General features: G+C 42.3%; 5 protein-coding genes across 14 annotated transcripts in view; 2 read left to right on the top strand and 3 right to left on the bottom strand.

The window, feature by feature from the left end:
* The window catches only part of KLF2 (KLF transcription factor 2), a 5,237-nt gene extending 2,935 nt beyond the window's left edge, over positions 1–2,302 (top strand). Inside the window, exons 2-3 of the mRNA XM_089670792.1 lie at positions 1–849; positions 1,112–2,302. The exon at positions 1–849 is cut by the window's left edge and continues 46 nt beyond it. Coding sequence (XP_089526918.1) covers positions 1–849; positions 1,112–1,287 — 1,025 coding nt within the window. The 3' untranslated portion in view covers positions 1,288–2,302. The remainder of the gene's footprint in view (positions 850–1,111) is intronic.
* Positions 2,303–48,377: 46,075 nt separating this feature from the next.
* Positions 48,378–300,441, bottom strand: EPS15L1 (epidermal growth factor receptor pathway substrate 15 like 1). Of its 7 annotated transcripts, XM_089670784.1 has the most exons (25): positions 300,339–300,441; positions 254,876–254,917; positions 243,803–243,892; positions 243,220–243,267; positions 243,041–243,136; positions 235,160–235,222; positions 226,224–226,349; positions 222,540–222,599; positions 219,307–219,543; positions 219,048–219,205; positions 214,293–214,449; positions 197,006–197,068; positions 194,487–194,572; positions 186,201–186,273; positions 177,850–178,011; positions 175,382–175,579; positions 161,999–162,163; positions 154,039–154,168; positions 153,798–153,946; positions 153,661–153,684; positions 153,489–153,549; positions 148,781–148,863; positions 114,871–115,003; positions 68,189–68,394; positions 48,378–54,751 (listed from the first exon to the last, which is right to left on the bottom strand). In XM_089670784.1, exons 1-25 carry the CDS (start codon positions 300,363–300,365, stop codon positions 54,605–54,607), a joined length of 2,784 nt encoding a protein of 927 aa, XP_089526910.1. In that variant the 5' UTR covers positions 300,366–300,441; the 3' UTR covers positions 48,378–54,604. The 7 variants fall into 7 exon arrangements, with proteins under 7 accessions (XP_089526910.1, XP_089526911.1, XP_089526912.1 ...); XM_089670785.1 differs by lacking the exon at positions 153,661–153,684; XM_089670786.1 differs by lacking the exon at positions 197,006–197,068.
* Positions 300,442–321,499: 21,058 nt separating this feature from the next.
* CUNH19orf44 (chromosome unknown C19orf44 homolog) lies at positions 321,500–358,121 on the top strand. 2 transcript variants are annotated; one of them, XM_089670782.1, is made up of 10 exons: positions 321,501–321,642; positions 324,319–324,436; positions 328,411–328,715; positions 328,821–329,112; positions 332,430–332,775; positions 335,245–335,315; positions 336,690–337,191; positions 348,031–348,120; positions 350,548–350,714; positions 357,593–358,121. In XM_089670782.1, exons 2-10 carry the CDS (start codon positions 324,332–324,334, stop codon positions 357,668–357,670), a joined length of 1,956 nt encoding a protein of 651 aa, XP_089526908.1. In that variant the 5' UTR covers positions 321,501–321,642; positions 324,319–324,331; the 3' UTR covers positions 357,671–358,121. The 2 variants fall into 2 exon arrangements, with proteins under 2 accessions (XP_089526909.1, XP_089526908.1); XM_089670783.1 differs by lacking the exons at positions 348,031–348,120; positions 350,548–350,714; positions 357,593–358,121 and adding an exon at positions 341,870–342,071 and having other exon boundaries at positions 321,500–321,642.
* Positions 358,122–362,493: 4,372 nt separating this feature from the next.
* On the bottom strand, positions 362,494–435,752 carry CHERP (calcium homeostasis endoplasmic reticulum protein). Of its 3 annotated transcripts, none has more exons than XM_089670778.1 (19): positions 435,598–435,752; positions 425,485–425,658; positions 423,809–423,993; positions 423,557–423,694; positions 423,037–423,188; positions 412,627–412,738; positions 411,057–411,146; positions 404,511–404,856; positions 404,241–404,419; positions 403,622–404,057; positions 393,590–393,828; positions 392,490–392,623; positions 390,347–390,433; positions 376,736–376,885; positions 374,313–374,429; positions 370,680–370,774; positions 368,755–368,940; positions 365,268–365,322; positions 362,494–363,181 (listed from the first exon to the last, which is right to left on the bottom strand). In XM_089670778.1, the coding sequence occupies exons 1-19, from the start codon at positions 435,620–435,622 to the stop codon at positions 363,139–363,141; spliced, it is 2,943 nt and encodes a 980-aa protein (XP_089526904.1). In that variant the 5' UTR covers positions 435,623–435,752; the 3' UTR covers positions 362,494–363,138. The 3 variants fall into 3 exon arrangements, with proteins under 3 accessions (XP_089526904.1, XP_089526907.1, XP_089526906.1); XM_089670781.1 differs by having other exon boundaries at positions 365,272–365,322; XM_089670780.1 differs by having other exon boundaries at positions 403,622–404,054.
* A 19,928-nt stretch (positions 435,753–455,680) lies between these two features.
* SLC35E1 (solute carrier family 35 member E1) lies at positions 455,681–500,707 on the bottom strand. Its single transcript, XM_089670777.1, has 6 exons — positions 500,238–500,707; positions 475,178–475,248; positions 474,707–474,844; positions 472,146–472,271; positions 468,050–468,295; positions 455,681–467,775 (listed from the first exon to the last, which is right to left on the bottom strand). The coding sequence occupies exons 1-6, from the start codon at positions 500,590–500,592 to the stop codon at positions 467,548–467,550; spliced, it is 1,164 nt and encodes a 387-aa protein (XP_089526903.1). The 5' UTR covers positions 500,593–500,707; the 3' UTR covers positions 455,681–467,547.
* Between the last annotated feature and the right edge of the window lie 25,945 nt (positions 500,708–526,652).

Below are 526,652 nucleotides of genomic sequence, written 5' to 3'. Positions count from 1 at the left end.
ACATTTCTGATGTGATGCATGGCACAGACTCATTTTGTGCTAAGAAAGAAGATGAAGACTTAAACAGTGTCCTGGAATTTGTTCTGTCAATGGGAGCAGACAGAAACGTCCAAACATGTGAAGAGTATTCGCTGTCATCTCCTGAATCCTGCACTTACTACCAAACAACCCCTTCTCCAGGGGGCTACAGCACAGATCACAGTCCTCCACCTTACACTTCAACAAGTCTCATGACTGAGTTGATGAGATCTGACATGGACAGCTTCTGTCATCAAAACACTGTTCAGGGGAGGTTTTTTGTATCTTCAGCCTTTGACTTTGCGGACTCTATCAAAGCAGAGCCACCTATGGACTCTTATGGACCTGTGATGGGCTTGGTTCCCCAGTCATGTTCAAAAATTAAGCAGGAAGGTAGCACTGCTTGCATGATGGCATATGACCAACCAAGACTAGCGAATTCTCCACAAATGGGTGGCATTGACACTCCACCTATGAGCCCAGATGAACTAATGCTAAATGAGTGCCAGACTCAGCTTATGTGCCATCCAACCCTGCCATATTCACATGGATATCAGAATACAGCAACTTTCCATCATCCATCTTCAATCCAATATCAGAGTGCATCACAGTACAGTCTGTTTGAGGACAGTTTATCTATGCAGCCTCAAGCCAACCGGGGTGTCTTGACTCCTCCATGCTCTCCTCTAGAAATCCTAGATGCCAAACCAAAGCGAGGGCGCCGATCATGGCCCAGAAAGAGAACGGCGACACATACATGCTCATATGCTGGTTGTGGAAAGACTTATACCAAAAGCTCTCATCTCAAAGCACATCTACGAACACATACTGGTAAGTTCTCATTTTGCTTTGATGCTCATTCTGGATCATTTGATGACAGGAATGCATGCTTAACAAAATCCCTAGAAGCTGCCATGATTGAGGGGACAGTTTAGAAGTAGCTAGTAGGTTTTGATGTCTTAATTTGCTTCTTCCTTTTAACCTAAAACTTTAAAGAATGAAACAGTCAGGAAAGCAATTTATCGGTGGTTAGGTTCATATTTGATGATGTTCACTATAAGATCATTAACCTTTCTGTGTTCTCTTTCTCTAGGTGAGAAACCTTATCACTGCAATTGGGAAGGTTGTGGATGGAAATTTGCCAGGTCTGATGAACTGACACGCCACTTCCGCAAACACACTGGGCACCGACCCTTTCAGTGTCACCTGTGTGACCGTGCCTTCTCCCGGTCAGACCATTTGGCGCTGCACATGAAGAGGCACATGTAAAATCTTGGCAGCTGTGAAACAGCATGGGGTGACACAACCACATAAACTTTCCATTGTGAATCTGTCGGGGTCCCACTATAGCTGGTACTGCAGTATGGGGGCAACATGCCTTCTGTAACTCTAGTGGACCTTGCAAAGAATGACTTGATTCAGAGAAGAAAAACACAGGCTGGACCTAATAACTTGAACTTGTGCATAACTGGAATGCCTCTTGGATGGGGTTGCCTAAATATGTTGGTAGCTATATATCAGTCCTTAATGATTGTTAAACACTTTGCTTACTTAAAAGCAGCAAAAAGTATTTTAAAGGGCATTGAAAGTAAAACGTGGGATTAAAAACCCTAGCTATGTTTTTCATTTTGTGATACAAACTATCTCAGTGTTTTTTTTTTTTTTTTTTTCAGATTTTCTATAGTTAAGTGCCCTTCCCAGGCCTTATTACTCTTGTGTGCACCTCTATCACAGCAGACATCTAATGATTTGCTGGTGATGCTACTTAGTCACTGTAGTGTATAAGATCTGGGTACAGTCTTCCAGGAGAATTAAAACTATACTAAGATCTGTACTGTATAATGCAAAAGAACATGCCTTTTTGTTTTTGTACATTCCATTTTTCAGGATGTGGATTGTAACTGCCTAACATGAGACAATGTTTATAAGAAACTGCCATATTCTTTGAATTTCTCCTTTGACAGGATAAACATTTGAGTATCCAAAAACTTTGTTAAATATATAAACTGCATTAAGAACTTTTCTTTTCAGTTGGAATATATTTTTATATAAACAGTGTGTTTGGTCACATTACACTATAAAACTGCAGGGCTAGAGGTCTTGCTTAAATAACCTTTTTATATAATATATATTTATGTGTAATTATAAAGTTCTGTAAATAGGTTTGTACAGTGTAAATATATTGACAAATGGCATATTGCTGTGTTTTTGTTTTTTTTTTAAAGCAGGGAAAAGTCTTTAAATGAGCTGCATTTTTTTTTTAATAAAACAAATTTAATGGAAATCTGTGGCGTTTTTGCTTTTATTAATAAAGTTGCATTTGATTGATTTTTTTTTTTGTATGCACTTTTACATACCTGTTTGAGTTACAAAGCAAAAAACAATGTGCTGTAACCTATAGCAACCAATCAGTAAACCTTCTTTAGCAGTACATAATCAAGTCTGCTTGCTGTGGGTTACTGCATTGTGCTTTGCCCTATCTCAAAAGCCTGATACCAGTGAAAGTTTAAAGCTGATCTCAGAGTTTAACTTTTAAATAGTTCGTTTTGACCAGGCTTGTCCAAACAAACTGTTTTAGCCTGGGTTCACATATGTGTGGCTCCGTATATCGCATGTGATTCGCACAGGGACCGCACCGCATTCCTGTGCAAATTGCATGCGATTTGTGTGCGGTGTGATTGGAGCCATACATTTTGTATGGTTCTATTCGCACAGCACACGCGCCGGAAACGTACAGGACCCTATTTTTGGGTCTGCACTAGAATCGGATCGCATAGATATTCACACCTATGCGATCTGATTCTTCACATCGCACCACGTTTTGTGGACCGCTTTCAGGGTGTAGCATACACACCCACAGCGGTTCACGTGAACAGGGTGTGATCCTAATGCGGTGCGGAATTCGCACTGAAAATGCTAATTCTGCACCGTATCGGTGTGAGCCAGGTCTTTAAAGTTTTTAAATAAAACCTGGAGATCAGATTTAAATGGAATTTATCAGGCAAAACACCTGTATGATTAGGCTCTGATGGAAGCAGACACTTCTTTTGCAGCACACTAGTCCTAGGGTAGTGAAGCCCATCCTATTCAGAGCTTCTACCCTAGAACTTGTATCTAGCACCAATTGGAAGGGTTGCTTCCATGACAGCCTGACTACACAAGTGTTTTTCTTTCTGACAGATGCCTTCTAAACTACATATGATCCTAATGAACTGGTTAGGCTTATGATGAAACTTGGTTTGATGTATTTTGTTTTTTACTTTAACATGTGAGAGTCATATGGGCTCCTTTTGCACTGTGCAGCATTTTGCCAGTGGACCTTTAATGTGGTTTAATGATTCCGCCACACAGTATGGTGTAAAAATATGTGCTGCAGGATCACAGAGCATTGTACTTGATGCTTACTAGAAAGCTATACAAACCAGATAGCTTCTGCCATATTTAGAAATGTGCATCAACATGGGAGAGGGGGCTAGGAAAACCCTAACCTACATTTTGAATGTGATTTTGTTTCAATCGGGTTGATTTACTAAAACCAGAGTGCAAAATCTGGTGCAGCTGTGCATGGTAGCCAAACTGCTTCTAACTTCAGCTTGTTTAATAATGGTTTGAGGAAAAACCTGGAAGCTGATTGGTTTCTATGCAGGGCTGCACCAGATTTTGCACTCTCCAGTTTTAGTAAATCAACCACGAAGTGTCTGGTTTACATAATGGCAAATTGTCCTGCCATTTATGTTTCGCTCTGTTATGTGCAGTAATGATCCTGGCAAGCTTCTGAGGACACATCAAGACAGGCGCTTTCAGCGATGTCTGTCTTAATTAGAAAATGCATTGTAACAACTAGTACTGGCTTGCCGTTAGATGAGCCTGCCAGCAGACTACCTGTTGTAAAGGATGTCCCAAGTGAAGTGCTGTGCTCTGGTAAGCTCTGAGACACAAAAGGCAAAAGTGCCCTTTCATTTGATGTACCACAGCCAATAATCTTGGGGTAATATGCTTTTAAAAGCTATATACAGTATGCCTGAGCTCTCAGACACAGTGCTGATGTAACCCTTCAAGTGGAATTAAGCCCATCATGTTAACTGCTTCCCAAAACAGTGGTGATCATCAGTTGCTTGTGCTCTTAACCGGACTTTCAAGGTGTGAAATGCAGGGGTGTATTTACCACAAGGCATTTGCCTAGGGTGGCATTTTTCAGGGGGGCAGAAGGGACACATGCAGCACGGGGACCAGGTGGGATCTGAGAGAGGCTGTGGGCTGCTTGATGGTGTATGCAGACCCTTGTCCCTGGGGATGTCCAGAGCTGTGAAGATGAGTGTCTTATGTCTTGCTGGGGTGGGGGGGTTGCCAGTGGTAGTGGAAGGCTGTCTTGGGTGGGGGTGGGGGGCATGCTGTTGATCAATGTAAGGCTCTCTTTGTGGGGGAGGGGGGTGTTGTTCGGTGTCAGGGTCTCTCCGTGGGGACGGCAGCCAATTTTTGCATTGCCTAGGGCAGCACGAAACCTAAATACACCACTGGTGAAATGGCTGATATAATTGATGTCATGTGCAGCACCAATGCAATTGCAGAGCAGACTAAGATGGCAGCTCCCTTCGCTATATAGAGGACAAAGGGGGGTTTAGTTCTGCTTTGAGACAATAAGCATTTACTAATGTGTAGTGGAGATTGATGGGTATACACACCACACAAATTCCTACATTGCTTTATGCCATTTGTTGCCCAGCCATGATTCTTAGGGCTCGTTCACACTTGGCTGTTTGACCAACGCTTGCCAAACGCCCCTATAGCGTTTGGCAAGCGTTGGTCTGGCATTTGCGGAGCGTTTTTTCAAGCTCCGCAAACGCCACATGCGCAGTTTAGCGGTGGTTGCTAGGCGTTTGCTGAGCATTAAAAACACCCGACAAACGCCTATAATGAAGTTTGAATGGTGTTACTGCTCCGCAAACGCCGACCGGGCTTTTGCGGAGCAGCACCATAGACTAGAACAGGAGGCTTCAATGCCTCCTGACTCGACCAGAGGTGTCTGTTTTGCCGCGACGCAAACGCTCCTGTTGAACAGCGCCATGTGCTGCAATGTGCAGAATTGGCAGAGGCGTTTGGGAAGCGGTAAAAAAAGCCTTTCCAAACGCCTCTCTGCCGCCTACACACAACGCTAGTGTGAACGTAGCCTTAGAGTTACACCTGCTAAATTTCACAAGCTATAGATGCTATCCCAGCTAAATTTCACAATCCATAGATTCTACCCCTGCTTTCCACCCATCACATTCCCCAGGTCTGAACATGTTTTATTCAATGATTCATGCAATATTCCTGTTACGGAAGGATGAATCAATTGTTACACATGGTTTTCATTTTCAAATATCTGTTTATGCTTCTACTGAGCACTGTAGAAAAAAAAAATCCATCTTAGATTGATGACTTAAAAAAAAAAATTCTACATTTCTCTGTTCAGATTTGAGAAAATTGCCAAAAAAGGCACCAAAAGTCACTAATATGCCCAAGAACCATGCAGATGTTTGTTTTTTGTCCTTTGACATTTTAAGGCCAATAAATCTAAAGCACAAACTACTGCTTTTTACTATTAAAATGTAGCCTATTATAGGCCATGAGGGCCAATGATTGGATAGCACTGTGCGGAAGTATGAACCAGTGACCCTTCTATAGGTGTCTTCAGCAACATGTGTGTTTAAGAACTGGAACTGCATAATTTGACTGTTTGTAAAAATAGCTCCTTTCGAGAGATGCACCTGCTCACTGAAATGGAAGAAAGGACCTCTCATTTCACTTTTAGGGAGTCACACATGCTAAGCAGTGAAAAGAAAAAAAAGCATTGCTAGAGCGCCAATGTAGTTTAAAGAATTCTCAGTTTTGAATATTCTCAGCTACTGTATGCTTGCCGGGATATACTGTATACCCTACCACATTGGGACTTAGGGAGGTAATGCATAAAATGAGTGTGGTCTCCAAATTTTTCTTTCATCTAATAAGCATTATGTCCTGTTGCTTTATGATCTGCCTATACACTAGCTGACTGATTCAATCATCAGCAAAGGTAAAGTGTATAAAAATTAAAAAAACAAATAAGTAACATATGGGGGCGGACTGACAACTCATGGGGCCCCTGTGTCCTTGCCCAAACTCAAAAAAGCCTATGAAAAAGGTACAAGGGGCATCTCATGGGGCCCCCTACTGAGCTCAGGCCCTCGGGCAGTGCCTGAGTTTCCAAATGGTCAGTCCGCCCCTGGTAACATATTACATCTTAGAGGTGGCGGCTGTATTAGTTTTATTCTTTCTAGCTCTTGTACCCTTTGTCACCTGGTAATCCTGAGAATACACACTTAGGGCTTGTTCACACTTGACTCAAAATGCTAGCTCCTAACAAATGCACATATAGCGTTTATCGAGTGTTAACAATGCTCCCCCAAATGCCCTATCTGTGTTTTTGGTGCATTTGATGTGCGGTAAAGTCATGTTCAATGGAGCTGAAATAATTTAAAGTGGTTGTAAAGGCTCAAGGATTTGATCTATGCATGAAGATAAAAAAAAACCTTCTCTATGCAGCATCCCCCTTCAGCCCCTCCTAATACTCACCTAAGCCCCCTCTCTATCCAGCGATGTGCAATGGAGTCTCAGCTATCCTAGGACTCCCTCGTCTCATTGGCCATTGGCTCCCACTACTGCAATCACAGCCAGTGAGCCATTAAGAGAGAAAAAGGGTTGTGGCTGAGCCATGGCTCCATGTGTGAATGGACACATGGAGCAGCGGGTGCCCCCATAGCAAGTTGCTATGGGCACTTGACAGGACGGAGGGGCCAAGAGCACTGGCAGGGAACCTAAGAAGAGGAGGCCTGGCTGCTCTGTGCAAAAACCACTGCACACAGCAGATAACTATACCATGTTTGTTATTAAAAAAAAAAAAAAAAAAAAAAAAAAGCCTTTAGAAACACTTTAATGCAGGCCATAGATGGGTCGTTTATTGGCTGAATTTTCGTCTGCATGAAAAATCGGCCAATATTCACGCCGTTAATGGGGCCAGCCCGTCAGCTATCTTTCGTGGATCTTCTCATTTATTTTTATCAGTCATGCTGGAAAATCTACGAAAAACGGCAGTTTTTCGTGGACATTGGTGGCAGCATCGGCAATGGCACCGACCGATTTTTCGTTTATCAGCAGACAATTCGGCCGATAAACGGCCCGTCTATGGCCTGCATAACTCCTTCAGCCTGGGTTCACATATATGCGGTGTGGTATATCGCATGTGGTTCGCACAGGAACCGCACCGCAATCGTGTGCAAATCACATGTGATTTGTGTGCTGTGCGATTGGAGCCATACATTTTGTATGGCTCCAATTGCACTGCACCCCAAAAAGGTGCAGGACCCTTTTTTTGGTCCGCACTAGAATCAGATCGCATGGGTATTGACACCTATGCAATCTGATTCTGCACATCGCGGACCGATTTCGGAGTGTTGTTAACTTAAAATACACACCCACAGCGTTTCACATGAACGGGGTGCAATTCTGATGCGGTGCAAAATTCGCACAGAAAACACTGCAAATTCCGAACCGCATCAGTGTGAACCAGGGCTTAAACTCAACATGAAGCTTCAATTTTGAAGTGATGCGACACTAACGCTTCATGTTTTTATAATATGAACAGAATTGTGTGCTGTCCATATTATCAATGCATAGGAGTTTGCTTTCAATGCCAGTGTGAACAGGGTCTTACTGTTTGCGGGTGGCTACACTCACTTCTCCACTGCATCTACAGAGAGAGCCATGGCTGCCACACAGGCTGGACTTCAGACATGGCTGCCTCTGCTCATCTTGTTACATGAGGAGTGATGGGATTAGTAGTTTACACACAAGGATAACATTGTTGCTTTCTGTTCCTTTCACAGGAAGAGCAGTGCATTTCTGACAAGGGCAACTAGTATTTTCTGTACTTACTACAATTTTTTTTGGCCCGAAAAATGAAAACTAATGCAGCAACCACATCTAAGGACTGATAAGCTGCATCCATTTTTGTGTATGGGTTTAGATATCTTTTAAGCTAGTGTATGAGTAAATGACATGTCAATCAACAGTGGCCACTTACAAAAAGCAAAAGTCCCCTCTGTTGATCGAAGGTGTAGAAACATTTTTGTAAATGTCCCTTTGATCACTGTCTTTTCCACATAGGATGGCAATGAAAGCTGTATGACATTCAGCAGGTGGATTTCTCATTTATGGCTTCTATCTGCATCTCCACAATCATAGCGCCCTCTAGTGCTGTATTTGTAATGCTAACACTTTTAAAAATTGTCACTTATAGCAAAGTCAATAGTAAACAAATGTACTTTTTAATTGTAGCGCCTTCAGATGTTACCTGACAACCCCCTCTGACCATTCTGGGTGACAGTCGTCCAGGTTGATTCTCATTCTTCCTCTAAGATTGTTCTTCTCAGTGAGTATGCACATAATGGCCTTGAGAAAGATAGTTTTGCAGCCACATAATGCATGACCTCACTTTTGATGTCTATGGCCAGTTTAACCAAAAGAAAAAAAGGTACATTACATGAAAAATATCTTCTAGTACAAATATTCCCACTCCTGTAATAAAATGCTGCTGTTTAACACTTACAGTATGTTACTAACTGTTTTAAATATTCACCTTTTTAAAAAAAAAAATCCAACCATATCAGGGTAAACAGAGCTTTTGCTGGAATGCAAATTTAGCCTTTTTTTTTTTATAAATAGGTTCTTATCTCCATATCTAACCACTGATCCTAACTGCTCATGTATGCAGAGAATACAGCAACATGACTGTCACAAGAAGGGCAGGGGTGTCTTTAAAGTAACCTTTGTGATTGATAGGCTGGCTTCATCTTAGAATTACTAGCCGTATCTTCAAGTGCGCAAAAAATGGAACACACAACCTACCAGAAAGGTAATTCTAAGATGAAGCCAGCCTATCAATCACAAAGGTTACTTTAAAGACACCCCTGCCCTTCTTGTGACAGTCGTGTTGCTGTATTCAAACAATTCCAGGTGTGTAGGATAGCATGTCCCCATGCTTTGGTTCCTCCTACCGGCCGCTAAATTACTACTGTGTTCTTTAGCAATCTAGCAGCCATTGTGATGAGACACAATACTCAGCAGGTGATACGCTGTTTGACACACAAGTAGGTGACAGATAGCAGCAGCACCCGGAGCACATCAAGAGAGCAAAATGTAACACTGCATGCCTGGAAAGGTAAGTACACTGCTCCAAAAAAAATTAAAGGAACTCTTTTTTAATCAGAGTATAGCATCAAGTCAATTAAACTCCTGGGAGCTGGTCAGTTATGTAGCAGAGGGGGTTGTTAATCAGTTTCAGCTGCTTTGGTGTTAATAAACCTTAGATTGTACACCCCTTGGGGGGTTAGGGACCAATGTGAATGTACAATATACAGTATATGTAAAGTGCTGCATAAATTGATGGCACTATATAAGTACCTGAAATAAATAAATAAATTAACAACAGGTGCACTAGATTGGCAACAATGAGACGACTCCCAAAACAGGAATGGTTTTACAGGTGGTGGCCACTGACATTTTTTTCCTACTCATCTTTTCTGACTGGTTTTCACTAGTTTTGCATTTTTCTAGGGTCAGTGTCACTACTGGTAGCATAAGGCGATACCTGGACCCTACAGAGGTTGCACAGGCAGTCCAACTCCTCCAGGATGGCACATCAATACATGCCATTGCCAGAAGGTTTGCTGTGTCTCCCAGCACAGGCTCAAGAGCATGGAGGAGATTCCAGGAGACAGGCAGTTACTCTAGGAGAGCTGGACAGGGCCATAGAAGGTCCTTAACCCATCAGCAGGACCGGTATCTGCTCCTTTGTGCAGAAGGAACAGGATAAGCACTGCCAGAGCCCTACGAAATGACCTCCAGCAGGCTACTGGTGTGAATGTCTCTGACCAATCAGAAACAGACATCATGAGGGTGGCCTGAAGGCCACTAGTCCTTTAGTGGGCCCTGTGCTCACTGCTCGGCACCATAGAGCTTGATTGGCATTTGCCATTGAACACCATAATTGGCAGGTCTGCCACTGGCGCCCTGTGCTTTTCACAAATGAGAGCAGGTTCACCCTGAGCACATGTGACAGACGTGAAAGGGTCTGGAGAAATCCTTGGACCCACTGTCAGACCCTACGCTGGTGCAGTGGGTCCTGGGATCCTCCTGGTGCATGACAATGCCCGGCCTCATGTGGCGAGAGTATGCAGGCAGTTCCTGGAGGATGAAGGCATTGATACCATTGAATGGCTCCCACACTCGCCTGACCTAAATCCAATAGAACACCTCTGGGATATCATGTTTCGGGCCATCCAACCCCGCCAGCTTGCACCTCAGCCTCTCCAGGAGCTCAGTGATGCCCTAGTCCAGATCTGGGAGGAAATACCCCAGGACACCATCTGTCATCTCATTAGTAGCATGCCCCGACATTTTCAGGCATGCATACAAGCACGTGGGGGCCATGAAAACTACTGAGTACCATTTTGAGTTGCTGCAATGACATATCAGTAAAATAGACTAGCCTGCTGCATCATTTTTTCACTTTGATTTTCAGGGTGTCTTTGAATTCAGTCCTCTGTAGGCTGATAATTTTCATTTCCATCAAATGATGGGGCATCCTTACATTCCTAACACATTACTCAGTCAATATCAGTATAGATATCCAGCATGATATTTTTCTCCATTGAGATCTGATGTGTTTTCAAAGTGTTCCTTTAACTTTTTTGAGCAGTGTATATTACGTAATGACAGGGTCACATTAAAGTGTAACATAAAGCGTTTTTTAAAAATGTAGATTTTAGTTTTGGGATTAGAACACCTGTCAGGGTTCTATTTCTATCTCTCATCCCATTAGGAAGATTCGCCTTCTCTATTTAACCTATTTATCGTTATCACCAAAAATGAAAGAAGTGGAATTGAGGGGGAATCTACAAACTGGGACACTAGTTCTGGTGACCCTGGTGATAACTAGATATTTGCTCACTTTTCATGGATGGGACAGGAAATGAAGAGAAATTTTCCTGATGGGATACAGATAAAAAGACAATGGGGTTATTATAACCCTCTTTTGCTCGTATTGGAAAAAAATAAACAAGTTTTGCCTTTAAACCTGGGTGCCGTACATGCGTGTTCTTGTGTTTCTGCGAATAGCGTACTCCCAGCACATAGACTGGGCTCTCTGCAATGATCAGAACTCAGGACTCCCAGGTCCCAATCACCTGATGGCTGTGAAAGCCTCTGATTGGCTCACAGTGATCAATAACTGTACAGACCCCCATGTGTTTTCTACCTTTTCTGAATGGAGAGAAAGATACATTTTATCATCCAGGGGAGAAAGATGTACACAAAAATGAAAATTATTTTAAGAAATTGAATAGCTAGATCAAGGTTTGATCTAGGTCAGTGTCAGAGTTACTGTTAGGGTCAAAGGTCAAGCTCAGCATAGTTTAGGTATCATTTTTTTATTCTTTAATTAGAATCAGTATGTTTTAGGATAAAAAAAAAGCAAAATGTGCACTATTGTTTGTGGGCCCTACTACGGGTACATGCAGTAACTAACATACACATATGTGACATCACTGTGACAGGAGTGGAAGACTTTATTTTGGATTGTTCATTGGTGGCAAGTTATGGTAATAGCAAGAAATATACAGCTAAATAAAAAAATATTTTGAGTCATTTTCCTTTGATAATAAAAAAAATCAGGAGATATCGATTACCATTTACTACCAAAAATCCCAATTTGTCCTTAACCATTAGCCGTCCGGCCAATGGCCGTTTGGCGGCTTCAAAAGTGTTCCTGCATTCCGGGTGCACGCCATTTGGCGTGCTCCCGCACATGCGCAGTTTGCGCTAATGCAGAGCGGCGCAGCAGCGCGATCTGTCACCGGCCGTGCACCTCGGACACGGCCGATGACAGATCCGAGTACCGGCTCCCGTTGCTGTTACCATGTGACCTGCTGCGTCCAATCACAGCAGGTCACATGACAGTTGTATACAATGGATGGCTTCATTCATGCCATCCATTGTATACTAGTGCCTAGCTGTGAATGGTCACAGCTAATCACATGCACATGTCATGTGATTAGCTGTGACCAAATCACAGCTAAGCACAAAAAAAAAAAAAAAAAAGCTGAATGAATCGATGTCATTCAGGTAAATGCTTGCTTATAGCAAAGTAATTCTTTGCTATAAGCAAATTGTGTAAAAAAAAAAAAAAATACTGATCACTTCCCCAAAGTAGTACAATGTTACTATGGTAACATTGTACTACTTTGGTCATAGTAAAATATGAAAAAAAAATCTTAAAAAAAATATAAAAAAATGTAATAAAAAATTAAAAATAATAAAAAAATAAAAAGAAATTAAAAAAAAAATATATTTTTTTTTTTTCATACTGTCACCAGTCAGTGTCCCTGTTCACCGCCATGCCAGTTATATTATGACGCTGTACTGCACTGGTGACAGCATGTAAAAAAAAAAATAGTGAAAATATTTTTTTAAATTTTTTCATTTTCCGAAAAATTATGACAAAAAAATACAACTTCAAAAAACTCGCCATGCCACTTATGAAGTACGTCGGACTGTCTACTCTGCAAAAAGGGGTCATTTGGGGATATCTGTACTATTCTGACATTCTTGGACCTCAAGAAATTAGATTGTGAACTCTATAACTTTCCTACAAACTAAAAAATACATCCTAATTTGGGTTATTTTCACCAAAGACATGTAGCAGAATACATCTCGGCCTAAATTTATGAATAACAATTATTTATTTGTAAACTTTTATAACAGAAACAAAGAAAAATGTGTTTTTTTTTCAAAATTTTTGGTCTTTTTTTGTTAATTTAGCAAAAAATAAAAACCCCAGTGGTGATTAAATACCACCAAAAGAAAGCTCTAGTTGTGTGAAGAAAATGATAAAATTTTAGTTTGGGTACAGTGTTGTATGACCGCGCAATTGTCATTCAAAATGTGAGAGCGCTGAAACCTGAAAAATGGCCTGGGCAGGAAGGTGTAAAATTGCACGGTATTGAAACGGTTAAAAAAGGTATAATCCACCTGGATACACAAAGTAATTGCATTCATATGGACACATGTCAAAGTTGCAGAATGGTTTGTTTTACTCTCAGGCATGAAGGGGCTAAGCAGCGTTTTGTTCCCTGAATATGCGCCGGTAAGTTATTTATAAGCGAAGTAGTTCAAATTTGTTGAAGTTCTGTAAATATTGGCAATGAAAGGGGTTTTTGAGTTTTTCCTGAATGTGTAGGTAGGAGGAAATGTAATTATCCAGCTAAATCATTTAGCTGATGTCAAGATTGCGCCATACATGAGGATGATTCAGTACAGCGCATGCTGAGATTATGAAATATTTGGAGAATGAATGGGAGTCTGCTACACATGATAAGAACATTTTATTAGATGCATAAATGGAGATAATGAGCAAATAGTTACTGGATCCTCCTAAACATGCTTGGATTCATAATATACATTACTGTTTTTGTTCTGCTATAGTGTAGATAAGGAATACATTTCCAAGCAGTGAAGACTGCCATGTGATTCCACGTACAGTACATCACTGCTACACTATGTGGGCAGTCCAATTACAGTCTAAAATTTGACAGATTTATTTTTCCAGTATGCAAGAGGGTTTGGGGCTATATTTAGTGATTTCCATCCATGGAATATTGCAACGCAAGGATTGGTGTTCTATATTTTCCTGGGACATTGTTTATGCTTTTCCAACCTACAGACTAATGATGATTATGACTGGGCTGAGAATAGCATGAATTAGTTATAAAGATTATTATATATGTATTTGCAGTGTCTTACTTGTAGGCAGGTGCAGTCTCCTTTCTCCACTGTAGGTGGCACTCAACCACAGGTGGCATTGCAGGAGGAAAGGAAGTCAGGATGCACCTGTTCCTCTATGGTTTCCTGGATCAGTGGGGAAGCAATCTGGTTGGATGCTGCCATCCCATGTAACTCTGGTGGCCATCTTGGGTCTCTCAGAGTCTGATTTAAGATCCTGGCCCCCAGACTTGGTGCGCATTTTGCAAGTGGATAGGACAGGGACAGGTTACTCATCTGTCAGAGAAAATTAATAGTGGTAGGGAAAGTTTCCAGTTCAGTAGGAACAGGATAGGGACACCCTATCCTTTCCAGGAATCCTCCCTATTGGACACTAATTGCACTGAACTCGCTATTGACATCTTAGAGGAGGACGCCCACAGAGCGGTGATGGTGCTGCCGGAAGAGGAACAGGTCAAACTTGGACAGATTGTAGCACACTTGGAGGGCCTGTTTGGAGAGAATGCAATGGTCCCAGAGCTGAGGCAGAGATCTGTACATAGGCAGCAGGAATATGAAAGCCTTGTTCACTTTACAGCAGTGCTCCAGAATATATGGAGATGCCTGGTAAGAAGTGAGATGTGCGTGGCTGTGCTGATATCATGTCATCTACTGAGGAACCAGTTTGTAGTGGGAATAAAAGCTGGCCCAGTCAGGAGGGTCCCACAAGAGTGAATTAGAAAGCAACCTGCCATCTCTTTCCATGACATTGTGGTGGACGCGGTTGCACGAGAACATGAAGATGCAGAAGCAACTGTGGCAGTGACAAAGAAGTATGATCCAATGCACTTGAAAAGGATGCTCCAATAATTTACCTATCCTGGAGGAGGATATCACCTGGGTGGGGGTAGTGGTGACCCATGGCCATATCTGTTGTTCTGGGCATGAATGTACTGGCCCTACCCTGTTTGCAAGTTTGAACACTCCGACCAGTGTGCATAGGGCTTTGGCCTTCGGGTGGTGTGCCTCAACATGATTAGGGCCTATGAGGCTCAACAGAGGGCAGCTGGAAAACAACTCAAACAGGTGGGGGTTTTCTGCACTCCTCCTAAACAAAAGTTACTTCTGGAGCCTCCTCAGAAAGTAGTCTGGTCACTACCCGTCAGGGCCCATAAGAAACTTCTGTAAGGTGGCACCAGGGCAGTGGCTAGTTGCCCGAATCCTATCCAAGATCCACAAAGGAAACGTTCTGGTGCAGCTCATCAACCTGGTGCCAACCTCAATCTCACTCCCCAGCTGTGCCACCATAGCAGACCTCTACATGGTGCCTTGTCACTGTATTTTAGAGGCCCAACCAGGGGTAGAAGTAGTATGTTCCCCTCAACAGGCAGCAATGGCTTCATTAGATGAGTCCCAATACAAACTTTTGCTGGACTAGCTGGACATACCCTTCCAAGACATCCCTCTACTTTAACAGAGACTACTTCATCAATTACTGGAGAAACATCTGCTAGTATTTGCCACTAAACCAGAAGACTACAGGTTCACTAGAGGAGTGCTCCACCCATTCAGGAGCAGTACTGCCACATTCCCCCAGCCCTGTGCCAGGAGGTTAAGGATCTACTCCCCAATATGCTACAAAGCATGGTGATACAGAAGAGTACCTGGGCTGGCCCCATAGTGCTGGTGCTAAGAAACTATTGCAAGTTAAATGCCTGTACCCACCAAGATGCCTATCCATTGCCCCGGCAGAGGAGTTGCTTATGGCCCCAGGGCAAGTCAAGTTCTTCTCCACTCTCAATCTGCCTAGTGGATACTGGAAAGTCCCAGTAAGAGATCAATACCATGAAAAGACTGCCTTCATCATTCCTTTGGGACTATTCAAGTTCAACAGTATTCCCTTTGGGCTGAGTAATGCCCCCAGAACAGTCCATCGCCTAATGGAGAGATGCCTGAGAGATTTCAACTTTGAGACTGTGTTAATCTATCTGGATGATGTCATCATCTTCTCCAAGACTTTTGAGGACCATGTTAAGCATTTGGACTGGGTGAAAAATACAAAGGATGCCAGGGGCAGCAAGTTGGAGCCCAAGTGGGAGTGTACCCCTTATCGGGTAGAAAAACAACCCTTCCTACCATATCCAGTATACAACATAGTTTCAGAGGGTCCCAACCCCATGAAAGGGAGGCTGAACCTACTAAAGCCTTGTGTATTGAGTGGTGACTGTTCCACCAAACCAGCTGGCAACCAGGAGATGCTTGACCCTATAGATATCCCACTTATGCAGGAGACCTGCCTCCTCTCTTGCTCGAGCTCCCAGCCCTCACCAACTCAGAGACAGAGAACTCCGTTACAGTAACCATGGAAGAATCGACAACCCCTACAAGCTCAACAGACTGGTCTGACATATCTGGAGACACAGCCCTGAGCCCAGGTGAAGGAGGTATGAAGATCGCAAGTGACCTTCAACCACCTGCAGCCCTGGAGTCACAAATAGAAGATGAAACCTTGCAGCATGACTCCACTGAAGACAATGTAGTTTGCCTCCCCTAGTAGTCCCACCACAGGCAGCTCCCTGCAAAATACTCAATACTCTGGTTATGTTGTTTGATTTTTTTTTCCCCAGTTTTGCCTTAACCACATTTTTGCAGTTTTCATGTTGCTCCTTACTGTGTTGTGATGCCGAGCACATCATCTGTCAAATAAGGAGGGAGTTTAGGCAGGTGCAGTCTCCTTTCTCCATTGCAGGTGGCACTCAACCGCAGCAGTGTTTCAGGAGAAAAGGAAGTCAGGAGGAACCTGTTCCTCTATGGCTTCCTGGGTCACTCGGGAAGTGATCTGGTTGGATGCTGCCACCCCATGTGACTCTGGTGGCCATCTTGGGTCAGGCAGAGTCTATTTAAGACCCTGGCTCCTGGCCTTGGTGTGGACAGACAGTGACTGGTTACCCATCTATCAGGGAATAGTGGTAGGGAAAGGTTCTGGTTGAGAAGGAACAGAATAGGGACATGCTATGCTTTCCAGGAATCCTCCCTATTGGGCACAGATTGGCCAGGCCACATTCCATGCTCAGAGATAGATGCTTTCGGCAAATCAGGACCTGCACCGCTCTGCATCACAACTGTGTTCCCAGTCGGGTATTCTTCCACTGGGCTGTTTGTATCTTTGGGCCATGACTACAATACAAGCTCTGTTAGTTGCAACCGGACTGTGTATTTACTGCTGTCACACCACGTTGTACCCACCCACATGCTGTGTGTATAGTTTTAAACTAAACTTTTTAACTGTCTTGTGTATGGTTTTTTAAACTGAATCATAAGGAGAATATCTGATTGCCTCCTGGGGGATCAGGAAGGATTTTTTTCTCTACTAGGGAAAGTTGGATCATGCTTTATTTTTTTGGTTTTTTTTGCCTTCATCTGGATTAACTATGGGTATAGAATTGTGTACATAACATTATGACCACTGACAGGTTAGATGAATAACATTGATCTAGTTACAATGACATCTGAAAGTCAGTGGGATATATTAGGCAGCAAGTAAACATATTATTCCTGAAGTTGATGTGTTGAAAGCAGAAAAAATGAGCATGCCAGTTCATTGCGTATGGCACTGCACAGTCACAGAACAGTCTGTGTCCACAGCCAAAAGCGCCTACAATGGGCACGTTAGCATCAGAACTGGATAGTGGAGCAATGGAAGAAGGTGGCTTGGTCTGATTAATTACATTTTCTTTTACATCATGTGGATAACCAGGTGCGTGTGCATCACTTACCTGGGGAAGAAGTGGTGCCAAGATGCAGTATGGGAAGAAGGCAAGCCGGAGGCAGGGTGATGCTTTGACAATATTGCTGCTGACCAAGTACTCTCCTTCATGGAAACAGTAGTCCCTGATGGCATTGGCTTCTTTCAACAGGATAAAGCACCCTGCCACACTGCAAAAATGGATCAAGAATGTTTTGAGGAGCACAACAGGTTTAAGGTGTTGAATCGTCCTCCAAATTCTCCAGATCTCAATCCAATTGAGCATCTGTGGGATGTGCTAGAAAAGCAAGTTTGATCTATGAAGGCCCCATCTCAAAATTTATAGGACTTAAAGGATCTGTTACTGATGGTTTGGTGCCAGATACCAAAGCATCCCTCCAGAGGTCCAGTGGTGCCCATGCCTCAATAGGCCACACCTGTTTTGGGGGCAAAGGAGCTGTTTTGGCAGCAAAAGTTGGACCTACTCAATATTAGGTGGGTGGTCATAAAGTTATGGCTGATCGGTATGACTGGTAAACTACAATATATTACATTTTTGTTTTTGGGTTTAGTCACGCTTTAAACCCTTCCCTACTTTATCCAAATTCATTTAAAAATGTTGACTTTAGATAAGCTTTAAGTACTACACATCTCTAAACCATTTCAAACATGTACCTGGCGCTTGCATTTCTAACTCAAGCCAGTGATACAATTTAACCAAAGCTCTCCTTTATTTTTACCACAGCACATTATGCAGACTATATATTTTCTCTTTTTCTAGTGCCCAAAGGTGCTCCCCTTATTGAACTTAAGCAAAGCTGCTGGGTGAGAAGAAACTGAGTAGTACCCTTTTGAGTGTGGAAATCATGCCAAGTATTAGTTGTTTGGAGGGCTTCAACTTTTTTTCTAGATCAACAATCCAGGTAAAGCAGGGAAGAGTCTTTAGAGCTACTTCTTGGTTCAGAATCAGCTGTTCTTTGATAGTTGCCAGAAAGAGAAGATCACCCAGAAAATGATGGATTTCAATATCTAGTGTGCAGAAATATCAATCGGTGACAACAATGCCACCAAAAAAGTTCTGGTTGCTGTAGAGATGCCAAAGTGCAGAGAAGTAAAAGTGGAGATTTCTAATAAATAGCCCCAAACTCTTTTGATGCAAGACAAAACCCAGCATGTGGAGTCTGTCTCTTTGTGAGAAGTGATCTCAAAGCGAGTGTAAAATAGGACCTAGTTGATGGAGAGTGTGATGAGGCTGAAGCATTATGGGTGGAACTGCACGAGTGTGCATACTACAAAGGTAATCTTTGGAGTTTTTTTATAGGCCTCCCAGTGTTAATGAGGAGGTGGAGACTCAGCTCCTTGCACAGATTGACAGGCCTGCAGGGGCTGGGACAGTGATAATAATGGGGGATTTTAACTACCCAGAAATTTACTGGAGTAATGGCACTGGAGGAACAGCTAAATGGCAAAAATTCATAAACCTATTACAAGACAATTTTATGTACAGTTCATAGAGGCCCTGACTAGGAATGCTGCTCTGCTAGACCTGGTAATCTCAAACCATGCAGAGCTAATGTTCATATAAAAGAACATCTGGGTAATATGTAAAAAGGAATTCAAGGCTTCAAAAATTGAAAACGAATGACAGATTGCAAAGTATGGCAGGACAAACCCCCAAAAATTCTTCAAATATATTAACAGTAAAAAGGTCAGGTCTGAGCATGTAGGCCCTTTACAAAATAATCTGAAGTGAGGAACTGGGGACAAAGAGAAGGTTGATTTATTAAATACCTTCTTCAGCTCTGTGTATACAAAGGAGCATGGGGGAGCTCATGTCCATAATAGGGATGATATTGACACAGCTCCATATGCTCCACAATGGGTCAAAATTGATATGGTCCAGAAATATTTAGACAGAATAAAGGTGAATAAAGCACCTGGACCGGATGGCATACACCCACGAGTCCTAAAAGAATTGAGCTCTGTCATTTCAAAGCCATGGTTTTTATTATTTAGAGACTCTTTAATGACTGGCATAGTACCATTGGATTGGCATAAGGCCAATATGGTGCCTATAATTAAAAAGGGATCAAAGTCTTTACCAAGTAACTATAGACCTATTAGTTTCACTTCTATAGTTGGGAAGATACTGGAGAGTTTAATAAAAGACCAAATAGATGCATTCTTGCTGGAAAAAAATATTTTAAGCAACAGACAGCATGGATTCATGAAAGACAGAAGTTGTCAAACAAATCTGATTTCTGTTTACGAGGAGGTGAGCAAAAACTTGGACAGAGGGGTGGCGGTGGATATCGTATACGTGGGTTTTGAAAAAGCATTCAGCACAGTTCCCCACACAAAGCTAATGTGTAAGATAAAGTCTACATGCTTGGAAAAATGTGTTTGTACATGGATAGAAAACTGGCTAAAAGATTGTATTCAGAGAGTAGTGGTTAATGATTCATACTCTGAATGGTCTAGGTTTGTTAGTGGTGTACCCCAAGGTTCAGTGTTGGGACCCTTACTTTTTAATAAATTTTGTAAATTATATAGGGTGTGGGATTAAAAATACCATTTCAGTCTTTGCAGATGACACCAAGCTGTGCAGTGGAATAACGTCCTTACAGGATGTCTCAAATTTACAAGCTGACCTCAATCCTCTGTTTAATTGGTCAACTATATGGCAAATGAGGTTTAATGTTGATATATGTAAAGTTATGCACTTGGGGGCTAAGAATATGCATGCATCATACATACTGGGGGGGGGGGGTACAACTGGGGGAATCAATGGTGGAGAAGGATCTGGGAGTTCTGGTAGATCACAAGCTGAATAATGGCATGCAATGCCAAGTTGCGGTTTCTAAAGCGAGCAAAATCCTCTCTTGTATTAAAAGAGGTATAGACTCCAGAGAGAGAGATATCATATTACCCCTGTACAAATCATTAGTAAGACCTCATCTGGAATATGCAGTTCAGTTTTGGGCACCAATTCACAAAAAGAACATTGGGGAACTGGAGAAAGTACAGAGAAGGGCAACCAAACTGATAAGAGGCATGGAGGAGCTCAGCTATGAGGAAAGATTAGAGGAACTGAATTTATTCTCTCTTGAGAGGAGGAGATTAAGGGGGGATATAATCAACATAAATAAATACAACAGTGATTCATATAGTGAACTCGTTGTAGAGCTATTCTCCCTGAGGTCATCACAGAGGACAAGGGGGCACTCTTTACATCTGGAGGAAAAGAGATTTAATCTCCAAATACTGAAAGACATCGTTAGAGTAAGAGCTGTGAAAATGTGGAATAGACTTCCTCAAGAGTTGGTTCTGGCCAGCTCAGTGGATTGCTTTAAAAAAGGCCTGGATTCTTTCCTAGATACACAGAATATAATTGAATGCTAAAATGTATATGTAAAGTTGATCCAGGAAATATCCGATTGCCTCTCAGGGGATCAGGAAGGAATTTTTTCCCCTTCAGGAGCAAATTGGATCATGCTTTGCTGGGTTTTTTGCCTTCCTCTGGATCAACTGTGGGTATAGGATTATAATTGTTTTTTCTTCCCTTTTATGGTTGAACTGGATGGACTTGTGTCTTTTTTTAGCCAGACTAACTATGTAACTATAAAAATCAATGGATAGCGTCTAGTTTCCTTAAAGGATGAACTGGGCATTGACATCTTTGATGATTTCCATGTCAAAAAAAGGATGGGAGACTTTTTGTCTTGTATCTAGAGGAGGACCTGATGGTCCTTTTAGAAAAGTAGATTGTTGACATATTCCTAGAAACATTGGTGTTGATTTACTAAAGGCAAACAGGCTGTTCACTTTGCAAGATCATTTAACCCAGAGCTTAGTGAATGAGGTGAAGCTCTACAGCATTTAATTATCCAATCATGTGCAAGGTAAAATACTTTTTTTTATTTTATATTCCTTGCAAGTGATTGGGTATTGTTTGCAAACACCACATTCACTAAGCTCTGGGGCAAATTCCCTTGCAAAGTGCAAATTCTTTTGCAAAGTAAACAGCCTATTTGCCTTTAGTAAATAAACCCCACTGACTCTTCAGAAGATCTGAACATTCACTTGATGATCTTCAATTCTCAAGGTTTATCATTTTTATCTTCTATGGAATTTCTGGATAGGAGGTCAGCAGTGTTGGAAAATACTGCTACTATGGATGTTAATATTCCTTGTTCTGGTCACCTCCCAAAACATATCCCTATAATGACTTTGGTGATATAACCTATTTAATATTAGCCAGTTTATGAATATCATACAATTTGAATATTGTGGTCATTTAAGCAGATTAGCTATTGCTGTACTACAGCTGTTCCAATGATTGTGGAAAAATATTTGATAATTACATATGGGCAATGCTTATTATTTAGTATTATGCCTCTTTTTTATGTTACATAGCAACCCAAATGGTCTATAATAAGTGTTGGGGATGGGGATTTAGACTAATTATCTCTACACATGGTCAGTTGGCAAATCTTTCATTGAGATGGTTTAAACGTCCAAGTGGCGCTCTTCTATGTAATAATAGGAAAAGAGTCCTCTTTGTCTTCCTATATTAGACATCACTGCAACACACTTGTACTGGCCTGGGTTTAGAGAAAACTTCTATAGACTTTAGAAGTAAACAGGTATCTGGCAGCCTCGTGTCAATCCATGCCTATTAGTTCTGCAGAATGAAATGCCCTTTTGCGCTGCCTTCAGGCTTTATGCACACTAGCATTTTTTTTAAGCTATTATGAGCATTTGTTTCTGCTCTTAGAAGCTAATAGTGTTATCCTATGTGTCCATGTACACTATTTTATGCTAGAAGCACTTTTCAAGCGTCAGTGAAAAAAAAGTGTTTTTGTAGAGTTTTTGGGAGCATTTTCCTGGCAGAAAAAAAATTGCTGAATGTGCTTAATCGCTTCTAAACTCTACTAAAACGCTCCTAACAGCTTTTTTTTTCCCTTTGTGTCTGTAAAAGTGCTCTTAGAACACTAATGCACCTAAAAGCTCTGAAACGCTACACTGCTAAACCAGCACAAAAATGCTATAATCAGGGTTTTTTATCCAGCATTTTCTGAGCTTATTAAAAAAAAACGCTAGTGTGCATGGAGCCTCACACTTGCAGGCTCATCAGTGTCCTGTGTACTGAGGCTTTGTCCCACAGAGGCTCTAACCCTGTTACAGTGTGCCCACAGCTCAGCCATATGCAAATATCAACAGGATTTTTGCACTCTGTGTGATGTGCACTCCTGAGCCCTACACTCTGTGCACTATGCACTCCCAAACCTTGCACTCTGTGTGTTACGTACTCCTGAGCCCTGCACATGCCTGGCCCTTGCACTTTCTGTATTATGCATTATGCACTCCTTTGTTATGCACTTCTTACCTCTGCGTTACACACTTGGTCCCCTGCACTCTGTGCGATAAGCACTTTTGACCCCTGCACAATAAATACTATGTTGTACATTTTATACTCCTGGGCTTTATATCACATATTTCTAACCACTGTACTTTACATATATGTTGTACATTATACTCCAGCCCCCTGCACTGCATTCACTATGTTTTACCTTATAATCCTGAGCCTTGCACTGTATATACTATGTTGTATGCTATACTTCTAAACTCTGCATTGCATTTGCTATGTTGTACATTAAATTGGGTGACAGAGTATGAACTAGTTTATTTTACACAGGAATTTAAAACCTTAATCTGATCAGCAGCTAGCAGCTGGCATTCTGACACTGGGAAGAACTGACTTGGTGTCACTGACATCCCCAGTGACACCAATACAGTGATCAGTGCTAATAAAAAAGGACTGTCACAGTACTAATGGCACTGGGCAGGAAGGGGTTAACATGTGGGGCGATCAAAGGGTTAACTGTGTGCTGTTTTACAGTGTGCTGTGTGTGCGCGTTACACTGGAAGCACACTGCTATGCAGAGCCATACAAAGCAGAGTGCAGGAGTTGACAGGGGATAGATTTGTGTTGTATATACACAGGTCTCTCCCGTCGGTAATACTCGTAGATTGCCGGGTGCCAGCAGGGAATCACCAGCCGAGACCCAGTGATTGAAAGCCAAGGCCACGAATGGCTGTGCAGGTAGGGCACGCACGTGCCCCCCCTACTCGGAACTGCAAAATCACATATATATACGTGATTTTGCACACCCATGCCGCCCTGTAATAGTATTTCTATAGGGCAGCACAGAAGCAGTTAAATATACTCTATAGATATAGGCTGCATTTGCTGAGGCGTGAAGCCATGTTGTGAGTTTTAGGGCAAGAATCAACTGATTCCTATAGTAGGAATTGACAGCTATGTGCGAATAGTTACTGAGCCCATACAATGCAATGATAGGCAACTGCCATTATTTGCGACTGTTCACACAGCCAGCAATATCTGAGGCGGCACTTTGTGTGTCATTAGATTCCTGCCACTGTAGCTAGAAAAACAAACACAGTTGTGCTTAAACGTTTGCATACCCTTGAAGAATTGGTAATATATGTACCATTTTTAAAGAAAACATGAGTGAGCAGGCAAAACACATTTCTTTTATTACTTATGGGATTCATATTCAACTGTAGGTCATAACAGAAAGGAGCAATCATAAAACAAAACATTGCGCACGCTCAGGGGCATGTCCAAGATGGCGACCGGAGCGGCCGCATAATCCGGTGCTCCGGCGCCGACCTACAGAATCCACTGCCATCCGGGCAGCAGAGGACCACAGCGGGGCAGCGGAGGCTCCAGGGGGTATCTCCTGACCCTGGGAGAGGGGCTCCAAGTGATATTTCCGCCATCTGCAGCGGCGGACATCCGCGGCCTGGCACGGCCGCAAGATTCGGGGCTCCAGCATAGGCCTGTATAATCCGCTGCCATCCGGGCAGCTACGGGCCACAGCAGGGCAGCGGAGGCTCCTGGGGGCATCTCCTGACCCTGGGAGAGGGGCTCTGGGCGATATTTCCACCCTTTGTGACGGCGGACAGCCGAAGGCCTAGCGCGGCCGCATGATCCAGGGCTTCAGCGGCTAATGCCTACATCCACGGCCATCTGGGCAGCGGAGGATTGGTGAAAGCATTTTCTGCGCCCCCTGGGTCTGGGAGGGTGGCGCAGTTGAGTATTGCCACTCTCGTGGTACCAGACGTCTGTGGCCTGCTCCACCCGATACAGACCCCCTCTCATCCGGGTCACAGTGAGTACGGGGGGCAAGGGGGCTGGCAGCTTTTGGTTATCAGGTCCCCCTCCAGTGTTTCAGGGAATGGGGCTTCCATTTGCTGCCCTAGAACCTGCCTTCCTCTGTCGCCATGGCCCTTGTTGGGCCCAGAGGCCTACTGAGGCCTATATAGTGCTCCGGTGAAGGACCGGGGCTCCCTGGATCTGCCCTGGAGGGCCCAGAGCTCATCAATGGGGGACCTCTGTTCCACACGGGCCCCTCGGTGGGAGCTGAAGCCGTCATCTTGCTCTTACAAGTTATTAATGGTATACCACGGCCTATGCCTTCTCTATGCCCTCATGGTTCGCTAAATATTTTTACAATCTAAAGTTTCTGCGGATAAGCCTGTTAGCATCTATGTAACTACAATCCTAAACCTGTTCCGGGCATTATAGGTCCCCTGGGGTTATTATCTCTCTAGGATATCCAATTTCCAGTTAATCACCCCCAGGAGACTCTCTGTATGCCGTCCACCAAGAAAAGAAGGGGACATGCTCAAAAGTCCCTCGTAACATACATACTTAAGACACATGAGATTTGCAGCATGTCTCCAGATAATACAGAAGGAGCATCTCTGTCCGATCCCACGCAAGATACCACATCTCCTTCATTATCTCTGGTTAATGACGATACACAGCAACTCACAAAGGGGGACTTGGTTTTGTGCCGGTTTGTGGACGTCATGACCCCCATATTGGGGTCTGGATGTCCCCTATGCTGGTACTACTGCCTATAAATCTGTCTGATGTGAACTCACGGGTCCTTATGCCTAGCCAAATAATTCTGGGAGATGTCTTTTCAATGTGTATTTTTATGCTGATAGCTTTATCTTTTGTATACTATGGTAATTCAATGTATTTCACATAATGTCCAGGGTTTCAATTCACCAAATAAGCGCAAAACAGCCTTTCTTCAATATAAGCGATTAGGGGCTAAAATTATTTTATTACAGGAAACACATTTTTCAGCCGCAAAACACCCGACATATTTCCATAAATCCTATAGGCAGGGGTTTTATACTTTACATTCCTCCAAGAGTAGAGGAGTAGCTATCTTTCTACATAATTTATTCCCCTTTGAGGTCCAACATGCATATCGTGATTCGGACAGTAGGTTTATCATTCTTAAAGGCACCTTTTTAGGTCGAGAACTTACTATTGCAAATATCTATACACCGAATTCGGCACAAGCTTCCTTTTTTTCAAAATTTTTTGACGTTCTAGATAGGTTCTTGTCCCCCCATCTATTGGTGGGTGGGGATTTTAACCTGGTAGCAAACCCTCTTTCGGACCGAAGCTCCTCCTTGCAATCTTCCCAGGCTTTACCAAAATCCCTTACTAAGAAACTAGATGCCCTCCAATTAGTGGACGCCTGGAGAGCGCACAATGCGGGAGCCAGAGATTATTCATTTTATTCTCACCCACATGACTCTTATCCCAGATTAGACTATATCTATTGTACCCCTATTTTATTAGCGAATTCTAGGACAGCTTGCATTCACCTGAGCCCCTGGTCAGATCACGATATTATAGCTTTATCTATCACGTTTATAGGATTGGCACCTACCCCCTTCTCTTGGAGACTTAATGACTCTATGCTTACTGATATTGACTCTCGCCAAGAGGTGGTTATATCTATCCGGGAATATTTTCAGTCTAACTCCTGATATATCTTCAGCCACACTATGGGTAGCCCATAAGACGGTCCTACGTGGCCGCCTTATCTCCATGGCCTCATCCAGGAATAGAAAACGATGGCAACTACTTCTTACCCGAGAATTAGAAGCACATTATAGAAGTCATGTTGCTAATCCATCTCTTCTTAATAAACAGTTGTCCCAAAAGCGTTTAGAATTGAATACCCTACTTTCCCAAAAGACTGAAAAAGATCTCCGCTGGTCGAAGGCATTGTACTTGTTACATAGCAACTCAGTATCCACTATGTTTGCAAGGAAATTGAACCACTCTCTGCGCCCCCCACATGTCTATAAGTTGCGCACCACCTCTGGTGCTATTTCATCTCTACCCTCAGGAAGTTTTCAGTATTTTTGAAAACTTTTATCTGGTCTATTAGCTCCTCCCCAGTCAGATTCTGTTCCTTCATCTGACTCATGGCTGGACTCTACCCCTCCCTGCCCTTACACCTTCTCAGATTGCCTCTCTTAATGCCCCTTGTACTATAGAGGAAATAACTTGTGCGATTAGCGCGCTAAAAAGTTCTACTGCACCGGGCCCCGACGGATTCACCGCTAGTTATTATAAACATTTTGCCCCTTCGTTTGTCTCCCTATTTGATAACATTATTTAATGATGTTTTGCAGGGTGGTAAGTTCCCTGAGGAGATGCTGTTGGCTAATATGTCTTTAATACCCAAACCACAGAAAGACCACTGTTTACCACAAACCTAAAGACCAATCTCAGTAATGAATAACGATCTGAAAATATTTAGCCGCATTTTGGCGGACAGGTTGGCCCCTATTTTCTCCTCTTTGGTCTCTCCAGACCAATCGGGTTTTATTCCTGCCAGATTCACTACTGACAACATTCGCCTCACTCTAAATGTTATTCAAGATGCCAATTTACATTCTAAAGAGGTTCTGTTGATGAGTCTAGACATAACACAAGGCCTTTGATAGTGTGCTTTGGCCCTATTTATTATCCTTGCTACGGAAAATGGGCTTCAGTGATGGGTTTTTGGCCAGTATACACGCCCTATACGACTCTCCTAAAACGAGAATAAGGCTTCCTGGCTGTAATTCTGACTTTTTTACATTGGGTAGAGGCACCCGTCAGGGCTGTCCTCTTTCACCCCTCTTGTTTGCGCTGGTGTTGGAACCTTTGGCAGTGGCGATCAAATCACATCCGGATATTTCTGGCTATCCATTATCAATCTCACATTTCAAAATAAGCATGTATGCTGATGACGTTATGCTTTTTCTTATTAACCCGTTAATTTCATTGCCTAATATATGTGCCGAAGTGAACGATTTTGCTATAGCATCAGGTCTCACTGTTAATTTCACCAAATCGGTGATTATGCCTGTTAATGTTCCTAATTCCGTAAGTGCATCTCTCCGTAGTTCTTTTCCATTTCGTTGGGTCATGGATCGTATATCCTATTTGGGTGTTAATCTCACTCCCAGATACTCGGATATGTTTGCTGCTAATTATCCACCATGTGTATCACGTCTCTCTATTCTATTAAAAATTTGGCATGGTTACCATATTTCCTTTCTGGGTAGAGTCAGGGCGGTTAAAATGAATATCTTGCCTAAACTACTTTATCTTTTCAGAGCACGTCCAGTCCTGGTCTCGAAAACGTTTTTGGACCACTTTCAGCGGACTATTAACAATTTTATCTGGGGTAATAAGCGTCCACGTTTTGCTTCATCCATTTTGTACCGCTCACAACGGATGGGAGGTCTCGGTCTTTCCAATTTTTGGCTATATTACCTCTCGGCTCGTTTTGCGCAGCTATCACAATGGGCAACTATTAATTCTCAGACCCCATGGATCAAATTTGAATCTCAGTTTATACGCCCATTCTACTTAGTGGGTATTCTGTGGTCCAAAATGTCTCCCCCATCGCTTACTTTCTACAACTCCATAGTGACCCATTCACTGACGCTTTGGTCCAAATACAAACTTAAATTGAATCTAGTCTCTCTTATTCCCCCAGGTGTTTCATTTTTTGGTGATCATACTTTTGTCGCAGCTTTCTTCTCCCCTCAAACATTTCGTTGGTGGTACGATTGTTCCCTTATCAGATTATCTGATTTCCAAAGAGGAGGATCGTACATTACCTTTGATATGCTGCGCAAGTTTTTTGATATCCCTCTTCGTGAGTACCATCGTTACCGACAGATTAGACACTTTTTTAATTCACATTTTGGCCTTATACCATCCTCCCCGATTTCCTTTTTTGAACGTATCAGCCGTGACTCTCCCAGAGGTAGGGGTCTTATTTCTGATCTTTATCATCAATCTTTGACCTGTCTTTCTCATACACCCCCTTTATACAGACAAAAATGGGAGGAGGATAGTGGTATCACCTTTTCGGATGAGGATTAGGATTCCATGGTGGATAACATACGTAAGTGCTCTAGATCTCTTTCTGTTCGTGAGACGGGTCTTAAGGTTTTAACCAGATGGTATTACACCCCATCAAGACTACATGTACTGTTCCCACAAACGTCCCCCTTCTGTTTCCGGGGCTGTGGCCTTACAGGAACTTTGGTTCATATATTTTGGGATTGCCCGACCATATCTTTGATTTGGTGCAAGATATCTGAGGTGGCTACCTCACTGGCGGGTACCCAGATACGATTGTCTATGCAGACCTGTTTATTGGGGGCTCATATCCAGGGGGTCTCTGACGCCATTATGAGATTGATACATACTATATGTATTGCCACTTTATGGTCTATTGCCTTACATTGGAAGTCTAATACTGTACCCTTGACCTCTGTTTTACACAGAATTGATACTGTAATGCTCATGGAACGCATTCATTATACCCTACTGGATAAGATGCACTTATTTGATAAAAAATGGGAGTCATGGAGGGATTATAGACATTTATTGCATGATTAACTACATTCCCAGTGAAAGTTGAATGGCATATACTGTTGACAGATGTATCATTTAACCTACCTTATCATTTACACATTTCATGTGCTTGCTATTATATTTTTTTTTCTATTCCTTTTCTTTCTTACGTTAATATACTTTTCTGTAATGTACTATTCAAAAGTGCCTTGTTTTTGCTGAAAATTCTATTTGAAAATGTACTGTTGTTCTACAGTCTACTTTTACACAATAAAATCGTTTGTAAACAAAAAAACAAAACATTGCAACAAGCAAACAAATGAATACCTCAAAGAAGTCACGAGTTTTCGGTGACGTAACGCGTAGGTACGCTATACGCAGCGTCCGGTGCGCGGTGACGCACTTTTGGCGTCGGTTGCCATCTTGTTATACCCAGGAAGTCCCACGCACATGCAGTACACCCATACATCGGTGAGGAAGAGGGAACTACTTAAAATGTGAGTGGCATTTTTACTACTGTCAATAAAGGAGTTATTGGTACAAAGAAATACTGCACTATAGAGGATCTTTTTTTGGCTCACTGTGTTGGTGAGCTACTACCCTACAGAAAACTTCATATCTGGGGAAATGGGAGCCCTATAAGAGACCCACTACATGAGGATTCCTAAATAAAATCTTTAAAAATCATACAATGTGATTTCCTGAATTTTTTTTTTTATTCAGTCTCTCAGAGTTGGAATGCACCTACAATGTGAATTTCAGGCCCCGCCATTATTTCTAAGTGGGAGAACTTGCAAAATCGCAGGGTGTTCAAATACTTCTGTTCCTCACTGTAAGTAGCCAGCACAATATTGCAGGTTACAATACATAAACATAAATACAACAAAAAATACACAAACAGTGCATCGCTAAAACACACTCTAAAATATACATATATTTTTTTTTATATAGCAAAAAGTCCAATCCAAAGCTTTTTGTATGTAGAAAAACAACAAGTTCATCAGCCAAGACCCGACAGATATCGGATAGGTTCCCAGGAAACCACCAAGAGGAAAAATCCTTCACCAATCACACTGCCTCTCACTAGATGATATAGACCCCCAAAAGAAAGATCAATATGCTCTGTGTGCTTCCTGGAAGTGAACAATGGACTGTATATAATCCTTAAGGATCCTGGTCTTCAATACAAAGCTTATGGATAGCCCTAAGTATTGTCCTCATAGAGGATAATCCAAATTAAAAGGAAAGAGGAATCCTCATAGTGCAGTAATTATTAAATTTTTAATGCCTTAAATGTAGTATTAAATACACATAATATATTAAAACAGCATGTCACCATATCCACAAAACGACTTGTTTCCAACCATTACGATGGCAGCCACATTTTGGTGCGTGATGACGTCACACATTCTAGCTCCACACGCGTTTCATTGTCAGGGACGTAGATTGAACAGTACTGATTGGCATTTCAAGGCTTTGGATATCTTTTATATCCTATTTCATCTTTATGAAGTTATCTTACCTTGTTATGCAGGTCTTTTCACAGTTCTTTTCTGCTCTCCATGGCTCAGTATCTAGCCTGCTCAGTGCATCCACGTGAGAGTTAACAAACTCATTGACTATTTACACAGACACTAATTGCAATTTAAAATGCTAAAGAGTTGGGAAATTAACCTCTAATTGCTATTTTAACCCTTATGCGTCTGTACCAAGGCCAAACATTCCAGGGTATGTAAACTTTTGATCATGGCTATTTGGGTGATTTCTGTTATCATTATGATTTAAAAAGGAGCCAAACAACTATGCGATCTTAAATGGCTATCACTATCCTTAAATAAATAACTTTTTGGCATGAGCAGTCTTATTTTCCATATCAATGCCAAAATTTCATGATTTCTGCCAATTTTTCTAGCACAGCTGTACATCATTTTATTAATGAACAATACCTTCTTGGCTGTGTTTCTGTCCTTACTAGGCATACATCTTCCAGTTCCTGGTGGGATTCTCATTGAAGCTGCTGAAGATTTATTTTTAAACCACACCCATATGGTTACATCCACTTTTCACCATAGCTTGCTATGCACACCGTAATCCATCTCTTTAACAATTGAAAGGTGGTTAGCAAGAGTCATCACTTTGCAGGTAATAAGTCACATATAGCCTGTAAGGACTATTGCTAAACCCAAGAATGGACATACAGGTCTGCTATGATGCACCTTGTTTCATTGAGTTAGGAAGATTTCTACCCTTCCAGAGAAGGTATGAGAAGCATTATGTACAGGGATTAGTTTGGCTACGACAAATAAAAATAATTGCCTTTATTATCAAATATCAAAGAGATCAGATTTGTTTGCCATAGAATAGGAAAACAAGAAAAGTAAAAATATGCTTTGGTGAACAACCAATAAATAGATCAGTGTGGATCAATGGATCAGTGTGTCCTGTTTTATGTATAAAAGATTTTGGACAAACCTGAATGTACAAACCATTTTACAGGAATAACTCCAAGCAGACGTTTATTCAGATGATTCAATGTCTACGCTGTGTAAAGCAATATTTGTAAATTCGTTAGTCAGTGGTACACTGACCATGTGTAGCTGTGGAGGACACCACCCAATATCATGAGCACTTGAATGTCAGTTCATTAAATATTTTTACATTTAGCTCACATTTACGTCTCTTTTAGCTGAATGCTCAAAATGTTCAATAAGCCCAATAATAAAATGGGATTGAATTTCTAACTACAAGATAGCCTTTTAAATAGCATAATCCTTAACTGTATGCTGGAGAATCCCTGAGTCAACATGTTGCGGTAAATTGGCCGTTTCTTTTTGATTAGGCTTCCAAATCACCATAAACTGGCCTTTTTATGCGCCACACAAGGCACAGATGCTTCATATCAGTGTTCTGTTGGTCATTGTGCATTGTATATCTGTATGTAATTAGTCCCACCCCGATGTTCATCTGTTATGAACTGCACAAGTTTTAGATTAACCACTTGCCCTCCAGAGGACTGACCCCCCTTCCTGACCAGGCCATTTTTTGTGATACGGCGTTGCGTTATTTTAACTGACAATTGTGCGGTCATGCAATGCTGCACCCAAATGAAATTTATGTCCTTTTTTCCCCACAAAGGGATCTTTCTTTCAGTAGTATTTGACCACCTGCGCATTTTTTATTCTTTGCGGTATAAACAAAAGACCAACAATTTTGTGAAAAAAAAAATATGTTTTACTTTTTGCTATTAAACATGTCCATTAAAAAAATGTAAAAAATCAAATTTCATCTTCAATTTAGTCCAAAATGTATTCTGCTACGTCTTTGCTAACAAAAATCCCAATAGATGGAAATTAATTGGTTTATGTGAAAGTTATAGCGTCTACAAATGGCGGTATATATACTAGAATTTTTTTTTTTTATACTAGTAATAGTGGTGATCAGTGACTTATTACGGGACTGCAGCGGGCATTCTGACATGGGGGGGAGAGAAATGACTGTCACTGAGATCCCCAGTGACACTAATACAGTGATGAGTGCTAATAAAAAGCACTGACACTGTACTAATGGCACTGGGCAGGAAGGGGTTGACATGTGGGGCGATCAAAGGGTTAATTGTGTTTTACTGTTTGCTTCACTGTGTCAGCACATTGCTTTGTAATTGCAAAGCAATATGCAGGAGCCGACAGGGGAGAGGTATGTATTGTTTACATACAGGTTTCCTCACAATCAGTGATACTCGGCGATTGCCGGGTGCCGGCGGGGAATCTCTGGCTGAGACCCGGTGATTGACAGCTGAAGCCACCAATGGCGGCATGGGTATGGCGCGTGCGCCCCCTACCCGGAAATGTATGTATACATGATCTTGCGCAGTCCTGCAGCGGTATTTCTGCTATAGGGCGGCGGGAAAGCGGGTAAAGTGTTGATAAACCCAGGACCCTGCATTCACTATATCTGGTCTCCCACAGTACACACAAAATGGAAATATGGAAATATATTAGTAAATGCAAAATGCTAAATACCTTTACTCCGCAGCAGTTAGAACAGTCTTGTGACTTCTATCAGTGTTCAGTAGAGCACTGGTTAAAGTGTATAGGAGGAGTTTTCTCTAGGAGGATGCAGAACCCCTGACCTCTGTCTGGGCAGTGCTGATTGGCCCTGTGCTGATCACATGCACTCTCCCAAGAAGAAAAAAACCTCTCTAGCAACCCACACTAAACTGAGCATGTGAATGACTACGGGTTCAGTCTGTCTTACCAGGAGAACAAGAGGAGGAGCAGAGAAGAAAGGCTCCAATGGCCTTATTACACAATGCAGAGGTTCCACAGCGAGTATAACAAGCATGCTTTACTGCATATACAGACTGATTTTACTGTTGTGGGGTTAGTAACACTTTAAAGCTTTCTATGTTCTGCAAGATGTCATTTGGATTGAGCTGCTGTTTGCAAGCTACTGAAACTGTAAGGTAAGCTATTTCACCATAACTGGATCAGTTATAGAAATCACATTTTCAGTGCTTAGATTGTGAAAGCAGAACAGGTAGCATTCAAAATTACTGAACTGCAGTTCTTTCAATGTCCAAAGTTGCTGATCGATATTGGATAACAATAGTCTGCTCCGAGCACAACATAGCCCTGAATAAGCATTCCCAAAGAAGAAAATGGGGAAGTACAGAAACCCCTTTCCAATTGATACTGTTTCTCCACAAATCAATACTGTCTGAGCATGGGTCTCTCTCCCTCCTCTAAAACCCCCTTCATACTTTGTGTAGCTGGAACACACCTTCTTGCTCACTTGAAGGGGCTGCCCTATGTTTGACAAACATGCCAAAGAAGCTCCCACACCTTTTTGGGTGTGGAGCATCGCAGTTTTTCAGCATGTATTTTGGCATGCAGAGAAACACATGTCCCCTAATCACTTTTGGGGTGCCATTAAGAATGAATGGCACCCTAACAGCATTGTGTACTATGCGGTGAATTTAGTGTGATCCAGAATGACAGGCAGATTCCTGCAATTCTGCATCGCTCTGATGTGAACCGGGCCAAATTCCTAAATAGGACCTTCCAATTTTTTGGATTGCTCTGCTTTTATGAGAAAGTTGCCCAACAGGCACTATGAGATGAGCCAACTGTCTAGCCATTCACTTATCTTAAAGGCCAGATTGGCTACCCACTGATATTATACAGTGTTTGCCAGATTTGGTAAAAATCCATCTTACCTTTGCCAGTAACATCAGAAATCCTTCCTGATGAAAGGTGCTAATCCAAAAAATACACATATACAGAAATTTTTATCAAAACACATGGGAAACACAGCTTTGCCTTTGATGGAGTCGTAAACGCGTCAGAACAAGGGTGCATGGTGACTGAAAGTGATTTCAGACTCCAAACTGGAAGTGACACAATCAGGGAATCAGGTGAGACACGCTACATACCAACTCCACTTGCTCTGATGCCACATTTGCAGTATTGATGGGCTTATTTTTTTACTATACTTGTGAGTGTAATATTAACTGAGGACGGATTTTAATAAATTAATGATTGTAGTAATGCCTTATGGAAACCTCTCTTTTATCCTCTGAGTTCTAGTGATGCTAGGGTCGTTGGTTCGAATCCCAACCACGGCACCACCTGCCTGGAGTTTGCATGTTCTCCCTGTGCCTGCGTGGGTTTCCTCCAGGTACTCCGGTTTCCTGCCACACTCCAAAGACATGCTGGTAGGTGAATTGGATCCTGTCTAAATTGGCCCTAGTATGTGTATGTACGAATGTGAGTTAGGGACCTTAGATTGTACACCCCCTTGAGGGTTAGGGACTGATGTGAATGTACAATATATATGAAAAGTGCTGCGTAAATTGACGGCGCTATACAAGTACCTGAAATAAATAAATAATGCTGAGATGTACATCCATATATGACTACATGCTTTGAATTCACTTCTTGTGAGCGCAATGCTTTTATGACAAGTGGTTTAATGCTACACTTAGCTGGCGCTTGTCTCCTCCACCTTTTCTTTTAGAGTTGCTTCTTAATCTTGGGATTGAGCTGCTGCAGAAGTGAGCTTCCTTTCATATGGACTATATTGGACTTATACAAATGTTTATCAGTGGACTTTAAAACCCCATATTGTATTCCCTGGTTGTGCCAAATCATTTATTACTTTGCAATTAATCCTAATAGCAACTATTATAGCAGAAGTCTATTTAAAAAAATAAAGTTTGCTTCCTTACATCAGTCTCCAGGAAAGAGGACAGTGAGCAGTGCAGCAGTAAAATCACCAAATCTCACTTCAGTCTCGAGCTTGCTGTGAGAGGCAGCAGTGCCTTAGATCTCACACTACAGGATATACAGATATGAGGCTGTATGTATACAGTGGGGATCGAAAGTTTGGGCACCCCAGCTAAAAAGTTGTATTAATGTGCATAAAGAAGCCAAGGAAAGATGGAAAAATCTCCACAAGGCATCAAATTACAGATTAGACATTCTTATATGATGTCAACAAAAGTTAGATTTTATTTCCATCATTTACACTTTCAAAATAACAGAAAACAAAAAAATGGCGTCTGGAAAAGTTTGGGCACCCTGCAGAATTTATAGCATGCATTGCCCCCTTTGCAAAGCTGAGACCTGCCAGTGTCATGGATTGTTTTCAATCATCGTCTGGGAAGACCAGGTGATGTCAATCTCAAAGGTTTTAAATGCCCAGACTCATCTGACCTTGCCCCAACAATCAGCACCATGGGTTCTTTTAAGCAGTTGTCTAGAAAACTGAAACTGAAAATAGTTGACGCTCACAAAGCTGGAGAAGGCTATAAGAAGATAGCAAAGCGTTTTCAGATGTCAGTATCCTCTGTTCGGAATGTAATTAAGAAATGGCAGTCATCAGGAACAGTGGAAGTTAAAGCAACATCTGGAAGACCAAGAAAAATATCAGACAGAACAGCTCGCAGGATTGTGAGAAAAACAATTCAAAACCCACGTTTGACTGCACGATCCCTCCAGAAAGATCTGGCAGACACTGGAGTTGTGGTACACTATTCCACTATAAAGAGATACTTGTACAAATATGGTCTTCATGGAAGAGTCATCAGAAGAAAACCTCTTCTACGTCCTCACCACAAAAATCATCGTTTGAACTTTGCAAATGAACATTAAGACAAGCCTGATGCATTTTGGAAACAAGTTCTGTGGACCGATGAGGTTAAAATTGAACTTTTTGGCCGGAATGAGCAAAGGTACGTTTGGAGAAGAAGGGGCACAGAATTTAATGAAAAGAACCTCTGTACAACTGTTAAGCATGGGGTTGGATCAATCATGCTTTGGGGTTGTGTTGCAGCCAGTGGCACAGGGAACATCTCACGAGTAGAAGGAAAAATGGATTCAATAAAATTTCAGCAAATTTTGGATGGTAACTTGATGCCATCTGTGAAAAAGCTGAAGTTAAAGAGAGTATGGCTTCTACAAATGGATAATGATCCTAAACACACCTCGAAATCCACGGGGGATTACATCAAGAGGCGTAAACTGAAGGTTTTGCCATGGCCTTCACAATCTCCTGACCTCAACATAATTAAAAATCTATGGATAGACTGTCAAGGTCCTACCTTTTCCCTGAGGTTATGTTACTCCATGTGCTGGCGTCCATCTTGGATTCTGCTGTGCATGATGGGAATCCTTTTATGCCTTCAGGTTTCTGTGGTCCATCCCCCAGAGGGGTGTGGCTGATGACATATAAGCCTGTGGCCCGCACATGCTCTTTGCACTTGTGTCTTGTGTCTTTGTGTTGCTATTACTCTGTTCTGACTCTCGTGACTCTCCTGGTATCTGATTCGGCTTGTGACTTGACTATTCTTTGTATTCTCCTTTGATCTGACCCTCTGTTGCTGAACCCGGCTCGTGACCTGTGATTCTCGTCTGCTGTCCTGTACTGTTTTGTCCTGTTGTTGTTGACCCCGGCTTGTCTGACTACTCTTTTGTCTCTTCCACCAGCTACACGCCATTGGCGGCGGCCATTACCGCAGCTGAGGTGTCTCTGGGGCCGCGACCTGGTTCCTGGCTGCGTCAAGTCCATCCCCACCATCAGGGGCCCTGGTAAAGGGCAGCCTGGGACTTGGACTCCGCGCCCTGAGGGACTTCGGTCTGTGGGTGGTGGTTGTCGTCAGCCAGTGCGTTACATTGTTAGGCCTGCCTGTCCGTTCCTCAGCTCCTGCCCTGACATTACACAAGTGCCATGAACCCTGACGGTGCAGGCACGCCTTCGCTCCCAATGCTAGTCGCCAGACTCGATCAACAGGATCACCTGTTGGATCAGTTCGCTCAGGCGTTGCAAACTCTGCTTGCACGCACTGCACACCTTGCTCCTGGTGCTATTAGGCTGGTAGTCGCTCCGGTGGTCTCTCCCGCTGCTTCTCCGCCTATTGCGTCCACCACCTCGACGGCTGCATCAGCGGCGCCCAGAGGTATGACTGGTTCTGCCCCTCTTCCACAGCACTTTGGGGGTGAGCTGATTCAGTGTCGTGGGTTCCTCAACCAGGTGGGTATTTATTTTGAATTAATACCCCACGCTTTTCCGTCTGAGAGGTCAAAGGTGGGGTTCCTAATTTCACTACTCTCAGACAAGGTCTTGGCCTGGGCAAATCCCTTATGGGAGAGGAACGACCCGGTGATTCAAGATTTTTCCGGTTTTGTCGATGCCTTCCATAGGGTATTCGACGTACCGGCTCGTTCCGCCTTGGCGGCCAAGCTGCTCATGACCATGCATCAGGGTTCACGGACCGTGGCCGAGTACGCTATAGAGTTTCGTACCCTGGCGGCAGAGGTCGGTTGGAACAATGAGGCTCTGGTGGCTGCGTTTTCCCATGGTCTTTCTGACACATTGAAGGACGAGATTGCAGCTAAGGAACTGCCTGTGGTGTTGGAGGAGCTCATCTCTTTCCTGATCCTGATTGACACCAGGCTCAGGGAGAGGCCTTCACTCAAGGAACGCCTGTGGAGGCCTTCCAATCGACTGGCACCTGCGTTTTCTGTCCCACCCGTTCCTCCCTCTCCTCCCACGCCTCCTGGGGATAGCTTGTCTGGTGGGGAACCCATGAAGCTGGGGTTTGCTCGCCTTTCCGAGGGGGAGCGGGCCGCTCGGCGTTGGGAGGGTCGCTGCCTGTACTGTGGCCTCGGTGGGCACTTTCGGCAGTCTTGTCCGGTCCGTCCGGGAAACGCTCGCACCTGAGATCATGTCGGGGACAGATCTTGGGTGGAGTTTCCTCGTCCCCGGCGTTCCGCAAGGATAAGCCACTGATCACCGTGGTCCTTTCTTGGACGGGGGGCTCGGTGACGGCCCAGGCGTTGGTAGACTCTGGGGCCGGTGGGTTGTTCTTGGACAGCTCGTTTGCTGCACAGCACTCCATTCCCCTGCAGGCTCGTGCTGCCCCATTGGTTCTCGAAGCAATAGATGGCAGGCCCCTGCAACCGCCGCAGGTTACCCACGAGACTCTGCCAATAGAGGTAGCCATTGGGGCTGTTCACAGGGAGTTGGCCTGTTTTCAGGTGATTTCTTCCCCACACTATTCGGTGGTTTTGGGGTATCCCTGGCTCCAGAGGCACAATCCAACCTTCAATTGGCAAACAGCCGAGATTCTCTCATGGTCTCCACAGTGTGGGGCCGGGTGCATCTGGGGGCCGGTTAAGGTATTGTGTGCCTCCTCGGACTCTGCGTTGCCCACCGACTATGGGGAGTACCGGGACGTGTTTGATAAGGTACGCGCTGGTACCTTACCACCGCATCGTCCTTACGACTGCGCCATATCCTTGCAACCCGGGGCCACTCCTCCACGTGGCAGGGTGTACCCTCTCTCGGTTGCGGAGAATAAGGCCATGGAGGAGTACGTTGTGGATGCGCTTTCCCGGGGGCACATTCGTAAGTCTACTTCCCCAGCAGGAGCGGGTTTTTTTTTCGTAAAGAAGAAAGGTGGGGAATTGAGGCCCTGCATCGATTATAGGGGTCTCAATCGGATTACCATTAAAAATGCATATCCAATTCCTTTGATTTCTGAGTTGTTCGACCGCCTTAAGGGAGCAACAGTCTTTACCAAACTCGACCTTAGGGCGGCGTACAACCTCGTACGGATCAGACAGGGGGATGAGTGGAAGACCGCGTTTAACACCAGAACTGTGCACTACGAATACCTGGTGATGCCCTTCGGATTGTGTAACGCGCCCGCGGTTTTTCAGGAATTCATAAACGATGTCCTTCGTGATTTGTTGCAGCAGTGCGTAGTGGTTTACCTGGATGATATCTTGGTTTACTCTACCTCCATGGAGTCCCATGTCCAGGATGTCAAGCAGGTGCTGCAACGATTGCGTGAGAACGGACTCTTTTGTAAACTCGAGAAGTGCGAGTTCCATCGATCCCAGGTTGCCTTTTTGGGCTACATAATTTCTGCGGAGGGATTTTTCATGGACCCTCAGAAGGTTGCGGCGATTCTGCAGTGGCCTCGTCCCAATGGTCTTCGGCCCATTCAGCGCTTTCTGGGTTTTGCCAACTACTATCGGAAGTTCATCAGGAACTTCTCCTCATTGGCAAAGCCTCTCTCTGACCTAACCAAGAAGGGGAGTAACCCTCACGAGTGGCCATCCGAGGCCATCATAGCTTTCGAGGCTCTGAAAGCTGCCTTTGCTTCGGCTCCGATTCTTTCGCATCCCAATCCTGGGTTGCCCTTCGTCCTCGAAGTTGATGCTTCCGAGACGGGAGAAGGGGCTCTCCTGTCTCAGCGTCGGTCACCCGATGGACCCCTACTTCCCTGCGGGTTCTACTCCAGGAAGCTTTCCTCGGCTGAGTGCAACTACCAGATTGGAGATCGGGAGTTGTTGGTCATCATTGTGGCTCTCAAGGAATGGAGGCACCTGCTCGAGGGTTCCGCGGTTCCGGTCCTCATTCTTACCGATCACAAGAACCTGACTTATCTTTCAGAGGCCAAGAGATTGACACCCTGCCAGGCCAGATGGGCTCTGTTCTTGTCACGCTTCAACTATGTGGTTTCATATTTGCCTGGTTCCAAGAATGTCAGGGCTGATGCGTTGTCACTGCAATACTCTGAGTTGTCCAGGGAGGACTCTGAGCCAATCTCACTTATACCTCCAGATCAGGTCCTGACTGCCATTCGCACCAGTCTGACCTCTCCCCTTGGGGAGCAGATTTTGGCGGCTCAAACTGATGCTCCTCCCGGGAAGCCGGAGGGTAGATGTTTCGTACCCGAGGGATTGCGCACCCGCCTGCTGCGTACCTACCATAACGCCAAAACTGCCGGGCATCCGGGGAAGAACCAGCTGTGTTGGGTCGTCTCTCGCTTATTCTGGTGGCCAACCCTCCATGCCGACATTGCCTCTTATGTAGCGGCATGTTCGATCTGTGCCCAAAATAAGTCTCCACGGCATCTCCCTTTGGGTCTTCTGCAACCCATTCCCAATGGGGAGCGTCCTTGGTCACATCTAGGGATGGACTTTATTGTAGACCTCCCGGTGTCTCGGGGTCATACGGTCATCCTCATGATCGTCGATCGGTTTTCCAAGATGTGCCATTGCATTCCACTCAGGAAATTACCCACAGCGCAAGAACTGGCCACGGTCTTTTCCAGGGAGATTTTTCGCCTGCATGGGTTACCTAAGGTGATTGTCTCAGACCGCGGGAGTCAGTTCGTGTCCAGATTCTGGCGCGCCTTCTGCTCCCAGTTGGGTATTAGTCTCTCCTTTTCTTCAGCCTACCACCCGCAGTCCAAGGGGGCTGCGGAGCGTTCCAATCAGGCCTTAGAACAATTCCTTCGGTGTTATATTTCAGACCATCAGGACGATTGGGCCGATCTCCTGCCGTGGGCAGAGTTTGCCAGGAACTCGGCGGTCAACTCCTCCTCCGGGATGTCTCCCTTCATGGCCAACTATGGGTTCCAACCCGCGGTATTACCTGAGAGGTTCTCACCACAGGACATTCCGGCTGTGGAGAACCATCTTGCTGCCCTGCGTTCTTCATGGGGGCAGATCCAGAGGGCCTTGAGGGACTCAGCTCAGCGCCAGAAGTTCCAGGCTGATCGCAGACGGTTGCCCGCTCCTTCATACCAGGTCGGCGATCGGGTGTGGTTGTCTACTCGCAACCTCAATCTTCGGGTGCCCACACCCAAACTAGCTCCCCGTTTTGTCGGTCCTTTCCGCATTCTCCGCAAAGTGAATCCGGTGGCCTATGCCCTTGCCCTTCCGTCTGGGATGCGGATCTCCAATATCTTTCATGTTTCCCTGTTGAAACCTCTGATCTGCAATCGCTTCACTACCTCTCTTCCTCGGCCCCGTCCTGTCCGGGTTGACGGTCATGAGGAGTATGAGGTGAGCCGGATCCTGGACTCTCGATTGGTGCGCGGTCGATTACAGTTCCTGGTTCATTGGCGCGGTTATGGTCCCGAGGAGCGTTCCTGGGTTCCTTCCGCGGATGTCCATGCTCCTGCCCTCCTCCCCGCTTTTCATACCCGCTTTCCTCAGAAACCTTTTGTTGAGCCGCGGAGGGGGAGGGGCCCTTGAGGAGGAGGTACTGTCAAGGTCCTACCTTTTCCCTGAGGTTATGTTACTCCATGTGCTGGCGTCCATCTTGGATTCTGCTGTGCATGATGGGAATCCTTTTATGCCTTCAGGTTTCTGTGGTCCATCCCCCAGAGGGGTGTGGCTGATGACATATAAGCCTGTGGCCCGCACATGCTCTTTGCACTTGTGTCTTGTGTCTTTGTGTTGCTATTACTCTGTTCTGACTCTCGTGACTCTCCTGGTATCTGATTCGGCTTGTGACTTGACTATTCTTTGTATTCTCCTTTGATCTGACCCTCTGTTGCTGAACCCAGCTCGTGACCTGTGATTCTCGTCTGCTGTCCTGTACTTTTTTGTCCTGTTGTTGTTGACCCCGGCTTGTCTGACTACTCTTTTGTCTCTTCCACCAGCTACACGCCATTGGCGGCGGCCATTACCGCAGCTGAGGTGTCTCGGGGGCCGCGACCTGGTTCCTGGCTGCGTCAAGTCCATCCCCACCATCAGGGGCCCTGGTGAAGGACAGCCTGGGACTTAGACTCCGCGCCCTGAGGGACTTCGGTCTGTGGGTGGTGGTTGTCGTCAGCCAGTGCGTTACATTGTTAGGCCTGCCTGTCCGTTCCTCAGCTCCTGCCCTGACATAGACCTTAAAAGAGCAGTGCGTGACAGACAGCCCAGAAATCTCAAAGAACTGGAAGACTTTTGTAAGGAAGAATGGGCAAAGAAACCTCAAACAAGAATTGAAAGACTCTTGGCTGGCTACAAAAAGCGTTTACAAGCTGTGATACTTGCCAAAGGGGGCAGTACAAGATATTAACTCTGCAGGGTGCCCAAACTTTTGCAGACACCATTTTTTTGTTTTCTGTGATTTTGAAAGTGTAAATGATGGAAATAAAATCTAACTTTTGTTGACATATTATAAGAATGTCTAATCTGTAATTTTATGCCTTTTGGAGATTTTTCCATCTTTCCTTGGCTTCTTTATGCACATTAATACAAATTTTTAGCTGGGGTGCCCAAACTTTCGATCCCCACTGTAAGAGTGCCTGGGCACCTGCACATACCAGGAAGTGTCAGATTTCATTAAGCTTCACAGTTGTTAACAGGTGACAAATGCTAATGGAAATTAATGCCTAATTAGAGTCAGGGACCTTGCAAAAAAAAAAAAAAAGTTCATCACTGGACAAGTAGACAGCTGCCCAAATGTCTGCATGTTCCAAAATGACTATTTTCTTCTAACACTGCAAGTATGTTTTTTTTTAACACACTGGTCCCTGCAGTCGTTAATACTTTTTACTTACAAAATGACTTAATATGTAATTTAGCCCAAACTTTAGCATTCATTACCATTATCCAGTATTAGTATCAAAAATCATTTTTGGAGTCCAGTACAGCACACAATAGTTTGGTCTTAAAGTGTTACTAAACCCAGGACCCTGCATTCACTATATCTGGTCTTCCACAGTACATGGAAATGCAATTATTTTAGTAAATATAAACTGCTAAATACCTTTTCTCATCAGCAGTATATAGCAGTCTTGTGACTTCTATCAGTGTCCAGCAAAGTACTGGTTACAGCTTGTATTATTATTATTATTATACAGTATTTATAAAGCGCCAATAGTTCGCTCAGCGCTGTACATTACAAAGGGGGACAGAACAGGAGGAGGAGTTTTCATTCTCCGGTAGGAGGATGCAGGACCCCAGACCTCCTAGATTGTAAGCTCTATCGAGCAGGACCCTCTGTTTTCTCTTGTACCAAATTGGATTGTAACTGCAATGTCTACCTTCATTTTGTAAAGTGCTGCACAAACTGTTGACGCTATATAAATCCTGTATAATAATATAATAATAATGTGCAGCTGGCCCCCAAGCCTCTGTACTATCAGAAGATATTTAAGAGAAACTGGAAGGAGATCAGAAAAGACAGGATCAAACATCATTTTTACCCGATGCAAAGGATTAACCCCTTAGGTATCACAGTGAGTATAACAAGCATGCTTTACTGCATATACAGACTGATTTTACGGTTGTGGGTTTATTAACACTTTAAACCAAAAATTTGAACAGCAAATTGTCTGATTGCCTTCCTATAATACTATTGAATCACAGACCCAGAACAAGCATGCTCTAAATGAGAGTGAATTCCTTTTTCTGCATACTTTTTCCAGATCAGTGACTCAGAAAGCAATGAAGTTAGAGTCTCCTGACAACCAGTGAATTAATATTCTCAAAAGCAAAGTCTATAATAATTTGGTGTACATGACAGGTGTACTTTACCTTGAACTAAACCTCTTCTAGGCTGTAAAGTGACTTGTAAACCCTTTAGAAATTGGTTGCATTTATAAAAGGGATGACAATATTGAAGGGAAATAAAAACAACACAACAGTGACAGATTCCAAAAAAGTAACTTTTTCATTTATTATATTAAAACAATAACATTTCTCTTATATTAAACAATAGACACACAACGGATTAATATTTCATATATTATCCCTTCTGCTGTCCTAACAGCTATTATTTAGTATTCTGATATTGAAGGGTACCTGTGGTTGAGAGGGAGTATTTAACAAATTCTTGGCATAGAATGCTGAAAAACAGGGTCAAACTACGTGCAAAAACACCCCTAATCTTAGAGATGGAAGTGAAAGGGCACTAATGAGTTACAGACCTTTTTATACCAGCAGAGACAGTGACAACCTGCATTCCATTTTTTTCCTCTTTCTTGACACATGGCTGACAAGTGACAGATATGAAAACCTTTCTTTATTTATTTTTGGAAGAGCCCATCTGAAATATCTTTCAGAAATTGTTGGGCACTATGAACAAAGATATAGGCTTTAAAGTAAACCTGTAGGGTTACAAAAACATACAAGAATGAAGTGAGTAAAGATGGCAATTACCTTTTTACGATTCCTGAGCAGCCCACATTGCCGAGTAGCATGGCAGAACTTTGTCATTTTACACACTGAGTGCCCAGTGCTCAGAAGCTCCTGAGGAAGTCTGGAACAGTAACAAAGGTACACACAAGCACCTCTCAGTGCTTACTTTACACTACAGGTACACTTTGACTTGTTGACATTCCCATTACTATAGATACTGTAGATCTACTGTATGAGCATCAAAAAGGTACATAGCAAATCTCTTACTGTTCTCATTCTTCTAATTGCTCCTTAGAACCAGCCCAATATTCAAGGCAGAGGCAGCAGGCTAAAGATAAGGACCACTGCTCTCTGTGTGAAGTTCACACACTCCACTGATTTGAAAGCTCTACCTCTGACTCATCGTGGGAGATGTGGTGTTGGAGGTAGGGTGCGATGGCCCGCTGCAGTAGAAACCACTGCTTTCACACACATAGTAGTGTTCCTTCTGTGCAGTCTGTAACTGGATTTTGGGCTTAAGCAAAGGAGCAATTGGAAGCATGACCTTAGTAGGACATTTGACGTGTACATTTTTGCTGCACACTCAATACATTTAGCTAAAGTAACAGAGCTTTAAATGTGCAGGCTTTTGGGCTGTTACCCTGACCCTACTACCCTAGAGGGTTGTTCAAGGTAGTATAGACAGGATATCGTATGTACTCTCCAGCACCTCAGGAAATGCACAGCCAAAAGGCAAGCCAAGGGAACCAGGACAGTGACAACCAAAGGAAATGCTTCAGGGGTGCAGCCCTCCTCAGATGGGAAGATCAGCCACTAGATAGAGAATAAACAGGTGGCGCACACACCTAGTGCATTATCCAAGGTTTATTGAAAGGTATGAAAGGTAAAAACATACTCACAGACGAAGCATGTATCTAAAAAGTATTTGCATAATGACGATGGCCACAACGGCAAGCAAGGTGTTCCAACTGTCAGTGCGGTCAAATGGCTGACGTGTTTCGGGGACGAGTCCCTTTCCTCAGAGCTACTGACCAGTCCCTGGTGCAGATGTGTAGTGGATGGATGATGAGAGCCTTGCTGGTGATGCCTGGCACATACAGCATGACCAGCAAGGCTCCCATCATCCATCCCCTACACATCTGCATCAGAGGCTGGTCAGTAGCTCTGAGAAAAGGGACTCGTCCCCAAAACGCATCAGCCATTTGACCACCCTGACAGTTGGAACACCTTGCTTGGCGTTGTGGCCATCATCGTTATGCAAATGCTTTTTAGATACATGCTTCGTCTGTGAGTATGTTTTTACCTTTCATACTTTTCAATAAACCTTGGATAATGCACTAGGTGTGTGCGCCACCTGTTTATTCTCTATGTAGTATGGACAGGGTCTGAAGGACTGTAATTTGCTAGGTATCAAAGCCAGAATCAGAATGACAACCTTAAAGCTTGCACCCTAAACATATTAAATTGCCAGTATCACTGTGTTGTTGCACTTAGAGGTGCCTGAACCTAGTTTTGTGGTGTGTGAGGGGGTGAAGTCCAGCACAAACTCAGGAATTTGAGTTGATGAAGGGCTATCCAACAGATTTACTTTAACCCCATCACCACCTTTCTCAGCACTATATACTCCTCTTTCCTTTGCTCTCTTGTCACTTAAGCAGGCCATAAATGGATTGAAATTTGGCTGGTTCAGCAGGGACTGGACGAATTTCGATCAATTTATGGTCATTGCGGTTGTACAGAAGTCGGTCTAGCGATTGATTTCTAATGCCTTGTTGGATTTTAGTCACTGGATCAGTGCTGCAGGCTATAGACTGCAGCACTGATCAGTGTATTCTGACAGCAGGGAGGCCTCCCCACTGTCAGAATACAAAGACACAGTGGGGAGGATTCCCCCATCTACCTTGACTGAAAATCTGACTAATGCATGGGCAGCTTTAGTTTAGTTACCTGGGACCAGGGAATTCAGTGAAAGCTTCAAAATCACTCAAGTGGTAGTTTAAAAAAGGCAGTAGACTCCCCCCATGTCATAGTGTTGGTGCTGACACATGGAGTGACTATCATGCTCCTTCATTCCTGAACAGAGAAGTAGAGAACAGGAAAGGTAAGTGCTGCTGGCAAGCAGTGGGCAAAACACAGGATTGCTTTAAAGTATGTCTACATCTAGGAATACAAATGTAGCACATTGAAGCTTACCAGTCCTTTAGATGTGCTGGCTGCATTAGTTTTCGATTTTCACACTTTTTCCCTTTATTTACACCAGGTGCCAGTTAAACACTCCCTGTCCTAGGGTGACAATGCTCACTCTCCATAAAGTATCTATAAAGGTGCGGTGTTCTCACCCTAGGACAGAAAGTGTGTTAGCACTACAGAACAAATCCCCCCTCTATCCTAATCAACATACGATAGGGAAGAGTTCTTCTAAGGTTCACAGAGGTACATTGGAAACCACCACTGCTTGAGAAAAGACTTCAGAGTGCAAATTAGGAACATATTGGATTACTGGCAGGATTAGCAGGTATTTTTGTTTTGTGCTTATCAAACAGATGTATCAAAACGCTTTCAATTGCGTATTTAGAAAACAAATAGGGACCTATATTATAGATGGTGGTTGTTAGGGTTTCCACACACTTTAAGGCTCCATTCACTCACACTAGGGTTTTTCAAATTGTGGGCGGAATCGCCACGATTCTGGCCAAAATTTTAAAAAGGGGTATAAAAGTGTAAAAATGTGCAATTGCATGTTCAGGTGCCATTCAATGGCACCTGAAAATGCAGGAACCTTTTTTGGGTTTCGAGCATCCCATGATTTTGTTTGCGCAATTGCAGCAAAAAACACCCTGCGTTTTCAGGTGCCATTGAAATGAATGGCACCTGAACATGCGATTGCACATTTTCACACTTTTACAGTATGTTTTCAAATTACGGGCAGAATCACGGCGATTCCGCCTGCGATTTGAAAAACCCTAGTGTGAATGGAGCCTTTTTTTTAGTTTTAGATCCAACTGGGTAGATTTATATTCCCTAGTTAAATAGGTGACCATTGACAGAGACAGAAAGTGATGAGAAAGCCAAAATTGAAGTTTTCACCAGAACATGTGGTGAGGTTAAATCTTTCAATGGGAACATCTGTCTGGTGACATCTGCCTCAGAGCACCCTTAGATGCCTACTTCACAGTAATATTGATAGTTTAATTAGTTGCATTTCATTTTAAGGTTGAACACACACTTTTTAAGCGCATTTGTAGTGCTGTGTCCACACAATGACTGTATTTACAAATGTCCTGTCCCCACATGTACTACATAATTCTGATACATTCAGCCAGTCCACAATGCAGAGAGCACTAATAGAAGAAATCCTCATAGAAAACAAATTAGGACACGCCTGTATTTGTGGTCATGTTGTGGCTACTGCATAACAAATACTGCAGAGTAAGTGCACCACAGCAAAAATGAATATGTACCCTTAAGGTGAACTTCAACAATAAATTACAGGCAAAGGAACTGTCACCGGTATATTTTCAAACTTCACATATTTGCATCCTGGCAGCAAAGTGATTAAATAAAACATATAGGTTCAAAAAAACACTTTTTTCACATTTTTATTACAAAAAAAATGGCAAGCTGTTCAATAAACCTATAACAAGCTGTAACATTTTTATTGAATGCATCAATGAGTTTCGGATGTAAGGTAGCTGTGCACAGATACGGGGGTTGTTCAAATTTTCGTCTGTTTATCAGCATGGACTGTTTCCAGCAAGGCAATAGCCTCAAATGAACGATATGTTTCTGTATCTGCACGCAATAAAGTGCATTAGTCTCATCTTTTCACAAATGTTTAAAGATACAGGTAAATACAATGTGCACGTCACAATAGAATTGTGTGTTAAGAGGTCAGTCCACCTAAAACGGATATTTCGATTACACGTGAAGGCTGATGGGCTGAGTCTCTCCCTAGATTCTTTAGGGCAGATTCACATTATTGTGGTGCATCAATGGGCGTTTTGTTGTGCAATGGCTGTGTTAAGGCAGCCCATTCAATTTGATTGGGCCATCAAAGCACCTTGAAACACAAAAATAACTGAACTGCATTATTTTTCAGCAAGTATTCACATGTATGCTTAATGCTACGCTATAGCACAGGGGCATTTTACTCACTGTATATAGGTGGTGGGATGCCATTAAAAAAGAATGGCCCAGCAACACAATGCACAGTTACCCTTGTGTTAACACTTGTTTCTGCAACACATTTGTGTGAATAGGCTCTAGGGCTTGATTTTCCATGAGGGGGGGGCACAGCAGTGAGATTTTACTGCTATAGTCCCACCTCTGTTCCTTTCCACCCTAAAGTTTCAGCCCTACTACAAAGTGGACTCTCTCCCCCTGTTATATTCTCCATGATATAATTGGCACAGTACTCAAACAGGCCTGGGAACTCAACAACAAAGTCCAGAAGAGACGTGAGACGCCATTAGGTGGTTTAACAAGCAGTATCTACCAAAAACTAAAATATAACTTTAGGGTGGATTGACCCTTTCATGTTCTAACAGGAACAAGAAGAAAACCTCTATTAAAAATATATATGTTGTGTTCCAGCATTTGATTCAAATGCAAGTCAAGGTCATCTTTATGAGGGGTCTGCATATCATATTTGTATTAAGGCGGTTTTGCTATTCACCAAAAGATAAAGAAACAACAAAAATAAATCCCACAAAGAAAATAGTAATGTAAGTGTGAGGTTTGCATACTGTGTGACTTTTAAGTAACATCTCCTTACCACAGCATTAAAACCACAATGGTACTAGTTAACCCTTTGTCTCATGCTGTTAATTCTTCAAAATGTGCATTATTTTATAGCTTTACAACAGGTAGATTTACAAAGAATAGATGCCAAACAGACAGATTAGATTTTGGCTTGAGTGTTGTCTAAACCTTGCACCATTTGTTTTATAATCTGCTGAGGTTGGTTGCTATTGAACTATTAATGTGTATGGTGATTAGGCACAGTTTATACAATATCCCAGAGACCTGTGTATAAATAAAAGACATATAATATATGCAATTTAACTTACTGGCCTTCTTAATAAAAGCCTTCATTTTCACAAGGACAAGAACATTCATCTCTCTTACTAATCTTCAAGGGCTGCTAACAGTTTATGGTTTTCAGAGGAAATAATACATATCTTTAAGGCCTTTTCACACAGGCATACGTAAGAATGTACCCATGCAAAGGGCCAAGTTTGCCCGCCCCAGGATGTACAAGTTTTCCGTTGGACTGCTTGCACGCGGATGCGAAAACACCTGTGCACCCCATGTGGGAAAACATGGCCCTTCCGTGTACGTTTAAGTATGCCCATGTGAACAAGACCTAACAATGTTACTAATGCATCCACCTGAGCGTCTAAAAGCACAAGATCCTCCATGAAGTAGATTACATGCGTGATGAGCCTTTAGATGGAAGCTGTTGTTCTCCAGACTGCATAGCAGTTCTGAGACAGTAATGTAATTTTAATATATTTAGTTCCATAGTCCCACTAGTAAATGACCCAGGGATAAGAAAAAGGGGGTCACCCATATGAGGTTTATCACAGAAGGATTTGATTCCCCCTAGTTACTTTACTTATTACCTTGACATTTGCACCTAGCAGTGATAATTAAATTGTGAGGATTCATTTGAACTAGATATTTCAGTTTCCATTGCAGGCATGCCATTAGAACATGAAAGAAAATACCCTGTTTTCAGTAGGATTTGTACAAGCCAATGCTCCGCCTTTCAGCATGTTGGAAAAAAGTCCTGAAGCCTTTATTTTGCTAATCAAGTCAGAATTAAGTCTTTTAAAAAGGTACATTGTCCAAGGCGGATGTCAACACATGATTTGAGTGACCCACATTAAAACGAAGGGGGATCTGGAAACATCTATGATGTGCATGCAATGTCATTCTTGTATGGAAGGCTCTTTTCTCTTTATGGAACATAACTTGCATTTTCTACTCAAGATCTTTCTGCCAGCAAGATCTTATGTGTAACTGTCAGTAAATTATTAAGTTTGTGTGCAAGAAGCTTAAAGTGTTACTAAGCCCACAACAGTAAAATCAGTCTGTATATGCAGTAAAGTATGCTTGTCATATTCACTGTAGAACCTAAGGGGTTAATTCTCTGCACTGTATAAAAAGGCTGTTCGATCCTGTCTTCTCTGATCCTACCCTTCTGATACTGTCCCCAATCCATGTGCTGATAGTACAGAGCTCTAGGAGTCACTCTGCACATGCTCAGTTTAGTGTGCATGGCTAGAGAGCTTTTTCTTTTCTTTGAGAGGGTGCATGTGTTCAGTACAGGGCCAATCAGCACTGTCCAGACAGAGTGTCAGGGGTCATGCAACCTCATAGGACAGTCAGAGCAGAATGAAAACTCTTACAAGAATTAATCAGTGCTTAGCTGGACACTGCTAGAGATCACAAGATTGCTATATACTGCTGAAAAGGTATTTAGCGGTTTATATTTACTAAAATAATTGCATTTCCATGTTGTGTGTATTGTGGGAGACCAGATATAGTGAATACAGGGTCCTGGGTTTAATAACTCTTTAAGTAGTTTGTTTTTGTATTTCAAGTCCCCTGATTTGATTGTAATAAAACAATCTAGTATTTTCTGATATAACAAACAAAACGTCTGTACTACATGCCAGATAAAAACAAGACCAACAGCAGTGTGACAAAAAAAAAATGAGCAGATGATGTTTGATGAGTTTCTGAATAAAGTCCCAAGTCTTTGGTAAGAACTAAAGCAAAGTCTTCTGCAGCTATCCCTGATTATACCATGCACAAGAGAATGCCCTGGATCTGAGCAAAAGGCAAACAGGAGAAAAGCAGAGAAGTGCACACCTTGCACAGTTAAATCTTTAACGATCAATGCACTAAAATAAAAAATTATTATATTCACATATTTCATCAACTAAAAGCATCCCATTTTCTGAAGTTGTAGAACCGCTCATATCATGACCATTGATGTCCAGTGGTTACTCAGCATGAAGTTTGAATCTTTCCCCACAAGCAGACAGGCTGAAGGGAGGCACACAATTCAGCTTCAAACTGGGCTCACACAGGTCATGCCTACTGTTGGATGGACATAGCTACAGGAAAATGTGTGAGATTCAGACTTCATATGCTGGGTAACCACTGGACATCACCGGACATGATGTGAGCATTTCTACAACTACAGCAAAATGTGGGCTATATTCATGGCACTTTTCATTCATGACATACTGTATGTGAGTGCAACCATTGTTGATTTTAACACTTTGATCATTAAAGGTTTAACTGTGCAAGGTGTTTGCTTCCCTGTTTTTCGCATTTATTTTCTGGTATAACCTCCAGTGCCACCATCATTTCAGCTTCTAGTCTATTCTATCAAATGAAAGAGAACAACCATTTCATGCAAGGTAGGATAAGGGTCCATTCACACCTGCACATTTTACATTTTATTATTTTAACAATTATACTTCTATGTAATTTATTTTAATGAGACTCTGCACCTAAAGCCGGCTATAGATGGATTGAAATTTGGCCAGTTCAGCAGGGATCAGCCAAATTTTTGATCCATCTGTGGGCAGGCTGGTTGTACAAAAGCTGATCTCTCCATCGACTTCTGTACAACCAGCCTGTTGAGTAATGCTCGCTCAGGGCTGAAGAGTGTATTCTGACAGTGCGAATTCTCCCTCCTGTCAGAATACAATAGCTCCATGGGCAGGATTCCCCCATCTACTTTGAGCATGTGGATGAGGGAATCAATTCATTTTCTTTCAGTCAACCCGCTGGTTGATCAAAAGAAAATTAATCTTGTGTGGCCTGCCTAAGTTTTTTTGCTTACGTGTAAAATCCATCAAGAACTGCACCACAAGCTATAAAAATGCATATTTCGAAGTGCAGATGTGTGAATGGGCCCTACTTTATTCATTTTTTGGTTCCGTATAAAATAATCTATTATTCAATTTATATAATATTGGATACATACTTTTAAGGGAGGTATCACACAAATAGAATCTGTAAATATTTATAGGAAAAAACCAAATGGGCATATTGTCCATTTATTTTTAGAGGATATATGCTCATTTATTTACTACATTTTCATGCAAAGTGCACTAAAGGCCAACTTCACTCAAAATAAGTATTTCAGTTTTGGGTGAACAGAATCACCAATTACATTAGTATTGTACAGATAGCGAAATTTTCTTGCAGTATTTTGTGTCCTGGTTCCCTCCCACAAAAGGTGTCACACTATTAAACCTGGACTCACACATTACTGATCTTTTTTACATTATGGAACAGCTATGTGGAAGTGTATCACCATCATTTGCCACTGAGTGACATCAGCTCGGCAGAACTAGGGAGTCCGATGATGCAAGAAAACATGCACATTACTGAGGGCGTGTCAATGGCATCAGTCTGAGATCATTCATAATTTATTGACAGTTGCATGTGACCTGCTTCAAGTGGATCTTGTGTTTTTTGCAGATAAATTTGTGTAGTGGTGCAAAACAGATCTGATGCAAACAAACACCAATCGATATTGGCTAATAAAGTGTAACTGCACCTTTGGCACAGTTACGCTTACATTAGTAGCCAAAATTTCGTTTTTTTTTTCAATTTGATCTGAAATTCTGACCCTAAAAATGTGCTTAAGCCCATTGCGTCACATCACATAACGTGATGAGTTTCATCATTTTATTAAAAATATATCACTTCACATTAGACAAATCTTACATTTTTCAGAAGCCACCAATGTATTTAGTAGACCCTTACAACCTTCCCTTCTCATACGTATGCTCACCTGTCTCCAATCCAAAGATATATTGCTCACCAGATGGATCAGGGTTAAGTGAACATAAAACTAGGAGGTGGGAACTAAATGTGGGAAGGCATATCATATAAGTATAGTGCAATTACACTTTAACCAACCATGTAAAACTAAACTAGCAGGTACTGGTGGAGATGACCTTTAATGTGCAATGCATTGCTTTAAAATAATGCACAAATTGCATTTATTATGAGATCTATAACCTAGATCATCAGATGGTACTTATCTAGAATTTAAAAACAGAGACACACAAAATGTAAGCCATTCTCTTCCGTGTACAGAAACATTGCACACCACTCCTATGATCCAAACGGATGTCAATTTCCTAGAGTGTAACAATGTATTAACAATTCACTCCAGCAAAGAAGAATTATTATTTTAAACATTAGTTAATCTTTCATCAATTATATTTTCTGGTAGTGATATGTAACACTGGAAATGCTGCAGTTCTGTACTGCTGAGCTAGCTGCCTTTTCATAGTTAGAGATCAGTATCTGTAAAAGCAAATAAAAATACAGGAAACATGAGGAAGGGAAAAGATATATCAATTTCCCTTTCTTATTATATGTAGAGCTTTTATGTTCAACCTGTCATGGATAAAGATTTGAGAATGTGCAGAATTCAGTTCAAACTTTTTGTTTGTGGGTGCAAAATCTTAAAATAAAATTCTCCTAGATACCATTCAAGAGAAAACCAAATAATATGGTGGCTCCAACAGTGTCTCTGTATGAGATTATTTTCAGCTGAATACGAAGAAACCTTCCATTAAATGTCATAATTGGATGGCAGCCAGGTGAAAACAGCAATCTCCCATGATTGGCTAGTTGTTTAAAATAAAAGACATCAAAAGTGATGGCGTATTCAACTTTCATCTCCCTCTCTGTTTTTTTTTGTCATCATACAGTTGGCATATTGTCACATGGTCACAGGGTGTACGGGTACAGGAGATGATGCAGTTCTCAAGAGCTGGGCATTTCTGCTTTGCTGAGAGCAATAGCTAGCTCCAGATCTTCTTGTTCCTGTCGTTTTAAACGATCTAGTCTTTCTTTTTCTGCCCTCTGGCTCTCTCGTTTGGCCCATGCTAGCTGTTGTTCCTCGTTCCCAAACTGTGAGATATGAAAATAAATAGGTTGGTTACTCTGCAGTTCTGAGCTGAAGACCAATACATAAAAAAGACTTGTTTCGTTTTTGACAAGACGCCTGGCTAGAAAGAAAATCAACATAATTTATTTTTGCTAATTTAACACAAAACTGAGAAATTCTAGAAAAGACTGAACTACGGTTATTTATTGCAACCTTGTCCAAGCCCAACTCCAACCAGTTTTGGATAGGGCGAAGGAAGGATAGAACGTCTGTAAGTTTTTATTGCTGTCTGTGATCCAGCTGGGGAGATTTACCCTCACTAACTGTCCCTCAGACAAAAAATGAAAGAAGATGCATTGAGACAGAAATACGTAAACAGCAATAAAAGAAAACAACAAGCTGATACAGAATAAAAACGGTTTCCCAGTGTACTCTTCCCAAAAACATGGGCCTTTACTATCTATAAGACAATACGTTTGAAGCTACAAAAAACAAATCTTGTCAAATACATGCACATCGTAGGGCTGATTTGATAAGAAACAGTTTAGTCTACTACTATGTTTTCTTGAGTGTAGAAAGAAACCAAAACACCTAGAAGAAACCCAAATGAATACAGAAGAACAAACATACAGTCTGCTTGGCTGAAGCTGAACCTACAGTTGTGCTCAAAAGTTTGTATACCAGGGCAGAAATCATGACGTCTTGGAATTGACATTGAAAATATGACAGATTTTTCCAAAAAACCTGTCTTTTATTTAAGGATAGTGATCATATGAGGCCATTTACTGTCACATAGTTGTTTGGCTCCTTTTCAAATCATAATGGTAACAGAAATCACTCAAATGGGCCTGATCAAAGATTTACATACTCTGGAATGTTAGGCCTTGGTACAGACACACAAGGTGGCACACACAGGTTAAAATGGCTATTAAGGGTTCATTTCCCACATCTGTGGCTTTTTAAATTACAACTAGTGTCTGTCTATAACTAGTCAATGAGTTTGGTAGCTCTCACATGGATGCACTGAGCAGGCTAAATACTGAGCCACGGGGAACAGAAAAGAAACATCAAAAGACCTGCCTAACAAGGTATTAGAACTTTATAAAGATGGAAAAGGATATAAAAAGATATCCAAAGCCCTGAATATGCCAGTCAGTACTGTTCATTCACTGATTAAGATGTGGAAAATTTGGGGATCTCTTGATACCAAGCTAAGCTCAGATAGACCAAAAAAGATTGAAGACACAGCATCCAGAAACATTTTTTGGAATACAAAGTAAAACCCTCACATAACCTCAGGAGAAATACAGGCTGCTCTGGAAAAAAGGTGGTGTGGTTGTTTGAAGGAGCACAATACGACGATACTTGAACAAAAATGAGCTGCATGGTCAAGTTGCCAGAAAGAAGCCTTTACTGGGCTAATGCCACACAAAAAGCGGTCCGACAACACCTTGACATGCCTCGCAGCTTCTGGCATACTGCGATCTGGAGTGATGAGACCAAAATAAAGCTTTATATTCACAACCATATGTTTGTAGAGGGGTCAACAAGGTCTATAGCAACATACCATCCCCACTGTAAAGCATTATTGTGGCTCACTGATGTTTTGAGGTTGTGTGATCGCTGAAGGCATGGGAAATCTAGTGAAAATTGCTGACAAGATGAATACAGCATGTTATCAGAAAATACTGGCAGCCAATTTGCATTCTGCTGCACAAACGTTGCGCATGGTATGCTCTTGGACTTTCCAGGAGGACAATGACCCTAACCACAAGGCCAAATTGACCCTCCAGTGGTTACAGCAGAAAAAGGTGAAGGTTCTGGAGTAGCCTTCACAATCTCCTGATCTTAATATCATTGAGCCACTCTGGAGAGATCTCAAACGTGTAGTTCATGCAAGATGTCTTAAGACTCTCCATGACCTGGAGGCATTCCGAGAAGCCAAATGGGCAGCTATACCACCTGCAAGAATTCGGGGACTCAGACAATTATTACACAACATTGCACGCTGTCATTGATGCTAAAGGGGGCAATACACAGTAGTAGGGACTCAGGATATTCAGACTTTTGAACAGGGGTTATTTCATTTGTTTACTTGTTGCCATGTTTTGTTTTACTATTGTGCCATTCTGTTATAACCTACAGTTGAATATAAATCCCATAAAAAGCAAAAGAAATGTGTTTTGCTTGCTTACTCATGTTTTCTTTAAAAATTATACATAGTATTACCAATTCTATAAGTGTATACAAACTTTTGAGCAAAATTGTAGGTCTCCTGTGCTGCAAGAGTACTAGTACCATACTGATCATAATCAATCAGAATTTTCTCTAAAGACTATTGGAATCTGATTTTGGTTGTTATTGGCAACCCTTCCACTTTCTCTTGCTAGATCTACTTCATATGCCCGTTTCAGCCATTATTAAAATGTATCTATCATAAAATATTAATACATTAGGAGAACAAATAAAAAGATTTTTAAAGGTTCAGGCAGGCATGGAGTGTTCATCCAGAACCAGCCTTCACTCCTTAGAGTCACTAACTTGGAACAAACCTGGAGCCAATGGAGTCTAACCATATTCAGGGGTATTCAAAACAGCCCTAACAACACCTTTCTGATGGCAGTTCCATTAAAACGACCTGCTCCTAATCCCGTGTTGGTAACATTACAGACACCTGCGAAAAATTCAGGTTGTTCTTACTACCGTCACTTTAAGAAACTGTTGTTATGGCAGTAACAAATCCTTAAAGAATTACCACCAGCTCTCAGTTTAGGAAAGTAGTGATAGTTCACACCCACTCTGAGCTGATGTACAGAGGTACCCCACCTTCCTGTACAGAGATGTATTCCCTGCCTCATTTGGCTGTTGGCTGGGAGATTCCCCGGCCAAAGCGAAATAAAAACAAATGTTCCAAGGATACAGCTGATGTCATTACCAATACATGGGCAATGAGTTGTCAATGAATGAAATAGAGACTAGTTCCCCATCAGAAACGGTTACTTTTGACTGAAAGCGAACAGCAGTGGGAGGATTTGAAAGCTGATATTAGACCGAAAGTTGCTATGGATCCACTCCCTCTTGTTCCTGTCATTCAAAAGTGAAGTGGACCTGATGGAGAACTAGTCTTGCAGTTTCCTATCAAGCTCTGCCCATCCCTAGTATGAAATACCCCAGCCAGGCACCTGTCAGTGTGATGGGTACAGTGGCTGGGAAGGGAGGGCAGGAGTGAGTGCACTGAGGAAGGAAGGACTGTCCAGTTTGAGAGGTACATGAATTAAGCACTGATACTTGGTGCTGCACTCTGATGGAATTCTAAAGGGTGTCTATGACAACCTTTGTGAATACCCCTGATTAACTACTTTCATACTTGTCCTAGTTCAGTGATTTACTAGGTAATAACCCAGGATCAGGATAACATTGGAGTCTGCACTTTTAACAGCATTTCAGTGGTGTCAGCTCCCATATTTCTGTCCTTACAGGTCCTCTTCATATTGTAGATTAGGCCCACACCCTGGCCATTTTGGAAGGGTAGTGTAACAGTTAGTGGTGTAGTAGTGTATGCATCACAGCGAGATTGTAAAACTAAGGAAATGGGAGCACAGGCCATCAACAATAGCTAAGAAAACCATCACTTTTTAATTTGTATTCAAATGCACATATAGATGTTTCCATAAACAATATGCAACAGATTTGTGACTGAGAGAATGCCACATTTTGAGAAAGCTTTTAATTAGATTTTTGTTCCCTTCCTGTTGTGTATACAACAAACAAGTCAAGTGAAATCTCCCCAATGGGACACAAAAAAAAACATGACTGGTGTTTAAATTATTACCTATCCCACACAAAACTGAAAGAAAAAAAGTTTTGCCTTTATTTAAATGTTAAATGACCAGCACAGTCTTATGGATACCCTTATCTTATTGTATGATGGACACAGACTAATAGGCAGTATTAATAGGCCACTACTAAAACAGCTCACTCTTTCTCAATATCTGTAAAAAGGTTGTATATACATGGCCAATATATAAGATATTATAACAGATTCAAGCATCACCAGAGAAAGGTTAAAGTACCCCTTAACTGAATGACATTTAGTTTGTTCAAGTAATGAGTATGATAAACAATTGTGTTTTTTCACATATTTTTCATCCTTGTATCTCAGTGCTGTTGAACTAAAAGGCATTTATCAAGGCAGGTTTTCCGATGGTGAACATAGTTAAAGTGGAAGTTTAGTCAAAATCTAACCAAGACTAATCCTACTCCCAACCCCATTCTAAGCCTATTCTATCTAACCCTGTAAAGAAAAGATCTGTATACTTACCTATTCTGAAGCCGCTCCATTTCAGTCCCATGATTAGCTGTCAACAGTGGTTTCAAAGTAGAGCAGGAACAGCCGACAATGGATGCCTATGGGTGATGTCATCTCCCAGGCATTTGCAGCCATTGTCGGCAATCTCTCCTCTACACAGAAGCTGCTGGAGGAAAGATCATCTGATTGGCCAAGAGCACCTTCAGAATAGGTAAATATACTGAACTTTTTTTTTTTACAGGGTTTATAGAATAGGCTTAAGCTGGACATATATGGATCGAATCTCGGCTGGGTCAGCAGGGACCGGTCCACTTCAGTACAACCAGCCTGTTGGATTTTTTGCTATAGCTGCCAAAAGTGATCATTGTGTTCTGATGGCAGAATACAATACCACCGTGGGAGAGATTCCCCCATCTACACTGACTGTGTTGATGGGGAACTGAACGATTTTCTTTCCTGCAACCACACCATCTATGGCTTGCCCTACAATGGGGGTGGTAATAGGTTTAGCCTTAGTTAGATTTTGACTAAACTTCCACTTTAAACATTCCTGCACAATGCATGTTGGCATGGCTTGTAGTCTCCACTGGGAGATTGTGCGACAGGGTGACTATATAGGGAAACAATTGGGAGACAGGGACACTCCTAATCAACCAGGTATTTTAAAGAAAGCTGTGGATTTGAAAATAAAAAATAATTTAGCCCATTAAAGCTTATTGAGAATTTAATGACTGGGTTTACATATACATTACCAGAGGTGAGATAAATGCCACTAATCGCCATTTGCTTTGTGAACCAAAAAACTTTTTTTTTTTTTTTTTTTTTTTTTTAACATAAACATGCCTCATCTGGCTCCCAACTTGTTTGAAAACTGCACATTTCAAATAAAGGTGGTCAGACTTCTTGCTGGCCATCATTCTCAGTGAAAGATGTGTCCATTTGTGGACACATTGTATTTTGATGTATTCCTTAGAAAAAGTCCTATGTGATGAAACGTGATGGGAGGAGGGGCTTTGGTAAGCACTGGAGAAATTCCCTGATTGTGTGAATGTGCTGGATACCAGGACATAAGATCTAAACCAGGCGGGTGAGTGATGCTTGTGGCGGCACTAGATGTGACAGAGTAGCTATGAATCCCAATGCTTGAATGCTTAATAAAATCGGTGCAGTTGTTTGCACCAGATCTGAGGGCATTTGATAGTGTTTTTTGGTTTTATTGAATATGAAAAAACACTATGTGGGTCTTTATATTTTTTTTCATTAATCTGGGAGTTATGATATGGTCTGAAAGAGTGAAAGTGATAGAGGGAAGGATTGTTCCAAAAAGCGCATTTGACCTGAATTCGTAGTAAGTAATGTACACAGAGGTGGTGGAAGAAAAAATGAAACATTGAAGACACTTGGATACAATTGTTTATTACAGAGATTGTTTTCTTGTGATACAATGTATGTAATTGTGTAAGATGGCATATTAGACTTGTTTCACATGGGCTTCAGCTTGTATAAGAGCAGTGTGAACAGCAAGCTTTTACAAAGGATTTGCAGCACTTTCAGCAAGCTTTGTTGAAGCTTTATAAGTACCATTCAGCTCCAGTCTGTATATGCTGAACACAGATCCTGATGGGAGTGCTGATTTGTCACATTAAACAAGCTGCTAGTAGGCTTCAGCACTGCTCTCTTCTCTTCCTGGTTTCTCAGGCTTCTTTGAGAATGGTGGGAGCTATTGGTTCTTGCTGCTGTCAGTCAAATCCTGTGAGGACGGAGCAGGGGATGTGGTTAAGCCACACTGGGTGTGTCTCTGGACACACACTGCCCAGCTCGGAAGCACGCTCACACAGGTGCCCATACCATAGCACATGGCTTGCTATGGGGGCACTTGCAGGGAGAAGGGGGGGCAGGGACTGCCAAAAGGTAAAAGACCAGCTCTGTGCAATATTGTTTTAATTTAATAATAATTAAAAAAAAAACTTTTTAGAAACACTTTGACATTGCTAGACTAAACTGAAGCATGGCTAGTGTAGGAGGAGTTATATAGACCTTAGGGACTTGTCTTACATTAATTTGTCCAATCTACCTGAAGGTGCTGCTATATTCCCATGTTACTTTCCTGTGTCTCTCAATGGACAACAGAGTAAATTCAGTTGCTACACTATGACAAACTGGCCATTAAAGGCAAATATTTTATTGGTTCCTATTGTAGTTACAATCCCTTTCCATAGCAATATATAATACAATTTCTATGCCACCACGTTTTGTTCCATATCCTCTCTGTTATTCTGTTTGAAGCTGGAAATGGGAGTCATCATTCTTACCTCTTTTTTATCATTTCCAATGAAGGAAAATGAGCCTATGATTATTTTGTTTGATTGGATCTGTAAGTACATGCTGGTACAAGAATTAACTTGTACTACCCTTAGGCTAGTTTGCTAAGACTTGTAGTGCCGCTCTAAACAAGGGAAAATGTATACAGTTCCGCTGGCACTCAGGAATATGGTGCTGGCTGAAAATATTACCATCGAGTAGTGGTGTAACATACTTAGAAAAATCGCCACTCCACAAGCTACGCTCTCTCCACGGGGCTTTCATGTGTTTTGCACTAAGAAGAGGCTTCCGTCTAGCCACTCTGCCATAAAGCCCCAATCAGTGCAGGGCTGCAGTGATGGTTACCCTTCTGGAACTTTGTCCCATCTCCACACAGGATGTCTGGAGCTCAGTCAGAGTAATCATCTGGTTCTTGGTCACCTCTCTTACGAAGGCCCTTTTCCCCCCATTACTCAGTTTGGCCAGGTGACCAGCTCTTGGAAGAGTCCTGGTTGTGCCAAACTTCTTCCATTTGAAATTTATGGAGGCCACTGTGCTCTTGGGAATCTTCAGTGCAGCAGAAATTGTTTTGTAGCCTTCCCCATATCTGTGCCTTGCAATAATCCTCTCTGAGTTCTACAGGCAGTTCCTTTGACCTCATGGTTTCTGCTCTGATACAGTATCCATTGTCAGCTGTAAGGCCTTTTATAGAGAAGTGTCTGCCTTTCTAAAGCTGGCCATACATGGGTCGAATTCTAAAAGAATTTTCTTTTGATAATCTTTTCTAAGAATTTTTCACTATTAACCACTTCCAGTCCGGACACTTTACCCCGTTCCTGTCCAGGCCAATTTTCAGCTTTCAGCGCTATCACACTTTTAATGACAATTGAGCGGTCATGCAGCACTGTACCCATATGAATCTTTTAGCATTTTTTTGAAACAGATAAAGCTTTATTTTGGTGGTATTTATTCGATTTTTATTTTTTTTGCTATATAAATGAAAATATCCAAAAATTTTGAAAACAAAGTGTTTTTCTTATAAAATCTTGCAAATAAATATTTCATCATAAATCTTGGCCAAACTTTATTCAGTTATCTTTTTAGTAAAAAATAACCCAAATTAGTTTATAACCAAAAATTATAATTTTTTAAAAAATTTTTTAAATTTTTATTTTATTTTTTTATATATATATATTTTTTTTTTAACATTTTGCCTACTACTCTGCATGTGATCACTGATTGGCCAATCAGTGATTACATGATCGGGACCTCGCACAGAGGTCCCATCCAACGATTGGTATTCCACTGTGTCCGGAGGACACAACGGGCACTGGATTGTGGAGCGCGCACAATTCATAATGGCGGGTGCAGTTTATGAACGGAAACCCGCATATGGAGTGCCTTCAGCGGCCGGACAGCAAGTGGTTAAAGGGCCACAGCAACTGCCAATTTTTCGAGCAACAATCGAATTTGAGTGATCGGGCATGTTGGAAATTTTTTAAAAATAAACTAATTTCTAATCAATGATGGGAGAATCGTGCAAGAAATATAATTGAAAATTTTTAATTTAATTAGAAAAATTGCAATTTAGCACAGTGGCTAAATGGTTAGCACTTCCGCCTGGCAGTAGGTCGCTGGTTCGAATCCCAGCCACGGCACCACCTGCCTGGAGTTTGCATGTTCTCCCTGTGCCTGCGTGGGTTTCCTCTGGCTACTCCGGTATCCTCCCACACTCCAAAGACATGCTGGTAGGTGAATTGGATCCTGTCTAAATTGGCCCTAGTATGTGTATGTATGAATGTAAGTTAGGGACCTTAGATTGTACGCCCCCTTGAGGGTTAGGGAGTGATGTGAATGTACAATATATGTGTAAATTGATGGCGCTATATAAGTACCTGAAATAAATAATGAAATGCGCATGAGCTGTGACATGGATAGAAAACTCTTGGCCATGAAAATTCTTCTCTGTAGCAACATGAGGTGAAATAAAAGGCTTGGTTGGTCAAATTTTTAAATCAATGGTGGCACCATCGGATCACAGATTTTCTAAAGAACATTTGTTCGAAATTTGACCCATGTATGGCTTGCATAGATCGTGTCCAATCAATTAATTTAATTTACTACAGGTGGACTTCAATCAAGGTGTAGAAACATCTCAGCAAACATCAAGAGAAATGGGAGGCACCTGAGCTAAATTTCAAATGTTGTTTGAAATAGTTTTTTTGAAAAAAGGAAGTCATTTTAGATTTAGGTGTAATCCACAAGATCCACCAGAAATGAAACCCCTGTATACATAATCCAACCATTCTGCATCCTTTTGTCCAACATAACACTGCATGCATATAACTGCATGTGACAAGCATTAGCAATCAAAGGTTTGTCAAAAAAATAAATAAAAAAACAAACAACTTGGGTAAAGCAGTTTTGAGGTTTTTGTGGGTCGTGTATCTTGTCACCTGTCTGTCTTTCTCCTCTTCAGTTCTGAGGATCATAAGAAGAGGAAAGGAAGATTTTGCTTCAATTGTATTCTGAGCAGGAAAAGGAAACTGGGTTCAGGGTAGGAAATTACAGTCAAGAAGGAAGCAGCTGCAAGCACTAGAGAGATGGATAAGGAACACTTTGAGGTGCCTGAGATTTAGTGTTTAACCACTTCCCCCTTCACAAAGGGACTACATTACACTGCCATATTATTTTTCAACATTTTCCAGTTTATGACATATGGATTACTGTTACTCAGTTATAGTAATGTGAATTCTTACTTTCTTACGTAACAGTCAAACCTTTACTTAAAGCTACATATACTCCTTTCACAGCTTAAAACTTGCCCAGTAGTACAGTGCTGAGATTTATCAACAAATCAATGGAAATTCTAAGAAGCTGAAACAAACTGCTTACCTTCCTGAATTCTTAAGCGAACACTCCTTCTGACCTTTATGGTATCTGGGGCCATCTGTAGCTTTTTTCTCCCAACTGATAAACTTTTTTTAATGTAGGAAACACAATGTGGATTTTTAAGATTACCCAAAAAGATAATGTTAGTTTGTCTGAGAGTGGCAGAAGTACCTTGAAGTGACCTTTCCAGGACAAGAAGGAAATAACATAAGCTAGTGGTGTCACCTCTGGGGCAAGAATCCTGAACTTGCATGGAAGCTTTTTTGCTTTACAGCAAAGTGATGTGATACAGCACTGAAAACGTCAGACACTGTACATAACAACAGTGTCCAGGAACATTTAAATTAAACATGAACTCCAGAGAAACTATTTAAGAAAAAAGGTAAAAGCAAGGTAAAGCCAATATGACAACCGTATTAACCTAAGTGACTGTCAATGCTTCTGGTTCGTATGGCATCCGTTAACCATTGCGTGCCCTGAAAATACAGCATTTTGACACTGCTATGTTTCTTATTAAGGATGATGAACTTTAATCTGGAGTAATATAGCACATCATGGCTACTGCACATCCTGATGTTTCTATTAATGTCTGAAACTTAACTGATAAGAGTCAAGTTGCCCTTAATATGAACTTCTCTTCTTTCCGAAATGTAAAACTGCTGCCTATAGGCAGGAACCATAGGGCATCTGCTATTATCTCTTTTGAAAGGTCTTCTCTTTGCCCTTTCTGAAATTATTTTCACACTTGGGTAGGTTTCACATTGATTCGTTTTTTTCTTCCACTTGTGCGTTTAAAAAAATCAGAAGAAAAACATGTGACTATGTATTCCTATAGAACTCCATTGCAGGTCATTTAAAAATCCTGCTTGCTGTATTTTTGGTGCAGTAAAAAAATGCACCACCCCATTGAAAACCATGGTAAATGAGACAAAAATGCATCAAAAACACACCTATGGTGCATTTTTGGTGCGGTTTTTGAGTCACGTGTCCTTTAAAAAATGCACCGCAAACACGGTAAAAACGCATATGTGTTTTTGTCGTGGATCAGTGTGATATTAGTCTTATAAGTACCAAATTCTTTGGGCAGTATCATCAATTTTTCATTAAAAGTGCCCAATTATACATGCTCTCTCTTTCCAGCTCTGCCATTTTTGTTTAATTTATAGAAGCTGTAGTATGGCTTCTATGAATGGCAGAGCTGGGTGAAAAGGACAGGCATAGGCAATCTTGTTGAAAGCCTGGGACAGGCCTTTAATTGTATGACCCCTGCATCACAGGGAAACTACAGTGGCCGGAGTAGGGGAGCATGGTCAGAGGAGGATTTCTACTAACAGCAGAGAAATCAGCACAAAGGGCACATCCTAATGACTGTAAGTTATGTTCCTTGTGCTGACTTTTCTGTTTTTTATTTTAGCTACACATAGGCTTTAAGAAAAGGAAACAGGATTCTCTTTCCATTGTGATGTCCCTATAATATTTTGAATGGGATATTTCTTAAACCTGCAATTTACCAATTAATCTTAAACACATATGTACCCATGTCCTTCCCACTAAGCTCATTACCTTCTGCAAAGGTCACTGGGAAGGGCTGCAGTTGTTGAAGAGTTTGATTCACTATAGTGAGCTTATCTCAACTGTGCTGCCTTGGTAAATGGCAGAAAGGATGCAAGCACAGAACAGAGAAGTCTTTAAAGCTGGCTTTCAGCCAAAATCTTTTTATTCCTTAATTCTGTATGCAGTGGTGAAGTGTTAAGACCTTAGTAAAGTTTTCACTGCATTTTGTGATACTGATAGAAATGAATGTGAAATCTCCCTATTTAATGTGTGTCAAACAGAACCCGAATTGGGAGGAAAGTCTCCAAACTGTTATTTGATGGGTGTCTGACAAAACCCGAAACCGGGGGAAAGTCTCCCAATTGGGGAAACAGACAATATTGAAGTTTTTTCTCAGGGCATCATTGCTCTCTCTTTTCTCGGGAGGGGGGGTTTCCACCTATTTTCTAATTAAAACACAGATGACAGACACTAAAGGGAATTCTCCTCAATCAGGACACAGACAATAAAAACCTGAGAGAGGTTTTTAATTCTTCTCACTCTATTCATACACTTAAATCTTCATCAATTGAATAAACAAGTATTACTAAGTACGAGAGTGCTTTTATAATCCTCTTTTTGGGGTCCAATGTCAAATAATAGTGATCTACTAACTTCAAGAGTCACATTGATCAGCCAGAAGACTTTAAACTCTTTAGCATTGCAACTACAGTTTTGGAACCTTATTTAAATAAATATATTCAAAAGTTTGCCGCCATAACAGACTGAAGAATGCTCAGCAGGTTTAAGTCCTTGGACTTACAACTGCATTGAGAACAGGTGATTTGTTGGGGTCCAGAGTAACAACACTACAGCTAGGAAATATCCATTCCTTTAAAGAAACTCCATTGCTAAACAAAAAAAAAAAAAAAAATAAAGATAAATGGCTCCCTGCAAAGAAATGCCTTGCCTCCTGTGTGCCCAGTTCATACCACTGTGTTGCAGTAATGTTTGCTGAAAAAAGGTACTGCGTGCAGTACTTTTTTTCAGCGTAGGACCATCCACTGTTTCACACCGTGAATAGTGTGATGCGTCACGACCGTAGCATCAGCACTGCAGAGATCCCGTCGGACCACACTGCACACCAGCCACTGTATTGTAATGCAGCGGCTGATGTGAATTAGCGCTGAAACTTTGCTTTAAGTTTTGTATAATCTTAATAGAAGTAGAAGGACTAGTCAAAGAACTACTTTTCAGGGTCTTCAGCTTATGGAAACCTGTCTGCAAAATGTACAAGAGCAAATCTCCAAACCTACATATTTTGTACAACGGTTATGAGAGTTTGACGTAATCTATTGCACTTTCTAATTTTTCAGTAAAGTGGTACCTTATTGAATTATTATATTTGGTTTTAAATATCCTGCACTAGGAGTTCTAAGTTACGTTACAGAACCTTTTATATGACCGGTGTCATCATCATGCTCCATATTGGTTATGTTTTTAGTACCTTTTTTTTTTTTTTAGAAGCCAAAAGCTGCTTACATGTTTGGAGGGTTAGTTACTTGATGCATGAGTATTCTCACTGAAAAGTTTAAAATGTGACAGTAGAGACATAAAAGGAACTGACCCACAGAGGAATACACAGAGGGAGGGGAATGCTGAAGACTTATTTATTGAAAAACACACAAGTTCTTACTGTTTACATAAATATAGCAAAGCAGACATGCAAGAAACATTAAAAGTTGGAGCAGCAAAAGATGGACATTTCAAAACATTTGCTCAAAATTTGGAAACAAAGGGAGTAAAAACAAGCAGCAGTAAGTTGCGCTTCAAGAAAAAGGATAATATATATTCATATATATATATATCCTAAACATTAAAATGTGAAATGAAAGTTCAGTCCGAAGAAGACACTAATACAAAAGCTTCTACAATGGACACTGCTTTTAGAATAGTCCTTTTTAAGCAAAAGTTAAATGATTACATCTGTGCACAGAGAGTGAAACCTAAAATACAAGCATGTTCAGGTATCTTGCATTGAATCCCATCTTCCCTCTCTTTGGTAACTAGAACCCCATGACTACTAATGAAAATAATGGGACACACAAGAGAGAAGCTATGGGAAGCCAAAGAATGTCACATATGATACATTTTGTATCCATTGTTATGCTTTTCAAACATAACAGATTAAAAAACAATGTCCTGCTCAGTAGAAATAAAGTTTCGGTATCTGAAACAAGTTCATAGTGCACGTTTGGACATGGCAGAGTTGCACAAAACAAGCCAAGTAAGTTTCAGTACTTTACATTTTTACACTTACATCTTCCCCAGTGTAGAAGGGGGATCAGCAGCATTATATTGGGCTACAGATTAACTCAGTGGCAGCAGAGGCTTCTCTACATGAGGGAAGAGAAATTCAACTTACAGAGCCAAAGTTTGCAAACCCGGCGGATGTTCCCTTAGAGTGTTTTCCTGGCTGTGTAGTGGCAAATGGGTCTTTTCCACTGAAGGGGTCTGTGAATGCCTTCCGACTATGAAAAGGGTCTCCTGGTTCTGTCCCAAATGGCTGGAATGGGTCACTGGACTTCTGGAAATGTGTTGAACTCAGCTGACTCACCGGGGTGTTTTTACCTAAAAAAAGAAAAGCATTGGAATGTGATTCACGGTCTACATATAAAAAAGTATATAAATAAAAATGAAATTTTAACTTATATATTAATATTTGATTCACATTAATACATTTCTCACATGCTAAAAACTATTCAAATTTTTATTACTAAAAAATATATACACCAGGGCTAATGAATGTTATTTTGAGACAACAATTGACATTTTGCCATCTGGTTAGGGACCAATGATTCTCTCCAAAATATAGTAGAATGTTGGGATATTAGATAACCTAGAAACCATGGGAAGAACTCTTGCAACGTTAGGAATGTTTAGAACTCCTGTGCCATTATCTATACAAGATATCGTGTGGGGGAGGTGTCTTCACTAATTTCATTGTAGAGCTTGAGGTAGATCGCAAACAGAATAAACCACAAATGAAAAGCCCGGAAAAAAATAAGGTTTTGCCCTTGGGGAGATTTCCCAATAAAACCGGACAGATGTTATAATCCCCCTCCACTCTATCCAAAACTAAAACATCAACATTTTGTGAACTAATAACTTCCTTTACTCTCTGCCTATGCTAAGGTTTATCAATGAGTACTGTTCTCAGCTCTCTCTTTGGACTACAAAAGCCCTCCCTTCTACTTTATGGAAAAGAGGCGAGGGAGGTGTTCTATTTTTATGTCGTAGAGTGACAATGCTCCTCCTTATATACAGTATTACAGTGAGAAAGCATTATCATCCTACGACAGGAAGTGTGGTACTGGCAGGATCACTACGTGAAAAGAAGAAAAAAAGCTTAAACAGAAAGCAAATGTAGCCACCACATCTAATTACTGATAGGAAGCTTGCAATGCACAGCGTTGGATGCAGTGGTGTAAAGTACGCTGCCACTGGACTCTAGAGCAGTGGAGATGTGTTCTCTGGAGTGACGAATCACAATTCTCTATCTGGCAATCCAATGTCTGGGTTTGGAGGTTGCCCGGAGAACAGTACTTGCCTGACTGCATTGTGCCAAGTGTAAAGTTTGGTGGAGGGGGGATTATGGTGTGGGGTTGTTTTTTTAGGGGTTGGACTTGGCCCCTTAGTTCCAATGAAGGGAGCTCTTAAGGCGCCAGCATACCAAAACATTTTGGACAATTTCATGCTCCCAACTTTGTGGGAACAGTTTGGGGATGGCCCCTTCCTGTTCCAACATGACTGCGCACAAGTGCACAAAGCAAGATCCATAAAGACATGGATGAGCGAGTTTGGGGTGGAGGAACTTGACTGGCCTGCACAGAGTCCTGACCTTAACCCGATATAACACCTTGGGATGAATTAGAGCGGAGACTGCGAGCCAGGCCTTCTCGTCTGACCTCACAAATGAACTTCTGGAAGAATGATCAAACATTCCCATAGACACACTCCTAAACCTTGTAGACAGCCTTCCTATAAGAGTTGAAACTGATATAGCCGCAAAAGGTGGGCCAACTCAATATTGAACCATGCGGAATAAGACACTAGGATGCCATTAAAGTTCATTTGCATGTAAAGGCAGGGATACTAATACGTTTGGCAATATAGTGTATATTTCTATAAAGAATCCACAAGGATGGCAGTGAATGCTATTGAGAACTGTTTTACCTAGCCAAGATAACACAAAATACAGGGCAGCAAAAAAGGACAGCTACTGCTGATTACGCACAGTCTACTTACCATGTAGATACGTTTTTTTTTGGTGGTATGTAATTATGTGACCAGGAATCTCAGGTACTAACTTGCAGCTGATCAAGGTCTATCTAACAAATGTCAGTGAAAGTTAATTTGCTGCGCAGAAAAAGGAGCACTGATTGAGAACCTAAGTACGTAACACATCTTTGGATGTAGAATAGAACATTGTCTTTGAGATTGAGACAGCTGTTCAATTTTGCCAGTCTCTTGTTTTAGCCTACTATTTGAAGCCATGCAAGTGGCATATGGTACTTGGTTGAACGGTTTACTACCACTGCTTTTAGATATGAAAATCACACCTTCTGCAAAAACAGCATCTGAATTCCTGGCATTGCACAATGAACGAGATCAGTGAACTGCAAGCATCTGCAAAAAACCACAGGTAGAACTAGAATTCTGTTTTCTTTTATGAAGAGACATTAACTCTGTACTAAAAAGGCAAGAGGATGTTTTTCATGACAAGTCCCACGAGAAAACCCTAGAATCCCAAAACAAAATGTAATAATGCAGTAATTATTTGAAACAGGCATAAAGTAGAAATAAAGTAAGTATATGTTGCTACAGATGTTGACAATGGAGTTCACATTCCTCTACTCGGCAACAGGTTGTCGAAATACACAATAAAAGCAATCAAGTAGGCATAAATATGGGGCGAAATTTGTAAATGGGCAAATATTTGCAAATGTGGAAAATACCCAGCCTTTTGAATTAGACTATTAGTATACAGCAGTAATCAACATTAAGGAAACAGGGCCTGAGATATTCAGCCTAGAGAATAAAATAGAGGTAGTTCCAATTTTTTATGTCACATGATATTAGCATAATGGTTTAGGAAATGCAAACATTTCAGAAAAAATAAGTAAAAATTAATTTTAGGGCAACATTTTTTAGTAAAATATAAAAGATGAGGTTGTGCCGAGGTAATAGATACCAAACATATCAAACCTTAAAATTATGTGTGTCTGTGAAATGGCAATAAAAGACGCTTTTAAAGTCCCTATAGGTCCTTCATTTAGAGTTAGCCATAAATACCGGACCTAGAATTATTGATCTCACCCATTGCATGCATTTACATTTGTATGTTCCTGTATAAGGGAGGGACAGCATATCGTGCCAGACCTTCAGAGCTCCGTGCTGTAGCCGAGGACTCTCACACATACACAGAGAATGGCTGGAGCCCACGAACACGGAACACCAGGTGAAGATGGTAGCGCCGGGGAGCCATGGCAGCACTGCGCTGGAGGGCTCCGTGTAAAGGTAAGTCTGTCATAATGTACTAGTATGTGGTGCATTATGACCTAAACCTGCAGGGGCCTTTTTTTGTGGTTTACTACTGCTTTAAGTGCTTTTTTGTAACTCTAAAAGACCCATGATGTCTCACCTGCTTTTCATTGAATCTAATGGAGTACAGAATGCACACCATTAGATTCTTCTCCTGCCATAATGGCTGTTGAAAGTGGCAGCAGGACCCGGAAGTAACATTTTACATGGTGCAGTTGCTGGTGTGTGTGGAACTGATCCAGCAGCTTCACATCCATGCACATCCACAAGACTGCTTCCATCTGACAGCCGGTGTGTAAAACCCTCCAGTATGTGTAAAACCTCTCAAAGCCACTACCACAGTTTCTACAGCAGTGACAGTAAAATGACTAAAAAGTTTAATTTGATTGGTTTCTACTAGTTACAAGTCCAGTTCTTTGCACATTTTTCATTCTCATTTTTAATCTAATGTTACATCCCTGGAGTAGACATTTTTCCCCAGTGACCCATGACATATAAATGCACACACTGATCAGATTGGATACAAACTTGCAACAAACAATTTTCCTGCTAAGCTGCATCCCCCATCTGCCTTAACAGCTATAGTCTAGGAAGCCAGGGCCCAGCAGGTGGAAGTTCACGTGCCAGTGGTTGATAACTAGTGGTATACTGAATCCACCCGGATATAAAGAAACAAAGAATATGTACAGCTACATTAAGGAAGCACCCATAGTGAACACCAGGCGATCATATTCATCCGCCCTCCTGTCATCCTTGCAAGTCCCAAAAAGACAATCACAATAACTTAAAATGGTTGTAAAGGCAAAAGGTCTTTTATCTTCATGCAATTTATGCATGAAGGTAAAAAACCTTTTGCATGCAGCCTCCCCCCCCCCCTTATACTTACCTGAGCCTGATCTCAATCCAGCGATGTGCAAAGGCGAAAAGGTTCTCTCTGCTCTCTTCCTCCTCACTGGCTCAGACATAGCAGAGGGAGCCACTGGTCCCTGCTGCTGTCAATCACAGCCAGTGAGGAGGTAGCATAAAGAGAAATGGGTGCTAAAAGCCAAAGTAACAAATTATAATCTGTCTTAATTTTTTTTACAATAAAGAAATTAAATCTGAACATCTGAAGCATTTCACAGCTTTTGAATTATGTGATTGAGTAAGTCCTAATTTGCACATTCACTTCTGTTGTGGTATATGTTACTTTAGGGTTACACTCCATTTAAACACTTAGATGGCGCACTTTCTACCAACCCAAGTACTCATACTGGCATTACCTATATAGCAGGTCAATCTGATAACTCTGTATTCTTAGACTTCTTGTTACAGAATTGGTCAGGCTCAAACATAGCTTTCAGAGTTGCACTGAAAACTGTGGTGCAGCAAATATTTTAATATAACCTCTTGTTGCAATTATTACAACTACACACATAATTACAATCAACTATAAATATTGTATTGCTCAACCAATAGCTCTCTACTCAAGTCTTAGGAAGCACTAGGAAGTTTTGATTAAAGAAGATTGCACAGTTCCAAGGTTGCACACGTGTGAACAGGCATTCCTACCTTTTGTTAGCAGGAATGGAATTTCTACACCTGCCTAACATATATGTGAGAGGAGGACCTAGAGCAGGGGTGTCAAACTGGCATCCCTCCAGCTGTTGCAAAACTACAAGTCCCATCATCCTCTGCCTTTGGGAGTCATGCTTGTAACTGTCAATTTTACAATACCTCATGGGACTTGTAGTTTGACAACAGCTGGAGGGCCGCTAGTTTGACACCTGTGACCTAGAGCATCACCTTGCAACACACTGGATTAAATGTAGAGGAGCTCTAGGACCCAGTGAAAACAGAAGACTTATAAAATGTCAACTAAAACCTGGTATAATTCCAGCCTGCAGACTAATGTTAACTCCACCACGGTAGCCTCATCATATCTAGTGTATAAAAAGGACCAGTGAAAAGATACGGTACATTATTACTGCTGATATACAGACAAATGCAGGCATTACCATATAAATCAGCATTAAATGTTACCCACAAAACACACTCAGAATGCTCTTATTTATATCTGACTGGAAATGTATCTATTTTTTGGCCGGAGATAAACCGACCTCAGAGGGTGGGTGACTGTGGCACATCGATAACACACATCAGATATGCTTGAGTGAGAAGAAAAAAAAAAAGACTGAAAAAAACTGTGAGAACGGAACTTTAAGGCTTCATTTCAAAGGCGAGGTGTTAACCACTGAACCAGCATGATGGCACATTGTCACCATACTCTATCTAAAAAGGTCACTTACAGGATAATCAATTGTTCACACAAACAAAGCTCATTTGACAGCTGTTGAGATGCCACATTTTTACATGTAATATAGCTCTGAGGCTTTGCATACATGTTACCGAAGTTATGTTATTTTCTATGTCCGTTTATTGAACAGTTTAGTAAGCACATCAACACTTTAATAAATAATTGACTCCAATAGTACTAAAGGCCAATCGTTTATCCAGACCACACTGGAGGATAGACAGGATTTGTCCCACAGTACACAGCATGGGATGTTCCTCAACTTTCTTGTTTTGCATCTTTTTCTCAAAGAAATATGCCTTTCAGTTGCAATGGTAGAATTTGATTTCCTAGCTTTTAAAAGCAGAGATATAACTGAATCCTACAATCCTCTTTCCTTTAGGACCCGGGCTTCAACAGCCAGGCTACTAAAATCAGCGACTGAGGAGCAGGGTGCTAAACGTGCCCTTTCAACAGAAGATCTGAAAGATCTGGGAGAGTCCTCTGAGAGACTTCCAGGAGCCTAATGAGGTCTAAGTACCACATCCTCCTGGATTAGTTTGATGTGGTGAGAATCAGAGGTATATGCTTTCCATCTTGATCCTGTGGAGCAGTTGAGGAAGGAAATTCAGGGAAGGAAAGACACAGATCAGCCTAAACAAATCCCAATGAGTCAACAGAGCATCCACTGCAAAGTCCAGAGGATCCCTTAAGCTGGACTGTTGAACTTGACAGGGAATTCTAACAGGTTGCTGAAAGCCAACAGGTTCACATCTAGCACCCCCACCTGTGATGGAAGTCTTGAATCATCTCGGGGTGAACAGACCATTCCCTGGAAGTCCATCTGCTAATAAAGCCAACCTGGGATGTATATGGTGGACAGGGCTGAAATACAGCATTCTAAAGTATAAGATATGATTCTCTTTAAGCCAACATCTGGTTCCTCCTCGAGGGTTGATGTAAACCACTGCTAAGGCTTTCTCAGACTCAATTCTGGTTGGATGACCTTACTGAGAAGAGATCCAGCGTTTAAGCGAAAACCAAATTGCCGAGTTCCAGAATATTGATGAAATGACATGTTTCCTCCAACAACCAAGTCCTTTGCACCAAAACTGTATCTAGGATTTTACCCCATCCTGATAGTCTGGCATCTGTCTCTAAATCCTGGAGAATTAGGATTCACCCAAATCTCTGTAGGGTCAGCAGTCTTTCATTGCTCAGATATCTCACCATGGTTGTGCACTAAGAATGAAGTAGAGCAAGAACAAACAACAGCAGCTGCACCTTGGTGAAGACCTGAGGTGCAGTGGACAGGTTGTATGGAAAGGCAACAAATTGATAATGTTGCTTGCCCACAGCCAAATAAGTATTTGCCCCCCTGCTGATTTTGAATGTTTGCCCACTCACAAAGAAATGATCAGTCTAAAAATCAAATGGTAGGTGTGTTGTAACACTGAGACAGAATAGCAACAAAAAATTAAAAAGAAATGCATGTCTAACAAATGATGCACTGATTTGCATGTTCAGGAGGGAAATAAGTATTTGATCCCCTTCACAAAACATGACTTAGTACTTGGTGGCAAATCCCTTGTTGGCAATCACAGAGGTCAGACGTTTCCTGCAGTTGGGCACCAGGTTTGCACACATCTCAGGAGGGATTTTGGCCCACAAGTCATTAAGGTTTGGTGGCTGATATTTGGCAACCAGAACTTTCAGCTCCCTCCACAGATGTTCAATCGGATTAAGGTCTGGAGACTGGCTAGGCCACTCCATGACGTTAATGTGCTTCTTCTTGAGTTACTCCTTTGTTGCCTTGGCCATGTGTTTTGGGTCATTGTCATGCTGGAACATCCATCCACGACCCATTTTCAATGCCCTGGCTGAAGGAAGAAGGTTCTCACCCAAGATTTGATGGTACATTGCCCTGTCCATCGTTCCTTTGATGAGGTGCAGTTGTCCTGTCCCCTTAGCAGAAAAACACCCCCAAAGCAGAATGTTTCCACCACCATGTTTGACAGTTGGGATGGTGTTCTTGGGGACATATGCAGCATTCCTCCTCCTCCAAACACAGAGAGCTGAGTTGATGCCAAACAGCTCGATTTTGGTATCATCTGACCACAACAATTTCAACCAGTCGTCCTCTGTATCATTCAGACGTTCAGTGGCAAACTTCAGACGGGCCTGGACATGTGCTTTCTTGAGCAGAGGGACCTTGCGGGCACTGCAGGATTTCAATCCTTGTCGGCGTAGTGTGTTACCAATTGTTTTCTTGGTGACTGTGGTCCCAGCTGTCTGGAGATCATTGAAAAGATCCTCACGTGTAGTTCTGGGATGATTCCTCACTGTTCTCATGATCATTGACACTCCACGAGTTGAGATCTTGTATCGTGCTCCTGACCTAGGGAGACTGACGATTGTTTTGTGTTTCTTCCATTTGCGAACTATTGCACCAACTGTCACCTTCTCACCGAGCTGCTTGGCGATAGTTTGGTAGCCCAGTCCAGCCTTGTGTAAGTCTACAATCTTGTCTCTGACATCCTTGGACAGCTCTTTGGCCTTTGCCATGGTGGAGAGTTTGGAATCTGATTGTTTGATTGCTCCTGTGGACAGATGTCTTTTATACAGGTAACAAAAAAGAGACTGCTTCTAATCTCAGTTACCTGTATGAAAGACTCCTGGTAGCCAGAAAGCTTGCTGAATGATAGGGGATCAAATACTTATTTCCCTCATGAACATGCAAATCAGTGCATCGTTTGTTAGACATGCATTTCTTTTGAATTTGTTGTTGCTATTCTGTCTCTCAGTGTTACAATATACCTACTATTCGATTTTTAGACTGATCATTTCTTTGTGAGTGGGCAAACATTCAAAATCAGCAGGGGATCAAATACTTATTTCCTTCACTGTAGGTAGCATTGATGCAGTGGGAAGATGAGACATGCATGTAAGTAGGCATCCTTGATGTCCAGAGGCAAAAAGGTCTCCCAGATGGAGGGAAGCAATGACTAACCTGGCAGATTCCATGCAGAAATTTTGCACCTAGAGGAAGGTGTTGAAAACTTTTAAAAGCATTATGGGACGGAGGAATCTTTTTTAATTGGGAATGGTGAACAGGTTTGAATAAAAATCTTGGAACCTTTCAGTTTCTGGGGCAGTGTGTATGACTCCACAAAAGAGTGGAACTACACCAGAGGCCTGAGAATAACCCTCAGGAGTAGTGGATATCCCAGATGGAGATTTGGCCTTCTTTTCTGGGGCAAAAGGGTACTCTTCCCCTTGATATTCACCTCAATAAAGTTATTCAGGGATTTGTCAAAGAGGCATTCCCTGTCAATGGCATTAACAAAAGGCATTTCTTGCAATTATGCTCCACAGGCTAACATTTGAGCCAAAAGTCTTCTGCCTGTGTATAGGAAAGGATGCCCATCATGGATATTTGACATATCTCCAGGCCCATCTTAAAGTAGGGCTACAGGCATGAGCTTCAATTGCAGAAGGGCAGGAAGATTCATCAAGATACAAGATCCAGGATCCCTAGATATAACCTTGCACCAGATAGCTAGGGCCTAGTACATGGACATGGGTACAATGGTAGGTCACAGGGCATGATCTGCAAGGGGAAAGAAGGCCTTTAAAAATCCAGGAGACAAAAAGCTAGAAGAACTTTCAAACACAGGAATGTCCTCACCAGGACAGGAAATAGCCAGGTCACAATATGGATAATCCACTTTTTATGGAACTCCTCTATAGGGTAGTGCTGTGCAAAACATTTAGGAGGAGCAGTTACTTTATCTGGGTTAGGCCAATTGGAGTATAAGACCAGTTGCAAAAGAGAATGCGCTAAAAAATAGTCTTGACAAAGTCTGGCTATCCTAGGCAGTAACTGATGGCTCTGAACCCAGAAGTGCTATGAGGTAAACACTTCCAGGTTCATAATGCACAGGTGAGATGGAAGAACATATGTTCCTCTGTCTCTCCCCACTTGCCATTCTGAGGTGGGTTTTTTTTGGTGCCCAGCTCCCAGGAGACTATGTGAAAGCACTGAAGAAGTGATCGTGCAGCTGTAAGGCCACCTGATGGCTTCTACTCGCCAGTCCTGTCTTGAAAAATAAACTCACAGCTGTTATTGCAGCCATGAGTTTATTAATATGCTGCTACTGACACTACTGTAGTAGTTACAGCAATGGAAGGGAAAGGGTTAAATGGTACCTGCAGATTACAAAAAAGCAGAAAGACTTCTGCTCATCTTCACACGCTAAAAAGATTAATATGATCCAGCCAGAACATCATTAATCTAGCAGAGCATTTTAACTCACTATTTTGTTGGACTGTAATGGAAAGAACAACAGTGTTCTAATTATCAAGATATACCAAAAAACCTAATCAAAAAACCTAATATAGCATTTTGGTTGCAACAAAAAGTAATAGTGGTGGCTTACTTAGGTTCCTGATACACAGGTGTTCGCCACTTGTCTACACGTTACAAAACTGTTTAGTGCAAACTCCTGCTAGCTCAAACTAAACATGGGAACAGTTTTCAAAAACAAGGTTAAAAATGTACTAGTTCTGCAAGCAGAAAGCAGCTCTTAAAAAAAGTCATAAGCTTGCCATCAAAGCTACAGATCGTCAGTTAATAATGTAAGTGTATATGTTAAATACTATTACAGCAAGAAGAAAAAAACAAAAACCAAAACAAAATGGGAAGTGGTCACGGGTGTGTGCTGCAAACTTCATCTGCAACCAAAGTAGGGAGACCACGAGCAACTCACTAATCTCTGACACCCACATGCATGCTTCCGGATAGTACAAAAAAAATCTGTTCCTCTCTAATCAACAACTCTTACCTAGAAACGAGGTAGCAGATTAACTTGTAGTTTACTGTAATTAAGCAAGCATGACCTATGGGATGAAGGTCTGCAGTTTTTTGGACAGATGAGGCTACAGCTGACAAAAATATGAAATCTGGATATGGAGTTAGGAAAAGGATGCGGAACTTCTTGTCCAGTACAATCTCTAGCTATTACATGCCCCTTCAACAAATGGAATAGGCAAGATTTATTCAATGACGACTTCATGATTTAATGACTTTAATTGCTACTCAGGATCATACTGGTGGTTGTATACGTTTAAACAAAGCTTGAAACAAAGATCTATACTACACAATGTTTTATCATAAACACTTTTCAACATATGGTTTAGACAAAATGTATTTACAAAGCTATGGGATCTCTTCCTACTTTGACATAATAGCAGACATGAGCGCTATTTTTTTTTTTTTTGGTGTGTCTGCACGGACACAGCCACATTGTCAAAGTATGACAGGCATACAGGAGCAGGTGCATGGACTGGACAGCAGACAATGGGGTTGATTTACTAAAGCTGGAGAGTGCAAAATCTGCTGCAGCTGTGCATGGTAATCAATCAGCTTCTAACTTCAACTTCTTCAATTAAGCTTTGAGAAAAAAAAAACCTGGAAGCGGATTGGTTTCTATGCAGAGCTGCACCCGATTTTGCACTCTCCAGTTTTAGTAAATCAACCCAATGTGCATTTGGGTCTGTGGACCTGCTCCTGCATGGTTGCCCCTAGTGGATGCAGATGCAAAAAAAAAAAAAATATAAAAAAAAAAAAAAAATTGGAAACAAGAGAATCTTGGCTGAAAAGATTTATAAATAGACCCCTTAGTGTTCCAAATCACATATCAGATTATCCACATAATAGCAAGACACAGTTTATAATGACCTATTGGCAATATAAATGAATGTGTTGCCCATGATAGATGCCAGTTGTCAGGTTCAAGGCCTTGCACACAAGAGCACTTCACAAGGGAGTTCAACACACGTTCCTGACAAGTGCAGAACACTCTACAGCACGCTCTGGAAGTTGTGCATTAAGCCATTTGGCTCCAATGGGAGGTTCAGAAGTATTTTGCATGGTTTATACTGTGTCAAAATTAATGAAGGATGCAGTGTCAAGTCACGCTGATGTTGCCACTCTTGTTCCTATAAAGGGAGGTAAAGAGTACCAGACATAGCTACTGTGCAGTCTGCTGCTAGATGGGTGCTAGCGTGAGCCTGGTGGTCACGAGGGCTCCTACTAAATATGTTAGACAGAACAGAAAAAAAAAACTATCACAAATTATAAATCTTTGCATCTGTGAGTACCCTCACTAGAAAATGCTAACCGTGAGCAGCTGGCTTACAGTTTTAATATGCCAGCTAGCAAAGAGTTATATAATTTCTAATGAATTGTCACTTGCCATATTAAAAATGGTCAGATAATTAGCTTTAAGAGGACTGGACCTTAAAAGAAATGTTCAACCTTTGGGAACATGTTACATGTTCCATCCTTTTTTTGGTTGGAACATGTAGCATATTCCCGCTCCTGCAGCCTCCTCTTGATTCCCTTGAAAATGGTGACAGCATGCCAGGGATCTTCTCCCTGCACCCGCTGTCACAAAGGAACGCGGCCATGCAGGGCTCTGCCCACACGGCCTCATCATTTATTCAGAGTTGTGAATGAACGAACTACAAGTACTGACACCCTTTGCGGTTGGCAGCTTGTAGTTCTCATTGAACTACAAGGGTACTAGTGAGTCCTCCTGTCATTGTGTAACTGCCTGCCCTTACGAGTAATGAGCAGTTTACACAGTCTGCAGGAGCCTGAGATTGCACCCACAAATCTGCTAATCACAAGTACAATGCTTCACAAGCTCCTAAAATGGATAAATGCACATTTTTTTAGCCACTCCAAAAATATGTGCATTTATTATTTTTTTCCTAGAAAGGGAAACTTATTCTTTAAGGTGAACGTAACCTGAACTGAAAGGTAACAGTGCTAAATTTCAGACACCTTGGATTGCCTATGCTAGTCTTTACATTAATCCTTGTACTCACTCAGAGCCCTGTTGGATCCAAGGCCAAGGCTGTACATGGTACCTTCACTTTTTGCCTCAGTGATGATTAGGCCACACCGCCTTGATGCCAAGCCCCAGATTCACACATTTGACAACTGAATGACAGGTAGTGCTTAGTATTGGGATGGATGTTGTGAAATTTCAACTTGGGTAGAGACACATGACCAGTCAGGGCTTAAGGTACATGCAGGATGCTACAGGGAAACTTAAAAATGATAAAATATGCTAAAAAAAGGAACATTTATTGATCCATGTTTTTCTACTAGAGGAGAAAATTAAAGCTTATAGTGTACTTATAGTGTTATGAGCTGAATGCAATATATGAGCAAATACTTTGAACCATTTCCAAAGTGATGAGCTCTAACAGCACATGTCCGTTAACTGTTACAGTAAAAAGCTCACTCCTCAAACACTATTGTAAAAGGTGATTGCGCACCTGGAGGTTTTGTGATCATACTCTTAGCCGCAGAAAAACAAGAAATGTAATAGTAATTATTTTAACTGCTCTTACACGCCCATTCCACTTTGCAACTGAACTTTCAGTTCTACTCATCCCTCGGCTTTTTGAGGGAAACCACAGATTACCTTCAAGATTGTAAGTGTTTTTTTTCCTCTGCACCAACAAATACATAAAATATCTGTTACTTAAGTAAGCTACGAGAACCATTTAATTACTTTTTGCAGTTTACGTGGCCCTCCACCATATGAAAGAGGGCCACTTCAAGTTGTGTGTTCATAAAGAAATGCAAAAACATCACATTATCACTAATCTGAAAAAAGTTTTTTACAAATAAATTTTCAAAAATAAAATTCAGTGATTGCAGCATACCACTTGTCAAATTTTTGGCTAAAGCCTTTAAATATGTTTTATGGATGATCATGCCTGCCCATTGTAGACACTATCAGCTGTGGACATGGGTCAGCATTGGCACCCTGACCCATCTGTGGCTATGCAGGCCCATATGCAACAAACTGTTATTCCCATTTACTCTACTTTCAACAAATCAGCTTCAGGGACAACATGTTTACTTGCTGCCGAATATCTCACTGACTTTCAGATACCATTGTAACAAGGTTATTCACTTAACCTACCAGTGGTAATAAAGCTATGGCTGACTGATGTATCCTTTAAACAGTGTAAGACATATAATTTGTGAATGATAGTCATTTTACAGATGTTCTTTTGCCCAGGCCCATTGTTTCATCCACTGCATGTCTCCACAGTATGCCTTTTACTATTTCTAGACCCTGACCGCTGATGACGCCATTGATTGAATCCAATAATCTGAAGCAAGAGTAGGTAGGTATACTTAAATTAACTCCTGTGAGGCTGGAAGAACAGTGTGTACCTTGGCAATGTCACATGTGTAGAAAAGCTCTGCTGTTTCTAATCAGGAGTTACATATTTTATTGATTTGCTTTGCCACATTAAATTGTAGATAATGAAACCCTATAAAACAACTATTTTAACTCTATTGCCCCACCCCCATTTAAAAATGACAAGAATACTCACCTTCTTCATGCATCAGTGTCCTCCAATGCTGTCTGCCAGTCTTCTTTTGGGTTTAATTACACCAAACACTGAACCAACTTACTGCCAGTCCAGGACATCATGGAAATACCACCATAGGGTTTGTCATCACATGCCAATAATGAGCCATACACGACATGCTGGCGATAGAGAGAGGTCTGTCACAAACAAAGGGAAATCTGTAGAAGAAGGAAGTGATCTCCAAGAACTGTTAGTTTAACAAAAGACTGCTTTTAACCTCTTCCCTTAGAGTGTTCCACATATATGCAGCCTCATGAAATTGGGCCCTAACCCTGTACCAGTGTTTCTCTCTTCTCACCAAGGGTCTTGTATTAACAATTTGATTGGCTATAACAGTGATTAGTTACTTTTCAGTCTGCCCCTGTGTTTTTTTTCTCCTCCTAAATGGTGGAAAATATACACTATATTGCCAAAAGTATTGGGACCCCTGCCTTTACACATACATTAATTTTAATGACATCCCAGTACATAGGGATCAATACTGAGTTGACCCACCCTTTGCAGCTATAACAGGTTCAACTCTTTAGGAAAGGCTGTCCACAAGGTTTAGGAGTGTGCCTATGGGAATGCTTGACCAATCTTCCAGAAGTGCATTTGTGAGGTCAGACACTGATATTGGACATGAAGGCCTGGCTTGCAGTCTCCGCTCTAATTCACCCCAAAGGTGTTCTAAGGGGTAGAGGTCAGGACCCTGTGCAGGCCAGTCACGTCCCTCCACCCCAAACTCACTCATCCACGTCTTTATGGACCTTGCTTTGTGCACTTGTGCTCAGTCATATTGAAACAGGAAGGGGCCATCCCCAATCTATTCCCACAAAGTTGGGAGCATGAAATTATCCAAAATGTCTTGGTTGATGCCTTAAGACTTCCTTTCACTGGAACTAAGGGCCAAGCTCAACCCCTAAAAAACAACCCCATGCCATAATCCCCCCTCTAACAAACTTTACACTTGGCACAATGCAGACAGGCAAGTGCCGTTCTTCTGGCAACCTCTAAACCCAGACACATCCATCGGATTGCCAGACAGACAAGCATGATTCATCGCTCCAGAAAACATGTCTCCACTGATCTAGAGTCCAGTGGCAGTGTGCTTTACACCACTGCATCTGACGCTTTGCATTGCACTTGGTGATATAAGGCTTGGATGCAGGTGCTCAGCCATGGAAACCCATTCCATGAAGCTCTCCACGCACTGTTGCACTAATCTGAAGGACACACAAAGTTTGGAGGTCTTTAGTTATCAGGGTTTCATCTAGGTCAGGGTCAGAGGTCATGGCGTGTTTTACCATTCACCACCAAAATGAAAGCCCAATTTGTCTAGGTATAATTCACTTGGAGATACTAATTGCAATGATATGTGCAGTTTTACCAACACAGGTCAGAGTTGCAAAACTGTGTTCAGACATTAAGATTTGTTTTACCCTCCTTCAAGAAAGGGTTAAATAAAGTGTATTCTAGTAAACCAAATGCAATGTAAATCATGGGTAAATGCACTCCAATGAAAAAGTTTGCAGCTGATTGTTTGTGTCACTAACAGAATTGTGTGCTAAGCTGAGAAGTGAGGGATGCCAGAGGAAACTCCTCATAGTATTAAGCCCAAAACAAAAAAGGGGTTCTATTGCATCTTAACAATCCTTAGATGTAATGGCTGCATTTTTGTTTTTTTTTAGACATTTTTTTTCCTTTATTTTCACCTGGTGATTTGGCCAATAAAACTGGTCATAGATAGATTGAATTTCGTCGAATTCAAAAAGAACTGGCCAAGATATGATCCATCTAAAGGCAGGCTGGTTGTATTGAAGTCGATCCAGCAGTTAGGGTGCAGAAAAACCATTTTACACTGATAGGTAGAGAGTGTTTGCAATGGTCAGCTTTTATTCTCTCAAAAGGAAAAAAAAGCTTTTGGTGTAACTGCCTAAAAACTGTTACAGTTCAGCTATAATTTGTTAGTTAAGATTACCTAAATATGCAGTGCATCTAACACTAGCCCCATCTACAGACTGACAGTGCTGCTGTCCAAGGGTGGCTCCATTGCAGCTCCATCCAGAGTGGAAACACCTTAAAACAGGAAGTGTGTGACTTTGTGGATCTCCAGGTGAAAATAAATTAAAACAAGTCTACAACAAGAAAACAAATGCAGCCACCACATGTAAAAGTATATAGAAACCTTACCTTGTAAAACAACCCATTCAGTTTAAAATAGAAATGCAAGGCAACCAAGGATGGCAGAATCACCAGATATTTCAAACAAAGGACACTTTTTAATACAAACACATGGCAACACAGACAGATTAGAAATATTAAGCACTGTAATAATGTACAGGATTGGCAAACTGCAATACATTTTGTTTTTGGGTTTACCACAGCTTTAATGGAGCTTGAGGAAGACCTGAACTGTTAAAGCAGAACTACACTGCATATGAGCACCATAAACGCTATTTAATTCATTTTTAATATTTAAAGCAAACCCATCCATTCATGTCTCCATGCTTTATTTTGAAGAGAAATCACTTTCAAAAACAGCCTTTAGCATTTCCAGCCATGGCCATCTTGAGTAAGGGCAGATGATTTATCTAGCATTTATTCCCTGGAATCCATCTGCCCTTAGCTCATACATGCATGCTGGAGGGTATGCTTTGCTGAGAAAACCCCTCCTCCTCTCCTGAAGACTCCTGGGATGTATAACAACATTTGCCTTGGCCAGGAAACCAGAAAGTAATCAATTTATATGGAGAGAGAAATCATAGTATAAGAAAATCAAAATCAGAACACTGGATATAATTATAAACAGTATACTAAACCAATCTTTATGGCCTAAAGGGATTTGCATGTGTGGTGCCCTCAAAATAAAGATCTATTTATATGTGTATTATGCTCACAGCTTTGTAGTCTCAGTTCTGCTTTGCACTTTTATTTCTACGTTAGGCTTAGCATGTGAAGCAAGTGAAAACAGATTATGTGATGCATTTCAACATTAAAGTGTTACTAAACCCAGGACCCTACATTCACTATGTCTGATCTCCCACAGTACACAGAACATGGAAATACATTTATTTTAGTAAATATAAACTGCAAAATATCTTTTCTTATCGGTAGTTAGAGAAGTTTTGTGACTTCTATCAGTGTTCAGCCGAGTGCTGGTTAATGTTTTTAGGAGGAGTTTTCATTCTCCTCTCACTGCCCTATGAAATTGCATAACCCCTGACCCTCTGTCTGGACAGTACTGATTGGCCCTGTGCTGATCACATGCCCCCTCTCAAGAAAAATAAAAAAAAAACTCTCTAGCAGTAGACACCAAGCTGAGCATGTGCAGAGTGTCCTCGAGGCTGTATTCTATCAGGAGATGAAATGGAGAATGTGGAAGAAGGGGTGGATCAGAGAAGACAGGATCAAACATCTTTTTTACACAATGCAGAGGATTAGCCCCTTAAGTTCCCAAGTGAGTATAACCAGCAGGCTGTACTGCATACACAGACTGATTTTACTGTTGTGGGTTTAGTAACACTTTAAAGGTCAAGTTAAAATAATATTAAACCCAAAAGCCAACATTAATTACACTGCTCAAAAAATGAAAGGAACACTTTTTAGTCAGAGTATAGCATCAAGTCAATGAAACTCCTGGGATATTGATCCGGTCGGGGGGGGGGTTGTTAATCAGTTTCAGCTGCTTTAGTGTTAATGAAATTAACAACAGGTGCACTAGATCAGCAACAAAGAGATGACCCCCAAAATAGAAATGGTTTTACAAGTGGAGGCCACTGACATTTTTTTCCCTGCTCATCTTTTCTGACTGTTTCACTAGTTTTGCATTTGGCTAGGGTCAGTGTCACTACTTGTAGCATGAGGCGATACCTGGACCCTACAAAGGTTGCACAGGCAGTCCATCTCCTCCAGGATGGCATATCAATATGTGCCATTGTCAGAATGTTTGCTGTGTCACCCAGCACAGTCTCAAGAGCATGGAGGAGATTCCAGGAGACAGGCAGTTACTCTAGAAGAGCTGGACAGGGCCATAGAAGGTCCTTAACCCATCAGCAGGACTGGTATCTGCTCCTTTGTGCAAAGAGCAACAGGATGAGCACTGCCAGAGCCCTACAAAATTATCTCCAGAAGGCTACTGGTGTGAATGTCTCATACCAAACAATCAGAAACAGACTTCATGAGGGTGGCCTGACGTCCTCTAGTGAGCCCTGTGCTCACTACCCAGCACCATAGAGCTCGATTGGCATTTGCCATTGAACACCAGAATTGGCAGGTCCACCACTGGTGCCCTGTCCTTTTCACAGATGAGAACAGGTTCACCCTGAGCACATGTGACAGACGTGAAAGGGTCTGGAGGAGCCGTGGAAACTGTTATGTTGCCTGTAACATCATTCAGCATGACCGTTTTGGTGGTGGGTCAGTGATAGTCTGGGGAGGCATATCCATGGAGGGACACACAGACCTCTAACGGCTAGACAATGGCACCCTGACTGCCATTAGGTATCGGGATGAAATCCTTAGACCCACTGTCAGATCCTACGCTGGTGCAGTGGGTCCTGGGCTCCTCCTGGTGCATGACAATACCCCTAGCCTCTTGTGGCGAGAGTATGCAGGCAGTTCCTGGAGGACGAAGGACTTGATACCATTGAATGGCCCCCCACGCTTGCCTTACCTAAATCCAATAGAACGCCTCTGGGATATCATGTTTCAGTCCATCCGATGCCACCGGGTTGCACCTCAGACTGTCCAGGAGCTCAGTGATGCCCTGGTCCAGATCTGGGGGGAAATACCCCAGGACACCATCCGTCTTCTCATTAGGAGCATGTCCCAACGTTGGCAGGCATGCATACAAACATGAGGGGGCCATACAAACTGCTGAGTACCATTCTGAGTTGCTGCAATGAAATTTCAGCAAAATGGACTAGCCTGCTGCATAATTTTTTCACTTTGATTTTTAGGGTGTCTTTTAGTTAAGTCCTCTGTAGGTTGATAATGTTAATTTCCACCAAACAATGGGGGTATACTTACATTCCTAACACATTACCCAGTCCATATCAGTATAGAAATCCAGCATGATATTTTTCCCCATTGAGATCTGATGTGGTTTCAAAGTGTTCCTTTAATGTTTTTGAGCAGTGTAAATTGCATATTACTAATTCTTAGATGTGATGGCTTCATTCATGTACTTTTTTTTAGTCTGTCTTCTAGTTTCATCTGGTGATCCAGCCAGCAAGTCTGATGTTTTTCAAAAGCTCTCCAGCAGAATATATTCATTTACATGGAAGAGACAAACCACTTAACACTGGCAGGCGTGGTTAAATTGATCAGTTTTTATTTATATTTATGTAAACCTTTTATCCCAAAAGAAAAATTGTTTTTTGCTGTAACTGATAAGTGTTAGCTGAAGTTGGGCTTCAATTAGTGTATTTAAATCTGCTAATACATTTAACCCTCCCCCAACCCCAGACTGAGAAAGTTGCTGTCTGCAACATGATGGCTGATGCAGCCTCCACATTTAATGACTGGTAGGCTGCAAACACCAAACACATTAGCTATGTGTAATGGCATGTATCCCATCACCTGCAAGCAGCCCCTTCTGGTAAAAATTATTCTTGTAGGGTCTTCTTAGCCAGACAGAGTTAACAGCAGCTGGTCCGAATGAGAAAAGTTATGCTGTTCGCTCACCCCTTTCTGCCTCTTGGCCAATTATATTTCTCATATTACCACTCTCCTACAATGCATGGGGTTATGTGAATGGGCGCTGAGGCTCCTGTCATTAAACTGCACCTCCTCCATTCACAAAACGTGATGCATTATGGAAGAATTGTAATACAAGCAATATAAATAGTGGAAAGGGCAGAAGTGGGAGGGTGAGTGGCAATAATTTTTTTCTGTTGCAGTGGCTGCTGTTAATTCTCACAGCGCAGGAAGAGAGATGCTCAGGGCAGTATCCAGTGACTATGAAGGAGCCAGGGAGGATTTTATCCAAAAACACATATATATACAGTGCATTCATAAGGTATTCAGACCCCCTTCATTTTTTTCAATTTTGTTATGTTGCAACCCGATATAACAGTTGTTTAAATTCATTAATCTACACTCAGTACCGCATAATGACGAAGTGAAAACTGAATTTTAGAAAATGTCTGTGAATTTATTAAAAAGAAAAAACTGAAATATCACATGTATAGTGAAGGAAATAAGTATTTGATCCCCTGCTGATTTTGAATGTTTGCCCACTCACAAGGAAATGATCAGTCTAAAAATCGAATGGTAGGTGTATTGTAACACTGAGAGACAGAATAGCAACAAAAATTCAAAAGAAATGCATGTATAACAAATTATGCACTGATTTGCATGTTCATGAGGGAAATAAGTACTTGATCATTCAGCAGGATTTCTGGCTACCAGGTGTCTTTCATACAAGTAACAAGCTGAGATTAGAAGCAGTCTCTTAAAGGAAGTGCTGCGTATCTCATTGTTACCTGTATAAAAGACATCTGTCCACAGGAGCAATCAAACAATCAGATTCCAAACTCTCCACCATGGCAAAGACCAAAGAGCTGTCCAAGGATGTCAGGGACAAGATTGTAGACCTACACAAGGCTGGACTGGGCTACAAATCTATCGTCAAGCAGCTTGGGGAGAAGGCGACAACAGTTGATGCAATCATTCGCAATGGAAGAAACACAAAACAACTGACAGTCTCCCTAGGTCTGGTGCACAATGCAAGATCTCACCTCGTGGAGTGTCAATGATCATGAGAACAGTGAGGAATCATCCCAGAACTACACGTGAAGATCTCGTCAATGATCTCCAGGCAGCTGGGACCACAGTCACCAAGAAAACAATTGGTAACACACTACGCCGACAAGGATTGAAATCCTGCAGTGCCCGCAAGGTCCCTCTGCTCAAGAAAGCACATGTCCAGGTCTGTCTGAAGTTTGCCACTGAACATCTGAATGATGCACAGGATGACTGGTTGAAAGTGTTGGGGTCAGATGAGACTAAAATCGAGCTCTTTGGCATCAACTCAACTCGCCGTGTTGGGAGGAGGAGGAATGCTGCCTATGACCCCAAAAAACACCATCCCAACTGTCAAACATGGTGGTGGAAACATTCTGCTTTGGGGCTGTTTTTCTGTTAGGGGGACAGGACAACTGCAAAGCATCAAAGGGACGATAGATGGAGCAATATACCATCAAATCCAGGGCATTAAAAATGGGTCGTGGATGGGTGTTCCAGCATGACAATGACCCAAAACACACGGCCAAGGCAACAAAGGAGTGGCTCAAGAAGAAGCACATTAAGATCCTGGAGTGGCCTAGCCAGTCTCTAGACCTTAATCCGATTGAAAATCTGTGGAGGGAGCTGAAAGTTCAAGTTGCCAAACGTCAGCCACCAAACCTTAATGACTTGGAGAGGATCTGCCAAGAGGAGTGGGACAAAATCCCTCCTGAGATGTGTGCAAACCTGGTGGCCAACTACAGGAAACGTCTGACCTCTGTGATTGCCAACAAGGGATTTGCCACCAAGTACTAAGTCATGTTTTGTGAAGGGGATCAAATACTTACAGTTGCAAGAAAAAGTATGTGAATCCCTTGGGATTACATGGAGTTTTGCATGAACTGGGCATAAAATGTGCTCTGAACGTCATCTAAGTCACAACAATAGAAGAACACAGTCTGCTGAACATAATACTACACAAAAATTAGATGTTGCCATGGTTTAATTGCACATAACATGTAAACATTCACAGTGCAGGGAGGAAAAAGTATGTGAGGCCCTAGCTTAATGACTTCTCCCAGAGCAAATTGGAGCCAGGAGTGAGCCAACCTTGACTCCAATCAGTGTGATGATATTGGATGTGTTGCTGCCAGCTGTCCTGCCCTTAAAAAACAAACACCTGTTTTGGGTTTACTGGTTTCAAGAAGCACTGTCTGATGTGAACCATGCCTCGCAGAAAAGAGCTCTTAGAAGACCTACAATCAAGAATTGTTGACTTGCATGAAGCTGGAAAGGGTTACAAAAGTATCTCCAAAAGCCTTGATGTTCATGTGTCCACGGTACGACAGACTATCTACAAATGGAGAAAGTTTAGCACTGTTGCTACTCTCCCTAGGCGTGGTCGTCCTGTAAAAATGACTGCAAGAGCACAGCGCAGAATGCTGCATGAGGTAAAGAAGAATCCCAGAGTGTCAGCTAAAGACCTACAGAAATCTCTGGCACATGCTAACATTTTTGTTGACACATCTACAATAAGGAAAACATTAAACAAGAATGGAGTACATGGGAGGACACGGAGGAAGCCATTGCTGTCCAAAAAGAATATTGCAGCACGTTTGAAGTTTGCAAAAGAGCACCTGGATGTTCCACAGCACTACTGGCAAAACATACTGTGGACAGATGAAACCAAGATTGAGTTGTTTGGGAAGAACACACAACACTATGTGTGGAGAAAAAAAAGGCACAGCACACCAACATCAAAACCTCATCCCCACTGTAAAACATGGCGGAGGGAGCATCATGGTTTGGGGCTGCTTTGCTGCCTCAGGGACTGGACGGATTGTTTTCATTGATGGGAAAATGAATTCCAGAGTTTATCAAGACATTTTGCAGGAAAATGTACGACCATCTGTCCGCCAACTGAAGCTCCGCAGAGGATGGGTGATGCAACAGGACAATGACCCAAAGCATACAAGTAATTCAACAAAACAATGGCTGCAACAGCACAGAATACGCCTTCTGGAGTGGCCCAGTCAGAGTCCTGACCTCAACCCGATTGAAATGCTGTGGCATGACCTTAAGAGAGCGATTCACACCAGACATCCCAAGAATATTGCTACACTGAAACAGTTTTGTGAAGAGGAGTGGTCCAAAATTACTCCAGATCGTTGTGCAGGTCTGATCTGCACCTACAGGAAACGTTTGGTTGAGGTTATTGCGGCACCTGGTTTCCTCCAGACATAACATTTAGAATTGAAGCCAAACAGTTCATATTTGGTTTCATCAGACCAGAGAATCTTGTTCCTCACAGTTTGAGAGTCCTTCAGGTGCTTTTTTGCAAATTTCAAGTGGGCTTTTTGCACTCCATCTAGCCAGATAAAGCCCAGATCGGTGGAGGGTTGCGGTGATGGTTGTCCTTCTGGAACTTTGTGTCATCTCCACACAGGATCTCTGGAGTTCAGTCAGAGTGACCATCAGGTTCTTGGTCATGTCTCTTAATAAGGCCCTTCTCTCCCCTGATTGTTCAGTTTGTCAGGGTGACCAAAGTGAAGAGTCCAGGTTGTGCCAAACCTCTTCCATTTGAAAATCATGGAGGCCATTGTGCTCTTGGGAACCTTCAGCGCAATAGAAATTTTTTTGTAGTCTTCTCCCCCCCGATTTGTGTCTTGCAATAATAATGTCTCTGAGCTCTATATGCAGTTCCTTTGACCTCATGACTTTTGCTCTGATATAGCATTCATTGTCAGCTGTGAGGCCTTTTGTAAAGAGGTGTTTAACTTTCCTTTCCAAATCATGTCCAATCATTTAATTTAACATAGGTGGACTCCAAGCAAGGAGTAAAAACATCTCAGCAAGGATCACGAGAAATGGGAGGAACCTCAGCTAAATTTCAAGTGTTGCTGCGAAGAGTCTGAATACTTACTGTATGACAAAGTGATATTTCAGTATTTCCCTTGAAAAAAAACCCTGAAAAAAAAACCCACACCATAATACCCCCTCTACCAAAATTTACACTTGTACAATGCAGTTACGCAAGTACTGTTCTCCTGGCAACCACCAAACCCAGACACGTCCATCGGATTGCCAGACAGAAAAGCGTGATTCATCAGTCCAAAGAAAACTTCTACACTGCTTTAGAATCCAGTGGCGGCGTGCTTTACACCACTGCATCCAACGCTTTGCATTGCACTTGGTGATGTAAGGCTTGGATGCAGCTGTTCGGCCATGGAAACCCATTCCATGAGGCTCTCTACGCACTGTTGGGTTGCTAAACTGAAGGCCACATGAAGTTTGGAGGTCTTTAACTGTTGACTCTGCAGACAGTTGGCAACTTCTGCGCACTGTGCCCTTCAGCATGCGCTGATCCCGCTCTGTCATTTTACGTGGCCTACCACTTCGTGGCTGTGTTGCTGTTCTTCCCAGTTGCTTCCACTTTATTATAATACCACAAACAGCTGAGCTTAGAATATTTAGTAGCAAGGAAAGAAATTTCAGATGCACTTACTGCACAGGTGGCAACCTATCACGGTACCAAGCTTGAAATCACTGAGCTCCTGAGAGCAACCCATTCTTTCACAAATGTTTGTAGAAGCAGTCTGCATGCCTAGATGCTTGATTTTATATACCTGTGGGCATGGAGGTGATTGGAACACCTGAATCCAATGATTTGGAGGGGCATCCCAATAATTTTGGCAATATAGTGTATTTCTAAAGGTGCCAGTGACATGTCACCACATGTCCGTAACAACCCATGCAACACATACACACAAAGAAACCAAAACAAATAAGTTCAGAAAGTAAGTTATGTGTAATAAAATGGAATGATACAGGGAAAAGGTATTGAATACACTAACTGAAACTTATTTAATACATTGTACAAAATCCTTTGTTGGTAATGAAAGCTTTAAGCTTTAAGACTGGTTTCTCCTGCATGGAGAAACCAGTCGCCTGCATTGCTCAGGTGTGACTTTGGGCCATTCTTCCACACAGTCTTCAAATCCTGAAGAGTCCGTTGGCCTCTTCTACGAACTCTGATCTTTAGTTCTTTCCATAGTTTTTATGTTAGGTGACTGCCTGGGGCCATTCTAGCAGCTTTATTTTTTTTTCCTTTGAAACCAATTGAGAGTTTCCTTGGCTTTGTGTTTGGGATCATTGTCTTTCTGAAATGTCCACCCTCATTTCATCTTCATCATCCGGGTAGATAGCAGCAAATTTTTATCAAGAATGTCTTGGTACATTTTTCCATTCATTCTTCCTTCAAGATATGAAGATTGCCAGCACCGTATGCTGAAAAACAGTCCGACACCATGATGTTCCCACCTCCAAACTTCACTGTTGGAATGGTGTTTTTGGGTTAATTTGCAGTGCCACTTGACATCGTGTGTATTATGGCATCCAAAGAGTTCAATTTTGGTCTCATCTGACCAGACTATATTCTTCTAGTATTTCACAATCTTGTCTAAATGTTGTGCAGCAAACTTTAAACAAGCTTCAACATGCTTTTTCTTCAGCAATGGAGTTTTGCATGGTGAGCGTGCATACAGGCCAATAGCAACTTTAGAAATAATGGTGACATGTTTAATATTTATGTTACCCGCTGTATGTGTTTATACATGTATGTACAGTTAGGTCCATATATACCGTATTTTCTGGCGTATAAGACGACCCCCTAATTTTCCAGTTAAAACATAGGTTTTGGGCTATACTTGGCGTATAAGACTACCCCACTTCTGAGGCAACACCATTTAACCCCTAGCCTACAGGGCACTTATACCCACTTCCTCCCCAGGCCAATTTTCAGCTTTCAGCGCTGTCACACTTTGAATGATAATTGCGCGGTCATGCAACACTGTACCCATATGAAATAGGTGGCGCTGATGGGCACTGATGAGGAGGCACTGGTAGGTGGCACTGATGGGCATTGACAGGTATCACTGATGGGCACTGAAAGGCAGCACTGATACATGGCACTGATAGGCGGCACTGATGCGCACTGATAGACGGCACTGATGCGCACTGATAGACGGCACTGATTGGCAGCACTGATGGGCATTGACAGGCATCACTGATGGGCACTGAAAGGCAGCACTGATACATGGCACTGACTGGCACTAACTGGCACTGATGGGTGACACTGAAAGGCAGCTCAGATGGGCACTGATGTGGCACTGATGGACACTGACAGCTGGCACTGCTGGGGCTACACTGATCATCAGTGCCCTGATGATCAGTGTACATGTCCCCTCCGCGGAAAGCTGATTACCGGCTCTCCTCTCCTCTCGAGCTGTCAGCGTGACAGCTCGAGAGGAGAGAAATGCCGATAACCGGCATTTCCCTGTTTACATGTGATCAGCTGTGATTGGACACAGCTGATCACATGACCGAGCCAATATCTTCGGCTCTTTCCGTGATCGGTGATAGCTGTGTCCGAGGGACTAAGCGCATCGCCGTGCATGCGCGGAGAATAGGAGGACGTCATATGAGCCAATCACAGCAAGTGATGTATTCTATTAATGAATACAGAGCCTGCTCAGATTGGCTGTGTCAGAGAGGCGGGCTGATGATGTCACAACTTCAGCCAATTCAAGCAGGCTCTGTATTCATTAATAGAATACATCGCTCGCTGTGATTGGCTCAGCGCGGTACACTGTATGTAGCTGAAGCTACCATACAGTATTACCGCACATCCAGCGTTCTATACCCGGCGTATAAGACGACCCCCAATTATTGGGGTGTGTTTTTAAGTACAAAAAGTCGTCTTATACGCCGGAAAATACGGTATTTGGACACAGGCAAATTTTAGTTTTTTCAAGTATTTACATAAACACCTTCAAGCTATAATTATATAATGGCTATGGGCTGAAAGTGCACACTCTTAGGTTTAATTTGAGGGCATGTACATCCAAAGTGGAGGAAGGGTTTAGGAATTACAGCTCTTACAAGTAGCCATCCTCCCTTTTTCAAGAGACCAAAAGTGATTGGACAACTGAATCAAAAGCTGTTTCATGGCCAGGCGTGGGCTACTCCTTTGTTATTTCTTCATCAATTAAGCAGGTAAAAGGTCTGGAGTTGATTCTAAGTGTGGTATTCAACAGACTCTGGGTGGCTGCTAGCCCCTATCTATATTACCAAATAGTGATAACAAAAGTACAGGGAATAGTGCTGCACTATCCCAATAGTGAATTTAAATAAGTGAGATAAATAGAAAAAAATTTAATAAAGTATGCACAGATGAATAGAATAAAATTACCAGCAGGTGAACAAATGAAATAAATATGACTCAATCCCGTGGGTGAAGAAAAAAATATATATAAATACTGCGCTACCCCTGAGGAAGTCACGTGATTCGTGATGTAATGCATAGAACGGAAGCGTGGTGATGTCATTTCCGGCGTGGACTGCAGCCGCCATTTTGGTACACCTATCTCACTTATTTAAATTCACTATTGGGGTAGCGCAGCACCATCATAGAGATGGCAGCAACATTAGAAGTGGCAAAATCAACCGTTTGGTGCATTCTGAGAAAAGAAGAATGCACTGGTGAGCTCAGCAACATAAAAAGGTATGGGCGTCCACCGAAGACGACAGTGGTGGATGATCACAGGATCCTCTCTATGGTAAAGAAAAACCCATTCACAACATCCAGACAAGTAAAGGACACTCTCCAGGACGTTGGCGTATCACTGTCAAAGTGTACAATCAAGAGAAGACTTCACGAGAGCAAATACAGAGGGTTCACCACAAGGTGCAAACCATTCATAAGCCAGATTAGACTTTGCCAGATAACATCTAAAAAAAGCCAGACCAGTTCTAGAAAAGCATTCTTTGGACGGATGAAACGCAGATTAATCTGTACCAGAATGATGGGAAGAAATAAATGTGGAGAAGGCTTGGAACAGCTCATTATCCAAAGCATACATCATGGTGGAGGCAGTGTGATAGCATAGGCATGCATTTCACTTTCTGAAGGCAAAACTAAAGGCAGAAAGACCCTCAAACAACTAAAGGCAGCTGCAATTAGAGCCTGGCAAAGCATCAAAAAGGAGGAAACCCAGTCTTTGGTAGTGTCCATGGGTTCCAGACTTCAGGCAGTCATTGCCAGTAAAGGATTCTCAACAAAATATTAAAAATTAACATTTTTTATTTCTGAGTATATTCATTTGTCCCATTACATTTGAGCCCCTGAAAATGGAGGGACTGTGCATAAAAATGGTTGCAGTTCCTAAAATTTCTACTAGATATTTATGTTCAACCCCTTGAATTAAAGCTGAAATTCTGCAGTTCAAATTCATTTGGATTGCTTAGTTTTAATTTATTCTGGTGGCATACAGAGCCAAAAGTCTGAAAATTGTGTCTGTGCTCACATATATATGAACCTAACTGTATGTGAGTTTATGTATGTGTGTACAAGCATATATCTATATATATCTCTATCTATATATATATGTGAGTTTATGTATGTGTGTGTATGTACAAGCATATATATATATATATATATATGTGTGTGTGTGTGCGCGTGTGTGCACGTGAGATTTTGTATGAGTGTATGTACTGTATGTGTGTGTATGTATTTAGTTACGTACATACAGTTGTGCTCAAAAGGTTGCATACCCGGGCAGAAATTGTGAAATTTTGACATTGAAAATATGACTGATCATGCCAAAAAATGCTCTTTTATTGAAGGATGATCATCATATGAAGCCATTTATTATCAAATAGTTGTTTGGCTCCTTTTTAAATCATAACAGAAATCACCCAAATGGCCATGATCAAACGTCTACATACCCTGGAATGTTTGGCCTTGGTACACACAAGGGTTAAAATGCCAAATACAGGTTAATGTCCGACATCTGTGACTTTTTAACCGCTAGCCTACAGGGCACTTATACCCCCTTCCTGCCCAGGCCAATTTCCAGCTTTCAGCGCTGTCACACTTTGAATGACAATTGCGTGGTCAAACAAAACTGTACCCATATGAAATTTTTATACTTTTTTTGTGACAGATAGAGCTTTATTTTGGAGGTATTTAATCACCTCTGGGGTTTTTATTTTTTTCTTAAACAAACCAAAAACCACTGAAAATTTTGAAAAATGTTTTTTCTTAGTTTTTGTTATAAAATTTTGTAAATAAGTGATTTTTCTCCTTCACGGATGTGCGCTAATGAGGCTGCACTGATAGGCTGCACTGATGGGCATTGACAGGCATCATTGATGGGCACTGAAAGGCAGCACTGATACATGGCACTGATAGGCGGCACTGACAGGGGCACTGAAGACAGCACTGATAGGTGGCACTGATGGGTGACACTGAAAGGCAGCTCAGATGGGCACTGATATGTGGCATTGATGTGCACTGGTAGGCACTGATATGTCACTGATGGGCACGGGCACGAGGCACTGATGAGCACTGACATAAGGCACTGATGGACACTGACAGGTGGCACTGCTGGGGCTACACTGATCATCAGGGCACACTGATCATCAGTGCCCTGATGATCAGTGTACATGTCCCCTCCGCGGAAAGCCGATTACCGGCTCTCCTCTCGAGCTGTCAGCGTGACAGCTCGAGAGGAGAGAAATGCTGATAACCGGCATTTCCCTGTTTACATGTGATCAGCTGTGATTGGACACAGCTGATCACATGACCGAGCTGACATCTTCGGCTCTTTCTGTGATCGGTGATCCGCTGTGTCCGAAGGACACAGCGCACCGCTGATCGCCGCGCAAGCGCAGTGAGAATGGGAGGACGTCATATGACGTCCTCCCAAAACGAGAGAACCACCTTGCGCCCGTCATATTACTATATGGCGGGCGGTGGTTAAATTGCAAATATGTCACTGTATAAATAGTCAATGAGTTTGTTAGCTCTTACCTGGAAGCACTTACTAGGCTAGATACTGAGCCATGGGGATCAGCAAAGAACTGTCAAAAGTCTTGCGTAACAAATGGAACTTTATAAAGATGGAAAAGGACATGAAAAGATGTCCAAAGCCTTAAATATGCCAATCAGTACTGTTAAATCACCTATTAAGAAGTGGAAAGTTCGGGGATCTCTTGATACCAAGCCAAGGTCAGGTAGACCAAGAAAGATTACAGCCATAACAGACAGAATTGTACGGGATTCCAAGAAAAATCCACAGGCAACCTCAAAAGAAATACAGGCTGCTCTGGAAAAAGATGGTGTGGTTGTTTTTAAGGAGTACAATACGGTGATACTTGAACAAAAATGAGCTGTTTGGTTGAGGTGCCAGATAGAAGCTTTTACTGCACCAATGCCACAAAAAATCCCAGTTACAATATGCCTGACAACACCTTGACATGCCTAACCAGGCCTTTTGGTGTCATTGATGCAGTAAAGGCTTCTTTCTGGCACCTCGACCAAGCAACTCATTTTTGTTCAAGTGTCATCATATTGTGGTCCTTCAAAACAACCACACTGTCTTTTTCCAGAGCAGCCTGTATTTTTCTTGTGGTTACCTATGGGTTTCCCTTTGTATCCCGAACAATTATTCTGGCAGTTGTGGTTGCAATCTTTCTTGGTCTACCTGTACTTGGCTTGGTATCAAGAGGTCCCTGCATTTTCTACTTCTTAGGTGGAAGTGATGACTGGCATATTCAAGGCTTTGGACATCTTTTTATGTCCTTATCCATCTTTATAAAGTCCCATTACCTTGTTACGCAGGACTTTTGATAGTTCTTTTCTGATCCCCATGGCTCAGTATCTAGCCTAGTCAGTGCTTCCACGTAAGAGCTAACAAACTCATTGACTATTTATACACTGACACTAATTGCAATTTAAAAAGGCACAGATGTGGGACATTAACCTCTAATTGGCATTTTAACCCGTGTGTGTCACCTTGTGTGTCTGTACCAAGGCCAAACATTCCAGGGTATGTAAACTTCTGATCATGGCCATTTGGGTGATTTCTGTTATCATTATGATTTAAAAAGGAGTCAAAACAACTATTTGATAATAAATGGCTTCATATGGTCATCATCCTTCAATAAAAGAGAATTTGGCATGATCAGTCATATTTTAAATATCAATGCCAATATTTCACAATTTCTGCCAGGGAGTGCAAACTTTTGAGCACAAATGTATGTTTATATGCTTGTGTGTGTATGTATGTCTTCACGTTACTGGTAGGCCTCGTTCACACAGATGTACATAAGCATACACCCATGCAAGGTCCATGCTTGCCTGCATGGGGATGCACTGGTGTTCTGTGCATCCCTGTGCAGGCAGTTCTATTCATGTTAATAGGGATGCAGCAGTTGCACAGACAGAGCCGCTGACCCCAAATTTGATATCTGTGTGGGTGTAGGTCCCTGAAAGCAGACAGTGTGCTTTCGGATATCTGCACCTACATGGATATCAAATTGCGAACAGCAGTTGTGTCTGTGCATCTGCTACATCCCAATTAACATATTTGGGACGTTCTGAACGGGGATGCACAGAACACCTGTGCATCCTCCTGATGGCAAAAACACAACCCACACAGGGATGTACACTTAAATATGCGCATGCTAATAAGGCCTTATTCCCAACTCCTACACTCTGTACAAACAGGTCTGCTTTTCTAAGCTGGCGGGACTGCTTTTTCTACACTGGGGTGTTCCAAAACTGGAACAATTTTCAAAGGATGCCGTGACTGAAAAAAAGGCAAGAAACTTTGCTTTAAATGAATAAAAATGTGTATGTATTGCATTTTTTTTTTTAATTCTCTAACATACAAATAAGGCTGTCCATAATCAGTATATACCATAACCTTAGACTACAATTAAACCTACCAATTATACTGAGTGTGAGATAGAGAGTGGGAGTGAGTCTATCTGCTTATTAGATCATAGTTCTCAAATTTACATTTGGTAAATGTGTACATTATTATATAAATATTTAGAATAAAATTAATAGGATTACTTCACATGGATACCATCAGTCTATAAGTCTATCTCATTCTGTCTCACTGTGGAACTGGATATTTGTAAAAGGACATACTGTTAAGATCTTTTGAGATATCACAGACGTACAGTGGTTTTCCTCTGCAAGATTAATTTTTAGTTAGCAGAAATGCATAACCGTGAAAGCACTTGTGAAAAGAAGGTGGGGTAGTTTCACAGAACTACAGGTGAAAAGGAATGTGTGGGAAGCTAAAAACCGTTAAAATGTATGTTAAAGGTACCAATTAAAGAGTTTCTGCACAGTAAGAGACAAAGGAGTGAATATGCTGTGAAATTACTCAGGTCTCCTTGGCATCTATGTTATCTCACAAGAAAAAACAGCTACACAAAGTGGATACGTCAAGAGGGCACGAGCGTAAAAAACATTATATAATGAATACTGTTTGCAAGTATGGTTATTTTGTTTCTTCCTTAAAGCTGAACTCCATGCAAGCAACAAAATACACAGATGAAATGCATAGATGGAAGTGATTTTAAAAAACCAAATGATTTGACTTTTTGTCCATTCAGTCCTAAGATTTAAACAACTATGATACACAGCACTGCCACCCTGGCAAAGGAGGAGACCTGATCTTTCACTTTTCACTTTTACTTAACCACTTCCCGTCTGGCCGCTGTTTATAAACGGCAGGACGGGACACCTACAGGAGCGGGTTGCCGTCTCTAAACGGCACCTTCTATCTGAGGCTCGTGCGCGGCTCCTAGAGCGCGCACCCGCGAGCCCGATGATCGCCGAGTCCGACGGACACGGTGGATTACGTGACATGGTATGGGACCAATGAAATCGGTCCCATACCATGTGATCAGCTGTGTCCAATAAGGACACAGCTTAAGTGTAAACAAAAGCCGCATGGTGCGGCTTCCGCCTCCTTCTCCTCACACGGAGTTGTCTGTGAGAGGAGAAACATCGAAGAAGAGGTTGTAGCTAACTGCCCTCCACCTCAGTGACACCTGATCGCCCCTAAAGTGTCCCTGATCGCCCCTAAAGAGGCCCTGATCGCCCCAACAAGTGGCTTTGATTGCCCATAAGTGGCCCTGATCGCCCCCACAAGTGGCCCTGATCGCCCCCACAAGTGGCCCTGATCGCCCCCACAAGTGGCCCTGATCGCCCCCACAAGTGGCCCTGATCGCCCCCACAAGTGGCCCTGATCGCCCCCACAAGTGGCCCTGATCGCCCCCACAAGTGGCCCTGATCGCCCCAAGTGGCCCTGATCGCCCCAAGTGGCCCTGATCGCCCCAAGTGGCCCTGATCGCCCCAAGTGTCCCTGATCGCCCCAAGTGTCCCTGATCGCCCCAAGTGGCCCGGATCGCCCCAAGTGGCCCGGATCGCCCCACAAGTGGCCCTGATCGCCCACAAGTGGCCCTGATCGCCCACAAGTGGCCCTGATCGCCCACAAGTGGCCCTGATCGCCCACAAGTGGCCCTGATCGCCCAACAAGTGGCCCAGCAGTGTCCCTGATTGTCAGTGTCCCTGATCGCCACATAGTGGCCCAGCAGTGTTCCTGATCGCCAGTGTCCCTGATCGTCACAGTGTTCCTGATCGCCACACAAGTGGCCAAGCAGTGTCCCTGATCGCCGCAGTGGCCAAGCAGTGTCCCTGATCGTCACACAAGTGGCCCAGCAGTATCGCCGCAGTGGCCAAGCAGTGTCCCTGATTGCCACACAAGTGGCCCAGAAGTGTCCCTGATTGCCGCAGTGTCCCTGATTGCCGCACAAGTGGTCCAGCAGTGTTCCTGATCGCCACAGTGTCCCTGATTGCCGCAGTGGCCCAGCAGTGTCCCTGATCGCCACACAAGTGGCCCAGCAGTGTCCCTGATCGCCGCACAAGTAACCCAGCATTGTCCCTGATCGCCGCACAAGTGGTCCAGCAGTGTCCCTGATCACCGCAGTGGCCCAGCAGTGTCCCTGATCACCGCAGTGTCCCTGATTGCCGCACAAGTGGTCCAGCAGTGTCCCTGATCGCTGCAGTGGCCCTGATTGCCGCAGTGGCCCAGCAGTGTCCCTGACCACCACACAAGTGGCCCAGCAGTGTACCTGATCACCGCATTGGCCCAGCAGTGTTCCTGATCACCACACAAGTGGCCCAGCAGTGTCCCTGATCACCGCATTGGCCCAGCAGTGTTCCTGATCACCACACAATTGGCCCAGCAGTGTTCCTGATCACCGCAGTTGCCCAGCAGTGTTTCTGATCGCCACACAAGTGGCCCAACAGTGTCCTGATCATCGCAGTGGCCCAGCAGTGTCCATGGTTGCCGCACAAGTGGTCCAGCAGTGTCCCTGATCGCCACAGTGTCCCTGATCGCCACACAAGTGGCCCAGCAGTGTCCCTGATCACCGCAGTGGCCCAGCAGTGTCCCTGATCACCTTACAGTGTGCCTGTTCATAAAGTGTCCCTGATCTCTGCCACACCAGTGGATCCTGTTCACTGCCATCGTCTGTGAGGAGAGAGATCCAGTACAGCTAACTGTGAGTAATTTTCAGCCTTTGCACAGAGTTTACACACACTCACAAAACATTGCCAGCCACCTCACTGTATCTCTGATTTTTGCCCAACAGTGACTAGTGTGAACCAACTGCAGCCAGATATCTGTCCCTCACTGCAACACCATCCTGATCACTGCCATACCAGTGGGTCCTGATCAGTGTCAAAAATATGGCCAAAAGATCATATACAAGCGAGGAGGCATTTCAAATTCTGAGTATTACAGATGAGAGTGACGAAGAACTTAAAACATACCTTGGGGTGTTTGCTTTCCAAAATGGGGTCTTTTTGTGGATAATTCCATTGTCCTGATGCTCCAGGACCTCCAAAACAACAATAGGTAGTTAAGAAATTAGATGTGCGATCTTTGCCCTTAGAACGCTAACAGGTGCTTATTGGATGTGGAACCCCTCTATGTGGCCAGACTGTGAAAAAGTCTCACACATTTGGTATCACCATATTCAGGAAGAGTTAGAGAATGTGTTTTGGGGTGTAATTTTAAGTATGCCTATGCAGTGTATTAGAAATATCTCATAGATTGACAACTTTGTGTAGAAAAAAATACATTTTCATTTTCTTTTCGCATTTTCCAAAAACTTGTGGCAAAAAATGAAGTCTTCAGAAGACTCTGCATGCCTCTTAAAACATACCTTGGGGTGTTTGCTTTTCAAAATGGGGTCTTTTTGTGGATAATTCCATTGTCCTGATGCTCCAGGACCTCCAAAACGGCAATAGGTAGTCAAGAAATTAGATGTGTAATTTTTGCCCTTAGAACGCTAACAGGTGCTTATTGGATGTGGAACCCCTCTATGTGGCCAGACTGTGAAAAAGTCTCACACATTTGGTATCGCCATATTCAACAGGAGTTAAAGAATGCGTTTTGAGGTATCATTTTAAGTATGCCTATGCTGTGTAATAGAAATATCTCATAGATTGACAACTTTGCGTAAAAAAAAAATACATTTTCATTTTCTTTTCACATTTTCCAAAAACATGTGGCAAAAAATGAAGTCTTCAGAGGACTCCCCATGCCTCTTAAAACATACCTTGAGGTGTTTTCTTTCGAAAATGGGGTCATTTTGTGGGTAATTCAATTGTCCTGGTGCTCCAGGACCTCCAAAACTGTGATAGACAGTCAAGAAATTAGATGTGTAATTTTTGCCCCTAGAACGCCTAAGGGTGCTTATTGGATGTGGGGCCCTTCTATGTGGTTAGGCTGTGAAAAAGTTTTACACATGTGGTATCGCCATACTCAGGATAAGTAGCAGAATGTGTTTTGGGGTGTAATTGCAAGTATGCCTATGCCGTGTGAGAGAAAGAACTTGTTAAATGACAAGAATTTTTTTTACTTTCATCATTTCCTTAAAAAATTGGCAAAAAATGACAACTTCAAAAAACTCCCCATGCCTCTCATTAAATACCTCAGACTGTCTACTTTCCAAAAAGGGGTCGTTTGGGGGGTATTTGTACTGTCCTGGCATTTTAGGGCCCCAAGAAATTATATAGGTAGTCCGTGCATCAGGATTGATACATTTTCAAATATATCAAATATATATACCGTGGTCTGTGGACTCTTTAACTTTCACAAAGACTAAATAATACACACTGATTTGGGTTATGTCTACCAACAAAATGTAGCACAATGGATTTTGGCCTAAATTTATGAAGAAAGTATATTTATTTGTAAAATTTAGTATCAAATACTAAGAAAAACATGTTTTTTTTCAAAATTTTCAGTCTTTTTTCATTTTTCTAGCATAAAATAAAAACCCCAGTGATGACTAAATACCACCAAATTAAAGCTCTATTTGTTTGAAAAAAATGATAATAATTTCATTTAGATACAGTGTTGTATGCCTGAGTAATTGTCATTCACAATGTGAGAGCGCCGAAAGCTGAAAATTGGCCTGGACAGGAAGGGGGTAAAAGTGTCCGGACAGGAAGTGGTTAACATCCCCACACCCACTCTGTGACTGGACATTGGAAGGAAAAGCAGCCCACTGGTGAGCTCATCTATCACTCAGCTCTCTCTTCCTATTAGTATGCTCCTTGAATTGCAGCATAACTGGCTACTTGTGCTGCTTCCCTATCCCCCTCTCTGAACTCTGCTGTACAGCAGCCGGCAAGAGGTTGATACCAAGCCAAATTCAGGTACCTAAAAAACATTTAAAGGAGTTCTAGGATCATAGTACACCCTTTTATTTTAGCACATAAGCACTGTAATATCAATGCAAACAACAGTTATTTTTGACAATCCGATATACGGTAATCTTACTTGAAAAATCTCCTTTCATCAGTGCTGCCTGTCTGCTGGTAATCTCTTTTCACTTCCTGCATGCTTCGTCTCCCCTGTTTAATTTAAAATTCAAAGGACTACATATCCCATAATTCCTTGCTGCCAGCAAGCAGTGATTCCTGTACCGACTCCGCCTCCTGAAACCCCTCCTCTCAGCACCTCTGTTGTTCAGAAGGTAGGCTCTGTGAGATGTGTGACACAGCAGTGCCCATTCACAGGTCATAGTGAACGTGTGTCACAGATTTCAAGGAAGTAAATGTGTGGGATCTTCACCAAGTAAGTTTACAAACGCTGAGATCATTCAGACTAATAAGAGAAGGCTAGAAATAATTGAAATTGCACTATAATTTTAAATTCAGACCATAGATACCATTTAATGATGTATTCCCAAATACAAAGTTGCATTATGCAGCATCATTTATACCTGTCTGGAGTTCAGCAGTCACATTTCATAAATTTTAGGTTGCACTTAAAATTTAATTGATAGCTAAAACCAAGAACCAAAAAAATGCAACGTATTTCAGCTTACAGTTGTTAGATGTAGTGGCTGCATTAGTTTAGAATATCTCCCTCCCTAGCTGTCTTCTGTAATTGACCCCCCCCCCCCCATCCATGCAATGGACACAGAAACATGTTTAGAACCCATGTCAGGAGAGCACCCTAGGGAGACAACCAAGGCTCTCTCCCTCCATTGATACAGTGGACAAGTGATGTAGCCACCCAGGAACAGGATATATTTTATTATTATTATTATACAGTATTTATAAAGCGCCAATAGTTCGCTCAGCGCTGTACATTACAGAGGGGAACAGAACATGTGACAGAACAATACCAATACAATGCAAAACATGAGGGGATTGAGGGCCCTGCTCTTTCGAGCTAACAATCTAGGAGGGAGGGGATGGTGGCACAGGAGGAGATAGCTGTGGGGGATGGAGTGGTAGAAAGAGTGGAGGAGGTCAGCAAGTTAGCAGGGGGCGGGGTAGGCTTCCCTGAAGAGATGGGTTTTCAGGGTGCGCCTAAAGGAGAGGAGAGTAGGTGATAATCTGATGGGTTGGGGCAGGGAGTTCCAGAGGATGGGTGACACCCTGGAGAAGTCCTGGAGGCGGGCATGGGAGGAGGAGACCAGGGAACTAGAGAGAAAGAGGTCTTGTGAGGAGCCGAGTGTGCGTGCTGGGCGGTACTTAGATATTAGGTCAGTGATGTAGTTCGGGGCAGTATGGTGGACAGCTTTGTACGTCAGCGTTAGGATTCTGAATTTGATCCGTTGCGCAATCGGAAGACAGTGGAGGGATTGGCAGAGGGGGGTGGCGGAAACGGAGCGGTTGGAAAGGTGAATGAGTCTGGCAGCCGTATTCAGGATGGACTGAAGCGGGGATAGCCAGCGGCGAGGCAGGCCAGTGAGGAGGGAGTTGCAGTAGTCGAGTCGTGATATGATGAGGGAGTGGATGAGCTGTTTAGTGGTTTCTGGAGTTAGGAACGTGCGGATTTTGGAGATGTTGCGGAGGTGGAGTCTGCACGAGTTTGTTAAAGAGTGGACTTGGGGCTGGAAGGATAGGTTGGAGTCCAAAATGACACCAAGTACTCTGGCCTGCGGGGCGGGTTTGATGGTGGCGTTGTTGGACATGATGGAGAAGTCAATGGGGGGTGGTGTCCGGGCTGGAGGGAAGACAAGAAACTCGGTTTTGGAGAGGTTCAGTTTAAGGAAGTGGAGCGACATCCAGTCTGATATGTCGCTCAGTAGGTGTGTGATTCGGGCGGAGACCGAGGGGGTGAGGTGGGGGGTTGAGAGATAGATTTGTGTGTCGTTGGCATAGAGGTGGTAGTTGAAGCCGTGAGAGTGTATGAGTTGGCCAAGGGAGGAGGTGTAGATGGAGAAGAGAAGGGGCCCGAGGACAGAGCCTTGAGGGACCCCAACAGAGAGGGGGAGTGAGAGGGAGGTGGTGGCATTATAGGTAACGCTGAAAGAGCATTGTGACAGGTAGGATGAGAGCCAGGAGAGAGCAGATAAATAAATTTTATTTAAAAGTTTACCAGGAGAAAAGGAAAAGAGGCTTCAAAACATAAAAGCAAAACCACCAAGGATTAGTAAACTACAACAGATTACATATTTGGTTTGGGGTTTTGATACAGTACACTTAAACTAGCTGCTAGCTTGCTGTAACCACTTGTCTACCATGCTGCTTATAAATGTACCTTGGTAGACAAGTGATTAATTAATAACCTTAGCGAAAGCCACCATAGCTTTGAGACGCATACTGTAAACAAGGAGATCAGAATAGTATGCACTAAAAACACTTCATATAATCCTAGATATGTTGGAGATATAGACTTATTTCCTTTTCTTTCCAAGACTGTATCTTTTGAGACAACTGTGGTATCAGATGTGAAAGATTCCCAACCAAATATAAACACTCCTGCAGATGATTATTGTAGCAAAGAAAGCAAACAAATTAAATGTGCATTTAATGCACGATATTTACTTGTAAAAATCCTCCATTGTGTAGACATCCAAAAGGCTTTAGACCAAATGTGTCAAACACAAGGCCTGTGGGTAGAATCTGGCCCACCGGCCATTTCATTTGGCCCTTGCACCTCTCCTGCAGCTGCGGCACCACCCTTGTCTCTGACCCCAACTTGTCTCAGCAGTCGGCAGCAGAGACGATGACAGAACTCCTGCTCCAGATCCTGTGCAGCTGCAGAGAGGCTCACCTCTGCTTCCCCCTCCACCCCGTCGTCTCAGTAGTCAGAAGCAGAGAGGACAGAACTCCTGCTACAGATTCAGTCTCTCTTTGCAGCTGCAGCACCTCCTGCCCCAGTCTCAGCATTCAGCAGACTCCAGCCCTCCTCTGGTCCTCCTCCAGACCCTGCACGTTCTCCTTCCCAGCTCCGCCCTAGCTTTTTCAAGTCAGCTGCACAAGGTAATAGGGGTGCACCCTGATGTAAGGGAAGGTGGGGGACTCTTGACATCTTATGTAAGGGGCTGGGGTGCTCTGGATATCCAACCTTACAGATGCAACCAACACGTTTAGGGCAAACATAATGCTAATGTGGCCTGCAATGAAACAGAGTTTGACACCGCTGCCTTAGACTGTGCTAGGCACCACCATCTTGGATGTGATGACAGCAGCCATAGCAGATTCATATAGTAGTTCCACTTGTTTTTTCTCCCACAGCTACATAAAAAATGATGTAGCCAAGAGAAGAGAGGGGTGGAAAAACTGGGCCAGAACAGAGAGTAATTAGATATGCCCAGAGGAGGAGAGGCTACAACATGCAAGGACAGAAAAGGTTGTGCTAGGGAATTCCTGGAGTAGTCAAATTTTCTATCAAGTTCAAAGGTACACTGCAAGTAACAAAAAATGTAGGCCGGACAAGCATAACCCCGCCTACTCCCAGCATACCTCAGTTTTGTGGCAAAGCAGCACCAACAGCATGATCATGAACACAGAAGGATGGGACCTCAATGGACAAAAAAAAAAGGGATATTATGATGAGTACAAAAATCCTATATCCTCTCTCACCACATGAAGGACACAAAGTCTAATACTGTTAGGACACCCAAAAACATCCAAACTGAAGGGTGGGCAACAGCAAACAAAACACTAACAGGCCCACAAAAACTGATGAACTGGGGACTGCCTGTAGCTTGAGCTGCCTGGAGAACCTTACAAAGAAAGCTGGCAGACTTGCAAAGCCCAGAAACAACAGCCTAATTTTGAAGCCTCACTTTGGCTTTCTGGGTCTCCGCACCACCTTGTACATGTGCAAGACCAGAAAGGTTTCTTTACAAGACAAGGTTGACAGTTTAGAAACTTGCATAGGTTGATTGCAACAGGAAGCGCAACCTTGTCAGAGTGGGAAAGTTAAATGTTCAAAAGGTGGTTTCTTGAGTGCCAAGAAAACCAAAGTCAGATCCCAGGGAGTCACGGGAACGAACAAGGGAAACCGCATGGGAGACACCCAGCACAAATGTATTGATCAAAAAATGAAGAGCAAGCAGTTCCTGAAACAAGATCACAAGGGCTAACACCTGACACTTGATGGTCCTGAGGGCCAAATGCTTGTCCAGGCCTAACTGTAAAAAGGCAAGGGATTGTCCCATTGAGAATTTCCTGAGGTGAGAGCCCTTCTCCTTGCATCTTGCCTACCATATATGGTGGAAGATCTTGCGAAAAGCTGACTTCCAAGCTTCTAGAATGATGGAAATAACTGAATCAGAGGTGCCTCTGTCCCCCAAACCCTGGGCTTCAAGAGACATGCCTTTAAAGCCAAGAACGGAGAAGAAGGATAGCAAATCCTTGAGACAGAAGATCTGGTTGATTTGGAAGAGCCCAGGAGTGTCTGCCTTAGTCTTATCAGGTCAGCGTACCTCATCAGCCTGGCCCAATCTGGAGCTGTGAGGATCACTGGAATGCCCTCTGAGGTGACATTCTGGTGTATGGAAGTTGCCAGCTCAACCTTCAGGGTTCCTGCACCATCTCTACACTCTGTAGGGCAGATACATCAATGTGGTCACTCATTACAACCTTGACTGTACTCCCATTTCCCAATTATAATGTTGCCATACAGTCAATTACAGAAAGCCAAATTACATGCTCAAGTACTTATGCATATTTGCTAGATTTAAGAATACATTAATGATTGTAATGAACACACAGTTTGATTTGTTTTCTATATTTGTGTGAAGTCTAGTTTTAAGCACTGCTATTTTTTTCATGATATAGCAATGCAGTCGTTTGTGCTCTTAACAACTAATTGATATGTATTTGTTCTTGTAATGTTGGCTAACCTGCAAATTCCATATCTCAGAGTACAGGGCAGGACACAGGCAACTAAGGCTACATTCAAACCAGCGATATAGGGTGGTGTAAATTGCCGCGGCAGGAATCTTCTGCTGCTGCAAGCGGGTTTATGTGGCTATAATGGCAGCTGGCCGGAGGCCACATCTATTTGCAACTCTCACCAAAGCCACCGATTACCTGTGGTGATCTCTGCTGGATGTACATTGTGTGCATCCAGCAGCAATCACTGCAGGTAATCACTGGCTGTGCTGAAAGCCACGAATAGCTGCAGTCACCAGCGAACTTTCAAGACTTTTGCTTGAAATATATCTAGAATCGGACCCAGATACTTTAAGTGCATGGAAGGCTGGAGAACAGATTTTTTTTTTTTTTTTTTTTTAAGTTGATCACCCATCCAAAGGCCAGATGTAGTTGAATTGTATTTTGGACAGAGTTAAGAGGTGGCTGCATCCTACATATAGCCTGTCACCTGCATGCCCTGAGCTTGAGAAGGGTACTAAGATCTTTGTGAACACTATGGGAGCAGAGGACAGGCTGAAAGGCACCAAGAGAAACTGAAAATGGTTGCCTCCCACTGCAAAGCATAGAAATGATGATGTAGATGTGTGTTCTGGATGTCCATTACCATGTGTTCCCGTGGTGGTACTGGTGCAAGGACACCCTGGGACAAGGTGGTTCTTCGGGGCCTTTTGCAAGAGTTTTGAACTCTTGCAACCAGTGGAAAGCACCAACTGAACCCGGAGGTGTGGGGATGTCTGTGGGCCACAGGGATGCAATCTGCAACAAATCCCCCCCCCCCCCCCCCGCAATCTTAGGAATCATTACGAAGTGGGCCTTGGAGAGGGCTTGGTGGCCTTGAGGGCCAAGCCTTGCGCCGAAAGGAGTGCTGAACTTCGGCTTAGAACTTTGAAAGCCTGGGAAGAGCGTAGATGTGTTCTTTATTTAGAGGAGCTAGAAGCACCTGGAGAGGAGAGTTTTGTTACCTTTCTCTGAGGAAGCAAAACATTTACACCTGTGACTTGTTTAATGAATTGGTCAACTACCTCAAAAAAGAAGCATCTTCCTTGAAATGGCATACATGTGACACTTTTCTTACAGGCAGGTTCTGCTGTCCAAGCTTTTAGCTAGAGAAATCTGCATTTATGAACAAAGATTAGCGCCAATTTGAATATTTGTTTCATGACATATTCCAGGGCAGGACACAGAAAAGAGCAGAAGGAAGTTGTAATTGTTCTGCAACTGCCCGATCCTGAAAAACAGAGCCATTTTGGTTGTTCATTGTACTAGTCCAGGTTTGATATATATTAGATAACACTATGTAGTAATGGACCTCTTTGCACTCCCTCCTAAGCAACCAGGTTTCATGCCCTGCGAAATGCGTAGAGGGGCATTTTTGCTGTGACGAAGAACAACATATGCCAAGTGAAATTAATTTGCTTTTCAATATTATAAGAGATTACTGTATACATTTTAAACAGGAATGGTCTATGCAGCAAAACGCCCTTTTAGGGTTTACATTTTATCTGTGTATTTTTTTTATAGTTGTGCATGTTTTTGTAATTTTTGTATAAATGAGATTATATGAGGAATGCGTATTCAACCAAATTTTAACCCCAGAATTGGGGTTTACATTTTAATTAGGATTTACTGCCCCCACCTTGTGCCTACAGCTTCCCAGAGGTTCATGGTTTGGACTATATCAGAGTCCAACTCTGGTTGAGAAAAGGTAGCAGGAGACGAAAGGGGAAGTTTTTGAGCTTTGGACAAAAGTTAATTAAAGCCATAATTTGTCAGAGAAATTGTGACAGATGCAGAAAGTTCTATTTCTGTCAAATAGGCTGCTTGTTGTGTGCCTGAAAAACAGCTAGAATTAAATTCTGAAGCCATTGTTAAGTCAAGTCACTGGATGCATTGTCACTTTGAGCCTGAGTGTTGTTTGGGTATTTGGCAGAACAAATGTTTGCCTGCTGTTTATAGTTGCCTCCGTTTCGCTTGAGCAACGCCATAACTTAAAGTGAGGGCCTTCTCTGATGGGGTACTCACAGAGCAGATCGTTGGAGGGTAAGCATGTCCAGTAGGCATCTATCTTCCTTTTAAGGGCTCTAGGTGGAAGTGGCATTAAAGTGTGCAACCAGTGGTGTGGTGTAACACCTGGTCATCCACCTGAGACTGAGATCTGACTGGATGAGTTTTAGTGCCAAGTTTGAAAAGTTTACACTGTAAAGCGAATACATTCCAGTAAAGGTCAATTATAAATGCTGTTCCTGACGCTGCAATGTATAAAAGGTCAAGGCTTCGCCCATCACTGTGGGCATACCCTTGAGGGGTCTTCCTAGATTGAGTTCCATTGTGATGAGCCATGGCCCTGAAACTGTATAGCACACTGAGACTCATTCCACATAGAGCATCAAGTGCCAAGATGAGTACCCTAAGTAGGAATCCAGTACCTGAAGGGTCTGGGTATGGCTCACAAGGTTATACTGAGGTTGCACTGATCCAGGAATGGTGCTTCTGTAGACAATGAGGGTTAATTAAAGCATAACACCACTTTTGTTGAAAGAAAACATTCCCCTCTGGGTGATCTATGTACATTGTAAAGATTTTAGCAAACTTTGTTGCAGATTCCTACCTTTTGTTATTCTGAAGAAATAGCTGTTTGTCTGTGTTTATGTGTAGAGTGAATCTGTATGGGAGTCGTTTTATAATTTTCAGTCAGCTGCTGTACCCACAGAGCTCTAATGAGGAAACTGGCAATGTCTGCATCCCTTTAGACATGATTTCCTTTTGGGAGTCTCTCTCTCTGTTGGTACAGAAGATGCCAAAAATCTGACTTGTATCTTGATGCAGACTTCTGGGAAAATCAGTCAACCACTCAAGCAGGAAATGTAATTTTCAGGGGGGCTATATTGCATTTTACAGAAAATGACAGTACTGCAGATTGAAAAGGAAAGGTAAGTTTAAATAACAGTCAATTACAATATGACTTGAGTCAAAATTGTATACGCTATATTGTTTTGGTTTTTTTTCCACAAAACTGACGTTAACCTTTAAAGAACAATAAAGTAGTGAAGCTGTTTACTCCAGAAAGGAGAAGGGTTCCATCACCTACAGGTTCTACCGAAAAACTGAGGACTCATAGTGTGATGTAGGGTTTATATGGGAGGAGCTACAGGGATACATGTGTTCAAAAGCTTGCCAGTATTCAATCACCTGAAGGTATAAGTCTATAACCCAAGATGTATGAATGATGTCTGGTACACACTATGAGTTTTTTTCGTTTAGCCCAACTGAGGAGCTCGCAAGGAGGTCTCTCCTTATTCCCAGCACAGCACAACTGTGGAAGGTAGGGGCAGGCAAAGAAAACTCCCAGCTCCTTTCACATTAAAGCAGAATTGGCATGGTGTTTCTAAAGAATGAATCGGAGTTGTTATTGCGGATTTTTTTTTATCTTTTACAGTCATATGTGTATATTCTCATTTTTGCAATAAATGCAGAGGTTTGTAGATAAGCCATTACATTCATTATATATTCCGGTTTAACATCTAAAAATATATATGTTACATGTGGAGAGGTGAAGAGTTTTTTTTTAATTCAGTCCCACAAAAACATACAAAGACAAATTTTAAAAGCAGCTTTCATTCATAAATTAATGCTGAGCAGGAATAAACTGTCAGAATGATAACACTGTTCAACAGATAAAAAGTTTTGGGCATAAAATTAGCTAATCTTACATAATTTTGGGGTGCTGAAAACGAAAATGACCCTAAAAAATGTTGATTGGCTCTAGTTTCCATGATATATTCACCCATCTAATGACGTAAGCCATTCAAAATTATGATGCAACTTCAGCTGCATATTGCGCAATTGATACTGGTGACCAATAGAAAATTGCATGTATACTGAGATGATGCAATATTAGCCTTTAATTGCATCACTTCACTGCATAAAAGCTGCAGTATCTGTAGCAGATTGTAGTTCGACAGCGTCTTTACATTTCGTTTTATGCTTATATAGGCTACTCAGTAATGCCTCGAACTTGTGTGAATAAAGCAGATAATTTCTGCTATATCTGCGGTGAAATAACTTTTATCTCACAAAAAAGGAGGATAACAGGGATGATTAAGAAAGCCTACAACTTGTATTTTGGCTGCAAGATAGGAGACCAGGACAAGAGCTGGGCACCACATATATGCTGCAATTCTTGTGGGACGGGACTGGAGCAATGGTTGAATGGAAAAAAGGCATCTATGCCTTTCGCTGTGCCAATGATTTGGAGAGAGCCAACAGATCATGTTAGTAATTGTTACTTTTGTATGGTGTCTCCAATTGTAAAAGGGCTAAATAAGAAGAAAAAGTTATCTGTGCACTATCCAAATATTCCATCGGCAATACGTCCAGTTCCTCATGGAGAGGGGCTACCAATTCCTAAAGCACCAGAATCCTTCGTGGTTGAGTCAAGTGAGGAAGAACCTGAAGCGTGTAGTCACGTGCAGTTGTAAGAGATAGCCCTTTCCTCGAATACAAGAGAAAAGCCAAGAGAAGCAAAACCGACACAAACTGAAGACAAAACTAGTGAGAATCCTAAGTATTAAAATGATTCAACTTAGCTTATGGCTATAATTTTTCTTGGTAATCCTATGCAATATATTATGCCATTTAGGCTTTGTTATGTAGTCAATATCACTTGCTTTATATTTGTGGAAAGACATCTATCTATATAATTATTGTGCATTATGTAGTCATTACGCCTATAGTAGAAAACTTTCCGTTTACAGAAAAACTAGAGCCAATTGACAAATTTCATTGTTATATTTGAACTCAGAATGTGAAATTCATTAAGAAAGGGATCCTTTTGTTTCCAAAACTGGCAAAAAATAAAAATTTGTTGAACAGTGTAATCCAGAGCAGTGCTCTCCCTGTGTAATCTACACAACTGAGCTGTCACAGTGCACAGACACACCTTCTTGGCTCCCTGAAAGCTGACTGACTGTCAGGCAGCTTGGCCTTGTAGGCAATATACTATACTTATGATGGCCACACACATGAGCCAATTTTCATCCTTTTCAGATGTTCTGACTGTGAAATGATCATTAATTGCATGGGCAATGTGTGACATTTTAGGTACCCCTTGGTCAACTGACTGCAGAGAAAGAATTACTTTACTGGCCTGAATTTTCTAACCTGAAGGCCATTATCTTCCTATACAGAACAAATTACACTAAACATCTGTTCTACAATCTGTCCCCTCTCCTCTGGTATAGGCATGAATACATTATTGATCCATTACTGATCCATATATTGCTGATATATGTTTATGGAAAGAGGTTCGCAAGAAAGATCTGTCACCATCCTGTTGTTCAGGCATCTGAAGTTCACAGCTTAATTTACAGTTACTAATGTGCTTTCTCTTTGTTTTGTCTTTAACAAACAAACTTGACATTTAGCACTCACAATGATTCTTAGAACAAACGCTAGACCCAGCTATGACAAAGAAAAGTAAAGTGTATCTTACCACTTGGAGGCTTTGGCCGTGGCGGGACACTTCTCTTGGGGGGTAGTGCTGGCATGTCATGTTTGCTTTTAAAGGGGTCCTCTGAGAAACCAGAGCCTGGAAAAGTAGCTGCAAAGGGGTCGGGAGTTTGGTGCTGAAAGACAAAGAAAAGAAGAAACCAAATGGAATGACTGCTATTTCAACACAAAAACAGAGTTCTTTATTAAGTAATAACAAATATGCTTTTTATTGTAACACACATGTTCACGCCTTACCTACTGAAAAACCAGTGTCACAGCACTGACTCCCAGAGTGCTCCCTACCCATAAACCAATAGGAGGTTTCCAAAACGAGCTTTAAATTCAACCTAATCAATTTAAATCAGGGTGGACAAAGCAAATTATCCTGAGTTTGGTTTAGAAGATCATGTAAAAATGAAAATGTGTTTATATATTCAGGCTCGGCTCACACTAGCCCGACTCCAAAAGTCACGGGACTTTCAGTGCAACTTTGGAGTCCAACATTGATACGACTTTGGTTGGGTCTCACAAATCAGATCCTATGTTGCAGCAGTGTGAACCAAGCCTTACTGTTCTCAAGAAACTATACATCTGTAAACAACATACTGTTTTGAGGGCAGCAATGTAATATATAAAAAAATTTTATTAGCTCCACTGTTTTTCCTATAAACAAATTAAAAAAACAGCTTCTGTTTCTAATCAGTATCCAGCAGCCGTTAATATTTGTTCAAAGATCAAAGAGTGTTTTTGAAAGCAAAGTGGTTTCCTTTATTATGTTTTTAAATCACCTTAGTGTTGGAAAGCACAGAATTGAAGGTAGGAATGAGTGGGTGGCCATACAACTGTCTTCCTTCATCAATTGTACACTTTCAAGCTGTAATCCTGTAACTACATTATAGGCACTGGAAAACTCATTAGTACCAAATACAACGGCAAAGAGAGCATCTGCAGGACTTTTAATAACATGCATTGTTGCAATTATCAGGGTTTAAAACATATTTTTTTTTAACTTCTGACAAAAAATTTAATAGATATACAGTGTTTTTCAAAAAGAATGACCCAAATTTAAAACCTTATATCTGTGTAACCTGTATTAATTGAATGGCTGTGGCTAAGAATTTCAAATGACGGCTGCTAGAAAACCAATATTAGCACCAAAATAGATGCTAACCTCAGTCATTAACAAGATGGTGCCTATGCAACAGAAGGAGTTTTGTGTTCTGCACTTTAGCAAGACTGAGTGATAAAGGTGCAGCGTGTATTTCAATATAATTTCAGGATTGATCCACCAGTGGCAAAAAACAGTTGACTTTGGTATAAACAATTTAAAGAATCAGGGTGTTTATGTAAGAGGTAGAGTCCAGGGTGACCACGCACTTCAGAGGAAAATGTGCAACGGATTCAAAAGGCTTTTCAGGGAAACCCGCACAAGTCTGCTTGTCGAGAACTTGCGATCCCACTGTTTGGCATGTGTTAAGACGGTGTTTGCTTCTGAGGCTATACCAATTGCAACTGGTGCAAGACTCTTTGTGTTAGTGACAGAAGAAAATGCTTAGATTTCTGTCATATGCTCTTAGATGACACTGAGGACAACAAATTCTTACTGTGGTTGACTTTTAGTGATGAAGCAATGTTTCGTCTAAGCGGTAAAGTTTTGTGTCACAATATTTGCATATGGGGACTTGAGAAGAGACACGGACTTATACAGCATGAGCAAGATTCACCGAAAATCAATGTGCTTGTGGGGTTTCATTTACGAAGATTTATGGCCCTTTTTTGAATTAAACACTGAATATTTTATTTTTTAGCAAGACGGAGCACCACCACATTGGCACAACCAAGTTAGTTGGTTAAATGAAACACAGCCTCAACATAGGATAGGTCCGACGGGAACCCAAGACTTGGCATTACACTCTTGGCCCCCAAGATCTCCAAACATTACACACTGTGACATTTTCCTGTGGGGATATGTAAAACAACGTGTTTATGTTTCACCATTACCCACTGACTTGGATGAGTTCAAAAACAGAATCACGGCTGCAGTAATTTCTGTGGAAAAAAACACACTCAGACATGTGGGGGACAAATTCAGCCATCTTCTTGATATTATCAGTACAACAGGTAGAGGGTACATAGAGCATTTATACCATGGCGAGTGAAACTTGAGGATTTACTTAATAGTTTGTAATTTAAGTAACTGTAACACATTTTCATTATTAAATATAGCTAGTTGAAATTGGGTCATTCTTTTTTAAACACACTGTATTATCAGAGTTGGCTTTAGGAACTCCTAGATTGTGATCCAGATTTGCAGATAAAAATAACCAGTGGGCATCCATGCACACATTCGAGGCAGATGGGGGAATTCTCCCTGCTGTGTCATTGTATTCTGATAGTGGGGAGGCTTCCCCGCCATCAGAATACACTGATCAGTACTACAGCCCTGCAGTGCTGGTTAACAGGAAATGTTCCAGTAGGGAAATTGTACAAAATTCAATTGGTAGATGGACTTCTGTACAACCAGTGTCCATACACGGATCAAAATTCGATCAGTCCCTGTAGAAATGGCCAAATTACGATCCATCTATGGACACCTTTAGATTGATAACAGAATACAAGCCATCCAGAGAGGATGAGCCAAAAACACAAGCTAAGTCACAAGAGGGAAACACAACAACTAGAGACATAGGATCACAAGATCGCTGAAGCAAGAGCAAGGAATGACGCAGAATGTTATAGTAATCACCTGACCTTTAGGAGAGGTTAAAAAACAATAAAAGTTCAATTAATAAGGCTTTATCCTTAGGCCTACTAAAGAAAATAGGTACTAGTTTCATCAGAGCTTGGTGGTATCTGCTAAAGTTGTGGCACAAGTCAAAAGTCTAGTGTTTAGCACAACAAATGGTACTGAGACTGATTGCAAAGAGCATTGTGACAGAGCATCCCCTCTTCCAAAGAAGTTCTCAGACAATTATTTTTTGATATAATAGGCACAACGTCCAGAAATGTGATGGAGTATACAATTGTGTTCAAAATAATAACAGTACAACATCACTAACCAGATCAATCACCATTTTTGGTATAAAATTATATTTCTACATGGCAAATAATTTAGTAGTAGGTGTAATAGAGTAATAGCAAACCAACAGACCCAACAGTCATGACATGCATTCTGCTGATTCTGTGTACTTTAAACATTAACCGCTTCCCGATGCCCTATAGCAGATATACTCCGACGGGGAGGAGACCTGTTTGTGAACAAAACAGTTTTCCTCCCTGTCAGCTCGTGCACACTGCTTTGGATGGCAGCCATGCAAAGCAGTGTGCTTACAGTGAAGCACATGGACACAGCACTATGTAAAATTGCACACAGTTAACCCTTTGATTGCCCCTCATGTTAACCCCTTCATGCCCAGTGCCATTAGTAGTGTCAGTGCTTTTTTTGTTTCTTTCTTTTTAGCACTGATCACTGTATTGGCGTTACTGGGGATGTCATTGACACCAAGTCTGTTCCCCTACAGCAGTGGTTCTCAACCTTTCTAATGCCACGACCCCTTAATACAGTTCCTCATGTTGTGGTGACCCCCAACCATAAAATTATTTTCGTTGCTACTTCATAACTGTAATTTTGCAGTGGGAGGACTAGCGCCCCATCACTGATGTCCGTGGGATGAATAGTGTCCCATCGTTGGTATCAGTGGGAGGAATAGTGCCCCAACATTGGTGTCTGTGGGAGGAATAGTGCCCCATCACTGGTGTCAGTGGGAGGAATAGTGCCCCATCATTGGTGTCAGTGGGAGGAATAGTGCCCCATCATTGGTGTCAGTGGGAGGAATAGTGCCCCATCATTGGTGTCAGTGGGAGGAATAGTGTCCCATCATTGGTGTCAGTGGGAGGAATAGTGTCCCATCATTGGCATCAGTAAAAGGAATAGTGCCCCATCATTGGTGTAAGTGGGAGGAATAGTGTCCCATCATTGGTATCAGTAAAAGGAATAGTGCCCCATCATTGGTATCAGTGGGAGGAATAGTGCCCCATTATTGACATCAGTGGGAGGAATAGTGCCACATCATTGGCATTAGTGAGAGGAATAGTGTCCCATCATTGGTATCAGTGGGGGGAATAGTGTCCCATCATTGGTATCAGTGGGAGGAATAGTGTCCCATCATTGGTGTCAGTGGGAGGAATAGTGCCCCATCATTGGTGTCAGTGGGAGGAATAGTGCCCCATCATTGGTGTCAGTGGGGGGAATAGTGCCCCATCATTGGTGTCAGTGGGGGGAATAGTGCCCCATCATTGGTGTCAGTGGGGGGAATAGTGCCCCATCATTGGTGTCAGTGGGGGGAATAGTGCCCCATCATTGGTGTCAGTGGGGGGAATAGTGCCCCATCATTGGCGTCAGTGGGAGGAATAGTGTACAATCATTGGCATCAGTGGGAGGAATAGTGCCCAATCATTGGCGTCAGTGGGAGGAATAGTGCCCCATCATTGGCGTCAGTGGGAGGAATAGTGCCCCATCATTGGTGTTAGTGGGAGGAATAGTGTACAATCACTGGCATCAGTGGGAGGAATAGTGCCCAATCATTGGTGTCAGTGGGGGGAATAGTGCCCCATCATTGGTGTCAGTGGGGGGAATAGTGCTCCATCATTGGTGTCAGTGGGAGGAATAGTGCCCCATCGTGGGTGTCATTGGGAGGAATAGTGCCTCATCATTGGTGTCAGTGGGAGGAATAGTGCCTCATCATTGGTGTCAGTGGGAGGAATAGTGCCCCATCATTGGCGTCAGTGGGAGGAATAGTGTACAATCATTGGCATCAGTGGGAGGAATAGTGCCCAATCATTGGCGTCAGTGGGAGGAATAGTGCCCCATCATTGGCGTCAGTGGGAGGAATAGTGCCCCATCATTGGTGTTAGTGGGAGGAATAGTGTACAATCACTGGCATCAGTGGGAGGAATAGTGCCCAATCATTGGTGTCAGTGGGGGGAATAGTGCCCCATCGTGGGTGTCATTGGGAGGAATAGTGCCTCATCATTGGTGTCAGTGGGAGGAATAGTGCCCCATCATTGGTGTCAGTGGGGGGAATAGTGCCCCATCATTGGTGTCAGTGGGGGGAATAGTGCCCCATCATTGGTGTCAGTGGGGGGAATAGTGCCCCATCATTGGTGTCAGTGGGAGGAATAGTGCCCCATCATTGGTGTCTGTGGGAGGAATAGTGCCCCATCATTGGTGTCAGTGGGAGGAATAGTGCCCCATCATTGGTGTCAGTGGGAGGAATAGTGCCCCATCATTGGTGTCAGTGGGAGGAATAGTGCCCCATCATTGGTGTCAGTGGGAGGAATAGTGCCCCATCATTGGTGTCAGTGGGAGGAATAGTGCCCCATCATTGGTGTCAGTGGGAGGAATAGTGCCCCATCATTGGTGTCAGTGGGGGGAATAGTGCCCCATCATTGGTGTCAGTGGGGGGAATAGTGCCCCATCATTGGTGTCAGTGGGGGGAATAGTGCCCCATCATTGGTGTCAGTGGGGGGAATAGTGCCCCATCATTGGCGTCAGTGGGAGGAATAGTGTACAATCATTGGCATCAGTGGGAGGAATAGTGCCCAATCATTGGCGTCAGTGGGAGGAATAGTGCCCCATCATTGGCGTCAGTGGGAGGAATAGTGCCCCATCATTGGCGTCAGTGGGAGGAATAGTGCCCAATCATTGGCGTCAGTGGGAGGAATAGTGCCCCATCATTGGCGTCAGTGGGAGGAATAGTGCCCCATCATTGGTGTTAGTGGGAGGAATAGTGTACAATCACTGGCATCAGTGGGAGGAATAGTGTACAATCACTGGCATCAGTGGGAGGAATAGTGCCCAATCATTGGCGTCAGTGGGAGGAATAGTGCCCCATTGTGGGTGTCAGTGGGAGGAATAGTGCCCCATTGTGGGTGTCAGTGGGAGGAATAGTGCCCCATTGTGGGTGTCAGTGGGAGGAATAGTGCCCCATTGTGGGTGTCAGTGGGAGGAATAGTGCCCCATTGTGGGTGTCAGTGGGAGGAATAGTGCCCCATCATTGGTGTCAGTGGGAGGAATAGTGCCCCATCATTGGTGTCAGTGGGAGGAATAGTGCCCCATCATTGGTGTCAGTGGGGGGAATAGTGCCCCATCATTGGTGTCAGTGGGGGGAATAGTGCCCCATCATTGGCGTCAGTGGGAGGAATAGTGTACAATCATTGGCATCAGTGGGAGGAATAGTGCCCAATCATTGGTGTCAGTGGGAGGAATAGTGCCCCATCATTGGCGTCAGTGGGAGGAATAGTGTACAATCATTGGCATCAGTGGGAGGAATAGTGCCCAATCATTGGCGTCAGTGGGAGGAATAGTGCCCCATTGTGGGTGTCAGTGGGAGGAATAGTGCCCCATTGTGGGTGTCAGTGGGAGGAATAGTGCCCCATTGTGGGTGTCAGTGGGAGGAATAGTGCCCCATTGTGGGTGTCAGTGGGAGGAATAGTGCCCCATTGTGGGTGTCAGTGGGAGGAATAGTGCCCCATTGTGGGTGTCAGTGGGAGGAATAGTGCCCCATCGTGGGTGTCAGTGGGAGGAATAGTGCCCCATCGTGGGTGTCATTGGGAGGAATAGTGCCCCATCGTGGGTGTCATTGGGAGGAATAGTGCCCCATCGTGGGTGTCATTGGGAGGAATAGTGCCTCATCGTGGGTGTCATTGGGAGGAATAGTGCCTCATCATTGGTGTCAGTGGGAGGAATAGTGCCCCATCATTGGTGTCAGTGGGAGGAATAGTGCCCCATCATTGGTGTCAGTGGGAGGAATAGTGCCCCATCATTGGTGTCAGTGGGAGGAATAGTGCCCCATCATTGGTGTCAGTGGGAGGAATAGTGCCCCATCATTGGTGTCAGTGGGAGGAATAGTGCCCCATCATTGGTGTCAGTGGGAGGAATAGTGCCCCATCATTGGTGTCAGTGGGAGGAATAGTGCCCCATCATTGGTGTCAGTGGGAGGAATAGTGCCCCATCATTGGTATCAGTGGGAGGAATAGTGCCCCATCATTGGTATCAGTGGGAGGAATAGTGCCCCATCATTGGTGTCAGTGAGAGGAATAGTGCCCCATCATTGATGTCAGTGTGGTGGAGGGAGGAATAGTGCCCCATCATTGGTGTCAGTGAGAGGAATAGTGCCCCATCATTGATGTCAGTGTGGTGGAGGGGGGAATAATGCCCCATCATTGGGGTCAGGGGCGGGAATAGTGACCCATCATTGGTGTCAGTGTGGGGGGGGAAATAGTGTCCCATCGTTGGTGTCAGTGGGGGGAGGAATAGTGCCCCATCGTTGGTATCAGTGGGGGGAGGAATAGTGCCCCATCGTTGGTATTAGTGACACCAATGATGGGGCACTATCCCTCCCACTGACACCAATGATACTTACCTTGCTGACCCCTGCTCCAGCCTGGGCTCTCTCTCTCCCTCACCCATCTACAGCCTGCATACCTGGCTGCAGCAGCAAAATTTGCACTTACCTGTCAGCTGTCTTCCTTCTCTGGCCTCTCTCTTCACTCGCTCCTGCAGCTCCCTCGATCTTCTTTGATCTACGCGCGCTGCCGCTCGGCTCCTCTTCTCCAAGCTCCACATCCTCGCCGGTGATTGGCCGCCTGTGTGCCTCTCCTGAGCTACAGTGCCGGTGGCCAATCAGCGGCGAGGAGGCGGAGCTGTTGAGTGATCCCGGAGGTGTGGCCAGGTGACAGGGGCAGCATATCATCCCGCCCACACATCGCTTGAGACAGGAGCGGTGTCTCGGTTCCTAAGACCATCGGAAATATGTGTTTTCCGATGGTCTTAGGCGACCCCTGGGAAATGGTCGTTCGACCCCCAAAGGGGTCGCGACCCCCAGGTTGAGAACCGCTGCCCTACAGTGTCAGAAATCCCGCCGCAGTGCTGATCACTGCCATTACTACTAGAAATAATTAAAAAAAAAATCCCAGTATATATATCGCCATTTGTAAACACTATAACTTTCATGTAAACCAATTAATTTGCACGTATTTGGATTTTTTTTTTTTAGCAAAGACATTCAGCAGAATACAATTTGGCCTAAATTTATGACGGAATTTGTTTTTTTTATTTTTTTTTTACTGGACACGTTTAATAGCAAAAAGTAAATATTTTTTTTTTCTCTAAATTGATGGGTTTTTTTATAGCGCAAAAAATAATTTGTGGGAAAAAAAGGATGTAAATTTATTTGGGTGCCGGTTAAAGCGGAGTTCCACCCAAAAGGGGAAGTTCCGTTTTAAAGATATAAAGATTGGTCCTCTGCTCCCCATTAAGGATTGGCACCTTTGGGGAGCAGAGAAGGGTCTGTGATCGGACGTGGAAGTTGTCCTCCTACCCTCCCTCCCCATAGTCTTGTGGGACACGTGACAGTTCCTGGAAGACGACGGGGCCATTCAGGAAGCACAGTGCTACTCACACATGCGCAGTGGGCACCCAACCTGTCTGTGAAGCTGCAAGCTGTCACAGACAGGTGACCACACTGAAGATGCCGGCGCCTGGAATACAGGACGGCCGATGAAATGGGCTGCGGCGGGGGCACCGTGGGACAGGTGAGTGGCTGTTTTTTAAAAGTCAGCAGCTACCGTTTTTGTACCTGCTGACATTTATTTTTTTTTACAGAGTGAGTGGAACTCTGCTTTAAAGTAACGCAGTGCTGTAATGCAAAAAATGGCCTGGTCAAGAAGGGGGGGGGGGGTAAATCCTCAGGCAAGTGGTTAATTGAAAGGGGTGTGTTCAAAATAATAGCAGTGTCCTTATTTAAGGACGAAGGCTAAAATGTTGTATACATGCAGAGTACAGTATAGTGCATTTCTTTCTGGGATGACCCATTTTACTCAGATTTGCAGACATTCAGAAAAACAGCGTACTTTGATTAAAAAGTTGATTGGAGAAAGGAAAACATATAAAAAAGTGCAGAAACTGATAGGCTGCTCAGCTAAAATGATCTCAAATGCTTTAAAATGGCAACCAAAACCAAAAAGAGATGGAAGAAAACAGAAAACTATTCAAATGGAAAGAATAGCCAAAATGGCAAAGACTCAGCCAATGATCAGCTCCAGGGTGATCAAAGAAGGTCTAACGTGCCTATGTGAAGCCAAGCTACCGGCAAGAAGTCCCATTGTTGAAAAAACAACGTGTGCTGAAGAAGTTGCAATATTCCAAAGAGCACATTGACTGGCCTAAAGAGAAATGGCGCAACATTTTGTGGACTGATGAAAGCAAGATTGCTCTTTTAGGGTCTAGGGGCAGCAGACAACTTATCAGATGACCCCCAAACACTGAATTCAAGACACAGTACACTGTGAAGACAGTGAAGCATGCCATGATATGGGGAGGTTTCTCAAACTATGGTGCTGGGTCTATTTAACACCAGGGATCATGGATTAGTTTGAATACATCAGAATACTTGAAGAGGTCATGCTGCCTTATGCCGAAGAGGAAATTACTTTGAAATGGGTTTTCCAACAAGACAACGACCCCAAACACACCAGTAAACGTGCAACATCTTGGTTCCAGACCAACAAGATTGACGTTATAGAATAGCCAGCTCAATCCCTGGACTCCATACAACACAGATGTAAAGCAGTTCTCAGAAACATTGGTTATACAATTAAATATTAGTTTTGTGATTCACGGGAAAGCTAAATCATCGAGCATTTTTCAGTTTATACAGTAAATGTTTGAGTTTGTAAAGAAAAATGCAGACATTATTTTTTGAACAGCCTAATATTCCTTTTTCTTCACTTTCTGTAATGTAATGGCAAATTTGAAACATTTTTCTTCATGTTTTGATTTGGAATAGACTGCAGTGTTCCCAATATGCGTGTATAGAAATAAAAGCTATTATATGGATTTTGTGCTTTACTCACTTTTTTAAACACACTGCTATTATTTTGAACACAACTGTATGTTGGAAAGTCAGATGAACTGATGGATGGCACAGACAATACCATGCCTAAACCGGTAAATTGGCAACAAAACTAGACATGATCATCTGACACAGGCTGAATAGAGGTGGGGCACAGCTCAACTGGCACAAGTGTTAGTGAGCAAGTTAGCGGATCAATGCCAGTCTGCAGGTAGGCAAACTGGCAAGGGTGAAAGCAGCTCTTTATCTAGCTAGCATAGATAGGAGTAAAGCCGCTTACACACTGTAAATTTTTTTAAAACTGGCAGATTGCTGTACTAACACAAGCAGTGTTAGTACAGCAATCTCCCCGCTGTGCTATTGTGAACTGACAGTTGGACCCCTGCCCCAGAACACACAGGTCAGTGCTCTCAGCCATTGGCTGAGAGTGCTGATCGGCAGAACTTTTCAGTCATGCCCCTTTGGCAGAAGCTGAGCAAACATCTGGCTTCTGTAGGACTGGCTATACGTTGGTTACTGCTGAACCAGTCAATACCGCTCAATATTCGGCCCATGTGTATGGCACTTTACCCTGAAACAAAATAAGGCAGAATAAAATAGGCAGAGCTTTCTTTTGGATCGCATGATGCTTAACATTATGAACTGAATATTAAAGTAAAAGCGCTTCAGAAGCAGAACAAAGCTCATCAGAGTCCAGCTGAACAGCAAACAGGTACTTAACCACCTCCCGTCCGGCGGTTGTATATAAACGGCCGGACGGTGGCACTGCAGGGTCAGGTGGCTGTTTATAAACGGCCTCCCCGCACCCTGCTTGTGCGCGCTCCCTGGGAGCAGCACCGCGATCCGGTTTCCGCTGTGTCCTGCGGACACAGTGAAACACCGATCGCCGAACGGGACCTCTGTACGAGGTCCCGATCATGTGATTGGTGATTGGCCAATCAGTGATCACATGCAAAGTAGTAAGCAAGATGTCACTTGTGACATCATTGCTTACTACATGTGAAATCTGTGAATGATCACAGAGGTCACATGGTACAAGGCTATTCACAACAGCCTTGTACCATGTGACAAGCTGTGACCAATCACAGCTCACTCAGTAGTTCTCAATGGCTGCAAGAATGCAGACAGAGAGAAAGAGAAATGATTGCTTTTACATCCTATATGGGTGTAAAAGCAATCAGTGTAAAGAAAAAAAAAAATCTTCATCACCCCCCACAAGTAGTACAGTGTCACCATGGTGACACTGTACTGCTAGGGTGACAGTATGTTAAAAAAAATAAAATAAAAATGTAAAAAAAAAATGTTTAAAAATGATAATTTTTGGTTATAAACTAATTTGGCTTATTTTATTTTTTTACTAAAAAGATAACTAAATAATAATTTTGGCCAGGATTTATGACGAAATATTATTTATTTGCAAAGTTTTATAAGAAAAACACTTTTTTTCAAAATTTTTTGACTTTTTCATTTACATAGCAAAAAAAAATAAAAATCCCAGCAGTGAATAAATACCACCAAAATAAAGTTTTATCTGTCTCAAAAAAATGGTAAAAAATTCATATGGGTACAGTGTTGCATGACTGCGAAATTGTCATTCAAAGTGTGATAGCGCTGAAAGCTGAAAATTGCCCTGGACAGGAAGGGGGTAAAAGTGTCTGGACAGGAATGGTTAACAGAGGCTATCTGGGCAGCAGACAAGCGATCATGAGAAGCCAACAGGGCAGCAGAGAGGATTTTAGCAATGGCAAGCTAGACTGTGAACAGGGTCTCAAAAAAGCAATAGGTCTGGAAAACAGGTTTAGCTCAAGTAGCAGTGAAATTTCGGAAGCAGCAGAAGGGACAACTGGCATATTTTTTTATCTTGATAGTTGTAACCTGCATAGCAGATGTGGCAGTTGCAACATCAGTAGATTCAGTCAAAGAAAGGAAAATACCCAGTTGCAGCACACCAACAAGACCCAAGTGTAATGTAGATGAAAGCAGCCCAGCTCTGTCCAGTCCAGGCCATCCGATGCATTTCGCCCTGTCCCCGGGGCTTAGTCATGACCTCCATGACTTCAGGTTTGTTGGTGTAAGGCGATTGGGTCTTTTACTTTCTTTGATTATGTACATCGAGCCAGTCAGGTGTGCTGAAGTGTCATGCCAATATGAGGGAAGAGCAAAATAGAGAGATGAGCTTATCATACTGTTGCTTCTCCTTTCACTGTCCAATTACAGAGGGGAGGACCTGAAAGTGAAACAGGTCAAGTCTCCTCCCTGCTAGACAGGCCTGTACTGTGGGGGCAGAGGTGTGTAAACATCAGGATTGGGTGGACAGAAATACAAACCCTCTGGCAGTTAAAACAGGTCTCATGAAGGTGTTTATTATGTGTATTTAGCTGTTTGCCTAGCATTCAGCCTTACAATGTGATCTAGGATTGGAAGTAAAGTCAATAGTACCTAAACTGGGCAGACCATTTCTCTATGAACCCTTTCATGAAAGCTATAAATACTGTACACTCTATCTCATCCGGGCGGTAGAGGGGTCCAGTGCAGCTCTGCCCCTCTGGCGGAGTCCCGGCAACTCGCGGCATACCACGGCCCCTGAAGCCGTGGCCTTTCCTACCGGCCGAGGCGGACCGCGGAGGACCGCCCCCGGCCAGGACGCCCCGCTCCGGAGCATCCCCTGGAGGTCCTCCCTACACCCAGAAGGGATACTGTGTGCTCTCTCCCTCTAGCAGAGCCCCAGACTTGCAGCCTACCACGGCCCCTGAAGCCGTGGCTTTTCCTGCCGGCCGCGGAGGACCGCTGCCAACCGAGACGCCCCGCTCCAGAGGGGACGCAACCCCGCTCCAGAGGAGGTGCCACCACCACCCCCGCCCCCGTCGGTACCCTCACCAGCCGCTCCGGAGGTCCTGCCATCGCCCAGGAGGGGTACTGGATGCCCTGTCCCCTGCGGCCTACCGCTGCCTTCCAAGCCTCGCCACCCCCCAACGCCTGATCCAGGATGCCGCCGTCCGCACCAGCGAGAGGAGAGCTACCACCACCGCCTCCCCTACCTACAGCCGCTGCAGAGAGAAGGGAAGCAGCAACCACCTCCACCGGTGCCGAGAGGGTAAGCCACCACTACCACATCTGCTTCCCGGCTCCCCACCGTGTACCACACAGCCGTGCCCTGCCACCGCACAGCCCCGTCCAATCCGGCGGAGGTGAGCCTGCCACGTGGCCTTCAGCACCCCCTGACGCCGGGCCACACAACACCCATGATCGCCAGACCCTACCGCTCCCACAGACGCTGGCCCGCAGCATCCACACGCACTGGCCCGCAGCATCCACACGCACTGGCCCGCAACACCCACTGACGCCGGGCCCTACTGCGCCTACTGACGCCTAGCCCACAGCACCTCCCGAAGCCGGGCCCTCAGCACCTCCCGAAGCCGGGCCCTCAGCACCTCCCGAAGCCGGGCCCTCAGCACCTCCCGAAGCCGGGCCCTCAGCACCTCCCGAAGCCGGGCCCTCAGCACCTCCCGAAGCCGGGCCCTCAGCACCTCCCGAAGCCGGGCCCTCAGCACCTCCCGAAGCCGGGCCCTCAGCACCTCCCGAAGCCGGGCCCTCAGCACCTCCCGAAGCCGGGCCCTCAGCACCTCCCGAAGCCGGGCCCTCAGCACCTCCCGAAGCCGGGCCCTCAGCACCTCCCGAAGCCGGGCCCTCAGCACCTCCCGAAGCCGGGCCCTCAGCACCTCCCGAAGCCGGGCCCTCAGCACCTCCCGAAGCCGGGCCTTCAGCACCTCCCGAAGCCGGGCCTTCAGCACCTCCCGAAGCCGGGCCTTCAGCACCTCCCGAAGCCGGGCCTTCAGCACCTCCCGACGCCGCGCCCCACGGCTCATCCAGTCGCTGAGCCACTGTACCCACCGACGCCGTGCCACAGCACCCACGGACGCCGGCCTACAGCAACCACAGACTGCAACTTGCCAGCTGCTGACCCAGCTGCCCACCACTCTCCTCCTACAGATGGACACAGATGAACTCCGCCACAACGTGACAGACTCTCCGCATCATCACACCCTGATATGAAACCTCTCACCTCCCCGATCTGACCAGCACTCTGCTCATTCTAACATGCCTCCTGCACTCCTCCTCCTCGTATTCCTCTCCTCCATTCCCAAAATCGCCTCCCTCTACCCTCCTACTCCCCGAAAACAGCTCTACATTGCTCCTTCACTTCTTCCTTCTCCCCACTACGGCTCCCACCACCTCCTCCTGATACTCCACTCTCCCGCCGACCCACACGCCACTACTAACAGATCCACACGCTCCTGCACATCCCGTTCCCATGCCACCTTCCTCACCCTTCTTTTTCTCGTAACCGCCGGTGACATCTCCCCAAACCCTGGCCCCCCACCTCCCCACTCCCCCTCTAGGCACCCTCCTGCTCCCACCAGCCGCCGCAACCCCCTCAACCTCATACCCGTCCCCCTCCTCCCCCCCTCCTTCCTCAGTTGCACTCCTGAACGCCCGCTTGGCTTGCAACAAGCTCACCGCCATCCATGGCCTCTTTGTCTCCCAGTCCCTCAACCTCCTAGCGGTCACCGAAACCTGGATCCAAGCAACTGACGCCACCTCCCCTGCAGTACTCACCTATGGAGGCCTCGTCTGGACCCACTCACCCAGACCAAGTGGTCGCAGAGGCGGTGGGGTCGGCATGCTCCTGTCACCGCTGAGCACCTTCCAGGTCCTCCCTAACCCCCCCTCCCTATCCTTCTCCTCCTTCGAGGCCCACTGCCTCCGGCTCTTCTCTCCCACCCCCCTGAGGATTGCAGTAATCAATCGGCCTCCTGGATCCATATCCCTCATCCTGGATGACTTTGCCGCCTGGCTTCCCTTCTTCCTCTCCTCTGAGCTACCGACCATCATCCTCGGGGATTTCAACATCCCCATCAACGTCAACAACCCGGCTACTTCCCAACTCCTCCTCCTAACCTCCTCTTTCGCGCTCACACAGTGCACACAGTCCTCCACCCACTCTGACGGGAACACCCTGGACCTCGTTTTCTCCCACCTCTGCACCCTCCACAACTTCACTAACACCCCCTTCCCCCTCTCTGACCACCACCTCCTCACGTTTTCCATCTCCCCCTCCTCTAACCCCCCCCCCCCCCAAAGCGTCAAACCATCACCAGCCGTAACCTCCGCAACCTGAACCCGGCCCATCTCCACTCGGCAGCTGACCGTCTGTACGACAGTATCCTTCCACTGTCATGCCCTGACCTGGCCACTACTGCGTACAACGGCTCACTGTCAGCTACCCCAGACCCCAAACCGCTTTAACCCTGGCAGAATGACCATACAAAATGTCTCGAACAACGCAGTGACACGCTGGAGCGATTATGGCGCAAAACCAGATCCACTCGAGTGTTCTCCCTCTACAAATCCGCCTTCCTCACCTACACCACTTCCCTCCACGCCGCCAAACAAGCCTATTTCGTAACCCTTTCCACCTGTCCTCGCTGGCTCTTCTCCACTTTCAAATCCCTGCTCTCTCCCCCCCCCCCCCACCTCCACTCAGCACCTCACTCACCGCCCACGAGATTGCCAATCATTTCCAAAACAAGATTGACGCAATCCGTAAGGACATTGTCAATTCACAATCTACCTCTCCACCTAGCCTCCCTCCCTCCATCACCCCCTCTACTTTCCCCTCCTCTGACCTCGCAGCCGCACTGCCCCCCACCATACCTAACGCCCCACACACTACCACCTTCCCAACGCTCCGCTCCTTCAACCCTTCTACCACTGAGGAGGTCACTAAGGTCTTCACTGAAGCCCGCCTCATCACCTGCCCCCTGGACTCTATCCCCTCACAAATCCTCCAGTCACCCTCCTCCTCCATCATTCGCTCCCTCACCCACATCTTCAATTTCTCCCTCTCTACTGGTGCATTCCCCTCCCCCCTAAAGCACGCACACATCACCCCCATACTCAAAAAACCCTCCCTTGACCCCCACTGACCTAAACAACCTTAGACCCATCTCCCTGCTGCCATTCACTTCCAAGCTCCTTGAGCGCTTAGCCTACAATTGCCTAAGCGCACACCTCACTGACAACAACCTCCTTGATCCACTACAGTCGGGCTTCCGTCCCCTACACTCCACCGAAACCGCCCTACTTAAAATCACTAACGACCTGCTAACCGCCAAAGCTAATGGCCACTACTCAGTCCTCCTGCTCTTCGACCTCTCCGCGGCTTTCGACACAGTCGACCACCCCCTCCTCCTTACTAAACTGCACTCCTTTGGCATCAGGGACGCCGCTCTCTCCTGGTTATCCTCCTACCTATCCCAACGCTCCTTCAGCGTCACCTATAACGCTGCAACCTCCCCCTCTCTGTTGGAGTCCCCCAAGGCTCTGTCCTCGGACCCCTCCTTTTCTCCATCTACACCTCCTCCCTTGGCAAACTGATACACTCCCACGGCTTCAACTATCACCTCTATGCCGATGACACACAAATTTACCTCTCCACCCCTCACCTCACCCCCGCACTCTCCGCCCGCATCTCCCACCTCCTGAACGACATAGACTGGATGTCGCTCCATTTCCTCAAGTTAAACCTGTCCAAAACCGAGCTCCTAGTTTTCCCCCCAGCCCGCGCCCCCCCCCCCAATCCTCTTTATCACGACTAGTAACGCCACCATCAATCCCACCCCACACGCCAAAGTCCTGGGTGTCACCCTGGACTCAAACCTTTCCTTCCAACCTCATATCCAATCACTATCAAAGTCATGCAGGCTCCACCTCCGCAACATCTCCAAGATACGCACGTTCCTCACCCCAGACACTACTAAACTAATAAACTACTCATACACTCCTTTATTATCTCACGTCTGGACTACTGCAACTCCCTTCTCACTGGCCTACCCAAACAAATGCTATCCCAGTCTATCCTGAACTCAGCGGCTAGACTCATCCACCTCCACATCTGCCACCCCACTCTGCCAATCCCTTCACTGGCTCCCGATTGCCCAACGCATTAAATTCAAATTACTAACTCTGACATACAAAGCCATTCACAATGCTGCCCCAAACTACTAACTGACCTGATACCCAAATACCACCCTACCCGTAATTTTCGCTCCTCACAGGACCTCCTACTCTCCAGCTCCCTGGTCTCCTCCTCCCATGCCCGAATGCAGGACTTCTCCAGGACTTCCCCCATCCTCTGGAACTCCCTACCCCAATCAAGCAGCGTGTCACCTACCCTCCTCACCTTTAGGCGCACCCTGAAAACCCATCTCTTCAGGGAAGCCTACCCCGCCCTCACCTAAAAGCCGATCTCCTCCACTCCTCCTACCACTCCATCCCCCACAGCCACTTCCTCCTGTACCACTATCCCCTCCCTCCTAGATTATAAGCTCGAAAGAGCAGGGCCCTCTAACCCCTCGTGTATTGTATTGTACCATATTGTCTCATGTTCTGTCCCTCTCGCAAATGTACAGCGCTGAGCAAACCCTTTGGCGCTATATAAATACTGTATAATAATAATCTTTCACAAAATTAATCCATGAAAATACACAATTCATTGTAGTCAGATGACAACCCATGGCAAAAGTGTAACTTCAGGGGAGACAAAAGCTATCAGCTGAAAAATCAAAAACATATATGACCAATTGAATTTTCCTCCCTTATAAATCAGCTGTGCATATGAGATGAGTCCACAAACATCAGTTGTCATTCATATAAATTAGTTTCTAATGACACGAAAATCCAGCACTGTTTGATTTTGTACTGCTGAACACAATACCAAACTTCAATACTTCTTGGCCCCATAATCTCAAAATCTTCCTACAATGGCTAAACAAATAAGTTTTTGTCATATTCTAAAGATGGCACCCAAAATATAAAACCAGAATGCCATACCAATCAGATAGTTAACATCAAAGATATATGCAATCCCACTACTACTTTTAACCTTTCTGCAATAGTCAGATCTTGTGTAGCCTAAAGAGAAATTCTCATGCAAAACTATATAGTAATTAAAACAAAAACAAGCCTTGCTAAACTTATCTCTACAATCAGCAGAGCAGTTTATCTGTGGTTATATGCTGGCAATGATGAGAAAGTTTTCATAAAGCAGTCTTTGCAAGTGCATCTCTGTTCATCACACCAAAATAAAAGGAGCCACTAAAGTTTGCAGGCAAAAATTGCAACTAATAGTCTTGACAAAAACAGCAAGTGTATGAAAAACATTTCTGAGTCTAATGAAGAAACAAAAGCAGAAGACTCGGTAAGGTGTTAAATTCTCATGACGCTAGTTTCACTTCACAGTGCTATCGGAATTAGGCTGGGTTCACATCCCTCCGCTTCTACTTGCATACAATTTTCCTTGTGTTACACATTGTAAATGAGGCTGGCCATTTAAGATACAACATACTCTAGTGATGCAATTGATAGATTTCTTAGAAGATATAATACAGCTGTGATAAAAAATCTTTTTCTACAAACATATCTATGTGTGCAGCTTATGCAGTCACATAAAACGTCCAGTCCCTACACAAAACCCTTCATAAACAATACATTTGATGCTATGACTTTTTCAGTGAAATGTTTTTCAATTTAGTAGACAATGGAGAAAACATCACTATGCACTAGTCTGAAGAAAAAACAAAAAACTGTCTACACTGATCTTTTCTCCTCCTATATATCAATGCAGTAGAGTGGGCAAACATTTGTGTTGCCTTTTTTTGTGCATCCTATCTTCTGCGTTTGATTGGTCAGGCCAGTGTACAGTCATAGAAATACTTTTGGTTTACATTTGGTGGCATGCAAAGTTTAACTTAAGGCATATCTAAACCCAAAACCAAAAATTACTATATTGCAGCTTGCCAATTCTTAGATATGATGGCTGCATTAGATTTTTTTTCACCTGGTAATTTGGTCAGTAAGTCTTATTTTATTACTTCCTGTGCCAGACCAAGCTATCCCACAAAAGCATCAGTTAGATTGAGATAAACCATTTACCACTAACAGGTGTGCTTACAATGGACAGCTTTTATTTATTTATGGAAAACCTTTATCCCAAAAAGTTAAACACATACTGTTTCTTAGCTGCTTGTAAGTTGGAGTTCAGCTTTTGTTTCAGTCCATCTATCAGGGACCTCTCCAGATAATGCTGCTGGGGCCATCCCTTTTGCCCCTACATAGAATGAGGTCAGACACTAGGACACAAAGTGTGTTACTGGCCTGGTGAAACTAAAGGAATAAAGCCTAAAACAGAAAACTAAAGCAACCACTACGTCTAAGGATTGGTATAACTGATATTGGTACAGTATGTTAGTTTTTGGGTTTAGATATGCCCTAATGAACATATTCAACAGCCATTCGCTTTAAATTCACTGAAGCAAATATGCCAAATTCTTTGAGAGATCACATTTGGTGCTGTACATAGACAAATCTGTAGCTTGTATTTAGCTGCAAGTACTCCCTGCATAAAGTGAGGGATACATTCTTTAAAATAATTCTACTGTTCAATAAAAGTGAGGGAAATACTCATCACATGTTTAGCACAGGCGGATTTAACTCTGGGTTGCAAGCATTAAAGTTGTTCATATTGTGCAACAAAGGTAGTACAATTTCCACAAACAACCTTGTAGTTTAAGAGCTAGACCAGACACACCTTTGATGTGCATGAGATAGGTTTCCTTTGCACAGAATTGTCTACGTTCAGAATATTCACCTCAAAAAAAAATCAAAGATGTTTTGCACTCAGTGATACTTTTTTCACTTTCAAATAGTACTGTAACTAAATGTAAAACTCCACTTAACAGACTGAGGTAAACACCTGCAACTCTTACCAAACTAAAACTATAATCTGGCATAAAACAAGGTGTGAGTTAAAACACAATTCCATGGTCATCGAGTGTATACCCAAGCATTTAGAAGAGCCATTGTGCATCTTTAAATGACCATTTTGTCCATGAATGGCAAAGAATGAGACTCTCCTCCCCCTCCCTTACATGACTCAACTGTGGGCTTTGACCTAACACCCTCACAGCAGACTCAACTGTGGGCTTTGACCTAACACCCTCATAGCAGACTCAACTGTGGGCTTTGACCTAACACCCTCATAGCAGACTCAACTGTGGGCTTTGACCTAACACCCTCACATCAGGCCAGGAAGGGAGCTCTGGTAGGTCATTCCTCAATCTGAGCAGCTGCACAGAGTGGCATAGGAGTGATGAAAGGCAAGTATATGCTGATGGGAATGGGGTTAAGTGACCTCTTCTTTGACCTTTCTGGGCAAAGGAAAGGGTCACTTGTAAAATAAATAAGTTTCTAATTCTACATACTGAATAAACTAAACCCTGTTTCCTATACAAAAGACAGATAGGACAGCCCTCCCTTACACTCAATAACTCTTATTTACCAGTAAGAAGAAATAGAGCTAAGATAGAGAACTTTTTTTTTCAAACTGTTTTGTGTCCATTTACTAACATTTTTCTGCAAAGCTTCAGTTCAAAGGTCAGCTGTATTTTGACACCATTTACATCCCGTTGATCTCTAGTAGACTGTGTAATGGATCTGACAAGGTTAGATCACTAGCACTGACCATGAAACATTTAGGCTTCATGGACATGGTAGTGTGCGTTTGGGACATTACTTCTGTGTGGATATGCTCCTTTATGAAAAGCCTATTATACATACAACCGCCTTCACCCATTCATGTTTATAGGCAGCTGTATGCAACTTCAAGACACCCTGGGTTACATAAATACACAGCATCTTTACATTACATAGACAAATACATCCGTCTGCATGAAGCCTTAAACAAAGTGACCATGATAGTGGTTTGCCACCTCGCCTATACTTCAGTTGTTCCTGTGTTAACCCATCTATATTTCTATATTCGTCTCTTAGAAATTAACATTACACGCAACTCACACATTTAGACTGACTCTGCATTCAGGACCGCACATCTTAAATGAATTAGAGAGACTATTGATAACATGATGTCTAGCCACTGTTGATAATTATATATGAATTTTATCATTGTTTTATAATTAACCCTTGGCTATTCAAAGAAAGCTCCACTGTCCGCAAACATGCCAGACTGGATCACCCAAATGTGTATGCTTAAAAAGAAAGCCAAAGAGGTGTGCACCTAAACAGTGCCAGGTTATCTGGTAGGACACTACTGCAATATTCCAAATACGGTTGACAGAGCTGATCTGTTTATCCTGTAGATTAGCACACCTGCGTGTCTGGTGCAATATGCTTGCATCTACAGATATGAGGAGTGCCACACAATCTGGGTGAAATCCATTGGATTAGGCAACAATAATAAATAATGGGCATCTAAACAATAGATTAAAAAAAGTTTCTCAATTATTAACGTGTAAAGAAAAACCTATGTGAAGTTAAGAAAATGGCATTTTTGTATTTACTGCGGTGATTGTAGCCGTATTAGTGCACTTGCGACAGAAACAATTGAGTACTGACGTGATACTTTTTTAATTTGCACTAACAAACAATTTTGAGGACAAGCTTTCGTTGTATGTCCCCTTCTTCAAGGTCCAGGCAGTACTACTACAAAGTTTTAGCAGAATGTTAGAAGATATGTTGAAAGGGGGAGGAAAAAAACAAAACAAAAAAAAACAAAAAAACAGAAAGAAACACACACAAACAGATGTATTATTATTATACAGTATTTATATAGCGCCAAAAAGTTTGCTCAGCGCTGTACATTATAGTGGGGGACAGTACATGAGACAGTACAGTAACAATACAACACACGAGGGGTTCGAGGGTCCTGCTCCTTGGAGCTTACAATCTAGGAGGGAGGGGATAGTGGCACAGGAGGAAATGGCTGTGGGGGATGGAGTGGTAGGAGGAGTGTTAGGTGAGGGCGGGGTAGACTTCCCTGAAGAGATGGGTTTTCAGGGTGCGCCTAAAGGTGAGGAGGGTAGATGACAGTCTGTTGGATTGGGGTAGTGAGTTCCAGAGGATGGGGGAAGACCTGGAGACGTCCTGGAGTCAGGCATGGGAGGAGGATACCAGGAAACTGGAGAGTAGGAGGTCTTGTGAGGAGCGAAGAGAAAGTGTTGGGTGGTATTTGGATATCAGGACGGTGAGGTAGTTTGGGGCAGTATTATGAATAGCTTTGTACGTCAACGATAGTAGTTTGAATTTTTTGCTTTGTGCAATCGGAAGCCAGTGGAGGGAATGACAGAGGGGGGTGGCGAATACAGAGCAGTTGGTAAGGTGGATGAGTCTGGCCGCTGAGTTCAAGATAGACTGAATCAGGGAGAGTCTGTGATGAGGTAAGCCGGTGAGGAGGGAGTTGCAGTAGTCGAGTCGTGAGATAATAAGGGAGTGAATGAGTTGTTTAGTAGTGTCTGGGGTTAGGAACGAACGTATTTTGGAGATGTTGCGGAGGTGGAGCCTGCATGCATTTGCCAGCGATTGGAGATGGGGATGGAAGGATAGGTTGGAGTCTAGAGTGACACCTAGAACTTTGGCTTGTGGGGTGGGACTGATGGTGGCGTTATTGGTCGTGATGGAGAGGTTGGGGGGGGCACGGGCTGGGGGGAAAACTAGGAGCTCGGTTTTGGAAAGGTTTAATTTGAGGAAGTGGAGTGACATCCAGTCTGATGTGTCGTTCAGCAGGCAGGTAATTCGGGCGGACACTGAAGGGGTGAGGCGAGGGGTAGAGAGGTATATTTGCGTGTCATCGGCGTAGAGGTGGTAGTTGAAGCCGTGGGAGTGTATCAGTTGGCCAAGGGAGGAGGTGTAGATGGACACCCAGGACTTTGGCGTGTGGGGTGGGAGAGATGGTGGCATTGTTAGTAGTGATGGAGAGGATGGGGGGGGCACGGGGTGGGGGGAAGACCAGGAGCTCGATTTTGGATAGGTTAAGTTTGAGGAAATGGAGTGACATCCAGTCTGATATGTCGTTTAGGAGGTGGGCGATGCGGGCAGAGAGTGAGGGGGTGAGGTGGGGGGTGGAGAGGTAAATTTGAGTGTCGTCGGCATAGAGGTGGTAGTTGAAGCCGTGGGAGTGTATCAGTTGGCCAAGGGAGGAGGTGTAGATGGAGAAGAAAAGGGGCCTGAGGACAGAGCCTTGGGGGACCCCAACAGAGAGGGGGAGAGAGGGGGAGGTGGCAGCATTATAGGTAACACCGAAGGAGCGCTGGGATAGATAGGAGGAGAGCCAGGAGAGAGCGGAGTCTCTGATGCCAAGGGAGTATAGTTTTATAAGGAGGAGGGGGTGGTCAACTGTGTTGAAGGCAGCGGAGAAGTCAAGGAGTAAGAGGACTGAGTAGTGGCCATTAGCTTTGGCGGTTAGCAGGTCGTTGGTGAGTTTGAGTAGGGCGGTTTCGGTGGAGTGTAGGGGACGGAAGCCAGACTGTAGGGGATCGAGGAGGTTGTTGTCGTTGAGGTGGGAGCTTAGGCGATTATAGACTAAGCGCTCGAGGAGTTTGGATGTAAAATGGCAGCAGGGAGATGGGTCTAAAGTTGTTCAGGTCGGTGGGGTCCAGGCAGGGTTTTTTGAGTATGGGGGTGATGTGCGCGTGCTTTAGGGGGGAGGGGAATGCGCCAGTAGAGAGGGAGAGATTGAAGATGTGGGTGAGGGAGCGTAGGATGGAGGAGGATGACCGTAGGAGTTGTGTGGGGACAGGGTCAAGGGGGCAGGTGGTGAGGCGGGCTCCGGAGAAGACCTTAGTGACCTCTTCAGTGGTAACAAGGTCGAAGGAGTGAAGTGTTGGGGGGGTTTTAGTGTGCGGGATGTTAGGTGGGGTGGGGGTCTGGGCAGTTGCGAGGAGGGGAGTGTTGAGGGGGTTATCATGGGAGGGAGGCTAGGTGGAGTGGAAGTCTGAGCATTGGCGATGTCCCTACGGATTGCGTCGATCTTGTTTTGGAAGTGGTTAGCAATCTCATGGGCGGTGAGTGAGGTACTGGGTGGAGGTGGGGGGGGGAGAGTAGGGAGTTAAAAGTGGAGAAGTGCTGGTGAGGATTGGAGGAGAGGGTATTGATGAGGGTTACGAAGTAGGCTTGTTTGGCAGCGCTGAGGGAGGACGTGTAGGTGAGGAAGGCAGATTTGTATAGGGCGAGTGCTTGTTGGCATCTGGTTTTGCGCCATAATCGCTCCAGCGCACGACTGCGTCCTTTAAGATTCTTGGTGTGGTCATTCTGCCAGGGTTGAAGCGGTTGGGGTCTAATGCTACGTGTGGTTAGGGGTGCTAAGGAGTCTAGGGTGGCTGACAGCGAGTTGTTATAAGCAATAGTGGCCAGGTCAGGGCAGCACAGTGGAAGGATACTGTCGTAAAGTTGGTCAGCCGTAGAGTGGCAGGGTTCAGGTTGCGGAGGTTACGGATGGTGATGGTTTGACATTTGGGGGGAGAGGTGTTTGAGGACGGGGAGACAGAGAATGTAATGAGGTTGTGGTCAGAGAGTGGGAAAGGGGTGTTTGTGAGGTTGTGGGGGGTGCAGAGATGAGAGAAAACAAGGTCCAGGGTGTTCCCGTCGGAGTGGGTGGAGGACTGTGTACACTGTGTGAGTGCAAAAGAAGAGGTTAGGTGGAGGAGTTGGGATGTAGCTGGGTTATTGACGTTGATAGGGATATTGAAGTCTCCAAGGATGATTGTGGGTAGCTCTGAGGAGAGGAAGAAGGGTAACCAGGCGGAGAAATCGTCGAGGAAGCGGGATACGGGTCCAGGAGGCCGATAGATTACTGCAATCCTCGATGTACACAGCAATGGTTAAAAGACTAGGATTAGACTAGAGATAAGACACAGCAAAAGCAAAGACTGGGGGGGGAACAACACTCACAGAGGGGGTCATAAAACTGTTGGATAATGAGTGATCCAGGCAGACCCATCATAACAGGTATGAACACACTCACTGAAGACATCTCAGGCTTTGTAGAAAATGTTTTAAAACCGTTAGTCAAGAATACTGCAAGTTTCCTGCAAGACACAACTGACTTTCTGAACAAGATCAACAACATACAGCAATTACCATCTAATACACATCTAGTGACTATGGATGTAGTATCCCTGTATAGTAATATCCCTCACAAGGATGGATTAGCTGCATGTCACAGATCCTTATCATCCTCACCAAACCACAAATACACTGCTGAGGATGTTACACAGCTCATTGAATTCATACTTACACACAACTACTTTGCCTTCAATAAAGACATCTATCTTCAATGTAAGGATACTGTGATGGGAAGTAAAATGGCACTCCAATATGCCAATTTATTTATGGCTGACCTGGAAGAAAAATTCCTGAACAGCATGGAACAAAAACCATACAGATACTATCGCTATATTGATGATATTTTCATCATTTAGACAGAAGGTGAAGAAAACCTAAAACAATTTTACTCATTGATCAACACTTTTTATCCATCAATCAAACTAAAAATGGAATACTCAAACACACGTCAACTTCCTAGACACCACAGTATACATCAAGGATGATATGCTTCACACTTCAATATACAGGAAACCCACTGACAGATGCAACTACCTCCACAGTTCTAGCTTCCACCCCCAACACACGAAACGTGCCATCATACACAGTCAGGCCATTAGATACCACCGAATATGTTCTGACCCAAGAGACAGAGACAAACATCTTGGGACACTAGCAGACTCCTTCCATAAGAAAGGTTACAAGGACAAAACTATCAACACCAGCACAAACACAGCCTTGAGAACCCGAAGAGAAAATCTACTTCAGTACAAAGAGAAAAAAACAAACAACCGTGTACCTCTAGTAACCACATACAACCCAGCACTAGAAGGAATAAGAAATATAATCAAAGATTTACAACCCATCATAATAGAGGATGGAACTCTGAAAGAAATATTCCAGCAACCCCCAATACTGGCCTTCAGACAACCCCCCAACCTCAGAAATAAACTAATCAGTAGGAAACTTCCTTCTGATTATGATGTCACAAATAATGGAAGCAAACCCTGCAATAAAAAACACTGCAAACTGCAACCAAATCAATCCATCAAAAAGTGTCAGACACTCAAAAGGGATCTTCAATATCTCCGGATCATACAGCTTCACCTCTAGTAATGTTGTGTACCTTATCCAGTGCAGAAAATGTAGCAAAGGATCTTATGTTGGCGAAACAGGACAGAAGTTGCAAACAAAGATGAATTTGCACAGACACACCATCAAGAAACATAAAGAAGAGGACTTCTGCACACCTGTGGGACACCATTTCGCACAACCGGACCACAATATGGAAGACCTCCATATTTTAGTTCTTAAAGGAAATTTCAAATCTATTCAGGAAAGGAAAACTTTTGAACTAAGATTGATAATTCTATTTGACACAAGAGATAATGGCCTTAATTTGAACATGGGATTCCTCACTCATTATCCAACAGTTTAATGACCCCCTCTGTGAGTGTTGTTCCCCCCCAGTCTTTGCTTTTGCTGTGTCTTATCTCTAGTCTAATACTAGTCTTTTAACTATTGCTGTGTACATCTGTTTGTGTTTCTGTTTTTTTTTTTTTGTTTTTTCCTCCCCCTTTCAACATATCTTCTAACATTCTGCTAAAACTTTGTAGTAGTACTGCCTGGACCTTGAAGAAGGGGACATACCCCAAAAGCTTGTCCTCAAAATTGTATGTTAGTGCAAATAAAAAAAGAAGTATCACCTCAGTACTCAATTGTTTCTGTATTTACTGCAAAATCCATTTTTATGTTCATTAAGATTCAGTTAATCTGGAGAACTGGGTTATTTTGCTGCCTACAGGATGAATTGGACATAAGAAAAAAAAAAACAAAAGCATTGGCCAGCCAGATGTAACCCCTCACTCCCAGCATACTTCAGTTTTGTAGATAAGCAGTACTTAGGGGCAGATCACAACTGCAGAAGACTGAGACATGTGCCTTTATGGTTCCTTAAAGGACACAGCATCCAGTTAAGCTGAGACAACTGAGGTAGTCTAACGGAGCAGTGGGCAATGCAGCAAACAGACCTTTACAAGCCCAAGAAAACAAAAAAATGGGGACTTTCTGCAGCCCAAAGAGCCACCTGAAAGACCTTATGCTGTAAGCTGGCAACAGAGGAGGCCTTAACATCCACCCAATAAAACATGTAAAATGTGTGAACAGATGACCAGATGGCAACCTTGCAAATTTGGGAAACAGTTGTCTGATGCCTAAAAGCCCAAGAGGCACTCACCAATCTAGTAGAGTGCTCTCTGCAATAAGCACAGGGAACTTTGTCCTTAAAGTGTCACTAAAGGCAGTTTTTTTAGTTTTGGATAGAATGTAGGAGGATTAGAACCCCAGTCAGGTTTTATTGCCGTCTGTGCCCCCATTAGGGAGATTCACCCTCTTTATTGTCCTGTTTATGGTTATCAGTGAAAGTGAAAGAAAATTGCACATTTTTGGTAGACAAAAATGGAATACAGGGAAATCTTCCAATGGCGATGTCCCAGGATTCCCTTACTTTTGACAAAGGAACAGGAAGTGAAAGAAAATGAGACATAGGTGGCAAAAAAAAAAAAAACTGACAGCGGTTATAACACTCCCTTACTCTATCCAAAATGAACCACGGAGAAATGGTGGAAAAAGAAGCTGGTTTCCATATACAGGGACAATCAGAAATGACAAAATGAGTCACACAGAGAATCTGTACGAAAAATCGTGAATACATTGTTACCCCCAAACTGCTACTCAATAGAATCAGCATACATTATAAAACCTACCCAGCAGTAAGCTGGCAAAAATCAAATTGCAAAAACGATGAATAAACCATATCAACATGGCCAACCAAATATTGGACATATGAATAGAATCCATTTACGTTGTACCATAGAAGGCACAAAACAGAAGAAGTTTTCTGCAATGGATGTGAACTTTCTTTTTATGATGGCTAGATGAAAATTGTTGAGCACATGCGCTGAGGCATCTGCAATAAGTGGATAATTCTGAAAGGCATCCGAATAGTCACAAAGCTATTGGAAACAGCCTGCAGAGTTTGCCAGTCTTATGAAGACCAATACAAGAGTCTTATGAGGAATGCAGGGAGAAGAGGCTTGTCAGCTAAAATATTCCAGGCAAGTGGATAAGTGCTTGAAGATGGAGAAAAGTTCCGTTTGCAAAGCAAAGTAGAAATCTCCTTGCTAGCTGCCTTGTGGAAAGGCCATGGAGGGAAAAGGCTCGCCTTTTTAGACCGCACAGCTAACCTTTGATAGCACATAGGAAGATCTGAATGAGCAACGTGTGTGACTCCCTGAATACTGGTTTGGACAAGTGGCAGCAAATGACCGTGGACACTGGAAAACAACGAGCAATGACACCTGATCCTCAACTGCTCCACTATGCACTAGAGAAAGGCCAGGAGATGGGCAAATTACAAAGAATGAGGGCATACCCCTAGAGGTTCACAAGAGTTTTCCACATATGATTCACTACATCAAGCTACATACAATGGCAAACATTATGAGACTTCGCCTTGTGAGTCTTAAGTATGGTACAGATGATTGTATCTGACAACCTAGCCAAGACATTAATGCCAATGACCGGTAAACGGACCCTTGGGGAAAAAAAAAAAAAAAAAAGTCCTCTCACCATGGTAGATTCTAATGAGCATCCAAAACCAGCCAAACTAGATCCATGTACAATAACCTGCAGGGAAAATCTGGAGCAACTAGGATCACCAGAATCTCCTCGACTTCCATCCAGCACACGAATCATGGCAACAAATTTACTTTGTAAGTATAAACCAGAGTGTAATGACCCCAAGGAACTATCAATGAGTTTAGCACGTCTGTCCATGGGTCCTTTGCCCTTGGTACAAACCAATCCATCTTTGAACTGAAGTACAATGCCAAAAGATAGACATCTGACTTTTCTCCATCACTGGCAGATTTGCTGGAAGACCTCTGGAAAAGGGCCCATTCTCAATCATCCAGAGTTTTTCTGCTGAGATAGTCCACATGACAATTTTCTGCCTCTGGTAGGTATGGGAATCTGCGCAATTCAGGATGTGGGACATTTCCAGCACTGCCGCTGTGCTCCTTATAATTTACATATGACACACAGCCATGGTGTTTTCTTATTGCATCTGTATAGGTCATCTTTCCAGATGATGCATCTAGCAAAGGCTACCCTCACACACTGACTGTGTGTGCGGAGCTCTCAACTCAATGTACAGCTGTAGTTCCAAGCAGGAGCAAGTAGATAGAGAAGACTCCACAGGGCTCCATAGGTCCCAGCGGCACAAACAATGTGGCAGTCTGGCCAGGGGACAGCTTTTAAAAGGAAAATCAGGATGAAAAAGGACCCAAAAAAACAAAAAACACAAATACGTTATTAGTATCAGACTTATGAAAAAAAAATTCCTTTATGATCAATTTGAAAGTCTCCCGATGCCAGGAAGCCCCCATTGCACAGATCAACTCTACTTAGAAGTTTTGGATTTTGACAAATTCCACTCTTTTTGGGTGTCGTTAAGAGGTTTGAGTAAAACCCCTGAGCCTCTGTGATAGAAATTGGGACCACCATCCCTTCAGTCAGGAGTAACTCTGCTAACCTCTGAGGGGATTCGTGAAAAAACTTCTGCAAAGGGTGGGGATTTTGATGAAATTTGATTTGGTAACACAAGGCTACCAATTTGTGAACCTATCTTAGACATAACTAGCGATAAGCCTGTAAACACCAGATGTTGACCCCCCCACACCTTTGCTGAACAGGTGGGGGCAAAATTTCATGTAGAGGAGGGACCTGCTCTGCAGACTCTGGCTGCCAAGGACATGTAGTGGTGGATTGCAGCTCTCCTGCACCTCCAGTGAGAGTTTTCAGCCAACAACAGACAGGGCAGATTTCCCTAAAGTGAGCACACAACAATGGCACCTCTGGCTGCCACTTGGTCTCTTAAAGAAGTAGAGGTGGGGGATGCAAAGGAGCATTACTCACTGTATTTTTGTTATAAATATGCCAGGAGTCTTAGCCTTCCACCATCGTGAATTCAGACCACCACTGAACAGAGCTGAGGCCCAAAAGAGGGACAGTGGGACAGACAATCAGGTTATCTAGTCATACTTGTCCCACTATGGCAAAAAACCCCACAGGCTGCTTATAAGGAAACTGAGTGATCACAGTGAAACCTACACACAGCAAGGAACTGCATGCTCCTATTGGCTACAACTGGGGAACCAGTAGGATTCTATATTACGCAGCCTGTCACCCAGCTAGTAACCTAAATGAAGAAAAAAAACAAAAGGAACTAGGATTTCCAGGAGGAACATTCTAATGTTCTAACTCTAAGACATTAGGCTAATACCAGAGTTGTCCAAAGCTGCGGAAGGGATTTTGGCTACCTGCAGATACTACTGAAGGTGGCAATATACCTTGTCGGTGATTATTTAAGCAGACCTGTGTCCTACAATGAACAAAAGAGTAATACCTATTAAAGGATAAGTTCACCTTTAAAATAAAAAAAAAAAAAATTAAAAATGCACATTTTTTGCAGGTAAAAAAATGTGCATTTTATTATTATTTTTTTGTAGGAGCCTGGAAAGTATTGCACCCATAATCAGCAGATAGCAGGTGCAATGCAGAGGTTCTGCAGACTGTCAGTGTACGCCGTCTACCCATACCTCTTACATGCAGGCAGTCACAAAATGACAGGAGGAATCAGTGGACTACTAGAGCACTCAACAGGGGCCTGGTAGTTCATTGAAAACTACAAGCAATCAGTCATAAAGGCTGTTGGTACTTGTAGTTCATTCTATCACAGAATTCTGTGAATGAATGATGCAGCCATGTGGGTGGAGCCCTGCATGGCTGTGCTCTTTTTAAATAGTGACAGCGGGTGTGGGGAGGAAGGGGATCAGGGAGCTTCTGCAGGAGCAAGAACATGTTACGTTTCACCCTAAAAATGGGAACATGTAACATGTTCCCAAAGGTGAACTTATCCATTAGGCCCGTCAGAAACTCAGTGAGCTCCTAACATCCTGTAGTAAGCGGACAATATTGCCTTTACTGCACTGAAATCCCGAGCAGTGTTATCAGCCCTGTTGGGAATTGTCCCATGCTACTACAGAACATCTTCCCCTTATGTTATAGAGATGAGGTATGAGGTAATATGTAGCTGGAAGCTTACTGAATTTATGGCAGGATCAACTATCAAATCTCTTTACCTGCAACTTCTTAAATGAAAAAAAAAGCATGGAGAAGAGTGCATTTATTGCACAGATCTACTGAGCATGTTTTATTTTACCCAGACATACACTTTAAAACAATGCTCCACATCAAACATTCAAAGATTATATTAAAGCCACATAAAGAAATAAGGTATAGACCCCTTTACATATCTAAAGAACTGTGGGTTTGTACAAATGATGCTACTTAGAAGAATTTAGTGGGTCCTTATTTTTCAAAACCTAACTTAATTTCTTTAGAAATAAAATGTAGGTTAAAGACAACCTAAGAATGTAAATATTTCTGTGAAAACAAGCTAGAATTTCATAGATAAAACCACATTTGCCTTGTTTATTACACCTTACAACTGCAACTTTGAAGTGGTGAGTGAGATACTAGAGAGCTCAAGGTTTCAGTATGAGCATACTTTGGAAACTTAGTGTGGTAATGGTGACACCTAATGGTGAACAAAAGAGTCAAACAGGTCCTGCAAAGACAGACAGTACACTAATAATATATAATATAAATATTAAAGAGGAATTCTGGACAAACCGCTAAATATACAGTTCGGTCACATACACATTGACTGTTTTACCTGCTGGAGAATTCTGTAATTTTAGACAGGCATTCTTGCAATGCATGCACCTCTTACAGTAAGAATGGTATTTCATGTGTCAGCTGCATGCTCATTGGAGAGAGGTAAAGATGCAGATTCGTTGTTTAATTATAAGGCTGGGGGCCGATAGATGATATAAGATGTCAGAAAGCAAAACCAGAAAAAAAGTCACCTGTCTGGTTGTAAAGAGTGCATTGGGGTTCTGGTGCTGGCTAGAATTACAAATCCTTTGACAAGCAAACAAAAGAGAATGTGTATATCTGTATTACAGTTCAAGCTTGAAGACTTCTTGTTACCAAAATGTGAAATTAGTATATATGGCAATTACATTCAAGCGTTATACAGAGTTTGCTCATAGTATTTGCTGATGTGGTTGGTGAATAATTTAGAATGTAACATGACAGATATTTGTATTGAGTGATATGAACCTTAGGGAAGATCTAAAAATTATATATATTTACAGTGAGGAACAGACGTATTTGAACACCCTGCGATTTTGCAAGTTCTCCCACTTAGAAATCATAGAGGGGTCTGAAATTCACAGTGTATGTGCATTCCCACTCAGAGACAGAATTAAAAAAAAAAAATTCAGGAAATCACATTGTATGATTTTTAAAGAATTTATTTGTCTTGCACTGCTGAACATAAGAAACATTCTGGCTCTCAAAGACCTGTTACTGTGCCTTTAAAAAGTCTACCTCTACTCCACTCATTAATCTAACTTAGTAGCACCTGTCTGAGCTCTTTAAAGACACCTGTCCACCCCACAGTCAGTCAGACACCAACTACTACCATGGGCAAGACTAAAGAGTTGTCAAAAGACACCAGAGACAAAATTGTGGACCTCCACAAGGCTGGAAAGGGCTACGGGGCAATTGCCAAGCAGCTTGGTGAAAATAGATCAACTGTTGGAGCAATTGTTAGAAAATGGAAGAGGCTAAAGACGACTGTCAGTCTCCCTCAGACTGGGGCTCCATGCAAGATCTCAGCTCGTGGGGTATCACTGATGATAAGAAAGGTAAGGAATCAGCCCAGAACTACAAGGGAGGAGCTGGTCAATGACATGAAGAGAGCTGGGACCACAGTTTCAAAGGTCACTGTCGGTAGAACACTACGCCGTCATGGTTTCAAATCATGCATTGCACGGAAGGTTCCCCTGCTCAAGTCATCACATGTCCAGGCCCGTCTGAAGTTTGCCAATGACCATCTGGATGATCCAGAGGAGGCATGGGAGAAAGTCATGTGGTCAGATGAGATCAAAGTAGAACTTTTTGGTCTAAACTTCACTCGTCGTGTTTGGAGGAAAAAGAAGGATGAGTTGCATCCCAAGAACACCATCCCTACTGTGAAGCATGGGGGTGTTAACATCATGCTTTGGGGGTGCTTTTCTGCAAATGGGACAGGACGACTGTACTGTATTAAGGAGAGGACGAATGGGGCCATTTATTGTGAGATTTTGAGCAACAACCTCCTTCCCTCAGTCAGAGCATTGAAGATGGGTCGTGGCTGGGTCTTCCAACATGACAACGACCCAAAGCACACAGCCAGGATAACCAAGGAGTGGCTCCGTAAGAAGCATATCAAGGTTTTGGAGTGGCATGGCCAGTCTCCAGACCTAAATCCAATAGAACATCTTTGGAGGGAGCTGAAACTCTGTGTTGCTCAGCAACAGCCTCGAAACCTGACAGATCTAGAGATCTGTGTGGAGGAGTGGGCCAAAATCCCTGTTGCAGTGTGTGCAAACCTGGTCAAGAACTACAGGAAACGTCTGACCTCTGTAATTGCAAACAAAGGCTTCTGTACTAAATATTAACACTGATTTTCTTAGGTGTTCAAATACTTACGTTCAGCAGTGCAAGACAAATTCTTTAAAAATCATACAATGTGATTTCCTGAATTTTTTTTTTAAATTCTGTCTCTTAGAGTGGGAATGCACCTACAATGTGAATTTCAGACCCCTCCATGATTTCTAAGTGGGAGAACTTGCAAAATCGCAGGGTGTTCAAATACTTCTGTTCCTCACTGTACATGCAAGTATACTCTGCATTTGAGAAAGAACTGGCTGCAGCTCAAAATGTCATTATGCTTTATATGAGTTACTTTATTTGATGTGCTGCTATTTTTTCTAATATATGAGCTATTTTTTAACAGAGTAAAAATAATAATGTATATTTAGCTGTGTGCCCAGAATTCTTACTATAAATAAGAAAACCTCTACTTACCTTGGACATGTGGCTAAAGTCTGCAAAACTTTCATTGCTGTTGAATGCACTGCTTCCAAAGGGGTCCAGAGTTCCAAATGGGTCTACAATACAAGCAGTAAGTTTAAATCTTAAAATGTATAAAAGCTGTACACCCCTACTTTCCTCATTGCACTCATGTCTCTACCAGAGTGCTAAAGTGAGGCTATTACAATAATTGCACCTTAGTGCATACTTCAGTATAAATTAGGTAGTAATAAAGTTAGATTGGAAAGGATACAGATGACAGTGAGGTGAAGCAAATGCTCAACACGAAAGAGTACATTTCTAAAACATCAAACGAAACGTTAGCACATTTCTGAGCTTTACTTAACCACTTGCCCTCCCAGAGGATTTACCGCCCTTCCTGACCAGGCCATTTTTCGCGATACGGCGCTGTGTTAACTGACAATTGCGTTGTCATGCAACGCAGCACCCAAATTAAATTTATATCCTTTTTTGCCCCACAAATGGAGCTTTCTTTCAGTGGTATTTGATCGCCTGTGTGGTTTTAATTTTTTGTGCTATAAACAAAAAAAGACTGACAATTTTGGAAAAAGAACAATATTTTTGACTTTTTGCTATAAAACATATCCAGTAAAAAAAATTGTAAAAATCAAATTATGTCAAATTTAGGTCACAATATATTCTGCTACATGTCTTTTCTATAAAAAAAAATCCCAATATGTGTAAATTAATTGGTTTACATTATGTATGTCTTCCTGTTTGTATATTCTAAAGAAAACTAATAATAATAAAAATATATTCAACATTAAAAAAAATACATTCTGTATGTCTTCCTGTTTGTATATTCTAAAGAAAACTAATAATAATAAAAATATATTCAACATTAAATTAATTTGTTTATGTGAAAGTTATAGTATCTGCAAATGGTGGTATATATACTGGAATTTTATTTATACTAGTAATGGCGGTGATCAGCGTCTTATAGAGGGACTGCGTCAGCCATTCTGACACTGGGGGGGAATTAACTGTCATTGACATCCCCAGTGACACTAATACAGTAATCAGTGCTAATAAAAAAGCACTGACACTGTACTAATGACACTGGGCAGGAAGGGCAGCTTTTGCGCAGCTCTGCCGCCCTGTAGCAGTAGTTTTGCTATAGGGCGGTTGGGAAGCGGTTAGCATACATTTTGTATGGTTAAACAAATTATCCTATGACTGGGATCAAAGTTCAGGTTCAATAAAGGATCACTGTGGTATTTTTTAGTGTTACTAAACCCACAACAGTAAAATCAATCTGTATGTGTAGTAAAGCATGCTTGTCATATTCACTGTGAAACCTAAAGGGTTAATCCTGTGCATTGTGTAAAAAGGATGTTTGATCCTGACTTCTCTGCTCCTCCTCTTGTTTAAATGTCCACAACTTATTCTCTGATAAGAGAGACTGAACTAATTGGTTTGTTTGAAAGGTATAGTGTCTACAAACTATGGAATATATACACTGGAATTTACGCAGCAATAGATGATATACTAATTGACTGACTGATTTGATAGCATGCTCCTGAGTCCTGGTTGGAATAGCTCTGCTAGTTTCATACATGGATTGCACACAAAGAAAACTTCCAACAAGCTGAAATGGTCTGTAAATCAACATTATTAATTTTTATTGTTTTCATTTCACAGCAGGGCCGGGAAAAGGAGTGGGCAGGAAGGGCAGCTGACTTGGGCACAGCAAATCAAGCGGACAGAGAATGAACACAGGGCATTACACCCATTCTACAAAATGCATTAGCAGTAGGAAAGGGGGTGCAGTTACCCATCCTTGCCCTGGTCGCTGGATGAACATGTCCTGGTACTGGTTCAGTGACAATGTTTTGTGAGTTGTGTTGGAGATGTGGTTTGTATTAGATGAGGTAGACCAGCTTCCGTGGACCATTCCTGGCATGCGAACGTTATCCTGTTATAGTTTTTACACATATGAAGACTCACTAAAAGCAGTATGCTTGGTGTGATAAGACTGGTAAAGCAAGAAAGATTGGCTGGCAGGGTCAACAGGTATTTTTAAGCAAAAGAAGAAATAAAATTACAAAAGACAACAATAAAGAATCGGAAGATAAAATAATAAAGAAAAATAATAAACTAGTTAAGCTAAGGGTGATTTTCTCCATGAAGGAGAAAAAGGTCCACCATTATCAGACACTAACGAGGACTCACAGAATTGGGTAGGGTTATGAGGGAGGCACCCCGGTGTGTGTGTGTGTGTGGGGGTGCTCTAAAGCTTTGCCAGTTTCCAATCACCTAAAGGTACAAGCCTATAACCCTCATGGTGTATGAATATTCTGCCTGTGTGCTATACGGTATGATAAAGATATACAACAGGCAAGTTTAACAAACCATCATAGCATAAAAGACTTATATCTTCAATATTAAATTTAGAGATAACATACACTTTAAGTATGCAAAAAATAAATATTTGAAATATTGCTTCACCTATGCTTTCCCACTCACTTCATGTCATTTCAGCAGAATCTAAATAAATATTATTAGGGTATCAAACATTCAAAGGGAAAATGTGCTGACATAATCACGCATATCAGCTGACAGACCAGGAATTCCTTGGGGTTTTTTTTTTCCATTTGCTAGATTTTATAGAAAAACATTTTCAATTTTACAGGGAAAGACTTAGTGAAGGCATAACAGGTTATGACAAAGTATGAACACTAAAATGAATACAAGGTATAACAATTGAGCTATATAATCTCTCTTTACCAAAGCAAGTCATATGCCTAGGAGAAAAAAAACTTGAAGGGAAGACAAAAGCGAAAGGGAGAGAAAAAGGGTGAGATTTAAGGAGGGGAAAAGTGTGAACAAAAGGGGGGAGAGCAACAGGGTATTCTGTTTAAACACCACCATATTCCGCAATACAAGATAAAGAATACAACACCAGTGTAATTGGAGTTAGGAATTTAGCTAACCTTAATCCAAGATTCTACAGCAGAAGAGGGTGACAACCACTTCATGGCTATCGGTTTCCTGGCTATGCATCAATAACAAATGACTTATGACCACAGTCAGCAAGGGGTTCTACTCTGGAGGCTCCAGCCAACTCAAGACACAAGTAAGTGTAGCAAAGGTATATTTGGGAAATGAACAGCAGAACGACTATGTTCACTATCCAATATTTATACAGTCATTCAGGTGTTCGATATGAAGAATGTAAAGTTGATCTTTTGGAGTTTGATAAAGGGATAGTGGGAATTACTTGTAGAATAAATTCCCATTGCTCAGCTCAGCAGAGACCTCTCTCAGGAATTCCTTTTTTACAATGATGAATGGTACCAATTTCTTTTAAAATGTGACTGTTCAATTTTTAACTTCTAATAAGGCGGTTTTCCAGTACTTACTGCACTATGGAGGTCACTTCTCTTTGTATGTTCTCCTGTTACATATACTAGAGAGCAGAACCATCTATTGTTATCAGCTCTTATGACAACTCATATATTGGGGGTCATTGCGTTCTGGTAAGCAGTTTGCCTGGTTGTTCTAGGTCAGTGGTCTCCAAACTGTGGCCCGGGGGCCAGATACTGCCATTGCTGACCTTTATCTGGCCCATAAGGCACTATTCCTCCAACTGACATCACTGATGGGGCACCATTCCTCCCCACTGATACCAATGATGGGGCACTATTATTCCACTGACACCAATGATAGGCACTATTCCTCCCACTGACACCAATGATAGGCACTATTCCTCCCACTGACACCAAGAGTGGGGCATTATTCCTTCTACTGACACCAATTATAGGGCACTATTTTTTCCTCTGACACCAATGATGGGACACTAGTCCTCCCACTGATACCATCGACAGGGCACTATTCTTTCCACTGACACCAATGATAATGCACTATTTCTTCCACTGACACCAATGATAGGGAACTATTTCTTCCAAAGACACCAATGATAGGGAACTATTTCTTCCAATGACATCAGTGATGGGAAACTATTCCTTCCACTGATACCAATGATAGGGCACTGTTTCTTCCACTCACAACAATGATGGGGCACTATTTCTTCTAAGGACACCAATGATAGGGAACTATTTCTTCCACTGACACCAACAATGGGGCACTATTACTCCCACTGACACTATCAACAGGGCAGCATTCCTCCAACTGACACTATTACCAGGGCAGAATTCCTCCAACTGACAATAATGATGAGGCACCATACCTCCTACTGACACCATCAGTGGGGAACTATTGCTCCCACTGATACCAATGATGGGGAATTGTTTACTGCCACTTTTGCCAGGGCATTTTCTATTCCCACTGGCCACAGTCTGGCCCTCCTAAAGTCTGAAGGATAGTAAACTCTCACTTTGTTTAGAAAGTTGGGAGACCCCTGCTCTAGGGGATACATTTCTTACTGATAGTGTCACTTATTAGAGTCTCACTGTGTGTGCACAATTGTTCACGATTGGTTTTACACTTATGTTTACGTGCACTCTACCATTTTGTATTTGTGGACTGATTTCATATTTATGTTTTTGGATTGATTTTGCATAAATATTGCATAAACCTTGTTCCCCAGAACATTATACCTGGCATTTGACAAACTGACCTTTATTGCCTAAAGCCTTCTTCAACAACCTAGATAGCTTGAATACCATATAGTGAAACAATATCAGAACTGAAGTCTAAATCTAACTTCAAGCCTACTCACCTGATTCTTTCTTTGGCAGTGTTGAAGAGGAGAAAGGATCTCTACTCTCAAAGGGATCAGACTGTTGTGGAAGAAAAATATATAAATTAGTGACTGATTAAATTTCAATAATTTAACTCATGCTTAACTATTACAGGGGCCGGTATTTCATCAATGGAGACATTCTACTTACTAAAAGTGGGAATTGCCGTGAGACCTGTTGGTTACCATGGACAGAATTCGGGTTAACACAACAAATGCACTGTTTACACAAAATATAAAAATTATTTTTAAAAAGCTATTGAATTTATCTGGTTGGATTTGTCTAACCTTTAATGGCAGAGTCATGGAGTGGACACTATTCTTTGTGAAAGGATCAGCAGAAAAAGGGTCACTTTTGTTGGGTTTCTGGAAAGGGTCATCAGTAGAGTGAGCATGGAATGGATCAGTTTCTTTAAAAGGATCATCACCAAAGGGATCTGAAGAAGAAAGGGTTATTGTGTATTCAGCTCAAGATATTTTATTTAGAATCCAAAATGTGCGGCTCCTTAGAACACTGTGATGCACTTACTGCTCTTGAAAGGGTCCGCCCCTTTAAAAGGGTCTGAAGTAAAGGGATCTTCGGTTTGGAATGGGTCAGTGTAGAGGTCTTGGTTGTTGCTGCTGTTGAAAAGGTGGGATTTACTTTTAAATGGATCATCCTGTGAAGAAAGAAGAAAAAAAATTATGAATGAGTTATTTTAAAACCAACATGAGAAGTATTTGTACCCTTCCCGAGTCAAACACAGCAATGTAACCTTGTCATGTTTAAATCCCATGTAAAAGACAATTATTAGTTACACTGCTTGCAGCTCATTGCTAAACTAAAACACATTAAACTACAACTTTATGGTGACTGAAAAAAAAAAAAAAAACAATCTGGTTGGAAGTTTATTTTTTTACATAAAACAGACTGGACAATCCATTCTCAAAACAAACCAAATCTATGTTTGAATTTTTTAAAAAAGTAATTAGTCTATCAGATGCATTTCCAATTAATAGAACCTGCATAAATGAATTTGACTTGACATGCAAAATATGTATACATATACAGTGCATTCATAAAGTATTCAGACCCCATTCACTTTTTCAGTTTTGTTATGTTGCAGCCCAATACTACAGTTGTTTAATTTTTTTTTTTCCATTAATCTACATTCAGTACGCCATAATGACAATGTGAAAAAAGAATTTTAGAAATGTGTGCAAATATATGAAAAAGGAAAAACACATAAGTATTCAGACCCTTTGCAACAACACTTGAAATTTAGCTCAGGTGTCTCCCATTTCTCTTGATTGTTGCTGAGATATTTCTACACCTTGACTGGAGTCCACCTGTGGTAAATGAAATTGCCTGGACATGATTTGGAAAGGTACACACTTCTATAAAAGGCCTCTCAGCCCACTCAATGCATACTGTATCAGAGCAAAAGCCATGAGGTCAAAAGAACTGCCTACAGAGCTGAGAGACAGGACTATTGCAAGGCACAGATCTGAGGAAGGCTACAAAAACAAAATTCTGCTGCACTGAAGGCCCCCAAGAGCACAATGACCTCCATAATTCTCAAAAGGAAGAAGTTTGGCACAATCAGGACTCTTCCAAGAGCTGGTCGCCTGGCCAAACTGAGCAATCGGAGAGAAGGGCCTTAGTAAGAGAGGTGACCAAGATCCAGATGATCACTCTGACTGAGCTCCAGAGATCTTGTGAGGAGATGGGACGAAGTTCCAGGAGGACAACCATTATTGCAGCCCTCCACCAATATAGGCTTTATAGCAGAGTGGCTAGATAGAAGCTTTTTCCTCAGTGCAAAACACATGAAAGGCCACTTGAAATTTGCAAAAAAGCACCTGGTGGTCTCTCAGACTGTGAGGAACAAGATTCCCCGGTCTGATGAAACCAAGACCTCAGACTGGGCCAATGGTTCACCTTCCTAAGCACAGCCAAGACAACACAGGAGTGGCTTAGGGACAACTCTGTGAATGTCCTAGTGTGGCCCAGCCAGAACCCTAACTTGAACCCTATTGAACATCTCTGGAGAAATCTGACAATGGCTCCCCATCCAAATTGCCTTAGCTTGAGAGGATTTGCAAAAAACAGCAGAAAACCCCCCAATTGAGGTATGCAAAGCTTGTCGCATCATACCCAAAAAGACTTGAGGCTGTAATTGCTGCCAAATGTGCTTAGGAGTATGGAGTCTGAATACTTATACAGAGCTCCACCCAAAAGGGGAAGTTCCGCTTTAAAGATTGGTCCCCCTCTCCCTGTTAAGGATTGGCACCTTGAGGGAGTGGGTACCCAAAATCGACAGGTACCCACTCACAGTTCCGCTGCGATCACCTAGCTGTCACAGCCACGTGCCCACACTGAAGATGCTGGCACCAAGAACACCGTGGGATCAAGAGACAGGTAAGTGTCCATTTTTTAAAAGTCAGCAGCTACAGTTTTTGTAGCTGCTGACTTCTGTTTGCACTGGAACTCCGCTTTAAGCACATGTGATATTTCAGCTTTTTGCTTGTTTAATATTTTTATTGAGTAAAAAATTTACCAAACTTAACGTTGTTTGTCATTCAAGTGTTTGTGTTATGCAAAAGCATAGTAAATGATGGGTATCAATATCAAGTGCACAAACAAAAACAGCACCAAGGCTCCATGTACGCCAACGGTTTATTTATTTATTACAGGTACTTATATAGCACTGTGAATTTACGCAACACTTTTACATATATACACTGCATAACTGCCTAAGAGCTCCACAATAGTAAGCGTGCAAAACTTTCTATTTAACTCACACAATGGAAAGGAGTAGATAACAGGGTAATGAAACAGAGAGCAGAAAAGGGGAGAGAGGGAAGAAGCGCAGGGGGTCCAGTAGAAGTCACAGTGGGCGAGCTAGTGTCTAAAGAAGCCATTTGGTACAGGTGTGAGTATGAATAAGGTTTCCCGTAGGGACTGATCGAAGTCCTGTTGTAAATAATTATCGACCCATGGCTGCCAGATTTTTTGCATTATCCTGTGCTTCACCTCAAGGAGACAAATAGTTTAAACTGCGAGATAGTTACATCTGGAAGTCAAATATTAAGAAGTGCCACCATTGGGTCAGGCATTAATGTCGTACCACAAACCGTGGATATCATGCAAAATATCTCAGCCCAGAAATCCATCACGATAGGACAAGACTACCATACATGCAAATGGGTTCCAAAAACTGTGCAACCATGACCGCAATGGGAAGGATAAATATTTCAGTTTTATCTTTTTAATAAATTCACAGACATTTCTAAAATTCTGTTTTCACTTTGTCATTATGGGGTACCGAGTGTAGATTAATGAGGGAAAAAAATGAATTTAAACAACTGTAGTATCAGGCTGCAACATAACAAAATTGAAAAAAGTGGAAGGGAGTCTGAATACTTTATAAATGCACTGTAAATCCACATACACACTGAAGTACAGTTTCTTTCCAAGAGCTGTACTATTACTTCATCGCACACAAACTCCCAATAGTAATGTGTATTGATATTTTATCTTTTAAATGCAAATATTGCATTAGTATCCTTTTTTTCAGCAGTTTTACATTAGAGTTTAGCTGCGCTTCTCCACGTTTGCGGTTTTTAGCGTTTTTAACACACACAAGATAAAAAAAATTTTGCTAAAAAAAAATGCCCAAAAATGCCAGTTTGCTGCATTTTTACAGCTAAAAAACTCTAGAAACCCACTAGTTCTGGGGGGGGGGGGGGGGTTCTAGCCAAAAAACACTGATTAAAGCCTATGTGTGCATGGAGGGAAACAAAAAGAGGAAACAATGACAGAGGCACAAGATGCCTAAGTCAATCGAGTCCAAAAGAGGTCAAACTGCAGCTTGTAATAAGAAAAATGTATAAATCTTTAATTGCAGTAAGAACACGAATCAATACACATGGTAAAACAAAACAATGATGAAAGGAGAGAGCCTCACCACTTCCAAAGAGAAAAATAGAAGAGAATGCAATGGTTGTCCGGGGTGACGCCACACATGCTATAGTTCGTTCCAGCACCAAAAAAAGGTTATTGAAAACCCAGATAAAATGGGTGTAAGATGTGGGAATAGGAGGAATAGTGCCAGAGAAAACTATAGAATAGAAATAAAAAAAAAAAAAAAAAAACATTTTGTTTTTTTTATGTGGATTTCTGGAGTATTTTTTGAGCAATTTGTAAATTTGCAATTTTGTAAGTCTCTTTAGTACAATTATTCATATTGCTTTTCAAGTTTTTCATGGAATTTGTCACTATTACTGTGTGTGTCTTATCCTATACATCCCTACATATTACTTCTCTCTTTTTAACATATTGGAGATACATATCTTTCCAACTTTGATCATCTAATTTGTTGTGGATGTATGGGATTAAAATAGACGTTTTCTGTCCCCTGCTAAATTGTTTTATAATTCACCTTGGTGTAAAACACTCCCATCTGAATGTCATTGGTTGATTTTTATGCCAATCATTAGTAATTATCTGTTACGATTCTACTATTGGTTAGAATGAATCTATCTTCTGATATAAAAGACTCCGAAAATATGGCTGACGATCATCTGAAGAAGCCCAAGTGACTCGGTGGGCGAAAAGCTTAATGTCACTTCCAGGTGACGACAGCACAACAGGATCCTGATGAAGCTACGAGGGGCGTGGCGTACCGTGTAGATGTGACGTAGTGACGCACTTCCGGTTTGGCGCCATATTGCTACACCAGAGTGCCTCAGTACACCCATGTGAGGTGTCACAAGCCCTGTTTCTGCTTAAATGTGAGTTGTTACTTGGAGGTTTTATTCAGAATAAATGTTTTATACAGTTTTGCACTATGGAGGATCTTTGTGCTTTTTTTCCATGACTATCATCACCCCATGAGTTTTAAAGCATATATACAGCAGTACCTGTCCAGGGGGAACAGCAGATGGTGAAGGAGAGAGCATTGGAGAGTGTGGAGTACCTTTCACCCAGAGGAAGCGTGCAGGGTCCAGGTGTGACCCGTAAGGCTTTTTGGCCCCTGTGGGTCTCAGGGGGAAGGTGAGCGGGCATGCTAGCCACATAAGGATTGTCACCTACCACTTGCACTGGCACAGGAGCATGTGTTTTCATCTAATGTGTGTCTATATATCTACACTGAATACTGTGGACTATACTATTTATCCTGCTACTAGAACCACCGAGGAGTGTTGATCCATACTCCACAGAGGGAATCACTGTGTGCCACGATGGAGTAGGTTGTTTGACACAGAGTGCACTGTTTTTCACTATTGAAATCCACCTTACTGAATTGGGATGTATATTTGTGTTTAATAGATATCGATTGTGTATCATATGCAAAATATTATAGCGCTACATCAATATTTAATATTTAAACTGCAACTGTGCCTTCATTTTTAATATTTCAGAGACATACTATGCATCAAAATGTAGGCCTGGGTCTTGTAATTATCCCAATATAAAGCTCTTTGGTGTAGGATTTATAATTTTTAAACTACAACCGTTTGAAAATGGCAACCGCCAGTGAAGTGAGCAAGTTGGAGCAGTTTGTTTTTAACTGCTCTTCTCTGCCCTTGCTGTAGAGTGAGTTGCCATAGGAACCCAGGTGTGTGAGCAGGCAGCAGAGTGACAAAAGCTAGAGTGTGAGTTGTAGACTACTGGTGGAGGCAAGAAAACACATTTCCCCAGAAATTGTAGCTTTTCTAGTTATCATTATCATATTTACTATCCATCAACTTTTCATGTGATATCTAGATAACTGTTTAGAAAACTAGAAAAGCTACAATTTCTGGGGAAATGTGTTTTCTTGCCTCCACCAGTAGTCTACAACTCACACTCTAGCTTTTGTCACTCTGCTGCCTGCTCACACACCTGGGTTCCTATGGCAACACACTCTACAGCAAGGACAGAGAAGAGCGGTTAAAAACAAACTGCTCCAACTTGCTCACTTCACTGGCGGTTGCCATCTTCAAACGGTTGTAGTTTAAAAATTATAAATCCTACACAGAAGAGCTTTATATTGTGAGAATCACAAGACCCAGACCTACATTTTGATGCATAGTATGTCTCTGAAATATTAAAAATGAAGGCACAGTTGCAGTTTAGATATTGCCCTTCAAATTTGAGGTGGCTAGAGTGGAGTTTCAATGAATGTCAATGGGCGGGGTGAGTTGCAAACAAATGGTCATATTGTGAAAACTATCAGGACTATGGCTTAGCCGTGGACATTTGTAGTGGCAGCAGGGATAGCTGAACGTTTTCATATAAGATTTGTGTAGGTGAGCTTGAAAATGAGGGAGTGATGGCAGTTTAGAAATCATGTCCTGATTTTTCTGCTCCCACTCTAGTTTTGAACATTCCGCCATTCATTCCTATGGGACCAATTTCACCACAAAAACGCTGATATTTCGTGAACCATTCGGCGAACCGTTCCACAAAGTAATAGCACACCAATCGAGAACAATCCACACGTTTTGGTATATTACGGTATATGTAGTGTAAAAACTGTGGGAGGAGTTAGGGTGGTAAATTTGGCTATAGTAATTAGAATATATATGTGAGATGACAGTAAGTGGTCTTGCCATGCAAGAACACTTAATAAGTGGACTATGTTTTAAATTTACTTTATGACCTAGATTTCTATTCCATAGTTTTCTCTGGCACTATTCCTCCTATTCCCACATCTTACACCCATTTTATCTGGATTTTCAATAACCCTTTTTTGGTGCTGGGACTATAGCATGCCTGGCGTCACCCCGGACAACCATCGCATTCTCTTCTATTTTTCTCTTTGGTAGTGGTGAGGTTCTCTCCTTTCATCATTGTTTTTGTTTTACCATGTGTATTGATTCGTGTTCTTACTGCAATTAAAGATTTATACATTTTTCTTATTACAAGCCGCAGTTTGACCTCTTGTGGACCCGCTTGACTTAGGCATCTTGTGCCTCTGTCATTGTTTCCCCTTTTTGTTTCCCTCAGTTATGTTTGGGTCCTGAGGACACCACATGGCTATCTCCATGTGAGTCGGCATATTTTCTATTTATATTGAGGCCAGTATTTAGTTCATTACATAATTGTGACCCCCCTTTTTCCTAGGTATTCTCACTATAGTCCATAGCTGGCAGTGTCCCGGTTATCCCCCCCCCCCCCCTCTTTTTCTATATATGTGTGCATGGACAATAGGTTAACATGCTGGGTAGTTTACTGGCTGCAGAAAAAAACGCCAAAAAGCCAAAAACAGCAGCTGTAATAACGTCCAGTGTGCATGAGGACTTATAATGTTTGCAATACTTTGAATACATCTGTACTATTTAAAAAGGCTTTTGCTTACATTTAATTTGTATACATATATATGTTTACTGGTGCATATATATTTATGTGTGGATACCATATATGCTAAATTACTGCAGAAGTAATAAGCTTAAGGTTTCATTCACACTGGCACTGTCAAACCTGCTTTTAGGAGACATTTGGAAACACATAAAAATGCATGCAATAATATTTAAATGATGTCATTCACACTGGATGTTTACCTGTCTTTAGAGAAAATAGAATCCTGTGCATCCGATTAGACATACTAAATGCATAAAAATAGATGTAAAGATGGCTAACCATGCTTTAAAGCCAAACACAGGAGTGGCAGTGTGAATGAGGCCGAAGCCATTCAAACTAAAGCTTTGAGGCAATGTGGATAAGTTAGAAGTCTCTGTAACACAATATGCCAAATAACTGCATATACAATAGTTCCAAGTGACGCAAGTATATTAAAGTGTTACTAAACCCACAACAGTAGGTCTGTATATGCAGTAAAAGCATTGTTATACTCACTGTGCAACCTAAAGGGTTAATCATCTGCATTGTGTGAAAAGGCTGTTCTGTTTGATCCTGTCTTTTCTGATCCTCATCTTTTTTTTGCTGTCCCCAATCCATCTTTTATAGTTAGAGCAACAGTGGTAAGTTTGCACATGCTGTGTTTGGTGTGTATTGCTAGAGTGTTTTTTTTTTTCAATGGGAGGGTGCATGTGAGCAGCACAGGGTCAATCACCACTGTCCAGACAGAGGGTCTGGGGTTATGCAGCCTCACAGGACAGTCAGAGGAGAATGAAAACTCCTCCAACAAGAATAACCAGTGCGCGGCTGGACATTGATAGTAGTCACAAGACTGCTCTAACTGCTAATGAGAAAAGGAATTTAGCCGTTTATATTTACTAAAATAAGTGCACTTCCATGTTCTGTGTTTTGTGAAAGCCCGGATATAGTGAATGCAGGGTCATGGGGTAAGCAACATTTTAATCTTATATATAACCATTTTAAATGTAAATGATCATTTATTTTCTAAATCTAAAGAGGTGGAGAATTGGTAAGCACCAAAAAGTATCAATTACAACGCAAGAAAAATAAAACAAACTACTCAGCCAACGGGCAAACCATTACAAAATGTTTGTTACCAGGAACCACTTTCTTTAGGGCCTGAACCAGTTCTGTTTCTCACCGCTGATGTGGAAAGGTCCAGCCTCTCTCTTGAGGAAAATGTCTCGGCATCTGCAAGATTATTCAGACTGCCCCCATGATCTCCATTGAGAGCATTGTTATATTGCTCAATGCTTTTGTTCATTTCTTGTTGACTCTCCTGGAGCTGTGATAATTTACTTCGAGCCTGAATTAAAGAGAAGCAGTTTTACAGTTTAATTTGTTTACTAATACTTCTAAACAAGCAATGTGCAGTAAATGCTACTACATAAAACCACTCTGAGCAAAAGGTTAATTATAGGTTTTCTACTGTAAGTAGTAATCAACTTTCCCCACAACCCAAAATCCAAGGTACAGGTAGCAGTCCAACCACAATGCTGTATGAAAGCAATGGTCTCTGGAGTGGTCCAACAGATCTCCAACAGTCCCAACTAGAAATCTGCAAGGAGAATGAGCTTTGCTGATGGCAGAGCTCTGACTCTGAGGGGTGCATGTTGAACCACTGCAGAGAGACTACTGCTCTCACACTGAGCCTAGTGGTCAAACTCTGCAACCTGTTGCCTGTTTTTTGGAGTTTTTGGTTGGTTCTAGGGACCAATTTGACTGCACTATGAGTTTTATCTTAACTTTTTGCACACTTTGGAATGTATCTAACTTTATTTAGATGACATTTAGATTTTAATAAAAAAAGGATACTCTGACCTGCTGGACATCTCACACATCCTATATTCCATTAAACAAGAATACATGAACCACTATGCCAGGTTAGCATCAGCAGGGGAAAGGAGGGACTTTGCATGAGGCCCTTGGACACCCAAGATGAAGTTACAGACTAAATTTTAGAGCAGGTATCAAACTTTTGAAAAGCACAGGAAATATGAATGTGAAATACACAAAATATTAACATGGATAATCCTGATGGCTGTCCTTTTTAAACATCACATGTTCACTTCAACACTTTAAAGCCAAACTCTAGATATGATTTTTATTGCATACTTACAATGGTCCAGTTTGGGCCAATACAAGTATGCATATCTCATACCTGAGGTCCACTGGGAAAGCTGACAATCACTATAGACGTCGGTGCTACCACAGTGACAGCTGCAATCCACTTGGCCCTGTGCAGAACAGCTTACCCTATATGCACAATGACCACAGGGGGTCACTCATGCTGCCTGTGCCGCCTTCATGATCATGACATAACCTCCCCTTATTATTATTATTATTATTATACAGTATTTATAAAGCGCCAATAGTTCACTCAGCGCTGTACATTACAAAGGGGGACAGAACATGTGACAGAACAATACCAATACAATGCAAAACATGAGGGGATCGAGGGCCCTGCTCTTTCGAGCTTACAATCTAGAAACCACCTTGTCCAGTCAGACAACTACCTTGTTCTTATGCAAATAGCCATTTACTCATTGAAAAAAAGGCGTTCTGTGAATGGTGGCAGTACGGGCAATTCCATTGTGGAAAAAAAGTACTACGTTCATTACACATTTTTCAGTGCAGCGCTGTGCAAGGCAATACATTACCTCGCATCACAAGGTGGCCAACTGATGTTTATTAAACTGACTGTGAAATTTCATGGGAAAAAAAAAACAAAAGTGCGATGCACTGAGAATGGCGCATCAGCACTATGCTGATCTGGCTGGATCACACTGCACACCAACTGCTGCATTGTAACACAGTGGCTGATGTGAACATACTATTACATTGTGTCCAGCTGGACCAATATAACTATGCAATAAGGATTATACAGGGAGTTCAGCTTTATTGATGGCATTTACATTTTTGACAATTACAGAAAGAAAAGCAAAATGTAATAATGTGTTGCATCAAAAGGATAAGATGAGGAGGATGAAACCCAGACAAACCACATCCTTAAAGACACATAGTGACTTGAAAGGTTAAAAACAACAGATACTCTGAATTAAGACTCAAGTAAATATAAACGTGCAGGTGGCATTTGCGGCTGGGGAGACAGAAGTGTCTAAAGACGCTCCTGAACTTTTTACAAGATATATCTACATTATTTCAAACCTCTGCATGTGAAAGGAAACTTTTCATAAAATAAATAATCTACTGTTGCCAATCGCCTTCTGAAAATGCTAATTCCCTGGCTGTCGTGCTAATAACCTGAAAATCACTAAATAAACCTTTAAAGAAGCCTTTCTTAGCCCACTAGGATCTATTCTTTACATATAGCCCAGCTAATGGAAAAAAAAAATATCAGTTTAAGTTGAACATTCACAAAGTTTATGATGTGGACTGCATTATTTTCTAGGACTTAGTCTAGGTTCACACCTATGCAGGTTGCGTTTGATGCGTTTCTGCATCGTGTTTTGTGTTGCATTTTTACACTTGCGTTTTTTACGCGTTTTGCATTTTTTTTTTAAATATTTTTCTTGTTGCTAGGGAGATTTGAAATGCAAAACTCATAAAAATACAGCAAAAAAAGCAGCTTTTCTGCAACGTTCTCATTGAAATCTTTAGAACCAAAAATGCAATGTTTTGCGTTCAAAAAAGTCTCTAACCCTTTGCAAAACACACACCAGGTGAAAATGCAGAGATGTAAACCTAGGAAATCATGTTAAATGGACTGTACTGTGCTTCTGCAAAACGCTGCAGAAAACGCTCATGTGTGAACTTGGGGTAACATGCTGCACTGGCACATAGGTCTGAGATGGAGTAGAGATGGATTAGAACACCTGTCAAGTTTTATTGTTGTCTGTGTCCCCATTAGGAGATTTACCCTCTATTTGTCCTTTTCACCATTATCATTGAAAGTAAAAGAAAATCCCGAATTTTGGGCTGTCTCCAGAAAGTAATAAAAGGGGAAATCTTCCAATGGGGACACTAGTTCTGGTGACCTCGAGGTCCCCAAGGGATCCTTTTAATTTGCAAAGATTTCCTCTCACTTCCTGTTTTCGCTATAGGACAGGACATGAAGGTAAATCTCCTCAAAGGGACACAGATGGCAATAAAAAATATAGAAGTAACAGTGTGATGCACTAGGATCAGCCACTGACACTGTTCCTGCCAGCACACACTTGCAGCCATTTAATCAGCGCAACTGTCTGGTGAGAATGAACCCTACATTAAATATTATGCAATTTTACCTGGAAGAATCACAGAGAGAATACGTGTTATTTTCTGCTGTTGTTTTAAAGGCGGGAAAATCAGGAAGTTGCATATATTTTGTTAAAGCGGAGTTCCACCCAAAAGCGGAAGCTCTGCTTATCTGCCTCCTCCTCCCCTGCCACATTTGGCAGCTTTTGGGGGGAGCAGGTACCTGGTTTTGACAGGTACCCACTCCCACTTCCGCTCAGTTCGCTGAGCCGAACTGATGTGGAAGTTCGGCCCCCCCCCCCCCCCAAAGTCCTGATGAAGTCACGTGTACCCGTGACGCAACGCGTTGGCACGCCCTGACGACACTTCCGGTACGCGGTGATGTCACTTCCGACGTACGCGCCATATTGGGACTCCAGGTACACCCGCAGTACTAGGACAACATGAGGACTTGCTACATGTTTTAAAACCATTGCAGAAATGTGAGTGGGCATTTTTTGTATCTATATTTTACAATAAAATTACAGTATCACGCTATGGGAAGTTTTTTTTGTGTCTCTGAGCATCATCTGGTGGTATACTACCACCATTAACAGCGGCTGGAGGTGGTTTTGGAATACAGCATTTGAGGTGGAATCTACTGTGGACCTGAGACCGGTTGACATCTGAGGGTTATACCCTATATGTTACAAAGGCGTATTGGCCCTTGCGGTCAGTGCGGGGAGGTGAGGAGGCACTTAGACCATTATAGGATTGTGGCACCAGTGGCACTCTCACGTTTTATAAAGAATCACAGTTTTGTTTGAAGTGGACTGTATTTATTCACTTTATCACTTGCTGCAGTGTTTTATCCCTTTGCATGATTATATGTACAAACCATCATAGATATATGGTCACGTTTTTTCCCCATAGGGGACCGGCAGGGGGTTCATCCTTGCATGCATGTTTATTTGTGTTATATATATAATTTTATGTATCAGTTTAGGCTTATGTTCATTTATATAATGGCATCTGTTTAGCGCTGCACCATTTTTTAATTTTCACTTATACACTTTTTGGTTTAAAGAGGGTGCTGGCTGCTTAAGTTTTTTATTCATCTGAAGCGCAGGAGGTTTTAATTATATGTTTTCTTTCATGCTTTATTTTAGACCCAGTGACATCATTGCTGGGTCTCTGCTTCCTTATGCAGGCAGATCATTGCTGATGGAAGAGGCTGGCAGGGTGCTGTACACAGCTGCCTAAAATCAAGAGACCTCCATGCCTCAGTACTCTCCAGTTGGCTGGCTCTTGCAAGGAAGTTGTGCAAATATCAATAATGCATTGATAGGTGGGTGTTATTGGAGAGGAAACTTCTATGCACCACTTGCAGGCAGACTGCCCTAACTAATAACCACATGTGATGCTGAGCCTTCATGATTGAAAGAACTGAAATTCAATGAATGAAAGAGGCAGGCAGACTGGGGAGGAAACAGCTAGATGGGGCTGGACATCCTCCAGCCAGGCAATGAGGCGGGCTCTATAGGATTTGTTGCAAGTTTTAGGCTTCATTCACACCTAAGTGTAGCAGGAACATGCGCTCTTGCTTGTGTTTTTTTTTTTGCCGATTTTTCACACACATTGCACCTAGGGTTGCTCATTAACTTTCGATTGTGAAGCGCCAGGTGTTTATTCATTGGACATTTTGGAATGTTATAGCATGTTTTGTTGCGCATCAAAACGCATGTCTGCTACCCACACTTAGGGTGTTCTTAACAATTAATGACACCGCATGCGCAACCCGCAATTGCAGCACATTTGCAGAGCATTTCTGAAATGTGCGGCAAAATGCTAATTTTTGGGTGTTTTGTCGTGCATGTAGGAACCATGCCAGCGTGAAAGCAGCCTAAATGAAAAAAGCTCAAAGAGAAATCAGAGTCAGCAATTTCAGTACAGGAGAGGAGCCTGTACAGCTGTGTAAGAGTGAAGATGAGGCTAGAGTTAAGTTTCAAGACTTCCCAATTAATATCTATAAATACTTATACTCCATAGCTTCTTAAAGCGGTTGTAATCCCTTTTTTGTTCTCTTAAAAGTAACAAACATATTCCTTACCTGCTCTGTGCAATGGTTTTACACAAAGCGGCCCTGAACCTCCTTTTGTGGGAGCAGCTATTGAAAGGTTTTTTACCTTAATGTAGGAAATGCATTAAGGTAAAAACCTTTTGCCTTTATATTCACTTAAAAAACTGATCTCCACTTCTGCATCCAAATTGGAGCAACACCTACTTTAAGGCTCCATACACACTGGGCGTTTTAATAACACTGGTAGCGGTATTTTGCATTTGTGGTTTTTAGCTTTTTTAGGGTTAAAAAAAATGTCCAAAAATGCCAGTTTGCCGCGATTTACCATGTTTAGCCACGTTATTCAGCTAAAAAAACTCTTCTAGAAACCCACTAGTTCTGGGGGGTTTTTCCAGCCAAAAAATGCTGATTACAGTCTATGTGTGCATGAACACATAGGATAACATGCTGGGGGAGTTTATCGGCTGTAGAAAAAAATGTCAAAAGCCAAAAACAGCAGCTGTAAAAATGTCCAGTGTGCATGAGGACTAAAGGATAAGTTCAGTTTTGGGAACAGGTTACATGTTCCCAATGCCTGCAGCAGCCGCCTGCTGCCCCCCCCCCTTTCCTCGGACAGAAGTACGGGGAGCAGTTCCCCGTACTGTCAGATTTGACAATAGCGCGGCCATGTGGGGCTCCACCCACACTGCCATGTCATTCATTCACAGAATTCTGTGAATGAATGAACTGCAACTCCCGACAGCCTTAGCGGCTGTTGGCTTGGAGTTCTCAATGAGCGCTCTGGTAGTTCATTGAATCTTTCTGTCAGTATATCTGCTTGCCCATACATCCTGTACAGGCAAGCAGATATACTGACAGATCTGCTGATCGCTGGTGCAATACTTTACAGGCTACTGCAGATAAAAATAATAAATGCTAATTTTTTTCCACCTGCTCCCATTCGCACCACACAAAAAAATATTCAAAATTGCGGCTTACCTTTTTACATGCTGTAATCTGAAACTTTAAAATTTAAAAAATAATTGTACAGTTTATGAGGGGGCTGGGTAGGTGTGTTTTCCATAATTAACCCTGTGTGTATTTTGCTGGTTGATCGTCATTATCAGTTGTAAACTAATTATGGACACCACCTGTCCTACTAAAGAGTTAAAGATAGCAAGGCATGGGTTCTGTATATACAGTAATTTCTGGCGTAGAAGACTACTTTTTATACTTAAAAATATACCCCAAAAATTGGGGGTCGTCTTATACGCAGGGTATAAAATATGAACCTTGAGTTTGTTAGGGTCAAGCTGGCTGGATGTGTGGTAATACTGTACATACAGTATACCGTGCTGAGCCAAGCTGGCTCAAAACAAATGTCCCTGTGACAGATTAATCTGTCAGCCCGCTGGATGTGCTGTATATACAGTATACTGCGCTGAGCCAAGCGGTTTCAAAACATACCAGTACGTCCCTACTGTAATCAGCCTGCTGGGTACGTGTATGTACGGTAGCTGCGGCTACATACAGTATACACTGGGCCAATTACGGCGAGTGATGTATTCTACTAATGAATACAAAGCCTGCTCGGATTGGCTGAGTCAGAGAGGTGGGATGATGATGTCACAACCTCAGCCAATCCGAGTAGACTTTGTATTCATTAGTAGAATACATCGCTTGCCATAATTGGCCCAGCGTATACTGTATGTAGCCTCAGTTACTGTACATACACACATCCAGCGGTCTTATTACCGTAGGGACGTACCGGTACGTTTTGAAACAGCTTGGCTCAGTATACTGTATAAACCACACATCCAGCAGGCTGACAGATTCATCTGTCATAGGGACTTTTGTTTTGAGCCAGCTTGGCTCAGCACGGTATACTGTATGTATATTACTGCACATCCAGCGGGCTGTATATAGCCGAAGCTACCGTATTACCGCACATCCAGCGGTAACCATCTGATTTGGAATTTGATCCATATGATAACTGTCTTACAAATGTATCACAAGATGTCATTCATGAACTTATGATGTCAGAGGATGAACATGAGGATTTTGAAGGATTTTAAGTACCCGTAAGTCATAACCATTTCAATTAAAAAATCTGATTTTTTAAATGGTGTTGCCTCGGAAGGGGGGTAGTCTTATACGATGAGTATAGCCCAAAACCTATGTTTTAACTGGAAAATTAGGGGGTCGTCTTATACACCCAGTCGTCTTATACGCCGGAAAATACGGTATTTTAATTCTCTTTTAGTACAATATATCCCTGAAGTGTCTCTAAATAAGCACAATGCAAGTTATTCATAGGCTGCCTATAGAGTTCTGTGCATAGTCCTGCTCCAAAGAAACAACTGGATAGTTAGGCAATTCTTCAAAATTATTTTAAGGTGTGCTGTATTAACCACTTGCCTACCAGGCACTTATACCCCCTTATTTACCAGGCCAATTTTCAGCTTTCAGCGCTGCCGCACTTTGATTGACAATTGCGCGGTCATGCAACATTGTACCCATATGAAATTTTGATCATTTTTTTCTCACAAATAGAGCTTTCTTTTAGTGGTATTTAATCGCCACTGGGCGCTTTACTTTTTGCGCTATAAATAAAAAAAGTGCAAAAAATTTGAAAAAAAAAAAAAAAAGTTTCTTTGTTTCTATTATAAAATTTTTCAAACAGGTATTTTTTCTCCTTCACGGATGTGCGTTGATGAGGCAGCACTGATGGGCACTGATAGGCGGCACTGATGGGCACTGATAGGCAGCACTAAAGGGCACTGATAGGCAGTACTAATGAGGTGGCACGGATAGGCGGCACTGATAGACAGCACTAATGAGGTGTCACGGATAGGCGGCACTAATATGCAGCACTGATAGGCGGCACTGATAGGTGACACTGATGATGGGTACTGATAGACGGCACTGACTGGCATCACTGCTGGGCACTGACTGGCGGCACTGACTGGCACAACCCCTGGGCACTGACTGGTGGCACTGACTGGCAGCACTGCTGGGTGGCACTGGTGGGCGGGCACTGGTGGGCGGGCACTGGTGGGTGGCACTGCTGGGCACAGGTGTGTGACACTGCAGAGTGGCACAGGTGGGTGCACTGCTGGGCACAGGTGGGCGGAGCTAGTGGGCGCACTGCTGGGCACAGGTGGGCGGAACTTGCGGGTGGCACTGCTGGGCACCGATCATCAGGGCACTGATCATCAGTGCCCTGATGATCGGTGCCGATCCCCGCTCTGACAACTGCCGGTTCTCGGCAGTACTTTCCTCACGATCTGACAGCGTGAGGAAAGTGCAGCCGAGAACCGGCACTTGCATTTCCCTCTGATCAGCGTGTCATTGGACACCGCTGATCACGTGCTAAAAGGCCGCTGTGATTGGCCTTTTACCACATCACGTGATCAGCTGTGTCCGTAGGACACAGCGATCACGGAGATCGCCGGGGGCGCGCAGGAGAGCGCGTTCTGGGAGGACGTCATATGACGTCCACCCAGAACTGGCCGGCCGCAGTGCAGCCGTCATTCGGCTATCTGCGGTCGGCAGGTAGTTAATAGGAACACATAACACAAGTGTAGTTCCACATTTTGACTGCAAAAGGTGGAACTAAATTTTACACTGCCTGCCTTCCTCTGTGCTAGAATGTAGAAAGTCCATATTAATTTGTCCCCTTCATTAAATAAAATATGATGAGTTCCAATCCATTAACATATTTCATAGTACACACTGTAAATTTTCAACTGCATGAAGGCCTCATTGAATCTGATAATGTCCTCATTCATGCGGAACAGGAAAAGTGCGGAAAACAGCAATCACATTGAAAAAAATCTTAAGGGATAATATTTTTTGTCGCTTTTTCTGTGGAAGTTCCAAAAAGACCCATCCCAGTGATGTACATTTTCAACTGTAAGAGATCTGAGAAATCCATGAAAGGAAAACTAGTGTGGATAAAACTGAACAAGTTAAACATTCTGCCCACCCAAAACTGAGTTTTCATTTTTTTATTTTTACAGATGCTGGATAGAATAGATTTACAGTCCATGGATTCTACTAATGATATCTACCAGCATGTTTTTAGGTACACACACCTAGCTTGGTAATTGTAAAGGAAATGTGTAAATTCTGTATAAAATTGTATTTTATTTTTTATAATTTGCCTATGTATAGCACACTGCACTCATTGTGCACACAGCACTAATAATGTTTTGATTACGTTTGCATTCCTTCAAATCCTGATTAGAAATTAGTCTGCCTATGTAACGCCCCTTGTTACCATACAAGTACAATTGTAATATTATTGTGATACCTACATAGCCATGTATATAAAAATAACTTCAAATGTGCCAAATAAACAGGACAGTGATTTGGAAAGATGTTGAGTGTATCTTTTTGTGTCTGTTCCCTACTGCAGTAGTTATTAATTTGGAACCACTAATCAGTATGATAGGAGTTGATCTACAAAATTTTCATTATTAATGTCCAGAAAAGATCGCGAGCCAGCTAGAAGGGGATTTACAGATAACCCTGAAAATACAAAAAGAGGAGCCAAAAAGAAGGGGATGACCAGAGACTGCGGACACAGTACAGGGGATGACCAGAGACTGCGGACACAGTACAGGGGATGACCAGAGACTGCGGACACAGTACAGGGGATGACCAGAGACTGCGGACACAGTACAGGGGATGACCAGAGACTGCGGACACAGTACAGGGGATGACCAGAGACTGCGGACACAGTACAGGGGATGACCAGAGACTGCGGACACAGTACAGGGGATGACCAGAGACTGCGGACACAGTACAGGGGATGACCAGAGACTGCGGACACAGTACAGGGGATGACCAGAGACTGCGGACACAGTACAGGAGATGACCAGAGACTGCGGACACAGTACAGGAGATGACCAGAGACTGCGGACACAGTACAGGAGATGACCAGAGACTGCGGACACAGTACAGGAGATGACCAGAGACTGCGGACATAGTACAGGAGATGACCAGAGACTGCGGACATAGTACAGGAGATGACCAGAGACTGCGGACATAGTACAGGAGATGACCAGTGACTGCAGACAGTAGAGGGGATGACCAGAGACTGCGGACATAGTATAGGGGATGATCAGAGACTGCGGACAAAGTACAGATGACCAGAGATGAGGACATAGTACAGGAGATGACCAAGAGACTGCAGACAGTACAGGGGATGACCAAGAGACTGCAGACAGTACAGGGGATGACCAGAGACTGCAGACAGTACAGGGGATGACCAGAGACTGCAGACAGTACAGGGGATGACCAGAGACTGCAGACAGTACAGGGGATGACCAGAGACTGCAGACAGTACAGGGGATGACCAGAGACTGCAGACAGTACAGGGGATGACCAGAGACTGCAGACAGTAGAGGGGATGACCAGAGACTGCGGACATAGTATAGGGGATGATCAGAGACTGCGGACAAAGTACAGATGACCAGAGATGAGGACATAGTACAGGAGATGACCAGAGACTGCAGACAGTACAGGGGATGACCAAGAGACTGCAGACAGTACAGGGGATGACCAAGAGACTGCAGACAGTACAGGGGATGACCAAGAGACTGCAGACAGTACAGGGGATGACCAAGAGACTGCAGACAGTACAGGGGATGACCAAGAGACTGCAGACAGTACAGGGGATGACCAGAGACTGTGGACCTTTGGGGAGGGAGGGAGGGGGAGCAGGTACCCGCTCCCACTTCCGTGAAGTTGTCTTCCCTTTAGTGTGGGCACATGCAGGTCCCAGAAGACGCCAGGCCATTCACAAAGTGCAGTGCTTCTCGCACATGCGCAGTGGGCACCCAGCTGTCACAGCCGGGTGCCCACACTAAAGATGCCGGCGCGGGAAGACTGTACAGCGCTGGACAAAGGAACAGGTAAGGTCCTGCTGCAGAGAAGCGCTAAGCGGCCGGCCCGGTATTCTGACACGGTGTCGGTGGCCGCTCCATAAGATGCACTGACATTTTCCCCCCTTTTTTGGGGGGAAAAAAGTGCGTCTTATGGAGTGAAAAATACACTACTTCAGTCCCATAGGAAGTACCAGTACATTCTTGGGTTGAAGTGGCCAGTATGGTCAGTGGTCATAGTGGTACCAGGATCATGACTGCTCCCTGGCCATGATCCCAGTAGCAAAATTTTCAGCTGGCGAATGGACTTTCTTGTAGAAGTGATCAGAGCAGCTCCACAGCCGCTAGGTCACTTCTACAAGGTGCGAAAGGGGGCAGACACTGAAGAGCAGAAGCAGAGATGTCTTATCTGTTATACTATGCTAAGAAAAAATTTTGTGTAAACGGCTCCCCCACTACTGCTTTGTCCAACTGGGAGTCCATGATCAATGCTGCCTTGCCAATGTACAAGTTGACGTATCTTAATCGTGGTTGCCCTTGGAAGTATGACAAGGTCTGGTTTCCCTGGATGTCTCAGTAGGTGGTTTTCTTATATGTGATTGGGTTTCTTCCTTGGGCGGGTGTTACAGGGAGTCATACTCTTCTCCTTCCTCTTCCCACCCTTTCTGCCACTGATTTCTTCACCTTTCCTACTTCCCTCCCCTTATCCCCTGCCTCCACCTGGGTCCTACGATCTTTCTGGTACAGTGGTCTATTTTTCATCTGGGGAGTGTATAATTCCTGTAGAATTCATATTGTTTCATTTTATTTCCATCACTGCTGTGACTTGTGGAACCGTGTATTGTTTGTACTACTGATGCCTTTATACTTTGCCATGCCAAATCATAATTTTTTTTGGTAATTGTAATGTACTGCTGTTATACTTTTCTAATAAATGAATCCTGTCTGGGAGGAAAAACAAATAAAAAAAAATATCAGAAGACATTGTCAGTGGGGGAGCCCAGAAGAGGAGGTTCAGGGCTGCTCTACGCAATACCATTGCATAGAGCAGGTAACAGGTAAGTATAACGTTTGTTATAATAACAAAAACAAAAGCCTTTAGTTAAACTTTAAGAAGGGGAATGTTTATCCCCTTTGTGCTGACGTCACAAAAAAATATATGGCCTCACAGAACTGGGTTTTGTTCCGTAGGGCCGCTTATTTGCGTACCTGTCTTTGTGCTGGGAGCACATCCACTTTAACTCTATTTAACCATTTTGATTCTCCGACTCTACTACCAGGGCACATGTCAACGTTGCAAAATTGTGCTTAGGCTTTAAGATTTGTTTTACCCTTTGGCGTCTAGGGGTTAAATCTGTCATTTTTTTTTTCCAAATATCCTTTATTAAATTTTCATTTTAAAATACAATACAAAACAACCGTATATCTTTTGTCACATCATATACATCCACTTTAACACCATTCCACTCCCCCCCCCCCCCCCAAAAAAAACCCCTCCCCTCAAAATACAAAACCTCCTGTCCATTTCAATCTTACCATCGCTTTCCCCTCCTGTTAACCTATCCATATCTGTAAATCTATTTAACCATTTTGATTCTCGGACTCTACTACCAGGGCACCTCTCATTTTCAAATATTTTTCATGTTTTAAAATCATACCACCTACTTCACTCTTTTCTAAATTTTTACATTTTGTCTTCCTCCATATAACATAGATCCTCCATCCTATTAATATAATTAATTCTATCTATTCAGACCCTCACTGTTGGAGGGTCCTGGACCTGCCAAAATTTGGGGATTAAACTTTTTGCCGCACTAATCAGATGGTTTAGTATGCCATTTGTATATTGTTTTACTGACATCTCTGTTTTATAGAAAAGACACACCCACGGGTGCTTCTGAATAGATGTCCTTCAAATCTCCTGTATATATTGAATTATTTCTTGCCAAAATACCTGTATTTTTGGACAATCCCACCATATGTGAGCCATTGTCCCTACTGCCCCACATCCCCTCCAACATAATGGTGATATTTCTTCTTGCTGTTTGTGTGCCACACTCAGTGTACAATACCATCCAGACAAACATTTATAATTCATCTCAACTATATTCATGTTCATCACCCCGTGCATTAACTTAAACATTTTACTCTTCTGTTGATCATTTATTTTTGTACCCAATTCTCTTTCCCACTTCTCCAAGAAAGACAGGGGTCCAGCTCCCATCATTTCAGTTAAGATCTTATAAATCCTAGATATTATATGTTCACACACTATCTTGGAACTCAACAGAAACCTTTGTAATTTTTTAATGTTCTATGCATGTTTGCTGTGCCTGTCCTTTGATTTGCTGGCCAAGTCTGCTGAGATATGTAGCAAGCAGCTTAAAACAAATGGTACCTGGTTAATTTCCTCTTGTGTGGATTTTAATGACTTAATAATGGTCTCCAGTTGAACTTTGCCAGCCTGGATACTCTGCTCCAGTTGAGTTTCTTCCTGCTGTAATCTGTTAAGTTCCGATTTGGCTCTATTAAGCTCCTCCTCTTGTGCCTGCACATCCGACTCCTGGGACTGAATCTGTACTTTTAGAGAAGAAATCTACAAGACAGAAGCAGTAATTTGCAGCAATAAATTACAAATATACAAGAAAAATTTATAACATGATTATTTTGTCATAATTTCCCAATACATGAATGAAAGGTTACATATAAATAATGCTACCATTTGACCAGAAACTAAAGGTACATACATTTATGTGTGTCAATCTGGTTACCTTGGAGTTGCCTTCACTGATTTATGATGATGCAAAGCTGAGTAAATATCAGTACAAGATTTTACATACCTGTACTTTAGATTGCTGTGCTTCTCCATAACCTTTATCATGTCTGGTGCTTCCTATAATCCTTCTACTCATCTATACTGTTGTTAAATTTAGGATAACAAATTTGGGTTATGATTTAACAATCTTACTGTCCTTAGCTATATCTACCTATACAGTACCTCAAGAAACCATGTCTTTTAGCTCTATAGCTGCTACTGGCAACCAATTTCCTGCACAGCTTCTCATTTTGTCCTCCTTTAGCTCACATGAATAGATCATTCTTAATCATGCCCACTTGCCCTCAAACGATGAAAAAAAACAAAAACACTGCTTTATCAAAATTTGCCGCTAAAGCCCTGAGAAGTGGACAGTTGCAGCACATACTTCAAATTTGTATATGCTCCCTCTACCATATACTTGCTGTGCTGTCACTAGACAGCTTTCAGCCACTAAAAGGGTAGTAAAATCTGGTCAAACTAGAAAAAAAAGCACTCATTTTTTTACATCTTTTGTCTATAGACTGCATACACAAAATAAAAATACCCCCCCCCCCCAAAAAAGTACATATTAGTTATGTAACAACCCAAAATCTATTTTTCAATATCTTGGGCATTGTGACTAACAGTATTACTTTATTAAATCGATAATAGTAAAGTAATCTTCTAAACTGGTAAGCATCTACACATACCTTTAAATTTCTTTCCATGATGTTGGAATAATAAACAATGGTCAGAGGGGGCAACTTCAACTTCAGGAATTGGTTTTGGGGGTTAAAGGGATTACACCTCTAATGACCTACTTGACCTTTTAATGTCAGATGTACAGAAATAGGAATGATTTACTAAGTGGACTCACTCATGTCTGCACTGACCATTTCTGATATCTCTGATCACCCTAAATCTGCAGAACAACTGGATATTTAAGATATAACAAGGCCAGACATTACAATCTGAACTTTTGGTCTCGTTCACATCATACGTGCACAGGGGCGGACTGACAACTCATGGGGCCCCCGGGCAATAGGGGATCATGGGGCCCCTGTGTCCTTTCCCAAACTCAAAAAAGCCTATGAAAAAGGTACCAGGGGCATCTCATGGGGCCCCCTACTGACCCCAGGCCCTCGGGAAGTGCCCGAGTTTCCAAATGGTCAGTCCGCCCCTGTACGTGCAGAAAAACTGATGGAAACTGATGCAGAGATTTCTCTTGCAGAGACATCCGTTCACATCAGTTTTCATGCGCATTTCAATGAGTTTTATAGACATTGCAAATTGCTGAGCAGAAAAAATCTGCATGTGATACTAGTGTTGTGGTGTAAATAGGGCACATAGAGAACAATTGATTACTTGTGCCCTTGAAGAACCTGTACAGAAAAACTGATGTCTCTGTACCATGGTGTGAACAAGCCCTTAGTATAGAAAATTATTCTGACAAAGAAAAACAAACTGTTGCATGATTATAATATACTGTTGTCTCTGCATAACAAATTTCTTTCATGGCAGCTAAAGTCACATAATTATGTGCTTCTGAAAAATCCCCTGAACCAGGGAAGGTTTAATACAGGTGGTGGACTTCTGTTAGGCGTACGTTCCTCTCATATTTCTGAAGCTACTACTTGCCACTTCTATCTCTTTTTCAAAACATATATTGGTGAATAAACTAAAACTCGTAAATAAAAAAGGGGGAACTGGTAACACACTGTACATATCCAGAGCAGAAAAAGAGTATTTTCTCCCTATATTTAACACGGGAAATTAATAGCTGCTGTTCTGTTTGATTACTGCCTATGATAGCTATTTTATGGCAGTTAGAAAGAAAAATGACACTGTCACACTGCCCCAATGCATTCTCTATAACCAGAAATAAACTGTCCAGTTGTAAAGAAGGGCAGAGTTGTTGTGGCCTTGTACAAGGGGAAGGAAATACAAATTTACTGTAAGGGAATCTTGTCCATTGCAGTTCCAGAGAGACAAGATTCCAACATGTGATATAACAAACCCCAGCTGGACTTGAAGAAATGACAGAGAGCCTGTGAAAAGTACATCCTTACCATCTGCCCTTCCTCCTGGCACTTCTGCCTGACGTCACTCAGCATGTCTTTTAATTTAGCTTTCTGTTGGTCCATTTCATCTAGCCGATCTTGTGCATCTTGCTTTTGTGCTTCCAGTTCCTGTAATGTTGACGCTTCCCGGTCTAGATCATTCTGTAACTCCTAAAATGATACATATAAGTGCAGATTCTGTAATAATTCTGTACATTAATCAGTATTTCACACATTTACTAATTATTTCTTTACTTCAGTATAACAAACATGGAAAAACAAATAAACATGTAACGAAGAGTTTTCTTAGGCCAGCAACTCCAATCACCACACCTACCGCAGATGTACGCTTTTGGGAAACAACTAAATGTAGTGAGATAATTCAGGTCAACAAAGCATGGATTATTCTAAAGTTAATCACACAACTTATCTAGCAACAATACAAACCATGAATATCTGTATCTAAATATAACATTTATAAAATATACAAAAAGGGAATTACAACACAGTAAGCATAATTTATTGCTTCTTCAAAGAATAATCCAGCAATTTAAAGCAACCCAGTCTTTTTTAACCACTTACTGGGCTACTTCTGACATTTCTCACATACATGTAACAAATCAAAATTTTTTTGCTAGAAAATCATTTAGAGCCCCCAAATATTCTATTATTATTTCTTCAGCTGGTGATTGGCTAATTACTGCTGGATCGCATTTACAAGCAGTGGGAAAGCATAGAAGGTAGAGAATAGATCTAGAGTCTATTAGGCCCCAGATTTCTCAGAAAAGAGGACCTCTCACTGCCTATTGCTATCACAGGGGATATTTACATTCCCTGTGATAACAATAAAAGTGAAAAAAAAATCAAAAGGGACAGTGTAAAAATAAAAAAATAATAACAATAAAAAAAAATAGTCACAGCCCCCCCTTTCATGCTTGGCTGCAAAGGCAACCGCAAATATTGGTCCTGTGTCGGTATGTAAAAACAGAGATTGCAGCGTGCATGTGAGGTATCACCGCAAATGTCAGATCAAGGGCAGTAATTCTAACATTGGACCGCCTGTGTAAATCTAAATTAGTAACCTATAAAGGATTTTAAAGCGTTGCCTATGGTTATTAAAGATTTACGTAGATTGTGTGCGTGTGCAGTTTTAAAGCATGTCATGTTTTGTACCTACTTACTCAGTGTAACATCATCTTTTAAATGTTATCAAACAATTGGGCAATATATTGTGTTTTTGTGCAATAAATTAAAAAAAGTGTATTTTTTCCAAAATATTTGAGTTTGAAAAATTGCTGCGCAAATACTGTGTAACATAAAAAATTTCAGCACACACTGTTTTATTCTCTAGGGCCTCTGCTTTAAAAATATATAGAATGTTTGGGGGTTCAAAGTAATTTTCTACCAAAATAAAAACGGTTTCTCATATAAACAAAGTGTAAGAAAAGACTTGGGTCTTCATGTGGTTAGAAGAATGGGTGATGTGTGGACTAAGCTTCTAATGTTGGCCCTAAAATGCCAGGATAATAGAAGCACCCCCCCCAAATGACCCCTTTTTGGAAAGTAGAAACTCCAAATTATTTGATAAGGGGCATGCTGGGTATTTTGCAGATCTCATTTGTTGCCACAAGTTATTGGAAAATGAAGAAAGAAAATGTAAATGTTTCTTTGTCAAAACCCTGTGAAAAAAACGATATCGGCAAAATACTCACCATGTCTCTTATCAAACTCCTTGCGGTGTCTACCTTCCAAAAAGGGGTCATTTGGGAAGGTGTTTGTACTATGATGGTATTTCAGGGCCTCCAAAACTACAGTGATAATAGGTAGTGAGGAATTGACATAAGGAAATACAGTATTGCCCTTGGAAAGCCTAAAGGTGGTCACTGGATTTAGGGGGCCTGTATGAGGTTAAGCTGTCAAAAAGTCTCTCACATGTGGTATCCCCATACTCAGAGAAGTAACAATGCATTTGGGGTGTTATTCCACATATTCCCATGTCATGTGTGAGCAATATATAATTTAGGTGACAACTTTATGTAAAAAAAAAAAAAAGTATCATTTTCATAAAATTTGTGGCAAAAAAATTAAATCTTCCATGGACTCAACATGCCTCTCAACAAATTCCTTGGGGTGTCTAATTTTCAAAAAAGGCAAATGGAAGGGGGGTGTTTGTACTGTCTTGGCATTTTAGCACCTCAAGAAATGTGATATGCAGTCAGAAAGTAAAAGCTGTATAAATTCCAATATGTATATACCATAGTTTGTAGAGACTATACCTTTCACACAAACCTATTAATATACACGTATTGGGATTTTATTTTTACCAAAGAAATGTAAAAGAATACATTTTGGCCTAAATTTATGACTAAATTTGAGTTTATTTTCGGTCTTTTTATGTTTATACCACAAAAAATAAAAACCCAGTGGTGATCAAATAGCACCAAAAGAAAGCTCTAGTTGAAAAAACACCTAAATTTCATTTGGGTACAGTATTGCATGACCACGCAATTTCCTGCTGAAATAGCGCAGTGCCGAATAGTAAAAAAAAATGGCCCGGTCAGGAAGGGCTGAAAACCCTCTGGGGCTGAAGTGGTTAAATAAATTTTTTGCTTACTTTGTCTTTTTTAAATCAACTGTATTGATGACACGAGGGATGAACAACGTTCCATGTGATAGCTGTGCAGTGACCGGTACTCGTTACTGAATCTGTGGTCTAGATCCCGGATCTCTCCTCTGCCCACAAAAGCATCTGGTCAAACTGAGATCAGTTTGATGGGCACTGATCTGGTCCTGTGCACCCTGATTCCACTGGAGAACATGAGAATTGCGGCAGGGGGAGGTGCCACCTCGCTTGCCCTTTAAAAGTGATCGGGTGGCTTTAGAGGTGCAAATTTAGATACCAGGATTATGGTTGCGGCTGCGGCTATGATCGTGGTATAGGATGTCTGGGTATGTACTAAGGGTGGGAATTTTTTTATTTTTTTTATTGACCTGCACAATGCAGTAGAAATGCATGTTGAGATCCTAAGTTGTTTCATTTATACAACACTTAAGAAGAGTTACCACACATAACCCTTACATATTCACTGCAAACTTGTTTAAAAAAGGCAGTTGACCAGTTAACATGTACCGCAAAATATGCGAACTATGATCATCCCTTTTTTCCCCAAGCAAGACTTTGCAACAAATATGTAAAGGTTAACATGTGACTACACCTCTTTATCTCATGTGTTGTATATATATAGAAGCCATCTAGGACCTGAACACACATACAGTATCTCCATTTCCACTGCACAGTGTCATTAAAAAGAGCAGGGATGAAGTTGCTGGATTAATCTTCTTGAATCATGCTCACAGTACTGTAATTCATATACTGTACTCAGCAGAAATGAGTACACCCCTTTTGAAAAGTAAGATTTTAATCATTATCTCAATGAACACAAGAACAATTACCAAAATTTTGACAAAGCTGAGTTTTATAGAACATTTGTTTAGCTTGAAAGTATTTCTTCACATCTGCCTAAAACTTTTGCACAGTAAAATACAGGAGTTAGACAAAAGGACACAATCCATTTTGCAGGTGTGATGACATTTCGTGTTGAAAGTGGCAGTGATGCAACATTCTTTTGCTTGTGTGCTGTGTGATGAGACACCTAGTTAACAGGTGAGAAGACTCACTTTTGACATTCACTGCGAGTGCTGCTAGTAATACAGAGTCACGTCAGAGCTTACAGAGCTTCAAAGAGAGCAAATTGTTGGTGCCCAATTAGCTGGTGCCTCTGTCACCAAAATTCCCAATTTATTTCCCGTGACGCGAGGTACAGTATCAAAGGTTATGGCAACATATATAGTATCTGGGAAAGCATCGTCTGATAAGCATAAGAGCAGTTGACATGGTAAACTGACCAAAAGAGACAAAAAAGACATTGTGCAGGATTGTGACCCAGAATAAGAAAACAACTGCTGCAAAAGTGACTGTAGTGCTCAATATCTGTCCTAAGCCAATGAGAAGTGAGAGAGCAGAGAGCTTTGGCTCTCAAGTACATCACTGGATCGGGATCGAGCTTATGTGAGTAAAGTGGGGGGCAGGAGCTGCACTCAGAAGGTTTTTTTACCTTCATGCACACAAAGCATGAATGTAAAAGAACCTTCTGCCTTTACAACCACTTTAAATAAAACAGATGAGACTGTGTCAACGTTAGCCTTGAAATGGAACTAAATGTAGAAAACGAAAAACTGCAAACAGGCAGGCAATGTCCCTTCTGCAATAAAATACACTTAACCTGCCTATTAACAATTCTCTGAGGAATGTCCACAGAGCTGTATATGCGCAGCTCTATTTACAATTCTAGCACAGTGACCAGGGATGTTTAATTCCTATCGCCCAACGCCCAGGATATTCAGTTCCAGGTGCTGGGCAAGACATTTGTTCTACATTTAACCCTGCTGTGGGCTACTCCAGTACTGGCAGAAGCAGAAGACAGAGAAGCCTGGCTTCTAGTCCGACAGTATAAAACCCTAACTGCTCTGCACATAACAGCAGAGGAAAGGGCTCGGGGGGGCGGGGCGGAGTAGTAGTGTTTCCTTCAGTGCGGTTGCCTTTCTGGGGGAGTACACAGTACATGGACTCCTATTCTCCTATCAAACATCCCTTTTTATATCCCAATGCATCGTATTACAGCCTGTTCTAGCCCCGCACTGTACTGCAGCTAATAATCCTCTGCAATGCAAAGCCAGCACTGTGAGTTTTGCTTCTGTTTCCACAAGACGTGCATACATACTTTCCTGACTTCCTATTGGCTGTCAGTCCCAGAACATTCATCCACTAATCCCCAACGTCCCCCTCTCCTACACTTATCCCCAATGTCCCGCCTCTCCCTCCACTAATCCTCAATATCCCCCTGCTCCCACAACTTATCCTCAATGTCCCACCTCCAATCCCACTTATCCCCAATGTCCCACCTCCAATCCCACTTATCCCCATGTCCCGCCTCCTCTCCCACTTATCCCCATGTCCCGCCTCCTCTCCCACTTATCCCAAATGTCCCGTCTCCTCTCCCACTTATCCCAAATCTCCCCCTCTTCCCCATTTATTCCCAATGTTCCTCCTCTTCCTCCACTTATCCCTAATGTCCCCCCTCTTCTCCAACTTATCTCTAATGCCCCCCTCTCCTCCCACTTATCCCCATTGTCCCCCTCTTCCCCTACTTATCCTCCCTTTCCCCCACTTATCTCCAATGTCTTCCCTCTCCCCGCACTTATGCCCAATATCCTTCCTTAATCACAAAAACCCCCCTCTCCCAGCACTTATCCACAATGTCCCCCTCTTCCCCCACTTATCCCCAATGTTCCTCTTCTTCTCCCACTTACCCCCAATGTTCCTCTTCTTCTCCCACTTATTCCCAATGTTCCCCCTCTTCTCCCACTTATCCCTATTGTTCCTTCTCTCCCTCCACTAATCCCCAATATCCCCCCTCTCCTCCACATTAGAAATTAGCACATTGCCTGCCCCCCCATTTAGCACCAATGCCCCATTAACTTTGCACCAATGTCACACCCTATCTCCCTCTTAGCAAAAATGCCCCCTCCCCACTTAACACTGAACTCCTACTGTACATTGTATCTGCTGTTCTGCAGCAGCCCCTTTATTTTTAAAGTATTTTATAATGCTTTAAAAAATAATGAAATTGTTTTTATGCAACAGTTAACTACCTACAAAGTGCTTAAACAGACAAAAAAGCAAAATAAAACTAATATTCGCTGTATCCACCCTTTGCTTTCAAAATAGCATTAATTCTTCTAGGTAAACTTGCACAAAGTTTTTAAGGAGCTTAGCAGGTAGGTTGATACAGACATTGGATGGATTTAAGCTTCTCGTTAGCTTCTCTTTATGTAATCCAAGACAGATTTATAATTCTTGAGATCAGGGCTCTGTAGAGGCCATATCATCTCTTCTAAGGTTTGTTGTGCTTTTCACTGAAGAAAGTCTTCTATGGCTTTGGCTAAAGGTTTGGGGTCACAGAATGAATTTGGAACTGATCAGATGCCTCCCTAAAAGTAATCTAATAGTAAAAAAGATAAATACAGTGAAGGAAATATGTATTTGATCCCCTGCTGATTTTGAATGTTTGCCCACTCACAAAGAAATGATCAGTCTAAAAATTGAATGGTAGGTGTATTGTAACACTGAGAGACAGAATAGCAACAAAAAATTCAAAAGAAATGCATGTCTAACAAATTATGCACGGATTTGTATGTTCATGAGGGAAATAAGTATTTGATCCCCTATCATTTAGCAGGATTTCTGGCTACCAGGTGTCTTTCATACAGGTAACAAGCTGGGATTAGAAGCAGTCTCTTAAAGGGAGTGCTGCTAATCTCATGTTGTTACCTGTATAAAAGACACCTGTCTACAGGAGCAATCAAACAATCAGATTCCAAACTCTCCATCATAGCAAAGACCAAAGAGCTGTCCAAGGATGTCAGGAACAAGATTGTAGACCTACACAAGGCTGGATTGGGCTACCAAAGTATCGCCAAGCAGCTTGGTGAGAAGTGACAACAGTTGGTGCAACCATTGGCAAATGGAAGAAACACAAAACAACTGTCAGTCTCCCTAGATCTGGTGCACCATGCAAGATCTCACCTCGTGGAGTGTCAATGATCATGATAACAGTGAGGAATCATATCAGAACTACACGTGAGGATCTTGTCGATCTCCAGACAGCTGGGACCACAGTTACCAAGAAAACAATTGGTAACACTACGCCGCAAGGTCCCTCTGCTCAAGAAAGCACATGTCCAGGCTCATCTGAAGTTTGCCACTGAACATCTGAATGATGCAGAGGAGGACTGGTTGAAAGTGTTGTGGTCAGATGAGACCAAAATCAAGATCTTTGGCATTAACTCACCATGTTTGGAGGAGGAGGAATGCTGCCTATGAACCAAAGCTTCTGCTTTGGGGGTGTTTTTCTGCTAAGGGAACAGGACAACTGCACCGCATCAAAGGGACAATGGACGGGGCAATGTACCGTCAAATCTTGGGTGACAACCTTCTTCCCTCAGCCAGGGCATTGAAAATGGGTCGTGTCCAGCATGACAATGACCCAAAACAATGCCAAGACAACAAAGGAATGGCTCAAGAAGAAGCACATTAAGGTCCTGGAGTGGTCTAGCCAGTCTCCAGACCTTAATCCGATTAAAAATCTGTGGAGGGAGCTGAAAGTAGCCAAACATCAGCCACCAAACCTTAATGACTTGGAGAGGATCTGCCAAGAGGAGTGGGCCAAAATCCCTTCTGAGATGTGTGCAAACCTGGTGGCCAACTACAGGAAACATCTGACCTCTGTCATTGCCAACAAGGAATTTGCCACAAAGTACTAAGTCATGTTTTGTTAAGGGGATCAAATACTTATTTCCCTCATGAACATGCAAATCAGTACATAATTTGTTAGACATGCATTTCTTTTGAATTTGTTGTTGCTATTCTGTCTCAGTGTTACAATACACCTTCCATTCGATTTTTAGACTGATCATTTCTTTGTGAGTGGGCAAACATTCAAAATCAGCAGGGGATCAAACACTTCTTTCCTTCACTGTATCTGCCTGCACTTTTCAGACCATTAACAATGAGAAAATCCCCAACTCCATAAGTAAAAATGCAGCCCTGAAAACCTGCAAGGAACATCTACCATGCTTCACTGTTGCCTGCAGACACTCATCCTTGTACCGCTCTCCAGGCATTCAGCAAACAAAATACATTTGGTTATAGACTCATTAGTCTAGAGCACCTTTTGCCATTTTTCAGCACACCGGTACATGGGATTTTCTGCACAGGCAAGTTGCAGCCTTATTTAGAGGTATTAAATTTTTAACAGCAAGTCTTCAGTGAAGAGCACTTCCCACCAGACCTTTTCAGACTGTAGATGGGTGTATGGGGGTGCCAATGGTTTCTGTCAGGGATGAGTTGATGGTGTCACTTGACATCTTGATATTGCAAATGGAAGTCAGCATAATGATTTTCATCTGCTGCACTAATATTCCTTGGCTGACCACTGCATTTTTGGTCCTCTGCATTGCTTTTTTTTTTTTGTGCTTCTAAAGCAGGCTTTGGACAGCACATCTGAAAACACCTTTCTTGAATATTTGCCTGTGAAACACCTTGTTGATGCAATAAGTCTGCCTGCTGTACTTAGTCTTGCCACAGTATAAGGGTACAGCATGGCTTTTCTTTATGCATTTTCATTGTGTTCCCATTGCATTACTCTCCCAGGGACTGGGTGGGGTATGCTACATAAGCATAACAGGACACAATACCATTGTGGGAACACCAGGGAGGCTTCTGTCAAACTTTTACATACCTGTACCTCTGTGGTCTTGTGCCTTATGGCGTCTTCCTTCTCTCGAATGTCCTGCTCAAGAGCATATTTTTCTCTGTAAGACAAACAAATCAGAAAATCAGCTGTTTTCTGTTTATTTCTTGTTCAAATATTTTATTGTAAGGCAACAAGCCAGCATTACAGCATAACAACATTAGAGGTTACAGATTAATAGGTCAAAGTTTAGGGGTCAACAGGTAAACAGGTAAACCGTACAGTAGAAAAAATACATTGTACATCTAATATCTGGGAGGTACACAAGAATGGTGTGCAACCTTAATCAATGCGGTGACAAGCATTATCTTTACACAAGAGGATGTACCAATAAACGCAGTCTAAAAAATGGACACGGATTATTATGAAGTTGGCGCAAATATGAAATGTGGGTTTTTCACACAGTAAAGCAATTAAGGGGGTCGTAGTACGAGTGTGATTGTCCGCGTGACAGTGATAGGGATTAGGCGGTGAACACCTTGATTGACATGATCAAGGATGTGCCGTTAATGACCAGTCTAGAAATAAACGTGGTGTCTAAGGAAGGAGAAGATTATCGGGAGAGAGGAAAGAGGGTATAAGAAAGCTGGTGATGACGAGGGGTGTGAAGGGAGCAGAGGGAGTGGTTTGAGAGTATATATGAAAAGCATGAATGGGTGAGGAGTAACGGGGGGGGGAGATGGTATGAGTAGCCAATAGGAAGCCATAGAGAGCAGTAGAATAGCTCCAAGGGAAGGCGCGGCCTTACTGTTGTGTTTAAACTAGGACCGATGGAGATCCTAACATAGGAGGAGTCAGGTGGAAAGAAGTATGTGCTCACTTTGTCTTGAAGAACTGCTTTGACCTTAGCGTGAATCAGGTCCTTGTAATCCTGTGTTTGACTTCTAAGATGTGGAGGTGAGGTTTTTTCCATGCTTTAGCGATGGTTTGTTTTGCTGCAGTCGTGACCTGCAGAAAGACTTTGACGTGTAAGCGGGACATGTCCGACGGTTTTCTGTTGAGAAGGGCTGTGGCTGGGTCTGGGGGTAAGGAGTAGGGGAGCATGGAGGAGAGAATACAGAAAATCTCTGTCCAGAAGGTGGTGGCCAGAGGGCAGTCCCATTAGATATGATAATGAGTGCCAATGTCGGAGCAGCCTCTAAAACAGGTGGAAAGGTAGGTAGGGAGAAATTTAGCTATCCGAGCGGGAACCATATGCCAGCGCCTGAGAACTTTATAATTTGTTTCTAAGGCCACTATGTTTTGTGAAGCTGATTTAGTATTTAACCAAATATCTTCCCAGTCAGAGGGATCAAGAGCTAGACCGAGATCTTTCTCCCATTTGTTGACGTATTGTATAGATGAAGGCGACGGCGGGGCCAAAAGGTGAGATTAGAGTGTGGATATTAGGCCTCGTGCGTGTGGGCCATTCTTGCAAGTCTGTTTGGTCATAGCAGGTGAAGTGGGGTTATTCCGCAGGTTGGGAGTGAGAAAGTGTTTAATTTGTAGGTATCAGAATATTTCAGACCCTGGAAGGCCATATGTTTCACTAAAATAAGGGATGATCTTGAAAACATATGGGGTCGTCAATCTGTGTGCCCTAGTAAAGCCATTTCGGAGCCAGTTGTGGAACATGGAGGGGGATGTCCAGGCAGGTGGAGAAAGGACAAGCATAGGGTTGATATGCTTGGTGATTGGGTTTCGGATTGTGCGACGGTCTTGCAGGCGAAGCCACAATAAGTTTGCAACTGATAGTGGATCACAGTCTACGGCCTCTACAGCGACCCAGAGGGGGGTTTCGTGAACCGTGTGGTATTTAGGGATTTGAGCGAGGTGAGCTGCTCGATAGTATTTAGTGAAATTGGGAAGGCCTGGACCTCCTGATGTCTTAGAGGAGAAAAGAGATGTCTTAGAGATTCGTGGTCTAATTTTGCCCCATATATAGGACTGGGTTCGGTGTTGGAGAATCCTGAGGTAGTAGGATGGGACAGGTATAGGAAGGACTCGAAAAAGATAGAGTATCTTGGGCAGGATGGACATTTTAACAACAATGATATGCCCCATCCATGCTATGGGCAAAGGAGACCAGGAAGTCATGAGGTCGGTTAAATGTGTCAACATAGGCGGGTAATTAGTGGGAAAAAGCGTGGACGGGTCGGCGGTAAGCTTGATGCCTAAGAAGGGTATATGGTGTGGGGACCAAAAGAACGGAAGGGAGTCTTGGAGTTGTGTGAGGGTGGAGGGAGGTATGAAGATTTTAAGTGCCTTAGATTTTTAGAGGTTGATCTGCAAACCAGAGATAGCAGAAAACCGTTCACATGTGGACAAAGGATTGAGGGCAGAGGTAAGTGTAGTCGTCATAATCAGGAGAATATCATCTGCAAAAGGGTTAGTTTGTGGTGGTGGGCTCCCAGCTCTAGTCCCTGGATGTTAGGGTTATTGTGTATTGATTGTGTGGAAGGTTCGATGGCTAAGCCAAAGAGGAGAGGGGACAGGGGGCAGCCTTGGTGAGTCCCGCGTTGGATCAGAAATGGGTCAGACTTGTGTCCTGTGTACTTCAGATAAGCTTTTGGCGAGACGTAAAGCGAGGTAACTCAGGTAAGGAAGTGTGGTCTGAAGCCCCATTTACGTATGGTGAATTTCAGATATGGCCAGGAGACCGTGTCAAAGGCTTTTTTGATATCAAGTGACACATAACATGTGGGTATATATCAATTCCTGGCTGTATGAGCAAGTAGGACTGCTCGTCAAACCCTGTCGTCAGATTGTTTCAAGGGGATAAAGCCCACTTGATCCTTATGTATGAGAGAACCTATAATCCTATTCAGGTGCGTGGACAGTATTTTTGCTAGGATCTTGATATCTATATTAACGAGGGAGAAGGTTCTGTAGTTTGACCAGGAGGTATCGTCAGAGTTGGGCTTAGGTAGCATTGTGATAATGGCTGAGAGGGAGTCTGGTCCAATGTTGTGACCATTCAGTAGAGAAAGGCCTTGGCCAGAAGCGGAGCTAGTAATCCGGCAAAGTGTTTAAGGTAGGGGGCTGTAAAACCATCTGGTCCCGAATGTTTATTAGATTTAAGAGATTTAATTGTATGAATGATTTCTAGCTCTGAGATTGGTTGTTCTAGAGATGTGTGTTGTGACGACGATAGTGTGGGAAGGCGGAGGTTGGGAAAAAAAGGCCTCGGCTTTAGGTTCTACAAATGTGGTTTTTGCAGAGTAGAGGTGTGCAAGGTGTTTGTGGAATACTCGAAGGATCTTTATAGGTCTACTTGTGTATGAGTCCTTAGCAGTTTTCAAGCGTATAGGTTTGCGTGGACGATCTAGGTTGCAGAGCGACAGGGCTAAGAAGGGTATCATATTTATTTGCTTTCATATAGTATCTGTGTCTGGACCTACGGAGTACTTTTTCAGCGGATTCAGTTAGGAAAAGAGCAAGATCCAGGCGGGCCTTCTCTTATGTCTGTTTGTGTGTGGGAGAGGGATCTGTATGAAAAGCTATGTAAGAGTCATCGAATGTTGCATCTAAATGTTTATGGAGTAGCCGTTTTTCCTTTAAGTGAGATGCCTGGCTAATGAACATCCCTCGTAGTACCGGTTTAAAGGCCTCCCACAGTGTAACCAGTGAGATATCTGTGTATTATTATGAGTTAGGTATTCTTCAATCGCAACGTCTATCTGAACCCGGTGTTCTGGGTGAGCCAACAGGGTATCGTTGAGGCACCAGGTAGAATCTTAGACCTGGGGACTAAAGAGTCTAGTGTTGTAATGACAGCGTTATGGTCCATCCAGGTATAGGGTTTGATCACGGAGGACAGTATGGTGGGTGACGAGCCGATAGTTATAAATATGTGGTCGATACGTGAGAAGGTGTTGTGTGGATGAGAAAAATGTTTGTATTGCCTTCTAGCTGGGTTGACCTCACGCAAGGAGCCGAGGAGAGAGTGCTGTTGGAGAAGGGATTGGAAGCTGCGTTTAGTAGGACTGGATATATCGGGAGCGGGGGATTTATCCAAAAATGGGTATATCACTTGATTGGAATCGCCACAAACGAGCAGAGTGCCCCGCTTGTGAGATTCAAATATAGTCAAAAGATGGGAGAGAAAGAGGGTCGGGTTATGGTTTGGAGCCTAGTAAGATACTACGGTAACTTCCTTATCAAGAAGGTGGGTAGATATTATGTCCTTCAGTGTCTTTGATTTCCGCTCGGAGGGTAAATGGAGTAAAACGATGAAACGCTATTAGCACTCCTCTATGTTTTTTTATCTGCCGAGGCTGTATATACTTGTGGGCAAAAAGCACTGAAGTATTTCAGACAGCAAGATTTAGTGAAATGTGTCCCATGCAAGCAGACTACATGAGCTTTGGCAGAGGAAAAAGATTGAAAGCTTTGGTTGGTTTGTGTGGTGAATTTAGACCTTGGACATTAAGGGTAAAGATATTCAGTGGGGCCATACTGATGGGAGGGTCTATGTAATTGAGCTAGGATAGGTCAGGTGGCAACCAACCCTCGGGCTAGGAAGATAGATAGAAAGTAAAGGAGACAGGTGGGGAGAGGGAAGGAGGTCAAGACAGAAGATGGGGAAGGAGAAAAAAAAAAAAAAAAAAAAGAGTCTCGTGGTGTTCTTAACAAATGGGAGTTAAGAGAAAACAGTACAAATCCGGCTAACCAGAATGGGCTGGAAACCCCAAATTGGGAGGCTAAACTTTGTCCTGGGAGGATCCCGTCTAGGGCTACCCGAGGGCAAGGTTGGGGGCAACAGTGACGGCCACTCCATGTCACAACGGCTGTAAGGTGTCATGATAAGTTATCAGACAAGCAATAGTTACAGCTGGGGCTTAAAACGATCCCTGGGAACAGGGCTGTAGGTGTGTGGTAGGTGATATGATGTATCGAGGAGGTTCTCAATGGGTGTGCATTTTGAGATATAATTTTATGAGGGGAAGAGCACCCTAAGGGTGGGGAGCATGTAGAATATTGGTGGGCTTGGACGCTCTGTACTTTGGGGATGGGATTGGAGGAGGGATGTAGTAGGATCAAGCCTGGATTCGTAGGCTAACAAAAACCTGGTATGTGGTGGTTGTAACTTCCTTCAGGGAGTCGGAGTGTTAATCGCCTGTACAAGAAAAAGAGGGTAAAGAGTACATACAGGTAGGAACTAATGGTGATGGGTAAAGGGCAGCTGTGCAGGTGTGAGGGCCGTACCCAGCTACCCCTAAGCCGCGACTGAGTAAGTTGGTAGTAGCCATATATAAGCAAAGGATACAGCAAAAAAGCGGATGTAGCAGTGGATCTGCTAATATTCTTGTGTGTTCAGTAGTGCAGAGTCAATAACTGGAAACTCGTGCCCAACGTGGGCAAAATGGTAAACTACAAAAGATCCAGCAGTAAGTCATAGAAGAGGTAGGCCAAAAGTTCTTCCTAGCGTAGTCAGTCCATGGAGTCAAAGGGTTCGTGAGCTGGTGAGGCGAAACGACCTTGCTTGTTGGGGCCGCGTAGGTTAGACCTGCTGGCAGAGGGTTTTAGTGGAGAGCAAGAAGATGATCTGTGTCTGGGTCGATTCTCGATGAGTGGAGATGAGGGAGTCTCTAGATGGAGTTCTTGTAGGAAAGCCTGGAGTTCCCCTGAGGACTTGCAGGTATGCTTGGTTCCCTGAAATGCAAAGCGTAGACTAAAAGGGAAGCCCCAGGTATAGGCGATGCGGTGGCGTTGCAGGGTCAGTAATTGAAGTTTAAGGGCTTTATGCTTAGAGACAGTCAGTTGCGAGAGGCCTGTAAATAATTGGTAGCTGTGCCCTTGGAAGACAGATTCTCTCCGTCGTGCTGCTGATAAGAGTTGCTCTCTGGTGCAATAACAATGCAGCATAGTTATATCTCTTGGAGGGTCCTTTGGTTTGCACGGGGCCAAGGCCTGGTGAATCCGATCCATTTCAAGCCTCTCTACAGGAATAGAGGGAGCCAATTCCTGGAATAAGGCCGTGATTGTTGATTGGAGATCAATGATGGTTTCAGGGATGCCTCGTATCCTAATATTAGAGAGCCAGGCCCTGTTTTCGTGATCTTCTAGTTGAGATTGCAAACTATAATTTTCTTCTTTAAGGATCTCTAGTTCCTCCACATGGTTGTTCAGTGTGACTTCTAGGTCGTCGGTTTTTAGTTCTAGGTCTGAAGTAGGGTGGCCTAGTTCGCGGATCTCCCTAGAGAGGCGATCTGTGATTTGATCTGAAGTCTGTTGGAGTGCCTTATGCAGCATCTTCTCAAACTGTTTCAACAGGCCTGAATAGGGAGAAGCAGTTTGTGCTATAGGAGAGGAGGCTGTGGGATCTGTGTCCTAGTCAGGGTCAGCCCCTGCCCCACTGTTGTGGGAAGTCTGTTTGGGGGAGCGGGGTGAGCCCATGTGAGGAGATGGCAGCGCCGCCATTTTGGAGGAGGCCCACTCGAGCACCCCGCGGATGCTCTTTGACATCATTTTGGGCCCGGAACCCCCAGCGACCATCTTATGTGTTCCCGGGCGCTTACCAGGCATATGGGAGGATTGTGCCAACCCATCGTCAGTCCAGCTGCTGCTCTGATCGGCCATGCGAGCGGTGGTGGAGCGGAGCTCTAGACTGGCAAGTCCGGCTCAGGCGGCTCCGCACGTGCACCCCATTTTCAGTTTATTTCATGTGTAATTCAGCATATATACTGCAATCTACCAAAAACATTGAAATGTGTGTGTACACTTTTATATTATTGTATAAAGGAAAAAGGTAAGTTCTTTTTACTTTTTAAAAACTAGACAAATTTTTGTACTCCAGCAACAAGACAAAAAATGAATTAATCATGGACCACTGGCTTCACAATGTCTACCTCCTTGAGGAACCAAGCTATTACTGTGTGACCAGTGTTTGGAGGGTATAGCTCAATGGGGCACAGCATGGGCATATATCCCAGAGGTCCCCTGTTCTCCTTTAATATAAAAATACACAGTACATTTCATGACATTTAAATACAGCTGAAAGAATTATTCTACTAATTAAGAAAAACTAACAAAAGATATTTTCAGCAACAAACGCCGAAACTGATGCACTTTCCATTATAGAACTTCTACACCAGCAAATTAAAGAATGAAACCCTCCACCATGTAAAGAGGTATTAAACCCAAAAGCAAAAATGTATGGCATATATGGCAGCATACCAATCCATATACATGGTGGATGTGTTAGTTTTATTTTTGTTAGGCTTTATTTTCTTTTTATTTGCACTGGGCCAGTAAATCAGCTATTTTTTAAATTCCTTTAGTGCAGAACTAGACCCATCATTGAAAAAATTGTGAGCAAGCAGCACTTTATTGCAGAACAGATATGCTATGTGCATTCCTGGCCCACTTTGGCTGTGATGGAATGACTGACTTCTGTGTGGGATCAGGTCATGCCACGTCAGCCAATCAAGAGGTCATAAAATCTGACACCCGGGATGTAACCACTGCATCACTGGAAGGTCGAGGTATTTTGCAGAATCTAATTTTGCTTTAACAGACCAGGTTGTGTAGCAAAAGTGGCAGTTACAGGGTTGCGACAAACCATGTACCACTTACAGGGGTGCTAAAAATGGTCTGCTTTATGTACAACCTTTACCTCAAAAGGAGAAAAAAAACAGTTTGCTGTAACTGCTTAAAAAGTGTTAGCTGGAGTTCAATGCTCTGTCCAAAGATTGTGTTGTGGTGGTGTGTGTGTGTGTGTGTGTGTGGGGGGGGGGGGGGGGGGAGGGGTCGTGGGGGGCTGCCCTAACCACTTACCTGCCTCCTATCATGATCCAACGCTGTCCCAGCTGCAGCTCCGCTCTGCCCTCTTGCTGTTTTCACAAAAGGCACTGGCTGAGGTTGCTGTCAGTCAAACTGTGAGGAGGGAGTGTGGTCAGGGCTTACCGGGGCTGTGTGTGTTTTATGGATGCACACAGACCAAATTAGGGGTGCACCCAAATGGGTGCCCACTCAGCAGGGTGCTGAGGGGCACTTGGAGGAGAGGAGGGGACAGTAACAAAGTGGGACTCCAGAAAAGGAGGTAAGAAACAGCTCTGTTCAATACCACTGCACAAAGCAGTTAAGTATAACCACTTTTATTTTAAAGAAAAAAAGAGTAACCTTTAACCAATTTAAGACTTTAGTGTTCGCCTTCCATGGATACATTCTTTCATGAGCACCTATTTGGTGTGAAATATCACAGTACAAATTAGCAAACAATTAGGGAATAAAGTAAAAATATAGCAGTGGTGGTTTTATAGTAATCAGAACCTCTACAATATTACCACGTACCTCTGTAGCTGAGCAATCTCCTGACTGATTTCATCTAGCTCCTTTACCCCAGTAAATTCTCCAGATCCAACAGAGCTTGAGCTGTCCTAAGAAGAGAACACATCACTTTTCATTACCAAATTGTAATATTAACAAACACGGTATGTTCTACTGCTAAACGTGTACGTGTGTCGAGGGAAAGAGCAGAAAATATAGCATGTAAGCTATATTTGTAAGCTCATATCTTTGAAGGTCCTTGTAATACAATCAACATTGCCCTGCTAATGAAGTCAATTTAAAAAGCCTTATATGGCTAAAGCAAACATGAGCTTTAGCATAATGCAGCCTTTCTAGACAGAAGAAAAATGCCATGCAGGGTGATTTTTTTTTTTTTTTTTTTTAAATGAAACTATGGAACATATCTCATATCACTCACTCCCTTAGTGGTCTACATGCTTATTCAAACCATTCCAGTTTTTCTATGACCGCCCACCTGTCATTTCCTGGGAGTATTATAAGAAACAGAAAGGACATAAATGATATATATGAACTAAGATAAAACTTTAACACATAACATTGCTAAACTCATTCTGCAGAACATTAGTATGGTGGATGTTTTGACACATGGGGCAAAAGCAGATGGTGCTCAAATGAATTAAAACGGGCACTAAAACTGACATAAAAGAGGGGGATGCCACACACACATCAAAATTTGGCTGGTCCCTACTTATTAGGTCAAATTTCGATCAGTGTATGACCAGCTCTAGTTTTCTTGTAAGACAGTCTCCTTTCAAAGAAAAACTTTGTTTTTAAGTCAACTTTAGCATTAAAACCACTGTGTGTGTGTGTGTATATGTGTGTGTATATATATATATATATATATATATATATATATATATATACACATATACACTTTTTTTTTTTTTTTTTTTTTAACAATCTTGGTTTTACAAATTCCACTTTTAATACATGACAAAGGACACTACTTGCCTAAGATCTGTGGTTCGTCTGACTAAAACAGACAGAGATATCTGATGAGGGATGAATCACTGCTCCAATTTGGTGGCATGAGCTATTAAGTATTGTAATAAAATGCTTTATATCAAAGAAAGCAAGGAAAACTTACAAAAAAAATATACAGACTAATATATTCACCTGACTGAAAGTTTTTATTTTTTAAGTTTAGCCCTGCACAAAACCCCCAATATATAACTGACAATGGCTTTTTACAAGACTGTCCACCTAAATTAAAGGGAGGAATACTCCCCACATAACTCTCACTATACTCTCTAAAATAAGTTCCCCCCCCCCCCCTACAAAGTCTACATTCAGCTCTCTATTTTAACCTGTCAATTTTTACCTGGTCTGAAAAAAAAATTAGATCAACAAAGTCTATAGATTAATTTACTAAACTGTGGTTTAATACATGCAGCCAGGTAAACAAATTCTCAACAAGACTATAAGCACCTTTCATGTGGGATAATTGTAATTACTGCTCAGTTATACAATCAATCCTTTTAAAAACATGATTGTCAATAAAAAGGACTGGAAAGCTTATTTTGGAGCCGAAGAGAGAGGGGGGGTGTTCTGTAGTCCTTAACACACATCTTGCCTTTGGTTGTGAACACTGTACCTCCATAGATGCAATACAGTGAGCAACCAGTTTCACCCTAAGAAGATGTTTGTTACTTGCAAGATCCTCAGATGGAAATAAAGGGAAAAAAATGAATCCACCACATCTAAGAATTGGCAAGCTGCATGTTATAAAATTTGTGTTCTTAGGTTTAGATGCACTTTAAATACAGTGCCCACTTTCTGGATCTGGTGAAATATCCAGCTCACTCCCTGGTATTTCCACTTCTTCTGTTAAATGCCAAGCTTTGAGCACGGTCACTAACTGTATAATGATATTTGTCATAAATATCTTTAGTTTCATTTTGGTTTCATGACTATAACAAACTTAGAAGACTACTTACTACTTGTCTAGTGGTGTATGCATCATGTTCCATGCAATACATCACCATTTTTTTTTTTAGAAACTTCTTGGTAAACATTGCCAACTTTTTGGGGCTAGTGGCATATGTTACCTGCTCTCTGGTAGGCATAAGTTCACTATTTGGTTTCCAACTAGCTTAAAAGCGGCATAACAACTTTCATTGTTTTGTTACAAAAGTTCACCTGCAGGAAAAATTATTCTGCAATATTCACACAGAAAAATGAGTCACTCTATGTTGCTGTTTTCACTAAAGCAAAACTGTCATGCAATGAATTCACCAAAAGAACCGCATGCCATTACTTTAGTATAGGTGGAAACACACTGGAATAAAAACTTTTACAGGTCTTTCCTTACGGAGGAAATATATACATAATCACACAGTAGGACATTTATCCCTCAATAATCAAAATAGTTTAAAAAAATTTGCAAATTTAAAAGACTAAGTGAACACAGTGTAAAGTAGCCTATGGGTGACAGCACTGAAGTGTGCATGCAGATACATATGGCATGCCAGGGAGGGACTACTAAACAAGGGTGTACTCACACGCCGTATTTCTGGCAAGCTTGTCATGTCGTTTCCTACAGGGGTCATGTAACCAGACAGGGTCTGGAGGAAAAGGGCAAGGAAGAAGCCACAGATGGAACATACAGAGCACATAACATAACATATTGAATAAACATACCAAAAGATAAAACCATCTATTCAATTTATATCCACCAGAAAGTTCATATAGCTGTAACTACACATTATTTACACAGTATTTTTCACTGAATGGTCCAGCATCCCAAAGCAAGGGCCATTGCAACAGGATAACAAACTCCCAACTGCTTTTTAGGCATAGCTTCAGCTGTTTGAATGTCTAGCTCACTACTACAAAACAGATATCACCCAGAAAGCTAATGAACCACTTGCCAAAATCATCTGAGCTGGACACATGCACAGTACACACTCCATTCAATTTTATTGAGAGTTTGTACTCTGTGATATATGAGAGTAGAAATTCTCCACAGTATTGAATGCGCATGTGAGCCCAGCTCAAAAATTTTTGACAAAAGGCTTGGCAGTTTTCTGGTTGAGAATCCCCCTGGATCAGAGAAAACTAAAAACTGCAGGGTGGCTGGGAGTGGGGGATACTACAATATAGGTATAACTGCACCTACACTTTAGGTTTACATATCCACGTACACTTGCCATCAGAGTACAAATGCCTGGATTTAAGTAGTTTAATTGGGCTACATACCCTTCAATTCAAGGTCATCAATCAGAAAATCAATGTATATGTCTAAGTGTTAGCATTCAAACCTCTAAAATTTCTTCTATAGATGGATACAACTAAATTATGAAACCTTCCAGTTTTGAGAATGCTCAGAACTGCAAGGGTAGATGTTTGCCTAAGCAGGATTGAGTAGCAAATCAGAAAAGGCAAAACATGACTAGAAATATCACCAAAAAACCTCAAATATATAATTAAGATACTCTGAAGACAAAAGGCCCCCAAGAATGGAGAGCCCTCGGGAATAAGAGTCAAAATTCACATATACTGAGAAGAAAAGCTATATCTTGTCTCGAGCAAGGAGAGGTATGTAAGTAAATATTTTAAATTACATACAGCGAGTAAAATAAGTATTGAACACGTCACCGTTTTTCTCGATAAATATATTTCTAAAGGTGCTACTGACATGAAATTGTTAACACATGTCCATAACAACCCATGCAAAAATAAAAAATACATAGAAAACAAAACAAATACATTTAGAAATTAAATTATGTGTAATAAAATGGAATAACAGGGAAAAAAGTATTGAATTTGCTAACTGAAATTAATTTAATACTTCATACAAAATCCTTTGTTGGTAATGACAGCTTCAAGACACCTCCTATATGAAGAAACCAGTCGCCTGCATTGCTCAGGTGTGATTTTGGCCCATTCTTCCACACAGTCTTCACATCTTGAAGGTTTCATGGGCCTCTATGAACTTTGATCTTTAGTTCTTTCCATAGATTTTCTATTGGATTCAAGTCACGTGATTGGCTGGGCCATTCTAGTAGCTTTATTTTCTCTCTTTGAAACCAATTAAGAGTTTATATGGCTTTGTGTTTTGGGATCATTGTCTTGCTGAAAGTTCACCCTCATTTCATCTTCATCATCCTGGTAGATGACAGCAGATTTTAATCAAGTATGTCTTGGTACATTTTTCCATTCATTCTTCCTTCAATGACATGAAGTTTGCCAGCACCGTATGAAGAAAAATAGACCCACACCATGATGTTCCCACCTCCAAACTTAACTGTTGGTATGGTGTTTTTGGGGTGATGTGCAGTGCCATTTGACATCCAAACATGATTTGTGTTTTGGCATCCAAAGAGTTCAATTTTGGTCTCATCTGATTAGACTATAATTTTCTCAGTTTTTCAAAAGCTTGTCTAAATGTTGTGAAGCAAACTTTGAATGAGCTTCAGCATGCTTTTTCTTCAGCAATGGAGTCTTGCGTGGTGAGCATGCATACAGACCATGGTGTTTGAGTGCATTACTTACAGATTTCTTTGAAACAATTTTACGTGCTAATTCTAGGTCTTTCTGAAGCTCTCTACAAGTGGTCCTTGGCTCACGGACAACTCTTCTGATAATTCTTTTCACTCCTCTGTCAGAAATCTTGTGAGGAGTACCTGCTTGTGGCTGGTTTATGGTGAAATTATGTTCTTTCCACTTATTATGGATTATGGACTCAACAGTGCTCACTGGAACATTCAGAAGTTTAAAAATCTTCCTGTAACCAATGCCATCAGTATGTTTTTCAACAATAAGGTTGCAAAGTTCTTGAAAGAGCTCTTTGCTTTTACCCATCATGAGACACCTATTTATAGGCCATCAGTTGAGAAGGACCAGCTGCACTAATAAGGGGCAGGATTGCTTTCTAATTACTGATAGATTTCAGCTGGTGTCTTGGCTTTCCATGCCTTTTTGCACCTTCCTTCCTTTATGTGTTCAATACTTTTTCTCTGTATCATTCCATTTTATTACACATAACTTAATTTCTGAACTTATTTGTTTTGGTTTCTTCATATGTATGGGTTGCATGGGTAGTTACCGACATTTGGTAAAAATTTCCTGTCAATAGCACCTTTAGAAATATTTTTACTGAGAAAAATGGTGACGTGTTCAATACTTATTTTAGAGTGTGTGTATTGAAAATAATGCCTCGGTTTATGAATTTTTTTTCACAATACGAAGTATGTCAGTGCTGATTTTTAAATGCAATTTACAGCTTTTTTTTTTCTTCACTATAGCTCACAGAATTAGCAGTCACTTTCCCCAGAGTTAGCGAAAACTTTGTTTCTTTTAAGAAACTAAAAGAAAACTTTGTTTCTCTTAACTCAGGGAAATACACTAAAAGAAAACGGTCTTTTAGCTGGGGGGAAAGTGACAGGTGAATTTCTGAGCTATACAGGTGAAACTAAAAAAATTACAATATCATTTATTTCAGTAATGCAACTTAAAAGGTGAAACTAATATATGAGATAGACTCATTACATGCAAAGCGAGATAGTTCAAGCCATGATTTGTCATAAATGTGATGATTATGGCTTACAGCTAATGAAAACCCCAAATCCACAATCTCAGAAAATTAGAATATTACATGCAATCAATAAAACAAGGATTGTACATAGAACAATATCAGACCTCTGAAAAGTATAAGCATGCATATGTACTCAGTACTTGGCTTGGGCCCCTTTCGCAGCAATTACTGCCTCAATGCGGAGTGGCATGGAAACTATCAGCCTGTGGCACTGCTGAGGTGTTATGGAAGAACAGGATACTTCAATAGCACTAAAAAATTCTTCCTGCGCCAAGTTAAACACCCTACTACAGGATCTATCCTGCTGCTGTGCAATGTGGTGAACACAAAATGTGATAAATATAAATAAACAGCGCAAACATAGACCTTTAAATCAAATCAATATACAAAGTGCAAACATATATAAAAAATTATATTAATAGTGAAGTCCATCATGGTTAGTAGACAACAAAAGTTCAGAAATCTCCAAAAAATATTTTGTGCAAAAAAATTTTTCAAATTCTTCTTCTAATGTAAAGAAAAAAACTTCCACCTTCCACCCGTGCAAACCAACATCAAATGCACTCACCAGATTTAGGTGAATGAAACGCCTTTTAGGAACTTATATGGGATCCTAAACCCTCTTTCGTATCCACTCTATAGGAATCCTCACCTTCAGTGTAGGCTCCACCATACAACCGGGGAGAGTAAAATCTCAGATAGTGTAATATTGCAAAATACCATTTATGAATAAAATCAAGGATTAAGGCCATTCACATTTAAATCACTTTAAAAAGGCATATTTATTAGGACAAGCTTCTTCCAAATGGACAATGAATGTAAGACAACCTCCCATGGAATCTCACATCACAGCTCCAGGATACAGCAGAAGTTCCACAGAGACCAAACATACACAGATCCCAAAAGATGGCCGCTGGAACGCACCGCTCAGCGTGCGCTCCACTCACCGGAAGTGACGTCAGACGTACGGGGTAACAACCGGAAATGCGTCAACGCGTTTCGCCCCTCCCATCGGGCGTTCTCAAGACCTAAGATCTGGTGAGTGCATTTGATGTTGGTTTGCACGGGTGGAAGGTGGAAGTTTTTTTCTTTACATTAGAAGAAGAATTTGAAAAAATTTTTTGCACAAAATATTTTTTTGAGATTTCTGAATTTTTGTTGTCTACTAACCATGATGGACTTCACTATTAATATAATTTTTTATATATGTTTGCACTTTGTATATTGATTTGATTTAAAAGTCTATGTTTGCGCTGTTTATTTATATTTATCATACTTCAATAGCAGCCTTCAGCTCTTCTGCATTGTTCAGTCTCATCTTTCTCTTGGCAATGCCCCATAGATTCTCTATGGGGTTCAGGTCAGGCGAGTTTGCTGGCCAATCAAGCACAGTAATCCCACGGTCATTGAACCAGGTTTTGGTGCTTTTGGCAGTGTGGGCAGGTGCCAAGTCCTGCTGGAAAATGAAGTCAGCTTCCCCATAAAGCTCGTCTGCGGAAGAAAGCATGAAATGCTCCAAAATCTCCTGGTAGATGGCTGCGTTGACCCTGGACTTAATGAAGCACAGTGGACTAACACCAGCAAGATGACATGGCTCCCAAAATTAATACAGACTGTGGAAACTTCACACTGGACTTCAAGCATCTTGCAGTGTGTGCCTCTCCATTCTTCCTTCATACTCTGGGTCCTTGGTTTCCAAATGAGATGTAAAAGTTGCTCTCATCAGAAAAGAGGACTTTGGACCACTGAGCAACAGACCAGGTCTGTTTTTCTTTAGCCCAGGTAAGACGCTTCTGATGTTGTTTGTTGTTCAGGAGCAGCTTGACAAGAGGAATACGACATTTGAAGCCCATGTCCAGGATCCGTCTGTGTGTGGTGGCTCTTGATGCACTGACTCCAGCCTCAGTCCATTTCGTGTGAAAGTCCCCAACACATTTGAATGGCCTTTTCCTGACAATCCTCTCCAGGCTGAGGTCATCCCTGCTGCTTGTGCACCTTTTTCTTCCACACTTTTCCCTTCCACATAATTTTCTATTAATGTGCTTTGATACAGCACTTTGGGAACATCCAACTTCTTTTGCAATTACCATTTGAGGCTTTCCCTCCTTATGGAGGGTGTCAATGATGGTTTTCTGCACAACTGTCAGGTCAGCAGTCTTTCCCATGATTGTGATTCCTACTGAACCAGACTGAGAGACCATTTAAAGGCTCAGGAACCCTTTGCAGGTGTTATGGCTTAATTAGCTGATTAAAGTGGGACACTTTGAGCCTAGAATATTGCACCTTTTCACAATATTCTAATTTTCTGAGATTGTGGATTTGGGGTTTTCATGAGCTGTAAGCCATAATCATCACAATTATGACAAATCACAGCTTGAACTATCTTGCTTTGCATGTACTGAGTCTCATATTAGTTTCACCTTTTAAATTTCATTACTGAAATAAGTTAACTTTTGCACGATATTCTAATTTTTTGAGTTTCACCTGTAGTGAAGAAAAAAAAAAGCAGTAATTACATTTAAAAACTGGTACCATAATAAATAAAAAAAAAACTGCATCCCATCCATACCAAGCCCTTTGGGTCTGGTATGGATTTTGAGGGGAACTCCCGCACCAAAATTAAAAAAAAAAAAAAAAAAAAAAAAAAAAATAGCATGGGGGTCCCCCCCCAAAATCTATACATACCCTTTGCCAGCATGCAGCCCAGCAGGTGAATGAGTATGGGGTACATGGTACTGCTACTCATTCACAAAAAACAAAAAGTGTAGTGTGAAAAAAAGAAAAGGACACGGTCTTTGACAAGTCCTTTATTATCCAACGTCAATCACGGTGCCCGTCGTCACCGCCGCCGACCCAACATATGAATAAAAAAAAAAAAAAAAAAAAAAAAGTGATGTCCCCAGGTGGCCCCGCCCCTTACATATTTAAGAACTGTCAAACCACTGGAGCAGGCAGAATGCTGGAAGCCATCGTCGGAGGCGGAGCCTTTTTTAAAAAAAAATTTTTTTTCAGGTTGGCGGCGGCAGTGATGGCGGGCATCGTGATTGATTTTGGATCTACTGCGGGGGACATGCTTGTAGATTTTTCTTTTAATAACGGACTTCTCAAAGACCTTGTCCTGTCTTTTTTCACACTACATTTTTTTTGTGAATGAGTAGCAGTACCATGTACCCCATACTCATTCACATGGGGGGGGGGGTGCGGGATCTGGGGGCATCCAGATTCTGATAAGCCCTCTGCCCGCAGACCCCCACAACCACCAGCCAGGGTTGTGGGGAAGAGGCCCTTGTCCCCATCAACATGGGGACAAAGTGCTTTGGGGGGGGCCTTGCCCCAAAGCACTCCCCCATGTTGAGGGCATGTGGCCTGGTATGGTTCAGGAGGGGGTGCTCGCTCGCCCTCGCACCCCCCCCCCTTTTCTTGCCTGCCGGGCTGCATGCTTGGATAAGGGTCTGGTATGGATTTTGGGGGGACCCCCACGCCACCTTTTTGTACATTTTGGCATAGGAGTTCCCTCAAAATCCATACCAGACCCGAAGGGCTTGGTATGGATGGGAGGGGGGACTCCACGCTGTTTTTTTAATTGCCAGCAATTCTTTTACATTCAGCTGTCAGTGGGGGACCCAGCTGACAGTTGAAACATTAACACATGGCTGTCACTACTAAAATACCGCATGACTTGATAAAATAACTCATGTGGAATTTTAGTAGCGTTTACTTTTTTCTGATCTCCGGAATGGATTAATTGGTTTTCAATGCATTCCTATGGAAAACGTCGTTTTGGTTTACAAATTTTTCGCTATACGAAAAGTCCTGCAGAACGAATTAAATTCGGAAACCGAGGTATTACTGTACATATAAAAACACACACACATACAGACACACACAGACACGCAAACACACTGCTCAGCATAAATGAGTACACCTCTTTTGAAAGGTAAGATTTTAAGGAATATCTATTTTTTGACAATAAATATTATTTGACAAAACTGAGTTTCATAGAACATTTGTTTAGCTCATTACATGAAAGGAAAGTTAATAATATAACTTAGATTATAAAATCTTCAGTTGTACTCAAATTAATTCATGCAAAAATGAAAACGCCCACATCAAAAACTACTACATCTAGTATTTTGTACGACCTCCATGATTTGTAAGGACAGCACCAAGTCTTCTAGGCGTGGAATGAACAAGCTGGAATCATATTGTAACACTGATGTGATGCCCAACTTGTCTCTCCAGAATTCCACATAGGTGTTTGATTGGGTTCAGATCAGGAGACATACTTGGTCACTGAATAATTTTCACCCTGTTCTTCAGAAATGCAACAGTGGCCTTAGATTTGTGTTTTAGATCATTGTCATGTTGGAAAAGTGCAAGCTGACCAAGGGCAGATGTGATGGTAGCATCTTCTCTTTCAATATAGAGCAGTAAATCTGTGAATTCATTACGCCATCAATGAAATGCAACTCCCCGACACCAGCAGCACTTATGCAGCCCCACAGAAGGATACTGCCACCACCATATTTCACTGAAGACCCCATGAATTTTTCTTTGTACTCTTCACCTTTGCGACACCATACAGTTTTGAAGCCATCAGTTCCAAAAACATTCATCTTGGTCTCATCACTCCAGAGTACAGAGTCCCAGTAGTCGTCTTTTTCAGAATGGGCTCTGGCAAATTCTATTTGGGCTTTTTTGTGCATGGGCTTTAGGAGAATCTTCCTTCATGGACGACACCCATGCAAGACCTGTGGACGGCTTGGACATCTCTGTGAGATGGTTGCAGTTCCATCTTTAATTTTTGTATCACTTTTGCCACAGTATACTGATAAGTAAAGCTTTGCTGATCATCTTGTAGCCTTCACCTTTCTCGTGTAAATAAATTACTTTCTTTCTCAGGCCTTGTGACATTTCTCTTCCATGTGGTGCCATTGCTGACAGCATGAAACGGGAAGGGGGTTTCTTTAAGTAACGTCCTTTTATAATCAACTGTCTGCTGGACACCTGTTTAATGAGTAATTAGACTCACCTGTAGATGAATTCTTATTAATTAGGATTTTGATGTTTAAAATTTAGCTCTGCTCCCAAGACTTTCATTGGGGTGTATTCATTTTTGTAACATGGTCTTGAATGAATTTGTTAGGCAAAAATACTTTTTTGTGTGTGCAAATGAACAAATCTTGTTTGCAATCAATGGTCCGCATTTGTGGGAGTATTTTGTAATAAAGTATCCAATAGAAAATGTTGATTCTGAAAGGAAAGCAAAGGTTTTCTGACAAATCTGTAGGGGTGTACTCATTTATGCTGAGCGATAGATTGATTGATATATATATATATATATATATATATATATATATACACACTCAACGGCCACTTTATTAGGTGCACCTGTTCAATTGCTTGGAAATACAAATTGCTAATTAGCCAATCACATGGCAGCAACTGAATACAGTTAGACATCTAGCTGTAGTGGAGACAATTTGCTGAAGTTCAAACCGAGCATCAGAATGGGAAGAAAGGGGATTTAAGTGACTTTGAACGCAGCATGATTGTTGGTGCCAGATGGGCTGGTCTGAGTATTTCAAAAACTGCTGATCTACTGGGATTTTACACACAACTGTCTCTAGGGTTTACAGAGAATGGTCATAAAAAAAAGGAAATATCCAGCAAGCGGCAGTTGTGTAGACGAAAATGCCTTGTTGATGTCATAGGAGAATGGGCAGACTAGTTCGAGATGATAGAAAGGCAACAGTAACTCAAATAACCACTCGTTATAACCAAGGTATGCAGAATACAAGGGATGTGGACATTTTTGAAAAAAATACTTGTCCAAGGATTAAATCGGTGTCCCAATCAGCTTGTCCCTTATGACACATTTTAACCAAAACTGTATTAAGATCTGAGGTGCTTTTAAGAATGTCTAGGACAAACAAAAGGGGCTTTTTACTAACTTTTTTTTTTTATCACATAGGGGATAAAGTCCCATGTGATGATTTTTGGTTACAGGTTCTCTTTGAGATATCCAGGGTCTAAAAGACCCTGGATGTCTCCCCTGTACACCACTGGATGTAATGCAGTGCACATCGCACTGCATTACATTCTTTCTCAGCCTCGATGGCCGGGAAATCTGTCAGCGTGGACCCGAAAGTGACATAACGTCACTTCTGGGTCCCCTATACCCGAACCAATCCCCGGCCCGCAGGGCAAGTGCAGCCCGGGAGAGGTGGGGGGGTGTTTGCCAAAGTAGTGAGCTGTGAGCCCTGCTGCTTGCTTGTAGCAGGGATAAAGCGTAGAAAAAACTACATGCCCGGGGCCCAGAACTATATGTCCTGAGCATAGGCGATATAAATTGAACATCCCTGCAAAATATCATCTCTGAACGCACAACATGTCGAACCTTGAAGCAGATGGACTACAGCAGCAGAAGCCCAAACTGGGTGCCATTCCTGTCAGCTAAGAACAGGAAACAGTGCAATTTGCACAGGCTCATAAAAACTGGACAATAGAAGATTGGAAAAATGTTGCCTGGTCTGATGAGTCTTGATTTCAGCTGGAACAATCAGATGGTAGGGTTATAATTTGGCATAAACAACATGAAAGCATGGATTCATTCTGCCTTGTATCAACAGTTCAGGCTGGTGGTGGTGTAATGGTGTGGAAGATATTTTCTTAGCACACTTTTAGCCCCCTAGTACCAATTGAGCATCGTTTAAACGCCACGGCCTACCTGAGTATTGTTGCTGACCATGTCCATCACTTTATGACTACAGTGTACCCATCTTCTGATGGCTACTTCAAGCATATTTTTTTTTTTACAAACTTAAACATTTACTGTATAAACTGAAAAATACTTAAAGGTTTAGCTTTCCTATGAATCACTGAATATTTAGTTGTAAAACCACTGTTTCTGAGAACTGCTTCTCATCTGTGATGCATGGAGTTGACCAACTTCTGGCACCTGGTATTCCAGCCCAGGATGATTGCACTACATTCCACAATCCCTCTGCATTTCTTGGTTTTACCTCGGAAACTGCATTTTTTATGTCACCTCACACGTTTTGTATTAGATTAAGGTCCAGGGATTGGGATGGCCACTCCATAACATTAATCTTGAACTAAGATGCTGCGCATTTACAAGTGTATTTGGGGTCGTTATCTTCTTGAAACACCCATTTCAAGTGAATTTCCTCTTTGGCATAAAGCAACATTACCTTTTCAGTATTTTGATGTATTCAAACTGATCCATGATCCCTGGTATGCAATAAATAAGCCCAAAACCACAGTATGAGAAACATCTCAATATCATGATGCTTGCGCAACCATGCTTCACTGTCTTCACAGTGCACTGTGGCTTGAATTCAGTGTTTGGGAGTTGTCTGACAAACTGTCTGCAGCCCCTAGACCCAAAAAGAACAATCTTGCTTTCATCAGTCCTCAAAATGTTGTGCCATTTCTCTTTAGGCCAGTCAATGTGTTTGTTGTCTGTTGGTTTTCTATTACTCTACTACAGCTACTAATAAATTACTTGCCAAGTAGAAATATAATTTATACCACGATTAATCTAATTAGTGATGTTGGAATGCTATTATTTTGAACACAACTGTGTATGTATATATACACACATATACACTTTTTTTACATAAATAGTTTATATTTCTAATCTATTCATAATATTTTAAAGCTGAACTTCAGGGAAAAAACTCCCTTGCCACTGCAAGTGAGGCTGTACGCACTATGAAAGGATTAAATACTTATATAGGTCTAGAAGACAGCAAAAATAGAAATTTTGACTTACCTGTAAATTCCATATCTCGGAGTATAATATAGGACTCAGGCAAAGTATTCTTGGACCCTGGGTTATAAAGGCTTGAATCTTCAGGAGATTGGATGCTGGCAAGCCTTTTAAGGCATGCCCACTGGGTTCCTGGCCCACTCCATGAGTCCTCAGTTTTGTAGCAAGCAATGCAGAGTAACTAATAAAAGGAAGGGAGGGTGGCCTGTGTCTTTACTGTAGTTCAAGATATGAAATTTATAGGCAAGTCAAAATATCTCTGATCTCCTTAATCATACAGTACAGGACACAAACTGTTCATAGTTCTGGGGATGTCTCCAAGCAATGAATGAGAAGGTGGCAACATCTAGGTAAACAGAACTATGCTAACAGGCCCACCCAGCAACAACCATCCAACTTCAGAGTGTCACTGCAAGAACCTTGCAGCCAAAAGCTACATCTGCAGAAAACTGAACATCTTCCTAGTAGAACGTATGAATAGAGGACCAGGTGGTGGCCTTACACAACTGGGCTACAGAGGTCTGGCGCTGAAATGCCCTGGAAACTCTCACCAATCTGGTGGACTGTGTGCGTAAAAGCACAGGAGGAGATCTGTCCATGAGACTAAGCTCCAGTGATTATATTTCTTAATTATCTCACCGTAGTGGATTTGGAAGCAGGGTGTCCCTTGCAAGGTCCTGAGGACAGGACAAATAGAGAATTAGTCTGTCTGACTGAAGCTTTGAGGTAGACTCTAATGGCTCTGACTATATCCAGACAACAAAGAGAGATTTCCTAAAAACAATCACAGAGCTAATACAGGCATCCATTTCTGTGCAGAGAAATTATTTTATCATGAGTTTGATTTACAACCATTTAACCAAGTACTATCTGGAATGATCCAATTATCATAGATAGAAATTTCAGCTGTTCATGAATAGGGAATGTTTTTAAAGATTTGTAGGTCTTTTTGTACCCAAAGGGGAAAAATCTTCTGTAGCTTCCTCTAGTACTGTCTCAGTTGTGCTCTTCATTCCCTTTTGTGTTTGCCTCACCTAGTGCTGGCACATCAAGATCCTGCTCAGGTAGAGAAATGAGTATGAGAAGAGGTGTGATGTTTTTAAATGCTGTATTAAGGCGGAGTTTTGTCTGAGGAATTGTAACATAGAAGCAGAGAGTTCTGCATTTGTCAAATAGACCACTTGTTGGATGCTTGGAATAGGGCTAGAAACAGATGCAGAAATTGGCTCCTGCGCCAGTGCACGGGGTGCATTGTCACTTTGAGATGGAGTGTTGTGTGGGCTTTTGGCAGGACGAATGGTTGCCCGTGCTTTTGCAATTGCTCCCTTTCACCTAGTCTCCATGAAAGCTGGGTGTGAGGGTATTCCTTTGTGGGGTACTCACGGAGCTGGGTGTGGAATACAGGGTAAGAAGATCCAGAAATAGAATGCAACAATTTGTGTGTAAACTGTCTTGTAGTGAATCCTCATGGCGAAAAGGGTGGGAGAAAGCACCTGAGTACCATATAGAGGGCTCTTGGTGGACGTAGCAATAAAATGAGTGACCTGTGGTAAAAAGATGTCACACCTGGTCATACACCTGAAACTAGGCTCAAAGTTGTTGAGTTTTACGACCAAATTTGAAACATTTACACTTTAGTGAATACAATTCAAATATCACTCCAGTCTTTAACACGGTCAAAAGCATACAGTGTGTCCCTGCCCTACCTGTCCATGACTATGGACTATATATAAAGTCCAGGCAATGCGATTGCCCATGCATGATCCAGTGCGCAGAGCAACATTACAAGCCATCCTGATAACGCGGGGTCAAGGTACAGCTCTCAAGGTAACGCAGATTCAGGAGGCACTGCTTCTACTTGTGGTATTAGAAGGCAGTGAGGAGTTGACTGAAAAATTTGAGAATTAATAAAGAAAAAGAAAAAAGTAGTAAACTAAGAGTAATTTCACTGTGGAGAAGAAGAGGTCTATCACACCCTAGGACACTAGAACTCACAAAATGGGGTAGGATTACAGGGGAGGTGCTCAGTGGGCATGTCCACAAAAAGAATGCCAGTGTTAATCACCTGATGGTATTAGCCCATGACCCAGTGTCTTTTAATACTTTGCCTGTGTCTTTTACTGTAGGATTAAGATAAGCATTTTTATTTACCAAATCCTCCACTCCCACAGGTTCCCTCTGGCTTGTAAGAATGGTCCTCATAGTCTCTTCCCCCTATGCAGGTCAGAATTCCTCCTCCACTATCATCAAGACCAATGCAGAGCCCATAGCCCTGCACTCGACAGGACGCCGCCGAGAAAATGTCCACTGTGGACTGGAGAATCCAGTATGTAAAACTGCTTTTGCAGCCCCCTAGACACAAACAAACATTTGACCCTTGCTGTGAGGGGGTGGCCCCACTACAAGAGAGCATTTTTGTTCTCTCCCCAGATGGGTTTCATTTTGAGTATTGTGATTCCTAGTCATACCCATAAGGACCCTTTCACATGGTCCAATTGGGTTTGCCTATTAAATTTTTCAGGCGGTCTCGATCGTACCCTTCATTTGCCTCTATGGAGTGGCAGATGTAAACAGACTTGTGTCTGTTTATTTCCGCCTACCTCCAATCCGATCCACCAAAAACAAATGGATGGGGATTTGTTTCCCTTCCGTCTGGGCAGCCCAGATTGGAAGGCAGTCAGTTGTAAAAAAGACAGCCGGTTTACATCCTATTGCCCAATAGAGCAGAGTGGGCTGTGTCCATGTCTACTCTGCATAAGTGGAGCGGACATGGATCTGTTATCTACCCACTCTGCTCTGCTCAGCAGGAGATCAGCGAACAAATCCCCTGCTGAGCAAAATGGATTCACCCTGTGAGAAAAGGACCTAATAGCTTCTTGAAAGTTACTGCATGCACCTGTTTTTTTCACTTTCTAGGGAGGGATTAAACAGAGCTTCTGATGCAGCATGTACCGTACATCACAGCAAAATTCACCCTCAGTTACATAACGAAGTCTCTGCACTTACTAATTTTTGCCCTTCAGTCTCCTAGTGTTTCTCTCATCTTTTCCTACATATAATGGTTTTCTATACAAGTGTCTTTTTTCCCTCTGCACTATCAACACAACAGTCAGAGTTGATATACAAGGAATAATTTGACTCCATATACAGTGGGGCAAAAAAGTATTTAGTCAGCCACCAATTGTGCAAGTTCTCCCACTTAAATAGATGAGAGAGGCCTGTAATTGGCATCATAGGTAGACCTCAACTATGAGAGACAAAATGAGAAAAAAAATCCAGACAATCACATTGGCTGATTTGGAAAGAATTTATTTGCAAATTATGGTGGAAAATAAGTATTTGGTCACCTACAAACAAGCAAGATTTCTGGCTCTCACAGACCTGTACCTTCTTCTTTAAGAGGCTCCTCTGTCCTGCACTCATTACCTGTATCAATGGCACCTGTTTGAACTTGGTATCAGTATAAAAGACACCTGTCCACAACCTCAAACAGTCACACTCCAAACTCCACTATGGTGAAGACCAAAGAGCTGTCGAAGGACACCAGAAACAAAATTGTAGACCTGCACCAGGCTGGGAAGACTGAATCTGCAATAGGCAAGCAGCTTGGTGTGAACAAATCAACTGTGGGAGCAATAATTAGAAAATGGAAGACATACAAGACCACTGATAATCTCCCTCGATCTGGGGCTCCACGCAAGATCTCACCCCGTGGGGTCAAAATGATCACAAGAACGGTGAGCAAAAATCCCAGGACCACACGGGGGGACCTAACGAATGACCTGCAGAGAGCTGGGACCAACGTAACAAAGGCTACCATCAGTAACACACTATGCCGCCAGGGACTCAGATCCTGCAGTGCCAGACGTGTCCCCCTGCTTAAGCCAGTACATGTCCGGGCCCGTCTGAAGTTTGCTAGAGAGCATTTGGATGATCCAGAAGAGGATTGGGAGAATGTCATATGGTCAGATGAAACCAAAATAGAACTGTTTGGTAGAAACACAACTCGTCGTGTTTGGAGGAGAGAGAATGCTGAGTTGCATCCAAAGAACACCATACCTACTGTGAAGCATGGGGGTGGCAACATCATGCTTTGGGGCTGTTTCTCCGCAAAGGGACCAGGACGACTGATCCATGTACAGGACAGAATGAATGGGGCCATGTATCGTGAGATTTTGAGTGCAAACCTCCTTCCATCAGCAAGGGCACTGAAGATGAAACGTGGCTGGGTCTTCCAACATGACAATGATCCCAAACATACCGCCCGGGCAACGAAGGAGTGGCTTCGTAAGAAGCATTTCAAGGTCCTGGAGTGGCCTAGCCAGTCTCCAGATCTCAACGCCATAGAAAACCTTTGGAGGGAGTTGAAAGTCCGTGTTGCCCAGCGACAGCCCCAAAACATCACTGCTCTAGAGGAGATCTGCATGGAGGAATGGGCCAACATACCAGCAACAGTGTGTGCCAACCTTGTGAAGACTTACAGGAAACGTTTGACCTCTGTCATTGCCAACAAAGGATATATAACAAAGTACTGAGATGAACTTTTGATATTGACCAAATACTTATTTTCCACCATAATTAGCAAATAAATTCTTTCCAAATCAGCCAATGTGATTGTCTGGATATTTTTTCTCATTTTGTCTCTCATAGTTGAGGTCTACCTATGATGCCAATTACAGGCCTCTCTCATCTTTTTAAGTGGGAGAACTTGCACAATTGGTGACTGACTAAATACTTTTTTGCCCCACTGTACTAGTAATATCAGTTACTAATAATCTCAAAACGTTTGTTGAGGAAAAAAATATACCCTCTGCCAGATAAACTACATATGTACTTTTGCAAGGATTTCAGCAAACTTTATGGAAAAGTGCCTGTTTCTGTTCTGAAGATCAAGAAACAGACCATTCTTGTATACTTGCTAGCCATTCACTTCTACAACCTCATAGTCAAATTTTCACTTTTTAGGTCTATAACGTCCAAATCAATTAACAACAATCTGTAGATTTACATACCTCTAACAGCACTTACTGATAACTTCAAATTCAGCTATTAAATATTTGGGTATAAATAGCCCAGGGGACCTCTTCCAAACTTGATCTACTTAACTCTCCTCTCCTGCTCAAGATTCAGAAAGATCTCAGTCAGTGGCACACAGGCCACTTCTTGTGGGTCGGACAGTGCAACTTTTAAAAAACGAATATCCGACTGCATACACTATATTTGTCACAAGTGTTGTCTGTACACATTCCATTCTCATTCTTAAGTCTGTAAACCAAACATTTCATCAGATTCTAAGGGGCCACAAACCACTAAGGCTCGCTCAACCAGATGGTTTACTCTAGACGGCAACCTGCCATCTAAATTTGACCTTACACTATATGACTTTCAGCCAGTTCCTGAGGGTTCTGGAGGGCAGCGCAATTATCTTAATTTATCTGTACTTTGCCACCTGCAAATCCTTTGCTAGGCCCCTTACACTGTTGGAAAGTGAGTGTAAATGATGGAGAAGCCCCCCTCCATCATTTATAACCTGATAAATTCAACACCGAAATACTTTGCCCCATCATCCATAAGGCAACGGTAGAGAGATATGCATGTCTACTGGCCCCTGAAAAAGACATGATAATATATATTCACAACTTTTGCATACAGTGGTGAATATGATTTCTCAGATACTCTCCACCACCAACAACTGCTGGAAGCAAATAGTGTTATCCTATGTGCCCATGCATATTATTTCAGTATGGAAGCTAAAAGCTACCACAAAAAACACTATTATGAGCTTACAGAGTGCATGGAACCTAAGACTTATTTTAGTTGCGGCTCAACTTGCACGCCCCACATTACTAACCTCAAATCAATCATTATTTTCTTCATTCAGTCATAGCAGTTCTATAGTATTCTTCACTGAGCCAATGTGCTGTGGTGTATACGGGATGTGCAGACTTACAAATAGTCAAATTCTTCATTGGGGATTATGGAGAAAAGCTGTACATGTGTAGTACATTGCAATACTCCAACTCAGATTAAAGAAAGGTGCACAACTACTGGGGCAGGCTGCGACCAGTGGAGAAAGTTTAGCAGAGTGGGGTATGTATACTACTGGGAAAGCAAAGAAGGCAGTTGGCCCTCACCCAATTAATAGTTTTTTTTATGCACATTCCCAATCAAAAGGCTCAAAAATATTAGGCACACACTGTACATTTTTAGGTGCACTGGCAGTTTGGTTCCTCAGCTTGAGGTGTGGCAGTGGTGCAACCTAAAGATGTATTCTGTAAACAGAAAAACCCCTCCATTAATTATCTATAAACATTTGCTACTTATGATTTGATATCCAAGCAGCGAGAGCATTATTTTACCAATACGATGAAATGCAGGTCAGCCAATTTTTACTTTTGTATCAATACAGAAAGAAGCATAGGTGATGCATTCCACACAACAAGCACTGTACGTTTACCTGTATGGGAGTGCTCCTTTCTGCTGGCGGAATCATGTCCGGAGTCAAGACTTGAGGTGGATCAATTCCTTTGCTGACTTTCTGCTGTATAAGGTACATTGCCAGTGCAAATTGGTCTTTGTTTAACTTCCCCATCTGCCTTGTGTCAGCCAAAGCCCTGCAACAGATGACATATTAAGTCTTTAAACACAGATTATCTACTAAAACTAGAAGGTTTATACACATTTCAAAAAATTAATTGAAGCTCAATAAATACATATGACACAGAAGCAAGTGCTGACAAAGGGATTTAATAAACTTAGAGGAATATTGAAATAATATCATCTGAGAAGCTCAGTAACTTATAGAAGCTAATAAGAATTCATAAACATTTATTGGCTGCTACTGTATAAGTAACTGATTCTCACACATTATGAATATTCATTACACTGCTTTCTAAAAAAGTCAGGTAAAATACCAGTTATGCTTTTCAATTAAAGCAGTATTCAACCCAAGTACAAAAATGTAATATATGGATGTTTACAAATCCTTAAAATGTGATGGTCGCATTAGTTTTCTCTTTTAATAATTTTTTCCTTAATTTTCACCTGGTGGTCCAGCCAGCAAGGGCCTGTTCAGATATGCTGTTGCAGGAACGAGTGTTCCCACTTGCGATTTAATAAAAAACAAAAAACAAAAAAAAAAAACAGATTTACACACGTTGCTCGTAGGGCAGCCTATTCACTTCAATGGGCTGCCATATGTGCATTTGTGGCCCAAAGGAAGCACCTGCTGCTTTTTTGGGCTAGAAGCCTAGTGCGATTTTTAAATGTGCATTTTGCCACGATTGTGATGCACCACTTTTGGGATGCCATTTAGAATAATGGCACACAAACTCACATTACATGTTTTGCCATGATTTGGAATTCTGGAATTGCGGTTAGCATAAGACTTGAACATCTAGATGCTAGACAGATCTAGTCTAGGACTCGACTAACAAATTATAGCTAAACTCCAGCTAACATCTGTTAAGCAGTTACAGCAACAGTTTTTGTTTTTTCCTTTTGGGAAAAAAGTTTAAACATAAACAATGTAACCATTGTAAGCACACGTGTCAGTGGTAAATAGTAGTTGGAACCTGAAAGATTCAAGCACATGATATACAGATTTTTTTGGTTCCAAATATACAAATAGGTAGTGTAAAATGCCAATTTAAAGCCACAAAATCTTAAAATCCCATAAGGGAATATATAAATGCTTATCAAAGTAAAATATAAAATAAATGAACTACAAAAGTTAAATCAGATTGCAACCAGATTCAATGCTGCAAAGGCGTTTGAAAGTGTGGAATGGCAATACTTATGGCAGGTTCTCGGCAAGTTCAACTTGGGGACTGACTTTTTTTTCTTGGCTTCAATTGCTTTATAAGGCTCCTGCAGCTCAAATACGGGTAAACAATGCCCTATCCCCATCCTTTACGTTGCATAGAAGTACGGGGCAGGGATGTCCACTGTCACCCTTGCTCTTTGCTCTAGCAGTAGAATCATTGGCAGTGGCTATCAGGGGGATCAGAATATGGAAGGTTTTAAACGAGCTGGTGTTGAAGAAAAACTGGCTTTATATGTCGATGATGCCCTATTGTTCCTGGGCAATACGTCCCTTTCCCTTACAAGACTGATGACCCTTATCGATACATTTGGATCCTTTTCTGGTTTTAGGATTAATTGGGATAAATCCACCTTGCTACCCTTGGACCTGATGCCAACCACCCTACCGCAGGTTGCATCCCAAATTCAGGTGGTAGATTCTTTCCGTTATTTGGGCATACATGTACATCCTACCCTGTCTAAATATGTCCAGCTAAACCTCCACCTTCTACTTCTTAAATTCAGACAGAAAAAAGTTAGTTGGAACAAATTGCCGCTCTCGGTGGTTGGCAGGTGTAACTTAATAAAAATGATCTGGGCCCGTCAGCTGCTATATGCCCCGCATAATGCACCGATTTGAATTCCCATGTATGTTTTCAAGCAATTTGATACTGTGTTTCGCTCTTTGATTTGGAAAAAGCGATCCCCTCGTATAAAATTAGAAACTCTACAGGAATCTAGGGAGGTTGGGAGGTTGACTGTTTCTAATCCATTCTATTATTATATGGCTGTGCAGCTTCAACACCTCACTGCCTGACAAAACAGTGGCATTGCTGACACCATTAAGCTGCTCCTAGTGGGTGTTCTCTCCAACGATAATTTGATAGAATTTCTCAAGGCGGGTGAGTTTGGAGCTTTGTCTCAATACCCTACCCTAGTACTGATTGATAAAATTTGGTCTTAAGCTAAATATTTGAATTATTCTGGCTATACCTCATTCACTCGCATCTTACTAACTACTGTGAGTTGCAGAAGTTGCAGGGTTTTGCAGGCTGGATGGTGTTGGGAATCAGATATATACCATAACTGTATCATGGTCAACTGCTGAAAGACTTTTGAACCTTACAGCTCGAATATGACTTACCTAAACTCTTTTGTTTTTCAGTACCTGCAGCTTAGACATGCTATATCTGCACAATCTAAAATCTCTACATGGTTGTCGAGCTGGTGGTACTTAATCGAACTATGTTCTCAACCTCTAGAAAGGGTCAAATATCCTTGTAGTATCAATCCCTTGTGTACAGTGTCTCTAAGGCGATGTCCCTCAATTGTAGGGCACAATGGTCGGTTGATTTAGACACTATCCCAGATGAGGAACAGTCCACAATCCTAGAAAATGTAATTAAAGTCTCTCTATCTCCAACCCAGAAGCTTACCCAGCTTTTTATCATTCACTGTACTTACCACACTCCTCAAAGATTGTATGACTTGAATAGGAGGGATGCCCCCCTCTGTCCAAGGTGTGAAATTAATAATGGCACGCTTATTTATATGTTATGGAGATGCCCTAAATTGGTAAGATACTGGACCTACATTATAATGATGATCAATAGCATTTGGATCCTTAATCTTCAACTGGATTCTAAGATTTGTCTGCTGGGAACTATAGACAAGGAGCTATATGTACCCCATACCTATATTGCCATCCTTCGAGTGCTGTTTATTGCTCGGAAACTCATAGCCCAGGAATGGTCATCTCCTACCCCCCCTTCCCATGCCCAATAGATTAAAGCTGTTAATGATACCCTAATCAGAGAGAAATTAATCTATCAACATAGAGGATGTGCCCGGAAATTCATAACTATTCGGGACGCTTGTTTGGGTACACCGGGATTAGCGCCAATCCAACTAGTCAGGGACAGAGTAATTAGTGGAGGAGTCTCTTCAGGTTTGCTGTGATATAGCTGGTGTCTCATCAGCTCCTAGACAGGTATGTACCAAATGTTTATTTCTTGCGGACATTGGGCTTTTATCTACTGTTTTAATCATGGATAGGTTGAGGCAGCTTGGTTCTCCAGGTTTAGTTTGGTGGAAGAATGGTTCGTTTTGACTGTTCTGGTTTTGTATTTTTGCTTTTTTTTTTGGTCTTTTGTATTCTTACATAATTTTTTATTTTTCTAAAAAAACATGGAAAACATTGTGGTTTGGGATCTGCACTTATGTCTTCTGTATGCTTTGATATATAGTCCATATGTACTGCATTGTTGAAAATTATTACTAAAGCTATCCCCTGATGGAGGTTGGGATTGTATAACTTTGTACGTACATGGATCCAAACTTCAATTAAAAAAAGACCTGATTTAAAAAAAAAAAAAAAAAAAAAAGATAGCAACCAGACAGGGAGCAAATCCCCTAAAAGGCAGGGGGACAGTTCATGGCTAAAGGAGGCCTAACTGTATTTCCTGTCTTTGAGGGAATTTGCCATCTACTTGGACTATTCACTACCAGTCTGGGCACCTACATTGCTGTCCTGATGTTTGTGTCTGTCTGGAACTAATATGTATTGCCTGGTCCTAGTGAGCTACCAGACATATTTTGATATACAATTTAGATTGTTCAAGCCCTATGGTAGCTCTGGTGGTTTGGGAAACCTCTTTTGACACCTGCAATCTCTTTTAGGAGGTTTGCTTTTGGTGCACAGCATAACTCTTTAAGTGAACAATTGTGTAAGCGATATACACAGTATACCTATTTTATTCCCTGATGAAGTAGATCTTTTGAATCTGAGAAATGCGTTGGGTTATGCTCACACCACTGCAAGAGTCGACATCTTTACTAAAGGAATACACTTGCCATTGTGTATTGATATATGCGGTAAGCAAAGCTTCCTATGTAAACATGAACAAAACAAACAGCCATTGGGTTGAGGTCATTTAAGGAGGTTTAATGTTAATATTCTGATATGAAGGTTGAACCTATGACAATGAATTAATTTTATAAGCGCTTATGTGATTTTAAGATTTTGTAGCAATGAAAATGCTTTTTTAATTATTCCTATTTGTATGTTTGGTACCTAAAAAGTGCCATATATCATGTGCAAAATTGTTTCATCTGAATAGTTTTGGACATGTGGCACCTGGTCAAGGCAACTTAGATGATTTTTTTAATAATCAACTTTTCATTCTACAAGGAGAGGGCTGCACTGGAAATTTTAAAATTAACTACATTTTAACAAATACCTGGGTAAGAATCAATTGCCAAATTTAATCTGCATAGCATCCTCAGCAACATTTCTATGAAATTGTTTACACAGTGCAAGCAGAAAGAAGCCCAACAAAGACAACATTCTATGACTTGCTTTCATTCAATACACAAAAAAATTTGCAAGTGGTCTTTACACTTATCTCACCATATGTGAGCCAAAATATTTTGTGGGAGTCCAGACTGCATGAATATATCCTTTACTTCCAGCCCGCTAACATAGCCATCCATGTCCAAGTCAGTCTGAATGAATATGTCATCATAGCGCATCTTTTCTGTGAGAGGTACTACCCAATTCAAAGCAGGCTTGAAAGTAAAAAAAAACAAACAAAAAAACATTAATGAGATATGCCTTCGCAATCTGCTGTTGTAGCAAAACAACAGTAAAAACATTTTTTTATCTGTACCTGGTTAGACTTTGTGGAGTGTTTTGGTGACAAGCTCCCAGCACTGTTTAAACTGCTCATACTGCCATGAGATGGAGTTGAACGCAAACTGTCCTTTGGTGGGGGACTAGCAGGAAGCACAGGGACAGCTCCTGGAAATGTGGGTGTTTTCTTCCTCTTGGATGGGGGTATCAAGGATTGTGGTAGGACAGATGGAACAGGTTCTTTCTCCAGCGCTCGGTATACAAGATGCATTGCCTACAAAATACATGGATAATACTCAGAAACTATATACAGATTGCTCTGCACCCCATACAGTATGTAAAATTAACTCAACCCTTGTGAAGAGGGAAAGCAAACACAGAGATATCAGATTCTCCCCCCCCCCCCCCCCAGGAAGATATATTCTTTCTGCCTCTCTGTTCCACTGCTGTAGCAAAGCAGGACTTCTGAGTATGGGGGGGCTGGTGAGCACATGAATTCTCCCAAGTGACAGTGGTCAGGCTTGAGTGGCCAATAACTAGGCCTGAAAACTGAGATGTAGTGGCAATAACATCATCCACTTGGGTAAGCTCCAACAATGGAACTTACTCAAGGTAGACTCCTGCAGTGAGGAGGAGGCAGCAAGAAGGTGTAAACTGGTATGTTTCCAAGCTTGTGAGGTGGGGGAGTTTGTGGGGCATCAGCTGACACTGTCACTCTGCCATGAATGGGCATGTGACAGAAACTTTCTAAATAGTTTAAGTGACTAAACCAGAGCAAGGTTTTGATTTTATTCTGACTTCCACACTTTGCATTTTTATCTCAAGTAAGGGACAGCAGGTCAGCACAATAGCCATGCAATCTGATAGATCACATCAGCAATGGCAACATCTATGATTTTCTCAGAGAGGGTTACCTGTAGATGTCAGTTAAAGAGGAACTTTACCACAGGAGTAAGTGGGGAGGCAGATGTTTTGTTGTAGATAAGACATACTATGTGTCTTATGAAATAATCCATTCTTATCTGCATGCTTGCAAACAGCTTAGTGTACATTTCAGGCATTTCTTGGTGCCTGGAACAATTAACTTGCAGCATGTATGCATGAATTAAAGTGGTTGTAAACCTCAGACATGAAATATGTACAAAGCATATCCCTGTTTAGTGCGTATTTGTCTCAGTACAGAGCTCTAACTTTCATTTTTGTCTGCTGTCTCATTCCTTTGCTATCTATATGAGTTCTTCTGACATGTTTTCCTGACACCATGAAAAAAAAAAAGGGGATGGGGAGGGATCTCCAGCACAGAGCTTGTGAATGACAGCCTCAACTCTGTTCCTGTGTGAAGGGGGGTGCCTTTTCCCTCCAATCAGCTCTCAGAACTCTCCTCACTGAGCTCTGCAGAGTGATTTCATCTTTCTGCCCCCTTTTTTCTGACCACTCAGGCATTCTTAATTCTGGACTTTGAACTGAGGTAGAGAAGACTGCAGATAGACAGCTACAACTTATGTAGGAGGATTTGTTCAATCCTTTAACTCTGGGTCATCTCTGCATGGCAAAGAAAAGTTGTTGAACCAGGTGCTCCCTCAGTACGTGACTTGCTGAGGGCAAACTCGGACAAAGGAGTGGACAGGGCCAACGAATTTGATCGACTTGGACAATGGCTAAATTGTAATGGCCAGATGGCTGTGTCAGGGTATCTCTAAAACCGCAGCTCTTGTTGAATGTTCCTGGTCTGCAGTGGTCAGGACCTATTAAAAGTGGTCCAAAGAAGGAAAACCGGCAAACCATGGTCATGGACAGCCAAAGCTCACTGATGCACATGGGGAGCGAAGGCTGACCCATGTAGTCCAACCCAACACAAGAGCTACCGTAACTTAAATTTCTGAAAAAGTTCATGATGGAAAGGTGTCCGAACACAGTGCATTGCAGTTTGTCACATATTAACCTCTTCACGCCAGCCAAAACCAAATGTGCAGCCTCCCAGCGTCTGGGCCTAGACGCCGAGCGGCCGCATATTTGCGTTCTATTAAAAAAGGACATATGTGCCGAGTGCGCCCGCCCTGCGCGCTCCCAGCACACATGTCCTGTACTCACGGAAAGGTCCCGATCCTCTTTCGATCGGGACCTTTCCCGATCATGTGACCGCCGTGACGACGTGTCACGGCGGTCACATGACCCTTAACCCCGCCCCGCCTCCTGAAACTCTTAAAGGGCCAGGAGGCACCGGCATGAAGGGGTTAAACATTGGGCTGTGTAGACACCGACCAGTTAGGGTGTCTATGCTGACCCTTGTCCACAACCAAAAGCGTCTACAATGGGCACAAGAGCATCAGACCTAAACCACAGAAACAATGGAAGAAGTTGGTCTGGTCTGATGAATTCATGAATGGTTTGAGGAACATGAGTTTGAAGGTGTAGACTTGGCCTCCAAATTATCTAGATATCAATCCAATCGAACATCTGTGGGATGTGCTGAAAAAAACAAGTCTGATCCATGGAATCCCCACCATGCAACTTACAGGACTTAAAGGATCTGTCACTGAAGGTTTGGTGCCAGATACCACAGCATACTTTCAGAGGTCTAGTGGAGTCCATGTCTCAGTGGGTTATGGTGGCTGGTCATACTGTTATAGCTAATTGGTGTATAACTGTATTATACAAATTTCTCCACAATAATCTCAAACAGAATAAATTGGAACCGATTGCAGCACTGTGAAGTAAACTAATAATATGTGCTTCAAAAAAAATTAGATCACTAATTAAAACACTATCCTATTGCTCTAAATAAAATGTGAAAATTCATGTTCAAAAATTGTATATACATGAAATAAACTCCAATCTCCCACATGTTCTCATACAATCAACTTGTGCAATAATTTAAATATAAATTAATATTCCACAAATTCATAAAATCCACTTGTATTTCCAGAGTGTTCTATTATGATATCTTTAGGTGAAATCTTCATATATAAAAGTGTTCACTCTGTGCCCCGTGATCCACATCCATCAGACTGCAACTCACTGTCTCTCTGTTAAAAGATCTGCATTACGCACATAGAACTCTTCCTGATTGTGAGCTCTCCTTCAGAACAAGTTATTCATCTCCTTACAAGACAATTTTAATATATTTATAAAGAATATGGCCAAGATTTTTTTTTTTTTTTGCACCACATTGCAATGCCACTTACTGAAAACTGTATACATTGGTGTTTGTCTTTAGAAAAAAAAAAAGTGTGCTGATCTGTTTAGTACGTGCAGTAATATCACACTTACCACTGCAAACTCATCCCTGTCCAAATGTCCATCCTTGTCTATGTCACTTAGTTCCCAAACCTGTGGTCAAAAGACAAATTACTCTTCTGGTATTGAAGTAGATATTAATGGCCATTATTTGTGTAAAAAAAAATAATGATTTAAAACACAATATATCTTCTGAAGGCAGCTAAAGCCTGCATTCTTTTATATTGGAAACATACTGTTCCCCTCCAATTAGTGTGTGGCTTAACAAAGCTAATAAGGTTAAAACCATGGAAGAAGTTGTACATTCCTCAAATCACAAAGGAGAACCAATTTCTTGAATCTTGGTTCTATTGAATTGACTATTTTACACCTGTATGTTGAGCTTTAATGTCGGCTTCAGGATAATTAACCAATTACCACATATTCACTGGTTTGCACATTCCTTGTACGGTAAACGCCATTAGTAAAGAAAATACGATGATGTGCCTGGATTCTACCTCATCTGATTATTTTATTACAGATGTCTTTCCCTTCATTAAACTCGGATCTTTAATAAAAAAGAATGTAATTACTTAGAGCAGCTGCTGAATTACAACACAGACTGTTGCCTAGAGAAAATACAGATCCTTTAATACAGTGGTGTACTAGCCTGCACATCTCCTTCAATGTGCCTGACTTATGTATTAGGCAAACGCAGTGTCAAATCTGGAACCATACAAAAGGACATATGACTCAGAAGCAAGGTTCACAAGAAATTGTCTGAAATTACCTCTAAGCCCTTTTCTCTAAGTTTGGGGACGACAAAGCAGGAAGTTTATCTTCTTCATGAGTAACAAATAATGAACATTTATAATGCTAAATCAACAAAGAGGGAAGTCTCACTCGCTGCTTAAAAGACATCACGAAAAAAAGTAAAAACTTATTTCTAGCCATGGCTCATCCTAGGTCCTCTGTTCCACCCTCCAAGCAGAAAAAGTAAATCTAAAGACTTTAGTTTTTAGTTAAGAATGTGGAAGGGTTAGAATCCCTGTTTTAAAGTAGTTCTAAAGGCTCAATGTTTTTTAACTTTATACATTCTATGCAGGAAGGTAAAAAAACATTCTGTATGTAGCAGAACACTTACCTGAGCCCTCTCTCGATCCAGCAAAGTCTCGGTTCTCTGGGGACTCTCACTCCTGCCTGAGACAGCAGCAGGAGCCATTGATTCCCACTGCTGTCAATTACAACCAGCATGTTAATCAGATAAGGGAGGGGGTGGGGCCGAGCCGCGGCTCTGTGTTGTAAATGGACATGCAAAGCAACGGCTCAGGAGCGCGTCTTGGGTGTCACCATAGCAACCTGCTTGCTGTGGGGGCACCCAATAGGATGGAGGGGCCAGGAATGCCAACTGGGGACCAGAGAAAAGAAGGATCCGGGCTGCTCTGTGCAAAACCACTATAACATTTTTGTCATTTTAAGAAAGAAAAAAAAACCCACCAAGAATTTAGTATCACCACTGACAAAGGGACAGAAAATGAAGTGAAATCCAAAATTTTGCAGTTGTCACTGGAGCAGGAATATAGAAGAACTCTTCTAATGGGTACATCTGTGCCATCTTAGACAACTGTCTAAGATGAAATTTCCCATTAATTTGGAAGATTTCCTCTCACTTTCTGGTGTGTCTCTGGAACTGGTAGTGAAGGGAAATCTCCATTCAGGGCAAAGTGACGGGTTCTCTTTTAAAAATAACCACACCATGGTAGTGAAGGGAAATCTCCATTCAGGGCAAAGTGACGGGTTCTCTTTTAAGAATAACCACACCACCCACATGCCTTCCTCAGGTTCCACTGACATCTTTTTCCATTTGAGGACAGTACCATCTTCCCCCTGGATGCCATGCTCAGGCCTTGCCAGGCCCAAGCACTATCACCTGAGTGAGGCAAGGAAGACATTAACCTTACAGTGGGGCAAAAAAGTATTTAGTCAGCCACCAATTGTGCAAGTTCTCCCACTTAAAAAGATGAAGGAGGCCTGTAATTGGCATCATAGGTAGACCTCAACTATGAGAGACAAAATGAGAAAAAAAATCCAATCACATTGGCTGATTTGGAAATAATTTATTTGCAAATTATGGTGGAAAATAAGTATTTGGTCCCCTACAAACATGCAAGATTTCTGGCTCTCACAGACCTGTACCTTCTTCTTTAAGAGGCTCCTCTGTCCTGCACTCATTACCTGTATCAATGGCACCTGTTTGAACTTGTTATCAGTATAAAAGACACCTGTCCACAACCTCAAACTGTCACACTCCAAACTCCACTATGGTGAAGACCAAAGAGCTGTCAAAGGACACCAGAAACAAAATTGTAGACCTGCTCCAGGCTGGGAAGACTGAATCTGCAATAGGCAAGCAGCTTGGTGTGAACAAATCAACTGTGGGAGCAATAATTAGAAAATGGAAGACATACAAGACCACTGATAATCTCCCTCGATCTGGGGCTCCACGCAAGATCTCACCCCGTGGGGTCAAAATGATCACAAGAACGGTGAGCAAAAATCCCAGGACCACACGGGGGAACCTAGTGAATGACCTGCAGAGAGCCGGGACCAACGTAACAAAGGCTACCATCAGTAACACACTACGCCGCCAGGGACTCAGATCCTGCAGTGCCAGACGTGTCCCCCTGCTTAAGCCAGTACATGTCTGGGCCCGTCTGAAGTTTGCTAGAGAGCATTTGGATGATCCAGAAAAGGATTGGGAGAATGTCATATGGTCAGATGAAACCAAAATAGAACTGTTTGGTAGAAACACAACTCGTTGTGTTTGGAGGAGAGAGAATGCTGAGTTGCATCCAAAGAACACCATACCTACTGTGAAGCATGGGGGTGACAACATCATGCTTTGGGGCTGTTTCTCCGCAAAGGGACCAGGACGACTGATCCATGTACAGGACATAATGAATGGGGCCATGTATCGTGAGATTTTGAGTACAAACCTCCTTCCATCAGCAAGGGCATTGAAGATGAAACGTGGCTGGGTCTTCCAACATGACAATGATCCCAAACATACCGCCCGGGCAACGAAGGAGTGGCTTTGTAAGAAGCATTTCAAGGTCCTGGAGTGGCCTAGCCAGTCTCCAGATCTCAACCCCATAGAAAATCTTTGGAGGGAGTTGAAAGTCCGTGTTGCCAGGCGACAGCCTGGCAAAACAACACTGCTCTAGAGGAGATATGCATGAAGGAATGGGCCAACATACCAGCAACAGTGTGTGCCAACCTTGTGAAGACTTACAGGAAACGTTTGACCTCTGTCATTGCCAACAAAGGATATATAACAAAGTATTGAGATGAACTTTTGATATTGACCAAATACTTATTTTCCACCATAATTTGCAAATAAATTCTTTCCAAATCAGCCAATGTGATTGTCTAGATTTTGTTTCTCATTTTGTCTCTCATAGTTGAGGTCTACCTATGATGCCAATTACAGGCCTCTCTCATCTTTCTAAGTGGGAGAACTTGCACAATTGGTGGCTGGCTAAATACTTTTTTGCCCCACTGTATGTAAGCAAATGGGTGCAATTAAATATAATTTAAGTTATCGTTTCATTCTCCCTAAAAACAGAGTATTCAAAAACAAGTCACAGGTAAACATCTTCCTATTTACATTTTTTTGTCTTATTTTGGGCTTTTACCTTAACTGGCATACTACATAAACACAGGCAACAGTGCTCTTACCCGTCCTAGTATGTCCAGAGGTAGCTTGGAGTTAATCAGTACCGGCTTCACTTTGTCTCCAGATAGTAAACCATTCACTGGTAATAGGCTATCAAAAATTCCATCAAACTTAGCTTTCTCTTCTGTCTGGTAATGGCAACAAAACAATGTTAGGGATTACAAGCTATTCTTCAAAAAGTGAAAGCACAGCGGATTTGTATATACTTTTTTCTCTAGGAAAAAAAATAAAAATAAATTTTTATATATATATATATATATATATATATATATATATACATATATACACACACACATACATATATAGTTAGGTCGATATATATTTGGACACAGGCACAATTTTAGATTTTTTCAGGTATTTACCAAAACATATTCAAGCTATAGTTATATAATGGATATGGGCTGAAAATGCACACGCTCATGTTTAATTTGAGGGTACGGTCATCCAAATTGGCGGAAGGGTTTAGGAATTACAGCTCTTAAGAGTAGCCATCCCCCCTTTTTCAAGGGACCAAAATTAATTGGACAGTTGAATCAAAAGCCGTTTTAAGGCCAGGTGTGGGCTACTCCATTATTTCTTCATCAATTAAGCAGGTAAAAAGTCTGGAGTTGATACTAAGTGTGGTATTTGCATTTGGAATCTATTGCTGTGAACCTACATCATGCGTGCAAAGGAGCTGTCCATGCAAGTGAAAGACCATTGTAAGGCTTCAAAAATGAAACAAATCCATCAGAAAAATAGCAGCAACATTAGGAGTGGCCAAATCAACAGTTTGGTACATTCTGGGGAAAGAACGCACTTGTGAGCTCAGCAACATAAAAAGGCATGGATCTCCATAGAATACAAAAGTGGTGGAAGGTTGCAGGATCCTCTCTTTGGTAAAGAAAACCCGTTCACAACATCCAGACAAGTGAAGGACACTCTCCAGGAGGTGAGCGTATCATTGCCAAAGTCTACAATCAAGAGAAGACTTCACGAGAGCAAATACAGAGGGTTCACCACAAGGTGCAAACCATTCATAAGCCTGAAGAAGAGAAAAGCCAGATTAGACTTGGCCAAAAAACATCTAAAAAAGCCAGACCAGTTCTGGAAAAGCATTCTTTGGATGGATGAAACTAAGATTAATCTGTACCAGAATGACGGGAAGAAAAAAGTGTGGAGAAGGCTTGGAACAGCTCATGATCCAAAGCACAAGTCATCTGTAAAACATGGTGGAGGCAGTGTGATGGCATGGACATGCATGGCTTCCAGTGGCACTGGTCACTGGTGTTTATTCATGATGTGACAGAAGACAGAAGCAGCTGGATGAATTCTGCAGTGTTTAGAGATATACTGTCAGCCCAGATTCAGCCAAATGCAGCAAAGTTGATTGGACGGCGCTTCACAGTACAGATGGACCATGATCCAAAACACACTGCAAAAGCAACCCAGGAGCTTTTGAAGGAAAAGAAGTAGAATATTCTGCAATGGCCGAGTCAATCATCTGATCTCAACCCAATTGAGAATGCATTTCACTTTCTGAAGGCAAAACTAAAGCCAGAAAGACCCACAAACAAAAAACAACTGAAGACAGCTGCAGTTAGAGCCTGGCAAAGCATCAGAAAGGAGGAAACCCAGTCTTTGGTAATGTCCATAGGTTCCAGACTTCAGGCAGTCATTGCCAGTAAAAGATTCTCAACAAAATATTAAAAATGAAAATTTTATTTAGGATTATATTCATTTGTCCAATTATCTTTGGTCCCTTGAAAAAGGGGGGATGGCTACTCTTAAGAGCTGTAATTCCTAAACCCTTCCTCCAATTTGGACGTACATGCCCTCAAATTAAACCTGAAAGTGTGCACCTTCAGCCCATATCCATTATATAACTATAGCTTGAATATGTTTTGGTACATTGGTACATACCCAAAATAAACTAAAATTGTGCCTGTGTCCAAATATACATGGACCTAACTGTGTGTGTGTGTATATATATATACACATACACACACATATACACAGTGGGGATTGAAAGTTTTAGCACCCTAGCTAAAAATTTGTATTAATGTGCATAAAGAAGCCAAGGAAAGATGGAAAAATCTCCAAAGGCATCAAATTACAGATTAGACATTCTTATAATATGTCAACAAAAGTTAGATTTTATTTCCATCATTTACACTTTCAAAATAACAGAAAACAAAAAAATGGCGTCTGCAAAAGTTTGGGCACCCTGCAGAATTTATAGCATGCACTGCCCCCTTTGCAAAGCTGAGACCTGCCAGTGTCATGGATTGTTCTCAATCATCGTCTGGGAAGACCAGGTGATGTCAATCTCAAAGGTTTTAAATGCCCAGACTCATCTGACCTTGCCCCAACAATCAGCACCATGGGTTCTTCTAAGCAGTTGTCTAGAAAACTGAAACTGAAAATAGTTGACGCTCACAAAGCTGGAGAAGGCTATAAGAAGATAGCAAAGCGTTTTCAGATGTCAATATCCTCTGTATATCCTTGAAATGTAATTAAGAAATGGCAGTCATCAGGAACAGTGGAAGTTAAAGCAAGATCTGGAAGACCAAGAAAAATATCAGACAGAACAGCTCGCAGGATTGTGAGAAAAACAATTCAAAACCCACGTTTGACTGCACGATCCCTCCAGAAAGATCTGGCAGACACTGGAGTTGTGGTACACTATTCCACTATAAAGAGATACTTGTACAAATATGGTCTTCATGGAAGAGTCATCAGAAGAAAACCTCTTCTACGTCCTCACCACAAAAATCATCGTTTGAACTTTGCAAATGAACATATAGACAAGCCTGATGCATTTTGGAAACAAGTTCTGTGGACCGATGAGGTTAAAATTGAACTTTTTGGCCGAAATGAGCAAAGGTACGTTTGGAGAAGAAGGGGCACAGAATTTAATGAAAAGAACCTCTGTCCAACTGTTAAGCATGGGGTTGGATCAATCATGCTTTGGGGTTGTCTTGCAGCCAGTGGCACAGGGAACATCTCACGAGTAGAAGGAAAAATGGATTCAATAAAATTTCAGCAAATTTTGGATGGTAACTTGATGCCATCTGTGAAAAAGTTGAAGTTAAAGAGAGTATGGCTTCTACAAATGGATAATGATCCTAAACACACCTCGAAATCCACGGGGGATTACATCAAGAGGCGTAAACTGAAGGTTTTGCCATGGCCTTCACAATCTCCTGACCTCAACATAATTAAAAATCTATGGATAGACCTTAAAAGAGCAGTGCATGGCAGACAGCCCAGAAATCTCAAAGAACTGGAAGACTTTTGTAAGGAAGAATGGGCAAAGATACCTCAAACAAGAATTGAAAGACTCTTGGCTGGCTACAAAAAGCGTTTACAAGCTGTGATACTTGCCAAAGGGGGCAGTACAAGATATTAACTCTGCAGGGTGCCCAAACTTTTGCAGACGCCATTTTTTTGTTTTCTGTTATTTTGAAAGTGTAAATGATGGAAATAAAATCTAACTTTTGTTGACATATTATAAGAATGTCTAATCTGTAATTTGATGCCTTTGGAGATTTTTCCATCTTTCCTTGGCTTCTTTATGCACATTAATACAAATATTTAGCTGGGGTGCCCAAACTTTCGATCCCCACTGTGTATGTATATATATATATATATATATATATATATATATATATATATATATATATATATATATATATATATATAAATATAAAATGTATACATTAAAAAAGTTGACCCAAATCCATTACAATTTCCTTTTATAGCATAGTGTGTTTTTAAATAATTTGCCCTAGTCTACCCTCCCCCACTCATCTCTTAAGTAAAACTCAGACCTGTTTAGACATCCCTGGTGAAATTCGGAGATTCACATTCTTCCCTGACCTGGGGCATGTACTAGCGATTAGAAAACAAAATGATGGAGTACAAGTGAGCATCTCCCCATTTTCCAGAGCATGCAGAAGGTGAACGAAGCCACTGTTTGTCTGATCTGGGTGATCACACATCTAAAGTACGTAAAAGGTGACTTACTTGTGCTGAGGACTGCACAGGTAAGTTGGGAGGGAATTTGGTAAACAACTTTATTCAAACCAAAGTTATGCTTTAAGATTACTCCACTAGGCAAATATAACGTATAAATGCATTTTGGATACAGTTCTTCAACTAGATTTTGTCAGGCTTGATCCTACAGTACCAATATTCATTGATGAATTATTCATTTCTGCATTATTTTGGTAATACTGAAATGCACAAAATATTACCATCTGATATGTACTGTATGTTGTTCATTTCACTACACTGTATCCATACTATAGGAAAGATATATGAAATGGGTGTACTACAGCCACACCAACAAATAGCAATTGCTAAAGCAACCAGAACTACTTTTATTTTGAAAAAGTATAAATCAGACAGGTTATTGTGTGGTGGACCAAAAATATAACTAAAGAGTGTCACTGAGCCAGTATCTAAGCACAGCTAAAACCTTCCTATAACAGGATCTACATTGTTACCTACAGGTCTCCGTTCAATCATATATTCCAAAAGAAGATTTATTCCTCATTCTATGCTAATGAGCAGAGCCATGTAAATCATATATTTAAGGCCCTTGGTTAACTGTATATCCAAAACTGGTTTAGTGTATTGATGATGGCCTACAAACCTGAAACAACTGTATGCAGGCAGGCATAAATGATTATATTACCATTACTACTTATATGGACTAAATATTGATGCTTTGCTGAACACCATACCAGATTTACATGTCTGCAAACAAATGATCAAACATTCTATTGCATTACTGCCCACGGGTGTGTAAAAGCCATCTTCTTCACTGAATCAGAAATGCCGCCTTCTCTTGTCTGTTTAAAATGACAGGCTGTCGAAGCCAACTGTTGGCTTTTTTGGCCAGAATTTTCTGAGTGGCTCACAGCCATTGTTTTGTAAGTAAACTGTGGTCTGAGTAGATTGTTGTTGAACAGCAACTGCTTGCTGATGCTAGTCACAGAAATCCTGGTGACAACATGGTCACAGTTTCGTTGTTCAGAAAAGAGAAAACATTTATTGATTGGTTAGTGCAACTGAATGTTGTCTGCAGATGTTCGTTCAGTTCATACATATTCTTTCCTCCGGTATTTTTTTTTTTAACCAAAGTCTTTTTTTTTTTTTCTTTACAGTACCTCCATTTTAAAATACATGCTTTTTTATGTAGAAAAAGAGTTGCACTCCAGAATGATTACTGCTAAACAATTTTACATTATTTCCTATTCTCTTCTATGGATAAGTGTGGCTGACATGAGCCATCTTAAAAGCTGGTACTGACTGAGTGGCTGAAGAAGTACATTTAGACTGGAACAAAGCAATTACTGTATGCATTGCAAGTTTTTACTTATTGTACATCTACGGAAGACAAGACAACACAGCTCATGTTCTTTCATTTCAAACATTTTTAAATCTAAAACAAAAGAAAATGTTAAAGTACAGTGCATTCATAAAGTATTCAGACTCCGTTCACTTTTTTGAATTTTGTTATGTTGCAGCCTAATACTACAGTTGGTTAAATTCTGTTTTTTCGTATTAATATACACTTAGTACCCCATAATGACAAAGTGAAAATAGAATTTTAGAAATGTTTGCAAATGTATGAAAAAGGAAAAACTGAAATATCACATCGGCATAAGTATTCAGACCCTTTGCAACAACACTTAAAATCTAGCACAGGTGCCCCCTATTTCTCGTGATTGTTGCCGAGATGTTTCTACACCTTGATTGGAACCCACCTGTGGTAAATTAAATTGATTGGACACATTTTAGAAAGGCACACACTACTCTATAAAAGGCCTGACAGCAGACAATGCATACTGTATCAGAGCAAAAGCCATGCAGTCAAAGGAACTGTCTTTAGAGCTCAGACACAGGATTATTGCAAGGCACAGATCTGGGGAAGGCAACAAAAAAATTCTCCTGCAGTGAAGATTACCAAGACCACAGTGACCTCCATAATTCTCAAAATGAAGAAGTTCAGCACAACCAGGACTCTTCCAAGAGCTGGTTGCCCAGCCAAACTGAGCAACCAGAGAAGGGCCTTAGTAAGAGAGGTGACCAAGAACCCGATGGTCTCTCTGACTAAGCTCCAGAGATCCAGTGTGGAGATGGAACAAAATTTCAGAAGGACAACCATGACTGTAGCCCTGCACTGATCTGGGCTTTATGGCAGAGTGGCTAGATGGAAGCCTCTCCTCAGTGCAAAATAAATAAAAGCCCACCTGAAGTTTTCAAAAAAGTACCTGAAGGACTCTTGGACTGTGAGGAACAAGATTCTCTGGTGTGATGAAATCAAAATTAAATGGTTTGGCCTAAATTCTAAACATCATGTCAGGAGGAAACCAGGCACCGCTCATCACAATACCATCCTAACAGTGAAGCGTGGTGGCAGCATAATGTTTGTCAGCATCAGGGACTTGGGGACTGATCAGGGTTGAGGGAAAGCTGAATGGAGCAAATTACAGAGATATCCTCAATAAAAACCTGTTCCACAACACTCAGGACCTCAGACCGGGCCAAAGGTTCACCTTTCAACATTACAATGATCCTAAGCACACAGTCAAAACACAGGAATGGCTTAGGAACAACACTGTGAATGTCCTAGAGTGGCCCAGCCAGAGCTCTGACTTGAAACCCCCCAGTCCAGGTGTGCAAAACGTGTTGCGTTATACCCAAAAATATTTTAAGCTATAATTGATGCCAAAGTTGTGTCAACAAAGTACTGAGTAAAGGGTCTGAATACTTAAGTACATATGATATTTCAGTTTTTTCTGTTTAATAAATTCGCAGACATTTCTAAAATTCTGTTTCCACTTTGACATTATGGGGTACCAAGTGTCGATTAATGGGGGAAAAATGAATTTGAACAATTATAGTATCAGTCTGCAACATAACAACATTGAAAAGGTGAAAGGGTCTGAATACTTTATGGATGCACTGTATGTAAGGCTATTTTTGGATAGATAAGTTTAGAACCATTTTATTTTTGTTTGTGTTTTTCATCGTATGCATTCTGTTTCTTTTCATTTCCTGACCCAGAGCAACAGGAGGAAGTAAAAGATTTCTTTAAAGTGATATCCCCCTCTTGGACAGCTTTCAATGACAACTTAAAAAGTTTGAATTTCCTATCACCTTGTACAAGAGACAATGATCACATAGACCAATTGTGAGGGTGAATTTCCTCAGTTGAGACACAGCATTAAACCCAATGTCTCATGTTCCTGATATGTGCCTGCTGTACCATGTACTTGTATGAAAAAGTATCATGTTCTCTTTGTATTGCTTCCTTTGTATGAAATCCCTGGTGTTCCTGCCAGTCCCTCTGCTTTCCTATTAAAAACTGACCACACTAGCTATGAGTGTACAGTGTGTTCAGTTTTCTAGCGGTGCTGGGAGCTGATTAAGCTTGTGCCAACACCCCTCACTTTACAGCCATTCACTTTGAAGATCAGTGTGTTGCGGTTTCTCCTCCCTGAGCTCCTTATGTAGCCGAGAACAGAGAGTAAGTGATCACTTATAAAAAAGGGAAAAAAACAAAAAGGTATCTATAATGTTTTTTTACACGTATATATGAGGTTTTGCCTTTAATTTCTATTTTAAACTGAATGGGTTGTTTTACAAGGTGAGAGTTTACAGATACTTTAACAACCTAAGGTGCTAACACTTCTACAGTCTATCACCCCCCAAAAAAAGTTTTGGCTTTAAACACACTTTAAAAATGTAATCTCTCACACCTGTACACCCCCTATAGGCTAGATCAATTTTTGGATTTTTGCTATGGACCTGTTAATTCAGCAATAACTCAGGAAACTTTTTATTTTCTTTTTAATGAAGGACGTTTCAACTGGTCTTGTGTTTTTATTTACTTTTAATATTTTTTGGTGAATCTGGTAAGCTAACCCCTGCATCCCCACAACCACCAGGTCAGGGTTGTGGGGAAGAGGCCCCTGTCCTCATCAAGTGCCCAGCCTCATGTTGAGGGCATGTGGCCTGGTATGGTTCAGGAGGTGGGGGGGGGGGTGCTGCATCCTCAGAAAAGGGTCTGATTTTGGGGGATCCCACACCAGACCAAAGGGGAGGATCCACACACTTTTTTCTATGTGGGCTCTTTTGTTTACATACTGCACAATGGGGAATCACCTGATGACAGCAGGGGTGACTCATCATTGTTGGAACGTGGGTGGGTGCTGGCTCCCTAATAACCTATAACTCATCTCTGCTGGCTGATAGCAGGGATGAGCAACCGGTTGTTAGGACGCCGGTGGGTGTCGGCTTCTGAACAACCAATAATTAATCTCTGCTGCTGACAGCAGGGATGAGTCACTGGTTGTAAGGAAGCTGGCCGCTGCTGGCTCCTTAAAAACCTATGACTCATCCCTACTGGCTGAAGGGATAATTAAAAAAATGCATTAAAAATGTAGGAAAAAAATGCACCACATCGCACTGCACTAATGTGAACCTCGTCCAGTGTTTCTCAACTCCAGTCCTCATGGACCCCCAACAGGTCATGTTTTCAGGATTTCCCTCAGATGAAACAGCTGTGGTAATTACTAAGGCAGTGAAACTGATCAAATCACCTGTGCAAAATAATGGAAATCCTGAAAACATGACCTGTTGGGGGTCCATGAGGAATGGAGTTGAGAAACACTGACCTAGTCTAACAGTCACTGTATTTACACAGCAAATCCCGGCAAATGAGAGAGGGGAGTGGCCGAAGGGTAGAAGGCCCTGGTTAAACCTGTCACAAACCTGGGTAATTCAAACCGAGTAATCCAAAGAAAAAAAAACCCATAATAGTTATATTTTATTTCTTCAAATGCTCGCAGTAAAATGATCAGGATTGCAACAGGTTTCATTATAATAAATTTTACAGTACGTAGAGTATCTCTTTAGTGCATGTTATCTGAGCAAAACTTACCCGAACAGACCAAAGACCTTCAACAGGAGGTGGTGTGATCAAAAGGGGGCTGCTGGTATCATTCTTCAAAACAAAAGAAAATGGAAAGTTATTGCACATTATGTACTAAATTTAGCTGATTAATTAGAGCATGTAGTATTAAAGGACTATAGCGAAAAATATTGTGTTTGGGTAACTGCATGTGGTTGATGCCTGCAATCGTAGTATTTACTGTGTTAATTCCATTTTGTTTCAAATGCTTATTTTTATTCACCATTTGCAAGCAGAGCAAGCTGTCCAACAAATGTGGCAGTAAGGTGAACCACACCTATACAGTTTGCGCGTTTGATCCGTTTCTGCAGTGCTTTTTGCAGTGCGTTTTTTCATATGTGTTTTTGACACGTTTTGTGGTATTTTTTTTTTTGCCAACTTGTTGCTGGGCAAATTAAAAACTTCAAAAATGTATCAAAAACATACTACAAGCATTTCTGCAGTGTCTCCACTGAAGTTTATTGAACCAAAATGCAACATTTTGCGTTTAAAAAAGTCCCTTACCCATTCTAAAAATCGCACCAGGTGAAAACGTGCAGATGTGAACGTGTCCCATAGGAAAGTATGTTAAAATGACTGTAGTGTGTTTCTGCAAAATGCACAGCAAAACGCTTAGATGTGAACCTAGCCTTACAAAGGTTGGGACAAACTTTTAGCCCTGGTTCACACCGCTGCGACTTCAGGTGCGACAAGCGATTTACAAATTGCATGTAAAGTCGCATCTAATGTATTTCTATGGCACTTAACTGAATGGTCTTAATAGGTGTGATTTAAGTAGCGTTATTTGAAAATAGTTCCTGCATTACTTTTTCACCACTTCAGTGCGATTTAACGCTCATAGGCTAGAAGGTAACTGGCAATGAAATCGCACTTGTGTCTATATCAGTGCTACTTTGAAGTCGCACTTTAAATGGGACCAAATTGCACCACTTTGAAATCACATTCGGTGTGAACCAGGGCTTACAGTGATTGTAAAGCTTTCAATTTTTTTCTTTTAAATAACAAAAATTTTATACTTACCTGCTCTGTGCAGAGCAGTCCAATCCTCCTCTTCTCAGGTCTCCGGACGGCTCTTTAGGCCCCTCCCGCCTGCTGAGTGCCCCCTGGAGCAAGCTGTTTGCCCAGGGGGCACTCATGCATGCTCACTCATCGCTGTGTCTCAGTCAATGAGAAGGCAGAGCATCTGCTCTTCTCCACATCGCTGGATTGGGATCGGGCTCATGGAAGTTTAAGGAAAGGGTGGGGGGGTTGAGGTAAAATGCATGAAAGTAAAAAACCTTGAGCCTTTATAACCACTTTAAGCTTCTGTCCAGATAAAACTTGATCACTACCAGGGTAGCCAGACTGGTTTCGGGTATCCTTCCCACAGTTTATGCAGCAATGTTATGCTACATAGATTTTGGTCAAGAATATACCAAACTATAGCCATATGTTCTTGAAAAACCATAGACTAGAGACCTTCCTTAATAAAAATTAAATAAATAAGCTTTTACTAAGGCAATAACTGAATCACTTTACCTTGATCAATTAAAAATGAGTGCAAAATTGACTGGCAACATGGCCAGATTTGACAGCATCTGGGCCCCATGAGTGAAAAATCTCGAACCCAATCTTGACCACCTTCACTCGTGATTTAAAATTCCTACACTCAAGGACCATTTGATCCCTGGATAAGGAAATCATCCTCTCCTCTTTTTCTCTTTCCACTTTCCTTTAATTTTCTTCCACCTACTCCTCTTTTATATTGAAAGTTCTATCTCATCGGTAACCATACAACTGCCACAGTTCCAATACTAACGCTCTACCTATCATGTCCACTCAAGCAATAACTACTCTTGCTTCTTTCATGGTTTGTAGATCTCATCTATCTTACCTTAGCTGCTCTCCTATCACTTTTTCTGTTGGAACATAGTATGACCACTATATTTGATGGTGTTTGACATCATCAATATCACATGTAATATTTTTCTCTGCTTACAGTGGGGAAAATAATTATTTGATCCCCTGCAGATTTTGGAAGTTGGCCCACTTACAAAGAAGGGTCTATAATTTTTAGCATAGATGTATTTTAAATGATAGAGAAAGAATATCAACCAACAATCCAGAAGAAAACACATGATACAAATGTTCTAAATTGAGTTGAAGTTCAGTGAGTAAAATAAGTATTTGATCCCCAAGCAAAACATGACTTAGTACATGGCAGAGAAATCCTTGTTGGCAAGCACGTTAGGTAAGACGTTTCTTCTAGTTGGTTACCAGGTTTGCATCTTAGGAGGGATTTTGCTACACTCTTCTTTACAGAACTTCTCTAAATTCTTAAGGTTTCTTGGCAACACAAATTTTCATCTCCCTCCATAAATGTTCTATAGGATTAAGATCTGGAGACTGGCTAGACTACTCCATGACTTTAATATGCTTCTTCTTGAGCCACTTTTTTGTTGCCTTGGTGGTATGTTTTGGGTCATTGTCACGCTGGAAGATCCATCCACGACCCATCTTCATTGTTCTGGCTGAGGGAAGAAGGTTCTCACCCAAGATTTTACAATACATGGCCCCGTCCATTGGCCCCTCAATGCGGCAAAGTCGGCCTGTACCGTTAGCAGAGAAACAGCCCCAAAGCATAATGTTTCCACCTCCATGCTTGACTGTAGGGATGGTATTCTTAGAGTCATAGTCAGCATTTTTCTTCCTCCAAACACGGTGAGTCGAGTTAATGCCAAAGAACTCCAAATCCTTCTCTGAATCATTCAGATGTTCACTGGCAAACTTCAGATGAGACATGTGCCTTCTTGAGGATGGGGACCTTGGGGGAACTGCAGGATTTTCAATCCATGGCGGCGTATTGTGCTACCAATGGTTTGTTTGGTGACTGTGGTCCTTACTGCCTTGAGATCATTCATAAGCTCCTCCCATGTAGTTCTGGGCTGATCCTTCACTTTTCTCATGATCATCCTTACCGCATGAGGCGAAATCTTGCTTATAGCTCCAGACCGAGGGTGATTGATGGTCTTGTAACCCATTCCATCCTTGTGCAGGTCTACAATCTTGTCCCTGAGAACCTTTCACAGCTCTTTGGTCTTGCACATGGTGGTGAGGTTTGAATGGAAGAAAGAGATTCTGTGGACAGGTGTCTTTTTTATACACCTAACGAGTTGTCGTTAGAAGCACCTTCTTAAATTGACAGTAATCTGTGGTACACATGTGCACATAGCCAGTCTATGAGAGTCAGAATTATTGTTGGTTGGTAGGGAAGCAAATACTTTTTTTACTCACTGAACTTCAACTCAATTTATAGCATTTGTATCGTGTGTTTTTTCTGGTTTGGTTGATATTCTGTCTCTATCATTTAAAATACACCTATGATAAAAATTATAGGCCCTTCATTTCTTTGTAAGTGGGCAAACTTAAAAAATCTGCAGGGGATCAAATAAATGTTTTCACCACTGTAGTTATAAACCTTTCCATTATGAAACTTCAATAAAAATCTATTGAAGTAAAAAAAAAAAAAAAAAAAAAAAGCGTTAGCTTGCTTTGCGCTTAATTTTTATATTTCCTACTTAAAGTGGTTGTAAAGGCAGAATGTTTTTAACCTTCATGCAGCGATGTGCACGAGAGCCTTGGCTGTCCCAGGACTCCCTCTCCTGCTTGTCTGAGAAAGCAGCAGGAGCCACTGGCTCCCACTGCTGTCTATCACAGCCAGCGAGCCAATGAGGAGAGAGTGGGGGGCAGGGCTGAGCCACGGCTCTATATATCTTATAGATGAGAAGAGCCGGGCTTGAAAGCGAGCACGCACCAATGCCCAAATAGCAAGCTGCTTTCTATAGGGGGCACTGGTCAAGGGGGAGGAGCCAGGAGTGTCGGCGAGAGACCTGAGAATAAGAGGAAGAGGGTTGCTCTTTGCAAAACCACTGAACAGAGCAGGTAAGTATGACATTTATTTTTAAATCAGAACCTTTAATACCACTTTAAAGTTAATTTAAAACTACATGTCCATCTTAGACAACCCTGTCTACAGGATAAAAATTATTTTGTGCAATGTAACTGCACTAGAATAAGGGAAGTGAAAATATAAGAGGTCTACTGACAGAATAATTAGGTAATAAATTTGTTAAGAGGGGACTCTGAAAAGACAAAAACAGCTTTGTTATCAGCAGACTGCAGCACATACATCATTTTTTTATCAGTCAAATATATGTAAATTTAGCTCACGATAACATCTCTTTATCAACAAAGCTTTGGTAGCTTCCTAGGTTTGAAATATTTTTTTTGAGCACTGCAGCCAGCATGAAGACGAAACATTAGCCAAAACTAAACAATACTTGAAACTAGGGAAATGCAAGAGGCCAATGAAAGCACATCTGTGATGAGTGAATTATGGAGGCTGCATAAGCTGTCTACTTGAAAATGCTACTTGCCTGGCTGTGTCTAGTATGCATACTTCAAAATCGCAGACTGGGAACAAGTATGTAGTAAATGAAAGGCAAAAATCTAATTTATATTTGTATGAGTCAATGACTTAAACCTTAAGCAAACACATCAGTATCATAGCCAGGCAACAGTAGCCCACATATTTCTCTCATGATCAGTTTACTTCTAATTTTGTTGTAGCGTTAAAAATAATCACCATATAAATGCATTTAACCTGCAACTGTATGCAACAAACAACAATATAACAAAAAGGATATAAAACATTTTTTGTGACAAGTGCCAAAAGAGGAAAAGCACTACTGTGCAAATGGGCAGGGGTATTAAACAGCAGTGTCTAAGCAAGTTCTATCTCAACTGGTATCATTGTCCAAAGCAACCAATCAGCTTCTGTGCAATAGAGGAATGGACGCCACTCAGATCAATCCCCGATGGGCAGGGTGAAATGCGTCAAAGGGCGTGGCTGGAGAAGCGGTGGAGCCACCCTACACACCAGAATCCAGGGACTGGTCTGAGCAGTGTCCATTCCTTGACTGTACACAAGTCACTGGAATAACTCACATACGCTGCTCCCTCTTTCAATACCAGTATGTTGATCTACTCTTGCTTCCTAGCTTAGAGTGGCGCCACAGACTCTTCTATACACTCAGCTTCTATATTTTATTTCTACATTGCATGGAAAATAAAACTTTAAAAACAGATTGGCTATGCTCCAATTGAAACTGTTTTTCTCAGGTACTATTTATAAATCTTCCCCAGTGCCCAGACTGGCAAATAAGCTTTTCATGTACATAGTCATGAGAACAAATCTTAGAACATAGAGTAGTAATCTGCAATTAACTGAGGTTCAAAATATTACATCTAAGGGTGGATTAGATCTTAGTGCAGGATAAAAGCTACTTACAGAGATTTCTCACTGGAAGTGACAAGCGTTGGGATGGCTACCTGTTCTCAACCAGCAAGCATGTGTATGAGGTTCATGACATGACAATCTCATTCCCTTTTCTCATACCCAGAAATTGGAAAATCTCAGCGTGCAGTAGCAAACGCTACTGTTAGTTTAAAAGAATAAATTACTGACCTCTATAGCCAGATCCTTACTCAGCTGTTGCAACCAATGTTAGGAAGATGGGGCCTTGCATGGACACCATTAGGGCATGATTCACAGCTCCATACTTCTTAAAACTTATATCAGAGTTCACGTTCAAAGATGGAGAAATGGCCCTGCAGTGCTACTGATTTTTTTGAGTTAGTCCATGTAAACCCTGTATCTATTTTTTTTTTTTTGTTAGCATGGTTGACGTCATGCCTCAATGTATGCAGCTTTCGTAAGCAAAGTTTTCTTTTAAGAATTTGTTGCAAAGTTGTTTACCTGGAGATCTCGGCACTAACTACACTTCCTACTACTGCAGCTTTGTCAGCTTGCAATGGCATCTTCTTCTTCCTATTTAGTATTCTTGATACGCAGCCCAACAGCCAACTGAAGAAGTACACAAAGCAGGTTGACAATGCTGTTGCTAGTTTGTGACAAAGTTGCTTAGGATTACTAGTCTGATAGAAAAAAGTGATGTTACTGCCAGGATCTCCAGGTAAGAAACTGCAACAGATTCAGAAAAATAATTTGCTTATGAAAACTGCATATAGAAGGACACAATGCCAAACATATTGAAAAACAGACCTTTGGTTTACAGAAGTACAATTATTTACCCTGCCCTGAGCTATCTCATTTTAGTTTCAAGGTGGACAAGCTCGGAAAACCACTTCACGCAGACCAAGTTCATGCCAATGCAATTACTTCCAGCAGTACTTCTTCCCATGCCCCTATTTCTAAGTGGAAAGGAAATCAGTAGTGTAACAGAGGCCACAATTGAAGCCACGCTGTACTGGCGTGGAAAGGGGCTGCTTAACCATGCAAGTGGCATCCTAAGCAGGCAGCTGCAATAGTGAAAGGAACAGCAGAATGTCATTAATATTATTTAGTTGCTAACCCTGTAAATCCAAGCATGCTATTTTATTGTACTAAGGCACTACAGCTTTCTGCATGCTGGGTATTGCATTACCACATGACTTCTGACAGTTACCAAAACTGTTGTATACAATTGTTGCAAACAACCATTGTTTGGTTTGCCAATCATTTTATGCCTATTCAGCACCTGTCATTGGTAAGATCATTCACCATAGTATTAAACCTCATTTACTGGCTTAATTCCCATACATATTTGCTGGGTTGAGTCATGTTTGCTGTTGCATGTCAGGATTTCCCAATTCTTCAATAGGAATTCCAAGTGTCAGTAACATATGCCAACTTTATAGTACAGTGAATGTACACAGTCACTGACCCTGCCATTTACTTCTAAGGAAGACTTGCTTCCTTTTAATTCACTAAACAAGCATGCCATTTCATTTACTGTCTTGCAAATTAGAGTTTTTCTTGCCCTAGAAATCTAATTTGTACTCACTGGCATTTGCCCTCTCTTTCTGCTGTAGACTTTAAAACTAAAAACTAGTAAGTCTGCAGAGCAAGTGCTAGAAAACCTTGACAAACTAGTGTGCCCAGACCTGTCTGCCTTATACAGTACTCATTGAGTCCCAGGAGTAGGGTGTAAAGTACTGTCATCCTTACTTACAATATTCTTATAAAAGTTTAAAATTTTGCAGTACAGTGTGTGTGTAATGTTAAGTGTAATATGTGTAGTAAAAAGAATAGAGGGCTTGCAAATATACCTGCATGGATGGCCCTCTGATAGCTGTGTCCATCACTGGTCACATTCCACCAGAGTTTTGCTGTAACAGACTATTAATGGTGTCCAATATGTGCCGCCCTAAATGAATTGGTAAAACTTTATGCTGCTGAAATATAAATATATAAATGAAAAAAAGTTTTTATAAAAACAAATCAGCTAAAGTACAGTAAGGGGGCAAAAGAAGAAAATAATTAAAACCGAATGCAACCAGAGAAACAGTTCCAAACATCTTAATGCTGTTTTGCCTTGGGAATGATGAATACGATGATATACTTATCTTATTCCTTGCTCACGAAGGCTGTCTCTCCTCTCCATATGAATTGTCTTCCCTTTGCTACCCAACCATTCACAGCTCTCTGACACCATCCCATACAACGCCGGACAAGTAGTCCTGCACTGCCTGTGTGGACGCTGAGGGCTCACCCACAACCCAAGACATCAGACAAACTGAAGAGAGTGCTGGATGCCAAGGAAGAGAGGAATAAGGCAAGTATACCACCCTATTCATTATTCCGTAGGTAAAACAAAAAGAGTTAACTTTTTTTCGTCCCTAAAGTTCAGTTTCAACGTAAGAGAATTTGAGAAGAGATTCTGACAGTATGTATATTTAATTGTAAACATGCTGCTGAAGTACTAAGAAAAGCAAAAAAAAAGTTATAAACAGCAGAAAAAAAACACTTACAAATTTGGGAGGTGGCACTGGTATGTTTAGGCTGGCCAGGTTAACTTCATGTCCACTTTGCGCACAGGCCACTAACCGCAAAGCAAAAAAAAATCCCTGCATTTAAAGAAAAAAAAAATGAAAGTTTAACTCACAAAATATAAATTAAATATAATAAGTATAAATTACCTTCTTTATACCTGTTTGTCTAAATAACCCTTTCCCTCTGGATCAGCTAGGTCCCAAATCTAAATTAACAGAAATACACAAGAATAGTTACAGAGCATTTAAAGCCAATGTTTTTTTTAACTTAAAATATTAAGCATGTTATACTCACCTGCTCTGTGCAATGATATTGAACAGAGCAGCTCCGACCTCCTCTTCTGGTGTTCCCCTGCCTGCACTCTTGGCTCCTACTCTTCTGTATCTGCACCCATAGGAAGCGCTATGGGGGCAGACACAGAACAGTGCTTGTCCACAGCGGATCTAAAGTTCCGCTTTAACCACAATATAAAGTGAAAAATGTTTTCAGATCTGTAATTTATAGTTTATTTAAAAATCTTTTAAAAAGAACTAGACATTTATGCAATACACATGGCATACTTCATGTAAAACTGTCAGAAACTGATCTCAGCAAATACATTTTGTCTTTCCCCTCAATAAATTAAAAAATTAGGTTTATGTAGAAGCATTAACTTGGATCTGTGTTAAAGTCATTGGCCAAGAGGTAAAAGACTTTAATCCTTTTTCTTGTGCATGTCAATATGGACAACGATTAAATACCTTTCCAAGGATAACATCTGAAAGTGCAGACTTTTTGAGGAAGAGTGCTGCTTCTGATGGTCCTACCCTGCCAGTATGAGATGGATCCACCTGTAAAATAGAAATTAGAATATAAAAACCCCATGAACATGCAAATTAACAAGACCGCTCAACCTAAAAAGCATAACCTCCTTTACAAGAAAAATTATGTTAATTCAAGCAGCACTTAATATATGGAATTTTCTTTCCTTTCACCATAGGAAAAAACAAATATGAAACCAGCTAAAGTAAACAGCTACACTCCCATGACATAGCACTATACTAGCATCACTGTTATATTGTTTATAAGTGCACCAAATAGACAAAATTATACAGTGGACAGATGGCATATATATCTTACACAATACACTAATTATACCCCTCAAGGGCTTTCTTCTACTGTGTCTAAGGACTCTGATCACACACATATACATATATATATATATATATATATATATATATATATATATATATATATATATACACATATATATATATATATATATATATACACACACACACACACAGTGAAGGAAATAAGTATTTGATCCCCTGCTGATTTTGAATGTTTGCCCACTCACAAAGAAATAAGTCTAATAATCGAATTGTAGGTGTGTTGTAACACTGAGAGACTTCAGCTTTTGCACTTTCCCCTACTGGGGACAATTACTCTCAGCTGGCTTTGGCCCACAGGGAATTGGAACTTCATCTTACATCGCTAACCCACTCTGATGCTGCCATACAGGCGGATAGTCTGTTTGAATCTAGAGACAAAAATGGCAAGCTATTGGTCAATTTGCTTGCAGACACCAGGCTGCTAACAGTTGTTTCTGAACTGATTTCAATTGAGTTCTATCCGTGATACTTTTTTTATATGCACTAACATACAATTTTGAGGACAAGCTTTCGGGGAATGTCCCCCTCTTCAAGGTCTAAGCAGTACTAGGGCTACAATCAACCTGAACTGATTTCGAAATCTGGGGAGCATCTCACAGACCCCTCAGATATACTTTCACAATTTCAGAGATTTTATCAACAATTATATCACCCGATTTCCCCCCAGATGGTCCTTCTCTAGCGCAAACCCTGCGGAGCCTCTCTTTGTCAAACCTGTTGGAGAAAACCGTATCTGCTCTTGACAGAGATCTCTGCCCTTGAAATTGAAGCAGCTGTCCAATCCTTTTCCCTCAACAAAATGCCAGGGCCAGATGACTTGCCAGGAGACTGGTATAAGATGCATGCCAAGGAACTGGCCCAAAGACCCTGCAAAATATTTGCTGATAGTAATGAGTCCCAAACTCTCCCTCACTCTATGTATCAAGTGCACATCATGCTATTACCTAAACCAGGCAAAGACCCCAAATACTATGCATCATATAGGCCCATATCACGCCTAAATTATAATTTAAAGATTCTAACAAGAATCCTGGCCATGAGACTGATGAAGTTTCTGCCCTCCTTGGTCAGCATAGATCAAATGGGTTTTTTACCTGGGAAATCCACAGATAATCATCTTCGTAGAATTTGTACTCATGTACTACTCCTCACAAATGACTCTGCCTCTTGAATCCTTTCTATTTTAGATGTAGCCAAAGTTTTTGATTTGGTAGTTTGGGTTTATATGGCGGCTGTTTTGGAGGTGGAGTCTTATTTCTTAATGACCTGAGGCCTTCCCTTAAAGGAAGCACTTCATTTAATCTCTTCCTTTTACCCCTTATCCAGCTTAAAGGTTAACTGGGATAAGTCACAAATTGTACTCCTAGACCACAAAGCACAGGACCCAGAGTTACCTTTAGAGTGGACCTCCTCTGCTAAATATTTGGGGGGGGGGGGGGTTTCTCCCCAGGTCTCTGCTTATTACCTTTTACCCTTATTGCAAAAAAGCAATGCATGACAGCTTGGGCACACCTTCCCCTCTACTCACAGGAAAAATATATCTTCTTAAAATGAAATTGCTCCCTTCTTTTTTGTGCATTCTTTCAAATATTTCCTTGGTAACCATACCGGAGAATTTCAAACAATTTGATTCGGCAATGTGCTCCTATATTTGGGACTCTGGACAGCCCAGGTTTAAACTGGCTACTCTCCAGTGGCCTTAGACACAAGGGGGGTTAGAGTGCCCTAGCTTTTATACCTATTGTATTACTGCTTTGTTTACTTATGCTCATAACTGACTGGCGGCGGAGGAGAGCAACACTGCAGTGGTGCTTGAAGCTGCACATCTTGGTTCCTATGAGGTATTGAAAAACCTGCTATACAGAGGGGCTTTGGCTCCTTACCCAATTACACAATCAATGAAATCACTTATTAAGGCCTGGCAATTGTATCATCCTGCCACCTCACATGTCCTTGTGGCTGAACCCCCCCCTCTCAATGAACTCTTTGTATGCCCAGATCCTAATGTCTGGGAGTCCAAAGGGATCAAATATCTTCCACAAATTTGTGAGGTGGGTATTCTTCAAATTTTTGACTCCTTGAAAATAAAGTATGCACTCCCTAATTCATATTTGTTCAGGTACCTCCAACTACATCATGCATTCCAGCAGCAGTTTCGTAATCAACCCATATCTTTTGAGGTGTCAGGACTTCATTGTCTAGTATGTATAAATTTCTGCTATCATTGGTTCATGAAGGCCTAGATAGGCTGCTCTCAAGCTGGCAGAAGGAGGTACCTGAGCTAGATACAGAGGATTGGGAGGACATCTGGGAAAATCCAATTCAGTCACTGGTTTCAACTAGAGATTACTTAGTTCAGTTTAAAATACTAGATAAAATATATTCCACCCCCCAAAAACTCCATAGGATTTATCCCTCCCACTCTGCTAAATGTTGGCATTGCTTGGAGGATCCGGCGACATTCCTACATGTATTTTGGGATTGCCCAGTGATTAAATCTTTTTGGTTGGAGGTCACTCAACGTATCAGGTCTGTAACGACCATCTCTGTACCCTTAACATGTATGCATGTTAGGTTTAGTTCATCTTCTAGCCATGTCTAAAGCTATGAGAACTTTACTGGGTTTACTACTTTTTTATGCACGTAGAGTCATTCTTCCTAAATGGAAGTCCCCACAAGCTCCTACATCTGATTTCTGGAAGCATATAGTTAACAAAATGATCTCATTGTATAAATTTGTATTTGAGTCAAGGGGCTATCTTAACAAGTTCAGTAAAGTCTGGAATATATGGATAGATGCAAAAGATTCAGTGGCTTCTGTTGATTTACCCCATTAGCTTTTTAACATGTTGTATCCTTGTATTTGGTACAGCATACTTCTAATTACGCTGTGGAGCCTTGGAGACTGTTTGTATTGCTCCTATCCTATTACTAGGGGAGGAAAGAGTTGTGCCGGCTGGCAATGGTTGTCACAAAGTTTAAAAGTTAAGCTGCTTGTTATCCGTTTTGTTTTTACACTTATTTTCTTAGCCTGGGTATGCCCAATATGCTTTGTTTTGTAATTTACACTTAAAAAAAAAAAAGTTCTTGTGGTATTATCCATAATATCATCCTCAATTACCCCCAGAAGGCAAGTTGGCGGGCTACATACGTCTGGAAAATTGAAAGCGTCAGCCATAAACTGGGTAACTTGCGACTACAGTGGTCAGACGTTAGCACATTCCCCCACCATATGCAGGAACGTTCCCTCAGCTGCTAAACATTTATGACAGGTTGCAGTGTCTCGCCTACCCATCTTGAATAAATGTATTGTTGTATAATATATCTGGTGTAAGTATTGGAGTTATCTCATCTTATCCTTGGAAGAAATGGCAGGAGCTACATATGAATGAAGCACCTCTGACCGCATCTCTTCCGTCAGGGCTGGTATATGAGCACCCCACCGTTCCCTGGTCCTATGGCATTGTCTACTATCTATCAAAGTCAATGCTTAATAGCTAGATAGCAATTTACTATGCTCCAGCCTCAGGAGAGTTTCTAGTGTTAGAGAGAGACAGCACCTTCGCACAAAATTGTCGTAATGCAGCATAACTGAGCTCAGCATAATGAAAACCCCAAGAGGTAGGTATGCCCCAAATCAATCTGCATTTGTTGAAAGGATTTAAACCTCCCATCCTCATATAAATGATAGAGGTATTTAACCACATAGTATGTCCATATACGACTGTCATCCAATTTAGAAAACTCGCCCAAGCACAGGTTACACCATAGCAGAGCACTCGGTGAAAGACCCAGAGGCGCATACGAAATTTGATTGATGCTCAACTTCTGCATATTCCTACAAACCTTCAGTATGGTCATGTGAATTTCCGGCAGCGCAAGACCCCCCCTTTCCACAGGACGTTGCAAAATTTCAAGAGACACCCTAAGTACCTTAGAACACCACAAAAAGAACTGAGCAATGAATTAATATGTGTGAAAAGCCTTTTAGGAATGTATATTGGAGGACCGGAGTGAACATAAAGAAATTTAGGTAAGTAGATCATCTTGAACACGTTAACCTTGTCCAACAGCGTTAACCGCTTCCTGTCCAAAGCAGAAATACTGCTCGCCGGCGCCCAGTAATTTTCGACGATCTCTGACGTGGTGGATAACTGTTTTGTTTACTAACAGCTCTCCTCTCTAGCTCCTTCTCCTGCCCTCCGTTCTGAGCCGTGCTGTCTTCTGCTGTGCGCTGAGAATGTCAGCAGCAGCAGAGGAAGCTGGGGGATAGGGGAGAGAGAGACCGGCAAGTAAAAGGTGGGGGTTGGCAGCGCAGGTACTTGTTTGTGGTGTACCTGTCACCTGCCCACGGTTGACAGGTAGACCACAATCGACGAGCTGCTGACCCCTGGTTTAGAAGCTATGTCTAGTCCGATAGAGAAGCATGAGGTATTTCAAATGTGAGAAAATTCGGGGAAATGGTCTGACCACACTAAGGATCCAATATCAACAACTAGTTTGCATTCTACAACAGACGCACAAAATTTCCGATTTTCTAAAGAAAATTTGTTTGGAATTTGACCAACGTACGGACTGCATTAGAAATTGAGCAGGTAGTATGGTATCACCTGGAATTGAAATGGTTATAACAAGCAAGTGTGTGATCGGTGTGTGTGAGAACTATGTTTAGTGTTTGTCTGGTAGTTCAGCCTCTTTGCATAGGAACAAATCTTGAGTAAGGTTGGGCATACAGTGGTGAAAATAATTATTTGATCCCCTGCAGACATTGTAAGTTTGCCGACTTACAAAGAAATGAAGGGTCTATCTTATCATAGGTGTATTTTAAATGATAGAGACAGAATATCAACCAAAAAACACATACAGTTGTTATAAATTGAGTTGCAGTACAATGAGTAAATAAGTATTTGATCCGCTTTCCAACCAACAATAATTCTAGCTCCCACAGACTGGTTATGTGATACACAGATTAGTCCTGTCAATTTTAAAAGGAGCTCCTAAAAACAACTTGTTATGTGTATAAAAGAAATCTTTCTTCCATTCAAACCTCACCACCATGGGCAAGACCAAAGAGCTGTCAAAGGACGTCAGGAACAAGACTGTTGACCTGCACAGGGCTGGAATGAGCTACAAGACCATCAGCAAGAAACTTAGTGAGAAGGAGACAACTGTTGGAGTGATTAATCGCAAATGGAATACAAAATGACAATAAATCGCCCTTAGTCTGGAGCTCCATGCAAGATTTCGCCTCATGGGGTAAGGATAATCATGAGAAAAGTGAGGGATCAGCGCAGAACTACACGGGATGAGCTTGTGAATGGTCTCAAAGCAGTTAGGACCACAGTCACCAAACAAACCATTGGTAACACAATACGCCGCCATGAACTAAAATCCTACAGCAACCGCAAGGTACTCCTCCTCAAGAAGATACATGTAAGGCTCGTCTGAAGTTTGCCAATGAACATCTAAATGATTCAAAGAAGGATTGAAAGAAAGTGCTGTAGTCAGATGAGACCCAAATTGAGCTCTTTGGTATTAACTTGACACACCGTGTTTGGAGAAAGAAAAATCCTGACTATGACTCTAAGAGCACCGTTGCTACAGTCAAGCATGGAGGTGGAAACATTATGCTTTGGGACTGTTTCTCTAAAGGTGCAGGCTGACTTTGCCGCATTGAGGGGCCAATGGACAGGGGCATGAATTGTAAAAACTTAAATGAGAACCTTCTTCCCTCAGCCAGAACACCAAAGATGGGACGTGGATGGGTCTTCCAGCATGACAATGACCCAAAACATACCACCAAAGTAACAAAGCAGTGACTCAAGAAGAAATACATCTAGGTCATGGAGTGGCCTAGCCAGTCTCCAGACCTTAAATCCTATAGAAAATTTATGGAGGGAGCTGAAACTTTGATTTGACAACCAACAGCCAAGAAACCTTAAGGATTTAGAAAAGATCTGTAAGGAAGTGTGGACCAAAATCCCTCCTCAGATGTGTGAAAACCTGGTAACCAACTACAAGAAATGTCTTACCTCTGTGCTTACCAACAAGGGTTTCTCCACCAAGTACTAAATCCTGTGTTGCTTGGGGATGAAATACTTATTTTACTCACTGAACTGCAACTCAATGTATAACATTTGAATCATGTATTTTTTCTGGATTATTGCTTGATAGTCTCTATCATTTATAATATACCTATGATAAAAAGTTTAGACCCTTAATTTCTTGGTAGGTTAGAAAATCTGATCAAATAATTATTTTCCCCCCTGTACCTCAATTCCAGAAAAAAGGGGGAGGGGGGAATCACAAACTGAGGGGGATTTGAAAGGAGTAGAATGACAAATCAGGAGGAATAATAAAAGGGTGTGCAGGGGTAGTATAGAAATTGCTGGCAAAGAATTGTCAGGTGGGGTGAAGGAAGAAGGAATAAATCAGGGAGGGAGAAGAGGTTGAGGAGAAAGGGTGGCAAAGATGAGCAAGATTCCCATTAAAATTTACATGACAGTGAACTAGGATTAGGATTTCAGGTTTTCTAGAGAAGCACCTAGGATAATCAACATCAGTCACAAAGTGAAGAAACATAGCCAGTGGCATTCATCTGACACAGAAGTGGGGGAGGGAACTAACTATGGGTACACAGCAATGGTGAAATGTCCCGTAGTGGGCAAAATGGTTAATCTCCCAGGACAAGGTATTGTTCAACTAGACAAGGCAGGCCTGTAACCTGGGCAACAAACCACAGCCCAGCCAGCAAATGAACTAAAGATATGACCCAAAGGGTAGTGTCCCAACATTGAAAACAAAATGGCTTACCCAGGCAGGAGAAGGTTGTAATGATTGTGCGCAATAGGGACAAGGAAGTTGTATGCGACAGCCATCTTGTTAAGGTCTCAGCCATTTTGTTTTTCAAGGGCAGTGATCTCCCTCCCTCCTCCTGCAAACTATGGAATTTGTAGCTGTAAGTTTTAAGGAAGTTAAAAAGAGCCTCTTATCTTAACTAAAACACAATAGACGCCAGCGTCCAGACCTACTCAGAGCTGTAAAACATTAATTGAGGTCTGCAGGATGTCTGGTTTCCACAAACCATGAAAACCTCACTGGCCTATCATAAAACCATAATAACTCAGTCAAGCCTGTCACACATGACAAGTAAGGCCATTAAAACTCTAGGAATGCACAGCATGCCATAAAATGTCTATTCCACAACTATTCCACATACAATTCATAGAATTCAACAGGAACAGGACATATTATTATTAGGTATATATTTGAATGGGGAATATCATATCAAATAAATCAAGGTCATACATGACTACCCTAGCACACCCAACAGTCAGCAATAAATATAATTTGGAGCCTTATCTCCCTTGAAGGTAATTATTCAAGTCTCCTTTAAAGCAGAGAAACTTGGCAGAAGGCACTATCTTCCCTACACAAGAGAAAGCAGTCTCCTCCCTCCTGGGTGACAAAGGTACATTGTGTTTGGAATCCCTGGATATGAAATATAATTCTGAATAATATTCTGTCAGTTTCTAGAATACCACCTGTATTGGAAGTTATTAATATTAGTGTAAAACTGTATTTGGGTATTGGTCGGAAACATGGCGGCATCCCAGCACCCATCCCTTAAACTGGACTATTGATCAGATGGTCTCTGGCGTCACCCCTTTGATATAACAGAAAGCTTTCGTTTTAAGATTAACCAAGGAACATCTTAACAGACTTGAGAGCCACGGCAACGTTTTTGCTTGGACAATTGGACTCTGCTAAAACCAAGGACTTTGCGAGTATTCTCCATTTTCACCTCATTTTCTCTGTTGTGTTATTGTTCTCTTTGTAACATCCTTTTCTGTAAATATTTCAATTGCACCATTTTACCTTTTCATTAATAGACCTTATTTTGAAAAGTGTTAAAATTATCCCCATCTCTTGAATAGTGTTACTGATAATAATCCCCTGCATATACCTGTCTGTGGCGACAGTGTGTGTTGCAGACATTTATGCTAAAGTCATAGTGTTATTGCTAAGATTGTGAGTTTCCTCCTTGTCTGTGAAATGGCGGTGGTGGCAATTTAAAGAGTTAATTGCTTAATTAACCCAGTGGCAATCACTATCAGCCTGCTGGCACATAGATTGAGATCCTACGAGAAGGAAAATCTCTGTGCAGGGTGCAGCTGAGGGTGGCATTGTTCTGCAAATGACAGCGCAGTGTGAGATTGGCTGGTCCTTTGTCACGAGTTGGTGAGAAGGGCAGGGGTAGAGCACCACGTTCGACACAAAGGTGTATACAATATTTATGCTAAGAGTAACAGTAAGAGTCTCGCAAATCACCACCTGAGAAAGATTTTCAAAAGGTTAATCCCAGGAGTCTGGAGCTGTTGAAGGGGTACCTGTCAGACAACATTCATAGCCACTCAAGACAGTCCTGGCTAGTGGCCAAACAATTGGAGGAAAAATCAGGAAGGTGTATAGCTTTGAGAAGAACAGGAATGTCTGCCAGGTGTCTGATAGTGTGGGTATTGCCATCTTTCCCAATCAGTAGATAGCAAGGAAAGCCCTAGCAGTAAGGAATACCATGGTCCCGCAAGAGGTTGACCAGAAGTTTCAGGGCGCTCCGTTGATCGAACGTGTGTCCTAGATAGATCAGGAAACAAAGTTATAGAAGCCCCATCAAAATCAATTGGGCCTAACTCTCTGGTTTCACGTATTATATCTTCCTTGGTCCAAAAGAAATAGACCCAGCAAAGGACAGCCCACGGTCTCGCAGTTTCAGTGCTTTTGGGCCCAGCGTTCTATTTACCTGGTCTACCTCTAGTTCCATAGAGTCAGAAGTACCAAGAAGTTTAACACCTGTGGCTTCAGGCAGGCCCCAGGTCTGTATGCTATTGGGCTTGCTGCAGTTTTCAAGGTCATGGAACAAAAACGGGTATGTTTATAAACCTCCTCGGTGTATATTTGCTTTCCTTGTGCTTCGAGAGACTCCAATAGGTCAGGCAGGACTTCTCTTTTCGAGCAGGTGACCTGCATTTCCACTTTGAGAGAGTGGATCTCGGATCTGTAGTTGGTTTGGAGATGCCAGATGTAAGCCTCCATTTTGGTCCTAGTTGAAAAGGCCTAAATATATTCCCTCCAGTCCCAGTCACCGAGGAATAGAGGAGTTGAAATTGGGGGGCAGGGGTGTGGAGGAAAGTTAGCTTGTTCCAGAGGCAGAACGGGACTAGGTATCATTGAGAAAGATCTCGCTGAAGATGTGGTGGGGTAGCCATCTTGGATGGAGTGTGTGATGGCCTGGTCTGTTCTTCTGGGGCAAAAAAAAAACCCCTAAATGTCTAACTGAGGTGTCCTCCTGGAAGTGCCAGGGAGATGGGTAGATGAACTGCAGCTCTTATGATCCACATAGAGCTGGGGAGAAGAGTTCTGGATGCCAAAGATAGTGAATTTTCCCTGGGTCTCTTTCTTTAGCAAAGTTCGTAAGAGCAACAAAAGTTTATGTTCAGTTTTACAGAAAGCATTAGCATAATTAATACATTTTACTTTAACTTCCATTTGAGTTTTTGCCCTTACAGGAAACAAGTACAGAAAGAAATATGTAGACTTCCTTCATTCTCATCTTTATTTACAAGTATGAGATCTGTAACCTGGTAGGTTAATAATTCCAAGAGGACAAAACAAAGCTTTATTCTCTTTAAAACACAAGAAAATCAGGGGCTACCTTGTCAATATGTTGGTTTCCTAGCTTCTATGTTGACCCACTAACTTAAATACTCTTGCCATTGACTCAAAAAAAAAAAAAGCATGCAGATCTGGAAAGAAATCCTTAACTGGATGCTTGTGCTTAGTTTGGTGACATAGTATTACAGGAAAAATTACAGTCTGCATGATAGCCAGGGAACTGTCATTTTACATGTACACTTGTTCCTGATCATTGACTCACTGTATTGAAATCAGGATCAGGATAATGCCCATAAAGCCAGAATCACGGCTCCCAATTTCAAGATTTGCAAGTTTATTTTGAAGCCATTCCAGTAAAAACTTTAAGCTAAAGTTAGGAAGAATTAGATTGTCAAAATGCAAAAATGTTTTCTCCATCCCTCTGAAAACATTACTTTCAGGTTTTTAAATGCTGTGTCCCCCAAGGAGGGGATTTCTCTTCTCTTCCTGTTTTGTCTGACATTTTTCAACTAGACAATAAGAGAGAAGAATGCTTGTGAAGAGTAAGGGGGAAAGGGCAGTGTAAAAAAAAAACCTTGAGAGGTTTCAAACCTTCCTCACATTACTGGGCACTATTTCTTTTCCTGCCTGTGACATGTTGGGGAAAGAAGTTCCATTCACTTCCTGTTCCTTATGACACATCAACCCTTCCCTACTCCCACCAAAACTGAAAAACAAAACACTTTGGCTAGAGTTGAGCTTTAACGTTTGCCAATCACCCTTCTCATCTATTTTGTGGCATATATAAGCATTTTAAAACTATTTAGGATAGAATAATAAGTATTAGGAAGATAATAATATTTCTGTTTCAGTGGTGAATAACTCATGTACCATGTGATGCAATTATGATTTGAGAATTATCCGAACATCATTCTCAGTACTTTTGAATCATGGGGTTGAGGAAGTGGTCATTCACAATCATGCTTTAAAACATTGCAACACACTTACTTGCTTGTAATATGTTTCATATAACGGATTACCACTGGAGAGCTGCAGAGGAATGAAAAAACAAGAAAAATACATAAGTATCAAAAAGGGATAAAGGCTATTTAAAGTAAATGAAAACTGGAGTTTTTCTTTCTTTTTTTTTTTATGAACCTGTAGCAAAAAATACACATATATCTCATGCCTCAGGATTTATTGTAGGTATTAAACAGTGATTAGGTAAGCACAAAGTTCATTATCTTCATGTTTCTGGCAGTATTTGCATAACATACAAAAAATTATGACAGGATCACAGATGTTTCCTCAAGATAAGATGATCCTAGTAAAATCCAGACCACCACTCTACCAGTGCCTTCAGTGGCAAATTATCTGCAGTACTGTTGAACTGCAGCATGCGTGAATCGCAATAACTTACAAAAAGCAATCAGATTTTACCCATGAAAAATTCAACTAAGGATGAAATGAAGGTTTCTTTACATTACACATTAAAACTGCTCCATATGTGCCACATATGCAGTCTAGCATTAAAACTATGGTATTAAGTTACTTAAAAGACAAAATTACCTAAATTCAGAAAGAAACACATTTAAATAATGTAAAGAACTCACACACTAAAAATGCAGCAAATACATATAAACCTTCACTTTACAGAACAGGCCTCTGGGATTGTCCTAAACTGAATTATCTAAACCCAAAAAACAATATATTGCAACTTACAGGTCCTTAGCGCGGTGGCAACCTTAGTTTTCAATTTTCACGCTTCATTTGCTTTATTTTCAGATAGCAGCTCAAAAAAAGTGAGAAAGACCATGTATTTCTGACAAAATCAACAGGTATTTCCTGTATCTGCATAAAATGTTGAGCTTGAAAAAAGTAAAAAACTAAGGCAGTCAGCACACCTAAATACTGAATGCTGCAATAAATTGCATTTTTGTTCTTGAGTTTAGTTATTTTTTTAATACTTAAAAAAAATGTTGTATGTAGATAAATATACATGTATGTTGGTGTATACATGCATTGCCGGGTAGCGGGCGCGTGCACGCCATACCCGCGGCCTCGGCTGTCAATCACCGGGTCCTGGCTGGTGATTACTCGCCGGCACCTGATGATTGAGGAGCATTACCAACGGAGGGAGAGAACTGTATGTAAACAATACAGTTCTCTCCCGTCAGCTCCTGCACAGCCAAGCAAAGCAGTGCGCTTACAGTTGAATGCACCAACACAGCACACAATAAAACAGCACACAGTTTATCCTTTGATCACCCCACGATAACCTCTTCCTGCCCAGTGCCATTAGTGCAGTATCAGTGGTTTGTTTTTTTTAGCACTGATCACTGTATTGGTGTCACTGGGGATGTCAGTGACACCAAGTCAGTTCCCTCCCAGTGTCAGAATGCCTGCCGCAGTCCCGCTATAAGTCGCTGATCGCCGCCATTACTAAGAAAAATTAAAAAACAATCCCATTATATATACACCACTATTTGTAAATGCTATAAAACTTTCACGTAAACCATTTCATTTACACGCATTGGGATTTTTTTTAGCAAAGACATGTAGCAGAATACATTTTGGAGTAAATTTATGACGAAATTTGATTTTTTTACTGGACATGTTTAATAGCAAAATGTCAAAAATATTGTTTTTTTTTTCTCAAAATTGTCAGTCTTTTTTTTTATAGCGCAAAAAATAAAAACACACAGGCGATCAAATACCACTGAAAGAAAGCTCTATTCGTGGGAAAAAAATATTGTAAATTGAATTTGGGTGAAGCATTGCATAACTGCACAATTGATAAAGTATATATGCACCCCTCAGCTGCAGCTCACCTATGCACTCTGTCTGCAACTTACCTGTCAATTTACCTCTGCTACACCTGACTGCAGCTCACCTTTGCACATCCCCCTCCCCCTCCACTGCCCTCATATGGTTAGCTATCTTTGCAAAATACAGCTGTCAGCAGCAGGTCCCTCTCTATAGTAACTCCAGTTTTGGGTCCTATCTTCCCACACAATGCACCAAGTGCACTTACCAGTCAGGTGTAGCAGAAGAAAATTGACAGGTAAGTTGCAGACAGGGTGCATAGGTGAGCTGCAGCTGAGGGGTGCAGAGGTAAGCTGAGTTGCAACCCACCTCTGTAGCCCCTGGCCACAGCTTGCCACTGCACCCCCCCAGCCACAGCTCACCTCTGTATCCCCTGTCCACAACTTACCCCTGCACCCTGTCTGTGGCTCATCTCTGCACCTTTTCTGAAACTCACCTGTCAATTCACCTCTGCAACACCTGACTGCAGCTCACAGCTGTCATCAGCCGGCCCTCTCTATAATAACCCTCATCCACAACTTCCTGCAGCTCACTTCTGCACCCCCTGTCCACACCTGTACATTAAATAAGACCTACCCCGTGTGTTTTGTTAAGCCAAAAAAAATATAAGAGTGTCTTATCTTTGGGGAAACACGGTATATACACTATATATATATATATATATATATATATATATATATATATATATATATATATATATATATATAACAATCAATCCTGATGTACTGACGGCCAATCTCATTTCTTGAGGCCCGAAACCGCCAGGAGAGTACAAATACCTCCCAAATGACCCATTGTTGAAAAATAGACAGTCCAAGGTATTTAGTAAGAAGCATGTCAAGATTTTTGAAGTTGTAATTTTTTTGTCACAATGTTTTTGAAAATGAATTAAAAAAAAAAAAATTCACAAGTTTTTTTTTTTTTACATAATGTTACCAGTCCAGTGCAGAGTTATCATATAACTGGTGTGGCGGTGATCAGGGATACTGACTGGCGACTATGTAAATAAATATCTTTTTTCAATTGTTTCTAGTATTGTTTTCTTTTTTTACATTTTTTTCAACACACTGTAACCAGAGCAATAGGATGTTACCACAGTAACATTGTACTACTCTGGGCAAGTGATTTATTTATTTTTTTACACATTATGATTGCTTATTCCAATGTATTTCATTGATATTAGCAACCATTTTTACTGAATGAAACTGATTCAGTCTTTTGTTGTGATTAGCTGTGATCCAAAGTTCATCACATAGTACAAATGGGTTGTGATTGGCCTTGTCTGTACCATGTGACTGATCACAGCTACTGACACAATTGTATACAATGGATATAATGAAAGGCAGCCATTCATTGTATACAATTGTCATGTGATCTGCTGTGATTGGTCCTGTGGACACAGCTGGTGACAGATCACTCTGAGTGGCCAAGCGGAAAATTAAAAAAAATTTTTTTTAACATACTGTCACCAGTGCAGTACAGTGTCATCATATGATTGATGTGGCAGTGATCAGGTGATCGCGATATTGACTGCTGAAAGTAAACAAAAAAATTAAAATAAAATAAATAAATGACACTGTACTACTCTGGGGGGATTTTTTTTTTTTACGCGATTATTGTTTATATTATTATTACACAGGATTTATATAGAGCCAACAGTCTGCCTTTATACGGTGATGATCACCATATAAGCAATAGTTATAAATGGGTTAACCCTCTAGGTCTGTTTACAAACCAGAGCAAGACCTGCCTTTAGATATGATGTGCTTGATAACTCAAAATAAGAATACAACCAAAAGCAGGGAAATGTTCTAGGCATTGAAAGGGTTTTCTGTAAAAAAAAATTAGGCCCCTGTCACACGGGCAGACTCTGCCAGACAGATCCCCCACTGGGCAGGCTTATGTAGCGAGGACACATCCTACTATTCTCTATGGGCGATCGGATATAAACAGAGTATCTGCTAGACAGATGGGGAACAAATCACCATCCATCTGTCTGTTTTTAGTGGATTGTATGCAGACGGGTGTCCAAATACATCCACCGCTCTACAGAGGGCAATGGATGGTCCGATCGGGTCCACTCGAAAAACAGACAGGTGTACCCAATCAGTCCGTCCGTGTGAAAGGGGCCTTATGCAGGCCATAGTTGGGTCGAAAATCGGCCAATTTTTCAGCCGAAAATAAAATCGGCCGATTTTCGGATCGTTAGTGGGCTATTTGTTCGGCAGTTTTTCTGTATTTTGGCCGTTTTTTTTAAATCGGGAAAGTTGGAAAAAAATCGGCCGATTTTGCAGATCGGCCGATTTTCGCGGCAATAACGGGCTAATCGGCCGATTTTTTGCCGATAAAAAATCTGCGCATGAGCAGTGACCTGCAAGAGGAAGACAAAAAGAAGAAAAAGAAGAGGAAGAAGAAGAGGATGAAGATGATGACGAAAAAGAAGAGGATGAAGATGATGATGAAGAAGAAGAGGATGATGACGAAGAAGAAGAAGAGGATGATGATGACGAAGAAGAAGAAGAGGATGATGATGACGAAGAAGAAGAGGATGATGATGACGAAGAAGAGGAGGATGATGATGACGAAGAAGAGGATGATGATGACGAAGAAGAAGAGGATGATGATGACGAAGAAGAAGAGGATGATGATGACGAAGAAGAAGAGGATGATGATGACGATGACGATGAAGAAGAGGAGGAGGAGGAGGAGGAAGAAGAAGTAGTAGAAGAGGATGATGATGATGATGAAGAAGTAGAAGAAGAGGATGATGATGACGAAGAAGAAGAAGAGGATGATGATGAAGAAAAAGAAGAAGAAGAAGAGGAGGAGGATGATGATGAAGAGGAGGAGGAGGATGAAGAAGAAGAGGATGATGATGATGAAGAAGTAGAAGAAGAAGAAGAGGATGATGATGATGATGAAGAAGTAGAAGCAGAAGAAGAGGATGATGATGATGAAGTATAAGAAGATGAAGAAGAAGAGGATGATGATGATGAAGTATAAGAAGATGAAGAAGAAGAGGATGATGATGAAGAAGTAGAAGAAGAGGATGATGATGATGAAGAAAAAGAAGAGGATGATGATGATGATGATGATGAAGAAAAAGAAGAGGATGATGATGAAGTAGAAGAAGAAGAGGATGATGATGATGATGATGATGAAGAAGTAGAAGAAGAGGATGATGATGATGAAGAAAAAGAAGAAGAGGATGATGATGAAGAAGAAAAAGAAGAAGAGGATGATGATGAAGAAGTAGAAGAAGAGGATGATGAAGAAGTAGAAGAAGAAGAGGATGATGATGATGATGATGATGAAGAAGTAGAAGAAGAGGATGATGATGAAGAAGTAGAAGAAGAAGAGGATGATGATGAAGAAGTAGAAGAAGAAGAGGATGATGATGAAGAAGAAGGATGAAAAATAAAAGGCATTCCAGTCCGGCAAAAACTGTCTCTGCAGACAGCTCTGCTATTTCTTTGACAGTTCCTTGACATTTACAGAGGTTGCAACATTGTATCTATTTGTTTCCGAATAAAAACATCTGTATCCTAAATGGAAACAAATAGATACAATGTTGCAACCTCCGTAAATGTCAAGGAACTGTCAGAGAACTGTCAGAAATAGCGGAGCTCTCTGCAAGGACACTTTTGCCGGCTGTAGACGGGATGAAAATCGGCCGATTTTTTTTACCATTGATGGTAACGGCGGCCGCTTGAACAACCGATTTTTCGTTTTTTAAAAGAAAAATCGGCCGATTTTCGACCCATCTATGGCCTGCATTAGTGAAATTCCCAACCAGAGATCACATTCCAGAAACGGTAATGCAAAAGGGAATCAACTGCTGTTGAGGATGAAAAAAATGTGGGTTCTAGTGGATACCAAAGTCTGGTTTAAGTTCCTATATAAACACAAAGGTTTTTCATTTAAAAAGGAATTACTATTGCTAAAAAGGAGTATTTTGTAAGAAAATAATTTAACTACTTGCACTCCTGAGGATTTACCCCTCTTAATGACCAGGCCTCTTTTTGCTACTCGGTGCTGCACTAATTCAACTGATAATTGCACGGTCATAAAATGCTGCACCCAAATGAAATTTACGTCCTTTTTTTCACACAAATAGAGCTTTCTTTTGGTGGCATTTGATCACCTGTGCACTTTTTATTTTTTCACGCTATAAACAAAAAAAGACCGAAAATTTTGAAGAAAAACTATATTTTTTACTTTCAGCTATAAAAAATATATAGTAAACTCAAAGTTAGTTATAAATTTAGGCCAAAATGTATTCTGCTACATGTTTTTGGTAAAAAAAAAAAAAAATCCCAATAAGTGTATATTGATTGCTTTGTATGAAAGTTATAGCGTCTACAAACTATGGCATAGATAATGGAATTTACACAGTTTTTACTTTCTGACTGCCTATCACATTTCTTGAGGTGCTAAAATACCAGGATAGTACAAACACCCTCAAAAGATCCCTTTTTGGAAAGTAGACACCCTAAGCTATCTGCTGAGAGGCATATTGAGTCCATGGAAGATTTATTTTTTTTTCCACAAGTTTCTGGGAAATTACAAAAACTTTTTTTTTTTTTTTACACAAAGGTGTCATTTAAATTATTTATTTCTCACACAAGCCATGGGTATATGTGGAATTACACCCCAAAATATATTCTGCTACTTCTACCGAGTATGGAGATACCACAAATGTGAGACTTTTTGGGAGCCTAGCCACATACAGGAGCCTGAAATCCAATGACCACTTTGAAAGCCTGAAGGTGCGTAACTTCCTCATTTCACTTCCTCAATACCTATCACAGTTTTGAAGGCCCTGACATGCCAGGATAGCACCAAACCCCCCCAAATGACCCCATTCTGGAAAGCAGACACCCCAAGGAATTTAAAAAGAGGCATAGTGAGTATTTTGCAGATCTAATTTTTTCTCACAAGGTTTTGAAATATAAAAAAAGAATAGAAAGTTTCTTCATTTTCCAAAAACTTGTGGCAACAAATGAGATCTGCAAAATACTTACCATGCTTCTTATCAAATTCCTTGGGGTGTCTACTTTCCAAAAATAGGTCGTTTGGGGGGGTTAGGTGCTATCCTGGCATTTCAGGGCCTCCGAAACTGTGATAGGTAGTCTGGAAGTGTAATGAGGAAATAAAGTACTTTAAAAGCCTGAAGGTGCTTATTGGATTTTGGGGTCCTGTGCTTGGCTAGACTGCCAAAACGTCTCTCACATATGGTACCCCCATACTCGGGAGAAGTAGCAGAATGTATTTTGGGGAGTAATTCCACATATACCTATGGTATGTGTGAGCAGTAAATCATTTAAGTGACAATTTTGTGTAAAAAAAATTTTTTTGTCATTTTCCAAAAACTTGTGCTAAAAAAATTAATTCTTCTATCGATTCAACATGCCTCTCAGCAAATAGTTTGGGGTGTCTACTTTCCAAAAAGGGGTCGTTTTGGGGGGTGGGGGCGTTTTATGCCCAGCATTAGAAGTTTATGCCACACATCACTCACTCTTCTAACCACCTGAAGAACAAGCCTTTTCTGACACTTTTTGTTCACATGAAAAAAATCTGTATTTTTTGCTAATTAATTTAAACCCCCAAACATTATATATTTTTTTAAAGCAGACACCCTAGTGAATAAAATGGTGGGTACTACAATTTTTTATGGCACACAGTACTCGCGCAGCGATTTTTTAAACGCAATTTTTAAAAAGAAAATACACTTTTTTTTACTTTTAATGCACATAAACACAATATATTGGCCAATTATTTGACAAGATATAAAATATGATGGTATGCCGAGTAAATAGATACCAAACATGACATGCTTTAAAACTGCACATGCCCTGTGCAATGGCAACAAACTGCATACATTTTTAATATCCATAGGCAACACTTGAAAAGCCTTTAAAAGCTACCATTTTAGATTTACAGAGGAGGTCTAGTGTTAGAATTACTGCCCTTGATCTGACGTTCACGGCGATACCTCACATGCATGGTGCAAACGCTGTTTACATACCAGCACAGGTTCAACGCTTGTGCACACAGGTGTGCGTGCATGGGAGGAGTAAGGTTTTTTTTTTTTAAGTTATTTTGATTTTTTTAAAATTATTTTTACACTGTAACTCATTTTTTTTATCACTTTTAATGCTATCACAGGGAATACAAATATCCCCTATAACTTCAATGGGCATTGTCATATATTCTTTTTTGAGAAATCTGGGGTCTATCAGGCTCTAGATATCTCCTCTGCCCTTACATTATCTAATCAAACCAAAATCGATGTGATCAGATGCTTTCCCAATTTAAAAATGGTGCTGTTTATATCCTGCAAAACTGAAGTGATGAAATGCTCATAGCTTCCAAATTCTTAGACTATAGAGATGACTGACACCACTCTGGTCTTCAATTAGCTCTATGGTCAGCTGGCAGAAACACCGGCTGCATTCTCAGGTTCCCCCGATGGCACAGGACTGCCCGAGAAGGCCGTGGAAGGCAGCGGGGGAGGGGGGCATCATATCCCGCTGCTTGTAAAAGCAATCCTGCAGCTAATTAGCCACTAGGATTGCTTTTACATGAAAGCCGATCGCCAGCTGAAAAAAAAACGATACCAGGATGATGCCTGCAGCTGTAGGCATCATCCTGGTATAACCATTCAAAGTCCAGTGATGTACCAGTACATCGCTGGTCCTTGTTGGGTGTATATGCTATGTTCTTTTTTTTTTGTATGCAACCTGTGGACTGAATGAAAAAAAAAAAAAAAAAGAAATCTCTGCCACATAAAGTGTGTGGTATGCCCACCATTAGTATATACCGCCCTGCATCCACCCATTTCTAATGGTGGGCACACATTAGGTCACACTTTGCCACATGCGCCAGTTCCAAGATTGTACAAATGTCTAAATAGTGGTACGTTTGAATAAAAATTGTCCACGTATAAGTGGTACCCCATATGGAAAAAGGATGACACCAAGTCGCAAACTATCTTGCCACTACTCCCCATGTAGTCTGGGCATCCAGGGGGCTCCACGTGACTATCTATTCCCTCGTAAATCCGAAACTTATAAGTATAGCCTGTTGCCCTCTCACAAGTCTTCTACATCTTGACCCCATATTTGGCACGCTTGCTGGTGGAGATATTGTTTGAATGCAAAACGGCCAGAAAAATTAATCAGGGACTCATCAACGCAGATGTTTTGCTGGGGATATAGACATCTGCAAATTTTTGGTTAAGGTGATTTGCGAGGGGCTGAACTTTGTGGAGACGGTCAAATTCAGGGTCACCCCGAGGATGACAGAGTGTATTGTCGTTGAAATGCATAAAACACATTATACTCTCATATCTATGCCTGGCCATGGCAGCAGAGAACACAGCATATGATGAATCGGGTCTGCGGACCAATACAACCACAATTCATTTCTTTTAGTAATGCCCATGTTGAGGGTTAGGCCCAAAAAAAAATGTAAATTCGGAAACCGTAATGAGTTTCCATGCGACTAGTCTGGCAAGGTTTGAATTTGGGTTGGTGGCGATAAATTGTTGTGTATATCAATTGCTTTAATCCACAATCAACGCATACAGATATTCCGTGAAAAACAGCTCCAAAAATCAAGGAGGTATGTGAAAGACCAGGATGTACTAGACCGCTGGTGCTCGCCAGTTCATCAAAAGGTAGCGCGGCACTAGTACTGGCACTCTGCTGCATATGAGAGTCATCAAAATTTACCGGCAAGTGCTAACAGAGATCAGGCCTGATTCTGCGAACACGGTGGTTTTGTGTACAATGTATCAAGTGACAGTGACCTACTGGCACTGCACTTGCTGGAGGAGAGGGGGGGTAAGCGTAGGGGCTAAACGCAGGTGCTGGCAGGTGCCGGGGCTGATCCCGCTAACGCTGCGTTTTTGGGGACGCTATACTAATGTGAACGCTGGTATAGTGCTGATCTGATCAAAGATATTGATCAGTTCAGACACTATACTAGCAATGGAGGTTTATTGTGCATGAGCGTGCTCCTGGCAATCAAGTGGTTAAATGTGATGACTGGTGTACTGATGGGGCAAGATGACGCTATCTCGGAGGGGTGTGAAAACCATGGGAGCGCAAATCATGTATATATACAGTCATGGCCGAAATTGTTGGCACCCTTGATATTTCTCCAGGAAATCATGTATTTCTCACGAAACGTATTGCATTAACACATGTTTTGCTATACACATGTTTATTCCCTTTGTGTGTATTGGGACAAAACAAAAAAAGGGAGGAAAGAAAGCAAATTCGACATAATGTCACACAAACCTCCAAAAATGGGCTGGACAAAAGTATTGGCACCCTTTCACAACTGCGGATAAATAAGAATGTTACAAGCATGTGATGCTCCTGTAAACTCACCTGGGGCAAGTAACAGGTGTGGGCAATATAGAAATCACACCTGAAAGCAGATAAAAAGGAGAGACGTTCACTTAACCTTTGCATTGTGTGTCTGTCTGTGCCACACTAAGCATGGACAACAGAAAGAGGAGACGAGAACTGTCTGAGGACCTGAGAACCAAAATTGTGGCAAAATATCAACAATCTCAAGGTTACAAGTCCATCTCCAGAGAACTAGATTTGCCTTTGTCCACAGTGCGCAACATTATCAAGAAGTTTGCAACCCATGGCACTGTAGCTAATCTCCCTGGTCGTGGACGGATGAGGAAAATTGATGAAAGATTGCAACGCAGAATAGTCCGGATGGTGGATAAGCAGCCCCAAACATGTTCCAAAGACATTCAAGCTGTCCTGCAGGCTCAGGGAGCATCAGTGTCAGCGCGAACTATCCGTCGACATTTAAATGAAATGAAACGCTATGGCAGGAGACCCAGGAGGACCCCACTGCTGACACAGAGACATAAAAAAGCAAGACTACAGTTTGCCAAAATGTACTTGAGTAAGCCAAAAGCCTTCTGGGAAAACGTCTTGTGGACAGATGAGACCAAGATAGAGCTTTTCGGTAAAGCACATCATTCTACTGTTTACCGAAAACGGAATGAGGCCTACAAAGAACAAAACACAGTACCTACGGTAAAATATGGTGGAGGTTCAATGATGTTTTGGGGTTGTTTTGCTGCCTCTGGCACTGGGTGCCTTGACTGTGTGCAAGGCATCATGAAATCTGAGGATTACCAAAGGATTTTGGGTCGCACTGTAGGGCCCAGTGTCAGAAAGCTGGGTTTGCGTCCAAGATCCTGGGTCTTCCAGCAGGACAATGACCCCAAACATACGTCAAAAAGCACTCAGAAATGGATGGCAAAGAAGCGCTGGAGAGTTCTGAAGTGGCCAGCAATGAGCCCAGATCTAAATCCCATTGAACACCTGTGGAGAGATCTTAAAATTGCTGTTGGGAAAAGGTGTCCTTCCAATAAGAGAGACCTGGAGCTGTTTGCAAAGGAAGAGTGGTCCAAAATTCCGGGTGAGAGGTGTCAGAAGCTTATTGATGGTTATAGGAAGCGACTGATTTCAGTTATGTTTTCCAAAGGGTGTGCAACCAAATATTAAGTTAAGGGTGCCAATACTTTTGTCCAGCCCATTTTTGGGGTTTTGTGTGACATTATGTCATATTTGCTTTTCTGCCTCTGTTTTATATTTGTTCCAATACATACAAAGGGAATAAACATGTGTATAGCAAAACATGTGTTAATGCAATACCTTTTTTGTGTGAAATACTTGATTTTCAGGAAAAATATCAAGGGTGCCAACAATTTCGGCCATGACTGTATTTGTGATTTTGCGCACCCATGCCGCCCTGTAGCAGTATTTCTGCTATAGGGCGGTCAGGAAGCGGTTACAGAAGCGGTTTGTGTTACGTCGATGTGTTACTTTAACTGACAAATGAGCGGTCATGCAACACTGCACCCAAATTAAATTTACATCCTTTCTTCCCACAATTTTTTTTTTTGCGCTATAAAAAAAAAAAAGGCTGACAATTTTGAGAAAAAAAAAACAATATTTTGGACTTTTTGCTACAAAGCATGTCCAGTAAAAAAAATAAAAAAATCAAATTTAGCCATACATTTCTGCCAAAATGTATTCTGCGATATGTCTTTGCTAAAAAAAAATCCCAATACGTGTAAAATAATTGGTTTACGTGAAAGTTATAGCGTCTACAAATGGTGGGAAAGATACTGGGATTTTTTTTATACTAATAATGGCGGTGATCTGCGATTTATGACAGTGATCAGCGACTTATGGCGGGACTGCGGCGGACATTTTGACACTGGGGGGGAACTGACTTGGGGTCACTGACATCCCCAGTGACACCAATACAGTGATCAGTGCAAAAAAAACCCACTGACACTGTACTAATGGCACTGGGGAGGAAGGGGTTAACTTTTTTTAGGCAATGAAAGGGTTAACTGTGTGAGGGGAGTGTTTTACTAGGGGGCGGGGGTGTGTGCTTCACAGGAAGACACTAATCCTGAGAGATAAACTCCTCTCTCAGTGTGTTAGGAGCTGACAGGGAGCAGAGCTGTATTGTAAACAATGCAGCTGAGCTCTGTGTCACTGTTTGCTGGCAATCGTCGGGACCCGGCGGGTAATGACCGGCCGGGACCCGGTGATTGACACCCGCTGCCGCAATGGGCGGGACGGGTAGGGGGGGCGCGTGCCCCCTACCTGTTTTGCAAAATGACGTTTTAAAACGTGATTTTGCCCAGCAGTGCCACCTTGAGGCCGTTTTTCTACAGTGGCTGGACGGCAAGCAGTTAAAGCAGGGCTCAACAAATCCCAGGTGATAGGTTGTCATGGTGACTAGAAATGGCATCCTGGTGCCTGGGTTCACACACTGGCTCCCATTGACTTTAATGCAAAAATCGCGTCCCATTGACTTCAATACAAAATCACCTCCTATTGACTTCAATGCAAAAACTCCTTTCAATAGAAATCCTATGTGAACACTTATCTTAGCATGCCACTCTATCACTTGCAAGTCTGGAACGCACTGCTACAAACTTGCACAGGAACCTTTTCAGAATGGCACTCAAAACACAATGCATGTGGATCGCATCTGTGTGAACCACCTCAATAGGAACACAGAATATCTAGTCTGTCATGCAAATCTGTCAGTTTGAAAACGCCTCCAGAATTGCATATGTTTAAACCAAGGCGGCTCCATTCGCACATGGGCGATCGAAAAATGCAGGCTCAGGTGCCATTATTTTCAATGGCAACTAAAACCTGGAGCGGTTTTGCCGTGACTATTGCACGGCATTGCATAGCAACCCACACTATGCTTAAAAAAAAAAAAAAAAAACTGGCTCCTTACTTTTTTAGCTGGCTTCTAGATTCAAAGCAAATTTGAGGGTTAGGGATTGATGTTAATGTACAATATATATGTAAAGCGCTATGTAAATTGACAGCGCTATATAAGTACCTGTAATAAATAATAAATAATTGCAGGAGGAGTCAATGAACTACGAGAGTGCTCGCCATTGCCCTTGCAGTTCACTGAAAACTTCAAGCTGTCAGACACAATGGTACTTCATTCACAGAACAATGTAAATGAATGATATGGCCTTGTGGGTGGCACCCCGCACAGCCGTGCCGTTTCTAAATTGTGACAACGGGTGCAAAGAGAAGATCCCTTGCGAGGGGGGGATCAGGGGGTGAAGAGGAAGGAGCTGAAAAATGTGAACATTTTACATGTTCCACCCTAAACACAGGCGGAACATGTAAAATGTGAAACTTGGCTTTTAAAATATGTACACCTGCAAGATTCACCTGCAATGTTTGGTGAATACCAGAATCATGGCTTTAAAAATATGCCCCCTGATAGAGCTGAGAAGTGTATAAAAACCTACAGAGGAAGGACAAAAATATCAGTGCTACTTGTAATTGTAAAGCTTAACTTTTTTTTTTATAAAAAAAAAAAAACAAATGCTATACTTACCTGTTCTTAGATCCTTCATTGGAGTCCCACGCTGGTATTCTCCACTCCTCTTAATGCAGGTGCCCCCATAGCAAGCCGTATGATATGAGGGGAATCTGTGAGAGTGCGCTCCTCAGCCGAGCTGTGTGCGTTCGTGCACACACGCACACAGTGGCTCAACCATGCCTCCCACTCACAATATATGACTGACAGCAGCAGGAGCCTCTGACTCCTGCTGCTCTCATAGTCTCCTGAGAGACTAGATAGTAAAGACCTGCAACCGGGATATTGCTGGTTCATTCACAGGCTAAGTGTTTTGGGGGGGGTACGGCTATGTGACTGGGCCCTGAATTAGTTTTTTGACTCACTATTTTAGTCTCACTATGTTTTGGACCAGAGTGTTATATACTGTAGATAGACTATTTCAACAAGGCATTTAATACTGTTCCACATATCTTGTATCATAAAAGATGTACAAGCTAAGACTTCAGCATATCTAAAATGAAATACAAATATTTATTATATTGTAACTCACCAGTACTAAAATGTGCTGGCTGCATTATGGTTCAGGCTCATTTATATTTAGACATTTTGTATCACACACAGAATCACTGTGATCCTGCCAGTGAACCAAAAACACTGTGCAAAACTGACAAACTGCACCACGTTTGCTAAGGTACCATTCAATTTAAATGGCACCATAATGCGGGTGTGATTCTGCCAAAATTGTCGCAACAAATCATGCTATAATCGGGGCAAACCACATCGCGCAAAGCTTGCCGCCCAAAAAAGGAGAAGGACCTTCTTTTGGGCAGATAAGGTTTGAATGATTGCAGTGCGATTTATTGTGCAACAATCACGGCAGAATCGCACCTGCGGTTAGGTGCCATTGAAAATTAATGGCACCTGAACAAGTGTGGTGCATGTGGTCAGTTTTGCACAGTGTTTGGGATTGTGAGCAGAATTGCAGTGATTCTGCCCACGATACAAAATGCCTAAATGTAAATGGAGCCTCACTTTTCAGACAATAAATGCTGTTGTCAATTCCTGTAAGTTTAGGAGAAAGCACAAAGATTCTTATTTATTTTGTAAACTACTAGCCCCATCAGTCCACCATGTAATGAAGATAAAGTTAGGCATATTTGAAGTCCAGCCTGTGGAACAATCAAGGTTGCCTCCACAGATGAAATGAAGAAAAGAATGTGGGGGGTTATGTGCTTGTATGTAACTATTTTTTGCAAAACCATATATAAATATATTTTTTTTTTGCTTAACTTTTTTTTTCATCACATAGGGGACAAAAAGTCCCCTATGTGATGATTTTTGGTGACAGGTTCTTGTAAAAGACCCTGCATGTCTCCTCCGGGTTCCACTTAATGTATTGCAATGCAGATCACATTGCAATAAATTGCTTTTCAGCTATGCTAGCCGTAAAAGTGACAGGGGTGACTCAGAAGTGAAGTCACATACGCTGCTTTCCAAGTCACAGAGAGAAGGGGAGGAGAGTGGACGTGTACCCACCATGTCGGCCCTGGGCCCGCTCAAGGGCAAGTGGAGCCTAGACTACATGGCAGGGGTGCTAGTACTGGGGATGTGTGGAAGCAACCGGGCCACCCAACTGCTTCCACCTGACAGGCAAGAGTTCGCCTGTCAGTTTTAGACACAATCCCGGTCGCTGCAGCCACCACATTATGTGAAAAACCCCTGACCCCCCCCCCCCCCCCCCGCTGTCAGGTCCATAAGACGTACGGACCTGGCAGCAAGAGAGTTACACCCCCAGAATGTTATACAGTATATTTATATATGCAGAGGACTTGTAGAATAACATAGATGGTTGTTGTAATTTTTTTAAAATGTTGCAAGACATTTGTGCAACTGTTTATCAAATCTAAATGTTCAGGAAAAAATACACTGAAATGAATTTTGATGCAACAAACAAATTTAATCTTCAATGATGGCCCCTGCACTTTGTCCTACTTACAACTGGCCCCTGCATACTAGACAATTCAAAGCAGTCAGACCAGAATTGAGGCCAGCCTGCCAAACAAGTCAGTGCGCAGTACCAGTTCTGGTGATGCACTTCGGCATCAGACTTGAAAAACTTTGAGAATGAAAAAGAATGCAGAGACCTCACTTATAAAAAAGATAACAAAAAGATAGAATAAGTCTACAGTAATGCAACAAAAATGGTGCAAGGTCTGAGTGATAAAACATATCAGAAGGAAATTAAAAATAAATAGTACAACTTTGCTAACAGGAGGAAAAAGGCGTGATATAACTAAAACCTCTTAAAGAGGAACTAAACTGTATTGGAGCACTAGAAACTGAAAACACTCTTTAATTCTTATTTCATATTCAAAGCATGATCCTCCATCCATCCATGTTTCCACACTTTATTTTGTTAAGAAATCATTTTGAAACATACCACGACCCCCCACCCCCAGCATTTCTAGCCACAGTCATCTTGAGTAAGGGCAGATGATTCATGAAGCATTTACTTCCTGGAATACATCTGCCCTTAGCTCTCAGGCACATAGGCTGGACGCCATGCTTAGCTAAGAAAGACCCTGCTCCAGATGCAGGACCCCTGACCTCTGTCTGGACAATGCTGATTAGCCCTGTGCTGATCACATGCACTCTCCCAAGAAAAAGAAAAAAAAACTCTCTAGCAATACACACCAAACTGAGCTGTGGGAGACCAGATAGAGTGAATGCAGGGTCTTGGGTTTAGTAACACTTTAATTTAAAAAAAAAAAAAAACACATTAAAAACAAGCAATATTGCACTCACATAAAGAGGGCCTTTCCTGGCCTCCATTGTGACCAAGTAGCGGAAGTGATGTCCACAGATGTGATGTCATCAACCAGAAGTCCTGCATCTATGCATTTCATCACCGAATGACATCAAGAAGGCACTGTTTAAGCGTAATACTGCTTGTTATTTATTTTTAATAAAACGTGTTGCGCAATGATAGTGTCGTGGATGTGTCCTTCTAACTGTGAGTGATCATAAGGGAAAGGTGGAAGTGTTCAAGATCTTCTTGGAGTGATGAAGCAAGCTGGAGAGGGCAGTCTTGGTACACCATAAGTGCATACTGACCTGCATGTAATATAAATAATATATAAAAGGAGTCAACGGTTTCTTGTTAGTGAGCACTGTTTAAGAGGCCACCCTGGAAAGCAACAGCACGGAGTAGGGTTGAAAGAGTGTGGCACATTGTTTTTGTGGAGCATTATCATGGATCTTTTAAGCTCTTCTTTTGATTGTGACACAATGGGGGGAGATTTACTAAAACTGGTGCACTCAGAATCTGGTGTAGTTGTACATGGTAGCCAATCAGCTTCTAACTTCAGCTTGTTCAGTTAAGCTTTGGGAATAAAACCTGTACCTGGTTTCAATGCAGAGTTGCACCAGATTTGGCACTCTCCGTTAGTACATAACTCCCAATATATTGTGATGTTTATATTTATCGTTATCATTAACCGCTTCCCGACTGCCCTATAACAGAAATACAAGACGGCAGGGCTGTGCACAATCATGTGATTTCGCATTTCCGGGTAGGGAGCGAGTACGCGTCCTACCCGCGCTGCCATTGGCGGCCTCAGCTGTCGATCACTGGGTCCCAGCCAGGATTCCCCACCGGCACCCGGCTATCACCAAGTATTACTGATGAGGGAAAGGTCTGTATGTAAACAATACAGATCTCTCCCCCGTCAGCTCCAGCACACTGCTTTGTATGGCTCTGCATAGCCATGTGCTTACATAGTAAAAGCACAGCACACAGTTAACCCTTTGATCACCTCAGATGTTAACCCCTTCCTGCCCAGTGTCATTAGCACTGATCACTGTATTAGTGTCACTGTCAGTAACAGTCAGTTCCCCCCCAATGTCAGCATGCCCGCCGCAGTCCCGATATAAGTCATTGATCGCCGCTATTACTAATATAAAAAAATAAAAATTCCAGTATATACCGCCATTTGTAGACGCTATAACTTTCACGTAAACCAATTAGTTTACACGTATTGGGATTTTTTTTTTTTTTTTAGCAAAGACATGTCCGAGGTACATGGCCGGTGACAGATTGCGCCACTGCGCGGCTCTGCAGGTATGCAAACTGCACATGCCTGAAAGGACGCCACATGGCATCCACACGGAGGGACGAGGGGTTTTGCAGGCCGCTATCTGGCTATAGGCCGGGCGGGAACCTGTTAATAGCAAAAAGTCAAAAATATTGTTTTTTTTTCTCAAAATTGTCGGTCTTTTTTATGTTTATAGCGCAAAAAATATAAAACAAACCAGCGATCAAATACCACCGAAAGAAAGCTCTATTTGTGGAAAAAAAGATTGTAAATTTAATTTGGGTGCAGCATTGCATGACTGCACAATTGTCAGTTAAAATAACACAGCGCCGTAACACAAAAAATGGTCTGGTCAGGAAGGCGGGTAAATCCTCTGGAGGACAAACAGCTAAGCATTCCTTTGTGCACTGGTCACTTTGGGAGGATTGTTGTGTTTACTAAAAATAATTTTAGGCTAATTTTTTTATCTCTGTTAAATCACATATACACATAATTTGCACATTTTTAATCTGAGCACTTTACAATAACATTTATCATAGCTTATTGGTCTAAGTAGAGTTGCTCTTTTTTTCTTTGATACATTATACAGGCTGAGCAGTTGCCACTATTTGCATGTACTTGCCATTTTAACTGCAAGAATCTGTGGGTTCTGGGCGATGGAAGCCAATGTATAAGGCCAAATAGCCATGTGAAGGAGGCCTAAGCGTGTGAATAAAGTTTAGGAGGGCAGTCAATATAAACCTGAGATCAAGACTACAGGATGGTGATCTGAAACTAGCAGGAGGAATTCAAATCTTACCTTCCTGCTTTTACACTTATCCGTATTTCTTCTGCTTTTGCATTAAAAAAGCAGAAAAAAAACATTGGACCATGTAAAAAAAAAAAAAGCGCACCAAAAACCTCTCTATAGAAATTATTAAACAAAATGCAGCAAAAATGCGGTTGTATTTTTGTTGTGATTTTTGAGTAGTATGTCTAGTAAAAAAAAACGCAATGCAAATGTGGTAAAAACATGGCAAAAACGCATGTGTGTGAAAGTAGCCTTAGAAAGTATTATTCTACCAATAGGTGACGCTTGAAGCAAACTTCCGGCAGAGGTAATGAGCCACGCAACAGTAAGTAATTTTAAAATATACTTGGGACAAATGTAAATTAATACATTAGAAAAAACCAAAACCACACACACACACACCAGACTAAATTATTTACTGGGTCTTTTAAAGCCATTTATTTTTCATTTTGGGCAGAGCAGGGCAGGGGTCAGCAACCTTTTCCATATTAATTTTCATGTTCACAATCCTTAGACAACCAGCATGGCAGTGAAATCGCATGCTCGCTGTAGTCTAAATTTGTTTTCATTTTTTCACTCATAATTGTACTGCTAATGGTAAGTTAAAACTCATTAGTTATAAATAAATAATGAGTTTAGCCAGCCATTAGCAGTACAACTATGAGTGTAAATTGGATTAACTGGTGCACACAAAACATGTTCACCCCTAATGTATAAACGTCAGACCTCAAATCAGCCTTAATGAATGCACTGTTGCCAATGCCTGGATTAAATGGTCAAACCCATACAGTATATGTTTTTTGCCATCTGTGTCCCATTGGGGAGATTTCCCTCCACTTCCTGTCCACACAAAATGAAGTAAAAGGAAATCTCTGCAAAGTAAGAAAATTCCTTTCTTAAAGAGTTGTCAACAGAAGATATTCCTGTTTTAATGAATCTTCCAAGAAGGGGCACAAACAGCAATAAAAACCTTGGAGTGGTGGTGTTAGAGTGGTTCTAAATGCAGAAGGTTTTTTATTTTAATGCATTAAGGTAAAACACCTTCCACCCATTTGTGCCTCCCCAAGCCCAAACACTGACACCACAATCGATCCAGCTCTGTCCCTGCCAGGAGCCCCGATGAGGGAGAGAGAGGGGGGAGAGAGAGAGGGGGGGGAGAGAGAGGGGGGGAGAGAGAGAGGGGGGAGAGAGAGGGGGGGAGAGAGAGAGGGGGGGAGAGAGAGAGGGGGGGAGAGAGAGAGGGGGGAGAGAGAGAGGGGGGGGGAGAGAGGGGGGAGAGGGGGGAGAGGGGGGGAGAGAGAGAGGGGGAGAGAGAGAGGGGGAGAGAGAGAGGGGGAGAGAGAGGGGGGAGGGGGAGGGGGGAGAGAGGGGGAGAGGGGGGAGAGGGAGGGAGGGGGAGGGAGGGGGGAGAGGGAGGGAGGGGGAAGAGGGGGAGGGGGAAGAGGGGGAGGGGGAAGAGGGGGAGGGGGAGGGGGGAGGGGGAAGAGGGGGAGGGGGAAGAGGGGGAGGGGGAGGGGGGAGGGGGGAGAGGGGGAGGGGGAGAGGGGGAGGGGGAGAGGGGGAGGGGGAGGGGAGAGAGGGGAGAGAGGGGAGAGAGGGGGGAGAGGGGGGAGAGGGGGGAGAGGGAGGGAGGGAGAGAGGGAGGGAGAGCGAGGGGAGAGCGAGGGAGAGAGGGGGGAGCGAGGGAGAGCGAGGGGGGGAGCGAGGGAGAGCGAGGGGGGGAGCGAGGGAGAGCGAGGGGGGGAGCGAGGGAGAGCGAGGGGGGGAGCGAGGGAGAGCGAGGGGGGGAGCGAGGGAGAGCGAGGGGGGGAGCGAGGGAGAGCGAGGGGGGGAGCGAGGGAGAGCGAGGGGGGGAGCGAGGGAGAGCGAGGGGGGGAGCGAGGGAGAGCGAGGGGGGGAGCGAGGGAGAGCGAGGGGGAGAGCGAGGGAGAGCGAGGGAGAGCGAGGGGGAGAGCGAGGGAGAGCGAGGGGGAGAGCGAGGGAGAGAGAGGGGGAGAGCGAGGGAGAGAGAGGGGAGAGCGAGGGAGAGAGAGGGGAGAGCGAGGGAGAGAGAGGGGAGAGGAGAGCGAGGGAGAGAGGGGGGAGAGAAGCGGTTGGTGACCTGCACTTTGTATGTCAATGGACACATAGCCCAGCTCAGGATCACACCTGCAAGAGTGCCCCCACAACAAGTGGCATGCTATGAGTGCACTCAGATGTGAAGCCTACAGGGCCAGTGGGGGACCCCAGAAGAGGAGGTTCGGACCTACTTGTTATATTTATATTTACCTGCTCTGTGCAGTAGTATTGCACAAGGTTTCTTATTTTAATTGAAAAATGTTTAACTTTAAAATTAGTTTACCCTCTTACCGCTCTAACACTAAAAAAAATTATAGATACCTCTTAAAATGTATGGTAAAAAGGATATATAAGAAGGATACACACACACACACACACACATATATATATATATATATATATATATATATATATATATAAAATGTATGGTAAAAAGGATATATTTAAAAAAAAAAAAACACAACTCCAGCAAAACAGCTTAAAGGGGCAGTAAAGTCCACTTTGCAACTTTTACCCACAGGAAAGCTTAGAATAAATACCTCCTAAACATGCACCATTTAAGAGATATTCCAGTGAGCAGCAGCCGGTCATACTCATGGTGTCCCTTCAGAACTCTTTGCCGCAGCCATGAATCCTGGGCCCATGCGCAGGAGCCTGTGAACCCGGAAGACAGACAAGGTGACAGCAAGTCACTGGAGAGAGCTGTTCTATAAGGAAGTCTGACATAATGTGTTAGTATATGGCACATACTAGCACATTATAGCTTAAACCTGCAGGGGGACCCCTTTTTTTTAAATTAAGTTTACTACCTCTTTAATACACTATGGAAACAAATGTGTTAGCCCTGTTATACACATGTCAAAGGATTTATAAAACAATGTACATTCTCTTGTGATAGTATCAGTCCTCTCTTGCTACAGTGTGATAATACTACCTTTTCTGTCAACTCCATACTTGACAATTTTGGAGGGAAAAAAAAAACAATATTTTGGACTTTTTGCTATAAAACATGTCCAGTAAAAAAAAATTTAAAAATCAAATTTAGTCATAAATTTCTGCCAAAATGCATTCTGCGACACGTCTTTCCTAAAAAAAAAACCCAATACGTGTAAATTAATTGGTTTACGTGAAAGTTATAGCGTTTACAAATGGCGGGAAAGATACTGGGATTTTAGTTTTTTTTTATACTAATAATGGCGGCGATCAGCGACTTATGGCGGGACTGCGTATTTAGACCTCCCTTCAATTTTTTTCAATTTTGATATGTTGCAGCCTGATACCACAGTTGTTCTAATTATTTTTTTTTTTCATTAATCTATACTCAGTACCCCCTAATGACAAAGTGAAACCAGAATTTTAGAAATATTTGCAAATCTATGAAAAATTAAAAACTGAAATATCATATTGGCATAAGTGTTCATTTCCTTTTGCAACAACACTTGAAATTTAGATCAAGTGCTTCCCATTTCTCTTGATTGTTGCTGAGATGTTTCTACACTTTAACTGGAGTCCACCTGTGGTATATTAAATTGATTGGACATGATTTGGAAAAGCACACACCTCTCTATAAAATGCCTCACAGCTGACAATGCATACTGCATCAAAGCAAGCGCCATGAGGCACAGGTCGGAGGAAGGCAAAAAAAAAATTCTGCTGCACTGAAGGCCACCAAGAGCACAGTGGCCTCCATAATTCTCAGATGGAAGAAGTTTGTCACAACAAGGACTCTTCCATGGGCTGGACAACTGTACAAACTGAGCAACTGGGGGAGAAGGGCCTTAGTAAGAGAGGTGACCAAGAACCCAGTGGTCATTCTGACTGAGCTCCAGAGATCCTGTGTAGAGATGGACAAAGTTCCAGAAGGACAACCATCACTGCAGTTCTTCACGAATCTGGGATTTATGGCAAAGTGGCTAGACGGAAGCCAAACAACACATGAAAGTCCGCTAGGAGTTTGCAAAAAAGCACCTGAAGGACTCTAGGACTGTGAAGAACAAGATTCTCTGGTTTGATGAAACAAAGATTGAACGGTTTGGCCTCAATTCTAAATGCTATGTGTGGAGGAAACCAGGCACCGCTCATCACCTGCCCAACAATGAAGCATTATGGTGGCAGCATCATGCTGCGTGGGTGTTTTTCAGCAGCAGGCACTGGGAGACTGGTCAGGGTTGATGGAAAGCTGAATGGAGCAATGTACAGGGATATTCTCAATGAAAACCTGTTCCACAGCGCTCAGGACCTCAGACTGGGCCGAAGGTTCACCTTTCAACATGGCAACAATCCTAAGCATACAGCCAAGGTAACGCAGGAGTGGCTTAGGGAACCCTATTGAAAAATCTCTGCAGCAGTATTTCTCTACCTTTTTTCCAGTCAGGGTGCCACTGAAAAGTATTTGCAGTCTCAAGGCACCCCAGTCTACAGCTAGGTTAAAATTACTGCATGTCACAGAATACGTGCGAAGTTGCACATGTTCCTGACATGCAGACAAATGCACTGCTCTTTAGACGCACAGGGCTGTCATGAACTCTTAACGGTACCCCCATGCATTGGCAAGCACATTGCATTTTTGGTGCAGTGAGATTTAAAAAAAAAAAAAAAGGGGGTCAGGAACTTTTTTCCCTGTGTTTTTCTGCGGGTAGGGAATCACATTGAAAGGAATGTGCTGCCATATATTCAGTTTTTACACCCGCCATCTGCTTCCCCTTTAGCTGCAGTGGCAACAGCCAGGGAGATATGCATACTGTGGCCACTGATGGAAAAATACCCCCAGGCTATGATCAAATGTAGTGATGACATTTCAACACAAGAGGGCGACGTAAGCGGTTAAAAAGACACAATTAGAGCACTATATAAGGCAATGGATGACTTGTCCCCTCCCAGTTCTGATGAAGTCTGCGATGATTGGCGGATGAAACGCGTTAATGTAATGACATCATCACGCTCGGCATCTTCATAGGCTGCGGTATCCACGAGGGGAAAGAAGCAAATGATGCAGCTCCATCTTGGATAAACATGAGGCAATAATGCATATGGCCAGACAATTATTCTAAGGAGCCATTTCTTAGCGATTCAAGTGACACAGTTCACTTTCCATCGGTGGCAAGTATAGAATGTTTAACTGAGTCACTTCAGACCGCAATTTCTTTGTGTGCTTACGGGGGTAATACCCCTTACAACAGTTTTGCCTAAACCCTAATTTGAGGGAAATTTTTGGACTCTATAGATACACAATATATACTGTGTGTTATACAGCTAGCGATATCTCATACAGTGCTATAGGAACTGCACCTAACCTGCATACATAACAGATTTACATAAACCCTCTTTTTGAGGGAAATTTTTGGACTGTATAGTTTTATACTATACACTGTGTGCTACACAGGTAGTGATATGGGACATCAGTCTCTAGTATCTATATAGGATCCGCATCTACTCTGAATTAAGAGCAATTTTTGGAACCTTTAGAGGGATATTCAGACAAAAGAATTACTGAAGCATACAGTCAGGTCCATAAATATTGGGACATCAACACAATTCTAACATTTTTGGCTCTATACACCACCACAATGGATTTGAAATGAAACAAACAAGATGTGCTTTAACTGCAGGCTGTCAGCTTTAATTTGAGGGTATTTACATCCAAATCAGGTGAACGGTGTAGGAATTACAACAGTTTGCATATGTGCCTCCCACTTGTTAAGGGGCCAAAAGTAATGGGACAGAATAATAAACATAAATCAAACTTTCACTTTTTAATACTTGGTTGCAAATCCTTTGCAGTCAATTACAGCCTGAAGTCTGGAATGCATAGACATCACCAGACGCTGGGTTTCATCCCTGGTGATGCTCTGCCAGGCCTTTACTGCAACTGTCTTCAGTTCCTGCTTGTTCTTGGGGCATTTTCCCTTCAGTTTTGTCTTCAGCAAGTGAAATGCATGCTCAATCGGATTCAGGTCAGGTGTTTGACTTGGCCATTGCATAACATTCCACTTAAAAAACTCTTTGGTTGCTTTTGCAGTATGCTTTGGGTCATTGTCCATCTGCACTGTGAAGCGGCGTCCAATGAGTTGTGAAGCATTTGGCTGAATATGAGCAGATAATATTGCCCGAAACACTTCAGAATTCATCCTGCTGCTTTTGTCAGCAGTCACATCATCAATAAATACAAGAGAACCAGTTCCATTGGCAGCCATACATGCCCACGCCATGACACTACCACCACCATGCTTCACTGATGGGGTGGTATGCTTAGGATCATGAGCAGTTCCTTTCCTTCTCCATACTCTTCTCTTCCCATCACTCTGGTACAAGTTGATCTTGGTCTCATCTGTCCATAGGGTGTTGTTCCAGAACTGTGAAGGCTTTTTTAGATGTCGTTTGGCAAACTCTAATCTGGCCTTCCTGTTTTTGAGGCTCACCAATGGTTTATATCTTGTGGTGAACCCTTTGTATTCACTCTGGTGAAGTCTTCTCTTGATTGTTGACTTTGACACACATACACCTACCTCCTGGAGAGTGTTCTTGATCTGGCCAACTGTTGTGAAGGGTGTTTTCATCACCAGGGAAAGAATTCTTCGGTCATCCACAACAGTTGTTTTCCGTGGTCTTCTGGGTCTTTTGGTGTTGCTGAGCTCACTGGTGCGTTCTTTCTTTTTAAGAATGTTCCAAACAGTTGTTGTGGCCACGCCTAATGTTTTTGCTATCTCTCTGATGGGTTTGTTTTGTTTTTTCAGCCTAATGATGGCTTGCTTCACTGATAGTGACAGCTCTTTGGATCTCATCTTGAGAGTTGACAGCAACAGATTCCAAATGCAAATAGCACACTTGAAATGAACTCTGGACCTTTTATCTGCTCATTGTAATTGGAATAATGAGGGAATACCACACACCTGGCCATGGTACATCTGAGAAGCCAATTGTCCCATTACTTTTGGTCCCTTAAGAAGTGGGAGGCACATATGCAAACTGTTGTAATTCCTACACCGTTCACCTGATTTAGATGTAAATACCCTCAAATTAAAGCTGACAGCCTGCAGTTAAAGCACATCTTGTTTGTTTCATTTCAAATCCATTGTGGTGGTGTATAGAGCCAAAAATGCTAGAATTGTGTCAATGTCCCAATATTTATGGACCTGACTGTATATATCTACTTTTGGAATATTTTTTTCATCACCCTGGACTTCTACCCCCCCATCTATACACAAAGGGATGATTTTTCACATTTTCAATGAGAAGGAATTTTTCTGATTCTTCTCATGGTAATTCACTATTTCTTCTTTACGGCATTCAGCATTTTTGATCATTTATTTTCCTAATGAATATTCATTCACTTTAGAATCGCCTATCACTGTGGATTCACTATCACCTATGGGGGCTACCCAGGAAGATGTATACCTATTATGCGTTTATTATGGCACAACCACTAAGAAGGTAAAGAGAGATATATTCTCATCAATTTCAACAGATGCTATTAGGTTGGAGTCATAGCTATTATTCCCTGTTTCCTCTGTATTCATCACTATTTACCATTATTTAATTTATAGGAATTTATCCATCTGTACTGGAATGTTCATGAAGGAACAATTGAAGGAGAAAACAACTTTATTAAGATATATTATATGAAACTTTACTGCAGTTGAATACAGAAAGGTAACTACATTGCCTCATATCAATCATTTTTGCACACATAGCCACATGACTCTAAAAAGCGATTCAAGCATGTACCTACCACTCGCACTATCGGGTGCTGCCCTGCAGGGAGAAACGGAGAGCTCAGGACTTAGGAAGCCACCTCCCCTTTCCACTGCTTTCACTTCACTGTGCTGACCAAAGAGCTGCTGTGCTGATGTACAGTTCGGTGGAGGACCAGGAGCTTGGTCTGATCAGATAGCCTCTCTCAACCAGGATGCCATGGCATCCCTGTTGAGAAAGGCTGCTCCAGAGTATACGTCATCCCCATCCGATCTCTGTTCTGACCCGTATATTAACCCCTCAGCTACCTTATACTGCAAATTTGTACATTAACTCCCTCATCTCTATCTTCCCATTGTATGTGACCCATACATTAACCCCTTCACCTCCTGATCCCTGTGTATGATGTGTACATGTTTTAAACCCCTCAATACCAGTATTTAAAAAAAAAGCTGTGGCAAAAAGATCATCCTTGGGGTGTCTATTTTCCAAAAAGGGATATTTGGGGTGTTTTCATACTGTGCTGGCTTTTTTTTGCCATTTTTTCACATTTTTGTTTTTTATTTTATAGTCAAAAAGAAATAAACTGTGTTTTTTAAATACCACTATAAGCAAGTACTTTGGGTACAGTGTTGCATGATGTAAGTGTAATTGTCAAAGTATCACAGCGCTGAAAACTGAAAAATGGCCTGATAATGGAGAGAAACATGCGGTTACTAAGTTGGTTAATACACAAACTTCTCTTTTTTACCTAATCTATGATACTGTCAGGTGTACACAAACAGGTTACACAGCTTTCTTAGTATCAGATGAGACAACTAAGTATCTTGGCACAGGTTTTAATTTAGTACTTTTCATTTGTATACAAATAGAAGGGATGTTTGGGAGGAGCAGCCAATAGAAATCTTAAAATTACAAAGGGAGAAAAGACTGCATAAAATCTGACGCATTGACTACACTTCAACAAAAAGAAATATAACATTGTAATGCAGCTCAGAAATAAGGAACCATCTATGTGGGCTGTATCTTATTAATATATAACAGACTGCTGCAGTTTGGTCAGGAAATGGACATATTATGCTGTTATTAGAGAGCTGACATCCCCATGCAGGAAGGAAAACCCATCTCCCTGCTTCCCTCAGCTCATTCTTCATCCCCCACCGCTATCCAACCAAATCATCACCATGGGATTTCCCACTGAGAGCAAACTCAATAAAACCTATATACATACTAAGCTAATGACCATAATTTGAGGATTGAATTATACCCCATTATCATGGCAGAGCACTACCCAGTTACATCAAGCAGCTAATCACCAAGAATGAATTGATTTTTTAAAAAATGGTCAGCCAAGCTAAAGTGCATTAAATTGATTAGGCCTCAAAGGCTGAAATGGAATTTAAAGGGAATCTGTAAAAGTAAAAAAAAACTGTGCGATTGGGCTCTGATTGAAACAGCCATTCCCAAACTAAAATGGCATATACCATTTTCATGGCACCTACATATAAGAAACAAGGCTACTGCAATGGAAATAGAATGTCGCATAGATAGAGCGGCTGCTTTCACCAAAGCCTACTCACAAAACTCAAGGTTTCCTATCTATTACAAATTATTACAGGAAACAAAGGACTTATCAAGAAATGTTACATAGAAATCAAAAATAAACTGGACTATTAATGTGACAAGTTTGTTTAAATGGGCATTTAATGACAAAGCCCTATTGAAAATGAATAAAACAGACAAAATATTACCGATGGTTCCATGCACACTAGCATTTTTTATAATAATAATAATAATTAAAAAATGCTAGAAAAAAAACACTGAATGAAAAATGCTGATAATAGCGTTTTTGCGCTGGCTTGTAGTAGTGTTTTTTTTCTGCCAGGAAAACAAAAACTATTTCCTTTGCGCTCCTAAATGTTGAAGCTTGAATAATGCCTCTAGCGTAAAATAGTGTGCATGGACACATAGGATAATACTATTAGCTTCTAGGAGCAGAAAAAAAAAAATGCTCATAATAGCTTCTAGTTGTTTAAATAAATGCTAGTGTGCATGGCGCCTCAATCATGTTACCTAAGCATCTTTTCTCATAATCATGTCTACTTACTTAGTGGTAAAGCACACACAGTATTTTAGTGAAAGAAGTGTACTTTTAGTAAATGTATCCTTTACAGACACCTTACCCCAGCAAGCCCCTTCCAAATGTCATATTAACCAATCTCCACCATCTTTCCATAGGATAAACTGATATCGCAGTGTACATATGTGGGAGGAGCTGAGCCTGGAAGAGATTTTTAAGAACATCTGGTGGACCTGTCCAGTGACCAGCTGCTTGTGGAGTTTATCATCTTATTTATTCAGTCACGTCCATTAACCTCAAAAAAGATCCGATTGAGGCCTTACTTTTTAAGCAACTTCGTGGCCTACCTCGCAGACCCCGCTCATTGGTCAATTTTATTTTTATGGCTACTAAGCAAACTATTGCCGGTTCTTGTAAATCCCCTACTCTACAATTTGAGGTCAGGTTCAGAATCCAAGGTTTCTTTATTAACAAAAAACTGACGGCGGTGTTGGAGGATACACATAAGTTTCTCTCTGTTTGGCAACCATGGGTGGATTATACCACAAAACTTACAAATCTATGCCTCTTCATTCCCCTTATGTGGGGATCGTGTCTCCCGGCTCTCCCCCTCAGGCGAACTCCTTTTCTTTGCTGGCCTGTCTCTTCTCTCTGCTCTTTTTCTTCCTTTTGTTTTCCTGTTTTCTATGGATAGGGGGGGGTTGGGTTTTTTTTTTACCCCTTGGCCCTCTCTGGATCTACTTTACTCTTTTTTCTTCTTTCATATGGTTTGTTTATATTAGACTAATTGTCTATCATTTGTTATCGTCATCTAACAAATCTATGATTCTCAGGAATAATATTGCCTCATGAGGGTTTGGCTCTTTTTGTTTTTGCTGCCTTCTTGCATGTAGCTTTTATATTTTTGTGGGCCTCTGCCTTACACAGTGTTATCTAGACCCAAGCGTGGGTCTTATATGTGTATTTCTGTGTTTGTTGTATGTTTCCTTATCGTCTATTGTTTGTTGTCGCTTTGTCTCATACGATTTGTCATGGTTTTATGTTTCTTTCAACATGCTTAATTAAATCTTTGGTAAAAGATTAAATAAGTTCGCATAGGGGGCATTTAGTGGTACTCTTAAAAATTGTAATTTATGCACATATTAGCAAACAGAACTTAAAAACGTTAAACATTTAAATAGGGAAAAGGTCTGCACAGGTAAATATATCTACTGAAGTACAAAGGAAATAAATTACATTTGATAGTTGAAAAAAACACTCTGATTGCAGCTCGTATTCTCAACAAAACATCCTGCAAACTAAAGAATGAAAACGTGGTTGCACCCATTAGCACTGACAAACATATTTGGTGGTTGAGTGCATCATCCAAATATTTGGCCTATTTAAAGGAAGCCTGTCATGAGAAAAACATGGAGGGTGCCACTGATACTGTCCAGCTACTTTAGAGTATATTGTGTCACTGACCCCAAACAAAGATACAAATCAAGAGTTTATTTTGCTGAAACTAGAGATTGAGAGTCATCCAGCCTAATTTCCAAAGGATTTTCAGTTCTGTTAAGCCAAATTTTAACCAGGAACCCCTGCCAGGCAGCACAACCCAATTCTCAACCTCCAAAGCAGCAGCACAGCCTTGACAAGAGCACTAGTCACACTGCAGAATGCCCATTGCACAATGAAGCAATAGCACAACAATAATGTCATTCTTCACTATCACCTGTTGGCATATGAAACTACAGCAGAGCCTCACTAACTCCTAGAACTGGCCCTGGCCCTCTCAGACTAATGCAGGCCATAGATGGGTCGAAAATTGGCAGATTTTTCTTTTAAAAAAGCAAAAAATCGGTCGTTCAAGTGGCCGACGTTACCACCAATGGTGAAAAAAAAAAAAAAAAAAAAAAAAAATCGGCCGATTTTCATCCCGTCTACAGCCGGCAAAAAGTGTCCCTGCAGAGAGCTCTGCTATTTCTTTGACAGTTCCTTGACATTTACAGAGGTGACAACAATGTATCTATTTGTATCCATTTAGGATACAGATGTTTTTATTCGGAAACAGATACAATGTTGCAACCGCTGTAAATGTCAAGGAACTGTCAAAGAAATAGCGGAGCTCTCTGCAGGGACACTTTTTACCGGACTGGAATTCCTGTTATTTTTCATCCTTCTTCTCCTTCATCATCATCATCCTCTTCATCATCCTCTTCTTCTTCATCATCATCCTCTTCTTCATCATCATCCTCTTCTTCTACTTCTTCATCATCATCCTCTTCTTCTACTTCTTCATCATCATCCTCTTCTCCTACTTCTTCATCATCCTCTTCTTCATCTTCTACTTCTTCATCATCATCATCCTCTTCTTCTACTTCTTCATCATCATCCTCTTCTTCTTCTACTTCATCATCATCATCCTCTTCTTCTTCTACTTCATCATCATCATCCTCTTCTTCTTCTTCATCCTCCTCTTCTTCATCCTCCTCTTCTTCATCCTCCTCTTCTTCTTTTTCTCTTTTTTGTCTTCCTCTTGCAGGTCACTGCTCATGCGCAGATTTTTTATCGGTAAAAAATCGGCCGATTAGCCCATTATTGCCGCGAAAATCGGCCGATCGGCAAAATCGGCCGATTTTTTTCCAACTTTCCCGATTAAAAAAAACGGCCAAAATACCGAAAAACGGCCGAACAAATAGCCCACTAACGATCCGAAAATCGGCCGATTTTATTTTCGGCTGAAAAATTGGCCGATTTTCGACCCATCTATGGCCTGCATAAGGCTCCATTCACATCTGAGTGTTTTCTAGCATTTTTTGCACATTATTTCGTACACATTTTACCATGATTTTGCACATTTTTGCATGTTTTCATACAGCGGTTTAATACATTCTTTAGCTTTGGCGTATTTCGTTAGCCAGAGAAAAATAACATCTGTTTATTTTATTAATTTATTATTTTTTGTTAGGGTGATAATAAATGAATAAATAGATGTTAAATACACAAGTAAATAAAAATAATCCTAAATACTATTTAATACTAAATAATAATTAACCCCTAACCCTTAAAAAATATTTTAAACAATTATTAATAATAATAAACAAACACCTAAACCTGAACAAAAAATACATTAATAATACATACAATTAAAATAAATACACAATTAAAAATAATCATAAATACTTGCAATAATAAATTAATAATAATTAACCCATACCCTTAACCCCCAAAACCTAAACGGTTACAAAATATTTTTTTTTTATTATTATTATTATGAATGTCTTTTTGCTCAGGCGTTTATTATTAATAATTTCTCTTTTTTATTAATCTATCATGATTTTTTTATTTATATGTGTATTTATTTTATATTTATTCATATATTACTATTTTTTTTACCATATTTTTATTTTAATAGAAAATCGCCCAAAACACACGTTAAAAAGGTGCAAAATCACACAAAGATGCGCCAATCGTGTGTTTCTATTCGTTTCTATGAGTGCAAATCTGCCCAATGTGAGCTACAAAAGTAACTCCAAAACTTTTTTGAGCTTCAGGCTTTCTGCTTCAGTCAACTTGGAGTGGAGATGCGAACCATCTCCATACAGTAATAATGATTCCCCCCCACCCCGAGTGTTTTGGAGCTTCACGCTACAAAATGCTCAGGTGTGAATGGGGCCTATGGCAGCCCATACATTAGTAAGTTTTCCCATTCAACCAGTTGGTTGAGTGGGAAAAATCTGACCAGTTCCCTCATCCACACACTTGAGGTGGACGAGAGAATCCTGTGTGACAGGAGTCACTTTGGGTGGGGTGCCCATGGAACACAGCTCACTTTGGAGAGTTGGGGAGACCCCTGTCTCAGCTCCCCATATCCCTCTTATGTGTAAGTCACCCTGTGCTGATTGCATGCACCATTCCAAAAAAAAAAAACAACCTCTCTAGCAATACACAGTGAGCATGTGCAGAGTGACTCCTAAAGCTCTATTATATCAGCAGATGGATTGGGGACAGTAGAAGGGGAAGATTAGAGAAGACAGGATCAAACAGCCTTTTTACACAATGTGGAGGATTAACCCCTTAGGTTCCACAATGAGTATAACAAGCATGCTTTACTGCATATACAGACTGATTTTACTGTTGTGGGTTTAGTAAGGTTTTCTCCAGCTGTCAATGGAGCTGGCTCCTGGAAACCATATTATTTGGTCCACTCCTGGTTTAGGGAAATACAGGAGGCTCATGTCAAGACATAACTGCATGCAATGGGATTTATAAACCAGCTTAAAGTTCTGCTCTATAGTAATATACTATCCCATAATAAAAAAATGTTAGAAATAGTACCATGGGAAAAATGAATATACAGTAACATGAATATACAGTATGTTTACATCTGTTGTCCTTTAAAGTGGTACTAAAGCCTCAGTTTTTTTCTTACAAATACATGCTTTTTGACCTATTAATTACTGGACAATTGTTATATACAACAATGACACTTTAAGGGGAAGTGTGGGATTGTAAAAAAATAAACAAACATTCATACTTGCCTCTATGTCTGCAGCATTGCTGTGACCAAAACCATGACCAAAATAGCTTTAGCCATTCTTCTCTTTTAAAGCAGGCCCTCGCATTAAAATCAAACTTTTCTCCTCTCCAATCCTCTCCCTTTACATGAAAATCATGCTTCTTTTGTTGCTGCTTTTACCTTTTCTCATACTTTTTCTCTTTCTGCCCACCCCATCCTCTAGGTGGGAATGACATGCTGTGCGTCTGATGACTCCTGGGATATGCACGTCACATATTCCAGGAGGCATCTGCTTCCATTCAGATAGCTGTCTGAACTCGGAAGAGACAGCACCTCCCAGTGACATCACAGGGGAAGATGGTGGAATAGGACCTGAACAGTGGCAGCACAGAAGCTGATCACAAATGGACAACACTGAAACTGCTGGGTGGGTAAGTATCTGAATTGAGGATGTGCAAGCACCAGGTTAGTAGGGATTAAAAAATAAACAAATAAAGAAAGATGTTTGAGAATTCAGCCACGTTTTAAAAAGTGCTGGCTTACACAGGATTAAGTCCAATTAGGTGTATGCCACCTCGGGAACTTATCTCTTGTATTTAAAATTTACATTCTTACTGAGAAAGCAGCATCACTCTTGTTAGAGCACCAGGAGTATAGTGATAGCTGTACTTCCGGCGCTCTGACATGGACAATGCTGCTTTCTCACACAGAAGCCACTTTCCTCCTCTCTGTTTGCCACTCACAGAAGACTTCTGTAATGCAAAATGATCTGTGATCAGCCAAGAGGAGAGGAGGAGCAGGCAGAGCGGATGCATCTAAGAGCTGTAGGCTCAGCTCCAGAAGTATAGTGATAGCTTAATTCCCAGCAGTCATTAATTATGTAAATTGTATATAAAAAAGATAAGTCCAGTAGGAGGCATACACTTCACTGGACTTAACCCATTGTAAACCAGCACTTTTTAAAAAGTGGCTGAATTCCTGGAGGGGGCTGAAGTTCCTCTTTCTCAGTTCACAACCTTCAACTTCCTTTGTGCAGCTTGCATGAGCTTTCAGCATGATAATAGTGCTACCTACAGTATGAACATTAAAAAATTAGCAACTTTTTAAAATCATATAATTTGAGATCACCAGACAATACTCAGTCCAATATGTAGAGAAGAAGGAATTTTGGAAAGCTAGGGAACAAGTGTTTCCATTGGCAACAGAAGACCCAACAGGCTGACAGTTGGAACATTATTTTACACACAATGGCTACCAAAATCCTTGAATCTGCCCTGGGTACAATGCATCAGAGAACTACCAAGTACCTGGTGGCACCCCATGTATGACACTAAGTAAAGATTCCCCCAACAGTCTGTATATATAATTTTCAAATCAGCTTCTTTAAAGCTGTCCTCTACTTCTAGTCCCCACCCTATATTACAAAATGCTCAAAAAAAAAAAAAAAAAAAAAAAAAAGTTAAACAATGTAAGAAAAATGTTCCTATAGTTGATGGAGATGTCACTAGGACCCAAAGAGAAATCTCAAAACATCTCAGAATCCCAAATCTTTTGAGAAGACGTTGCAGCGTGATGCAGAATTTGAGATCCTCAGGTTTTCCAGGATCCCTTGAGAAGACCCAATGTCTTCACCTTTGCCTGGACTAATGCTCTAGAACAAGGGTCCCCAAACTATGCCTGCTGCCCAAATTCGGCCTGCTAAAGTATTGCATCCGCCCCACAGCTAGGGTGAGGTTCCCCCTGCTGCGATGTGATCATCCAATCAGTTGGTTGCTAGAATAGTCAGCATCCTAGCAACCAATACCATACTTGACTCAGCAGGACGGACTTCGTCTGTCCATAGATGCTTCACCTGACTTCTACACTGACTACAGCCACACTATATTCAAGGTAAGGACTGGTGGTAAAGAAACTGATGTAAGGAGGTCTCTGATGGGGACCCTGATGTATGAGGGGACTCCTAAGGCGAACTTTGATGAAAAGGTGGGCTCTGATGGCACTTTGCTTTGTTTTACTGAAGATTTTTCTCTTTTGCCTTGAATAGTATAAAGCTGATTGTAAAAAAGACAAGTAAAACATATTCATCCATTTATTATTCATTGATTATAAAAGTGATTTTTTTGGGGCTCACAAAACATGCTTTGGCCCTCAAAATAGAAAGTATGGAGAAGCTCGGGTACATTTTTTCTTCCAATTGTTTGTTTATATATTGCTTTCACTGAGTGTTTTGTTACCTGAAGGCAGGGGAGGCTATAAGTGATGAAAATAGTATAAACATAATATTTTAACTCGGAATTTAGCTTGAAGTGTTATTTATACTTTTCAAATGGAACCAACCTCACCTGTGCACTCCCACCTAACGCACAAGGGCACCATAAAAGCAACCAGCAGACACAAAGGCCTTATGTGTGTTTGTATAAACTTCCAAGCAGATATATCCATACAGGTACAGATGAGAGGCCCTGGGTGCAAAGCACCTGTTTCCCCGGCATGTAAATGCTCTGGCATTTGGTGATTACCACATACAAGCACATCTGGTGTGAATGAACCCTTAACCTCCCTAGCGGTCTGATTATGTCCATATTTCTGTGCTCAAAGCGGTACATTTTTTGCATGGAAATATGTATTTTGTTTTATTGTAGGCCTGTAATATTTAGGAATAACTCACTGAAATCTGTCCGAAAAAGAGTCTAGTAAACATCCCGGGTAGGATAAAACTTGAAACACGAAATCATAAATTATAATTTAATAAATAATCATAAAAAAAAATAATATAATAATAATACATTTATTTCAATAATATAATCAAACCAAAAACACTGAAATTTGAAATATAGCGCCAAGTTCGCACATCACTGAGCAAAGTCACAAAATCATTTTCAGTGTCTGATGATGAATTTCTCCACGAATCATTATCACTCAATTCTGCAAGTGATTCTAATTTACTGAATGAGAAGAAACAGCAGTGAGCGCTAATCCTGAAAGCGGCTAGGCACTCTAAGCAACCAATAACACTTAAAAGCAATAACATAAAAATAGTGCAGCGCTGAAAATAATGACAAAATGACAAAAAAGTAGTCCACTAAAAGACTATGTCATATAAACGTATCCAGTGTCAGATGTGGATTCAGAATAGGTGATCCGTGTGGAAATGGCTGGAAAACGCACTCACCAGAAGTAAGACACATAAACGCAGTGTGTATATAAAGCTCATGGATCTTCAATCCAGAGGGAAGTAAAGCTGATCCGGTTACAGGAATGGTGAATCCCTCCTCCGCAGATGCAGCAACAGATCTTCCTTAACACGATTAGATGTAGAATTCCAAGACCAAGGTTCTGCAAGCAAAAGCTCCTCAAGGGAGTTTTAGGGAAGGACACCCATAGTGAAGTAGGTAATAAAAGGCAGCTTTATTCACAATAATGATATCCAATTCAAAGCAGGCAGGTATCATACAGATGTGTCAGCAAGACAACTAACCCTGATACTTTGAATAGTGGCCGCCGGGCCTCCACGTGGCACCGGCGGCGTAGCGTCTCGACGTCCAGGCTCCTCCTTACGCGTTACGTGCGCACGCACATCTTCAGAGGTATGGAACCATTGACGTGTGGACGCGAATGGGCGCATATATATAGGCATAATGACGCATGCGCAGTAGCGTGTACGCCAATGCGCAAAACCCAAGGCGCATGCGCGTGGCTCCGTCTTCCATTATAATGGAGCTCGGAGACGCAGGGTGGAAGGGCGAAATGCCCTATTGTTGACAGATAAATGTCAAAAAGAAGTCAAGTTCAACAACGGTGTAAAATACACCTAATTAAAACAATCCGATAAGGATCTATGTAAAATATGCAAAGAGGCGCGATAGCGCCAATATGTTGAACTATTCCCAATTAGATAATATCTAGGTAAATGTATACATGCGTCATTATAACTTAAAATTAATCAACATACAGTGAAGACATCATATACATAAAAATAAAAATAAAGGAAGAAGTTCCTAAAACATAAAATAAAATAACAATGAGAAGGCTGCAGAACTAAATCTGCACCAACCTGAGTAAAAAATGCAAATAATTAAGAGATCATGAAAAGTGCTAAGGTGGAAGCGCATGTGAAACGGTCAAGCCATGCGTCCATAACCATGCGTCTAAAATATGGAAAAATGGGGTGAAATTACATCATCCATTGGCAATAAAGCAGTTAAGATCTAGATCTATATTGAGCCCCGCTGGGTGGGAAGTCCCCAATTCGAAAATATGCTTAGTCTCCAGCTGGGAAACTGCTCTCACTTTGTGTGTACCTCTCCAGTGTGGGGTGACTGAGTCGATCCCCACAAACTTGAGTGATGTGGGATCTCTATGGTGAAAACGTCTATAAAGTAGAGATAGAGAATGGTCTCTATAACCTTTTCTGATATTGGCAATGTGTTCTTTTGGGAGGAAGAGATTATATAATCCAGGGACTGGCCAGAATTGGCCTTCTATAGGAGATACATTGATGATATTCTCTTGTTGTGGAATGGGGATACACAATCACTAAATAACTTCTTCACAACCCTGAATTACAACAATCAAAACATTAGACTCACTTACAACTTCAGTCATGAAGAAGTTAGCTTTTTAGACCTCACCTTGATGAGGGTAGATAATAAAATTATCACCAAAACATTTTTCAAGTCGTCCGATCGGAATAGTTATATTCCTTTGGACAGTTGCCACCACCCCAGCTGGCTTGCTAACATCCCTAAAGGACAATTGCTAAGATTGAGAAGGAATTGTACTAATACCTCAGACTTTCAGGTACAAGCCGACATTTTGAAAAAACGTTTTTTGGAGAAGGGCTACAATGGGGTATCGATTGATAACACCATCTTAGATATTACCCAGATTAACCAGGAGGAACTCCTGGGTACCAATTCCAAGAAAATGAATGACATTTTTTGTCCGTTCATCACTACCTTCTCTGTCCAACATAGAGCGGTTAAACATATCATCAGGAGGAATTGGAATATATTAAAATCAGATCCAGTTCTGAAGGACATACTTCCTGAGACACCTGAAGTAATTTTTCGGAGACCAGCCATTCTCAGAGATAAAATATCTCCTAATATTATTAACCCCCCTGCCCAACCACTCACATTATTTAATATGAAGGGTTTTCACCCCTGTAATAGGTGCATTGCTTGTAAGTGCAATGGAATTAGAAAGAAGAAAATCTTTTCCTACAATTCCAGTCAAACACACAAGACATACGAAATAGACAAATTTATTAGTTGTGACAGCAAATTTGTAGTATACCTACTTGAATGCCCGTGCTCCAAGCAATATATTGGCCGGACCACCAGGAGGCTTAGAGATCGCCTTCGGGAACACATTGCCAATATCAGAAAAGGTTATAGAGACCATTCTCTATCTCTACATTATAGACGTTTTCACCATAGAGATCCCACATCACTCAAGTTTGTGGGGATCGACTCAGTCACCCCACACTGGAGAGGTACACACAAAGTGAGAGCAGTTTCCCAGCTGGAGACTAAGCATATTTTCGAATTGGGGACTTCCCACCCAGCGGGGCTCAATATAGATCTAGATCTTAACTGCTTTATTGCCAATGGATGATGTAATTTCACCCCATTTTTCCATATTTTAGACGCATGGTTATGGACGCATGGCTTGACCGTTTCACATGCGCTTCCACCTTAGCACTTTTCATGATCTCTTAATTATTTGCATTTTTTACTCAGGTTGGTGCAGATTTAGTTCTGCAGCCTTCTCATTGTTATTTTATTTTATGTTTTAGGAACTTCTTCCTTTATTTTTATTTTTATGTATATGATGTCTTCACTGTATGTTGATTAATTTTAAGTTATAATGACGCATGTATACATTTACCTAGATATTATCTAATTGGGAATAGTTCAACATATTGGCGCTATCGCGCCTCTTTGCATATTTTACATAGATCCTTATCGGATTGTTTTAATTAGGTGTATTTTACACCGTTGTTGAACTTGACTTCTTTTTGACATTTATCTGTCAACAATAGGGCATTTCGCCCTTCCACCCTGCGTCTCCGAGCTCCATTATAATGGAAGACGGAGCCACGCGCATGCGCCTTGGGTTTTGCGCATTGGCGTACACGCTACTGCGCATGCGTCATTATGCCTATATATATGCGCCCATTCGCGTCCACACGTCAATGGTTCCATACCTCTGAAGATGTGCGTGCGCACGTAACGCGTAAGGAGGAGCCTGGACGTCGAGACGCTACGCCGCCGGTGCCACGTGGAGGCCCGGCGGCCACTATTCAAAGTATCAGGGTTAGTTGTCTTGCTGACACATCTGTATGATACCTGCCTGCTTTGAATTGGATATCATTATTGTGAATAAAGCTGCCTTTTATTACCTACTTCACTATGGGTGTCCTACTCCCTTGAGGAGCTTTTGCTTGCAGAACCTTGGTCTTGGAATTCTACATCTAATCGTGTTAAGGAAGATCTGTTGCTGCATCTGCGGAGGAGGGATTCACCATTCCTGTAACCGGATCAGCTTTACTTCCCTCTGGATTGAAGATCCATGAGCTTTATATACACACTGCGTTTATGTGTCTTACTTCTGGTGAGTGCGTTTTCCAGCCATTTCCACACGGATCACCTATTCTGAATCCACATCTGACACTGGATACGTTTATATGACATAGACTTTTAGTGGACTACTTTTTTGTCATTTTGTCATTATTTTCAGCGCTGCACTATTTTTATGTGATTCTAATTTACTATCGCTGTTCTCTAGCTGATCTAAACCCGCTTTTGACCTAAAGGGACGCTTTTTGGACGCCATGGACATTTCTCAGTTTCCAGGCAGAAAGAACAGTAAAAATGCAGGCAGGGCACAGGACAAAGCAGTAGGGACAAAATGTATGTGAAATGGTTTGATACAGTAATGTTTTACTATGTGATTTTAGTGAATGTCACTTTTTGTCATTTTCAAATTTCCCGCTGTTCCGTCCCCCGTACGTCCCGACGCTTGCAGGGGACGGAACCCAGATGACAGATGCCGGCATCCGCTGGATTACATTGCCGGGGCCACTGCAGGAGGGACATCGCGGGAGCGCAGGACAAGGTAAGTGATCGAGAAATCGCGGAGCAGCGCCGTATGGTAAGCCCGAGTGTAGCTAGGGGTTATCGCCAGGGAGGCTACAATGGTACCAAAATTACATATCTCATACAGTGTCAATTATACAGCATTCTGTTTTTCTGAGTTCCCCCCAATACTTAATTTTTTTTACCTGGTGATCCTGCCTGTAAAGCTGGCCATACACTAGTGATTTTCAAATGAATGGTTATACAAAAATTTTCAGTATATTTGCTGACTTGACAAATGACATTTAAAAATACTTAAAAATTTCCTTTGCTTTTAACATTCAATTTTGGAACAAATGGAAATTCTTGAACAAAAAACCATAAACACTGTTTGTTCGAGAAAAAATTTCCACACTGCTCATTCAAATTTTCTTGTCACTGGTCAAATACGGAAATTGATTTGAGATATAGATTAAAAAATTGCATAAACATTTCAAAACAAAACTCTACTAGTGTATGGCCAGCTTTTTTTTTCAACCTCCTTTAACAGACCAAGCTGTCCAGCAAAAAGTAGCAGATAGAGGGTTGAGACGAACCATTCAACACAGACAGGGGGCTTACAATGGGCAGCTTTTATTCATTTATGTAAAACCTCTTTTTTGTGCTCTACTTACCTTTTTGTCTGCCACTTCCTGGTTTCCTTAAAGTCAGTGGTGACCTAGCCCTGGCTGGAGAGATGACCCTGAAAAGGCAACATCACCATTGTCTTCAGGAAAATCCCATAACTAAACTGGGGGATCTTAGAGTATTGTCAGAGATGAAGTGCATGCTGCTGTGCATCTAATTTTGAACATTCACAGTTTTTCAACAGATGCATGTAGTGTTGTACAGCACTTCATCTTGCGTATGTGCAGTATTAAGCAAACCTTAACAATGGTGGTTTGAGAACGAGGACCCAGGTAGCATAGGGGCAGTAAAATAAGTAAATATGAAGAAAAAGCCACAATGATATAAGTATGGTTATTTCCCCACTATACATTATTGGCAGGTTTATAGAGAGCGGGGGGAGGGGATACTCTTTAAAAAATGTTAGTTGGAGTTAGACTTTAATTAGTCACCTATGTAAAGTCCATCCAAATCTACCAGTACATCTAACACTACCCTCTGCAGACAGTATTGCTGTCAACGGTTGGCTTTGTTGCGCCTCAATAAATAGAGGCATCTAGACACCCTAAGACAGAAATCACCAGGTGGAAAGAAAAGAAATAAAAAGACAAAAAAAGAAAATGAATGCAACAACCACTTTTAAAAGAGAAGTAGAGCCAAGGCTTTTTGGCTGTACTTCTATTGAGGGTCACAGGAGTACATTTACTTTTGTTCTCCTGTAACTCAGAACCAGCTGATAGCAGGCTGTTGCCTGGGATGGAGCCATCCCAGGCTAGGGAAAAATTCAAACAATATTGTCGGGATCCACTGGCTGCCTGCTTGACAGCTAAGTCTGCCTTTCGTGCCTGCCTCCTGCATGATTGACAGTCACTGCTCTCCTCTTGACGCAGACTGAGAGCTGAGCGACCAGCAGTCAAGTATTCACTCACTTCTCGGTCTTAGAGCTGGTGTGGAACATTAATATTATACAGGATTTATATAGCGCCGATAGTTTGCTCAGCACTTTACATTATGGAGGGAGACAGTACAGTAACAATACAGTTCAATACAAGAGGGATTAGAGGGCCTGATCCTGGGAGCTTACAATCTAGGAGGGAGGGGATAGTGGTACAAGAGGTAATTAGCTGTGGGGGATGGAGTGGTTGTGGGAGTAGGGGATTCCAGTAGTTAGTCGGGGTAGGCTTCCCTGAGGAGATAGGTTTTCAGAGATCGCCTAAAAGTGAGCAGGGTAGGTGATAGCCTGATAGCTTGGGGTAGGGAGTTCCAGAGGATGGGTGAAGCCCGTGAGAAATCCTGGAGACGAGCATGGGAGGAGGAGAAAAGCGAGCTAGAGAGTAGGAGGTCTAGCGAAGAGCACGGTTTGGGTGGTATTTAGAGACAAGGTCAGTGATGTAATTAGGGGCAGTGTTAGGAACGGCTTTGTACGTCAGTGTTAGTGTTTTGAATTTTATCCGTTGAGCAATTGGAAGCTAGTGGAGGGATTGGCAGAGAGGAGTGGCAGATACAGAACGGTTAGTAAGATGAATGACCCTGGCAGCAGCATTCATGATAAACTGAAGTGGGGATAGCCTGCGATGAGGTAGGTCAATGAGGAGGGAGTTACAATAGTCGAGGCGTGAGATAACAAGGGAGTGAATGAGTTGCTTAGTGGTTTCCGGGGTTAGGAACGGTCGTATCTTGGAGATGTTGGGGAGGTGAAGTCTACACGAGTTTGTCAGCGATTGGACCTGGGACTGAAAGGACAGATTGGAGTTTAAGATTACACCTAGTACCCTGGTGTGAGGGGTGGGACTGATGGTAGTGTTGTTGATCTTGATGGAGAAGTTGGGGGGGGGGGGCAGGGCTGGGGGGAATACTAGAAGCTTAGTTTTGGAAAGGTTGAGTTTGAGGAAGTGGAGTGATATCCAGTCCGATATGTCACTTAGTAGGCTGGTGATGCGATCGGAGACTGAGGGGGTGAGGTGAGGGGTAGAGAGATAGATGTGTGTCGTCGGCATAGAGAAAATGCTGTAGGGTCTTAAATGCTGCAGCATAGAGGTTAGTATGTAGGGGTTTTTTTTAAATAATTCTATTCATTTCCTTTAAAAAAAAAAAAAAAAAAAAAGACGTTTGCCCATACATCTCTTGTGGGTCACAGGAGTGCACTATTTTTTGCTCTTCTGTGACCCAGAAGCAGCTGATAGCGGGTTAAAGCCCGCTGTCAGCTGACATGGCAGAGAAGTTTCAGGCTCTGGAAGGATCTCGATAATACTGTTGGGATCAACACAGTGCCATGATTGACAGCAGACTCTGCCTCTTAGCACACAGCTGAGAGCCGGGGCCAGCCATTTTCGCACCCTCCCCAGCCACCACTTCAGTGAGCACTGGAGGGGAAGAGAAGAGTGACGATGACTGGCAGTCACTGTTCTCTGCTCAGATCTGACTGAGAACTGATAGATTAGTGGTCATGTGATCGCTCAGTTTTTAGGCTTAGAGCCAATGTGGGACAGCTGCAGCATGGAGCTCACTGTGAATATTTTTTTGCAAACCCCAAACTTCTTCTTTAAGAATTGGTAAGCTGCAAAATATTTGTGTTGCTGTGTTTACCCACTTGCCCTCCAGAGGATTTACCCCCCTTCCTGACCAGGCCATTTTTTGCGTTAAGGAGCTGCTTTGCTTTAACTGACACTTGCGTGGCCATGCAACGATGCACCCAAATTAAATTTATGTCCTTTTTTTCCCACGAATTGAGCTTTCTTTTGGTAGTATTTGATTGCCTGTGTGTTTTTTATTTTTTGCACTATAGAAAAAAAAAAAACAATTTTGAGAAAGAAGAATATTTTTGACTTTTTGCTATTAAACATGTCCAGTAAAAAAATTTTTAAAAATTACATTTTGTCATAAATTTAGGCCAAAATGTATTCTGCTACGTGTCTTTGCTAAAAACAAATCCCAATATGTGTAAGTTAATTGGTTTATGTGAAAGTTAAAGCGTTTACAAACGGCAGTATATATACTGGGATTTTTTTTTTCTTTAAATCTTTATTTTTACTAGTAATGGTGGCGATCAGCAACTTATAGCAGGACAGCGGCGGGCATTCTGACACTGGGGGGGATGGGGGAACTGATTTCGTGTCACTGACATCCCCAGTGACACCAATACAGTGATCAGTGCTAATAAAACGCACTGACACTGTATAATTGCACTGGGCAGGAAGGGGTTAATGTGAGGGGTGATCAAAGGGTTAACTATGTGTTGATTCACTACCTGCTGTGTCCATGTGCTTCTCTGTAAGCACACTGCTTTGGATGGATGGCTGTGCTGTGCACAGCCATTCAAACCAGTGTGCACGAGCTGACAGGGAGAACTGTTGTTTACAAACAGTTCTCCTCCCTGTCAGAGATACTCAGCAATCACCAGCCACGACCCGGTGATTCACAGCCGTGAAATGGCAGTGCGGGTAGGGAGCTCTTGTGCGCTCCCTACCCGGAAATGCAAAATCACATCCACACACATTATATATATATATATATATATATATGTGTGATTTTGCACACCCATGCCGCCCTGTAGCAGTATTTCTGCTATAGTGCGGTCGGGCAGCAGTTAAAGTGGCTGTAAAGGCTCAAGGATGTTTACCTTCATACATTCTATGCATGAAGGCAACTAACCTTCTGTGTGCTGTTCCCTCCACAGCCCCCCTTATATTCACCTGAGCCCCATCGTGATCCAGTGATGTGCACAGGACCTTCAGCTGTCCCAGGTCCCTCTCTCATTGGCTGAAACACAACAGTGGGAGCTGTCAACCACAGCCAGTGAGCCAATGACGGGAGAGCGGGGAGGAGGGGCCAAGCCACAGCTTTATGTGTCTAATGGACACATAGAGCGGGGCTTGGGAGCGAGCACGCATCAGTGCCGCCATAGCAAGTGGCTTGTTATTGGGGCACTAGTCAAGGGAGAGGAACCAGGAGCGCCAGTGAGGGACCTAAGAAGAAGAGGATCGCGAGGCTGCTCTGTTCAAAACCATTACAGAGCAGGTAAGTATGACATTTTGTTTTTAGAATCTGAAGGTTTTTTTATATCACTTAAGCCTTGGCCCTGTTCTATGCACCCTCTGATAATGGTTCTATTGCATGTACATCCAGCACTACAAGTTATCAGCCACACATCTGACAATATTGGCAACTACCCAACTATGAGCAATCCAACAAGCTGTATAAACACAAACCAGAGTTCAAACAAAGCTGTTGAAAAAAAAAAAAAACAACAGAAAAAAATGACCACCACAAAACCACAGAATCAAATTGGAGTTAAACGCTGTGCAATTTTCTTGCAATTCTGGACTGGGGGAGCTAGCAAAAATCCCAAGGTGCAGTAGATGTAGACCAGTCCTGAGGAGGCAGGGGCTGCTTTCCCGTAGGCACTGGGAGATGATGAAGGAAGGGACTTCCCTGTGACATTCAGTCCTGATGCCATTCATTGTGACCCCCAGAGGCCCCCCCCCCCCGCTGGGAGATGATAGCACACAGCAATGCCCTTCTCACAGCACTGCTGACCCCATACCCAGGAAAGCCCCAGGTACTATGTGCCATCACCATGCCTAGTCACTCATACCGGCAGATGTGGAGCTATTCTGTGACAGTCACACCCAGGCCTCAGCCCACAGCCGAACTACACATAAACATAGCCTACTACCACAGCCAGGTCACCTTCCACTGCACGAACTAAGCAAACTTCTCCTCCACCGGCCGCCACCTCCCCTATCCACCCTCAATCCGCAATGTCACTCTGCAGGCTCCGCTTACCTGTGTGAGAGAGATGAGCGCCGCCATCTTTGCAGCTACTCACAAGAACGCGCAGAGCGTCAAGCCTGCACTGGGAACGCGCGCAGCTCTGTGGGGGGGCGGGGACACGAACGCTGACCGAGGGGAAGGGGGCGGAGTCGTGCATAACGTACCACACTGAGTGGAAATGGGTGGGGCCTTCACCATTGTAAGGCACTGACTGAGAAGGGGCGGGGTCGTGCAAGCATTTAGACGGCACAGGACCGGATGATGGAGAGAGGCGTGATTGAGAAATCGGCTCGTTCACATCGCCGAGGAAGGGGAGCGGTACAGAAGTACATTCCTGGCTTAGAAATTGACATTCGCAATTTGCAAACGTCAGCGCATAGGAAGGAGTTCACACAGTCCAGCCTGGAGTTCAAATGAATTTTAAGGGAGCTGTGTTTTCTTCAGTCATATTAACCCCCATTTGTAAACTGGGAAACGGGCGGACTGACAACTCATGGGGCCCCCAGGTAATAGGGGATCATGGGGCCCCTGTGTCCTTGGACAAACTCGAAAAAGGTACCAGGGGCATCTCATGGGGCCCCCTACTGAGCCCGGGACCTCGGGCAGTGCGCTAGTTCCCGAATGGTCAGTTAGCCCCTGCTGGGAACAAAACAACGTCCCATTAAAGTTGTTTTATTCACTGTGGAACCTAAGGGGTTAATCCTCTGCATTGCATAAAACACTCTTTGATCCTGACTTCTCTGATCCTCCCCTTCTTCCAGTACCAACCTCTTATCTCCTGATAAGACATATAGTGTGAAGACACTCTGCACATGCTCAGTTTGGTGTGTATTGCTAGAGGTTTTTTTCTTTCTTGAGAGAGTGCATGTGATCAGCACAGGGCCAATCAGCACAGTCCAGACAGAGGGTCATGGGTCCTGAATCCTCCTAAACTAGAATGAAAACTCATCCTGCAAGCTTTAACCAGTGTTTTGCTGAACACTGATAGAAGTCACAAGACTGCTCTAACAGCTGATGAGAAAAGGTACTTGCAGTTTATACTGCTAAACATAATTGCATTTCCATGTTGTGTGAACTGTGGGAGACCAGATATAGTGAATGCAGATTCCTGGGTTTAGTAACACTTCAGATTTCTTTTCCTGGCCTCGCAGTTAACAGTTTTCAAAGCTGCTGTACCCTGCTCTTTCGGTGCTGCTTCCCTGAACTTCTGGTCCTCCAAGGGCAGTACAGCCTCCAGTCAGTCTATTAAAGTGTGACTAACCCCACACTTGTAAAATGAGTCTGTATATGCAGTAAAGCATGCTTTTTATACTCACTGTAGAACCTAAGGGGTTAATCCTCTGCAATGTGTAAAAAGGTCATTTGATCCTATCTTCTCTGCCCCTCCTCTTGTTCAAATGTCCACATGATAAGCCAGACTGAACCCATAGCCACATGCACATGCTCAGGTTAGTGTGTATTGCTAGAGAGGTTTTATTTTTTCTTGGGAGAGTGCATGTGATCAACACAGGGCCAAACAACACTGTCCAGACAGAGGTCAGGGGTCCTGCATCCTCCTAGAGCAAAATGAAAACTCCTCCTGCAAGCTTTAACTAGTGCTAGGCTGGACACTGACAGAAGTCACAAGACTGCTGTATTCTGCTGATGAGAAAAGGTATTCAGCAGTTTATATTTACTAAGATAATTGCACTTCCATGTTCTGTATACTGTGGGAGACCAGGGGCGGACTGACAACTCGTGGGGCCCCAAGGAAATAGGGGATCATGGGGCCCTCATCCTTGCCCAAACTCAAAAAAGCCTATGAAAAAGGTACCAGGGACATCTCATGGGGCCCCCTACTGACCTCGGGCAGTGCCCGAGTTTCCAAATGGTCAGTCCGCCCCTGTGGGAGACCAAATATAGTGAATGCAGGGTCCTGGATTTAGTAACACTTAAACTTTGAAAAGGGAGGGGTGAGCAGGGGAGTACCTTGCCATTCCTGGCTACAGAACTTGTGTGCTTTTATTGATGCACACAGGACAGGCAGTCACAACTCTACTTCCTTGCAAGGGTGGCTCCATAGGATGCTATTAGAGAAAGGAGTCAGGAAACCTCGGGCAGTGTCATGGCGGAAGTGGAAGTTCTCTCCCCCTCCCTCCACGCAGTCTTCTGGGATAAGTAACAGGTCCCAGAAGACTGCAGGACCATTCACAATGCAGGAGCTGCGCTGCTTAGCTCCTCTTTAATGATTCTGATCCATCAGCTGTGGAGCACAGGTCCTGGTTGTAGATCTGCCCACGTTGCTCTCCTCCCAGGACTGCCCTGCTCTCTGCAAATTTGCTAGAGAAAACAGTGAAACTTCTCCTCCTATAGACTCTGCAGCTAACGGCGGGTGGCAGCTTTGCATCAACAGACTCTAACATCACTACACCTGGCTGTACCTCCAGCATAGTAGTAGAAGCCCTTCATGCCCCTGACTCAGGTCCACTCTTGATTTTACTCTCCGCAGGCCACAGGCCTGAGAGGCAGGGGCCTCCACGATAGCCTTTTCTCATACAAACAGCACATAAGGCAAGGACAAAAAAATCCTTCTGAAAGATCACTCCAGATATTTATATCCTCCCCCAGCATGCACCACCACCAATTAACCTCCTAGTTGTTGGTCAGGGAGACAAAGGGTCCTTTCACATGGCTGTCATCAGTTTAGTCACATTTTTTCAAAGAAAAAACTGATTTAGTTTACATTAGTTTTTACATCAATCTTAAGTTCAGTTTACATTAACTTACATTAGATTTCATACATTTTTACATCCCCAGATGTTAACGTAACGCTAACCACTTGAGTCCCAGAGCCAATTTTTCATTTTTTGTTCACATGATTAATCACTTGCCTAACGAGCACTTTTACCCCCTTCCTGCCCAGGACAATTTTCAGCTTTCAGTACTGTCACACTTTGAATGACAGTTGTGCGGTCATGCAACACTGTACCCATATGACATTTTTTTTCACACAAATAGAGCTTTCTTTTGGTGTACTTCTTATGAGGATCACAGAAGTGCAGTTTGTTCTGCACTCCTGTGACCCATTGTCAGCTGACAGCGGACTGAAATCACTCAGTCGGTCTAGACTGGGGAAAGATTCCAACTTCACATTCGGGATCCACACCAGGGTCTGGAGTGGCACCTAGCTCAGCCTCTCAGCGAAGCACTGAAAGCCTGAGCAAGCCGCTCCCACCCCCTCCACAGCCCAGTGCTCCAGTGAGTGCTGGGGGGCTGAGCAGACAGCAGTGACTTACATTCTAGCTCAGAGCGGAGAGGAGAACTCAGCGATCATGTGATCATTGAGTTCTCACCTTTAGAGCCCGGCGGGGGACAGATGAAGCATCGGACCAGTGCTTCATCTATCTAAGTATAATTGGGGAAAACAAATTAACCCCATAGGCCTTTTTATCACCACTGGGTTTTTTATTTTTTGCACTATAAATGAAAAAAGAGCAAACATTTTAAAAAAAAAGGTTTTTTTTTGTTTGTATTATAAAATTATTCAAACAGGTAATTTTTCTTCCCTAATGTGCGTTGATGAGTCTGCACTGATAGGCAGCACTGATGGGCACTGATATGGCAGCACTGAAGTGTGCTGGTGAGGCAGCAATGATAGGCTGCACTGACGAGGCGGCACAGGTGGGCATTGATGAGGAGGTACTGATGATGCTGCACTGACATACGGCACTGATGGGCACTAATAGGTAGCACTGAAGGGCACTGACTAGCAGCACTGGCCGATGCCACTGACTGGTGGCACTGATAGAAAACACTGAGAGGCACAGATTGGCAGCACTGCTGGGAAACACTGCTGGACACTGATGGACAGCACTGTTGGGCACCGATGGGCACTTTTAGGGCTGCACTGATAATCAGGGCAATCAGTGCAGATGTCTCCTTTGACAGTTGCCTATAAGTACTGCCGATAACCGGCAAGTGCGTTTACATGGTGATCAGCTGTTCACATGGTAAAGGGCCGCTGTGATTGGCCTTTTAACAAGTCATGTAATCAGCTGTGTCCTAAGGAGACAGCGATCACAGACAGCGCCACGCCAGGTACGCACCACTGGGGGTGTGCGGGTGGAGCGTTCTGGGAGGACATCATATGACCTCCTCCCAGAACTAGACGATCGTACTGTAGCCATCGTTCGGCTATAGCATGGTAAGAAAGTGGACATCATATGTTGTCCTCCCATTCTAACCTCGGACACAGCGGATCACCAATCAACGGAAAGAGCCGAAGACGTTGGCTCTGTCGTGATCAGCTGTGTCCAATCACAGCTGATCGCATGTAAGTAAGGAAATGCCGGTAATCGGCATTCCTCAGAGGGGACATGTACACTGATCATCAGGACACTGATGATCAGTGTGCCCTGATGATCAGTGTAGCCCCATCAGTGCCACCTGTCAGTGTCTATCAATGCCAGCTGTCAGTGCTCATCAATGCCACCTGCCAGTGCCACATCAATGCTACATATCAGTGCCTACCAGTGCACATCAATGCCACATATCAGTGCCCATCTAAGCTGCCTTTCAGTGCCACCTATCAATGTCAGTCAGTGCCACCTATCAGTGCTGCCAGTCAGTGCCGCCTAAAAGTGCCATATATGAGTGCTGCCTTTCAGTGCCCATCAGTGATGCCTGACAATGCCCATCAGTGCCACCTACCAGTGCCTCCTCATCAGTGCCCATCAGTGCAGCCTGATTAGCGCACATCAGTGAAGGAGAAAAATCACTTATTTACAAAATTTTATAACAGAAACTAAGAAAAAACTTTTATTTTTCAAAATTTTCAGTTTTTGTTTTTTTCAGCAAAAAATAAAAAACCCAAAGGTGATTGCATACCACCGAAAGAAAGCTCTATCTGTCTAAAAAAAATGATAAAAATGTAATATGGGTACAGTGTTGCATGACCGTGCAACTGTCATTCAAAGTGTGACAGCACTGAAAGCTAAAAATCGACCTGTGCAGGAAGGGGGTATAAGTGCCCTGTAGGCAAGTGGTTAAAACCCAACAATGTACATTTTTTTTACTCAATTTATTCTTATTAAAAATAAAATAGTGTATACAGAAATAAGAAAAAGGAGGGAGTGCAAAAAATAGAAAATGCCACATAATGCAGGCCATACATGGGTCAAATTCTAAACAAATTTTCTTTAGGAAATTGGAAATTTTGTGCATTTTGTAATCCAATGGGGCCACCATTGATTTAGAAATTCTACCAACCAAGGCTTTAATTTTACCTCATTTCTTTATTATATTTCGTGCACGATTCTCTCATCACTGATTAGAAATTTGTTTTTAAACAAATGCCAACATACCCAATCACTAAAATTCGATGGCAGCACAAAAATTGGCCAATGCTGTGGCCCAATAATGGTGCGAAATTCGAAAGAAAATCCTTGGTTACAATTTTTGAAAGAAAATTTGTTGCAAATTCGACCCATGTATGACCTGCATTAAAATGTAGAACAAAGTAACCTCTTGAGCCAGCAGTAAGTATAACAATGTTGAATTACAGCTTTGGTAAACTGCACAAGATATTGTCAATATTACACTTACATCTGGGGTTCTATTATTAACTATGACCTTAAAGTGGAAGTTCAGGCAAAACTTTACTAAGGGTAGACCTTCTCCCACCCACATTCTAAGGCTCTTCTGTCGAACCCTGTAAAGAAAAAGATCTGTAGTCTTACCTGAAGCCACTCCGGTCCAGTAACAGGATCAGCTGTCAGCGGTGGCTTTTGTGTACGGATGTGGGAAAGCTTAACCCATAGAAGACTAGTGGACTGCTCAATATATACAGTATGTGTATGTGTGCCCACTGGTGTGTGGCAATGCCAAGTAATGTTTGAGTAGTCTGTTGAGAGTTGATGTAGTCTGTGGAGCAGCTTAGTTTACATATTTTATGTGTAATGGTACAAGCAGGTGACTTTGGCCTCATCTGATAGACTGACATTCAGCTCTCTTTCCTGTTAATTTGAAAAGTTATTAGGTATTGTACTGCCCTAGACAACACAAATCAAGGTTTTTTTTTTGCCCCAGTTCTGGTGGCAAACAGTTCACCATTCTAAAGCCCACGGTGGGCATTACCTGTTTGGCATCCTGAAGCTCTAAGGGGCTGGATTCAGATACAACTTTTCCATAGAAATATACAAAATTTGCATTGCCTGGGAGATTTTCTGGCTTTGGCATCAAAGATAACTAAAGTTTTCATCCCTTTTAGATGACCTCCTATTGAGGGAACAATTGGTGCAGGCTCTATTTTTTTTTTTAAAATTGAAATATTTATAAATTTTTCAGATAAACAAGTTATACAAACATACTCATTAAAACCTTAGCATATTATCAAAACTTTTATCATTTCATCCCTTCCCCCCTCCCCCAACCTATATACCACCCATCCCCCCCCCCATCCAGTACCTAACCCCTTCTGCTCTGCATTTTCCTGTTTATTTCTGGAGATCGTAATTCCTATAAAAGAACAAAATATATTTCCATATTATTCTATGTTGATCCCCCATAACCTCTAAGGCTAGCCTTGACTTTTTGAATTCCTCCTATTTGTTCCATATTTGACTCTCCATCTTATCTTCATTCAAATGATAAAGTTCCTCTAATTTACATATTTGATCCACCCTATCCACCCAGTCTTTTAGTTTCGGCACCTCCTGTCTCCTCCAATACTTGGGAATCAGTCCCTTTGCTGCATTCAAATAGTACAATAAACCAGATTCTTTGTATTTTTTAACTGAAAGCTCAGTGCTATGAAAAAGGCAAATCTCTGGGTCTACTAGAATATCAACCTCTGTAATTTTCTGAATCAAGCTTGCTATTTTCCCCCAATACTCTTGTATTTTAGAACATTCCCACCATATGTGATACATTGTGCCTCTACCTCCACGCCAACATAAAGGTGAATTATCTCCACTCAATCTGTGTGCCACACTCGGTGTGATATACCATCTTGCCAAACACTTATAATTCATTTCTACCTCCTGTATATTTATATTTCCGTGGATTATTCTATACATTTTCCTCTGTTTTTCCGCATCTATTGTTACTCCTATTTCTCTTTCCCATTTTTCTGTATATGGAGGACTTATATCTGCATTTATTTCAGTGAGAATCTTATATATTCTAGAGGTTCCGTGTTTCCCATCTGCACGTGTACCTAATAAGTGCTCAAAAGGATCCCAATCCTCTCCTATTCTTAAAGGCTTTGGAAGCTTTCCTATAAAGTGTTTCAATTGAAAATAACACCACTCATCCATTCTCATAAAAACATCTCCTTTTTTTTCCAATTCCTTAAGTGATCCTATTTCCTCCCCCACCATTATATCCCTTAATTGTGCATTTTCCTTTTTAATCCACTTCCCTGTGATACCTTCTTTACCCGGGGGAAAAACTCTGTAGACTTTAAGGGCATTAACAATGAATTAAATTCCCATCCCATCTGTTTGTGTAAAACATCCCAAACTCTTAAAACATTAAATGTGAACAAACTTGTACTGTCTGCTAATCCTCTGTATTGTGGAGGTAACCATACAATTCCACTTAATTTAGTATTACTTAGTATATTTTCTATTTTATCCCAGCGTTTCCCCTCTGCATTATATGTCCAGTCAAAAATTCTCACCATTATTACCGAGTTATAATATCTTTTTAAATCTGGGACTCCCAATCCTCCTTTTTCTTTATTTCTACATAGAATTTCCTGGCTTATTCCCGGCTTTTTATTCCTCCAGATAAATCTTAACTTTTTTTAATTGACTTAAAGTATACCTCTGGTAGTTTAATTGGTATCATTTGAAATTTATGTAATATTTTTAGAACAATCACCATTTTTATCAAATTTATATGACCTATCCATGATGGGGTTCCCCCTCCTAATTTCCTTAGTTCATCCCTGATATCATTTAACAGTGGGATATAATTCAATTTATACAAGTTCTTGGAGGATACAGTTAATTTTATTCCTAGATATTTTAATTCTTTTTCTCTCCAAAGGGAAATTCCTCCTGTAACCTATTTTTCTCTCTGTTTGGAAGATTTATGGTTAAAATTTCTGTTTTTGTTGGGTTAATTTTTAAATTTGACATCTCCCCATATTCTTTCAGTGATTTCATTAAATTTGGCAATGTTATCCTTGGGTTTCCCACATAGAACAGCATGTCATCTGCAAAAGCTGCCACCTTAAGCTCCGTATCTCCTATCCAAATTCCTTTTATATCTATATTATTCCTTATTGTAGCCAAAAGAGATTCCAATGATAAAACATATAGCAATGGAGACAAAGGGCATCCCTATCTAGTTCCGTTCTGCATCCCAAAATACTCTGACAATTCTCCATTAACCATGATTTCTGCAGAGGGTTGACGATATAATTTCCTTATCCACTCTTTCATTCTAGGTCCCATCCCCAATACTTCCAATGTATCCAACATATATCCCCAATCTACTCTATCAAATGCCTTTTTAGCACCGATAGAGAGTACCACCACAGGGATTTTCTCTTTTCTACTTTTTTGTATGAGATCTCAGTCCATTATCTCTACCCACTTTCCCTGGGACAAAGCCTACTTGGTCTATGTGTATCCATTCCGACATTAGGTCTTTCAACCTGTTTGCCAGAACGTTTGCATATAGTTTGGTATCTGTGTTTAATAAGGAAATCTGTCTGTAACTTGAACAGTGAGTATCATCTTTACCGTCCTTATGTATGAGAACTACATGGGCTTGTAGGGATTCCCTCCTCATTTCCATCTTTCCTCCTAATGCATTCATATATATCCTCAGTTTAGGTACTAATAATTCTTTATATTTTTTATAATATCTCACTGTGTATCCATCGGGTCCTGGACTTTTCCCAGCTATAGTGCTCTTTAATGCTAAGTATATTTCCTCCTGCGTTATTGTTGATTCTAGGGATTTTAATTGTTCCTCACTTAATTTTGGTAATCCTGCTTTTTTTAAGTATGTCTGTCTTTTTTCTATTTTTCCTACTTCATCTTTACTTATGGAGCTGTTGGGGATAATATTATATAGCTTATTATAATATTCTTTAAACATTTTTAGCTATATCTTTAGTTGAATACATTAATTCTCCTTTGTGGTCTCTTATTTTCTCTATAGTTCCTAGATTTGTTTTTCTCTGAGCCCTCATTAAGTACTTTCCTGGCCTATCTCCCCATCTGTATCTCTCACTTATTTTATTGAACACTCTTCTCTTATCTTCTTCCAGAAATGTATTTAATTCTTCTCTTTTATTTATTACCCTCTGCATAATCTCTTTTGTTACTTTATGTTTATGTATCTGCTCTAACTCACAGAGTTAACTAAGAAGCATGTTTATTTTTTCTGTTCTTTCCCTCTTCTTTTTTGCTCCAATCGCTATCAGGATTCCTCTAATATAGGCCTTATGAGCCTCCCACACTGTTGCTACGGACACTTCCCCAGAATCATTTACCTCAAAAAATTGCCCTATTTCTTTTTTAATTCTTTGATCCACCTCTGAATCCTGGAGAAGTGTCTCATTTAACCTCCATAATTTCCCCCCGATCTGCTCAAATTATGGGGAAATCCCCATAATAATTGCATTGTGACAGGGGCATGGTCCGATATTGACATCACTTCTATTTTTACTTTGACCAGAGACTCGATAAATCGATGGTCCAGCAATATATAATCCAGTCTTGAATACATCTTATATGCATGAGAATAAAAGTATAGTATAGTCTCAGTCCTTCATGTGCTTAATTCTCCATATATCTACAAGTTGACATTGGCATATCATTTTTTTCAAGTATTTCAGAGACCTACTACCATCTGTCTGCACAGGGGATGTCATATCCATCTAGGGATCCATGCAGAGACTGAAATCACCTGCCACAGTTAAATTGCCTTTTTTGAAATCCATTAACTTCCTCAGAGTATTTTGTAGGAATAGCTCCGGTTTCTTATTCGGGCAATAAATATTTGCTAATGTACATTCTATTTCCTGTAATTTTCCCTTCAGAAACAGAAATATCCCTTCCGGATCTACCAATCTGTCTTCCAGCTTAAACCTTATATTTTTCGCAAAACCTATTGCCATTCCCTTGGCACGTTTAATTGGGGAATCTGCATAAAACCACATTGGATAATATCTGGAATTTAATTTCACATTTGATTCTTGCACCAAATGTGTCTCCTGTAAAAAAAACACTGAAGAAAATCTATGTTGAACTTCTTTAAAAATCCCAAATCTCTTCCCAGGACTATTTAACCCTTTAACATTCTAAGTCACAAAGTGAATCTCTTCCATTCTTCTCCTCTCCACACCTCTATCTTCTCCATCTCTTCTCTCTTTTTCCTCCACATTTTCCCCTTTGAGCTCTAGGATTTCTCCAGACTGATGTTTCTCTCACTATTTTGCAGAATCTTAAACTACCTATCCCCTCCCCATACCCTCCTCCCTTCCACTCCACTCCCTCCTCTCCCCCCATCTCCCTTTAGGCTTACATTTTGCCTAGGAATCATTTGTGGTCCTAACCCCACCTTTGATTCAGCTTTTAAGGTGAAGCTCTGACCATGAACTTTTCCCCAATAAGCGTGTCTCATCCTCCGTGTCCTGCAATACTCTAGTAAACTTCAAAGATCATAAGAGAGAGGCAGCAATGGAGGGAGAGGGAAAAAAAAAAAAAAAGAGAACCCCCCTCCCATCTTATTCCTCTTTGCTATTCCTACTCTGTATTTCTCCTTAGAGCTACCTGCCTCCCCTCATTTTCCATAGCCCACATTTCTCCTTCTTCCTCCCAACCAGGGATTATTTATTTTCTGTATATCAAGTCTCTCACTAAAATCTCTCAGATCTTCGGGGAATCTCAGTCTTGCTGAACGTCCATTTCTCCATCCAAACAAACACTCTGGAAACCCCCAACTATATCGAACATTCTGTTTTCTCATCTGTTCCAGTAATGGTTTCAAAGTTCTCCGTCTTATTAATGTTTCTGCTGCTAAATCAGCAAAGATCTGTATATTTATTTCTCCATATTTTATTATTGCTCTTCCTTTTATCTCCTTCCAAAGCTCTTCTTTATCCCGAAAATTATGGAATAGCTCTATTACATCTCTTGGTTTTTCCTTTCTATCTTCTTGTATGTATTTTCCTATTCTATATACTCCCTCCATTTTGAGAGGCTCTGTTATAGTTCCATCTATTATAATATTCAGCATTCTCGTTATTATTCCCATCAAATATTTTGCTTGGGAGATCTCTGGAAAGCCTTGTATCCTTAGATTGCATCTCCTATCCCTATTCTCCTGGTCTTCCAATTTATATAACAGATTTCTTTGTTCTTTTCTCATTTCCATTGCCCATTTTTTTAATTTCTGTATAATTTGGGCATGTTCATCTAGTTTTTATTCTGTTTCCCCCACCCTTGATATTTTCCCCAGGTCTTTGTGTAATTGCGCCAGTTCCTGTTTTAGGGATCTTTCAAGTCCTTTAAACATTTCTGCTATTTCTGCTTTAGTAGGCATCTGTGAGCTCTACTCTTGTTCTTCTACTTTATCCATATCCACTTCTTCCATATGTTGACTACTGTTAGCTATTCCAAGAGATAGTCTGGAACATTCCCCGCCGTTTTCCCTCTCACCTCTTACGCTTATTCCCTGTTATCTCTCTGGAGTCTGTTTCTCCTATGAGGGTATATATTTTTTAATTGATCCTGTTTGGGAAGCCTTAGGCCCTTTTCCCTTTCATACTTTATTTTTCATGCTGTCAGGGACTATTTAAATTTTCCGCAGTTCTGTTTTTTTTTTTTTTTGGGGGGGGGGGTCTATTTTTGAGTTGAAATCAAAATTTGTTGTCTTCCATGGATATCCCCCTCTCAGTTCTTTTCTTCCTTTTTCTCTCCCTCCACTCCCGGGCTCATCTACCCGGGTCCCCTTCTTCTAGATCTTTATCTGTTTTACATTGTCCTCCCTCTGATTTTCCTCTAAGACCCCCTGTGTGAACCCCTCCTCACTTTCAACATATAGTTCAATACATACAATTCAGTTCCCATGCAATATACTAATCTCAGTACTTTTGCCACTCTCGCCCACCCTCTTGTCCCCAATACAGCTTTTCCCCCATATGAGATCTCTGTCATATATGAAGAAAAGGGCTTCTCTGAAAAACATTTCCCGTACTCCGAACGGGTATACAACTTCTCCGTGTAATATCTCTGATATGTGTGTGAAGACTGGGCTTCACTGAAAAGTATTTCCCGCACTCAGGGCAGATATATGGCTTTTCACCTGTGTAAGATCTCTGATATATGTAAAGTCTAGACTTATCTGAGAAAACATTTCCTGCACTTAAAACAGGGATATAGCATCTTCCTCATGTGAGGTCTCTGATATATATGCAGGCTGGACTTCTGTGAAAAACGTTTCCCGCACTCTGAACAAGGGTATATCTGCTCCCTCTTGTGTTATCACTGGTATATATAAAAATAGGACTTACATAAAAAACATTTCCCGCACTCCGGACAGGTATGCAACTTCTCTTCCGTGTAAGATCTCTGATGTGTGTGAAGACTAAGCTTCACTAAAAAGTATTTTCCGCAGATATACAGTCAGGTCCATAAATATTGGGACATCGACACAATTCTAACATTTTTGGCTCTATACACCACCACAATGGATTTGAAATGAAACGAACAAGATGTGCTTTAACTGCAGACTGTCAGCTTTAATTTGAGGGTATATACATCCAAATCTGGTGAACGGTGTAGGAATTACAACAGTTTGCATATGTGCCTCCCACTTCTTAAGGGACCAAAAGTAATGGGACAGAATAATAATCATAAATCAAACTTTCACTTTTTAATACTTGGTTGCAAATCCTTTGCAGTCAATTACAGCCTGAAGTCTGGAACACATAGACATCACCAGACGCTGGGTTTCATCCCTGGTGATGCTCTGCCAGGCCTCTACTGCAACTGTCTTCAGTTCCTGCTTGTTCTTGGGGCATTTTAACTTCAGTATTGTCTTCAGCAAGTGAAATGCATGCTCAATCGGATTCAGGTCAGGTGATTTACTTGGCCATAGCATAACATTCCACTTCTTTCCCTTAAAAAACTCTTTGGTTGCTTTTGCAGTATGCTTTGGGTCATTGTCCATCTGCACTGTGAAGCAGCGTCCAATGAGTTGTGAAGCATTTGGCTGAATATGAGCAGATAATATTGCCCGAAACACTTCAGAATTCATCCTGCTGCTTTTGTCAGCAGTCACATCATCAATAAATACAAGAGAACCAGTTCCATTGGCAGCCATACATGCCCACTCCATGACACTACCACCACCATGCTTCACTGATGAGGTGGTATGCTTAGGATCATGAGCAGTTCCTTTCCTTCTCCATACTCTTCTCTTCCCATCACTCTGGTACAAGTTGATCTTGGTCTCATCTGTCCATAGGATGTTGTTTCAGAACTGTGAAGGCTTTTTAGATGTCGTTTGGCAAACTCTAATTTGGCCTTCCTGTTTTTGAGGCTCACCAATGGTTTATATCTTGTGGTGAACCCTCTGTATTCACTCTGGTGAAGTCTTCTCTTGATTGTTGACTTTGACACACATACACCTACCTCCTGGAGAGTGTTCTTGATCTGGCCAACTGTTGTGAAGGGTGTTTTCTTCACCAGGGAAAGAATTCTTCAGTCATCCACCACAGTTGTTCTCCGTGGTGTTCCGGGTCTTTTGGTGTTGCTGAGCTCACCGGTGCGTTCCTTCTTTTTAAGAATGTTCCAAACAGTTGTTTTGGCCACACCTAATGTTTTTGCTATCTTTCTGATGGGTTTGTTTTGTTTTTTCAGTCTAATGATGGCTTGCTTCATTGATAGTGACAGCTCTTTGGATCTCATTTTGAGAGTTGACAGCAACAGATTCCAAATGCAAATAGCACACTTGAAATGAACTCTAGACCTTGTTATCTGCTCATTGTAATTGGGATAATGAGGGATTAACACACACCTGGCCATGGAACAGCTGAGAAGCCAATTGTCCCATTACTTTTGGTCCCTTAAGAAGTGGGAGGCACATATGCAAACTGTTGTAATTCCTACACCGTTCACCTGATTTGGATGTAAATACCCTCAAATTAAAGCTGACAGTCTGCAGTTAAAGCACATCTTGTTTGTTTCATTTTAAATCCATTGTGGTGGTGTATAGAGCCAAAAATGTTAGAATTGTGTCAATGTCCCAATATTTATGGACCTGACTGTATGGCTTTTCACCTGTGTTAGATCTCTGATATATGTAAAGTCTAGTTTTGTGTGAGAAAACATTTCCCGCACTTAGAACAGGGATATAGCATCTTCCTCATGTGAGGTCTCTGATATATATGCAAGCTGGACGTCTGTGAAAAACATTTCTGAACAAGGTTATGGCTGCTCCCTCTTGTATTATCACTGGTATATATAAAAATAGGACTTTCATGAAAAACATTTCCCGCACTCGAAACAGGAATACTTTTCCCCCATGTGAGATCTCTGGTTTCTATAGAGATTAAACTTCTCTGAGAGACTTTCCTGCACTTTAGGACATCTCTTCTTTTACTCCCAAGTGAGGGGTGGATTGCAGGGGGTGTTCACCTAGCCCGTTTCCACGTGTCTCTATCTGACATGGTCCTGTGTGCAGAAGGAAGAGAGCCAGCATCTCCCTTGCGCCAAGAAACGCCAGCCAGCTCCTCTGCCTCCCAGAGCTCCCTTGCGGCAGATCACATGATAGCCCGGCGTCCACTGAGCTCCAGGGAACACACAGCGCCGGGCCAAGAGCACAGGAAGACCCGCTGCAATGGCCGCCACTCCTGGGGGTCCTCGGTCCATGCACCCCGCCAGGCAAGCCCCCCCTCTCCCCGGCTAGTCTCTCCAGGGCTTCCCACACATCTCTCCCCTTCTCGGCAGGACACTGGAGGTGCTTGGGAGCCCTCACATCGACCATGGCACCAAGCCATGGTCAGGCTCCTTCCTGGGTGTCTGCTTGTTAGGTCTAATCAGATTTATCCTTTGTTCTTCAGAAGACAGGTTGATTCAGTTTTTAGACAGGTGATATGCTTATCGCTGAAGTTCAGGGGTCCAACTTTGGAGCAAGGGAGTCATCCTGTCCTTTTGTTTAAGAAATAACCAAGGCGGACATGGTGTGGGGAGGAGACTTGGACACCTTTTTGATTATGGTGAGCTAGATTGTCTTTGGCTTCTCATTTCCCAAAGCAACATTCAGAAGGTTTAGGCGGCTTGACCGTCCCTGTCCTTATTGGAAGGTTATACAATCCAGATTCAAGCAGACAATGCCATGAAGGTGGTGTACATCAATTGTCAGGTGAATCCAGAGTTTTCTGTAGCAAAAAGATAGATTGGTATCCTTGGCAAAACATCCGGCTCTAGCCATGAGCATCATTCCAGGTATACACAGTGGCAGGCAAACTGCATCAGACAGCAGCGTCCAAACCTGTGAGAGTGATTCCTACCCCTGGAGCTAATCTTGGAGGTGTGTCATAGGTAGGCACTTTCAGAGGTTGACTATTTGGCCCTCAGGTCAAAGGAAAGGCTAGGCAGTTTTGTCTTAGACAAAGTGGATGCTCTGTTGACCGTGGGATCAGTACTTCCTGACCTATTCCTTCACTCATTTGTCTCACATGTACGTGATGGAAGGCATTACAGCTAATAGTTCCAGGCAGATGTGGTACACCAACCTAAAAACACACTGGACAGTTGCTCAGAGACAATTGGGATCAGGATCATCTGTTCACAAGGAATGTTTTTCCATCCAGCTTCAAGCTGCTTTTAACAGCTTAATGATTGAAGCTTAAATTCTAAAAGGAAGGGCATCATGAACTCTAGGAATCCCTTGGTGCTAAGTTGGGAGGTCTACTTCTTGCTAAATCTATTGCTGGACATGCGATGCATTTTTTTTTGTGGTGTAAGCCTCAGGACTTTGTCCTCAGGAGTTTCTTTGTGGGACATGTGCTCTCCTGCAGCTGGGCATAGGATGACTTTTGGCTCTCAGCACTATTAAGGCTGTTATTATTGTTGCCTTTGTGACTCCATGGGATCAGAAGTAGTCCACTCATAGCCTTTGCTTAGTGAGGGAAGTGTTCAGGCTGGTGGCCCTGTCTGGTATAACACCCTTCACGGGTTTTGCATAAGACAAGGTTGTTGGGACTCAGTTCTTCATCTTGCTTGGGGTAGTTTCTATCTGTCTCCGCAAACAGGACATCTTTATCCAGTTCTTTGATCTACCTCCAGTTCACCCAAAGGAAGTTTCCTTCTATTGGTTTGATGTTGTCAGAAGGGACTGTCTATCCCTCGGTCTCTACTTTCCTCTTGTTTTTCAAAATGGTACCTGTACAGTTGCTCAGATTTTTAGTTCTACCATGTTGAGATGACTCGGCAGACAATCATCCAACCCCATGGTCTAGGACAGACATCACTAAATGGTGGACCGCGGTCTGAACCCGGACTGAATGAAAGTCCTATCCGGACCATGGCTCCGCCACCCAGCAGCCTGGGTGTCCTCTTCGAGCTGAAAACCTCCTTCCCCTGCAGCCGCCTCAGCCTTCATCTCTGGCAGGCAGAAGGTGCGACACACCCAGAGGGCGGGACCATCCAAGCTCACAAGCCGCAGACTTACTGCCAGGACATGGGGCAGTCCCAGCAATTACCTGCCTGCCAACAGGAAAAGCTGGGAAGTCCCAACCCCCATCCAGAAAAAAAGCCACGTCAGCAGCCCACCAACCTCTGTGCAAGGTAGGATTAGAAGGGTTATAGAGAGACTGATTGGATGGGTGAAATGGCACATAAGTTAGAGGGCTTTCAAGTAAAGTAGACTGGGGGGTGTAAAGAAGGGGAGGGCTTGGAAACAAAGGGGAAAGGAACTTGGAAACAAGAAAGGGAGTTTGTGAAGGGACTGGTATACAAGAAAGGGAAGGGGGGCTGTGAAGGGCACTGGTATACATGGAAAGGGGGGAGGGCTGTGAAGGGGACTGGGGTGCAGGGATGGGGGAGCTGGGAAGGGGACTTAGATACAAGAAAGGGGGGGCTGTAAGGGGGACAGTGGTGCAAGGATGGGGGGTGGCTGTGAAGGGCACTTGGATACAAGAAAGAGCGGGGCTGTGAGGGGGACTGGGGTATGGGGGGGCTGTGAAGGGGACTTGGATGCAAGGAAAGGGGGGTGGCACTGTGAAGGGGACTGGTATACAAGATGGGTTGTGAAGGAGACTGGGGTACAAGAAAGGGGGGACTGTGAAGGAGACTTAGATGCAAGGAAAGAGGGTGTGGCTGTGAAGGGGACAGGAGTCAGTTGGGTATTGTCAGTGGTGAACTTTTTATTTGTGCTGACACCGAGTTTTCGGGGCGCTGTGTGCTTGTGAAGCAGGAGATGCATTGTTTTTCATCTAGGTGGACATTTTCCCTCATCTGAACCCAGATTCTGGTATAAGAGCCCTTGGGTAGGCTCTTGGAGCTGCATGCAGTTTACGGCTTTGCTGCTGTCATTGCATCAAAAGTCCTATTTGCTCACAGGAACATTTCCCCATTTTTTTGTGCCTGTTTTAGCTTAATTTTGCCATGGAACAATCAGAGGGATTTCATATGAATTGATTCCAATCTTAAAAAGTGATGCAATTGTCAAAAAACTGCTTTTTGTGAAACCAGAATAAAGGTTTCCAAAAGCAGAAGTGAGATTCATAAAACCAGAGATGGCCTTTTACCTCCTTTTTCCATTACATTTTTAATGTTAAGCATCTTTGCTTTTGAACCCATTTTGACACCTTTTCTGTCTCCTTGAGTCTTTTGCAGACGTGCTAAAATTTGAAGGGCTACCACCTTAAAGTAGCATTCTGCCAATTTCTTTAGGGTTTTTCTTGCCCTTTTTGGCTTCATTTTACTATGGAATAACTAGGGTGATTTCATGAGTTGATTATTGCCTTAAAAAGCCAGGCATTTGGCTGGGAAACTGCCATTTCCTGAAACTGATAATTCCAAAACCCGAAAATCCTTTAACCCATTCTTCAATGGCTTTTCTGCATTTTAATGATTGTTGTATTCTTTTTGGGGATTGTTGAGTCCATTTTGACCCCTTTTGTGCATCTCTGAGCCTTTTTCAGATGGTCTAAAAATTAAAGGAGCACTATCCTAAAGAGGCACTGCCCCAATTCTTTTTGTTTTTTTTTTTTGGCCTCTTTGGCTTCATTTGACCATGGAATGAACAGAGGGATTTCATATAATTAGATTCCAGCCTTATAAAAAAACAAGCAATTGTCTGGAAAGGAATTACAAAAAATAATCTAAAAGGTGTGCAAAACCATTATCTCTTAAGTGATCGGTACAAAAATGTGTGTGAAAAAATAAAGTTAAACTGTAATGAACAATGTGCATCTGAACACTGTGAAATAGCAGTCCCATAATATATAATTCACATGTGCATAACAAGAAGTAAACTTCAAAGAGAAATATGTAAAAGTCCAAATGTGGAATATTGAGAATGATGAAAGTCCACGTGTAAGAATCCCAAACCACTTCACAGACAAATGTGTCAGTTCCCTTACCAAACAGTAATGACCTACAAATGATAAGAGATCAACAGCACAGAAATCATCCAATTGGGCTCAACAGTTTGATCTATTTTTAGATCCTAGGCTCAATAGTTTGATTTATTTTTAGATCCTGGGCTCAACAGTTTGATCTTTTTTTAGATCCTGGGCTCAACAGTTTGATCTATTTTTAGATCCTGGGCTCAACAGTTTGATCTATTTTTAGATCCTGGGCTCAACAGTTAGATCTATTTTTAGATCCTGGGCTCAACAGTTAGATCTATTTTTAGATCCTGGGCTCAACAGTTAGATCTATTTTTAGATCCTGGGCTCAACAGTTAGATCTATTTTTAGATCCTGGGCTCAACAGTTTGATCTACTTTTATATCTTCAGCTTTAGGCTACGTTCACACCATGTGCAGAGAGGTGGGTTTTTCTGCAAGGGATCTGCCATTGTTCTCTATTGCCCTGTTCACACCACAACACTAGTATCAAGTGGGGATTTATTTCTGTGCAGGAACTTGCAATGTGTATAGAACTCACTGAAACTCACGTGCAAACTGGTGTCTGTGCAAGTGAAATTTGTGTGTTTTTCCCATCAGTTTTTCTGCACCTATGTTGTGAACAAGGCCTAACAGTTTGATCTATTTTTAAATTTTGGGCTCAACAGTTTGATCTGTTTTTAGATCTTGGGCTCACCAGTCTGATCTATATTTAGATCTTGAGCTCAACAGTTTGATCTATTTTTAGATCCTGTGCTCCACAATTCACTCTATTTTTAGATCCTTTTCTCAACTGTTCGATCCATTTTTAGATCTTGGGCTCAGCATTTCTATTTTTAGATCCTGGGCTCAACAGTTTGAACTATATTTAGATCCTTGTCTTAGCTGTTTGATCTATTTTTAGATGCTGGGCTCAAAAGTTTGATATATTTTTAAATCCTGTACTTAACAGTTTGATCTGTTTTTAGATCTTAACCTCAGCAGTTTGATCTGTTTTTAGATCTTGAGTTCAACAGTTTGATCTGTTTTTAGATCATAGTCTCAACAGTTTGATCTGTTTTTAGATCGTTTTTAGGGTGGAACATGTGACATGTTCCCATAGCTGAAGCCCCCCTCCCTCTGACATAGTATGGAGCCTTAGTGGCTGTGGGATTGTAGTTTTCAATGAACTACCATGACACTGAAGCGCCGTGGTAGTTCATGGAAACTTCCTGTCAGTATATCTGCTTGGCCATACATACGGAAAGCAGATATTCTGACAGGTTTGCAGGAGACCCGCATGGCATCAGCGACCTACTGATTGCTGGTGCAATGCTTTCCAGGCTCTTTTGGACAAAAATAATAAATGTTAATTTTTTTACCTACAAAAAAAGTGCATTTATTATTTTTGTCCAAAAGGGCGCAAGGTGGCTCTCTTGTTCTGGGAGGATGTCATATGACGTCCTCCCATTCTCACTGCGCATGCGCGGTTCAGGGAGCACGCAGCGAGGCGATCAGCGGTGCGCTGTGTCCCTCGGACACAGCGGATCACCGATCACAGAAAGAGCTGAAGATGTCGGCTCGGTCATGTGATCAGCTGTGTCCAATCACAGCTGATCACATGTAAACAGGGAAATGCCGGTTATCACTCTGACAGCTCGAGAGGAGAGGAGAGCCAGTAATCAGCATTCCGCAGAGGGGACATGTACACTGATCATCAGGGCAGGTGATTAAATACCACCAAAATGAAGCTCTGTCACAAAAAAATGATCAAAATTTCATATGGGTACAATGTTGTCTGACAGCGCAATTGTCATTCAAAGTGTGACAGCGCTGAAAGCTGGAAATTGGCCTGGGCAGGAAGGGGGTATAAGTGCCCTGTAGGCTAGCGGTTAAACAGCCTTCTAAATGTGGAAGAATCGCGTTCAGGATAGGAACATTTTGACTGCCAGCCACGGAAAACACAAAATGTAGCAAAAATGTGTGTAAATGTGATACTGTGTCTACACCATGGCCGGATGTAGGGGGGGAGCTGGGGTGGGCTATGCCTCACCAAATTTTAGTTGTGTCCCCCCAAAGCCAACATTAACTTGCCACTATATTGCCATTATACTACTCTAACCTGCCACCATACTGCCCTGTGCATTGTGTGGGAGAAGGCGCTGTGCCCGTCTATTGCCCTGCCAGCAATGACCTCTGATCCTCTGCCCCCAACATTTTTTACTGCACCCCCACATCGGACAGGCTACACACGTTTTGCGTTTTCCCATGGCTGCAGTCAGAGTAGGATAGTTTATATGTAGCCTCACAAAGCTATCCAATACACTGCCCAGGACCAGCATTAGAACTGCAACTAAAAAACACCGAAAAGTATTGCTACCTCAGCAAACAGCTAGTGATAGCAGCCTATTGGAAAATGATATTAGTTGTCAAAAACCTGGAGCAATCGAGCTCATTTATCAAACTCACTCTTCACCCCGCAAACCTACAGAACAGACAACCAAACATGCGCAGTGTAACCAGCAGAACAGAAGACTGAGCACACACAAAGTAGGAGCCAGCAGAGCATGCGCAGTGTAGTATGTGGGACGCGCAAAGGCTCTTGGGCAGGCGGATATAGTCCTGGAAACGAGGCTTGGAATGCAAGCTGTGTTCCCGGAGCTGTGAGGCGGACCTCACCGGCTATTGCTGTATGTGTTACTATGGTAGTGAAGATGGAGTCGTGCCGTGGGGTGTGACGTGAAAGCGGACATTTGTGAGTTGGCCATGTCCTAGTAGTATGTAGGCTTTGTGAAGGTTGTCATGTCTTCTATATAGACTGTGTAGGGAAAACATTCGGTGAGAAGTAATTATCTCCATCAGGAAGGCTGCACAATAGGAATGGAGGAGCTTTGCTTCTTATCCGTCGGGGTTACTGATGGAGTGGTCCTGTGCTCATCTAAAGCAGGCCATACACCATACAATCTCCTTTATGGTGGCCAAACACACATCCATAAATAATCAGTTTGTTTCTGATCAATCTTTCCTGATCGGGATAATCGATCTATAGGTGCCACCCCGTTTGATATGCCACACCCAGGTGGAAGTGAATTTCTATCAATCGTTAAGCTCTGGGCATACGATCACAAACCACATCTCCATTTCCACTATGGAATCTGATTGAAATCTGGTCGTACTGATTATTTATCCCAGTGCTGCCAATCGACGCAGACCATTTGATCATTTTTCTGCCTGGCCGATTGACTCAGTTTGTTTGAATATGACTTGAATTAGAGTCTAATTGATTGGAAGGGAAGTAATGGCTATTTGATTGTTTGCAGATTCAGTCATTTTGATTGAATCACACAGCGATCGCATAAAAAAAATTGTAGCGCCTGCAACCGCCATTAGATTTACAAACAACTATGTAATGTCCTTACATTACATAGTTGTTTATAAATTCATTTAATTTGTACCCTTTGTCAGGCCCTTGCCTGTACAAAGGGTGCAGATTAAATAAATTGTGTAGATTTGTCCTCATATTACATAGTTTTGGTAAATTTCAAGGAGTTTGTACTATCTGATTATAGCGTGTATGGCCTAATGCACACAGGGCATTTTTGCAGCCACGGCAGGGGTGTCAGGCGGTTTTTGTTTTGTTTTTTTTACAGCTTCCAAACAGCTCTCCATGTTATCCTATGTGTCCATGCACACATAGACTTTTAGTGGCAGAGGCTTTTAGGAGCTGTAATAAAAAAAACCCACTGCCAGGAGAAGCAGAGTTTTGGTAGAAAAAAACGCTCAATGCGTGTTAACGCTAGCCACGTTTGGTGCTTGAACATTAATTCATTTAAAAGGCCAGAATAAATTATTATTTTGGCCAATGAAATGAATTAACGCCCAAGCGATTAACACCTGTAAATGAGCAAAAACGCTCGTAAAAGTGATAGATACTTTTATAAGCATCAGCCTTTTTTTCTGCCAAAACGCTGCTGCTGCCAAGAGGAGTAGCATTTTAAAACATCCTGTGTGCTTGAGGCCTAAGGCTAGGGTCACAGCTATGCAGTTTGCGTTTGAGCTATTTCAGCACTGCATTTTTGCACATGCGTTTTTGCCGCTTTTTTAATGTTTTGCTTTTTTTTTATATATATATATATATATATATATATATATTTTTCTTGTTGCTAGACAGACTTAAAACTCAGCAAAAATGCACTACATGCTTTTCTGCAGCATTTCTATTGAAGTCTATAGAACTAAAAATGCAACTTTTTGCATTCAAAAAAGCGCCTGACTCTTTACAAAAAACGCACCTGGTGAAAACGCGGAGATGTGAACGTGTCCTATAGGAAATCGTGTTGAATGGACTGTAGTGCGTTTCTGCAAAAATGCTGCGGAAAACGCTTAGGTTTGAACCGAGGGTAATTGTGGTCATCTTCTTCATGATTGGATGGCTCAGTTCGCATTTTGATAAATCATAGTTTTGGTTTAGTCCACAAAAAAAACACTTAATTCCAAATGACAAGAATATGCCAGTACTAGATAGGCCCCTTGCACACAGGTGTTTAGCCCATGTGCGTCCAATATCTGTATATTCGTGTGCCTGGGAGGCACAAGCCCTTTGTGTCAAAAGATGTATGCCTGAAACACAGACTACCTGCATTCTGGGCATACCTGAATGCTTATGTCTCAGAACAGTGTTCAGCTCCAATCGGCTGCAGCCTCTTTCAGCCTGCCACAGACTTTAACACTGCTCCTGCCTCTTGGGCACACTAAATGCCAAGATCAAAGAGATGTGCATTTTTTATAAAAGGTGAACTCATCCTTTAATGTATATGTTGGAAACCGGTACATGTATTTGATGCATGGAGGCCAGCACTTAGGACAGAATGTTCATACCAGACACTCCATCATCAGTGCAGTTCACTTATGCTGAGAGCCCAGCCACTGTGCCAGTTACAAAACAGGCTCATAGATGTTTAGCTATGGGGTGGGCAGAGCCTAATGGGGGAACTCTGAGACCAGTTCCCATTAGGTTCACCTTGCTTGTGGTTAGCTGCAGACTGCAGTGATTGGATTCAAGGTGAACTTTATGGTACTTATGCTCCGCCCACCCCACAGTCACAGCAGTCATAGAGTTGTAGGTTGGGTAGAGCCTGATGGGATAGAGCTGTGACAGTGAAGTAATTCTGTTGTTCACCCTTCCTTTCCTCTCCTTTTTCTTCTGCCTCTGTCAATTCACAGAACACCTTGTATTCTTTGAATGAACAAAAGAGATCCTGATGTTGACTTTCCCTCCTCTCTCATCACTCATTAAGAGGATCGCATCACTGTCATAGCTGCAGCCCTCATTCCCGCAGGTCTTGGTGTTCAGTAGACCTATAATGTTCTACTCTGTGAAAATTCTATTTTCATTTTAATTTGGAGCAGTAATCCTTCTTTTCTTCTTCAGCAGGGGAAACGCAATGGCTAGAAGTGGGATAAGAAGTTCAGCCCTAGCCAGGGCAGAAGCCCAGCTTGGTGGTCAGAGGGTTCCTGTGAAACCTAAGGATCCTTCAGATGAACTACAGGTTGGTGTTCACCATAGACTGACTTGCATAACTATTAAGTACTCTTTTTTTGAATTAGAAATACATTTTGTATGAGTATTTTTTTTTTTTATAACCTGACTACATTTTCTAAGGAGACCAAGGAATATTTTGCTCTGCTGTCTGGATGTGTTTAACCTGGACACCTGGATACAGAGATTGCGCTTCGTGCAGCATGGAAATGTTGGTTATATCGTTAGCTAGAGAGATTAAAGTGAAATGTGAACAAAGCATATCCCTCTATAGTGTGTACTTGTCTCAGTTAGGAGCACTAAGTGTCAATTTTGTCTGCTGCCTTTTTCTTCTGCTATCAGCATGAATCACTTCTGAGTAGTTTTACTGACACCAGGGGAAAAATTGTGAAAGGGAAGGGACCTCCAGCGGATTGACAGCCTCAGCTATGTTCCTGTGTGAAGGAGGTAGTATGTAAGGGTGAACACCGCTCAAACTGATCCCCAGGAGTCAGAAAATAACTTGTGTGTGATAGATGGTCTCAGCCGTCGCTCCACCTACCTCCACTGATGTGTTTTGCCCCGCCCATAGAGGGCTTAGTCACAGAGGCTTAGGAAACAGACAGCCTGTCCTTCTTGTTAAAACATCACTTCTCATTTGATTAAAAGTTCTGTCTACAGAAACAAGGTGCCTCAATGGATGCCCGGTTTGCACCCACATACACCATTCTCTATATGGGCAGTTGGGCTGAACAATTCATCTATAGTTCCTCCCATCCATACAGACATCTCATTAAGGCGTATTATCGCTACATTGATGACCTAATCTTCATAGTGGACAAGGAGGTACCGCTTGAAGATTTCCTTCTGTATTTATTTGAATAATAACGCTTGGAATTTAGGATTCACTGGCGAACAACAACTTATGTCCATTAACTATCTTATAACCTTACTGGGTTCTCCAGAATTACAACAAGTCACCATTCTATCTAACATCAGAACGAACAGAGAAAACCATGTCTCTAGACATTTCAGAATATATCATAATTCAAATACCCATTTCCTTAGAGCACAGGTTATAGAACGCATCGATCCACACAAAAGTGGAGGGAATCGTTTCTCCCTCCTCTGTAAGAGGGAAGTATTCTGGATTTTTAGACTTGAAACTCGGATACCTAAAGGACTGAATTTTGAGTGGTTTGTCACTCACTACTATGAATAAAAATGTAGAAAACCTCCTAAGTCTCTTTTCATTTTCTTTTGTTCTTGGCTTCATAAAGCAGCCACAGTAAAACGACTATGGTCACTGAGTTAAACATCTTTCACTTTACGGTTCTTCGATACATCCCCTCCCTTTGTCTTATCTCCCTTCTTTCCATGTCCTACATGATGCCCCTGCACAAGGACAACAGATTTCTGTGTTTTTTCCAGGACAAAAAAAGTTTTAAGTTTTTTTGGGGTTTTTTTCTCATTTTTCTATTTTTTTATTTTTATTGTTACCGTTTTTGATTAAATACATTTTTTTTTTCTTCCCTTTTTTTTTATTTTTATTTTTTACATTATTTTTTTCTCATTATTCATTTTTCACGTGTGTGTGTTTTATTTTTTTTTTATTTTTAACAGTTGCGTTTTATTGAAATTGTACAGTGGTACAGTCAATCAAAGGTACATGACATGTTCTTTTCTACATTTGTCACCCACCTTTTATCTTTATTATTATTCTTTTCATCTATTATCTTTTATATTCCTTACTTTTTCTCAGGCATATTTATTTTTAATTCATTTTCATATAAAGTGTTTATTTTAATTCTTTATAATAAAACACACACAAAACAAAAGAAAAATGTATATGTATGTGTTTTTTTTTTTTCATATCTTTACATTTTTTGTTTATTATACTTTTTTATTTTCCATTTTTTCATCTTCTCTATTATATCTTTTTTTTTTTTTTTTATTTATCTTCTCTTTTATTCTTTTTTGTTCCCTCTGTTTGTTTTTGAGTTTAGAAATGTTATTATTTTTCTCTCATGTTTGATATATTCTTCTCTGAAGTTTTTTCATCAGCCTTTTCTTAACCTTTCTTTCACATCACCTGCACACGCACCTGTTTCACAGCCAATGGTGCTATATCTAGTTCTCAGGCTGTCTGTTTTCTAAGCCTCTGAGACCAGGGCAAGGCCGGAGTGACGGCTGAGGCCATCTATCACACACACATTGTTTTCTGACTTCTGGGGATCGGTTTGAGTGGCGTTCACCCTACATACTACACCAAGTCTCTGGAGTAACTTGGGATGCTGCTTCCTCTTTCTTTCTCTGCCAACAGGGTGATTATCATTTACATACAGCCTTGAGCAATGCCACAAGCTCCTCTGTGTGAAGGAGGGTTTGCACCTTCCCTACACTCAGCTCTTAGAGCTCTACTCACTGATCTCTGCAGAGTGTAACTTCAGCTCTCCGTCCCTTGTTTTCTGAAAGTTCAGACAAGCTGTATACATTTTGGACTTTGAACGGCTGTAGAGAAGGGAAGACTGCAGATAGACATATACAACTTCTGTAGGAGGATTTGTTTCAGGTCTGTGCATCACCTGAGGCCAGTCACTCTACTGGGTTTCAACCACTTTACATTTTCTGGAGCAGGGCAGAATTAGAGGAAAAAGACCATTAGTGATTACAAGAATGAATAATACAAAGGGTAATTAATTGACTCGTAACAAGAAATGTGACATTTTAAAGTTTTTACTGGAATTCCACTTTAAAAGTGGAACTAAATGCTCCTTTTAAATAAATATAATGTATGGAATTCCCCCTTTAACACCATTGCTAAATCATTTGTTTTATAAACTTGCCACAAATAAGATTTTTTAACTGCTGTAAAGTGTTACTAAACCCAGGACCCTGCATTCACTAGATCTGGTCTCCCACAGTACACAGAAATGCAATTATTTTAGTAAATAAAAGCTGCTAAATACCTTTTCTCATCAGTAGTATATAGCAGTCTTATGACTTCCATTAGTGTCCAGCCGAGGACTGGTTACATTTTGTAGGAGTTTTCATTATCCTCTGACTGTCCTATGAGGCTGCATAACCCCTGACCCTGTGTCTGGACAGTGCTGATTTGGTCCTGTGCCGATCACATGCACCCTCCCCCCAAAAAATAAAGGAAAAAAACCTCTCTAGAAATACACACATGACCATGTGCAGAGTGCCTCCTAGGGCTCTGTACTATCAGCAGATGGATTAGGGATTGTGGAAGAAGGGGAGGATCAGAGAAGACAGGATCAAATAGCCTGTTTACACAATATGGAGGGTTATACTGTTGTGGGTTTAGTAACACTTTTTTAAACATACATTTGTACACATTGAACCCTTAACTTTAGGTTTTGTGCACCTGTGCTGGATCATACGACATTTTTCATCAAACGTAGAAGAGCACATGAGTGAAATGTAGGCATGAAATTTCAAAAGGACATACCTACTGTCCCTCCTCTCTGTTTCTACTTTAGAGGATCCTCTGATAGTTAAACAAGTTAAGTGCCTCTCTGTGTCTGCACATTGACTTTTTTTTTTTTTTTCCTTTTAACTCTTTTTACTCTGACTTTTTAGAAGTAGTTTAGAATGTGGATGAGTACCCCCTGGGTGACAACCATGCTCCAGATAAAGCTCTGGTGTCACCCAGGCAATTGAAGCATTAATGGGCCTTGTTATTCAGGCAGTCTTTGAGCAAAGCAGATAACATTGACTGTAAAGGCACAGAAGGACAGGAAAAACAGTGAGGTAGGCAATATTTCAGCAGAACAAAAGTTTTGCTATGTAAAAGATTATGTTCACGCTTGCAAATTTGTAATTTCTGACTTGCATTGAAGATACCAGTTTGTGTTCTGATACTAAAACTCAGAATCACCTTAACTAAATTTTGATTTTGGTGATTTACCTGAACCTAAACAAAAAATGTACTATAGATCTGCTCTTATTTAATTTAATGTAAAAATGACTTTGTTTTTTTAGGAATACATGCGTGCACTCAGCAACAAAACAAGCGTGTTAAAACTATCACAACCATCAATTGCTAACCTAAGCGACTTGTCGGCTTCAGAACAAGAAAGTGAAAATTATAAAGGGACTGTTAGCCCTCAACAGTCAACAGGAACCCAAAGCCGTTTTTTAAAGAAAAAAACCCCAGCTAGTAAAGATACTCAGAGCAATGTCAAACCAGTAAGCGTGGTGGCAAAGCTACAACCTGTGCAGTCAAAGGTGCCAACCAGTGCAGCACTGAAGAGACTGGCAGAGTTTGAGAAACGACATCAGTTGAGGTATACCTGGGAAAAACACACTGCTGCTTTTAGTATTTATCACTCAGTTTGCATGGTAACCGTCATCCTATTTTTATTTTGTTTCTTTTTTTGTTTTATTAACAGAAAAATAGAACTAGACATCTCGGAGAATGACTCTGACTTGAGGACTTCGGAGGAAAGACCATTCTCCAACAGGTCAAGTAGTGAACTCAGCTTCCATGGGAATAGGTTTTTGAAGAAAAAGGTCAATATAAGGGAACCAGAGCTCAAAGAACAGATCAGGACACCTTCCGTAAGGTGCAGTTCAGCAGAGAATAAGAAGACGGTTGCAGAGAGCGAAGAGGAAGAAATGCTTCAGCTAGTTGGAAGTTCAGTGGAGTTTTCCGAAACTGATGAAAAGTGGTTGAAAATGCCGGTGAGCTTAAATTGTGGAGTCTTTGTATAATGGGAGAATGTTTGGGATGGTTTCATCAGAACCTGTCTTGGGATTTGGTATAAAAAAAAAAGTTTTTTCCTATATGGGTTACATATTTTGGATTTTCTCATTCCTAGTACATTTAGTTCTACAACAACACAAGTCTCTTCAAATACATGGACAAAACTTTAGAATTGTTTGACTTAAGGTGGCTGTGTTATAGCACATCTGTCAGGAAAGGGCACTCTGAACAATCATACTGAATACATTCCCCAGTCTAGTGTGTCCTCAGATAAAACCAAAAATATTAAGATAAAGATATTGCAGCCATCACTTCTGACTTCTTTAAACATGCAGGTTATGGGGCTGTCATCCTGGTCTTTGATTTACTACTGGGTGAATCACTGACTCCAATCTAATATGCATCCTTCTGATAGATTAGTAAGTCAATTGCAAAGTGAAAGAAGGATATGGAAGACAGACACACAACTTACACCTTTTTGAACACAAGTCACAATGGCAACTCTGATAATTTGATGTAAAAAATATTGTTTTTTCCTTTTGGATTCACAATTGCTGTGGCTTTTTGGCACATATGCTGTCTCACTCATGCAGTATGTACTTCTTTTATATTATATTGAGTGAACTGGAATTCTAGAGATGTGCCAAGGGAAGAGACAATTGGGGAAGGGGCTGCTAAACATCCAGCACAGCCTGAACACTGTGTGCTCTCTGCTTTACTAATATACACACTGTTGCTAATTGCTTACAGTGAAAAAAAGTAAATGTATTCAGTTGTACTTTCTCCCTTTCTCTTTTTCTCTCTGACTTTTTCACTCTACAGCCCTTGAAATGCAAGGCCCTAACCATGTTCATGTATTTCTTTCATTCTTAAGGAATTCTTGTTTTTCCTCAGCCATGTGGGATACTTGCTTGCTTTTTATATATAGTTTTATACAGTAGCTGCTGTTTAATTTGTTTTTGGTCATATTTATTCTCAGTATATCAACTTTCATTTAAAGATCCTCTTTGAAGTCTTTCTCTCCCATCAATTTATTTTATTTTTCCTGCATTTGCATTTCTTGATACACAGGGCTATAATCATAGACCTAAAGCAAATGCAGTAATGCTAGAACCTTACTATTATATTACTACATCGTTACCTTATGCCATTCACTGTACTGTTTTCTATTTATTGTGCTAACTTTCCTATTGCACACTCTTCTCAATCTCCTTCAGTTACTGCTATTTCTACTAATGTGAGTTTGTTTTCCTTCAGATCATTAAAATGATTGCAAATGCTCATTTACTAAAATAAGCCTTATACTTTCCTGCTCTGTGTACTGTTTTTGCACAGAACCTCCTCTTCTGGAGTCCCCTCCTGGCATTCTTGGCTCCTCCTCTTCTCTGTGTGCTGACATAGGAAACTGCTTCCGATGGTGGCACACATGTGGGCTCAATCTTGACCTGGGCTGTTTGTGTCTATTGACACAGTGCAGCTCGACCCTGCCCCCCCCCCATCCCCCCCCCCCCGATCCCTCCTCTCATGATTTCACTGACAGCAGAAGGAGCCAATGGCTCCCACTGCTCACATCCAAGAGGGGAGAGAAGAACTGAAGCCAGGCACAGCACTGGATCGATACAGGACTTTTTTTTACCTTAATGAAGAAAATGCATTAAGGTAATAAAACCTTTAGACTTGACAACCACTTTAATCGTTTCCTGTATCAAGTTTATTTTTCCTCCACCTCTAATGCTTGTTACATATTTTCTTATTGCCATTTACATTTAGTAATGCTTTATAATTTACCATCTCCTAAATCTGGCCTTCATCTCCTATGACATTAGTTGAAACCCTTTCTTCCTTTTTGTTACCCCACTATAGAATGCTTTTATGCTTTCACACATATGCAATCAATACTTATTTTAAATTTCGGCCTTACCGCTTGCTTACTTTTGCTTCTAGGCATCATTTCTTCCCACTGCTCTACTGCTATTCCTCTGTTTGCTATGTTCTCCTGTTCAACATTGACCACATACAGTGTGTGTATATGTATGTGTGTGTGTGTGTGTGTGTGTGTGTATAAATAAAATGCACACACCCCGTGTACTGAGCTGCACACCACGGCCAGGTCATTGTTGCCTGTAACATTTTCTTTCTCTTTTTTTTTTTTTTTTTTTTGCATATGATTTCCCCAGCACCCAACCTGTTGGATGAGTCTTTGCAGTGTGTAGGATTAACCACCTAGCTGAGCATACTTTAATCGGAGGCACCCATCTCCCTTGGATTTCTGTCTGGGTTTCTTTCTCTGAACCTCAGATCTTTCTACCAATCAGCATGACAGTAAAGACAGCACGTTACAGTATTTAGATAATTATTCCCCTGGTCACAAGGCCATTTTATAAGTCCTAATAAGTTACAATGAGGATGGTCTAGGAAAAAGTCTAGGAAAAATATACAAAGCAAAGACCCTGGTTTTTCAGCTTACATGGCTTTTTATACATTTTCACTAATCTATATCTTTAGTAAACCTATTTTTCTTTTAATGGTGAATCTAAAATCAAATTGTGGACACGGAAACAGATTTGCGCTTGGCATATAGATTTATTTTTTTTCACTTTATAAATGGTAGCTTAAATTGATAAACTATTGGGTATGTAAGGCCAAAACTTTTTTCCCAGCTTCGGTTAGAGTAGGAGAGTGTTAAAACTCATACCAGGCATTTTTTTTGCTGCCTGCGTTCTGCTATGGAAATTTCCCTTCACTTCTGTCAGAGAAATTCGTGGCTCAGGGGATTATAGACCAATAGTTCCCTCTGGGACACAACAAACCAAAAATCCAATGTAATAAAATTTAAAAATTGAGATGCCTTTACATATATTTTTGGTATACATCTTGAATGCTTATTGTAATTCCACCTTTTATACCATGTTTCTTGTTACACTCATATTTAGAGTTTAACATGGAACATAGTTCCACAGCCCCACACCCTCAAACCACCTTCCACTTACATGAATGTCTGGGTTTTTCTTCCGACATCATTTTGTATATGTTTGAATTTGATATGGCTGTGCATGAAACTACAAGTTTCATCTGCCACTGCAGCAGAGAGGGGCTAGTGGTTCTCAATGAAACACAAGTGCAGTGGTGTCAGCATCGATTACTTCTTCTAGCCCCCATAACCTCCATATATACCTTGGGCTGGAGGAGAAGACCTGGAGAGCAATGTAGGTACATTTTATTAAATTTTTTTCAAAAAGTGGAATATACCTTTTAAGCAATATGTAAGAACTCTCTCTTGTTTTCTCTTCATTAGAAACCACCTAGAACTCCCTCACCACCCAGCAGATTAACACCACACAGAAACCTGCACCGGAGTCCTTCAGCTCTTGGCTTCTCTCCACGTCGTCCTCCTTCCCGCTTTTCCTCCAGAACTCCTTCTCCTCCTAGTCATGGCACTCCAAGATACCCAAGGAGAAGGCACTCCTTAATTCGATTTGGATCACGGTCTCCTTCCCCATCTGTGAGAAGTTCATTGACTAACTCTCCAAGGGCACGACTGGGGAGACGTAGTAAAACTCCTCTCTCCCAGAGAAGCGACTTTAAATCCCTTGATGAGCTATTTTCCAGAGCAGATGATTTAAGTAGTGCAAGTTCCAATGGTAATATGACAGTTTCCATTGTTGTATCTCATGTGAGCTACTAATTTCTGTATACATGCTTGTGGTGCATGATAAGTTCAAACGATTACCTAGGATTGAAGCACATTACTGATTTTAATCTTTGTAGGATGAAGTATTTGAAGCTGCTTTGGGGATACTGACAATCTGTGCAAACTACCGTATTTTTCACTCCATAAGACGCACTTTTTTCCCCCCCAAAAAAATGGGGGAAATGTCTGCATCTTATGGAGTGGCCGGCCTGGATTTCCCACATCGCCACCATGTTAGAATACTGGGTCAGCCTCTCGGCTCTTCTGGGCAGCAGAACCTGCTCCTCGGTCCTACCTGTTCCTTGGTCCAGCAGTGTCCTCATCACCTCATCATCTTTAGTGGGAGCACCCGGATGTGACAGCTTGCGGCTTCATAGCTGGGTGCCCACTGCAGGCTCCAGTCATCTCCTGTAGTATGTCCGCAGGCTCCGGTCATCTCCTGTAGTATGTCCGCAGGCTCCGGTCATCTCCTGTAGTATGTCCGCAGGCTCCGGTCATCTCCTGTAGTATGTCCGCAGTCCATTGGTTCAGAATATTTTTTTTCTGGTTTTCCTCCTCTAAAACCTAGGTGCGTCTTATGGAGTGAAAACATTATATATGGCAGGACTTAACTGCTTACCTAGACTTTCATTGTAAAGGTAGTCACAGAAAGCACAAAAATAAAGCTAAATACAATGTGGGACATATATCAAAACTTTGCCAGACAGAATCTAGATCATTGTGCATGGCAACCAATTAGCTTCCATCTTCAGCTTGTTCACTTAAAGCGGTAGTAAAGTCTTGTTTTTAAATAAAAACCCTGCAGGTTTATGTCATAATGTACTAGTGTGCACCGCATACTAGCACATTATGACAGACTTGCCTGAAAACGGATGCCTCTTGTCCTCAGCGCATCCATCTTTGCCCGGTCTTCCTATTGGGTTCTCTATCTTCAGCCACTTCAATGGCTGGGCTGCAAGGACGTCACTTCCGTGAATGCTCACAGGAGTCACATCACTGCGGCGCTCAGAGCGGGTCATAACTGTGACCTGAGTTGCACATGCGTGACTCAAACCACATCACTGATGGCGGGGGGACATTTATGACAGAAGACCACTAGGGTCTCTTCTGTTATAAAAACCCTGCCTGTCAGCAGATTTTAAAAATCCTGACTTTACTACCACTTTAAGCTTTGGAAATAACAGATATAAACTGCCTGGTTACCAGGCACAGCTGTTCAAGATTCTGGCTTCTCCGTTTGTGATCAATTCCCCTCAACTTTGCACTTCAGTGTATCAACAGCACAATGTCAATAATAGTTTACAGATGGGATAAGTAAATTTTATATATACAGCAGGTAATCTAGCTTAAAGGCATAGTTCACCTTTACCAGAAAACAACTGCCTATGCAGATAAGGGATCTCTGGATAAAAACAAGCTGTGCAGCTTTGACCAAAGTTGAATAATACTCTTGCTTTATAGGTGGAGGCCATTTACATATATTATAAACCCTGACTGAAAAACTCCCAGAGATGGCATCTGCCCATCCTGCCTTGATGCTAGGACATTGCTAAGACAGCTGTTACTGTTCACATCCACCATCACAGGAGATTGCAGTAACTTCAAGCTCAGCGTCTGAGAGCATCGGAGGAAGAGAGCATATGTGAGGGGATCTCATTCCTGTGATTGTAGAGGTGAGCAGTAACAGCTTAGGAACAACCTAGCAACTAGGCAGGATGGGGAGATGCAATCTCTGGGAGTTATTCAGTCAGGTTTCATGAGTTACATAAATGGCCTACACATATTGCAAGGGCATTATTCCATTTTGGTCAAAGCTGCACATCTTGTTTTTATCTACAGATTCTTTCAGATCCTTTTAAGATAAGGACGTTTTACTTTTTCTAAGAATTTTCAGATGTAGTCACTTGTACATACTTGTTAGAGCGGCTCAAAATATACAGTACAGGCCAGGAGTTCGACGTGATAGCCAGGCGACTCCTATTTTCAAAAGGATGTCAGCCTGTTTTTGTTTGTTTTTTTTTTCTCTTGACAGGTTTACATTAATATATTATTATATAAAATTTTTTGTTAGTAATTGAAGTAAAGCGGTATTCTGGAACACATTTGTGCTGAGGTAGAAATGATAACGATCAGTGAGACACAAAAACTGCATGTTGTCTTTTATATAGTGCCTATAGTATATAGTGCATATAGTATATAGTCACCTACTACTACAAGGAATATATATTCTAAATGACATCAGAGGGTGGTATTATGAAATTATTTGGATCATAAATCAACAAACTGGTCACCACCAAGCATGACTGCATATATTAGACATACATAGAAATACATTTTTCCTTTGACGTCAGAGAGGGGTCTTGTTAAAGTTACGCAGTTACTTGGATTATGAATTGATGCACTAGTATATTTTTTTTAGATTTTAAACTGAATATAATGAGCTTGGAGGAACTGACACCTGCTGCAGGCAATGAAGAACGTGAAGAAAAGGTAAAGTTGTGTTGTGTGTTTTGGTTTTTTTTTGTTTTGTTTTTTAAATCTTAATTGTAACATTGGATTTATTTCCTTTAGCCTGGTAGAATTGTTGTCGTGAATATCCTTATTGCCTTGATGATTCACCATATTAAAGTGTATGGGAACCCCAACAATTATCTTAATTGCTCCATTTTGGTCTGTTAAATACTTATCATTGAAAGTGTTTTGTTATATTTGTTCAGTTAGCCCTGTGCAATTAGTGTACATAGTTAGTCTGGCTGAAAAAAGACAAAAGTCCATCTGGTTCAACCATTAACCCCTTTATGCCGGTGCCTCCCGGCCCTTTAAGAGTTTCAGAAGGCGGGGTTTAGGGTCACGTGACCGCCGTGACGCAGCATCACGGCGGTCACACGATCAGGAAAGGTCCCGATCGAAAGAGGAGATCAGGACCTTTTCGTGAGTACCGGACATGTGTGCTGGGAGCGCGCAGGGTGCGCGCTCTCGGCACATATGTCCTTTTTTAATAGAACGCAAATGTGCGGCTGCTCGGGGTCTAGGCCCAGACGCTGGGAGGCCGCACATTTGCGTTCGGCCGGCGTGAAGAGGTTACAATAAAAAAAAAAAAAGTTATCCTATACCCACAGTTAATCCAGAGGAAGGCAAAAAAAACAGCAAAGCATGATCCAATAACAGTTCAGTTTCTCTAATCTTTCCTCAGCTGAGCTCCTCCATGCCTCTTATCAGTTTGGTTGCCCTTCTCTGTACCTTCTCCAGTTCCCCAATGTTCATTTTGTGAATTGGTGCCCAAAACTGAACTGCATATTCCAGATGAGGTCTTACTAATGATTTGTACAGGGGTGATATGATATCTCTCTCTCTGGAGTCTATACCTCTTTTAATACAAGAGAGGATTTTGCTCGCTTTAGAACCCGCAGCTTGGCATTGCTTGCCATTATTAAGCTTGTGATCTACCAGAACTCCCAGATCCTTCTTCACCATTGATTCCCCCAGTTGTACCCCCCCTAGTATGTATGATGCATGCATATTCTTAGCCCCCAAGTGCATAACCTTACATTTATCAACATTAAACCTCATTTGCCACAGTTGCCCAAGTAAATAGTGCGTTTAATCTCAAGCAGTCTTTTATTCTTGCCAAAGAAACCTTTGTGGACTACAGAATACCTACCTCTTATGTTATTGAAGGGAGGTGTTTTGTAGTACTAACATTCCTCCTGTTCTAACATTGCAACGCTGCTCCTCCAGTGAGTGAGTGTTGTCATGCAAGGACAGAAAGTGTGCTCCTAGTAGAATCCCCAACTTGGGTGAGTTAAGAGTCTTGAAAGAAATAAAGTTAATGCAATATATTACGTTTTTTATTCTTTGCTTTAGATACACTTTAGCTCGCTACCTGTGAAGTCGGCAAATGAAAAACCTAAGGAAAGAAAGCAAGCACCTACTACAGACCATAGAGAGCTCTCGCATGTTAAAGATGCAAAGGCATTCATGAGACAGAAGTCTAGCTCCGATGAAGAATCTGCTCTTGAAATACATACAGAGACAAATAAATCAGATGTGTCAAAGCATCATCACAAAGATCACTCTAGCTCTGAGCACTACAATCAAGAGCGACCTGATGATGCTACTATTCATTCTGTCTATTCTGAAGATTTTGAAGATTCTGTGCCATCTGACAATGCATTCAGTTCGAGCTCTTACTCATATTCCCTCCCTAAATCCGTATCCTCTGATGTTTCCAGCATTTCCTCTAGCCATTCTTATCCTCAGCCTAGCCAATCAAAACATAAAAAACAATCCCATAAAACACGAGTTGTTGTACGAGAAACGTCTGTACAGACAAATGATGCTGAATTCGCTTACAGCTGGCCACAAGGTAATTCTATTTTATTAACTATTTACAATTTTAACCACTTCCATGCTGCCGTATAGCAGAAATACAGAAATATATATATATATATATATGTGTATGTATGTATGTACAGTATGTGATTTTGCAGTTCCGCGTAGGGGGCGTTCGCGGCCTCGGCTGTCAATCACCAGGTCCGGTGATTGCCCGCCATCACCTGGCGATCTCCAAGGATTTCTGACGGAGGAGAGACCTGTATGTAAACAATACAGATCTCTCCCCTGTCAGCTCCTGTACACTACTTTGTATGGTTCTGCTATGCAGAGCCGTACAAAGCAGTGTGCTTACAGTGAAACACTAGTGGACATGGTATACTTGGATTTTGCAAAAGCGTTTGACACAGTTCCCCACACATGGCTAATGTGTAAGGTAAAGTCTACGGGCTTGGAAAAATCCATATGTAAATGGATAGAAAACTGGCTAAAAGATCGTATTCAGAGAGTAGTGGTTAATGATTCATACTCTGAATGGTCTAGAGTCATCAGTGGTGTACCCCAAAGTTCAGTGTTGGGACCCTTACTTTTTAATATATTTATAAACAATATAGGGTCTGGAATTAAAAATCCCATTTCAGTCTTTGCAGATGACAAGCTGTGCAGTGGAATAACGTCCTTACAGGATGTCTCCAATTCACAAGCCGACCTCAATGCACTGTTTAATTGGGCAACTATGTGGCAAATGAGGTTTAATGTTGATAAATGTAAGGTTATGCACTTGGGGGCTAAGAATATGCATGCATCATACATACTAGGGGGGTACAACTGGGGGAATCAATGGTGGAGAAGGATCTGGGAGTTCTGGTAGATCACAAGCTTAATAATGGAATGCAATGCCAAGCTGTGGTTTCTAAAGCGAGCAAAATCCTCTCTTGTATTAAAAGAGGTATAGACTCCAGAGAGAGAGATATCATATCACCCCTGTACAAATCATTAGTAAGACCTCATCTGGAATATGCAGGTCAGTTTTGGGCACCAATTCACAAAATGAACATTGGGGAACTGGAGAAAGTACAGAGAGGGGCAACCAAACTGATAAGAGGCATGGAGGAGATCAGCTGTGAGGAAAGATTAGAGGAACTGAATTTATTATCTCTTGAGAAGAGGAGATTAAGGAGGAATATGATCAACATGTATAAATACATCAGTGGTTCATATAGTGAACTCGGTGTAGAGCTATTCACCCTGAGGTCATCACAGAGGACAAGGGGGCACTCTTTACGTCTGGAGGAAAAGAGATTTAATCTCCAAATACGGAAAGGTTTCTTCATAGTAAGAGCTGTGAAAATGTGGAATAGACTCCCTCAAGAGTTGGTTCTGGCCAGCTCAGTGGATTGCTTCAAAAAGGGTCTGGATTCTTTCCTAGATACACAGAATATAACTGGATATTAACATTTATAGGTAACATTGATCCAGGAAATATCTGATTGCCTCTCGGGGGATCAGGAAGGAAATTTTTCCCCTGCAGGAGCAAATTGGATCATGCTGTGCTGGGTTTTTTGCCTTCCTCTGGATCAACTGTCGGTGTAGGATTATAACTTTTTTTTTTTTTTTATATATGGTTGAACTGATGAACTTTTTTGTCTTTTTTTCAGCCAGACTAACTATGTAAACACGCACACAGTTAACCCTTTGATCGACCCACATGCTAACCCCTTCCTGCCCAGTTCCATTAATACAATGTCAGTGCTTTTTATTAGCACTGATCACTGTATTGGTGCCACTGGAGATGTCAGTGACACCAAGTCAGTCCCCCCCCCACCCCAGTGTCAATGCCCACCGCAGTCCTGCTATAAATCGCTGATCGCTGCCATTACTATTGAAAAAAAAAAAATCCAGTATCTATACCGCCATTTGTAAAGACTATAACTTGAATGTAAACCAATTAATTTACACGTATTGAGATTTTTTTTTCTAGCAAAGACATGTAGCAGAATACATTTTGGCCTAAATTTGACAAAATTTGATTTTTTTTTTAAATTTTTTTACTAGATAAAATAGTTATTTTTTATTTTTCAAAATTGTTGGTCTTTTGTTTATAGCGCAAAAAATAAAAGCCACATAGGTGATCAAATAACACCAAAAGAAAGCTCTATTTGTGCGAAAAAAAGGCTGTAAATTTAATTTTATGTACAACATTGCATGACCGCACAATTGTCAGTTAAAGTAATGCAGTGCAGTATTGCAAAAAATGGCCTAGTCAGGAAGGGGGGTAAATCCTCTGGAGTGCAAGTGGTTAATTTTTATGTCAATTGTATTTATTTGTAAAGTTTTTGTAAATAATTTACTTTTTTTCTGTTTTTTTTTTTTTTTTTAATACTATGTAGTTTAAATCTTTATTTTACAAATATACATGTTTAACACATGACGAATGATTTTTCAGAACAGAATTGTTTAGAAATGGCACAGTAGTTGCCTTTCCAGAAGTTGGCTTCTGTTTTAAATCTCAGGTTTGAAACCTAAGTTATGAGTCACTGCTCTGGCTTCTTCACTTTGTGTAGATTTCAGCTTTTACCCCCTTCCTGACCAGGGCAATTTTCAGCTTTCAGCGCTATCACACTTTGAATGACAATTGCGCAGTCATGCAACAATGTACCCAAATGAATTTTTTACCATTTTTTTTTCGAGACAGATAAAGCTTTATTTTGGTGGTATTTATTCACTGCTGGAATTTTTATTTTTTTTGCTATGTAAATGAAAAAGTCCAAAAATTTTGAAGAAAAGTTTTTTGGGTTTTTTTTGTATAAAATTTTGCAAATAAATAATATTTCATCATAAATCTTGGCCAAAATTTATTCTGTTATCTTTTTAGTAAAAAAAAAATCCAAATTAGTTTATAACCAAAAATTATAATTTTTTTAAAAAAATTTTTTAAATTTTTATTTTATTTTTTTTAATTTTGTTTTTATTTTTTTTTTTACATACTGTCACCCTAGCAGTACAGTGTCACCATGGTACTACTTGTGGGGGGTGATGAAGTTTTTTGTTTTTTTTACACTGATTGCTTTTACACCCATATAGGATGTAAAAGCAATAATTTCTCTTTCTCTCTGTCTGCATTCTTGCAGCCATTGAGAAGTACTGAGTGAGATGTGATTGGTCACAGCTTGTCACATGGTACAAGGCTGTTGTGAATAGCCTTGTACCATGTGACCTCTGTGATCATTCACAGATTTCACACATAGTAAGCAATGATGTCACAAGTGACATCTTGCTGACTACTTTGCATGTGATCACTGATTGGCCAATCAGTGATCACATGACCGGGACCTCGTACAGTGGTCTTGTCCGACAATCGGTGTTTCACTGTGTCCGGAGAACACAGCGGGCACCAGATCGTGGTGCTGCGTGCTCCCAGGGAGCGCGCACAACCAGGCTGTGGGGAGGCCGTTTATAAACGGCCACCCGACCCTGCAGTGCCATCGTCCAGTCGTTTATATACAACGGCCGGTCGGGAAGTGGTTAAAGGGTTAGTTCACCTTTACAAAAAAACTATCTATGCAGATAAGGGGTGTCTGTAGATAAAAACAAACTGTGCAACTCTGCCTAAAGTGGAATAATACCCTTGCTATAGGTGTAGGCCATCTACGTACCTCATGGCACCTGACTGGAAAACTCCTAGGATGTTGCTAAGAGACTCCTAGCTGTTGCTGTTCACTTCCACCTCACAAACTCTGAGCTCAGGGCTACTGCATCAGAGGAGAGAACATGCATGTGAGGAGGTTTAAATCAGGGAAGGAGCTTACTCCTGTGATGGTGGAGGTTAACAGTAAGAGCTGAGGTGACTTGGCAACATCCTAGTAGTTTTCCAGTCAGGCTTCATGAGGCACATAAATGGCCTTCACCTATAGCAAGGGTATTATTCAACTTTGGTCAAAGCTGCACAATTTTGTTTTTATCTACAGACACCCCTTATCTGCATAGTGTGTGTGTGTGTTGTTTTTTTTTGTTTTATTTTGTAAAGGTAAACTATGCCTTTAAATCCTGAGCTCTGCAAACAGGCTGTTTACAAATGGTAAGCAGATAGAGTAAACATTTGACATTGAGCCTAGAGCTACACAGGCGACTTGATAATATGCAATATTTTTATATTTAACTGAATAAATTAAAAATGTTTACATTTCTGAGGCCACGTCATTCTGCTGGGGGGGTGGAGCCTAATCATGGCGGTTGACGAGAGCCCGATGTAGGAGCTCTCGGATAAGCTTCTTCACCCACCTCCCCAAACCCCTACCTGTGATGTGGAGCTGCGGTGTGGTGGTCCCCCTTGGATCGATGGAGGAACCCTGTGGGAGAGCTGATCTCTGAGAAGGGATTCGGCTCCGGTGCTCGGGGTGAAGGTGTTCCGGGCAGATAAGGTGGAGCGGTGCAGTCACGTGGCCGGCCGCTAAGCACCACTGGGAAACCAGGAAGCCGGCCGGTGTTTGATGCAGAGAGAGAGGAGCTGATCGGCTTGTGAATTTTCCCCTGGGAGCACGGCTGCCGACCTAATACCTGGTCCCTTGTTTTAGCACCGATAGTCTGGTGCTCTGCTGGTAGGCTCACTGCGCGGAGCTCTGCATCCTAGCCCAGTGCTCAGAACCCTGTCAGCCGGTATCTGCCCGGAGCTCTGACTGCCGACTTGCTGGCTGAGACCTTAATTGTTGCAGGACTGCTGGGGGTCGTGCTGGTCGGTCCGTTGTTTGGGGCCCTGTTGGTTGGCCCATTGCTCTGAGTCCTGCTTCTGAAGGAGGAGAGACACGGGGGATTGGAGAGAGAAAGGAGGAGGATTATGCTGGAGGAACCCCTGAAACGGACACACTGCCCAGCCGAAGGACGGAGAGAAATGCTGGTCGGGCCCCGAGAAGAAGAGAGATACGAGCAGGGTGAGTGACTCTGACCGAGTCTCAATAAAAGTACATGCTTCTTGTGGGCTGTTGGGAGAGGCAGTGTGTGAGAGAAGAGAGGGGATCCCCTTGAGTGGGAATTATAAAGCAGTGAAAAGGAGAAGAGGAAAGGCGAATGATAAGCTTGAAAACCAAATGAATGGATAAGTTGTGCTGTATATATTATTAGTTATCTCTCCTTAACCCCTGAGCTTATAAAGAAGAAAAAGAGCAATAGAAGAATGAAAAATAAAAGCGCAAAAGGAAGTGGGCTAAAAGGGACTCAGACTGGTTCTATTAAAAAATACACTTCCCAGGGAAATATAACCCCAGAAAGGACTCAGGGCAAAAGTGGAAAAGGTGAAGTAGATCTAAGCCTGGAAAGCAGCCCTAGACTATCACTAGGCCTTGATATTAGCAGCCAACAAATATCGGCTAATACAGAGATGGAGACAGAGCTACAAATACCAAACAAAAAAGAAATGGCAGAAATGTTCAAAGATCTAGAGAAAACAATAAAACAAGAAATTGTAAATATTCGAAATGATTTGGGACACCTTTTGGTGAGAGTGGAAGAAACGGAGGAAAAAGTCAAAAATCAGTCCCAAATTATTGCCGAATTGGAAAAAGAAATAATTAACATGGGGAAAGCCCAAGAAAAACTGCTTTATAAGGCTGAGATACAAGAAAATAGGAACAGGAGGAGAAATATTAGGATACGTGGAGTCCCAGAGAATTCTAAAGGAGAAAATTTGCAAGAGATGGTCTGTAAAATATTAAATTCCATAATGGACAGCACTAGTATGGAAAAAACTAAAATAGAAGGAATCTCTAGACAAGGAAAATTCCAAGGAAATTCGGGAAAGGACAGGCCACGAGATATACTTGTCAAATTTTGTGAATTCCTAGATAAAGATAAAATTTGGAAGAGGATAAAGGGAAAAGCAGTAATTATGTACGAAGGAAAGGACTTACAGATATATGCGGACTTGTCACCAGAGACTTTATGGAGAAGGAGAACCCTTAGACCTCTATTGGAAAGATTGAAAGAACAAAAGGTGCAATATAGATGGGGGACTCCTGAGTGCCTAATAGGATGGAGAAGTGGAAATACAGCATATCTTAGGTTCCCAGAAGATTTGAAAAATTTTTGCGACAGACTCAATCTACAAAGAATGGAGATTCCTGGCTGGGAAGAAGAACACTGGGAAATTAGAACGAAAAGAAAAGAGGACTGGCAATTGGTTGATGGGGGGGGGCGGGGGGGGGGAGGGAGAGAGAGAGAGAAATAGTGTTTTTTTTTTTTTTTTTTTTTTTTTTCTCTCTCTCTCTCGCCCTCCTGTCTCCCTCCGCCTTGTCCCTGCCGCCCTCAAACCACTGTTATTGAGATATTTTGGTAGGACTTAGGGGTTAAAGGGGAGGGGGGGAAGGGTGGAAAGCTGTCCAGGGCTGGAGTTTTGCCCCTATAGATTAAATCAAAAGTGGATAGTATTACCACAAATGATCGGTAGGCAATCAATAGGCCTAAAAAGAGGGGAGGGGGAGGAAGGGGGGTGGGATGGGAAAATGGGTGGGAGGGGGGAGGGGATGGGAGTTGGGTGGGACGGGAGTTGGGAGGGAGGGTGGGGAGGAGGTATTGGGTTAATACTCTGCAGGACAGAAGGGACAAAGAGGAAGAGGCATCTGGAAGAGAGACGGAGTTAAGTGGGAAAGATGGAAGAAATACAGTTTATAACTTATAATGTGAATGGGCTGAGTTGTCCAGGGAAGAGGTTTAGGTTGTTTAATGAGTTACATCATAGGGCGACGTCAGTGGTATTTTTACAGGAGACGCATTTTGAGATAGAGGCAAATGTGAAATTGAAATCTAAACACTACCCAATATGGTACTATGCAGATTCTCCAATTAAAAGAGCAAAAGGGGTTGCAATAGGTTTGGCAAAGAATATGAGATTTGAGCTGGAGGATAGAAGAACCGACCCGGAGGGGAGGTTTTTATTCTTAAAAGGTAGACTTCAGGGGATAGAGTGTACTTTAGCCAATATATACTGCCCTAATAAAAACCCGGAGATATATATGAAGGGCCTGTTGAAAAAATTAATGGAATTCAAAAAAGGGCGCTTGATAGTAGCTGGAGACCTAAATTTCTGTATGGATCCACAAAGGGATAATACCTCTTCTGTGCAGAGAGAGGGGAGTAGGTCCCTGAGAGCTTTGAAGAAAGCGATGTATGAATGTCAACTAGTGGATACCTGGAGAATAACGCATATGAAAGACAGAGACTATACCTTCTTCTCTAATGCACATGAGATATACTCGAGATTAGATTACATCTTAATAGACCATCAACTTATAGATCACCTGGTTAAAATTGACATAGAGACAAGGACGTTCTCGGACCATGCTCCGGTCGTAATGAAGATGGGATGGGGAAGAAGGTGGACTGGAGGATTAGGGTGGAGGTTAAATGAGGTTCTTCTTCTAGATGAGGAGGTAGTTCAGAAAATCGAGGAAGAGATTAAGGTATACTTTAAGGAGAACGAAACAGAGGAAGTATCGATAGCCACAGTCTGGGAAAGCCATAAGGTATTCATAAGAGGAATCTTGATTGCGGCAGGAGCAAGGAAAAAAAAGGAAAGAAGAGAGAGGGTCAGTGGGCTATTAAAAGAAATATTGGATTTAGAGCAGATACATAAAAAGAAAATAACAAATGATACGAGACAGAAGTTATTGGATAAAAAAGATGAACTAGAGAGGTTGATGGATGAGGAGAAGAGAAGAGTATACAACAGGGTTATGAACGAGAGATATAGATGGGGGGACAGACCAGGAAGATATCTAATGAGAGCTTTGAATAAAAAGAAAAATAGGAACTATATAGAAAAGATAAAAAGCTCAAAGGGGGAGTTGGTCCACTCAAATAAAGAGATTATTAAAGTGTTTACGGAGTATTACAAAAAGTTATATAATATTAGTCCCCAAGGCCCTCTAAAAGAAACTCAAGAGGGAATTAAGAAAAAAAAGATGACATACTTAAAAAATGCGGGATTACCAAAACTAAGTGAAGCAAAGTTGAATTCCTTAGACGCAGAAATTTCCCAGGAAGAAATTAAAACAGCATTAAAAAGCACAGGGGGGGGAAAAAGCCCAGGCCCGGATGGTTATACAGTTAAGTACTATAAGAAATTTAGTGAAGTACTGTTACCCAAGCTGGAGAAATATATGAATGCTCTGGGAGGTGGGATGGAAGTGAGGAGAGAATCCCTACAGGCCCATGTAGTGCTTATTCACAAGGAGGGAAAAGATCCATCTCAGTGCTCCAGCTATAGACCTATCTCATTATTGAACACTGACACTAAACTATATGCAAAGGTGTTAGCAAACAGGTTGAGGGACTTGATGCCTGAATGGATACATGGAGATCAGGTGGGCTTTGTACCGGGGAGAGAAGGTAGAGATAACGGCTTGAGAACCCTCATGCTTATCCAGAAAAGTAGAAAAGGGAAAGCCCCGGTGGTGCTCTTGTCGATTGACGCAGAGAAGGCATTCGATAGAGTGGACTGGGGCTTTATGATGGACAACTTAAAAGTCCTGGGGATAGGCGATAGAATGCGAGAGTGGATAAGTAAATTATATAGGGAGCCTACTGCAATCATCACGGTAAATGGGGAGAGATCAGAACCCATTGGAATGTCTAATGGTACAAGACAAGGTTGCCCACTATCCCCCCTGCTATATGTATTGTCACTCGAACCCTTGTTGTCAATAATAAGAAATAGTGGATCGGTAAAGGGAATTCAGATAGAATCCATAGAGCATAGAGTAGCGGCCTTTGCGGACGACTTATTGTTCTATGTGGGGAACCCCCGAGTAACTCTCCCAAATATAATGAAGATTCTGAAGGAGTACGGTGAACTATCAAATTTAAAAATTAATCCAACGAAAACAGAGATCCTGAATATTAATATATCAAAGAACGAAAAAGAAAAACTACAAAAAGAATTCCCCTTTATATGGAGAGAAAAAGAGATAAAATACCTAGGAATAGAACTCACTGCCTCATCCAAGCATCTGTATAGATTGAACTATATCTCTTTGATAAATGAGATCAGGGAAGATTTAAAAAGATTGGAAGGAGGAAATCCATCCTGGATAGGACGTATAAACTTAGTCAAAATGGTAATTATGCCTAAAATACTGTATAGATTTCAAATGGTACCAATTAAAATCCCAGAAGCCTTCTTTAAGATAATGAAAAAAACGCTAACAAGATACATATGGAAGAATAAAAAACCCAGAATAGCATATGAAACATTGAGTAGGACTAAAGAGAAAGGGGGATTGGGTCTACCAGATGTCAAGAGATACTATAAAGCAGTGGTTTTAGCAAGAATATATGACTGGACATTTAACCATAAGGGGAAAAGTTGGGTAACAATTGAAAATGATCTAAGTGGCATTAGATTGAACCAGATGATATGGGTTCCACCACAGTTTAGGGGAATCAAAGAAAGCACAAGTATCTACACTCTAAATGTTCTTAGGATATGGGACAATTTACACAAAAATATGAAATGGGAATTTAATTCTATATTAATGCCTCTCATAAATACTGATTACTTTCCTCCGGGAAAAAATAAGATATCAGGGAGATGGTTTAGAAAAGAGGATACCCAACTGAGAGAAGTTTTGGTGGAGGGGGAATTGAGACCACTTAAAGATTTGATAGAGAATAAGGGAGATATTTTTATTAGAATAGATGAATGGAAATATCATCAATTGAAATGTTTTATTGGAAATCTACCGAAACCCCTGAGAGTAAAACAGGAGTGGAATATGTTTGAAAGGTTGTTAGAGACACGAAGGGATGGGAAGCACGGTATTTCAAAAGTGTATAGAATACTCACAGAACTGGACACAAACACAAAGTCAATTTTTATCACAAAATGGGAAAGAGATATGGGAGTGGGGTTTGATGAAGATAGACAGAGAAAGATGTTTAGACTGATACACGATAATGTGAGTATGAGAGAGGTTGAGGTTAATTATAAGTGTGTAACACGATGGCACATTACACCGAGTGTAGAGCACAAGATGAATGGGGAGAACTCAAATAAGTGTTGGAGAGGGTGTGGAGGGATGGGCACGGTGTTTCACATATGGTGGGAATGTCCGAAAATCCAGGCTTTTTGGAAGATAATAGTCAAATTGATCAAAGAAATAACTGAAATTGACATAGGGTTAGACCCAACGACGTGCCTCCTACACAATGTGGAGACATCAGTAAATAAATATAAAGACTCAGGTATTTGGTATTTCTTGAATGCGGCGAAAGGGTTGATACCTAAGTTTTGGCGGAAGGCTGAGGTACCGAAGGAGGAAGACTGGATTAATAGAGTAAACCAGATAGGTAGAATGGAAAGATCATACCATATACAGGAAGATAAGATGAGAGTTTATTTCAGGAGATGGGAAAAATGGGAAAGAGCAGGATTGAAAGAGAAATATAGGAAAATATGAACTAGGATGTTAGCAAAAGATTAATAAGCCTCAAGAAAGTAGAATGGGCTGGAGCCTGCAGAGGGGGAGGAGGGGGGATGAGGGGTGGGAAGGGGGGGTAGTGGGATGGGAATGAAAAGAGATTTTAGTAAGGGAAAGATAGAAATGTTATAAATGTTTATTTGTTTGAGAATTTTTTCCCTTTTTGGGTTTTTGTATTAATATGAAAAATTTAATAAATATTTAAATTAAAAAAAAAAAAAAAAAAAAAATAGAAAAAAAAAAAAAAAAAAAAAAAATGTTTACATTTCTAATTTTAGTCCTAACCATGTCTACACATACCAATTTTGAAATGTCCCACGGTTTTTTTTGTTTTTTTTTTCTTCTTTCTTTTCATTTTATTGTTGTAATATTATAAATGAGTTTTTTTTCTCTGCCTTACATAGCAACCATTGGATTTGGACCTATTGCTCCCTCCATTGCTGTGGAGCCAGCTTCAGTAGTGAGTCATGTGGTGAGCCCTGAGTTAATTGAAGGTAATTTATTTTGCTTGTTCATAAACAAACTGGCATAACAACTTTTTAAAAGCTAAATCCAACTTTCTGACCACATTTTATGTTAAGCATGACCCTGAAACGATGAAGGATTCTTCTCCCTGCATGCTCCTGTCATATATTTATTTTTTTTTTTTCTTTCAATTTATTTCAGGTACTTGTATAGGTTCGTCAATTTTATGCAGCGTTTTACATATATATTGTACATTCACATCAGTCCCTAACCCTCAAGTGGCATACAATCTAAGGTCCCTAACTTACATTCATACATACACATACTAGGGACAATTTAGACAGGAGCCAATTCACCTACCAGCATGTCTTTGGCATGTAGGAGGAAACCGGAGTACCCGGAGGAAACCCACACAGGCACAGGGAGATCAGTTAAGTTGCATCATCCATTCACAGATCTGTGGGGCTTGTAGTTCTCAAGGGAGTACAAGTATGGTGAAGTCCCTGCACTTGTAGTCCATTGATGCTCTCTCAAGCCCCATAACCAAAGGTCCTTACCCTCAGCACGGACCTGTACCTGGAGGAATAGTCTGAAAGAGCCTGTGCATTGCACTCGTGATCCCCTGACTGCAAGTTTAATGGTTTTTATGCTCACATGCAAAATGTTAGTTATATTAATAAATAATACTATTTATTTTTATTAATTTATGTTTTTTGTATCCTATATTAATAAATGCTTCCTTTTTTTTTTTTTAAATCCATGTGGGTGCATTTGCTTTAACTTTAAATCTAGCCTAAAACTGGTATATACACTATATTGCCAAAAGTATTGGGACGCCTGCCTTTTACTTGTACATGAACTTTTATATCTTAGTCCGTAGGATTCAATATTGAGTTGGTCCACCCTTTGCAGCTATAACCACTTCAACTCTTCTGGGAAGGCTGTACACAAGGTTTAGGAGTGTGTCTATGGGAATGTTTGACCATTCTTCCAGAAGCACATTTGTGAGGTCAGGCATTGATGTTGTACAAGAAGGCCTGGCTCACAGTCTCTGCTCTAATTCATCCCAAAGTTATTCTATCGGGTTGAGGTCAGGACTCTGTGCAGGCCAGTCAAGTTCCTCCACCCCAAACTTGCTCATCCATGTCTTTATGGACCTTGCTTTGTGCACTGGTGCGCAGTCATGTTGGAACAGGAAGGGGCCATCCCCAAACTGTTCCCACAAAGTTGGGAGCATGAAATTGTCCAAAATGTCTTGGTATGCTGATGCCTTAAGAGTTCCCTTCACTGGAACTAAAGAACCAAGCCCAACCCCTGAAAAACAACCACACATCATAATCCCCCCTCCACCAAATTTGACATTGGCACAATGCAGTCAGGCAAGTACTGGTTTCCTGCAACTGCCAAACCCAGACATGTCCATCTTATTGCAAGACAGAGAAGCGTGATTGGTCACTCCAGAGAACTCATCTCCACTGCTCTAGAGTCCAGTGGCGGCATGGTTAACACCACTGCATCCGACACTTTGCATTGCATTTGGTGATGTAAGGCTTGAATATAGATGCTCGGCCATGGAAACCCATTCCATGAAGTTCTCTACGCACTGTTGTGCTAATCTGAAGGTCACATGAAGTTTGGAGGTCTTTAGCTATTGACTCTGCAGACAGTTGGCGACTTCTACGCACTGTACACTTCAGCATGCGCTGAACCCACTCTTTCATTTTACGTGGCCTACCACTTCATGGCTGAGTTGCTGTTGTTCCCAGTTGCTTCCACTTTGTTATAATACCACTAACAGTTGACTGTGGAATATTTAGTAGCAAGGAAATTTCACGGATGGACTTATTGCACACGTGGCAACCTATCACAGTACCACGCTTGAGTTCACTGAGCTCCTGAGAGCGACCCATTCTTTCATGTTTGCAGAATCAGTCTGCATCCCTAGGTGCTTGATTTTATACACCTGTGGCCATGGAGGTGATTGGAACACCTGAATCCAATGATTTGGAGGGCTGGCCCAATACTTTTGGCAAAATAGTGTAGATGTGAGTATAGTTGTGTTCATAAATTTACATTCACCTGGCAGAATTTGTAATGTGCAGACCATTTTTGTAAGAACATGAGTGATCATATCAAACTCTATGATATTTGACAAATTCAGTGTCCTTTTCACAGTTTGAGATTGTTCAGAAATCACTGGAGGTGCAGTTGACCTTCATATGGCCTGCTTCAACTGCTTTTACATTCCCTAGTCATGTATGGGGAGAGAAGCAGTTCTTAAGAGAAAAGATTCCTCTCAACATTGGCCCTAAGGATGGAGAATCCGTTTTACAAATGCCTATTCCTGATATGTTCTTTTTACCCATATTTGCTAGCATATTTTTGTCTTCAGGCTCCATATGACCTATAGTTTATGAAAACTTCTCGTTTGACTCATTTTGTTTATTGTCCACCAGCTCTGACCACATACAGTCCAATGGCTCTAGCACTGAATGACATGTTGAAACAACAGCTGCTCCTTACTCAGACTTTTGTGGACATGGCTCGACAGCTGTACATCTCCACAGTGAAATCTCTGGAGAGTGAGACTTATCAATATACCACATTTGAGGACACAAAGCAGGTAAAAACAAGATCATACAGGAGGTTTAGTTGATTGCTGGTTTCAAACATTTTGATCTACTTTTCAGATGCACTTGGTTTTACTTCTCTCTGCCTGGCAATCTTAAAATTTAACTCCAGCCTTGTTTAAGAAAAAGTGGGAGAGGCTTTGAAGTTCTGTTGTGTTTTCTCTGCTGCATTTGACCCTAATGGGATTGCCATTACTTGCTTTCTAGAGACACAACCGGCAGCAATAAGTAAGTTTCCCAAAATAATCGTGCCTTTGACCATTGACACTAGAACATGTATCTCCATTGGAAGATTTCCCTTCTACTTGTTTTGGTGGCAGCTGCAAGCTTTTTACCATTTTCCTTTATTTCTGTCTTGGTCAGAGAAAGTAAAATCAAATTTCTGCATAGGAAACAGATGGCAATAAAAAAAAAAAGGTTCTAATCTATCCCAGTGTGTCCAAATAGTATAATTTGGAAGGTTGACACCATTGCAGGAGTCAAAGCAGCTTTGAAAGAAGTGTTTATCCTCAAAAGGGTAATATTTAAAGGCACCTTATGCCAGCAGCCCCTTGAGCAAGTAGCAGTATTTGATAGCTCCATCTTTGTGGTCTATCCCCTATGTTTTGTAAATTTTAAGATGGAGACCGTTCTTAGGAACTTGAGGTGCAATCAGATTTTACCTTTTGATTTCTTGTGCAGAATTAAGGGGAATTGATTTTGAATCCCTTCCTGTAAATAATTCTTTTATTTTAGACTTGACAAGTCCTGGGTCTGCAGTCTAACAGAAGTCAGTCCACAAATCCATTATCCAAAAATATAAGCGTTTCCTGTAAACTTGTTAGTAATGAGTATTGTCACACCATATAGAAGCGGTATAATTTAAAAAAGCTCCATCTTTTTATCATTAGAAAGGTGTCCTTGATTTCCAAATTACTTAGCCTCAGATGAAATTATGCCATCAGTCTGTTGTAGGCAAGAGAAAGCATTTCCATCACCTGCTGTGCCAGATTGTTTAGACTGCAACATTGTAACCCTGCAGTAAATCACAAGGAGAGAGCCTGCAGCAGGGTCAGATCGTTTGTAAGCATAGCCAGGAACTGCACAGGCACTAAGATTTACATAAGTGTCATTTCTGAGCCAGAATTTCAGTAATCAGCAAGATTTCTTGGTTGTCCATTGTGGGACACAGGAAGTCATTAACCCTTGTGTTATAGTTACATAGTCTGGTTGAAAAAAGACACAATTCCATTTAGTTTAACCTATAAAAAGAAAAACAAAAACGGTTTACAGTCCTATATACACAATCCTATACGCACAGTTTATCCAGAGGAAGGAAAAAACCCCCAGCAAAGCATGATCCAATTTGCTCCACCAGGGGAAATTCCTTCCTGATCCCTCGAGAGGCAATCTGATATTCCCTGGATCAACTTTACCTATAAATATTAGTATCCAGTTATATTCGGTACATTTAGGAAAGAATCCAGGCCTTTTTTAAAGCAATCTATTGAGCTGGCCAGAACCAGCTCTTGAGGGAGTCTGTTCCACTTTCCACTATTCCAGATTGCCGTCTAGTGGAAGATTGGACACTGGCAAACAAAAAAAAAAACTGTATAAAAGTGTAAGAAGCGAGCGCTGACCCGTCAGCAGCTGTGCACTCAAGGTAACCAACAAAACCTTAATGAAATCAGGAAATAAAATAGTGCAGCGCTAAATTGATGATTCAAATTATAACCACAGGAGGAATAAACGAGCAATAAAATATGAGCGTACTTATGAGTATTAATACATATAGAAACAAATGATGAGTATCAATCCTGAACAGTATAAAATAACATTGGGAAAAGTAATCCGTAATGGTGACTAAATAGTGCTCTTAAAGTCCCCAAAGCTTCAAATGGTGCTTGTGATAGCGGAAGAATTGCACACTCACCGGACGCGCAATAGTAAAGTATTTTATACTGTTCAGGATTGATACTCATATGTTTTCTATATCCATATGTATTAATACTCATACGTACGCTCATATTTTATTGCTTATTTATTCCTCCTGTGGTTATAATTTGAATCATCAATTTAGCGCTGCACTATTTTATTTTAAAAAAAAAAAAAAACTAGGTTAGCTTCAGTCTATCCATTTCTTGTTCGCTTTTTATCTTCTATGTTTCTTCAGTCAGATTCCTTACTACATTGCTGCTTGATCTGGTTCCTACATGGTAGCTATCTGGATTGGTTATCTCTCAGCATAGGTTTGGAACACCGCTCCCAGATCCTGCTGGACTAAATGTTGAGGGGCTAGTCTGGAAATGATTTTCCAAAAGTGGAAGTTCCGCCTTAATGCATTGTCCCCCGCTCCCCATTAACCATTTGCCGCCTGGCCAATGGCCGTTTGGCGGCGGCAAAAGTGCTTCTGCATTCCGGGTGCACGCCATTTGGCGTGCTCCCGCACATGCTCAGTTCGCGCAACTGCAGAGCGGCACAATCTGTCACCGGCCGTGTACCTCGGACACAGCCGATGACAGATCTGAGTACCGACCCCCGTTGCTGGTACCATGTGACCTGCTGTGACCAATCACAGCAGGTCACATGACAGTTGTATACAATAAATGGCTTCATTCATGCCATCCATTGCATACTAGTGCCTAGCTGTGAATGGTCACAGCTAATCACATGCACATGTCATGTGATTAGCTGTGACGAAATCACAGCTAAGCACAAAAAAAAAAACAACTGAATGAATCGATGTCATTCAGGTAAATGCTTGCTTATAGCAAAGTAATTCTTTGCTATAAGCAAATTGTGTAAAAAAAAAATACTGATCACTTCCCCAAAGTAGTACAATGTTACTATGGTAACATTGTACTACTTTGGTCATAGTAAAATATGACCTGATCACCGTCATGCCAGTTATATGATGACGCTGTACTGCACTGGTGAAAGTATGTAAAAAAAAAAAATAGTGAAAATAATTTTTTTAATTTTCCGAAAAATTATGACAAAAAAAATACAACTTCAAAAAACTCGCCATTCCTCTTATGAAGTACGTCGGACTGTCTACTCTGCAAAAAGGGGTCATTTGGGGGATATCTGTACTATTCTGACATTCTTGGACCTCAAGAAATTAGTTTGGCTGTCAGTACTTCAGGATTGATCAATTTTCAGATCTATACCATAGTTTGTGAACTCTATAACTTTCCTACAAACTAAAAAATACATCCTAATTTGGGTTATTTTCACCAAAGACATGTAGCAGAATACATCTCGGCCTAAATTTATGAAGAACAATTATTTATTTGTAAACTTTTATAACAGAAACAAAGAAAAACTTGTTTTTTTTTCAAAATTTTTGGTCTTTTTTTGTTAATTTAGCAAAAAATAAAAACCCCAGCGGTGATTAAATACCACCAAAAGAAAGCTCTAGTTGTGTGAAGAAAATGATAAAATTTTAATTTGGGTACAATGTTGTATGACCGCGCAATTGTCATTCAAAGTGTGAAAGCGCTGAATTGTGAAAACTGGCCTGGGCAGGAAGGTGTAAAATTGCATGGTATTGAAATGGTTAAGGATTGGCACCTTCGGGAAGCGGGTACCTGAATTTGGCAGGTACCCACTCCCACTGGGGTCGCCTAAGAAGTTGTTCCCAACCCCCCCCCCCCCTCCCATAGTCTTCTGGGACACGTGAAAGGTCCCGGAAGACTACGGGACCATTCACAAAGCGCAGCGCTATTTACACATGCGCAGTGGGCACCCAGCTGTCACAGCCGGGTGCCCGCACTGAAGACGCCAGCACCGCGGGAGAAGACTGCTGGTGAAACCAGCCATGGTGAGGATACCGCTGGATTGTGGGACAGGTAAGTGTCTGTATTTTGAAAGTCAGCAGCTACAGTTTTTGTAGCTGCTGCCTTTTTATTTTTTTTAAATCAACTGAAACTCCGCTTTAAGAACACGATCTAGACCAGCAATGGGCAAACTACGGCCCGGCGGACCTTTTAATCCGGCCCGCGGAGCTAGGCTTCCGCTAGGCTCCTCTCACAGTCCGCCCTGAAGACCGGTGTAGCATGAAAATCTGTCTCCTATGAGGATCTGTCCCCCTCGACGTATCTGCGCATGTGCCGGAGATCGCCGATCGGCTGCTAATGCCTGAAACTGGCACATGCGCAGATACGTCGAGGGGGACAGATCCTCATAGGAGACAGATTTTCATGCTACACCAGAACGGCGCGGGAACACGGCAAGAGGAACGCACGGAGCAAAGGTAAGTGAATTGACACAGGGGGGACTTGGGGACTTAATATGGGGGATGAATTACTATATGGGGGATGAATTACTATGGGGGATGAATTACTATATGGGGGATGAATTACTATATGGGGGATGAATTACTATGCTTACTATGGGGGAATATTACTATACTTACTATGGATGACACATAAACATCATTCATCTACTCTTGGTCTGGCCTCCGGGTCCAATATATGAACCCATTGCGGCCCTCAAGTCAAAAAGTTTGCCCACCCCTGATCTAGACCCTGTTCAGGCAAAACTAGGTCACAGAGCACTTTCCAGGTCTAGAGTTGTTGGCAATGCCTCAACTCTTGCAGTTTCACTTAATGAGAAGGCTGTTTTGGCTGAGCAGCAGGAGGTACTTGTTGCACTGAACACCTTCAGTTTATAAGTTTTCTTACTCTCTGTTGGTTTTTGTACTGAGAAAGGGGTTATCACTGAGGTATTCTGCATCTACTGCTCTGTGGAGTGTGTTGCTGCATGGTCTCTTTCTCGCAAATGTCTAGAAAGCATCTCCCAGCTGATGCTCCTGCTGGCCTTCTAAAACTCCCATCTACAGTCTGTCCGTCTGACCCTACACTTGCTGCCAGAGGTTGGGTCTGTAAGTACCCGAGGACTTGCCTTTATACCCTCATATACCTTGCATTTCCACAAGCAGCAAGTCTGATGTTAGAAGCAAGGGGAATAGTTCCACTGTACTGAATGCCCCCCCAGCTCACATTTCACTAATGGCTCCAGTGTTGCTTGCAGCATGCCAGCTGGTGCAGCCGTCTGCAGCTTGGAATCTTTGTGCGTTTTGCTTTTAGTTTATGCCATTTTCTGGGTTTTTCCTAGCTTTATCAGACATGGTCACCTCCTCTGCTCTGTCCAGGGAGGTTTTTATTTCAGTCATGTATGATTTTTTGGGCCAAAGCAAAGATGTTTTCTGACTTGAAACACAGAGACCGCAAGTGCACTTCCACAGGTTCCATATCTAATCTGCCCAAAGCTTTAATGGCCTCTGAGCATACTCTGTCTGATGCTGAGTCTCTACAATCCTTGCCCGATGAACCTGTCTCTAAGGTGTTGCAGTCTTCTGCCATGGACCCCAAGCTAAAAGCGACAGTTTCTGATCTCGTAGATGTGGTATGTACCACCTTCACACTAGAAGATCAGCATGTCATTTCTACCAGTTTAGGATCCTTTAGAGCTCTTAGGCCTCTCCAGACCATCCTTTGCACCTGCTGTTCTCAATGTTTCTCTGTGGAGTTTGGAAACATCCTGACAAGTGCTTTTTAGGCTTGTATCTATTCAGGAAGACTTTAAGTGTTCTGGCGGTGTTCTGTTTTAACAAAGCATTTACTGTTCCAGTAGAGGATGCACCTGTCTTTAGGGGCCCCATTGATCAGCCCTGTTTTTTCATTCATGTCCTGTTTTGCAACCTGTTTCAGCCATTACCTTGATCTGTAAAGCATAGACTGACTGGTCTAAGGCTATCAGGGTATGATTACTGTAGCAGATGATCCTTTGCTCATATAATGTTTAGAACAGGTGCCTGTGGCTCTGAGCTACAGTGTGGACAGGTTGTTACAGGTTTCTGCTCTCATTTCTCACTTGAGTCTCCTCTTGCATGCAAAGGACACTTTTGGCTAAAGTGTTGGACTGTGGAACCTCTGAGAAGTACTTAGGAAGCCGAGTCCTACAGAATAGTCTGCACGCACATTTAAGCCTTTTTGTCTGGCTTTGAATACCCTCAAAAGACAAATTTCTTCTTTATCCATTTTATTCCAGAATCTCTTGCCTTGCAAATCCTTATCAAGATTTTTCTTCAGGGAGTTGTTCATATATATTACCCAATTCAACCTTTATGTGTCATCTTGGGATCTTAGGCTTGGTTCACATATGTACATTTTGCTTTCTCCATTGCGTTTTGCAGTTTGCTTTGCATTTTTCTACACACGGTTTTGATGCGGTTTTACCATGTTTCTGCTTTTTTGTTCAGCACTTTTTCTTTTTGCTAAAGTGGAATTTTTTTCTGTTGCTGGGCAGAATAAAAATGCAAAATGCGGCAAAAACACACTACCATGTATTTCAGCAGCTTTTCCATTGAACTATATTGTAGCAAAAATGCAGATTTTTGCTTTAAAAAAAGTCCCTGACCCTTTTCGAAAACGCAGCAGCTCAAAAAAGCATAGATGTAAACTGTTCCATAGGAAACCATGTTAAATAGACTGTAGTGCATTTCTGCAGAAAGCACTAAAAACCACATTGGTGTAAACAGAGCCTAAAATTCTTCTCATCTGTTCTCAAGTTAATGGCAAACACTTTACAGCCCTCCGGAATGAAACCCTCCACCTCCATGGAGTGACCATGTTTGAGGCCGAGGTTATAAAAGGAAAGACAAGTGTCTCTCATAAGGAAGCAGGATGGCAGATAATGTGTAATAATTCTTTCCTTTTATAACCTCAGCCTCAAACATGGTCACTCCATGGAGGTGGATAGTGATTTCAAATAAAGTGTTTGCTTCTTCTATTGGTTATTCTAAAATCTCAGTAATAAATGACAAAATATGGAAGGGCAAGCATGTAAATATGTAATTTTATTTGTAAATCTTTCTACTTGTCCACAGTACATAAACCAGCAGAAGGCTCATAAATGGAGACATGACCAGAGAGAAGAAATGAATGGAACTGGAGACAAGCAGTGATCTGGAAAATGTGACAGCAATTCAGCTCACCTACAATTATAAAAAAAATATGTACGTGAAAGTTGTTCTACTGTGTAAAGCAACTACTATTTGTAAACTTTTTGTATGTGACTGAATACACACACCCATCTTATTTGTAATATTATCAGTAAAAGCTTATTTTTAACTTCCCATAATAATATGCCAAAATTCTGTGAACAGCTATGAATGAAATTATGAATAATTCTATGAATTTTACTTTTTTTTTTTTTTATAAATACATGAAATATCTTTCAACAAGAAGCATTCATGAGTAATGACGTGTATTTGCTTGCATTTTGAATTGTCCTTGTTGGTGGCTGCTAACCAAAGACTTGTATCTGAGATGTCTTGTACTCTGCAATTACACACTGAAAAATATGTATGCAGATGGACACCCAGGGCAAATAAATTGTTTACTGTGCCAAATATTCATCTTTAAGTCCACTTCCCATTTATTCTAGAATGAAAAATGGAAGCTGGTCACTAGTGGTAACAGCACCAGTTTTCTTAAATCGGACCTACCGTGTTCATTACTAAGCTTCCTGAAATTATAGTTTCTCAAAATACAGCTCAATAATTCTCCACAATGGTTTAAACTCTTTTTTTCTCCTAATATGATTCATTTTTGAAACTTCAGTTACATTTATGGTCACTGTCTGGTTACATTCTCATTTAGAAACATAGAAGAGTGATGGCAGAAAAGAGACCAAGTGGTCCATTGAGTCTGCCTCATTTTTTTTTTTTTTTGGCCTGAATGTAAATGTTTGTCCCAAGCATGTTTGAATTCACTTACTCTTGTCTGACTCGCTACCTCTGCTGGAAGTCTATTCCAAGATTCATCTACTCTTTCCGTAAATTATTATTAGATTTGAACTTTTCTCCTGCTAGTTTGAAGTCCTTTCCTCCATGTTCATGATCTTTGCTTATGCATATTGAATATACTGCTTTCCTGAATGTTATTCACCCCCTTGATGTATTTAAAGGTTTCATTCATGTCTCCCCTTTCCTCCAGACTGTACATATTACGTTCATGATTTCCTGTTTTGTCCCAAAGGATGATTTAAAGAAAACTACTGTGGCATGGTGAGAAGCAATTTCCTTAGTAGTGGCCACTAGCTACCTCTGGTTACAGAGCAGTGAAGCAGAGCTAGTATATCACATGGTAGTCACTCTTTGAAGAAGCTCCCTTTCATCACTCTCTATTTGCCTACCTTGTGAAAGATTGTCTTTTAAAGCGCATATATAAAAATAATCCACTCTTGTAGTGGGATCCCCCACACTGCAAGGGTTAAATGCTCATTATGTCTAAGGGTAGAGGAACTACATCCTTATTTTTTACTTCAGCAGGGTCCCTCTACTGCTTCAACCAGTCCCCTGCAAATACAACTTCTGTATGTGTACTTGAATGTTAGACAACTAATCGTACTTTAACAAAACTTAGAATTTTTTCAGTGTTTGCCTGATGTTACACAATTAAAAAGAAAAACACCGCAAAAAGGGACGGTGCTTAAATTCAGGGCTGCTGGCTGCTCTTAGTTTAAAGCCATAGTGCTCTGCCATCCCATACCAGCACAGGCATAATTGTCCAGTGCTGCAGGGGAGTAATATGATCGGCTGGACCTGTCGCAGACACTCGTCAAAAGTGTTGAGTATGTGCACCTGGAAAATTATGAGGGACAAAGGACATTCACATTGAATCTAAGTACTGTTTCTGGTGCCAATAATAAAAAAAAAAAAAAACGCAACACTGAATATTGCCATAATTTTTCTTTCTTCATTTCACTATGGCAGCAGACAAGTAGGTTAAAGTGTATGTAAACTAACAAACAATTTCTCTTATTTTCTCGATTTTAGTCTGTTAAATATAAATCTATTTTAACAAAATGCTTTCAATGGTATAAGCTTAAAAAATAGCTGTTGATATGTCAGAAATTGAAAGCTTTCCAGTATCCTCTGTACTAATGCAGTTATCGCAAAAAGAAAATGTTCCCTTAGCACTAAAAGTAAATTTGTGTCACCAAAATGGATTCTATAGTTTAGCAAAAGAAAGCAGGGCAGAGCGGACACCACTCAGTTAAACTGGAGTTCCAATTAAAAGTGGAAGCTCCGCTTATTTGCCTCCTATCTCCCCCCCCCCCCCACACTGCCATTTGGCAGCTTTTGGGGGGGGGTGAGACAGGTACCCGCTCCCACTTCCAGCTCAGTTTCTGTAGCTGCTGACTTTTAATAAATACTATGATGGCTGGAACTCTGCTTTGACATGTTTTTGTTAGCCCACAACAGGATTTAGGAATAACCTGAAAGTGAATAGCTCTGCAGGAGACCAAGTACTTGTGATTTTGCTACTCTATAAATTATCAGGCCATCAGATATGATCAACTCTTTAGAATGTTCCACCCACTTTCCAGCTCACAATTCTGCTTTGAAACTATATTACTTTCTCCCATTTTACTATTTGCACTAATGAGGTGGTCCCAAAATGTGCAAAAAAAAAATCTAGAATAAAAAAAAAAAAATGCACAGTGGGAGGGTATAAGCAATGCAGGTAGTTTTAGTGGCACAATCTAAGTTTCTATCAATTCTTAGTGAGAATAGAACAGACCCTAGCACACAGTGTTGGCTTCCTTTCTTCTAATGGCCCGGAGAGATCATTTTTGAAGCTTGCACCACACACATGTAGAGAACACAATAACAGATATTTGATGGAAGACCTGACAGTGTGTTTTTCTATTTATACAACCTGAAATACCAATCCTAGATTGATTTTTTTGTATTTTTAATGTCAGGATTGGTTGACCCTTGAATGGCCCACAGCCATATTACTGTTCCCTAACCAAATTTTTTTTCAGCTGAAAGAAGCAAGTGATCCTCTTATAGGAATCTTTTTTTTTTTTAATTTTTCTTTTAGATAAATGTTAGATGTGAAATCCTTCTGGGCATTTGTGTTGCCGCTCCAACAAAAGCTATCCCTGTTTGGTCTCCCATCCCCCCCAACTTCATAGACTCATGTGTTCCATACCTAGCACTCATGAGACCAGAAGAGCCTAGCTTGAAGTAGGTGTATGACAATTGAAATGAAGGAATGTATGCTATATCTGTGCTATTAACGTGCAGTTCTAAATGCAAGTAGCCACAGTGAAAAGTTGGGGCCCTTTTTATTCTTTGAACAGCAGACTGGTGGGCAGGAAGGTGGACCAAGCTGTATTTTCTCCACTACAGAGAAAAGTTAAGTCACTTATCATGGCTATGTCATGTGACAGAGACTATGAACTGGAAGAATGGCTGGACAGAAACTAATCACATACAGGTATTTTCACTGTGCTGGTTTGTGAGAGTGCGTGTGATCAGCACAGGGCCAATCAACACTGTCAAGACAGAGGTCAGGGATTTTGCATCCTCCTAGAACAGAAAGAAAACTCCTAGAAGCTTCAACCAGTGCTCAGCTGAAGTCACAAGACTGCTATATACTGCTGATGAGAAAAGGTATTTAGCAGTTTATATTTACTAAAATAATTGCATTTTCATGTTCTGTGTACTGTAGGAGCCCAGATATAGTGAATGCAGGGCCCTGGGTTTAGTAACACTTTAAAAATATTCGTACAAACTTTCATTCAAAAACCTATCATTGTGTGTCCTGCTTTAGTGGACTCCTAGAAAATCTAGTGATTCTCAGAATGCAGTACTGACCACTGAATGATCAGCAGCAGTTTAGTTACCTGCACTGAGCAAACTGCTCGCGCTATATAAATCCTGTATAATAATAATAATAACTGCTTTAGGTGGAAAAAAAACACCTATGTATTAAGTTATACACTGTAATTATGGCCTCACTAATATAGGAAGAAGGTAATAATACTGACAATTTTCACTCACAGATTGTAGGACAGCATACCCTTTGAGATTTGTCCATGATGCTTAATAGCTACTTGCTGATGTAGTTAATTGTCAATTATTTTGAAAGAGAAAAGGCCCCTGCTGTCAATAAATGGCCACCTCCCCTATCCTTTTATGATTCAGAATGAGACAAGACAAGGATATCCCCTGTCCCTATACATCTATATCATGGTTATGGAACATCTACTCAATACCATCAGGTACAATGATTCTATACAGGGCATTACACTTGGTTCCTGCACATACAAGATCAGCCTCTATGCTGATGACTCATTCCTTTACTTATCTATCCTGGAGAATTGACCTACCATCTGTACTTAAATCGGTATAAAACCCAAAAGCACACATTATACTGCAGCTTACAAATTCTTCGATGTGATGGCTGCATTCGTTTTCTTTTTAGGCTTTCTTCTGATTTAATTTGGTGATCCAGCCAGTAAGTCTGTTTTTCAAAAGAATGAGCTCTCTTGCAGATGTGTGAGTTAGAGGGATCACACAAACTATTGTAACACCCCTGTCATTGGTAAACCAACTTTTATTTATGTAACACTGTTAACCCCAAAAGGAAAAAAAACTGCTTATAAAGTGTTAGTTGGAGTTTGGGTGAGATGTACTAGCAGATTTAGATACACTAACAAACTGAAGCCAGACTGACAATGCTGTTGTCCAAAGGTGTCACTGTTGTTCCTTCATCCAGAGTGGAGGCACTCTAATACAGGGGATGTGTTACTGGGCAGACAGAGGGGGGGGGGAAAGCCTAAAAAAAAGAAAACGAATGGAGCCACCACATCGAATGATTGGTAAGCAGCAATATATTAAATTTTTTGTTTTGGGTCTAATACAATCTTAAGGATGTCAGAATATATGAGGAATTTAGCAATTCAGTGAACTAAAAGAAAAAAATGGTGTACCACTGTTTCACAAGTTTATTTTACAAAATTATTTGTAAGCAGAGAAGGGCTGTTCACAAACAAAAAGTCATACAGTCAAATGTTTCCACTTACATTATACAGTTACACTGTTGAACACAAAATCAGCAGGGAGTAAAATACTTTGTTACATACTAACTTGCAAGAAAAGCTCAAAATGTAGCAACATACAGCTAACACTTCTTGTGTGGAAATTCCTGACAGTTTAAGATTTTGTTTTCAATACCTATAATACAACATTGTTTTAAAAAGTAGTTTTAGGAATTCTTTGAAAAACTAATAAGCAAGGAGATTGCTGGTGAGAACAGTCCTGATAATATCGGGGAACCTTCTGCTGACAATATACCATTTTATTACGGTAATCTGAACATTCGTAAGGGCTGGGCACAGACCAATTTTTCATTGTGAGCGGAAAACAGGTCTGTAATCCAGTGATGAAAAATAGTGTCAGAGATGTGTTCTCTGCATTTACAAAATAAAAATAAAAACTTCACCAATTTAGTGGCAAAGGTCACCAGAAGCAACTCTTTACAACATATGTGATAAAATTCAAGGTCAGTCTCCTGGGAGAGTCTTAAAGTAACTGTGACCATTCTGGTTAAAAAGGACAGACTTCATCTTGGGTTAGGTCATTCTTGTGCTGGTGGATCCTGGCACTCCCGCTTCACTATAGGAAAACAACAGGTATGTCAATCATAGGTCTGTAACCAGTTTAAATAAACACTGGGGTTAATGTACTAAAACTGCAGAGTGCAAAATCCGGTGCAGCTGTGCACTGTAGCCAATGAGGTTCTAACTTCAGCTCGTTCAATTAAGATTTGACAAAAAACTAAACTGAAAGCTGGTTTCTATGGTGAGCTGCACCAAATTTTGTACTTTCCAGTTGTAGTAAATCAGTCCAACTACTGCAGGTCATATATGGGTCGAATTTCAAACAAATTGTCTTTAGAAAATCGGAAATTTTGTAATCCGATTATGCCACCATGGATTTCAAAATTCGACCAACTAAGCCTTTAATTTGACCTCCTGTTGCTACAGAAAAGAATTTTCATGGCAAAGAATTTTATTTTCTTTCCAGATCACAGCTCGTGTTCATTTCTTCTTCAAATACATTTCTTGCATGATTCTCCCATCATTGATTAGGAATTTGGTCATTTTTCTAAACATTTCCAACATGCCTGATCACTTAAATTCAATGGTCGCTCGAAAATTGGCATTGCTGTGGCCCACCAATGGTGCAAAATTCGATCACAAATTCTTAGAAAAGATTTTCAAAAGAAAATTATTTCGTAATTCGACTCGTGTATGGCCTGCATAGGTCTTGAATAAATAGAAACTGATATATTTTGATACAAAACATCAAGCATTTGTAATTAAAAGGATGACTTCACACAAAACTAAACATAGTATAGATTAATTGGGACTCCAGCATACATGAAATCTATTATATTTTTAATAAGTAACATGCACACACTATAATATGACACCGCAAGATTAATAAACTACATTCTAGGTTTTCAACACCAAGCACATGCTAAAAAAAAATGTTGCTTTGTTGCCTAAAGACATAGTGAGAGTATCTCAAGTGTACTAAAGGTTATGAATAATATAAAAATAAGCAAAAGACTATAGAGGTCCTTATGTTGACACCAGACATTAAAAGCCTGTGAATTACAAAAAAAGAGTCATCTTACATCTATAAAGCACATTTCTATGGAAACTCTTGGTAAGGAACAACTATGGTCAATGCTTTGTTAACCCCTTGACACCGACGTCACAAAAATATGCGGCCTCACAAAACTGGACTTTTTTCCGTGGGGCCACATATTTGCGTAGCTGTCTATGTGCTGGGAGTGCACCGCACAGCGCGCTCCCAGCACAAAGACCGCGGTGTTACTGAGAGCCCCGGGTCCCCTGCTAACAATCGGGACCTGGGACTCCAGATTCCGGGTCACATGATTGCTGTGATAGCCTCTGATTGGCTATCATAGTGATCAGTCACTGTACAGTCCCGGCCCCTTTTTTTTTCTCTCTCTATAAATAGAGGAGAGATATACATTATATCTCTATCTCCTGACGGGGGGGAAAAATTAAAAAAAAAAAAATTAAAAAAAGAAAAGGAAAATAAAGAAATACCTAGATCAAGGTTTGATCTAGTTCAGTGCCAGGGTAGGTGTTGGGTCAAGGTCAGTGTCAAAGGTCAAGATTTTTTTTTTTCTTCAATTGGTATCAGTGTGCTTTAGGTAAAAGAAAACAAAAATGCGCACCATTGTTTCTGGGCTGTGCTACGGGTACAAACAACAAATTACATACACATATATGGTATCGCTGCGATCATCAAGAGCTGGAAAATGTATTTGGGTTGTTCTTTGGTGGTAGGTTATGGTAGTAACAAGAAGCACACAGTTAAATTAAAAAAATTATAATTTTTTTTTTACTATTTTGGGTCAGTTTTCCTTTGATAATAATAAAAAAAAAAAAAAAATCAGGAGATATCCATTACCATTTACCACCAAATGAAAGCACAATTTGTCCTGGAAAAAAACAAAGGTATAATCCACCTGGATGTACAAAGTAGTTGTGATATGTACGGTTTTACTATCACATGTCAACGTTGCAAAATTGTGCTTAGGCATTAAGATTTGTTTTACCCTTAGGCGTGAAGGGGTTAAACAATGCTGCTTCGGTACCGTTAAGCTTTTTTTTTTCTTTTTTAATTTATTTATGTACAAGGGAATACAGAACACACTCACTCACTGTTTCCTGGTGGACCTGAGCCTGGCGGAAACGGTCCTCCCGCTTTGAAATCTGCAATAATGAAACAGGTGTATTTTACATAACCAGGCCAAGATACAGCTCACCAAAGCAAATAACACTTGAGCAATATATTTTCAATTAAACAGCACAACTAATAGAAAGGCACTGGGACTAGACAGGGATACAATTACACAACAGCAGATGCATCCATGTTCAAAATAAACAGGAGAGCTTACACAGTCCAATAATTAGCATACCAGATTGGAGAACGTGTAACTGTAAGAATATTACATCAGTTATATATCCTTTCACCAAACACAATAATATACCAAGCAGCTTTACACACACTTCAACACCACAAATATCATGTGTTCTCTCCATCACTGGAATATACATTCATGACTTGTTCACTGGTATACGGCATTTCCACAAATTGCGCCTATGCACCTTAACCATAATGTATGTCAGTTTAATAATTTAATCATACTAAAGGTTTCATCTTCAAGGACCTGCATTGAAACTTAAATTTCAATAACAAAAGCTGAATTAAAATACAGAGGAGAAGTAGTGTTTTACTCTTTCAAATTGGTCTATTGCAGAGGGGGCAGGGTTTGTCTTGTTCCTTGATCCATGTCCTCTGCACTCAAGCCCAGGAAAACAAAACAATGACGGCACCCACAAACCTTTTTCCATACATGGACCTCATCTCCCCAAAAAAATGATAATAGCAATCCATGCAATCCCCCACCCATCGGACCAATGGCAGCAGCAAAACATCGACATCACCCAATAATATTAATAGCACCACCTACTACAAACCTTTTCCCTTCTAACCCTGCATGTCCCGCATTCAAGCATAACTAAAGCATCTTTTTTTTTTCTATGCAAAAATATTTCATAATATCCACATGCCATCTTCCCTAGTTTCTTCATCAGCATTACTAGGAGGTGGTGAAAGGCTACCATTATCTGAGGGAAGTGATCATTACCTCAAAGGAAGTTCTTTGTAGGAATTTTTTTCTCTATTGCCCACTGGGAACAAAGTTTGATAAGAACCCTAGGGTTACACTGCTGCCTACAGGAGAAATACACACTGGGCACATAGAAAACTGATGACCAATCCCCTAGAGGCTACAACCCCTCCCGCCTCACTGACCGATTAAGCCATTAAGCCATTTTGGATTTTAAGGCTCTCCACGTCTCAGAAGTTCCAGATGATATATATTTGGTTGGTTATTGCCTCTCTACCTATCCACTGACATACAAGATCCATATGAACACATTATTATCTATTCAGGTCATCAGTGATTTTGTTGCTTTTCTGTGGGTAACCATTTCTATCAGTGACCCTGTCCTCGGTCGGCCCTGGCTGTATTCACAAAAGGCCTCGCACTAATTATGGGTCGTATTTGTCTCAGAAGCATTCCAGTCATTGGATACCTAGATGATCTGCTTCTGCAAGAGCAGAACTCTGACCTTGAGCTCCAATATATCATCCAAGTTGAGGACCTTGAAAGACTTCACATCGCTTAGAGTACTTGGGCATTTCTTCTGAAAACCTCTACGTCTAAGATCTCCCTACAGAATCAGGATTGGTAACTTCAATCTGTACATCCTTCTTCCCTATGAAGCAAGTGCATGGGATTGTTGGCAGTCACCTTCAAAGTGGTCTCATTTGCTCTCTTCTAGAGAACATTGCAACTGAACATTTTCACATCGTTGGACAAATCCAGTCTCTCTCTGGACAAGATGACCTTTCTACATTCTCAAACCAAGATATCTCTGTCATGGTGATGTCTGTCTCACCATGTTTATTTTCCCATTTTCCTTTATATTAGAAGATAGTCCCAATAGAGGCAGAGGTCTGGATGATCCATCTGTTTAAGGATGTTGCTCTTAGGAGGAATCAAAGCTTCCAATCAACATACTAGAGTTACAAGACTATCAATTCATCGGTTACTGTTTCTGGATCGCCCATCTGGTCCGGTTCAATGCCACATCTGTAACTTGGTTTTAGGCAGACATCTGGACCTGCAGGAATGGTCTTGCCATCAGGAGGTGTTCTGAGACATATCTGTGTTGGGGATTCCAGATTTGTCAGCTTCTCTGTTCAACAAACACTGGACAGATTTGAGTCTAGGACGTGGGACCAGATTGCGAAAGTAGCAGAGTCCCTGGTGGATTTATGCCTATCCTCTGCTGAAACTTTTAACTCATCTTTTCCTATGGATCGATAGCTTCAGAACGGCCAGGCAGAATGTGGTACACCAGCCTCATTCGTCCGTTAGTGGTTGCTCCATAGCCTATACCACATTTATTATCTCAGGGACTGATTTTTACCCAGCTTACTTACTAGCTTTGATGGCCTGGAAGTTCTGAGAGACAGAGGCATTCTGGATTTAGTCATTTGACCTTGCCTAAAGCTCACAACTCTATTTTTCACAAGACTTACCTTTGAACCTATTCAGGACAATTCCTTGACATGGTTGCAAGGTAGGTTTTTTTGTGACCATTACTTTTGCCAGGTGGTTTTCTGAGTTATCAGCATTGTTCTGTAGGGGGCCCCATTTAATCTCACACAAAAACAAGGTTGTTTTAAGACCATGAACCTATTTTTTTTCCCCGTATTGGGGTGAGAGCATACAGACAGTCTACATCCAGAAGCATACAGCCTTTAGCTTACACGTTTGCACTAGCATCAGCATATACATTCATACAGCTAAATCCTGTCTATCGTTTGTACAAGTGGCTACAACCATCACCTGTGGCTCCCGAGCGCAGAAATATGTCCGTATGTTTGTGAATGAGCCCTTGAACTATCAAACTAGCTATACCGACGTGCATAAAAAGTTAGCTTCTGTTGTTTAGTTATATGTAAACAAAAAAAACAAAAAAAAAAAAAAAAAAAAAAAAAAAGATTCAATTCAATAGTAAAAAGGATGGCCACATTTGGTATTGTACATAAAAGGTAATCAAATGTTTTGGATCAGTTTCACAATACCTTTCTTTAATGTTGTAAATTGATATTTTATTTCAATTTATATTATATAAAATCTCCCAGAACATTGTGATAAAGATGAAAGGTTTCTGGTTTTAGACTATCTCCAACATTTAGAAACTGGATAGACAACCCCCCCCACGCACCCTTCCTTAAGGGCAGATATGGAGGGAGGCAGAGTACATTCTAGCTCAAGATAATAAAGTCTGAGTAACATACTCTTTCCATAAAGGTTAGCTGGCAACACAGGAAAAGCAGTTTGGAGTTCTATTCCTTTCCAGTATTATAAGCTGACCCAAGGCCTGCCTAAAAAAGCTAAACAATTTTTTTTTTTTTTTACAAATGTAGATTTTAGGCCTGAGCAAAATAAGGTACACAATTAGACTGTCTTTAGAGCAGACAAAACAAACACCAAATGTCTCCTTTGTGAACAGATCTAAAAAGCATACAAAATGAATTTACATCCTAATCTTTTCAGTACTTACTCTCATCTCTGGCTTTCATTCGTGCAATGAAAGAGTAACTTTTGTTCCTACGGTAGTTTTCATAGGGATCATCAAGAGAAACTCCTACTCCTTTGTACTGGTCCCATTTGTCACGAATGTCTCCCCCTTTAATTGGGTCCTGAATACCCTGCTCATTAGCACCAAGGCCTCCAGCTCCACTCCACCCTAAAGAGAAAATTAATGTTTTTGTTTCAACAATAAATTCAATGATTTCTGTAGCAGAATATATATACAGCTTTAATTATGCTTTTTATATGTATAGTATGAAAATATTTGCATGTTTCTCTTTTCTGCTCAGAGTGTGCTTTAGGGCCATATCATCCTAGCAATCCCTCTTACAACATTTATCCGCGACATGATCTTTATATGGAGAGCAGAGTAAATATTCAGTTGGTTAAATGTGTCATTCCCTCTCTGACAGGATGAGTGAACAGTAACTTTTCCTCAGCAACAACTTGCTCGTCTGGACAAGTATTTGCTCCTGCATAATGATCCTGTGGCTGGCAAGTTGTTGCCAGCAAGAGTAGTGCTGGTGTGATATATATCTTACTACTCAGTAAGAATCTATGGCCAGCTCCTTTAAGTCTTTGAAATTCGCTTTCCCCCTAGGCAATATCCCCAAAGCTCAGTTGCTAAACAGTCGGGCAGAAACCCTTTCCAGTGGGAATTGAATCCACTGTTTAACATACAAATGAGCTTTTAGAGAACATATTTACAAAGTGCTAAACAGGCTATGGAATCATGTTTATTTTCAGGTAAAATCTGGTATCAAACTTTAAAATGCAGATCAGATAAGCTTTACTTCTATGACACCCCAACAACAGCGCACTTATAACTTACATTCATTGCCCTGCGGCTCTACTTGAAAAATAAATGCATTAGCCCTGTAGACCTAACACAGGACTTAGGACTTTCTCTTTGCCTTATAGGACTGTGATGAGTACCTGAGTTGACATGAGGAAATGAGGGGAGTCAGTTCAATCCTACAAATTTCCTTGTAGTAATGAGTACTTTTATTCAGTCCCAGAGACCACAGGGGAGTGAAGGCAAGTATGTGTTATTGGTGGGGGTGCTGTTAATGTGAAACTGTTGCTTTACCTTGCATTTATAAAGCACAGGTCCGCTCTCAATTTTTTTTTACTTACATTGATTGTAAGAATTTAAATTTTATTTTTAAAAATAACAAATATGTCATACTTGCCTACTTTGTTCAATGGTTTTGAACAGAGCATCCCCGATTCTCCTCTTCTCGGGTCCCCCGATAGCGCTCCTGGCACCCCCCCCCCTCGCCGAGTACCTCAACAGCAAGCTGCTTGCTATGGGTCACGTATGCATGCTTGCTCCCAAGCCAGCTCTGAGTGTTCATGAGCGGTTCTCGGCCCCAGCCTCTTCCTTACTGGCTGTGACTGACAGCAGCGGGAGTTAATGTCTCCCATTGCAGTCTATGAGCCAATGAGGAGAGAGAGAGAGCATCTGCTCTCGTGGACATCGCTGGTTTAAGATCGGGCTCAGGTATGTAGAAGGATGGGGGAAGCTGGCGGGGAAAGCTGCATGCAGAAGGTTTTTACATAAATGCAGAAAATACATTAAGGTAAAAAACAAAAACTTTCTGCCTTTAGAACCACTAAGTTTCCTAAGTTTAAAAGAGTATTACTGGCGATATATGAAGTTAGGACAACATACAAAAGGTATCTATACACTAGTGTGTTCAACAAAAAAAACAAAAAACATTTAAAGGTAAAGCTAGACAGGTGCATGCTACATGCCTATGTCATACTGCCCTCTGTTCTGCATGCCTAAACATCACACTTTTTTGTTGTGACAGCTAAAGATTTAAGAGCAACAATAGATAAATACTCCATGTGCCTGGATGATAAAAGGCAAAGCAGATACAAAACACTCACCCATTTTTACTAGCATTTGGTGCCCCTTGTTCTCCTCCCCAAGACGGATGCTTGGTGTATTTCCTGCTGACGTGGAACCCAAACCCGAAGAAGAACTACAAAAAAATAAAACAAAAAACCCAAATGAAACACCATAAAATATTTTTTGTTTTTAATGTGAGAATGCAGTTGACAATGGAGAAAAGAATATAAAAATAGCATTATTCATTGTTCAGTATAGATTGTGGTTGGATTAGCAGTACTGGGTCTAAAGATAAACACTGAGCAGTAAATGGATAAACGGCAGTCTATCTATTATCTACCAATTGGAGGGGTGCCCCTTGTTCTTGCTGAACAGGATAAAAAGCAAAGTTAAGGTGCAAGGTAGAGGGTCATCAGCTACTAGTCTACTTTGATACCACTGCGTGCATTGGAAATATTGTACTTGTGGTAATAGTAGGCAAGGTTTGGATGAAAAATTCCCAGACATCAAAACATTTTTGGACCCATTTTTCCTTCTGGAACGAGGTCTCAACTCATTCCAAGTGAAAAAACATACGCTAGCTTATCTGGAAGCTGAGCGGTAGGGGGGTTCACAGTAGAAGCACTTACGTAGAATGGCTTTCCTTGCTACGAGAAATATGATGGTGAACTATTGTTGAAATATTAATACCTTGAATGTTATCAGGCCCAAAAAGAGCCAATTCAAGAGTTAAAGTAAATATTACCCAAACATTTCATATTCCTGACTTGTGTGATGTGTGTTTTACCATGTGCTTGTGTTAAAAAGTATCCTGTTCTCTTTGCATTGCTTACTTTGTGTGAAATACCTGGCGATCCTGTCAGCCTCCTGCTTTCCTATTTCAAACTGAACAGGCTGGGGATAGAAGCACATCTTTCCCAGTATGGTCTTTTTTATGGCTGTGCTGGAATAACAGCCTGCCTGTCCTCCAATGGTCAGACTTGAGCTGACACACTCTCTGCATAGCCATTCACTGGGAAGATCAGTGTATTGCAGTTTCTCCACCCACACCTCTTTAAACCCTTTATGCAGCTAAGAACAGGGATAATATGATCACACATACACAAATGTTTGCCTGTCACTTCTATTTTAAATTAAATGAGTTGTTTTACAAGGTAAGGGTTCACACATACTTTAAGGTGTATGGTAGCATAGTGTACTAATGTGATCCAAATTCATTTAATCTTGGGTAGAAATGAGAAAGCCTGGAAAAAAAACTGAATAATTGGGAAACCAGGAACAAGAAGTAGTGTGGAATTATGTGCTTTTACAATGATAAATAACAGATCTAGGACATGGTATTCAACCTATATAACATGAAGACCTTAAAAAAAAAAAAAGATTTCTGTGACTTTATGTAAAGTCTTAAATTATTGCTAGTTCTCAGCTGAAGACAAGCAAATCCTGGAATATAATTCAAGTAACACTGTACTTCTCAATGCAGTTCTCAGGACAATAGAAATATGCATTTTTGCCACTAGGGGGCAGCGCAGGGAAAATGCACCAGTTTAGTTTGCTTGTGGTCTCCATCTTGAACCTCCTAGAGCTGAGTGATTGTTGGGATACAGTAGATGATAGTTTCTGTCCTCTCAGGCCTTAATTGACAGGTAAGATGGTACATTTGTCAGACAAATTAGTTTATCTTTATAAACTTTAAACCACAGTTGTCAAACTGGTGGCCATCCAGCTGTTGCCAAACAACAAGTCCCATGACGCACTGCAAGATTGACAGTTACAAGCATGACTGCCAAAGGCAGGGGCATGATGGGAGGTTTCGCAACAGCTGGAGGACCGCCAGTTTGACAGTCCTGCTTTAAATGATTCCTTTTAATGTTCTCCACCATCACAGCATAATGTTTACCTATAGTCTGGTCAGTAATGTTTTTCTTTTCCTCCTCTCAGTGAAAATGGTGAGACCAACATCTAGGAGTTTCTATAGTGGAATATCGACTGAGAGCAAAGATGCAATTTGCAAATCTTGTGAGAATAAATATTCTTTGCCAAATGCTACAAGGATGACAAAACACATCCTGGCAAGCCGGAGGTGCCCTAAAGACTTTATAGAATACTTCATGGAATTAAAAGGAGGACCATAATGAAATTGCAAGTAGCTTTTTCCTCCAGAGTTCATTCCAGAAACACTCTTTCTGCTGCTTCTGGATCATCACAAATTTTAAAAAGCAAGCTGAGTTTATTTCCTGAATAAGCTGTAATTTTATTTCAAGCATAATACTTTTATATACATTGTATTTCACGTTCTTAGTGTAATAAAATTACTTTCAATAAGTAAAACACAATGATTTCTTTACTTTTTCAAAAAATTTCCATTTTTTTCCCCAAGAAAACAGGGGAAAAAGGTTTTTGTCCCATGGCTTTAAAGTGTCCAGAAATTTTACATCTCTAACCTTGGGACACACCAAGAAGGCATAAAACAAGTCTGTGTCTAAAGTACCCACATTTCAGGTAGCAAAAGGAAGAGCTTAGGTTATGAGGTATGATTGATGTGGGGATTATGTAAAAATGGGGAAAAAGCCGAAGCATTATTTCAAGGTAAACCATAGCTTTGAATGTTCTCCAGGATAAACATAGTGATTGACTTGAAGCCAATAGTTCTTGGGAGTAGTTGTATAGGCTTTTTTTCCTGGGTTGGGATAACTCTGGGAGAACTTTTTTTTTTTTTGTGTGATAAAAGTACAATTTTACTATTAGGAGGAGGATTATTCGATAAAAAAAATGGAAATTTCTCCATGGCTACATTGCAGGGGAGTGGTTGTTTGTTGCCATTCCTTGTGAACATAAAGAATATAAAACAAATTGTTTAGTGTCCATGTATATCAAGGTGCCAGCTACTCAGAGGCAGCTTTGTATTATGTGAATGAATACAAAACTTCCTCTGATTAGCTAAGGTGGGCTGTCACGATCTACGACTCTGCCAATCAGGGGAAGCTTTGTATTCATTCACAGAAGACACAGCTACCTATGAATGGCTGTGAGCCACTCAGGCCGACTCTGCATTGTTCCGAGTGTGAGACAGGAAGGTTCTGCCTAACAGGCAGAACCCAGCACGGTATACTGCTTGAACTAAAATTACATAAAGTTCATACAGCGCTTAGAGCCAATGCAGTACTTAGTGAAGGAAATAGTGTGTTTAAAAAGTTTTTTTGGACCAAGCTGGTTCAAAGTGACAGGAAACCTGGAGATAAGTTTTAAGTGAACAGAATATGTTAAAGCCCTAAATAGTGCATGCTGCGGTGATTAGAAATGCAGGCCAGCTGTAGATAAAAGACCACCCTTTACTTGGATCTGTGAATCACACCGACAGAAATGATACATTTATATTGGACATAGAGGTTTCTTTATAAAACAAGATTACAGTTTTTGCAATAGATCCAAACGTTGCTGTGTTCATTATTTTGTAGGGGCTACAAGTAAGCTGATACATGGTAGATGACTGGTTGCTAGTGGGCAATTTCCAATGACATTCATGACCATAAAAGGCTAAACATAAATGTGCCTTTATAGCTGGCACACAGTAATTGGAATGATGAAAATGTAGAGTCCAATTGGGTTAGTCTTACTAAAAAGAAGAAAGAATTTAAACTGCCAAACCATTTGGTTTACTATTCACTTACGGAGGAGTAGCACTGCGAGATCTAGATCTGCGCCGTCTTCCAGGTGAGAAAGATTTTGATCTCGATCTTGATCTTGACCTTGATCGACTTTGTGATGACCGAGACCTGCTTCTACTCCTAAAAAAAGCAGAGCCATATTAGAAAAGTTATTAGCCTTTCTTCAGCTGGTTTAAGATGATAATCACAGAGCAAACAACACAAAAGGTAAAGAGAATATACACACCAGCAACAAAGAACTAGTTATCAATTAAGGACTGAGGAGTAAAGAAGGGAACAAGAAGGGTTCACAATAATATAGCTAAAGAACCTAACAGGCATTATTCTTTCAAACAATAAACTTAGTTTACAAACAACTGCATTCCGCAAACTCATTCTTGCTTTGCATGGGCTAAGCATTATTTAAAATGCTAAATGTATGCAGATGAATTATCTACCAACCATGCAGAATACTGCATAGCCACGAAAACATTTCAGAGTCTGGGTTTTCAAATTGCTCAAGCTCAACTGAACCTTCAGTTTAAGTCAGCTAAGTACATTCCAGGCAAATCAAAATGAAAGGTCTTCAATGTCTGTACAGTTTTATTTATTTATTTTTTACAGCAGCCACAGCTGGAGTAGAAAAGCCTGTCTCATGTCAGCAGCTGTACAGAATAACCCCATACTGAGTCAGACCTATAGTTACCACTCAATATTCGCAATTTTTTTTATGAGTGCCTTTTTCATAAGATACAGGTGCATCTAAATAAATTAGAATATCATCAAAAAAAACAATGTATTTCAGTAATTCAATTCAAGAAGTGAAACTATATATATATATATATATATATACATACATATATACACACACACACATATATATATACACACACATTACGCACAGAGTGATATATTTCAAGCATTTGTTTTTTAATTTTGATGATTATGGCTTACAGCTATTGAAAACCCAAAATTCAGTAACTTAGAAAATTAGAATATTACATAAGACCAAAAAAGTAAAAGGATTCTGAATATAGAAATCTTGGCCTACAGAAAAGTATGTCCATGTACAGTATAGTATGCACTCAATACTTGGTTTGGGCTCCATTTGCATGAATTACTGCATCAATGCGGCGTGGCATTGAGGCAATCAGCCCTTCTGAGGTGTTATGGAAGCCCAGGTTGCTTTGATAGCAACTTCAGATCACTAAACCAGGTATTGGTACTTTTAGCATTGTGGGCAGGTGCCAAGTCTTGCTTGAAAATAAATTCAGCATCTCCATAAAGCTGGTCAGCAGAGGGAATAATGAAGTGCTCTAGAATTTCCGGGTAGAAGGCTGTGCTGACTTCGGACTTCATAAAAACACAAAGGATCAACCTCAGCAGATGACATGGCTCCCCAAATCATCACTGGCTGTGGAACCTTCACACTGGACCTCATGCAACTTGGATTCTGTGCCTCTCCACTCTTCCTCCAGACTCTGGGACCTTGATTTCCTAATCAAATGCAAAATTTACTTTCATCCGAAAAGAGGACTTAGGACCACTGAGCAACAGTGCAGTCCTTTTTCTCCTTAGCCCAGGTAAGATGTTTCTGACGTTTGTCTCTGGTTTAGGAGTGGCTTGACACAAGAAATGCAACACTTGCAGCCCATGTCCTGGATAAGTCTGTGTGTGGTGGCTCCTGAAGCACTGACACCATCTGTAGACCACTCCTTGTGAATTTCCCCCCAAATTCTCGATGGCCTTTGCTTAACAATCCACTCAAGGCTTCAGTTATCCCGTTGCTTTTGCACCTTTTTCTACCATGCTTTTTCATTCCACTCAACTTTCCATTAATATGCTTGGATACAGCACTCTTGTGAACAGCCAGCTTCTTTAGCAATGACCTTTTGTGACTTACCTTCCTTGTGGAGGGTGTCAATGACTGTCTTCTGGACAACTGTCAAGTCAACAGTTTTCCCCATGATTGTGTAACACACTGAGAGACCATTTAAAGGCTCAGGAAACCTTTACAGATGTATTGAGTTAATTAGCTGATTAGAGTGTTGCACAATGAGTCTACAATATTGAACTTTTTCACAGTATTCTAATTTTCTGAGATACTGAATTTTGCGTTTTCAGTAGCTGTAAGTCATAACCATCAAAATTAAAAATAAAAAATGCTTGAAATGTATCACTCTGTGTGTAACGAATCTATATATTATGAATTTCACTTTTTTAATTTAATTACTGAATAAAATTAACTTTTTGATGGTTTTCTAATTTATTGAGACGCACCTCTACTTTTGAAATGTGGCATATATTGGTTGATTTTGTCAACTGTCAGTTCTAAAAACCCATCTAAATAGCCTAAAATGTGTACGCAGTCAGCAAGGTACATGTGGCACAAATAAACAGTAAAACTGTAGAAAAATTACAGGCATAGGAAATTACGTTTACTTCACCTAGACCTGGAGTGAGAATATGATCTGGATCGAGAATGAGATCGTGACCGAGATTCAGAATAGGAGCGAGAAGACTTAGAAGATCTTGAGTGTGAGCGTGAAGAAGACCGGCCCCGACTTTTTGAGCGGCTTTTAGACCTCGACGTACGGCTGAAAACAATAAAATTTTATAACATCAATCAAACGCTAGAATAAAAATGAAATCTAGCTTCAACACAATCTAAAATATAAAAGTTTCCATTATCAGAACAAGTCTGGAATACTAATTACACATAGCCATATGACTAACAGAAAACTGCATCAATAATAAAGTCTGAATCAAGCTCCTACTGTGTGGCAGTGCAGCACTTTCATACTTTTCTTTTTACGCTGTACAGGTAAAAGGTACTGAATATACATAACTTGCTAAAAAAAAAAGTGTTACTATCTAGTATATATCTGATGATAAAGCAAAAAAATCTTGATTTCTGTACATAATAATAAACCTTTTTCTTACAGTTGAGGGACACAGGATTCAAAGATTATTAGGTTATATCGCTGCCTTTAGCAGGATTTGGGGAAAACAAAAACCCCATAACAGTAACAAGCCTGGTATAACCCCTTCCACTCCCAGAATACCTCAGTTTGTAGAAAAGCAGTACCAAGAGCAAGACCATAACACGAGGGGGGGGGGGGGGATTTATCTGTCCCTCAATGGATTCCAAGAAAAGAAGATCTTAGGTAAGCTCAAAATATAATATTCTTTCTCATTTACGGAGGAGAACAGGACTCAAGAGACTATAGGGAAATCAAAAAGCAGTCCAACTGAGGGGTGGCCAATGGCAACAGAACACTAAGCAGCCCACAAAAAAACAAACAAACAACAAAAAACATAAAACTTGAGCTTGCCCGCAAGCTCAAAGAGATGAGCCTTACATCCAAACCTGGCATCATCCAAATGGAAAACTTTGAGGACATGTGAACAGAAGCTCAGGTGAAAGCCTTTCAAGTTTGGGAAGCAGTTGCCTGATGCCAAAAAGTCTAAGAAGCACTCACAGATCTAGTAGCGCGTGCCTTGACTGGAAAAGGGGTTGTTAATTATATTTAGTTTTGTAACATTGTGACTTCTATTCACACTTTAATGTAAGGTCATCACTTAAAATCGATTGGGGAAACAGCGCATTTGTAACAGGCGTTTTATTAGGAAAAGGGTGGAACCCGAGCCTTAAAGAATATTTCCACTTGCACTCACATTTGAGAAAACCCCACTATACTTGCTATATGTTCCTGTTCACACAGAATTCCTAGAAAAAAATGTTTTTAAAAAACATTTCCTACCCTTTTAGATGTTTCTCAGGACAAAGTGTCATTGCCTGACTTTAAGGTTTTTAGAACAGTGAGTCAGTACCAAACATATTCTCATTAAGAGACAATGGAAAAAGCCCAGCCACTAACCCTTAAGCCGGCCATACATGGAACCAAATTTTGAGCCATGGTTTGATCCATGTATGGGCAGACTAATTGTACCCAAGTCGATCCACCGATTGATTTGGGTACAATCAGCCTGTCGGATTTTTACATGTGATTACTGCCAGCAGTTAAATCCGCTATAAGTAATCATTGTGTTCTGCCGGGTGGGAAGGCACCCCATACCCCCCGCCCGCAGAATACAATAGCATTACGGGAGGCATTCCCCCATCAACACAGTCAGTTCCTGTTCCACTTGTGGTGAAAGGAAAGAAAATTGAAACATCTATGGACTGCCTTAAGGGTGCATTCACACTTGGGAACACACCCTGACTGTGATTACATCAGGGGTTTCCCGCGGTTAGCTGCGTGTAGGCAGCCCCATTAAAAACAATCGGAGGCTGCCGGCTCTTGCAGCTTATCATGCCCACTTGTATGTAATCACTCATGCAGCAATCACATGCAAGTAATCAGGTCACACGTGATCACTGCTTGAGAGACTACCTGCGAGTTGGCATGATTAGGTGCAAACTCTGCTTTCAAAGGGGCTGCCTACTCGCAGCTAATCGCGGGAACCCCGCATGTAATCGCAGGCAGGGTGCTTTCACAAAAGTGAACCCTTAGGACAGGCAGTGTTCACATCTAGACACTAATGACAGTGAATAGCTGCCTTCACAATACAGACAGGATTAATTATAGGAAACACAGCTGTCCAGTCAACTCCCAACAGAGATTTTGCCTTGCCGGTCCACAATAGAGCATCTAAAAAAAGGGAAAGTGAAATTAAGATTTTTTTTTTTTGTAAAGCTATGCTATGTGAATAAGGAAATTTAATAAAATATAAAGTTGGTGCCATCCTAATTTGGCTGCCATAAGACAATAAACTTACATGATGATCTGCCTGAGCCAAGGAGAAATTCTGAATGAGAAGCTGGTTCTCCTTTGTGGGGACCATCAGGAAAGACAAGGAGAGGGAGAGTCTAATAGAAAGCAGTGACTGCACACTGCTTGATCTACACCAATCAGCCATAACATTATGACCACCCACCATAACCTAAGGCATAGACTCCACTAGTCCTCTGGAGGCATGCTGTGGTATCTGGCACCAAGTCGTTAGCAACAGATCCTTTAAGTCCTGTAAGTTGCACGGTGGGGCCTCCATGAATCAAACATGTTATTCCAGCATATTCCATGCTCCACTGGATTGAGAGCTGGAGAATTTGGAGGTCAAGTCAACACCTCAGACTCAATCCTAAAACCATTCTTGAAGCCATCAGACCAGGACACCTTCTTTCTTGTTCAATATTTTGAGTATAAGGAACTGAACATAACAGTATTAGTTTGCCATTCAACTGGTAGAGCTATACAAAAACATTATAAATAATGAATATGAATAAAAATTAACAAACAAAAACAGCACTAAAGTGCCAAAGAGAGCAGAGCTGAATGCAAAATACAACCACACACATCCTGTGTTGAGAACCCCAACTTGCAGGGGGTAACTTCACTTAAATGAGCCACAGTACTAAAAATGCAAAACAATTTATCCAACTTACACAAGGCAAGATAGTAGGCAATAGGGATAAAAACAAAGAGAAGAGAAGGGGAGATACGGGGAAAAGGGGATCCAGTGGTAGCCACAATGGGCCAGCTGTTGACTAAAGAAGCCACTGGGCATATTAATGAGTCTGGGTCAAGGTTCCAGCAAGAACTGATCAAAGTTCTGTGGCAAACAATTATCTACCCATGGCTGCCAACACCTTCTTTCATTGTGCCGTTTGTCATTTCTCATGCACACACCCTAGGTGCTTTTGGCTGTGCACCAGGGTCAGCATGGGCACCCTGACCAGTCTGCAACTACATTTGTGTTCTGACACCTATCAGAACCAGTATTAACTTTTCAGCAATTTGAGCTGAAAAAGATATTCTACTGGATCAGACTACCCGGGCTGGCCTTCACTAGCCACGTGCATCGATGAGTCTTGACTGCCCATAACCAAGTCATCAGTTTTCCTTCCCTGGACCACTTGTGGTAGGTCCTTACCTCTGCAGTCTGGGAACATCCCACAAGACCCACAGTTTTGGAGTTGTTCTGACAAGCAGTCTAGCCATTACAACTAGGCCCTTGTCAAAGTCCCTCAAATCCTTATGCTTGCCCTTTTTTGTGGCTTTCAGCACATCAACTACAGGGACATGTTCAACTGCTGCCTAATATATCCTACCCATTATCAGGTGCCACTGTAAGAAGATATAAATGGTTATTCACTTTACAAGTGGTCATAATTTTTTGGCTGATCTGTGTAAATTCAGATAATGAAGGGAAATTTCCTTCTGATGTACTGGGGCCGGACAGAGGGACGGAAGTACTATGTCCTGGTTGAGGTGAAAGGCTGACACACCACTAGGAAAAAAATATACACTGAACACAACCTTGTAAGCAAGTCTGGAATGGGGAAAATTCCTGGAAAGTTCAAAGGGCTATTTTTGAAGTGCTGAGAGAACCAGAATAAAATCCCTTGGAGTGATAGCTGAGCGTCCAGGGTAACACACGAAAGGTACTCTATACAAAGGTATTAAAGAATGGGGGGCTAGCAGTGTATGGAACATGACCACAAGCACCAATATTTGACCCTTGTTGGTATTCAGGGCCAAATGCTGATCCTGGCCTAATTTGCCCAACATATTTTTTTGGATGAAAAATATCTTTCCTCACACAAAATGAAGTACGTCTTCCAAGTACAATGGTAAACCTTACAGAAAGTAAACCTCTCAGTTTTAGCATCATAAAGGTATCACTGACTTGAAAAGGCCCCTACTCATCAATAGTAGAAGAGGATGAAAGAAAGAGGGCACAAACCTTGCGCATTACCTCAATAAATAGTGACTAATTTTATTTTATTTAGGAAATATACTCACAAAAGTGATGGTAAAACAGGCATAAGTTAACCAAAATCCACACAGGGTTAGAGGTAAATCCAAAGGGGGGGGGATAAAAGCTAATGCGTTTCGAAAGGGTGCTCCCTTCTTCATCAGAGCTGATCAAAAAAACAAATACAAGTTCCCCTCAAAATATTACAGGAATTATGAATATTCAAAATGGTATAACAGGTGGTGATACTGTAGATGAGCATAACAATACACATAAAAATACTCATAAAAATGGCAATACGTATAATAATAATGTCAAAAAACACACACAGAAAAAATATATATAAAAATGAGTATTGTTTTACCGCCACTTTTGTGAGTATATTTCCTAAATAAAATAAAATTGGTCACTATTTATTGAGGTAATGCGCAAGGTTTGTGCGCTGTTTCATCCTCTTCTACAGTTTTATCAAGTTTCCCCAGATTCATGATAGAGCAGCACAACCTCTGATCACCAGCAGATGAACACGCTGTTTGTTACTAATGCCCGTTTGATCTGAGTCTGTGAGCGCAGGAGATAATGGATCTTTGGTGACTGTTCCCTACTCATCAATACCTGGGCTTCTACAGCCAAGGCATTAAAGCCAATGACCATAAAGCAGGATGGTAAACCAGTCTTTGTGACAGAAGATACTGTTGATTTGGAAGGTCCATGGAGCATCTGCCAGGAGTCTGATCAGGCTGATGTAATACATGTACCAGGGCCAGCTCAGAACTATGAAGATCACCGGAAAACCCTCCATCTCAATCCTTTGGAGCAGCCACAGAAGGAGTTTCGGGGGGGTTGGGGAAAGGCATATACAGTCAGGTCCATAAATATTGGGACGTCGACACAATTCTAACATTTTTGGCTCTATACACCACCACAATGGATTTGAAATGAAACGAACAAGATGTGCTTTAACTGCAGACTGTCAGCTTTAATTTGAGGGTATTTACATCCAAATCAGGTGAACGATGAAGGAATTACAACAGTTTGCATATGTGCCTCCCACTTGTTAAGGGACCGAAAGTAATGGGACAATTGGCTTCTCAGCTGTTCCATGGCCAGGTGTGTGTTATTCCCTCATTATCCCAATTACAATGAGCAGATAAAAGGTCCAGAGTTCATTTCAAGTGTGCTATTTGCATTTGGAATCTGTTGCTGTCAACTCTCAAGATAAGATCCAAAGAGCTGTCACTATCAGTGAAGCAAGCCATCATTAGGCTGAAAAAACAAAACAAACCCATCAGAGAGATAGCAAAAACAGTAGGCGTGGCCAAAACAACTGTTTGGAACATTTGTAAAAAGAAGGAACGCACCGGTAAGTTCAGCAACACCAAAAGACCCGGAAGACCACGGAAAACAACTGTGGTGGATGACCGAAGAATTCTTTCCCTGGTGAAGAAAACACCCTTCACGACAGTTGGCCAGATCAAGAACACTCTCCAGGAGGTAGGTGTATGTGTGTCAAAGTCAACAATCAAGAGAAGACTTCACCAGAGTGAATACAGAGGGTTCACCACAAGATGTAAACCATTGGTGAGCCACAAAAACAGGAAGGCCAGATTAGAGTTTGCCAAACGACATCTAAATAAGCCTTCACAGTTCTGGAACAACATCCTATGGACAGATGAGACCAAGATCAACTTGTACCAGAGTGATGGGAAGAGAAGAGTATGGAGAAGGAAAGGAACTGCTCATGATCCTAAGCATACCACCTCATCAGTGAAGCATGGTGGTGGTAGTGTCATGGCGTGGGCATGTATGGCTGCCAATGGAACTGGTTCTCTTGTATTTATTGATGATGTGACTGCTGACAAAAGCAGCAGGATGAATTCTGATGTGTTTCGGGCAATATTATCTGCTCATATTCAGCCAAATGCTTCACAACTCATTGGACGCCGCTTCACAGTGCAGATGGACAATGACCCAAAGCATACTGCAAAAGCAACCAAAGAGTTTTTTAAGGGAAAGAAGTGGAATGTTATGCAATGGCCAAGTCAATCACCTGACCTGAATCCGATTGAGCATGCATTTCACTTGCTGAAGACAAAACTGAAGGGAAAATGCCTCAAGAACAAGCAGGAACTGAAGACAGTTGCAGTAGAGGCCTATCAGAGCATCACCAGGAATGAAACCCAGCGTCTGGTGATGTCTATGCGTTCCAGACTTCAGGCTGTAATTGACTGCAAAGGATTTGCAACCAAGTATTAAAAATGAAAGTTTGATTTATGATTATTATTCTTTACTTTTGGTCCCTTAACAAGTAGGAGGCACATATGCAAACTGTAGTAATTCCTACATCGTTCACCTGATTTGGATGTAAATACCCTCAAATTAAAGCTGACAGTCTGCAGTTAAAGCACGTCTTGTTCGTTTCATTTCAAATCCATTGAGGTGGTGTATAGAGCCATAATTGTTAGAATTGTGTTGATGTCCCAATATTTATGGACCTGACTGTAGATCAGACTGCTTCTGTCATGATATGTAAAACAGTAGACAGGGCTGAAATGTGAAGCTCTGCTCAGGACAGAATCCTTTCTACTGCTCTTGCTGCGACAAGACTTCTGGTTCCTCCCCAAAGGTTGATCTATGCCACTGCTGTGGCGTTTGTCCGACTCAATCCTGATAAGATCAACTTGCAGTCAGGATGTACAGCATCGTAGGGCAATCATATCGCTCAGAACTTATACTGCTGGGGTCTGATGAGGAGCCTACATGATGACATTGCTTGTCTAAATTCATTGGTTAGTGCCCTGTAGTCTGAGATCAGGAGGCTGCCTAAGCAAACTTGTTCTGTTGAGCTGCCCTGCAAAAAGCTACCTCTTACTCAAGGACTGCGCAGGAGAAGGGCAGTGTGGACAACTGTTGGGTCAGGAAGAGTGAGACCTGTAGACCATAAACATGTAGCATTTGGTGTGACACTGCGTACAACTATAGTGTTCTTTCTGAGCTAGAAGCAGATACAAATGTTGCAAACTTAGCTGATTGTGAGCATAGGAAGCAGGACCCTGAGAAAAATATTGCTTTGCCAAAAGAAACTGTTTTATCTGAGATTCTATTCCAGACAAGTTTTGTGGAAAAGGATCCTAAAAGCAGAAGCCATCTTCTTGTTGGTGATGCAGTTGTAAGAGGCGTTTCTTTAGGAAATCATGTGGAAGTGTCAAAGGAAGTTAGATGTTTACCTGGTGCTACTGTTAGGAGTATTTTAAAAATTGTCAAAAAAGCTAGTGAAGAGTGCAATGTTGATGTTGTCGTGCACCTGAGTACAAATGATTTGTCCCAGAATGATGTGTGTTCTGTACAGAAGGATTTTCAGTATTGGGACAGGATCTTCAACAGTTAGGGTGTACAATTACATTTTTGGAGGTCTTAGCTGTTCATAATGGACAACAAAAGAAAGTACTTTGTATAGCAGAGGTCAATGTTTGATTAAAGGATTGGTGCAAAGCTGACGGTTTTGGTTATGCTAGTCATTATGCTATCAGGTGGTCTGACATTGAGCTGTACAAAAGAGATGGTCTGCATCCCTCACACAAGGGCGCTGAGCTTCTTAGTATGGAATTTAGGATTTTTTTTGGACATGCATTTAAACTGAGAAATGGGGGCAGAAATTTAATTGTTGAGGATCATTTCTGTCCCCAGCAGATTGAAACAAATTTGAAGGATTTGTGTTGCTAAGGACTGGAATGATGGGGTGTTCACTTCATTTAAAGTTTCTGGTGGTATAAATAAAGCAGTAGATAGCGGTGTTTGTCATGTCATGTGCACTAATGCTTGTAGTTTAGGCAACCAGCTGTGTGAGCCAACAGCTCTTATGTCAAGGGACAACTTGGACCTTGTTGCAATTACAGAGATGTGGTTCAAGGATTCAAATGACTGGGTAATAACTATACCAGGGTATACACTAGGAAAGAGAGAAGGGAAGAGGGGAGGTGGAGTTGCTATACATGTTAAAAAATAGCATAAGACTAACATTAATTAAAAAAATAAATGAAATAGTCGAAACCCTCTGGGTCTACCTTCCAACTAGAGATGGATCTTCCCTTAGAATTGGTGTAATATACAGACCCCCTGGTCAGACTGAAGATAATGATAATTGTTGATTGACAAGATAACACAAATGGCAATAGAGGGAGAGGTTTTGCTTATAAGTGACTTCAACATGCCTGACATTAACTAGAATTCTCAAACTGCTATTACAAGCAGGAACAGGGATGTAATGGAACACTGAATGGGCTTCTCTAAAACAGTAAAAAGTCCAATCCTAAGTGATCATATTCTAGACCTGGTACTGATAAATGGGGATCGACTGTTTAATGTTGAAGTAATGCTGAGAAAATTTGGGTTTTAGTGATCACCAATGTCTTTGGTTTGATATTAAAATAAGAACTGAAAAATCATATACAGAAAAAAAAAAAAAGTTTTGGATTTCAAAAAGACAAATTTTGCTGAAAGGGATGAATTTCTAAAAAAGGAATTGAAAGATTGGAGTAAAAAGACAGGAATAAGCAATCAGTGGTCACTGTTAAAGTCTACCATCCTGGAGGCAACTAGATTATATGTCAGCCAAGTTAGTAAGAATAAAACGGAAGAAAAATACCAATATGGTTCACTAAAGAGATAAGTAGGACAGTAAAGGAAAAAAAAAATCAGCATATAGGAGATTCAAGGAAACAGGAGGTGACGCTGACAGATAATAGACAAAAAGGAGGCCAAACACATTATCAGCACTGCCAAAGCACAGAAATAGGAGGAAATTGCTAAATCTTTTAAAGGAGATAAAACCTTTTTTAGGTACATTAGTGATAGAAAGAAAAAAATACAATGGGATCACTAAAATGAAAACTGGGCACAACACTGGTGTTGAGGGAGAACTGGATGTAACAAACCACTTAAATACTTCTGTTCAAACTTCTCAGAAAAAAATTATACTAACAATAATAGGTTGGGAAGTCATTCTAGTAATGATGGATCATTTTTAGGATTTCCGGAGACAGAGGTAGCAGAGGAACTGGCTCGGTTAAAGATTAATAAAGAAATAGGTCATGATGGTATTCATCCCAGAGTTCTAACAGAACTTCAAGGTACAGTTGTTGGACCATTAACTGATTTTTTTATTCAATCTCTAACAGGAGACGTTCCCCATGACTGGCGGACAGCTAATATTGTACCTATCCACAAGAAGGGCAGCAAGGTAGAAGCTGGCAATTACAGGCCAGTGAGTCTAACATTGGTTGTAGTCTAGTTAATGGAATCACTCCTGAAAAGAAGGAGCATTGATCACTTAAAAACACACAACTTGCTGGATCCAAAGCAGCATGGCATTACTGAGGGCAGATCATGTCAGACTAATCTGACTGGATTTTTTTTACTATATTACCAATGTTTAGGACCAGGGAGGTGCTGTGGACATAGGATATCTTGATTTCAGCAAGGCATTTGATACAGTTCCACATAATGACCCAATACAAAAATTGTACCAGCTAGGACTTAGCCCTTGAGTGGTTTAGTGGATAATCAATAAATCATAACAATAATAATAAATATGTAGCTGGCTAAAAGGATAGATACCAGAGTGTGGTTGTAAATGGAGACCAGTCACTAGTGGTGTACCACAAGGCTCTGTACTAGGTCCTGTTCTACTTAATCTATATGTAAGTGATATAACTAAAGGTTTGTTGGGTAAGGTATGTCTTTTTGCTGATGACACAAAGGTGTGCAATAAGGTGGATATCCCTGGAGGTATTTGTAACATGGAACATGATTTGGCATTGCTGGAAGATTGGTAAAATAAGTGGAAATTGCAGTTCAATGTATATAAATGTAAAATAATGCACCTAGGGAAAAAGAATCCCTTGAGAGAGTACAATATTGGGGGTACATTGTTGGCCAGCCCTTCAGAGGAAAAGGACTTGGGGGTACTTATTTCAGATGAATGCAAAATGAGCAGTGTGGCCAGGCAGTGGGGAAAGCGAATAGAATTCTAGGATGCATCACTAGAGGGGTCACCAGCAGGAGGAAGGAGGTCCTGATTCCTTTATACAGATCTTTAGTTCTGAAAGTGCTGGGGAATCAAAGAAGAGTGAAACTCTCCCTGATTTGAGTGAGGCTACGACAGACCTGGTGGATTACATGCAGAATTTCTTAGCCTAAATAAAGAAATTTAGTGTCTTGAGATCTAAGCTTGGGTGGATGCCCTGGTTGGGTGTGGGAGAAATGTAAAGGTTGGCATAAAACCCCTGAAAAACCTGTTGTGGGAATTGGGGCAATTCCTGCTTGATCCAAAAAACCTACTATAGTTGCAGAGATATCTGCTAACACAAGCAAACTGGAAGACATGAATTAGTGAGGAGGAAAAAACTCTAACTTGCACACCCTAGATACCAACTCCCATATGCAGGCATCTGAAATGCTGTCGGTCCAAGTTACCGCAAAGGTTAACAAATGTTCGTTCACTCTGAAAACACCGAAAAGGATTTGGCAACAGGGTAGGTTTTAAGCCAAAATTGTCTTTCTAAGCATGAAGTATTGGAGGTTGCTTGCAACTCTTCAAAAACGACAACATCATCCAACAATGATTTTTAAGATTTTTCATTAGATAGAGCCTCCGCACCAGAATACCAACAAGCCACTAAAGTCACAGGCAGATCAGTTAAAGGTTCGTCAGAGTCCGCATACAAGGTTGCAATTTGGCACATGAAATGTGGCCTGTGGTGAAATCCTACTGGAATAGGACTGAGGAGTAGGCAATGCTTGATGGAGGTAAAGAAGGACTCCAAGGACAAAGTTCCAGGCCTTCAGAGAAGCATTGCAGGCTGTCCTGGAACTATTAGTGATTGTGAACTGGAGGGACTTTGTGCAGTGGAACTGATCCCCATGTGTCTGGGATTGGACATGTGAGACTGCATGGTGGGGACAACTTAGCTCAGGATAATCGGTAAAGCCTTGGTGCTCACAAAACAGCTTCTGGAAGCAGGAAAGGCACGACTAATAATTCCTAGAAAAAAATAGGCTAAACTATTTTTAGTAGCGAAAAGGTGGAGGTATTCTGGGAGTGGGTCACTAGTTTTTTGTTTTCCGGTGTCAAAAATAATCCAACTCTGCGTGATTCCAACCAAAAGGACCCACATCTTCCAATGCCTTCCATCATATTACAGGCCTGTTCGTGTAATCTACAGTGGATATAAAAAGTCTACACACCCCTGTTAAAATGTCAGGTTTCTGTGAAAAAATTAGACAAAGATAATTAATTTCAGAACTTTTTCCACCTTTAATGTAACCTATAAAAACTGTACAACTCAGCCCTCTTCAGATCACCCCACAGATTTTCGATCGGATTCAGGTCTGGGCTCAGGCTGGGTCATTCCAAAAGTTTAATCTTCTTCTGGTGAAGCCATTCCTTTGTTGATTTGGATGTATGCTTTGAGTTGTTGTCATGCTGCAAGATGAACTTCATCTTCATGTTCAGCTTTCTAGCAGAAGCCTGAAGGTTTTGTGCCAATATTGACTGGTATTTGGAACGGTTTATAATTCCCTCTACCTTGACTAAGGCCCCAGTTCCAGCTGAAGAAAAACAGCCCCAAAGCATGATGCTGCCACCACCATGCTTCACTGTAGGTATGGGGTTCTTTTGGTGATGTGCAGTGTTGTTTTAGCGCCAAACATATCTTTTGGAATTATGACCAAAAAGTTCAACCTTGGTTTCATCAGACCACAATATATTTTCCCACATGCTTTTGGGAGACTTCAGATGTGTTTTTGCAATACTTAGCCGGGCTTGGATGTTTTTCTGCGTAAGAAAAGGCTTACGTCTTGCCACTCCAATAGCCCAGACATATGAAGAATACTGGAGATTGTTGTCACATGTAACACACAGCCAATATTTGCCAGATATTCTGCAGCTCCTTTAATGTTGCTGTAGGCCTCTTGGCAGCCTCCCAGATCAGTTTTCTTATCGTCTTTTCATCAATTGTGGAGGGTCGTCCAGTTCTTGGTAATCTCACTGTTGCGCCATATTTTCTCCACTTGATGATAACGGTCTTCACTGCGTTCCACAGTATATCTAATGCCTTGGAAATTCTTTTGTACCCTTCTCCTGACAGATACCTTTTAACAATGAGAACCCTATGATGCTTTAAAAGCTCTCTGCGGACCATGGTTTTTGCTGTAGGATGCGACTAAGAAAATGTCAGGAAAGACCTACTAGAACAGTTTAACTTTATTTGGGGTTAATCCGAGGCACTTTAAATGATAGCAGGTGTGTACTAACTCCTATTTAACATGATTTTAAATGTGATTGCTTAATTCTGAACACAGCTACATCCCCAGTTATGAGGGTGTGCACACTTATCGAACCACATTATTTAAGTTTTGTTATGTTTACCCCACCCCCCCAAAGATTCAGTTTGTTTTTCAATTAAGTTGTACAGTTTATAGGTCACATTAAAAGGTGGAAAAAAATTCTAAAATTATTTATCTTTGTCTCATTTTTTTTACATCACAGAAACCTGACATTTTAACAGGGATGTGTAGACATAACCGTCATCAATAACCTTACATTTCTTATAATTGCATCATAAACTGATACTCTAACAATTTGATAGGTGACCAATAATCCAATAGAAAAACAGATACTGCAGACTGCTTTGTCCATGTAACCAGAATGAATAGGTTACTTTGCTTAGAATCATCAGAGTAATTCTTATGAATTTTATATATATATATATATATATATATATATATAAATAAAACTTATGAATAAACCCTTAAATTGTGTATAAATTAGATCACTCCAAAAACACCATCAGATTAAATCATTGTGCCTATGTACTTAGAAGTATGATAGCAAAATACACTAGAATGGGTGCTGCTACTATATATCCACTGTAACTTATAATCAAATTGTGATAAATAAATGTACCACAAATAATAGCGCAACCCTTGTATCAAAATAAGTATAAATAAATGTAAATAAATAAAAAATTATTATTATTATTATTATTATTATTATTAATCCACCACCATAAATGTGCAAAAATATTCAATACATAAAAATCTAATGAATCCTCATGAAGTCTATTAAAAAAACTCCATATATTATCAAATATGATCCTCAATAAATGAAGTCATGAAATTTTCCTTCACCAATGTGATATCCAGTGCTTTAACACCCCATCAAAATACACACTCACCAAAAGCTGGTGATATACCAGCATATCTGTATATATCCAGCTGGAAGAACCTATCCTCACCTGCTTCTCTTGTCCTGGCCTTTTCGTCGACGGGCCCTCATCTTTGCTCTGAAAAATTCATAAAGGCCATTCTGCTCCCACCCTTCACTGCACATGTGAAAAAACACAAGGATTCAGTCAAGCTGAATGAAACAACCTCAAGGAGATACATTGCAGAAAAAATTAAATTTTTACAACCACTTCCACAGGAACAGCTAAACAGCCTTGCATATTATCCAAGGCTCCCACTTTGTTACTGAAAACCACAGTATGCAAACAGAGTGTAAACAAGAACTATAATTGTTTCTGATCAATTGCATTGGATTTTTTTTAGGTGTAAGTTTATAAACTGTTTAAAGTCACTCACAATAAACATTAATACAGGGTGAAGCAATGACAATGATTTTATAGATCATTCTTGGCTACCAGGCCCAGCACTGGTAGCTTAATTTCTGTATTCCCTATCACCATCAATTTGGTTTGTTCATACATGGAAATCACACAGCATCTCATTCTGTGAAAAGAGGAAGAACCATTGAATGGGATCTCTTCCACTCATTTAGAGAATGCGATAGATGTGTGTAGTATTGAGTTCTGTACATGGCTGAGAGGGCAGAAAGTGGTAGCCGAGTGGTGCAACTTCCCTCTGTAGCAGCTGCTAGAAGAAAGACACCTGTGAAGGAGACACTGCAGGGATGATTTTTAGAAGCACATACCTAATGTGTTTAATGCTGTATCCCCCAAAAAATGTATACAGTGCATTCCTATAGTATTTAGACCCCCCTTCACTTTTTTCTATTTAGTTATGTTGCAGCCCGATATTACAATTGTTTAAATTATTTTTTTTTCTCTCTAACCTACACTCAGTACCCCATAATGACAAATCGGTGGAGGGCTGCAGAGATGGTTGTCCTTCTGGAATTTTGTCCCATCTTCACACGGGATCTCTGGAGCTCAGTCGGCTCATTGGGTTCTTGCTCACTTCTCTTACTAAGGCCTTTCTTCCTTGATCCTCATGATAGTGCTGACCAATCCAAAGCCATCTATCCCAAACGGTCTTCCCTGCACTTATATTAGTAAAAGCTGGGGATTTTAAATCCCTATGGCTTTCTCTCCTCTATCAGCATAGGATTGGTGCAGGGACGTTTCCTACACCGCTCCTGTGTGAACTCAGGGTATGACAAGCGGGGGGGAAACCGCATGCAATTTGGACAGGATTGCACCACATTCCTGTTCAAATCGCAAGCTATTCTTTGCGGTGCAATTTGCGTCCATATATTTCATACTGATACAAATCGTCCGTAAAGTATAGGTTTTCAGGAATCTGGAGTATTTTCACAAAAACTCACGAAACTACTCTGTACCAGTGCATACCTAATGAATACCTTATGAATGCTCTGTATATACTAAACTTCAGCTTAGCATCTGAATGGTCTTTTTTTTTTTTTTGCTTACAAAGAAAACTGTAAAAGTGTTTATGTACTTACTGCTGATTGTGCCTTGACTCAAAAATCCTTACAGTGTCAGGCATCTATGGTTTTCAGAAGGTGCTTAGTATTTGCAACTTCCACGTTTCTCTCAGTGAAGATTTTTCTTTATGCACTTCTATTATTTCACATAGCTCACAGGCTCTCAGAAACCTGTTGGCTCTACACTGCTTAATATCACTGTCGGTGGGTAGAAAATCAATCCCTTATACCAGTCAAACACATTCATGCCAAAAGCATTGCAAGAAATCTCAAAACCAAGTTTGGTACATGTTCTAACTCCTACCATGGTCTTGAATTGAGTTTCCTGTGGCTTACGCTTCATTACGATTTTTAAAAACCCTTTTCAAAAATGAATGCAACAGGTAGATTTAATAATGTTCAGTAAAGTTTAATGTCTTGTGAAATAATTCAATTTACTAAAGGTATGGCAGAAAAGATGAATTCTGATACCTCAGCAAGTTGCTGCACTTAACCTGCCTTAGCAAATAAAGAAGCATATGAAACATCCTATATTTTAGCATAACGTAAAATGGTTATTTTATTAGTACTGCTTGGCGCAATGTTACAAGTTACACCCTAGTTAAGGATGTTTCATGGTCTTAAAAGATAGATGGTCTTTTAAGTTTTAAAAGGTCATCTCGAGTACATAGTTGAACTTTAGAGCTAAAACTGACCTGTTCCGGGGTCTATCATGTGATGGAGGGCTATAAAACGCCTCAACAGCAGCCAAAAGTCTTTCACTAGGTGGCATTGGAGGAGGGAGGCGGATATCTTTGGGGTCAAGAGGTTTGTACTCATGATCTTCCAGCTGCATATAACAAAGATATTAGTAATACGCACACAGTAATTTTATCACATAACAAAGGAAACAGACACACGAAACAAATGCAATTTAAAATGTTCCCACAAGTCAGCATTATTTCAGTTTTCCAGGTTATCATTTGGTCCCCTAAGCAATCTAATATTACATATACTGTAGTTGGATGCAAAAACTGTACTGTACTGAGGGGCAAACTAGTTTTTAAAAGACTAGGATACAGGTTTAAGTAAGAAACCTCTTCTGAAGTCACTAAACACAATAAGTTAATGTTATCTAAATTCATTTAACTGGAGAGACAGGTTATCAATATAGCTGATTAACTACAGCTGTTTTTCCTCAAACTTTGCTTAGTTATGCACCTCCATGACATGAAGGTGCCACAAGAACTACTAAGAATGACGATCTATCCATTAACCCCCCAGCATTAAATTAGAACTCGGTATTTCCAAACTGTCCAGTGGAACAAAAGCATCTTTTTAAAAACAAATATTCACCACGCTGTCTGTGGTATCCATACCTGGTCCTGGAGTATACACACACAGGGCAGTTATGCACAAAAACCCTGACCCCAGCAGGGCCCCACTTGTGGTACTCAAGTAGCCAAGTGGTACTGAAAAGACTGAAGTAGTCAAGTGGTTCTTAAAAGACAAAGCCAAAAAAAAAGTTTCAGATGTCTTTTATCAAGATAAGCCATTATCTGTCTGAAGGGCAGCATGTCAGCTTGGGGGACAGTTAGGCTGTGCCTATTCTACACCAATGTGAATTAAACCACTGAATGAGTATACAGTTCAGAACTTGGAGATGACAACTGCCATCAGAAGGTCATGAGCCATGTGTTTAGGTTGCTGACAAATTCCCTCTAAATCCATCTGATCCACATTTTAACATAGAATCTGCAAAATGTTTTTAACAACAGTTGCGTCTGTGAGCATACCACAAGCAAATAGTACCTACTTTAACCAATGGCGCCATAAGCCCTGCAGGGAGGTCAAAGTAAGGAACATTCGGAACAAGACTGGGGTCATCATGGTTGACGTGTGGAGGCCCTTGTCTACGCATATGAGGTGGCTGACCATTAAACCCATGTGGTGGAGGGCCGAAATCTTGGTGTTGAGGACCTCCCCAAGGCGGATGTTCATTCATGCCAGGATGTGGCATTCTGTGCCCTTGGTGATGGTGTGGTGGTCCCATATCTAATGTGAGGAGAAGAAAATAACCGGGGATAATCAAAAAACATTATAAATGAAAGTAGTTTACAATTTACCAGCATGCTGCATACAATGATATCTCTCAAAGTCTAAAAATACACCTTTAGCCAGTTCAGCCCTTGTACCTGTATATCCCCTATGGACGAGAGCAATTTTTAAATTTCCACTATGGGTCTGTTGATTTGGTGGCTGGCTTTCTTGCCAATATTGTTTTGCAAAGAATATTTTATTTTCAACGGAATCTATAGCCAGATGAATTTCCTAATATATTTTTCAGTTTTGAGGTGTTAAAAAATGAATTTTACTTTAAAATATACAGTAAACATTGTATCTATGATTTTGAATATTCTTGTTAAGCAACAGCGAAAGCATTTGGATACTTGCAAACAGACAGTGCAAGCTTGGTAAAACCCTCCTTCTGCCAGCATGCCATAGTTTGGTGGAAAAGCAGTTCCAATAGCAAGGCAATGGCAAGGGTGGGATCTGTTCCCTCAATGAACATCACAAAATGGATTTCATGGTACGTACAAAAATCCCATTTTCTTTAGTGTTCATTGAGAAAATTGATGGGTGGGAAATAGCAACAAAATACTAACAGGCGAACAAAAATAATCAACACAACTGGGGACTGCCTGCAGGTCAAAGGACTATTTGAAGGACCTGATACCCAAAACTGGCAACAGAAGAGGCCTTGATATCCACCAATAAAACTTGGAGAACATGCGTACATAAGACCAGGTGGCAATTTTGTAAATCTGAAAAGCAACCGCTTAACGCAAAAAAAGCCCAAGAAGCAAACTTAGACCTAGCAGAGTGCACATTGACAGAAAAGGAGTGGAACTTGATCCTTATACCGGTTGTAAAGGCAAATCTTTTTTTACCTTAATGCATTCTATGCATTAAAGTAAAAGAAAAAATTACAGTTGTCTCCCCACCCTTTCCCTAAATACATAACGGAGTCCAACATCAGTCCATGTGTTATTGTAGACCTCTTTGGAAGTTGTCTTCCAAGCTTTTAGCATTGTGTAAATCACCAATTCAGTGATGCCTCTGTCCCTCAGGACATGTTATTAAGGCCAACGATCGTGAAGCAGGATAGTAAACTGGTCCCCAGGACAGATGATCCAGACGAGTAGAAGAGTCTGATTAGTGCAGCACAGTGGCTCATTGGTTAGCACACTTGCCTAGAGTCATCAGATGGAATCCTGGCCAGGACACTATTTGCATGAAGTCTGCATGGACTCCTTGTACCCATTTCCTCTGTGAGAGACATGCTGGTAGCTGATCCCACAGAGCCACAAGAGCATCCACTGCTGACTTAAGATTCCTGTACCTGGCGACAAATCGGTCTATTCTGTGGTTAACCTAAATGTTCAAATCTGGCATCCCCTACTCTGGTGTTGGCCTGTCTAAGGACTGTACCAACTTTTTCCATAATGACAGGATACTGTGTTGACTAGGACTGCCTCTGAGGCCAACATCAGCTCCATAACTCTTATGCAAAAGTGAAGAGTTGGGCAATTCCTGGACCGAAAAGTGTGGAGCGAAGTGTTAGAAGATTCCGCGGAGGAAGAAAAAAAAAATCTGGTTTCAGCAGTGTTTAGAATTAGATTTCAACGCTGAGTGAAAAGAAACCATAGAGTGCACAGCACTCTACCCAGTAGATGGCAACAGTGCTGTTTTATGATACACCAACTGCAAATGGTGCACGAATGGTGCTAATAATGAAATGGGCTCCAGGCATTTGGTCTATACAGCCTTCTCACAAAGTTAGTTTTCAGAGATATGGTCATACCTGGGGCTGTGCCACAGCTTTCAACCCAAAATCATTTTATGGCAAACACACAGTACAGACAGGTTTGGAAAATGCTACAAGAGCCCAGTGTCTGAAAGTCACATTTCAGGCTAGCCCCAGTCCAGCAGGTTCCAGGTTCAGCCTCCAAAGCAAATACTGAGGAAATACCGATCCCAATATTACAAAGAGACCAGCTAAAAGAAAAACAGAACCTGGAAAATAAGTCCATCCTTCTAAACACTAAAAAAAAAACACCTTGGCATGCTGGGAGTAGGAGGGGTTAAACCAAGCCAGCATTGTTTTTTTTGTGTGTCCAATACAGTGCTAGTATAACCTACAAGTCTATGAATTCCAGTGTTTTATAATGAATGCTAAAGGAAAATAAATATTGATGGTAAAAACGAAAAAGAAAATAGCAGAAAAAGAATCGCTAATGGGAGAAAAAATTCAAGCATATCACCCCCAATCCCTGGAGCCATAGTGGTCACCTTTTGGATTAAAACAAGGATATTGTGGACTGAGGAGGCTGACAGGGTTGTGCAGGTTATGCTATGCGCACTACTTATATACTTTTTATATATTAAGGGTTAAAAGGGGGTTAAACAGGAATATATGTTAATAAAAACAATGCAACTTGTAAGGTTTCTTTAACTAATTGCCGCCCACCCACTGCGAGTGGGTGGCAGCTCCAGGCCGGGTGATCTACCTGTAGGTTGCGATATTTCTTCCAGGTTTGGGGTGCGTGCATAACTGGACACAGTTTGACTTTGGCTGCTGATTTCAGCCAATAATTTTGGCTTAAGTAAGCCGATCAGCAGTGTCCAATCACACACACAGTTCTGCGTTTACAAAACACAGAACTCCGTGTACAAAAGAACAGCGATCTGGCTTTTATGTTCTCCCTGAAAAAGCAGGGAGAATAAACAGTCATACAGTAAAGTAAAAGCAGCACATATAACACACATTACACATTGTTAGGCACAAAGTTAACACTTTGATTGTTCCTAGACTTTAACCCCTTCACAGCCAGTGTCATTAGTATAGTGACAGGGTACAGTATTAGCACTGATCACTGTACTAGTGTCACTACTGGTGCCAGTCAGTTAGTGTACCTCCCAGCCAGCATCAGATAGCGCCAGATTACCCAGCACACTATAAGTCGCTGATCACTGCCAGTACTAGTATAGTGTCATACCAACTAATGTCAGAATACATCTTGCCCTAAATCTATAAGGAAATTAATTTTTTTTTTATTTGCTATGTTTTATAACTGAAAAAGAAAAATTGTTTTTTCCCCCAAAATTGTTGTTATATCACAAAAACAAAAAAAAAAAAAAACACAAAGTGGTGATCAAACACCACTGAATGAAAGCTCTATTTGTGTGAAAATAATTATAAAATATTCCTTTGTGTACAGCATTGCATGACTGCGAAATTGCCAGTTAAAGTAGAGCAGTGCTGAAAAGCAAAAGATGCTCTGGTCATGAAGGGGGTAAAAACTTCCAGCGCTCAAGTGGTTAAAACATTAGTTCACCTTTTCAGAAGTGAAAACGTGAACTGGCACCGCCCTCACTACCTTCACAATCCTCTGTGCATATGTCAGCGCTGACCAAAGAATCCTCACCACTGCAAACAATATGCTGCTACAAGCCTCCAACAGGGATCATTTCAAAGTGCCCAGAGAGGCATTGGAAGATGGGGACCATATTAGGTACATAATCAGGGACTGGAGGGATGGGAAGAGTGTTGTGGGCTAGTTCACCTTTCATTTTTGTCAACTACTTTAACAGGAAAGTAAGGGTAAGACTATGAAAATGGAGACAGTACAATATCTGATATATTTTGATGAATTGGATTGAGCTTTAAAACTATATGTGTGTTTAGGTCACCAAACAATAAAAGACTTTAGGCATCACTGTAGTAAAAACACCACATGACAAATACATTTTTGTCACAATTAAAGTTAAAAATGACTGACTTTAACCCCTTTGTGACAGAGTAAAGCAAACAAACTGTACATATCATTGTAACTACTTGTGTATCCAGGTGGATTATAGCTTGTTTTGTTCATGACAAACAGGGTTTTATTTTGGTGGTAAATGGTAACGGATATCTCATTTTCTTTTTATTATCAAAGGATAACTGGCCCAAAATTTTACAAAAATAATTTTTTTTTTAAATTAGCTTCCTATTATCACCACAAAACAAACCAAAATAAAATGATGCTGCTCGACGATTGCAGCGATACCACTTTATTTATGGTTTGTACCTGAAGTAGGGCCCAGAAATAATAGTGAGCATTTTGCTTTAAAAAAAAAACAAAAAAAAAAAAAACACATCCTGAGAACACTAAACCTGGCACTGACCTTGATCTAGCTTTCTTTAACCACTTGCCCTCCTGAGGATTTAACCCCCTTCCTGACCAGGCCATTTTTTGCATTATGGAGCTGCATTACTTTAACTGACAATTGTGCAGTCATGCAACGCTGCCCCCAAATTAAATTTACGTCCTTTTTTCCCGAAAATTGAGTGGTATTTGATCACCTGTGCAGTTTTTATTTTATGCACTACAAAGAAAATAAAAAAAACCGGCCAACAATTTTGAGAAAAAAATAATATTTTTGACTTTTTGCTATTAAACATGTCCAGTAAAAAAATTTTAATAAATCAAATTTCGTCATAAATATTTAAGTCAAAATGAATTCTCAGGGATGTTGAATTTGTATCACCCGGAACACGTAGTTCCGGGCGTCGAGCAGGTAGCATTTTTCAACCTTTAGCCTTGCTGAAGGTAAGCAGCAGGGCTCACCCGTCAGGTGAAAGCATTCGGATGGCAGCGCTGTCGCCCGTTTGCTTTCATACAGTCCACCATGGTACCAGCCTCCGCCCCCCTACCGCATGTGAATCTCCCCCTGCTTGCCAAGTCTCCTGGGCTCCGCTTGCCCATCTGTGGGCCCGTGACTGGCTCAGTGTGTGCTGGCGGCTAGAGGGGAGGGATGAGAATGAACACGTCTGCTCCCCTCTTCTTCTTGTCCTGACGCGGAAGTGACGTTTGACAACACTTCTGGGTCCCCATTCACAGACTTCCCGGCCATTGAGGCTGGGAAAGAATGTGATGCAGTGTGATGTGCACTGCATTACATTCAGGGGAGCACAGGGAAGACATGCAGGGTCTTTTAGACCCTGGACGTCTCATTAAAGAGAACCTGTCACCAAAAATCATCACGTAGTGAAGTAGAAAAGAAAAATTTTATAAAAAAAAATCAAAGTTGCACCCAAGTACATAACATCGTCTCAAAAAAAAAAAAAAAGTAAAAGCACGCGCCTCCGCAAGAAAATATTCACTGCGATACACGTTACATATCGCCGAGCGAATGAGAGCATTAATTCTACCACCTACTAAGACCTCTTCTGTAACACTATACTGATGACCTATAAGAGGCTTTAAAAGCGTCGCCTATAAAAAATATAGGGTACTGAAGTTTGTTGCCATTTCATGAGCGCACGCAAATTTAAAGGTTTGCCATGTTGGATATCTATTTACTCAGTGGAACCTCACCTTTTATATTTTACAAAAAAATAGGGTAATTTATTGCTTATTTGTGCCCAAATTAATGTGTGCAAAAAATGCAAAAATGGCTCTGGCAGCAAGAGGGATAAAGGAGAAGACTGACACTCCCCTTTCCTGACAAGCACCCAATCGGTGCTCATCACACGGGAAGGTCTCTCTCCTCCCTGCTAATCCCCGCCTGAGGTGCTGGAGAGAGGCAGGGAAGGGAGGAGGAGGAGATATACAGCGCAATGTTAAAAAGATTAAACGTTTAAGTTGCCATAGAGCCTCTTTTGATTTTAACCACTTCCAGACCGGACACTTTTACCCCCCTTCTGACCAGGGCAATTTTCAGCTTTCAGCACTATCACACTTTGAATGACAATTGCGCGGTCATGCAACACTGTACCCAAATTATTTTTTTACCATTTTTTCGCGACAGATAAAGCTTTATTTTGGTGGTATTTATTCACCGCTGGGATTTTTATTTTTTTTGCTATGTAAATTAAAAAGTTCAAAAATTTTGAAAAAAGTGTTTTTTTTAATAAAATTTTGCAAATAAATAATATTTCATCATAAATCTTGGCCAAAATTTATTGTTATCTCTTTAGTAAAAAAAAAAAAATCCAAATTAGTTTATAACCAAAAATTATAATTTTTAAACATTTTTTTTTACATTTTTATTTTTTTTTTTTATATATATATATATATATATATATATATATATATATATATATATATATATATATATATATATATATATATATATATATATTTTTTTTTTTTTTTTTTTTACATACTGTCACCCTAGCAGTACAGTGTCACCATGGTGACACTGTACTACTTGTGGGGGTTGATGATTTTTTTTTTTTTTTTTTTTTTTTTTTACACTGATTGCTTTTACACCCATATAGGATGTAAAAGCAATCATTTCTCTTTCTCTCTGTCTGCATTCTTGCACTCATTGAGAAGTACTGAGTGAGCTGTGATTGGTCACAGCTTGTCACATTGTACAAGGCTGTTGTGAATCGCCTTGTACCATGTGACCTCTGTGATCATTCACAGATTTCACACGTAGTAAGCAATGATGTCACAAGTGACATCTTGCTTACTACTTTGCATGTGATCACTGATTGGCCAATCAGTGATCACATGATCGGGACCTCGCACAGAGGTCCCATCCGACAATCGGTGTTTCACTGTGTCCGGAGGACACAGCGGGCACCGGATCACGGTGCTGCACGCTCCCAGGGAGCGCGCACAAGCAGGGTGCGGGGAGGATGTTTATAAACGGCCACCCGACCTTGCACTGCCACCGTTCCGGCCGTTTATATGCAACGGCCGGTCGAGAAGTGGTTAAAAGTCCCAGACATTTCTAACAGCACCTCAGATTTAAATACGGTTTGGTTTAAAATGTATTTTTTGTTAATCTGGATTGACGTAGATTGTCATGTGGGACAAGTAGATTGGAACCCAGATTTAGTCCCTGGACGAGTAGTTTTTTAAAAAATTTCTACACCCCCAATTCTGCTATGTCTTTGCTGACAAAAAAAAAAAAAATCCCAATACGTGTAAATTAATTGGATTACATGAACGTTATAGCGTTTACAAATGGCAGTATAGATACTGGAATTCTTTTTTTTTTTTTTACTAGTAATGGCGATCAGAGACTAATAGTGGGACTGTGGCAAGAATTCTGACACTGGGGGGGAACTGACCTGGTGTCACTGACATCCCCTTTGACACCACCCGTGATCAGTGCTAAAAAAAAAAAAAAAAAGCAGTGACACTGTACTAATGGCACTGAGTAGGAAGGGGTCAACAAGAGGGGCGGGCAAACATTAGTTATGTGCAGGGAATGTTTTACATAGAGGGCGGTGTGTGGGCTTCACTGTAAGCAAACTGCTCTGGATGACTGTGACAGCCATCCAGAGCAGTATGGCCGAGCTGACAGGGAGGAGGACTGTTAGTAAACAAAGCAGCCCTCCTCCCCGTCGGAGATGCTCGGTAATCACCAGTCGGAATTCGGTGATTGACAGCTGGCGGAGTGGGTGGGACGCGCCTCATGTTACAACCAAAAATATAAATGGTTTTTATTTTTATAAAGTGGCACATCATTGTGAAATGGAAGGAAAATGATAAATGGTTTTCAAAATTTTTTACAAATAAATATCTGAAAAGTGTGCCGTGCATTTGTATTCAGCCTTTACTCTGACACCCCTAACATCTAGTGGAACCAATTGTCTTTAGAAGTCAGCTAATTAGTCAATAGAGTCTACATGTGTGTAATGTAATCCCAGTATAAATGCAGCTGTTCTGTGAAGCCCTAAGAGGTTTGTTAGAGAACATTAGTGAACAAACAGCATCATGAAGGCCAAGGAACACACCAGACAGGTCAGGGATAAAGTTGTGGAGCAGTTTAAAGAAGGGTTAGGTTATAAGAAAACATCACAAGCTTTGAACATCTCATGAAGCACTGTTCAATCCATCATCCGAAAATGGAAAGAGTATGGCATAACTGCAAATTTAGCAAAACATAGCCATCCACCTAAACTGATAGGCCAAGCAAGGAGAGCATTAATCAGAGAAGCAGCCAAGAGGCCTAAGGTAACTCTGAAGGAGCTGCAGAGATTGACAGCTCAGGTGGGAGAATCTGTCCACAAGACAACTATTACACAAAGCTGGTCTTTATGGAAGAGTGGCAAGAAGAAAGCCATAAGAAGTTCTGTTTGCAGTTTGCGATGTAAGGGACACAGCAAACATGTGGAAGCAGGTGCTCTGGTCAGATTAAGCCAAAACTTAATTTTTTGGCCTAAAAGAAAACCACCATGTGTGGCGGAAAACGAACACCGTACATCACCCTGAACACACCATCCCCACCATGAAACATGGTGGTGGCAGCATCATGTTGTGGAGATGCTTCTCCAGCAGGGACAGGGAAGTTGGTCAGAGTTGATGGGAAGATGGATGGAGCCAAATACAGGACAATCTTAGAAGAAAACCTATTAGAGTCTGCAAAAGACTTGGGACTGGGGCAGAGGTGCATCTTTCAGCAGGACAACAATCCTACACGTACAGCCATAGCTAAAATGGAAAGGTTTAGATCAAAGCACATTTATGTGTTAGAATGGCCCAGTCAAAATCCAGACCTAAATCCAATTGAGAATCTGTGGCAAGACTTGAAAATTGCTGTTCATCCAATCTGGCAGAGCTTGAGCTATTTTGCAAAGAATGGGCAAAAATTTCACTTCCTACGTGTGAAAAGCTGGTAGAGACATCCCCACAAAGACTTGCTGCTGTAATTGCAGCGAAAGGGGGTCCTTCTATTGACTCAGGGAGGATGAATACAAATGCATGCACACTTTTCACAGATTTAGTTGTAAAAAAATTTTGAAAACCATTTATCATTTTCCTTCCAATTCACAATTACGTGGCACTTTGTGTTGGTCTAATCACATAAAATCCCAATAAAATACATTTATGTTTTTGGTTGTAACATGACAAAATGTGGAAAATTTCAAGGGGTATGAATATGTTTTCAAGGCATTGTATGCATACAGTTGGCATGAAAGGGTTAATGAACAGGGAAGGAAGTATTTCAGCTCTCATTTTGGAAATGAAGTGCACAAGTTGAGAGAATTAATGCTTAGTACGCTTAAGGGCCTGTTCACATCATAGCACTACAGTAACGCACATTTTTGTGATGCAGTGGCATTTATTCTGAATGGCATCCCAATGACCTTGTTGGACAGGTGTTACAGCACACTGCCAAAAATGTTACATGCCCTTTTTTTGGTGTTAGACAGCTCATTCAAATGAACGTGCTCTGCCATAATGCAACACAAGTGCAGTGAGGCAGCACAGCAGTGTGAATGAGCCCTTAGAGAAATGTTTCTAAAGACTGTAACCTGAAAGCAAATAGAGAATATGCCACATCATGCACTCTTTGCCCATGAATATTTATTAAAGTGCATGTATAGCCAAAACCTTTTTTTTTTTTTTTTTTTTTTTTTTTTGTGGCTGTGCACTATAATGGAAATTTACCTTCAATTTCTTTCTGAGAGCTATAATGGGAAGTTAGAGAAAATCTCCCAAAGTGAAGGGAATTCAGCTTCCCTGAAACATGTCCCCCCATTAGAAGACCTTCCTCCTTTCATCTCCAGCTGAGGACAGCTAAGATTTTGGATTTTCCTTCCCTTTCTTTCTCATTGACAGTGGTTGGTGATGAGAGGAGATTCTCCTCAGCAAGGACACAAGACAGCAACTATTTTTGGCGCGATTCTGTTAAAGAAATTCAGTTGTCTGTATAGGCTGCTACAGAATTGACTGCAGAACAAACCCATTGGTCTGAATTTATCAAACTGTCTCTGCTGTCACAGTCCTTCCACAAACTCAAGCAGCAACAAAATAGGAACAACATTGTCAATAATTACCTGAAGGGAAGTCTCCTTGGGGATAATCAAATCGGTGAGGAAAAGGTGGTCGCTCAAAGGGATGGCGTGGGGGAAAGTCATCCTGCATAAACCGTGGAGGAAATCGATTGAAGTTGTGGGGGTGGGGTGGTTGGTTGAATTGAGGTGGATGTTGTTGATGAGGGGGAAAAGGCCCTCGAAAATGTGGAGGACGCTGCATGCGAAAATGAGGATCTCTCTGAGTACCACCCCACGGAGGCTGATCATGCTGATTACTCCAAGGAGCATCAAACTGGTTATTCCATGGAGGTTCCCTCTGGTTGTTCCATGCTGGTTCTGGCTCATTGTTCCAGTTAGGATCACGATCACTCCACATACCTTCATGGCTATTATTCCATGGAGGACAGTGTGGTGGGGGTGCCTGGTGATGAGGAAAAGGGGGCTGTTCACAGGGCTGCTGAATGAAGAAAAGCAAAAATGGAATTAATAAGGAATAGCTTGAACAAGTACATTTCTATGTAGAATATCAAAAGATTACACAAAAAAGGGTACTAATTTAGGACAGCTAAGCATAATTTTAGGAAACACTCTAAGAAAATTAAAGAAATAGTTCAAATGAGACTGAAAAGCTTGTGCTTACCTGCTGCTGTCCCCAGGGTGCCATAGGCTGGGGCTGCTCAAACCAAGGTGGTTTGTTAGGAGGCATCTGTTCATGAGGAGCTGGACCTCTAGTTGCAGCTGTGGCAGGATCTGGCACGCTTCCAGGAGGGGGCTCAAATTCTGCCGGAGTGGGGATAGCAAGAGCAGGTTTCACTTCCTCTGTGGTGAAAAGACAGCATTAAAATGAAGAAAACGTGGAGTTGCATACTGTAAATAAAGAAAAAGGAAAAACAAAAGAAGAGTTTGCTACCTGGTGGGGGCACTTGAGCTGGTACAGGGGCAGGAGCAGGCACTGGAGGCTCTGGAATTTGTTCTATCACTGGAATCTGGATCTGCTGTTGTTGCTGCTGCTGTTGTTGCTGCTGCTGCTGTTGTTGTTGTTGTTGTTGTTGTTGCTGCTGCTGCTGTTGTTGCTGCTGCTGTTGTTGTTGCTGCTGCTGCTGCTGTTGCTGCTGCTGCTGCTGCTGCTGTTGTTGTTGCTGCTGTTTTACGCTAGCCACAAATTCTTCATGTTGTGTTTTCAGGGTTTGGATTTGTTGCTGGAATGCCATAAGAATCGGTTGCACCACAGTGGAGTGCTCACCCAGTAAAGCAGCCTAAATAAATATAAAACAAGATAATGTAATGGCCACTAGACAACAGTGACATTACCAGGAGTTGACAATTGATTTAAATGATTGCGAAAGGTTGAATACACAATTTTAAACATGAAAACTCAAAGCAGGACTATTACAGGCCATAGACAGGCCGTTTATCGTCCGATAAACGAAAAATCGGTCGTTGCTGTCATGGATGCTGCCACCAATGCTCACGAAAAACGACCAATTTTCATGGATTTTCCAGCATGAGCGATAAAAAGAAACGAGAAGAAGATCCACGAAAACCGGCCCACGGCATTGCCCCACTAACAGCGTGAATATCGGCCGATTTTTTCGTGCGGAGAAGAAGATCCACGAAAACCGGCCCACGGCATTGCCCCACTAACAGCGTGAATATCGGCCGATTTTTTCGTGCGGACGAAAATTCGGCCGATAAACGACCAGTCTATGGCCTGCATAAGATATACTGTAAGCAGGCAGTGTATTGCAGAAGAGATATGCAATGTCTCTTTCATGATAAAACACACCTATTTGCCTGCTTACAGCAATCTCCAGACAGTAAACTGAGCTGTGCACGCATGTCAAACTATAAAGTCTCCTTGATGGAGTGCTTATGTTTAATTTTTTGTTGAAAAAAAAAAAAAAATTAAAAGAAAATTGTAAGACAATATACACAAAAGAAAGCCTAGTTTGTTATCTTAGGCAACACTGCAATCAATGGGCACATAAAAAAAATATTAAAAAATTGGTCTGGTCTATAGGTGGTATACAGGTGTGCGAGCTGAAGCGGTTATAGGATAAAGTTCACCTTTTAGTAAAAAATAATAAAATGCACATTTTTTTGCAGGTGAAAAAAGTGCATTTATTATTTTTGTCTGCAGGAGCTTGTAAAGCATTGCACCAGCGATCATCAGACTGCTGGTGCCATGCATGTCTCCTGCAGATCTGTCAAAACATCTGCTTGCTTGCATGGGATGTACGAGCAAGCAGATATACTGACAGGAAGAATCAATGAACTACCACAGCGCTCCACAGAGCAGTGGTAGTTCATTGAGGACAACAAGCTGACAGCCACTAAGGTTGTCGGGACTTGTAGGCTCTCATTCACAGAAGACTGTGAATGCGTGATGCAGCTGGGCAGGCGGAGCCCCGTACGGTCACATTTTTAAAAAAATTTTGACAGCTAGCCGGTTGGGGGGGGGGGGGGGGTTATGTAAGATTCTCCGCTGTCAAAGTGGTGATCAGGGAGGAGCGGGTGCCAGTCTAATCATAACAGATTACACCCCGAATATGAGTGTAACATGTTATGAAAGGTGAACTTATCCTTTAAAAGGTCAAACTCACAATAGCAGACAATGTGAACAATGCATTTTTTTCAGATATATTTATTATTCAAGCGAAGACAGTAAAAAACACAAAACTAATAATGGTCTCTCATGCCTCACTATTGCATAACAGTAATAAAAACATGTCTGGGCCTATATTGGGTACAATAAACCAAAATTGAATGAGATGTCAGCAAAATAGACAAGCAACATTAGAATCCCAACATCCCAGAGCTAAACTCATTTCATTAAATTGGAACCCAGGTGTGCAACCAATGACTCCAATTAGCTTTTGTTGAAGTAGTCTATGTGTTCACTTATTTTTTTCCTCCAACACTGTGAATGTTTTACTAGGTGTATTTAATAAAGACACTAGAAATTAGAACTGCAGGTGTGTTTCCAGCATAAGCATTCTGTGTTTGTCTATTGTTGTAACTTGAGGATCAGGTCACATTTTATGGCAAATTACTGCAGGAAACCAGTTAATTTCAAGGGGTTCACAAACATTTTTTTGCCACTGTATATAGTTAAAGAATCCACAATAAGTACAGAGTAATACACAGATATTATTTAGTTATGGCTGGGTTTCTCAAAAGGTTTTTGAGGGGAGTAATTAGAGTTGGGTTTGTTAGGGACCCAAATTGTGTTTGGACAGTGTGTCAGAGTTGGCAATAGTAAAACAAAAAATTGGGTGGAAGACTGAAATCTTCTTGTAGTTGTTAGAGTGGCATAAAGGTTACAAAAATATTTGACACCTTGTGAAGACCATAACCGCGTGTCAGGAATAGAAAGTAATTCAGGGAAAGAATGGTTAGACCAAAATACAAGGCTTGACTTCCACCAATTGACTCAAAACCCTGAATAATCACCAAACTCCTCTATCTCATCCAGCAGGTGACACAAAGATGCATTAGGATCTGCTAGTTAAATTAAGGGTGTCATCTGCATACTGCAAAATACGTTCTTCCAAGGTACCTATGGTAAGGCCCATTACATTAGGCAAGATAAGAATATGGATGGCTAGGGGATCAATGGCCAAAGCAAATAACAGCAGCAAGAGAGGGCATCCTTACAGTGTACCACAGTCAGTTGGGAATGGAGTGGAGAGATGGGCATTCACTTGAACCTTTGCCTCTGGCTTAGTATAGAGGAGTCTGATTCAAGTAATTATGCGGGGGCTGAAGAAATAGACATGGCAAGCACTGAGGCAATGCCAATGGCTCGGAAACTCAAAAGCTCTTCACAGATAACTTAACAGAATAGAGTCTGGAAAGCACCCTACATTGTGGTCAAAGGTCACCATCAGGCAATGTCCAGTAAAGTGGGGGCCAAATATGGTACTCTGAAAGCCAGGCTGAGGAGGACCATGCTGCAAAATCGAAGATACAAAGCTCCAGCAGCAATGTAGAAAAAAAAAAGTATCATTTGATATCAATGATTGGGGGAAAAACAAAAGGGTGCTACAAAGAAATAGTCACAACATAACGGAGCTGTAGAAAAGATGTTTATCTGGAATACAACAGAAGTGCTCTAAAATAGCAACTGACTAGAATTTCAACTCTTCCATTGTTGGCTGCTCTTTATGTGACCCAGTTCTCTATATAGATTAGTACCCATTTTCTACAGCTCCTTCCTTTTCTACCTGTGATTCCATTATAATATATGCCTTCTTGGGAAATACTATAGGGATGGAGATGCTTTGTGAATAATGTAGCAACCAACCTACCAAAAGGGCCCCCCTCCCCCACTGCCTTCTCAGGCAGTCCCATGCCATCGGGGCAACCTGAGAGTGCAGCCGATGTTTCTGCCAGCTGACCATAGAGCTAATTGGAGACCAGAATGGTGCCAATCATCTTTATAGCCTAAAAAAATCGGAAGCTACGAGCATTTCATCACTTCAGTTTCACAGGATATAAACAGCGCCGTTCGTAAATTGGGAAAGCATCTGATCACACCGATCTTGGTGAGATTAGATAATGTAAGGGCAGAGGAGATATCTACAGTCTGAAAGACCCCAGATTTCTCAAAAAAGAAAATAAGACAATGCCCATTGAAGTTATAGGGAATATTTGCATTCCCTGTGATAGCATTAAAAGTGATAAAAAAATTAAGGGGACAGTGTAAAAATAATAATAATAAAAAAAAAAATCTAAATAACAAAAAAAAATAAAAATCTAAATAACAAAAAAAAAAAAAAAAAGTATCCTCGCCCCCCGTGCACGCGTGCATCTGTGTTTGTGAACGTTGTGAACGTTGACCCTGTGGCAGTATTGAAACAGCGGTTGCACCATGCATGTGAGGTATCGCCACAAATGTCAAATCAAGGGCAGTAATTCTAACACTAGACCTCCTCTGTAAATCTAAAATGGTAGCTTGTAAAGGCTTTTAAAAAACGTTGCCTATGGATATTAAAAACGTATGCAGTTTGTCGCCATTGCACAGGGCATGCGCAATATTTTGTGTTTTTGTGCGTTAAAAGTAAAACAAGTATATATTTTTTCTTTAAAATTGCAATTGAAAAATTGCTGCGCGAGTACTATGTGACATAAAAAATTGCAGCACCCACCATTTTATTCACTAGGGTGTTTGCTTTAAAAAAATATATAATGTTTGGGGTTTAAATTAATTTCCTAGTAAAAAAATACAGATTTTTTTTCATGTGAACAGTGTCAGAAAAGGCTTGGTCTTCAGGTGGTTAGAGGATTCAGTGACGTGTGGCATAAACTTCTAATGCTGGGCATAAAACGCCCCACCCCCCAAAACAACCCCTTTTTGGAAAGTAGACACCCCAAACTATTTGTGGAGAGGCATGTTGAATCAATCGAAGAATTTATTATTTTTACCACAAGCTTTTGGAAAATGACAAACAAATTTTTTTTTACACAAAATTGTCACTTAAATGATTTACTGCTCACACATGCCATAGGTATATGTGGAAATACTCCCAAAAATACATTCTGCTACTTCTCCAGAGTATGGGGGTACCACATGTGAGAGACATTTTGGCAGTCTAGCCAAGTACAGGACCCCAAAATCCAATAAGCACTTTCAGGCTTTTAAAGGGCTTTATTTCCTCATTACACTTCCTGACTACCTATCACAGTTTCTGAGGTTCTGAAATGCCAGGATAGCACCTAACCCCCCCAAATGCCCACTTGTTGGAAAGTAGACACCCCAAGGAATTTGATCAGAAGCATGGTGAGTATTTTGTAGATCTCGTTTGTTGCCACAAGTTTTTGAAAATTGAAGAAAAAAAAAACAAAATATATTTTTTCTTTTCTTTTTTTATATTTCAAAACCTTGTGAGAAAAAAATGAGATCTGCAAAATACTCATCATGCCTCTTTTTAAATTCCTTGGGGTGTCTACTTTCCAAAAAGGGGTCATTTGGGGAGGGTAGGGGGGAGGGTTGGTGCTATCCTGGCATTTCAGGGCCTCTGAAACTGTGATAGGTATTGAGGAAGTGAAAAGAGAAAGTTACGCACCTTCAGGCTTTCAAAGTTGTCATTGGATTTCAGGCTCCTGTATGTGGCTAGGCTCCCAATAAGTCTCACATATGTGGTACCCCCATACTTGGTAGAAGTAGCAGAATGTATTTTGGGGTGTAATTTCACATATACCCATGGCTTGCATGAGAAATATATAATTTAAATGACAACTTTGAGTAAAAAATAAACAAAATAAAAAAAAAAAAGTTTGTCATTTTCCAGAAAAAAATAAAATCTTCCATGGACTCAATATGCCTTTCAGCAGATAGCTTAGGGTGTCTACTTTCCCAAAAGGAAATGTGATAAGCAGTCAGAAAGTAAAAGCTGTGTAAAGTCCATTATCTATACCATAGTTTGTAGATGCTATAAGTTTCACACAAAAAAATAAATATACACTTATTGGGATTTTTTTTTAACAAAAAACATGTAGCAGAATACATTTTGGTCTAAATTGACAAAATTTTAGGTTTTTTTTGGATATTTTTTATGACAGAAATGAGAAAATATCGTTTTTAAAAAAAAATTTTTTTTTTTCTTAAAACTTATTTATAGCGGCAAAAATAAAAAGCGCACAGGTGATCAAATACCACCAAAAGAAAGCTCTATTTGTGTGAAAAAAGGACATAAATGTAATTTATGTACCGTATTGCATGACCGCGTAATTGTCAGTTAAACTAGCGCAGCGCTGTATAGCAAAAAAAAATGGCATAAATTGCAGTATCTATACCATAGTTTGTAGATGCTATAACTTCCACACAAAGCAATCAATATACACTTATTTGGATTTTGTAGCAGAATACATTTTGGCCTAAATTTATAACTAACGGAGTTTACTATATATTTTTTATAGCCAAAAGTAAAAAATAAAGTTTTTCTTCAAAATTTTTGTTCTTTTTTTGTTTATAGCACGAAAAATAAAAAACGCACAGGTGATCAAATATCACCAAAAGAAAGCTCTATTTGTGTGAAAAAAAGGACATAAATTTTGTTTGGGTACAGCAGTGCATGACCGCGCAATTATCAGTTGAATTAGTGCAGCGCTGAGTAGCAAAAAGAGGCCTAGTCATTAAGGGGGGTAAATCCTCTAGAGGGCAAGTGGCTAACAACTCCTCTAAACGAACAAAATATATAACTACTATTAGACACATTTCAGATTAAAAAAAAATATCACACATAGGACACTTAAATGTTTTGTTTTACATCACAGACTAAACAATGAATTTGTACAGGCTTCCAGTTTTGGAAGGTAAAATGCAGTCTTTCTAGAAGAGTCATTCTAAACAGCATTAGAAACTTCTGGAGACTGCCTTACCTCTTTTTTTTCCATTTATAAATCACAGAGGAGGACAACAACAAAGTTTAACCTTTCAGACATGATAAATTACCTGATGCTGTCCCAAGCCAAGGGCAGGACTCTGCAGTTGCTGGATTGTAGCTTCATCAAAGTAACCATTCTTCTCCCAAAGCTGGAGCAACTGTAGATAAAAAGATCACATGACTAATAAAATGCTGCATTAAGCCCCATATAGACAATATAAATAAAATTAGTTGTGTGCAGTCTTAGTCTAGTACAGTGGTCTCCAAACTGCAGCTCTCTGCTTTATCCTGCCCTTGAGTCATTGTTTCTGTCACTGATGACAACAACGGGGCATAATTCCTTCCATTGACACCGACGATGGGGCATAATTCCTTCCATTGAGAGCAAATATGGGACAATATTTCACTGTGACATTGTTTACTCCCACTGGCCATAGTCTGGCCCTCCCACAGGTCTGAAGGATAGCCCTTTCTACGTAAAGTTTGGAGACCCCTGATCTAATAGTTTAAGTCTATCTTGAGGATGCTTCCCCCTGCATGAACATTTTGGTTTAATCTGTAAGTAAAAAAAAAATCTATATAAATATAAATTAAAATTATTAAATTAATTAAAACTGAATATTGCTGTTGAGTTGAGGCCATATTGATAAGAATTTATCTTTTATTCTCCCTTGCAAAATAAAACAAGAAATCCATTTGGTTCCAAATGTTCTATTAACCAGTTTTTACAACATAGATGTAGGAGATACCCATAAGGTTATCACTGCAAAGTCCATAATTAGCAAACACTTTCATATAGTCATTAGGAGAAATAGATGGATTTTAGTATCCAAAAATTGTTAGGCAAGAATAAATGCAAAGCGTTATATTCATCTGGGGCAGTGAACTCTTAAAACATTTAGAGTAAAATGTAATGAAGGGGAGGGGTACAATCAATGGATTTTGTAGCAATCTGAATTGCCCACATTTAAATTGTTATACTAGGGCAGCCTTTTCCTCATATTGCTTGAATTTTGTTCATTTACTGTATTCCTTGTCCTGTCAAAGGAGAGATATCTGCCTGAGCCTAGTATGGATGACAGCCACTCAAACTCCTATAGCAATGGTGCAATTAGGGTCACAGAAAACTAAAAGATTAATTAGCTGTCAATTTTTTCCTCCATCAGCAGCCCATACAGGGTCATTTATCAGCTCTACGGGCAGAGGATATATAAGCCTTCAAAAGGAGAATACACTTGGTTGACATTATTGCCCTGAAAAGTTAAGAGGAGCAAACCTATCACATAGGAGGTAAAACTGCACTTTTATAATAAATATAGAAAAAAAAAACCCTTCTTATTTTGACAACCCCCCTGCTCCTGGTTTGGTTTGACTCCAGATTTCAAGTCTAGTTACTATTGGGTGGTCATATGGATGTGGTCTTAAACCAGATAGTGGGTTAAGACTAACCTGTCAATTAACTCAATCTGCCCAACCAGCCAATCAGAGGCTTTGTCTGAACACCATTCATGGATAGCGACAACATTCATGTGTTTAGAACCAGTATCCTAAGTTGGACCAAGCCCTGCATTTTGTCATAACTTATCACAGGGGAAACCTGAAAACAAGTATTACTGTGACTGGGTATAAAATACTTACACGTGCAATCTTCTGTTGCTTGTCTTCTTCCACTGCTAAGAAACTGGTACAATAAATAGGAACCACTACTTTCTGAAGAGCTGCCAGAAGTTCACGAGCTTGCTTTCTCTGACTGTGAGCAAAATAAATACAATTATAGAGGTAATGTGTTTTTTTCAGTGTAAAGCAAAAGGTTTGCATAAGTTCGCCCCTGCCCTCCCCAGCTACAGCAGCATATACTTACATTTCCTTCATTTCTATACCAATTCATTCAACATTAGGAGCTAAAGGAAATACCTGCACTTCCAGATATGGGGGGACATGTGGCTAACCTCTAGTGATGGTCTTGTGCCAATTGGGGTTGTCACACCAGACTATATAGCCCTATTTAACCTATCATCCTGGTGACCCCTAGCTTACCCCTGCTCCCAGCAGTGGAAGAGAGCAGAAGGGAAACGAAAGGAAGCCAAATATATTGGGCTGTGGAGGTTTACATTAATGTGATCCTATTGCATTTTCCTGCATGGCCAAATAATAGATTCACATTTTCTCCTGTTCCTGAAATGTTGGCATTGTTTCTGAATGTTAACTTTCAGTTCTAGTATGGTGCTACAGCAAAGACAGAGCTCTGCACTATACATTTCTGGTCCTATACCAATTTTAATGTTCATTTATTTCATTAGTAATATAAGAAAGATGCCCTCAGCCAAATTGGAGTGCTCTGAAGTATATTTTATATTGGGTAACAACTACTATATTCAAGACTGTATTGCTGTTCTTGCATGCATTTTGTTCACATCCTCATACGATTTTACAATGTATTGTTTGGACATACAAGCATACTGCACTTTACATAGGAATGAAGAGTGGAGGGGTAGGAGCGATTTTTTTTTTTTTTTTTTTTACTGGCATGGTACAACAGTATTTTAGCTTTCTAATTTTTCAGCCTGGACTCTGGCCATCACATTTGTAACCCTTAACATGACACTGCTTCATATTTTCCCCCTAGAATGTCAAAAGATTAACCACTTGCCCTCCAGAGGATTTACCCCCCTTCCTGACCAGGCCATTTTTTGCGATACGGCGCTGCGTTACTTTAACTGACAATTGCGCAGTCATGCAACGCTGCACCCAAATGAAATGTACGCACTTTTTCCCCCCCACGGTATTTGATTGCCTCTGTGGTTTTTATTTTTTGCGCTATAAACAAAAAAAAGACTGACAATTTTGAAAAAAAACAAAAAACAAAACAATATTTTTGTCTTTTTGCTAAAAAACATCCAGGAAATTTTTTTTCTAAAAATCAAATTTTATGATAATGTTAGGCAAAAATGTATTCTGCTACATGTCTTTGCTTAAAAAAAAACCCCAATATGTGTAAATTAATTGGTTTACGTGAAAGTTATAGCGTTTACAAATGGCGATATTTATACTGGAATTTTTTTTTTTTTTTTTTAATACTAGTAATGGTGGCGATCAGCGATTTATAGTGGGACTGTGGCGGGCATTCTGACACTGGAGGGGAACTATCTACCACTGACATGCCAATGACACTAATACAGTGATCAGTGCTAATAAGAAGCACCAACACTGTACTAATGACACTGGGCAGGAAGGGGATAACATCTGGGGCGGTCAAAGGGTTTTACTGTATGTGTTATACTATGTAAACATGCTACTGTGTATTTCTCCACTTTGCAGAGAAGTACACTGCAGCATGTTACTGCTGACAGGAGAGAGACCTGTGTTGTTTACCTGTGTTGTTGTTGCAGGCAAGCAGCAGGGCTGTCTGTAAACAAGGGCAGAATGGCTGCAGCTGTGAATGCTGAGTGTACACTCATCCAGCGAGCATACTCCCTCCCCCCTTCCCCCCCACACTGACGGGAGAACAGAGGAAAGAGGTATCATTTTGCTCTACCTCTACCCGCCCCTCTCCTCTGTGTCTGCCCTGCACGCCCTCCGCCACGGTCCGATGTGATGTAAGGGCGCCCTCCGCCACGGTCCGATGTGATGTAAGGGCGCCCTCCGCCACGGTCCGATGTGATGTAAGGGCGCCCTCCGCCACGGTCAGATGTGATGTAAGGGCGCCCTCCGCCACGGTCAGATGTGATGTAAGGGCGCCCTCCGCCACGGTCAGATGTGATGTAAGGGCGCACTCCGCCACGGTCAGATGTGATGTAAGGGCGCACTCCGCCACGGTCAGATGTGATGTAAGGGCGCACTCCGCCACGGTCAGATGTGATGTAAGGGCGCACTCCGCCACGGTCAGATGTGATGTAAGGGCGCACTCCGCCACGGTCAGATGTGATGTAAGGGCGCACTCCGCCACGGTCAGATGTGATGTAAGGGCGCACTCCGCCACGGTCAGATGTGATGTAAGGGTACAGACCTAACTAAGATGTTAATTGTCCCAACAGTTTTTAATGAAATTCTTCTTTACAGTTGGCTTAGTAAGGCAGTCCATACATTAGTTATATTTTTCATTCAACCAGCAGGTTGAACAAAAAAAAATGATCCGACCCTGATGGACACCGGAGCTTGATTTCTCTCCTCATGCATCCGTGTGCGAGGGTAATTTACTCTTTCAGCAGATGTGCCACTGCTAAGCTTCAAGAGAGACCGACAATTTCCTTTCCTGATGAGCACCAAATCGGTGCTTGTCACACTGCAAGGTCTCTCCTCTCCCTGCTAGTCCGTGGGTGCGGTGCTGGAGACAGGCAGGGAGGTGAGTAGGATATAAACAGTGCAATATTAAAAATATTAAAAGTTTAAGTCACTATAAAAGCCTTTTTAATTTTTAAAAGCCCCAGACATTCCTAAAACAGCTCTGCCTAATAAAAAACACATCGACCCTTTGTATTTTTCATCCTGGCAAAGAAATTTCAAGGTTTTAAATGCCCTATATGTTCTGGACCCTTGACTGCTACATATGTTGGAAGTATTCATGATAGTGATTCTCAAACCTGACAAGAACCCAGACCTGTACTCCTCCTACTTTACAATCTAACGTCTAAATGTAGATGCTAAGACACTGCTTAAAAATTGTTTGAATGTGTTTTTTTACAACTATGGAACATGGAATCTAATCATGTTTTAGTTCAATCTGGAGTTTATTAGTTTTGGATACACATAGAAAAGTACAAATGCACGGAGCACAGAACAAATGGTGGTGAAAAGGTAAAGACAAAAGATCAGGGCAACATTGCGCTTTGGCAGAATTACAATCACATACAGTTTTGTATCAACATGAATAGACAAGTTTGAGAAAGGGTGCAAAGTACCCATAATGTGAGCAATTTTATGAGCATAGATGAATACATGCATAGTGGGCGCTATTGCCCAGTTGGAACACATAAAAGTCAGGGATAATGGGAACACATCTCAGATTGTAATAAAGACATGTTAAATGCATTGGATTATATCTTGTTACGAGAGAAGAATGAAAAGGTAAAAGGGGTAGAGAGGCATAGCGGGCGAAAAACCAGAGAAAAGGGAAAAATAGAAGGTACGCTCCACCATGGCTACACAGATGAAGGATCGGTAGCGCTGTCATCCCATGAATGGAACTCAGAAGAGTATCGAAACATAGACCAGGAAGTCCAGGTATATGAGAGCAGGTCCTCCTTTCCTGTGCCAACAGGCGTTCCAGGTCATGTATAGATTCCAGTTCGTTGACCAAACTGCCAGAGGGAGCGAACAGTAGATGGATCAAAATAAAAACACTTTTGCCAATCTGAGGGAGGGATGGTGTGTTGAAAATTCTCCTCACAGGCGTGGGTGTATGGAGGAAAATCAGGAGATTGTGAGCATAGAAGAAGTGAATATAATTGGGAAACTACATGAATGGGAGGTTTGGATTGTACTAAGATGGATTAAAATTTTGTTGCCAAAGTGAGAAAGTCAGGAACAGAAGGAAAGGAACAGACAAAAGACACTACTTGCTGCCTCCGTAACCACGTTAACGAAGCCAGAGGGGGCGCACAAGGGGCTGCCGACATCAGAGATGGCTCCACTCAAAAGACTTGGGTGAGTCTCCTGTCTGTTCCATTCTCCAAATCCGGAGACAGAGAGAGCCGGGGGGGAAAGCCAGGGTCCCAAAGAATGGGGTCATGGGTCCCGTGTATTTAGAAAGGCCATATATGGACATCCCATGGTCCCATATATGAAGAGTATGTCTAGATCGCTAAGGACCGAAAGATTTTGACAACAAGAACGCAAGGTCCACGGTAAAGCTGGTGTGAGGACGTTCTCTCTGGAGCTCTGCATGGACTGAGACTGACAGAATACTTTTTAAGCTGGTTTCTCGGTCCCCTCGCGCCCTTGGATCGAGGATTGGCTGCCCCGGGTTGGGGTTTTTATTTTCCCCCGCCAGCAAGTTTTTGGGGCGGATTGGGGGTATCCTCTTCTCCTCTCCGATGGTGGTAGGGAGACATGTGTGGTTTCCCGGTTTTGCTCCTCAGTAGATATTGAAGGGAAAATCTCTTATCTGTGTATGTTATTTTGTTATTTTTTTGTCCCTTGTTCGTGCAACTCCCTCTTTTCCATCTCTTGTGTGCCTTTCCTGACTTATCTCCTCTACTCTGGCCTCACCCGCCTGTTGTTCTGACTCCCCATAGGGCTAATGCTTGTGGGAGGTGTTTTGCTCTCCTCCCAGGGACTTCAGTTTTGTCCATTATTGTAGATACTTCCAATTCTACTTCCCTTCTTTACCCTTTTTTTCCCCGTTTCCCCTTCTCACCCTTTTTTTTCTCCTCTTCTCCCTTCCCTTTTACATCTCTCCTTTTTCTGACTCTATACCTGACTTTTTCCCCCTCCTTCTTCCTCCTTTCATTTTCCTCTTTTCCTAACAGTTTTTCTTTTTGTTTTCCCTTTCTTTACTTCCCTGGGTCCGCTTCCCTCCCCCTCCTTTTTTTTTTTTTTTACTGTGCAAGTTTTTCTCCCACCCAGGGGCCCCATCTCTGGCCTCTCTCCTTGTTTTGCGGTTTCTCCTGGCTCTCCTTCCGTCATGGGTTCCCCGAAGATAACCACTCTTAATACCCGGGGCCTCAACACCCCGGAAAAGCGCTCGCGGCTGCTGGCTGACCTCAAAAAGAGTAAAACTCAAATTTCCTTTTTACAGGAAACACACTTCAAATGTGATCATATTCTAAAATTAGCTAATCAAGACTTTCCGTGGGTGTATCACAGTTCCTCCCCCATTTCCAAATCCAAAGGTGTCAGTATTTTGATCAGCAGTGCAGTGCCGTGGTCATGTATCTCAATGCGGTCGGACCCGCTTGGCCGGTATCTGTTGCTTAAGGGAATGATTCAGGGAGTGCAGTATACCTTCGCCAAAAAGTTTATTTCCCCAATGTGGACCAGTTTCAATTCTTGCATGCTCTGCTGCCTACCCTCCTGGGCTTTGTCGATGGAACCTTGATTTTTGGTGGAGATCTTAATTTTGCAATGAATCCCTTGTTGGATGTCTCTCGGGACTCCTCTCACCTTTCTTATGCCCGTCTCCGATATTTGAAGGGTGATCTACAGCTCCTACACTTGGTCGACCCGTGGAATCTGCTGAATCCCCAGGGTCGTGACTACTCCTTTTTCTCGCCTGTTCGCCATACCTATTCCCGTCTCGAATATCTTCTCTCACATTCGGCTCTCCCTGCGGTGCTCACCTCGCAAATTGATATTTCCTTTTCGGACCATGCTCCGGTTCATCTTACCCTCTGGCTTGATTCATTGACCCGAGACCCCCCTCCTAAAGATTGAATGAGACCCTCCTTCAGTCCCCAGATACCTGCAATGCCTTGCAAACAGCTCTTGTGGAGTACTTTGCGACTAATGCTGATTCGGTGGCCAACCCCCTTGTGGTCTGGAGGCTCACAAGCCAGTGGTTCGGGACCTTCTGATTCAGGTAGGTGCACATCTCAAGAGGGAGCGCTCTCATCAAATTGACAGCCTTCTGCAAGACATAGGCAGGTTGGAGCACTCTCACAAAGTGTCCTTGGCGAAGGCCACCTATCTTGAACTCTCCAGAGTTTGAGAGGACTTGCAATCCCTTCTCTATCTCAAGACCAAACAAAGATTGGCCTGGACCCGTCGCTCTATGTATGAATTTTCAAATAAACCAGACACTTTGTTGGCGAGGGCTCTCGGGGTCCCCGAACCCACATAGTCAATTTTTGATCTAAAGAATTTTGAATAAGTCTGCTGATATGGCTGCTGAATTCCATAGATTTTACAGTGATCTCTACTATTTAGGCCATTCTTCATGGAGTGTCTCCCCCCTCAAAGGGGGCGCCTCCCCTTCTCTCCTATATTTTGGCCTCGGGTATGCCGTCTCTTCCCCCAGTAGAGTTGGAGGCCCCTATCACCCTGCAGGAACTTGGAGTGGCCCTGGCTCAGTCAAAGCCCAAGAAGGCTCCTGGGCCTGATGGATTTACCCCGACATATTACAGGACCTTTTTTGATGTACTCTCTCCCCACTTAGTCCCGGCTCTCAATTCCATTGTCCAGGGGCACCCTTTGCCTCGAGATACCCTCAAGGCGTACATTACTTTGATAACTAAAGAAGGCAAAGACCCTTCCAGGTGTGGGAATTACAGGCCGATTGTTCTGCTGAACTCGGATATGAAATTATTTGCCAGGATTCTGGCGAACAGGTTGTTACCACATTTATCGTCTCATTCATTGGGATCAGGCTGGGTTCATTCCTCTACGGTAACCGAGAGACAACACTACGAGAGCCCTTAACCTTATCCATACGGCCAGGACTTCTTGTCGTCCCCTTCTCCTGCTATCTACGGAGAAGGCCTTCGACGGGGTCAGTTGGCAGTTTATTATGTCCACTTTACGTCACATTGGCCTGGGACCAGCCATGCTGTCTTGGATCTCCTCTGTTTACTCTTGCCCTTCTGCGGCCATTAAGGTCAATGAAGCTAGTTTGGACTATTTGGACATGACAAATGGCACCCGGCAGGGTTGCCTCCTTTCTCCATTGATTTTTGTGCTTTCATTGGAACCCTTTCTCTGTACGATCCAGAGAGACCCAAATATTCCTGGCCTTCTCAAGCCTTCCGGGGCTCATAAGGTGGCTGCTTTCATGGATGATTTGATCTTTTTTTTTTTTTTGAACTGCTTCTGCAGCATAGGAAAACAGATTTATTGTGCTGGCATTCTCTTGCACTTACATGGTGTGGATGGTGTAGTGCACTCAACATGACCTTCCTCCCCCGGATCCTCTACATCCTCCAGGCCCTCCCCATTCGATTGCCTCCTCTCTTTTTTAAGAAAATGCACACTCTCTTCCGAGACTGTTTGGTCTCATTGGAAACCTCATCTGCAATTTCGGCTATTACATTTACCTAAGCACCTCGGCGGTGTGGGTCTTCCGGATATCTGCGCTTATTACACAGCAGTCCACCTGACGAGACTGGTGGACTGGCATTGTCATGTGGAGACAAAGCTCTGGGTGGCTATGGAGTTGGAGAATTCGGGGGGTACCGCCAAAAGCTGACCCTGGATCCTGTCGAAACTGCCTAGGACTTTGGACTCTGGGAGGGACTTTGCTAGTGTCCCGCGAGACCTTCCGGAACTCCTCTCCCCACTGCCCTCTCCTATGCTCCCCGCTCTTGGAAACCCTGAATTTTCTCCGGGACTGGAGGACCCACAGTTCTGCCGCTTGGAGACCTCGGGGCATTCACATTTTTTCGATTTCTTAGACACAGATGGTAATCTTGCTCCTTCCACTTTCTCGACGGCTGCAGATCCCCCGTTGGCCTTCTGGCACAGTCTGCAACTTCGTACTTTCCTCCGGAAATGTTCTCGTTCTCCGGGGATTAGCCGTCGCCTCATGCTTCTGGAAAATAATTTGTCATTAGGCATTGTCTCTCCATTTTTTACTCTGCCTTGATCAGTCCACAAGATGACTTTCAACCTTCCTTTCTCGCTCACTGGGAAGCTGATTTAGGTCTTAGCCTCACAGAAACACAGAAAATGAAGATTCTCCATTTCGCACAGAAGTCTTCCATTGCATCCAGGGTTCAGGAAACCAGTTACAAGATTTTGACCCGATGGTATAGAGTTCCCACGACCCTTCACCGTATTCTACCGCAGGCTTCGGATCTATGTTGGAGATGTGGGCTTGAGCGTGGTACGATGCTGCACATCTTCTGGACTTGCTCTAAGATTCAACCTTTCTGGCAGATGGTAGCTGATACCATCAGAGGTCTGACGAGTGTTGATGTGGCCCGCGACCCCACGGCATGCTTGCTGCACTTGACGATTCAACTGTTGAATGCGGCCAAAGCTTGTATCCGTCTGTGTTGGAGGTCTGTGCATCCACCCACGAGGTCCCTTTGGTTCTCTAAGGTCAATGAGCTGCGAGATATGGAGGACCTCACGGCCTTCTCTATATGACCGTGGAGAGGTATTTAGAGATACTTGGAGGCCTTGGCAATACTTTACAATACCGATGCGTATCTTCGGACATCCCCTTGATTTGGCTCGCGTGGGCCTGACATAGCGGCTGTCAGTTTAGTTTGGGGTCTGTCTGGGCCCTTGTTTTATTTTTCTCTGTCTATTATATCTTAAATGCAAAATGCCATAAAGGAATTACAAAAAAAAAATTCTGGGGGTGGTGTGTATTCCAAATGAAGTTGTAAAATAGACAGCGCAGTTTCTGAAAAACGAGGAGGGGAGACTGATAGGGATTGTTTGAAATAGATACAGAAAGCGGGGAAGAACATTCATCTTCAAGGTATTTACTCTGCCTAACCAGGACAGTCGATTGGTGGTGTAAGATAAGTCCGCTCGTGTCCTGTGGAGTACAGGCAGAAAGGTCATCGAGTAGACTTTGAACATCTCTGTGGGTATCTGAATTCCTAGACAAAGGATACAGGTGGAACCAGTTTTGAAGGATAAGGTGGAGGAAATGCACCGCAAGTCCTCCCAGGCTAAAGAGATGTTCAGCAGTTTTGATTTGGTATAATTCACTTTTTCACAAGTTGCTGACCCAGACAAATTCTTGGAATTCTTGCATTATGGAGGGTAGGGAGATATGTGGCTGTGTTACAAAAAGTAGTAGGTCATCAGCAAATTGGGCCAATTTAATATGGAGGAGGCCCACTGATACTCCATTGATATTGGGATTGCGCCGTAGGGCTACTGCCAGATATTCCATAGTATGTACATAGAGAAGAGGGGATAGGAGGCACCCCTGTCGGGTGCCATGCCGGATAGAAAACACAGGGGACAGGGAGCCATTGATCTTGATACTGGCGGATGGAGAAGAGTACAAGGATAATATCCTTGCTAGCATGTGAGGACCAATCTCTATCTGTTGCAGAGACAATCGGAGGAACTGCCAGTCAAAACGATCAAATGCTTTTTCTGCATCGATAGTCAAGAGACAGAGGGATGTTCTGAATACGGGCATAATCTGTCAGGAGAAGCATTAGAAATGTTTAGAGTGTTGGCTCTTGCCTCAACCCCAGTTACAAAGCCCACGTGGTCTAAGTGAATAATACCGGGCAGAAGCGGCTGCGATCTATTTGCTAACACTTTGGCAAAAATTTTTAGATCTACTCCAATCAGAGAAATGGGTCTGAAGTTAGCACACAAGGAAGGATCTTTGTCTGGTTTCTGAATTAGGGTGACGAGTGCTTCAAGGGTTTGCACAGGAAAAGGAGTCCAATCATGTTTTATTCCAGATAAAAGGAACAGATATTAACTTAAAGACACTTGTTTAGCAATCTTGGGGTGACTTCCTCAGCTTGTTGAACAGGGGTGGGGTCCTTGGATATCAAAGAAGCATCTGAATCTGTCCAGTGAGAATATCTCTGGGCAGCACTATGCAAATTTCGGTTTGGTCCTAATTATATATTATCTTAGGTACCACCCATTTATTCTGAACCCATAACCCAAATACCCACTAATATTCTATGTCAGCAACATTTACAGTTTACAGAGAAACTAGGGAGAGTTACCCTCTATCTCCATAAGTTATTTGTGTTGGCTCTGGAACCCCTTTGTCATCTCTTCCCAAAACAGAGTTTGTGTGCGGGTTGACTGTCCGCACCCTGAAGGGAAAAAAATTCCCTTCGCTGACAATACGTTGCTATTTTTCTGTAATGGTTCCACCTTCTTACAGTCAGTCCTGCAGATTAATACCTTTGGTTCATACTCTGGTCTAAGAAGCAGGCTGGAGATCTGTGCAGGTACCTGCCATAGATACCTAATGTTACTTTCATGACAAACATGCAAAAAGTACTTGATTAGAAATTTCCATAGCCAACATCAAAGTGCAGCTAAATGACGCTACTTACAAAACAATATTGTGACATGTACAAATTATATACAGGTGGCTAAACAATATAAAAAACTGCCATGCAAAACAGGCGTGGTGTGCCCAAAGGATAATGGCCCTATACAGATGGAACTACTCACCAGTGATGAAGAACATCATTAGTCAAGTAAATCAAATGTAGACGTAATTCAAAATGTGCTCCTTCAGCCGTAATCCGATTGCGCAAGTGACCAGCCATAAGTTCACAATGCTGAGGAGATTTGGCATTGCTGAACATCCAGTTCTTGCCTGCCTGTGAGCATCATTAATGAAGTCTGTATTAGTTAAGCATGTTTTAGTTCACTTAATAAACAAACACTACCACTTAGTTCCTCCTAACAGAATTGTTTCTTTCAATGGTGGGCGAGACACATATATCCACAAAATCATTCTGGTTGCCTAGTTCAGAAGATCAACTGAATAAACTGGGCCTTACCAACCTTTCTATCTTAATAAGCTGATATAACATAGTTTACATTACAAATGAATGAGTTGTTAAGATAGATGTTCTTTTCAGCTTTTTTGTGCTAAAGGTAATTTCTAAAAGGGAAGGAGAAACAGTTAGCTTTAAGGTCTGTGGTATCTCAAATGAGCAATCAGAAACAGTTGAGGACAACTTACAGATATGGCATCCTTGGTACATGTGTCAATAATTGGCTGCAGCAAGTTATCAAACTCAGTCATGTCCAGGTGTGTTTCTTCACGCATTTTCTGCATCTGTTGTTCGATGGCATGTGCCACTGCAGCTGTTATTTGCTCCTGAAACACAGAAAATGTTCAGAGGTCTCAAATCAGCATATTTTTAGTGTTTGTTGATCTAACATGCAGTGACCAATTGTGAAAATTACATGAGGGGAGCTACTATATTTATACCTGTCTCATGGTGAGCAACTGTTGTTCTTGCTGCTGCACATTCCACTGGCTTTGCTGTACAAGGTCCTCTATAGAAGGTGCACCTTGAGGAGGTGGTACTAGAGTAGGGGGCAGAGGCAATGCTGGAGGGGGAATTGGGGCGATCTGAGGCTTGGGCTCTATGTCCTGGGTTTGCTTGCAAATAACTGAATATAAAAGAAAAAGAAAAGCAAATACAGATAAATTTATAATCCTGATATTACAGCTAGACAGGGTGGAAACTGATCAGAAATGCCTTTCAAACGTGTCTTCAGTCTCTATGGGGGAGATTTACTAAAACTGGAGCACACAGAATCTTGTGCAGCGGTGCATAGTAACCAGCTTCTTACTTCAGCTTGTTCAGTTAGGCTTTGGCAATAAAACCTGGAAGCGGATTGGTTTCTGTGCAGAGCTTTCTATGCTCTCTCAAGTTTTAGTAAATTACTCTGTCTGCATAAACATGAGATATCGATTACAGTTCAATGAATCAGGTAATTAAACAAAAAAAAAAACATATCTAAAAGTACAGTGCAACTAAGTGAAAACTGTGGTACTGACAAGGTTAACCTCTTCCTGACTGCCCCATAGCAGAACTACTGCTACAGGGCATCAGGGCTGCGCAAAATCACGTATATATAAGTGATTTCGCATTTCCGGGTAGGGGGCGCACCGCCATTAGCAGCTACAGCTTTCGATCAATGGGTCCCATCCAGAGATTCCCAGCCGGCATCCGGCAATTGCCAAGGAACAGTGAAAGGGGAAAGGTCTGTGTAAACAACACAGATCTCTCCCCTGTCAGCACCGACATGCTGCTTTGTATTGCTCTGCACAGCACAGCAGAGCAATACAAAGCAGTATGTTTCCCTAGTAAAACACACACAACACACATAGTAAAACAGAACACAGTTAACCCTTTGATCGCCCCAGTTGTTAACCCCTTCCTGCCCAGTGCCATTAGCACTGATCACTGTATTAGTGTCACTGGGGATGTCAGTTCCCAATCAGTGTTAGAATGCCCACCGTAGTCCCGCTATAAGTCGCTGATCGCCGCCATTAATAGTATATATAAAAAAAAATCCAGTATATATACCATTTGTAGACGTTATAAAACTTTCACGTAAACCAATTAAATTTACATGTATTGGGATTTTTTTTTTTTTTTAGCAAAGACTTGTAGCAGAAAACATTTTGGCCTACATTTATGACAAAATTTGATTTTTTTACTGGATATGTTTTATAGCAAAAGGTCAAAAATATTGGTTTTTTTTTCAAAATTGTCAGTCCTTTTTTGTTTATAGAGCAAAAAATAAAAACCGTAAAGGCAATCAAATACCACCAAAAGAAAGCTCTATTTGTGGGGGAAAAAGGACAAAAATGTAATTTGGTTGCAGCATTGCATGACCACACAATTCTCAGTTAAATTAACACAGCGCTGTATCGCAAGAAATGGCCTGGTCGGGGGGGTAAATTCACTGGAGGGCAAGTAGTTAAAGAAGATGAATTTCAGTGTAGCGAACAAATCTGTCAAAGCTGTACTGGTAGTGCCTTAACTGGAACCAATTTGTACATTTTCTGAAATGAAAGTTCTTTGAGAAAATCAAAGATATGTAGCTACAGGAAATAAAAAAAATTGAGCTTCTAAAAAATGTTTTACATACGTTGCTGCTGCTCCATGGCAAGTTTATATTTGTAGTAGTTGTAGAATTCTCCTCCGAACAGGAATGAGAACTTAGGATTATCTTTCTGCTTTTCCATTGTCATGTTCTCAAATTCGGGTCCATTTCTAGCCACAAATTGTGCTAGCTTGTCAATAACATTCCGAAGCTCCTGGTCTGTTAGAAAAAAAGAATCACTGCAGTTAATGCAAAAGATCAAGGAAGCCTTGATGCACGAAACAAAGACAGCAGAAGCCTTAGTTCAATGAGCTAAGAATATAAACAAGGGAAAAAAAGGAACTGATGTGTCCAATATTTGTGGATGCAGTGGATATAGAAAAGAATCACCCCCCTTTAAAATAATCACATTTTGTTGCTTTGCAGCCTGAAAAGTAGACAGACACAGTTTTTGTTTTATCTAGCTGTATTTACTCGTGCAATTTGTAACATCCAAGTGAAACATATAACAAAATGTCAGAAAAAAATAAATCAAAAACAGAATCATTCAGTTGGAAAAAGGACCGCCCCTCCTTGTGTCAGTATTTTGTTGAACCACCTTTGCTTTAATTACAGCATTTAGTCTGTTGGGATGTCTCTATTAACTTTGCACATCTAGACTTTGCAATATTTGCCCACTCTTCTATGCAGAACTGCTCAAGTTCAATTAAATTTGATGGTGACCATTTGTGGACTGCAGTCTTCAAGTCATTCCAAAGATTTTCAAAGGGGACTAGTGCAGGCCATAGATGGGTCGTTAATCGTCCGATTTTACGGCCGAAAGAAAAATCGGCCGATTTTCGTACCGTTAGTGGATTAGTTCGTCAGCCGTTTTTCGTGTATTTTGCACTTTCAGATTATCGGTTATGTTGGGAAATTTGCGGCCGATTTGGACGATTGGACGATTTTCCCAACAATGATGGCCAAATTGGACGATCGTTTTAACAATAAAAAATCTACGCATGAGCTGTGGCCTGAAAGGGACAGAAGTTATGGGGTGAACTTTATGATTTAGTCGGACGATTTTTTTATTCGTTGATGGTAACGTCGGCCGAACGACTGATTTTTAGTTTATCGTTCGAAAAATCGGCCAATGTTCGACCCGTCTATGGCCTGCATAAGTCTGGGCTCTGACTAGGCCATGCAAGGACATTCACCTTTTTCTCCAACTACTGTGTGACCATTTTTGCTGTGTACTTTGGGTCACTGTCATGAGGGAAGGTAAACCTTCTTCCCAATGACAACTTTCTGGCAGATGGCAGCAGATTTTCCTCAAGAATTTGACAGTGTTTTGCCCCATCTATTTTTCCTTCTATCCTGACAAGTGCTCCAGTTCCTACTGCAAAGAAACACCCCCATGCAGGTGGGACTGAGCTGGAATAACCGCTCAGTGCAGTCCCAGGGGCATCTGGTGTGAGTGGACCTTTAAGATCTAGATATGATGATCTGTTATTTGTGTCATTAAAAATAAAGCTTTGTCAGGTAAAAGAAACTGGCTCATAACTTTTTTAGCTGGCTCCTAATTTCAAAGAAATGTTGTTAAGCGCTGCCTTAATTTACCTCCAGTCTAATAGCTTCCAGCTTCTCTGGGTGTAGATGCTAATCTTCCCTCCACAGAGCCCTTGAAGTGACTGTACACGTTGGAATTCTATTTTTAAATAACAAACATGTCATACTTACCTGCTGTGTGCAATGGTTTTGCGCAGAGCAGCCTGAACTTACTCATCTAGGGTGTCCTTCCAGGACTCCTAGCTCCTCCTGTCTTCAGAGTTCCCCCATAGAGCGCTTGGTCATAGAATGCATTAAGGTAAAAAAAAGTCTGTCTTTAGAATCACTTTAACCTCCCTGGCGGTATTCCCGAGTGTAGCTCGGGGTAAAAGTTCAGTACCAAAAGCGGTAACCCCGAGCTACACTCGGGCTTACCATGCGGCATTGCTCAGGGAGTCCCTGCAGCACTTACCTTGTCCTTCGCTCCCGCGATGTGTCCCCTGCAGCGTCCCCGGCCATCTCCTCCGGCCGATGCCGGCATCCGGCTTCCGTGTTCCGGTCCCTGTGACGTCGGGACGTACAGGCGCCGGAACCGGTGGCAAATTTGAAAGTTTTAAAAAATGTCTTATTTTAAAATGATTATTACATAGCAAAACATTGCTGTTTCAGAGCATTTCACGTACATTTTGTCCCTACTGCTTTGTCCTGTGCCCTGCCTGCATTTTGACTGTTCTTTCTGCCTGGAAACTGGGAAAAGTCCATGGCGTCCAAAAAGCATCCCTTTAGGTCAAAATCGGTTTTAGACCAGCTAGGGAACAGTGATAGTAAATCAGAACCACTTGCAGAATTGAGTGATGATTCGTGGGGAAATTCATCATCAGACACTGAAAATGATTCTGCGACTTTGCTCAGCGATGTGCGAACTTGGCGCTATATTTCAAATTTCAGTGTTTTTGGTTTGATTATATTATAGAAATTATTATTATTTTTTATGATTATTTATTAAAATATAATTTATGATTTCGTGGTTCAAGTTTTATCATATCCGGAATGTTTACTAGACTCTTGTTCGGACAGATTTCAGTGAGTTATTCCTAAAAATTACAGCCTACAATAAAAAAACGAAAAATTTCCATGCAAAATAATGGTACCGCTTTCAGCACCAAAAATCTGAAATAATCATACCGCCAGGGAGGTTAAATCACCTTCTTCTCCTGCCAGGGAATACATGTCCTATGACGCATTGCTCCTCACACATTCACAAGTTATCAGGCACTTACGGACATGTATAAATGGTGCACTGAGCTGTACGTGTGCTGCACTGTGTATACGGACAAATAGTCCATTCTGTATGCCTATTTGTATAGTTGTTGATAAGTATAGTTGACAACTATTTCATTATCAGTTATAATCAATTATGTTGATCAGTTGTTTTGGCCCTAGTTTCAGCTATTTTTTCTGACTAGAAGCTGCATGCGGTCATGTACAGAGTAGAAAGGGGAGCAAAGCAGGATTGCTGCAAGTCTGAATATTTCAACATTTCAGAAATGTCAATGGGGTTTGTAAGGGGACAGATTCATTCTATATATCCCTCCAATGAGTTATTCAAAAGAAAAGGGAAAGCGTATAAAACTAGTGCAGTAAATCCTTTTATTAGGAGCAAACGGATAATCCAAAAAATAACTGCACTCACATATAGAAAATCATAGGATCGCTTTGTATAGAAACAGAGCACTGCCTCATGTTGCCACTGGAGCCAGTGATGTTCAGAGTGGATTCCCTTTTTCAGATCTAGAGTAGCAATCAGCTGGGCAATTTGGTGTGCTCCTTCCTTTGTAAGGTCCTTCCCACAAGTTGAAGAACCGGTACTGAGTGTGGCTGTGTTCTCATGTCTGTCACTGCTCCACTCTAGGCAAAAGACTCTTGTGTTAAAGGGTGCCTTCAGCAGCATACAGTGGGGCAAAAAAGTATTTAGTCAGCCACCAATTGTGCAAGTTCTCCCACTTAAAAAGATGAGAGAGGCCTGTAATTGGCATCATAGGTAGACCTCAACTATGAGAGACAAAATGAGAAAAAAAATCCAGACAATAACATTGGCTGATTTGGAAAGAATGTATTTGCAAATTATGGTGGAAAATAAGTATTTGGTCACCTACAAACAAGCAAGATTTCTGGCTCTCACAGACCTATACCTTCTTCTTTAATAGGCTCCTCTGTCCTGCACTCATTACCTGTATCAATGGCACCTGTTTGAACTTGTTATCAGTATAAAAGACACCTGTCCACAACCTCAAACAGTCGCACTCCAAACTCCACTATGGTGAAGACCAAAGAGCTGTCGAAGGACACCAGAAACAAAATTGTAGACCTGCACCAGGCTGGGAAGACTGAATCTGCAATAGGCAAGCAGCTTGGTGTGAACAAATCAACTGTGAGAGCAATAATTAGAAAATGGAAGACATACAAGACCACTGACAATCTCCCTCGATCTCGCAAGATCTCACCCCGTGGGGTCAAAATGATCACAAGAACGGTGAGCAAAAATCCCAGGACCACACGGGGGGATCTAGTGAACGACCTGCAGAGAGCTGGGACCAACGTAACAAAGGCTACCATCAGGCTGACACACTACGCCACCAGGGACTCAGATCCTGCAGTGCCAGACGTGTTCCCCTGCTTAAGCCAGTACATGTCCGGGCCCGTCTGAAGTCTGCTAGAGAGCATTTGGATGATCCAGAAGAGGATTGGGAGAATGTCATATGGTCAGATGAAACCAAAATAGAACTGTTTGGTAGAAACACAACTCGTCGTGTTTGGAGGAGAGAGAATGCTGAGTTGCATCCAAAGAACACCATACCTACTGTGAAGCATGGGGGTGGCAACATCATGCTTTGGGGCGGTTTCTCTGCAAAGGGACCAGGACGACTGATCCATGTACAGAACAGAATGAATGGGGCCATGTATCGTGAGATTTTGAGTGCAAACCTCCTTCCATCAGCAAGGGCATTGAAGATAAAACGTGGCTGGGTCTTCCAACATGACAATGATCCCAAACATACCGCCCGGCAACGAAAGAGTGGCTTCGTAAGAAGCATTTCAAGGTCCTGGAGTGGCCTAGCCAGTCTCCAGATCTCAACCCCATAGAAAACCTTTGGAGGGAGTTGAAAGTCCATGTTGCCCAGCGACAGCCCCAAAACATCACTGCTCTAGAGGAGATCTGCATGGAGGAATGGCCCAACATACCAGCAACAGTGTGTGCCAAACTTGTGAAGACTTACAGGAAACCTTTGACCTCTGTCATTGCCAACAAAGGATATATAACAAAGTATTGAGATGAACTTTTGATATTGACCAAATACTTATTTTCCACCATAATTTGCAAATAAATTCTTTCCAAATCAGCCAATGTGATTGTCTGGATTTTTTTTCTCATTTTGTCTCTCATAGTTGAGGTCTACCTATGATGCCAATTACAGGCCTCTCTCATCTTTTTAAGTGGGAGAACTTGCACAATTGGTGGCTGACTAAATACTTTTGCCCCACTGTATGTGTTTTGTGTGAGCACTCACTCACAGCTCTATTTCTGGGCTCTCCAATGAGTTGTGAAAGATTACCATGGCAATGCATTTCATAGATAGTTTCAGGTTTGACAAACGGGAACCATCCCCGAAATATGTTGCCTAGATTTGATGGAGGGGCTCTACTCTCAACATCGCTGGCGCCAGTGACAACATGAGGCAATGCTCTGTTTGCATACAAAGCGATCCTATGATCTCCTGCATGCGAGTTCAATTATTCTTAGTGTTATCCATTTGCGCTTAATAAAAGGATTTATGATTTCGAATTCTATGCTCTTCCCCTTTTCTTTCTCTTGTTTTTTTTGCAAGCTATATTTGCAGCTGGTGATGATGAGGAAGCAGCAAGACAATAGAACAGATCTACTATTATACTAGGAACTCACAAATATGAGCATACATAAAGATTATATGGCCTTTAAGCACAGACAATTTTATTTTGCTTCTTCTCCTGCTTCCTGGAGTTGTTAAAGCTGAATTCCAGGAAAAGTAAAAATCCTTCTTTGCAGTGGTTCCCCTATTCCAAGGGTTAAGTGCTCAATTAGGTGTAGGGGACAGGGAAAGCACATAAGTGCCCAATCCTCCAGCAGCTGGTGCTCCAGTGTTGGGCAGTTCCTTGGCATCCTTGGATCCAATGCAAAGTTATGGGCCCTGCATTTGACTTGATTATGTCAGAGGACCTGGGTCTGCTGGAGCATATCGAAGGCAAGGCTGCAGGGACCAGACTTGCAGAACAGAGGAGCCTTCAGGAGGGAAGGATCGGATAAACAAACTTGCCCCTGTGATTGGCCCTTTGCTGTGATCTGTGATCAGCTGCGTCCAAAGGATGAGTTGCATTCTGGGAGGACGTCTATATATGCCCTCTCAAAACGAGAGGGCCATGGAGTAGCCACCTTTCAACTATAGCGCAGTATTAAAGTGGTTGCAAACCTGTACATATACCCAGTGAAGTGACCAATATTCAGCAATACACAGAGATTAAACAAATCCTCCTACATAAGTTGTAGCTGTGCATCTGTAGCAATTTCCTCTGTAGACCATTCTGAAAACTCAGAGAAGAAAGGATTTCTTCTTAGATCTAGGAGCTGGTGATGAGGCTCTGAAGTCTTTAGAGAGTCAGCAGCTCTGAGCCCTGATTGGAGGGAAGGAACCCCCCATTCCTTTCACACAGTACAAAGAACAGGCACAGCTGTAAATAGGAGTGCTGCAGCTTCTTTCCTCGCCACTTTAACTCTTGGCGTTGGGAAGTGACTATTATGAGACAGAAAAACCTGACAACAGAAATAAATTACACTCAGAGCTGCTTTTTTTCATATCTGAGGATTACAATCAGATATGCTTTTTTTCATATCTGAGGATTACAACCAGTTGATGATCTGCCACAGTACTTTTACTGGGCAGGGCGGTAGTTGCAGGTATAGCAACGTACCTGTATGTCACTGGCCTCTTCCGGGTTTTGGGTGTGTGCCCTGCATACTACCGTGATTTGACAAAGCAGAATTATATCAGCAGATCCTGGCCAATGATTTATGGCTGGAACCTGCTGATCGGATATGTGAAATCACAGCCTAGAGCTCTGTATTGGTAAACAACACAGAGCTCCATACAGAGGGACAGATCACTGTATTTCTAGTGAAAAAAAATGTATTTTCTACTAAAAAAAAAATAGCACACAGTAAACACATTAACACTTGCTAGGCACACAGTTAACCCCTTGATTGCGCTAGATGTTAACCCCTTTCCAGCTAGTGTCATTAATACAGTGAGTGTATGGGCTGTTTGGGCTGGTCCACAATTTAAAAAAATATAAACAAACAAAAAAACGAACAAACATCCTGTTCAAATAGCGTAGGGTGGGCTGCAGTAGGTTGAGTAAAGTGTGGATTCACACACGTGAAGTGCGAATTGAAGCTCCGTTTCAACACCTAATTGACACAGTAGTTGTTCAGCGGTTCAGGTCAGGTTTAGATCAGGATCAGGTCAGGATTTTATCCTGTTCACAACTGATGATGGTTCGATTAAGAAGTGATCCCATAGAAGTCAATGAGCCTGAATTTACACCTGAGCCGAACCACACTGCTCAGAAAACTGACAGGACTCTTTTTCAATTCGCACTGAATTCGGTTGCACTGCATATATGTGAAGAGGCACAACAGAAAACAATGTTATTTCACATTTCATGGGAATTGGTGTGCAGTTCCAAACGCATTAAGCTTGCATATGTGTGAACTGGTTCTAAAGGTCTGCTTTAAATTAGTTACAGGCTACAAGTTGGAGAATATGGCATCCTAGTTATAGTTCTGGGGTTTACTGCAATGGGAGATTCATTCTTGTGTGACATTTTTAAAGTGAATTTAAAGGCTTACATTTTGTTTCTTAAATAACAAGCATGTCTATACTTACCTGCTGTGTGCAGTGGTTTTGCACAGAGCAGCCCGGATCCTCCTCTTTTCAGGTCCTCCCCACCGGGACTCCTAGCCCCTCCCTTCGTTGGGTGCCACCACAGCAAACAGCTTGCTATGCAGCCACTGGAGCATACGCACTCCCCAGCCACTGCTCCATGTGTCCACACACACGGAGCCATAGGTTGGCCCCGCTGCCCTATCATCTCATTGGCTCACTGGCTGTGATTGACAGCAGCAGGAGCCAATGGCTCCCGCTGCTACATCAGCCAATGAGGAGAGTGTGTCATGATCGCTGGATCGAGAGGGGGCTTAGGCAGGGATGTTGGACTCCTATCACCTGATGCCCGGGACATATAGTTCTGGGCACCAGGCAGGTAGTTTCTTTCTACCTTTAGTCCTGCTGCGGGAAGGCAGCAGGGCTCACCTGTCAGGTGAAGCAATCGGCGGCAGCGCTGCTGCCGACTGCTTCCACACAGTGCCAGCCTCTACGCGCCCACCACGGCGGGAGGTCTCCCGGGCTGGCTCGCCGTTGGCTAGAGGGGAGGGAGAAGTCTGCTCCCCTTCTTGTGCTGACCCGGAAGTGACGTTATGATGTTACTTCCAGGTTCCCATTGAGAGATTGTAATGCAATCCCCAGGAAAGAGCAATCCCCAGTGGAGCAGAAGGGAGACATGCAGGGTCTTTTATACCTTGGATGTCTCAAAGAGAACCTGTCACCAAAAATCATCATATAGGGTAAAAAAAATAGGGTGTAATAAATTAAAGTTACACCCAAGCACATATTGCCCCCCCAAAAATATTGAGGCCCCCACATATACTCACGTAAAAGCACACGCTGGGGTGCCTACGCATGAAACCGTCAATTGTGATACACGTTACATATCGCAACGCACACCAGAATGAGAGCAATAATTCTAGCACCAGACCTCCTCTGTAGCACTATACTGATGACCTATAAGGGGCTTTAAAAGTGTCACCTATAGAAAATATAGGGTACTGAAGTTAGTCGCCATTTCACGAGTGCACACAAATTTAAGATTTGACACGTTGGATATCTATTTACTCGCTGCAACCTTTTATAATCTTTTATATTTTACAAAAAATAAGGCAATTTATTGATTTTTTTGTGCCCTAAAATTAAATTACTTGTATTTTTTTTAGAGACATTTTTGTAATATCATGCCACATAAAAAATTGGAACTACCACTATTTTATTCTTTAGGGTCTCTGCTTTCAGACAATATATAATGTTTGGGGGTTTTATGTAATCTTCAGGCCTAAAATGATTTTTTTAAACGTGTGCAAAAATTGCAAGAACGGCTCTGGCAGTGAAAGGGATAAAGGAATAAGCCCTGACCCACCCTTTTCGGACGAGCAGCCAATCAGTGCTCATTATACTGCAAGGTCTCTCTCCTCCCTGCTAGTCCCTGGGTACGGTGCTAGAGACATGCAAGGAGGTCATAAACAGCGCAATGTTAAAAATATTACACGTTTATGTTACCATAAAGCCTCGTTTGTTTTCAAAAGCCCCAGACAGTCCTAGAAGCACCTCAGATTTAAATACGGTTTTGGTTAAAAACTTTTTTTATCTGGACAAGTAGATTGTCATGAGGGACAAGTAGATTGGGGCCCTGATTTAGTTCCTGGACAAGTAGTTTTTTCCAAAAATTTCCACACCCGTTAGGCGAGTATTAAGGGAGGGCTGCTGCACAGAGAAGGTTTTTTACATGCATGAAGGGAAGAAACCTTGAGCCTTTACAACCACTTTAACCTTTTGACACCCATGTAACGCATGTGTGTGGCAGCACACAGCGTGTGCTTTAATGCTCACATATGCATCAGAGGTTTTATTTCAGGTACTTATCAAAAATCAATTTACGTAGCGCTTTACATACATATATTGTACATTCACATCAGTCTCTAACCCTCAAGGTGTGTACAATCTAAGGTCCCTAACTTACATTCATACACATACTAGGGCCAATTTAGACAGGAGCCAATTAACCTACCAGCATGTCTTTAGAACGTAGAAGGAAACCAGAGTACCCGGAGGAAACCCACGCAGGCACAGGGAGGACATGCAAACTCCAGGCAAGAGGTACGTGGCTGGGATTCAAACCAGTGACCCTAGTACTGCCAGGTGGAAGTGCTAACCATTTAGCCACTGTGCTACTCCCCATCAGAGCCCAACCTGTCAAAGACAGATACTGGTTCCACTGTGACAGCCAATCACAGTGATCAGGCAGCCCTTAGCCCAGTTAAAGGGATGCTGGGGCCTGAATGGGAAGGGTTCAAAAATACTGCTGAGAATGCATGCCAGAGGTGGGGCAGTAGCACATGCTGTGTTATTTGAACATGGGCAAGGATCACGTGATCACACCAATGTGTATGTAGTCACACCAGATACTCCATTCAAACCCACTATGAACATACAGTCATGGCAATTTCGAGTATGAATGAAACCCCCACCATCCAGTAGTCCTGCAGCCACTGCATAGATGAATAAGGGTCTTTACATGGCAGGCAGCCAGCCCAAAGCAGTGCTCTTTCTATTCCCCCACTCCCCCTGCCAGCATGGCGCTCTTTAGAAAACTAAAAAAAGCCAGGGTCCAACTACACAGCACAGAGAGGAATAAAATGGCAGCGCTCACCCTCCGGGGGAAGAGGAACCTCCATGGCGAGGACTACGGCCTGCACCGACCACGGCCCCTCACTTCAGATCACCGCCACTCTTACACCACAGCCGGAAGCGTCGCAAAACACCACCGCGCTCTATGTTCCATCACCATGACACGGACGGCACAATGCCACCTAGACGTCACCAAATGTGCGACGGCGAGCGGAAGTACAGGCTCAGCCATGATTGGAAGTCCAGACTGACTGAGAGCTGCTTTCTGTGTCATATTGGCATGCTGCACAAGGGGCCCCACCAAGGGACATTACAGAAGCACACAGTAGCAAAGTGTCCTCTGTTCACAGGGCACCCCCATTCTGTTTTTTGTATGTAGACTACTGTGTACCATGTCATGCAGAATGTCACACTCTAATAAAACATACTAGTAATACCAGGGGCGGACTGACAACTCATGGGGCCCCCGGGCAATAGGGGATCATGGGGCCCCTGTGTCCTTGCCGAAACTCAAAAAAGCCTATGAAAAAGGTACCAGGGGCATCTCATGGGGCCCCCTACTGACCCCGGGCCCTCGGGCAGTGCCTGAGTTTCCAAATGGTCAGTCTGCCCCTGAGTAATACTTAAAACAGAATTAAAAGCATTTTGTTTTTTCATTCTAGATAGTTATAACCCCTCTAAGCCCCGGTTCACATTATACGCTGCATTCCTGAGCAAATGCAAATGTCTGTGCAGGGCAATTTGAGCCATGCATTTTGTCAAAAACCAACCCTTAGCCCGGGTTCACACCGGTGCAGGAAACACTGCGATTCCTGTGCGTTTCCTAATTGCAATCGCGTCACGTTAATGCGATCTGGTGCGGTTGTCAATTATAAATTAAACACGATGTCATTGCTAGAAATCACATTGCATGGGTGTTTTGGATTTCTGGCAATCACATCGTGTTTTGCGATGTTATGGGGTGTCATTAAAGCAGAGTTATTATTATACAGGATTTATATAGCGCCAATGGTTTGCTCAGCGTTTTACATTATAGTGGGAGACAATACAGTTCAATACAAGAGGGATTTGAGGTCCCTGCTCCTTGGAGCTTATAATCTAGGAGGGAGGGGTGAATGGTACAATAGGTGAAAACTGCGGGGGAAGGAGTGGTTCGAAGAGTAGAGGATTCCAATATTAGCAGAGGGCGGGATAAGCCTCCCTGAAGAGAGGTTTTCAGTGATCGCCTAAAGGTAAGTAGAGTAGGTGATGGTCTGATAGATTGGGGTACGGAGTTCCAGAGGATGGGTGACGCCCTAGAGAAGTCTTGGAGATGAGCATGGGAGGAGGAGATAAGGGAGCAAGATAGTAGGCGGTCTTGCGAGGAGCAGAGTGTACGGGTTGTGTGATATTTAGAGATAAGATTGGATATGTAATTTGGGGCAGTGTTGTGAATGGCTTTGTATGTCATAGTGTTTTGAATTTTATCTGTTGGGCAACTGGGAGCCAGTGCAGGGATTGGCAGAGAAGGGTGGCAGATACAGAACGGTTAGTGAGGTGGATGAGTCTGGCGGCAGCGTTCATGATAGACTGGAGGGGGGATAGCCTGCGATGGGGTAGGCCAATGAGGAGGGAGCTACAATAGTCGAGGCGTGATATGACAAGGGAGTGGATAAGTTGCTTAGTGGTTTCCGGGGTTAGGAACGGTCGTATCTTGGAGATGTTACGGAGGTGAAGTCTATATGATTTTGTCAACGATTTGATCTGGGGCTGGAAGGACAGATGGGAGTCTAGGATTACACCTAGTACCCTGGCATGAGGGGAGGGACTGCTGATTGTGTTATCGATATTTATGGTGAAGTCAGTGGAGGTGGCACGGGCAGGGGGGAATACTAGGAGCTCAGTTTTGGAAAGGTTGAGTTTGAGGAAGTGGAGTGACATCCAAGCCGATATGTCACTTAGTAGGCTAGCAATGCGGGTGGAGACTGAAGGGGTGAGGTGAGGGGTAGACTTGATTATCATCAGCATAGAGATGGTAATTGAAGCCGTGGAAGTTTATCAAGTGACCAAGGGAGGAGGTGTAGATGGAGAAGAGAAGGGGTCCAAGGACAGAACCTTGAGGGATCCCTACAGAGACAGGGAGTGAAGAGGAGGAGGCAGCGTTATAGGTAACGCTGAAGGAGCGCTGTGATAGCTAGGAGGAGAACCAGGAGAGAACGGAGTCTCTGAGGCCAAGAGAGTGTAGTTTTTTGAGGAGGAGGGGATGGTCAACCGTGTCAAAAGCCGCGGAGAGGTCGAGTAGTAGGAGTATTGAATAGTGGCCGTTGGTTTTTGCAAATAGTAGGTCATTGGAGAGTTTTAGAAGGGCAGTTTCAGTGGAGTGTAGAGGGCGAAAGCCAGACTGTAAAGGGTCGAGAAGGTTGTTGTCAGTGAGGTGGGAGCTCAGACGATTGTAGACTAAGCGTTCAAGGAGTTTAGAGGTAAATGGCAGCAGGGAGATGGGTCTAAGGTTGTTCAGGTTGGTGGGGCCTAGGGAGGGTTTTTTAAGTATGGGAGTGATGTGCGCGTGCTTTAGAGGGGAGGGGAAGGCACCTGTAGAGAGGGAAAGATTGAAGATGTGAGTGAGGGAGCATAGGATGGAAGACGAGGGTGACCGAAGGAGTTGTGAGGGGGCAGGTGGTGAGGCGGGCTTCTGAGAAGACCTTAAGGACCTCTTTGGTGGTAGCGAGGTCAAAGGAGGAAAGTGTTGAGGGAGGTATGGTATGAGGAATGCTAAGTGGGGTGGGTGTCTGTGTAGTGGCGATGTCCCTACGAATTGCATCAATCTTGTTTTGGAAGTGGTTTGCAATCTCAAGGGCAGTGAGTGAAGAGCTGGGTGGAGGTGGGGGTGGAGAAAGTAGAGAGTTAAAGGTAGAGAAGAGCCGACGAGGACTCAAAGAGAAGGTATTAATAAGAGTGACAAAGTAGGCTTGTTTGGCAGCGTGAAGGGAGGAAGTGTATGTTAAGAAGGCAGATTTATAACGGGTGAACGCTTGGTTTTACACCATAATCGCTCCAGAGCGCGACTGTGTCGTTTGAGATTTTGCGTGTGGTCAGTCTGCCAAGGTTGTAGAGGTCGGGGCCTGATGCTTCATGTTAAGGGAGCAAGCGAGTCTAGAGCGGATGAAAGCGAGTTGTTGTAGACAGCAGTGGCCAGGTCAGGGCAGGACATGGGGTTGATGCTGTCGTAGAGTTGGTCAGTTGCAGAGTGCAAGGGAGCTGGGTTTAGGTTTCGGAGATTTCGGCGGGTAATTGTGTGCTGTTTGGTGGGATAGGTGTTAGAGGACGAGGAGACTGTGAAGGTGATGAGATTGTGATGAGAGAGGGGAAAGGAGGTGTTTGTGAGGTTGTAGGGAGTACAGTGGTGAGAGAAGACAACGTCTAAGGTATTCCTGTTGGAGTGAGTGGAGGACTGTATACACTGTGCTAGTTCAAAAGAAGAGGTTAGGTGGAGGAGTTGGGATGTAGCTGGGTTGCTGACGTTAATAGGGATGTTGAAGTCTCCGAGGATGATAGTGGGTAGCTCAGAGGAAAGAAAGTAGGGTAGCCAGGCGGCGAAGTCTTCAAGAAAGCGGGACACGGGTCCAGGAGGCTGGTAGATCACTGCAATCCTCAGAGAGATCGGAGAGAATAGCTGGATGTAGTGGGTCTCAAAAGAAGAGAAGGACAGAGAGGAAGGGTTAGGGAGGACTTGAAAGGTGCTCAGTGGTGACAGAAGTAGACCAACCCCGCCTCCTTTCCGACAACTGGGCCTGGGTGAGTGGGTCAAGATGAGGCCTCCATAGGAGAGTGCTGCGGGGGAGACAGAATCCTCTGCTTGGAGCCAGGTTTCGGTGAGTGCAAGAAGGTTAAGGGAGTGGGAGACGATGAGGTCGTGGATAGAGGTGAGTTTATTGCAGACCGAGCGGGCGTTCCAGAGTGCACATGAAAACGGGAGGGTGGTTTTGGGGAGCAAGGGGACAGATATTAGATTGAGGAGATTGCAGTAATTCCCAGAAGAAGGAGGATGTCTTGTGTGTGGGCGAAGTAATGGAGGACCAGGGTTCGAGGAGATATCCCCAGAGGTTAGGAGGAGAAGACGGATGAGGAAGGTGGCATGTGAGCGGGATGTACACAATCGCACATGCCTTCCAGTCCTGGTGTTAGGGTCAGCAGGAAAATGAAGTATCAGCAGGAGGTGATGAGAGCAGTAGTAGGGAGATGGGAGCAGTGAGGGTGAGATGTACAAGTTTTTGGGTGGAGCAGAGGGACAAAGAAGTGAGGTTTTGGGAATACAAGAAAGGAATATGAAAAGGGGGAGTAGAGGAGGCATTTAAAGGTGCAGGGAGTGGGGATCAGATACGGAGAGATTATTTCCAGGGGCGTTTGATTGAAGATTGTCTAGCATGCAGCAGCGTTTCTTGTTGTAGTATCTTCCTGAGTTCTTCTCCTTTGGGTCGAGCTGGGCTGGGTTCAGCGTGAGTGGTATCTGAGTGGTCAGTTCTGGAGCGCTGCGTGGCTATTTCTTGAGGGAGGACGTTTGTGCTTTTGTGGAGATTTGCTTGGACTTTAGTGGATAGCTAGGTGTGAGTTCCACTCACCCTGTAAAAAAATAAACGCAGCTCACCTGCCACTGCCGCAGCCTGTTTCACTGGCCGTCCTGTATTCCAGGCGCTGGCATCTTCAGTGTGGGCATCCGGCTGTGACAGCTTGTGGCTTCACAGCCGAGTGCTCATTACGCATGCGCAAGAAGTGCTGCACTTCCTGATTGGCCCCGTAGTCTTCTGGGAACTGTCACGTGTCCCACAAGACTACGGGGAGGGAGGGTAGGAGGACAACTTCCGCTTCCGATCGCCTAGGCGATCGCAGCGGAAGTGGGATCGATTACCTGTCAATTTCGGTTACCCACTCCCCAAAAGGTGTCAATCCTTAAGGGGGAGCAGGGGCCCAATCTATAAAGCGGTACTTCCCCTTTTGGGTGGAACTCCATTTTAATTTATCATTGACACCCGCATCAGATCTCATGAACGCGATGCAATTGCAATGCGGGAAATGCACAGGATTCGCAGCATTTCCCGCGCCATATTGGTGTGAACCCGAGCTAAGGGTTGTGTTTTTGCCATCTGTGTCCCATAACCAGAAACAAGAAATGGGAGGAAATCGCTTCAATCAGAGGGAATCCCTGACTGTCACTAGGGTCACCGGATCTAGTGTCCCCATTGAAAGATTTCACATCCTGTACTGTTCTGGGGACAACCCAACATGTGGGATTTTCTTTTACTTTCACATTTGATGATACTGGTAAACAGGACAAATAGAGGGTAATTCTTCCTAATGGGGGAGCAGACAGCAATGAAAACTTTACAGTGTTCTAACACCTCTTTGCTCTATCCAAATCTTAGAAAAGGTTTTGTCTTTAAAGTGGAACTTCAGCCCAAAGAGAAAGTTCCCCTTTATGCCCTCTTCTTCTGTTTTTGTCACTTTTTTTGGGAGGGGGGGGTGTATCAGGTAGATTTCTGCAGCGTTCCACCAGAAGTTCTCCACCACCCACAACCTTTTGGGACACATCACAGGTCCTAGAAGGCTGTGGAACCATTCAGAAAGTACAGCACGGCTCAAGCATGAGCAGTGGGAAGGTGGCTGCGAAGCCGCAAGGAGTCACAGCTGACTTCCCGCAGTAAGCATGCAGGCTCCAGGACCCAAAGAATGGTGAAGAAGCAGTTTGGGTGAGCAAGGCGCTTTTATTAAAAGTCATCAGCGACAGTATTCATTATTTTATTTTTTCAAAAAGACTGAAGAACTGTTTTAAGTAATAATTTAATTCGCTGGAGGTTAAAGCAGACCTTCACCATAAATTACACCTTGGGCTGTGAAGCTGGGCTTGGCTCCCAAGAGAGCCCTGTGGCACATCTGCTCATGAGTCGGTTTGCTGCCCATCTGCATGGTTTTCCTGTGAATGTGCAAAAACTGGAAATGGGTGTACAACGCGTTGCGTTCCTGAGGAAGTCACATGATATTGTGACGCAACGTGTCGGCTTGACGTGGTGACGTATTTCCGGCATGGTGGCCATCTTGGTACACCTGTACACCCATACATACAGGCCCTCATCTGAAAGCATGAGGTTTTGAATTGGATATGGCTGCCACGTGAGTGAGAAAGTTTTCTGTTATCTGTCCCTGCTTCATAAATAAAAATATACTGCACTATGGGAGGATCTATTTTATGTCTCATTTGAGAGATTGATGCTGCAACTTACCTGGAGAGGAGCCATTGGTGGAGTATTCATTTCTGAGAGATTTGGGTGCGACAAGGAGCAACATTTTGAGTGATAGCTATCTTGGAGGATCCGTGAGGGGGATCCACAAAAGCGCTTTGATCCGCAAGGGTCGAACTGATGAGGTGAGAGGCTTATCCAGATGGTGGTCGGATTGTCATATTCACATGCACCCAAAGATCTACACGAGTTCCTGTTAATTTATGGTCACCAACAGTAGTCATTGGAAGCACGAGTGTTTTTTATTGTTTGGTCACTATCAGCATTTATTGGACTTTGAGAGCACGGTTTTATTTACTGTTATACTGTGTTTTTTTCACTACACGAGAGGCACATGTGATTTTATATTCACAGAATTATTTATATATATATAAAAATGTTTTTCCACGTTTTGAGTTATCTGATTTAATTTTGGAGATCTAATGAGTAATGGGCACCAATTAATTGTAATTGATATCACTATCACATTAATTTATTTAATCTGATGTAATTTTGAGATTACACATCACTAATTAATTTATATTATATATATATATGTGTGTATGTACTTTAAGGAGTAGCGCTACATTTTTTATTGGATTTATTTATCACAATCACTAGTATATGATTTAATGTTAGCAGCTTCTCCTGTTTTTTATACAGTTGAAACACTTGGGAGCGCAGGAGGTTCACACCACTACTGTTACAATTACCTTTTTCTTACTCCCTAAAGTGCCATTTTGGAATCCTGGAAACATGTCTGGCACAAAAAAAGAGACTGGTCATCAGGCACTGCTGCAAACCACTGGTACAGACTTTATTTTCTGTATGTGCTATCTGCAGCCTTAAATTGAGGTGGATTCTTTCTCCTTGCTTAGAAAAGATAAGCAGTCAGTGACCTTTTTGTTCCAACAGAAGATAATCTCATCTCTTAATCTGCAAAGGTCTTTTCATAGCATTCCGTTTTTAACGATTTTCTCTCTGAGTACAGTAAGCACATGGCTAGAGTAGGTTCCCATGGTAAATGTTGCATTGCACTGTACTAAAAAATGGACTACCCCTCCTGCAGTGGAACAAAAACACATACCTGTAGAAGATGTGCCACTTATTACAGACACTTCTAACCTTTCCAACAGGAAGCTAAAATCTCAGGCTGGTGCATTTCGGTTACTGGATACCTTAATGGGGTTATGTTGAGAACAGTCATCACAGGCATTCAAAGTGAATGTGAACATTAGGCTGCAAACTCTGGAGGCATTTGGCAGTTTGTTGGATGTCAGGAAGTCTTACCAAACTCAAGACATATCATTAGTAATATCTAGATCTCATTCTGAACATCATGCAGGTGGAAATTTTCCTTTCACAGCAAAAGTTACTGAGACTAAGAGGTCATGTCCAGCAAATAAAGTATCGTCATGGGTCCAACTCACAGAGTTGCATGTGAACTCTGGACCGGATTGTATTTTCGTTCAAGCCGGTAATGTTCACGCAAAAAATGGCAAAGGGAGATGCTGCACTGTGGGACAAATCTCTGGTGTCCTTAGACAGAGAAATTCACCTATAACCAAAGAAAAGTGCCTCACCTATGCTACTGGCTCACTTCTCTGTACTTCTACCCTTGAAATGGAAAATCATTACAACACATACAAGTTTTTTTTTGGCAGGTGTGGAGTGATGGCCATCTTATCGATGCAAAGAAACTGGTCCCTGGGAGGGTCATGGTTTTCAATCAACATATTGGAATTTCAGATAATTCGACTAACTATCCCTTTGCTGGACCAAAATTCTGGCAGGCCATTCAGTGCAGGCTTAGCCAGACAACACCATTTTAGTGGCATATATCACTCACTAAGGAGCCACAAAAGGCTACCACCTGCCAAAAAAGTAATGAACATTCACTGTGCAGAATAGAACATCCTGATTAAATTGGTAGGTGGACATGTTTTTATCCAGGGCCAGGGACTCAATGGCGATGGCAGAGGATACTCTGGTAGTTCTGTCTGACCACTTTGCCTTGATTTTAGTGTTCACCCATGCCTAAACTAGATAATTTTTTTATACAGGCTGAGTAAATCTTAAATTTGTGTACTGTGTCATCTTCTATTGCAGGTGTAGAAAGAAGAAATGTTTGAGCTCTACAGTACTTAAGAACACTACTACATTCTCTGTGTATTAGCAATTGATCTTCAACAACCACCAGCACATTCCAGGGCAAAGGTTTCCAGGGAGTCAAACAGCAAAACTAAAATCACGCTTCTGTGGAATACTGGTTATCTACCACTAAGCAAATCATTTAATTTTGAAGACAATTCAGAAAGTCAACGCAACATAGCAAACTGTGAGCACCTTGTTCAAGTAGGTCAATAGAAATACTGCTACAGGGTGGCACGGATGCGCAAAATCACATATATATATATATATATATATATACAGTCAGGTCCATAAATATTGGGACATGGACACAATTCTAACATTTTTGGCTCTATACACCACCACAATGGATTTGAAATGAAACGAACAAGATGTCCTTTAACTGCAGACTGTCAGCTTTAATTTGAGGGTATTTACATCCAAATCAGGTCAACGGTGTAGCAATTACAACAGTTTGCATATGTGCCTCCCACTTGTTAAGGAACCAAAAGTAATGGGACAATTGGCTTCTCAGCTGTTTCATGGCCAGGTGTGTGTTATTCTCTCATTATCCCAATTGCAATGAGCAGATAAAAGGTCCAGAGTTAATTTCAAGTGTGCTATTTGCATTTGGAATCTGTTGCTGTCAACTCTCAAGATGAGATCCAAAGAGCTGTCACTATCGGTGAAGCAAGCCATCATTAGGCTGAAAAAACAAAACAAACCCATCAGAGAGATAGCAAAAACATTAGGTGTGGCCAAAACAACTGTTTGGAACATTCTTAAAAAGAAGGAACGCACCGGTGAGCTCAGCAACACCAAAAGACCCGGAAGACCACGGAAAACAACTGTGGTGGATGAGCAAAAAATTCTTTCCCTGGTGAAGAAAACACCCTTCACAACAGTTGGCCAGATCAAGAACACTCTGCAGGAGGTAGGTGTATGTGTGTCAAAGTCACCAATCAAGAGAAGACTTCACCAGAGTGAATACAGAGGGTTCACCACAAGATGGAAACCATTGGTGAGCCTCAAAAACAGGAAGTCCAGATTAGAGTTTGCCAAACGACATGTAAAAAAGCCTTCACAGTTCTGGAACAACATCCTATGGACAGATGAGACCAAGATCAACTTGTACCAGAGTGATGGGAAGAGAAGAGTATGGAGAAGGAAAGGAACTGCTCATGATCCTAAGCATACCACCTCATCAGTGAAACATGGTGGTGGTAGTGTCATGGCGTGGGCATGTATGGCTGCCAATGGAACTGGTTCTCTTGTATTTATTGATGATGTGACTGCTGACAAAAGCAGCAGGATGAATTCTGAAGTGTTTCGGGCAATATTATCTGCTCATATTCAGCCTAATCCTTCACAACTCATTGGACGCTGCTTCACAGTGCAGATGGACAATGACCCAAAGCAGACTGCAAAAGCAACCAAAGAGTTTTTTAAGGGAAAGAAGTGGAATGTTCTGCAATGGCCAAGTCAATCACCTGACTTGAATCCGATTGAGCATGCATTTCACTTGCTGAAGACAAAACTGAAGGGAAAATGCCCCAAGAACAAGCAGGAACTGAAGACAGTTGCAGTAGAGGCCTGGCAGAGCATCACCAGGGATGAAACCCAGCGTCTGGTGATGTCTATGCGTTCCAGACTTCAGGCTGTAATTGACTGCAAAGGATTTACAACCAAGTATTAAAAAGTGAAAGTTTGATTTATGATTATTCTGTCCCATTACTTTTGGTCCCTTAAAAAGTGGGAGGCACATATGCAAACTGTTGTAATTCCTACACCGGTCACCTGATTTTGATGTAAATACCCTCAAATTAAAGCTGACAGTCTGCAGTTAAAGCACATCTTGTTTGTTTCATTTCAAATCTATTGTGGTGATGTATAGAGCCAAAAATGTTAGAATTGTGTCCATGTCCCAATATTGATGGACCTGACTGTATATACACACAGACACACAGTATCTTCCAGAAGTCAGTACACCCCTCACATTTTTGTAAATATTTTATTCTATCTTTTCATGTGACAACACTGAAGAAATGACACTTTGCTACAATGTAAAGTAGTGAGTGTACAGCTTGTATAACAGTGTAAATTTGCTGTCCCCTAAAAAAATACCTCAACACACAGCCATTAATGTCTAACCCGCTGGCAACAAAAGAGTACACCCCTAAGTAAAAATGTCCAAATTGGGTCCAATTAGCCATTTTCCCTCCCCGGTGTCATGTGACTGGTTAGTGTTACAAGGTCTCAGGTGTGAATGGGGAGCAGGTGTGTTAAATTTGGTGTTATAGCTCTCCCTCTCTCATACTGGTCACTGGAAGTTCGCCATGGCATCTCATGACAAAGAAGTCTCTGAGGATCTGAAAAAAAGAATTGTTGCTCTACATAAAGATTGCCTAGGCTATAAGAGGATTGCCAAGACCCTGAAACTGAGCTGCAGCAACAATGGTTAATGCCGCAGCACAATTTTGAAACTTTGACATGTGTTTGTAAAACCAAACATATCATCGCCAACTACTTTGTGTATCCAGGTGGATTATACCTTGTTTTTGTTTTTCAGGACAAATTGGACTTTCTTGTGGTAAATGGTAACAAATGTCTCCTGATTTTTTTTTTTAACCACTTCAAGTCTGGACATTTTTTATGACACTTTTTCACGGTCTTTTTATTTGTCACTTTATTAAGCGCTACACTTTATATATTTTTTACTGCCTGGTATCAGGGTTTTTGTGTTCAGCTGTTATATGTTTAGGGGGCATGTGCGTGACCTACCCACTACGCCATTCATGACCTCGGCTATCAATCACCAAGTCCTGGACAACAGATCTCTCCCGTCAGCTCCTGCACACTTTGTATGGTTCTGCATAGCCGAGCCATACAAAGCAATGTGCTTACAGTGGAAAGCACTCACACAGCACACTGTGAAACAGCAGAGTTAACCCTGTGATTGCCCCACATGTTAACCCCTTCCTTCCCAGTGCCATTAGTACATTATCAGGGCTTTTTATTTTTTTTTTTAGCACTGATCACTGTATTGGTGTCACTGGAGATGTCAGTGACACCAAGTCAGTTCCTCCCAGTGTCAGAATGCCCACAGTCCCGCTATAACTCGCTGATTGCTGCCATTTCTAGTAGAAAAAAAATATGTAAAAAAAATTCCAGTATATATACACTGCCATTTGTAAACGCTATAAAGTTCACATAAACCAATTAATTTACACATATTGGGATTTTTTTTTTTTTTTTTAAGCAAAGACATGTAGCAGAATACAGTTTGGCCTAAATTTGATGAAATTTGATTTTTTAAAAATTTTTTTACTGAACATGTTTAACCACCTCCCGTCTGGCCATTGTATATAAACAGCTGGACGGTGGTAGTGCAGGGGTGGGTGGCTGTTTATAAATGGCCTCCCCGCGCCCTGCTTGTGCGCGCTCCCCGGGACACAGTGGAACACCGATTGTCGGACGGGACCTCTGTGCGAGGTCCTGATCATGTGATCACTGATTGGCCAATCAATGATCACATGCAGAGTAGTAAGCAAGATGTCACTTGTGACATCATTGCTTACTAAGTGTGAAATCTGTGAATGAGCACAGAGGTCACATGGTACAAGGCTGTTCACAACAGCCTTGTACCATGTGACAAGCTGTGACCAATCACAGCTCACTAGTAGTTTTCAATGGCTGCAAGAATGCAGCTAGAGAGGAGGAGAAATGATTGCTTTTACAGCCTTTATGGGTGTAAAAGCAATCAGTTTAAAAAAAAAAAATAAAAAATCATCACCCGCACGTAGTACAGTGTCACCATGTAAAAAAAAACCCATAAATAATATAAAAAAAAATGTAAGAAAAAGTTTAAAAATGATAATTTTTGGTTATAAACGAATTTGGGTTATTTTTTTTTACTAAAAAGATAACTGAATACATTTTGGCCAAGATTTATAATGAAATATTATTTATTTGCAAAAGTTTTATAAGAAAAACACTTTTTTCTAAATTTTTGGACTTTTTCATTTACATAGCAAAAAAAATAAAAATCCCAGCGGTGAATAAATACCACCAAAATAAAGTGTTATCTATCTCAAAAAAATGCTAAAAAAATTCATATGGGTACAGTGTTGCATGGCCGCGCAATTGTCAGTTAAAGTAGCGCACCACCGTATTGCAAAAAATGTCCTGGTCAGTAAGGGGGAGTAAATCCTCTGAAGGGCAAGTGGGAAAATCAGTTACAGCAGTTTTTTTCTATTGGGATAAAAGTTTTACATAAATAGATAAAAGCTAATCATTGTAAGCATCCCTGCAGGTGTTGTCTAAACCGGGTGTCGGCAACCCGCGGCTCTTTTTCACCTTGGCTGCGGCTTCGAAGCACACTGCCCACCAGGTGACAGGCAATAGGGCAGCAATGGGCAAACTACGGCCCGGCGGACCTTTTAATCCGGCCCGCGGAGCTAGGCTCCTCTCACAGTCCGCCCTGAAGACCGGTGTAGCATGAAAATCTGTCTCCTATGAGGATCTGTCCCCCTCGACGTATCTGCGCATGTGCCGGAGATCGCCGATCGGCTGCTAATGCCTGAAACTGGCACATGCGCAGATACGTCGAGGAGGACAGATCCTCAGGAGACAGATTTTCATGCTACACCGGAACGGCGCGGGAACATGGCGAGAGGAACGCGCGGAGCAAAGGTAAGTGAATTGACACAGGGGGGACTTGGGGACGAATTACTATAGGGGGGATGAATTACTATGGGGGATGAATTACTATATGGGGGATGAATTACTATATGGGGGATATATTTTCAGTTTTAAAAATGTGGCTCTCAAAATAAATTTCAATCGTGGTTTTGGCGAGATTTGGCTCAGTTGAAAAAAAAGGTTGCCCACCACTGACCTAAGGCTATGATTGTGATTATGACGATACACTGTGGCCCTGATTAACCCTTTGCTTACTGGGCCCTTAAACCCCCTTCATGACCAGAGCGCTTTTTGCAATATATGCAGTGTCGGATTTGTTTTAAATGTTGCAGTGGTTTTGCGGCTCCCAGTCTTTTTTTCCCTCTCGGAAACGGGTCCAAGTGGCTCTTTATGTCTTAAAGGTTGCAGACCCCTGGTCTAAACCCTCTAACTGCTACTTTGTCTGGAAAGTTGATGACCAGGTGAAAATAAAGCTGGGCTCAACCAGCTGAAAATAAAAGAAAAAAGCACTAAGAAAGAACACAAGTACAGCCAGCCCATCTAAGAAATGGTAAGCTGCGATGTAATTTTTATTTTTTTCAGTTAGAGTCAATTTTAAATCCCTGAATATTTTTTGGCCTTATTTAGGGCTATAATGGTTCTACTGCGAATGCAAACAGGGACATCCTTGCCCAGTACAGATTTAAATTAAAAAGTTGTGGAATCAGAAATATAGTAAAAATGTTTGGTGTGTTTATAAAGATCTGGTAACATTTCCTAAAATTGGAACTGATACCCCTTTCCTCTAAATTAGAACATAATAAATAAAAAAAAAATATATCCAAGAAAAGTGAAAAGGATGCGGAATTTATTTTCTTGCTCTCATGTATAAAATGAAGGACACATTGCATGCAGCCTACCTGATCATTGATCATCAGGAAGCACACACTGATTTAGGCTATAATTTTACCTGGGAATTTAAACCTCTAATTAAAGAGAAATGGGGTGAAAACTGGACCAGAATGTTTTATCTGTATTGGGTTTCAAAATAATACACGTTGTCATTAGTGTGTCACTTTCTAAAAGACCATTGAAAAGTTAAGTTAAAGCAGTACTAAACGTGGGCATTTCAAAAAAATCCCCTGCAAGGCAATGACATAATGTGCTAGCATGCATCTTACACTAGCACATTATGAAATACTTACCTTAGAACAAAGCTCTCCAGCAGCACACTGTCACCACCGACAGGGCTTCCATCTTCACCTAGTCTTCCTTCTGGGTTCACAAGCCCTGGCTGTACAAATGGCCGAGCCACGCATGCTCGTGGGAGTCACGGCCCCAGCACAGAGCTCTGAAGGTATGCAGTCTTTAGAACACATGCGCCATAGATGTCACTAGCTGCATCTCATGTGAATATCTCAAACAGTGCAACTTTAGGAGATATTCACTGCACGTACAGTTAAGCCTTATTTTTGTAGGTAGGTACAAGTTCAAAGTGTATTTCAATCAAAAAACACCTCCAAAAAAATACTAAAACCCCACAACACAAACAACACCTTCCCCTGAAGGTGCAACAAATATATGTGAAAGTGTTTAACAAAATAAATTTAAACAACAACTATAAAGTCCATCAATTAGTCCATCAACTATTACCCCTAATTGACCTAAAATATCATAGTGAAAAATAGTTCAAACTGTTCAAAATTCTTCCAACGATCTCCCAGATGTTTATACCTCAAAAAAAGAAAAATATCACATAGTGCATTATCCTTCATACAACATAAATTAAATTCATCCCCCGCACTTCGTACAGTGAATAAATGTGAAAAAAATGAAAAAACGTGAATTAATTAGTGAAAACATAAGTGATTAAGTCGATGACGAAACGCGTCAAGGGAAGTGACATCAAGACGCACACAGGAACCGGAAGTTGACCGGCGGCCATTTTGGAGAAGGGAAACGATCGCATTTGGAGTACTTGGACGTTTTTCCTGAAATAATTAGTGAAAACACTGTGTGTGTGAATCACCCTTCAGTGCCACAAAAAGTTGCAAACCAGTGTGCACTTCTGCTTAAAGTAAGGGTACCCTTACCAACACGCCAAATAACACATGCTTATACTGATCCAACAGCTTTCCCAGGAATAGGTAATCTCCACAATCCTCCCTGGATTCCTTAACCTCAAAGATCCCAATGACTCCAGGCACTTCACTCCATCCAGAGATAAAATATGAGGGACATAATAGTGTGATACCGCCAATCATATAATATGACCTTTATTCATGCTGCTTACATCAAAAAGCCTTTAAAATCACTTGTTTGTAATACATAGACCTCACAGCCATCCAGGAAAAACGTCCAAGTACTCCAAATGCGATCGTTTCCCTTCTCCAAAATGGCCGCCGGTCAACTTCCGGTTCCTGTGTGCGTCTTGATGTCACTTCCCTTGACGCGTTTCGTCATCGACTTAATCACTTATGTTTTCACTAATTAATTCACGTTTTTTCATTGTTTTCACATTTATTCACTGTACGAAGTGCGGGGGATGAATTGAATTTATGTTGTATGAAGGATAATGCACTATGTGATATTTTTCTTTTTTTGAGGTATAAACATCTGGGAGATCGTTGGAAGAATTTTGAACAGTTTGAACTATTTTTCACTATGATATTTTAGGGTAATTAGGGGTAATAGTTGATGGACTAATTGATGGACTTTATAGTTGTTTAAATTTATTATTTTGTTAAACACTTTCACATATATAACAAGTTCAAAGTGGACTACCCCTTTAAATGTGGGGCTAGGGGCTGTGTGCAATTTCAGATGTGATTTCTGAAGTCTTTATTGCTACTTGTGAAGATTTTCAATGATCTCTTTCAATTTGCAGTGTGATTTCCATCATATTCTATGTATGTGAAATCGTAATAGAACTACTTTAGAAATTGCGCTGTAGCAAATCGCAAATGTTAAAGAATAAGTTCACCTTTGGGAACATGCTACATGGTTCACCCTTTTTTAGGGTAACATAACGTTCCCATAGCCGCAGCCGCACCCGCCATCCCCTCCCTCTGACAGATAGTACGGGAAGACGTTTCCCCATACTATCTGTCAGATTTGACAGACGACCACGTCATTAGCCTTAGCGGCTGTGGACTTGTGTAGTTTTCAATGAACTACCATGGCACTGTGGAGCACTGTGATAGTTAATTGAAGCTTCATGTCGGAATATCTGCTTGCTCAAACATCTTGTACAGCAAGCAGATATACGGACAGGTCTGCAGGAGACCTGCATGGCATCAGCATCTACTGATCGTTGGTGCAATGCTTTCCAGGCTCCTTTGGACAAAAATAATAAATGCACATTTTTTTTTTTTACCTGCAAATGTGCATTTATTATTTTTGTCCAAAACGTGAACTTATCATTTAGGACACTGACATTCACATTCATTAAATGCGAATTCAGTTTGCAAATCACACCTGAAATGATACAGGTATAACTGGGCACTTAAGGTGCTTGGAAGAGATATGTCTGAATAAAGCAGAGGAGGAGACCAAGGTGTTTTTGGAAAGCCTTGAGGGTTTGGTCTCTGGTTATGGTCATGTTCAGTCATATTAGTGTTTTTGTGGAGATGAAAGGTGTAAGCTGCTTCACTAAGATTTTTTTTTTTTATTCCCCTCCATTTGAAATGTGTTTTTTTCAACCATAACAATTGAGTATACTTTTAATTTGCACTAACTTCCAAATTTTCAGGACAATCTTTTGGGGTGTGTCTCCTTCTTCAAGGTCCAAGCAGTACTAGCTACAAACTTATACCAGAATGTTACTAAGACTATGTTTGAGGAAAAAAAAAAAAAACAAACGAACACACCACAATTATGTTTTTTCTTGCATCTGATTTCAATGTAACAGTTTTTGAATTTGCTGCAGCAAGCCTGTAAGTAAAAAATACATTTGCAACATTAGCATACAACTCCTTCTTACACCCCAGTCACATCAAGCCCGACTTTGAAATTGTGCAACTTACAGTGAAGTTGCACGATTAAAAGATGGGGGAAATGCCGGTTTCAGGTGCGATTTGCAAGACATCTGCCACAAATGTCTATGCAAATCGCAACAAAAAGTAGTGCATGTACTACTTTAGAAATCGGTGCCGTTACGACTTGGTTGGAGCCGCTATAATTGCGGATAAGGTGCGACTTGGCATAAGATTTGCAAGTTGCAGTGCATGCTAATCGCAAGTGCGACTGGGGTGCTAAACCCACACATCTGTGTATTGACACCCCAGCCCCTCCACTTTAACATCATAAAAAAAAAAAGAAAATGCATAATGTTTTTTTCTCTTAGCATTTCTAGCTGGTTCAATGGCAACACAGGTCTTTTCTAGTCTCTGGCGGCAGTGGATTTACAGTATTGCTGGCCATAAAAAAAAAAAAAAAAAAAAAAAAAAAAAACCAAGCTATGCTCACTTATTGACATTCTGTGTTGCAGCATTAAAAGCCCAGCATAGAGTGATAATGCACAACTAGGTGTGCCCATGACATAGCTTAAGCTCACAGGAAGTTGGTTGAGTGGCACTGGCAGTCATTCATCCCATAATAGGAATTCCAACTAGTGGTGGAAAGGCGTTTTTGTGAGGGGACAACCCTGAACTTGAGAGAGAGTATTGTAACCAAAGCTGTGCCCCTTTAACCTATTCCTGCTGACATGGCACACAGTGTTCAGAATAAATGAGTACACCCCAACAGATTTGTCAGAAAACCTTTACTTTCCTTTCAGAATCAACATTTTCTATGGGACACTATATCACAAAATATTCTCACAAATGCAGGCCATTGATTGCAAACAAGATTTGTTAATTTGCATACACAAGTATTTTTCCTAACAAATTCATTCAAGACTATGTTGCAAAAATGAATACACCCCAATGAAAGTCTTAGGAGCAAAGATAAATTTTAGATAACAAAATCCTAATTACCAAGAATTCAACTACAGGGGAGTCTAATAATTCTTTAAACAGGTGTCCAGCAGACAGTTGATTATAAAAAGGGTGTTGGTTAAAGAAAAACCCTTCCCATTTCATGTGGTCAGCAAAGGCACCACATGGCACAGAAAGGTCACAAGGCCTGAGAAAGAAAATTACTTCTTTACACAAGAAAGGTGAGGACTACAAGAAGATCAGAAAAGCTTTACTTATCAGTCAGAATACGGTCATAAAAGTGCTACAAAAATGTAACAAAGATGGAACTGCAATCATGTCACAGAGACATCCATGGAAGTTAAAGTGTTCCTAAACCCACAACAGTACAATCAGTCTGTATATGCAGTAAAGCATGCTGGTTATACTCACTGTGGAACCTAAGGGGTTAATCCTCTGCATTGTGTAAAAAGGCTGTTTTATCCTTTCGTCTCCATTTCTACCCTTTTTCAAGTGACCACCTCTTATCCCCAGAGTGAACCGTAGGCATGCACATGCTCAGTTTGGGATGTATTGCTAGAGAGGTTTTTCTTTTCTTGTGAGAGTGCATGTGATTAGCACAGGGCCAATCAGCACTGTCCAGACATAGGTTAGGGGATTTCCATCCTAGAGCAGAAAGAAACTCCTCCTACAAGCTTTAGCTAGTGGTGGGCTGGACACTGATAGAAGCCACAAGAAAATCGGCAGTAGAAAGCCAAACTGGGGTGATGGTTTCCCATGACACGATACGGTGTACACTGCAGGAGGAACGACATGCATGGGTGTCGTTTACGATGGAAGCCTCTCCTAGAGCCCTTGCACAAAAAAGCCAGCCTAGAATTTACCAGAGTCCATGCTGAAAAAGACGACTACTGGGTACTTTGTATTTTGGAGTGATGAGACCAAGATAAATGTTTTTGGAACGGATGACTTCAAAACTGTATATCACAAAGGTGAGGAGTACAAAGAAAAATGCATGGTGCCTACAGTGAAACATGGTGGTGGCAGTGTCCTTCTTAGGAGCTGCATGAGTGCTGCTGGTGTCAGGGAGCTGCATTTCACTGATAGTATCATGAATTCACAGATGTACTGCTCTATATTGAAAGAGAACCTACCTTCGTCATCGTGCATTTTTCTAACATGACAATGATCCAAAACACATCTAAAAAGGATACTGTTGCATTTCTGATCCAGTGGCCAAATATACCTCCTTATCTGAACCCAATCAAACACCTATGGGGAATTCTGAAGAGACAAATTGAGCATCACTCTCCATCCAGCCTCTAAAAGAGGTAATTCTTAAAGAATGAAAAAAGATAGGATGTTGCAGTATGTTGCCAACTTGTTCATTCCAGGTGTTGCCTAGAAAACTTGGTGCTGTCCTTACAAATCACGGCGGTCATACAAAATACTAGATGGAGTAGTTTTTGTTGTGGGGTGTATTCATTTTTGCATCAACTAATTTTAGTAAAACTGAAGATTTTGTAATCCAAGTTATATTATTAACCTTACGTTCATGTAATGAGCTAAACAAATGTTCTAGAAAAAAACTCAGGTTGTCAAAATTTTGGAAACTGTTCTTTGTTCATTGAGATATTGATTAAAATCTTACTGTTCAAAAGGGGTGTACTCATTTATGCTGAGCACTGTATATGCAGCCTCTTGGCAGGGCGGCTTTAATGATGAGCGGTCGCATACTGTATATGCATCTATTGGTAAACAATTTACTCTTCTGAAAGCGTGCTCCCAGGACAGCAACTAACATGTAACGGAAAGCTACCGAGGCATACTTGCCATTGGGAGCTTTCAGGATCATGTAACCACTGACAATCAGAGCAGTCAAATGATCAGAATACCTGCCGCCTGGCATTTCTATCCAGTTCAAGTGCCAGGAGGTGTTGGGAAGTGATTAATACTTATTGGTCCCAATTAGCTCCTTCCCTATCAGCTAATTTCAAAAGCCCTGCTGAGTTAGGGCCTTTGAGCCATAGAGCTACACAGACCTGACCATGGTGTGCAACCATGAGGACGCCTATTCCATTTGCTGGATGATGCCCTAAAGACAGCAATGAAAGACTAAAGGAGAAGGTTTAAATAAGCAACGTCTTTTTATTAGTTTTTTTTTTTTGTAAGGATACAACTCAAACACAGACAAAAATGAGACAAATTCACAGTACATAAAAAAGAGAAATCATTTAGTCCCATTTACCCCCAAAATTATAATGTAATTAAAAAAATTCTTTACAGTACGAGATTAAAAATCTCATTGCAAACACAAAATGTTCACTAAAAGGCTTCATTCTTTTAAGAATGAGACACATTTAATTATCGTATATACATAAACGGTAGCGCTTTATTATATACACTCTGCCAATAAATAGTATCATTCTTCAAATAAAGCCAGTGTTTTTACTTGATATGGGTAAAGGGCAAAAGGAGGGAAAGCTATACAAGAAAGGTAGTGACTGGACAAAAGCAAACATGCATAAATTACCTGCAGGGTTAGGTCTTAGTATAATTCACGACTATGGAAAAAAAACAAAAAAAACCCCAAAAAACTTTGGAATATTTGCAGTGAGTTAATATGTAGCAGAGAACTAAATTTTGTTATTCATAGTTACTTCAACAGTTGTGAATCTGCTAAACCTACTACAACCAACAATCACTTTATGACGAGTGTCTTATTTTAGGCTGTTTTGATTTCGGGTGATGTCATAAAGAACTAAGTACACTAGTGCTTTCCCAGGAGGTGGGCTAGCATTAAAAGCTTCCACATTTTCATCCATGGTAGAGTTGAACACAGAATTCTTTCAACTGACTTTAATCACCTGTGGTTCTACACATTGGCGTTTATCTGACTGCTGTGACACAGCAGTGCCTAGCGACCTGCAGGTTGGACAATAGTGTACAGTGGGGGGGTGGCATGGCTTCTGACCCACCCAAAAATTTCACATACCACTAGTGGCCATAGCTATGCAAAAGAGCAAAGATTGGAATTGCCATAGGCCAGATGAAGTAGTATTACTCATCTGCTTTTACAGGGTCCTTGAATGTCAGTTATTTCTAAACAAAGTTGCTTAAAAAAAAAAAAAAAAAAAAAAAAGGATAAAATTCACCTTTTGGGGGGCGGGGGGAAATGCACATAATAATATTGATAAGTTTTTTCTCTAAAGGAGCCTGGAAAGCATTGCACCCGTGATCAGTGGATCAGGGGTACAATGCCAGATTCCTGCAGCTTAGCCCATACCTTTATATGGGCTGACAAGTTACAAGCTGCAGAGCCTGTAAATGAACTACAAGGTCACTCATCAGCAACCCTGCCGTTCATTCAGAACTACAAGCTATCAGCTGCAAAGGCTGACGAATGTTTTAGTTCAAGTTATCCACAGGAAGCTGAATGAAAGAAGCAGCCGTGTGGACAGAGCCCCACACAGATCCATTATTTTCCATCAGTGACAGAAGGCACAGGGAGAAGATCCTCACTCAGTGTCACTGGGAGGGGCTTGGGGGGCGGAGTCTGCAGCTACTGGAACATGTTCCAAAAGGTGAATCTATCCTAGCCTAGATTCACGCTAGAAACAACATGTGAATCAGCATTCTTGTGCAATTCACATGCGATTCTGTGTAGTGTGAATTCCACAAATAGCACTGCATCCACACCAAAAAAGTGCCTGCAGCATTTTTTGGAAGGCACTGGAACCGGATCGTATGGTCATTTTGTACCATGCAATCTGGTTCAGGCAAACACTACATTTGCAACCTGCTTTTGGGGTGTTAACGGTAAATTGACACCTTCAGCAGATTGCAACACACTGTTTGCAGTCGCCTGACTTCACCCTTATTCTCCAAGACTAGATACAGTTGGGGAATATGTATAAAGCAGTTAATCTGACATTCAGCTAATGTTCTCTGCAGGTATATCCTCCAGGTCCATCTGTTTTAAATGGCAGCAATTCTACACCAGAAGAGGTTTGTCCAATTCACTACTTTAAAAATAGACACGTATGTCTATGTGAAAGCAATTTTTTGTTGTTTTCTCTTTAGTTTTGGATAGGATGGGGAAGGGTTAGAAGGGAGATTCACCCCATTATCTGGTGTCAATTGTTAGGAAACAGAAAGTAAGGGAAAGGCCTAAATTGTAGAGTTAGAGTTCAGTGACAACTGACTAAGATGAAATTCCCCTTACTTGGGACAGATTTCCTCGCTTTACTGTTGTGTCTCTAAACTGGTACTACACAGATTTCTGCTCTTAATTGTTGCTTCTAAGGCTGGTCATACTCTGTACAATATGTTTTAGATTTACCAAAGCTATGTAATATGAGGACAAACCCAAACAATCCAAGGCCCTTACACTACATAGTTAATGGGAGGTTTCAAGGAGATCTGTGTGGTGCGAATGCCACAAATCAGAGTGTACAAATGTATTATCAGCTGTAGACAGGAAATTAGGGGAAATCTCCATAGCAGGAAACAGACATCCAAAAAACAAAAAAAACGGATATCCAAAAAGGTTTTTAAAAATACCACATATACACTTACACTTTAATGACATCATATAAACATGGTACACAATTATTCAACAAAGTGTATGGGACAGGTTCTGTATAGTGAAGCAGATTACATATTCCCAAATTAAGTGCAAAGGGCATCTGTCTGTACAATCTTACAATTTTTGATTCATAATACAAGCTGTACCCAAGCCACTTTCACACTCTTATTGTGTGTGTATATATATATATATATATATATATATATATATATATATATATATATATATATATATATATATATATATATATATATATATATATATACATACATACACACACACACATATATATATATATATATATACACACACATATATATATACACATATATATATACATACACACACACATATACAATAATTTACACATGTGCGTTACTGGCATTACTCTCACTTTTAACTAGTATATGTAATGAATACCTTCAATGTATGAATGCAAACTTTCAGAAGCTATACATCGTACAGATAAGATGTACAAACGAAATTGACTAACAACAAATCGCAAGGAAAATACCCATACTGCTGTGTAGTCCATGAATAATTTACATATAGATAAGAATATATTGTATCCAGTATACAAATTATTTGCAGCCACAACTTACATTAGCTGTAGCATGCTTCCCATGTAATTACCTACAATGCATCCACACACTTCTACCCAGTACCTTACTTGTGTTGCCCAATGTCATAGTTTCTTATGTTCTGCTAAGGCAACCAGCACAAAGCTATCATGATGATACAAAGCTGGCAACTGCATTGCAACTACAGATATCCCATACAACTTGTTCCTAAACAATTTAAATGAGGGTTACTCATACTATTTAAACACGTTTTACCCCATATTTTGCATTTCACTTTTGTATATTGCACATTATTCTTTTGAATTTTGCTAGCCTAAATGGCAATTTGGACTACTAAAGTAAAAAATAATTGTTTTGTTATTCTCCACTAAAATATAAATTTTCATGGATAAAATAGTCACATGTCCTAGATGGTTTAACTAATGTAAACTTTCAAATTTAAGCTGGGCCCCTTATTTAGTAAGGTAAAGGTCAAAGCGCAGGAAGTAAAAAGGAACCAAATCTGATTTTCTTTCATTAGCCTGTTTCTAAATATTTCATATACAAGACATAATTCTGCAAAACAAGACTTGATTACACTTGAAACGAAAACAGATTTATAGTCTAATCCAACCTGTAGTGTGAATGTGCAGTAAAACAGAAGAGAAAAACGTAATGGATGTACTATGGTAAAAAGTGACAAACATTATAAAATGTGTTAACTGGATAGCCACTTTGACAATAAGATACTGTACATTGTTTTTCATCCCGATATGCAATTGAAACATACACAATAAAATACAATTGATGACCACATTCAAGCTCTTGATCTCTCAGACTATTAAACATTGTTCAAATTTATAAAAAAAAAAAAAAAGACCAACTTATCCCTATTATTAGTACTAATAAACCCAGTTTACCCAAATTGTTATAGGATTTTGAAAACAATCTGCTACATGTCAGTTTGAATGACAGTTCTAAATTTTAATAAACCCAACACTCTTGTCGAAGTTTAGCTTAGCAATTACCCCTCCCCAAAATAAATAAAACTAAAACATGCACAAATGACGAAAGAAAAAAAAGTATGTTCTAAATCAGTTCCATTCAGATGGACAGAAGGGTTATGAACAAATCTTGGTCTGAGGTCAACTGCTTTTTGTGTTATTAGACAACCATGTTCTAAAACAAAGCGTTGGGAAATGATCTCCTACATAATATACAACATTTAACAGAGATACGTTTACGACTTGCTTAACTAATATTTGAGCATGTGTTTGTATGTAGATCTGGACTTCTTTACATTCGGGTACTGTAATGTGCTTTAAAGGGTGGATGTCACTTTTTACATCCACCAATCATCCCTGGATTTTCAAAATATGGGATATCTGGTCTAATTAAAATAAAAAATTGAATTCACAGGTTACTGGGACCTCAAATTGTGCCACTCTACATGTACCATTATACATTCACTCAGCAGTGGTCAAATCAGACTTCTGTATTAAAAAGAAAAGTGGAATCTCCATTCAGATAGAGAAAAGGGAGAAAGGAGGGGAGTGCTATGTTTATATGGAAAATATATGCAGTAACCCTTTGGGCCAGTTCACACCATGATGTGATTCAGTGCATTCCTGTGTGATTCAGACCACATTCAAAATGCACTACATTTGCGATCTGCAGTGGGTGTCAGAAAGTTACCAACAACCCAAACACAATATGTTTACCCACACTGGGTCACATGGCACTCGTGTTTTAAAAAAAATAGTGCATGCACAAGCTTTGGTGCGGTGCGATTTAAGCCCATTCAAAATAAATGAGCTAAAAATCGCAATGGAATGTGAATCACACAGCGCATTGATGTGAACCATTGATGTGAACCAGCACCTAGAAAATATTGGTCTAACGCCAGCAAGTTACTGAAGTATTCACACAATGAAGTGCTCTGCAACATGCAGAGGAGGCTGCAGGATCCAGTCTACCTGCCTGCTTGCAGTTTTCTTTGAACAGCTCTGCACAGCTCAGTGCAAATTCTAAAGTGAGCTGAATATTTTGCAAATGTATTGTAAAACCCCTGCTGTACAAAGCTACTGTTTACAAGGTGAAAAGAGTGTGAAGAAGACCTTGACAAAAACCTTGTCAATCTCTCCTTCCATAAAGTTCCTCCATCTTGGTTGCGGTTTCCCTTTGTCAGAATCAAGTGTCAGTCTCAATTTGTCAGGGAAGAAATATTCCAATGTAAAGTTATAATAGCAGCTAAGGGAGAAGATAAAGAAACTCAAACAGGGATATGGGAGTTAAAAAATACATACACACATCTATTTGCCCTCCAGTCAAAGAAAACCAGATTATCTTTAGTGATTCCTTTCAGAATTGGGAACGCTTCTGAGCTTGTGTGTCAGTTTTAAAAACCTAGGACATCCAAAATATGATTTTTGTACATTCCATACAACCAGTTTCTTCAAGTCTCTTGAATGACACAGGAATTTGGAAACTGTTGGGCTATGCTACAAGCTACATGAGGTCAAGACACAAGAAAACATAAAATGTAAGCCAGCCTCCATAAAACCCCTCCACTACCTAGCATGCCTCAGTTTAAGCAGGCAGTATACAAGGTCAGTAAAAAACAGGAGGTTGGGACTTTTGTCCCTTAATGCACTCAAAGAAATACATTTTAGGGTAAATACAAAAATCCTGTTTTATCCAGGACACAACAGCTGGGATATTCCAAAGTAGTTCAGCTTAGGAGTGGGAAATAGCCACTGAGAGAGCCAAGAATGAACTGGGAACACAAGATGAATACATGAATCTGAACCAGATGAAGTCCCCTGGCTGTCAGCAACCATGGTAGACTGAGGATAAACCTGGTTCTCAGACCTGGACAAAAGAAACTACCAAGGGGAATGGCTCCACTGGAAAGAACAATGAGCCTGCACCCGCAGGAAGTGGTGAACAAAAACACCAACAGGTGGAACAAGGCAACCATCTGATAAGTGAGAATAGAATGACAGCGTACCATTGTCAAAAAAATATAGACCCCTGGGTCCAGGGGTGGACAGCTCATGGGGCCCCCGGGCAATAGGGGATCATGGGGCCCCGGTGTCCTTGCCCAAACTCAAAAAAGCCTCTGAAAAAGGTACCAGGGGCATCTCATGGGGCCCCCTACTGACCCCAGGACCTCGGACAGTGCCAGAGTTTCCAAATGGTCAGTCCACCCCTGCCTGGGTCAAAATCCCACAAGAAGTCCCCAGAGAGAAGAGTGGACAAGACAAATCCACAAGAGGAGACCAGTCATGGAAGAGAAGGTACCAGTACAGGAATGAGGAGGTTGCCCTGCTAGACAACCCATATTGCATAAGATACCAAAGTAAACTCACTGTATAAAATATTCCAAGGGATAGTCAAATAGACCCCCGAGGTAACAACGCAGGTATACCAGCCTTGAAGTTGGTCTGACCAACTAAGGGAGAAAGGGTGTTCAAGAGGTACCCTAGTAAGGATGGGCAGGTGTGAGGGTATGCTTTCACTTCAGACTAGTCACGGGGTGGCCAACCTGCGGCTCTCCAGCTGCTGCAGGACTACAAGTTCCATCATGCCTCTGCAAGTCAGTAACTTCCCATCTTTGCAATGCCTCATGGGAAATGTAGTTCCACAACAGCTGGAGAGCCACAGGTTAGCCACCCCTGGAGTGTATATAAAAATCAGGAAAAAAGTACGACGTGAAAGACCCCTCCACTAAAACACTTGAAGTGGTCTCTGGGGTCTGACAGAAAACTGAAAACCCTGCCTCACCTGCCTAATCTAAATCAGAACATGATGCTAAGGCTGGGTTCACACATCTGCGGTGCGGTATTTCGCATGTGATTCGCACAGGAACCGCACCGCATTCCTGTGAAAATCTCATGCGAATTGTGTGCGGTGCTCAAATTACACCGCATCCGCACCCAAAAAGGTGCAGGACACTTTTTTTTTTAGTCTGCACTAGAATCGGATCGCATGGGTATTCACACCCATGTGATGCAATTCTGCACATCGCACCGCGTTTTGCGGACCAATTTCGGGGTGTTAATATACACACCCGCAGCAGTTCGCATGAACGGGGTGCGATTCTGATGCAGTGTGGAATTTGCACAGAAAACACTGCGCATTCCACATCAGTGTGAACCCGAGCTAAGTGTCATCTGACCAGTCCAGGGAAGTAACCACAGCCATGAAACAAACTGTAAAATCTCAGGCAAAAAGCCAAGAATGCACACCTGAGAAGTCAAAACTGAGGAAGGGGTCAGGAGCAACTTTCTCAGGAGACTGCAGATCTGACAAAAATAAAGCTCTAACTCCAGATCAGGTCCCATGGAGGCCTCTGGATGGACCCTATCACCATTAGTGAGTACATGCAGCAGGGTCTAAACATGTTCTGCCTGTCAATCCAGGGAACACAGGGTCCTTCAGAAATGCAGGAGATCAGGTGCACCCAGGTATGCAATCCTCTTTCTGGAGAAGATAATACTGATTGATAAGAAGCAGGTAGCATTGCAACATCTCCAAGGGAGACCGTGTAATTGAGCAGTACTCTCCATGTCGTCCAGTGTAGGGACCAGGACACTCATCTTAATAGAGGGCTGCAAAAAAACTTTCCCAAAGGTGAAGTTCATACAACATCAAAAGAAATGTTCATTGAAGTCCAGGTCATGAGATCGACTTGCAAGAGGATCTCTCCAGGAAACAGAGATGGGTATACTCCAGTAAAAAAAAAATAAAATAAAATAAAATAATGGAGACTCTCTGCGGTAAGGAGAAACTGCTGCAAAGAAACTAAGACACAGGATAAGTCAAAACCAGGGACTTCTTGGTCAAAAGGGGAAGGATCACAATGTCTCTCCTCAAGTCTAGGCTCCCAGAAAGCGTTGGAGAGCTGAAAGAGGGGAAGATCAGAACAAGAGGATGTTGTCTTAATCCTCTACCAGTCCCTAAAGTGGAAGGAATGGAAATATCCATGACAGGAGGGGAGAGCGCCCTGATCCACAGGACGTACATTTCCTTTGCGAGGCTAAACAGCCTCACCTGTAAACAAGTGTTAACATCACCACACACCTGCAGCTCACAGGTGTGGGGCTCAGACTTCTAACTACAAGCATTCAGAAGCTGACCCTTTTTGGGGTTTTTTTCTATGGCGGGTCATCTAAGTGCCCCACAATGAGGGTACTATGGATGGGCACTAGTTTCATGTAAGGACCAATGGCAAAAGAAATAGCAGTGCTTTTTAATGGTTTCCAAAGAGCACTGAGGGGTCATGTGCTTGCTAGTGAAGAAAACAAGTAAGATCTGATCTCGGCTGACTTGCTAGTTAAGGGGTCCCCCTACCTTTTAGAGGAGGGAAGCTTGAGAGATACCGACAACTGAGACGGATGCAGTAGCTCATGAGAGTGCAAAACTCCTGAATAAGGCATTGAAATTCTGGATGGGATACAACTTTATAGGCCATGTTCCAACCTGCACAGAAGCAGGGACTGCCAAGATGTGGGGAACTCAGGCAGACCTAGGAAAACACTGCCGAGTGCAGGAACACATAGAAGGAGATGAAAGGCTACTCAAAGAGATGCCACACACACACAGATGGTTAAGCCATTGGGCTAAAAGTGGTGTCCTCAGCACCCAAATGACAGTGAAACAGACTATGCAAGGACCTGTTCAAAAGTACACACAGACCCCCAGATTGTAGAAGCTTCGTGTTCGTTCATTCGTAAGTATCAGAGGGGTTAGCAGTCCTCTGGCTTTGGACCCTACAACCCAAGTGGGAATTAGGCTCTGCAATACACTCTGCCCATTTGTGGCATTACTAATAATGCTAGTGCCAAGAGCAGGTTTGATGAGATGATGTACCTTAAAGGGAACATGAACCAGATGTTCCCTGGCCAGCTCATCGGCTACCCATGCATTTTGCCAGAGTACGCAAAGCATACCGATATCCATCTAGACCGGAGAACATACTGTCATCTTAGCCGGTGAGCAATACGGCATTTGCGGTTTATGTTTATTCGTATATGAAAAGATGACTACATTGGAGGGCATACTGCTGCAATTTTATTCTAGCTGACTCCTCACGGCACAGCTTCTCCAGATTGCTGAGCAATAACAGAGGCTTTTCATACTTTGTGTGGTCAGGCACCTCATACATGTGAGTGCGCATTTGGATAGTTTTTTGGCAATAAAATGTTTTAAGTTTTACGCACTGTGAAGTTTTTTGTTTTTTTATTTATGAGGTTAATTAGTGGTAAAAGGTGTACTCTGAATGAGGTGTTTACAGCTGAAATCCATCAAGTTGATCTTCGGTGTCCATTGTGGCATTAAAAGTGCAGTTAGACCAAACATATGTGATGTCACACTGCTGTAGGTGAGCAGACATCTGGTGGTGGAATTATGCACTTTTGTGTTTGAAGCACTTTGATCACAGGAGGAAGGGAACACCACAAAAGAAAAGGGTTTGGACTTTTTATTACAATGTATAAAAATTTCTCTTTAACACATTTGGATTTAGGTTGGTTTTATGGTTTGTAGCGCTGCACTGGTTTCACTATATGATAGAGTTCCATGTGATGCTTCAGAAAGAGAAGCATCAGCCAGATGCTACTTCCTCTGTGCTTTGTGCTGTCTTTCCTGCAATTTAGCCAAAATACCACTTTCCACTTAGCAGATGACATCAGTGATCAATCCCTCAAGCCTTAGCCCTTACTGCAATAAAAGCAGCAGTCAGAATTCTAAAAAAAAAAGGCACCCAGAGTTGCAAACAGTGTGGTAGCTCCCAGTGCTTCAGCCCAGCCAGCCTGAGTGTTCAAATTCAGGGTCACACCTGGGGCTGTACCACAGCTCTGGACCCAGAAAGCTCTCCATGGGTAACTAAAGCAGTACGCAAATGTATGGAAAGTGCCACAATGCATAGTTCAGAGCTCAAAGGTTGCATTCCTGGCTAGCCCCACATGTCCAGTCCAGCAAATTGCAGGTATGGCTTCCAAAGTTAGTGCTGAGAACATGCTGATCTGGATAGCGGATAAATAGAGATCAACTCAAGCAGCTGTGTATTGACCTTGATTGAAAACTCAGGAAAAAAATCCAATAAATTTAGGAAAAAACAATTCGGAAAAATTAAAAGAAAAAAAAGGCATCCAGCCCCCTAGGACACTAGCAAAAAAAAAAAACGAGGCACCCTGGGTAGAAGAGTTGCACAAGTACTAACTAAATTCTCTTTGCCAGCATCCCAATCTTTTGTATGCGGTAGTAAAACCCAAACATTTCTGAATTCCTGTTTCCCTCAATGATGAATAAAGCCAGTTTTTCAGCATAAACTATAGCTACAGTATTACAGTTGCTTTTACCACCATGCTCTTACCACCCTCATCTCATTGTGCAGCTCATTTCCGAATTGATGTCATCCCTTCTAAAGGTTTCTTTTTAAAAAAACCTACTTAATATCTAAACATATAATTGGACATGGACAAGAGTAACACAGGTAACCATTAAAAAGGGGCTTTGCATATATAAAAAAAAAAAAAAAAGGGCTTGGTTCCATTTTCTAAACTTCACTTGAATATGTTTCCTCATTTGGTGTTAGGGGCAACAAATAAAAGATTAAAAATTACCCTTAACATCCCTGAGGGGGTTTAAAAATGTCATGCAGTGTTAAAAAAAAATGCTAATACCCGCCTTACCTTTACCATAACCATGTGAATACAGCTGCATAATGCTCCCTCAGAGTGTATATATACTCCATTTTAGAAGTTTCTTTGCCTGGGTGACCTTTTCAAAAAACAGGTATCAAATTATACAGATGGGTCTTTTCTTTTTTTACAGTGAGCATGCTGCAGAGTATCTATACAAAAGGCAAAAGGAGTATCTATACGAGTTGCTACACAGTACTGTTAGAACATTTTTACCTTCAAAGTAGCTTTAAAAAAGTGGTGCACATGCTCCAAGCACAGGGGTTATCTACATGGTTTATATATGTGATTATAACTGTTCCCCAATGCCACAAAGCCAACTTACTACAAGGAAGAACAAACCTAATGTAGACCAAAGCCAAAATAGGATTGGTCGCATACTGTAACTGCACTGCCTTCATTACACAACCTCCTATGGACCTTTTCTACAGTCTTAAAACGGCAAAACCTGTGCCAGTCTACATTTGCAACATATGGAAGTATTACACAAAATGATAAAACCTGACAATTTCTACAGTGTACTGGAAAATTTAGTTGGCAACAGACTGATTGCAAAACGGTTTTCAGATACCTGCCCAGAAACGATGATTTGTTACACTGGATGAGTTCCATAATAACCAGATTCATATGAATAAAATTTAGGGAATATCACAACCACTTTTCAATCCAAATGTACATCTTTATAGTCCAAAAATTAGCCCGTTTCTTACATGTCATGTGCATATTGCAGTGTGCGGTTGCCAGGAGTAGACAAAGAAGATAATGCTCTTCTTAGAAAGGCTGAAGACTCATTTGCATGCAGCAGCCTAAGGGTTCCAATACTTCTGAGTATGTGGGGAGAGCAGAAATGCACAACCAAAAAGGAGCCGAAGATGGTGCAATTAAGTCTAAATCCAGCACCGCCCCACTTATCTTATAGCCTCGATACAGAAGAATTACGGGCTGAACAAAAAAGACAAAGCCTTGATCATGCCCTAAAAGGTAAGCCTATATTGCATCTCCACCGCTTCCGATGGACAAGCAAGAAATCATACTGTAATCAATAATCAGTACAAGTATGAAACGTTTGGCCTTTTCTTGATGAAGAGTGATGTGAAGTGAAATAGGGGAAACGCTGAATAGGTAGCAATGAGAAGATGCTTCAAACATCATATCGATTGTGTGCATTCGGGTGGTTCTGTCGACTATACTGAAAATGATCAGTCAGTATATTTGTCCGACTATACTGATAGTCTCTTCCAGGAGTGAAAGAAGCCATGCCATTCTGTAGCTTCTCTGGATGTTCACGGTGGTGATCCAAGCCTTGAAGCTCTCCGGAGGAAAGAGGAAGCAACTGCTTCTTTGCCTCTTGGTTAGCATCATATTTGGCCTGAAAAACAATGAACAGTGGTCATGCAACAGCATGTGAGCAGGTACAGGGAAAGGGAAACTCCAGTGAAAATGTCCTTCAGCTTTGTAAAAAATGTCAGGAATGTTTACCTTAAAAGCGTATGTAAAGCAAAACTTTTTTAAACTTTTGGATAAACGTTAGAAAATTTAAAAACGTTAGAACCCCATTAGGTAGATTCATCTATAGATAAAACATCTAGTGCCTACAGATTCCATTTAACCAACAAAATAAAGGTTTATAGGGGACCACTCACCTTGTTATATAGAAATACTCCAAGAATTGCAGTCATCATGCCCAAAACATTAGTGCCAGTCACAGGATTGCGAAGCATTAGAAGAGAGACTGTAATAACCATGATCCTTTTTGTTGCATTGGCTACAGAATAACTTAGAGGGCTTATAAGATTAAGGATGCTGAAGGCAATCAGGTTCTGGGCAAAGTTACAAGTCCCGCTGATCACCAGGAGTAGAAGTGTCCATGACCACTGAGATATGGAGCTCTGTAGAGGATGACAAGCAGAAGAATGAAGTGCAAGACATTAACCCAAAACAAATAGAAGAAAAAGTTATTTAAAAACATTTAAATATTATCACTAAGAAACTAAGATTTCAGTTTTGGTAGATGGTGGGAAATGGAATCTACCACTGGAACCATTTAATTCTTGAGAAATCCACTGGAAAGATCTATCCATCTCAAAGTTTTTGCTAAACCCACAACTGTACAAATCAGTCTGTATATGCAGCAAAGCATGCTTGTTATACTCACTGTGGAATCTAAGAGGTTAATCCTCCGCATTGTGTAAAAAGTCTGTTTGATCCCATTCTCTCTAATCCTCCCATTTCTTTTACTGCCTCCAATCCATCTGCTAATAGTACAGAGCTCTAGGAAGCACTATGTGCTTGCTCAGTTTAGTGTGTATAGCTAGACTTTTTTTTTCTTCTTTGGAAGAAAAAAATGCGGTCAAGCACAAGGCCAATTAGCACTGTCCAGACAGAAGGTCAGTGGGTATGAAGCCTCAGTCAGAGCAGAATGAAAACTCCTCCTACAAGCTTTAAACCAGTGCTCAGCTGGACTCTAATAGAAGTCACAAGACTGCTCTAACTGCTGATGAGAAAAGGTATTCAGCAGTTTATATTTACTGAAATAATTGCATTGCCATGTTCTGTGTACTGTGGGAGACCAGATACAGTGAATGAAGAGTCATGAGTTTAGTAACACTTTAATTCTCAGCAATGATAAATTAAAAATCCAGAAACATTAGCCCCTTGGTAACAGATAAAGCAGGTAACTGGTGTTCTGGGAACAAAAACACACAGATCAGAGACAAGAAGCATGTGATTGAATCATCTTGTTAACACCTAATAATGGAAATATCTGTTTTGTTAAAAGAATGGTGTATGAATTCTGAAAAGGCTAGTTACCATGCTCTTATGCTGACTCTATAGCTTTAATACTGTCTGAGTCCCTAACCTGGAACAAGTATGCAGATCCAGGAACTCAGGGAAAAGTAATAATCGTCTATGTCTGAGCTAGCTAGAAAGATCAGTAATGATAGCCTCCATAATTCTCACAGGAAAGATTTCCTTAAAGCAGTAAAATAGTGTTTTTGTCAGACTTCTTCGGGCACAGCATTGGAACAGTCTTTGTCGAACATAAAATTCATGAGTGAATTATTAATATATGTATTGCAGCACTTGTCCACTCCCTTCCACAAATATCCCCAAACAAGTCATAGGATAACCATTCCATTACAGAAGCCATTTAAAGAATTTTCAGTCTCACTTATTGCTTGTAGCATCAACCTATTTTCTGTTTGGGTGTAACTAAGGACATTGGTTAATGAGCTGAAATTATTGGATGCAGTTCATCTTTTACTGTTTATGAGTCACAGGCTAAACTGCTAGGTTTAAACCTTGAAAGGCTACACAGGTGAATTTTAAAGTACACCTGTCAGAGAGATATGAAGGATATTATCACTCACCTCTCTGAATATGCTAGCTGCCTGGCTATCCAGATGATGCTTTGGATTCAATCTTTTGAGCTACTAAGCTACAACATGTTAAGAACCAGTTTTTTCTGCCTCTTTTCACAATTAAAAATACTAAAAGCAGGAGGTAGCCAAGCGGTAGGTATTTTCAGTTGATGGGGAGAAGTAGCAGCCTTGATTATTCTCCAAAAACAGGGGTTTAAAGGGAAGGTTCCACTTGTCTGTGCCTCCCCCCCCCCAAAGTGTTGGCATTATTTTGTTTGGGGGGGAGGGGGGTGGGGTTTGTGCAGCGGGCTCCATCGAAAGGCCTTGGTGGTACGAGCGGACGTTCAGGCTCCCGCCTACCCCTGCAGCCTTCAGGGACATGCCACAAGTCCCATAAAGCTGTGGGGCCATTCACAGTGCAGCATGAGTCAAGTTTTTACAGAGCAGCAAGCAGCCACAGCTGGCTTCCCAAAGTAAACATGCCAGTGCCTGGAACAGAAGGTGGCTGAAGAGCGAATCTCAGGTGAGGACAGTGCTGCATCCCTGGACAGTTAAGTGTCCTTTTAATTAAAAAATGTGCAGCTGCTGCCTTTTAATGTTTTTATTTTTAGGAAGAACAGTTTTAAAATGTGATTTTGTGACAACTAGATACTTATGTGATGTGACCTTTAGGCAAAATACCATTAATCACAAAGTAGCACTGTAATGCATCATGTAAATATTCTGCAATTCTGTTTAAACGGTAACTCCACTTTGGTTTTAACTGATTTAACCACTTGCCCTCCAGAGGATTTACCCCCCCTTCCTGACCAGGCCATTTTTTGTGATACGGTGCTGTGTTACTTTAGTTGACAATTGCGCAGTCATGCAATGCTGTACATAAATGACATTTACGTCCCCACAAATAGAGCTTTCAGTGCCATTTGATCAAAATTTCTTCATAAATTTAGGCCAAAATGTATTCTGCTATATCTGCTAAAAAAAAATCCAATACATGTAAATTAATTGGTTTACGTGAAAGTTATAGAGTCTACAAAATGGCGGTATATAAACACACTGGAATTGTTATTTTTTTATACTAGTAATGGCGGCGACCAGCGTCTTACAGCGGGACTGCGGCAGGCGGTCTGACACTGGGTGGAAACTGACTGCCACTGACATCCCAATGACAATAATACAGTGATCAGTGCTAATAAAAAAAACTGACATTGGGCAGGAAGGGGTTAACATTTGGGGTGATTAAAGGGTTGTGTGCGGTTTTACATTATATGCGGTTTGTATTTTACTATGGAGTCATGCTGCTTTGCATTACTTTGCTGTGCTGTACAGTCAAAATGCAGGCAAGGCACAGGACAAAGCAGTAGGGACAAAATGAATGTGAAATGCTTTGAAACAGCAATGTTTTGCTATGTAATAATCGTTTTTAAAAAAATGACATTTTCAAATTGCAGCCGGTTCCGGCCCCCGTACGTCCCGACGTTACAGGGACCGGAACACGGAAGCCGGATGCCGGCATCGGCCAGAGGAGATGGCCGGGGACACATCGCGGGAGCGAAGGACAAGGTAAGCAACGCCACATGGTAAGCCCAAGTGTAAAAAAAAAAAAAAAAAAAACAACACTTGGCTTCCTTGTAGAGAGGGCTCTGTATGCACCTAGAAAAACATTTGCTGCTCAAATGATTGGCTCCTTGGTATTACCCATCAGTTAATCTCTTGTTAAAAAACTGGGACTAACCATGTCTCCACAGCAGGAAAACCCATCCTACGCAGTACTCCAGAGCAAGAATTTGTTACAGGAGGTAGGAAGGGATTAGAATTATATACAAATGGCAGCAATTAGGACAACAATGTTTGCTAAAATTCTTGCAATATATAAAACAAACCAGGGAAGGATTGCTTTTCCTTCATTCTCACAGCATAAACTTTAAATACACAAAAGGATTTGCATCTACACTTTATGGAATTAACCAAATAAGGTTTATATTTAAGTTTCTGGGAGATTTGGAGAAAAAAAAAAAAAATTACTCAAGGCCACTACCCACCTACACAAGAAACATTACTGCAATTAGATTGTCCCAAGAGGCATAAAAGCGTTGGATTGGGATTACAGCATGTTTTAAAGAATTATGGTGCCACTCTTTCTAAATGGCAGTCCAACACAGTAAGCCAATGTATCTGTGCTGGAGTGAACGAAGCATTGAATTAGGGGAAAAAAAAAAAAAAGGTTTGGTGCTGTTTTGGCTATGCTGGGATGCACTGAAAGCCCTAAGTAAATGGTCTAGCTTAGCACAATACACAGGTGTGATCCCTGACTTAGCAGCAATAAATAAGTAAAATGTTTACATCAATAAAGCAAAATAGGAAACTGTCAATTTACCAGATCACTCTCCACTAAGAAGGATGAAAGGTCCAGTAAAACCCATGTAGGTATCATGAAAAATACAGCATGACATCCTAGAAGGTTCAGTAATCTTAGATGATGTATCCGGGAATCACGAAGCACCTATTGAGTTAAAAAAAAAAAAAAAAAAAAAAACTCTTTTACTTATGCCAGTTTAACAATTTGACGGTAAATCGAATGTTGCATAATTAAGATGGATTATGCAACAGGAGAACATATAAAGCACAAAAGGCATGAAATAATTACATTTCAAGGATAAATTCACCTTTGCAAAAAATGTGCATTTTTTTTTACACTAGGAGCCTAGAAAGCATTGCACCCACAATCCGCAGATCACGAGTACCATGCTGGACTCCTGCAGACAGGTCTGTAAATCGATCTACTCTTACCTCTTACGAACAGGCAGATACACACAGACAGGAAGAGAGAATGAACTACCACAGCGCTCGTCGTAGTTCACTGAGCACTACAAGCCAAGAGCCGCAAAATCTGTCGGGACTTTTAGTTTTCCATTCACAAAATTCTGTGAATGAATGAAGCAGCCATGTGGGGCTCTTTTTTGAATTGTGACAAGACATGAGAAGATCCCCGGTCTGCTGTCACAGCGGGGGCAGCTGCAGCGCTAACATGTTACACCCTGAATATGGGCACAATGTGTCAGAAAAGGTAAACTTATCCTTTAAAAAAACACTTATTGAGATCTCTCTAAACTAAATTCCAACTCCATGCAGTTTTTTTGACTAATAGAACTGGACTTCTTTTGTAGCAACTGCCAGACAAGTGTATTAATGTCTGGTGTGTAATAACGATAAGTCTCCAGTCACCTGTATTATAAGCTGACACACCCTTCTTTAGGATTCCATGCTGTTAATCATTAATATCTCTGCAAACAGTACATATAGTACTTGTGAATTAAAATTTTCTATTCTATAACAATTTATTTTTTTGCCTTTAAATATCCATATTAAAGTGATTATAAAGGTTAATTTTTTTTTTAATAAACACATTATACTTAGCTGCTCTGTGCAACGGTTTTGCACACAGAGAGCCCCAAACCTCCTCTTCTGGGGTCCTACGCTGGTGCTCCTAGCTCCTCTTCCCTTCTGATTGCCCACATAGCAAGCAGCTTGCTATAGGGGCACTCGAACAGGCTTGATCCTGAGCTGAACTGTGTGCATCTACTGTCACGCACAGTGCATCTCTTGCTGCTGCCTCCTTGGCCAGTGAGGAGAGAGCAAGACAGAGCTCAGGTACAGCACTGGATCACGATTGGACTCAGGTAAGTATTTAGAGGGGGCTGATAAAAAGTTTTTTCACCTTAATGCAGATAATGCATTAAGGCAGGGGTGCTCAACCTGTGGCCTGCGGAGCCCTCTGGTGTGGCCCACGACCTCAAACTAGGGAAGCACAAGCCCTTGCTCTGAAATGGTGGGTCAGCAAGCCCAGATCACGATCAACGGCTTTCTTGCTCACCAATACAGAGCATCAGAGTGCATGGAGTGGGCACCAGCAGCGGAGGAAGCAGCCAGCCACAGAGGGAGCAGAAGCTGCATAAGCTGATGCTTCCTCTGTAGCACTGGCTCTTGTCCCAGGTGGAGTGATACCAAGTGAACTTTTCCTGGGACCTCTTTCTTTCTAGAAGCCTGGAGAGCGATGCCAGCAGAAGATGAAAGAGGAAAAGGTCAGTGTATTAAACATATATATTGAGCTTTTGCATATTAGCACTTATAAAAAAGGGTATTTAGGCTGCTTTCACACTGATCTGCAGGTGCAGCGCAGTGCACCTGCAGCTTTCCTGCGGGGTTAGCTGCAGTGAACCATAGACTTCTATTATATCCTGCAAGTTTGGTGTGCTTTCTGAAAGCACACCACAACCGCTAGATATAATAGAAGTCTATGGCTCAGTGCAGCTAACCTGCAGGAAAGCTTCAGGTGCAATGTACCCACGGGGTGGGTAAAGTGCAGCACATCAGTGTGAAAGCAGCCTTGTGGGGTGCCCAAGACAGTAAGGGCTCATTTACACTTGTGGTTTGGGGGGCAGTAAAACATCATAGTTCATTGTGGCCCGTGACCAGTTACCAAATTACTTAAGTAGCCCTCGCTCTTCAAAAGGTTGAGCACCCCTGCATTAGAATAAAAAAAATGCTCTGCCTTTTCAACCACTTTAAACAAGGTTTTGTATAATTTTACTATTTGACTTAAAATAAAATCTTAAATCCTTATCATACAGTTAAAATATACAGCAATCAAATTGCTGCATTTTAAAATACAGAATACATCTGCCAATTCCCCTACTCTCCTTTGGGCAAGGTTCACCTTACTGTGTTGAAAGTGATTTCATGCACTTTTCTGACACGCAGAGAAATGCATTGCCATTTAGCATGTTTCTTGAGTTGAAATGAATGGGCTGCCCTTCACGCGACATGCAGGAATGCGCACACACCAGCATTAGCATGAACCAAGCCTTACAGGCAGAGTGAATAGTCAATGAAGTGAAAAAAAAGCCCCAAAAAAAACATGGACATCTACACACTTACCTTCTTGGAGAAGATGTTTTGCAGAGAAAAACACAGAGTGGCAGCAAGAGCGCTGATCAGACCCCACATGTCAAAGGAGATTTCAGTAACAGTGGCCAGCAGTACTCCTCCAATAATTGGAATCAAAGATAAGTACACCTAGATGGACATGAAGAATACTTTTCAGAAACATCATGGAGATTTCACTTGCAAGTTGCCCCATGTGTGCGATTATCACTCCCTCCTTTACCTTTTCTCTCTCCCTTGACCCTCTCACCCTAGCCAGTTTTTGTGAAATTGTCGAATATTGGTAACCCTATGTTAACATATGGTACATCAAACTGTTCTGAATGCCTACTATGCTTTGTCATCTGGAGTTTCACATTTCTCTTACTGTATATGAAAGCTTGATCATTTACTGAAGAGAAGAAGCATCATGGAGGCCACCCAATAGGAGCCAAGACTGAATATGATTGGTTACTCAACACTCACCTTTGTGGTCTGTTTTTCCTTCATTATTATTCGAGACAACAGCACCACCCATATTGGCATTGTGGCCTTCACTGGAAAAGAAGAGTAAAATATAAATATTCAAAAAGGCATAGCCAATACAAAGAGCTCAATTGTTTAGTGTAGCTCATAGCATGGAATATTCTGGTATGGATTAGACAAGGAACAAATAATCACATTTTACCTTCTTCAATGGCTGCATCAGGATAGAGTTACAGTTAATGTCCAGGTGCACCAGGGACAAAGGGTTTATTTTGAAAATAAAAGGTCAGACAACAAGCAGAAAGTGATTAACAAGTCCTACAGATTCCTGTTCTGGGCTCACATCTGATGACACCAGCACATTTCCCACTAAATTCACTGAACCCTTTCAAAATGAATTCTTAGAAACCAAGTCATTTACTGGGTTGATATGAGTTAAGACAAAGAGCGGTTTCTGTTGTGTATTAAGAAAATCAAATTGATTTAAGTAATTTTTCAACCCAAAGCTGCATCAGGTTGCAAAAGGCAGAGCAACTCAGCCCTACAGTAATTTTACAGTAGCCTCATACCTCCTTTGACCCGTGAATCCTGTAGCTTGGCTGAGCTCCTGGAGAGGGTCTCTTTCTTCTCCAGGCAGTGGAAAACTCCTTTACTGTTCACACACCATATAGTATGTGCATGTCACTGTTCAGGGAGGTTGTACTTACCACATCTTGCCAGTAAGATCTCACCTGTTCCCATAGCCGCAGCCTCCCTTCCCTCTGAAGGATAGAGCCGGGAGACGTCTCCATGTGCCGGGAGACGTCTCCATGTGCCGGGAGACGTCTCCATGTGCCGGGAGACGTCTCCATGTGCCGGGAGACGTCTCCATGTGCCGGGAGACGTCTCCATGTGCCGGGAGACGTCTCCATGTGCCGGGAGACGTCTCCATGTGCCGGGAGACGTCTCCATGTGCCGGGAGACGTCTCCATGTGCCGGGAGACGTCTCCATGTGCCGGGAGACGTCTCCATGTGCCGGGAGACGTCTCCATGTGCCGGGAGACGTCTCCATGTGCTATCTGTCAAATTTGAAAACAGTGAGGCCGTGCAGGGCTCTGCCCACACAACCGCATCATTCATTCACGGACTTTCATGAATGAACTGCAAGTCCCAACAGCCTTAGCGGCTGTGGGCTTGTAGTTTTCAATGAACTACCACGGTGCTGTGGAATGCCATAGTAGTTCACTGAAGCTTCCTGTCAGAATATATGCTTGCTTGTGCATCCTGTACAGCAAGCAGATAGTCTGACAGGTCTGCAGAAGACCTGCATGGCATCAGCGATCTACTGATCGCTGGTGCAATGCTTTTTAGGCTCCTGTAGACAAAAATAATAAATGCATATTTGTTTACCTGCAAAAAAAAAAAAAATGTGCATTTATTATTTTTTTTTCCAAAAGGTGAACTTATCCTTTAATGTAGAGAATGGTTGCAGTGCAATTCAGAAACAAATCCCATACACTGCATAAATTCAACACAACACAGCCAATCTGTTTAAAAAGCTGCAGTCAAAAGAGACCCCAAATATGTCCACCTTATTCCAAAGAAAGCTAGGGGGTGGGATGAGGCAAGCAGAGTGTGGAAAGACATTTTGTTAAGATGCGATATTTGAAATGGTCAACTGATTCCAGCAACAACTGTAAAGTTGATATCGGTTTCAACTAGATTGCAATATCCACAACGGTATTAGAAGTGAAGTTGTCATGCAAGAAGTGCTCATGTTGCCATACAGTTCAGTAATTACACTAAATGAGATGGCAATACATTTCTCTTTGCTAGATTCACACTGGTGCCTTTGTATTTTCATACAATTTTCAAGTTTTTTTAATGCACTTTCATGTATTCCCACTGAAGTCTATGGAGCCAAGAATGTTGCACCAAAAAAAGCACCTGAAGTTTTTTCGAAGACACACAGAAGAGAAAAGCAGATGTGTAAATGGACTCTATAGAAAACAAGGGTAATCTAACAAGCGTGAAATTGCACAGGTTTGAACAAGGGCTTAAAGCTAGCTATAGATAGCTCACATTATGGCTGATTTCGGCTCCATTGGAAAAACAAAAAACCGTGAGTTGTCTCTATAAGCATCATGCAGCTTGACATAAATCGATCTCAAAATAGACTGAGCCGATTGGAAATTTACTGGCCTAACAATCAATGCATCAGATAACAGCCGGCAGTGCAGATTCCACTGTTCATGTGGATGGAAGAATCAACGATCAAGAAATCCAGTTGTGTATAGCTAGCATAAGAAACTGGCAACCATTTAAGCAAAAGGTGTACAATTTTAACCACTTTCCACCCACAGTACTTTCACTGTAAACGAGTGGCACAGCCAGGCTCTGTAAAGTAACAATACGTTGCCTGGCACAAGCACGCCCACTGGGGCGTGCAGAGCGTGTGGACACAGCAGATTATGGTTCCGGCCACATTGAGTGACTGGGAGATCATGTGATCGCTATGCAATCACATGGTTACATTGTTAAAGTTGTTGTTAACCACTTGCCCTCCAAGGATTTACCCCCCTTCCTGACTAGGCCATTTTTTGCAATACATTGCTGCATTACTTTAACAATTGCGCGGCCATGCAACGCTGCACCCAAATTAAATTTATGTCCTTTTTTCCCCCCAACAAATAGAGCTTTCTTTCGGTGGTATTTGATTGCCTGTGCGGTTTTTTTTTTATTGCACTATAAAACAAAAAAAAAATTTTGGAAAATAAAATATATATATATAATTGACTTTTTGCTATTAACCATTTCAACACCAGGCTCTTTTACCCCCTTCTTACCCAGGCCAATTTTCAGGTTTCAGCGCTCTCACACTTTGAATGACAATTGCACGGTCATGCAACACTGGACCCAGACAAATTTTATAATTTTAGTCACACAACTAGAGCTTTCTTTTGCTGGTTTTTAATCACCACTGGGGTTTTTATTTTTTTTCTAAAACAAAAAAAAGCTCAAAAATTAAAAAAAAAAAAAAACAAACACCACAACACGTTTTTCTTGGTTTCTGTTATAAAAGTTTGCAAATAAATAATTGTTCTTCATAAATTTAGGCCAAGATGTATTCTGCTACATTTCTTTGGTGAAAATAACTCAAATCAGTATTTATTATTTAGTCTGTAGGAAAGTTATAGAGTTCACAAACTATGGGATATATCTGAAAATAGATCAATCCTGAAGTACTGACAGCCAATCTACCGTATTTTTTGCTCCATAAGACGCGCCTAAGTTTTAGAGGAGAAAAAAAAAAAAGAAAAAAAAATATTCATGACCAGAGAGACTGCCGAGACCGTGCAGGGGATGACCAGAGAGACTGCCGAGACCGTGCAGGGGATGACCAGAGAGACTGCCGAGACCGTGCAGGGGATGACCAGAGAGACTGCCGAGACCGTGCAGGGGATGACCAGAGAGACTGCCCAGACCGTGCAGGGGATGACCAGAGAGACTGCCCAGACCGTGCAGGGGATGACCAGAGAGACTGCCCAGACCGTGCAGGGGATGACCAGAGAGACTGCCCAGACCGTGCAGGGGATGACCAGAGAGACTGCCCAGACCGTGCAGGGGATGACCAGAGAGACTGCCCAGACCGTGCAGGGGATGACCAGAGAGACTGCCCAGACCGTGCAGGGGATGACCAGAGAGACTGCCCAGACCGTGCAGGGGATGACCAGAGAGACTGCCCAGACCGTGCAGGGGATGACCAGAGAGACTGCCCAGACCGTGCAGGGGATGACCAGAGAGACTGCCCAGACCGTGCAGGGGATGACCAGAGAGACTGCCCAGACCGTGCAGGGGATGACCAGAGAGACTGCCCAGACCGTGCAGGGGATGACCAGAGAGACTGCCCAGACCGTGCAGGGGATGACCAGAGAGACTGCCCAGACCGTGCAGGGGATGACCAGAGAGACTGCCCAGACCGTGCAGGGGATGACCAGAGAGACTGCCCAGACCGTGCAGGGGATGACCAAGAGACTGCGCAGACCGTGCAGGGGATGACCAAGAGACTGCGCAGACCGTGCAGGGGATGACCAAGAGACTGCGCAGACCGTGCAGGGGATGACCAAGAGACTGCGCAGACCGTGCAGGGGATGACCAAGAGACTGCGCAGACCGTGCAGGGGATGACCAAGAGACTGCGCAGACCGTGCAGGGGATGACCAAGAGACTGCGCAGACCGTGCAGGGGATGACCAAGAGACTGCGCAGACCGTGCAGGGGATGACCAAGAGACTGCGCAGACCGTGCAGGGGATGACCAAGAGACTGCGCAGACCGTGCAGGGGATGACCAAGAGACTGCGCAGACCGTGCAGGGGATGACCAAGAGACTGCGCAGACCGTGCAGGGGATGACCAAGAGACTGCGCAGACCGTGCAGGGGATGACCAAGAGACTGCGCAGACCGTGCAGGGGATGACCAAGAGACTGCGCAGACCGTGCAGGGGATGACCAAGAGACTGCGCAGACCGTGCAGGGGATGACCAAGAGACTGCGCAGACCGTGCAGGGGATGACCAAGAGACTGCGCAGACCGTGCAGGGGATGACCAAGAGACTGCGCAGACCGTGCAGGGGATGACCAAGAGACTGCGCAGACCGTGCAGGGGATGACCAAGAGACTGCGCAGACCGTGCAGGGGATGACCAAGAGACTGCGCAGACCGTGCAGGGGATGACCAAGAGACTGCGCAGACCGTGCAGGGGATGACCAAGAGACTGCGCAGACCGTGCAGGGGATGACCAAGAGACTGCGCAGACCGTGCAGGGGATGACCAAGAGACTGCGCAGACCGTGCAGGGGATGACCAAGAGACTGCGCAGACCGTGCAGGGGATGACCAAGAGACTGCGCAGACCGTGCAGGGGATGACCAAGAGACTGCGCAGACCGTGCAGGGGATGACCAAGAGACTGCGCAGACCGTGCAGGGGATGACCAAGAGACTGCGCAGACCGTGCAGGGGATGACCAAGAGACTGCGCAGACCGTGCAGGGGATGACCAAGAGACTGCGCAGACCGTGCAGGGGATGACCAAGAGACTGCGCAGACCGTGCAGGGGATGACCAAGAGACTGCGCAGACCGTGCAGGGGATGACCAAGAGACTGCGCAGACCGTGCAGGGGATGACCAAGAGACTGCGCAGACCGTGCAGGGGATGACCAAGAGACTGCGCAGACCGTGCAGGGGATGACCAAGAGACTGCGCAGACCGTGCAGGGGATGACCAAGAGACTGCGCAGACCGTGCAGGGGATGACCAAGAGACTGCGCAGACCGTGCAGGGGATGACCAAGAGACTGCGCAGACCGTGCAGGGGATGACCAAGAGACTGCGCAGACCGTGCAGGGGATGACCAAGAGACTGCGCAGACCGTGCAGGGGATGACCAAGAGACTGCGCAGACCGTGCAGGGGATGACCAAGAGACTGCGCAGACCGTGCAGGGGATGACCAAGAGACTGCGCAGACCGTGCAGGGGATGACCAAGAGACTGCGCAGACCGTGCAGGGGATGACCAAGAGACTGCGCAGACCGTGCAGGGGATGACCAAGAGACTGCGCAGACCGTGCAGGGGATGACCAAGAGACTGCGCAGACCGTGCAGGGGATGACCAAGAGACTGCGCAGACCGTGCAGGGGATGACCAAGAGACTGCGCAGACCGTGCAGGGGATGACCAAGAGACTGCGCAGACCGTGCAGGGGATGACCAAGAGACTGCGCAGACCGTGCAGGGGATGACCAAGAGACTGCGCAGACCGTGCAGGGGATGACCAAGAGACTGCGCAGACCGTGCAGGGGATGACCAAGAGACTGCGCAGACCGTGCAGGGGATGACCAAGAGACTGCGCAGACCGTGCAGGGGATGACCAAGAGACTGCGCAGACCGTGCAGGGGATGACCAAGAGACTGCGCAGACCGTGCAGGGGATGACCAAGAGACTGCGCAGACCGTGCAGGGGATGACCAAGAGACTGCGCAGACCGTGCAGGGGATGACCAAGAGACTGCGCAGACCGTGCAGGGGATGACCAAGAGACTGCGCAGACCGTGCAGGGGATGACCAAGAGACTGCGCAGACCGTGCAGGGGATGACCAAGAGACTGCGCAGACCGTGCAGGGGATGACCAAGAGACTGCGCAGACCGTGCAGGGGATGACCAAGAGACTGCGCAGACCGTGCAGGGGATGACCAAGAGACTGCGCAGACCGTGCAGGGGATGACCAAGAGACTGCGCAGACCGTGCAGGGGATGACCAAGAGACTGCGCAGACCGTGCAGGGGATGACCAAGAGACTGCGCAGACCGTGCAGGGGATGACCAAGAGACTGCGCAGACCGTGCAGGGGATGACCAAGAGACTGCGCAGACCGTGCAGGGGATGACCAAGAGACTGCGCAGACCGTGCAGGGGATGACCAAGAGACTGCGCAGACCGTGCAGGGGATGACCAAGAGACTGCGCAGACCGTGCAGGGGATGACCAAGAGACTGCGCAGACCGTGCAGGGGATGACCAAGAGACTGCGCAGACCGTGCAGGGGATGACCAAGAGACTGCGCAGACCGTGCAGGGGATGACCAAGAGACTGCGCAGACCGTGCAGGGGATGACCAAGAGACTGCGCAGACCGTGCAGGGGATGACCAAGAGACTGCGCAGACCGTGCAGGGGATGACCAAGAGACTGCGCAGACCGTGCAGGGGATGACCAAGAGACTGCGCAGACCGTGCAGGGGATGACCAAGAGACTGCGCAGACCGTGCAGGGGATGACCAAGAGACTGCGCAGACCGTGCAGGGGATGACCAAGAGACTGCGCAGACCGTGCAGGGGATGACCAAGAGACTGCGCAGACCGTGCAGGGGATGACCAAGAGACTGCGCAGACCGTGCAGGGGATGACCAAGAGACTGCGCAGACCGTGCAGGGGATGACCAAGAGACTGCGCAGACCGTGCAGGGGATGACCAAGAGACTGCGCAGACCGTGCAGGGGATGACCAAGAGACTGCGCAGACCGTGCAGGGGATGACCAAGAGACTGCGCAGACCGTGCAGGGGATGACCAAGAGACTGCGCAGACCGTGCAGGGGATGACCAAGAGACTGCGCAGACCGTGCAGGGGATGACCAAGAGACTGCGCAGACCGTACAGGGGATGACCAAGAGACTGCGCAGACCGTACAGGGGATGACCAAGAGACTGCGCAGACCGTACAGGGGATGACCAAGAGACTGCGCAGACCGTACAGGGGATGACCAAGAGACTGCGCAGACCGTACAGGGGATGACCAAGAGACTGCGCAGACCGTACAGGGGATGACCAAGAGACTGCGCAGACCGTACAGGGGATGACCAAGAGACTGCGCAGACCGTACAGGGGATGACCAAGAGACTGCGCAGACCGTACAGGGGATGACCAAGAGACTGCGCAGACCGTACAGGGGATGACCAAGAGACTGCGCAGACCGTACAGGGGATGACCAAGAGACTGCGCAGACCGTACAGGGGATGACCAAGAGACTGCGCAGACCGTACAGGGGATGACCAAGAGACTGCGCAGACCGTACAGGGGATGACCAAGAGACTGCGCAGACCGTACAGGGGATGACCAAGAGACTGCGCAGACCGTACAGGGGATGACCAAGAGACTGCGCAGACCGTACAGGGGATGACCAAGAGACTGCGCAGACCGTACAGGGGATGACCAAGAGACTGCGCAGACCGTACAGGGGATGACCAAGAGACTGCGCAGACCGTACAGGGGATGACCAAGAGACTGCGCAGACCGTACAGGGGATGACCAAGAGACTGCGCAGACCGTACAGGGGATGACCAAGAGACTGCGCAGACCGTACAGGGGATGACCAAGAGACTGCGCAGACCGTACAGGGGATGACCAAGAGACTGCGCAGACCGTACAGGGGATGACCAAGAGACTGCGCAGACCGTACAGGGGATGACCAAGAGACTGCGCAGACCGTACAGGGGATGACCAAGAGACTGCGCAGACCGTACAGGGGATGACCAAGAGACTGCGCAGACCGTACAGGGGATGACCAAGAGACTGCGCAGACCGTACAGGGGATGACCAAGAGACTGCGCAGACCGTACAGGGGATGACCAAGAGACTGCGCAGACCGTACAGGGGATGACCAAGAGACTGCGCAGACCGTACAGGGGATGACCAAGAGACTGCGCAGACCGTACAGGGGATGACCAAGAGACTGCGCAGACCGTACAGGGGATGACCAAGAGACTGCGCAGACCGTACAGGGGATGACCAAGAGACTGCGCAGACCGTACAGGGGATGACCAAGAGACTGCGCAGACCGTACAGGGGATGACCAAGAGACTGCGCAGACCGTACAGGGGATGACCAAGAGACTGCGCAGACCGTACAGGGGATGACCAAGAGACTGCGCAGACCGTACAGGGGATGACCAAGAGACTGCGCAGACCGTACAGGGGATGACCAAGAGACTGCGCAGACCGTACAGGGGATGACCAAGAGACTGCGCAGACCGTACAGGGGATGACCAAGAGACTGCGCAGACCGTACAGGGGATGACCAAGAGACTGCGCAGACCGTACAGGGGATGACCAAGAGACTGCGCAGACCGTACAGGGGATGACCAAGAGACTGCGCAGACCGTACAGGGGATGACCAAGAGACTGCGCAGACCGTACAGGGGATGACCAAGAGACTGCGCAGACCGTACAGGGGATGACCAAGAGACTGCGCAGACCGTACAGGGGATGACCAAGAGACTGCGCAGACCGTACAGGGGATGACCAAGAGACTGCGCAGACCGTACAGGGGATGACCAAGAGACTGCGCAGACCGTACAGGGGATGACCAAGAGACTGCGCAGACCGTACAGGGGATGACCAAGAGACTGCGCAGACCGTACAGGGGATGACCAAGAGACTGCGCAGACCGTACAGGGGATGACCAAGAGACTGCGCAGACCGTACAGGGGATGACCAAGAGACTGCGCAGACCGTACAGGGGATGACCAAGAGACTGCGCAGACCGTACAGGGGATGACCAAGAGACTGCGCAGACCGTACAGGGGATGACCAAGAGACTGCGCAGACCGTACAGGGGATGACCAAGAGACTGCGCAGACCGTACAGGGGATGACCAAGAGACTGCGCAGACCGTACAGGGGATGACCAAGAGACTGCGCAGACCGTACAGGGGATGACCAAGAGACTGCGCAGACCGTACAGGGGATGACCAAGAGACTGCGCAGACCGTACAGGGGATGACCAAGAGACTGCGCAGACCGTACAGGGGATGACCAAGAGACTGCACAGACCGTACAGGGGATGACCAAGAGACTGCGCAGACCGTACAGGGGATGACCAAGAGACTGCGCAGACCGTACAGGGGATGACCAAGAGACTGCGCAGACCGTACAGGGGATGACCAAGAGACTGCGCAGACCGTACAGGGGATGACCAAGAGACTGCGCAGACCGTACAGGGGATGACCAAGAGACTGCGCAGACCGTACAGGGGATGACCAAGAGACTGCGCAGACCGTACAGGGGATGACCAAGAGACTGCGCAGACCGTACAGGGGATGACCAAGAGACTGCGCAGACCGTACAGGGGATGACCAAGAGACTGCGCAGACAGTACAGGGGATGACCAAGAGACTGCGCAGACAGTACAGGGGATGACCAAGAGACTGCGCAGACAGTACAGGGGATGACCAAGAGACTGCGCAGACAGTACAGGGGATGACCAAGAGACTGCGCAGACAGTACAGGGGATGACCAAGAGACTGCGCAGACAGTACAGGGGATGACCAAGAGACTGCGCAGACAGTACAGGGGATGACCAAGAGACTGCGCAGACAGTACAGGGGATGACCAAGAGACTGCGCAGACAGTACAGGGGATGACCAAGAGACTGCGCAGACAGTACAGGGGATGACCAAGAGACTGCGCAGACAGTACAGGGGATGACCAAGAGACTGCGCAGACAGTACAGGGGATGACCAAGAGACTGCGCAGACAGTACAGGGGATGACCAAGAGACTGCGCAGACAGTACAGGGGATGACCAAGAGACTGCGCAGACAGTACAGGGGATGACCAAGAGACTGCGCAGACAGTACAGGGGATGACCAAGAGACTGCGCAGACAGTACAGGGGATGACCAAGAGACTGCGCAGACAGTACAGGGGATGACCAAGAGACTGCGCAGACAGTACAGGGGATGACCAAGAGACTGCGCAGACAGTACAGGGGATGACCAAGAGACTGCGCAGACAGTACAGGGGATGACCAAGAGACTGCGCAGACAGTACAGGGGATGACCAAGAGACTGCGCAGACAGTACAGGGGATGACCAAGAGACTGCAGACAGTACAGGGGATGACCAAGAGACTGCAGACAGTACAGGGGATGACCAAGAGACTGCAGACCTTTGGGGAGGGAGGGGGAGCGGGTACCTGAATTTGACAGGTACCCACTCCCACGGAGTTGTCCTCCCTTTAGTGTGGGCACCCAGCTGTGACAGCCGTGTGCCTACTGCGCATGTGCGAGAAGCACTACGATTTGTGAATGGCCCAGCGTCTTCTGGGACCGGCGCGGGAAGATGCCAGCGTGGGAGGACTGTACAGTGCTGGACCGAGGAACAGGTAAGGCCCTGCTGTAGAAAAGAGCCAAGCGGCCGGCCAGGTATTCTGACACGGTGGCGGAAATACCGGACTGGCCGCTCCATAAGATGCACTTACATTTTCCCCCCTTTTTTTGGGGGAAAAAAAGTGCATCTTATGGAGCGACAAATACGGTAATTTCTTGAGGCCCAAAAATGCCAGAACAGTACAGATATCCCTCAAATGACCCCTTTTTGCAAAGTAGACAGTCCAACGTATTTCATAAAAAGCATGGCGATTTTTTGAAGTTGTAATTTTTTTGTCATAATTTTTTAGAAAATTAAAAAAATTTCACAATTTTTTTTTTTTTTACACTTACTGTCACCAGTGCAGTACAGCATCAGCACAGAATTGGTGTGGCGGTGATCAGGGACTCTGGCTGGTGACAGTACGAAAAAAGATAATTTTTTTCAATTTTATTTTTTATAACATTTTTTCAAATTTTAAGATTTTTTTTTTTCATATTGCACTATGACCAAAGTAGTATAATGTTACCATAGTAACATTGTACTACTTCGGGGAAGTGATCAGTGTCGCAAACTTGCGCATCAGAGATGGACGCGGCCCTACCATTTTGTTAAGCTTCCCCATTTTCTCCCCTCATTCCTTCCCCCCTCCCTCCTTGAAAGGCACAGTGATGGATGCGACTGGTTATGGGTCACTGACAGGCCAAGGCACCTAGTTCGGTGCCTAGCAGTCTGTGAAAGTGTAGCCTCTCTCACCTAGGCCAGGATAACTCAGCTGTCCTAAGACAATTGGAGACTCACTGTCCCAGAAGCTATAACATCTCACACCTCGTAAGGAGATGAGGCAGCTCTCCCAGGAATTGAAAGAATTGTAACCTCATAAAACCTAGCTCAGCATGGCAGGATCTGATAACTTCTGGTAAAATCAGTTTTTCCCCTATGTTTCATATCTTGGAATATGGAAGACTTAGATAAAAACCAGGCACCTCGTCAGATGGCCAATGCGCAGACTAACATGTTGATGGGTCACTCGTCCACCTCAGATCATCAGGGGAGCCAAAACATAGAACTCGTACACCGTGTAACGTACAATTTCATAATTCATATCTACATGATCCTTAGACTTATCCGCATAATAAAATACCCGCGGAGAGATTGTCGCTTGTGCAGCTGGGATGTTATAGGCCAGAATATGAATTATGAAAGATGCTGGTTCTAATTTTGGGTTCCGCCTGCCAATCCCTCCCTAAACAGAGTATTGGTCAGTTACTCAGAGCCACCCCCCTGCTGGGGGACTTTAAAAAACAGGCTAGAAGGCCTAAAAAGTAACTTGAAGACATCTCCCAATTTTAACATCAATACCACCTGGGGAGACCCGTTCGCTCTGCAACTTGGATCTACTTACAAGCCAAGGCATACTGGCAAGTAACTTAGCCCTTTAACTTCCTTCCTATTATCTCTCTGCTGTGCTATGGTTATATATATATATATATATATATATATATATTTTAGTTACATCTTTTCTGTAAATATTTTTATTGCACCCGTTTGACCTTTTAGTAATAAATCTTTCCTTCTGAAAGTGTTTCTATAAGCTCTCAATTGCAATTTACGAATCCCTGCCTTTTAAGAGAACACTACTGTTTGTTTTAACCTCTGTATAACCGGCCTGCGGACAGTTTTATACAGACAATTATTTCAATCATTATAGTGTTATAGCTGAACCCCGAGTTTCCTCTTTCTCTGATAAAAAGGAGGTGGTGGCAGTGTGAAGAAGGGTTAGTTGCGTAATTAACCCAACCCAGTAACAATCGATTCGTTGGCCGGTACATCAATCGTTTTCCATTAGCAAGAAAATCGCTGTGCAGGGAGCAGCTGGGTGTGGCATTGTTACGCATGTCACATCGGGTTTTAGATTGGCCAGTCCTTCGGTCACGAGTTTGGTGAGAAGGTCTGGTGTCTGACGCTGCGATCGTGACGTATTTGGTGGTCGCGATCGTGAGATTGTCGCATGTTGGTGGCGGCGATCTTGCGATCCGTGATAATCAGTTTTTTTTTTGTTTTTTTTAACACAATTTGATTACTTATAGCAAATAATTTCTTTGCGATAAGCAAGCATTTAACTGAATGAAATCGATTCATTCAGGTTTTTTTTTTTTTGTGATTAGCCACGGCTAATCACATGACACAGATGGGCTGTGACTGGCCTAGCCTGTGCATGTGATCATTGTGAGCATTCACAGCTAGACACACTTGTATACAACGGATGGCATGAAAGGAAGCCATCCATTGTATACAACTGTCATGTGACCTGCTGTGATTGGTCACAGCAGGTCATATGGTACTGGCAACAGGGTCGGTACACAGATCTGTCATCGGCCGTGTCCAAGGTACACAGCCGTTGACAGATCTAGCCACAGCGCAGCCCTGCGGGCACACGCAGAGCGCAATCCGGGAAGGACGTCATATGACGCCCTCCCGGAAGGAAGAAGTGTTCTATTCGACTATAGGCCGGGCCTATAGTCTGCTATGTAGAGCCATACAAAGGAAAGTGCAGGAGCTGACAGGGGAGAGATCTGTATTGTTTACATACAGGTCTCTCCCCATCTAATCCTTGTAGATCGCCAGGTGCCGGGGGGAAATCACTAGCCAGGACCCAGTGATTGACAGCCAAGGCCGCAAATGGTATTTCTGCTATAGGGCGGCGCGGAAGTGGTTAATGAATTAATGAGTGATTGGCCCACAGCTATCACACGGTACTTGGGCCAATCACAGCACCCTGTACCATGTGATTGTCTGTAGCCAATCACAGCATGTCAACAATAAGCACTGCTGTTATGAATGGAATCTATTCATGACAGTTCAAACGACTGCTGTAACACTTTATTATCTTTGTAACAGCAATCACAAATCAAACACAAAAAAGCCTGATCACCACCCACCTCAGAGTAGTACATTGCCACTACAGTGACAATGAACTACTCTGATGAAAGTATATATATAAAAAAAAAATTTGGTTATATTAGCAAAAATTAAAAAAAAATTATGATTAAATACAACCAAATGAAAGCTCTATTTGCGTGAAAAGAATGGATATAAATTTCATTTGGGTACAGTGTTGCATGACCACACAATTGCCAGTTAAAGTAGCACAGTGCTAAATAGCAAAAAAAAAATCATGGTCAAGTAAAACCTTCCGGTTCCTTCTGGATCGCTCTAGCTTTACATAATCCGCAGCCAGAGGCAAATAATTTGCATACTGTGTATTTTTACCTTTTCCTATACCTGCTGAACACTGAAACAATGCACAGCACAGGCATTTGTTTGCAGAGGGAGTAGTCATTCCTCTCATGAGTCAGAAATATAACAGAATGAGAATGGATTAATAGAATCATTACAGTCATAGATCCAGGTTACAGAATGTCATTGTTTCATAATGCATTTGACAGCAGCAGTGGCATACAGATCAATGCAGCAACACAGTGATTTAAATTTGTAAAAAGTAAAAAAAAAAAAACCATAAAAGAAAAAAACGTAAAAAAGCCATAACCCACCAAAGTGATGATCGCACTTTGCAGCTAAATTCAGATTTCTGAATGACCACCGCAGATCATTTCACTTGGTATTATTAAACAAGCTCATATGTAAAAAGACCACATCAACTGCCTATTCATGATGTTATCAAATAAACATGGGACTATCAGTAAGTTTTAAACAGCGTTTGACACAACACAAAATACCTGTCTGAGCAGCTTTCAAAGAAGTTTCATTCCCTGAACCCCAGACTGCATAGTGGATCAGGTTTATCACAATAAGGAACAGTTCATTTTATTGACTATGACACGAAGGGCTCGTTCACACCAGATGCAGTCCAATGTGGTTTTTTTTCTGCATTAAAAATGAATGTACAATTGTTTCCTGTATTCCAATGGCCCTAGTTCACAACAGTGCAGTTCGTTCCAATCAGTTTCTGGTGCAGAAAAAAAAAAAAAAAAAAACAGACATGCTGAATTTTTCTGCACAGAACTGTACTGGAACATAGCAAACTGCATCAAAACTGCACCAGAACAGAGTGAGATGTGAACTGTGAGCAAAAACTATCGGGAATGCATCTGGAGTGCATTTTTGTCATGTGAACTGGCCCTAAAACTCTGCATCACCCTGAATTTTTGCTCCTATTATTTCTTTTCCTGCAATTACTGCAAAATTGAGATTGATAATACTGCACTTTAGAACGTTAATAATTGCAATACTTTGTGTTTGATTTTACATTTTATTTTGTTTCGATTTTATTGTTGTTCACCAATTACCTTTCCTTCTTTTCATGTGGAACAGGTTTTTGGAATGAAAAAATATCCTTATCTATATTTCAAAACTTGGGGATGGCTACTTCATTTGAAGCTTCAAAAGCACACTATACACAAATCGATTTTTGAACAACACTTGTCCGAAAACTCAGTATATTCAATGACTTGACAAATGTCGTTCCAAAGTACTTCAAAATTTTATTTGCTTTTACCATTTGATCTTGCAATGGATGGACTTTCCGAAACGAAAAGAAATGTATTAAAGAAAAAGTTTCCATCCTGCTCCTTTGAAATTTCTCACCACTGCAGTCACAAAATGAACATCAATTTGACCCCAATAACAAATAGAATATTTTTCAACAAAGTTCTACTAGTAAAGGTCCATCTTATGAAAGGTAGAGCATTTTGTGGCTGTGGTCTTCCTAAAAGGTATTATCAGCTGGCTATGCAGAGTTCTTTTAACTGTAAAGAATGACGGAAACATTTGTGGAAACAAGTATCAAAGCAGAGAATAGCATCACTTTAAACCAGTCTTGTGCAACCTTTTTAAAGTGGAAGTTCACCTTTGGGAACGTGTTACATGTTCCACCCGGTTTTAGGGTGTAAAAAGTTCCCACAGCCACAGCCCCCCCTCCCTCTGACAGAAAATACAGGGAGAAGTTTCCCCATACTGTCAAATTTGAAAACCGCGCGGCCGTGCAGAGCTCTGCCCACACATCCACATCATCCATTCACAGACTTCCCGTGAATTAATGAACTGCATTGTACTTTTCAATTAACTACCACGCCGCTGTGGAGCGCCGTGGTAGTTCATTGAAGCTTCCTGTACATCCCGTACGGCAAGGAGATATTCTGACAGGTCTGCAGGAGACCTGCATGGCATCAGCGATCTACTGATCACTGGTGCAATGCTTTCCAGGCTCCTGCAGACAAAAATAATAAATGCACATTTTCTTACCTGCAACAAAATGTGCAGTTATAACTTTTTCTAAAAGATGAAATTATCCTTTAACATGGCGGAACCTTTGAAATAACTTTCCAGGCTCAGGGAACCCCTGGTAATTACTATGACAAAAGTACATTGGTGGCCCGGACCCTTAAGCCCCTTTGCTGTACTTTTCCAGGGCAGCAGGTACATGAAAAATATCCCTGTAAATCATATGCAACTGTTCACACCTCAGGTACGCTATCCTGCATGCTACATTTTTGTTGCAGTTTTTAAAAAACACACCAAAAAGGCACCTTATATTGTAAGTCAATGGGGACACATGAAAAGCGCATCATTGTAAAAGGGCCCTTAGAGGAATTCTCCTAACATCTGTGGGCATTTTGATGATTCCCCCCCCCCCCCCCCCTACAGATAGCTAAAATGATCAATATTGATAGTGGTCATCCATCCAAGAGGCAGAAATCATGCTTTGCTCAAGGCACCCTAAGCAACCTCTGGGGGAACACTAGGGTTCCATGAAACTCTGGTTGAAAAAAGATACTTTAAACCCTTCCCTTACAGGAAACCGCAGACATAAGCCACATCACTTGGACTTGGAAGCATTCTCCTTTTCAACCCTGGGCTGTAAGACATTCAATTATAGTCCCCAGTATTACACCTGTTTTTCTACACAGAAAATACATGTGTCGCTATGGTGAGTTGCGTCTTCAGCACACACCAGTTTATTAAACATGTCTGGAAGGTAAAAGTTAAAAGTATAAAAACGTGTTCTTTCACAGTACAGGACAACTGGTGCTGAAGACAGTATAGTAAAGTCAGGCCTCCAAAACACACAGGTTCTGCCACAAAGAAAAACATTACAGTGCACAGTACAAACGTCACCTGAGAAGGTCACACATTATACATATGTTCAGCTGCTACACCCCCTTTTCAGACCAGTTTTGCAGAGCACATTCCACAGTGGCGTCCACAAGAGAATAGGCTTAGCGCTTGTTCACACCAAAACGTGCTGCAAGAAACCCGCATTCCATGCGTGATTCTCACACTGCATTTAAAACGCACTGGGTCTGCGATTTGCTGCAGGTGTCAATATAATCCCAATGACACAGAGCATTTGCCTGCACCGGATTGCATAGCACTGCAGTTCCATGCGATCCAGTGCATTTTTGAAAACTAGTGCACTACTTTTGATGTGATCCAGTACAATTTCAGCACATTCAAATGAATAGACTGAAAATCACACTGTACTGAATTGCACAGGAAAGTGAACCGCGTTCCTCTGCGATTTAGATGTCAACCAGTACTTCAAGTGACACTAAACAACAGCCTTATATTCTATTGACAATCGTTACACATCCATTACCTAAAGGCCCTGTGATCTATTTTTCATGAAATTGTTTCTTACGGTGTTTTTCTGCCTCCTTGTAATGTCCTCTGTGAGCTCTTGTACCTCCACTTTTTTCCCTCATTTCCATTTGTTTGGAACGAGCAGTACACATTAGTTGCGGTCATGTGCACAACTATGCACTCTACACATCCCATAGTCCATCTCTGGAGTGAGCAGGAGCCAGTGGACAGCTCTAATACAGGCATCTTATCTTACTTGGGCTTTACAGCAATTTTCCTGCATGTACTGTAGCTGAATTGAATAAATACAGTTTAGGCAGGCCATAGATGGGCTGTTTATTGTATAAATTTAAAAAAAATCAGTCGGCCCCGTTGCCAATGCTGCCACCCATGTCCACGAAAAACGGCTGTTTTTCGCAGATTTTCCAGCATGACCGATAAAAATAAATGAGGAGATCCGCGAAAAACGGCCGACGGGCTGGCCCCACTGACGGCGTGATTATAAGCTGATTTTTTGTGCGGATGAAAATTCGGTTGATAAACGACCCATCTATGGCCTGCATTAGCATAAAAGATGGGAATTCATGCACAGATAAGGGGGGCATTTTACATTAAATGTAAATGTCAACACAGCTTTTTCTTGCTTTGGAGTGATAAAATGTCAGGGTACCCAAACTGATGCTTTAGCTCTAGGTACCTGCTAGCAAGCTAAATTACTGAAGTGTTTCTATGACTAAATCTACATGGCTTGCAAGCACCACCAGAGCCATCCCACACGCTGCCTTTAGAGTTCACGGAACCTTTTCAGGAGAGGGGAAAAAGTTATGCCTCCCACTTCCCATCGGATTGCCAGAAGTTCTCAAATCCCCCTTCCCCCGCAATCTTATAGGACACGTCACAGGTCCAAAAAGGCTCCAGGACCAGTCACAAATAACAGCGCAGCTTGTGCAGTCGGCTGTGATACCTCAAAGAATCACAGTCTGCTGCCCACAGTATATATACCGGCACAGAGGACCCAAAGACAGGTAAAGGAGCCGATCGGGTGAGCACAGCGCTAGCCCCTAGACAGGTGAGAGTCCTTTTCAAACGTAAACAGCTACAGTATTTGTAGCTGGTGACTCAAATTTTTTTGTTTCAAAAAAGCTGAACAACTTTAGGTGAACCTGTTCATTTGTCTGCATAGGCAAAGTACAGGTCCATGTTAAAGTTTCAGGACATGCTCTCTTCTGTGCTCGGAGCACTCACAATGCTACTTAACATTAGAATACATTATCTGCAGCAAGAAATACAATTTTTCCTTTAATTCTTGTGTGGGAAGATCACAATGGTATTCCAGGTGCACTACAGCTTTACCAGATCTAGCAAGGAAAACAAACCATGTGCTGATTCCCAGCGAATTTCCCTTCACCTGCCCACCTCTGCTTAAAGGATAAGTTAACCTTTTGCACAAAAATAAAAATGTTTATTTCGCAGGTAAAAAAAAAAAAAAAAAAGTGTATTTCTTATTTTTGTCTGTAAGAGCCTGCAAAGCAGACCTCTCAGTATATCTGCTTGGCTGTACGGGATGTACAAGCAAGCAGATAAGCAGATATAATGACAGGAAGCTTCAATGAACTACCATGGCGCTCCACAGCACCATGTTAGTTTATTGAAAACTACAAGCCCACAGCCAAATTAAATGCAAAAGTGGTGACCTTTCTACATACGATTACATATATTTGCTGTCCACTCAAATAGGTTTAGGACCAACGCAGTGGTAGTCATTCGGAAGCTCCTAGGTAAGTGAACAGCACTGCAGTTTTAATATGACAAAGGTGTTTGCTGGTATTGGCAATCTCGATTTGATTACATAGGGTTTTGTAATATTAACAGAGAACTCCGGGAATTATCTTTTTTGCCCACTTACATTGGTCTATCTTGGCTCGATGTAAGTATCAATATCGGATATCTGCTGAAAAAGCAGGCAATAACTATAGTAGTCCATTATATGCAATGATACCCATGATCCTTTGAGTCCTATGTAAGCAGGTTCACTTCTGCACTCTTAATACAGTGGGTTGCTTTCGTGGCACCGCCACTCTTTATAGAATGCCTTGTATTTTTCTTTGTCCAATGAATACAAGGTGTTCGCCGATTGGACAATTGTATTCATTAAAATCAATTAAATCTGATTGTACATTTTCCTTTAAATTTCCCATCATCTATGTAGTAAAAAAATCCTGCCCGATTTGATAAAAATTGAATGAAAGGTTTAGGTCTGTCCTCATAATACATAGTTTCTGTTGCTCTAAAGGAGACTGTACAAAAATTGTACAAACACATTGTATAGAGTATGGCCAGGTTTACATTGAGCCAAGCTGTTAAGGGTGGAAAAATGTTCATTTCCGGAGTCTCGCTTTAATATTTCTGACACATGGCATTTACACTTGCAATGCCCACTGCCAAGTAATCCACATTGGATTGCTTTTCGGGGGGCACTTGACAGGTGGCTGGAAGGCAAAAGGCCATACATTATGTAATTTTCCTTACTTCAACCACAGATTGAAAGAAAGATCGCTTGATTCCCACATCAAAAACAGTGTTGATAGGGGAATCCCTCCCACTGCGCTATTGTATTCAGACAGTGGGAGGTTTCCCAGCTGTCAGAATACAATGAACACTGATTATTATTATACAGTATTTATAAAGCACCAATAGTTTGCTCAGCGCTGTACATTACAAAGGGGGACAGAACATGTGACAGAACAATACCAATACAATGCAAAACATGAGGGGATCGAGGGTCCTGCTCTTTCAAGCTTACAATCTAGGAGCCACTGATGGTGGCTATTGCGACAGTGATTGAGCAAAATAACCCCCCCCCCCCAAAAAAAAAACAAAAACAAAAAAAAAAACCCACAGGCTGGTTGTACTGAAGTTGATTGATAGATCAAGATCAATACAACCAGCCTGCCCATAGATGGATCGAAATTTGTTTGGTGTATAACTATGGCCAGCTGATATGTTGCCTCCTCACTGCTTGTTTTAACCCTGTAAAGCCTGAACCAATATGCCACAACTACAAAGTGGCCCTATTCCGTTGTATGGGGTGTGTTTGGGGGTGATATTACCTGCCAAATGCAAAAGGGGGTATCATATGTGCTGCAGCCACAGAACATTAGCAACCCCCTCTGGGTGCTGTGTTAAGCTGCATATATACTAGAATTAGAAAAGAAAATTTGTATGAAAATTATCAGAACATTCAATGCCATTTGAAAGTAGTTCAACATTTAATTTGCTTTTAACATTTAATTTAGGAACAAATGGAATTACCAAACAAAAACCGCATACACGGTTATACCGAGTACACATGGATCGAAAATTGTTCACTAGGGAATAGCTGATCCATGTGTAGCCCTTCTATTTTGACAGAAGCTGATCGTTAGATTGGCTTTTAACAAACAGTCCTGTTGGAAAACCTCCTTCGATCTGAGGCTTGCCACCAACCGGTGAATTCTGACAGTGGAGGAGTCCTGCTTTCGGAATACAATAGCACAGCAGGGGGTGGGGGATTCCCATATCCACCTCGCTTGTGTGGATACAATAATCTGTTATTTTATTTTTTTTGTTCAGCCTGCTTGTTGAACAAAAAAAAAAAAAAGAAAAATGCCTGTACATATCCAGCTGTATAAATTCATACATTAAAAAAAAAAAATTCCATCCTGCTCCTGTGAATTTTCTTGCAACTGTGGTTGAGAGTGAACATCAGTTTCACCCCTCTAATGATTAGAAAAACAAATGCTAAAAAAAAAAAAAAAAAAAAAAAAAAAAAAAAAAAGGGCCTGGATTCTTTCTTGGATACACAGAATATAACTGGATACTAACATTTATAGGTAAAGTTGATCCAGGAAAAATCTGATTGCCTCTCAGGGGATCAGGAAGGAATTTTTTTTTTTTTTAATGATTGAACTAGATGGACTTTTGTCTTTTTATTTATTGCACTTTATTTTATTTATTTTAAAAGCTCTGCTGCGCCCCACCTTCCCCAAAGTACATCACTCGCCTAGACGAATGATGTGCATCATGCCTGCTGTGCCTCCTAGGAAATGCACATCACATATCACAGGATGCATACCCTTTCATTTTAATTTAGAAAGGAAAAGGGGGACAGGGCCAGTGGCACATCACCTTGAGGCCTGACAGCTAAACCCGGAAGAGCCGATGGGCCTCCAGATGACGTCATACAAGAAGATGGCAGTGTGGGGCTCAGCAGGGGCAGAATTCTGAGTGAATGGACAATGCTGGATCTGCTAAGACAGAGGTCTCCAAACTCTCTAAACAAAGGGCCAGTTTACTGTCCTTCCGACCTTGGGGCGGGGGTGCATCAAGAACAGAAAATGTCCCAGCATCAGTGGTCAGATTAAACAATGTCCCAACTTTGATGGAACTGTGCCCCATCGCTGGGGTCAGAGAATGAAATATTGCTCCAAGGGCTAGATAAAAGCAAGCAAAGGGCCACAGTTTCGAGACCACTGTGCTAGACAGTGACTATCTGAAATGATCAGAACTCACAAGGTACGCAAAGGTTTGAAAAAGAAAAAAAAAAAAAGTGGTGGGGAGGGTGGAAATCTGTTTAGAGTAAAACTGTGGCCTAGTTTTACCACCCCCAACTGCAAATGTAAATGAAGCCTAAAAAAGAATTGTGATTGAAGGGTGATAGGTGCATTCATCTCTGCCATTAAAGTGGTTCTAAATACCTGTTCACACCATAAAAATGCAGTCCGGATGCGTTTCTGCATGCGCGTTTTGTCCCCTCTTTCTTCATCCTAAATAAGGACTTTTTGGTGCGTTCTAGTACAGTGCAGAAAAAAAAATACAGCATGTTCTACTTATTTTCTGTACCGAAACGCACTGAAACTAACTGTGCTGATGTGAACTAGGCCATTGGAACCCATATAACCTACTATCCATGCATTTTAGATGCAGAAAAAAAAAATACACTGGACTGCATATGGTGTGATCTAGCCCTGAAGGTTTTTATGTTAATTAATATATTCTCTGTATTAGGCTAGGTTCATATATGTGCAGGGGGGGTGACACTGCGGATCTGCACAAAAATCCATGCAGCCACCACCCGCACAGAGGAATGCAGACCCGCGGGTGGGTGCCATTAAATTCTAATGGCACGCCGCCCGCACTGGAAACCGAGGTTCCCGTGCGGGCTGTATTTTCAGAAGAAGTGCAGGGACTTCTTCCCTGCGTGTCCCGGGGCACGGAAGTCCATTCAAATGAATGGGCTCTGGTGCCCACGCAAAATGCGGACCGCAGGAATGCACATATGTGAACCAGGGCTTAAAGCGGTAGCAAACTGTAAAAGGGGGAAAAAAAAAAAATCAGTCCTCTGCAGGTTTAAGTCATAACGTACTAGCACATTATGGCAGACTTGCCTGGACTCGGAACTCTGCAGTGTAGCGCTGTCACTGCTCCTGGTCACATCCATCTTCACCCAGTCTTCCTTCCGGGTTTGCGGACTATAGATGTATGGCTGCGATGACATCACTCCAGCACCTGCGCACAGGAGCTCTGAAGAAACGGCACGGGTATGCCATCCCTTCAGAGTATATGTGCCGGTGACGTCACTGACTAAATGCTGTGTGAATATCTCCTAAACAGGAGATTTTCACTGGACCTACAGGTAAGCCTTTTATTAGAATTTACATGTAGTGCGCTAACTGCTCAACTAATGAGTCTGGGATTGGATCACTATTTTTCACAGTTGACTTATTGCGGACCGATGCTTATTGTTCACTTGAGTTTTATATATACTTGTTCAGGAGTTATCACACTACAAGTAATTTTTTTTTTTTTTTTAATTAAAAAGGTGTTTTTGCAGTTTTTAAAATCAAAACACAAAATAATACATATCATCGGTGCCATGTACTTTTTTAGTGCTATTACGGCTTATGGTTTAGCAGCGCACGAGTGTGAGCCACCTTATTTAAGCATTTTATTAGGCTTACCTGTAGAAACAATTTAAAAAGTGGAATTTACTTCCTCTAACTGCTTCCCTGTAGCAGAAATACTGTTACAGAGCGGCAGAGGTGTATGTGATTTTGCTGTTCCAGGTCGGGGCGTACGCCCTACCTGCGCCTCCATTTGTGGCCTCGGCTGTCAATCACCAGGTCCCAGCCAGTGATTATTCACCAGCACCCAGTGATTGTCGAGCACCTCCGATGGGGGAGAGATCTGTATGTCAACAATACAGATCTCTCCCTTGTCAGCTCCTGCACACTGCCTTGTATGGCTCTGCATAGCAGACCAATACAAAGCAGTGTGCTTACAGTGAAATATAGACACAGCCCATGTAGTAAAAGAGCACACAGTTAACCCCATGTTAACCCCTTCCTGCTCAGTGCCATTAGCACTGATCACTGTATTGGTGTCACTGGGGATATCAATGACACCAAATCCGTTCCCCTCAGTGTCAGAATGTCCGCCGCAGTCCTGCAATAAGTCGGTGATCACCACCATTACTAGTATAAAAATGTTTTTAAAAATCCAGTATACATATACCGCCATTTGTAGACGCTGTAATGTTCACGTAAACCAATAATTTTGCACGTATCGGGATTTTTTTTTTTGTAAGCAGACATGTAGAAGAATACATTTTGGCCTAAATTTATGACAAAATTTGATTTTTTTAATTTTTTCACTGGACAGGTTTAAATAGCAAAAAGTCAAATATATATATATTTTTCGCAAAATTGTCGGTGTTTATAGCGCAAAAAATAAAAACCACACAGGCAATCAAATACCATAAAAAAAAGCTCTATTTGTGGGGGGAAAAAAAAGGACGTAAATTTTATTTCGGTGCAGAGTTGCATGACAGCGCAATTGTCAGTTAAAGTAATGCAGCGCTTTATTGCAAATAAATGGCCTGGTCAGGAAAGGGGGGCAGGGGCGGACTGACCATTTAGAAACTCGGGCACTGCTTGAAGGCCCGGGGTCAGTAGGGGGCCCCATGAGATGCCCCTGGTACATTTTTCATACACTTTTTTGAGTTTGGGCAAGGACACAGGGGCCCCATGATCCCCTATTGCCCAGGGGCCCCATGAGTTGTCAGTCCACCCCTGGGGGGGGTAAATCCTTTTGAGGGCAAGTGGTTAAAGGTAAAAAAAAAAAAACCTGAAATGCAGTTTCCCTCTTATACTTACCTGAGCCTGATCTCGATCCAGCAACATACCCGAGAGCAGCGGCTCTCTCCCTTCTCATTGGCTCAGATACAGCAGCCATTAGCTCCTGCTGCTGTCAATCACACCCAGTGAGGAGTGAGCAGGGGGTGGGGCCGAGCCAAGCTCTGTGTATCTACGGAGCGGGGTTTGGGAACAAACGCACACAAGTGCCCCCACAGCGAGCGGGGGCACTCAGCAAGGGGAAGGAAAGAGCACCAGGGAGGGTGACAGACCCTGGAAGATCTGAGTTGCTCTGTGCAAAACGATTACACAGAGCAGGTATTACATGTTTTAAAAAAAAAAAACAAATATGGGTTTCCAAACACTAACTTTCTCTAGATGTTGCAAATTAAAAAAAATTAAAATAAACAAGCTGCATCCAAAGTGTATACTGAAAAACTTTAGACTCCAGCTGTTCTATGGAAGAGGAAGAGAGAGTGTGCCTGCTGTATCATGTGTAGAAGGGAAGCAATCACAGTGATGTTATCAGATGTGAGTGTTGTCAGCATCCTTGGTGAGCAGAGCTCAGGCCACAATGTGCTCCCTGTGATGACCTCCTCCATGTAGTGGATGGCAGTAGCCCAGTCTACACTTACCAGTGTGTGCATAGGAGACGGGCACCTTCCAGATGCTGAAGTGTGCGGACACCGAGGCGAAGTACTTCCCGAAGGCCAGCGGGATGATGTACCAGCGGTAATACCTGGAGGGGAGCTGGGTGTGAGGAACCCCCCAGGCTCGGAGCATAGGAGGGAGGAAGCAGCAGATAGCCAGGATGTGGAACAGGGACACCGTCACCGGGTACGGGAAGCTGTTCAGGATGATTTTGTTCACCACGTTCCCACCTGAGCTCACCGAGTACCACAGCAGGCACAGCATGGCCACCCGGGCCCCTTCCCTCACACTGGCCCCCGGTGAGGAGCCGGAGCCCCCCGAGCCGGACACAGCCGCCATGACCCGGACCCTCCTCCCCTACGGGGAAGCCGCTCTCCGCACCGGGACACACACACACACACTAGAGAGACGTGGAAGTGGAGACGTCAAGAGAATGGGAGGGGATAGAGCACTTTCACAATTCCGTCACATCCCGTGGAAAAAGCCAAGGAAATGCTTTCGTCACTTCCTGTATAGACGGCGGCGTTAGCTTCGGCGTAGTTGGTATCTTAGTTACTGCTTCCCTAGACGTGGGGTGATGGTGCTGCCATGGCAGGCTCAGGTCTGCATGTGCGCCTAGGCTTGGTGTTGCTGCTCCAAAACATGAACACAAAGAGGGCGCATTACCCTAACCACTTGCCCTCCAGAGGATTTACCCCTCTTCCTGACCAGGCCATTTTTTTGCAGTACAGCACTGCGTTACTTAATCTGACAATTGCGCTGTCATGCAACTCTGCACCCAAATAAGACCAACAATTTTGAGAAAAAAAAATATTTTTGACTTTTTGATATTAACCACTTGCCTACCAGGCACTTATACCCCCTTCCTGCCCAGGCCAGTTTTCAGCTTTCACCGCTGTCGCAATTGCACTGTCATGCAACACTACCCAAATGAACTTTTTATCATTTTTTTCCTCATAAACAGAGCTTTCTTTTGGTGGTATTTACTTGTCACTGGGTGTTTTATTTTTATTTTTTGCACTAAAAAAAAAAAAGCAAAAACATTTGAATAAAAAAATGTTTTTCTTTGTTTCTATTATAAAACTTTGCAAACTGGTAATTTTTCTCCTTCACTGATGTGCGGTGATGAGGCGGCACTGATGATGCTGCACTGATTGGCAGCACAGATCACCAGTGCTGATCCCTCCGCTGACAATTGCCGGTTCTCGGCAGTACTTTCCTCACGCTGTGACAGCGCGAGGAAAGTGCAGCCGAGAACCAGCAACTGTATTTACCCGGTGATCTGCTATGTCATTGGACACAGCTGATCACGTGGTAAAAGGCCACCGTGATTGGACATTAACCGTATCACGTGATCAGCCCTGTCCGTAGGACACCGATCACTGGCAGCGCGCAGAGGAGCGTGTTCTGGAATGACGTCCATGGACGTCATCCCAACATTACACAACTGCGCTGTAGCTGTCCTTAACCGTTTCAATACTGTGCAATTTTACACCTTCCTGCCCAGGCCATTTTTCAGGTTTCAGCGCTCTCACACTTTGAATGACAATTGCGCAGTCATACAACACTGTACCCAAACTAAAATTTTATCATTTTCTTCACACAACTAGAGCTTTCTTTTGGTGGTATTTAATCACCACTGGGGTTTTTATTTTTTGCTAAATTAACAAAAAAAGACCAAAAATTTTGGAAAAAAAACACATTTTTCTTTGTTTCTGTTATAAAAGTTTACAAATAAATAATTGTTCTTCATAAATTTAGGCCGAGATGTATTCTGCTACATGTCTTTGGTGAAAATAACCCAAATTAGGATGTATTATTTAGTTTGTAGGAAAGTTATAGAGTTCACAAACTATGGAATATATCTGATTATTGATCAATCCTGAAGTACTGACAGCCAATCTAATTTCTTGAGGTCCAAGGATGTCAGAACAGTACAGATATCCCCCAAATGACCCCTTTTTGCAGAATAGACAGTCCGACGTACTTAATAAGAGGCATGGCGAGTTTTTTGAAGTTGTATTTTTTTTGTCATAATTTTTCGGAAAATGAAAAAATAATTTTCACTATTTTTTTTTTACATACTGTCACCAGTGCAGTACAGCGTCATCATATAACTGGCATGGCGGTGAACAGGGACACTGACTGGTGACAGTATGAAAAATATATATATATATATATATATATATTTTTAAATTTTTTTAAATTTTTTTATTATATTTAATTTTTTATTACATTTTTTTATTTTTTTTAAGATTTCTTTTCATATTTTACTATGACCAAAGTAGTACAATGTTACCATAGTAACATTGTACTACTTTGGGGAAAAGATCAGTATTTTTTTTTTTTTTTTTTTTTTTACACAATTTGCTTATAGCAAAGAATTACTTTGCTATAAGCAAGCATTTACCTGAATGAAATCGATTCATTCAGCTTTTTTTTTTTTTTTTTTTGTGCTTAGCTGTGATTTGGTCACAGCTAATCACATGACATGTGCATGTGATTAGCTGTGACCATTCACAGCTAGGCACTAGTATACAATGGATGGCATCATGAATGAAGCCATCCATTGTATACAACTGTCATGTGACCTGCTGTGATTGGTCACAGCAGGTCACATGGTACCAGCAACGGGAGCCGGTACTCGGATCTGTCATCAGCCGTGTCCGAGGTGCACGGCCGGTGACAGATCGCACTGCTGCGCCGCTCTGCATTAGCCATGGCCGCAAATGATGACGTGGGTAGTGCGTAAGTGATTTTGCACACCTGTGCTGCCCAGTAGCAGTATTTCTGCTATAGGGCGGACGGGAAGCGGTAAAGTGATGCGCCAGGCGTTTGCACCCTCTTTCTTTTCATGTTTTTGTGTAGTGTTGGATTTCCCTGGTCTGAGAAGGGCTGCACCACCATTTCTTTCCAGTCCTGGTTGCGAAAGGTCTATGGGATCACACCAAGAGTGTCAGTGTCCATTCCTCAGCGCCGAGTGTCCAATTCAACTATTTCTTGGTATTGCTGCTGCCTAGTTAAATTGGAACTTTAGGCTGAGTAATTAAAATGGGCGGACAGGCAGGATTTTAAATGCAGAAGAGACATGCTTATTCTCTTCTGCATTAAAACGACTTACCTGCCCGCCAGCCCCTGTCCTGTGAGCCGCGCACACGTAGCTCACTGTACAAATTTGGAAATGCTGAATCTGGCTGAACTCCCATACATGAGTGACATCATCCAATTTGGCCAATGACAGTGGCCGGTGATTGAGACCCAGAAACCCAATGGCAGCAGACAGGCGGGGAGCACAGGAACATCACATCACTGGAGCTCAGGTGAGTATTATTCTGCTTTAAGGGGCAGTTCACACCACATGCACTGCAGTGCTTTTTTTCTGCATCAAAAAACGCATTGATAGTAGGTTACATAGTTTCCAATGGCACAGTTCACACCAGTGCAGTCCATTTCAGTTCCAGAAAAAAAAAAAAGTAGAACATGCTGTATTTTTTCTGCACTGAACTGTTTTGGAACATAAAAAAAACGTACCAGAACACACATGTCCTTATTTAAGTTGAAGAACAAGAGGGGAAAAAATGATGCAGAACGCATAAAAAATGCGCATACAGAAACACATCTGGACTGCATTTCTATGGTGTGATCCACCCTGAGCGTTGTGTATAGATAATTCACAACCACAGTAATATATCCATGTACCAAATCAGGTATGCCATTATCAGCACACACCATAACCCATCAAGGCATAGACTCCACTAGAAGATGAAAGAAAAAAAGAGCGCACAAACCTTGCGCATTACCTCAATAAATAGTGACTAATTTTATTATTAAGGAAATATACTCACAAAGTGATGGTATAACAGGCATAAGTCACCATAATCCAAACAGGGTTACAGGTAAATCCAAAAGGGATGGTGAAGGCTAACGCGTTTCGAAGGGTGCTCCCTTCTTCATCAGAGCTGGGTTGAGCAGATAGAGACTTAGCCACTTGCCGCCCGCCTGCTGTTTATAAACGGCAGGGCGGTGGCACTCCAGGGGCAGGTTGCCGTTCCTAAATGGCACCCACCTTTTCTAGCTGTGCGCGCTCCCTGGGAGCGCGCAGCACCTCGATCCGGTGCCCACTGTATCCTCCGGACACAGTGAAACACCGATCGTCGGACGGGACCTCTGTACGAGGTCCCGATCATGTGATCACTGATTGGTAAATCAGTGATCACATGCAAAGTAGTAAGCAAGATGTCACTTGTGACATCATTGCTTACTACGTGTGAAATCTGTGAATGATCACAGAGGTCACATGGTACAAGGCTATTCACAACAGCCTTGTACCATGTGACAAGATGTGACCAATCACAGCTCACTCAGTATTTCTCAATGGCTGCAAGACTGCAGACAGAGAGAAAGAAAAATGATTGCTTTTACATCCTATACACTGTACTGCTAGGGTGACAGTATGTAAAAAAAAAAAAAACCCATAAATAATAATAAAAAAAAAATTAAATAAAAATTAAAAAAAGTTTAAAAATTATAATTTTTGGTTATAAATAGAGATGAGCGAATCGAAGCATCCGAAGTGGAATTCGAGTCGAATATCGGAAAAATTTCGATTCGTGCCGAATCCGAAAAACAGCCTAATTCGGACGCGCGAATCGAAATTTTTCCGAAAATGGCGGCTGACATGTGCGGCGACGGAGCGGGGATGTCGGGGAAGGCGCGCAGACAAGGCGCGCTGCCCCATAATGCATTCCTCAACGACATGTGATCGCATCAGCCAATCAGCAGCCAGCCAGCCAGCACTGTGTAATGGTCGAGGTATATATAGCGGCCATTTTGGAAATCTTCATTTGCCTGCAGTCATTGAACAGAGGCAGACCGCTCTGTACTAGGGACAGGGACAGAGTTAGGGCCACAGAAACGAGAATTGGGGACAGAGAGAAGTTACTTAGGGACAGAGAACCATTACTCAGGGACACAGACTTGTTAATGAGGGCCACAGAATCGTTATTTAGGGACAAAGAAACGCTAGTTAGGGCCACAGAATTCATACTCAGGGACAGACAGAATTGTTACTCAGTGCCAGAGAATTGTTACTTAGGGCCACAGAAACGTTATTAGGGCCACAGAATTTTTACTCAGGGACAGACAGAATTGTTACTGAGTGCCAGAGAATTGTTACTCAGGGACAGACAGAATTGTTACTGAGTGCCAGAGAATTCTTAGGGCCACAGAATTCATTCTCAGGGACAGACAGAATTGTTACTCAGGGACAGACAGAATTGTTACTGAGTGCCAGAGAATTGTTACTCAGGGACAGACAGAATTGTTACTGAGTGCCAGAGAATTGTTACTCAGGGACAGACAGAATTGTTACTGAGTGCCAGAGAATTGTTACTCAGGGACAGACAGAATTGTTACTGAGTGCCAGAGAATTGTTACTCAGGGACAGACAGAATTGTTACTGAGTGCCAGAGAATTGTTACTCGCACAGACACAAAATTGTTACTTGCACAGACACAGAATTGTTACTCGCACAGACACAGAATTGTTACTCAGGGCCACAGAATTCATACTCAGGGATAGACAGAATTGTTACTGAGTGCCAGAGAATTGTTACTCAGGGACAGACAGAATTGTTACTGAGTGCCAGAGAATTGTTACTCAGGGACAGACAGAATTGTTACTGAGTGCCAGAGAATTGTTACTCGCACAGACACAAAATTGTTACTTGCACAGACACAGAATTGTTACTCGCACAGACACAGAATTGTTACTCAGGGCCACAGAATTCATACTCAGGGACAGACAGAATTGTTACTGAGTGCCAGAGAATTGTTACTCAGGGACAGACAGAATTGTTACTGAGTGCCAGAGAATTGTTACTCAGGGACAGACAGAATTGTTACTGAGTGCCAGAGAATTGTTACTCGCACAGACACAAAATTGTTACTTGCACAGACACAGAATTGTTACTCGCACAGACACAGAATTGTTACTCAGGGCCACAGAATTCATACTCAGGGACAGACAGAATTGTTACTGAGTGCCAGAGAATTGTTACTCAGGGACAGACAGAATTGTTACTGAGTGCCAGAGAATTGTTACTCAGGGACAGACAGAATTGTTACTGAGTGCCAGAGAATTGTTACTCAGGGACAGACAGAATTGTTACTGAGTGCCAGAGAATTGTTACTCAGGGACAGACAGAATTGTTACTGAGTGCCAGAGAATTGTTACTCGCACAGACACAAAATTGTTACTTGCACAGACACAGAATTGTTACTCGCACAGACACAGAATTGTTACTCAGGGCCACAGAATTCATACTCAGGGATAGACAGAATTGTTACTGAGTGCCAGAGAATTGTTACTCAGGGACAGACAGAATTGTTACTGAGTGCCAGAGAATTGTTACTCAGGGACAGACAGAATTGTTACTGAGTGCCAGAGAATTGTTACTCGCACAGACACAAAATTGTTACTTGCACAGACACAGAATTGTTACTCGCACAGACACAGAATTGTTACTCAGGGCCACAGAATTCATACTCAGGGACAGACAGAATTGTTACTGAGTGCCAGAGAATTGTTACTCAGGGACAGACAGAATTGTTACTGAGTGCCAGAGAATTGTTACTCAGGGACAGACAGAATTGTTACTGAGTGCCAGAGATTTGTTACTCGCACAGACACAAAATTGTTACTTGCACAGACACAGAATTGTTACTCGCACAGACACAGAATTGTTACTCAGGGCCACAGAATTCATACTCAGGGACAGACAGAATTGTTACTGAGTGCCAGAGAATTGTTACTCAGGGACAGACAGAATTGTTACTGAGTGCCAGAGAATTGTTACTCAGGGACAGACAGAATTGTTACTGAGTGCCAGAGAATTGTTACTCAGGGACAGACAGAATTGTTACTGAGTGCCAGAGAATTGTTACTCAGGGACAGACAGAATTGTTACTGAGTGCCAGAGAATTGTTACTCGCACAGACACAAAATTGTTACTTGCACAGACACAGAATTGTTACTCGCACAGACACAGAATTGTTACTCAGGGCCACAGAATTCATACTCAGGGATAGACAGAATTGTTACTGAGTGCCAGAGAATTGTTACTCAGGGACAGACAGAATTGTTACTGAGTGCCAGAGAATTGTTACTCAGGGACAGACAGAATTGTTACTGAGTGCCAGAGAATTGTTACTCGCATAGACACAAAATTGTTACTTGCACAGACACAGAATTGTTACTCGCACAGACACAGAATTGTTACTCAGGGCCACAGAATTCATACTCAGGGATAGACAGAATTGTTACTGAGTGCCAGAGAATTGTTACTCAGGGACAGACAGAATTGTTACTGAGTGCCAGAGAATTGTTACTCAGGGACAGACAGAATTGTTACTGAGTGCCAGAGAATTGTTACTCGCACAGACACAAAATTGTTACTTGCACAGACACAGAATTGTTACTCGCACAGACACAGAATTGTTACTCAGGGCCACAGAATTCATACTCAGGGACAGACAGAATTGTTACTGAGTGCCAGAGAATTGTTACTCAGGGACAGACAGAATTGTTACTGAGTGCCAGAGAATTGTTACTCGCACAGACACAAAATTGTTACTTGCACAGACACAGAATTGTTACTCGCACAGACACAGAATTGTTACTCAGGGCCACAGAATTCATACTCAGGGACAGACAGAATTGTTACTGAGTGCCAGAGAATTGTTACTCAGGGACAGACAGAATTGTTACTGAGTGCCAGAGAATTGTTACTCAGGGACAGACAGAATTGTTACTGAGTGCCAGAGATTTGTTACTCGCACAGACACAAAATTGTTACTTGCACAGACACAGAATTGTTACTCGCACAGACACAGAATTGTTACTCAGGGCCACAGAATTCATACTCAGGGACAGACAGAATTGTTACTGAGTGCCAGAGAATTGTTACTCAGGGACAGACAGAATTGTTACTGAGTGCCAGAGAATTGTTACTCAGGGACAGACAGAATTGTTACTGAGTGCCAGAGATTTGTTACTCGCACAGACACAAAATTGTTACTTGCACAGACACAGAATTGTTACTCGCACAGACACAGAATTGTTACTCAGGGCCACAGAATTCATACTCAGGGACAGACAGAATTGTTACTGAGTGCCAGAGAATTGTTACTCAGGGACAGACAGAATTGTTACTGAGTGCCAGAGAATTGTTACTCGCACAGACACAAAATTGTTACTTGCACAGACACAGAATTGTTACTCGCACAGACACAGAATTGTTACTCAGGGCCACAGAATTCATACTCAGGGACAGACAGAATTGTTACTGAGTGCCAGAGAATTGTTACTCAGGGACAGACAGAATTGTTACTGAGTGCCAGAGAATTGTTACTCAGGGACAGACAGAATTGTTACTGAGTGCCAGAGATTTGTTACTCGCACAGACACAAAATTGTTACTTGCACAGACACAGAATTGTTACTCGCACAGACACAGAATTGTTACTCAGGGCCACAGAATTCATACTCAGGGACAGACAGAATTGTTACTGAGTGCCAGAGAATTGTTACTCAGGGACACCTAATCGTTGAATTAAATAGTATGTCAGACAACATGCAGAGGAGTGGCAGAGGAGGCAATGTTTTAGGAGCGAGCAGACGTGGCAGCAGAGGAAGGGGTCGAGGCAGCAGTATTCGCAGCCAGAGGCCAGTGCTCCCGGTGTCATCCAGCGGTCGTGTCTCCACCGACAACCCTGCCGTCATTGATTGGTTGGCTCGGTCGTCTTCCTCTTCCCAGGTCACCTCTGACACCTACAGCCAACGGTCGGTGGGTACGTCAGACACAACCGTTAGTTGGCATGGCCCGGGACCAAGCCCACTGAAATCACGTGTCCTCTACCTGCCCCTGTCCTTTGCTGTTCCCTCACCAAGCGAAGTATCGCATGCTGTGGGCTCAGCCCCACTGTACAGTGAGGAAGAGCTAACAGAGGGCGGTCAGGAACGGGGGGAGACATCGGCCTTTTCAGCAGCCAAGCGAACAAGTACTGGCGAGGAGAGTGGCTCGGTAGCCGGTCTAGAGACAGGTCTGTCTCCTGACCCAGACGCAGCCGAGGGGGCTAGTAGTGAGGCGGAGACCCTACTTGATGATGAGGAGGTTGATCGCACTTGGCAGCCTCGTCGTCATCAGGCAATTTCTTCCGCATCATCAGGAGAAGAGGGTGGCAGCTTGGCAGCGAGCAAAACAGTCGGTGGGTTGCCCAGGAGACAGCAGCAGGGTCGCATCAGTGTCAGTGGAGCCAAACGTCCACGGAGTAGAGCACCAGCTCCACTGCAGCCTACCACCACGGCCAGTAGTGGTGCCGTTGCGCACGGAGGAAGTAGCAGTCAGCCAGTGAAGAGTAGCGGGGGCAAAGTTTCCTACTCGGTGGTGTGGCAATTTTTCCTCAAGCCGCCCGAGGAAGTAAACGTAGCCGTATGTCGACTATGTGGCCAGAAATGCAAGCGTGGCCAGGGGGCCCATGTTGGGACTACAGCGTTGCGTCAGCATATGCAGCGTCACCATTCGGTGGCCTGGGAAAACCGTGATAAACATACGGCGGTTCTGCCTGCCCCAGCCCCCGCTCCATCACCCGCTCCGTTACTTGCTCCGTCACCCGACGTCGTCAATCGCCCTCTATCAGCCAGTCAAGGCTCCAACACCTCTGCTGAGGGGAGTTGTCGCTCATTGGCATCTTCCGCTCGTTCAGATGCTCCTTCTCCTGCTACTCCTCTTCTCGGATTCCGTCAACAGTCTTTCTTGGAATCCGTATCCAAGAGACAACAGTTTGCGAGCACGCACCCGACGGTGCAAAAGCTGAACGTCCTCCTGTCCAAGTTGCTGGTGCTGCAGTCCCTCCCTTTCCAACTGGTGGACTCAGCACCTTTCCGAGAAATGATGGCTTGTGCCGCGCCGCGGTGGAGAGTGCCAAGCCGTCATTTCTTTGCCCAAAAGGCAGTGCCAGCCCTGCATTCACATGTAGAAGAGATGGTGGGCCAGTCTTTGAGCATGTCGGTCTCTGCCAAAGTGCACGGCAGCGCCGACGTGTGGAGCTGTAACTACGGTCAGGGACAGTACATGTCATTTACGGCCCACTGGGTGAACGTGGTGCCGGCACAGCCGCACCAGCAACTTGGACAGGTCACGACGCTTTTGCCTCCACGTTTGCACGTCCTTGGTCCAGCAAGCATGTCCGCCTCTACCACCTCTTTTTCCGCCGTGTCCTCAGCCGCCACCCCCGTGCCAAGTCCCATTACCCGACCGGCATATCACATGTGCAGGGCGCAACGGTGTCACGCTGTGCTGCACCTGGTATGCCTTGGCGAACGTAGTCACACAGGGGAGGAACTGCTGAGTGTAATGAACAGAGAAATCGACAGATGGCTGTCTCCGCGCAAACTAAAAATCGGAACCATGTTGACTGACAACGGAAAGAACATGGTGTCTGCTCTGCGTCAAGGAAGGTTGTGCCATGCGCCATGCATGGCTCACGTGTTCAATCTGGTTGTCAAGCGGTTCCTAAAATCCACCATCCCACTGCAAGACATCCTTAAAATGTCACGTAAACTGTGCATGCATTTCAGCCATTCCTACACCGCAAAGAACACCCTCATTGAGCTGCAGCGGCAGAACGGAATTCCACAGCATCGCCTGATCTGCGACGTTGCAACAAGGTGGAATTCAACCCTACACATGTTAGACCGCCTTTACGAGCAGCGAAAGGCCATCACCGATTTCCTGATGTTACAAGCGGATAAAGGTACTCCCCTGTGTAACTTAGATGTCAGCCATTGGCAGCTCATGCGTGACACCTGCCGCTTGCTCAGGCCCTTTGAGGAGGCCACGCTATTCGTGAGTCGGCAGGACTATGGGATGAACGACGTCATTCCTCTGTTGCACGTCCTGGAACAAATGCTGTTAACAATGGCTGGTCAGGGTGCGGTAGACGTGGCGCACAGATCTCAACGCCACATGACCCCTGTGGGGGCAGGACAGGAAGAAGAGGAGGAGGTAGAGGAGGACATTTGTGCTCAGGAATTATTGAGTGAAATGGGTGGTTTTTCCACTCAGCGGACAGGAGTGGAGGAGCAGGAGCATCTGGTAGAGGAGGAGGAGGAGACAGAGGACCCAGACGCACCGTGGCAGTATGCTGTGGAGATGGAGGCAGGGAGTCCCTCGCATTCCTTGGCACAAATGGCCCATAGCATGCTCGGTTGCTTGCGTAGCGACAGCCGAATAATAACCATCAGACAGAGGGATGACTTTTGGCTGTCCACCTTGTTGGACCCTCGCTACCGGTCCAAAATGGTGGCCTTTTTCACACCTGCTGAGAGGGAGGCCAAAATTACGTACTATAAAAACCACCTATGTAGTCAGTTGGTCTCTGCCTTTGTGCGCCAACGTCCATCCTCAGACACTGTGGGCCCTGTGCGCTCGCGTTCCGCTGGCATGGCAGCAGGGGAGGGGTGGGGTGGTAGGAGCAGTGGCAGCTCCACCAGCAGCGGCTGCCTCAGTCTGCAGTCGATGATGAGTAGCTTTCTTCACCAGCGCAGTGAGGAAACTACTAACCAGCCGCAGCAGCAGCAGCAGCATCAGGTGGACCTGGAGCAGGAGCTCAAACAACAGGCTTGGGCCTACTTGGACAGCACCCTGCCAACCGAGGTAGACAATCCCCTTGACTACTGGGCAACGAAACTTGACCTTTGGCCCCAACTAGCTGAATTTGCCCTTGAAAGGCTGTCATGCCCGGCCAGTAGCGTGGCATCGGAGCGCGTGTTTAGTGCGGCAGGAGGTATTGTAACTCCGCGGAGGACACGACTGTCCACCCAAAGTGTGGAGAGACTCACGTTTGTGAAAATGAATCAGGCGTGGATTAGTCTGGATTTCAAACCACCAGTTCCTGACACAACTGACTAAATCCGCCATGAATCATGCCTCAAACATGTGCCACTTTCAGGTCTCCTCACACTGCTGGTGTGTTTAATTTTTTGACATAGGGTGCTGGCAGATTACGGGCCTCCTATAGCTGCTGCCAGGCCCCTAATCTGCCATAGGCCCCTATATACCGCCTCCTCATGCTGCTGCCAAGTCCAGAGTCTGTCATGGGTCCCTGTATGGCCTCCCATTGCTGCTGTCTCCATCGCCACACTCTGCTGCCATGTGCCACTTTCAGGTCTCTTCACACTGCTGGTGTGTTAAATTTTTTGACATAGGGTGCAGGCAGATTACGGGCCTCACATAGCTGCTGCCAGGCCCCTAATCTGCCATGGGCCCCTATATACCGCCTCCTCATGCTGCTGCCAAGTCTAGAGTCTGTCATGGGTCCCTGTACGGCCTCCCATTGCTGCTGTCTCCATCGCCACACTCTGCTGCCATGTGCCACTTTCAGGTCTCCTCACACTGCTGGTGTGTAGAATTTTTTGACATAGGGTGCTGGCAGATTATGGGCCTCCTATAGCTGCTGCCAGGCCCCTAATCTGCCATAGGCCCCTATATACCGCCTCCTCATGCTGCTGCCAGGTCCAGAGTCTCTCATGGGTCCCTGTACGGCCTCCCATTGCTGCTGTCTCCATCGCCACACTCTGCCATGTGCCACTTTCAGGTCTCCTCACACACTGCTGGTGTGTAGAATTTTTTGACATAGGGTGCTGGCAGATTATGGGCCTCACATAGCTGCTGCCAGGCCCCTAATCTGCCATGGGCCCCTATATACCGCCTCCTCATGCTGCTGCCAAGTCCAGAGTCTGTCATGGGTCCCTGTATGGCCTCCCATTGCTGCTGTCTCCATCGCCACACTCTGCTGCCATGTGCCACTTTCAGGTCTCTTCACACTGCTGGTGTGTTAAATTTTTTGACATAGGGTGCAGGCAGATTACGGGCCTCACATAGCTGCTGCCAGGCCCCTAATCTGCCATGGGCCCCTATATACCGCCTCCTCATGCTGCTGCCAAGTCCAGAGTCTCTCATGGGTCCCTGTACGGCCTCCCATTGCTGCTGTCTCCATCGCCACACTCTGCTGCCATGTGCCACTTTCAGGTCTCTTCACACTGCTGGTGTGTTAAATTTTTTGACATAGGGTGCAGGCAGATTACGGGCCTCACATAGCTGCTGCCAGGCCCCTAATCTGCCATGGGCCCCTATATACCGCCTCCTCATGCTGCTGCCAAGTCCAGAGTCTGTCATGGGTCCCTGTATGGCCTCCCATTGCTGCTGTCTCCATCGCCACACTCTGCTGCCATGTGCCACTTTCAGGTCTCTTCACACTGCTGGTGTGTTAAATTTTTTGACATAGGGTGCAGGCAGATTACGGGCCTCACATAGCTGCTGCCAGGCCCCTAATCTGCCATGGGCCCCTATATACCGCCTCCTCATGCTGCTGCCAAGTCTAGAGTCTGTCATGGGTCCCTGTACGGCCTCCCATTGCTGCTGTCTCCATCGCCACACTCTGCTGCCATGTGCCACTTTCAGGTCTCATCACACTGCTGGTGTGTAGAATTTTTTGACATAGGGTGCTGGCAGATTATGGGCCTCCTATAGCTGCTGCCAGGCCCCTAATCTGCCATAGGCCCCTATATACCGCCTCCTCATGCTGCTGCCAGGTCCAGAGTCTCTCATGGGTCCCTGTACGGCCTCCCATTGCTGCTGTCTCCATCGCCACACTCTGCCATGTGCCACTTTCAGGTCTCCTCACACACTGCTGGTGTGTAGAATTTTTTGACATAGGGTGCTGGCAGATTATGGGCCTCCTATAGCTGCTGCCAGGCCCCTAATCTGCCATAGGCCCCTATATACCGCTTCCTCATGCTGCTGCCAGGTCCAGAGTCTCTCATGGGTCCCTGTACGGCCTCCCATTGCTGCTGTCTCCATCGCCACACTCTGCCATGTGCCACTTTCAGGTCTCCTCACACACTGCTGGTGTGTTACATTTTTTGACATAGGGTGCTGGCAGATTATGGGCCTCCTATAGCTGCTGCCAGGCCCCTAATCTGCCATAGGCCCCTATATACCGCCTCCTCATGCTGCTGCCAGGTCCAGAGTCTCTCATGGGTCCCTGTACGGCCTCCCATTGCTGCTGTCTCCATCGCCACACTCTGCCATGTGCCACTTTCAGGTCTCCTCACACACTGCTGGTGTGTAGAATTTTTTGACATAGGGTGCTGGCAGATTATGGGCCTCCTATAGCTGCTGCCAGGCCCCTAATCTGCCATAGGCCCCTATATACCGCTTCCTCATGCTGCTGCCAGGTCCAGAGTCTCTCATGGGTCCCTGTACGGCCTCCCATTGCTGCTGTCTCCATCGCCACACTCTGCCATGTGCCACTTTCAGGTCTCCTCACACACTGCTGGTGTGTTACATTTTTTGACATAGGGTGCAGGCAGATTACGGGCCTCACATAGCTGCTGCCAGGCCCCTAATCTGCCATGGGCCCCTATATACCGCCTCCTCATGCTGCTGCCAAGTCCAGAGTCTGTCATGGGTCCCTGTATGGCCTCCCATTGCTGCTGTCTCCATCGCCACACTCTGCTGCCATGTGCCACTTTCAGGTCTCTTCACACTGCTGGTGTGTTAAATTTTTTGACATAGGGTGCAGGCAGATTACGGGCCTCACATAGCTGCTGCCAGGCCCCTAATCTGCCATGGGCCCCTATATACCGCCTCCTCATGCTGCTGCCAAGTCTAGAGTCTGTCATGGGTCCCTGTACGGCCTCCCATTGCTGCTGTCTCCATCGCCACACTCTGCTGCCATGTGCCACTTTCAGGTCTCCTCACACTGCTGGTGTGTAGAATTTTTTGACATAGGGTGCAGGCAGATTACGGGCCTCACATAGCTGCTGCCAGGCCCCTAATCTGCCATGGGCCCCTATATACCGCCTCCTCATGCTGCTGCCAAGTCTAGAGTCTGTCATGGGTCCCTGTACGGCCTCCCATTGCTGCTGTCTCCATCGCCACACTCTGCTGCCATGTGCCACTTTCAGGTCTCCTCACACTGCTGGTGTGTAGAATTTTTTGACATAGGGTGCTGGCAGATTATGGGCCTCCTATAGCTGCTGCCAGGCCCCTAATCTGCCATAGGCCCCTATATACCGCCTCCTCATGCTGCTGCCAGGTCCAGAGTCTCTCATGGGTCCCTGTACGGCCTCCCATTGCTGCTGTCTCCATCGCCACACTCTGCCATGTGCCACTTTCAGGTCTCCTCACACACTGCTGGTGTGTAGAATTTTTTGACATAGGGTGCTGGCAGATTATGGGCCTCCTATAGCTGCTGCCAGGCCCCTAATCTGCCATAGGCCCCTATATACCGCTTCCTCATGCTGCTGCCAGGTCCAGAGTCTCTCATGGGTCCCTGTACGGCCTCCCATTGCTGCTGTCTCCATCGCCACACTCTGCCATGTGCCACTTTCAGGTCTCCTCACACACTGCTGGTGTGTTACATTTTTTGACATAGGGTGCAGGCAGATTACGGGCCTCACATAGCTGCTGCCAGGCCCCTAATCTGCCATGGGCCCCTATATACCGCCTCCTCATGCTGCTGCCAAGTCCAGAGTCTGTCATGGGTCCCTGTATGGCCTCCCATTGCTGCTGTCTCCATCGCCACACTCTGCTGCCATGTGCCACTTTCAGGTCTCTTCACACTGCTGGTGTGTTAAATTTTTTGACATAGGGTGCAGGCAGATTACGGGCCTCAAATAGCTGCTGCCAGGCCCCTAATCTGCCATGGGCCCCTATATACCGCCTCCTCATGCTGCTGCCAAGTCCAGAGTCTCTCATGGGTCCCTGTACGGCCTCCCATTGCTGCTGTCTCCATCGCCACACTCTGCTGCCATGTGCCACTTTCAGGTCTCTTCACACTGCTGGTGTGTTAAATTTTTTGACATAGGGTGCAGGCAGATTACGGGCCTCACATAGCTGCTGCCAGGCCCCTAATCTGCCATGGGCCCCTATATACCGCCTCCTCATGCTGCTGCCAAGTCCAGAGTCTGTCATGGGTCCCTGTATGGCCTCCCATTGCTGCTGTCTCCATCGCCACACTCTGCTGCCATGTGCCACTTTCAGGTCTCTTCACACTGCTGGTGTGTTAAATTTTTTGACATAGGGTGCAGGCAGATTACGGGCCTCACATAGCTGCTGCCAGGCCCCTAATCTGCCATGGGCCCCTATATACCGCCTCCTCATGCTGCTGCCAAGTCTAGAGTCTGTCATGGGTCCCTGTACGGCCTCCCATTGCTGCTGTCTCCATCGCCACACTCTGCTGCCATGTGCCACTTTCAGGTCTCCTCACACTGCTGGTGTGTAGAATTTTTTGACATAGGGTGCTGGCAGATTATGGGCCTCCTATAGCTGCTGCCAGGCCCCTAATCTGCCATAGGCCCCTATATACCGCCTCCTCATGCTGCTGCCAGGTCCAGAGTCTCTCATGGGTCCCTGTACGGCCTCCCATTGCTGCTGTCTCCATCGCCACACTCTGCCATGTGCCACTTTCAGGTCTCCTCACACACTGCTGGTGTGTAGAATTTTTTGACATAGGGTGCTGGCAGATTATGGGCCTCCTATAGCTGCTGCCAGGCCCCTAATCTGCCATAGGCCCCTATATACCGCTTCCTCATGCTGCTGCCAGGTCCAGAGTCTCTCATGGGTCCCTGTACGGCCTCCCATTGCTGCTGTCTCCATCGCCACACTCTGCCATGTGCCACTTTCAGGTCTCCTCACACACTGCTGGTGTGTTACATTTTTTGACATAGGGTGCAGGCAGATTACGGGCCTCACATAGCTGCTGCCAGGCCCCTAATCTGCCATGGGCCCCTATATACCGCCTCCTCATGCTGCTGCCAAGTCCAGAGTCTGTCATGGGTCCCTGTATGGCCTCCCATTGCTGCTGTCTCCATCGCCACACTCTGCTGCCATGTGCCACTTTCAGGTCTCTTCACACTGCTGGTGTGTTAAATTTTTTGACATAGGGTGCAGGCAGATTACGGGCCTCACATAGCTGCTGCCAGGCCCCTAATCTGCCATGGGCCCCTATATACCGCCTCCTCATGCTGCTGCCAAGTCCAGAGTCTCTCATGGGTCCCTGTACGGCCTCCCATTGCTGCTGTCTCCATCGCCACACTCTGCTGCCATGTGCCACTTTCAGGTCTCTTCACACTGCTGGTGTGTTAAATTTTTTGACATAGGGTGCAGGCAGATTACGGGCCTCACATAGCTGCTGCCAGGCCCCTAATCTGCCATGGGCCCCTATATACCGCCTCCTCATGCTGCTGCCAAGTCTAGAGTCTCTCATGGGTCCCTGTACGGCCTCCCATTGCTGCTGTCTCCATCGCCACACTCTGCTGCCATGTGCCACTTTCAGGTCTCTTCACACTGCTGGTGTGTTAAATTTTTTGACATAGGGTGCAGGCAGATTACGGGCCTCACATAGCTGCTGCCAGGCCCCTAATCTGCCATGGGCCCCTATATACCGCCTCCTCATGCTGCTGCCAAGTCCAGAGTCTGTCATGGGTCCCTGTATGGCCTCCCATTGCTGCTGTCTCCATCGCCACACTCTGCTGCCATGTGCCACTTTCAGGTCTCTTCACACTGCTGGTGTGTTAAATTTTTTGACATAGGGTGCAGGCAGATTACGGGCCTCACATAGCTGCTGCCAGGCCCCTAATCTGCCATGGGCCCCTATATACCGCCTCCTCATGCTGCTGCCAAGTCCAGAGTCTGTCATGGGTCCCTGTATGGCCTCCCATTGCTGCTGTCTCCATCGCCACACTCTGCTGCCATGTGCCACTTTCAGGTCTCTTCACACTGCTGGTGTGTTAAATTTTTTGACATAGGGTGCAGGCAGATTACGGGCCTCACATAGCTGCTGCCAGGCCCCTAATCTGCCATGGGCCCCTATATACCGCCTCCTCATGCTGCTGCCAAGTCCAGAGTCTGTCATGGGTCCCTGTACGGCCTCCCATTGCTGCTGTCTCCATCGCCACACTCTGCTGCCATGTGCCACTTTCAGGTCTCCTCACACTGCTGGTGTGTAGAATTTTTTGACATAGGGTGCTGGCAGATTATGGGCCTCCTATAGCTGCTGCCAGGCCCCTAATCTGCCATAGGCCCCTATATACCGCTTCCTCATGCTGCTGCCAGGTCCAGAGTCTCTCATGGGTCCCTGTACGGCCTCCCATTGCTGCTGTCTCCATCGCCACACTCTGCCATGTGCCACTTTCAGGTCTCCTCACACACTGCTGGTGTGTTACATTTTTTGACATAGGGTGCAGGCAGATTACGGGCCTCACATAGCTGCTGCCAGGCCCCTAATCTGCCATGGGCCCCTATATACCGCCTCCTCATGCTGCTGCCAAGTCCAGAGTCTGTCATGGGTCCCTGTATGGCCTCCCATTGCTGCTGTCTCCATCGCCACACTCTGCTGCCATGTGCCACTTTCAGGTCTCTTCACACTGCTGGTGTGTTAAATTTTTTGACATAGGGTGCAGGCAGATTACGGGCCTCACATAGCTGCTGCCAGGCCCCTAATCTGCCATGGGCCCCTATATACCGCCTCCTCATGCTGCTGCCAAGTCCAGAGTCTCTCATGGGTCCCTGTACGGCCTCCCATTGCTGCTGTCTCCATCGCCACACTCTGCTGCCATGTGCCACTTTCAGGTCTCTTCACACTGCTGGTGTGTTAAATTTTTTGACATAGGGTGCAGGCAGATTACGGGCCTCACATAGCTGCTGCCAGACATGTAATCTGCCATGGGCCCCCGTACCGACTCCTCATGCTGTGACGTTGCAACAAGGTGGAATTCAACCCTACATATGTTAGACCGCCTTTACGAACAGCTAAAGGCCATCACAGATTTCCTGATGTTAAAAGCGGATAAAGGTACTCCCTGTGTAACTTAGATGTCAGCCATTGGCAGCTCATGTGTGACACCTGCGCTTGCTCAGGCCCTTTGAGGAGGCCACGCTATTCGTGAGTCGGCAGGACTATGGGATGAATGAGGTCAAATCGGCCATGGGCCCCCGTACCGCCTGTTCACGCTGATGCTGGTCCCACAGTGTGACCTGGGTCCCTGTACGGCCTTCCATTGCTTCCACTCTGCCATGTGCCACTTTGAAATCTCCTCACACTCCTGCGGTTGTCCATTTTGTCATAGGTTGCTGGCAGATTACAGGCCTTCCATAGGTGCCACCAAGCCCCATATCGGCCATGGGCCCCCGTACCGCCTGGTCACGCTGCTGCTGGGCCCATAGTGTGACCTGGGTCCCTGTACCGCCTCCCATTGCTCCCACTCTGCCATGTGCCACTTTCAGGTCTCCTCACGCTCCTGCTGGTTTCCATTTTGTCATAGGTTGCTGTATGGCCTCCCATTGCTGCTGCCTCCACCGCCACACTGTGGCTCCAAACACTGGTTTTGGCCCCGTGACTGGCCAAAGGAGTGAAGTGTGCAGTGATTCTAAGATCGACGGCACTCATCTGCATGTCATACTGACAGACAGTATTATTTCTCTTCCCCAGCAGACTCCAAGGGCATTTAAATTAAAGGTACAGTGTTCTGCACTAATATTAAGTCTCTCTGAAGCCTAGAAACACCCTTTTTTAAGTTAAATTCACAGCGAATTTATTCGACTCGAATCGAATATTGTCCACGAATTCGCCGAATCAGTCGAATCGAATTTTTCATTTCTTCGCTCATCTCTAGTTATAAACTAATTTGGCTTATTTTTTTTTTTTTACTAAAAATATAATGGAATACATTTTGGTCAAGATTTATGATGAAAGATTATTTATTTGCAAAATTTTATAAGAAAAACACTTTTTTTCAAAATTTTTGGACTTTTTCATTAACGTAGCAAAAAAAATAAAAATCCCAGCGGTGAATAAATACCACCAAAATAAAGCTTTATCTGTCTCAAAAAAATGGTAAAAAATTCATATGGGTACAGTGTTGCATGACCACGCAATTGTCAAAGTGTGATAGCACTGAAAGCTGAAAATTGCCCTGGACAGGAAGGGGGTAAAAGTGTCCGGACAGGAAGTGGTTAAGTATGGCAGAGTTCCCATGGCAAGGAGATATTCAGCCACTGAGTGTCAGTATTACAGCAGACTGTAATAAATTGTGTCCAATCACAGCTGATCACATGTAAACAAACTTGCCAGTTATCAGCTTTTCCTTTCCTGACGAGCTGTCACTGTGTGAGGAAAGGAATGCTGCTAAACAGCAATCCTGATAGCACACATTTACACTGATAATCAGTGCACATAAGTGAAGAAGACAAATTACTTGTCTACAACATTTTATAGCAGAAGCTAAGAAAAATTCAAAAATGTTCTGTCTTTTTTCATTTGTTTAGCAAAAAAATAAAAACCCAGTGGTGATTAATACCACCAAAAGAAAGCTTGACATTGAAGTGGTTAAGTCCTGAAGGTTACAAGGTGGGGTTCTCCATGGGTCAGACTTGTTTTTCCAGCACATCCCACAGATGCTCAATGGATTGAAATTTGGAGAATTTGGGGGCCAAGTCAACACCTTAAATTCATTGTGTTCCTCAAACTATTCTTAAATTCATCAGACCACATCATCTTCTTCCATTGCTCCGTGGTCCAGTTCTGATGCTCACATGCCCATTCAAGGCACTTTTGGCTGTGGACACGGATCAGCCTGGGCACCCTGAGCATTTGTGGCTATGCTGCCCCATAGATAATAAATTCAGATTCACCATGTGTTCTGACATCTTTTATATGGAAACCAGCATTAAAGTAATATGAAAGGCAATTTGTTTTTCTTTTTTAAATAACAAACATGTCATACGTACCTGCTTTGTGCAGTGGTTTTGCACAGAGCAGCCCCGATTGTCCTCTACTCGGGGCCCCCCGCTGTCACTTCTGGACCTTCCCTCCTGCCCCCAGAGCAAACAGCTTGCTATAGGAACACCTGAGTAGGCTCGCTCCCAAGTCGCTGCTCTGCCTGTCCATTCGCACACAGAGTTGCAGCTTGGTCCCACCCCCTTTCTCTTCTCATTGGCTGTGATTGACAGCAGTGGTAGCCACCATTTTAAAGCTTTTTTGTGTGTGTTTTGCACACATAAACATATGTCTTTAAGGGCCGGTTCACACTATAGAAACACAGTCCAGATGCGTTCTGGATGCATTTCCGCATGCACGTTTGACACGTAACGGTGCGTTTTTGATGCGTTCCAGTGCATTTTTATGCATTCCAGTTCATTGCTCCCCCCTCTCTTTTTCTTCAATTTAAATAGAGACATGTGCATTCTAGTGCATTTTTGGTGCTTTTTTATGCGTTTTACTGCGTACCATTACAGTTCTCTGCAGAAAAAATGCAGCATGTTCTACTTTTTTTTCTGCACCCGGAATGCACTGGAACTGCAAGGACTGCAAGGACTATGACAATAACAACCATTTAACCTACTTTATGTGCATTTTGGGTACAGAAAAAAAAGCAAATGAAACGCATGTAGTGTGAACTGGCCTTTAAGCATTTTACAGGCTTTGGACTTGGAAAGGGAAGAAGAACAGTTCTAGAGGACGAGAGCAGTTCTCCAAGCACAAAACCCATGTGTTGCACATTTACAGGTGCTCCCATTGAAATCTATAGCAGCAGAAAAAACAGCTCATGAGCATAGGGTATGGAGCTGCAAGCAACTGAGTTTTGAAATGTGAACAGGTACAATTAGAATGTGATTCTGCACATTAACCAGAATTAAACACACTACAAAATGCTCAGGTGTGAATGAGGGCTTAGGATACATTTGCAGACTTATGCAGGCCATAGATGGGTCGAAAATCGGCTGATTTTTCAGCCGAAAATAAAATCGGCCGATTTTCGGATCGTTAGTGGGCTAATTGTTCGGCCGTTTTTCGGTATTTTGGCAGATTTTTTTATCGGTAAAGTTGGAAAACAAATCGGCCGATTTTCGCGTCAATGATGGGCAAATCGGCCGATTTTTTACCAATAAAAAAATCTGCGCATGAGCAGTGACATACAAGAGGAAGACAAAAAGAAGAAGAAAAAGAAGAAGAGGATGAAGAAGAGGAAGAGGAAGAAGAAGAGGATGAAGAACAGGATGAAGAAGAAGAAGAGGATGAAGAAGAGGATGAAGAGGATGATGAAGAAGAAGAGGATGAAGAAGAAGAAGAGGTTGAAGAAGAAGAAGAGGATGAAGAAGAGAAAGAGGATGAAGAAGAAGAAGAGGATGAAGAAGAGGACGAAGAAGAGGATGAAGAAGAAGAAGAAGAGGATGAAGAAGAGGATGAAGAAGAGGATGAAGAAGAAGAAGAGGATGAAGAAGAAGAGGATGAAGAAGAGGAAGAAGAAGAGGATGAAGAAGAAGAGGATGAAGAAGAAGAAGAGGATGAAGAAGAGGAAGAAGAAGAGGATGAAGAAGAAGAAGAAGAGGAAGAAGAACAGGATGAAGAAGAGGATGAAGAAGAAGAGGATGAAGAAGAAGAAGAGGATGAAGAAAAAGAGGATGAAGAAGAGGAAGAAGAGGATGAAGAGGATGAAGAAGAGGAAGAAGAAGAAGAGGATGAAGAAGATGAAGAAGAAGAAGAGGATGAAGAAGAGGAAGAAGAAGAAGAGGATGAAGAAGAGGAAGAAAAGGAAGAAGAAGAGGATGAAGAAGAAGAAGATGAAGAAGAAGAAGAGGATGAAGAAGAGGAAGAAGAAGAAGAGGATGAAGAAGAGGATGAAGAAGAGGAAGAAGAAGAAGAGGATGAAGAAGAGGAAGAAGAAGAAGAGGATGAAGAAGAAGAGGAATTCCAGTCCGGCAAAAAGTGTCCTTGCAGAGAGCTCCACTATTTCTTTGACAGTTCCTTGACATTTATAGTGGTTGCAACAATGTATCTATTTGTTTCTGAATAAAAACATCTGTATCCTAAATCGATACAAATAGATACATTGTTGCAACCGCTATAAATGTCAAGGAACTGTCAAAGAAATAGCGGAGCTCTCTGCAGGGACACTTTTTGCCGGCTGTAGACGGGATGAAAATCGGCCGATTTTTTTTACCGTTGCTGGTAACGTCGGCCGCTTGAACGACCGATTTTTCACCCATCTATGGCCTGCATTAGGGCTCGTTCACACTTGGCTGTTTTACCAATGCTTGCCAAATGCCCCTAAAGCGTTTGGAAAGCGTTGGTCCGGCATTTGCGGAGCAATTTTTAACGCTCAGCAAACGCTCCGCATGCGCGGTTTAGCGGCGGTTGCTAGGCGTTTTTTTGTTTGCCGAGCGTTAAAAACACCCCACAGACGCCTATAATGTAGTTTGAATGGTGTTACTGCTCCGCAAACGCCCCTTAACCGCGTCGCAACCGCACCACAAACGCCGGGTGGGCATTTGTGGAGCGGCACCATAGACTAGAATAGGAGGCTTCAACGCCTCCTGACTCGACGAGAGGCGTCCGTTTTGCCGTGACGCAACGCGACGCAAATGCTCCCGTTAGAACAGCACCATGTGCTGTAATGTAGCAGAATTGGCAGAGGCGTTTGTGAAGCTTGTGAAGCGGTAAAAATGCTTCCCAAATGCCTCTCTGCCACCTGCACACAACTCTAGTGTGAACGTAGCCTTATACAGGCCATACATGGGTTGAATTACAAACGCATTTTCTTTAGAAAATCAGAATTTTCGTGTGTTTTGTAATCTGATGGTGCCACCATTGATTTTGAAATGCAACAAACCAAGCCTTCAATTTCACCTCATGTTGCTACAGAAAAGAATTTTCGTGGCCAAGAATTTTCTTTTCTTTCCAGGTCACAGCTCAGGCTTATTGCTTTTTCATTTATATTTCTTGCACGATTCTCCCATCATTGATTCGAAATTCATTCACTTTTCAAAAAATTTTCAACATGCCCGATCACTCAGATTCGTTGGTTACAAGAAAATCGTCCGTTTCTGTGGCCCACTAATGGTGCGAAATTCGAATGAAAATTCCTAGAAAAGATTTTTTAAAGAACAGTCTTTCGGAATTGGACCCGTGTATGACCGGCTTTACATATAGACCTTGACGTAGAGTCTGCATGGGTCATTCACGTAAACTGATGTGCAGACCACAGGACAAATGTAGTAGGAGATCCGCTAGATCAAGGCTCAAAATTTCAAGTCTTGAGCTACTAGCCAGGCCTTAAAAGTTCACAAATATGCAGATTGGATGCGTTTTGAACCACATCCAATCCACATGACGTGAAAAAACATTGCTTCATATGGTGCCTGTTCACATATGTCCGGTGCACTGGCAGTACAGATTCAGTGTGGTTTGAAAAAGAGTCATGTACGATTTCTGAACAGTGCCTTCAGGTTCAGGTGCGGATTACAGGCTATTGACTTCTATGGAAAACGTTTCTACACTGCATATTTGTGAACAGGATAACCCGAGAGCTAAACCTGTCCCGAAACTGATGTAAACCTGACCTGAACAACTACTGTGTCAATTAGCTGTGAAACCTGAGCTTCAATCTGCACCACACATGTGAGAATCAGCTCTTACTTGCCACCAGTTGCCCCACCCAACCCCTACCCTGCACCTCCCCTAATTCCTCCCCTAAACACGTATGTATGAAATGACACTGTAAAATGTTTTATGCAGAATAAAATTACAAAAATAAATATTAAACAACAACTTTACCAATATAAACATAAAAGGAAAATTCACTTCACACACCACTACCCCCCACAGCCATGTTCTCTACCCCCGTTCACACACCCCACCCCCCATATTCATGTCCTCTGCCCTCCTTCACACCTCCCAGGACACAGTGGGTAGATTGATGGGTGCACTTACTGGCTTTGCCTACCTTTGGTCTCTGCAGCAACGTCTGCACCATAGCCAGATCCTCAGCCTTGATAGCCTGGAGCAGCTCCTGGTCCTTCCCCATCCACAGAGTTGCACCTTAGGAGAGGAAAATGCTGGGTACTGGAGAAGAATGGCAGATATCTTGGGAGATTTTGATTGGTTCTCACATCCCCAGCATCCTTCCCTGGAAAGGAGAATGGGAAGATGAGGACAGTGGGACAGATGAGCTGCTGGGCAAAGAGCACTCCAACTGGGAGGAGCCAGAAACACCTGGGGCAACCATCATACTTGGGAGCTGGGTCAGGGAGGAAGGGGCTTCTGGGAGGAGCCAGAACATTCTGGAGGCAATCACCAACCCAGGAGCTGGGACAGGGAGGCGGGGCCGCCAGAAGGAGCAAGGAATTATTATGGGGGCAATCACCTACTCAGGAGACGGGGCTGCTGGGAGGTGCCAGGAACATCTAGGGGCAATCAACTGTTCAGGAGGAGGGGCCAGTTGGATGAGCCAGGGGAGGAGAGTTATGTGAGTATAGTGGACACACTACTTCCACTTGCCAAATGCAAGCTGGCAAGTGGACATTTTGAGGCCTGCTCTAGATCAGTGGTATCCAACCTGCCACCCTTTGCTTGCCTAAATGAGGCCCTTAGGGCACTAGTCCTCCCACTGACCCAGAAAATGTGGCATTATTTTTTCTTACTGACACCAGTGATGAGGCACCATTCCATCCACTCACACCAATGATGGTACTATTCCTTTAATTGACACCAAGGCTGAGTCCATTTCTTCCAGTGACACCAATGATGGGGCAAAATTCCTTCCTCCAACACTGATGAGTCACTATTTCACTGACACTAATGATAGGGACTGTTCCTCCCACCAATAGTAATGATTACTCACTAATAATGTCTATGGTCATCAAGGATATTTCATTAATTCCCTCCTCTGACACCAGCACTGGGGCACTATCTCTTTCATTGACATCAATTGGGCACTATTCCTTCCCGACACCAATAACGGGGCACCAGTCTTCCTACTGTCACCAACAATGAATCACTATTCCTTCCATTGACAGATGACTAGCCACTATTCCTCCTATTGATCGCAAAATCTGGTGCATTTTTTACCCCCATTAACCAATGACACTGGGACACTTTCCATACACGCACTGGTCACAGTCCAGCCATTGTGTGGAGGACAGTAAAGTGGTCTTTGATTAAAAAGTTTCAGGACTCCTTCTCTACATGATTAAGTACAGAGTAGGCCAGTCACTACATATCCAAATGACAAACTCAAGAACTCATATAGACAGGCATTGCTGATGAGCACTGCATATGAAAGCAGCATTACTGAAATGCATGTGCAGAGGGTAAAAGGTGAAGGATTTCTGTAGGTACATCTGTGGCCAAAGAAATGCAAAGCAGGTTTAATGCTACACTAGAAGTCCAATCAAGCAAGGCCCTCACCATAAAAATACCCAACAATACCCTCTAGCCAATGGCTGCATTCATAAAAAAAAAAACTAAACACCTCAAATATCCACCTCAATCTGCA

The sequence above is a fragment of the Staurois parvus genome, unplaced genomic scaffold (genome assembly GCF_062004578.1).
Source record: "Staurois parvus isolate SC_StPar_1 unplaced genomic scaffold, SC_StPar_1.0 ptg000096l, whole genome shotgun sequence".
In the NCBI taxonomy this organism is placed as follows: Eukaryota; Metazoa; Chordata; class Amphibia; order Anura; family Ranidae; genus Staurois; species Staurois parvus.
Note: the sequence above shows the minus strand (reverse complement) of the source record. Positions and strands in the feature narration are given on the sequence as shown.

Coding starts and splice junctions, on each gene's coding strand:
- CUNH19orf44 (XM_089670782.1), top strand. CDS start 324,332: ATGGCTAGAAGTGGGATAAGAAGTTCAGCCCTAGCCAGGGCAGAAGCC. Junction 337,192..348,030: donor CGCTTACAGCTGGCCACAAG/GTAATTCTATTT, acceptor TGCCTTACATAG/CAACCATTGGATTTGGACCT. Junction 348,121..350,547: donor GAGCCCTGAGTTAATTGAAG/GTAATTTATTTT, acceptor ATTGTCCACCAG/CTCTGACCACATACAGTCCA.
- EPS15L1 (XM_089670784.1), bottom strand. CDS start 300,365: ATGGCGGCGCTCATCTCTCTCACACAG. Junction 243,137..243,219: donor AGGGTTATTTAGACAAACAG/GTATAAAGAAGG, acceptor CTTTAAATGCAG/GGATTTTTTTTTGCTTTGCG. Junction 154,169..161,998: donor TGGACCTTTCCACATCAGCG/GTGAGAAACAGA, acceptor CTTTCTTCACAG/GATGATCCATTTAAAAGTAA.
- SLC35E1 (XM_089670777.1), bottom strand. CDS start 500,592: ATGGCGGCTGTGTCCGGCTCGGGGGGCTCCGGCTCCTCACCGGGGGCC. Junction 475,249..500,237: donor CGTCTCCTATGCACACACTG/GTAAGTGTAGAC, acceptor CTTCTTTTCCAG/TGAAGGCCACAATGCCAATA. Junction 467,776..468,049: donor GAGTATTTCTATATAACAAG/GTGAGTGGTCCC, acceptor ATTGTTTTTCAG/GCCAAATATGATGCTAACCA.
- CHERP (XM_089670778.1), bottom strand. CDS start 435,622: ATGGAGGTTCCTCTTCCCCCGGAGG. Junction 404,058..404,240: donor CACCCTGGGGACAGCAGCAG/GTAAGCACAAGC, acceptor TTCTTCATTCAG/CAGCCCTGTGAACAGCCCCC. Junction 363,182..365,267: donor GGTCCACCAGGAAACAGTGA/GTGAGTGTGTTC, acceptor GTTTTCCTATAG/TGAAGCGGGAGTGCCAGGAT.